This window comes from Trachypithecus francoisi, unplaced genomic scaffold (assembly GCF_009764315.1).
Source record: "Trachypithecus francoisi isolate TF-2019V2 unplaced genomic scaffold, Tfra_2.0 Lachesis_group3, whole genome shotgun sequence".
NCBI lineage: Eukaryota > Metazoa > Chordata > Mammalia > Primates > Cercopithecidae > Trachypithecus > Trachypithecus francoisi.
The window spans coordinates 146,386,075-146,938,483 of NW_022681468.1; the positions used below are offsets into that span (position 1 = coordinate 146,386,075).

At 44.7% G+C, this 552,409-nt stretch overlaps 18 protein-coding genes, 3 long non-coding RNA genes, 3 other non-coding genes and 3 pseudogenes across 80 annotated transcripts; 16 read left to right on the forward strand and 11 right to left on the reverse strand.

Moving 5' to 3' along the window:
- The first annotated feature begins 5,074 nt into the window (after positions 1–5,074).
- Positions 5,075–10,004, forward strand: ELL3 (elongation factor for RNA polymerase II 3). Of its 3 annotated transcripts, none has more exons than XM_033190330.1 (11): positions 5,075–5,846; positions 6,072–6,107; positions 6,462–6,574; positions 6,687–6,888; positions 6,996–7,081; positions 7,225–7,300; positions 7,855–8,038; positions 8,116–8,158; positions 8,282–8,453; positions 9,250–9,294; positions 9,377–10,004. In XM_033190330.1, exons 1-11 carry the CDS (start codon positions 5,715–5,717, stop codon positions 9,485–9,487), a joined length of 1,200 nt encoding a protein of 399 aa, XP_033046221.1. In that variant the 5' UTR covers positions 5,075–5,714; the 3' UTR covers positions 9,488–10,004. The 3 variants fall into 3 exon arrangements, with proteins under 3 accessions (XP_033046221.1, XP_033046222.1, XP_033046223.1); XM_033190331.1 differs by having other exon boundaries at positions 5,479–5,846; positions 7,855–8,033; positions 8,114–8,158; XM_033190332.1 differs by having other exon boundaries at positions 5,479–5,846; positions 7,249–7,300.
- Positions 10,005–11,368: 1,364 nt separating this feature from the next.
- PDIA3 (protein disulfide isomerase family A member 3) lies at positions 11,369–36,397 on the reverse strand. The gene is made up of 13 exons (XM_033190317.1): positions 36,075–36,397; positions 28,915–28,993; positions 26,734–26,851; positions 21,770–21,877; positions 20,113–20,242; positions 17,473–17,589; positions 17,027–17,152; positions 16,154–16,336; positions 14,487–14,595; positions 13,436–13,564; positions 12,763–12,842; positions 12,512–12,569; positions 11,369–11,808 (listed from the first exon to the last, which is right to left on the reverse strand). Exons 1-13 carry the CDS (start codon positions 36,239–36,241, stop codon positions 11,695–11,697), a joined length of 1,518 nt encoding a protein of 505 aa, XP_033046208.1. The 5' UTR covers positions 36,242–36,397; the 3' UTR covers positions 11,369–11,694.
- On the forward strand, positions 36,206–56,074 carry CATSPER2 (cation channel sperm associated 2). Its single transcript, XM_033190344.1, is given in 13 exon segments — positions 36,206–36,567; positions 37,600–37,749; positions 38,199–38,372; positions 38,547–38,615; positions 46,542–46,714; positions 47,240–47,395; positions 47,992–48,116; positions 51,103–51,281; positions 51,496–51,595; positions 51,914–51,970; positions 54,388–54,605; positions 55,268–55,473; positions 55,476–56,074. Coding segments are annotated over 13 exon segments (2,016 nt in total). The 5' UTR covers positions 36,206–36,239; the 3' UTR covers positions 55,557–56,074.
- Positions 41,547–42,895, forward strand: LOC117070773. The gene is made up of 2 exons (XR_004432044.1): positions 41,547–41,592; positions 42,801–42,895. It is a non-coding gene; the product is annotated as an uncharacterized LOC117070773 (long non-coding RNA).
- Positions 48,943–49,049, forward strand: LOC117071657. The gene has a single exon (XR_004432423.1). It is a non-coding gene; the product is annotated as a U6 spliceosomal RNA (small nuclear RNA).
- A 10,168-nt stretch (positions 56,075–66,242) lies between the features above and the next one.
- On the forward strand, positions 66,243–86,794 carry STRC (stereocilin). Its single transcript, XM_033190343.1, is given in 31 exon segments — positions 66,243–67,267; positions 67,570–68,355; positions 68,444–68,468; positions 69,234–70,488; positions 71,445–71,507; positions 71,604–71,708; positions 71,853–72,019; positions 72,647–72,833; positions 72,968–73,083; positions 73,361–73,493; positions 73,850–74,032; positions 74,335–74,373; positions 74,557–74,724; positions 74,879–74,944; positions 75,424–75,549; positions 76,494–76,552; positions 77,616–77,739; positions 77,844–77,956; positions 80,426–80,561; positions 80,976–81,172; positions 81,371–81,461; positions 81,670–81,688; positions 81,691–81,825; positions 82,405–82,574; positions 84,294–84,302; positions 84,304–84,450; positions 85,143–85,285; positions 85,474–85,622; positions 86,118–86,215; positions 86,302–86,449; positions 86,650–86,794. Coding segments are annotated over 31 exon segments (5,670 nt in total). The 5' UTR covers positions 66,243–66,843; the 3' UTR covers positions 86,739–86,794.
- LOC117071923 lies at positions 72,117–72,220 on the reverse strand. Its single transcript, XR_004432646.1, has one exon. It is a non-coding gene; the product is annotated as a small nucleolar RNA U13 (small nucleolar RNA).
- On the reverse strand, positions 83,196–83,303 carry LOC117071692. The gene has a single exon (XR_004432448.1). It is a non-coding gene; the product is annotated as a U6 spliceosomal RNA (small nuclear RNA).
- A 210-nt stretch (positions 86,795–87,004) lies between the features above and the next one.
- LOC117070763 (creatine kinase U-type, mitochondrial) lies at positions 87,005–93,337 on the reverse strand. 11 transcript variants are annotated; one of them, XM_033190323.1, is made up of 10 exons: positions 93,207–93,337; positions 92,027–92,286; positions 91,231–91,429; positions 90,931–91,026; positions 90,325–90,546; positions 90,095–90,180; positions 89,851–89,974; positions 88,062–88,196; positions 87,461–87,586; positions 87,005–87,254 (listed from the first exon to the last, which is right to left on the reverse strand). In XM_033190323.1, exons 2-10 carry the CDS (start codon positions 92,173–92,175, stop codon positions 87,138–87,140), a joined length of 1,254 nt encoding a protein of 417 aa, XP_033046214.1. In that variant the 5' UTR covers positions 92,176–92,286; positions 93,207–93,337; the 3' UTR covers positions 87,005–87,137. The 11 variants fall into 11 exon arrangements, with proteins under 11 accessions (XP_033046214.1, XP_033046218.1, XP_033046209.1 ...); XM_033190327.1 differs by having other exon boundaries at positions 90,325–90,502; positions 92,027–92,349; positions 93,207–93,335; XM_033190318.1 differs by having other exon boundaries at positions 92,027–92,349; positions 93,207–93,335.
- Positions 93,338–96,785: 3,448 nt separating this feature from the next.
- Positions 96,786–149,672, forward strand: PPIP5K1 (diphosphoinositol pentakisphosphate kinase 1). Of its 10 annotated transcripts, XM_033190308.1 has the most exons (34): positions 96,786–96,831; positions 98,049–98,664; positions 103,706–103,799; positions 104,067–104,241; positions 104,999–105,194; positions 105,637–105,727; positions 105,940–106,025; positions 106,340–106,494; positions 106,637–106,738; positions 107,207–107,368; positions 107,472–107,593; positions 109,338–109,439; positions 110,259–110,345; positions 110,464–110,539; positions 110,688–110,797; positions 110,884–110,966; positions 111,161–111,292; positions 111,449–111,570; positions 111,842–112,024; positions 114,337–114,478; positions 114,665–114,888; positions 115,210–115,337; positions 115,546–115,660; positions 115,832–115,939; positions 116,867–116,983; positions 117,124–117,288; positions 119,359–119,508; positions 120,145–120,235; positions 124,021–124,146; positions 124,845–124,907; positions 128,384–128,566; positions 130,051–130,188; positions 143,308–143,421; positions 147,559–149,671. In XM_033190308.1, exons 4-34 carry the CDS (start codon positions 104,095–104,097, stop codon positions 148,380–148,382), a joined length of 4,644 nt encoding a protein of 1,547 aa, XP_033046199.1. In that variant the 5' UTR covers positions 96,786–96,831; positions 98,049–98,664; positions 103,706–103,799; positions 104,067–104,094; the 3' UTR covers positions 148,383–149,671. The 10 variants fall into 10 exon arrangements, with proteins under 10 accessions (XP_033046199.1, XP_033046206.1, XP_033046204.1 ...); XM_033190315.1 differs by lacking the exons at positions 96,786–96,831; positions 119,359–119,508; positions 124,845–124,907; positions 128,384–128,566 and having other exon boundaries at positions 97,251–98,664; positions 147,559–149,668; XM_033190313.1 differs by lacking the exons at positions 96,786–96,831; positions 98,049–98,664; positions 103,706–103,799; positions 119,359–119,508; positions 128,384–128,566 and having other exon boundaries at positions 104,093–104,241; positions 147,559–147,851; positions 147,915–149,670.
- LOC117070772 lies at positions 99,339–100,693 on the forward strand. Its single transcript, XR_004432043.1, has 3 exons — positions 99,339–99,661; positions 99,987–100,233; positions 100,561–100,693. It is a non-coding gene; the product is annotated as an uncharacterized LOC117070772 (long non-coding RNA).
- Positions 149,673–151,809: 2,137 nt separating the features above from the next.
- Positions 151,810–172,831, reverse strand: MAP1A (microtubule associated protein 1A). The gene is given in 9 exon segments (XM_033190347.1): positions 151,810–153,363; positions 153,617–153,837; positions 153,977–154,894; positions 154,897–160,005; positions 160,008–162,159; positions 162,371–162,511; positions 162,760–162,842; positions 171,509–171,610; positions 172,573–172,831. Coding segments are annotated over 9 exon segments (9,120 nt in total). The 5' UTR covers positions 172,811–172,831; the 3' UTR covers positions 151,810–153,207.
- A 19,293-nt stretch (positions 172,832–192,124) lies between these two features.
- TP53BP1 (tumor protein p53 binding protein 1) lies at positions 192,125–287,145 on the forward strand. Of its 4 annotated transcripts, XM_033190348.1 has the most exons (29): positions 192,126–192,267; positions 192,848–193,032; positions 193,220–193,313; positions 193,562–193,646; positions 205,614–205,741; positions 206,627–206,785; positions 207,120–207,249; positions 209,487–209,653; positions 211,887–212,016; positions 212,810–212,904; positions 216,205–216,413; positions 229,461–230,787; positions 238,386–238,505; positions 239,274–239,477; positions 243,188–243,245; positions 247,063–247,155; positions 253,414–253,897; positions 258,538–258,690; positions 264,511–264,782; positions 265,461–265,610; positions 266,082–266,512; positions 270,997–271,188; positions 271,608–271,823; positions 276,544–276,759; positions 280,167–280,261; positions 280,814–281,013; positions 281,840–281,985; positions 282,348–285,150; positions 285,467–287,145. In XM_033190348.1, the coding sequence occupies exons 1-28, from the start codon at positions 192,261–192,263 to the stop codon at positions 282,533–282,535; spliced, it is 5,934 nt and encodes a 1,977-aa protein (XP_033046239.1). In that variant the 5' UTR covers positions 192,126–192,260; the 3' UTR covers positions 282,536–285,150; positions 285,467–287,145. The 4 variants fall into 4 exon arrangements, with proteins under 4 accessions (XP_033046240.1, XP_033046239.1, XP_033046241.1 ...); XM_033190349.1 differs by lacking the exons at positions 280,167–280,261; positions 280,814–281,013; positions 281,840–281,985; positions 282,348–285,150; positions 285,467–287,145 and adding an exon at positions 277,108–280,014 and having other exon boundaries at positions 192,125–192,267; XM_033190350.1 differs by lacking the exons at positions 192,126–192,267; positions 192,848–193,032; positions 193,220–193,313; ... (3 more) ...; positions 207,120–207,249; positions 212,810–212,904 and having other exon boundaries at positions 209,521–209,653.
- TUBGCP4 (tubulin gamma complex associated protein 4) lies at positions 280,149–319,596 on the reverse strand. 5 transcript variants are annotated; one of them, XM_033190358.1, is made up of 19 exons: positions 319,228–319,591; positions 318,842–318,874; positions 314,772–314,900; positions 314,406–314,528; positions 313,966–314,019; positions 313,127–313,183; positions 310,865–310,944; positions 307,493–307,694; positions 305,031–305,196; positions 304,657–304,781; positions 295,836–295,886; positions 295,303–295,408; positions 293,687–293,794; positions 292,840–292,978; positions 289,747–289,924; positions 288,343–288,477; positions 286,440–286,556; positions 285,686–285,825; positions 280,149–284,718 (listed from the first exon to the last, which is right to left on the reverse strand). In XM_033190358.1, exons 1-19 carry the CDS (start codon positions 319,303–319,305, stop codon positions 284,706–284,708), a joined length of 2,034 nt encoding a protein of 677 aa, XP_033046249.1. In that variant the 5' UTR covers positions 319,306–319,591; the 3' UTR covers positions 280,149–284,705. The 5 variants fall into 5 exon arrangements, with proteins under 5 accessions (XP_033046249.1, XP_033046248.1, XP_033046250.1 ...); XM_033190357.1 differs by having other exon boundaries at positions 292,840–292,981; XM_033190359.1 differs by lacking the exon at positions 318,842–318,874 and having other exon boundaries at positions 292,840–292,981; positions 319,228–319,596.
- An 11-nt stretch (positions 319,597–319,607) lies between these two features.
- Positions 319,608–332,411, forward strand: ZSCAN29 (zinc finger and SCAN domain containing 29). 2 transcript variants are annotated; one of them, XM_033190352.1, is made up of 6 exons: positions 319,608–320,078; positions 320,622–321,023; positions 321,482–321,686; positions 323,484–324,182; positions 326,183–326,647; positions 328,630–332,411. In XM_033190352.1, exons 2-6 carry the CDS (start codon positions 320,706–320,708, stop codon positions 329,496–329,498), a joined length of 2,556 nt encoding a protein of 851 aa, XP_033046243.1. In that variant the 5' UTR covers positions 319,608–320,078; positions 320,622–320,705; the 3' UTR covers positions 329,499–332,411. The 2 variants fall into 2 exon arrangements, with proteins under 2 accessions (XP_033046243.1, XP_033046244.1); XM_033190353.1 differs by lacking the exon at positions 319,608–320,078 and having other exon boundaries at positions 320,612–321,023.
- Positions 326,540–360,707, reverse strand: ADAL (adenosine deaminase like). 4 transcript variants are annotated; one of them, XM_033190364.1, is made up of 12 exons: positions 360,450–360,707; positions 359,334–359,434; positions 356,164–356,389; positions 355,504–355,634; positions 354,647–354,707; positions 351,025–351,112; positions 348,341–348,422; positions 343,759–343,885; positions 342,645–342,725; positions 341,296–341,434; positions 339,288–339,388; positions 326,540–326,661 (listed from the first exon to the last, which is right to left on the reverse strand). In XM_033190364.1, the coding sequence occupies exons 3-12, from the start codon at positions 356,224–356,226 to the stop codon at positions 326,659–326,661; spliced, it is 876 nt and encodes a 291-aa protein (XP_033046255.1). In that variant the 5' UTR covers positions 356,227–356,389; positions 359,334–359,434; positions 360,450–360,707; the 3' UTR covers positions 326,540–326,658. The 4 variants fall into 4 exon arrangements, with proteins under 4 accessions (XP_033046255.1, XP_033046253.1, XP_033046256.1 ...); XM_033190362.1 differs by lacking the exon at positions 326,540–326,661 and adding an exon at positions 336,460–338,574; XM_033190365.1 differs by lacking the exons at positions 326,540–326,661; positions 355,504–355,634 and adding an exon at positions 336,460–338,574.
- On the reverse strand, positions 345,957–347,655 carry LOC117070781 (L-lactate dehydrogenase A chain-like). 2 transcript variants are annotated; one of them, XM_033190367.1, is made up of 2 exons: positions 346,850–347,655; positions 346,427–346,580 (listed from the first exon to the last, which is right to left on the reverse strand). In XM_033190367.1, the coding sequence occupies exons 1-2, from the start codon at positions 347,534–347,536 to the stop codon at positions 346,443–346,445; spliced, it is 825 nt and encodes a 274-aa protein (XP_033046258.1). In that variant the 5' UTR covers positions 347,537–347,655; the 3' UTR covers positions 346,427–346,442. The 2 variants fall into 2 exon arrangements, with proteins under 2 accessions (XP_033046257.1, XP_033046258.1); XM_033190366.1 differs by having other exon boundaries at positions 345,957–347,655.
- Positions 360,621–406,504, forward strand: LOC117070777 (protein-glutamine gamma-glutamyltransferase Z). Of its 6 annotated transcripts, XM_033190354.1 has the most exons (13): positions 363,859–363,973; positions 391,078–391,260; positions 392,062–392,307; positions 392,915–393,033; positions 395,014–395,142; positions 395,226–395,403; positions 397,787–397,925; positions 400,088–400,191; positions 400,612–400,854; positions 402,824–403,150; positions 403,497–403,657; positions 405,788–405,921; positions 406,169–406,504. In XM_033190354.1, coding segments are annotated over exons 1-13 (2,124 nt in total). In that variant the 5' UTR covers positions 363,859–363,972; the 3' UTR covers positions 406,329–406,504. The 6 variants fall into 6 exon arrangements, 2 of the variants coding, with proteins under 2 accessions (XP_033046247.1, XP_033046245.1); XR_004432046.1 differs by lacking the exons at positions 392,062–392,307; positions 392,915–393,033; positions 395,014–395,142; ... (6 more) ...; positions 405,788–405,921; positions 406,169–406,504 and adding an exon at positions 360,621–362,819 and having other exon boundaries at positions 363,840–363,973; positions 391,078–391,204; XR_004432048.1 differs by lacking the exons at positions 392,062–392,307; positions 392,915–393,033; positions 395,014–395,142; ... (6 more) ...; positions 405,788–405,921; positions 406,169–406,504 and adding an exon at positions 360,621–362,577 and having other exon boundaries at positions 363,840–363,973; positions 391,078–391,204.
- An 8,083-nt stretch (positions 406,505–414,587) lies between these two features.
- Positions 414,588–415,069, forward strand: LOC117069254 (annotated as a pseudogene).
- Positions 415,070–415,129: 60 nt separating this feature from the next.
- Positions 415,130–416,652, forward strand: LOC117070784 (ribosome biogenesis protein BRX1 homolog). The gene is given in 3 exon segments (XM_033190370.1): positions 415,130–415,337; positions 415,653–416,058; positions 416,060–416,652. Coding segments are annotated over 3 exon segments (1,074 nt in total). The 5' UTR covers positions 415,130–415,165; the 3' UTR covers positions 416,556–416,652.
- A 1,032-nt stretch (positions 416,653–417,684) lies between these two features.
- Positions 417,685–452,878, forward strand: TGM5 (transglutaminase 5). 2 transcript variants are annotated; one of them, XM_033190368.1, is made up of 13 exons: positions 417,685–417,798; positions 425,586–425,765; positions 425,845–426,117; positions 428,835–428,953; positions 431,887–432,015; positions 432,584–432,761; positions 444,805–444,943; positions 446,516–446,619; positions 446,726–446,965; positions 449,971–450,339; positions 450,862–451,022; positions 452,102–452,235; positions 452,449–452,878. In XM_033190368.1, exons 1-13 carry the CDS (start codon positions 417,789–417,791, stop codon positions 452,600–452,602), a joined length of 2,190 nt encoding a protein of 729 aa, XP_033046259.1. In that variant the 5' UTR covers positions 417,685–417,788; the 3' UTR covers positions 452,603–452,878. The 2 variants fall into 2 exon arrangements, with proteins under 2 accessions (XP_033046259.1, XP_033046260.1); XM_033190369.1 differs by having other exon boundaries at positions 425,872–426,117.
- Positions 452,879–461,156: 8,278 nt separating this feature from the next.
- EPB42 (erythrocyte membrane protein band 4.2) lies at positions 461,157–486,653 on the forward strand. Of its 3 annotated transcripts, none has more exons than XM_033190372.1 (13): positions 461,157–461,711; positions 466,942–467,127; positions 468,386–468,619; positions 472,477–472,595; positions 473,540–473,644; positions 474,522–474,699; positions 475,203–475,341; positions 475,642–475,745; positions 476,538–476,780; positions 477,349–477,648; positions 480,707–480,867; positions 482,173–482,306; positions 486,412–486,653. In XM_033190372.1, the coding sequence occupies exons 1-13, from the start codon at positions 461,612–461,614 to the stop codon at positions 486,572–486,574; spliced, it is 2,166 nt and encodes a 721-aa protein (XP_033046263.1). In that variant the 5' UTR covers positions 461,157–461,611; the 3' UTR covers positions 486,575–486,653. The 3 variants fall into 3 exon arrangements, with proteins under 3 accessions (XP_033046263.1, XP_033046264.1, XP_033046265.1); XM_033190373.1 differs by having other exon boundaries at positions 461,310–461,621; XM_033190374.1 differs by having other exon boundaries at positions 461,440–461,460.
- Positions 486,654–488,808: 2,155 nt separating this feature from the next.
- CCNDBP1 (cyclin D1 binding protein 1) lies at positions 488,809–499,348 on the reverse strand. Its single transcript, XM_033190388.1, has 11 exons — positions 499,067–499,348; positions 498,846–498,905; positions 498,491–498,570; positions 495,329–495,410; positions 494,458–494,554; positions 494,211–494,284; positions 493,557–493,633; positions 492,622–492,902; positions 491,501–491,561; positions 489,551–489,597; positions 488,809–489,285 (listed from the first exon to the last, which is right to left on the reverse strand). Exons 1-11 carry the CDS (start codon positions 499,173–499,175, stop codon positions 489,171–489,173), a joined length of 1,083 nt encoding a protein of 360 aa, XP_033046279.1. The 5' UTR covers positions 499,176–499,348; the 3' UTR covers positions 488,809–489,170.
- Positions 492,580–545,293, reverse strand: TMEM62 (transmembrane protein 62). 16 transcript variants are annotated; one of them, XR_004432051.1, is made up of 15 exons: positions 544,445–544,905; positions 544,059–544,170; positions 542,794–542,931; positions 539,813–539,858; positions 531,428–531,569; positions 528,876–529,000; positions 528,606–528,728; positions 525,607–525,762; positions 522,717–522,876; positions 516,274–516,387; positions 512,125–512,209; positions 505,167–505,271; positions 502,244–502,362; positions 499,542–500,246; positions 492,580–492,590 (listed from the first exon to the last, which is right to left on the reverse strand). XR_004432051.1 is itself a non-coding variant. In XM_033190375.1 (15 exons), exons 1-15 carry the CDS (start codon positions 544,622–544,624, stop codon positions 499,920–499,922), a joined length of 2,085 nt encoding a protein of 694 aa, XP_033046266.1. In that variant the 5' UTR covers positions 544,625–544,905; the 3' UTR covers positions 499,497–499,919. The 16 variants fall into 16 exon arrangements, 13 of the variants coding, with proteins under 13 accessions (XP_033046266.1, XP_033046268.1, XP_033046270.1 ...); XM_033190375.1 differs by lacking the exon at positions 492,580–492,590 and adding an exon at positions 539,300–539,452 and having other exon boundaries at positions 499,497–500,246; XR_004432053.1 differs by lacking the exons at positions 544,059–544,170; positions 544,445–544,905 and adding an exon at positions 545,032–545,081.
- Positions 537,176–538,436, forward strand: LOC117070788 (annotated as a pseudogene).
- LOC117070790 lies at positions 544,167–548,034 on the forward strand. Its single transcript, XR_004432057.1, has 3 exons — positions 544,167–544,295; positions 547,198–547,481; positions 547,744–548,034. It is a non-coding gene; the product is annotated as an uncharacterized LOC117070790 (long non-coding RNA).
- LOC117070789 lies at positions 546,660–547,875 on the reverse strand (annotated as a pseudogene).
- Positions 548,035–552,409: the final 4,375 nt, after the last annotated feature.

The window sequence follows — 552,409 nt, forward strand, 5'->3', positions numbered from 1 at the left end:
CAGAGCGCATCACAGTGTTTGTATGTAAGCAACCCTTATTTTACTTAATAATGAGCCCAAAATGCAAGAGTAGTGGTGCTGCCAATTTGGCTTTGCCAAAGAGAAGCCATAAAGTGCTTCCTTTAAGTGAAAAGGTGGAAGTTCTCAATAAGTAAAAAAAAAATCTTGTGCTGAGGTTGCTAAGATTTCAGGTAAGAATAAATCTCCCTTATTCGTGGAACTGTGAAAAAAAAAAGAGAAAAAAACTCATGCCAGTTTTGCTGTTGCACCTCAAACTGCAAAAGGTATGGCCACAGTGCATCATAAGTGCTTAATTAAGATGGAAAAGGCATTACATTTGTGGATGGGAGACATGAACAGAAACATGTTCTGATTGTCAGCATTCGAGTTTAGTATTATCTGCAGTTTCAGGCATCCACTGAGGGCCTTGGAATTTCCCTGAAGATAAGGGTAGACTACTGTATGAGTTATCTACAGTAGTCAAATTCACAGAAACAGAAAGCAGAAGGGTGGTTGTTGCTAGGAGCTGGGAGGAGGGGGAAATGGGGAATTGTTAAATGGGTATAGAGTTTCAGTTTTCCAAGATGAAGAGCTTTGGAGATTGGCTGCAGGGCGATATGAATGTACTTAACACTACTGAACCATACATTTAAAAACAGTTAAGATCGCTGAGTGCGGTGGCTCACCCCTGTAATCCCAGCACTTTGGGAGGCCGAGGTGGTTGGATTACGAGATCAGGAGATCAAGACCATCCTGGCTAACACGGTGAAACCCTGTCTCTACTAAAAAAAAAAAAAAAAATACAAAACATTAGCCGGGCGTGGTGACAGGCGCTTTTAGTCCCAGCTACTTGAGAGGCTGAGGCAGGAGAATGTCGTGAACCCAGGAGGCGGAGCCTGCAGTGAGCTGAGATTGCTCTACTGCATTCCAGCCTGGGTGACAGAGCGAGACCACGTCTCAAAAAAAAAAAAAAAAACCAGTTAAGATCACCAGCTACAGTGGCTCACACCTTTAATCCCAGCACTTTGGGAGGCCAAGGTGGGCGGATCACAAGGTCAGGAGATTGAGACCATCCTGGCCAACACGGTGAAACCCCATCTCTACTAAAAATACAAAAATTAGCTGGGTGTGGTGGCGCATGCCTGTAGTCCCAGCTACTTGGGAGTCTGAGGCAGGAGAATCCCTTGAACTAGGGATTTGGAGGTTGCAGTGAGCTGAGATCGTGCCATTGCACTCCAACCTGGTTGACAAGAGCCAAACTCCGTCTCCAAAAAAAGAAAATAAATAAACATTTTTTTAAATTTGCAAAAAACACATGGGTTCATAAAGGAAAACAATCATATTCACATATAATTATCAAAATATTAAAATGTTTATGGTGTAGTAACTGATTTTTATCAATGCATTAAAGATCTAACAGTAAGTCTAATAGCAATTATAATTACAAAGTGTGCTGAATGCAAACAATATTTAGATGTATCTTCTTTTTTTTTTTTTTTTTTTTTTTTTGAGACGGAGTCTCGCTCTGTCGCTCAGGCTGGAGTGCAGTGGCCGGGTCTCAGCTCACTGCAAGCTCCGCATCCGGGTTTACGCCATTCTCCTGCCTCAGCCTCCGGAGTAGCTGGGATTACAGGCGCCCGCCACCTCGCCCGGCTAATTTTTTTTGTATTTTTAGTAGAGACGGGGTTTCACCGTGTTAGCCAGGATGGTCTCGATCTCCTGACCTCGTGATCCGCCCGTCTCGGCCTCCCAAAGTGCTGGGATTACAGGCTTGAGCCACCGCGCCCGGCCTTTTTTTTTTTTTTTTTTTTTTTGAGGCGGAGTCTCACTCTGTCGCCCAGGCTGGAGTGCAGTGGCCGGATCTCAGCTCACTGCAAGCTCCGCCTTCCGGGTTTACGCCATTCTCCTGCCTCAGCCTCCCCAGTAGCTGGGACTACAGGCGCCCGCCATCTCGCCCGGCTAGTTTTTGTATTTTTAGTAGAGACGGGGTTTCACCGTGTTAGCCAGGATGGTCTCGATCTCCTGACCTCGTGATCCGCCCGTCTCGGCCTCCCAAAGTGCTGGGATTACAGGCTTGAGCCACCGCGCCCGGCCTTAGATGTATCTTCAACACTTGTAATGTAAAATGAAAATATCTATTATTTCTATTAGTAAGAACATTGCGGCCGGGCGCGGTGGCTCAAGCCTGTAATCCCAGCACTTTGGGAGGCCGAGACGGGCGGATCACAAGGTCAGGAGATCGAGACCATCCTGGCTAACACGGTGAAACCCCATCTCTACTAAAAAATACAAAAAAAACTAGCCGGGCAAGGTGGCGGGCGCTTGTAGTCCCAGCTACTCGGGAGGCTGAGGCAGGAGAATGGCGTAAACCCGGGAGGCGGAGCTTGAAGTGAGCTGAAATCTGGCCACTGCACTCCAGCCTGGGCGACAGAGCGAGACTCCGTCTCAAAAAAAAAAAAAAAGAAAAGAAAAAAAAAGAACATTGCAGTTACTGCCAGTACCAGTGATTTGTTGCTGGTACATTCATAATTAAAGGAGATGCTAAATTTCTGTTAAAGGTTAGTGAAAATACAGATGTAATTTTGGCTGGGCATGGTGACTCATGCATGTAATCTCAGCACTTTGGGAGGCTGAGGTAGGAGGATCACTTGAGGCCAGGAGTTTGAGACCAGCCTGGGCAACATGGCAAGATCCTGTCTCTACAAAAAATTTTAAAAATTTGCTAGGTATGGTGGCACACTCCGGTAGTTAGAGCTGTGAAGGAGGCTGAGGCGGGTGGACTGCTTAAGCCCAGGAGTTCAAGGATGCAGTGAACTATGATTGTGCCCCTGCACTCCAGCCTGGGCAACAGAGGGACACCTGCCTCAAAAATAAATAAATAAGTAATTTTTTCCCTTCCAAGTTCACAAATTCCCTGAATTCTATGATCTGTAGGTCCAGGTTTAGAATCTCTGCTTCTCTAAGCCTCGGATTTATCATCAGTCCTTAGTGTTTGACACATTTCTAACTTATTCACTCACACAGGCAACTGTTTGACACTATTTTCACACCTCAACCCCAATCACTCCTCCCTCATTCTCTCTCTCAGTTGCTTCCTACTTCACTGAGAAAAATGGAAGCAATCAGAAAAAAATTTTCAGACTCCCACCACATCTACCTAACCTCTACACTTGCACCCACCTTCTCTGCTTGTGGCCTGTTACCATAAATGAACTGCCCACACTCCTACCTAAAGCCAATCCTGAATAGATCTCATGACCTCAAACCTATTCAAGGGCATTACTGCAGTAAATCTCCTACACCATCAAAATTTTGGAGATGTTCTAAAAATTATTTCCGTCAACTTAGAACATGCTATTTCTTCCATCCTAAAACTTTTTCTTGAATCTATTTCCCCTACCATGACTCCTATTTCTCTGTCCCCATATTGAGCAAAACTCAGGTTTCTTTTTTTTTTTTTTTTAATAGAGTATCTCTCCAGCCTAAGTTGGAATGGAGTGGCGTGATCTCGGCTCACTGCAACATTCACCTCTGGGGCTCAAGCAATTCTCCTGCCTCAGCCTCCCAAGTAGCTAGGACTACAGGTGTGTGCCACCATATCTGGTTTTTTTTTTTTTTGTAGTTTGAGTAGAGACAGGGTTTCACCATGTTGCCCTGGGAGGTCTCGAACTCCTGAGCTCACGTGATCCATCTGCCTTGGCCTCCCAAACTGCTGGGGTTACAGGCATGAGCCACTGCACTCAGCCTCTTTTTTTTTTTTTTTTTTTTTTTGAGATGGAGTCTTGCTCTGTCTCGCTCAGGCTGGAGTGCAGAGACATGATCTTGGCTCATTGCAGCTTCTGCCTTCCTGGATTCAAGTGATTCTCCTGTCTCAGCCTCCCAAATAGCTGGAACTACAAGCGTGTGCCACCACACCCAGTTAATTTTGTATTTTTAGTACAGACGGGGTTTCACCATGTTGGCCAGGCTGGTCTCAAACTCCTGACCTCAGGTGATCCACCCGCCTCAGCTTCCCAAAGTGCTGGGATTACAGGCACGTGCTAGCGTGCCCGGCCTTTTTTTTTTTTTTTCTCTTTTTGAGACAGGGTCTGTGTCTGTCGCTCAGGCTGAAGTGCAGTGACAAAACATGGCTTGTTGCAGCCTGAACCTCGTGGATTCAAGCGATCCTCCTGCTTCAGCCTCCTGAGTAGCTGGGACTACAGGCATGCACTGCTATGCCCAGCTAAGAGACCAGCTTTATCCATTACCACAAGTGTTTATCAAATTAGGATATTGTCGCAGAGAAACAGAGATAGCACAGATTTTAAAGATCAACTTTATTGAAGTACAATTTACATACAAATTTTATGTGTATTGGCCGGGTACGGTGACTCACGCCTCTAATCCCAGCACTTTGGGAGGCCGAGGCGGGCGGATCACGAGGTCAGGAGATCGAGACCATCCTGGCTAACACGGTGAAACCCCGTTTCTACTAAAAATGCAAAAAATTAGCCGGGCGTGGGGCGTGGTGGTGGGTACCCGTGGTCCCAGCTACTCGGGAGGCTGAGGCAGGAGAATGGCGTGAACCCGGGAGGCGAAACTTGCAGTGAGCCGAGATCGCGCCACTGCACTCCAGCCTGGGCGACAGAGCGCGACTCCGTCTCAAAAAAAAAAAATTATGTGTATTTTTTTGATGAGTTTTGACAAATGTATAGGTAATTTTATTTGTGGTGGAGGACATTAAGGTTCCCTGGGATTGTGCAGGTCCAGGGATTTAACAGAGGGATCCTGGTTAGGAAACAGGACAACATTAAGGCTCTTGGGAAACATAATCAAACAGGAACAAGTGGAAACCCCAAGGGCTGGCCAGAGGTGGGTCCTGCGGTCTCACTGCACCAGGATCTGGCCCTCTGGAATGCCTGGCGACTTTATGGCAGCTCCCGGCCCTCCTCAGGGAGCGGTCTCACCACTCTGACGTATGTTTAGGCCACGAGATGAGACCTAGGACTGGGTTCTGGCTCTCTGCAACTTTCCTGCCACTACCCGCGCCCGTATCCCTGCCCACCAATGGGGAGCGCTCCAGTCGGTGACAGCCAACTTTCGCTGCTGCCACCACAACCGCAGGGCCCGATTACCTCTCCAGTCTGTTAGAAACCGGTTTCAGATCCGCGGTGGAACCGCGGGCGGGAAAAAGCCCAAGCGCTGTCTCGGGTGCCCCTTCGGGTCAGCCATCCTCTGGTCTCCGAGGCTCGGGGCTAACTGGGCGCGAACCGCTGAGCCCGCCTACCAATCAGGCCCTTTCTCCCGCCCCTCTGCAGCTGAAACTCTCAAAGGGTTGCAGTTTCAGCTTTCACTTAGAGACAGCAACTCCAAATTCAGGGTCGCTGGGGAAACTGAGGCAGGACTGGGGACTCTGGGTGAGAGGTCAGACGCTGGTCGCGGACTCTTTCTCCCAAGAACTGCGGATAGCTCTTCCGATAGCCCAAAGCGACTCACGCAGATCCTAGAAGAGAGCGCCGAGGTCCGGGGGGTTGGCCCGGGAAAGCGAAGCGCCGCCCACGCGGCTGGGAAACCTCAGGATGGTGCTGGTCGGAGGTGGGGCCAGGGGCGGGTTCCGGGCAGAGGGTGGGGCAGACGTGGGTTACCGGGTGTGCTAGCCAAACCTTGCACAGAGGAGGTGGCGGTGGTGGCCCTCGCCTGTGGTCCCCGTGCTGCTTGCACTCGAACTCTTCGCCATGGAGGCGCTCCAGGAGCCTCTGAGTGGACAGCGCCGGCTCTGTTTCACGCCAGCTGCCCGGACCAGCCTCTTACTGCTCAGGCTCAACGACGCGGTGCTGCGGGCGCTGCAAGAGTGTCAGCGGCAACAGGTACGGCCGGCTCCCTTCTTCTCTAGTCCCTGCCCCTGGGAACCTTGGGCCTCAGCCGGCGACCCTGGAGAAGGTGCAGGGGAGAGGGAGCGGCATCCGCAAGCTCTGGCCTCCCCACCTCTCCAAGTGAAGCCCGCTAGGCAGGTGATCCCGGGCTCCGGACCCCAGATCCTGGGGATACCGCTTCACCTGCGCTCAATGGTCACATCTTCGCTCTCCCCGCAGGTACGGCCGGTGATTGCTTTCCAAGGCCACCGAGGGGTAAGTGCGAGCTCAGGGTATGTGAGCGAGGTGAGGGCGAGGGAGCATAAACGTGGGCTGGAGGTGGAAGGTGTGGTCGGGGCCGGAGGCTGCGAGTGGTCACGGTCTGAGGTATTTCCGAGAACTGAACTCCAAGTGGGGCGAGGAGGCTGCTGGGGTTGTCCCAGGGGGCTGTGGTTGAGGGGACTGTGCTGTTTCAGCCTCCTGGGGAACTCAGGCCCAGCTGCACCTGGTGTGCTAACGAGCCCTGTGGGGCCCGTCTTAGTCTTACTTAGGCTGGCTCCCGGAGGAGTGGCGGCGGCAGGAGGGGGAGGGGCTGACTTCATGGGGCTTACCGTCTCCTTCCACCTCCAGTATCTGAGGCTCCCAGGCCCTGGCTGGTCCTGCCTCTTCTCCTTCATAGTGTCCCAGTGTTGCCAGGAGGGAGCTGGTGGTAGCTTGGATCTTGTGTGCCAACGCTTCGTCAGGTAAGGGGGAACAGGTAGCAGGCAAGAAAGGGTTTGTGGAAAGTGGGGGAGGGAAATGTGGAGAGGTGCTTAAGAGCTCACCCCCCTATTTTTTTCCACCACCCCTTTCCAGGTCTGGGTCTAACCGCCTCCACTGCCTAGGCTCACTCAGAGAGCGCCTCATTATTTGGGCAGCCATGGATTCTATCCCAGCCCCATTATCAGTTCAGGGACACAACCTGCCTGAAGATGCCAGACATCCTGAGAGTTGGCAGAACACAGGAAACTATTCTGAAGCAGATGTAGTATCACAGCCACAGATAGCACTAGAGGAGGTGAGGCCAGAAACTGCAGGGAGTTGTGATAAGGTGGGGCAAAGCCTGAAGTCCAAGGTATCCCAGTACTCCAGGGAACCAAGTGCTCCTGCCACTTTCCCCACCAGGTGTCAGTGTCAGATCCACTGGCAAGCAACCAAGGACAGTCACTCCCAGGATCCTCAAGGGAGCACATGGCACAGTGGGAAGTGAGGTACTTGGGACGGGGTGGGACTAACATGGGAAGCTTTGGCATTGTCTTCCTTTCTAATCTCCACTCTTAAATGTTGTAATAAAAGATCCAGTTCCACCTCCTACCTTGGTCTTCATCTGTCCCATTCCCTGAAAATATCCTAGAAACCAGACCCATCTTCCAAACAGAGAACCTGTTCAGGCGCTGCCTTCCTCTGCCAGCCGGAAACGTCTGGACAAGGTAAGTTATAATGGCAAGGGCTTTTCTTTTTTTTTTTTTTTTTGTAACATTGATATAATGAAACAGTGGCAAAGACTATTTTGAAGAGCACTTTTAGTCAAGCGAAAACTTAGAATTTGGAAGCTCATTATATAGGAGGAATTTTTTTAGAGACAAGGTCTCTCTGTTCCCCAGGCTGGAGACTCTTGGGTTCAAGTCATCCTTTTTTTTTCTTCTTCTTAGTCTCACTCTGTCAGTCAGGCTAGAGTGCTGTGGTATGATCACAGCTCACCACAGCCTTGAACTCCTGGGCTCAAGTGATTCTCCCTCCTCAGGTGGTGTGTGCCACCACACCAGGCTCATTTTCTGATTTTTTTGCAGATAGATAGGGTCTCACTATGTTACCCAGACTAGTCTTGAAATCTTGTGTTCAAGCGATTCCCCCACCTCAGCCTCTGAAACGGTTGGGATTACAGGTATGAGTCACTGTGCCCAGCCTAGGAGGAATTCTTGAGAAAAGAACATATTTAGGAAGCTCTTGGCTGTTTATGTCACACAGATATTTTCCTCAACAGAAACGTTCAGTGCCTGTGGCCACTGTAGAACTAGAAGAAAAGAGGTTCAGAACTCTGCCTTTAGCGCCGAGCCCCCTACAAGGCCTGACCAATCAGGATTTACAAGAGGTTGAAGATTGGGAGCAAGAAGATAAAGATGAGGACATGGACCCCAGATTAGAACGCAGTTCCTCAGTTCAAGAAGGTGAGTTAATGAGAGGAGGGTAAAAATGCCAGTGGAAAAGACTTATAATCACTTGTGTTTTCTTGATTCCTTCCTAGATTCTGAATCCCCAAGCCCAGAAGACGTACCAGACTACCTCCTGTGAGTTCCCTTGCTTTTTCCAATTTCATGAAGCCTTGTGCATATATTAAGATACACTTCCTGGAAGCTGAGGGCTTTTCAGGGGCAATGAAATTGAAGGTGACAGCTCTCTGCTCCTGGCAGGCAATACAGGGCCATCCGCAGTGCAGAACAGCAACATGCCTATGAGCAGGACTTTGAGATAGATTATGCTGAATACCGCATCCTGCATGCCCGTGTTGGGACTGCAAGCCAAAGGTTCATAGAGCTGGGAGCAGAGATTAAAAGAGTTCAGCGAGGAACTCCGGAATACAAGGTAAGGACAGGACCCAGCCTGGCTTTCCAACTCTACTGGCCATTAACCCCCTGCTAACCACCCATATGCCTGTGTTCATAAAGTGACTAAGCAAAGTGACAAGGAAACCTGTTTGAAGGGAAAAATTAGTCTGTATCATTGTATCACTCAGTAGAATGAGAAGGGAAGTTACTTCTCTTTTTTGCAACAGTCTAGCTCTGTCTCTCAGGCACAATCTTGGCTCACTGCAACCTCCACCTCTTAGGCTAAAGCAATTCTCATGCCTCAGCTTTCCGAATAGCTGGGATTATAGGTAGGTGCCACCATGCCCAGCTAATTTTTGTTTTAGTAGAGACAGGGTTTCACCATGTTGGCCAGGCTGGTCTTGAACTCCTGACCTCAAGTGATCCACCCACCTCAGCCTCCCAAAGTGCTGGGATTACAGGTGTCAGCCACTGCACCTGGCCCCTCTCTTTTTTCTTTTTGAGATGGAGTCACTTCGCCCAGGCTGGAGTGCAGTGGCACGATCTTGGCTCACTGCAAGCTACGCCTCCTGGGTTCACGCCATTCTCCTGCCTCAGCCTCCCGAGTAGCTGGGACTACAGGCGCCTGCCACCACGCCCGGCTAATTTTTTTGTATTTTTTAGTAGAGATGGGGTTTCACTGTCTTAGCCAGGATGGTCTCTATCTCCTGACCTCATGATCTGCCCACCTTGGCCACCCAAAGTGCTGGGATTACAGGTGTGAGCCACCGTGCCTGGCCACCCCTCTCTTTATTTCTTAATGTTGAACTCAGTGCTAGTATTTTCTGTTTCAGGTGCTGGAAAACAAGATAGTCCAGGAATATAAAAAGTTCAGGAAGGTAAGACAAGGTCGGGGAATGGAAGCAAGCAAGGTAGAAATGAGAATTTTTACTTTTTGACATGGACGCTTTTTCTCTGCAGCGGTACCCAGGTTACAGAGAAGACAAGCGTCGCTGTGAGTACCTTCACCAGAAATTGTCCCACATTAAAGGTCTCATCCTGGAGTTTGAGGAAAAGAACAGGGGCAGCTGAAGTTATCAAGGGAGTTCTTGAGCCTCTGCTTAGTGAAACACGAAGGAACAAAGCAGCTGTAAACTAAATAGAATGCAACTATCTGCTTTTCTTATGCTGACCACTGGAGTCCATGGTGGCAAGTAGAGAGTTGCTCTAGCTTCCTGAGGTTTGGTTTTCATTGTTAATTTTTGGGGTGTGGGCACTGTGCAAAGACTCCATAGCTATGCCTAGGAGTTTAGGAAAAGTGACAGAGTCTTGGCTGTTTCACCTTTAGTTCAGCCAAGTCATTTTCAAGTCCTGAGAAATGACATCATCTTCAGGATAAGATAATGAGGACATTAGACAAACCAAAGTGAATTTAGTCTGGTAGCCTTCCTAAGGAAACAGTAATAATAACTTTTGGTAAGAGCTAAAATAACTTGTAGCATACCTAGATATAATGGGAAAGGGCCTGGGTGTTACCCACATACTGAAAATGAACTTTTTTACCAACATGGCTAAAAAATTAAAACTGACTGCTTCTATGTCCTTTGTACAGGTTTATATGTTTTCCTTAAATCTTCCAAGGCAGGTGGTTCTTAATCCTACCTTCACATCTGAGCCACTTTTGGGGCTCTCTAAACAATTAGATCCCTGGACCCCAGCCCAGATGTTATGAGTTAGAATCTCCAAGATTATGGTTTAGACATCTTTTACTTTTTCCAAGCTCTGTGTGTGACCAAGATACATACTTTGCTGTAAGGCTCTACCAAATTCATCTTAAAATTGACAGCTACGGCCGGGCACGGTGGCTCAAGCCTGTAATCCCAGCACTTTGGGAGGCCGAGACGGGCGGATCACAAGGTCAGGAGATCGAGACCATCCTGGCGAACACAGTGAAACCCCGTCTCTACTAAAAATACAAAAAACTAGCCGTGCAAGGTGGCGGGCGCCTGTAGTCCCAGCTACTTGGGAGGCTGAGGCAGGAGAATGGTGGGAACCCAGGAGGCAGAGCTTGCAGTGAGCTGAGATCCGGCCACTGCACTCCAGCCTGGGTGACAGAGCCAAGACTCCGCCTCAAAAAAAAAAAAAAAAAATGATAGCTACATACTGTAATTATATAGTAGGAAGAAAATTCTTTTCTGAACATAGGAGTTCCTAGGATCACCTAAAGTAGGGCTCCTACCTCGAATTATCCAGTGACTGAAAACTATAACTGGGCAGGATTTGAATTTACCTACAAAAGGAGATAAATGGTTTAGTTGGACAAAAGATCACGCTTCAGTCCTTTCTGTTCCTCAGTGTTACAAAGGAAAGTGAACGCTTTACTCATAACTAGGAATGATACTGCCTTTCCCAGTTCTACTGAGGGGGAGGTTAAAGGGCCACACCCTAGGCTTTGGGAGATAGAACTGCACCCAACAGTGTCAGCAATTCCTGAAACAACTTGGATGAAAGCTCATGATGCCACACCCTTGACAGGGCATTTCTGGGCAGAGAACAGTCCTTGGGAGGTATAAATATGCAGTAAGCTTAGCTGTGTGGCAAGGAAAAACAGGAACCCATCCTTAGGGCATGGACAGCCTAACAAGAAAGGCCCTTCACCTGTTCTAATCACCAGGGTAGGCCTGGGCAATAAACATGTAAGGAGAGAAAGAGATAATAAATTTTGAAAGAATTTTGAGGTGATTATGGACCCAGTCAGTCAGTCTACAGCTGCAGTGATCAGTATGGTAGCAACTGTATTGCTATTTAAATTAATGAAGACTAAAAATGTAGTTTCTAGCCATATTTCAGATGCTCCATAGCTACCTGTACTGAACATTGTAGATTACAGAGCATTTCCATCACTGAGGAAAGCTCTATTGAACAGTGATAGTGTGCAGAGAACACCTGGTTCTCAATCTTGTGGAAAATAAGACGGTTTAAAGGGGTCTCATTTATTGTCACTGTTCCAAATGTACAAAAAAAATTAGAAAATACCCCCAACTCAACCCCACCCCCAAAACATTTCCCCCAACACAAATAATTTTTCCCAAAACCACAAACATAAACTGGTCCTGGTATTTCCATAAACAGTGCAGCTAAGAAACAGTTTAGAGAAAATTTAACAGGATTCAGATTATATCCATTCTGTCCTCTCAGCCCTGAGAGGTAATAATTCCCATATGGGTCCCAGTCCTCCCTAATGGTTTTCCCATCTCTGGTGGAAGAGTCCTTTTACAAAGTGGCGTTTGGCTACTGCTTTAGAGATCCTCCTGTGCCTTCTTCTTCTTCTTGGGTTTTTCTTCTTGAATTACAGGGGGGTTTGTAGCTTCTCGTTGTAGATAGCTAATAAAATCACTTAATTCACGGCCACCCTGAAAACAGAAAGATTATCTTAAAAATGTAACTTTTTAAATAACCCTGATCTGCTCCAAACAGGAAGACTTTTGAGTTTGTAAAAGCCCATTAGCAGCCACATATACTGACCATGAGAGTTTAAACAGTTTTTAGTTAAATAAACCCAATTAGCCTGGCATGGTGGCTCACGCCTGTAATCCCAGCACTTTGGGAGGCCAAGGTGGGCAGATCACCTGAGGTCAGGAGTTCAAGACCAGCCTGACCAACATGGAGAAACCCCATCTCTACTAAAAATACAAATTAGCGGGGGGAGGGATTGCATTGGGAGTTATACCTGATGTAAATGACAAGTTGATGGGTGCAGCACACCAACATGGCACAAGTATACATATGTAACAAACCTGCACGTTATGCACGTGTACCCTAGAAATTAAAGTATAATTAAAAAAAAAAAAAACAAATTAGCCAAGGTGGTGGCACATGCCTGTAATCCCAGCTACTTGGGAGGCTGAGACAGGAGAATCGCTTGAACCTGGGAGGTGGAGGTTGCGGTGAGCTGAGATCACGCCATTATACTCCAGCCTGGGCAACAAGAGCGAAACTCCGTCTCAAAAATAAATAAAAATAAGTAAATAAACCAACCCAATTAAAGAACTATGTTTAAGAGTGTGTGTTTATGTCTGTGTATTTATTTGTGGGGATATGGGACAATTCACTTACTTCATATTTCTTTGGATTTAGCTTCTTGTTGGCTGGAGAGAAGTATATGGTAGGAAAACTGGGGAAAGAAACATTTATTAATTTGAAGCAGTTATGTGGGCTTATGTGCAGAACTCTTAAGCCAAGAAGGAATCAGTGGTTCTGCCTTCAACTGGAATATGAAGACTATGTCTAGTAATGATTTCCTGGTGGTTACAAGCTTTATTCCAATCAATTGCCTAGACATTTTTGTTAATTTTTAATCCACTTACCCTCTGACTTCATATGGAGAAGGCACATCATTGGCTGTGGCATCCATCTTGGCTATGACGATATTTGGGTCTTTGCTGAGCTGTTAATAAAACAGGTTAAATGTTTACATTTCAAGTTTTCAGTGACAGAGGGACACTTAAGTCAATTCAAGACTTAAAACAATCTCATTCTTCAAACACTAAAAATACAAAAATTAGCCGGGTGTGGTGGTGCGCTCTAATTCCAGCAGATAAACTGCTGTTCAGGTGGGAAGAGTGCTTTGCAGATGGTAGTACCTCACTTTCCACAAGCTTCTCTTTTTTCTCTTGTATTAAGACTACATATTGCCACCTTCAAATTTACCTGGTCTAAATAAAACATTACAAGGGCTAAGTCAAATGTTTTAAGATGAAGAACCATATGGATTCATGTAAGCCATTACCAAAATTGAGAAGTTCTTAGATATTTTGAACTATTATCTAGATTGAGCCTGAGGAATGGAATGTTAAAAGTGGGTATCTCAGGCACTGCACAGGCTGGAGCACTAGGGGGCAGTCAAGAGAAAGTGAGTAAACAGCAATTGGGAAAAAAATCTACCAGTACTTAGGAACCAAACAAATGAACCAATGCTGAATACATATATAAACTTTGCTCCCGCTCAAATGTTATCCTCAGAATAGGATTCACACTTACCTTCTCTCCAAGTTCTTTATACTTGGGCTCCAGATTCTTACAGTGACCACACCAGGGAGCATAAAATTCAATCAGTACATCTTTATTTTCATTATTCACTATTTCATCAAAATTCTCTGCTACAACTACCTGGAAAACACAGAAGAATCTCTAGTTGGTAAGGTAACATAAAAAAATAAATTCACAAGCTGTATTTGTTCCTAGACCCAATCCCTCTCTAATTTGATGTGTTACCACGGAAAATAAGTCATGGAAACCCAAATCACATTTACAGATTAAAGATGTTGTCATTCACTAGATACCAACTCGTTCCTTTGTCTGTCACCTGTCAAACTATGTTCAGGAAGTTACAGGACATAGAAGTGCTACCCAACCGTTGCTTAAAATAATTTCAAGCCAGGCTTGGTGGCACATGCCTGCAGTCCAAGCTACTCAGAAGGCTGAGACAACTGAGTAAGACCACATCTCTATAAAAAAATTCGAAGTAACACACTGTTCTTAGAGGTTGCTCTATCCTCAAGAGTAACAGCCCAATATAAATTTCATCACAAAATTCTATGCAGGCTTTATACTCTTGCCCCTACCAAGCATTATGAGCCCTGCCAATGCTTTTTTTTTTTTTTTGAGATGGAGTTTCACTCTTGTCGCCCAGGCTGGAGGGCAGTGGCATAATCTCGACTCACTGCAACCTCTGCTTCCCAGGTTCAAGCGATTCTCCTGCCTCAGCCTCCCAAGTAGCTGGGAACACAGGCACCCGCCACCACACCTGGCTGATTTTTTTGTATTTTTAGTAGAGTCGGGGTTTCACTATGTTGGGCAGGCTGATCTCGAATGCTCAACCTCATGATCTGCCTGCCTCGGCCTCCCAAAGTGCTGGGATTATAGGCATGAACTATCGCTTGCCCTGCCAATGCTTATTTTATGACTCAGGGAATAAGGACAAAAAAAAAAGAGATGGCCAACAAAGTCTTCATTTAGACCCCACAGTTTTGGAACAAAGAAATGAGGAGAGGCAATTGCTCATAGCTTGATGAGGCTGTCAGTACCTCACCTTTACAGGCCCATCATTGCTCTCTGGGATAGGTTCAGACTTCAGGTATCTCTTCAGATTGCCATCAAAGTAATCCTGCAGGAACCTCTCCAGAGCCTTCCCATCACGCCTACAATTGGAAGACAAGGGTAAGGCTTGTTAATCTATTCCCACCACTGAGAAAATTATAGCAATTGCTTTGAATAGTTACTATGTATTTTAGCTTTTCAAGGCTAAAAAAAAAGGGGAACTCTTATCTCTCAATATGCAGAACTACAGACTGAAGAAACAAACCGTTCCTTTTATTTCTAATGTGTTCTTTGTGGATTTCAAAGTTCAGAGAAAGAATCATTGGTCTGCTAGAGATTCATTTTTGTAAAAGAACCAGGTCTTATTGCTCTGGAGGATAGTGTGTGTTTACAGTATTTCATTTTATTGACTGTCTCACAAGGAATATTTTCTCGTCTCAATCTCCCAAAATCTCAGAAAGTGAGGGTAAAAATTGTTTCTGGGGTCTTAAGATCTTACTGATTCTGAGTTTACTTTAGACCCATGTGGTATTTCAAAAAGAAAATACATTCTGTAGGGATGAGCGGGGAATGGTTTGGTTTGCAATTACATCAGTATCAATGAGGCTGTTCAATCTTTTTTTGGATTTTCCAATTTTTAAGAGACGGGGTCTGGCTATGTTGCCCAGGCTGGCCTCAAACTCATGGGCTCAAGTGATCTTCCTGCTTCAGCCTCCCAAAGTGCTGGGATTATAGGTGTGAGCAACCACATCTGGCCCAAAGGAGGTTGTCCAATCTTATCTTTTTTTAGTTTTTTGAGACACAGTCTTGCTCTGTCACCCAGGCTGGAGAACAGTGGCGTGATCTCGGCTCACTGCAACCTCTGTCTCCCGGGTTCAAGTGATTCTGGTGCCTCAGCCTCCCTAGTAGCTGGAATTACAGGTGCACACCATCACACCCAGCTAATTTTTGTATTTTTAATAGAGATGGGGTTTCACCATTTGGGCCAGGCTGGTCTCGAACTCCTGACCTCAAGTGATCCACATACCTTGGCCTCCCAAAGTGCTGGGATTACAGGTGTGAGTCACTGTGCTCAGCCTTTATCTGCAATTAATAATGACCAAGTGGAATTATGTAAGAATTCCAACCTGCCATCCTTTCATTAGTTTTCAGAATTCATTAAGGATCATAATCCTTAAAGTATCTATATGTATTTATTTATTTTTATTTATTTATTTTTTTTGAGACGGAGTTTCGCTCTTGTTGCCCAGGCTGGAGTGCAATGGCACAATCTTGGCTCACCGAAACCTCCGCCTCCCAGGTTCAAGCGATTCTCCTGCCTCAGCCTCCCAAGTAGCTGGGATTACAGGCATGCACCGTGTCTGGCTAATTTTTGTATTTTTAGTAGAGACGGGGTTTCTCTATGTTGGTCAGGCTGGTCTCGAACTCCCGACCTTAGGTGATCCGCCCACCTTGGCCTCCCAAAGTGCTGGGATTACAGGTGTGAGCCACCATGTCTGGCCTAAAGTATCTATATTTAAATTGAGAAATACGACAGTCATAGGTCTTGATTAAAAGACCTATCTTCACATTCCAGGGTTATTGTTCTTCAGAAATCCTTTGTAGTATAAAAGGCTTTAATAAATGCCTTGGAGAATCAAAGCCCAACTAGCAACTCACGAGAACTCCTCCTGCATGACAAACTTCTCTCCTTTAGCAGTTCTGATAGCAACAACAGGAATCTCTCCAGCAGTGCTCTCCAAGCCAAAATCAGAAAGTTCATGGCTAAAGGTTTTGCGGCTAGCTACAGCAAAGTTGAGTTTGTGCCCAGCATCCAGGAATTTCTTTGCCACCATCATTACCCTGTGGGAAACAAGAGACATTTGTGCCAAGACTATACAGGGTGGTCAAGCACTTTTGAAACTAAGAAGCAAGTGACTGGAAAGCAAAGACTAAGTTCTACAGTTCTAGCCTTCTGGAATCAGTCTGAACAGTCTGAGCTCCTGGGCCCTGACATAGGGTTATGATATACTTCAATGCCTTACTGAACTTCACTGGCAAATTGGTGATGCCCAATCAACTGGTGCATTCCTGCTAAATCTTGCTGTAATATACAACTGAAATCTGTTTTAGGCATAATGACTGATTGAAAAGAAAATTTGTAAAGGTAAAATGCACTGAGAGTCTAAATGTGCAAGTAAGCACAATGCTTAAGTGCATTTCATATCAAATTTCCACCTTCTACTTAGAGTCACTGTGTCACAAAGCAAAGAAACACCTATGAAATACATGCCCAATAGATTTTGAAAACAGTTTATGTAATTTGTCCTATGGCTTCAAATGTAGTTTTTGGAAGCCAAATGTTCCCATTCTTTCCTGCTCTTATACCACACATGGTAACAGGACAGTAATTTTAATTTTTTTTTTTTTTTTTACAGCTTAAGGAACCATTTATTGTTTTACAGATTCTTAAGGAAACAACAAGATAGTTAGAAGGGACTGTTTATACATTGGGTAAACTTGTCCATGTGGGAAAAACATAATTCTTATTACCTGTTTCTCCAGTAGTTGGAACCTTTAGCATTCTTTTCATAGTCCACATCATAGTAAGCAATAAGTAAGTCCTTGCCCTGTATCAAATCTTTATTGTCTTCTGTCATGTGAGGGCAGATACCGAAACTGAAATGAAATAATCCATTATCAACTGGCTTGGCAGGTTTTTAGCTATATCATAAAGTTGCCACAAAGTAACTGATAGCATTTATGAAGGAAAGAGATTTTCAACATTTAGGACAAGTACTGAGCAATATATACCTTACAGGATGACAACAGGAGTTCTAACACCCATACATTACAGCTTTAATATAAACTCAAACTATTATTATTACAATCCCCCCGAATAGACCGTTTAAGCCAAAATATAGTTCTGCTTAATAACTGAGGTAAACAAACTAAAATCAAGCAAATAAATCCCAGACAAGATACAAAGAAGTACTCACATGTTTTCCTGGATGAACTTTTTAATTTTGCCACTGGTCATTTTTTGCTCTGTATATGCCACAGTCTTGTCCTCAAACTTGTTAGTCAGATGTGAAGGACGAAATAAGATGATACCCCTTAAAAAAAAAAAAAGTCTCAGTAGGCAGATAGCAGAAGAACTGTCTCCCATCCTTTTTTTTTTTTTTTGAGATAGGGTTTCACTGTTGCTCAGACTGGAGTGCAGTGGTATGATCATGGCTCACTGTAGCCTTGAACTCCCAGGCTCAAGTGATCCTCCCACCTCAGCTGCCCAAATAGCTGAGAACACAGGTGTGCACCACCATGCACAACTAATTTTTTATTTTTTAAAATTTTTATAGAGATGGGGGTCTCACCATGTTACCAAGGCTGGTCTTGAACTCCCAGGCTCAAGTGATCCTCTCATCTCGGCCTCCAAAAATGCTGAGATTACAGGCGGAGCCCCCATGTTTCATGTAATGCTCAGGACGATTACTTTTGCTGCCACTTTTAACTAGCAACATCTAAGCACATAAGGACTCTTTTCTAGTACCACAGATTCAGCAACATGACATTCTCATTAACACTAAGATGCTAACCACCTTAATCTTAAATGCAATAATTGGGTATAGGGTTTTTTTTTTTTTTTTTGAGACGGAGTCTGGCTCTGTTACCCGGGCTGGAGTGCAGTGGCCGGATCTCAGCTCACTGTAAGCTCCGCCTCCTGGGTTCCCGCCATTCTCTTGCCTCAGCCTCCGGAGTAGCTGGGACTACAGGCGCCCGCCACCTCGCCCGGCTAGTTTTTTGTATTTTTTTAGTAGAGACGGGGTTTCACCGTGTTAGCCAGGATGGTCTCGATCTCCTGACCTCGTGATCCGCCCGTCTCGGCCTCCCAAAGTGCTGGGATTACAGGCTTGAGCCACCGCGCCCGGCCGGGTATAGGGTTTAATACATTTTGGGTTGGAAAATTAAGAGAACGTGGTTCTAATCATAGTTCCCCAACTAATTCCAAACACATTAGACCAGTTAATCCTTCTGGTCTTCAGCTTTTTCATTATCTCAAAAGGGGGTTAGAGTAGATTTTCAAACCTTTAGAAACAATAGCAGGCTGGCTGTGGTGGCTCACGCCTGTAATCCCAACACTTTGGGAGCCTGAGGCAGACAGATCACCAAAGGTCAGGAGTTTGAGACCAGCTTGGCCAATATGATGAAACCCTGTCTCTACTAAAAACACAAAAATTAGCCAGGTGTGGTGGTGCACACCTGTAATCCCAGCTACTTAGGAGGCTGAGGCAGGAGAATCACTTGAACCCAGGAGGCGGAGGTTGTATTGAGTCGAGATCATACCACTGCACTCCAGCCTGGGCAAGAAGGGTGAGACTCCGTCTGAAAAAAATAAAAAAAAAATCCCTCAAACTTACTCTAAATCTTCTCCTTTTCACACATGGTTAGTGACTATTGTTTACATTTTTTATACTCACTCCTTCCTATCCATTGCCACTAATGCTGTTGACTGAGTTTAGACTCTCACATGTCATCCTCAGTTTAAATTCTCCTTATAATCCTTAGAATTCTCCTTAGAATCCCTTGAATGCCTTTCACCACTCCCCCTTCAAACCATTATCATGTGGTTGCCAGTGACTTCTTCACAAATTTAACCCATTTATGTGGGAGGTTGTAAATTGTTTTTGTGAAAGATCAGACCTTGGCAATGACCTTGAGCAGGAGGCTATAACTCCCACAAGCTTAGTATTCCAATAACAGAACAGTAAGCATTACTCCCCAGCCCAGAGTCTTTCAATGGCTCTCAAATGTCTAAAAGATAAAATTTAAGCTCTTTTGTATGGCACTTAAAATTTATAATTTGGTCTCTGCTTAACACTCCGATTTTATCTTTCATATTCTCAATCACAAACAACACTCCAGCAGTACTATGGGCCCCAACAAGCCTAGGCTATCTTACATTTCAAGGCCTTCACTCCTGGTGCTCTATCTGGAATAATTTTTATTTCAAAGGCCATAACCTTCCAGAAAAAAACTCATCCTTCAAGAGTCACCCCCTCTATGAATTTTTCTGATATTACCCCCTACCCCAAAAGAAGAAAAACAATCACTCCCTCTTTTGTACTTCCAACCACTCTGTATATACTTATACTTTCATTTTTACATATGTTCATGTATACAATCTCCCTTTACTAGATAGAGGGTTGTTCCTTAAAGGCAGCAATAGTTTCTGGCATGTAGCATAATGCCTTGAAAGTACTCAATAAACCCTTGGGAAAAATTAGGTATAAAAATGACCAATTCAGGTTGGTGCAGTGGCTCATGCCTGCAATCTCAGCACTTTGGGAGGCCAAGGAATTTGAGACCAGCCTGGGCAATATGATGAAACCCTGTCTCTACTAAAAATACAAAAATTAGCCAGGTATGGTGGCACGTGCCGGTACTCCCAGCTACTCAGGAGGTTGAGGCACGAGAATCGTTTGAACCTGGGAGGCGAAAGTTGCAGTGAGCAGAGATCGCATCACTGCACTCCAGCCTGGGCGACAGAGTGAAACCCTGTCCTAATCAATCAATCAGTCAATCAATCACACCAGTTCACACAATAATACTTGGTCTGGAGATTCAACTCAGTCACTTACTCTCCATTATCATCATACTCGTTCACCAGAGACTTAACATTCGTATGTGCAAATCGGTAGTTATCCCTCAAGTTGCTGGCTGCTTTTAGGAACTCAGAGTGAGCTTCACTGAATAAATCATCGAAAAAACCTATACAGAAAATATTAAACACAAGGAAGAAGCAATAAGTGCTGACAGATAGATATTCCAAACCATAAACGTCTATTTTTCAAGGGTTTCATTCTACTTTGAGGACTGGGTCTGCTTTGTCATGACTACTTCAGACAGGCACAATATTTAGGATGAGAATTTTCCCTCTACCCTTTATGGACACACTTCTTGAGAGAGCCAAGGGAGAAAATTTGTCAGTGTTCAACTCTTCATTCTACTTTCCCATAATTGAACAAATTCGGGCAAATTGCTTAACTTAAGAGTTTCAGGGACTATTTGAGGTATCAGAAGGATTAAGACGATACGTCAAAATAAACTGTAAACCACTTCACCCAATTTTTTTCTTTCTCTATATTTGTCTTTAGTATTACTCATTTAGAAAAGTGACTAAAACATAAATGTTTAATGAATACATGCTAACTCCTTGTAAAATATAAAGAATCAGTAAAATTTAGATGATAAAAAGTGGCTTTTGGCCAAATTTAAACAGTAAACCATATTCTGCTGCCAGAAAGTCAGTATTTTTTGTTTGTTTGTTTTTTGTTTTGCGACAGAGTTTTGCTCTTGTTGCCCAGGCTGGAGTGCAATGGCGCGATCTTGGCTCACACCAACCTCCGCCTCCTGGGTTCAAGTGATTCTCCTGCCTTAGCCTCCCGAGTAGCTGGGATTACAGGCATGTGCCACCACGCCGACTAAGGTTTCTCCATGTTGGTCAGGCTGGTTTAGAACGCCTGACCCCAGGTGATTTGCCCGCTTCAGCCTCCCAAAGTGCTGGGATTACAGGCGTGAGCCACCGTGCCCAGCAAAAGTCAGTTTTATTACAGTAATTAGGAGACTAAGAGAAGCACAAACATAGCTTTTACGTTTATATTTATTTTTTAGTCAAATTTATCATATATCACATTTAAAAAACAAAACAATGAACATCTAAGATGCAGAAAGTGTTTAACTGGCTCATGTCATTTAAAAACGAGATATTGCAACACATGAGAAAGCAATGAATGCTGCAAAAACAAGACAAATCCTAGTAATCTGATTTTAACTTTTAAGTTCCCTAATTATTGTGAAAATAGCAGAGTTTTATTATTTACTTGTATCTTCCTACCTTAAAACCTTATTTTCAGTCATAACTACCTTATTATATGAGTTAAATCTCAGAGTTTAAGAAGCATTAGAAAATGCTGAAGATATTCCTATCCTAGTCCTTTATTTTTCTCCCACGCCCACCCCTCCTAGTCCTTTAATTGAAATTAAACCTTCACATCTATAAGACCACAAACCCACCCAAATAAAACACCAATTGCCCCCACATTATAATTACATTATATACTAATTATATAATGTACTATAGTACATTATAGTAATTGCTAACCCAATTCTGTCAGTTGCCTTTTCAATTGCCCCAAAGTTTCCTTAACTGCTTTAATTCTGTGGCTTTCCCAGACATGGAGGGTTTTGGAAACCAAGTTGATGATTCTGTGGCACGGTTTAATATTTGCTACTTACCTACTACAGATGCATCTTTATCACTAATGAATTTCTTAAATTCTTCCTCAGTCCTGAGAGGCACTGAAGCTGGTCCTGCCTGCTTCTTCAGGTGGCTGACAATTCCATCTTAGAAATCAAAATAAAAGTTATAACAACACAATTTATTTATAAATTTTGAGAAGGCAATTATTCATGATTCAAAATTCAGAAGGTACAAAAGGGTATATGACGAAATTTTCTTGCCACCCTTGTCCCTAGTCACCCAGTTTCCTCCTTATAAGATTTGTTTCTTTTTTTTTTTTTTTTTTTGAGACGGAGTCTTGCTCTGTCGCCCAGGCTGGAGTGCAGTGATGCAATCTCAGCTCACTGCAAGCTCTGCCTCCCATGTTCATGCCATTCTCCTGCCTCAGCCTCCCGAGTAGCTGGGACTACAGGCGCCCGTCACCACGCCCAGCTAATTTTTTTTGTATTTTTTTTAGAAAGACGGGGTTTCACCGTGTTAGCCAGGATGTTCTTGATCTCCTGACCTCGTGATCCATCCGCCTTGGCCTCCCAAAGTGCTGGGTGGGATTACAGGCGTGAGCCACTGTGCCCAGCCAAGATTTCAGTTTCTTGTATATCCTTCCAGACATTTTATGCATAAACAGGCATTTATATATAAATAGCTACTTCAACCTTTTATTACAGTGGCATAGCGTTTTTATTATTTTAAAAAGTTTTTTTTTTTTACATAAACATTGTTTACAATGCTAGTGTTTCACTATAAAAGTGCCACAGTTTAACCAGACACAACTGCAAAAATGATAGACATTTGTTTCCTATTTCTTTTTTTTTTTTTCTGAGACAGGGTCTCCTTCTGTCACTCAGGCTGGAGTCCAGTGGCATGATCATTGCTCACTGCAGCCTCGACCTCCCAGGAGGGTCAATCAGATCTCTCTCCTCAGTCTCCTGAGTAGTTGGGCCTGCAGGCACGCACTATCACACCTGGCCAGTTTTTTGTATTTTTATAGAGATGGGGTCTCACTATGTTGCCCAGGATAGCCTCCAACTCCTAGGCTCAAGCGATTCAGGCTCAAGTGCTAGGATTCAGGCATGAGCCTTGTTAAACCATCTTTTTTTGTTTGATTGTTTGAGACGCAGTTTCACCCTTGTCACCCAGGCTGCAGTGCAATGGCATGACTGCAACATTGGCTCACTGCAACATTCAAGTGATTCTCCTGCCTCAGCCTCCCGAGTAGCTGGAATTACAGGCGCCCGCCACCACGCCCCACTGATTTTTTGTATTTTTAGTAGAGATGGGGTTTCACTATGTTGGCTGGCCAGGCTGGTCTTGAACTCCTGACCTCGTGATCTGTCCACCTTGACCTCCCAAAGTGCTGAGATTACACGCATGAGCCACTGTGCCCGGCCCTAGTTAACTATTTGTTGTTGTTGTTGTTTTTTTTTTTTTTTTTTTTTTGAGACGGAGTTTCGCTCTGTCACCCAGGCTGGAGTGCAGTGGCCGGATCTCAGCTCACTGCAAGCTCCGCCTCCCGGGTTCACGCCATTCTCCTGCCTCAGCCTCCCGAGTAGCTGGGAGTACAGGCGCCCGCCACGTCACCCAGCTAGTTTTTTGTATTTTTAGTAGAGACAGGGTTTCACCATGTTAGCCAGGATGGTCTCGATCTCCTGACCTCGTGATCCGCCCGTCTCGGCCTCCCAAAGTGCTGGGATTACAGGCTTGAGCCACTGCACCCGGCCTATTTTTTGTTTTGTTTTGTTTTGTTTTTTTGAGACGGAGTCTCGCTCTGTCGCTAGGCCTGGAGTGCAGTGGCCGGATCTCAGCTCACTGCAAGCTCCGCCTCCTGGGTTCACGCCATTCTCCTGCCTCAGCCTCCAAACCATTTTTAAACATACAATTCTGTATACTATTTGTGCTACCTCATGTAAATGGAATCATATAGCAGCATGTAGTCAGAATTTTCTTCTTTAAGGCTGAATAATCTTCCACTGGATGCATATACTGTATTTTGTTTACTATTCATTCACTGATAGACACTTGGGTTTCTTCTAACTTTTGGCTACTATGAATAATGCTGCTGTGGATGTAGGTGTACAACTATCTTCTTTTGGGTATACAATAAGTCCTCACTTAACATTATTCATATGTTCTCAGAAACTGCAACTTCAAGCGAAAGAATGTACAGCAAGTCCTAGAATAACACTGTTTCCTATAACATTGATGAGGAAAAAAAACACCAAGTTTTGTTATAGGTTGTTTCACTTAAAAGTTACAGCTTCCAAGAATCTATTGACAACATTAAATGAGAACTTAATGTATACTCAGAAGTGGGTATACAGAAGCTGGATCATATATATGGTAATTTTATTTTTATTTTTTTTGAGACAGGGTCTCACTCTGTCACCCAGGCTGGAGTGCAGTGGTATGTGATCTCAGCTCACTGCAACCTCCACCTCCCAGGTTCAAGCAGAATTCTCCTGCCTTAGCCTCTCAAGTAGCTAGGACTACACGTGTGCACCACCATACCCAGGTAATTTTTGTATTTTTTGGTGGAGACGGGGGTTTCACCATGTTGGCCAGGCTGGTCTCGAACTCCTGACCTCAAGTGAGCTACCTACTGTGGCCTCTCAAAGAGCTGGGATTACAGTCATGAGCTACTACACATGGCCTTCCATTTTTAATTTTTTTTTTTTTTTTTTTTTTGAGACGGAGTCTTGCTTTGTTCCCCAGGCTGGAGTGCAGTGGCCTGATCTCGACTCACTACAATCTCCGTCTCCCGGGCTCAAGCAATCCTTCTGCCTCAGCCTCCCAAGTAGCTGGAATTACAGGTGTGCGCCATCACACCCCACTAATTTTTGTATTTTTAGTAGAGAAAGGGTTTCATCATGTTGTCCTGGCTGGTCTCAAACTCCTGACCTCAAATGATCTGCCTGCCTTGGCCTCCCAAAGTGCTCGGATTATAGGCCTGAGTCACCATGCCCGGCCCCTATTTTTAATTTTTAATTTTTTTTTTTTTTTTTTTGAGACGGAGTCTCACTCTGTCGCCCAGGCTGGAGTGCAGTGGCCGGATTTCAGCTCACTGCACACTCCGCCTCCCGGGTTCACACCATTCTCCTGCCTCAGCCTCCCGAGTAGCTGGGACTGTACAGGCGCCCGCCACCTCGCCCAGCTAGTTTTTCGTATTTTTTTTTAGTAGAGACGGGGTTTCACCGTGTTAGCCAGGATGGTCTCGATCTCCTGACCTCGTGATCCACCCGTCTCGGCCTCCCAAAGTGCTGGGATTACAGGCTTGAGCCACCGCACCCGGCCCCTATTTTTAATTTTTAAAAGAACTACCATACTGTGTTTTCCATAGTGGTTGTCCCAGTTTTCATTCCTAATAGTGCACAAAGTTTCCAATTTCTCTACATCCACACCAGCACTGGCAATTTTGTTGTTTTGGTTGTGTGTGTGAGTGAGACCGAGTTTCGCTCTTGTTGCCCAGGCTGGAGTGCAACGGCACAATCTCGGCTCACCGCAACCTCCGCCTCTCAGGTTCAAACGATTCTCCTGCCTCAGCCTCCCGAGTAGCTGGGATTACAGGCATGTGCCACCACGCCTGGCTAATTTTGTATTTTTAGTAGAGATAGGGTTTCCCCATGTTGGTCGGCTGGTCTCGAACTCACGACCTCAGGTGATCCGCCAGCCTCGGCCTCCCAAAGTGCTGGGATTACAGGCGTGAGCCACCGCGCCCAGCCTATTTTATTGTTTTTTTTAATAGTAGCCATCCTAATGGGTATGAGATGGGTAGCCATCCTAATGGGTATGAGATGGTTATCCATATATATATGGAGACACATACGCTTTTTTTTTTTTTTGGTGGAGATGGGAGTCTCACTCTGTCGCCCAGGCTGGAGGGCTGTGGCACGATCTCGGCCCACTGCAACCTCCGCCTCCCGGGTTTAAGCGATTCTCCTGCCTCAGCCTCCTGAGTAGCTGGGATTACAGGCGTGTGCCACCATGCCCGGCGCCAATTTTTGTATTTTTTTTTTTTTTTTTTTTGAGGCGGAGTCTCGCTCTGCCGCCCGGACTGGAGTGCAGTGGCTGGATCTCAGCTCACTGCAAGCTCCGCCTCCCGGGTTCCCGCCATTCTCCTGACTCAGCCTCCCGAGTAGCTGGGACTACAGGTGCCCGCCACCTCGCCCGGCTAGTTTTTGTATTTTTAGTAGAGACGGGGTTTCACCGTGTTAGCCAGGATGGTCTCGATCTCCTGACCTCGTGATCCGCCCGTCTCGGCCTCCCAAAGTGCTGGGATTACAGGCTTGAGCCACCGCGCCCGGCCAATTTTTGTATTTTTAGTAGAAATGGGGTTTCACCATGCTGGCCAGGCTGGTCTCAAATTCCTGACCTTGTGATCCGCCCACCTCAGCCTCCCAAAGTGCTGGGATTACAGGTGTGGGCTGGGCACAGTGGCCCAGCCCACACTTTTTATTAGAGATGGGGACTAATATTGCCCAGGCTGTGCTCAAGACAGCCTCTCACCTCAGCCTCCTGAATAGCTAAGACTATAGGTATGTACGTGCCATTGCACCCAGCTCATCTATATTTTTAAAACTTGTTTGTTGCCTTCTTCCCCTCATCCCCCAGAATGTAAGCTTCACAAGAGTAGGGACCTTGTCTGTTTTATCAATAAATACCAACCACCTAGTATATTTAGAATATCTGGCATATTCTAAATATGCCATTACAAATACTCAATAAATATTTGTAAAATGAAAAAATGTCGAGCTGACCTTATAAATCAAGTTTGTGTATTTTCTGTATTACTTATATAATCTGTTCATTTAGAGAGGTCTTTTGTTACCACCAAACTAACTGACCTTTTAGATGAGGAATTTTTAAGACTGAAAGTACACTGTGTAGAAAAACACATTTTTATGTTTCCACTACAATGAATAAGGTACTTAACATTAGTTTCCAGAATGCAATTCAGGATCCTTACCAGCAGTCCTAGGTCCATCATAAGCACCTGCTTCTTCACCATCTCTAAATATCTTCAGGGTTGGATATCCACTGACTCCGTATTTATTACAGGTGTTAGTGTTGGCAGTGCAATCAACCTAAAGATCAAAATACACAAACAATTTTCTTTCTTTTTTTTTTTTTTGAGGCGGAGTCTCGCTCTGTCGCCCAGACTGGAGTGCAGTGGCCAGATCTCAGCTCACTGCAAGCTCCGCCTCCCGGGTTTACGCCATTTTCCTGCCTCAGCCTCCTGAGTAGCTGGGATTACAGGCACCCGCCACCACGCCTGGCTAATTTTTGTAAATTTAGTAGAGATGGGGTTTCACTATGTTGCCCAGGCTGGTCTTGAACTCCAGACCTCAGGAGATCCACCCACCTTGGCCTCCCAAAGTGCTGGGATTACAGGCGTGAGCCACAGTGCCCGGCTGTGATTGAATATTTTTTTTCCTATGGCAAGCTGCTTGATAGGATTAAAAGTAGTTTCCAAAAATAGCCTTATATATGAAATATTTGAGGCTGGCAGAAGTAGGAACTTTTAGACTAGAACAACTACGGGTTTACTACAGAATGGCAACATTCTAGAAGCATTACTTTAATTGTAAAAACAAATACAAGTTTACAGTTGACCATTTGGTTACATTTTCATCAATATCCTCAAATCATTTTCATATTCCCATCATTGTGATTATCATATGGCAGTTTAGGGAACTCATTTACTCATAGATGATGATGATGATGATTATTTGAGATGGAGTCTTGCTCTTTCGCCCAGGCTGGAGTGCAGTGGCCATGATCTCAGCTCACTGCAACCCCCCACCCTCCTGGGTTCAAGTGATTGTCCTGTCTCAGCCTTCCAAGTAGCTGGGATTACAGGCACCTGCCACCACACATGGCTAATTTTCATATTTTTTAGTAGAGACGGGGTTTCACCATGTTGGCCAGGCTGGTCTCGAACTCCTGACCTCAGGTGATCCACCCTCCTTAGACTCCCAAAGTGCTGGGATTACAGGCATGAGCGACCATGCCCAGCCTCAATGATTATTTTAGCCTTTACAGCTGTACTTCTGCTTTCCATATTTGACCTTTAATTCTTATTTACCATATACTTTACTACTATTTTTTTTTTTGAGACAGGGTTTTGCTCTATTGCCTAGGCTAGAGTGCAATGGCTCAATCACAGCTCACTGCAGCCTCAACCTCTCTGGCTTAAGCAATTCTTCCACCTCAGCCTCTGATTAGCTTGTACTATGGGAGCCTGCCTGTATCTTTAGTAGAGATGGAATTTTGCCATGTTGCCCAGGTTGGTCTCAAACTCCTGGGCTCAAGTGATCTGCGTGCCTTGGCCTCCCAAAGTACTGGGATTGTTTTTTTAAGAGACAGGGTCTTACTCCGTCACCTAGGCTGGAGTCCAGTAGTATGGTCATAGTTCACTGCAGCCTCAAGCAATCCTCCTGCTTCAGCCTTCTGAGATGGTGGGACTACAGGTGAGTCACCACACCCAGCTTTTTAAATTTTTTGTAGAGATGAGGTCTTGCTTTGTTGCCCAGGGAACAAACTCCTGGCTTCAAGTGATCATCCCAAACTGCTGGAATTACAGCTGTGAGCCATCACACCTGGTCTATTTTATTTTACTTCTTATGCCAGTAATTTCCTTAGTCTCACTACTTTTAATTTTTTTTTTTTTTTTTTTTGAGACGGAGTCTTGCTCTTTCACCAGGCTGGAGTACAGTGGCCCAATCTCAGCTCACTGCAACCTTCGTCTCCTGGGTTTAAGCAATTCTCCTGCTTCAGCCTCCTGAGTAGCTGGGACTACAGGCGTGTGCCATCACGCCCAGCTAATTTTTGTATTTTTAGTGGAGATAGGGTTTCACCATGTTGGCTAGGATGGTCTGGATCTCTTGACTTCGTGATCCACCCACCTCGGCCTCCCAAAGTGCTGGGATTACAGGCATGAGCCATCGTGCCCAGCTACTACTTTTAATCTTTTGAAACTAAGTCAGCTAAGTATTTGCCCAGAAACTAGTATTCACTCTTCTTAGCAGAATAAGAGTATAGAAAATAAATGTTAATCTTACAATTTATTACTGTTATTTTTTTCCAAGTAACAAACTACTTTTTAAAATACTTCACATTCGTTAGTGAAGAACCCACCTGTACTTACCTTTGCTAATGGGACTATTCCTTTTAATCTGGTAGCTGCAGCTTCATATTCAGGAGCAAGTCTCTTGCAGTGTCCACACCTATATACATATTAAAAAAGCCAAATTCTCAGTTTAATCCTGTGAATTTGGTAATGTTGTCTCACTAGGAAGAATCTCAAACTATAATATTACTTTTGAGCTAGTAGACACTTCCAAAAGCAAAATCATCACATGAACAACATTCATTATTGTTAAAGTAAACCAGAACTCTCAGAAGGTAAAGGTCCTACCTCTAGACTGAGGTTGACTCTATAATAATGGCTCAACCCAGGGCAGCTTTATTTTCTCAATATAAAGTATAAGTAAGTCGTGAAAGCTGTAGTCAAAAGAGTACGCCACATTATTAAAGAGGGTTGAATGGGTTAATGCCCTTTTGACCAATTAATGAGGCTGAATGAAGGACAAGATAGAAATAATCCCATTTCTGATAGAACTCCCCAGAGGAAAATACAATTCCCTGGAAAACCAGCATTGTGGCTGTTTTGAAGCTCACACCTGTAATCCCAGCACTTTGGGAGGCCAAAGCGAGTAGATCACTTGAGGTCAGGAGTTCAAGACTGGCCTGGCCAACATGGTGAAATCCCATCTCTACTAACAATACAAAAATTAGCCAGGCGTGGTGGTGGGCACCTGTAATCCCAGCTAATCGTGAGGCTGAGGCAGGGGAATCGCTTGAACCTGGGAGGTGGAGGTTGCAGAGAGCTGACATTGCGCCACTGCACTCCATCCTGGGCGACAGAGCAAGACTCCGTCTCGGAGGCGACAAAACTGTAACTGAAACCCTGTAATGTCTTTTAGATGGCAGGCCTGATTTTTTACAGCTACACAGTTCACCTGGCCATGAGAACTGAAAACAAAGCATGTAAACTAGAATACCTTTCCCAGAGGGCCACCAGAAGCACCAGAACTCCTCTGCCCAGAAAGTCCTAATCAGTGTATATACAGCCAGCACCAGCTGTACATCACGTCTTCAAAAGCCAATGGGTTGCAGAGGGATCACGTTGAGAGGGTGAGTTCTGTAACCTCCCCACAGACAGCAAAAATAGAAAGATAATATAATAGAGAAGAAACTTGAGCAGATGTAGTTCAATAGTCAATTATGTAATTTTATTAAGTGATGGATGACTTGGAAATATTGTACATCCAAAACTTGTTTAAAATAAAGGACTATAAGAGCTTATTCTCCAAGGTCTTCAACAGGCCTATTAAAGTATAAAAGAACCAAATGACAAATATCAAATTCAGGATAAAGGAGTGTATAAGATGGTAAAGGGGCACATAGGGAACTTCAAAGTACCGGCTATGTTTTTCAGACTGAGTGCAAACAAATGGTATTCCTTACGCTGTATTTCACAGATTCACTTTTTTTTCTGAAATTAAGATATGTTTTGCAGTCATGTTATAGTTTCAATGGTAGTATTTCTTTCTCAGTGAGACACAAGATAGTTCCTCTCACAATCAGTGATATAAGATCTTATGTGTGTGAAATAGGGTATTACTCATTATATCCTCTGTATTCCTTTAATATTGCATAGTAAATGTATTTTAAAGGGAGTAACAACTGGATCTGGGTCTTGAAGGATTTAGCACTTCAGAGAGGAGAGGGCAGGGTATTCAAGATGAGGGAGATAGCAGAGCAAACATAAAAGAATACCAGTAAGCATGATGCATTCAGAGAACTGTAAAGGGCTCTTTTGCGATAATAAATGTGCATGCATGTGTACTAACACTACATCAATTAGCAATGTCAAAGACTGACAGAAAGGGAGAAAACAGAGACAAGAACAAAGGCATCTAGAAGATAATATATTTCATATGGCAGACAATAAAAGCTTCTACCAGAGTGGTGGCAATGAAAATAAAGAGACAGAAGAGAGATTTCTGTTGAATATATAGTAGTTGTCAAGGCTGAGGCAACAGATTTATGAGTTAATCGTTTCAACTATCTTCAAACACTTTAAGATAAAAAATTCACATACAATAGTTACTAGGTCAAGCTAGTGGGTGTCAACTCTAGATGCTTATCGAAAATACCCATGGAGCATTAAAACAAAAAAAGTATGCATGGCTTACAGATTGAGAATCTCCAGAAATCTGGGGAGCAACCAGGTGTGTGTGTAAGCTGCAAGGCTGGGACTAAAATACACTGCCTTAAACTTTGGCAATATCCATAAGGTCATCAAATCCACAAAATGAGTTTCAACAAGGCCGGAGGAAACTCCCCTCTTCAAATCCACCAGGAATGGAACTCAGGTGGTATTTAAGGGAAATCAGAGTCAGTTAACATAGATCCTTCAAGATTAACCACTACTTCTTTCACCCACCCCTAGAAAATATTAAAACATAATTAATTCTATCTATCCTCAGGGATGGCACCTGACAGTTGATAATGAATTCCAACATATATTCACCCAATAATCATCACTTCATCATGTGTGCCATGTGTCAAGTGCTTTTTGATAAGTGCCTTATCAAGTGTCTTTGATAAGAAAATTGATATAGTCCTTTCCTTATAGGAACACCAGTCTGGCAGGGGTGACAGAGTATTATTAGATGCCAATGGAGAGGCAGGATCAATCAGTTAGTTGTCCTGGGAAGGGAAAAAAAAAAATTTGAGCTAAATGTTGATGTCGAAAAGATCAACTGGGGGTGGGGATTACAAGTAAAGAAATTAGTGTATATATATATATATATATATATATATACACACTTTTTTTTGAGACGGAGTCTTGCTCTGTCACCCAGGCTGGAGTCCAGTGGCATATCTCGGCTCACTGCAACCTGCATCTCCTGGGTTCAAGCAATTCTCCTGCCTCAGCCTCCTGAGTAGCTGGGATTACAGGCTCCTGCCACCATGCCTGGCTAATTTTTGTATTTTTAGTAGAGACAAGGTTTCACCATATTGGCCAGGCTGGCCTCAAACTCCTGAACCTCATGATCTGCCCGCCTCAGCCTCCCAAAGTGCTGGGATTACAGGCGTGAGCCTCCGCACCTGGCCATTATTTATTACTACTGCCCTAGAGGGTAGCATACACATCTATAGCATAAATAGATGTTGAGGACTTAATATTAAATATTAACACTGATCAATAAATTTTCAGATATTTTCAAACATTTAAATAGTGTTATTTCCCCAGAGAAATTGAGATACTCTTATCCTTAGAAGTGTATAGAAGATTAACTCCATAATGGAAATATTAGTCTACAAAATCAACTGCAAAGAAAGCTTTCACTACGCCGGGCACAGTGGCTCACGCCTGAAATCCCAGCACTTTGGGAGGCCAACGCAGGGGAATCAGTGAAGTCAGGAGTTCAAGACCAGCCTGGCCAACATGGTGAAACCCCATCTCTACTAAAAAAAAACAAACAAAACACACACACACACACAAAAACAAAAATTAGCCAGATGTGGTGGTGGTGCATGCCTGTAATCCCAGCTACTAGGGAGGCTGAGGCAGGAGAATCACTTGAACCTGGGAGGCAGAGGTTGCAGAGACAAGATCGCGCCACTGCACTCCAGCCTGGGCAACAGAGACTCTGTCTCCAAAAAAAAAAAAAAAAAAAAAAAAGCAAGCAAGCTTTCACTTTCACTTTCACTTGAAACATGAAAGTGGAGAAAGAACTTGCTTAAATAGCTCTATTTTGTGATGAGACTAATATTTTTTTTAAAAGTCCATTTAACTTTCTTTTTTGAGACAGAGTCTCACACTATCCTTGAGGCTGGAGTGCAGTGGTGCAATCTCAGCTCCCTGCAACCTCCACCTCCCAGGCTCAAGTGATCCTCTCCTCCCACCTCAGCCTCCTGAGTAGCTGGGACTACAGGCGTGTGCTACCACGCCCGGTTAATTTTTGTCCTTTTTTGGTAGAGATGGGGTCTGGCCATGCTGCCCAGGCTGGTCTCTAATCTCGCCACTGCCTCCTGAGTTCAAGCGATTTTCCCAACTCAGCCTCCAAGGTAGCTGGGATTACAGATGTGCGCCACTACGCCCAGCTAATTTTTGAATTTTTGTATTTTTAGTAGAGATGGGGTTTCACCATGTTGGCCAGGCTGGTCTTGAACTCCTGATCTCAAGTGATCTGCCTGCCTTGGCCTCCCAAACTGCTGGGATTATAGGCATGCACAACAGGACCAGACCCCATTTTACTCTTACTAAGGATTCTTTAACTGTTCCTTGTAAGATAGTACTCCTGAAATGTACAAAGGAATATAGCAGTCAGAAAACATTTCCAGCTGAAATGTTAATAAATAAAAATACCGAGGCCAGGCTAGGTGGCTCACGCCTGTAATCCCAGCACCTTGGGAGGTCGAGGTGGGCAGATCACCTGAAGTAAGGAGCCTGGCCAACATGGTGAAATCACATCTCTACTAAAAATACAAAAAAATTAGCTGGGCATTGTGGCAGGCACCTGTAATCCCAGCTACTCAGGAGGTTGAGGCAGGAGAATCACCTGAACCCAAGAGGCGGAGGTTGCAGTGAGTACAGATCGTGCCATTGCACGCTAGCCTGGGCAACAAAGCGAGACTCCATCTCAAAAAAAAAAAAAAAACAACTGTAGTGGAATGTGAAGAAATAAAGACCTCAACAGGAAACCTCTTTAACTCCAAATTGCTCATTCAGATAACTCATCTTCCTTGCTGACATCGTGGAGGATGACTTTTTCTTTTAAACCAATTAAAAGCAGACACCACAGCAGAGATCCACCCAATTCTTGGGATAGTCAGTGCCTGATGGGATATGTAGTTCTTAGAGTAGCACGTGCAAAACTTCAAGTAGGAAAGACCCCTTTCAATTCAAACAAAAAATTCTGTTTTTTTTTTTTTTTGGTTTGTTTTTTGTTTTTTTTTTGAGATGGGAGTTTCACTCTTGTTGCCCAGGCTGGAGTGCAATGACACAATCGTGGCTCACTGCAGCCTCTGCCTCCTGGGTTCAAGCTATTCTCCTCTCAGCCTCCTGAGTAGCTGGGATTACAGGCATGTGCCACTATGCCCGGCTAATTTTGTATTTCTAGTAGAGATGGGGTTTCTCCACGAAGGTCAGGCTGGTGTCGAACTCCCAACCTCAGGTGACCGCCCCCCCTTGGCCTCCCAAAGTGCTGGGATTACAGGCAGGAGCCACTGTGCCCAGCCCCAAAATTCCTTTTCTATTTTTATTATTTATTTATTTATTTATTTATTTTTGAGACTGAGTCTCACTCTGTCGCCCAGGCTGGAGTGCAGTGGCCAGATCTCAGCTCACTACAAGCTCCGCCTCCTGGGTTTACGCCATTGGTCTCGATCTCCTGACCACGTGATCCGCCCGTCTGGGCCTCCCAAAGTGCTGGGATTACAGGCTTGAGCCACCGCGCCCGGCCAATTCCTTTTTTAAATTAATATTCTAGTGGCCCACTATTCTCCAACAATTCCTACTTTAAATTGTTGCATGACCCCTGTAGTAAAAAGCATCACTCAGATCTGACAAACTCAGTGACACCCCCAGTTTTTACAAATTTAGTGACACCCCCTCAAAGCTAACAGCATGATTATATAATTGGGAAGAGTTGTTCCTAAGAGAGAACATGAGTTTCAGAGATGAATAAGAACTATCTATAGGCCGGGCGCGGTGGCTCAAGCCTGTAATCCCAGCACTTTGGGAGGCCGAGACGGGCGGATCACGAGGTCAGGAGATCGAGACCATCCTGGCTAACATGGCGAAACCCCGTCTCTACTAAAAAATACAAAAAAATTGCCGGGCGAGGTGGCGGGCGCCTGTAGTCCCAGCTACTCGGGAGGCTGAGTCAGGAGAATGGCGTGAACCCGGGAGGCGGAGCTTGCAGTGAGCTGAGATCCGGCCACTGCACTCCAGCCCGGGCCACAGAGCGAGACTCCGTCTCAAAAAAAAGAACTATCTATATGTGTAATCTGTACTGTCAGCCCCAGAAATGCCCTGGACACAAAATCTGTCCAAGCTGAAAACAAAATTTGCCAACTCTAGCACATCATTTTGATTCAGGTGGTCTTCACTACAGGACTTTTTTTCGTGCAACCCTTGGCTAGTTGATTGAGGCTAAGAAGTGAAGACTTGAGTCTGAAGCAAATAAAAGTTATAAACAACTTTTACTAACATTTTTGAACACAGATAGTTTTAAACCAAGGGTCACTGTGCCAGGAGGGGAAAAATTAAGTACTGTAATTATATATATTGAATTATATATAGAGAGCTATCCCAAGGATAAAGGAATCACTGTTTACTCTGGTAATCATCTGGAGGTTTAAAACACACACACACACACACACAAACCAAAAAAAAACTGGGCCAGAAATCTTATTTGCTCTTCCTTCTCCTCAACATATTTTTATTTCGAGCTAGTTCTATCTAAGGAATTTACACCCTTGTTCACTTAAGTCACCCTAAAGTGGAGTATTTAATCAATATTGGTTATTTTATCATTGGAGTCTTGACATTTTAAAAAAATTCTATCAAAAACCGACAATATGGACAGATTCTGATGGAATTATTCTTGTTCACCTACTCTTTTCTTCTGGACAGAGGTGTCTGCCGGTACTGAAATGTAAGTGATCAGCTGAAGGGAGAAATTGTACACCACGTGACGGACAAATTACCTGCCTTAAGAAAGCACTTACGACCATTCTGCAGCCACTCAGTGACCTTGGCTAGAAACCAATGGCTGTGCAGTGTGAGGTAAGAGGAAAGTAAATACCCTAGGGATCCAGGACTTGTGCATTTGGTGAAACGTCCGCTTCCACTACAAGGCTTTGGGATGTCTAGTCTGTAGACTGGAGGAACGTTAATACTGACTCACTCAGAAACGATATAGCTACATATTGAACTGGGGGAAGGGGTGGCTAAACCCTCTGCAAATAGGAAGTGCCGCAAGAGCACTAGGATGAGGATGAGGCCCTGCGTGAGCGCAGCCTTCGGGTTTTCCTTCTGCCGATCAGCACCTACTCCCCTGCTCTCGGCCAGGCGCCTCCAGCCCCCGGTAGTGAGAAATGTGCCCGCCGCAGCAGGGGCCCACAGGAATGAAGGGCGCCGGCGCTGCGTAGGCCCAACAGTTCCCCGCGCCCTCGCCCTCGGCCCAGCCCGGCCGTTCTTCCCTCGTCCCGAAAGAGTGGACTCACCAGGGGGCGAAGAACTCCACGAGCATAAGGCCCGCAGAGCCCGTGTCGGAGACGCGACTCTCGAAGTTGTCGTCCGTGAGTTCTAGCACATCAGAGGCAGCGGCGAGGCGGGCCGCGGCGAGAAGCAGCGCCACGCCCGGGAACAGCGCAAGGCGGCGAAGGCGCATGGCGGCGAGGTGGGGTGGAGGCGGCCGGAAGGGTCGCGGCTCGGCTGGGACTGCGGAGGTCGTGAGCGCGACCACACACCGGCTGCCTGCGCTCGCGCGTCTGGCCCAGGCGGACCTGCAGCCCGAGGTCCCAACCCCCAAGCCCGGCTCGGGCCGCTGTGTGGCAGCCGCCGATTGGCTGCGCGGCGCCTGCGTCGGGCGGGCGGGACCAGCTGGTAACCGCCGAGTGGCCGGAGTGCGGGGCGGGGCCGAGGCGGCGAGTGGCTGGGAGAGTGTGGCTGGGCCCGGTCCTGGGCAGGGGGCAGGAGCTAGGGCTGGGTCCCGGGGTGAGCCGAAACCTGGGGGTCGGGCGGGGCGGGGAATGGGGCGCAGTGAGGCTGGGAGGCGGTCCAGAGCTCGTCCTGCGTAGGGGTAGTTGGGCCCAGGGGGCGCCGGAGCTGGAGGAGGAAGCGTGAAGTGAAGACTGAGTGGGCGAAGAGAACCTGGGCTGAGGTGAGGCCCAGAAGCGAGAATGGAGGAGAGAAGGAGCTAGCCCCCAAAGGAGTGTTGGGGTGGACACACCTGGACGGAACCCATTTTCAAAATGTCAGGCTTTTACATTTTGTCCAATTTCTTTTCACTTGGTTTCTCTTTCATGGGCAGGCCAAGTCCTCGCCGAACTCATCTCATTGCCCGATTCTCTCAGGCCCAGGTGGGGCCCAGATTCTTCTTTGTCCAGTCCCGGGCCCCTGCCCTTGTGGCTGCTCCTTTTTTTATTGAGGTGTTTTTTTTTTTTTTGAGATGGAGTATTGCTCTGTACCCCAGGCTGAAGTGCAGTGGCGCGATCTCGGCTCACTGCAAGCTCCGCCTCCCGGGTTCACGCCATTCTCCTGCCTCAGCCTCCTGTAGTTCAGAGTAACTGGGACTATAGGGGGCAGCCACCACGCCAGGCTAATTTTTTGTATTTTTAGTAGAGACGGGGTTTCACCGTGTTAACCAGGATGGTCTCGATCTTCTGACCTCGTGATCCGCCTGCCTTGGCCTCCCAAAGTGCTGGGATTACGTAAAGTCGTGAGCCACCGCGCCCGGACTTTTTTTTTTTTTTAATAGGCTTTTAATTAGTAATGCCGTCACAAAGTGAAGATGCGAGACCACTTGGTCGACTGCGCAATGTCTTTACGCCTCTTAGCCCCTTTTGTTTCAAAAAAAACCCTGAGTATTAGTACAATGTTTATTCTTCCCAACTGCTTCTAGTTCCTAAATGTGGGTACATTAAGGAATCTTAAGGACAAAGAGGGTGGGGTGGAGGGGACAGAAGACCTGTGATCCTTGGTGCAACTCCAAGAATGAAATGACACTTGATGCTTACATTTTCTTAGCAGACATGGCCACTTACCACCAAGAAGGGCAGATGCAGCTGCCCCGAGCTGATGCCTTTCGTTCATGTCTCATCAATACTTTCTCTCCCATCGAGCATTTGCAAGGCTTGAGCCAAGCTGTGCCGCGGCACACTATCAGAGAGTTACTTGGTCAGCAGCCTGTTTCTTCACTAATTTAAATTTAAGACTCCTATGCACATCCTCTACATTTAAGAGTGGAAAATTCTGGGGAGGTCGGCTTAGTTTCTGGTTTACCAAACTGGATAAATCAAGGGCTTGTAAATAAAGCTGAGGAGATAGAATACATGTCTTTCACTTTTAGGCCTAGGATAGCCACTAGCCATGGGTGATTTGGAAAAGTTTCTGTCAAAGACACTTAAGACTTTGTGAACCTGTTGCTTTTGTGGGCATGGACAGTGTTGATCATAAGCAGTACATTTTCTCTCACTCCAAACAGAATTCTTAGTTGCTGTGAGAAGAGAAGGACCAGCAGTAAGGCATTAGGGGGACCCATTATCTGACCAATATCCCTGCCCCCAACCCTACCTGCTCTATTTTCTTTGTATTTATCCACTATCCCTTTTTAATTTTTGTTGTAGATCCTTCCCGCCAGAAGAAACTTATGTTGGGAGATCAACACCAGCTAGTGCGCTTCTCTATAAAGCCTCAACGTGTAGGACGGATTTCACATGCCCAGAGGCTGTTGAGCAGGCTTCATGTGCGCTACAGTCAGAGGCCACCTCTTTCTTTGTGGGCCGAATGGGTCCTTGAGTGTATCCTTTCACGTCACTCATTTTTGTCCTGGCTGTTGATGATCTGCCTAATGACTTATTTTTGCTCCCCAAACTCCATTTTCTCATTCTCACTGCTTATGTTATTGCCCTTACTATTTCAGCTGCATAAATCAGAAAGAACTCCACTCTGTACGTTTCCTTAAGAGACAACAGGTCCTCTCTTCAAAAACTTCATCATCTTCCTGATCTTTTTGAATACGATCGTATTGATGGTTGAAATAGGTGAGAACATTGTATGAAAGAGGAAGTGAGGCCAGGCACAACAGTTCACGCGTGTAATCCTAGCTAGCACTTTGGGAGGCGGAGGCGGGCAGATTGCTGGAGCTTAGGAGTACAAGACCAGCCTGGGCAACATGGTGAAACCCTGTCTCTACTGAAAAAATACAAAATATTAGCCGGGCGTGGTGGCACGGCCTGTAGTCCCACCTACTCAAGAGGCTGAGTAGGAGAATCCCTTCAACTCAGGAGGTGGAGGTTTCAGTGAGCGGAGATCGTGCCACTGCATTCCAGCCTGGGCGACAGAGTACAACTCTGTCTCAAGAAAAAAAAAAAGGGAAAAGGAAGTGGGTAGGAATAATTTTTTTTTCTAAATTGATCATTTTACATTTTTGAATGTCATTTGAATTGTGACATATTAAGGACAATTAAGCCTCCTAGAGTAGGATTTATGCAACTGATAAAATCTAGAAATATTGGCTGGGCACGGTAGCTCACGCCTGTAATCTCAGCACTTTGTGAGGCCAAGGTGGTTGGATAACTTGAGGTTAGGAGTTCAAGACCAGCCTGACCAACATGGTGAAACCCCATCTCCACTAAAAATACAAAAAATTAGCTGGGTGTAGTGGTGGGTGATTTGTTTTTCTAAGACCACCAGAGCGAGCACAAAAGAACCAGCGAGTAGGCAAGGCTAAAAGCAAAACTGCAAATTTATTCTTTGGTCATCTAGCTCCAGAGAAAAAGGTACGGGGGTGAAGTCTGTTGGCCTCCGGCAAAGGAGGCCGAGAGAGTCACCCAGTAGAGCTCTCGGGCAGAGTTCCTAATGCAGTCCCGACAAAGGTAGGGGCTGAGGAAGCCCGCCCCGTGCATCTGCCCGGAGTGGCTTTTCTAGGAGTGGCAGGGCAATAGGCGGGGCACGGACACGTCAGGGGAGGGGGGGGGGAAGGCGCCGCAGGTGCCACCAGGTAAATCTTGATCTCTTCGGATTGACATCACCTGGCGCATGCCTGGTTGGTCTGCACCTTCCCGGGCGCCAGCTGCATCCTCGCGCACACGGGGAAAAGTTGGTGATGAAAAACCCGGAAATGCACCATCTTGCCTCCGTTCGTCAAAACAGTGGGTACCTGTAATCCCAGCTACTCAGGAGGCTGAGGCAGGAGAACACTTGATCCTGGGAGGCGGAGGTTGCAGTGAGCTGAAATCATGCCACTGGACTCCATCTCAAAAAAAAAAAAAGAAATATTAATATTTGGAGGGCTCTCAGGAGTATACTAGATACAGAGCATCTAGACACATAAAACTAGCTGTAATATGTAGCAATGTAACAAATCCACAAGGAACTGAACTTGGGAAGACCACTTTTATTTCTGTTGTGAGTTTAGCCTGACGTTTGTTTGAATTAATGTTTTCTTTTTTTTTGAGACGGAGTCTTGCTCTGTCGCCCAGGCTGGAGTGCAGTGGCCAGATCTCAGCTCACTACAAGCTCCGCCTCCCGGGTTTACGCCATTCTCCTGCCTCAGCCTCCCGAGTAGCTGGGACTACAGGCGCCCACCACCTCGCCGGACTAGTTTTTTTGTATTTTTAGTAGAGACGGGGTTTCACCGTGTTAGCCAGGATGGTCTCAATCTCCTGACCTCGTGATCCGCCCGTCTTGGCCTCCCAAAGTGCTGGGATTACAGGCTTGAGCCACCGCGCCCGGCCTGAATTAATGTTTTCTGTTAAAGATATTGGTGCCTATTGGTGAACGGTCTAACATTTACATTTCTTTTTTTTTTGAGACGAAGTCTCGCTCTGTTGTCCAGGCTGGAGTGCAGTGGGGCGATCTCAGCTCACTACAAGGTCCGCCTCCTGGGTTCATGCCATTCTTCTGCCTCAGCCTCCCTAGTAGCTGGGACTACAGGCACCCGCCACCACACCCAGCTAATTTTTTGTATTTTTTAGTAGCGACAGGGTTTCACTGTGTTAGTCAGGATGGTCTCAATCTCCTCACCTCGTGATCCGCCCGCCTCGGTCTCCCAGAGTGCCGGGATTACAGACGTGAGCCACTGCGCCCGGCCTAAGATTTACATTTTTACAGGTATATTTAGAAAGATTATTTAAGTACAAATAAGAAAGCTCACAAAGTATGGAAAGATAGGTACAACTAAGATATTAGCTGAGCCAAAAAAATTACTTAAAAGGAAATGATTCTTAAACCCTAATAAATTATATGAAACATATTCAAAACATAAGGATATCTGCAAAATCAGTGAGCTCATTTGTTGATAATCTCAAACTGCTCAGAAATGATGAAAGGACAGTAGAACTACTCATTTGTATCATTTTCACTCTTGTGGGGAAGTCTACCACTTTATTTTTTAGAGGCAGAGGCTCATTTTGTTGCTTAGGTTGGAGTGCAGTGCTGTGATCATGGCTCGTTGCAGCCTCGCCCCGCAGGGCTAAATTGATCCTTCCACCTCAGCCTTCTGAGTAGCTTGGAGTACAGGTGCGTGCCACTACACCAGGCTAATTATGTTGATTTTTTTTTTTGTAGAGACAGGATCTCACTATGTTTCATAGGCTGGTCATGAACTCCTGGGCTCAAAAGATCCTCATGCGTCAGCCTCCCAAAGTGCTGGGATTACAAGCATGAGTCACCATGTCCAGCCTACGAGGAATATTTAAGAGAAGGGCATAGTTATGAAGCTCTTGGCTGTTTATGTCACATAGATATTTTCCTCAACAGAAATGTCCAGTGCCTGTAGCCAGTTCAGAACTCTGCCTCTAGGTCCAACTCCCCTACAAGCTTATCTCTGGGGCCCAGGCATGGTAGCTCATGCCTGTAATCCCAGCACTTTGGGAGACTGAGGCAGGAGGATCGCTTGAGCTCAGGAGTTTGAGACCAGCCTGGCTAATGTGGAGAAACTTTATCTCTACAAAAAATACAAAAATTAGCTAGGCATGGTGACACATGCCTGTAGTCCCAGCTACTCAGCAGGCTGAGGTGGGAGGATCACTTGAGCCTGGGAGGCGGAGGTTGCAGTGAGCCATCGTGCAACTGAACTCCAGCCTAGGTGACAAAGTGACACCCTGTCTCAAAAAAATAAGATAGTCCTTTAGTGTAGTGAGGTCAAAGATATTTAAATATACAACAATAATTGATGTTGCTGACCCAGTACAGTATACTATATACTTTGAGGTGTTTTATTTCTTCCTCATAATGTTGAAGGTTCTGAACTAAGTCACTTATAATTGCCTTTTATTGTATGATTGCTGCCATTTATTTGCCTTGTACGGCTAGGATTATAGTCCTAAACCTTGGAATGAAGTAAACAATAGTAAATATACAGGATTCCCTAGATCAGTGGTCCCCAGCCTTTTTGGCATCAGGGACTGGTTTCTTGGAAGACAGTTTTTCCATGGATGGGGTAGGAGGGATGATTTCAGGATGAAGCTGTTCCCCCTCAGATCATCAGGCATTAGATTCTCCTAAGGGTCACGCACATGCAGTTCACAATAGGGCTTGCACTCCTGTGAGAATTTAATGCTGCAGCTGATCTGACAGGAGATGGAGCTCAGGCGGTAATGCTCACTCACCCATCACTCATTTCCTGCTGCATGGTCGAGTTCCTAACAGACCATGGACTGGTACCAGTCTGTAGCCTGGGGCTTGGGACCCCTGCCCTAGATCTAATAGACAAATCAAAATAGAATAGCACTAACTGTTCTATTTGTTAAAACAGTTAACTGAATATGCAACATGATCACTGTGCCAGAGGATAAGTAGATTGCCAGACTGGAAATTACCTGTCAAGCTCATGGAAATTTTATCTTATTAAGCTTATTCTTGTGGTAGAGAGGGAGGAGGGATTTTGCAAAGGGAAATGATTTGTGATTAACAGATTTCTTTGAACAGACTAATTCATATGATAAACATTAAGACTTTTTTTAGGCTTAGAATTTTTTTTTCCAGATCACAAAGTGATCTAAACTGTTAGGGCTTTAAAAAATCTACTTCCACAGCTGGATATTGGTAATTCTGTTTTGTACTTTAAGCATCAATTGGCTTATTTTTAAAATCTCATATTTTGTTTCTAAATGAGAAAGAAAAAAAGATTTGACTCATTTGCAAGCCTTTGTCAGAAAATAACACATCGCAAGTGTAGACAATCCTTGCTTAAAATTAAAAACTGAGTGTATTGGGAGGCTGAGGTGGAAGGATCACTTGAGCCCAGGAGATTGAGGCTACAGTAAGCTATGATCTCACCAGTGCACTACAGCCAGGTTGACAGAGCAAACCCTGTCTCAAAAATAAAATAAAACCTAAGTATAATATCATTACAATTTTTTCCCAAAGGTGGGCGTATTCCTGAAGGTGACCATTTTTTACATTGACTTTTAAAGTCCTAGAGATGGCTTGATGTGCTATATAAAGTTTTTGGTCAAATGAATGGAATATATAGAATCTGATGAAGATCATCTTGAGATTAAACTTGCAGAATTATCATTCTTTTTTTGTATTTCTGTTTGTTTTTTTGAGACGGAGTCTTGCTCTCTCTCCCAGGCTGGAGTACAGTGTTGCGATCTCTGCTCACTGCAAGCTCCACCACCCCGGGTTCACACCATTCTCCTTCCTCAGCCTCCTAAGAAGCTGGGACTACAGGCGCCCACCACGCCTGGCTAAGTTTTTATATTTTTAGTAGAGACGGGGTTTCACCATGTTAGCCAGGATGGTCTCGATCGCCTGACCTTATGATCTGCCTGCCTCGGCCTCCCAAAGTGCTGGGATTAAAGGCGTGAGCCACCGCGCTGGGCCAGAATTATCATTTTTAATGCTGTTCATGAAATTGTATTTCTGGCTGGGCGTGTGGCTCACGCCTGTAATCCCAGCAATTTGGGAGGCCTAGTCCTGTGGATCACTTGAGGTCAGGAGTTCAAGACCAACCTGGCCAACATGGTGAAACCCCATCTCTACTAAAAATACAAGAATCAGTGGGTATCATGATGTGCACCTATGGTCCCAGTTTCTCAGGAGGCTGAGGCAGGAGAATCGCTTGAACCTAGGAGGCGGAGTCTGTAGTGAGCCGAGATAACAGCTGGGCAACAGAGTGAGTGAGAATCCATTTCAAAAGAAAAAAATTATGTTTCAACATCAGTGTTCCGGCCAGGCGCGGTGGCTCAAGCCTGTAATCCCAGCACTTTGGGAGGCCGAGACGGGCGGATCATGAGGTCAGGAGATCAAGACCATCCTGGCTAACACAGTGAAACCCCATCTCTACTAAAAAATACAAAAAAAATAGCCAGACGAGGTGGCGGGTGCCTGTAGTCCCAGCTACTCGGGAGGCTGAGGCAGGAGAATGGCGTGAACCCGGGAGGCGGAGCTTGCAGTGAGTGAGCTGAGATCTGGCCACTGCACTCCAGCCTGGGCGACAGAGCAAGACTCCGTCTCAAAAAAAAAAAAAAAAAAAAAAATCAGTGTTTCTTGCTTCATGATAGATATAAGTGGCCAATTGTTACTAAAAATATTAAAACTGTGTAAATGTCAAAATCTACGTCTCAGTTTGTTGTTACAGTGTACTATTCTCACCTATAATATTGGACTCCTTGAAACCAATGTGAATTTACCTGGTATTCTGTGAGGTGACCTACTGTTGTTTTTCTAGAATAGGGAGTAGAAATAGATGACTGTTCATGGTGAACTCTACCCTGTAAAGCAGAATTATATCTTTAGCTGACTTGCTTGATCCAATGACTACTGTCTATCACCCTGAGAAGAATATTCATGCATAGATGTTCACTGCTACTTCACTACACTGGCTAAGATTCCTGGGTAGACTTCACTGGGCTCCTGGTCTCTATTTCCATTAAGACTCCTTTGCCTTGCTATAGCAGCCTGAAAAATTCCAAGAATTTTAGAAAGTTGTTTTTCATCTTCAGAGAGGACACATTACTTGATGTAGAGTGGAGGCAGTCACTTTTGCATATTCTGTGCTGCTGAGGCAATTTCTGCTATTCATTCCTCTGAACTTCCTTGGGTTCGTTTAGCTTCTATGAAAGTATTCCTTTTTCCAGAGAGTAAAAGTGCTACTGCCTCTGTAATTTGGACTTCCCTACTTAAAACTATTTTAAACTACTTAAAACTATCTTCTGCTTCACAAGAGCCTTATTTTACTTCATTTCTTTCTTTGGGTTCCTGTTTTGCAAGGGCAAAAACTGAATAAGAATGATAGCATTCTATTTTCCAGCCACAAATGTGGTTCTCAGCTCTTTCTAATTATATAATCCCATGCTCCTGAGAGCTAGAATTTATTAAGTGAAAAAAATTTGTATTTTATTGAATCTAAGCTGTCATCAATGGTGAAATTCACTATTTACCACTAAGAAATAAAAATCATGCCCAATTAAACTGGGACACATCACTGGTTGTAAAATGCATCCTCACTTTGGGAGGCCAAGACGGCAGATCACGAGGTCCAGAGATGGAGACCATCCTGGCCAACGTGGTGAAACCCCATCTCTACCAAAAATACAAAAATTAGCTGCGCATAGTGGCACATGCCTGTAGTCCCAGCTACTCGGGAGGCTGAGGAAGGAGAATCCCTTGAACTGGGAGGTGGAGGTTGCGGTGAGCTGAGATTGCGCCACTGCACTCCAGCCTCGCAACAGAGCGAGACACCATCTCAAAAAAAAAAAAAAGCATCCTAATTTCATATATGTTAAAATGTGAAAAATTGTCCATCTTAGAGAAACGTAGGAGAAAGGAAAATTTATGGAAGAAACACAGAGCCTAAATAAGCATAGGAGTGCTGGGTGCAGTGGTTCATGCCTATAACCCCAGCACTTTTAGAGACCAAGGTGGGAGGATCGCTGGAGCCCAGGAGTTTGAGGCCAACCTGGGCAGCATAGGGAGACCCCATCTCTACAAGTAATGTAAATAAAAAATTAGCTAGGCGTGGTAACATGTGCCTGTGGTCCCAGTTACCCAGAGGCTCTTGAGCCCGGGAGATCGAGGCTTCAGCGAACCGTGATTATGCCACTGCACTCCTCCAGCCTGGGTGACAGAGTGAGACTCTGTCTCAAAACAAGCATAGGAATAAGTATAACATAACTCCATTGGTTTTTAGAAGGGGCGAACCTCTGTAAAATTCTAGGGATGATGAAGTATGACTCTGTTCTTTTTGTCTGGATCCAGTTCAGCATCACGATGACTTTAAAGCCAGAGCACCACAATCTTGATTTCTATTTAGCTTTTAAGCCTATTTTAATCTCAGTTTGTTTTTTTTTTCTAGAGCATGGCATACATCCATTAATTATATAAACGAGATGAAGGAGGTTGAAAGAGAAAGCAATGAATTAAGGAATAGCAATTAGTAAATAATAGGGTTCTAGAGAGGAAGTATGCATTCAATTTGCTCTGCAGAACAAAACCAATTTTAGACAGGGAAGAAAGGAAAAGTTTTAAAAGGAAGCTAACAGAACCAGGTGATTTATTGTTATAATTGGATATACCCCAATGATTCTGGCTTGTTTCTACATTCATTATAAAGTACTTCAGATCTCATGGCCCTGTATTTTCATTCTGTTCTCAAGACCCATTGTTTTCGTGTGAACTTTGGGACTGAGATAACAGTGCAGTAGGTGGGGGTGGAGGGTTGGAGGTAGGGGTAATTAAGAGAGTATTCTCTTAGTGGCTGCGTGACCCCCACAGTGGATAGGAAGTGACTTGTAGCTGGGCAGACATGACTATATCAACAGATTAGTTGTGGCTATGTTTTATGGTCAATTCTGTCCTTCCCTGTATTTCACAGGTTGAAGCAACAATGTTAAGAAGAGAAACTCAAAGAAAAATGGAACAGTAGTGGGCAAAACTGTGATTTATTAAGTGTGATCATTCTCCATCATTCGGTTTCCAGCTTCCTTAACTTTTATTCCTCCTTTACTCTATCCTCACAGAATTGCTGGAGTCCACAAATACCAAACTATGGCCATTGAAGCTGACTTTGGAGGTGGCAACTTTGTTTATCTTGTTTATTTTCTTCCTGGAGATCCTTCTTAAGTGGCTATCCAACTTTTCCCTTTTCTGGAAGAGTGCCTGGAATGTCTTTGACTTTGTTGTTACCGTGTTGGTAAGGATAGAGATCCTGAGAGTTCCTTTAGTGGGATGAAGAATGTGCCCAGGTGAATCGAAAGGACAAGAAAAGTTAACATAATAATAGGAAGAAATAAAAATTGACTTAACTTCCTTCTTTTGATTTTTTTTCCTAAAACTAAACATCAGTCATTGTAGGAGTTGTTGGTATTAGGAGCAAGGTAGACCACAACGTCAGTGCCAACAAGAACATCTGCCTGTTACTGAGCACTTATTAAGTGCCAGGCACTATTTTAAGTGTTTTCCTTACATTACCTCATTTATGCTCCACGACAACCCAATTAAATAACCATGAATTTTATCCCCCTTTTTATATCTGAACAAGTTGAAGTACAGTGTTTAAGCAACTTAATATAGAGAGGCTGAATAGGAAACAATTCTCAGAGAATGCTGTTCAAGGGATAATGCCCAGGGAACAATGAAGAGGGTGAGATGAAGAAGGTGCAACTGTGCCTGCGTGCCTTGGGGTGTATTTTACTCATAATCTGTGTGTTTTCCACAGTCCCTGCTTCCCGAGGTTGTGGTATTGGTCGGGGTAACAGGCCAATCGGTGTGGCTTCAGTTTCTGAGGATCTGCCGGGTGCTGAGGTCTCTCAAACTCCTTGCACAATTCCGTCAAATTCGAGTTATTATTTTGGTCCTGGTCAGGGCCCTCAAGGTGATTTGACTGTTGCAAGCTAAAGCAGGGGGCAAGATAGATAAATATGAGGACTTAACACAGAATATAGAACAAATCGGCCAGGCACGGTGGCTCACGCCTGTAATCCCAGCATTTTGGGAGGCCGAGGGGGACAGATCATGAGGTCAGGAGTTCAAGACCAGCCTGACCAAAGTAGTGAAACCTGGTCTCTACTAAAAATACACACACAAAAAAAAGCCAGGTGTGGTGCTGTGTGCCTGTAATCCCAGCTACTCAGGAGGCTGAGGCAGGAGAATTGCTTGACCCTGGGAGGCGGAGGTTGCAGTGAGTCGAGACTGCACCACTGCACTCCAGCCTAGGCGACAGAGTGAGACTCCATCTAAAAACAAAAAAGAATATGAAACAAATCTTGGTGGGTCAAAGAAGGCAATGAAACGTCCTGTGATATGTTATTGGATGAGAAGGGGCTGGGGACAGGTGCCATGGTTCAGAGATGACTGGGTTCAGGAGTGCAAGGGAGGGTTTGGTGCAGGATTGCCAGGTGGGCTTGACTGGGCTGTTGGTGGAGATCAGCCTAGTTTGGCCGGCGTCTGACTTGAGGTTATGGCCTCTAGAACATGACCTTCCTCTTGATGTTGCTGCTTATCTTCTTCTACATTTTTGTTGTGACTGGTGTCTACCTCTTCCCAGAGTACACCCCTTCACCTCGTCAGGACCTGGAGTACCATGTGTTCTTCTTGTAAGCAGAGCTGGCGAACAGCTGGGTGAGGGGAGAAAATTTGGCTAAGAGACCAGGAAGCTTGTCCAAAGTATAGTAATATAAAAAGTACAGTCTATTCCAAGAAACTGAAATAGAACACAATAGGGAGAGGGAAAGAGAAAGCAAAAGAATAGTGAGTGGTTTTACCTCTGATCTTGAGAGTAGGGCAGCTAGTTCCATGTTTATTCTGGGTTTTGCAAATTCAAACCACACTGTCATCAGGCATCTTTAAATAGCAGTACACTCCAGTGGTTAAGCTTGGTTTCTGTGACTCAGTTACCTCTTTTGAAAAATGGGGCCAGGCGCTTTGGCTCACACCTGTAATCCCAGCACTTTGAGAAGCCAAGGCGGGTGGATCACCTGAGGTCAGGAGCTCGAGATCAGCCTGACCAACATGGTGAAACCCTGTCTCTACTAAAAATACAAAAATTAGCCAGGCATGGTGGTGAGCACCTGTAATCCCAGCTATTCGGGAGGCTGAGACAGGAGAATTGCTTGAATATGGGAGGCGGAGGTTGCATTGAGCTGAGATTGAGCCAATGCACTCCAGCCTGGGCTACAAAGAGTGAAATTCCGTTTCAAAAAAAAAGAAAAGGCGGTGGGGGAGAATAATAGCAGTGCTACTTCATAAGAGTGGGGATAAATGTGGTAATGCATTTAAGCCCTTAACGTAGTATGTAACACATTATAAGTGATCAATGAATGTTACTGTGACTCCCAAATATGATCACTGGTTTTATCCCAATCTCTACATATTACACATGCACGTGCCTATTGCTGGTCTCTGTGTAGAAAACACTAATCAATGGTCACTTCGGCAGCACATGTACTAAAATTGGAACGATATAGAGAATATTAGCATGGCCCTTCTGCAAGGATAACACACAAATTTATGAAGTGTTACATATTTTTAAAATATTAATAAAACCCCACTAATCTGTTTTCTAGAAGAAAATCAACTTGAATTTAGAGTAGATAATCTGTTTATGAATTAGAATTCAATCTTGTCATCAACTCTCAGGACTCTGTTAGACTCTAACAGATAGTTCTTTAAGAGTATTGAGTTAGGAAAGTCCTAGAATTTATCCTATACAAGCTCTGATGTTTTCAATAAATTATGTATGGGGAACTAGAAGGAAAGGAAGGAAAATTTAGGTACCTTCCCGGAAACGTTTTACTTTTTTAGCAATTTTTAAATATTATTAATTTTATAATCTGTATATTTCATTATTTAGGATCACATATATTTATGTAACATGCCCATTTACCTGCATATCATTTCATATCAGCAAACTAATAGGAATAATTTTGTGAATGATCTTCTATTTTGCTAAATTTGCTAATTTTGCTAAATTTTGCTAAATTTGAGAGTGATCTTCTATTAAGTGGAGTCCATAGAGCAGTGGAGAATAAAATTAGAAAAAACGGCCAGGCATGGTGGCTCACACCTGTAATCCCAGCACGTTGGGAAGCCGAGGCAGGCAGATAGATCACTTGAGGTCAGGAGTTCAAGACCAGCCTGGCCAACGTGGTGAAACCCTGTCTCTACTAAAAATATGAAAATTAGCTGGGCATGGTGGCACATGCCTGTAATCTTGATCACTTAGGAGGCTGAGGGGAGAGAATCACTTGAGCCTGGGGGTCAGAGGTTGAAGTGAGCTGAGATTGCGCCACTCTAGCCTGGATGATAAAGTAAGACTCTGTCTAAAAAAAAAAAAAAAAAAAAAAAGAAAAAACTATCTAGTTGGTGATTCATTCATCTTTGAAAATTCAGTCAATACCTATTTATTGAGTATTTGTTATACCCCAGGACTAATGGAGTAGTGAGAGGTAGTCATAGATTATTCATGATAAAGGAGAATTTAGGCTGGGTGTGGTGGCTCACGGCTATAATCCTAGCATTTTGGGAGGCTGAGACTGGCAGATCACCTTAGGTCAGGAGTTCAAGACCAGCTTGGCCAACATGACAAAACTCCATCTCTACTAAAAATACACAAATTAGCTGGGCATGGTGGTGCTTGCCTGTAATCCCAGCTACTTAGGGGACTGAGACAGGAGAATTTCTTGAACCCAGCAGGTGGAGGTTGCAGTGAGCTGAGATCACGCCACTATACTCCAGCCTGGACAACAGAGCGAGACTCCATCTCAAAATAAATAAATAGGCTGGGCGTGGTGGCTCAAGCCTGTAATCCCAGCACTTTGGGAGGCCGAGACGGGTGGATCATGAGGTCAGGAGATCGAGACCATCCTGGCTAACACGGTGAAACCCCATCTCTACTAAAAAATACAAAAAACTAGTCGAGCGAGGTGGTGGGCGCCTGTAGTCCCAGCTACTCGGGAGGCTGAGGCAGGAGAATGGCGTGAACCCGGGAAGTGGAGCTTGCAGTGAGCTGAGATCTGGCCACTGCACTCCAGCCTGGGCGACAGTGAGACTCCGTTTCAAAAAAAAATAAAATAAAAAATAAATAAATAAATAAAATAAAACAACTTCAAACTGAAGAGTGATTAGCTAAAAACTGAGTATGGTACAAAAGGAACCAAAATCAGAACAAACTACAAAGAAATGCTTTTATGTTTCTTTAAGAATGGTACCATTGGCCGGGCGCAGTGGCTGAAGCCTGTAATCCCAGCACTTTGGGAGGCCGAGACGGGCGGATCATGAGGTCAGGAGATCGAGACCATCCTGGCTAACACGGTGAAACCCCGTCTCTACTAAAAAATACAAAAAACTAGCAGGGCGAGGTGGCGGGCGCCTGTAGTCCCAGCTACTCGGGAGTCTGAGGCAGGAGAATGGCGTGAACCCGGGAGGCGGAGCTTGCAGTGAGCTGAGATCCGGCCACTGCACTCCAGCCCGGGCGACAGAGTGAGACTCCGTCTCAAAAAAAAAAAAAAAAAAAAAAGAATGGTACCATTTTTGAAAGGTTTAGGCCTCTGTTTCTGTCTATTCACATGCCTTTTTCTTTAGGGACCTCCCAAATTCCCTGGTAACAGTGTTCATTCTCTTCACCTTGGATCATTGGTATGCACTGCTTCAGGACGTCTGGAAGGTGCGTGAAGTCAGTCGCATCTTCAGCAGCATCTATTTCATCCTTTGGTTGTTGCTTGGCTCCATTATCTTTCGGAGTATCATAGTAGCCATGATGGGTAAGCATAGAGGAGGTGAAACTTGTTTGGGAAGGGTGGTTGGGAAGAAATTAGTCTGAAAGCAGGGATTGGTGGCTTATGGGTATAGAGAACCTAGTGTAGCAGGAAGGCTTGGGTTCTGGATGGGATATTTCACTTGGATTCTCCCCACCCAATTCCTCTTCCCAGGTCTAGTCATTACCATCTCCCAACTCCTAATGGCCCTTTGGGGCAGTTACTAACTTTCAGAATATCAGGAAAGAGATGAATGAGGAGATGGCACGTCAGGAGGTTCAGCTCAAAGCTGACATGTTCAAGCGGCAGATCATCCAGAGGTCTGCTTCTCCCTTTTCAACCCCAACTTTCCTTCTCAAGGGTTTCCTGAGCTCATTTTTTGTTTCTGCTCCTTGACCCCATTTTTCCCTTTGTGACAGAAGATTTGCCGCCAAGGATAAGAATTCTCTAGCTCTAGAACATTGCCTGATTCTTCATCCACTGTGGGGAGTCCTCCATTTTTTTTCACCCCTTGACTACAATTTGTTCTCCCCAGTTAGTTTTCTTCACTTTCTGATATGAACTCCTTTTTTCTTACCACACTTTTACTTGAATGTAACTGTCTTCGCCCTTTTTTTTTTTTTTAATTTGCTTTGCAGGAGAAAAAACGTGTCACAGGAGGCACTGAGGTCAAGCCATAGCAAAATAGATGACAGGTTAGGAGTATGTACGTGAACTGGGATAGAAACACATGAAGGAGGAGAGGGTGGAAAACTAAAGATGAAGATTGGCTTTGAGAGAGAATTCATTTATTTAATAACTGCATATTGTAGTAGGTTGACTAGTGGCACCCAAAATAACATGTCCATGTCCTTACTCCCTGGAACCTGTGAATGTGACCTTATTTAAAAAAAAAAAGATCCTAAGTTAAGGATCTTGAGATGAGATCATGCTAGATTATCCGGGTAGGTCCTAAATCCAATGGAAAGGGTCCTTATAAGAGATGAAAGAGGAGAAGACACAGAGAATAGGAGAAGGCTATGTGAAGATGGAGATAGAGGTTGGGGCTAAAGCCGCCACAAGCCAAGGGAGGCTGAGGAATGCCAGGCAGCTGCCAGAAGGTAGAAGAGGCAAGGAACTTCTCCCCTAAAGTCTCCAGAGGGTGTATGGCCCTGCCAACACCTTCATTTCAGACTCTGGCCTCTAGAATTGTGAGGGAATATATTTCTGTCATTTTAAGATACCAAGTTTATAGTAATTTGTTATGGCTGCCACAGGACACTAATACAAATACCTTCAATGAAACAGATATAATTCTAGACCCCAAGCGTTTAGCAGTGGACAAAGAAAGCAGAAGCAAAAATGAACCCATTCACTCATTAACAAATAATTACTGGCTAGATGTGGTGGCTTATACTTGTAATCCCAACACTTTGAGAGGCCAAGGCAAGAGGATTGCTTGAAGTTCAAGCCAGAAGTTCAAGGCTGCATTGAGACATGATTGCACCACTCTACTCCAGCCTGGGCCACAGAGCAAGATCCCATCTCAAAAATTTAGCAGGGTGGGTGCGGTGGCTCATGCCTGTAATACCAGCATTTTGGAAAACTGAGGTGGTCAGATCACTTGAGCTCAGGAGTTCAAGACTAACCTAGGCAATATGGCAAAATTCCGCCTCTACAAACAAAAATCAGCTGGATGTGGTGATGTGCTCTTGTGGTCACATCTTGTGGTCCCAGCTACTTAGGAGACTTAGGAGGCTTAGGAGGATCGCTTGAGCCTGGGAGGCTGAGGCTGTGGTGAGCCGTGATTGTGCCACTGCTCTGCATCCTGGGTGACAGAGCAAGACCCTGTCTCAAAAAAACAAACAAAAAACAATAAAGAACAAATAATTATTGAATACTTAGTAGGTGCTTGGGATGTATCAATGAACAAAATAGACAATAATGCCTGCTTCATGAAACTTACATATTAGTAGTGGCAAAGAGATAATAAGCAGTGAACATATTAAATAATATGTTAAAATATAAGCATTAAGGGAAAATTAAACGTAGAACAGGTTAAGGGAGATTGGGAGTAGAAAGTGGGATTGCAGATGTGTTGTAGTGTTTTTGTTTGTTTTTTTTGAGACAGAGTCTTGCTCTGTCGCCAGGCTGGAGTGCAGTGGCGCGATATCGGCTCACTGCAACCTCTGCCTCTGGGTTCAGGTGATTCTCCTGCCTCAGCCTCCCAAGTTGAGACTACAGGTGCCTGCCACCACATCCGGCTAATTTTTTTTTTTTTCCCGTAGAGACGAGGTTTCACCATATTGCCCAGGCTGGTCTCAAACTCCTGAGCTCAGGCACTCCATCTGCCTCAGCCTCCCAAAGTGTTAGGATTACAGGCATGAGCCACCGTGCCCAGCCACAGATGGGTTGTAGTTTTAAACAAGGTAGTCAGGGTGACCTAATTGAAAAGGTAATGTGAGCAAAGACTTGAAGGAGGTAAGGGGATCACCATGTGGATATCTATAAGAAGAGTGTTAATAGGCAGATGAAACAGATAGTGCAAAGGTCCTAAGCTGGAAGCATGCTTGGTGTGTTTGAGAAACAGCAAGGAGGCCATTGTGAATGGAGTAGAGTGAGCAGGGGGAAGAGTGCTGGGAAATGAAGTCAGAGAGATAATGGTGACATGATCCTGTAGGGTTATGGGTGCCATTGTAGGGACTTTGAAATGGAAAGCAGAACAGAGGAGTGATATGAGGTGACTTATATTTAAGGATTACTCTGGTTGCTGTGTTGATAGAAGAACAAGGGAAGGAGCAGAGAGATTAGTTGGGAGGCTATGCTGCTGCCCAGGCAAGAAATGATGACAGCTTAGGCCAGAGTGGTAGCAGTGAGTTAGTGAGAAAAGATTTATTTCGAAGGTAGAGTCAGCAAGATTTCTTGATGGACTGGATATGGTAGGGAAGAGAAGAGTTAAGGATGACACATGAATGATTGAGTTTGGAAGTGCCTGAGTTGAGAGTTTGGGAGTTGTTTGGCTCTCATTGTCTTATGCCCCAGCTTTAGGAAGTGGCCAGGGCCAGAACCAGAATAATGAGTGGACTAATCATGTCTTGTAAATGTTTGTGAAGTCGTGATTTTCTCCTTTCAGTTCAAGAGTTGCTGGTCAACAAAGGGAAAGTTTGGACTTATCAGAAGTGTCTGAAGTAGAGTCTAATTATGGTGCCACTGAAGAGGATTTAATAACATCTGCATCAAAAACAGAAGAGACCTTGTCAAAAAAGAGAGAGTACCAGTCTTCCTCTTCTGTCTCCTCCACATCCTCTTCCTATTCTTCCTCTTCTGAATCCAGATTTTCTGAATCTATTGGTGAGTCAAAGAACTATAATAATAAGTGTTTTCCACTTGAATTCAGACTATTCTATAAGACATCTTACTCTTAACAGGAGCTCTCCTACTATATCTCCTCTCCAATTTTCTGGTCTTTTTTTTTTTTTTTGAGACGGAGTCTTGCTCTGCCACCTAGGCTGGAGTGCAGTGGCCGGATCTCAGCTCACTGCAAGCTCCGCCTCCCGGGTTTACGCCATTCTCCTGCCTCAGCCTCCCGAGTAGCTGGGACTACAGGCACCCGCCTCGTCGCCCGGCTAGTTTTTTGTATTTTTAAGTAGAGACAGGGTTTTACCGTATTAGCCAGGATGGTCTCGATCTCCTGACCTAGTGATCCACCTGTCTCAGCCTCCCAAAGTGCTGGGATTACAGGCTTGAGCCACCGCGCCCGGCCCAATTTTCTGGTCTTAATGACTTTCTTTTTGCTTCTAATTTCCCCTGTCCTCCTTCTTCACTTTGGGTAAGTGTGGCTGTGGCCCTCTTTGCTCACTGTAAAAAGTGATTTCTTGCTGATGCACCCTTTCCCTCCTTGCTTCCTGTTACCTTTTCCCACCCCACCTTTCCACCCGCACCATAGGATTTACCAGCTCTTACCCAACTTTTACAAATCTAGTCATGCTTTTCTGAAGCATTCCTCCCGACAGGTCATTTGGACTGGGAGACTCTTATGCATGAAAATCTGCCCAGGCTAATGGAAATGGATCAGGATGACCATGTTTGGCCCAGAGACTCACTCTTCTGATATTTTAAGTTGCTAGAAAATCTTAGGTATAACCTAGAGGAGCGTAAGAAGTTACAAGAGTTTGCAGGTATGGAGTTAAGGTAGTCATGGGGACCATGGGAATATATACATATAGCGTTTATAGCTGTGGAGGAGGAGGAGAATGTCCACTATTCTGGCATCTCAGCTTCTCAATTTCTGCCTACACCTAAAATAGGCAAATTATTGGTTTGGTTTGTCATATTCTGGGCATGTGTCCCACTTTTCCCTAACTGAGAGAGAATCTAGAAACTCTACTTCTGTAGCAGGGGACGCCCAAATCCTATGAGGTCTGAGAGCTTATTTCCCAAGAAGAGAAAGTCTAATCCCAGTTGTTGGGAATTAGGACAAGGTAGGCTCTTGCTTGATTTGGGCAGCCCACCAGTTTCTGCACGTTTGTTCTCTCTGAAGATTGCTTTTCAGACTTGAGCAGCAGGGCCTAAGGCTCAATCTGGAGAGCTATGGGGGATCAGACAATGAGCAGGAGGCCCACAAGTACTCACTGTCCTAACTCCCTAAAGAGGTTTATGAATTCTAAACTTCTGTTTGTATCTGCCCCTTTTAGTGTCAGCCTCTATAAAGACAAATACGTGATTTAAATCGTAGAGTTTGATGTAAACTGAGAACTATTCAGTTATTTTTCCTAAAAATAATTACTCTATGACTAATTTGAATTAATAAAATTTCCCTCTAAAAGTTAAAAAAAAAAGGCTGGGCATGGTGGCTCACTCCTATAATCCCAGCACTTTGGGAGGCCGAGGCAGGAGGATCACGAGGTCAGGAGATCAAGATCATCCTGGCCAACATGGTGAGACCCCATCTCTACTAAAATACAAAAAATCAGCCGGGCGTTGTGGCGCATGCCTGTAGTCCCAGCTACTCCAGAGGCTGAGGCAGGAGAATTGCTTGAACCTGGAAGGCAGAGGTTGCACTGAGCGGAGATCACGCCACTGAACTCCAGCCTGGCAACAGAACGACACTCCGTCTCAAAACAAAGCTAAAACAGAAGAGTTGGGGTGGATTTTTATAATTTAATATGTGTTATCTGGGTTTTTCCCCTCATACCTAGTTGAAATCAACTCAGTGTGAAAATAAGAAATTAGAGAGGAGGACTGTGTGTTTGTGTGTGGTGGGCACAGGTGGGCAACGAGGAATTTATAACATTGGAACACGGAATTTAGGGCAAGATGTGAAAGACAGGCTTTGCTTACTTCAAAATGTTGCCTAAATTTAATCCTGTTCCTGCTAGTCATTCTTAGCCCTGCCTTCCCACTTATTCTCTAGGGAGGACAGGGTGAAAAGGAGGAAAATGCAGCAAGGTGGTTTCTTTAATCCTGATAAACTTGTCTATGGCAAAGAGTACACAGAATCATAAGGCTTAAAGATTAGTAAAGGCTTTTAGGCCGGGCGCGGTGGCTCAAGCCTGTAATCCCAGTACTTTGGGAGGCCGAGACGGGCGGATCGCGAGGTCAGGAGATCGAGACCATCCTGGCTAACACGGTGAAACCCCGTCTCTACTAAAAAAATACAAAAAATTATCCGGGCGAGATGGCGGGCGCCTGTAGTCCCAGCTACTCGGGAGGCTGAGGCAGGAGAATGGCGTAAACCCGGGAGGCGGAGCTTGCAGTGAGCTGAGATCCGGCCACTGCACTCCAGTCCGGGCGACAGAGCGAGACTCCGTCTCAAAAAAAAAAAAAAAAAAAAAAGACTTTTGTGGGAACCTAGAACCCAGAAAAGCAAAGTCTTCACCAAACATTTATATATGTATAATATTCTTAGTTCTCCAGCCTGACCATCTGTTTCCTTTGCAGTGTAGGCCCTGATGAACTTGGAAGACAAAGCAATGGATGGCTTCAATATCCTTGGGCCCAGCAAAAGATAATGAAGGGAACTGTTGGAAATAGAGAATTGAAAATATAAACATTCAGATAGAACAATGTCTGTTCATTAAAATTAAAAAGTGTAAGTTTCTAGGCCGATTGGTGGCTCACGCCTGTGATCCCAGCACTTTGGGATGCCGAGGTGGATGGATCACCTGAGGTCAGGAGTTTAAGACCAGCCTGGCTAAAATGGTGAAACACTGTCTCTACTAAAAATACAGTTAAAAAAAAAATTTAACTGGATGTGGTGGCAGATGCTTGTAATCTCAGCTACCCTACTTGGGAGCCTGAGGCAGGAGAATCACTTGAAGAGGTTGCAGTGAGCCAAGATCACGCCACTGCACTCCAGCCTAAGCAACAGTGTGAGACTCTTGTCTCAAAAAAAAAAAAAAGTGGGCCGGGCGCGGTGGCTCAAGCCTGTAATCCCAGCACTTTGGGAGGCCGAGACGGGTGGATCACGAGGTCAGGAGATCGAGACCATCCTGGCTAGCATGGTGAAACCCCGTCTCTACTAAAAACACAAAAAACTAGCCGGGCGAGGTGGCGGGCGCCTGTAGTCCCAGCTACTCGGGAGGCTGAGGCAGGAGAATGGCGTGAACCCGGGAGGCGGAGCTTGCAGTTAGCCGAGATTGCGCCACTGCACTCCAGTCTGGGCAACAGAGCGAGACTCCGCCTCAAAAAAAAAAAAAAGTGTATAAGTGTCTAATAGATATTCCTAGTAGCTGCTCAGTAGTCTGTCTGTGAGATAAGGGATATTGAAAGGCATAAGGTCAAGCAAAAGAGTTAGTTAAAGCTCAGTGTGGTGATGTGTGCCTCTAGTCCCAGCTATGAACTGAGGCAGGATTGTTTAAGTCTGGGAGTTCGAGGCTGCAGTAAGTTAGGATCATACCACTGCATTCCAGCCTGGGCAACATAGCAAGACCCTGTCTCTAAAAAAGAACAAAACGAGTTAGCTCAGATGCCAGTGGGGTCTGTGCTCCTTAGCTTTCTACCCTTTCCACAGCTCCTAAATCTGACTCATTTCTTGTCTTTATCATTATAGCTTCCACCCTTCCTGCAATATCTGCTGCCTGATTATAGTCCTAATTTTACCTTCTCCCTCCCTGATGCATAGGTAAAGGCCTCTCTGTGGAGTAAGGAGATCTTCAGAGCTGTTAGTTTAACTAATTGAGAAGTGTTGTTTCCATTGCCTGTTTTACTCATGTTGCTTCTCTTGTGAACCATTAACTTTAATTGGATATTATTTTTACCTGTTACTGGATCGAAAGTCTCTATTTCATTTTGCCATTGCTCAGGGCAGTGTTCAAATCAGTAAGTGTTGTACAGGTTTTTAGTGTTAGAAGGGATTTCAGAGTTAATCTGTCTCCCATCAAAGCAGGAACACCTTTTAGAACATCACTGAAAGGAGGATTATCCAGGTAATGCTTAATGTTTCTAGTTATTTGGGATTTATTATCTAGAAGGGATCCCATTCCATTGTTAGAAGACTTAAGTCTTTAGACATGTTTATGATTAAAAATTATATCACTTATTGAGTGTTTAACACATATGAGGATATTTATATATTTAGTATATATATACTGTATATAGAGTATGTATATTTCATAAAATAATCTTATATGGAAGATAGCCTCTTATTTTTAGAGATCAGAAAACTAAGGCCTAAAGAAATTAAGTAAGTTAAGTAACTTGCCCAAGAGCATATACCAAGTAAGAGGTAGAGCTAAGGTTCTAACTCAGGTTAAAAATTCTGAGTTGTGAAAAAAATCAGTTGAAGCCATTTAAACAACAAAATAGCTTACTAAGACTGGGCAGTTCAAAGGTAGTATAGCTTCAGGATTGATTTAATGTAAAAATTCACTGTTGTTAGATCTGTGGTTTTGTTTCTCTGGAATTTTGCTATCTGCGCTCTCCTCCATGTGTTCTTGTTATTCTCGGACTTGCTTCACTTGGGTAGCCAGATAATTTTCTGAAGTGCCTAGGCTTGCATACCTATTTACCCATATCCAGGGGAAGAGAGCCAGTGACTCCTTTCTTTGTCAATGAACAAAATGTTTGAGCTTTGGGTCACAATCATGGTTATTCTTGGAGTGAAGATACTGATGGGGAGGAAGCATGAAGCCTCTGGAGTGCTGTAGATATGTTCCATATCTTGATCTGCATAGTGGTCACACAGGTATATATAGATGTAAAAATTCAACAAACTTTACACTTAAAATTTGGGCATTAACTGTATGTAAGTCAATCTCCACTCCTCTACAGACACATCCTGACCACCACTCTGATTGGACCAAGAAGTTAGGTCATATGCTTACATCTGAACGAATTGTTGAGGTAAGGTGAATGTGATGGAATCACTAATTAAGGCTTTCTCCTGAACTGGAGGTAAGGTCAATAACACCCAACCTGAAGTAAGGGCTGCTACCCAAATGGGGAAGAAATGAAAGGGGACAATAAGGAGGTAATTATAAAGTCCTCACCTAAGAGTGTGTCTGGCAAAAAGGCCAAGATGGGGAAAAGGCAAATGAATTGAATGTCCAGAATAAACAAATCTATGAAGACAGAAAGTAAATTAGTGGTTTCTTGGGGGTTGGGGAGGGAGGAATTGAGACTGACTGATGATAGGTATAGGATTTCTTTGGCAGGTGATGGAAATGTTCTGGAATTCAATAGTCTTGAATAGTTCAACAATATATTTAAAAACACGGAACTGGGCCGTGGGCAGATGGAGTATCACTCTGTCGCCCAAGCTGGAGTGTAGTGGCACAATCTCTGTTCATTGCAACCTCCGCCTCCTGGGTTTAAGCGATTCTTGTGCCTCAGCCTCCCAAGTAACTGGGACTACATTCACACGCCACCACGCCTGGCTAATTTTTGTATTTTTAGTAGAGACGGGTTTTTGCCATGTTGGCCAGGCTGGTCTTGACCTCCTGGCCTCGAGTAATCCGCCCCTCCTTGGCCTCCCAAAGTGCTGGGATTACAGGTGTGAGCTACTGTGCCCGGCCCTCTCCTGACTTTCTATAGCTGATCTGTGGTCTGTGCATTTTGCATTTTATTCTTTAACTCTTTCTTCAGTGAAAACAATCTGGCTTTAATCCTACAGGAGTGGAAGTTTATACAACAAATTTGTTGAGTTTGTATGTTCCAAATATTGTTCTAGACACTTGGGATATATCAGTGAATGAACAAAACAGAAATCCCTGTCCATCCTAACTAGTTCCTCATATGATCAAATAATAAGACTTCCATGAAGATAGTAATTTTATCTCCTCCCCTGTTTTCTGGTTGTTGTTTGTTTGGTTTGGTTTGGTTTTTGAGACAGGGTCTTGCTCTTTCACCCAGGCTGGAGTGCAGTGGTGCAATCATAGCTCACTGCAGCTTTGATCTTCTAGGCTCACGTGATCCTCCTGCCTCAGGCTCTCGAGTAGTGCGGACTGCAGGTGCATACCACCACACTTGGCTAATTTTTTAAATTTTTTGTAGAGATGGGGGTTTCACTGTGTTGTAATATGTCCAAAACTGAACTTATTCCCACTTCTTCAAACCTGTTCTTCCTATTGTAATCTCAAGAACTGCCAAACAATTTCTATGGGCTGGTGGAGTCCTCAAAGATCTCCTTACTGCTTAACTTTTTCTGTATTTTGTCTGAAGGTCTTTCACTTAAGATGCTATTTCTTGTATCAGTTTTTGTGTTAAGATTCTTTAAGTTGGCCAGGCGCGGTGGTTCACACCTGTAATCCCAGCACTTTGGGAGACCGAGGCGGGCAGATCACCTGAGGTCAGGAGTTTGAGAGCAGTCTGACCAACATGGCAAAACCCCGTCTCTACCAAAAAATACAAAAAATATCTGGGCATGGTGGCCTGCACCTGTAATCCCAGCTACTAAAGCTGAGGCAGGAGAATTTCTTGAACCCGGGAGGCGGAGGTTGCAGTGAGCCAAGATTGTGCCATTGCACTCCAGCCTGGGCATCAACAGCGAAACTCCATCTCTAAAAAAAGAAGGTTCTTTTTTTTTTTTTGAGTCGGAGTCTCACTCTGTCTCCCAGGCTGGAATGCAGTGGTGCAATCTCGGCTCACTGCAAGCTCCTCCTCCCGGGTTCATGCCATTCTCCTGCCTCAGCCTCCCAGGTAGCTGGGACTACAGGCGCTCACCACCATGCCCAGCTAATTTTTTGTATTTTTAGTAGAGATGGGGTTTCACTTTGTTAGCCAGGATGGTCTCGATCTCCTGACCTTGTGATCTACCCGCCTTGGCCTCCCTAAGTGCTGGGATTACAGGCGTGAGCCACTGCACCCAGCTGAAAAGACTGAGTTGCAGAAGAAGAATTCATCTTGAGCTAGTCTATTCATAGTGGTGATAAGATTTAGTGGATCTGTTCCAGTACCTGGCACATCAAGACACTTTATAATACAAGTGAATGAGCAAAATTGGGTGGGTGAGTAATAGTATCTCCATTTTACAGATGAGTGAATTATAGAAACTTCTTGGGGTCACCAGACTAATAAATATGGAACGAAGACCTAGAATTCAGAGATCTGATATCAAAATGCTAATATAATTTAACTGTCTTAATCAGGAGAGTCAAAGGCTGTGCTGCAAGAATAAATTAACCCCTACATCTCAGTGGTTTAAGTATAAGAAAGGCATATTACTCACTCGTGGAGGTTTCAATACTGGTTGGGTAGCTGTTCAAGGCAGCTACAGTAAATTTTTATTATTCGTGATAATTATGTTTTATAAAGTTGCAGCAAACAACTGAATTAGTGACTACTGAACCACTGCTCCCAGGAGAAATACAGCGTTAGATTCCTGTGGGCCTCTGGTCACAACATTTTCATCAACTGATCAAATGTATAACCTTGGTTTTCTTTGTGTTTCTGTTTATAGACACCTTATTTAATATATGTTGTTGATTGATTAACATTGAACTCATGGCCAGCAACACTGTGACTCATGCCTGAATGAAGCTTTTCTTTTCTTTTTTTTTTTTGAGGCAGAGTCTGGCTCTGTCACCCAGGCTGGAGTGCAATGGAGCGATCTCGGCTCACTGCAATATCTGCCTCCCAGGTTCAAGTGATTCTCCTGCCTCAGCCTCCTGAGTAGCTGGGATTACATGTGCCCGCTACCACACCCAGCTAATTTTTGTGTTTTTAGTGGAGACGGAGTTTCACCAGGTTGGCCAGGCTGGTCTTGAACTTTTGACCTCAGGTGATCCACCTGCCTCAGCCTCCCAAAGTGCTGGGATTACAGGCGTGAGCCACCTCGCCTGGCAGTGAATGAAGCTTTTCCAGCATAGTTTATAAGGCACATTACAGCCTTCTTGCTCTTAAGAACACCACACAACACTTTGGCATTAAGCGTAAGAGCCATTTTAAACAGTGAAATCACCAACAAATAGCCCCAAAATGCAAAAAGTGCATCAATAGATAGACCTTAGAAAAGACACTTACTGGCCGGGCGTGGTGGTCATGCCTGAAATCCCAGCACTTTGGGAGGCTGAGGTGGGCAGATCACGAGGTCAGGAGATTGAGACCATCCTGGCCAACATGGTGAAACCCCGTCTCTACTAAAAATACAAAAAATAGCTGGGGCAGTGTCACGTGTCTGTAATCCCAGCTACTCAGGAGGCTGAGGGAGGAGAATCACTTGAACGAGGGGATCGGAGGTTGCAGTGAGCTGAGATCGCCACTGCACTCCCACCTGGTGACATAGCAAGACTCCGTCTCAAAAAAAAAAAAAAACAAAACAAAACACTTACTAATATTTACACTATGAGAGCTGCAACAAGAAAAGAAAGCAGAGCACTGCCTTGTTCCTCCTCAGCTGGGAACATGTGTATCAGGTGACTCAAACTTGTCACTTCTCAATACAAGTCTGTGAATGACCTCAATAGCACTGTAAGTATTGATTTTGGATTACAAACACATTTAATAACTAGGTAAATCCACTAATACAGAACTCACAAGTGTCGAAGACTGACTGTAAATGCTGTCGTAGTTTGGAGCCTCGGGCTATTTTGACCTTGTGACACTGCCATCTCAACATGTAGTTTCTAGGTTGCCTCAACAGGGAAGAGATTGTTGGAGGCTCATTTGCTAGCTCTTAAATTCTTTGGTCAACCACAGTCCATTGAACAGAACTAATCACCTGAGCCCACCTAACTGCAAGAGATCTGGGAAATGTGAGGAACACCTAGATATCTAGTAAGCAATTAATATTTCAGTTACAAAAGCCAAAACAAAAAAAGAGAAAAAGAATTGTACTTTACAAAGGGAGGCATCTGGCTAGGTGCGGTGGCTCACGCCTGTAATCCTAGCACTTGGGAGGCTGAGGCAGGCGAATTGCCTGAGCTCAGGAGTTTGAGACCAGCCTGGGCAACATGGCGAAACCCTGTCTCTGCTAAAAATACAAAAAAAGCAGCTGGGCTTGGTGGCGCACACCTATAATCCCAGCTACTCAAGGAGGCTGAAGCATGAGAATTGTTTGAACCCTGGAGGTGGAGGTTGCAGTGAGCTGAGATGACACCACTGCACTGCAGCCTGGGTAACAGAGTGAGGCTCAGTTTCAATTTTTTTTTTTTTTTTTTTTTTTTTTTTTTTTTTTGAGACGGAGTCTCGCTCTGCCGCCCAGGCTGGAGTGCAGTGGCCGGGTCTCAGCTCACTGCAAGCTCCGCCTCCTGGGTTTACGCCATTCTCCTGCCTTAGCCTCCCAAGCAGCTGGGACTACAGGCGCCCGCCATGTCGCCCGGCTAGTTTTTTGTATTTTTTAGTAGAGACGGGGTTTCACCATGTTAGCCAGGATGGTCTCGATCTCCTGACCTCGTGATCCGCCCGTCTCGGCCTCCCAAAGTGCTGGGATTACAGGCTTGAGCCACCGCGCCCGGCCAATTTTTTTTTTTTTTTTTTTTTTAAAGGAGGCATTTGTTCTTGTCAGGCAGAGAGTGCCCTGTGGGAGTTTTGGGGAGTGAGGATGTTTCAGAGGTCTCAACTCCTGTGGCTCTTCCCAGGTATGTCCGTTCTAACTGGCAGATCACAGGATGTTCCAGTTATCACCAGCCTTATCCATTTCATTTTAGCAGGACATATGATTAATTTCTTGTTCTGGACTCTTGTAATTTAAATTTGCTGGTTGTTCTTGTTTCCATTTGGTCATCTGTAGGTTGGAACTTGTCTCGCTCTTGTTGAAGTTTATCAAATTATAAGCAATAACCAATACACTCAAATAGCCTGGTATATTTGCCATAAACCCTAAGCACTTTGCCCTCAGTTTGCACATAGTCTGAATCCTTAGCAGCAAGAGAATTGCTTAATCAATGGCTTAGAACCGCAGAACGTGGACTGCCAGGAAATTTTCCGTGCTGAGTTGAGGGAATCCTCATTGTTTCTCTCTCTGGTTGACTCAACTAGTTCCATATTTGTTCTGAAGGTCTTTCACTCAAGATACAACTTCCAGATAATCATTTATGTCTTCATTAGAACTCCTTTAGTTTCAAGTAGAAAAAATCATCTTGAGCTATTCTAATAATAGTAATAGTAACATTGAGTGAATACTTATTCTGTACCAGTGTCTGGCATGTAATAAGTGCTTAATCTTTCTTGAATGAATGCTAGACATTGCACTAAGCACTTTAAATGCATTATCTAATTTAATCCTCACAAAAACTCTACACTAGGACTTTTTTCCTTTTTACAGTGAAAACAACAACAGCAACAACAACCACAACAACAAAAACCCAAAAAACCAAAAACAGAGATTTAGAAACTGCCCCAGGACACACAGTTAGTAAATGTTGGAACCAGGGTTTGAACCTAGACCATCTCATTTTTTGCTACCCTATGAGGGGAAAAGGAGAATTTATTATAAGAGGGTTGTTACAGAATGAAGGGCAGAAATTCAGAAGGATTACACAATGGGCTGGAACTGGAAAGCTGTTGGGAACTCGGGTCATATTCTCCCTCGGATTCATCTGTCTGCTTTCTAGACTAGATGTGGTATCCTTGATGGGCAAAGGGAATGTTGGTAAAATTACACAACAGATCGTTTCACACATCTCAACTTTTGATTTGCCTTGGAAAATCCCATCATTGCTCCCAGCTGTCTTTGTGACCCGGGTTAAGTCATTCCATTTCTTTGGGCTTCAATTCCCCTGTCTATAAAATGAGAAGTTCTTACCAGAGGATTCCTCAGGTCTCTTCTGTGATCCTGGGAGGCCGAGGCAGGAGGACTGCTTGAGTCCGGGAGTTCGAGGGTGCAGTGAGCTAGGATCATACACAGTATTCCAGCCTGGGCCACAGACCAACACCCTGTCTCTAAATAAATAAATACATAAAAATAAAACTCCGTGATCCTAAGTGAATCTTCTAGGTCAGAAGCACATTAATAATGAAGTTCCATGTGTGAATTTGAGGGAGAGAATGGGGAAGGGTTCTAGGGAAAGGCGGATAGAATGCAAGTTTGGGTATAGCTTCAGTGTTGAGTTGCTATTTAGAGTTGGTGTAAAGTGAAGGCCTTTGGGGAGATATAAATGGAGAATGGAAAAGAGTTCTAACCCTGGCCTAGGGCGGTGGCTCAAGCCTGTAATCTCAGCACTTTGGGAGGCCGAGGTGGACAAATCACTGGAGGTCAGGAGTTCAAGACCAGCTTGGGCAACACAGTGAAACCCTGTCTCCGGCCAACACAGTGAAACCCTGTCTCCACCAAAAAATACAAAAATTAGCTGCGTGTGGTGGTGCGTGCCTGTAGTCCCCAGCTACCTGGGAGGCTGAGGCAGGATAATAGCTTGAACCAAGGAGGTGGGCAGATCACTTGAGGTCAGGAGTTCAAGACCTGCCTGGTCAACATGGTGAAACCTCATCTCTACTAAAAGTACAAAAATTAGGCAGTAGTGGTTCACACCTATAATCCCAGCTACTCGGGAGGCTGAGGCAGGAAAATCACTTGAACCTGGGAGGCAGAGGTTGCAGTGGTGAGATAGCCCCACTGCACTCCAGCCTGGGCGAGAGAGAGTCCATCTCAAAATAACCAAAACCAAAAACCCAAAAAAACCAAAAACAACAAAAAAGACTTCTAACCCTGACCAGACCAGATTATTTTGAATGACATCTCTTTCTCTCTCTGTTCCATGAGCAGTTCTGTGTGTAGGGAGATCAGTCCCTGTGCGTAGTGATTTAATCGGGTTTCTCTCTTCTTGGCTCAGAGTTTTTGATAGGACTTTCACTTAGGCCACAGAGAAAGAACCAAATAATAAGGGATCCCGGGGGGAAGGGAAAACCAAAATATTTGAATGGCCTAATGAGCAAATCACATTTCTCTGGGTCTGTTTCCTTATCCATAAGTTGAAAAGTTTGGTCTATGTGATCTCTCAGGTACTGCTCAGCTCTTGACACTCTGTGATTCTGGGTAGTGAGTTGAAAGCAGCTTTCCTCTCCTTGAATTCTCCATCCTTGGACCAGACCTCTGTTTTCATTTCTCATCTGTTTATACCTTGCTGCCCTGTTTCTTGCTCCTGGGCATCCTTTCTTCCTCAATTTCCTCAAATCCTACTTGCTTCTTAGCTACTTTCTATTCTCTTTGTTTTCTATGTTTCTGCAGAACCCCAGATTACACCCTTACACACCTGTTCTCCAGTTCTCCATCTCCATGTCTGCCTATTCCTTTCTGCATCACAGGCTCCTAACTCAAGCAATCTCCTTGGGTTCCTCTCAGGGGCCCTGGGATCCCCTATCCTTGGTCCCTCTCACAGAAGCATACCCTTCTCCAGAGCCAAAGGATCAGATATTCAGTGCTCAGGTAACAAACCTGCTGTCAGGTTACAGATATTGTTTCCTGAAAGACCACACTACAGTGTCAGTGGAGCCTCAGGCTGCCTGCAGTGCCCTGCCCTCACCTGGCTATCCCACACAGTTGAGAATAACCAGAACTCCCCTCTGGTACCAGTGTTCACCTGGAAACATGGCTCGGAGCCTCTGGCCCCCGCTGCCACTGCTGCTGCTGTCCTTTGCAGGTGAGAAGAACAGTGAACAGAACTGGGGATGAGGAGGAGGGTGGCTGGAAAAAGACTTTAAGAATATGGAGGTTAACCTGTTAGATAGAAGGACAAAGGAGAGAGGCAGAGACTTATGCAAAAGGAAAAAATGAGGGCTAAGAAAAGCAGGCCAAGACTTACTATGGGCCAATGAAAGGGGTTCAGCTCACCATCCCCTCACCTCATCTTTAGATCTAGGTAGGGAACTGTGCTCAGAGGCAGGGTTGAGTTTGGGATCTATGTTCCTCCCCTTTAGTGACCTCTGGTTTCTTTCCTTACAGTGACTCTTGCACCTACTGGGCCTCAGTCCCTGGGCCCTGGTCTCTCCTTCCTGAAGCCATTGCTCTCCACTCTGGACCAGGCTTCCCAGGGCTCCCTGAGCCGCTCACAGTTCTCTACATTCCTGGCCAACATTTCTTCTTCCTTTGAGCCTGGGAGAATCGGGGAAGGACCAGTAGGAGAGCCCCCACCTCTCCAGCCACCTGCTCTCCGGCTCCATGATTTTCTAGTGACACTGAGAGGCAGCCCGGACTGGGAGCCAATGCTAGGGCTGCTGGGGGATCTGCTGGCACTGCTGGGACAGGAGCAGACTCCCCGAGATTTCCTGGTGCACCAGGCAGGGGTGCTGGGTGGACTTGTGGAGGTGCTGCTGGGAGCCTTAGTTCCTGGGGGTCCCCCTACCCCAACTCGGCCCCCATGCACCCGTAATGGGCCCTCTGACTGTGTCCTGGCTGCTGACTGGTTGCCTTCTCTGCTGCTGTTGTTAGAGGGCACACGCTGGCAAGCTCTGGTGCAGGTGCAGCCCAGTGTGGAACCCACCAATGGCACAGGCCTTGGTGGGAGGGAAACAGCTCCTCACTTTTTGCAGGGTCTGTTGGGTTTGCTTACCCCAACAGGGGAGCTAGGCTCTGAGGAGGCGCTTTGGGGCGGTCTGCTACGCACAGTGGGGGCCCCACTGTATGCTGCCTTTCAGGAGGGGCTGCTCCGTGTCACTCACTCCCTGCAGGATGAGGTCTTTTCCCTTCTGGGGCAGCCAGAGCCTGATGCCAATGGGCAGTGCCAGGGAGGTGAGTGTGGCCAGTTCTGGGGCTGGGATGTGGCAGGGCAAGGAAAGTGAAATTGGGGTAGTTCTCTTCCTTACTGTTTCCCTCCTAGGTAACCTTCAACAGCTGCTCTTATGGTAAGTAAGAGGGGACCAGTTCTGAGGGATTGGGTCTGGAAAATCTGGAGGTTGAGAGCTGACAACATCAGCCTTTAGAGAGGAAAACTCCTCTAGGGAGGAGTGTGGTTTAGTGGTTTTGGAGTGTGACTGTCTGGGTTAGTGTCCCAGCTCCACCTCTTCCTAGCCATATGACCTTGGGCAGGTTACATAATCTTTGTATACCTCAGTTTCCCCATTTATAAAATGAGAATGATAATATTAGTTACCACAGAGTTGTTGCACCCCATTAAATGAGTTGATACTGTGCATGCAAACAAAACAGTGCTGGCACATAGTGCTTAATAATGTTAGCTAGTAGAGATGGGATTTGGAAAATAGGGACACAGCTGGATTCCTCTACCCTCTTCCTACTTCAGTACAACAGTGCCAGAGCATAGTTAGACATATTGAGTTGCTGAGCAGATTTCCTAACAGGAGGCCCGCTGAGGGTTGTGTTTCAGCTATCTAAAAGCATATGAAGAAAGGAGACAGAAGGGAGCCAGGTGGACAGAAAGAATTCCAACTGGGGCTTCTCCTAGGTGATTTTGGAGCTTGGCGGGGCAGCTCTCTCCTTTTTGCCCTGTCGCAGCATTTCAACCAGTAATGCCTAAACTCTCAGGGACCTCGCTTGTAGAAAAGCCTATGCTTGCCATGCCCCTTGAGGGCTCTGAGTCAGGGTCAGAATCTTCAGCCAAAGGAAATGTGAACTGACCAGATCCTGCCTGCTCCTCCCTCTGCACCCAGGGGCATCCGGCACAACCTTTCCTGGGATGTCCAGGCGCTGGGCTTTCTGTCTGGATCACCACCCCCACCCCCTGCCCTCCTTCACTGCCTGAGCACAGGTGTGCCTCTGCCCAGAGCTTCTCAGCCCTCAGCCCACATCAGCCCACGCCAACGGCGAGCCATCACTGTGGAGGCCCTCTGTGAGAACCACTCAGGCCCAGCACCACCCTACAGCATTTCCAACTTCTCCATCCACTTGCTCTGCCAACACACCAAGCCTGTCACTCCACAGCCCCCTCCCAGCACCATTGCCATCTGCCAGACAGCTGTGTGGTATGCAGTCTCATGGGCACCAGGTGCCCAAGGCTGGCTGCAGGCCTGTCATGACCAGTTTCCTGATGAGTTTTTGAATGCGGTCTGTAGTAATCTCTCCTTTTCAGCCCTGTCTGGCTCCAACCGCCGCCTGGTGAAGCGGCTCTGTGCTGGTCTGCTCCCACCCCCTACCAGCTGCCCTGAAGGCCTGCCCCCTGTTCCCCTCACCCCAGATATCTTTTGGGGCTGTTTCTTGGAGAATGAAACTCTGTGGGCTGAGCGACTGTGTGGGGAGGCAAGTCTACAGGCTGTGCCCCCCAGCAACCAGGCTTGGGTCCAGCATGTGTGCCAGGGCCCCACCCCAGATGTCACTGCTTCCCCACCCTGCCACATTGGTCCCTGTGGGGAACGCTGCCCAGATGGGGGCAGCTTCCTGGTGATGGTCTGTGCCAATGACACCATGTATGATGCCCTGGTGCCCTTCTGGCCTTGGCTAGCAGGCCAGTGCAGGATAAGTCGTGGGGGCAATGACACTTGCTTCTTAGAAGGGCTGCTGGGCCCCCTTCTGCCCTCTCTGCCACCACTGGGACCATCCCCACTCTGTCTGACCCCTGGCCCCTTCCTCCTTGGCATGCTATCCCAGTTGCCACGCTGTCAGTCCTCTGTGGCAGCCCTTGCTCATCCCACACGCCTACACTATCTCCTCCGCCTGCTGACCTTCCTCTTGGGTCCAGGGGCTGGGGGCGCTGAGGCCCAGGGGATGCTGGGTCGGGCCCTACTGCTCTCCAGTCTCCCAGACAACTGCTCCTTCTGGGATGCCTTTCGCCCAGAGGGCCGGCGCAGTGTGCTACGGACGATTGGGGAATACCTGGAACAGGAGGAGCAGCCAACCCCACCAGGCTTTGAACCCACTGTCAACCCCAGCTCTGGTATAAGCAAGATGGAGCTGCTGGCCTGCTTTAGTGTGAGTGCTCTGCCAGAGGGAAAGCTCCTAGAACAGTGAGAAGGCCCTCCAGGGGAATTCCTCGTGTACTCAGAGGCTGTAGTGTGGGGTAGTATTTGAAGCACACAGCTCTAGAGTCAGACAGGCTTGGATTCATATCTTGGTTCTGTGACCAGCCTTGAATGAATTATTTAACTTCTCTGAGCAATATTTTTCTCGTCTCATTTATAAACTAGGGATGATACTGGTATATGAGATAATACATGCTGTGGGCTTAGCACAGTGCATGATACACAAATGTGCAATAAATATTACCTTGTTATTCTTTTGGGCTCTTTGACTCTCCCATTTTCTGTACCAGAAAGAAAAAGGATCAAGTTAGAGGACTCTTGATTTTTTTCCTAGAGATTGAGAATTGGAGGCTGGCAGAATACAGGAAGATAAGGCAGGAATGAGAAAGATTCAGGGACACTACCAATCAGAAAACTTTGGTTCTAGGTTCAACTGTGCCACACATTAGTGTGATCTTAGGCAAGCAATTTAATTTAGTTTTTCTGGGCTTCAGTTTTTACTCTGTTGCATGGAAGGGTGGGAATATGTTAAACACCATAATTCATTCACTGAGTGCCTATTATATGCCAGGCACTTTGCTAGGTTCTGTAGGATATATAAAGATTCCTTACTCCATTTTGGGGCTCCATTTTTCAAGCCCTGGGCCCAGTAAAATGGAATTAGATAGTCTCATAGTATTTGGTTCAGGTCTGCAGGTATTAATTGATCCAACTATGGACCTGGCATGGGAGAGGGTACAAGAGAAATTAGAGATGTGATCCTGGACCTAAAAGAGCTTAATATCTGAAGAATCACAGTTGAGATGAAGGACAAGCATCCCAGCAAGTGGAGTTGGAAAGCCTGGGGGAGCTGCAGGAGAGGCAGAGAAGACAGCTCTGTTGGCATATTGTCTTTCTTCCCACCAGCCTGTGCTGTGGGATCTGCTCCAGAGGGAAAAGAGTGTTTGGGCCCTGCAGATTCTAGTGCAGGTAACAGGTGGAGGGCCCATGGGTGGGCTGGGTGACAGCCATGGCCAGAGGTCCCTGGCCTGTGAGGCCATACCCACCATGACCTCCTATTCACAGGCATACCTGCATATGCCCCCAGAAAACCTCCAGCAGCTGGTGCTTTCGGCAGAGAGGGAGGCTGCACAGGGCTTCCTGACACTCATGCTGCAGGGGAAGCTACAGGTGAGCATAGAGAAAGAGGGGAGCAAGGGCACCTGGAGCCTTGTGTTCAGAGGGCTTGCCTTAGTGGGAGGAGGAACTCCAGAGAGGAAATGGCAGGGATACTGAGCATCTCCAGAGGCAGAATCCATTCCTGTGCCCCCACAGGTACCACCATCTGAGGAGCAGGCTCTGGGTCGCCTGACAGCCCTGCTGCTCCAGCGGTACCCGCGCCTCACCTCCCAGCTCTTCATTGACCTGTCACCACTCATCCCTTTCTTGGCTGTCTCTGACCTGATGCGCTTCCCACCATCCCTGTTAGTCAACGACAGTGTGTAAGGTTCCTGCACCACTCCTCCCGCTCCTGTCAGGGTCAGGCCAACCCCATCCAGCTGGAGCAGCTCCTTCCGGAGCTCCTGTTTTTTTCTTTCATGCCAGATAGGTAATGTGCCAACATCGTAACAAGGTTTGAGAGAGGCACATCTCATACCTGAGTGTGAAAACCCAGTCATGATGCTAATGAACTACAAAAGGATCAGAGAGGTCCTCTCTATAAAACCAGGGAGGGGCCGGGCGTGGTGGCTCACACCTGTAATCTCAGTACTCTGGGAGGCGGAGGCAGGCAGATCACTAGTTCAGGAGTTCTCTGGCCAATATGGTGAAACCCTGTCTCTACTAAAATACAAAAATTAGCCAGGCTTGGTGGTGGGTGCCTGTAGTCCCAGCTACTTGGGAGGCTGAGGCAGGAGGATAACTTGAACCTGGGAGGCAGAGGTTGCAGTGAGCCAAGATCGCGCCACTGCACTCCAGCCTGGGCAACAGAGACTTCATCTTAAAAACAAAAAAACAAAACAAAACAAAAAAGGGAGAGTCTCCTTCCTGTCTAGACAGCAGGGCTACAGAGGGTCAGGGGAAAACAGTTTGGAAGAAGACAAAGGGTTAAGACCCATTACTCCTCGCAGCCTGGCTGCCATCCGGGATTACAGCCCAGGAATGAGGCCTGAACAGAAGGAGGCTCTGGCAAAGCGTCTACTGGCCCCTGAACTGTTTGGGGAAGTGCCTGCCTGGCCCCAGGAGCTGCTGTGGGCAGTGCTGCCCCTCCTCCCCCACCTCCCTCTGGAGAACTTTCTGCAGCTCAGCCCTCACCAGGTATGAGAATCATCTTCTTTATTTGACTGGCCCATCTGCTAGTGGGGACGAGAGTCAATGGCGTGTCTCTCAGGGGCCCCTCCCTGCAAGAACCCCACAGTGACCCCAGTGCGAGCTAACCTTCCCCATCTCAGATCCAGGCCCTGGAGGATAGCTGGCCAGCAGCAGGTCTGGGGCCAGGGCATGCCCGCCATGTGCTGCGCAGCCTGGTAAACCAGAGTGTCCAGGATGGTGAGGAGCAGGTACGCAGGTGAGTTGTGGGATCAGTAACCAAGGCCAAAGTGGAAGAGGTAGAGAGAGGAAGGTACAGGTGTCATGGTGGGTAGGTGTTCTAGGAAGAAAGGGGCAAGGGAGTAGGCAGTGGCCCCAGGCAGCGCAGAGTTCCAGGAGAGGCCTATAGATGGTGCCCCTGGGTAGTGGTGTAGTGGTCAGAGTGCCCAGTGTATGTACCCACACTGTCTGCTGCCAGGCCTGCCTTAGTGCTAGTCTCAGGGACCACACAAAGGTCCGCTTCATGCCCTCCTCAGGCTTGGGCCCCTCGCCTGTTTCCTGAGCCCTGAGGAGCTGCAGAGCCTAGTGCCCCTGAGTGATCCGATGGGGCCGGTAGAACGGGGGCTGCTGGAATGTGCAGCCAACGGGACCCTCAGCTCAGAAGGATGAGTGAGCCCCTCAGCCCAAGCCTAGAAGACTCTAGGCTTCCCCTGGATCTGTGTGGATGGCTTTCCCATTGTGTCAACTTGAGCACAGTGGTGCCAGCCCCCCATCCCGCTTTTGCAACAACCTCCATTCCTTACTCCATGGCCATTCTTACCTGTTACCACCTCTTCCCGGCCCTTCCCTATCTGGTCTGTGGCACGCTAAACACACCCTTTGCCATTTTGAACCTAATCTACTCCAGTCCAATCCCTAGTTCCAAACCCTAGCCCAAGCCCTGGAAAATTCAGATGTGGGATTAGAGAGGAAGTTCAAGGTTCATCTGTCTTTTCTCTGCAGTCCTAAACCTTCTTTGGTTACAGGTGGCATATGAACTTCTGGGGGTATTGCGCTCATCTGGAGGAGCGGTGCTGAGCCCTAGGGAGCTGCGGGTCTGGGCCCCTCTCTTCCCTCAGCTGGGCCTCCGCTTCCTGCAGGAGCTGTCAGAGCCCCAGCTTAGAGCCATGCTTCCTGTCCTGCAGGGAGCTAGTGTTACACCTGCTCAGGTTTGCCTCTCTCACTCCCTGGCATGCACCCTCCATCCCTGCTTGAGCCCTGTCAAGAGAATCCCATTCAGGGATAAAAGCAGCCCCTCCTTTCCCCAGGTGAACAGTAGAGGTAAACTCTGTCCACACGAGGACACCTTCATTCCCTTTCCTCAGATCAAGAAGGGACCTGAGTCACTGAGGATGGTTACTGGGGATGTTTAAGAGGGAGCGGGAAGTTTTGGAGGGTTTGCCTTAGGAACGCACTTAGGACCTGGCTGCTGGGTCCTGAGAGCTGTTTTTTTGGTCCCATCTCAACACAGGCTGTCCTGCTGCTTGGACGGCTCCTTCCTAGGCATGATGTGAGTAGCAGCAACCTCTCAGCCTCTCGCCGGAGGTCTCTATCCCCCTTTGCCCTGGCTTCTGCATCTGCTCCTCCTCTCTCTCCACTCCCCTCATACTTATTGCCTTGCTGCATTGTGATTGTTGTCTTCCCCACCACCCTTCCCTTCCTCTTCAGACCTCTTGTCTCTCTTGCTCCTCAGCTATCCCTGGAGGAACTCTGCTCCTTGCACCTTCTGCTGCCCGGCCTCAGCCCCCAGACACTCCAGGCCATCCCTAGGCGAGTCCTGGTTGGGGCTTGTTCCTGCCTGGCCCCTGAACTGTCACGCCTCTCAGCCTGCCAGACTGCAGCACTACTGCAGACCTTTCGGGTATGAGAGTAGCAAGGAGGAGACAATCAGGGATGCGGGCTCTCTCTGGTTGGGAGGAAGGCATCTCCCCTGAGGCCAGGGAAGGCCTTTCATACCTCCCCACTTAAACACACACACACACACACACACACACACACAACCAATTCTCATGCAGGTTAAAGATGGCGTTAAAAATATGGGTACAACAGGTGCCAGTCCAGCTGTGTGTATCCCTGGTCAGGTAAGTGTGAGATCTCCCAGCTGAACTCCTCTCCCCATTTTGGGGCAGTTTCATATGGCTGGTGCTGCCTCCCCCACTACCCTGCAGTGGCCCTGAGAGTTCTGGTTAGCTCTGTACCCATTAGCAGTCCTCCCCAGTTCTGGATGCAGGACAGCATGATCCACCCACATTGTCCTAGACTAATGTCAAAGCTGCGAGGGCCTGAGAAATCTTCCAAGCCACCCACCCTGCTTTCAACTGAAAAGATCAAGGCTCAGAGAAGCTAAGGGACTTTGTTTGCCTGGTGCCTAACTAGCAGCAACACCTGACCACGGCAGCCAGCCGTCTGAGGCTCTTAGGCGTTTATTGCTATAGTGGCAAATGCCATTCCACTTCTGTCCCACCTTTGGTCCCTTTCCACCCCCATGGTTTCTTTTCTCTGAGTGCCAAGTCCAGAGTCTCACCTATCACTACACTGCTATACCCATTGCTGCCAGCAGCCTGTTCCCACCACCTGGCCAGACTGCCTGCTTCCCCTGCTCCCATTAAAGCTGCTACAACTGGATTCCTTGGCTCTTCTGGCAAACCGAAGACACTACCGGGAGCTGCCCTGGTCTGAGCAGCAGGTAATTCTCCCCATTTAATTTCAGAACTCCTTCCCTCAATGTAGTCTACCTTCTTTACCCATCCCTCAGCCCTATTTGGTCAGCTTATCGCTAGTATCCTTTATTGATTGATTGAGACAGAGTCTCACTCTGTTGCCCAGGCTGAAGTGCAGTGGCATGATCAGAGTTTGCTGTAGCCTCAAACTCCTGAGCTCATGCGATCTTTCTGCCTCAGCCTCCTGATTAGCTAGGACTACAGGTGGTTACCACCATGCCTGGCTAATTTAAAAAAAATTTTTTTTAAGATGGAGTCTTGCTCTGTTGCCCAGGCTGGAGTGCAGTGGTGCGATCTCGGCTCACTGCAACCTCTGTCTCCTGGGTTCAAGTGATTCTCCTGCCTCAGCCTCCCGAGTAGCTAGGACTACAGATGCCTGCCACCGTGCCTGGCTAATTTTTTTTTTTTTTTTTTTTTTGTGGAGATGGGGGTTTCACCATATTGGTCAGGCTGGTCTCGAACTCCTGACCTTGTGATCTGCCTGCCTCGGTCTCCCAAAGTGCTGGCATTCCAGGTGTGAGCCACCACGCCCGGCCAATTTTTAAAATTTTTGCGGAGACACTATGTTAAGGTACTATGCTATCCAGATTGGTCTTGAATTCCTGGCCTCAAGCAATCCTCCTGCCTTGGCCTCCCAAAGTGTTGGGATTACAGACCTGAGTCACTGCACCCAGCCCCTTAGAATCCCTTATAATTTGAGTTGCTTTTCTTTTTCTTTCTCCTTCCCTTTTCTTTCATTTCTTTCTCACTCTCTAAGAGAAGAGTGGGCATCTGGGAAAGTCAGAGGCTGCTGCGTCCTACAGAGTGAAGAGGCAGGACTGGGTCCAAGGCAGTCCTGCCTCTCTACTCTAGGGAGTATCCTTGGACAGTGTCTCTTCTGGGAAGTGGCTCCTCTTTCTTTCTCTTGTAGGCACAGTTTCTCTGGAAGAAGATGCAAGTACCCACCAACCTGACCCTCAGGAATCTACAGTGAGTAACTTGTGTTGAGCAGTGCACTGAATTCGACCAACATTTTTTTGAGTGCTTACTATGCGCCAGGCACCATGTGATATGGAATGGGGGATATAGGGATGAATGGTGCATAGTCCCTGCCTCATGGACGTTCTCCTAGCTCCTCCCTTTGCCCTCCTGTCCTTCCACAGTGCCATACCTATCCTGACTAGAGCCAAAGGACTCAGAAAACCTGGATTCAGGTTCCAGTCCTGTCACCTACTTGTGCCCTTGGGCAAGTCATTTAACCTCCCTGTGTCAGTTTTCCCTTCTTTAAATGAGAATTACAATGGCACCAGCCTCATAGGTAGTTACTGTGAAGATTAAATGAGGTAAGTCATGTGAGGTGTGTAACACAGTTCCTGGTCCATTGTAAACTCCCAGTAGGCATTTGCTACTATTAGTTTATTTCAGGGTGACTTCAGAGGCACCGTCCAAGCAAGAATAAATAGGAATAAGAGGGTATCACTTTACTTACAACCACAGTAAAAGAACAATGGACTTCAGAATCTTTTTTTTTTTTTTTTCCAAGACAGAGTCTTACTCTGTTGCCCAGGCTGGAGTGCAGTGGTGCAATTTCGTCTCACTGCAACTTTTGCCTCCCAGGTTCAAGCGATTCTCCTGTCTCAGCCTCTGGGGTAGCTGGGATTACAGGCGCGTGCCACCATGCCCAGCTAATTTTTGTATTTTTGTAGAGATGGGGTGTCACCATTTTGGCCAGGCTGGTCTCAAACTCCTGACCTCAGGTGATCCACCCACCTCAGCCTCCCAAGGGCTTCAGAATCTAAGACATGGCTCTAGTTTCAGTTTACCACATTTCTAGTAGAATGATGTTGGGAATGTCACCTGACCTCTGTAAATCCTTATTTTCTTCTCTGATAAACAGCAGTGATGTTATGGGGAGTTGATGAGAATATCTATGTAAAACATTTCTCAAACCGTAAATTGCCGTGAATGAACTTGTGTTGAGAGTACTGATATCAAGTAGCAAACAGGCTGTTGTATGTGTTGAATGAGCATCTCCCGACTCACACACCCACAGGGCTCTGGGCACCCTAGCAGGGGGCATGTCCTGTGAGTTTCTGCAGCAGATCAACTCCATGGTAGACTTCCTTGAAGTGGTGCACGTGATCTATCAGCTGCCCACTAGAGTTCGAGGGAGCCTGGTGAGAGGGGGTGCCTGGACATTAGTAGGAGCAGGGAGGCTGGGACCCTAGATATAGAAGCCAGCTCATATGTTCTGCTCTGGCCTCACCCTGCTTCCCTACAGAGGGCCTGTATCTGGGCAGAGCTACAGCGGAGGATGGCAATGCCAGAACCAGAATGGACAACTCTAGGGCCAGAACTGAATGGGCTGGATAGCAAGCTACTCCTGGACTTACCGTAAGTACTGCAGCTAGAAATATTGGCCCCTCAGAAAGCTCAATCTGGGGTGAAGATCTGCCCTTAGGGATTGCCCCAGAGGAGGCGGTTTTTCTGTCTGGTAGTTCCCTGACATCACTTATAGCCCAAAGCAGAGGATTTTATTCAAAGTTGCTCTATGTATTGACTGATTCCCAGAATATGCTCCAGCATGGGGCAGCTGAGGGTGGCAACACTGTATTGAGGCCTGCTGAGTAATCTTACAATAACCTAGTCCACATTAATTGAGATTGAGATATAGGGTCTGAAGTGAGGGAGGCAATGCTCCAATGCTGCCCCAGAGGATTGTAGTTTGCTCAGGGCACTGTGTTCTTAGTGCGTTCAGAGGAGTAGATCGAGAGAAAATGTATGAAAAATGTGATAAATGCCTTCAAATACCTGAAGGGCTATCAAGTAGAAATTAGATTGTCATATTTACGAGTGGCCCCATTGGGCAAGACTAAGAGTAGTTAATGGAGATCAGATTTTTACATAGTATAAGAAAAACTAAGGTAGTGAGTTCCTGGTCCTTGGAGCTATTTAAGCCTAGGTCAGATGGCCCCATGGTAGGAATGTTGTATAGCACGTTCATATATAGGTTGTGGGAAGAAAAGGCTATAGGAACCCAGGGCTCCTCCCTACCGATAGAGAAGTTTATTAGTATCTTACTCGTATGCTACTTTTCTCGTTTTACCCCTACCACCACCCCATTGCCATCTGCACTGTAAGTCAGAATAGGAAAATGCTGGTGTTACAGTCTTGCTGGGGAGTATGGAGATGAAATGGAGTAAAAGTAGTTGACTTCATTCTTTCTTTTTGTTTTGTTTTGTTTTTTGTTTTTTTGAGACAGAGTTTTGCTCTGTCACCAAGGCTGGAGTGCAGTGACGTCATCTCGGCTCACTGCAACCTCCATCTTCCAGGTTCAAGCAATTATCCTGCCTCAGTCTCCCAAGTAGCTGGGACTATAGGTGTGCACCACCATGCCAGGCTAATTTTTGTATTTTTTATAGGGATGAGCTTTCACCATGTTGGCTAGGCTGGTCTTGAACTCCAGACTTCAAGTGATCTGCCCACCTCGACTTCCCAACCTTTTTACATTTTTATAGGCGTTTCCACATATTTTAGCTCTTTTATGACTTAGCCCAGTTCCAGAATTGGCAATCCTAGGTATGGTACAGGCTATCACCTCTGATTTCTGGGCAAAAGGATTTATTTATTTTATTTATTTATTTATTTATTTATTTATTTATTTATGTTTTTGAGACGGAGTCTCGCTCTGTCACCCAGGCTTGAGTGCAATGGTGCCATCTCAGCTCACTGCAATCTCCACCTGCCGGGTTCAAGCAATTCTCCTGCCTCAGCCTCCTGAGTAGCTGGGATTACAGGCGTGTGCCACCACACCCAGCTAATTTTTGCATTTTCAGTAGATACGGGATTTCACCATGTTGGTCAGGCTGGTCTCGAACTCCTGACCTCGTGATCTGCCTGCCTTGGCCTCACAAAGTGCTGGGATTAAGGCTTGAGCCACTGCGTCCAGCCTGCTTTTACTTTTTTAAATGCCATTCAAATCTGTTTAAATATATGGGTTCTGTGAGATAATTTAAAATTCCAAGGTTATAGATGAGGTGAAAGGTCCTGGACAATGCATCAAAAATCTTGAGTTCCTCATTTGTGAAAGAGGGATAAAAGAAACACCTATTTTCTTCAGGCGCAGTGGCTCATACCTATAATCCCAGCACTTTGGGAGGCCAAGGTGGGTGGATCACTGAGATCAGGGGTTCAAGACCAGACTGGCCAACATGGCAAAATGCCATCTCTACTAAAAATACAAAAGTTAGCTGGGCATGGTGGCGCGTGCCTGTAATTCCAGCTATTTGGGAGGCTGAGGCACAAGAATTGCTTGAACCTGGGAGGTGGATGTTGCAGCGAGCTGAGATCACAGCACCACTGTGCTCCGGCCTGGGTGATGGAGTGAGGCCAGGTCTTGTAGGATCAAATGAGATAACACCTCAAAGAACTTTGTAAACTGTGTAGCACATACAAAGAAGATGAGACCTCTTCACAAGTAGAGGAAGGGTGGCCCTGTGGAAAAAAATAGGAATTGGGAGTGAAAGACCTCAACAGTGACCTCTGTGAACCTCAGTTTTTTAATCTATAAAATGGGGAAATGTTAATGGTACTTAATATTTTGAGCTTTTACGTCCATTAGATCAGGTAGGATTGTTTGTTATTTTTTTTTAGGAAGACTAGAAATATGTCATTCCCTTTTTCTCCCCCATTCAAGCTTGGTGGTGGGAATTGGCCCTGGAGCTGTTTACTATCAGTTCCTGTCCAGCTTCACTAAGTTTGGCCTGGAGTCACATCTTAGCTGGGGACTGTGGGGTTCTGTGGTCCCTTCTCGAATTGGCCCAGTTCCAGCTGAATGCTGTTGTTGTCAAATTGCTATAATAGAATCCAGTTGATGGACAGACTATCCAATGAATCCATTATGTTGGTGGTGGAGCTGGTGCAGAGAGCTCCAGAGCAGCTGCTGGCACTGACCCCACTCCACCAGGCAGCCCTGGCAGAGAGGGCACTACAAAACCTGGTAAGAGTCCACCCTACCAGACTCAGATTTGCTGCCCTGGGCAATTCTTGCTCCTCAGACAATGCTCTCTGACTGTCCCCCAACCCTCTACTTCTTGCTTTCCTGCTGCCAAACAGATTCCTGTCTTCAAGGCCCTGGCCCCTGTTTTGCCTCTGGCTTCCGTTCCTTGATAATATGCTTCATGCTACTTGTCCAAACCTCTTGGAGTCCAAGAAATATCTTAGAGTCCACCTCTCAGACTTTCTGCCTGCTCCTATGTGGGCTCATTGCTTAAGAAAGTGAACAAAAGTAGTAAGCATCACAGGGTGCTGGGTTGGGAGCAGGAGAGAAGGTCAAGGGGCTTGGTGTCTTGATCAAGGTTTCTGGTACTCTGAGTCAGAATTGCATTGTCCATGTTCTGATGCTCTTCTCCAGGCTCCAAAGGAGACTCCACTCTCAGGGGAAGTGCTGGAGACCTTAGGCCCTTTGGTTGGATTCCTGGGGATAGAGAGCACACGACAGATCCCCCTACAGATCCTCCTGTCCCATCTCAGTCAGCTGCAAGGTTTCTGCCTAGGAGAGACATTTGCCACAGAGCTGGGATGGCTGCTATTGCAGGAGTCTGTTCTTGGGTATGGACCTTCGAGAACTTCAGATTCTAACTCATTCTGTACCCAATCCTTCAACCACCATCATCAGTGGCAGCCTGTTCCATATTCTTAAGGTCCCTTGGAGCCCTGTGTCCCAAATCCGAGCATGTCCTCTTTTCCCCCTCCTTTTCTTCACAGTTCCCTCAGCTCCCCAGCCCCCGATTTTCTTCCTGTCCCCAGGAAACCAGAGTTGTGGAGCCAGGATGAAGTAGAGCAAGCTGGACGCCTAGTATTCACTCTGTCTACTGAGGCAATTTCCTTGATCCCCAGGGTGAGATGAAGGAAGAAGGGAAGGGAGTAAATGCATAGAGGGGACTGGTGAGCTGGTTATGAGGACCCATGGCCAAAGAGGGCAAAGGATATGAAGCCTAGATCTGGGGGGAGACTGCGAAACAGAGACAGGACTTTGGAATTATAGCTACAGCAGCAGGCCCTGATCTGTCCAGATCTCCCCACTCTCCTTCTACCTTCTCATGCAGGAGGCCTTGGGTCCAGAGACCTGGAGCGGCTTCTAGAAAAGCAACAGAGCTGGGAGCAGAGCACAGTTGGACAGCTGTGTAGGGGGCCACAGCTGGCTGCGAAGAAAGCAGCCCTGGTAGCAGGGCTGGTGCGACCAGCTGCTGAGGATCTTCCAGGTGAAACTACCCAAATACTCATATGTCCAGCAGGATGTACAGGGAGTATCAAATAGTTTGGGTTCTGCATGTGCTTTTCTCTGGGACTGGGTTTTCTAATTATAAAGAAGAGGTTAGAGGGATGATCTTCAGATCTCTTCTAGTTCTAGAATTCTATAGCTTTGGGAGTTTGTAAACTATTAAGTTTTCTTTTGGCCCAGAATTTCCATTTTCCTGCTGTCTTGTCTCTTTAAACAGCTGACAAAGCTCTAGCTCAGCTAAGTGTGGAGCTCTCTGCTGGGGAGATCCCTAGCAGCTTTGAAGGAGACATTGTGAGGCTCAAGAGCTAGATTCAAATTCAGCTCTGCCATTAAATCCCTGACCAACATCCTCAGTCTTTCATCTATAAAACAAGGGACTTGGCATCTCCAGTCACTTCTTGTTCTATTATCTTCTAAGCCCTATACATCTTACCCTGTAATAATCCTTTGGTCCCTAGTGCTCCATCCTCCAAAGGTTGGAAGAGTCATTCCATCTACAGATATCTCTGGGCATATTTTATTACCATACTGACCTCCTGGCCCTGCCTTCCCCCTTCAGAACCTGTGCCAAATTGTGCAGATGTACGAGGGACATTCCCAGCAGCCTGGTCTGCAACCCAGATTGCAGAGATGGAGCTCTCAGACTTTGAGGACTGCCTGACACTATTTGCAGGGGACCCAGGACTTGGGCCTGAGGAACTGCGGGCAGCCATGGGCAAAGCAAAACAGGTTAGTGATGGAGAGTCAACTGGGGATGGCCATGAGGAAGCTGTTTGGGTGTGATGTAGGACACAAAGAGAAGGGAGAGTTGGATCAGAGGTGGGGGAAGCAGGAGATAAGAGAAGATTTGGGTCATAAGTTGGAGGTGAGTGGGGATAAATATTGAGGAAAGAGAGCTAGTATAATGAATAGAGGGACTAAAGCAGTGGTTACCAAATTTTAATGTGTATCAGAATCATCAAGGGAACAGATTTTTTTCTTTATTCTTTTCTTCTTTCTTTCTTAAAAAAATAATGGCATGCTTCGGCCAGGCGCGGTAGCTCATGCCTGTAATCCCAGCACTTTGGGAGGCTGAGGTGGGTGGATAATGAGGTCAGGAGATCGAGACCATGATGTCTAAAACGGTGAAACCCCATCTCCACTAAAAATACAAAAAAGTTAGCCAAGCGTGGTGGCGGGCGCCTGTAGCCCAGCTACTTGGGAGGCTGAGGCAGGAGAATGGCATGAACCCGGGAGGTGGAGCTTGCAGTCAGGCGAGGTCAAGCAATACACTCTATCCTGGGCAACAGGGCGAGACTCCACCTTGAAAAAAAATAAAAATAAAAATAAATAAATAAAATAATAATAATAATAATAATGGCATGCTCCATGAATTTGCGTGTTATCCTTGCGCAGGTGCCATGCTAATCTTTGTATCATTCCCATGTTTTTATGTGTATGTACTGCTGAACGGAGCACAGGAACAATGCCAGTGCCAGATTACCATGCTACACTGACTTAATAAAAACCTCTGAGGAGGCTGGACGCAGTGGCTCACGCCTGTAATCCCAGCACTTTGGGAGGTGGAGGCAGGTGGATTGCTTGAGCCCAGGGGTTTGAGACCAGACTGGGCAACATGGTGAAACCCTGTCTCCACTAAAAATAGAAAAAAAATTAGCTGGGTATGGTGGTGCATGCCTGTAATCCCAGCTCCTCGGGAGGCTGGGGTAGGAGAATCCTCTGAGCCCAGGAGGTGGAGGATGCAATGAGCCAAAATCGCACCACTGCACTCCAGCCTGGGTGTCAAAACAAGACCTTGTCTCATAAATAAAAAAATAAGCCTCTGGGGGAAGGAGTCCAGACATCTGCATCTGCCTTTTTTTTTTTTGAGACAGAGTCTCACTCTGTCACCCAGCACCCAGGCTGGAGTGCAGTGGTGTGATCTTGGCTCACTGTAACCTCTACATCCTGGGCTCAAGCGATCCTCCTGCCTCAGCCTCTCAAGTAGCTGGGACTACAGGTGCACACCACCATACCTGGCTAACTTTTGTATTTTTGGTAGAGATGAGGTTTCGCTATGTTGCCCAGGATGGTCTTGAACTCCTGGACTCAAGCAGTCCTCCCACCTCAGCCTCCCAAAGTGCTGAGATTATAGCTGTGAGCCACTGTGCTGGGCCTCAGGTATCTGTGTTTTAGTAAGTGTCTCTGTGTCTGAGGCACATAAAAGTATAGAACTCATGGACTAGAGTTAGTTTGCTCTTCTTTTCCACTGACTGTAATTTCTTTCAAAACACGTTAATCAGAGGAACTGTAAGGCAACTGTCTCATTTGACAGTGGAGGAAACTAAAGAAAAGGCAGGTGACTTGCCTAGAGTTATACAGGTAAGGGCAGAGGCAAGACTTAAAACCCAGCATTCTGACTCCTAATCCACTGCTTTTCCACTCACATTGTTCCTCTCTTTCTCCTAGTTGTGGGGTCCCCCCCCGGGGATTTCGTCCTGAGCAGATCCTGCAGCTCGGTCGGCTCTTAATAGGTCTAGGAGATCGGGAACTACAGGAGCTGATTCTAGTGGACTGGGGAGTACTGAGCACCCTGGGGCAGATAGATGGCTGGAGCTCCACTCAGGTAACACATTTCCTCCTCTCTACCACTTCCCAAACACCCATCCCACAGACCCAGCCCTGTAGATCATCTAAAGCCCAAGGAATTTTTTCCTGTGACCTTACCTGGTCATTCTTTCTATCTTTTGTTGATACCCCCTACTAGTGACCTTCAGGACTCTGATTTATTCACTCTGAGGCCCTGAACACATAATACTGTCTCCTACCTCTTTTCCTGGAGGCCTCCTCTTTTTCTATCCTTTTCTTTTCTGAGTCCTCGGCCTTCCCCGTGACTCTTTAGGTCTTTTTTTTTTTTTTTTTTTTTTTTTTTTGAGACAGAGTTTCGCTGTGTCGCCCAGGCTGGAGTGCAGTGGCGCGATCTCGGCTCACTGCAAGCTCCGCCTCCCGGGTTCCCGCCATTCGCCTGCCTCAGCCTCCGAGTAGCTGGGTCTACAGGCGCCCACCACCTCGCCCGGCTAGTTTTTTGTATTTTTAGTAGAGACGGGGTTTCACCGTGTTAGCCAGGAGGGTCTCGATCTCCTGACCTCGTGATCCACCCGCCTCGGACTCCCAAAGTGCTAGGATTACAGGCTTGAGCCACCGCGCCCGGCAGGTCTTAATAGTAACAGAATGTAACCCAGCAACACCTATCACTTCCCTGTCCATTCATTTTCCATAACTTTTCTGCTTCCCCTCTACCCCCAACCCCCACCCCAGCTCCGTGTTGTGGTCTCCAGTTTCCTACGGCAGAGTGGTCGGCATGTGAGCCACCTGGACTTCATTCATCTGACAGCGCTGGGTTATACGCTCTGTGGACTGCGGCCAGAGGAGCTCCAGCACATCAGCAGTTGGGAGTTTAGGTCACTTGTGAAGGGGCTGAGGGTGGTGGTGCTGAGGTAAAGGTGGACTTACTGGGGAAAGAAGGATCATGAAGGTTGGTCCCATGGAGGAAGGGAACTCATCTGAAGCCATCTCTTCCTTTGTCTCATGACCACAGCCCCTTTTGCTGAAGCTGAATTCTTCTTCCTTCCTTCCCACTGTTCTACAGCCAAGCAGCTCTCTTCCTGGGCAGCCTGCATCTCCAGTGCTCTGAAGAACAACTGGAGGTTCTGGCCCACCTCCTTGTACTGCCTGGTGGCTTTGGCCCAATCAGTAACTGGGGGCCTGAGATCTTCACTGAAATTGGCACCATAGCAGGTAGGGAGCTGGGCTACTGCTGGTGCAAGTTGGTTTGGTTTCTATACCATGGGTGGACTGGATGGAAGACTGACCTGCAATTCTTTTTTTTTTTTTTTTTTTTTGAGACGGAGTCTTGCTCTGTCACCCGGGCTACAGTGCAATGGCCGGATCTCAGCTCACTGCAAGCTCCGCCTCCCGGGTTTAGCTAGTTTTTTGTATTTTTAGTAGAGACGGGGTTTCACCGTGTTAGCCGGAATGGTCTCGATCTCCTGACTTCGTGATCCACCCGTCTCGGCCTCCCAAAGTGCTGGGATTACAGGCTTGAGCCACTGCGCCCGGCCTGCCCTGCAATTCTTAAGGTGGGGACCTGAGAGGGTGTTTAAATAAGGAGCTAGAGACATTCTGGGGAAGGTCTACGGTAGGGCACTTTGGGAGTAGTCAGAGAAGGTCTATCGGTTTGAAGAGAAGGAAGGTGAGTCTAAGACAATGTTTGGATGCCACTTGCTTCAACAGCTGGGATCCCAGACCTGGCTCTTTCAGCACTGCTGCAGGGACAGATCCAGGGCCTTACTCCTCTTGCCATTTCTATCATCCCTCCTCCTAAATTTGCTGTAAGTATTAATGGACTGGGGTGACCACAGGAGAGCCAGGGCCCAACTGGCTGATTCCTGGTACTGATTCCTACCCCTGCCCCCAGGTGGTGTTTAGTCCCACCCAACTATCTAGTCTCACCAGTACTCAGGCTGTGGCTGTCACTCCTGAGCAAATGGCCTTTCTGAGTCCTGAGCAGCGACGAGCAGTTGCATGGGCCCAGCATGAGGGGAAGGAGAGCCCTGAACAGCAAGGTGAGTTCCCAGCTGCACAGCTTGAGCCTCCATCTCCCGACCCAGAATCAAACTCCTAATCTGGTGCTGTCTGGCTCTTAGAGTGCACCCAGGGAGATCCCTGGAGTGAAGGAGTCTATAGGCATAGCGCTAATTTCCAAGTATCAATGCTCCTGGAGAGCAGAAGTTGTGATATGACTCCCATTCCCTGTCTATTATAGGTCGAAGTACAGCCTGGGGCCTCCAGGACTGGTCACGACCTTCCTGGTCCCTGGTATTGACTATCAGCTTCCTTGGCCACCTGCTCTGAGCCTGTCTCTACAGTAGAAGGAGATTGTGGGGAGAGAAATCTTAAGTCATAATGAATAAAGTGCAAACAGAAGTGCATCCTGATTATTTTCAGAAGCTGATGAGGAATATGGGTAAAATGTTAATGCTTTCCACCCACCTGAGAATCAGTGTTCCCAGGATGCCATATCTGGAGTCTCTTTCCATCATAAATAATCCCACTGCCTCTTTTCATTTCCTGAAGCCTGCTCCCCTCCTCACCCCACCATTAGAAATAACATAGACAGCTGCAGCATAGCAAGGAGTCTTTACTAGGATGGAGGCAGGGGATGTGGGGGCAGGTCCAGAGCAAGTAGAATGGGCCATCATTAGAATGAGCAGAACTCCTGGGAATCTTGAGTCATCAGCTGGTGGTGGGGAGTTAATGCTTGGTGTGGATGACAGGTGTGGGGATGCGGATATCCTGGCCTCTCTCCAGACGCCGTTCACAATCAATCAAATAGTTTACTCCATCGATGACCAGCTGCACAAGCTCCACCTGAAGGACACTAATCTTTGATCTCTGCTTCCTACAATCTGAGCTTTTCTTTAGCACTGACTGACTTGCCTGCTCATTTCCAATTGCCTCCCCACTCAACCTGAATTTCATTTCAGATTATGTTATGTCCCGGAGGCTCACTCACTGCCATATTTCAGCCCCCACAGACCTATAGCTCTCCTCACCCGAATCCCTTAGGATCTCACCTCTGATTTGCCTAGTCGGTCCAAATTAGAAATATCAAAGACACCGCCTGTGGCAGCAGTGTCCACTCCTCCAGTACCACGCTTTTGGAGTCTTAGGTTCTCCAGGATCTTTGGGAAGCGGCTATCCTAGAGAGGAGATAGGGATTGGGAGCACGGTCGATAGAGGCAGAGAGTAGTCCTACCTTAAAGAGCCCTGAACCTGCTCAGAGCTCTGTTTCTCAACCTTTTTTTTTTTTTTTTCAGACAGGATCTCTCTCTGTCACCCAGGCTGGAGTGATCACAGGTCACTGAAGCCTCACCTTCCCAGGCTTAAGTGATCCTCTCACCTCAGCCTCCACTACACCCAGCTAACTTTTGCATTTGTAGTAGAGATAGGATTTCGCCAGGTTGCCCAAGCTGGTCTTGAACTCCTGGGCTCAGGTAATCGGCCCACCTTGGCCTCCCGAGTGCTGGGATTACAGGCATGAGCCACTGTGCCTGGCCTGTCCCCTGACCCTTTAGCCACAACATGTTTGGCTTCTTTCCAAAGGGTCCACTCCCTCCCCATCCACAACCCACCCTTCCTTACTCACACCCCTCTATAACCCCACAACTCCTTTACTTTGCTTAGCAGGGGCAGTTTGATGTGCACTCCTGCTCGAAGTCCAGTGCCCAGGTTAGAAGGACAGGTCAAGATGTATCCCAAACGCTCATTCCACATGAACTCCCAGCCACGTTCTTGGATAAGTCTCTCCACCTGAGTCCACAAAGGTTTTGTTAATGAAAAATCAGGGATATTTCATTAACCCTGGACCCTCCCTTAGCTAGACACACAAGAACACTAGAAATATGTCTACAATAGAAACGTGGCTGTGAATGGATGACATTGGTCTTTTTTTATGAAAATGGTTTGTTATTGTTTTCATGCATGCACGATGCAAAATTATGATGTGCATAATAATGAGACTGTGAAAAAATATCTTATGTGGAAGAAGAAAACTCGAAGGAGTGGTGTATTAGGGATGATCTAGGGAAATGAACAGAGGTGGTAAACTGAACTGAGAGAGGACTGATTATTGAATGAGTTCTGCATGCATCAATTATCTTTGCTTTGCTAATGAGCCTAGAGCTTGGAAGGGTCCTTTCAGACAGAAGATGAAGGTGTAAGCTTTGCCAGGAAGAGGTAAGATAACGTTCTGTTAGCTGTGAACGGAGCACCTGTGTCAATGCAGAGAAAGATGAAAACAGAGCAGAAAAGCCAGATTCATAGGAATAGGGGCAGGGGGAAGGCGTTTTGCTTCACTTAACCACGTAGTCATGAAGATGACTATTAGAGTTGAAGAGACAAGGGATCTACCAGAGTGATGGTCACAAAGACCACTACCCAACGTGAGTAAAAGGATCCTGTTTATAGTTCAGAAAGAACCATGGCATAGGGCATATCTTACATGCTGAACATGGGGGAAACCCTTCCATCTAGAATAATAATGCAGCTAACACTTTAACACTTATTAAGCACTTACTTTGGACCAAGTACTTTACCTGTATTTCATTTAATCCCCACAACAACCTAAAATGTAGAAAATCTCATTATCCCAATTTTACAGATGAGGAAACTGAGGCATATAATTTAAAGGTACTTCCCGACCCACTCATAGTCAGAATATGTTATCTATTACTTGCCAAAAATAGTAGAAACTTCTCAGAATCTAAAAGAGGAGCCCTTTTTCTTTGCAAACCTAAAATAGAACTGTATGTTTGAGAACATAGACTAAGATTGAATTGAGTTTATGGGGATTTCTAATGTAGACTTGAATATGGAGACCCAATCTATGTAGGATTGATGATTCAGTTCAACCTCTCATGTAGAGCCACATATTCTAGAACTCGAGCCATTCGATTCTCCACCTTCCCCAGTCTCCCTCCCAACTCTCAACTTAAAGCCTCGACCTGATACTTTAACAAGAATGATAGAATCCAGAGTCAAGGCCTACCTTGGCTCAGAACTGGGTGGTTATATTGGAATCATGAACACAGCAACCTCTCCCCGCCAACATCAATCTAAGCTCAAATGTTTTCCTTATCTGCACACCTCACCATTCCACTGCACACATCCCAGGCACTGACCTGCCATCTCAGTTATTCCTTTTTTGCATTATCTGGCAACTGCCTTATTCACTTCCTAAGGTTCCTGACACTTTCTTTTCCTAATCTTAGGGTGACCACATGTCCTGGTTTTCCCAGTATGGTCCCAGCTGGTTTATACCTTTATTCCTAGAGTGAGTCCTAGATAGTCCTTTTTACTATCAGACATATCCTGGGTGGGTTGATAAATTACATAATCTATTTATGCTACTCTTTGGTTTTCCTTATGTCCTCCCACCTAGCTCCCCTACACAATCTTTTCCAACCTCTTTGAGACCTCGGCAGAATCTTTCAAACACTCTCTTCATGTTGCCACCCTTCTCCATGGAGATGACCCGTGTATGATCCTCCTCATTCACCCAGATCAGGAAGCTCTTCTCATTGTTGTGCCTGAGGGCAGGAGAGGGACAGTGTTCAAGAGGCAAGGCAAGAATTGGGAGAGATAGAGGGGATAAAAAAAAAGCATTTATGAGGGCATGAAGACAAAAGAGGTAAGGAGCAGCCTCATACCAAATTCCACGAGCATCTGGCCAGTCTCGAGCCATTCCTGCTGCAGTCAGCAATGGGGACACAGGCTTATCAAACAGAAAGTGGTCCTGGGAAGAGTAACGAGACTTGGGTTAAGAATCTTCATGGCGGCCCCTGGGCCTCTCAGAGCCCATGTCTCATCTGGCCCAGGCTTCCCTCTGGCTCTTTTTTCCATCTGCTCCCACCAACCAGCGCCCTCTTAAGGCCCTCACATCAATAAGCTGCTGCTGTTCAGCTTCTGTCATCTCACTGAGCCTATAGTAACGTCCAGCCAGGTCACCCTTCAGGCCACTCAGTGCATCCACCACAACACGTTCCACCTCCCGTCGCTCTGCTCGAGTGCAAGCTGGAGGCAGACTGAGTCCTCGGATGCTTCGGCCAGTTCTGACTCTAGAGGACAATACATACCTCTCATCAAAGTAGCCAGAACGGATCTGGGAGATAAGGGAAATGAATATAAGTCACAGAAACACTGTGGGAACTGAGGGCCCCTGGGAAAGGAGAGATCTTCCTTAGGCATTAGAGGACTCTTTGTGCATTCTACTTGCGTGCATTGGAAGAAGAGGCCCGTTGGGAAAGCACTCCAATTGAAGGGGGCATTGCAGACCCTTCCCCAAACCGCCCACCTCGGGCCATGGTCATTCTTATCTATCCTTTCATCTCCATATATGCTGCCCCTTAAGATATGATTCTTCCCTTACATTAAGATTAAAAGCTCAGCAGTGTAATGACCATGAGTCAGGAAATAAGGTGAAGGGATTGGAGATACAGTGTTGTACACAGGCAATGCAAATCAGAAGCGGGATATTTGAACTCACTTTACTGGCATCCAGATCCGTGGTATGCTTCATTGTCCGGGGGTCATATCCATTGTGTCTCTCTTGGATCACAGGGTCAAACAGGTCAGCAAATACCTAAGGGGAGTTAAGAGGGAGAGATGGTTAAGGAGAGGGGATCCCTCCCCAGACTTCAACTGTGCATTGATTTCACTGGGTCAGAACACTTAAGTATGGGGGTGCTCAGAGTCTTGGGGGAAAGTGAGAGGTCTTTAAGGGGAAGGAGCTGGGATGACTGGGAAGATGAGTTGGATCATCAGGGAGACTCTGGGGACCCCCTACCTCATAGGTCTCCTCATCTCCAGCCACCATGCCCACAGTCTTGATGAAGGGGTGGCCAGGGTTGTCCACGCCAGTCTGGATACACTGATCTAGCGTCCAACCAGTGGGTGTGGTCTTGTCGCAGAGCCGTGCATAGACTGCTGGGGTCAGGTGACTGGCCATGCAGTTGTTGTGCTTTCGGAGGTCTGGGTACTCAGCGCTGGGGAGGGGGTACCCAGTGACTATGGAGGGAGGGCACAGACCCTAAACCTAGTGCAGTTACCTGGGAGCTGTCCAGTTGGCCATGTCTGGCTTTGCTCCGTGGGAGGAGGGGGAATTACAAAGAGGCTAAACCTTGGTAATCTCTTTAGGGACTTTCAGAGTCTATGCTTTTCTAGTAGTTCTAGTTGCCTCTGGCTGGCCAACTCAGTTTCTTCAGATCTGCTCAGTTCTTTCCTCCCATGACACAACACTAGGGATGGAGGAGGGGAAAAGCCTAAGGAGAGGAATTGAGGAAATGAGGGGAGGAGATGGAGGGGAGCGAAAAGGATAGTTCCTGGCTTTACACTTAGGGATTTGGGCAGCGAGTGCAGCGGGAACTCGTAGGCCAGAAGTGGTCTAGGCAGGTCCCCAGGAATGTTCTTGCTTTATGGTTTTGGCCCCCACCCCCACCCCGCTGAGGTCTGCAGACTGCACAGCCCTCCAGCTCCAGGGCCTTCGTGATTATAGCCCTTCTCTGTTGCCCATATTCTCATTTCTACCCGCACCTTCAATCACCACCTGCCCCCGCCTCCTCCCGCGCCTCAGGCACTGTTACCTCGGGGGATACAGCCTCCGTCGTTCACTGGCCGCTCGTACAGGTTCCGGTCGGAGCAGAAACCCAGCGGCTAGAGACCCCGCTCCGGCCAAAGCCAGGAGCCTGATTCCCGGGCGGGCGGACAGCAGACGGGAGAAGGGACCAGCCATGGCTTGAGGTCTGGCTACGGGATCGTGGAGTAGGCGCTGGCGCAAGATAGGATCCGGAACAGGGAGGGAGGATGCAACCGGATAGACTGAGGGCCGGAGCTAGGTCCGAGGCTGCAGCCGAAATGGGGGTCGGATTGGAGGCTGGAGCCGGAATGGGAGCCGGTGCCAACCAGACTGCAGGAGAGGCGCAATGAGCCAGTGGCAGGCGGGCGGAGGAGGGGGAGGCCCCAGCCGCAGTCTCCAGGGGTGGGGCTCCCCGAGGCCCCGCCTTCCCCCCCTGCCATCACGCTAGGTGCGCGGGGGCAGGGGTGGGCGGCACCCGCCAGGTAATTAGCGGGACCTGAGACTCGCGCGTCTAAAGCCGGGGATGTAGCCCCACCGGTCCCCGGGATGTGGCGGCCCAGATTTCAGCACCAAGTGGAGGACAGCACCCGGATGGACTAGCTAAACCCCAACACCCTTCCCCCAAACCCCTCGGTTTAAACCGAAACCTGATCCATCTACCCTGTGGGTGTGGAAAGGTGACATTGCCCAACCTATTCTCTGCTTTGGGCCTACCCCAGCCTCCTCTCCCTTCTCCCGGGGGCAGCCGCGGGGAAACCGCGGAATAAACACAGATACCAGAGGAGGATATGGAGAAAGCACAGGGTTAGAGGCAGGCACTGGGAAAGACACCCATTGGCTCAAGGTCACCTTTTCCTTAGAACCAGGAAGAGGAGCAAGGTGCTTCCTTGCCACCTCTGTGCACTCCTTACAAGGCTGAGAAAGGAGTCCCTGGCAGGGACCAGGGAAATATTAATTCTTATGCCATCTGTGCTGTGTCCTCCACCTCCACTCTGCACCCAAGTCTGAAGCCCTGTTACTTCCTGCCTCTACTTCTCATGATCCCCCACTTTTTTCCTTTTGTTTCTCCCACTTTCCTCCCCGCCCCCTACCTCGCCTTTGATCTTTTACTTCTCTGCATCTTTTCCAGACTCAAACGTGTTCGCTGCTCACAGGATGCCCTCTGCGTTTTCGGCAAGCTTGCTCACCTGTTGGTGGTGCTGGGTGTGGGGCCGGGGTGGCAGGGAATCGTTAGTTTCCTCTTCCTCCTCTCCCTTGGCTTCTCTCTCCGTAGTTCCTAGTTCCTGGGCTGGAGGAGAACGTAAAGTGAGGTGGTGAAGGGTGTGGTGAGATGACTGGGTGTGGGACCGGAACGGGCAGGCACAGGTCTCCAGACACCACATGTGTTTCCTTTCTTGGCTCCCTAATGCTGTTTAATCCAGAGGCAAGTGTTGTACCAGGGCATGAGGTCGTCAGGGCATCTCTGCCTTCCTCGTGGTCCCCTCTTCTGCTCTCTCTCCTCATAAAACTCATATTCAGACTTGAGAGGGCTTTGTTTCCTAGCTCCAGGTATGACTTGACCTTTGTCCTGGTAGCAAGGAGAATGAATGCTAGAGTTGAAATAGAGATGAGGGACTTCAGCACAGAGGGTCAGTTAAGGTGGAGTGGCACTGTGGCATTAGTCGCTTACCTCTGCTATCTTGTTGTACCCACAAGACAGTAAGATACTCGGAAATCTTAAGAGAGAGTATTTGGGAAAGAGAATTCCCTTTCCATCAAGAACTCCCCCATACTACTCTCATTGCCTTCTTTCCCCTTAGGCCTTCCTTGTGTTCTTTTTTTCCACCTTCTTCATTTGTGGGTATTCTTAGAAGTGTCCACCTCTCCTTTGGGTCCATTCCTTCTTCTCCTGGTAAGACATCAATTGTTAGAGAACAGTTATGCAGCTGCAGTGTGGAAAATGTTACCTGTGTTGTGGGGCCTCTTTACCTAGGTTAAAAAGTAGCCATGAGTAAATAAATATAACTTCTTAGAATAGCGTGTATTTATCCAGATAAATAGGGAGATGATCTTCCAGAGCTGTAGGGCAGCTATTTGATTGAGAGGGTAGTTACTAAGATTAAGGAATAGGGAGTGGGAAGAGATAATTACAGAAGGAGAAATAAGACAGAGGAGTAGAGAAATTACCCAAGTTTAGAGAGTAGCTTCCCAAATGTGAACAATAATTCCACTGAGAAAACACATGTACTTGTGCACTTTTCTTTTTTTTTTTTTGAGACGGTGTCTTGCTCTGTAGCCCGGATGTAGTACAGTGGCACGATCACGGCTCACTGCAATCTCTGTCTTCTGGGTTCACGCCATTCTCCTACCTCAGCCTCCCAAGTAGCTGGGACTACAGGCACCTGCCACCATACCTGGCTATTTTGTGTGTGTGTGTGTGTGTGTGTTTTTAGTAGAGATGTGGTTTCACTGTGTTAGCCAGGATGGTCTTGAGCTCCTGACCTTGTGATCTGCCTGCCTCGGCCTCCCAAAGTGCAGGGATTACAGGTGTGAGCCACCAGGCCCAGCCACTTGTGCACTTTTCCTATCCCTCGTGTGCCTTTGACAGGCACATAATATATTAATGCTCATTTAAAAAGTTATTTTACAGCGTATGGAAGTAATCAATATATGGTATTGATATATGGTATTTTATTTAATAAGAATTATTTTTGTCAATGATATTTAATATTTTTAAAGCACTTTACAATTATAAGGAACTTTTATATGTATTATTTCATTGAGTTGAATTGGATTGTTCCAATGATTACTAGGGACAGAGTCTACATTTTCAGGGGGATAGGAAGGGAAGTTAACTACCTGGAAGATGCTATAATAGCTAGTTTGAAGGGCTAGAGTGGTGGAGGGGGTATGAGCCTGAGCATGAACTAGGGAGGCATCTATTCCTCTTAGAATAATCTATTGCAGCCCTTAGAATCATTTCTCTGTCCATTCGGAAGGCCTTGTGGGGTCAGTACAATGTGGCATCACTGGAAAAGTGGCAAGACCTCTAATGTTGCAGAGAAGAAAGAGGGAACAACTGTCTTGACCAGGGAAACCCCAATGAAGATGCAAAGATAATAAGAACTATATCATATACAATAGAAAATGCTTCCATATTATCAGTACCCTTTAAGTGAGGTGTTTTGTTGTTGTTGTTTTTTGAGACAGGGTCTCGCTCTGTCAGCCAGGTTGGAATGTAGTGAGGTGATCTGTGCTCACTGCAAACTCTATCTCCTAGGCTCAAGTGATCCTCCCACAGCCTCATAAGTAGCTGTGACCACAGGCATACGCCACAACGCCTGGCTAGCTTTTGTATTTCTTGTAGAGACAGGGTTTCATCATGTTGCCCAGGCTGGTCTTGAACTCCTTGCACTCCATTACACTCCAGCAATCTGCCGCCTGAGCCTCCCAACGTGCTGGGATTGTAGGCTTGAGCCACCACAACCGGCCTTAATTAGTTTTTTTTTTTTTTTCCTGAGACAGAGTCTGGCTTTCTTGCCAGGCTGGGGTGCGGTGGCTCCATTTCGGCTCACTGCAATCTCCACCTCCCGGGTTTAAACAATTCTCCTACCTCAGCCTCCCGAGTAGCTGGGATTACAGGTGCGCACCACCACATCCGGCTAATTTCTGTATATTCAGTAGAGATGGGGTTTCACCATGTTGGCCAACTCCACCGCCTGACCTCGTGATCCGCATGACTCGGCCTCCCAAAGTGTTGGGATTACAGGCGTGAGCCGCCGAGCCTGGCAATAGGTTTTTAATCCCAGTTTTATGGATGAGAAAAATAAAGGCTCAGAGAAGTTAAGTGAGTCGCTCAAGGCTGTACAGATATTAAAGGTAAGGCCAGGATTCAAATCCAGCTTTGTCTGGAGCATAGAGAAAAAGCAGGCTGTGGAGATAGGAATCAATTTGTCTAGAATTCCAGGTCCATCCATTTTCTTGCCTCCTCTGTAAATGTCTCTCTGTTCCTTCTCTTAACTTTGTCTGCTTCTCTCCTTGTCTCTTTTTTGTCTCCAGTCTCCCTGTCACTCCTCTTTACATCTGTTAATATTTTCAACCTTTATTTATTGGATCTGTACATATGAGACTCTGTTTTGTCTCATAAGACAAACAGAAGACCCGTTTTTTTTTTTGTTTGTTTGTTTGTTTTGAGACGGAGTGTCGCTCTGTCGCCCAGGCTGGAGTGCAGTGGCTTGATCTCGGCTCACTGCAAACTCCGCCTGCCGGTTTCACCTCATTCTCCTGCCTCAGCCTCCCGAGTAGCTGGGACTACAGGTGCCCGCCACCGCGCCCAGCTAATTTTTTGTATTTTTAGTAGAGACAGGGTTTCACCGTGTTAGCCAGGATGGTATCGATGTCCTGATCTCTTGATCCGCCCGCCTCGGCCTCCCAAAGTGCTGGGTTACAAGCGTGAGCAACCGCGAGCGGCCTTTGGAAGACCTGGTTTTGCTCTGAAGGAGCAGCAACGGCACAAACTCTGCCTCTTCCTCTTTCTCAGCATCAGGCTTCCCACCCACCCCGTCGTCTCATGGAACATCTCTGTCTAGACCATGCATCTGGACTTTGGCGACGCAGTAAGAAATCAAAGGAAGGGAGCATCAAGTTGCTTTCCCTCCCGGAGCCATCAGGCGTCACGCTCCTCCGTGCAGAAGCGCCGGCCAACGCAGCCTGACTCTGTTGCCGGTGCGCGCCCTTCGCTGATTGGTGGCACCGCAAAGAAGTCGCGCTTTGATTGGGCCACTGTCAGGTGTCGCTGCCGGCAGGTTCGGCTGCGCGAGCGGAGGGAGGCGGGTGAGTGAGGGCCGAGGGCGGTGGGGGAGTGGCTGGGGCTGGGGGCGGTATCGGAGGGGGTGGGCGCGGTAGAGTGGGCTTGGTGGATTCCCGGAGCAGCGGTTCGTTCTGGGTGGGCTCCGCTTTGGGAGGAGGCCCAGCGGAGGGGCCTTAGTGTCAGCGTAGGGAGAATGGGGCGGCGAAGGCGGGGGCGGGCAAAGGCTAGTGGAGTCGGGATGGGAGGGCGGTATTCGTGAGCCGGAGCTGTGCGAGGAGAGTACCGAGGAAAGGGTCGGCGGGAGAGGAGGTGGATGGATATGTGGGGGTCTGCGTGAGGAAGAGGGGGTCCTGCGGGAGGATGGAGGAGCGGAATCATACATGGGAGAGGATCAAGGTGGAAGGGATCTGCGCCAGGAGGGGTGGGGCTGGAGTCCAGGGGTAAGGGGTAGCTTGAGGAATGGGTTGCGGCTGAGAGAAGACAGCCTCGAGAGGGGTGGTGTGAGGAAAGAATGGATGGCAGGCCGTCATTGTGCGGGGTCACTGGGGGATCAATATAAAGATATTACCCAGTATGGTGACTGGTGCGAGGGGGTGAAGGAGTTTAATATTGGGGAATCAGTGAGTGAGAGGATTAGTTGGATTGATGGAATTAGTTGACCAATGATACGGGGCTGGATGGGGAGGCTGCAGTCAGTATTGGGGCAAGAGTCGTAGCAAGTTGGGGAAGGACGATGGAACGAAGCAGCTGATACTGAGAACAGGGAGAGGAGGACAGTTGATCGGAGTCGGAAGGAGGAGTGTGTCTGAAGAATTAAAAATTGCATTAAGAAGGAAGTGAGGCGTCCACTGTTCAAGGTGGGCAGAAAATAGTGTTGGTGGCCTGAGGAGTTTTTCTGTGTTGGAAGTATTCCTGCCTGAAATTTGTATTGATATTTCCTCTTCACTACCAGTGGAGTCCACCATCGAGTGCATAGTGATTTAGGAAATTAAATGACTATGCAAGCAGCCCTAAAGTCAAAGGGATAAAGAAGTTACACCGTGTACCCTCCCTTCTACCCCTTCTCCAGATCTGATTTAACATAGATGTTCCTGAGAAGATTGCCCGCCTGCCCCTCCCTCCTTACCTTACTCGCCTATCTCCTTGCTTCTTTCCTTCCATTCACGTTGATTTCTGTCAGCGTAAGACTGCCCTTTAGCCCAGTGTGGAGTGTGAAGTTTTCTTTTCTTTCGCAACACAGTTTGGGAGAGTGGCGGATGGGGAGAAGAGCATGGAAAACAAGGAAGCGGCTCTGGGAACACCACATTAAAGCCCAACTTCTCCCAGAGGTGCATCTAAATAAATCCTGGCTTATTTCATAGCTATTTCTGTCAGGCTTCTATTTTTGCTTTGTTAACTGGGAATTTAGACCTTTCGTCTCTCTTCAGCCACTTATTTGTAAACAGTCTCTTCCCTATTACTTACCATGCCTCATTATGTAGTTGCAATAGAATTTCAAGACCATGACTGTACATTAGGTAGAAAACGAGGACGGACTCAATGGAAGAAAGGGCATAGGGTTAGGAATCTTAGACTTGAGAGAAAGTCCCTGCCTCAGAGCGAGGATGAAGAATGCAACACAATTCTAATTGCTAAAACTATGCAGGGACCTTGGGAATGTCCCAAGTCAGGGAAATTGGGTCAGGTCACTGAAAAGGAATTCAAAAAATAGCCTTTTTATCAGGGAGAAGAGTGTGTATATGAGACACACAGTAATGCAACTAGAAATATTAAGTCTAAGGAGAATGTTGCACCCCTGTGGCAGTTGAGAAGTGAAGACAGCAGTTGATGAAGACTGGAAAAATCGAGAGTTCGAGGTCTGTATAAAGGTCCACTAGAACTTTTTTTTGTTGTTCGTTTGAGACAGGATTTTAACTCTTGTCACCCAGGCTGGAGTGCAGTGGCATGATCTCAGCTCACTGCAACCGCCGCCTCCTGGGTTCAAATGATTCTCCAGCCTCAGCCTCCTGAGTTGTTGGGATTACAGGCATGCGCCACCCCAACATTCTAATTTTTTGTATTTTTAGTAGAGACGGGGTTTCACCCGATGGCCAGACTGTTCTTGAACTCCTGACCTCAAGTGATCTGCCTGCCTTGGCCTCCCAAAGTGCTGAGATTACGGGCATGAGCCACTGTGCCCAGCAGTCAGCTAGAACTTTCTAGTCAAAATTGCAAACCCGGCCGGGTGCGGTGGCTCAAGCCTGTAATCCCAGCACTTTGGGAGGCCGAGACGGGCGGATCACGAGGTCAGGAGATCGAGACCATCCTGGCTAACACGGTGGAACCCCGTCTCCACTAAAAAATACAAAAAACTAGCCGGGCGAGGTAGCGGGCGCCTGTAGTCCCAGCTACTGGGAAGGCTGAGGCAGGAGAATGGCATAAACCCGGGAGGCGGAGTTTGCGGTAAGCTGAGATCTGGCCACTGCACTCCAGCCCGGGTGACAGAGCAAGACTCCGTCTCAAAAAAAAAAAAAAAATTGCAAGTCCCAGTTGTAATGAAAGAGTTTAAAATAAAGATAGAGAAAATAATTCAAGATTATTTTCAAAATCTATGAGACTAATTACATATATAAGATATCATTTCTGTAAGACAAGTTCATTTACTTAAGAAGTTGGTGGCTTTTACTAGAGTCACTGCTCAGTGTTTCTGAGAGCTTTTGGAGACCATGAAAAATTGCTGATGTGTGACTCAATTTTGTTTTTGGAAAATAATAACAGATATTCATATCCTTACAATTCATATGAACAAATGTTAACCTTTTGTGTATTTGCTTCAGATCTTTTTTTACAATTGAAATAAACATTGTAGATAAGGTTATGCCGGCGCGGTGGCTCAAGCCTGTAATCCCAGCACTTTGGGAGGCCGAGACGGGCGGATCACAAGGTCAGGAGATCGAGACCATCCTGGCTAACATGGTGAAACCCCGTCTTACTAAAAAATATAAAAAACTAGCCGGGCGAGGTGGTGGGTGCCTGTAGTCCAGCTACTCGGGAGGCTGAGGCAGGAGAATGGCGTGAACCCGGGAGGTGGAGCTTGCAGTGAGCTGAGATCCAGCCACTGCACTCTAGCCTGGGCGACAGAGCGAGACTCCGTCTCAAAAAAAAAAAAAAAAAAAAAAAAAAAAACATTGTAGATAAGGTTATGAAGTACCATTTGAATCCTCAGTTCCATTCTCCCTTCTCCTCAAAGGTAACTACTATCATGAATTTGATGTCTTTCTTTCCAGTCCCAGTTTTTATACTTCTGCTAATTATATATGCAGTCATAAACCATATGTAACATTTGTATTTATACAAATAGAATTGTACTGCAGGTATATTTCTGCAGTTTGTATTTGCAAACTGTCCATTTATTACATATAGCTTTTATTTTTACATTGTGATTAGTCTGTCATTTCTCTTTTTTTTTTTTTTTTTTTTTTTTTGAGACGGAGTCTCGCTGTGTCGCTCAGGCTGGAGTGCAGTGGCCGGATCTCAGCTCACTGCAAGCTCCGCCTCCTGGGTTTACGCCATTCTCTCGCCTCAGCCTCCGAGTAGCTGGGACTACAGGCGCCCGCCATCTCGCCCAGCTAATTTTTTTTTTTGTATTTTTTAGTAGAGACGTGGTTTCACCGTGTTAGCCAGGATGGTCTCGATCTCCTGACCTCGTGATCCGCCCGTCTCGGCCTCCCAAAGTGCTGGGATTACAGGCTTGAGCCACCGTGCCCGGCTAGTCTGTCATTTCTATATAAGACATTATATTTATTGATTCTACTTGTAACCTCTGAACTGTTTTGTTTTTCTCATTACCAACAGAGAGATGAAGAAGGTTAAGAACTTCCTCACAAAAGTCTTCTTATGTAGGAGAATTCTCTACAGCAGGGTTCTCCACCTCGGCACTACTGAGATTTAAGGCTGGATAATTCTTGGTTGTGAGGAGATATCTTATGCATTTTAGAATGTTCAGCAGTATCCCTGGCATCTACTCACTAGACGCCAATAGTACCTTTCCAATTGTGACAACCAAAAATGTCTCCTGCCAAACGTCCCCTGTGCAGCAAAATCACAGCTGGTTGAGAACCACTACGTTACTTGTGTGTACACAGAAGTGGAACTGCTGGTTCAAGTTAAAGTCTCTCTTTTTTTTTTCTTGAGACAGAGTCTTGCTCTGTCGACCAGGCTGGAGTGCAGTGGCAGATCTTGGGTCACTGCTTGCTCTGCCTCCCAGATTCACGCCATTCTCCTGCCTCAGCCTCCCGAGTAGCTGGGACTGTGGGCACCCACCACCAGGCCCGGTCGATTTTTTTGTTTTTTGTATTTTTAGTAGAGATGGGATTTTGCCATGTTAGCTAGGATGGTCTCAATCTCCTGACCTCGTGATCCGCCCGCCGCAGCCTCCCAAAGTGCTGGGATTATAGGCGTGAGCCACTGCACCCGGCCCTCAAGTTAAAGTCTTAAGATATTCTTACTTGTGCAGTTTTAGGCAGGATTTTTTTTTTTTTTTTTTTTTTTGTCACTGTTGCTCCTGGTATGAGGGACCTTGGCCTAGACTAGCACTGGTTCTATAGTACCAGGAGACACTAGAGAGAACATTGAGATTTCAGTTTGAGAATGGGTTGGAGAATGCTGTATGGATGCCTGTATCCTCAACCTCCCCTCCCAACCACACTAGACCTCTTTGCCTGAACAGATTTTTGAACTTGGGCGTCTGTCTTTTATTATTATTATTATTATTACTGTTATTATTATTATTTGAGGCAGGGTCTTACTCTGTCACCCAGGCTGGAGTGCAGTGGCATGATCACAGCTCACTGCATCCTTGACCTCTTGGGCTTAAACAATCCTTCCACCTCAGCCTATTGAGTAGCTGGGACCACTGGCAAGTACTACTCACTATGCCTGGCTAATTTTTAAAAACTTTTTGGCCGGGTATGGTGGTTCATGCCTATAATCCCAGCACTTTGGGAGGCCGAGGTGGGCAGTTCACGAGGTCTGGGGTTTGAGACCAGCCTGGTCAGCATGGTGAAACCCCGTCTCTACTAAAAAATAATGCAGGCCGGGAGCAGTGGCTCAAGCCTGTAATCCCAGCACTTTGGGAGGCCAAGACGGGCGGATCACGAGGTCAAGAGATCGAGACCATCCTGGCTAACACGGTGAAACCCCGTCTCTACGAAAAAAATACAAAAAACTAGCCGGGCGAGGTGGCGGGCGCCTGTAGTCCCAGCTACTCGGGAGGCTGAGGCAGGAGAATGGCGTAAACCCGGGAGGCGGAGCTTGCAGTGAGCTGAGATCCGGCCACTGCACTCCAGCCTGGGCGACAGAGCGAGACTCCTTCTCAAAAAAAAAAAAAAAAAAAAAAAATGCAAAATATGGCCGGGCATGGTAGGGTGTGCCTGTGATCCCAGCTGCTCGGGAGGCTGAGTCAGGAGAATTGCTTGAACCCGGGAGGCGGAGGTTGCAGTGAGCTGAGGTAGCGCCACTGCACTCCAGCCTAGGTGACAGAACGAGACTCCGTCTCAAGAAAAGAAAACTAATCTTTTTTTTTCTTTTGAAACAGAGTCTTCTGTCACCCGGGCTGGAGTGCAGTGGTACAGTCACGGCTCACTGTAGTCCTGACCTCTTGGGCTTAAACAATCCTCCCAGGTTAGCCGCCCAAGTAGCTGGGACCCCAGGCATGTGCTACCATCTCTGGCTAATTTAAGAAAAAGCTTTTGTTGGCCGGGCGTGGTAGCTCATGCCTGTAATCCCAGCACTTTGGGAGGCCTAGGCGGACGAATCATGAGGTCAGGAGATCGAGACCATCCTGGCTGGCACGGTGAAACCCCGTCTCTACTAAAAATACAAAAAAAAAAAATTAGCCGGGCATGGTGACGGGCACCTGTAGTCCCAGCCACTCAGGAAGCTGAGGCAGGAGAATGGCTTGAACCCAGGAGTCGGAGCTTGCAGTGAACCGAGATGGCGCCACTGCACTCCAGGCTGGGCGACAGAGCAAGACTCTGTCTCGATAAAAACAAAAGAAGAAAAAGCTTTTGTAAAGGCACGGTCTCCCTGTATTGCCCAGGCTGGTCTCAAACTCTGAGGCTCAAGCAGTCATCCTGTTTCAGCCTCCCAAAGTGCTGGGATTACAGGCATGAGCCCCTGTGTGCAGCCTTATATTTCTTTTTGTAGAGATAGGATCTTGCTATGTTGCTCTGGCTGGTCTCAAACTCCTGAGCTCAAGCGATCCTCCTACCTCAGCCTCCCAAAATACTGGAATTATAGGGATGAACCATGGCATCTGACTGGGCATCTGTCTTTTAAGGTGGAGTAGATGAAGGAGAGAGAGAGCAAGGGGGTTTTATTATGTTTTTTATTTTTGGTTTGAGAGAGGGTCTCACTCTGTCACCCAGGCTGGAGTGCAATGGCATGATCTCAGCTCACTGCAATGTCCACATCCCGGGCTCAAATGATCCTCTTGCCTCAGTCTCCCAAGTAGCTGGGACTACAGGCATGCACCACCATGCCTGCCTAATTTTTGTATTTTTTTGTAGAAACTGGGTTTCGACATGTTGCCCAGGCTGCTCTCAAACTCCTAGACTCAAGTGATCTGCCCTCCTTAGCCTCCCAAAACACTGGAATTAAAGGTGTAAGCCAGTGTGCCTGGCCTTAATGTTCTGATATAATACTTAGAATGTAGGGTGCCCTCAATAAATATTTTTCAAGTTAATCTTTGGGAAGAATGAAGATGAGGTTTAAGGGGAAAGGCAGCTGAGCTCTGTCATTCCTCTGCCTTTGAATTAAATCACTGAATTCAACACTACTGTGATGAGGTGGAAAAGGGCTAGGAACATTGTGGAATGAGTCAAAGTTTGAAATGTCATTCTAATTCTCTTCTGGTAGGACTCAGCAGTAGCCTTCCTTGAGGACCTGCCTTTCCCATTTACTGCCTGAAGTTAATGTTTCTTGCTGGCCAAATCAGGGACATGCCGGCATTGTAAGGGCTGATTATCTGATCCTCTTACTAATTTATTGGTTGGGGTGGGGTGAGCAGGGAGGAAAAAGGATACCTTGGTTTTTCTTTTATGGCCCTTTCAGCATCTCAAGTCATAGCCCATATGCCTCCTTTCTTGTTGATCCTTCTTCCTATAGCTTTTTTTTGTTTCCCCTTATAGTTCCCTCTTATGCTTTTCATCTCCATCCCCATCCCCACCCACTGCCAGGGGGCTTGGGTTCTGAGCTGATGGGGTACCCCCCTCTGCAGAGCGGGATGAGTGGGTGTTCCGGCAGGGATGTGGTCATTGACGGCCAGTGAGGGCGAGAGTACCACTGCCCACTTCTTCCTTGGAGCTGGAGATGAAGGGCTGGGCACCCGTGGAATAGGCATGAAGCCAGAAGAGAGTGACAGCGAGCTCCTTGAGGACGAGGAGGATGAAGTGGTAAGAATGGGGAAAATGATGTAACTTGGTGTTGGAGTCTCTGTCCTCAAGAGTTAAGATTCTATTGGTTGGAGATACCTCTCTGTTCTTTCCAAATGCATAGACTCCCTGTCATAAACAGGCCCTATCCTGGTTTAGGGGAAGCAGTAGAGATTAGTTAGGTTGCCTCTCTTAGAAACCCCTGCCCTGGCCGGGTGTGGGTAATCCCAACACTTTGGGAGGCCAAGGCAGCCGGATCATTTGAGGTCAGGAGTTCGAAACCAGTCTGTCCAACATGGTGAAACCCTGTCTCTACTAAAAATACAAAAATTAGCTGGGCATGGTGGTGGGTGCCTGTAATCCCAGCTACTCGGGAGGCTGAGGCAGGAGAATCACTTGAGCCCAAGAGTTGGAGGTTGCAGTGAGCAGAAATCATGCCACTGCACTCCAGCCTGGGCCACAGAGTGAGACTCCATCTCAAAAAAAAGAAAAAAAGAAACCCCTGCCCTTAGGATCTTCCTGTTGTCTCATGGTTGTTGGTTCTGTAGCTCTCCTGCTTGAGCACGTATTTCCTACTGTGGAAAGGCTCCTATTCTGTAGGCAGTTGGAATCCCTAGCTGTGCCCCAACCTAGATCAAAGTTAGGAGGCACCATTTATCCCATAGGTCCAGAGTCCTGGCAAGAAACTCTGTGCCCTAAGAAGATAAGACAGTGTTCCCCGAAGGGGATGATATTGGTGGGAAGTTCTTGAGTTTCTGATAGCACTTCCTCTCTGTAGCCTCCTGAACCTCAGATCATTGTTGGCATCTGTGCCATGACCAAGAAATCCAAGTCCAAGCCAATGACTCAAATCCTAGAGCGACTCTGCAGATTTGACTACCTGACTGTTATCATTCTGGGAGAAGATGTAATCCTTAATGAACCTGTGGAAAACTGGCCATCCTGCCACTGTCTCATCTCTTTCCACTCCAAAGGTTGGGGTTTGGGAAGGAAAATGGGAAGGAATGGTGGTGGGAATACTGGTTTGGGACATGAGGTTCTTATTGTCTTATTTCCTTAGTAAAGAGCCGTCAGCTACTTGTGACACACTAGAGAATGGTGCCAAGGAGTTTGCTTTCCCTACATCTTGGAGAAGTTGCTGGGGATTTAAAGCCTATAGTCTAACCTCAGGACAACTCTTAGGATCTCTGGACAGAATTGGGTCTCTGGAAGGACTGTAAAAATAATTTGTTTTACTTTTTCTTGATAAATATCCTAGACTTGGGGAGCTGGGCAGAAGAATAAGTGATGGATTGAATGGGTAGAGGAGCTCAGTGACAGCTAGTCGCTTTAATATGTCTTTCTATCTCTCTTGCTCTTTTCTCGTTCTCTTTCTCTTCCTTTCTTTGGTCTCTTTATTTTGTGTCTCCATTCCAGGCTTCCCTCTGGACAAAGCTGTTGCTTACTCCAAGCTTCGAAACCCCTTTCTTATCAATGATCTGGCCATGCAGTATTACATCCAAGATAGGTATAACTTCCTGTTGACCAGTGAGATGGGCGGCTTTGGGATCATGCATGTTCAGGGAACCCACTCTGAGAGGGGCAGAGTCAAACAAACATGCCTAATTTTTGTACCATAATTGTGTGCCCTGGTGTCTTTTAATCGTGTGCAAATGAAATCCCTAGCCTCTCCCCTTAGTTACTCCCACCTCTCCCAGCTATTTTATTTGGGGGTGACAGGAGGGAGGTGTACCGGATCCTGCAGGAAGAGGGTATTGATCTGCCTCGATATGCTGTGCTCAACCGTGATCCTGCCCGGCCTGACGGTGAGTACCTGGCCTGAGGGAGGGTTAGTCCTGCCTTTCCTTGCTTTCTATGACTTAGCCACGTTTCCATCTTCTAGACATCTCCTATATACCACCTATCTATGTGGGGTTTTGGTTATTGGATTATGGGTGGGGTTAGAGCCATAAGTCTTCGGACAGAGTCTTGGACCTGTTATATAGAGATTTTACCTCATCTATTACAAAGATATAGTCATAAAAATTTGAGGGTTATAGAGATGAAAACCTGGGGAAATGAGAATTAGTAACATTCCACAACCATAGGCCATAGGAATGACCACACACCCACCTTTCAGAATGCAACCTGATAGAAGGTGAAGACCAAGTAGAGGTCAATGGAGCTGTCTTTCCCAAGCCCTTTGTGGAGAAGCCAGTGAGTGCAGAAGACCACAATGTTTACATCTACTACCCCAGCTCAGCTGGAGGAGGAAGCCAGCGTCTCTTTCGTAAGGTAGGGGAGACATTTGAGCATCTGGAGAGTCAGAGAGGTAAAAGGGCAAGGATGAGGTTGTGGGGAAGGAAGATGGAGAATTTGGGAACAGAATAGAGAGTTGAGACAACATTGTTTTTTCTTCTTTTTTTTTCTCTTGAAGATTGGCAGCCGAAGCAGTGTTTACTCTCCTGAGAGCAGCGTCCGAAAGACGGGATCGTACATCTATGAGGAATTTATGCCAACAGATGGCACAGATGTCAAGGTTATGGTGGATACAGGGATTTAAGAGGTTACAAATGTCTGGGTGGGGATGGGATACTTGGGAAGCAGGTGGAAGTATGTGGGGAGGAGGTCCTAGAAAATAACATGATGTGAATGTGATTGGCTTTCATATTCAGGTGAAGATAATGAGTGGAGGATTCAGACATTCACATTTTTACTATCAGAGCAAGGGCAAGGCTGACTTAGAAAAATGGTATAATGTTGGTAAATTATTTTTTAATAAGGACTGTCTGACAGTAGTGGAGTCCTGAGGAGAAATTCGTAATGTTACTTGAGTAGGGCTCAGTAGGAAAAATGTTGGTCAGTCCCCTTAATGCTCAGGATTTGTTGGTTTTGTTTTTGTTGTTGTTGTTTTACTCTGAAACTAGTCTACAGACCTAGTGCTCATATTGTCTTCTTATATACAGGGTGAGCTGTGAGCATACTCAGTGATGCTATGTACCTGCAGGTGTATACAGTGGGGCCAGATTATGCCCATGCTGAAGCTAGAAAGTCTCCAGCTTTGGATGGGAAGGTTGAACGAGACAGTGAGGGGAAAGAGATTCGATATCCAGTCATGCTGACTGCCATGGAAAAGCTGGTGGCCAGGAAAGTCTGCGTAGCTTTCAAGGTAGAGGAGGGCCCAGGGAGGTTGCGAAATGAGGGAGAAAGGAAGGAACAGGGGTCCAGGAAGAGTAACTGTCTTGTTCTCATCTTTCTTCTTTTCCTTGCAGCAAACAGTTTGTGGGTTTGACCTTCTTCGTGCCAATGGTCATTCTTTTGTGTGTGATGTCAATGGTTTTAGTTTTGTCAAGAACTCGATGAAATACTATGATGACTGTGCCAAGATTCTGGGGTAAGAGACATAGTGGTCTATGCTGGGGAGAATGGGCTTACAGAAGAATATTTGAAAGTTTTTGCTTTATTTTAAATATCATAAAGATGATTTAAAAGTGAAAAAGCAGGCCAGGCGCGGTGGCTCATGCCTGTAAACTCAGCACTTTGAGAGGCTAAGACAGGTGGGTCACCTGAGGTCAGGAGTTAGAGACCAGCCTGGCCAACGTGGTGAAACCCTGTTTCTACTAAAGATACAAAATTAGCCAGGCATGGTGGTGCATGCCTGTAGTCCCAGCTACCAGGGAGGCTGTGGCAGGAGAATCGCTTGAACGCAGGAGGTGAAGGTTGCAGTGAGCTGAGATCGTGCCATAGTACTCCAGCCTGGGTGACAAGAGCGAAACTCTGTCTCAGTAAACAAATAAATTAATTAATTAAATAAAAATAAGAAAGAAGGGGCTCCTCAGGCTCCTTGCCTTTCTAACACTGCCCCTCCAGAGACCATTGTTGTTACAAGTTTTAGACATAACAATTTATCTTTTTCTGCCATATCCAAGCTGTATTTATTTTACTAAATGTGATCATACTATAATACTGCTCTGCAACTTGACTTTCCAAGAAATTTGTCACATAATGTATAAACCATTCAAAAATATATAAGGAATGATGACTATAGTGAGCATCTATGTATTCACCACCTAGCTTATGAAATAAAATGTTAGGAATATAGGCCGGGCACGGTGGCTCACACCTATAATCCCGGCACTTTGGGAGGCCGAGGCAGGTGGATCACCTGGGGCCAGGAGTTTGAGACCAGCCTGACCAACATGGTGAAACCTCATTTCTACTGAAAATACAAAAATTGGGCAGGCTTGGTGGCTTCCGCCTGTAATCCCAGCACTTTGGGAGGCCGAGGTGCATGGATCACTTGAGGTCAGGACTGGTGAGACCAGCCTGGCCAACATGGTGAAACCCCGTCTCTACTAAAAATACACACACAAAAAAATTGGCCGGCATAATGGCGGGTACCTGTAATCCCAGCTACTTGGGAGGCTGAGACAGGAGAATCACTTGAACCCTGGAGGCGGAGATTGCAGCGAGGTGAGATCATGCCACTGCACTCCAGCCTGGGTGACAGGAGTGAGACTCCATCTCAAAACAAAACAAAACAAAAACAAAGAATTAGCCATGGTCAGGTGGGCCCCTGTAATCTCAGCTGCTCAGGAGGCTGAGGCAGTAGAATTGCTTGATCCCAGGAGGTGGAGATTGCAGTGAGCTGAGATCATGCCATTACACTCCAGCCTGGGCAACAACAGTGAAACTCTGTCTCAGAAATATATAGATAGATAGATATATACACATACACACACATATATAGGTACACATGTGTATATATGTACATGTATGTATATATACACATACATGTATACATATGTGTAGATATACATATGTGTGTATATATACATGTATGTGTATGTGTATATATATTTTTGTATATATATATGTAATTGAAGCCCCTATATACGCCTCCCTGGTAACATCCCCTCCCCATCCCCAGAGGGAACCACAATCCATAATTTGGTGTTTGTCATTCACATATATTTATTTATATTTTTACTGCATATGTATGGGTATTTGTTTGTATGTTTTTAGACTTTATATCAACGTATTCTTCTGCCTGCAGCCTGCTTGTTTTTGTGAGGTTCATTCATATGAGTAGTTCTGGTTTATTCGTTTTTACATGGCTTCTTTGTTTCTCTTTCTAGGAATACCATAATGCGGGAGCTTGCCCCACAGTTCCAGATTCCATGGTCCATCCCCACAGAGGCTGAGGACATTCCCATTGTTCCTACCACATCTGGCACTATGTAAGCAAAAGTAAAAGATGTGGAGTAACCTACTTAAGACCCATGGGATTCCTTCAGCCAGACTACTGGTTACTTCCTGACCCCACACTATCTGACTAATGGGGCCTGGGCCTCTTATACACAGTCTTCTTAACTCCACTTATATTCCCTGCCTTTTTTTTTTGAGACAGAGTCTCGCTGTGTTGCCCAGGCTGGAGTGCAGTGGCATGATCTCGGCCCACAGCAACCTCCACCTCCTGGGTTCAGGTGAGCACATCTGGCTAATTTTTGTGTTTTTAGTAGAGACGGGGTTTCACCATGTGACCAGGCGGATCCTGAACTCCTGAGCTCAAGTGATCCACCCGCTTCCCCATTCCAAAGTGCTGCGATTACAGGCGTGAGCCACCGTGCCCAGCCTCCATTTATATTCCTAATCACAGTTTCCTTTTCATTTTCTTTTTTTTTTGTGACAGGGTCTGGCTCTGTCTCCCAGGCTGGAGTGCAGTGGTGCACTCATGGTTCACTGCAGCCTCTACCTCCTGGGCTCAAGTGATCCTCCCACCTCAGCCTCCCAAATAGCTGGGACCACAGGCGTGTGCCACCATGCCTGGATATTTTTTTTCTTTTAACTTTTTTATAGACAGGTCGACCCTATGTTGCTCGTGCTCACCCTATGTTTCTCCTGGGCCTAAGTGATCCTCCCGCCTCAGCCTCCCAAAGTGCTGAGATCACAGGCATGAGCCCTGCTCAGCCCCTCTATTTTTTGACATGTCAAGTAATGTGATGACAGGAGGTGGGATGGAGGTGTGGGAGAGGCTCTGATAACATTTATGATCTTAGGATGGAACTTCGTTGTGTCATTGCAATTGTTCGTCATGGGGATCGTACTCCCAAGCAGAAGATGAAGATGGAAGTGAAACACCCAAGGTAGGAAGAGTGTCCTAATTTACACAAGTAGGTTTTCGTGAGGAAGACTGCTTGGGGGACAACTCCTGGAGGCTTTGACTGTCTCATCCCACACTGAAGCTTCTCATTATTTCTTTAGGTTTTTTGCCCTGTTTGAAAAACATGGTGGCTACAAGACAGGGAAATTAAAACTCAAGCGACCTGAGCAGCTCCAGGTAAGGTAGTGAATCTGGCCAGGAGGAGCAGTACTATGAGAGAGAGAGAGAGAGGGTATGGCATTGGGAGTGTTGATAAAAGACTAGGATCAAAAGGTAACTGTCTAGGGCTTGGCTTTCTGCATGGATACCTTATTATTTCCTCTAGGAGGTGCTGGATATCACAAGGCTGTTGTTGGCTGAACTGGAGAAAGAACCAGGTGGTGAGATCGAGGAGAAGACTGGAAAACTAGAGCAGCTGAAGTCTGTATTGGAGATGTGAGAAAGGGGATAGCAAAAGGGAGCCAATAACAGTGAGAGTTGGGGTGCTGGAACAGAAAATAAACTGTGACTTTATCCTGCAGGTATGGTCACTTCTCAGGTATAAACCGGAAGGTACAATTGACTTACTACCCTCATGGAGTAAAAGCTTCTAATGAGGGGCAAGGTAAGATGTAGTCCCCCTTACCATTACCTCTCAGATCTTGTGTTCTTTTTATTTTTTTTTGTCTATCTTCTCTCCCCGCCTATAGATGACCTATACCCCAAATTACGTCTCTGGTCTCCTCAAAAGACCTAACATTTAGATGTTCCCACTACTTTTCTTAGATCTAGACCATTCACTGCCCCTTGTTTCCTCAGATCCCCAGAGGGAGGCTCTGGCCCCATCTCTGTTGCTGGTACTGAAGTGGGGTGGAGAACTCACTCCTGCTGGCCGTGTTCAGGCTGAGGAGCTGGGGCGAGCTTTTCGCTGCATGTACCCTGGAGGACAGGGTGAGTGTTTTGGGGAGTAAACACAACAGGGCTGGGATAAAAATGATTAGAGAGTAAGTTGGGGAAAATCAAGTGACAGAAACAGTGGGGAAATGAATATTTTTTCCTCACGAGTATTTATAGCAGTTCATTCCTGGTCCCCCGCTTTGTCCCCAGGTGACTATGCTGGCTTCCCTGGTTGTGGGCTGCTTCGTCTCCATAGCACTTTCCGCCACGATCTCAAGATCTATGCCTCTGATGAGGGTCGTGTTCAGATGACTGCTGCTGCCTTCGCCAAGGTGCATACTACAGTTCTATAGTCCCAGTTTCCATTAGGTAGAGAAGCAGAGAGTTTAGAGAACCAGTTGGAGCATTTCAGGGTGCTTGTAGGCCAACTCAGAAGTTTCTGCATGTATTGGACCCATTTTGTACTACTGAGAATGAGCTGAGAATTATCAGTGAGGGTAGGCCCCATCTCTTCAACCAGGTCCCATTCGATCCCTGGGACCATCTAGGCCTAGGGATACTGACCTGCAAGGGAAAGAAATAAACCTTGTGCTTTCTCTTTAGGGCCTTCTGGCTCTAGAAGGGGAGCTGACACCCATTTTGGTGCAAATGGTGAAGAGTGCCAACATGAATGGGCTACTGGACAGCGATGGGGATTCCTTGAGCAGCTGCCAGCACCGGGTGAAGGCTCGGCTGCACCATATTTTACAGCAGGATGCGCCCTTTGGCCCTGAGGACTACGACCAGGTCAGGCTCTAAAATAACCTGGATCCCCAAGTCCTAGAATTCTCAATAGTAGGGATCAATAATAACGGTATTTACTGCATGCCAGGCACTGTTTTAGTTGTTTTACACATATTATTTAATCCTTACAGCAACCCTTTGAGATACGTACAGGTCCACAGTCTGTTATGCGTAATTTTGAAAGTTAGAAAGATTTTTTTCTTGACATTAAGATTCATTTGGCAGCTAAACCTGACACAAACTGTCATAAGATTTTTATAATCCTTAGTTTTGCCACTTAGTGTAAATAGTCATGCATTTTGTGGCAGAAATATTAATGTGTTTGATTGTGCCATAGGCCCTGTTGGGGGTATTATATACATATGGCGTATATACTGTATTCACTTCTAAATTCCCACACATTCTCATTCCAAAGCACAGCTCAGATCCCAAGGACCCTGAACTAAAGAATGTTTCAGTTATCCATTGTTGCATAGTAAACTACCCCAAAACATAGTAATCTAAAACAACAACCATTTTATTATCTCTCACAGTTCCAGGCTCATCTGATCTTGCTTGGAGTCTCCCCTGAAATTGCAGTCAGATATTGACTGGAGCTGGAACCATCTGGAATTTCAGCTGGGATTGTGGGATGGCTGCCTCTCTCCTTCTGCATGCTCTCCCAGTAATCTCAGTGCCCCTTTTCTCCACATGGTTCTTCATATGGTTTCCGTAGCATGATAGTTGGATGTATTAAATGGTAGCTGTAGGGATATTCAAAAGCAGAAGCTTGGCCGGGCGCAGTGGCTCAAGCCTGTAATCCCAGCACTTTGGGAGGCCGAGATGGACGGATCACGAGGTCAGGAGATCGAGACCATCCTGGCTAACACAGTGAAACCCCGTCTCTACTAAAAAAATACAAAAAACTAGCCGGACGAGGTGGCGGGCGCCTGTAGTCCCAGCTACTCGGGAGGCTGAGGCAGGAGAATGGCGTGAACCGGGAGGCGGAGTTTGCAGTGAGCCGAGATCCGGCCACTGCACTCCAGCCTGGGCGACAGAGCGAGACTCTGCCTCAAAAAAAAAAAAAAAAAGCAGAAGCTTAGAAGCTTTCTTAAAGTGTAGGCCCAGAATTAGCACAACATAACTTTGTTATTTTTTATTGGTTAAGTAGTCACCAGGCCAGCCAGTTTTAAGGGAAGGGAAGGAAGACAAATAATTGATGGTGATCTTTAAAGCACTACGAGGACTACAGATCACAAGGACTTTCTTCCCATTTTACAGATGAGGAAACCTAGGCTCAGAAGAATCTAAGCAATTTTCCTCATGTCATCCAGCTAACACAAACCCAAGGAGTCTAACTCCAAAACCCAGGCTGTTACATTGTTTTACAGTATTAATTCTAGTATATGCCATTACCCAATATGGTCATTCTTTTTCCTGCATATCTAGGCCACAATTTACCAGGCAGTGGTTTTCTACTCTTCCCACTCCTCGTTTCTGATAGGTTCTTTTAAAAAAAGTTTAAAAATTTAAAATTGTGGTGCTACTTTAACCATTTTTAAGTGTACAGTTCAGTAGCATTACATGTATTTACATTGTTGTGTAACATTTCTGATTGGTTCTTAAATGAGCTAAGTAAGCACATTGCTCTGATCCCGTAACATTTTCTGTGTTCTCTGAATAGGACTTGATAAGGAACAGGACGTTGCTCCTTTATTTCCCAATCTGTTGCTCACTGTCAAACTCAAAAAAGCTAAGGCAGCTTTCCTTTTCTGCCTTGCCTTCTTTTGCAAGCAAGAATGAAACTTGTGAAGACCTAAATAGAATTGTGCATTTTCAGCCACAATCTTGATTCTCCCTCCCCATTTCTCATTGACTGTTACTGTCCTAAAAGCCTGAGTCGGAACCCAGTTCTGAGGCAGCATTTCTACTCTAGGCTCAGGCTAGCATCTTGTTTAGAGGAAGAAGATGATGTTATCTCTGATCTCTACTCATGAAACCATTCTGTGGAGATTTTGAGGGATTTTGGTTTAATCCTTATTCTCCAGTATTTTCCATGTGTATTCTAGAGCCCTCAAGAAAAGAACTTAGGTCTGTTTTATTTTCTCTGGACTCTAAGACTCTTAAAATCAATCCCTCTTAGATGACTATATGCTAGAGCAGTGCCCTTACCTGAAGGCCTAGAGCTGCTGCTATGCCCAGTAACCTAAGAATGCTCACTGGAGTGAACCAGCATACAGATCTGTATTGTGGGTCGTCTCTGTGTAATAAGCTCACAGGAATCTGGGCAATTAGTGCTGAGCTTATCTTTCTTTTCTTCTCTCAATTCTTCCTAGCTGGCTCCCACCAGAAGTATTTCCCTGCTCAACTCCATGACTATCATCCAGAATCCTGTGAAGGTCTGTGATCAGGTATTTGCCCTGATCGAAAACCTCACCCACCAGATCCGGGAACGAATGCAGGACCCCAGGTCTGTAGGTGGGTATGAATACTATCTTCCCTTCAAGGTCTCGGGTATGGATGGGTTTCTCAGGCATTCTTGTGTCATCTCCTAAATGTCAGAGACCAGGCCTCCTCCTGCCTCTGGTTCTACTTCAGAGTCGTCAGGGTCTTTGGTTGGAGGTAAAATCTTTGATTCTTATCTGATTTCTGCCTTTCTTCCAGACCTGCAGCTCTACCACAGTGAGACACTAGAGCTAATGCTACAGCGTTGGAGCAAGCTGGAGCGTGACTTTCGACAGAAGAGTGGGCGCTATGATATCAGTAAGATCCCTGACATCTATGACTGTGTCAAGTATGATGTGCAGCACAATGGGAGTCTGGGACTTGAAGGCACAGCAGAGTTGCTCCGTCTCTCTAAGGCATTGGCTGATGTGGTCATTCCCCAGGTGTGTCTTGTATAAGGGACTTAGCCTGGGGATGAGGGTGTTGGGAAGGAAAGAGAAAAGGTGAAAAGGAAGGGTGATTTGGGACTAGAGGAAAGCCACTTAGAGGAGGAATAAGTTGAGTTTCTACATTTCTCAGGGTCCAGTCTGGCTCTTGGTAAGTACAGGAGGCTAATTCAGGAGACATCTGAAGAGGGGGAATGTAGTGGATATGAAAGAAGCCCTAGACGTGAGGTGAAGACAGGCATGATCTTGGTCCTGGGAATATGAGACATGAGAAAACAAGATTTATTGAGGTATTTATTCCTGGCCTGTGGCCCCTAGGAGTACGGGATCAGCCGGGAGGAGAAACTGGAAATTGCTGTGGGCTTCTGTCTTCCACTGTTGCGGAAGATACTGCTTGACCTGCAGAGAACCCACGAGGATGAGTCTGTCAACAAGCTGCATCCCCTGTGAGGGAGGGCTGGGAGGGGTGTTGGATGGAGGGAGGGGCATGTCAGGGAGTCTTGGGGGAATCAAGGCTGGGACAGCCTGGGGAAGCAAGAATAGACAAGATTTTGGGATGGAAAGGAGAGAAGTCTTTGAGTTGGGAGAAGAGAGTTTGCAGAAGGGTGGGAGGAGGATTAACTGACTGTGTGAGTGATTTAGCTGTTATCTCAGGTACTCCCGAGGCGTGCTCTCCCCAGGTCGCCACGTTCGAACGCGTCTCTATTTCACCAGTGAGAGCCACGTCCACTCCCTACTCAGTGTCTTCCGTTATGGAGGACTTCTTGATGTAAGGATCCTCCTTCTTCTTTAGCCTGTGAACAGATTTTTTTCCCGGCATTCTTTCACTCTTCTCCTCATGCTTTTTAAATGAAAGCTTTCTCCCTTCTCATTAGCTCCCTGCTCATTCCCTGCCTCCCTTTTCCTTAAGCAATGGCTTACCTCTTTTTGCATTTGGTAGGAGACCCAGGATGCACAATGGCAGCGAGCTTTGGATTATCTTAGTGCCATCTCAGAGCTTAACTACATGACCCAGATTGTCATCATGCTTTATGAGGACAACACACAGGTGAGGAGCTAGCAGGTGGGGTATGAGAGGAAGGCCCCTTCTTTTGACTTCTATTTTTTAAAAAAACTCATTTATCCTTATAATTTGGAGAATCCAGCTAGGTATGGCACTTAGGCACAGATGACACAGAGCATCCAGGAGGTTCTTACTGGAACAGAAAATATGTTCTGGGATATTGCTGAGCCAGAGAGATCACCTAGAACACAGCTCTGGCATTAGGAAGAGTATGGAATTTGGGACAATGTTATAAGTCTTATTTTCTTAAACATGGTTATACATATACCTTCTGCATATGGCTCCACAATGATACTTTTTTTTTTTTTTTTTTGAGACAAGGTCTCACTCTGTCACCCAGGCTGGAGTGCGGGGCTGCAATCTGAGCTCACTGTAGCCTTGCAACCTCTTCCTCCTGGGCTCAAGTGATCCTCTCACATCAACCTCCCGAGTAGCTGGGATGACAGACATGTGCCACCATGCCTGGCTAATTTTTTGTATTTTTTGTGAAGATAGGTTCTCAACATGTTACCCGGGCTGGTCTCGAACTCCTGGACTCAAGTAATCTGCCTGCTCCAGTCTCCCAAAGTGCTAGAATTACAGGTGTGAGCCACTGCTCCCGGCCCAGAAGATACCTTTAAATGTGCTGTATGCACCATAGCCAAACTGAGTTATTGTGGAAGGTGATGGGAACGATTGTAAAGCTGGAAATTCAAAAGTCACATGCAATGACGAAATCATAAATGGTAGACATTAGGGAATGAGGATCCTGTAAGAGACAATATATAGTTGAAAGGAAGCTATAACAGGTCAGCCGCGGAGTGGGACAAGACACTGAATTCCTGGGAGGATGAATCCTCTTGAGTTCCTCTCTACTTCCACCACAGTATCCAACTTCTCCCAACTTCCCCCTCTTGTGGTGATGTCCCATAGGATCCCTTATCAGAGGAACGGTTCCATGTAGAGCTACACTTCAGCCCTGGAGTGAAAGGTGGTGAGGAAGAAGGCAGTGCCCCAACTGGCTGTGGATTCCGTCCAGCCTCTTCTGAGGTGGGTCAGAGTGCTGGGATTTGGGACTGAAGGAACCAAGTGGTGGGAAACGGTACAGGGAGAAGTAAAAGGGTTGGGTAGTCTGGGATTAGGAGTTTGGAGGCCATTAACACCTCTCTTATCTGCCTTTTTTTGTATAGAATGAGGAGATGAAAACCAACCAAGGCAGTATGGAGAACCTGTGTCCAGGAAAGGCATCAGATGAGCCAGACCGGGCATTGCAGACTTCTCCCCAGCCTCCTGAGGGCCCTGGCCTCCCAAGGAGATCACCCCTCATTCGTAACCGAAAAGCTGGTTCCATGGAGGTAATGAGAGGTCCTTGGGAAAAAAATGAAGGGGTGGCAGTGCTCATAGGACTATATCCACAGATCCTCTAGATCCCCTTGGGGGTACTCTTGGGACTTGAAGCAGAGTCCTCCTGCTCTGATTGATGTTTTACCTAATCTCTCTTTCAAGCTGGTCTCTCAATAGAGCTTCTTTACCCTGGTTGCTACGTCTCAGATTAAAGAGTTGCCACTGAGGGGTGCCTGAGAGATAAGGGTTTAAAGAGATAAGATTAAGAGGAGGGCTCTGGATGAATTTGAAAAGGTAGTTCTTTAAAATGAAATCTAGTAGAAACAGCTTGAACTCTGGGCTAAAATCCCAGTCTGATACTTGGAAGCTGTGTGACTTGCTGGGTAACTTCTCTACACTTCTCTGGCCTTAACTTCTCTAAGCCTCAATTTTTTTTCACCTCTAAAATGTGAGTAGTATCCACCTTATAGATGCTCAACAGACAGTAATATAGTAACAATACAATTGATATTTAAGGTCTGGTCCTCTCCAGCTCTTGGTCACCTTGGGTAAAAATTATAGCTCAGATAGGAGCAAATAGCTGGCACTTTTTCTGTACTGTCGTTCCAGAAAGTGGGTCAGCCAAGAGCTTTGTCTGTCTTCCTCTTGTTCTGATGAGGATCTTTATCAGCATGGGCCTGTATTCTGCTATTCTTGAAGTTTGTCTTAGTTCTGGTTCTAGATCTTTAGCCTGAAGGAAGTAAGTGTTATTAATCTCACATTATGTCCAGCTAACCATCTGAGCTTTTTGTTTTGGTCTTTTTCCTGGAAAAACTATTTCTGTCTTTGGCCCAATTATATCCCCCCTCCCTTTTTTTTTTTTCCTATCTAGCTCCTTCTGTATCACTTACATTCATTTTGACACCACAGTTTATCCCTGTCTCAGAGACTTTGACTATCTGATTTAGATTCTGCTCTGTCCTGATGACTCTGTTCACCTGGCTCAGTGCCAGGTCTCTATCTTAGAGGAATTGGTTTTTCCATTTTAGGGATCTATCAGAAGAATCCATAATGAGCTGACCTAGGTTCAGCAAAAGGTTTGCAATTCAGATTTTGGAGAAAGCTGAGAAGATGAACTGCAGTCTCTTCTTTTGATTCATCCTTTACTTCCTGATTATTTTAAGGTGAAATTGACATTGGTAATATGCACAGTTTCTTTAGGTAGGATATACATTATTTTCTCTTTGAGTGTAAGTTGGTATCCGTAGTACTCTATTACCCTTTATACTCACATGCAGTAGATCACATGGATAGAATGACGCATAATCTTCCATCAATAAACTGCTCCTCCCAATGTCTTTCCTATTCACATGGTCTGCTAGTCTCTCCTGGTGCTGTTGTGCTTGAACCACGCCCCCCGCCCCCCACCACCATTTTCTTGTGGTTTATGCAGTTATAAGACATAGGCAGCTGGGTGTGGTGAATCACACCTGTAATCCAAACACTTTGGGGGCCTAAGTGGGAGAATCATTTGAGGCCAGGAGTTCAAAACCAGCCTGGGCAACAGGGCAAGATCCTGTCTCTACAAAAAAATTTTTTTAATTAAAAAATGTAAAAAAAAGAAGGCACAGGCAAAGGAAAGCTCTCAGTATATCATCTCTCAGACTTGATAAGATTGATTTCTTTCTTTCAGGCCTATAGGAAGCTTCCTATTGTAATCACATTCCTTCTTTTCAATTACTGCTTAGACCCTGGCTTATCCAGGGTGATGGCTGTCCAGGATATTTTCCTCAGCTTTGCAAGAAAATCATCTCTCTGCTCCTTGGTCACAGAGCCTTATAATACTAATATTAATATGTATCTTCCTTGCTCTATAAATATAGGCATCCAACTTGTCCTTCCCTCCATCCCTTCTTCTCCTCTTGTCATCTCATACTTTTCAACTTTTTTAGATTATAAAACTTATGACCTTCATAGCAGCTATGCCCTAGCTGGTCATCCTCTCTAGCCCTGTAACTAGCTCTGCCCTGTGGGCACTGGGACTTTTGGGATCCTGGGGTTTAAAGGAGCCGTGACCGGCTTTCCACCCGGTCTGATTGCAGGTCATGAACATGCAGTGCACGGGGAACCTGGACCTCATCCCCTTGCGGGGACGGCGCCGCAGGAGGTCGGGAGACCTCCCCCGGCCTTCCCCAGCCATCGGCCTACAGCCCCGGGCTGTGTCCACCACTCACCTGGCATCCTGCACACAGGTGTCCCTCCCTACCTCACCTTCCTGTTTTACCTTCTGTCTTTGCCTTTTGGGATCTAGGGACTCAGACACTATCTAGGTGGGATGTGTGTGTATTGGGGGTTGTGTGATTGGGCCCTTGTGGGCATTGTAAGAATTCTGTTTTATGTTTCTAGGGGTGAGATAGTTGGAGGGGAGGGCTTCTTGGTTCAAACAAGAAATGTAGTATGGTTGCCGTAGCCACAGCTGTCCCATGGAAAGAAGAGAGGGTGGCCAGACTTTCTTATTTGTGGCTGAGCCATTGTGATTGGCTTTCTGAGTCTTGTGGGGGGATGGATACGATTAGGAAACTCTGCTCTGCTGAGAACTAGGAATGGGTTGAATAATGAGTTCTCAAACTCAGATTGGGAATGGGAGGGCTCTGGGAAAAGGCATCTTGAAAATAGAAGTGGCTTCTAGTATAGAAAGATGCCCCAGACGGTTCCCTCCATAAAGTGCATTTTCTGTTCCCTTTTCATCCCTCTTCTCCTATAAATCCTTTGGTTCTTGCAAACTTTCTAACATTGCTTGGCTTTGTAGGGACAGGAATTCAGGACCTGGGTTTTATGCTTTTGGGTTGAGGTGGCAAAATGATTAATATAGAGTCCTTTTTCTGCAGGTACTTTCTGAGACTTCATCCTCAAGGCCTGGTGGCTACCGGCTCTTTTCATCTTCACGGCCACCCACAGAAATGAAGCAGAGTGGCTTAGGTATGGTTTTGCCAGCATTTCTCACCTATTGTTGGAAAAGTTGTCTGTCTGTTCTTCAGAGTTTTATTGTGGGAAACCTTTGTCTTTCGGTTTGGGACCATCCAGTCAGTGGAGTATCATCAGGTGGGGGTAGGGAGGATGAAGTGGGAGAAGCCATAGTTAGATGTGAACTTGGATCTCAGATGATTGTTCCATCCCAGGAAGGTGTTCATCTCTTGGTTTTCTATACCAATCACATTTCCCTGGCCAAAGGGCATTTTTCTGGCTTTCCCTCTCATTCCTTATCTGTCCCTCCAGTCTAGTCCAGACCTTAAGGGGCCATGGAGACTCTGAACCTTCAGAGTTATCAGAGACAGAGCTATAAATAGAGGTACTTGCAACCCTCGTAAATGTATTCCTCATTTGAAGAATTGTGCCATGTCTTCCCCTGAAACCTGTGTTTTTCACATCTCCGCTCTTGCCCTTCCTACCACCTTGCCCTTTCCTCCATCATCTCCTAATCCTGTAACTTTTTCCCCTTCCTTCTGGAAAATTGACAAGTCTGAGACTGGTGTAGTGGCAGAGGCATCTCTCAGGACTTTGAGGAAATGTCTCTTGATTTTTGGATCCCTGGAAAGGGGTAGAGAACATCATTCAACTTTTTTTGAGAGCACAGACGGCAGGAAGGACCAAGCCTCAGAGGGTATTGTATTCTTTGGGTGGGGGGTCGGTCCTTGGGAGGAACTATCTCTGAGCACAGTGCCTTGTGAGCCAATAACTAGAACTGGAGGTCAGACATGATTGTGTGGGGTCTGGACTTGGTCCCCTTGCTCTTTCTATCTTGTCCTATCATTCTATTTAGCGCCTCTAATTTTTCTGTTGCTTTTGTCCTTGGCACCCATTTTCGTGGCCCCAAAATGGTCAGCTTTTGGACTAGCAGGAGGGAGAAAGGTTTTGATAACTTTCCAGGCTAATTTTATGAGAATAAGTTGCCTTCTAGATTCCTGAAATGAGAAAGATAGTTTGGGGCATGAGAAGTAAATGACAAGTATATAGATCTGGCCAGGCGCAGTGGCTTATGCCTATAATTCCAGCACTTTGGGAGGCCGAGGAAAGCAGATCACTTGAGGTCAGGAGTTCTGAGACTAGCCTGGCCAACATAGTGAAACCCCATCTCTACTTAAAATACAAAAATTAGCTGAGCATGGTGACACATGCCTGTAATCCCAGCTACTGGGAGGTTGAGACACGAGAATTGCTTGAATCCAGAAGATGGAGGTTGCAGTGAGCTGTGATTGTGCCCCCTATACTCCAGCCTGGGTGACAGAGTGACACTCCATCTCAAAAATACAAAAAGAAAAAGAAAAACAAAACAAAAACCGAAACAACAGTAGTGTAGATCTATGACATGGGCCTCTCTTCCCAGAAGTCTCAGTAAAGAATAGGCTCCAGACAGACTAGAAAAGAGGATAGGCTGGCCGGGCACGGTGGCTCAAGCCTGTAATCCCAGCACTTTGGGAGGCCGAGGCGGGCGGATCACAAGGTCAGGAGATCAAGACCATCCTGGCTAACACGGTGAAACCCCGTCTCTACTAAAAAGTACAAAAAACTAGCCGGGCGAGGTGGCGGGCGCCTGTAATCCCAGCTACTCGGGAGGCTGAGGCAGGAGAATGGCGTGAACCTGGGAGGCGGAGCTTGCAGTGAACTGAGATCCGGCTTGGGCGACAGAGCGAGACTCTGTCTCAAAAAAAAAAAAAAAGAAAGAAAGAAAGAAAAGAGGATAGGTGTGTCTGGCCCAGTTAAGTGGGCCATGGGTATGCTTACAAAAACAAGGCAGAAGTGTGGACATGGAGCTGGTTGGCAGATGGTGGTGGTAAGGTAGAGACCACCCTCTGAGATGATCTGGGGACTGGGCAGAACAGAGTTGGCACGACTGCACCAGAAAGTATTCAGTGGAGGAAGTGTATGTAGGACAAAGCTTGGGGTGGTCTGGGATAGAGCCAGCTAGTTTTAGCTTTGCTGAAGAAAAGCAGTCATATTTAGCAACTGTTATTACTCTCTGGAATCTCATTCCAGAGCCTGTTTGAACGTGAAAGGTGGAGGAAGTTGCTGTATAGAGGAGAGGTCCTGAATTCCTGGGTTGGAATCATCAGCCATCTGAACTTCCTGATTGCTCTGGTGACCCCGAAATCCTGGGACCCCTGAAACCATGGTCCCTTCTTGGTGGCCTCAAGGGAATTGAACTCCTTTCCACTCCATCCATAGGGAAACCCTGTGAATGTTAAGTCACAAGCCAAATCCAGGGTCTTGGCTAAGATGGATTTGGAAATAGGGAGGCAAATCCTGAGAACTTGGGTGTCAGTCTTGTTTCTTCTTGAGCACTCTGTCTTTATAGGCTATAGTAGGAGAAGGAACCATCGAATCCTAACCCTCCCCTAGATCAGCTGTTGGGGACAGTGACTGGTCTGATTTATTACATACTTCAGAGAATATTCAAATCTTATTTAATCTTCTCATTGGCAATGGAGTTCTCTTTGCTTTCTTTGAATTTATATGTGTGGGCAACTGGCTTTGAGCATAGGCTTATGAGATAATACACTTTTGAGAGCAGAAAAAACATATCTTTTTGTTGTTATTTCCTGTATTCCTTCTTAGTAGGGTGCTCATCACATAATAGGCATGCTTTACATACAATCAATTGATTCTTCACATGCCCTTCAATTTGTGTCCATCTTGACTTCAGAAACTGTGCTGGTTCCCAAAAAATAGTTATTTATTTTCTAACAATACAATTGGTCCTCAGAGTCAGGAGACCTGGGTTCTAGTCCAGCTTAACTTCTAAAAAACTAGGTGACCTTGAGCAAAGGAGGTCCCTTTTGGATCTCGGTTTCCTCATCTCTAAAATAAGAAAGTTGAACTGGATGGTCTCTGAGTCCCTTCTAGCTCAAAAAATTCAATGAGACAGGGGGCTGTGGCTCACACCTACAATCCCAGTATTATGGGAGGCCAAGGTGGGAGGGTCACTTGAGCTCGGGAGACCAACTGGGCAACATAGTGAGACCTCGTTTCTACTGAAAACAAAAAAATTGTCCAGGCATGATGGTGTATGCTTGCGATCCCATCTACTTGGGAAGCTAAGGTGGGAGGATCACTTGAGCCTGGGAGACCAAGGCTGCAGTGAGCTATGATTGTGCCACTGCACTCCAGCCTGGGCAACAGAGTTAGATCCTGTCTTAAAAAAAAAAAAAAAATTGTGAGCCTCATACTTTCATTCTTGGGAAAGGTAAAAAGGCCTGAAGGGAGGGGATGTTGAATGAAAAGCTTAGGAAGGATCAGAAGGGTGCCAGCTGAGTGTTCAGAATCAGTCTTCTAGCTTCAGTCGAAGGCTTTTCCTTTCAAACCTACAAGGACTAGATTTCTGAGTTTCTAAAGCTATATATCCAGGGTAAGGGGTGCCCAATTAAATCTAGGGGGAATCTAGAGGGACGTACCTATAATATGAGCATTTCTGAGAGCCACCTGGAGAGCACAGTCTATCCCTTTCAGTAGCGTTGAATCCCCTAATATGACTAACCCTGCATTTGTAGTGGCCTCTTGTCTCTGCCATGTAACTCTTCAGAAGAATCCCCCTTTTGCTTGCCCACTGTGACTATGCAGAAGTGTAAAGCCATTTGTAGTTATGTGGAATGGCCACATGGTGGTGACTCTGAATGGCTGTGTGTGTCTTGATGTTATGTGAAGTTGTGTATAGTTCTGTGTGATAGTTGTGGCTTTACGTGGCTACTAACACACTCCCGGCCTTGCAGGCTCACAGTGCACAGGGCTGTTCAGCACCACAGTGCTGGGTGGCTCCTCCAGTGCCCCGAATCTTCAGGACTACGCCCGCAGCCATGGCAAAAAGCTACCACCTGCCAGTCTGAAGCACCGAGATGGTATGTGGGTGGGTTTTGGGGGATAACTCCTTTTTTCACTTGTCTCTCAGCAAGGACATAGCTCAAGAACTATTCATGCTTAAGATGACATTGGCCTTATAACAAGTTTTCTTCATCAGTAATAGATAGGAGAAGGCACCAGGACCCCTTCCACCTCTCCATTTGCATTCCCTCTTGCCATAAAAATACTATTATTTATGCTTATCCCTTCATAATTTCCCACATACAGTCCTGCTGCATCAGTTTGTACTCTTTCCTGGATTCTGGCCTGTAGGGGTAAGGACCAAGGAGGATGATGCATGGTTGGGAAGAATATAGTGAAACCTCCAATAAAATGCAGCAAATTGGGTTTAGGGAAGGGAATGTTGCTCAGCTAAGGCAGAAAAGATAATATGGAAAGAGACTGGGGGAAGGGATGAATATTTCTGTGATGATTTTATTTCCAAATGACCAGAAAGAGGACACAGTGGTAAAATTAGGGTTGTTTGTAGGGGTGTATTGTGGTAGAGATGACACATAGATTCCTAAGAGATTTACCAAAGGAAGAGATTGACATGTGTTAGTTAGAAATCCAAGGGATGGGGAGGGGAGCAGGACAGATAACTAACTTTAAAGAACAGACTATCTTGCGAGCAACCTCCAGAACAGAGGGTGGGGACAAGGGTGGGTATAATCCCCATGATGTCTTTTCTCCCCAGAGCTCTTGTTTGTCCCGGCCGTAAAACGATTTTCTGTGTCGTTTGCAAAGCATCCGACTAACGGTACGTTTGCTTCTGACTCAATGTCATTCCTCCTCACCATGTCACCTCTAGACACTTGACTCTGAGTTTTGACACTGACTTTGCCTCTCCTTCCACTGTGTTGACACCCTGCTGTCTCTGAATGAGCCACTCACTAAGTGTCCCTCCTGGGATGGTTTCCTTGTGACAGCCTTAGTCTTGGTTGCAGCCTGGCTGCCCCATCCCTGTGGCAACTCAGGGTCTTACTTCCATAATCACCGTCATCACTTTTGTCAGCATCACCACCAAAACACCATCAAAACCTCTCCCTTTCCTATCACATGACTGCCAGGCTGTGTACAGATATGATGGTTCCCCTTCTTAGGATGGGAATAGTGTTTCCTAGATTGATTCCATTTCTTCTCTTCCCCCATACCCCCAATTCCTCAGCTTATATAACTTTGATCTTTCTGTTTTTTCTCCAACTCTTTTGTTGGGGTGGATGTGGATAACTAGTTTGTTCCTCTTTTGGAGCAGTGCTGCAGTTCCCAGCTCCTAAGCCTACTTATATGGGTGTTAGTCTTGAGTATATAGTTTCCCATCTCCATATTTCTTTCTCCTGCCATTATGTGTATGTTGTGTGGCTCTTGTGCTCCTGACATTTGCTTTATGTTACTACTAACCTAGTGCCTGGGCCTAGAAAACAAGAGCCCAGGTTGCTTTGGGATAAAAAATAAAGAGTAGGAGGTAGTAGGTAAAAGAAAAAGGACCGTACCTTGAGTTTTTAAGTGTAGTTTCCATGTGGCACCAGCCTACCTATGGGATGTCTGCTGGGGATTCTGGGGGAGCTTAGGAATGAATAATATTTTAAGAACATTGAAGAACCGGGTCTGCCCACACTGCGGTGGGAGAGCTTGGAGATCTCTGTAAACCATAAATTGAGGGGTATGGTCTCTTTGTAGGGTATAGCAGGAGAACCGAGGCTCACTCTCTTTGTAAGTTGTATCCTTGGTATCCTTATTTTTCTCTCTGTATTATATTTTGTCTTCAAGGTGAATCTAGTTTTTAGGTATGGTTTTCTTCTATTCAAGAGCTAAGACTCTCTGAGGGAAGTAAAATTAGACTACCAAACCTCTATATGCTAATCTCCTGTTGCCTAGCAAGTGACAGCTGCTAGATTTTAGCCCAGTCAGGTTGTACATCTTCACAAGGCACTGCTGAAATCTCTCCCTAGGTTGACTAGCCTATGCTGGCTCAGTTTATCCCTGCCCCCAGGCTCCCAATTGTGCCTGTGGCAGGAATTCCCATTCAGAGCCTCATGGGTGTGCCCGCTCATTTAGCTTCAAGCTCTTCTGTCCTTCATGTGCCACAGCCATCTCCAGAATAGAACCTGATGCATCAATAGCACAGCCTGGGACTTGGACTTAGGGTCCACAGTATAGTACGAGGAACGTGGGCTACTCAAATCAGAGCTAAATCACATATCTCCTAGTTCTTAGGTGCCATAAGAAAAGACCCAAGTCCATAAAGCAGACCCTCAGACCTATGTACCTCCAGTTCCCCAAAGCCCTGTTTAGCAGCCTCACCCATTGAAGAAGTTTTAATTCTGCCAAAAGGAGGTGAGGAAAAAAGAGCTGGATAATGCAGGTATTGTGCAGGAAAACAAATTTAAGATCCCCAATACCCTGCACACTTCCTCAGGGGTCTTGTGGCCTCCTTTGTTTTTCTTGTGCTGGAGCTTGGAGGCTAATATGCTTAAGAAGCCAGAATCTGGGTTCTACCTGTTGACAACAGCAGAAATTTGGAGCTGTATGTCACTTGCTGAGGAAGATTATCTAGATTCAATTTGACCCTCAAGAAATATGAAGGCTCTCCTCCATGGCCAAGATCTTGCTTGACTGACCAGCAATTACAAAGTGGATGTTTTGTCTGTAGTTGCAGATAAGTCACAGCAGCTCTGTCATCACCATCTCCTTGCCATGATATCTGGCTTTGAAACAGCAGCTAGACATACTGGACCTGGCTTTGAAAAAGAGGCAAGGCAGTGTGTCTTCACACTTTGATGAGAGAGCAGCCCTCAGCCTATCCCTGCCTCTGTTCCTGATAAGCTGCTGTTATATCCTGTAACTATATCCAGCACACAAGTATAGCCTGTTACTAAACTGCACACTGAACTCACCAAAGTAAATTAATAAAGTGGGAAAGACTGTGGCTCACGCTCATCCAGAATGTCAGCATGTGACCACTGGATTTGTCAAGCCCATTATCTTCTAGGGACCCATGTAACTATGTGACCATTGGTACATACAGTTAGTGCTCACAAGACTAGCCTAGGTAGAGCTGAAATCTGTCCTGACATCCAAGCTAAGGTCTCTGAAGACCACAGTCTCATGGGATCACCTTGTGGAGCCAGTTCTGGTCTGGGAGTTTTGAGCAGTCATCCTCAGCTGCCTTGATTCTACCTTCTCTATACCAACATCCCGTATTCAAGTTCTTGTCCATCCTCACATCATGTCTTAAGATCCCATACCTTTTCTCTAAGATCTTTCCCTGTTGTTCCTCTTACACTCCTCTCCACATGCCTTTGACTGCCTTCAACCTTTTGTAGCTCAATTACATGCATCCACAAAGTTTGCCAAGTAGCTAAAATGAGGGGTTCAGAATCAAAGCTTTTCCACTCACCAGCTGAAAAACGTGCAGTTAGACTCACCAGCAGTGGGAAGAAAATGTAAAATTTTATCTAACTTTCAGCTTCATAATGGATACAGTATCTCTAAGTCCTGAGTTTTATGTGTACTTTTTTTTTTAACTGATTGTTTAAACAACAGTAAGGTCAGGGATGGTTAGTCAATATTGGTATTTTCACATATTGATTCCATTTTCCACACATACCATTTTAAAGGAGTTCTACATCTGGTTTCCTGTCAGTCTCCTGTGCCAGCTGCCTAATACCATCCCTGTCTTTGGCTATCTTAGAGTGTGGTCCAGAAGGCCTGCCCTAAAAAAGAGCCTTTTTAGCTTGACTGTCTTGATACCAATACCATCCTTGACAGTCTTCTCGGAGTGACTTTGAACTTTTCATTTTTATCCCTACTTCGTAAATCCATTCACCTGAGAATGTAGGCCCTAAGTAGGGTTCATCCAATGATGAGGGATCCTGAAGCTGTAGTCAAGACTCCCAGCTACAAAACTGCCAGCTCACCCCTGTTCACAATGATGTGACTGCTGTCTACAAGCACCGACTCAATTATGCTCAAGGAGGAAGGGGAGGACATTGCTGTATGATGAGGTCTCACTTATCCCTTCTTTCAGACTCGTTGTGTGATGACACCACTCTTCTTCCCTGCAAGAGATGCCCAGTGGCTCTGACCATCTCTGCTTCTCTCTTAGCTCACCTTGGATCTGAGTGTCCCCACCTCCCAGTAATGCTTGTGCTAGTCAGTGCCCCCCTCATTGTCTCTCCCTCTTCTCTTTCTCTATCTTTGTGCTTCCTGCCGTGGTCCCCTCACCCCCTCCAGAGCTGCTGGATGACCAGCACCCTGTGGTCCGGTTGCTGCGCAGTTTTTCCTCTGACTGTACAGGGGGCCGGCCAGTCTCCTTGGATGCCACGCTGGCGCATCACCTGCACCAGTGCTCCTACCACCTGCGCCTCTTCCGGAACTGGCTGCGCTCAGGCCAGGATGATCCCGAGTGCCTCTACGGTACCCCCTGCCACCAAGCTGGCTGCTGCCACTACCCTGGCTGGGACTGACTGCTTTGCTTATTGCACTTCTGGCAGGAGAGCCCACCTATTTCTTTCTCCTGTTTGCCTTGAGGTTATGTAACTTGCATTTAGTGGCTTGGATGGGATTGGGGCCGGACTGCCTGGTAGCTGTAGCATTGGCTGCTCATCCCTTCCTATTCTCCTTTCTCACCACCCCCTAATGTTACTCATCCCCCAGTTCTATTCAATACGGGAGTAATCTCTTGCCTTGGAATCTGTTCTTACGACTCTAACACTCTACTGCCACCATCTTCAAATCCAAATGTTTTTCTAGCCACTCTGAGGAGCTAGAGGCAGTAACTTTCCTGCCCTCCTGCCATTAGATCATGGGGGAAATTGAGGCACAGAAGCCTCAATTGTATCCTTGGGGCAAACAAAGGACAGAGCTTAGAAGATGGTCAGGTTATAACCCTTTTGAGTTACGGGCTTTAGTCACTGGTAAACAGGAAGCTGTCTTGCATAGACATTGTTGTCCCGCATATCCTTAGTCCCTTTAAGGAGATGTTGAGGAGGCATAGGAAAGATTGGGGACTGAGAAAGTGGTTGGGATGTGTTTTTCTTGATCCTCCATTGGGGACATTTTTTCCATCACCAGTCCCTAGTATTAGGGTTACATATTTATGTTTACCCTTGACCCTACCCAGACTGATAGACCTACATTGGAATTCTTGGGTTTCGAGCAGAAAATCAGTGCTTTTTCTTTTTTCTAGGGCATTTGCCTCATTTTTCTGGTGAAGTACAAAGATCCTAGCAAGTCTGGGGTTTTCCAGTAGATCAGAAGGGTGAAGCTTTGATGTGATGGAAACTATCAAGAAAGAACTTCCATCCCCATCCTATTCATGCATGTGGTTTTCCTGGGCTGAGCTTCATGTGTATTGCATGCCCTCCAGTTTGCATCCAAGTACTCTAGCCTTTCTACAGACATCCTAAATTTGCATGAACCCCTTCTCAGATTCCATGTCCTTCTCCTTAATCTGGTTCTCTTATTCATGATACCCAAAATCTGCTGTTTCTTCCCAGTTCCCTGACCTCCCTATCTCATGTTAGATCTGCAGTTTCACCCCTTACCTCTGGATCCTTGTTTTATTCCCCCAGAAAGTGTGAGAACAGTGTTGGTGCTTACCTTACTGGGATTCTGTTTATTTTTCCATGGGACATTGCAAACTCTCCATAGGTAGCATGAGAGGTGATTTGATTCACCTGGAGGCCTTAGCAGGTAGATATTTTAGGAAATCTGAAAGTGAGAAAAAGAGACTCCCCTAGGGGCTCTAAAGAGTTCCCTCTCCTAAGAGTCTTGGATACCCCACACTCCAAAAGCCACGGACTCTCCTGATGGTTCTCAGGGACTCTCCATGCTTCCTTGTCCAGTTGGGGTATATCTGGCAGGAATAACATTGACTTTGCCCATCTCTTTTCAAACAGGATTTGAAGGGTGTTCCATGGTGCCTACCATCTACCCTCTGGAAACACTGCATAATGCCCTTTCCCTACGACAAGTGAGTGAATTCTTGAGTAGAGTCTGCCAGCGCCACACTGATGCCCAGGCACAGGCATCTGCAGGTATGGATACTTTTACTTTTTACTCTTCTGTCTGCCCCCATGCCCATGCTTCCTAGAATATAAGAAAGTAGTAAATTAAAAAGCTAGTTAGGCAATCCACAAAGACACAAAAGTACCCTTAAAAATGTATAATTGGTGGCTGGGCGCGGTGGTTTGTGTCTGTTATCCCAGCACTTTGGGAGGCCGAGGCAGGTGGATCACCTGAGGTTAGGAGTTTGAGACAAGCCTGGCCAACATGGTGAAACCCTGTCGCTACTGAAAAAAAAAAAAAAATACGGCCGGATGCAGTGGCTCACGCCTGTAATCCCAGTACTTTGGCAGGGCTAGGTAGGCGGATCACAAGGTCAAGAGATGGAGACCATCCTGGCCAACGTGGTGAAACCCTGTCTCTACTAAAAATACCAAAATTAGATGGGCATGGTGGTGTGCACCTGTAGTCCCAGCTACCTAGGAGGCTGAGGCAGGAGAATCGCTTGAACCTGGAAGGCAGAGGTTGGAGTGAGCCGAGATCATGCCACTACACTCCAGCCTGGCAACAGAGTGAGACTCCATCTCAAAAAACAAACAAACAAACAAAAAAACAAACAAACAAAAAAGCAAACAAAAAAAAACAAACATTAGCCGAGCATGGTGGTATGTGCCTGTAGTCCTAGCTACTTGGGAATCTAAGGCAGGAGAATTACTTGAGCCCGGGAGGCGGAGGTTGCTGTGAGCCAAGATCATGCCACTGCGCTCCAGCCTGGGTGACAGAGCGAGACTCCATCTCAAAAAAAAAAAAAAAAAAAGGATAATTGCATAGGCCAGCTAAACATCATAGAAATATCACTCCTTCCTAAGGTAATTAATTCAACATAATCCCAATAAAAATATGGTTTTTCTAAAATCAAATCACTTCTGAAGTTTTCATTGAAAAATAAGAACAGTGAAGAGTGAGTTGGGGGCAGTGGCTCACGTTTGTAATCCCAGCAACTCTTGAGGCTGAGGCAGGAGGATTGCTGAGGCCAGGAGTTCAAGACTAGCCTGTGCAGGCCAGGTGCAGTGGCTCACACCTGTAATCCCAGAACTTTGGGAGGCCGAAATGGGCAGATCACGAGGTCAGGAGATCGAGACCATCCTGGCTAACATGCTGAAACCCTGTCTCTACTAAAAATACAAAAAATTAGCCGGGCGTGGTGGTGAGTGCCTGTAGTCTCAGCTACTTGGGCGGCTGAGCCAGGAGAATGGCATGAACCTGGGAGGTGGAGCTTGCAGTGAGCCGAGATCGCGCCATTGCACTCCAGCCTGGGTGACAGAGCGAGACTCCATCTCAAAAAAAAAAAAAAGAAAAAGGGACTAGCCTCTGTAACATAGTGAGATCCCCATCTCTTTGGGGGGGAAAAAAAAAAGCTATGCATGGTGGTGTGTGCCTGTACTCTTATCTACTTGGGATGTTGAAGCGGGAGGATAACTTGAACCCAGGAGTTCAAGGCTGCAGTGAGCTATGATCACACCACTGTCCTCCATCCTGGGTGGACAGAGCAAGGTTCTACCACAGAAAAAAGAGAGAGAGAGTGAGAAGTGAAGAAAACGCTGAAAAGAAGAGCAAGCAAATACTAGCCCTACCACATTTTAAATCATTCTATAAAACGTCATTTTAGTTTTGATTTTTGTGATCATAGCTCACTGCAGTCGGAAACTCCTGGGCTCAAACGATCCTCTTGCCTTGGCCTCTCAAAGCACTGGTATTACAGGTATGACAGAAAGACTTTTTTTGAGACAGAGTCTCACTCTGTCACCCAAGCTGGGGTGCAGTGGCAGGACCTCAGGTCATTGCAACCTCTGTCTCTCAGGTTCAAGCAGTTCTCCCTGCCTCAGCCTCCTGAATAGCTGGTATTACAGGCACTAGCCACCACGCCTGGCTAATTTTTGTATTTTTAGTAGAGATGGGGTTTTGCCATGTTGCCCAGGCTGATCTTGAACTCCTGACCTCAGGTGATCCACCCGCCTCAGCCTCCCAAAGTGCTGGGATTACTGGTGTGAGCCACCACACCCATCCAGAAAGACTTTTTAGTAAATAGACTGGGGGTAATTGAATAGCCATTTGACAACAATTAAAATTGAACCCCCACTGTATACTAGGATAAACTCCATATGGATCAGAAATCTAAATGTAAAAATTAAATCATGTGGTAGGTAACTCTAAGGGCTTGTTCATCCACAGAAACACCAAAAAGTAAGAAGAAACTGTCAGAACCAACATTTTGAGAACTCTGGAGAATAGTAAAAGATTTGCAGTAACCAGGAGAATGCTGAATCCAGGAAGAGGCAACCTAAAAATGGCAGAAAAGCTTTGCAGCATTTTTACTCACTCTTGCCCCACCCCGCCTCCCTGGCTTGGTTGTACTCTTGAAGATGGCAGCCCATGTTCTCAATGTAGGACCCTGGTTCCTGGTTCCAGAGGGAGCAGAGAAGACCTTATTCTCAAAGAATTTTGTCTGTTCTAATTTGTTGGTGGGCTACTTGAAGGATTGACACAAAGTGCCTACCTTTGTTTTGTCTAACTCTAACTCAGGGCAGAAAAGTGGCTGTGCAAAGAGCATTCCTTAAAAACATTGTAAGGCAAATGAACAACCTGTGCCTGGTCTCAGAATGCACTTTTATTTTTTGAGATGGAGTTTCGCTCTGTCACCCAGGCTGGAGTGCCACCATGTCTGGCTAAGTTTTGTATTTTTAGTAGAGATGGGATTTCGCCATGTTGGCCAGGCTGGTCTCGAACTCCTGACCTCATGTGATCCACCCACCTCAGCCTCCCAAAGGTGCTAGGGTTACAGGTGTGAGCCACCACACCTGGCCAGAATGCACTTTTTTTTTTTCTTTTTTTCTTTTTTTTGAGATGGAGTTTCGCTCTGTTGCCAGACTGGAGTGCAGTGGCACAATCTTGGCTTACTGCAACCTCCACTTCCCAGCTTCAGGCAGTTCTCCTGCCTCAGCCTCCCGAATAGTTGGGACTACAGGTGCGTGCCACCATACCCAGTCAATTTTTGTATTTTTTAGGAGAGATGGGGTTTCACCATGTTGGCCAGGATGGTCTTAATCTCTTGACCTTGTGATCTGCCTGCCTCGGCCTCCCAAAGTGCTGGGATTACAGGCATGAGCCACCGCGCCCAGCCCACAATGCCCTTTTTAAAGTGTCCACAGGACACTCTATTTATTTATTTAAAGTTGAATTGGTTTATTTCCTAATTTGCAATTCTTAAATGTTTTTATAGGAAATGCAATATTACTTACAGTCAAAATTTTAAGGCCAGGCGCGGTGGCTAACGCCTGCAATCCTAGCACTTTGAGAGGCCAAGGCGGTTGGATTGCCCGAGCTCAGGAGTTTGAGACCAGCCTGGCCAATATGGTGAAATCCGTCTGTACTAAAAATAAAAAAAAGTTAACTGGGTGTGGTGGTGCACATCTGTAATCCCAGCTATTCAGGAGGCTGAGGCAGGAGAATTGCTAGAACTGGGGAGGTGGAAGTTGCAGTGAGCCAAGATCGTGCCACTGCACTCCAGCCTGGGTGACACAGCGAGACTCCATCTCTAAAAAAATAAAAATTAAACAAAAATTCAACCAGTCTTGGTGGCTCACACCTGTAATCCCAGCACTTTGGGAGGCTGAGGCTGGCAGATCACTTGAGTTCAAGAGTTCAAGATCAGTCTGGGCAACATGGCAGAACCCCATCTCTACCAAAAAAAAAAAAAAAAAAAGGCCAGGCACGGTGGCTCAAGCCTGTAATCCCAGCACTTTGGGAGGCCGAGACGGGCGGATCACGAGGTCAGGAGATCCAGACCATCCTAGCTAACACGGTGAAACCTCGTCTCTACTAAAAATACAAAAAAACTAGCCAGGCGAGGTGGCAGGCGCCTGTAGTCCCAGCTACTCCGGAGGCTGAGGCAGGAGAATGGCGTAAATCCGGGAGGCGGAGCTTGCAGTGAGCTGAGATCCGGCCACTGCACTCCAGCGCGGGCGACAGAGTGAGACTCCGCCTCAAAAAAAAAAAAAATTAGCCAGGTGTGGTGGCATGCACCTGGGGTCCTAGCTATTTGGAAGGCTGCAGTGGGAGGATCACCTAAGCCTGGGAGGTGGAGGTTGCAGTGAGCCGAGATTGTGCCACTGCACTCTAGCCTGGGTGACAGACTGAGACCCTGTCTCAAAAATAAATAAATAAATAAAAATAGAAAACTCCAACAGTTTTCTTATTGCAAGACTATTGTAATAAGGTGAGCAGAAGAAAAGCAATCAAGATTTAGGAAAATACAGTAGTGTTTTATGTTTTTAATTTATTAATTTATAGTTTATACTCTTAACGCCTGGGCATGGTGGCTCACGCCTATAATCCCCGTACTTTGGGAGTCCGAGGAGGGTGGATCACTTGAGGTCAGGAGTTCAAGACTAGCCTGGCCAACATGGTGAAACCTTGTCTCTACTAAAAAATACAAAAATTAGCCAGGCATGGTGGCAGGCACCTGTAATCCCAGCTACTCAGGAGGCTGAGGTGGTAGAATCGCTTGAACTTGGGAGGCAGAGGATGCAGTGAGCTGAGATTGCGCTACTGCACTCCAGCCTAGGTGACAAGAGCGAAACTCTGTCTCAAAAAAAAAAAAAAAAATAGGCCGGGTGTGGTGGCTCACGCCTGTAATCCCAGCACTTTGGGAGGCCGAGGCGGGTGGATCACAAGGTCAGGAGATTGAGACCATCCTGGCTAACATGGTGAAACCCCGTCTCTACTAAAAATGCAAAACAAATTAGCCGGGCGTGGCGGCAGGCGCCTGTAGTCCCAGCTACTTGGGAGGCTGAGGCAGGAGAATTGCTGGAACCCAGGAGACGGAAGTTGCAGTGAGCTGAGATTGTGCCATTGCACTCCAGCCTGGGCGACAACAGCTAGACTCTGTCTCAAAAGAAAAAAAAAAATTAAACGTAGAATTACCACATGACCCAGCACTTCTACTTCTAGATATATACCCAAAAGAATTAAAAACAGAGCTGGGCATGGTGGCTTACACCTGCAATCCCAGCTCTTTGGGAGGCCAAGGTGGGCAGATCACTTGAACCCAGGAGTTCAAGAACAGCCTAGGCAACATGGTAAAACCTTGCCTCCACAAAAAAATACAGAAAATTACCCGGGCATGGTGGTGCACACCTGTAGTCCCAGTACTCAGGAGACTGAGGTGGGAGAATCACCTGAGCCCCAGAGGTTGAGACGGTAATGAGCCAAGTTCATGCCACTGCACTCCAGCCTGGGTGTCGAAATGAGACCCTGTCTCAAAAAAAAAAAAAAAAAAAGAAAATTGAAAACCGGCACGCAAACAAATACACACAGATGTTCATGGCAACACTATTTACAATAATCAAGGCTGAGGGTGATGGCTCACACCTGTAATCCCAGCTCTTTGTTAGGCCAAGGAAGGAGGATTGCTTGAGACCAGCCTGGACAACATATCTCTACAAAATAGGAAATAAAAAAATTAGCCAGGCACGGTGGTGTGCACCTGTAGTCTTAGCTACTCTGGAGGCTGAGGCAGGAGGATCACCTGAACCCAGGAATTCAAGGTTACAGTGAGCTATGATCACACCACTGCACTTCAGCCTTGATGACAGAGCAAGACCCTTTCTCAAAAAGTCAAAAGGCAGAAACAACTGAAATGAAACAACTGAAATGCCAATGAATAGATAAAATATAGTATGTACACACAATGGAGTATTACTGAGCTATAAAAGGGAATGAAGTACCGATACGTATTAAAATGTGAATGAACCTTAAAAACATTATGCCAAATGAAGGAAAACAAACACAAAAAGTCACATATTGTATGATTTCATTTGTATGAAATATCCAGGATAAGTAAATCCATAGAGACGGAAAGTAGATTGGTGGTTTCCAGGGTTTGGGAGTAGGATGGAATGGGGATTGACTTTTTTTTTTCCCCATAAAGTGAAAGCAAGTTTACTAAGAAAGTAAAGGAATAAAAGAATGGCTACTCCATAGGCAGAGCAGCCGGGATTGACTTCTTAATGGATATGGGGTTTCTTTTGGGGTGACGAAAATGTTTTGGAACTAGATAGAGGTAGTGGTTGCACAACACTGTGGATGTACTAAATGCCACAGAATTATACACTTTAAGATGGTTAACTTTTATGTTATATGGATTTCACCTTAATAAAAAAAATTAAGCTATGCAAGTGCTAAAAGTAAGCAGGGTGTTAGTGGTAAATTCCTTTATCATCTGAAAGTAAGGAAAGCCTAATTCTGACTCAAAGTCAAATTTGTGAATTAATAAAAAAGATTGATAAATTAGGCCAAGTGTGGTGACTCGTGCCTATAACAGCATGCTGCTCCCAAACACGTGTTTGGGAGGCCGAGGCAGAAGGATCGCTGGAGCCCAGGAGTTCGCGGATGGAGTGAGCTATGATTGTGCTACTACATTCCAGCCTGAACAACCCCATCACTCAATTAAAAAAAAAAAAAAGTGTACAGAGAAAGAAATGCAGATAGCCATTGTACATACGAAATTATGCTTAACCTTCTATAAGAGGTATGCAAATTAAAACTACACTGAGATATTATTTCTCACCTGTTAGATTGGAAAAAATCCAAAAGTTTGACAATACACTCTCTTGGCAAATCTGGTGAAACCAGAAATCCTGTACATTGTTGTTGGGGGTACAACAAGGGTACAATCTCTGTGGAGGTAAATTTTGTAGTATCTCACAGAATTATCGTTAATCTCTGGTCCAATAATCCACTTTTTTTTTTTTCGAGACAGAGTCTTGCTCTGTCACCCGGGCTGGAGTGCAGTGGCACCATCTTGGTTCACTGCAAGCTCCACCTCCTGGGTTCACGCCATTCTCCTGCCTCAGCCTCCCGAGTAGCTGGGACTACAGGTGCCCGCCACCACACTAGGCTAATTTTTTGTATTTTTAGTACAGACAGGGTTTCACCATGTTAACCAGGATGGTCTCAATCTCCTGACCTCATGATCCGCCTGTCTTGGCCTCCCAAAATGCTGGGATTACAGGCGTGAGCCACTGTGCCTGGCCCCAATAATCCACTTTTAAGACTCTATTCTGAAGCCATTTCTATGCAAAGTTGAAATAACATTTATTGGGCCGGGCGCGGTGGCTCAAGCCTGTAATCCCAGCACTTTGGGAGGCCGAGACGGGCGGATCACGAGGTCAGGAGATCGAGACCATCCTGGCTAACACGGTGAAACCCCGTCTCTACTAAAAATACAAAAAACTAGCTGGGCGAGGTGTCGGGCGCCTGTAGTCCCAGCTACTCGGGAGGCTGAGGCAGGAGAATGGTGTAAAACCCGGGAGGCGGAGCTTGCAGTGAGCTGAAATCCGGCCACTGCACTCCAGCCCGGGCGAAAGAGCAAGACTCCGTCTCAAAAAAAAAAAAAAAAAAAAAAAAAAAAAAAAAAAAGAAATAACATTTATTTATGTATTTTTTAGAGACAGGGTCTTGCTCTGTCACCTAGGCTGGATTACAGTGGTATGATCATGCCTGGAGAACAGTGGCATGATCACTGAAGCCTGGAAATCCTGTGTTCAAGCAATCCTCCTGCCTCAGCCTCCCAAATAGCTGGAACTACAGACATGTGCCACCATACCCAGCTAATTTTTAAAAATTTTTGTAGAGACAGAGTCTCACTTTATTGCCCAGGCTGGTCTTGAACTCCTGGCCTCAATGACTCTCCTGCCTAAGCCTCCCAGAGTGCTGGGATTATCGATGTAAGCCACTACTCCCAGCCTGAAATAACATTTATATACAGTTATTCATTGTGACATTATATAAAGTGGCAAAATATTGGAAATGACTCAGAAGTTCTTTAGTGCAAGAGTGGTTGAAAAAGCTGTGGTCGGCCAGGCGCGGTGGCTCAAGCCTGTAATCCCAGCACTTTGGGAGGCCGAGACGGGCAGATCACGAGGTCAGGAGTTCGAGACCATCCTGGCGAACACGGTGAAACCCCGTCTCTACTAAAAAATACAAAAACTAGCCGGGCGAGGTGGTGGGTGCCTGTAGTCCCAGCTACTCGGGAGGCTGAGGCAGGAGAATGGCGTAAACCCGGGAGGCGGAGCTCACAGTGAGCTGAGATCCGACCACTGCACTCCAGCCTGGGCGACAGAGCGAGACTCCGTCTCAAAAAAAAAAAAAAAAGCAAAAGCTGTGGTATGTCCACTCAATTGAATACTATGCATCTGTTAAAACTAATGAGGAAGCTCTATATGATATGATATGAAGTAATCACCAGGATATATTATTAAGTGAAAAAAACAAGATGTAGAATACTGTTAATAGTATATTACCTATATTGTAAGTAGAGAGGGGAAATAAATGAAAAATACATACGTATTTACAAAAAATACTTGCTACAGGCCAGGCGTGGTAGCTCATACCTGTAATCCCAGCACTTTGGGAGGCCGAGGCAGGCGGATCACAAGGTCAGGAGATCGAGACCATCCTGGCTAACATGGTGAAACACCATCTGTACTAAAAATACAAAAAATTAGCCTAGTGTGGTGGCGGGTGCCTGTAGTCCCAGCTACTCAGGAGGCTGAGGCAGTGAGCCAAGATGGCGCCACTGCACTCCAGCCTGGGTGACAGAGCGAGACTCTGTCTCAAAAAAAAAAAATAAAAATCAAGATAAAAATAAATTTTAAAAACTTGCTAAAAGTATAAACCAGAAACAAAATTTATTACCTCTAGAGTTAACAACAGGGAATGGGGCTAAAGGGCATGAAGGAAACAGTTTCTCTGAGTATGCCTTTTTGTATAGCTTTGACTTGTGAGTCTGTAAATGTTTTTTGAAATACAAAGTTAAATCAAAAAAAAGAAGCAAAACCTAAAATTGCAAAAAAAAGAGAAAGAAATGACCCTAACTGTATATCAAAATAGTAACATAACCACACAGGTAAAATAATTTTTCAGATAACTTTAGAATACTTTATCAGTTCTTTGGTGGGATAAAAAGAACTATAATTGTAATCCTTATTCAGTAGTTTAATTGTTAATAGTGACATTGATACTACAGTGATATTGATACTATGTATATAGTGTTTGAATATGTATATTATATATATATACATTATAGAGTAATGCAAATAAGGAATTATGTTCCTGTTGTTAGGAACCAGGATTTTCAAAGTAAGGTAAATTAGATAGAAGTATAAATTCAAAAGACTTTTAAAATACTGTAATGATAAATATGAATGGGAAATATCAATATGATTTCTGGTTTTTAAGTGCTTTTTCTAGCACTGTGCATTGGCAAATGTAACATGAGCTCCTTTAGCAACTAGATTTTGGTCTCTATGTACCATTCTCCACTAAAAGTAACCAGGATTCCATAGGGAAATAACTTGATTTTTGGTCTAGAGCAGAGTTTTTTTAAACTTTTAAAAAATTACTCTCCATCCCAGGAGTTTTTTTTAGAATTTTTTTCCCTGGTTACCTCCTACCACATGAAAATTTAACACTACAGATATATCATATATCTGTTTATGTATTGTGACCATTTGGTGGACCATAAACCATTGGAATAGCTAAGATTTTTTTACTCCCACCAAAAACCAATTTTGTTTAGAATGCATGGTTGAGGGCAAAGAAAGCCCAGGATGATCTTGCAGCATGTTGTAAAGGAAAGTAAGGAAGCAGTCAAGCCCAAAGAGGCTCTCAGTGACCAAAATTGGGACAATTTGAGCATTTGAGAGAATAATCACTATAGTTGATTAAAGTATGCTAAATGTAGCTACTCAGGAGGCTGAAGTGGGAGTATCGCTTGAGCCTAGGAGTTTGAGACCAGCCTGGGCAACAAAGCTAGATCTTATCTCTAAGAAAATTTAAAAAGTAGCCAGGCATGGTGGCACACACCTATAGTCCTAGCTACTCAGTAGACTGATGTTGGAGGATTGCTTGAGCCCAGGAGTTTGAGGCTGCAGTGAACTATGCTTGCATTACTGCATTCCAGCCTGGGTGACAGAGTAAGACCCTGTCTCTAAGAAAACACACACACACACACACACACACACACACACGCACTGAATATATATAATAAAAATCCACAAGCTCATAATGAATGAAAACAAGAGCTGGGTGCTGGGTGAGGTGGCTCACGCACCTGTAATCCTAGCACTTTGGGAGGCCGAGGAAGGGGAATCACTTGAGTTCAGGAGTTCAAGACCAGCCTGGGCAACATGGTGAAACCCCATCTCTACAAAAATACAAAGATGAGCTAGGCATTGTGCTATGCACCTGTAGTCCCAGCTACAGGAAGCTGAGGTTGGAGGATCACTTGAACCTGGGAGTTTGAGGCTGCAGTGAGCTGTGATCGTACCAGTGCATTCTAGCATGGGTGACAGAGGACGACTCTGTCTCCCAAAAAAAAAAAATTAAATAAATAAAACAAATTAATACTCATCCGCCACTATTGGAGAATATTTTTCACACTCTCTACTCTGAAAACCAATTAAAGAGAAATAAACATTCTTCCTTTTCAGTGAGAACTGTAGTTCAGTATAATCAAATAGTCCTATTTGCAGAAGGAAAATATTCCAGTTGATGGTGGAGAACTAGACATTCCTCAAAAGATCACCCCTAATCAGAAGGGGAAAACTTCACAGTGAGATCTTGTTAGTGCCACATTAACCTAGTTAGTAAACTTAGCCTTACTTATAATGGAACAATGAGACAATATGCCTCCACTATGATGCAGTATACAGTACATGGGATCACCTCTTAAAGTATTCTTAACAAAATTATTTAAAATAAATCAGCTAAGTTAGATCTAATTTCCAGTTAATAGGAAATACAAGAGATAGTGAAATAAGTTAAATGCTTTTATGTGGAAACAATCAGACAAGTCCAGAATGTGGGACATGACCTTCTGCAAAGACAACTGGCCTGTTCTTTCCTCTTTTCTCTTTTTTTTTTGAGATGGAGTCTTGCTTTGTTGCCCAGGCTGGAGTGCAGTGGCATGATCTTGGCTCACTTCAACCTCTACCTCCTAGGTTCAAGGTTCAAGTGATTCTCCTGCTTCAGCCTCCCGAGTAGCTGGGATTACAGGTGCCCACCACCATGCCCAGCTAATTTTTGTATTTTTAATAGAAATAGGGTTTCTCCATATTGGCCAGGCTGGTCTCAAATTCCTGACCTCAAGCAATCTACCCGCCTTGGCCTCCCAAAGTGCTGGGATTACAGGCATGAGCCACCATGCCTGGCCTTCTTTTCAAAAAGTTACTATGGGCTGGGGATGGTGGCTCACACCTGTAATCCTAACACTTTGGAAGGCTGAGGCAGGCAGATTGCTTGAGCCCAGGAGTTCAAGATAAGCCTAGGCAACATGGTAAAACCCATCTCTACTAAAATACAAAAAATTAGCCAGGGGTGGTGGTATGTGCCTGAGTCCCAGCTACTCAAGGGGCTGAGGTGTGATGATCGCTTGAGCCAAGAGGTAAAGACTGCAGTGAGCTGGCCAGGCGCGGTGCAGATCACGAGGTCAGGAGATCGAGACCATCCTGGCTAACACGGTGAAACCCTGTCTCTACTAAAAATACAAAAAAAAATAACTGGGCTTGGTGGTGGGCACCTATAGTCCCAGCTACTCAGGAGGCTGAGACAGGAGAATGGCATGAACCTGGGAGGCAGAGCTTGCAGTGAGCCGAGATCGCGCCACTGCACTCCAGCCTGGGTGACAGCGAGACCCTGTCTCAAAAAAGTTACTATGAAAAAAAGGAGAGGCTGCACTATTCTAGATTAAAAGAGGCTTCAGAGACATAAGATGCAGTGCATGGTTCATATTTGGATGCTTTTATAAATGACATTTGGGGGAATAATTGGGAAATTTTGAATATGGACTGGGTATTGAATAATACTAGGGAATAATTTTTAATTTTGTTTAGCTTGTTAATGGTGTTTGGCTATGTTGGAAAAAATTCTTTATGTATATCTTTCCTTTTTTTTTTTGAGATAGAGTCTCTCTGTGTTGGCCTTGGTGGAGTGCAGTGGCACAATCTCTGCTCACTGTGCAACTTCTGCCTCCTGGGTTCAAGTGATCCTCGTGCCTCAGCCTCCCAAGTAGCTGGGATTACAGGCATGCACCACCACACCCAACTAATTTTTGTATTTTTAGTAGAGACAGGGTTTCACCATGTTGGTCAGGCTGGTCTTTGAACTCCTGACCTCGTGATCTGCCTGCCTCGGCTGCCTAAAGTGCTGGAATTACAGATATGAGCCACTGCGCCTGGCCTTAAGTTTTGTATTTTTAGTAGAGACCTAAACATGGTTTCTCCATGTTGACCAGGCTGGTCTTGAACTCCTGGCTTCAAGTGATCCATCCACCTTGGCCTCCCAAAGTGCTGGTTTACAGGCATGAGCCACCACACCCAGCCGGAAAACATTCTTATATTTTATTATTATTATTATTATTATTGAGACAGAGTTTCACTCTGTCCCCCAGGCTGGAGTGCAGTGGTGAGATCTCAGCTCACCGCAACCTCTGCCTCCCATGTTCAAGTGATTCTTAAGCCTCAGCCTCCCGAATAGCTGGGATTACAGGCATGTGCCACCATGCCGGCTCATTTTTGTATGTTTAGTAGAGATAGGGTTTTGCCATGTTGGCCAGGCTGGTCTCAAACTCCTGGCCTCAAGTGATCCACCCGCCTCAGCCTCCTTAAGTGCTGGGATTACAGGCATGAGCCACTGCACCCAGCCATTTGTTATATTTTAGAGATGCATTTTGAAGTATTTAGAGGTGACATGTTTCATAATGTCTATCATTTATTTTAAAACACTTTAGCACACAGAAATAGATGAAACAAGTATGGCAAAAATGTCAATGTGTTAAATCTAGGAGACGGGTATATGGGCATTGGCTGCACCAGTCTTTCAACTACTTTTTAAAAATATATGTTTGAAATGTTCATAATATAAAGTTTAAAAAATTGAAAATGGTTTGGTTGAAGGGTCCCCAGGAAATGCTATTTCTCAGCCAAGGAAGGGTAAGTTGGCTTTGACTTACGTTAAGAACCTATGGCTCCTGGATTCTTCCTCATATGTCTTTTTTTCTTCCCTCTCCCTTCACCCTACCTCCTTTCCAGCCCTCTTTGATTCCATGCACAGCAGCCAGGCCTCAGATAACCCATTTTCTCCACCACGTACTCTTCATTCACCTCCTCTGCAACTCCAGCAGCGCTCTGAGAAGCCCCCTTGGTGTAAGTAATCCTTTTGGAACTGCCTAGACAAAAGTCAAGAAGAATGGAGTGATTGGTGAATGAGGGGCCTGTTGCATGAGGTAAAAGAAGGTGAGGGTTGAACGACCAGGAATATCCATTCTGGGAAGCAGTCTCATCTGCCATTTCTAAGATGAAAGGAGAATCTGTTTATTCTCTCTTTACCTCTGTTCTCCATGTTCCTTCTATTTCATTGGAGAGAAGCTTTTCTGCAGTATTAGGAATAATTTTTTTTTTTTTTTGAGAGATGGAATTTCACTCTTGTTGTCCAGGCACGATCTTGGCTCTCCGCAACCTCTGCTTCCCGGGTTCAAGTGATTCTCCTGCCTCAGTCTCCTGAGTAGCTGGGATTACTCAAAGGGCCCTTTGGGGAATAAAGAATGGAGACTTCATTCTCCTTTGATCCCTATTTGATCTCTACAGCTTTCTCTGGTAAAGATGACTAGCCGACAACTTAGATATATAGAAAAGCTGGGAGCAGGAGGCTGGGACCAGTGGCTCACGCCTTGTAGTCCCAGTACTTTGGGAGGCCAAGGCAGGCGGTCACGAGGTCAGGAGATCAAGACCATCCTGGCTAACATGGTGAAACCCCATCTCTACTAAAAATACAAAAAATTAGCCGGGTGTGGTGGCGGGCACCTGTAGTCCCAGCTACTTGGGAGGCTGAGGCGTGAATGGCGTGAACCCGGAGGCGGAGCTTGCAGTGAGCCGAGATCGCGCCACTGTACCCCAGCCTGGGGGACAGAGTGAGACTCTGTTTCAAAAACAACAAACGAACAAACAAACAAACAGAAAAAGCTGGGAGCAGGAGAGACTAGAATCTGCTACTTATTTCTACATGACCCTTCTCTCTGTTGTCTGTTTTCAGTTTTTAGTTTAAGTTGAGGTGTTGCTTTTCCCCATCTCTTGTTTATTATCTGTAATCTATCACTAGTTGTTTTTGGTAACAATGTGAACAGTGGAGCCACACAGAATTGTTAGAGTGACCGCAGAGAGGAGGAGCTACTAGTGGTAATTGGAGGTGGGGATGTGGGCCAGAGGCACTGGTGAAGTATTATCCTGCCTCCGGGGAATAACTGAAATCAAACATGCCTTTCATTATTTTACTTGGATAGGACCAAAGTAAAGATTCTTACTTCATTCAGCATTGGACTTAACAGTTGTAGAATTTTGCTCTTTTTCTGGCACCCTGTTTGAGGAAGAAACTTTCCTCTCTGACACCAAGAATTCCTCCCCTGAATTTCAGATTATCCTACACTCACCTTGCCATTGCCCTTTTTACCTATCTCCTGGAGTGTTTATGAGTTCTGTGACCCCGGAAATCTTTTTTTTTTTTTTTTTTTTGAGACGGAGTCTCGCTCTGTCGCCCAGGCTAGAGTGCAGTGGCCGGATCTCAGCTCACTGCAAGCTCCGCCTCCCGGGTTTATGCCATTCTCCTGCCTCAGCCTCCCGAGTAGCTGGGACTACAGGCGCCCGCCACCTCGCCTGGCTAGTTTTTTGTATTTTTTAGTAGAGACGGGGTTTCACCATGTTAGCCAGGATGGTCTCGATCTCCTGACCTCGTGATCCGCCCGTCTCAGCCTCCCAAAGTGCTGGGATTACGGGCTTGAGCCACCATGCCCGGCCTCCCCTGGAAATCTTACCCTTCTCCCTCTTCTGTTTCTGTTTGACCTTTTTGATTTGCCTGAATCAGACCACTAGCAGGATATTAAGGCTACTTCTTTACTTGGGTAAAGCTCAGCTTACATCTTTTCTTTTTCTTTTTTTCCATCTAGTATCAGATTTTTGACTCAGTATCAGGTGTGTAGCCTCACTGGTAAACATCTTCTTTAGGGTCTGTATGTCTGCACCAGAAATAGGCTCCACATCTCTTAAAGGCTTGTTGGTTCAAAACCATGATCTTCTCTTTTTTTTTTTTTTTTTTTTTTGAGACGGAGTCTTGCTCCAGGCTGGAGTGCAGTGGCGTGATCTCGACTCACAGCAACTCCCACATCCCGGGCTCAAGTGATTCTCTTGCCTCAGCCTCCTGAGTAACTGGGATTATAGGCACATGCCACCACACCTGGTTAATTTTTACATTTTTAGTAGTGACGGGGTTTCGCCATGTTGGCCAGGATGGTCTCGAACTCCTGATCTCAAGTGATCCACCCGCTCAAAGTGCTGGGATTACAGGCGTGAGCCACCGCACCTGGCCTCTTATTCTGCTTGAAGCGTGCCTCCTTTGATTATTATTGTTATTATTATTTTTGAGGTGGAGTCTTGCTCTGTCATCTAGGCTGGAGTGCAGTGGTGTGATCTCAGCTCACTACAACCTCTGCCTCCGGGTTCAAGTGATTCTCCTGCCTCAGCCTCCTGAGTAGCTGGGATTACAGGCATGTGCCACCACGCCTGGCTAATGGTTTTTTTTTTTTTTTTTTTTGTAGTTTTAGTAGAGACGGAGTTTTACTATGTTGGTCAGGCTGGTCTCGAACTCCTGACCTTGTGATCTGCCTGCGTCGGCCTCTCAAAGTGCTGGGATTACAGGGGTGAGCCACTGCACCCGGCCCCTCCTTTGATTCTTTACAGAAAGAGATAACTAGCATACCTTCAACTCAATGATGGATTGAGCCTTTGTAGGCTCAGGTTTACCAACTTTTCGAGGTTTTCTTCAATGGCAATATGTCCCGATGTCCCCTTTTCTCAGAATCTGTCATTATTGATACCATAGTGCTTTAATATATCATTATAATATTATCAATAAAAATGATATTTACCAAGGGAGAAGTAGGTTAGTCCCACACTAGAGGTCAATGAAGCAGTAGCGGATGGAGTAGGAATCATCCCACAGTGTAATTGAGGACTCTGAGGTCTTTATTACACTACTGTCAGGATCTAGGAAATCAGTTTTTTAATGTTTTCTGTGTATATAATTTGCACAAGCCTGTGACATTCATTGTATGTCCCAAGACTTACAAGAGTCTTAACCCTGGATCCATAGATGTGGTTTCAGGGTACAGTCTATGAGCTTCAGGAATCACATGTAAAGATTAATGTGAATATTCTTATATAAATTTTTCCTGGACTTTCATTAGCACCTCAAAGGGGCCACTGACCCCTAGAAAGGTTAAGAACTGCCATGTAGAAATTCCATGGCCATCTTCCATTTTTGAGTAAACCATTTTCTTTTTTTCTTTTTCTGAGATGGAGTCTTGCTTTATCACCCAGGCTGGAGCACAGTGGCATGATTTCAGCTCACTGCAACCTCCACCTCTGGGGTTCAAGTGATTCACCTGCCTCAGCCTCCTGAGTAGCTGGGATTACAGGCAGCCGCCATTATGCCTGGCTAATTTTTGTATTTTTAGTAGAGACAAGATTTCGCCATGTTGGCCAGGCTGGTTTCGAACTCCTGACCTCAAGTGATCTGCCTGCCTTGGCCTCCCAAAGTACTAGGATTACAGGTGTGAGCCACCGCACCCAGCCAGGTAAACCATTTTCTTTCCTATTGTTCTGATTTATGTGGTTTTTCTACATTCTCCTGCCAACTTATCATTTGGGCTATAAATAATGATTACCTCTGCCCCAGAAATACATTGATTGCTTTAAAGAATGATTCTTAACAGAAGGTGTACATCAGAATCAACTGGGAGTGTTCCAACAAAATTATATTGCCTTCATCCTCCTTCCTCCTCCAAGCTACACCTTTACACTAAACCTATAGAATTAGAATCTCTGGAGCTGAAAACTGGAAATTAGTATTTAAAAATTTTTTTTCATGATTTTGATTATGAACCACTGGGCTAAAGTATTCATATGCTTCCAAAGTAGGAATGAGAGGCCTTGGGAACTTGGAATTCTGATGGGAGTGTATTTGTGAAAGAACCAGATGAAGTGGGTCTTAGCACTCTCTCCTGAAGTCTTACATGTACCTTATTGTTACTCTCAAAGTATACCTTAGGCCAGGGTGAGAGTTCTTGAGCTAAGCAAACTTAGGAGTCTCTGCTTAACTTAGGAAGAATTCAGACACTCTTCCCTCAAGACATAAGTAGCACAGGCCAACCATTCTAGCATTTGAACTATCTGCACAGGGTAGAGCCTACTCTTCCAGCTTCTCTGACTTGATCTCTTGACTTTGCTTTACAGACAGCAGTGGCCCTTCTAGCACTGTGTCCAGTGCTGGTCCTTCTTCCCCTACTACAGTAGATGGTAACTCCCAATTTGGCTTCAGTGATCAACCCTCCCTAAATTCACACGTGACTGAAGAACATCAGTGCCTTGGGCTGCTCCAGGAGACCCCTGGGAATGGAGCACAAGAGCTCTCCATAGAAGGGAAACAAGAGCTTTTTGAACCAAATCAGTCCCCACAGGTGCCACCTGTGGAAACCAGCCAGCCATACGAGGAGGTGGCTGAGGAGGTCAGCCAGCCATGTCAGGAAGTCCCTGACATCAGCCCGTCATGCCAGGACATTTCTGAGGCGCTCAGCCAGCCATGTCAGGAGGTCCCTGACATCAGCCAGCAATGCCAGGAGAACCATGACAATGGTAACCACACATGCCAGGAGGTCCCTCAGATCAGCCAGCCATGCCAGAAGGCCAGCCAACTGTGCCAGAAAGTCTCTGAGGAAGTTTGCCAGCTATGTCTGGAGAAGCCCGAGGAGGTCAGCCAGCCATGCCACGGGGTCTCTGTGGAGGCTGGCAAGCTGGTCCATAGGTTCCATGTAGGGGTTGGTGGCTTGGTCCAGGAAACCCCTGTAGAAGTTGGCATCCCAGCTGAAGAGATCCCTGAGGAGGTCAGCCAGCCATACCAGGAGTGGAGGTTGTTCTCTGTGGAGGTTGGCAGGCTGGCCCAGGAGCCTTCTGCGATCAGTCTGTTATCTCAGGGCATCCCTGAGATTGATAAACCATCCCAAGAGTTCCCTGAGGAGATTGATCTGCAGGCCCAGGAGGTCCCTGAGGAGATAAATTAGAAGTCCTGGGTGGTCCCTGAGGTGATCCATCAGCTGCCTGGAGAGGGTATTCCTCAAGCCCAGCATCTATCTGGTGATCCAAACCCTCAGAGTCAGTCTCTAGCCCATGACCAGCACTCACCCCTTCCACCAGCAACATGTGATTAATTTTCTCATTAGTGGTGTCACACTATACCAGCCATTTGAGCCAGCAACCTTTTCTGTTGACTAACTCAATGGCCAGCTCTCACCAGCGGTGTCTGGGGAAGTAGTTCTCTTGGTGTGAAGCATACCTGTGCCAGAGCTGTGCTTAAGGAGGAGCCAGTTTTAGGTTCAAAGAAGCCATTGGCTCTTCACCTAACCATTAGACTTGAATAGGATTTCCTTGGAGTGGGTTGATCTGTCATTACCCAGCCTTCTCTGAGCATCCTAAGAAATCATAGATTGTTAAAGGAAATGCTGCTTCACTGCTGAAGACACCGTATGGGGACAGCAAATGCAAAAGAGGGGACTCTAGGGTCTTCACTTTTCTGGGGAAATATTCACGACTTCTCAAGGTATGCTTAGACCATATGTGCATTCGGGGGACTCTTGTCTTTGCCAGCACTCCTCAGATGAGCCCGGGATGGCTATCTGAAATGTCTGGAAAATAAAGTCCCCTCCCCAAACATCTGTCATGGCCACTAAATCTTTAGACTTGCCTTATAGATCTTTCCATATCATCCCCAAGTGCCCCTTCTGTCTCAGTCCTGTTCCTCTGGGCAATAGCTCTAGGGAAAAGTAGGTATTAGACTGCTGTACAAAATTCAAAGCAATTACTTAAAATGCTCTAGAAGATTCTTAGCCAGTCTGTGAAACTGGGCCTCCCTCTGTGGTGGGCTGTTTGGCTTAGGAGATGCTGTTGTAGTAGAGATAATCAGGTTCTATTGTAAGCAATGAGCAGAGATCAGTATTGTACAGATACAAGCAAAGGTTTAATAAATATAAATATATATATACACACATATAGATGTGTGTGTATGTGTGTGTGTGTATATATATATATATATATATTTCTGTAATTGTGCCAGGGACAGACTGGCCAAAGACCAAACACTCCAGGGTCCCCAAGAAATTTGTCCTTATATCATTGTATCTGAGGGTCAGATATGATTATGAAGCTTTTTCCAAAGATCCAGGGATGGGAATGGGAGTGGGTAGGAGGGGTAATACGGTCACTGGAGTCAGGGGCCGGAACATTATGAGTGCTCAATAAATATGAAATAATGAGAATGATGATGATGGATGATGGTGATGTCCTTGTGAATTCAAGAATGAATATGGGCTGGGCACAGTGGCTTATATCTGTAATCCCAGCACTTTGGGAGACCAAGGCGGGCAGATCATGTGAGGTCAGGAGTAGGAGAACAACCTGGCCAACATGGTGAAACCTTGTCTCTACTAAAAACACAAAAATTAGCCAGGCATGGTGGTGGACACCTGTAATCCCAGCTATTCGGGAGGCTGAGGCAGGAGAATCACTTGAACCCTGGAGGCGGAGGTTGCAGTGAGCTGAAATCACACCAATGCACTCCAACCTGGGCAACAAAGCAAGACTCCGTCTCAAAAAAAAAAAAAAAAAAAAAAAAAAAAAATATATATATATATATATATGTGACTGTGAGTCATGTGAGTCAATTGTGTCTATAACTGATCTGAATTAGTCAAAAGCCATTATACTTGAGCAGGAATGGGCTGTAAAAATACAGAGATCAGGCATCCAAAAATAGACTATAAAAATATAGAGATCAGCTGGGCACGGTGGCTCACACCTGTAATTCCAGCACTTTGGGAGGCCAAGGTGGGTGCATCACGAGGTCAAGAGATTGAGACCATCCTGGCCAACATGGTGAAACTCCATCTCTACTAAACATATAAAAATTAGCCGGGCATGGTGGCGCATGCCTGTAATCCCAGCTACTCGGGAGGCTGAGGCAGGGGAATTGCTTGAATCCAGGAGGTGAAGATTGCAATGAGCTGAGATCGCGCCACTGCACTCCAGCCTGGCGACAGAGTGAGACTCTGTCTCAAAAAAAAAAAAAAAAAGAAAGAAAAAGGCCGGACGCAGTGGCTCAAGCCTGTAATCCCAGCACTTTGGGAGGCCAAGGCAGGTGGATCACAAGGTCAGGAGATCGAGACCATCCTGGCTAACACGGTGAAACCCCGTCTCTACTAAAAAAAAAAAAAAAACTAGCCGGGCGAGGTGGAGGGCGCCTGTAGTCCCAGCTACTCGGGAGGCTGAGGCAGGAGAATGGCATGAACCCGGGAGGCAGAGCTTGCAGTGAGCTGAGATCTGGCCAGTGCACTCCAGCTTGGGTGACAGAGTGAGACTCTGTCTCAAAAAAAAAAAAAAAAAACAGATCAGGCATTACAAGAGGTGCTTATAGCAGTTAACCCACTATCTCAAAAGGTTTGTTTTTTTTTTTCTTTTTTGAGACAGAGTCTTGCTCTGTCACCCAGGCTGGAGTGCAGTCGCGCGATCTCAGCTCACTGCAACTGCCGCCTCCTGGGTTCAAGTGATTCTCTTGCCTTAGCCTCTTGAGTAGCTAGGATTACAGGTGCCTGTCACCACATCCAGTTAATTTTTTTGTATTTTTAGTAGAGACAGGGTTTCGCCATGTTGGCCAGGCTGGTCTCGAACTCCTGACCTCAGATGATCTGCCTGCCTTGGCCTCCCAAAGTGCTGGGATTACAGGTGTGAGCCACCATGCCTGGTCCCCAAAAGGTCTTTATTGAGTAAGTAGAGTGTTGGATGGGGGACCGGAAAGAGTTTCCCTCTCTGTGAAGTGCCAGAGAGTACATGCCTTCTCACCAAGTTCTTGGAATCATCCTGTTAATTTTTCACTCTGGAGTGTCAGGAGGAGTTTATATAAAGGGGTTATGCCCTTTCTCTGCTCCCTTGACATCTTTACCATGAGAGAGCCCAGAACAGTGGGAGGGCTAGAATATGCCCCTCCCCAAATATACACATTCAGCCTGGCCACTTCTGACATACTTAGGACTACAAAGGGTTTCCATGGAGGAGAAAAGTCGACCATTTTTCTCCACGGAAATCCTGACTGCACAAGGAGAGTCATTTCCAACCTCATTAGGCTCTGGATCTCTTAGGATCCTTCAGCTTCTTACCTCTTTAGCCCAAGAGGCTGTCCAGGTTATTTAGTCCTTAACTCTTGACCCCGTGGAATGCATATCCCCTCCCCAGGAGGCCCCCTGCCCCTCTTCCCTTCCCCCAAACCAGACGTATGTACCCACCCTAGGCTCCTATTCTCCATACTTAGGCACAAGTGTTTCCAGTAATCAAAAGCATTGGAGTCTTTCAAGATAAATTCAAGACTGGTTGAAGCAGAGAGGTGGAAACCGGGGCCCAGTAACTAAGCATGTATGGAGTCAGAAAAAGCCTAAGCGGCACTACATCATCTCCAATGAACTGGGTTTATTGTTAGAGTTGGAGGTGGCTCCGTTACAGCAGCTGGGAACTATAGCAGGGAAGTGTGGGGAGGAGCAGAGCACAGCAGCACGGGGAGGGTGGAGCTAGGAAGAACACAAGGTGGGCTCATTTTGGTTTCCCAGTCGTTTGCCAGAGAAGGTAAGCCCACATGACTACCAGCTTCTGGGTTTCTCAGTCTGGCAGTAGTCTGGCAGGGCTGCTCACTGGCTTGCTTGGGGTGAGGTCCTCTCCTGGGGTGGTATTTTCAGCCCATTTTCATTTCACTCTGTAGTTAAGCTATGGCTCAGCTGCTTCTCCCTTTTTCCTTCCTCCCTCTCATTTTCCCTAAGTCCTCTGGCCTGGCCTCCACCTCTCAGATCCTCTGTCCAAGAGCAGGTTTGGAGAGGCAGCCAGTGTTCCCATTTCAGCTGCAGGATGTCATAGTGGAATGTTGCGGGAGTCACACATTGCTGGGGTGTCAAATGTTGGGATGTCAGGCAGTGGCTTATTTTTAACCCATTACACACCAGGCCACAGCAGATGACCACATGCACAGAAGCCAAGCAGGGGATGAGAAGGGATCAGGATAATTGAAATGGGGTGAGTAAAAACTTCAAAGAGTCAGGGAGTTTGGAAGAATTCTGGCATTGGGGCTTGGGCTCTCCTTGCCCTTTTGTGCTGTCCGGACACAGCCCTGGGATGTGAATGGTATAAAGCAGGGGCTGGGGGATAAAAGCTCCTTTCTCCTTTCACCAGTTTGTTGGTCTAAAGAGCTTCAAGTTTTAAATTGAGACATTCAGATACTGAGGGAAGCAGTAGAACAGTGTAGCAGTGGGATACCCCCAGGCCCCTGCTAGAATTCAGACACTGGTGGGTGAGGAGATGGGGGATGGGAAATGGAGAAAAGGATGCAGCTCTGGGCACCTCACTGACAGTATCCTGCCCCCAGGTCACATAAATTACTATTGGAAATCCTTCCCGGGATGCCAAATAAATAGATTGAGATAAAGAGGTCCCTGGAGTTGGGGATATAATCTCCCTCTACGAGGGAGGAGGTTGCTCTCTGAGACCCATCCTCAGTCCCCATTCAATCCCAGCATTTGACAGTGCTAGGAGAGGGTTCTCAGGCATCAGATGCTATCTTATTCTAATTTTTCCCCTCCCCATCCTCCCCCTGTTAACTTTGGTTTGAGACCCCTCTCAGGAATGGATGACGGGGAGGGACAACCCCTCCCACTTAGCCCAGCCCAAGTCCCCACAACAAGATATCTCCCTCCCCTCCCCCTAGCTCCCATCTCCCTCAACCCCAAAGGACTCAGCAGTAGCCATTCTCTAAAGGAGCTGGGGGAGTGGATCCTTGGGGAAGGGAGGGCAGCTCTTTCAGAACTCAATCTTGCAGGCAGGGAAGGACTCATCCTGCATGACCACGGTGCTGCTGCTAGCCAGGACCAAGACATTCAGTTGCTGCTGCTGCTCATGAGTTTGTTGGTACCACTCACGAGTCACCTCCGTGTCATGAGTAGGGATCAGAGTCACCTAGGAGGGAGATAAGACGTGCCTGATGTGAGAACATGAAGGGAAGGTAGGTAAGGGGGAAGGGGCACCTGATGGTCTCAGAAGCAGCCTTGCTGCCCTTAGAAGGTGAGGGGGAAGGGGCACCTGATGGTCTCAGAAGCAGCCCTGCTGCCCTTAGAAAAGGCCTATCCTTTAATAACTAGGGACTGTGTTCCACTGTTGCCTCTGAGTGAGCTTTGACCAGACTACTTCCTTGGTGTCCTTTGCTACTCACCTGAAGATTCTCCCCCCACTGGGCCTTGCCCTCCAGCAGGGCATCCAGCACAGCCCGGCTTGGCTCTCCATTGGCAGGGTCATTCCCACTGACCACATAGTAGGATGCACGCACTCGACGGAAGAAGTCAAGGTCCGCAGTCTTGCCACTGCAATGATTCGGGATGTAGGCGAGATCCACATATACAGGGGCACCAGAGCCGCCCTTGGAACTCAAGGCCACTGTAGAGACAAGCCAGGATTCATTGTAGAGGAAAAGTGGAACCCTTTTGGCAACCTTCCCCTCTTTCCCATTCCTGGAGTCTGACCAGCCCACACCCAGCCCTAACCCACTCTCTGCCACGTTTCATGATATACGTACTCGGTCCTGCCTTGAGTCCATTGACTAGGCCTTTGGACATGGGGCTGTGTCCATCCTTTTCCTCTGCTGGGGTGACCTGGCTTGTAGTGCTGCGTGGTCGGGGTGGGGCCCGGGATGCTCGATCTGCAGGCCCTTTACCAGGGGTGGGTGAGCGTTTTCCCCGAAGATCCAGACGCCGTGCAGGGGACGCTGGCTTGGCCTTGCCTGGGGCCCTGCGCCCTACTCGCCCCTGAACCTTCTCCTTCTCCCGTAGCCTCTCTACTCTCCCAGACTCTGAGCTGAGCCCCTCGGGGTCAGCCATGCACACATCAGGGCGGGGAGGGGATGGGCGGGGGTCTGGCTGTGGGAGAGGGGGTGGGTCGTGGCCAGGCCTGGGGTGGTGAGTACCACTGACACCCCCAGCTTTGTCCACAGGCAGGAAGTCCCCGTCTTCATCTGAGTCGAGGGCTGCCTCGGCTGTGATGGATGGGCACTCCTCAGTTTCTGGCGGGACATCAGAATCTGACTGTGAGGAGCCTGAGTCACTGGCTGATGTGGGGGGTGTCTCATCAGTCACAGGGCATGGGCCCCCAGTGGTCCCTGGCCCTCCTGCCCGACGCCGCCCCCCTCTTCCTACTAGTCGAGCTTCCTCAGTTGAGAGGTCGCTATCATCTGTGGATGGGGGCAGAGGTGGGTTCAGGAAGGATGGGGAGAGCTCCCCACGATGGGGCCGGGGCTCAGTGTCACATCCCTGGGGCCCAGCTTCGACCTCAGGAGAGGCACTGCTGGGTGGGCCCCCGGAGCCCCCTGCAGGACACAGTGGCTGCTCAGGGGAGAGCAATGTGTCAGGCCGGGAGCTCCTCTCAGCTCCTTCAGGCCAGGCCCCACGTTCCCAGGCAGGACAAGCTGCAGCCTCTTCGTTTTCAGCCTTGGCTGGGCAGGGCCTGGGGGGTTAGGGCTGGTTTCAGTTGGGCCATTGGCTGCACAGTCATCAGAGGGACCCTGGAAGGGGCTTGGCTTCTCCATGGCTGCCCCTGAGCACTCCAGGTGGCACGGCAGGATGCCATCACCCATGTCTCCAGGCAGGCTTGGAGCCGGAGCTAGGGCCAAGTCCAGTGAAGCTGGGGGTGCTGGGCTCAGAGGAGTGAGGTCCCAGAGGCTGTGGGCAGCTGGTTCCGTTCCTGGGTCCAGCTCTCCAGACTCCTGTTCTGCAGCCTCAAGGCCTGGAGAGAAGCGCTCAGCCACACTTGAAATCACAGGTGTGGTAGCTTCAGAGGAGGAGCCATCAGACAGGGCTGGTGAGGCAGGTCGTGGCAGATTGGAGAGGAGAGGGGCCCCAGGAGAGCTGGGTGATGGGAGCTGGGGCAGCGAGGAATCCAGGCTGGGGGCCTTGGTCACTTCCAGGTATTCATCATGCCGGGTTCTGGTGGGGGGTCCTGGAGCCAGAGCCAGAGCTCGGTCCCCAGAGAAGGCAAGGGAGCCACAGGGTGCTGAGCGGGGTTCAGCTGGAGAGGGTAGCTGTTGGGGAGCTGGCTGCAATGAGGAGAAGCCAAAGGCTGAAGCAGGGAAGTCCAGACTGGGTCGGGCAGGCCCCAGGTGTGAGTCCAAGGGAGGGCTAATATGTGCCTCAGTTTCTGGCCATAATGTGGGGGGCCCCATAGGAATGGGGTGAGGAGGACTTGGGGATTGGGCCTCTTTTTCTGGCTGTTCCCGAGCCCCCTTCTCCAGTTCTGAGTCACTAGTGCTGTCATCCCAATGACTCCGGCCTGATTCCTTGGGGGATGGGGACCTCCTATCTGGGCTGCAGCTCAGGATGTTACCATTAAGAGGGGGGCTTGGGCCTTTGCTCAGGATAGGAGCACGGGGGGGAACTGCAGGTGGCGTGAGGCTGGGCTCCACACTTGGCGCTGGCTCTGGCCTTGGGGGTACAGTGGGTCCTGCCAGGGCTGCATAGCTGAAGGTTGGAGTGTCAGATTGGAGGCTCTTGGGTGAGACAGGAGATGAAAGCTCCTTCTCTGCAGATGTGTTTCGGCCGGCAGCCTCCTCCTTGGTTGAGAGGCGTGGGGGCCAATCCCCAGCTGCTCCAAGTGGAGGCTCTCTAGTGGGGCATGCAGGGCCAAGCCCAGTAAGCATCATCTGCTCATAGATGTCTGCATACTGAAAGCTTCTCTCATCAGGATAGGGTGTGGGCTCTCTCTGCTCTGGCTCAGTCTGCTCAGGCTCCGTGGTGGCATGGCTTTTGCTGGCCTCTGGTACCTTTGAGCTGTGTGAGCTTTTGTCAGGAGCCTCAGCCCTACCTTCTTTCTCCCTTTCCCCTTCTGCCTTGCGGTAGTCCTTCCCCAGCGGGGAGTATGGCCCACCTTCCAACTCAGCTGCCCCCTCCTGCACTGCAGCCACCACACTGTCATACTCAGCTGTGCCCCAAGAGAAGGGTGCAGGAGTGTGGGGCTCTGGGGCAGGGGTGGGGGGACCTGGAGCTGGGGAAAGGGGTGGAGGGGGGAGGGGTCTGTCCTTGGGCACCCAGGGTGGGATGTCAGCCAGCCATGAGGGGGTAGTGGGTTCATTTTTCATGGATGGCGTGAGCTTAGGGTCTGGGATAGGACTCTCTTGTCCTGGGGCTGAAGGAACCCTTTGTCCAGTCATCTCAGGTGGGGAAGCCGGAGGGGAGATGATCTCAAAGGGAGAGCGGGTCAGTTTGTCCTCTTCCTCTGGTGGCAACCCAACTGGTGATTCAGCAAGCCAGCGCTCCACCTCCAGCCCCTTCTGTGGGGAGGATTCCTGGAAATCCTTGAAGTCTGAGGCCCAGGGGCTCCGGGTTGTGTGTTCCCGCGGGGGCACTTCTTGCTCATCGTCTGGGCCCTCGTCTAGGAAAGTGCTTTCCCGTTCCTCAGTGTAGCGTGGGCGGGCCCCCTGACCATCCAGCTCGTGAGGGAACCAGACTTTCCGCTCACAGCTTAGCTCCCTCCAGTATGTGTCCTGTTCCAAGGCCACATCCTCTCTGCCTCTCCAATACCTATTGTCCTGCTCAGGAGATGTGTCCTCCCATGCCGGGGCAAGCTCTTTCTGTTCTCCAACCGGCTCTTCTCTGGTAGGAGATGTTTCTCGCCACTCCTGGACCACATCCTGCCCCCTCCAGTACTTCTCTTCCTGCTTTCTGGCCTTGCCCTCCTGCACTAGGCTCTCTTCCAGGCCCAGAGCTTTGGTCTTCTCCAGAAGAGCTTCTAACTTCTCTTCCATGGCCTTGACCTTTTCTGGGGATTTTTCCTCTAGCATCTTTGGTTTCCTGGTTTTATCCTCCTGCAGTAGGCTCTCCTGCTCCTGAGTTTGGTCCTTCTCTTCCAGAGCCTTAATGTTTTGTTCCAGGGCTTCATCCTTCTGTCCCAAAGCCCAGTATTTTTGTTCTAAGGCCTGATCCTTCTTTTCTGAGATTTTATCCTTTTGTTCCTGGGCCTGGTGTTTCTGTTCAGGGGCTTTGTCTGTCTGTTCTAGGTCTCTGCCCTTCATTTCAGTGACCGTGTCCTCCGGAGACTTATGTTCAACACTTCTGACTTTTTCATCTAAGGTTTTGTCTTTCTCTTCTGGGATCTTATCCTTCTTTTCCAGGACCCAGTCCTTTTGTTCTAAGTCTTTATCTTTTGGTTCCAGAGCCTTGTCCTTCTGTTCCAGGGCTGTGTCCTTTTGTTCTAAGGCTTTGTCTTTCTCTTCTGGGATCTTATCCTTCTGTTCCAGGGCCTTGTCTTTTTCTTCTAAGTCTTTGTCTTTTGGTTCCAGGGCCTTGTCCTTCTGTTCCAGGGCTATGTCCTTTTGTTCTAAGTCTCTGCCTTTTTGTTCTAAAGCCTTATCCTGCTGTTTCACAGCCTCATTCTTTATATCCAGAGCCTCATCTTTCTCATAGATGGCTGTATCCTTCGGCTCTACCACCTCCTTGTACTCCAGAGTTTTGTCTTTCTGCTGTAAAACTTCATCCTTTGGCTCAGGTTCCTTCTTCTTCTGTTCTGAGGTTCTGTCTTTCAACCCTGGAACTTTATCTTCCCACTCGATGGCAATGTCCTCCAAGGCAGGGCTTGGCAAAAACTCAGGACTCTTGGAGAAGGAGCTCTCAGGTGTCAGAATGTGTTCGCCAGGGCTTGTGATTGCCCCAGGTAAGTACTTCCCATTTCCCGAAGGTGTAGAGTGAGAGAATGAGCTGGCAGGTGATTTCCTGTCAAGGCTCTCATCTGTGATGTTTGTCTGTGCAGAGTATCGAGTCATCCCATCTGTGGGAGGTGACACGGTGGCTGCATGGGGCTCTGGAACAGACATGGGAGCTGCGTGGTGGGAGGTATCCTCGGCCTGCATCAGATGCCCCGTTTCTTCCTTCCCAAGGTTTAGTTCCCCAAACTGGAGGGTGCCAAGGCTTTCTGGAGAGAGTTGCTTAGAAGAGACATCCAGGGAGGTCTCCTTGCTGGGACTCTCTTCTGACAGAGAAAGTGACTGGGTGTCTTCTGGAGATACCTCTGGCCAACGGTCTGTGTGTAGGTACTGCTCTGTTAGGCCACAGGGAGACTTGGGGGTGGGCTCTTGGTTGGCAGTGTCTGGGGAGGCCACGCTGAGGACAGAAAGGGATTCTGCATCGTCAGGAGAGAGGCTTCTGTCAGGATATCTGAGCACCTCATCTTTCTGAGGTTTGACAGGTTCTTGGGGTAATGTCCTCAAACCTCCGGGAAGGGCTTCTGCTCCCAGAATTGGGCCTGTGGGCTCTCCTGCCTCCATAGTCTCAAAGACTATTGCTTTATCCTGCTCTGGCAACAGTTGAATGGTACAGCCTGTAAGTCTCTCATCAATGCTGACAGGTGCTTCCTGGGCCTGGGGGCTCCTGGGAGGAGGAAGCTTCTCTTCCTTCTCTAGTGTGCCCTCTTCAGGCCCTGGCTTGACTGTCTCCTCCGCAGCATCTTCCTTGCCCACACCTGGTGTGCGCTTAGTGTCTCCCCAGGAGTCTGCTTCCTGAAAGTCTTGGGGCTCAGACTTTTCTTCCACTGGGGACTGATGAAAGGGTGTGTGGGTGGCACTGGGTGGGCCAGATGGTGGAGGAGAAGCCATCTTCACTGTGCTGTCATCTGGGCTAAGGCACCGCTCCTCCGCTTCTCCAAGGGCTGGTTCCCCTGGATGTAGGGCATGCCCAGGGGCACTAAACACTGGAGTTCCATATTGACTGCAAAGTTTCTCAGACATCTCTACATTTGCTGTCTCCTCTTCCTCTTCCACAGCTCTCTCTCCAGACAAGCCTTTCCCTATGATCTCTCCTCTCTTCTCTGACTCCCCAGTCACAGAGAAGTCCTCACAGGGTGGTGATTTGAAGCCCTTGTCTTCTTCCAGTGAGGAGGTGGGTGAGATGGTACCAGCCGATGGCACATAGTCCAAGCCCTGCGTAGCTTCAGTACGGGAGGAAGGGATGCTTGTGACTGTGTCAAGCAGCAGGGAGCTCTTGCCTGTCTCCTCTGTCTGGGGAGCTGTAAGTGAGGCCACAGATTGGTCCTCAGCCACTGATGTGGCAAAGGAAGAAAGTTTGTCACACTCAGTGATTGAAGTGGCTGAGGACACATGTTCTTCTTCAGCCAAAGGGGCAGCCACTATGTTAGTGGGGTAGGTGAGTTCAGTCTCTGGCGCCCCATAGACTTTGCCAGAGGTAGCAGGAACAGCACTATCGGCAGGTTGGCTGGCTTCGAATGGGCCAGCACCTTCAGGCCCGGGGAGGTCATATGTACTTGTATGAAATCTGGGTGGAGCTGGGCGCTCCTCCGGCTCATCATGGATCTCCTCATCTGAGATGGTCTGCTCAGTCTCTGAGTAGCCAGGGATTGTCTCATCCTGGATATAAGAGACATGCTCAGTGGCTCCTGCAGGTGTGGTCAGGCTGCTTAGGAATGACGAGGTCTCCTTCTCAGGGGCCTTGCCCTGGAGTCCCAATTCCCGAACCCCAAAAGCCTCCCTGCTCCTTGGAGTTACCTTCAAGGCTTCCTGCATATGTTTTTGGTAAAAACCCTCAGCTTTTGTCGCGTCCTCTTCCTCTCATCTGAAGGGTGTACCTCCTCCATTTCTTCTAACTCAGCCTTTTCTATCACATCCTCCTTTACTTCAGGTTCACTTTCTTCTCTGGCTTCTGTTCTGTCTGGGAGTCTCTCTGCTTCCCTCTGTTTCTTTTCCTCCCAGGTATCTTTCTCTTCCTCTGTTTCAGCCCCAGAGTCTAGGCCTCTGTCCTTGCTGCCTTGTTCCTCAGGGACCTCTGGAACAACCTCTTTCTCCTTCATCACATGTTCTTCTTGTCCCAGCCCTGGAACAGAGGGTGGTGTTGCCTGGATAGCTGTACTTGGGGGTCCCTCCTCTGCAGTGTCTAGAGGGAATGGCTTATCTCCTAGTCCCATGTCCCTTTGTTCAGCCAGTAAAGCCCTCTCCTCACGCTTCATCTCCTCAAAGTCCTGTGTGAGGTCCTCTGGTGAGGACAGGACCAGCTCCCTGTGCCCACTGATGGTTGGGAGTGGTACAGCCCCCTTCTGGGCTGGGGGTGTCCGGGGCTCGGAAGACAGCTCCTTCTCCCCACGGACAGCACGGCTCCTGTCTACTTTGACTCTTCCAGGGGCCTTGGCTTTGTAGAGGGTCTTACGTACCTCAGGAGTAAAGGGCTTTAGGTCTGGCTTGGAAATCTTCTTGACCTCAGGTTTGGTATCTTTCCTCTTCTCCTCCTTCTTGGCATCCTTCTTCTCCTCCTTCCTTCCTTCATCCTTCTTGAGCTCTTTCCTCTCCTTTTTGATCTCTTTTTTCTCTTTATCTTTTTTTTCTTCCAGCTTTGATATCTTTTCTTTAAGGTGTTTTTTCCCTACCTTGTCTTTGATCAGCTTTCGCTTCTCTGCCTTCAGTGCCTCACTTGACTCTGTCCTCACCCTCTCAGGCTTGGTAGACTTATCTGGGGGCTTCTCAGATGACTCTTTTGCCTTCTTCTCTGTTTTGGCTAACTCCTTGGCCAGCTCTGAGCGGGCCTCCTTGGCTCCCTCTTCCACCACCTCCTCCCGTTTGGCCAACTTGCTCACGGCTGTCTTGGTAGTGGCTTTCAGGCTCTCCTTGCTATCAGCCCGCTGTTTGATTTTGCTGGGCTTGAGGTTGGTAGGCACAGCCCCAGAAGCCAGGTCCTTCTGCGTGGCCACAGGGTAACGCAGGAAGTCCAGATGCCGAAGCTTTTCCAGGCCCTCCAAGATCTTGTTTTGGGGAGCGTTTCCTGGAAAAAGCACACGCACAATCTTCTCAGTGGGGTTGGCTGGTAGCCAGACCACCAGAGCAGTGATAGAGGTAAGGTAGGGCACGGAGATCTCAGCCTCCTTTCCATTGGCCAGCACGATGCCTGTCTTGGCTTTACTATTGCCTGCCCACTTTTGCATGAGGAACTGCATCTCCTTGCTGTCCTTGACAGGGTTGAGGACATACATGTCCAGTCGGCCCACACCCATTTTGTGGAAGAGGGTCAGTGGCTCAATGGTGTTGCTGACCACACGATACAGAGGCTCAGCCTGGATGCCCAGGCGGTTTAAGTGCTGCAGAGTGAGGCAGGCCTCCTCAATGCTGCGCTTGGCTTTCCGGGAGGCATCAGGAAGCCGCAGCTTTTCAGGCACGTTGAAAAAGACAACTCCAAGCTCAGGGGAGATAAGGTTCTTCACCCAGTCGCTGTAACTGCTAGAGCCCTGGGACTGCTCCTCCTCTAGCTCTGCCACTTTGCGCTGCAGTAGTCCATTGATGCCTGGCAGGTTGTCTGCCCCAATGTGTGTGAGTAGCACCGAGTCAATGCGGTCCAGGTGCCGCACCAGCTTCCAAAAGCAGGACTTGCGATCAGAGCCACCATCCACCAGGATGTTGAAACCATTGACAGCAAAGAGGGCAGAGTCCCCACGACCACCTGGGAAGATGTAGCAACAAGGCTTGGAGAGCTTGAGAAAGCCCCCTGATGTGGGGGGCTCTAGCAGGTCAAATGGGGATGGCACGTCCACAGTCTCAGAGACATACTCGGAAAACTCAGCCACGCCATCCATGGTGGGCAGCGTGGGCTCAGGGTTTAGCCGGAGGTGCAGGGTCTCTTGGGAACTGGATAATCCCAGGTGGCTCCAATCACCTTCCCCTAAGCACGACACGGTGAGGAAGGCCTGGATCCCAGGGTCTCTATTGCTGAGCAATTGGGAGATCTAGAAGAACAGGAGATAGAAACCTGATCAGGTCACTAGAGTTGTTTTGGTCTGACTCAGATTCAGTACCCTAATCTTCACCTCTCTCCAAGGTGAACTCTTACCTTTCTGCCAGGAACCCCCATGGTCAAGCAACATGAGACTTTCCCTTAGATCCCTCCCACAGCTCTAGTGCTGCCCTTTCTCCTGGACACTCTGGCATGGAACTTACCTCGGGGTTGTGAAGGACCTGGGCAAAGTTTTCATAGGAGTAGGTGCCACTCTGTAGGACGAGGTCTCCCCCGGGCTCTACACTTTGCCCACTCAAGATTAGTAGTTTATGAGCTGATGAGCTGCTAAGAAGATGGTGAACCTGGAATGGAAGAAGGGGAGTGGTCACAGATCTAGGAAATCCAGGGGAAGGCAATGAATGGCTCCTCAGTACCTCAAGAACATGCTCCCAACTGGTGTCCCTCACAACACCTCCAGAGTGGGCTGGGGACAATAAGTCAGCGTAGATGGCAGAGAGAGGAATTCTTGGCCTAATAGTGGTAGCACTGGCAAGGGTGGGTATAGCACTTGCATGAGGCCTGCTTGGCAAGGCACAGGCCCTGGCCTTACCTCAGAGCTGATGCTGTCTGCACTGGGATTTACCAGGATGATGGTCTCTAGGATCTCACTCTGGTGGCAAAGGGTCCTCTGGCCTGAGGGAGAGATGTAGGAATTTATATTGAGAATAGGTATAGAAATTGTGGTGCAGGAGAGGAAAGAATGTGCTATCAGGAAATGGGGCTTAGAGGAAAGAGAAACTTGGGTATCCTTAGGCTCTGTCACCTTGGATACTGCTGAGTAAGGTCTAGGAACTGGCTCCTCCAGCCCTTCCCTTAGAGGGCTTCCACCTCCCCTCTCCCACACTGGCTGTCCTCTCCTTCCCTTCATCTACCACACCCTCTGCTGCCTGTGCCCCCACCCCTCTGCCTGGAACTATGGTCTCAGACTGCCCTGTTGACAAGAAGCTTTTGTCCTTCTCGAGCACTAAGCTCCTGGTGCTGCCTGGGGATGGGGGGCTCAGCTGGAGAAGAGGGCCTCTGGGATGATGATCCTCACTTCCCCTTCTCCTTCCTGGCTTGCCTCTGCCCTGGGGTTTCCTGCCAGCGGAGTGTCTAGAAATAAGGAAATAGGAGCTTCTGTGTGGTATCTATAGACTCCCTACCCTTCTTGCCATCCAAGTCCAGAATTCCTGTTCCAGAAGACCCAGAGAAGCCTGTGCTATGTAAACTTTTGGGGTTTTATGATTCAAAGAATGGACATAGGACTATAACTTCCTGTTCTGTCCTCTGGTTCCTCAGAGGCCAAGCCTGCACTAATACACATGCATACAATCATATTGTTCCCACTCAAAAGTTTTCATAGCACCCTCTTCTACCTCATCTTCATGTCCCAAGTTTCAGAGAGGCCAGATTCACTACCCCACAACCTATTCCTGGTGAACAGTTTCTTCTCTCATCTTTGCCCCTTTCCTAGGGGCCTCTACCACGGACATGGGGAGTGAAAGGTTCTTGAACAAGAAACATATTAATAAGGAAGGAGAGATTCAGGGTGTTCCCCAGGCCATGGAGTAGATAAGGCATCCCCAAATCCCCTGTTTCCCTTCTCCAGCCTCACATGAAACACCAAGCAATTCAGCAAAGAAAGAAAGTGGCAAATCAGACAGAAGATGCTGAAGAAGAATGCTGCCATTCCCTGCACCTGCCCTTCCTCTCCCAACCTCCTGTCCAATTGCAGTACATAGTGGCATTAACCTAACAGAGCATCCAACAGATGGCAGTGGGCTGTCTGGGGGATACTAGTGGGAGGGTTCATAATTTGTCCCTTAGACCCTCTTCTGTGACCCAGCTGTCTCTTCTTTCTGGGGCTTGGACAAGAGAAGCCTGGGGCCAGGGCCTTTGTTAAGAGGAAGAGCCATGGTGCCAGGATCAGGCAGATCTGGCAGCACAGGGCTGCAGATGCAGCTGTGGGGGAAATGAACGATGGATGGTGTCGGAAGACCAAACCCCATACAGGGTGGGTTGGGCCAAAGGGGAATTCAAGAGTTCCCTTCTATACACTTGAGAATTGAGGGAACATTTGAGATAAATTCAGAGGACAAGAGCCACCTCAGATGTAGGCAAGGGCAGGGCTTGGGGCAAGTGAGGGATATCAAGGTTCGGGAAGCTGCCAGCCTTAAGTAGTTCAGATTTAGAAGGGCAAGAGCTCTCTCCACACAAATAAGGTCACAGATTTGAGGTAGGAGGGTCAGAAAGACAAATATCTATAGCACACACTGATTTGCTTTCTATCTACCACTCCCCACCCCCAACCATTCCTCACGGTCCCCATTTATCACCACAAGACTTCTATGATCCCAATTCCTGTCCTGACATAAGGTCCTATTCCTCACCCTATCCCTGGGAGTGGTTCTGACTTGAAATTACATGGTTTATATCCTTTCTGTGCCTCTGTTTTTCAGGCCTGGGAGACAGCCGTTTCTTCTGCTCTCCTGGCTCTCTCACTGAAGGGAACTGACTCGTTTTTTCCTTTTTCTTTGGAGAGGACCATCTTGTGAGGCAGGGGCACACAGTGCTAGGCTAGTGCTGGAGTGGGGGGTGGGCAGTGGTGCGGAGGCTGAGCAGGCAGGAGGGCAGGTGTCTCCGCAGTGAGGCAGAAGGGGAGGGGGGCCGGTTTGGGCAGCTGCAGTTTGCCGCAGTGTGTGAGTGTGCGCGCTGAGCTCTGGCTCCAGCTCCGCCCCCACCCCCCACCCCAGCATGACAAGTCATTTTCTTGGCTGCTTCTGCATGGGGGGTGGGGATGGGGGGATGCAGAGAGAGAGAAGAAACTGGCTTCTCTGTTCAAGAGCCCCCATCTTGGGAAGAAAAGCAGAGATGGGGTGGGGGTAGGGCTGAGACTGGGAACCTGTGAGGTTGACACGACGGGAAATGCAAGGCAGCCACTGGGGAGGGAGTTCTCCGTCTCCAGAGTGGCCTCAGCAGGGCCAGAATGGAGGGGTTTAGAGTCCCAGTCTAAAGCTAGCCACCGGGAATAGGGTAGAGGGAGCCCAGTGCAAACCGGTTGATCTGTGCGGAGGCGCAAGCCAGGTCTTAGTGACCCTTTCCTCCTTTCTTTTCCATAGTGTCCCCCACCTTCCCTTACTTGGCAAAAACTCACTGCCCTGCTCACCCCCAGTACAGGAGCAGCTGAGCAATCCAGCAGCTGACACCCAGGGGCCCTCCCATTAGGCACATTCCCATAACATCTCCCTTTCTCTCAGATTCTTCTGCCTCTGACCAGAAACATAGCCCCCAAATTCCTCCAGCACCCTGGGCTGCCAGGCAGAGCCAGTGGCACCATCCACTGTTGCTGTCCCAGGCTGATGTCTCCCACCCCCGCCCAGCTGGAGAGGTGGACTGTCACAGCCCCTGGTGGCCTCTGGTTCTGGGTCCAGGCTGGGCCCACAGCCAGTAATGTTCACCTTCTCTCTCTATTTCTCCAGCCTGCCTTCTGCCACTGGGCTAGTTCCAGACGCATCAGATTAGGTACCAACCAGCACCCTTTCCATGACCCCCATCCCACCTCCCTATCACAGTGTATCCCCAGATGCCAAGCCCTTTGGTTCGGTTCTTACCCTGGGGTGGAGGAGGAAGCCTCTCATGGAGGCGGCAGCTCCGGCCTCAGCCGGCAGCTTCAGGGAAGAGTCTGCAGCACTTGGGGTGGGAGTGGGGGGGTGCTTGATGAGGAGGGCGGCGCCAGGGCGGGGAAGAGGGGCTGGTCGGTGACGAGGCACTGGAGACTTAACTGTTTCTTTGCCTTCACGACATCTGTGCTCTAGTGCTTTTGCTTGGCTCTGTGGGGCTGAGGGATTGTTTAACAGCTCAAAGAGCCTCTACAATGTCCTATGGCCCACAGGACCTTTCTCTCCAAACCCTGCTTGGTTAGGAAATACTCGTTTAGCATCAGCCAAAAGACCAAAGCCCCATGCTAGGGCACAGAGCAAGGCTATAGGAGGCATGAGCTGTGTGGGCTCTCCCCCTTCTCTTAGAAACCATCTGCTGCCTCCCTTCCTCAGATGGACCCAGGGAGTGACCTTCAGTCCCTGGAGGAGCAGGAGACAAAGGCTATGGGCCCAAAAGCATGGGGTAGGGGTGGGGAACTGCTTGAGAGAAAGGTTGGGGATGGGGAGATGTGCTGCCTTCTTCTGAACCTCAGCCCTACAGAAACCAAGGAGGGCAGAAATAAGTCTTATTTTAGGGTTAGCGGGTAGTTTGAAATTCTGGAGAGGACACATGGTCCCTAGCCTGCTGGGGTGGGGCACAGGGACCCTGAGAGCTACAAGAAGTTCTGTGGGAATGCAGCATAACACAGTAACCACACAGGCACTGATTCTTGGGATTCTTGAGTCATTGGGTATGAAGAGACAAGTCCCTGAAGGGACAGGGAGCTTTCTGCCTTAGAGTGAAGGAGTTAACAAGCACCACAACAGATCACCAGGGCCTCCGGCCCAAGCAAGGTTGTAGGCCAATTATTAAATGTAACAGAAGTACTCTTTAGATTAAAAAAACAAAAAACAAAAAACCCTATAATGATTTTGTAGGGTAGTTGCGTTCCTGCTCTCTCCTTGTCTCTTTGCCATCTCTGTATTATATTATTTTGATACTTCTAATGTTGATCCTGTTTCCCTTAGTCTCTACCTCCGTCTCAGATTTAGTAAAGTGCTCTAGGACTCAAAGGAAGGATCTGGAGAGCAATGGCACTTCCTTCCAACCTGAGGATGCCATGCTCTTACATAGTCCTTCCCTGCCCTCTTCCCATCCACCCTCCCCAGTCCTGGCCAGCTCCTAAGGCCTTCCTCACAATCACAGCCGCCCACTCACACCCCAACACTAGCCTCACCCTTGCCCCAGGCTGCCAAGAGCTACTTTTGAAGGTCAGAGAAGCCAAAATAGTCTGTGCTCTCAGCATCCCCCTTAATTGCAGCCACAGGAGAGGAGGAGCTGAGTCACTAGTACTCTTGGGGGTTGAGGGGACAAAAGAGGAGCAATCCTTGCTCAGATCCGGGGATGCAAATCTGCAACAATGGCAACAACCCCATTTGGGCAGCCATCTGCAGAGATACACAGGGAACAGGCTGAGTTCCGAGCATCACAAAAGGGAAATATCCCTCTTCTGCAACTTCATCGTTCTTATTTCCTCCCACCTCAAGCCTTCTATCTCCTCTCTGCTTTCTAGGGCTTTCTGGAGTGTGTTAGGAGGGAAACTTGAGTAGACATTTAGTTTACGAACAAAATAACATTTCCCAGACCAATACAGAGCCCACCCATATTCTCAGCTGCCACCCCCAAGGGCCACACCCTGGGCATGGTGCCAACTCACAGTGGAGTTTTCCTTCAGCCTTCACCCTCTGAACAGCTACCCACCACAACCAACTCTCCACCTGCTGTATTCCTAGGCTCTGCTGCAATGAAATGGTGAGATGCCAAAGAAGAAAGAGAGGCTTGAGCTGAGATACAAACTAAGATACGAAACCCCGGATTTGAGGCCTGATCCACCATTTTACTAATCATGCTGCTAAACAAGTGACTTCACCTCTCTCAGAGCCTGCTTCATAAACTATGAAATGAGTATAATATTAGTACCATCCTCCAATAATGCTGTGAGGTTTGAATTGTATAAAAGATGAAAAAAAAAAAGCTTCTTCATTCCTAGACTTCCAAATCTGCAATGTACAAATGCCACTGGAAGTCTTTCTCCCTTTTGTGGAAGATTTCTGAGAGGTCATCTAGGTGATCAAGGAAATCATAAATCAGGATCTCAGACCAGATCAACTCTGGAGAATTCTTAGCTCCCAGGTAAACCTAGAACTAAAGATGCCAGCAGTATGAGACTTGAAGTACTATTCATGTCCTTGCTTTCCCATTTCAGAGAGCAATGCAGACCCCGGTTCTAGGGGTTAATGAGCTGCTGTATTAATTCAGGATAACTTTTGCATTGGTAGAAGTAATAGAGCTATCACTTCCTAAGTCCATCAGTGGAAATGGAGAGTCAGACCAAGGCCTCCAGATTGGTCCCTCAGCCTGTATTTTTATTTATTTATTTATTCAGACGGAGTCTAGCTCGTCGCCCAGGCTGGAGTGCAATGTCACGATCTCGGCTCACTGCAACCTCTGTCTCCTGGGTTCAAAAAATTCTCCTGCCTCAGCCCCCCGAGTAGCTGGGATTACAGGTATACGCTACCACCCTTGGCTAATTTTTGTATTTTTAGTAGAAAGAGCATTTCACCATGTTGTCCAGGCTGGTCTCAAATTCCTAACCTCAAGTGATCCACCCGCCTCAGCCTCCCAAAGTGCTGGGATACAGGCATAAGCCACCATGCCCGGCCCTGTGTTTTTTAGTCTTAGAATATTAGTTATGAATTATGAACCCCCTTCTATTTCCTATAGGTATCCAATAGTAAAAGAATCAGAGAGTTATTGAAACTCAGTTTTCCACTGTCCTAATTGTTTCTGAATTTGTATTAGAATGTTCGGAAGATCCAGATTTTTTGTAGGGGTTAGAAAGTCACCACTGGAGAGACTACCTGGTGCAAAAATCACTTTGAAAACTTTTACCAGACTTGACCACTAGAAGGAGCTGGGCCACTGACTCTTTATCAGAGGGTCCCTTCTTTTCTGTGTGTGGTTATGTCAATGTGGAGGGTGCAGTGCCTAGGAATAATTGCACTCTCCTTGTCACTGTAGGGTACATTTTTGTCTGCTTTCTCAGCATTTTGGCCCAGGGCTTGAGGATAGGTGATAGGAATGGTGGCCCAGCCCGTGGGGTAGTCAAGCCATAACGCACTAGCATATCCCCTTGAGCTCATCCCAGCTGCCTGGTCCCCTTTGCGTCCTTACTAACAGAAGGCTGAAGGGAGGGGCAGTGTCTGCAGCTGCTCTGGGCTGACTGTTGTTTGTGGGGACAGCTGAAAGAGGAGCCAGCAGGGGTGGGGCTGTGGCTGTCTTGAGCTGTATGGGTTTTTCCAGGAAATTCTCTACTATTCTCCTGTGACATAGACAGACCATGATAAAAATGTCCAAACCTAAAAATATTCAGTATGCCAAAGTAAGCTCTGATCTAGAGTACATGGCCCTAAGCCCCTTGAGGACACCATAGCCAAACTCTTTGATGGAAAGGGCCTAGTAGGTGTTTATATATCAGTGTTTGTTTCTAAGAAGTGCCTGAGAATAACTATGTATTTCCCTGTAAGTGTCTTCCCAAGTAGCCCTGCATCTTAATCTGAAGAATGGCTAAGTACTTTGGTTTAAATTATTTTCATTTCTTACATTATTCCAGAAAGCAGCTTACTCTCAAGTCTCTGTAGCCAAAAGGACAAGGTTAGAGAATACAGTGTGAATTATTAACATCAGCAGATAATCCCCAAACTTCTGTTCAGTCATTAATTTCATCCTCTGTCATCCTTGTATCTGGCCTTGCACTAAAGCTCCTAGGAGTACTAAGTGGTAAAACTGCCGATTTTCATCATCAGCGATAATGGAGGAAGCCATGACATGAGTAATTCTAAACAGAAGCATTCTCAAAAGAGTGAATAGCCTTCTTTACAGGAAGCCAGTCACATCAGGAAGATGTCAGCCTCACATATATTAATATAAAATTGCTGTATATATTCCTAGGCTAATGGAGCTTTAGTCATATTAGCCTTATTTTCTCCAACTTCCTAGTAGCATCTATAAGCATCAGTGATCAGGAAATGATCAAAGATTTGGCAGTTAGGAGCAGTGGAAAAGGAGGAGAGGTAATTAAGGAAAGGTGACTACTATACTGGGTAATTGAGAATTATCTGTATAAGATATGAATTCAATCATTCAGTTGCAGTGACTGTTGACCTGGATGGATTGTATATTTCATTAAGCTGCATGGATTGGTGTGTCAACATTTTCCAATAGCATAACAAGATACCTAGCTCTTTTTTTTTTTTTTTTTCTGAGATGGAGTTTTTCTCTTGTTGCCCAGGCTGGAGTGCAATGGCATGATCTTGGTTCACTGCAACCTCCGCCTCCCAGATTCAAGCAATTCTCCTGCCTCAGCCTTCCGAGTAGCTGGGATTACAGGGATGTACCACCATGCCCAGCTAATTTTGTATTTTTTAGTAGAGACGGGGTTTCTCCATTGGTCAGGCTGGCCTCGAACTCCCGACCTCAGGTGATCCCCCTGCCTTGGCCTCCCAAAGCATTGGGATTACAGGCGTGAGTCACTGTGCCCGGCCTTAGCTCTTTTATAATAGCATGTAGAAGGCCGGGCGCGGTGGCTCACGTCTGTAATCTCAGCACTTTGGGAGGCCGAGGTGGGCGGATCACGAGGTCAGGAGATCGAGACCTTCCTGGCTAACACAGTGAAACCCCATCTCTACTAAAAATGCAAAAAAAAAATTAGCCGGGCGTCGTGGTGGGCGCCTGTAGTCCCAGCTGCTCGGGAGGCTGAGGCAGGAGAATGGCCTGAACCCGGGAGGCAGAGCTTGCAGTGAGCCAGGATCTCGCTACTGCACTCCAGCCTGGGCAACAGAGCGAGACTCAAGTCTCAAAAAAAAAAAAAAAAAAAAAAATAGCATGTAGAGCTTTCCTTAGTCACCTCACAGATATCTGTCATGGAATGGTAGTTCCTAAAATCTTATTTTCTCAAATCTCTAACCCACCCAGTCTTCCCACCCAGCAGAATGGGAAACTGCATTATGTGAACTTTGATTTGGGCCAAATCTCAGAGTACAACTTGATCTTGTAGCAGTAAATTCAGGAGCCCCTTCTTCCACTCTGGATTTGATGGTGCCCATCATCATGTAAGTACCAGGATTCCGTTGTGCCCTGGAGATCTGTTGGCTAAGCCAAAGCAGGAACCAGAAACCCTGAAACCTGTGCAGCCTAAAGAAAAATGCTAAGCAAGGGTCTAGGAAGATGAATGGGGGATTCTGGGGTGTCTGTAAAGGGAAGCAGGGAGACTGGGGTATGCAGAAAGGGGAACACAAATGAAGAGAGTGAATTTTTGCATGAGAGATGATTGATCACTAAGAGGAATCCCTCGTTTCTTTAGTGCATGTCAACAGCTATCCACAAACAATCCTCTTCTCAGGGAGAAGTTATGTTCTCCAGGCTCCTTCCACTATCAAACCATGTCTGCAAAGTATATTTGGTATGTGGGGACAGCTATGGAATTCCATGACTTTCCTCCTCTATAAAGTTCCTCCCTTCTCCTCCACCCAAACATCCCGCAGTCTCCCAGGGAGACTGGACCACTGCTCTTCTGTGACCAGCTCTTACCCAAAGGACTGAAATAAAACATTAGTCCTAACCTTTGACCTCTGAGGAGAAGTGAGCTAGATGCCGGGTAATGAAGAGTCTCAATTGTTGGTTCAAGTCAAAGGATGACAGGTCAACGTTCCAGGAGAGAATCCCTGTGGGAGAAAAACAAAGAGGGTTCTGGATAAGGTTGCGGGTTGTGGGGTGGTGAGACTGCAGGGACACTTTCAAGTTCATAGAACAGGTAAGGAGACGGAGGGTATATGGACAGTTGCCATGATCAGCCTCAGTGATGTCTCAAAGAAAGGTGGCTAGTAGTGGTATCTTTCTCCCAGTTTACACCTTTTCTAGGCCTTACCTGAGCCAGAGGGAGAAGGACAGTTTAGACTAAACTCAGTCATTAATGAGTTTATAGGTAGGAATTTTCTTGTAAGGTTCCCCAGTTGTGGTGGAAGTGACACCTAAGGGCCTATTCCCAGATGCTGAGGGCTACCTTCCCCACATTTACAGCTAAGCAGGATTCTAGGTTCACCTTCTATGCTCCCTTCCTTGTCTCCAGCCCTCCACAGCTTGCTTCCACCCGCAGGTGGCTCCGCAGCACTGCACCACAGCCACAGGCACAGCACTGGGGAGGGAGGTGAGGACTTAGGAGCTGGTAGCCACGAAGGTCACTTCGTTGTTGGCTGCTGGCATTCAGAGATTTGAAATTTGTACGGGGCGTTCAGAAAGCTCCCCGCGCTGGCTCAGGGACCATAAAGAAGATACAGCAAGATAGGGACATGGATTCTCCAGGGGATGGTGAGGACTTTCAGGACGCCTGGTCCAAAACACTGCGGAGGAAGGTGTGACCAGTGGGGCCCCAGGGGCTGCACAGAGCTCCGCTGCCTCAGGGAGAGCGCGGAACACCACGGAGTGTGCGGGAAGGATGGGCAAGCGAGATGTTAGTAGAGCGAGAGCATACGGACACATGGCATGGAAGATGCAGGTGACAAGGGCGCAGATCTTAGGAAGTGCACACTAGGGATGGAGATGCAGACGTATGCATTGGGAGTTGAATGCAGAAGGCGGAGAAGCACAGGGTGGAGATGCCTGAAGCACAGCCAGAACAGTGGCTCACCTTGTTCAAGGTGGGCCCGCACGGCCCTCAGCTGACTCTCTGTACCGATATCGCCGATCACAATTAGCAAAGAGTGCTTCTGCAGGTCCCAGCGTGCAGTCGCCACCGCGGCTCCGGCCTCGAACAGCGGCTCCGCGGGGTTCTGAGCCAGCGATGCTCCGGGACTTCGGAGCCCCAGCCCCGGAGTCGTCTCCATGGCAACGCCGTGAGGCCACGCAGGCCCGGCCTCGGTCTCCATGGAAACACCGGCGGAGTGTTAGGCCGGCAGAGTCCGCTGCAGGGAGAGTGCGCGCTGTTCTTAAAGGCTGGCGGCAGGTGCCGTTCATTGGCTGCTGCCTGTCAGGGGGCGGGGCACAGGCGCCGCAGGGGCGGGCCAGGGCCGGAGATGGAAGCTCCTGCTCTGCGGTCTCGCCAGGCACGAGGGTGGTGGCCGCCTCCTCCCTCCCACCACGTCCTCCCCAGTACCCCCAGGAGCTTCCACTTGGACTTGAACGGGGGTGGGGGTCTCTGGGGGACCCACTGGAGGGGCGAGGCGGTTGCCTCGGCGCCGGAAGAAGCTTCTAGTTAAGATGTGTCCCTGATAAGTATTGTCTGGCAATTCCGCAGCCTCGCCCGAACTGAGGGGAGCCATCTTGTCCCTCTCTGTCTTAGAGTTTGTATCGTTGCCTCCATCTGTGTCTGTGTGTCTGTATTACCGTTGTTTGGCGTTTCTGTTTTTTGTCACTTCCTGGCTGGGTCCTGCCCGAGGTCTCCATCCTCGGCTTCCCTGTCCTTGCCCCAGGCCCTGGGAGTGCTCTGGGAGGCTGCGCAGTTTTGGAGGGGACAGAATGACCTTCCGGCCTTGAGTCCCTGGTGAGTTGTTATTCTGAAGATAGCAGTTGGCTGGCTAGTCTCCATCTCTGCTGAGTGCAGGACTCGAGTGCGATGAGCTCAGACTGCAGCAAGGGGGATTTGAGTAAAACCTAGGAAAGACCTTTCCATCTTCAAGTGATGTGACAGTGAGACGGGTCTCCTTCAGGAGACTGTTGTATTACTTCCCCCCCTCCCCGCTCCCGGGAGTTCTTAAAACAGAAGGGGCAATGTTTGCCCCAAAGAAGAGGTTGACAGTTCTAAGATCAAAACCAGAGAGGTTGGGAAAGGACTGAGGAGGCCTTGCACTGTTTTATGACTGACTGGAACATCTTTGTAAAAATGTGCTGTTAGTCTAGCCTCCCCCGTTCCTCAGTGTACCTCTACCTCCTCCACATGCCAGTCTTCTTTTACCCAGGATACCGAATCATTCTGTGCATGTATGTATGGGACCGCCTATATTTCACCCTAGAGCTCCAGCAGCACTTGTTTTTTTTTTTTGGTCCCGTTTGCCTTCGCTTTGGAGATAGTACAGGGAAGAAAGGAGCACAGTACCAGATTCAGCAAGGCTGCCTGTGAGCCACATTTTGATTGGGCAGTGTCTGCATGTTAAATACTTCACAGTGGCCGGGCTCAGTGGCCCACGCCTGTAATCCCAGCACTTTGGGAGGCCAAAGTGGGCGGTTCACTCGAGGTCAGGAGTTCAAGACCAGCCTGGCCAACATGGGGAAACCCCGCCTCTATTAAAAATACAAAAATAAGCTGGGCGTGGTGTTGGACGCCTGTAATCCCAGCTACTTGGGAGGCTGAGGCAGGAGAATCACTTGAGCCCCGGAGGCGGAGGTTGCAGTAAGCCAAGATGCACCACTGCACTCCAGCCTGGGTGACAGAGTGAGGCTCTGTCTCAAAACAAAACAAAACAAAAACTTTACAGCAATCCTGGGAGCATGTGTTACAGGAAAACAGCCAGTCCACTCTGCAACCAATTTGGACATGGCCCTGAAAATCCTTTTGCCGCAGAAAGGGGAAAATAAGAGTACTGGCAGAATGTCAGATGGTGGGGATGCCTCACCCTCTAGTCTCATGACTATGACACATGAGACAGTGTTCCGCTGTACCTCTGCCCCACCCCACCCCACTATTTGTGGATCTGAATCTGGAAAAGAGCTTGGAGAGATGTACAGGCCTCCTCTTCTGCAATCAGAAAAAGAGTACCATGTGGAGGCAGAGAGCCAGAATAGGTTGTGGGGAGAAAGAGACAGTTTCCATAGCAACTGTAGAGATGAGGCCTCTAACTAGCACAGGGTCTCAGTATAAAGGTCAGCAGTAGTTAACCAAAGATTCTGCTTTCATCAAGTCTGACAAAGAGACTAGACAATAGATCTGAATGGTATAGGGAAGGATCACACACTGATTAGATTAGATGGTAGGGGCAGAAACTCAGCCTTGTGATCTCAGGCCCTGCTAAAATTGGGTTTTATTAATTACAGTGCAAATGTAGATTATGGTAGTACTACAATTGCTTATGTGTGCTGGATGAGTATTTTGCAGGCTCATTGCCAAAGGCTGACAATGTCACTGAAAGATTGGCTATAGGTGTCTGTTAATTATCCTCCTCTTTCCTTGGTTAACAGTCTTCCAGCCATTCTACTGGGTGATGATTCCAGTATGATTATGTTGTCAGAATATATATATATATTTAGAGACAGAGTCTTGCTCTGTCAGCAAGGCTGGCATACGGTGGCATGATTGTAGCTCACTGTAACCTCAAACTCCTGCGCTCAAATGATCCTTGCACCTCAGCCTCTGGAGTAGCTAGGACTATGGATGCATGCTATCACACTGGACTAGTTTGTAAAAATTTTTTGTAGAGACAGGGTCTTTGTGTGTTGCACAGGTTGGTCCCAAACTCCTGGCCTCAAGCAATCGTCTTGCCTTGGCCTCCCTAAGGACTGGGATTACAAGTGTGAGCCACTGTGCCCAGCCCAGAATTTTTTTTTTTTTTTTTTTTTTTTAAGACGGAGTCTTGCTCTCTTGCCTAGGTTGGAGTGCAGTGGCATGATCTCGGTTCACTGCAACCTCTGCCTCCTGGGTTCAAGCAATTCTTCTGCCTCAGCCTCCTGAGTAGCTGGGACTACAGGCCTGCGCCACTATGCCCAGCTAATTTTTGTAGTTTTAGTAGAGATGGGGTTTCACCATATTGGCCAGGCTGGTCTCGAAGTCCTGACCTCATGATCCACCCACCTCAGCCTCCCAAAGTGCTGAAATTACAGGCATGAGCCACTGCACCTGGTCCAGAAAATATTTTTAAATGTTAAATTGCACATAGCTCTGTCCAAAGTGCTCTATAAAGAAAACTGTGGCCAGGAGTGATGGCTCGCGTCTGTAATCCCAGCTGTTTAGGAAACTGAGGTGGGTGGATCACTTGAGCCCAGAAGTTCAAGACCAGCCTGGGGTACATAATGGAACCCCATCTTTACAAAAAATACAAAAATTAGCCAGGTGTGGTGGTGCGTGCCTGTAGTCCCAGCTACTCAGGAGGCTGAGATGGGAGGATCAATTGAACCCAGGAGGCAGAGGCTGCAGTGGGCCGAGGTCTCGCCACTGCACTCTAGCCTGGTCAACAGGGCAAGCCTCTATCTCAAACAGAAAAAAAAAAAAGAAAAAAGAAAACTGTGGAGCATTAGCATCTGTGTCCCGGAATATTATAAGCAAAGACAGAAAATGCTCTGATACATATGCATAAGACATAGAAAGCTGAATAAAAAATTAAATACATATATGAATTATGAAGAATTTAAAAACCTATTTTGAATTTAGGAAGTGTGCTATGGCAGAAGCCTGGTAGTAAAACGATGCTATTCAAAGGTCCTTCCAAGGTTGTTACCAGTGGAGGGTCTTGACTATGAGTTGTCCAGGTTCTTGGCATATTGAACAAAGAATTGGACTAGCCAGGTGCAGTGGCTCACACCTGTAATCCCAACACTTTGGGAGGCTGAGGTGGGTGGATCACCTGAGGTCAGGAGTTTGAGACCAGCCTGGCCAACATGGTGAAACCCCACCTCTACTAAAAATACAGAAATTAGCTGGGCGTGGTGGTGGGCACCTGTAATCCCAGCTACTCAGGAGGCTGAGGTGGGAGAATTGCTTGAACCCAGGAGCTGGAGGTTGCAGTGAGTGGAGATGGTGCCACTCTGCTCCAGCCTGGATGACAGAGTGAGACTTCGTCTCAAAAAAAAAAGAATTGGACAAGATGCACAAACAAACCAATGGAAGACAAAAGCACAGATTTATTGAAGTGAAAGTACACTCTACAGAGTGGGAGTGGGCTCTAGTAAGTGGCTCAAGAGCCCCAGTTGCAAAATCTTCTGGGGTTTAAGTACCCTTTAGAGGTTTCCTATTAATTACATCCCATGTAAGTGAAGACTTGGCCTGCGACCTATTGGAGGCTGAAGTGGTAGCTTGGCCCGTGACCAATCAGAGGCTGAAGTGAAGTTACACCCTATGCAAATGAAGACTTGGCTCCCACCAATCAGAGGCTGAAGCGAAGGCTCCCTGTCTCCATACCCTATTCTCCTGCCTCAAGGCGATTATTAGGGACTTGTGATATGCATGATTGTCAGACACAGGTAATAATGTTTGATGGCTATGGAGCTTCCTGTTTTGTTTCATTTAACTGTTGACCCCCTGGAATGACCAAGTATGATCTTTTGAGAGCTCTCCAATTCTGTAGCTTCTTCCACAGTCTTGTCAAGCAAAATTGGCAGATATAGTGGCACACCAATGCTTTTGAACTATTTGTGATGAAGGACCCTTGAATTGTCAAAGGTGCCTAAGGATCCACCACCGAAAGAGGAGGTTAGAAGAGATGCAAGAGGAAGGCACTATTGTAGGCTCTTTCCTTGGTTATGCACTGGAGTGAGCACAAAGCAAAAGATAGTATAAATCTCAAATGGTTTGAAAAGTATTGGCTAAGTTTAAACCAGTTAGGGAATTCTCAACCCCCAGGGTTTCATAATGTATAGTGATAAATTATCCAATAGGTAAATTAAGCACACTTTTAACAAAGTGGGAAGGGCATCTCTTAAGTTTTTCTGGAAATAATTTCATATCTGGCATTTAAAATAAAGTATGAAAGTTGTCCTCATTAAAAATCAGAGCTTTGCTTGCAACCAGTTACACTCATATTGAATTATGTGTTCATGGGAGAGAAGAACATCATAATTCTTTCAATGCTTAAAGTCTCCGTAAGATTTAAGACAACTCTGGCAATTCATAAAGAAAAGATGCTGGCCCTTCTAGCCTGATGAATGTCACTAGTTTTTCTGGGGGTCTGAGCTCATTTGGTAGAACTCCAGCCCTGCTCTTTGGATTGCATGGTTTTATCCACCAAAATATCCAAAGGGAACTGCATACAGCTCAGATTCTCTCTCTGCACTCAGTTCTGCCTATAAAGCATTCTTACACAGAGAGGCGTGTTGGATTACAGAAGTGCTGTGTCAGAGGCTTATCCTTGGCTTTTGGGGGAAATACTATGATCATAATGCATGCCAGCAGCCATAGGGTCACCTCAGCCTGAACAGCTGGTTTGTCTGCAAAGGCATGGAGTAAAATAACCTTTAAAAAGGCACTGAGTAAAGTAATATCTAAAAAGGTTGAGATGGGGAAGAACTCTGCATTTGTTACTATGTCTGGGCCACAGAGGAGGCCCACAATAAATATTTTTGTAATTATTATTTGTTAACATTAAGTAAATGGGCAGAGCAATGGGACTGGGTTTATCTTCCCCCTGCAGAGCATTGCAAAGGACAATGAAGAAATTTCCCCTTTTTCTTCCCTCACTTCCCACGTTCTTTTGTTTAAGAAAGCGATTCCCAAAAGCAAAAAAAAGTAATCTATCAATAATACCATCTTTCCTTATCCATTCCATTAGCCTGTGAGATGGAAGGTAGTGTTTGGCTGTGACCTCTGATACCATCTTTTCTTTTAATCTGAGCAAAGCTACCTCTTACTGCGGGGATCTCTAGGGATTTTCTTTGTGGTGGTAGAGATGATGGTGGTAAAGAGGATTGAAACCCAACTATATAACTTAGTTTTTAGTCCGTACCTGTGTGTGAATTATATTTTGCATTTTTATCCCCAAAGTATTCATAGAATGGAGTTATTTTCTTTCAAGGAATGCTTGGGTTGAAGAAATGTTATTCCCTTTACAATATCACAAAATCACAAATACTTTGTGTCTTTCTTCTCATCAATTCCTTCTTGAAGATCCTTCATAATATGTCCTAACTTCCCTTTCCAACATTACCTCCTGCACATATCCTGTTTTTATTTTTAAAATTTTATTTATTTATTTATTTATTTGAAACAGAGTCTCGCTTTGTCACCCAGACTGGAGTGCAGTGGCACGATCTCAGCTCATTGCAACCTCCGCCTTCCAGGTTCAAGCAATTCCCTTGCCTCACCTTCCCGAGTAGCTGAAATTGCAGGAGTGCATGCACCAACATACCTGGCTAATTTTTTATATTTTTAGTAGAGACAGGGTTTCACTATTTGGCTAGGCTGGTCTTGAACTCCTCACCTCAGGTATCTGCCCGCCTCGGCCTCCCAAAGTACTGGGATTACGGGAGTGAGACACTGCTCCTGGCTGCAAATATCATGTAGTAACCCTTTATTCAGTCAGTCTGAACCACTTGCCTTTTTCTCATTCTTGTATTTTTTGTTTAGGCTGTTCATTTTTCCTTGAATACTCTGTTTTCATGAATTCTTATCTAAGGATTTATTTGTTTACCTTTACCTTATTTGTGGAATAAAGATTCATCTCAATCCACAAAGGATTTAAGGGATATGACCGAACTCAAACACAACTGCTTCTGCAAAACTGACTTTCTTACTTACCAACTATGTGAACTTTGGCAACTTGCTTATCTTCTCTGTTTAGTTTCATTATTTCATAAAGCAAAAATGCTTTAGTTTCATTATTATGTTATTATTGTATTATATTAGCATTATTATTATGGTTTATTATTTTTATAAAATTAAAATAATAATAGCACCCCACCTTATAGGGATTATTTTAAGAATTAAGTGGAACAACCTTTTAAATATGCTTAGCACAATGCCTGGAATTCATTCATTCATTTATTCATTCATTCAATAATATTTATGGCCAGGCATGGTAGGTCACACTTATAATCCCAGCACTTTGGGAGGCCAAAGCAGGAGGATCACTTGAGTCAAAAGGATCACTTGAGGTTGCAGTGAGCTGTGATCATGCCACTGCACTCCAGCTTGGGCAACAGAGCAAGACTCCGCCTCAAAAAAATTTGTTTTAATTTATTGATTGATTTGTAGAGATGGGGTCTTGCTATTTTGCACAGGCTGGTCTTGAACTCCTGGCCTCAAGCAATCCTCCCATCTTGGTCTCCCAAAGCGATGGGATTACAGGCTTTAGCCACCATTCCTGGCCCTCCCGTATACATTAAATTGTCTCTTGATTACCTATAATAACTAATACAATGTAAATGCTATGTAAATAGTTGTATTGTTTGGGAAATAATGACAAGAAAAAAAAAGTCTGTGAATGTTCAGTACAGATGCAACCATCCTTTTTTTTCTGAATATTTTCAATTCATGGTTGGTTGAATCCACAGATGCAGAATCCCCATATAGGGAAGGCTGACTATATTTTAAAACACTACAAAGAAGAATCAGGAGAAGGCAGGGCGAGACTTCAGACTGAGATGTAAGCCTGATATCTGTGGAAGGAGAGAGGGAAGGAAGGAGGATTGGAAAGGAAGAACCTTATCCTACTTATCTAAGAAAGTTTTGGCTATGCCAAGGAAGAGTCCTTAAACCAGAGGCACCTGTTAAAGAAATCTTGCATCTTAACAGGAATGGGCCTGCCGTTGTATTCCTGCTGTGCTTAACCATTGGCTAGGATCAGCCTGTGGGAAACATGGCCTTAATGCAAATGTGATGGTAGAGCCAGAAGGGCAGCAGGTGGAGCCATCATTTAATTATGCTCTCTGTAAGCACATATCAGTGGTGCATTTTCTTTCTTTCTTTCTTTCTTTCTTTCTTTCTCTTTCTTTCTTTCTTTCTTTCTTTCTTTCTTTCTTTCTTTTTCTTTCTTTCTTTCTTTCTTTCTTTCTTTTTTTCTTTCTTTCTTCTTTCTTTCTTTCTTCTCTCTCTCTCCTTCCTTCCTTCCTTCCTTCCTTTCCTTCTTTCTTTTTTTTTTTTGGAAATGGAGTTTTGCTCTTGTTGCCCAGGCTGGAGTGCAATGGTGTGATCTCGGCTCACTGCAACCTCTGCCTCCCGGATTCAAGCAATTCTCCTGCCTCAGCCTCCCAAGTAGCTGGAATTACAGGCACCGGCCACCATGCCCGGCTAATTTTTTTGTATTTTTAGTAGAAACAGGGTTTTGCCATGTTGGCCAGACTGATCTTGAAATCCTGACCTCAGGTAATGCACCTGCCTCGGGCTCCCAAAGTGTTGGGATTACAGGCATGAGCCACTGTGCCCCAGCCCAGTGGTGCATTTTCATGGTTGCCACAGTACATACTGCATGGATACGTTTATCTGAAATTCTAGAATGGGCAAGACTAATCTACAATGACAGAAAGCAGATAAATGATTGCCTAGGGCTGCGAATTGATTGCAAAGGGCACAAGGGAACTTTTCGGGTGATTGAAATGTTCTATATTTGATTGGGGTCATAGCTACACACACCTGCGCATGCACGTGCACAAATGGATGCATGTGTATGCATCCATTTATTGAACTCATCAAACTCTACACTTAAAATGGGCCCAATTATGACTGGGCATGTTGCTTATGCCTGTAATCCCAGCACTTTGGGAGGCCAAGGCGGGTGGATCACCTGCGGTCAGGAGTTCAAGACCATCCTGGCCAACATGGTGAAACCTCATCTCTACTAAAAATACAAAAAAAATTAGCTGGGTACGGTGGCATGTGCCTGTAATCCCAGCTACTCTTGGGGCTGAGGCAGGAGAATCACTTGAGCCTGGAAGGGGGAGGTTGCAGTGAGCCAAGATTGCGCCATTGCACTCCAGCCTAGGCGACAGAGCAAGACTCTGTCTCCAAAAAAAAAAAAAAAAAAAAAGGGCCCAATTTTAATTGTACGTAAATGATATATAAAGTTGACTAAAAAACACAAGATAGGCTGGGCATGGTGGCTCATGCATGTAATTCCAGCACTTTTGGAGGCCAAGGTGGGCAGATTGCTTGAGGCCAGGAGTTCAAGACCAGCCTGGCCAACATGACAAAACTTCGTCTCTACTAAAAACACAAAAATTAGCTGGGGTTGGTGGTGTGTGCCTGTAATCCCAGCTACTCGGGAGGCTGAGATACAAGAATCGCTTGAACCCAGGAGACAGAGGTTGTAGTGAGCTGAGATTGTGCCATCGCACTCCAACTGGGGTGACAAAGTGAGATTCTTCCTCAAGAAAAAAAACAAACAGCTGGGCATGGTGGCTCACGCCTGTAATACCAACACTTTGGGAGGCCAAGGTGGGTGGATCATGAGGACAGAAGATCGAGACCATTCTGGCTAACATGGTAAAACCCCGTCTCTACTAAAAATGACACACACAAAAATATAGCTGGGTGTGGTGGCGGGCACCTGTAGTCCCAGCTACTTGGGAGGCTGAGGCAGGAGAATGGTGTGAACCCAGGAGGCGGAGCTTGCAGTAAGCCGAGATCGCACTACTGCACTCCAGCCTGGGCGACAGGGCGAGACTCTGTCTCAAAAAAAAAAAAAAAAAAAAAACAAGCATGAGATATCACTTCACACTGACAAACCAAATGTTAGTGAGAATGTGGAGCACCTGAAACTCTAATATGTTGTTAGTGGAAGTATAAAATTATACAATAATTTTATTTATTTATTTTTAATTTTTTTAGAGACAGAGTCTCGCTCTGTTGCCCAGGCTGGAGTACAGTGGTGCGATCATAGCTCACTGCAACCTTGAACTCCTGGGCTCAAGTGATCTTCCCACCTCAGCCTCCCTAGTAGCTGGTACTACAGGCTGGTGCCACCATGCTTGACTAATTTTTAAAACATTTTTTTGTAGAGATAAGGCCTCCCTATATTGCCCAGGCTGGTCTTGAACTTCTGGGTCAAGCGAACCTCCCACCTCAGCCTCCCAAAATGTTGGGATTACAGGCATGAGCTACTGCACGTGGCCTACAGTCATTTTCAAAAACTATTTTTGGCAGTTTCTTATAAAGTGAAAGGAACACACATCCTATGTCCCAGCAGTTCCACTGCTAGTTATCTACCCAAGATAAATGAAAACAAACATTCACAAAATGAATTGTTTATAAATGTTCATAGCAGCTTTATTTATGATAGTCTAAAACAACCCAAATATGCAGTAATAGGAGAATTAATAAAACAAATTGTGGTACATACAATTGAATGTTGCTGAGCAATGAAAAAGAATGAAGTACTGATGCATGTAGCAATATGCAAAATATTGAGCAAAAGAAGCTGGACACAAAAGACCACATACTGTGTGATTCCATTTATATAAAATAGTATCACAGGCAAAATTAATCTATCATCATAGAAGTTACAATATGAGGCCAGGCGCGGTGGCTCAAGCCTGTAATCCCAGCACTTTGGGAGGCCGAGATGGGCGGATCACGAGGTCAGGAGTTCGAGACCATCCTGGCTAACATGGTGAAACCCCGTCTCTACTAAAAATACAAAAAACTAGCTGGGCGAAGTGGCGGGCGCCTGTAGTCCCAGCTACTCAGGAGGCTGAGGCAGGAGAATGGCGTAAACCCGGGAGGCGGAGCTTGCAGTGAGCTGAGATCCGGCCACTGCACTCCAGCCTGGGCGACAGAGCGAGACTGCGTCTCAAAAAAAAAAAAAAGAAGTTACAATATGAATGCCTTGTGGAATAGGGATTGACTGGAAGGGACCATGAGTGACTCTCTGGAGCGATGAAAATGTTCTGTATATTGATTGATATGTAGGTTTCATGGCTGCATACATTGGTCAGAGCTCATCAAATTATTGGCCAAGCACAGTGGCCTATGCCTGTGATCCCAGCATTTTGGGAGGTCAAGGTGGGAGGATTGCTTGAGCCCAAAAGTTCGAGACCTGCCTGGGCAACATAGTGAAACCCCATCTCTACAAAAGAAAGAAAAATTAGCCAGGTGTGGTGGTGCATGCCTGTAGTTCCAGCCCCAGGGAGACAGCTGGGAGGATCACTTCAGCCCAGGAGCTGAGCCCAGGAGTTCAAGGCTGTGGTGAGCTATGACCGAGCCATTGCACTCTAGCCTGGGCCACAGAGCAAGACCCTGTCTCTTAAAAAAAAAAAAAAATTACACAATTAAGAGCTATGGATTTCACTGTATTTAAATTTTACCTCAATAAAAAAATCAGTCACTAAAAATAAAAAACAAAATGAAAGACACAAGCCTAACTATTGAATTGGTAGTATTGTTTTAAATGATTTTAAAATACAGTAATTTAACTTTATATATATATATGTTTTTTAGACAGACTCTCACTGTCACCCAGGCTGGTGTGCAGCGGCATGATTACTGCTCACTGCAGACCTGACCTCCTGAGCTCAAGTGATCCTCCTGCATTGGCCTCCCAAAGTTCTGGGATGTGAGCCACCATGCCTGGCCTGTTCATTTTCTTTGGGTGTGTTGATGATGTTCTTATGTTTAAAATATTCTCTTTTATTTTATTTTATTTCTTTGAGACAAGAGTCTCACTCTGTTGCCCAGGCTGGAGTGCAGTGGTGCGATCTCTGCTCACTGCAACCTCCACCTCCCAGGTTCAAGCGATTCTCTTGCCTCAGCCTCCCAAGTAACTGGGACCACTGGTGCCCACCACCATGCCTGGCTAATTTTTGCGTTTTTTTTTTGAGACAGAGTCTCACTCTGTCGCCCAGGCTGGAGTGCAGTGGCCGGATCTCAGCTCACTGCAAGCTCCGCCTCCTGGGTTCATGCCATTCTCCTGCCTCAGCCTCCCAAGTAGCTGGGACTACAGGCGCCCACCACCATGATCAGCTAATTTTTTTGTGTTTTTAGTAGAGACTGGGTCTCACCATGTTAGTCAGGATGGTCTCGATCTCCTGACCTCATGATCTGCCTGCCTCGGCCTCCCAAAGTGCTGGGATTACAGGCGTGAGCCACCACGCCGGGCCTAATTTTTGTGTTTTTAGTAGAGATGGGGTTTCACGATGTTGGCCAGGCTGATCTTAAACTCCTGACCTCAGGTGGTCCACCCACCTCAGCCTCCCAAAGTGCTGGGATTATAAGTGTGAGCCACCAAGCCTGGCCTAAAATATTCTGTATATTTTAGACACAGAAGTATTTATGAATAAAATTATATGATGTATAGGATTTGTTTAGAAATCAGTTTGGAGGAAGTGGGTGGATATAGATGAAATAATATTCAGCATTTGTTGGAAAAAAACAAAAGAAAAACAACAAAAGAAGATTGAGCATTTGTTGATAATTGTTGAAGGTGGATTATATAAGTACATAGCTTTAAAATTTTTCTCTATTAATAAAAAGATAGTCTCTTCAAGCCTTTTGTTATAAGCAACCAGAAGGGTGAAGTTGCCATCAACTGAGATGGGGAAGGCTGCAGGTGGAGTAGGCTTGGTAGAAGAGAGGAGTTCAATTTTAAGCATGTTGAATTTGAGATGTCAGTTGGACATCAAAATGAAGATATTGAATAGGCAGCTAGATATATAAATTTGTAATTTGAGAGAGAAGTGTGGGTCAAAGATATAGTTAGGAGTCATTGGCATATAGATTGTATTTATAGCAATGTGACTGGATAAAATCAAGAAAGGAGTGAGAGTAAATAGAACTTAGAACATAGTAAGTGCTCAAGAAGTATTCATTATAACCACTTGACGAAAATTCTTTCAATTTCTGTCTCACAATGCCTACAGAACTTTTATTGTATCTTGTACTATCATTATTTGTATGTCTTATCTCCTTCCTAGATTGTAAATTCTTTGAAGCTAGAAACTAGATATTACTCATCCTTATACACTGCTCTCTCTCCACCACCACCATGGAGCCAAAATGGTACCTTGCATTTAAGTGAATTGAAATTAATAAATGCACCTGAGTTTGTGAAGAAATTTTTGGTCAGTTTTATGGCTTTTCTGACTTGCTCTGACTCTGGGTTCTTGAGACTCTGTGTGATGTGCTTATATGTGAGTAGAGTCAAGATGCATTACTGTTATTCTTGCCACTAGTTAGTTAGCACACTAGCTCTGTACAGCCCAGATCAGCCTTTGAGACCTAGCTCTACTGAAGACACTACAGAAGGCATATGCTCAGAGTAGAGTGGGAAAGGGCAATAATGACATAGGAAGTAGGATCCAAGAGTAGGCACTGTGTTCATGCAATGTTACTTTTACTTTATTATTTATTTATTGTTTTAAATTTTATTTTAGGTTCAGGGGTACATGTGCAGGTTTGTTAAATAGGTAAGTTGCATTATCACGGGGTTTGGTGTACAGATTATTTTGCTACCCAGGTAACAAGCATAGTAACTGATAGTTTTTGATTCTCACCCTCCTCCCCCCTCCCCACCAAGTAGGCCCCAGAGTCTGTTGTTCGCTTCTTTGTACGTAGACATTACTTTATGTACACACACTACCTCAGAATATGAGTAACCATTTCATAGCTCAGCCACTAGGACACAGTGGCGTCCTTGTCCACGGAAGGCTTCTCTTACATTCTTTTTAGATTTCTCGGCCCCAGAACATAAAAACTCCTTTCTTCCTATTGAAACTTAAGAGTTTAGGAATAACTGTTTTTTTTTGTTTGTTTGTTTTTTGTTGTTGTTTTTTAATTTGCAAAATGAACTTTTCTCTCACCTTCTATCACTCTGGGTCTGATTTCTGGCAGTTTCCATAGTCTCTAAATATATTCCTTCTCTTGTCCTCATGCTGTTCCTATGTTAGGTACAGGTTAACTTTTCTCTAGTTTTGCTTAGTACCAAACTGCCCAGCTCCAATCTTGGATAATTTAGTACCACTCTCTTTCTTTGTTTTTTATTTGATAACCACAGTATAATTATCAAGATCAGGAATATAATATTGATTTGTTACTAATCTACAGACTTTATTCAGATATCAACAGTGCTCCCATTAGAATTATTTATAGAAGAAAGGAAACCAAGTTCTTGTCCAGGATTCAGTTCTGAATCATCTGTTGCATATCATGGTTTTGTTTTTATGGTCTTCTCAAATCTAGAACATTTCTTGAGACTTTCATTGTCATTCTTGACCTTGGCAGCACTTCTCTCTCACGTTCTCTCTCTTTGGAGAATATGGGCCGTTTATCTGTAGAGCACCCATTAATGTGGGTTTATCTGATATTTTCTCATGATCAGATTCAGATTATATATTTTTGGCAGGAATACAATTAAAGTGTGATATATCCTCACAGCATCATATCAAGTGACACAGATAGCTTTTTGTCCCTTTACTGGTATATTAACTGAGATTAGTTGGTTGAGTTGGTGAATACCAGGCTTCTTCACTGCAAATTTACCACTTTTCTCTTTGTAATAATTCAGTACATTTCAGGGAGATACTTTGAGATCATGTATATACCCTCTTTCACCATATTATGAGTTTTAGTATTGATATTTATTTTGAATCATCTTTATTGTGAAATATAGCACATATAAAGTGAATAAAATAAAATATAAATGTACAAATTTATGAATTATAAATAGTATACCTGTGTAATGCCTCTGGTAATAAAAAGTAGAACATTTCCAAGCACCTCACATGCCTTTTAATGAATTACAACCCCACTGTTCCCTATAAAATTAACCATACATTCTGACTTTTATTGCAATCCTGTTATTACAATTTTTTATGATCTAAGTATGCATCTTTAAATATTAAAGTTTAGTCTCATTGAAAAACTTGTTTACTGTAGTAAAATACACATAAATGTACCATTATAATCATTTTTAAGTGTATGGTTCAATGGCATTAAGTACATTTACATTGTTGTACAACCATTACCGCCATTCATCTCCAGAACTTTTTCATCTTCCCAAACTGAAGCTCTGTAAATCATTAAACAATAAATTCCCTTTCCTCTCTCCTCCTAGCTCCTGGCAGCCACCATTCTACTTTCTCTCTTTCTGAATTTGCCTACTCTAGGTACCTCATATAAATAGAATCGCACAATATTTGTTCTTTTGTGTCTGGCTTATTTCACTTAGCATAATGTTTTCAAGGTTCATCTGTGTTGAGCATGTTCGTATCACTCTCGATTTTCATTCTATAGTACTGGCTTTCAGGACGTTAGCAATTGGAAAGAAAGCTGAGATGGTGGAGGAGAGCCAGGATTTACCAAGTCACAGGATGAATTTTGAGGAGGGAATGGCAACAGCATCAGACACTACAGACGTCAAAGATAATGAGGTAATTTGTTGTTGTTGTTTTTTGAGACAGAGTCTCGCTCTGTAGCCCAGGCTGGAGTGCAGCGGCGCGATCTCGGCTCACTGCAGCCTCCGCCTCCCAAGTTCGAGTGATTCTTCCACTTCAGCCTCCTGAGTAGCTGGGAATACAGGTGCATACTACCATTGTATTGTTAGTAGAGACAGGGGTGTTCACCATGCTGGCCAGGCTAGTCTTGAACTCCTGAGCTCAAGCAATCAGCCTCCCTTGGCCTCCCAAAGTACTGAGATTACTTGAGCTACCACGCCTGGCTGATAATGAGGTAATTTGACAAGAAAATTTTAGAACCAGTTATTAGCATGTTTTGAGTAACTACTTTGTGTCTGGCATTAGATTTATGGAGGTTGAAGCCAGACTGCAAACATAGAGAAGTAGAGTGGAGAGGAGTTGCTACTTGGATGTGAAGATTTGATTACTTCTATACAAAGAGGGGAGAGGCTGGGCGCCATGGCTCATGCCTGTAATCCCAGCACTTTGGGAGGCCGAGGCGGGCAGATCATCTGAGGCCAGGAGTTTGAGATCAGCTTGACCAACATGGAGAAACCCTGTCTCTACTAAAAATACAAAATTAGCTGGGTGTGGTGGTGCATGCCTGTAATCCCAGCTACTCAGGAGGCTGAGGCAGGAGAATCACTTGAACCCAGGAGGCGGGGTTGCGGTGAGCGGAGATTGCACCATTGCACTCCAGCCTGGGCAAGAGGAGTGAAACTCCGTCTCAAAAATGATAATAATAATAATAATAATAAAGGAATATATGGTTGTTTTCCTATCATTAAATTTGGCACTTGTCAAGTCTCCTCAGTAGAGTACTCTGCCACTGAGCTCCAAAACTATGAGTTTCCATAAGATCATGAAGCAACTTTAAAGGTTGGTGGAATACCTGTGAGGGAAGAATAAGGTGGCTAGGGTTCTTTTGCTAGAAGTCTTTGAGGAGGCTTCAGAAAAATACTAAGTCATATAGCATTTAGACTTGTTGTTTGATTGTTTGACATTTATTATAGAATTATAGGACCAAATGAGATGATCCCAACTTAATGACATCTATTTAGGTTTTAAAGATAGCAGTTAAAGACAATATGAGAGGAAATGACTTTAAATTATATAATAAAGGATTTAGGTTAGAAGATTAGGATTAGAAGAAAAATTTCTGACAGTGAGGTTTGTTAAACTTTAAAGCAAGTTAACATAAGATCTGTTGAGTCTTCTTCTCTGGGAGGGTTTTAGAAGTAAGTTAGATTTCTCTGTCTAAGGTGGTTTAGAAAAAGATGTTACCTTTAGATAGGTAAAGGTGCTGTTGGTCCTTTGCAGTCTAGGAGTCAATAAAGGCCTTTGACTCATCTAGCTGCAATCAGTCACAGCTTCCATGGGTGACCATTCTGCCTGTAGTTTCTGTTTTTCCTGGATAATTTAATGATTAATTTAATTGCCATACTGCCTAACAAGGAATTAATAGTTTTTCTTAACAGTTTTTTAAAGACTCTTGTTTAGTAATGCGAATGGCTCACTCATGTATTTATCTATCTATTTTTAGTCAGGTTGAGGTTTTTAGGTTTTTATTTTTATTTTATTTTATTATTATTATTTTTTTGAGACGGGGTCTTGCTCTGTTGCCCAGGCTGGAGTGCAGTGGCGTGATCTTGGCTCACTGCAAGCTCCGCCTCCTGGGTTCACGCCATTCTCGTGCTTCAGCCTCCTGAGTAGCTGGGACTACAGGCACCCGCCACCACGCATGACTAATTTTTTGTATTTTTAGTAGAGATGGGGTTTCACCGTGTTAGCCAGGGTGGTCTTGATCTCCTGACCTTGTGATCTGCCCGCCTCGGCCTCCCAAAGTGCTGGGATTACAGGCGTGAACCACCACGCCCGGCTTTTTTTTTTTTTTTTTTTGAGATGGAGTCTCGCTCTGTTGCCCCAGCTGGAGTGCAGTGGCGCGATCTCGGCTCACTGTAACCTCCACCTCCAGGGTTCAAGCAATTCTCCTGCCTCAGCCTCCTGAGTAGCTGGGACTACAGGACCCCACCACTACGCCCAGCTGATTTTTTGTATTTTTAGTAGAGGCGGGGTTTCACCGTGTTAGCCAGGATGGTCTGGATCTCCTGACCTTATGATCTGCCCGCCTCGTCCTCCCAAAATACTGGGATTACAGGTGTGAGCCACTGTGCCTGGCGGTTTTTAGGTTTTTATTATTGTTGTTTGTTTCAGACAGGGTCTCACTCTCTTGCCCAGGCTGGAGCACAGTGTTCCAGTCTTGGCTCATTGCAACCTCTGCCTCCTAGTTCAGGAGATGCTCTCACCTCAGCCTCCTGAGTAGCTGGGACTACAGGCACATGCCACCACACCCAGCTAATTTTTTTTTCGTATATTTTTTAGAGATGGGGTTTCGCCATGTTGCCCAGGCTGGTCTCAAATTCCTGGGCTCAAGCAATCCACCTGCGTCTGCCTCCCAAAGCGCTGGGATTACAGGTGTAAGCCACTGCACCCAGCCATTTTATGAGTTCTGACAAACCAACTTGTCTTGTAATCAAAGAGATCTGTTTATTTGTGTTTCACTTGTGGAGGAAGCAGAAGCAGGCTGGAGAAGAAAAGCAAAAAAATGGTGACTTTGGGGGATTTTTATGGGACTCAAGGTCATGATTTACTCATAACAGGACCTGGTTGGTTGTGCCCTCTCAAATAGAGCAGATGAACTCACTTTGTCCATCTAGTGTAGTTAGTATTGATCTAACCTGGTCTTTAAGTATTAGATTTGTTTAGTCACTGGTTTTCTGCAGCTTTAGGAGTGGAGTATGAAAACAGTCAATTATAAATGATTTTAAGATTAAGAAGTGAGATGCGTCTCTGTGTGGTCCATTTCATTTTAGCTCCACTAATAAAACATTCTGGGGACCATAATTATATTCCAGTTATAGCAGTAATAGATTCTAGATTTTTCAGGACAGTTTCAAGGAGTCAGTCCTTTTGTTCCCATAAGTAACATGTATTCAGACCACATGTCTTGATTTTGGTTTGGAGAATATGATCACTGTAATTTATAGCAGCAGTGAGAAGATTGGTGGGAAGCTCTACTTCAGCTTTGCCTATATCAAGTGCTGAATAGGGCATTTCTGGAAATGGAGAATCATGGTTGGGCTGTGCTGAAATAAATCTGAGCCTGGGGTAGAAAGAGAAAACTGCTTTCTATTGAATGCCTACTGTGTATATGTTTGGCACTGTGCTAGGTGCTTTCCCTATTGACAGCTGCTCTGGCTAGACTTATATCCTGGATCCAACCGCCACTTAAATAACATACCCCCACCCATCAACAACAACAACAAAAAAACAAACACATATGCCTCATGGGGCTTAGTTCATTAAGACTCGTCACAGCTGCCACACCCTCTTTAAGACCCTGGCACCATAATTAGGATAATAGAATCTCTGGGCTTGGAGCTATCTTTGAGGGCATCTAGTTAGAAGGGGTGGCAGCTGTTCTCTTTACCATGGAGTTTGAGAATGACACTGCTCAATTCTGTCAATGGGAGGTGCAAAATATGTCTGGGGCTGTAGTCTCTGTAGGCAGTTCCACAAAAGATAAGGCAACGATAAACAAATGTGAAGCTTGAAATACGTCCTAGGCTGAAAAGGGCAATGGGAAGAAATATGGCTTACTGGAGCCCTCATACAATGTAAAAACAAACAAAAACTAAAAACGCCCTGGCAGAGACGTAATGTCAGGCCCCTGGATTCAGGGTAGAGGCCCATAAAAGGGATCCTCATTGACACAGGTTAACCCCGTGTCAAAGAAGAGTCTCTTCTCTTCTTTTCAGCAGCTCTGAAATACTAGCCGTCCTCAAGCCGCTTCTTCTTTGCCCTGTTATGAGAAAGCTGGGAAACTCTCTCCTTTTCCAGGAAAGAGGGTGAGGGACGGGGATTAAGGGGCATGGGACGAGAAAAAGCAGGTAGAGGTTCTGAAATGTCTGAGTACTGGTAAATGCAATCGTCCTGGAAGCAGGGAGGGTATTTTACGCCCTCTCAAGGTCCCTTCGGTTCAAGGATACCGTCATTCTCCGGCTCTACTGAAGGGGAGGGCCTGCAACGTCCATGCTGCCATGGAAACGCGCCGCCGTGTTCCTTTTTCTTACGTGGGGCGGAGCACTCTGCCTCAGCTACCTATCATCCACGGGAGTTCTTGAGTGGCGGGCAGCGGCAGCGAATGGACGATCCGATATTGTGTGACGTGACGGGAAAGGGGGAGTTCGGGGCCGGTGGCGGCGGTGGCGACAGCGGAGACCGGGGGATCGATCTGGAGGGACTTGGGGAGCGTGCAGAGACCTCTAGCTCGAGCGCGAGGGACCTCCCGCCGGGATGCCTGGTACTGTTTGGAGAGAAATGGGAGTGCAGTGGGCTCTGAAAGCCTGGATTTCGGGTCTGAAAGGATGGCTGACCGGAGGGGGCGGGGTGGCAAGCATGGCGGCGGTGACGGGGAAGGGGTTGGAGGGCCCTAAGGAGGGGGTGGGGAAATGGTAGCTAAGAAGGCTTGGTGGTCGTGAGGAAAGCTGAAAGGCTGTGGGGCCTCTGGCGAACAGATTTTAGAAAACAGTCTTTTGGGGGGAGGTAGAGGCGCCAGAAGGACGTCGGGCGGGGGGGAGGGGGGTGGAAAAAGGGGCGGGGAGAGAAGAGGTTAGGAAGGAGGGGAAAGGGTGTCTACGAGAAGGTGATGAAAAAGACAGTGGGAGGAATAGGAAGGCTTATTGTAAATAACGAGGAACGGGGGCTTGGTAAGCATGATAGGAAAGTGCTTGCAGCAATTATAAATATAATATTCTAATTGTCGGATTCCTGAACTGGTCCCGTTTCCCAGCTCTTGTACTTCCGCCCCATTATTTAGGTTTAGACTGCGTGAGCAAGGCTAGTAGGTTACACGGAACTGATCTTTTGTTATTCCATTCCAGGGGAGCAGATGGACCCTACTGGAAGTCAGTTGGATTCAGATTTCTCTCAGCAAGATACTCCTTGCCTGATAATTGAAGATTCTCAGCCTGAAAGCCAGGTTCTAGAAGATGATTCTGGTTCTCACTTCAGTATGCTATCTCGACACCTTCCTAATCTTCAGACGCACAAAGAAAATACTGTATTGGTGAGTGATACCTTGTTTGAAAATGATTGAGCAGATTTTTTTTAAAAAACCAAAAACAACCAGCAAACGTAAGTATTTAGAAGATCATTATCTTCTCAATAAAGTTGATTGGAAAAATTGTTCACAGTAGGTTTCATTTTGAACTATTTCATATATAATGGGGATATTTTGTATGTGTATTTTTTAGGATGTTGTGTCCAATGCTGAACAAACAGCTGGAGAAGAACGAGGAGACAGTAATATTGGGTTCAATGAACATTTGAAAGAAAACAAGGTTGCAGGTGAGATGTTTAAAGCTATCGGTCCCCTTTGCATTTTTTGGGTGCTCTTGTTGGAGCTGGGTGAATTTAAACTTCATGTGGTTGTGCTGAATGTATGTAAGGAAGCCTACTGGGGTATCTGCATAGTAGTCACTCAAAAGTTGATGTGCTAGTGTCACTGATTAGATTGGTTTTGTCTGTATTCCTGATTTTGTATTAAAGTTTGGTGGTAAATGTCTTTTGTGCTAATATCCAGTAACTTTTTTCAGACCCTGTGGATTCTTCTAACTTGGACACATGTGGTTCCATCAGTCAGGTCATTGAGCAGTTACCTCAGCCAAACAGGACAAGCAGGTATACAGTGTTTGAAGGGGTTTATTTAAGTGTATTATCAAATTTATTCTTTTCTCTGTACCTGTTGCCTCATCCCGAGGATAAAATCTTTTTCTTGTGGATTAGGAAGTGGGACTTGAGGGTTGTATTAGACAGTATTGTATTAGTACTGATAGCTGGAAACTCTTTTGTGACGGTAATAACAATTTTTATACCTACATTATTCAAATCATGATCTGTCTTGTGCATGTGAAACAAAATAAGCATTCCTCCTAGTAGAAAAAAAATTACTGAAAAGTATTTAGGGGCCAGGCCCGGTGGCTCATGCCTGTAATCCCAGCCGTTCAAGAGGCCAAGGCCAATGGATCACTTGAGGTCAGGAGTTTGAGACCAGCCTGGCCAACATGGTGAAACCCCATCTCTACTAAAAACACAAAAATTAGCTGGGCCTGGTGGCGCATGCTTGTAATCCCAGCTATTCAGGAGGCTGAGGCAGGAGAATCACTTGAACTCGGGAGGTGGAGGTTGCAGTAAGCTGAGATTGTGCCACTGTACTTCAGCCTGAGTGACAGAGCGAGAGTCTGTCTCAGAAAAAAAAAAAAATTTAGGAGTATTATCAGAACTATCAGGCACGTTTTCCATCTGTCAACCGAAGTAACCCACCAGTTTTAGATCTAGAATGTTTAATTCATACCCTAAACAGGATTCAATTTTTACCGTGTCTTATGCATATTTTTATAGTATCTATTTTTTGAGTTCATCCTCTGTGTTAGGTCCTGTATTGGACATTTGGCATATAGTATAATGTTATTTAATCCTATTCTTAAAGCAGCTGTACAATGAAGACATTGTTATTACTTCCATCTTATAGAGGGGAAAATTGATGGGCAAAGGAATTAGATAACTTGCTCTAGAGTACATTGCTAGTAAGTGACAGAGCTGGGCTTTGAACCTGGTCCTTATGACTCTAATGCCTCCTCTTTCTTTCTAACTAGTCAGTGCTTCTCAGTCGTCTGCCCCAATACTTCTAAGGTCCAAGGAGAATGTAGAGAACATCTGGAGTTTTGGGGTGGTAGAAAGGGGAGGTGGTTAGAGAGGAGAATGTTAGCTCGAGATGGTTAAAGACTGTTGCTTTTTCTTTTCTTTTTTTTTTTTTTTTTTTGAGACGGAGTCTCGCTCTGTCGCCCAGGCTGGAGTGCAGTGGCCGGATCTCAGCTCACTGCAAACTCTGCCTCCCGGGTTCATGCCATTCTCCTGCCTTAGCCTCCCGAGTAGCTGGGACTACAGGCGCCCGCCACCTCGTCCGGCTAGGTTTTTTTTGTATTTTTTAGTAGAGACGGGGTTTCACTGTGTTAGCCAGGATGGTCTCGATCTCCTGACCTCGTGATCCGCCCGTCTCGGCCTCCCAAAGTGCTGGGATTACAAGCTTGAGCCACCGCGCCCGGCCAAGACTATTGTTTTTTCTTAAAACGAAATGGTTTTTGGCTGGGCGCAGTGGCTCATGCCTGTAATCCCAGCACTTTAGGAGGCTCAGGCAAGAGGATCACTTGAGCCCAGGAGTTTGAGATCAGCCTGGGGAGCCTAGTGAGACCTTATCTCTACAGAAGAGGAAAAAAAAAGGGCTGGGCACGGTAGCTCACACCTGTAATCCCAGCACTTCGGGAGACTGAGGTGGGCAGATCACCCGAGGTTAGGAGTTTGATACCAGTCTGGTCAACATGATGAAACCCAGTGTCTATTAAAAATACAAAAATTAGCCGGGTGTGGTGGTGGGAACCTGTAATACCAGCCACTCAGGAGGCTGAGGCAGGAGAATCACTTGAACCTGGGAAGCAGAGGTTGTAGTGAGCCAAGATCGCGCCTCTGCACTCCAGCCTGGGTGACAGAGCGAGACTCTGTCTCAAAATAAAATAAAATAAAATATTTAAAAAAAATTAGCAGGGCATGGTGGTGCATGCCTGTAGCCCCACCTATTCAGGAGGCTGAGATAGAAGGATCACTTGAGCCTGGAGGATTGAGGCTGCAGTGAGCCATGATTGTGCCACTGCACTCCAGCCTGGTTGACAGAATGAGACCCTGTCTCAAAAAGAAAAGCTTTTTTGGAAGTGTGTTTTATTTTACACTCTGTGTTTATTTGTACGTATTTTTTTTTCCTCGCAAATCAAGTAAAATAAATGCTATAGAACAACCTGCAAACCGATGGGCTCATTGTGGACTGCAGAAGTGTTTTATTTGGCCTACATAAGTGGTAAAATGTTAATATATTTGAATTAATTGATAGAATTTTAAAATGGGGAAATTTCTCATAAAGCTTAGATTTCTAGCTTCTGGCATTTCTTGTCTCTATTGGCAACAGTTGGCTGGAGTTATGAGTAGCAGTCAACCTCTGCTTATATGGCGCATTAGTGCTATGATTTGCCATAGTCACTAAATTCACTATTGTACTTGGACACTGAGGCCAGGTGTTCTTTTGTTGTTTATCATTGTGCTTGTGCTTTTGTTCTTACACCCAGCTACTTCACTCATCTGTGTTACCTTGCTTTGATTTCTGTGGGCATTTAAGTTTATGGTACCTCTTTAGGAACACGTGCCAGGCTTATCTATGTTTTTGTGGCTCAGCATCCTGGTTTGAGCCAGTGGGGACAGGAAGTATGCACATCCCTCATTATGAATGAAGCAGTGCTGTTTGAGAAGTTTCATGCTACTTCTTCTCATGTTAAATAAGTGTGCAGGCACTGTGGCATGTGCTTTAAAGGGGCTTTTGCCATTGAGGAGCTTATAATTTAATAGGAGAGACATGTTAAATGAGTCGTTACATCAATAGCTATTCCATTACCACTGTGATCATTGCAAAGAGGAGAAAATATATATATAACCTAATCTGAAGGATAAGGGAGCACCTCTTTGTGGAATACAATCTAAACAATAAATATGAATTTGATAGGCATAGTTGAAGGGCTTGGGAGGGCATAGTTGAAGGGCTGCAGATTTCTATGTGCAGTATGCAAGGAGGAGCTTTCCAGACAGAATGAACTGTGTGTGCATAGGCCGTGAAGGTGGAAAGAATTTGGAGTTGATTCCAAAAGAATAAAATCCCTTCAAAACCCTTTTCTTTTTTTAAGATGGAGTCCCACTCTTGTTCCCCAGGCTCGAGTGCAATGGTGTGACCTTGGGTCACTGCAACCTCTACCTCCCAGATTCAAGCGACTCTCTTGCCTCTGCCTCCTGAGTAGCTGGGATTACAGGTGCCCACCACTACTGCTGGCTAATGTTTGTGTTTTTAGTAGAGATGGGGTTTCCCCATGTTGGCCAGGCTGGTCTTGAACTCTTGACCTCAAGTGATCCACTTGCCTCAGTCTCCCAAAGTGCTGGGATTACAGGTGTGAGCCACCTTGCCTGGCCAAATCCACCAAATTTATTCACATTTCCTGTTTTACTTTGTGTGTGTGTGTGTGTGCATGTGTGTATTAAGTTTTACATAGTTTTATCACCTGTGTAGGTTTGTATATGCACCACTACAGTCAAGATACAGTTCTAACACCACAAGGATGCTTATTGTTGCCCTTTTATAGCCACCCCTACCTCCCTCTTTTGCACCCATACCCCTGGCAACCATTAATCCATTCTTCATGTGTAAAATGTCATTTCAAAATATTATGTAAAATGGGATCATACAGTGTGTAACCTTTAGTGATTGGCTTTTTTTTTTTTTTTTGAGGCAGAGCCTTACTCTGTTGCCCAGGTTGGAGTGCAGTGGCAAGGTCATGGTTAGTGCAGCCTCCACCTCCTGGGCTCAAGCAATCCTCCCGTCTCAGCCTCGCAAGTAGCTGAGACGACAGGCACATGCCACCACACCCAACTAATTTTTTAACTTTTTGTAGAGATGGGGTTTTGCTGTGTTGCCCAGGCTGGTCTCCAACGCCTGGGCTCAAGCGATCCTCCTGTCTCATCCTCCCAGAGTGCAGGGATTACAGGTATGAGCCACTATGCCCATCCCTGGGATTGGCTTTTTCAATCAGCATAACTTTTGGAGATCCATCCATGTGTTTGCATGTATCAGTAGTTCATTTTTATTGCTGAGTAGTCTTCCATGCCGTGGATGTACCGCAGTTTGTTTAACCATTCGTCGATTGAAGGACATCTGGGTTTTTTTTTTTTCTTGTTTTTGACTACTATGAAGAAGCTGTTATAAACATTTATGAACAGGTTTTTCTTTTCTTTTTTCTTTTTTCTTTTTTTTTGAGGTGGAGTCTTGCTCTGTCGCCCAGGCTGGAATGCAATCTCAGCTCACTGCAACGTCTACTCCCGGGTTTAAGTGATTCTTCAGCCTCAGCATCCCGAGTAGCTGGGACTACAGCTGCGCATCACCACGCCTGGCTAATTTTTGTATTTTTAGTAGAGACGGGATTTTACCATGTTGACCAGACTGGTCTTGAACTCCTGACCTCAGGTGATCTGCCTGCCTCGGCCTCCCAAAGTGCTGGGATTATAGGTGTGAGTCACTGCGCCCGGCCATATGTACAGGTTTTTATGTGAACGTAAGTCTTCATTTCTCTAGGATAAATGCCCAGATTTGCAATTGCTGGGTCATGGTAGTTGCATGTTTGTTTTTTTAAGAAACTGCCAAACTTTTCTAGAGTGGCCATACTGTTTTGTAGTCCCACGAGCAATGTATGAGTGATCTAATTTTTTTTCATCCTCACTGGCATTTGGTGTTTTCACTATTTTTTATTTTAGCCATTACAAGTCTGTAGTGATACCTCATTGTTGTTTCAATTTGCATTTCCCTAATGGCTAATGATGGTGAGGATCTTTTCACGTGCTTACTTGCTGCCTGTCATTTTCTTCAGGGAAATGTCTGTTCATATTTTTTGCCCATTTTGGGCAAATTGGATTTTTTTTTTACTGTTGTGTTTTGAGAGTTCTTTATGTATTCTAGATACTAGTCTTTTGTAGAATATGTATTTTGCAAATATTTTCTCCCACTCTATCCTTTCTCTTCATAGGGTTTTTCATGGAGCAATTTTTAATTTTGGTGAGAGCTGTTAAATATTTTTAACATAATAATATAAGTCATTTACTTTAAAAAGGGCTTATAGGCTGGGCGCAGTGGCTCAAGCCTATGATTTCAGCACTTTGGGAGGCCAAGGCAGGTAGATCACTTGAGCTCGGGAGTTTGAGACCAGCCTGGGCAATATGGTGAAATCCTGTCTTTACCAAAAATACAAAAAAATTAGCTGGGGCATGGTGGCACACATCTGTGGTTCCAGCTACTCAGGAGGCTGAGGTGGGAGGATCGCTTGAGCTTGGGAAGCAGAGGTTGCAGTGAGCCGTGATCGCACCACTGTACTCTAGCCTGGGCGGCATAGTGAGAACCTGCCTCAAAAATAAATAAATAAATAAGTATAATAAAAAGGGCTTATAATGAAAAGCAGAGAGTCCTTCCTTACCCTTGCTCCCTTTTCACAAAGGCAACTCTCTTTAACTGTTTATGGTTTTACTTCTTTGGGAGGTTATCTTCCTACCTCTAATACTATTGTAAAACTATAAATATGTTTTATATGTAAAGTAATACTTTTGTATTGTCGTTTCTTGCTTTATCAGATTAAGACAGTTGAGTTCTGATAATGAAAGATGGGATAACTCAGCAACACCCTCCCAATTTTTTTGTTTTGTTTTGTTTTAAGACCAAGTTTCGCTCTTGTTGCCCAGGCAGGAGTGCAATGGCATGATCTCGGCTCACTGCAACATCTGCTTCCCAGGTTCAAGTGATTCTCCTGCCTCAGCCTCCCGGGTAGCTGGGATTACAGGCGTGCGCCACCATGCCCGGCTAATTTTGTATTTTTAGTAGAGATGGGGTTTCTCCATGTTGGTCAGGTAGGTCTTGAACTCCTGACCTCAGGTGATCCACCCTGCTCGGCCTCCCAAAGTACTGGGATTACAGGCGTGAGCAACCGCACCGGCCCTCCCAATTTTTTTGTTTTGTTTTGTTTTAAGACCAAGTTTCGCTCTTGTTGCCCAGGCAGGAGTGCAATGGCATGATCTCGGCTCACTGCAACATCTGCTTCCCAGGTTCAAGTGATTCTCCTGCCTCAGCCTCCCGGGTAGCTGGGATTACAGGCGTGCGCCACCATGCCCGGCTAATTTTGTATTTTTAGTAGAGATGGGGTTTCTCCATGTTGGTCAGGTAGGTCTTGAACTCCTGACCTCAGGTGATCCACCCTGCTCGGCCTCCCAAAGTACTGGGATTACAGGCGTGAGCAACCGCACCGGCCCTCCCAATTTTTTTTTTTTGTTTTCGCCTTCTCGGTTTTTGATGATAAATATTTTAATTCTTCTACTGGCTCCGTTTATACCTCTAAATAATATATTTAAACCTTTGTTTTCTCTTTCCATCAACTTTAGACAGTGGAGAAAAGTTTAACTTCAATACTGTTTTTTGTCTTAATCTGGATTATTCCATCTTTTTCTGATTCATCTAATGGTTCTACAAAATTTTTTTGAGTATTTTCTGTTTTGTTTTTTGAGATGGAGTCTTGCTTTGTTGCCCAGGCTGGAGTGCAGTGGTACCATCTCGGCTCACTGCAACCTCCACCTCCTGGGTTCAAGTGATTCTTGTCCCTCGGCCTCCCTAGTAGCTGGGATTACAGGCGAGTGCCACCATGTCTGGCTGATTTTTGTATTTTTAGTAGAGACGGGGTTTCACCATGTTGGCCAGGCTGGTCTCGAACTCCTGACCTCAAATGATCTGCCCATCTCGGCCTCCCAAAGTACTTTCTATTGAGTATTTTGTGTGTGCCAGGTGTTCTTGGATTTGGGGGGTACAAAGTGATCAGAAGAAATAAAAATCCTAGACCGTAATGTAGCTTACATTCTTATGTAGGGTATGGCAATATATGATAAATAAGTAAAATATGTAGTATGTTAGATGCTGATAAGGGCTGAAGAGATCAATATAGCAGAGAAGGAGAGAGGAAGCAACAAAGGAGTTGCAAGTTTATATAGGGTGTCTAGGGAGTGCTTCATTGATAGGACATTTGATTAAAAAGCTAAGTGAGGCCAAGGCAGGAGGATCTCTTGAGCCCAGGAGTTTGAGAGCAGCCTGGACAGCACAGTGAGACCCTGTCTCTACAAAAAATATAGAGTAAACCAGGCATGGTAGTGTGCACCTGTGATCCCAGCTACATGGGAGGCTGAGGTAGGAGGATCACTTGAGCCTGGGAGGTTGAGACTGTAGTGAACCATGATTGCTTCACTGCACTCTAGCCTGGGTGACAGAGTGAGACCATATCTTAAAAAAAAAAAATAGTCTAAAGTGAGTAAGTGTATTTGTTGTTACCTGGGATAAGTGTGATCATGGAGAATGGCAAGTGCAAAGACCCTGAGGCATGAGTGTACCTGGAATATGTGAGAAATAGCAAGGAAGTTAGTGTGGCTGTAGTGGAGTGACTAAGAGAAGTGAGAGAAGAGGTCAGAGAAGTCAAAAGGGAACCAGATTATGTAAGGCATTGTGAGGAATTTGGCTCTTATTTTTAGTGAGATAGGAGGACATTTAAGGGTTTTGAGCAAGGGAATGACATGATCTGATTTAGATTTTTAACAGAATCGCTCTGGCTGGCTAATTAAGAATAGACTGAAAGGAGGACAAGGCTAGAGGCAGGAAAACCAACCAGGAAACTATTGACATAATTTAGCAAAATGTGATAGTGGCTGGACCAGGGTTGAAGCAGATGAAGAATGGTGAGATTCCGAGTATTTGAAAAGAGGATTCAAAGATAGATCAGATGTGGAGTGTGAGAGACAAGAAGGAAGTAATAATTATTCCAGGTTTGTTTTGCTTTGAGTAGCTGGGACTACAGATACATGCCACTGTGCCTGGCAGATTCCAAGTTTTTGATTTGAGCAACTAGAGTAATGGAATGGCAATTAAGATGGAGAAGACTGCAGCAGGGGAAGTTCAGTTTTAAACATGTGAAACATTGTGCTATCTTTTCAACAGCCAGTTGGATGTGTTGAAGAGGTTATTGGACAAAGAGGCCTGGAGCTCGGGGGAAAAGTCTAGGCTGGAGATTTAAATTGCAGACTCATAAGCAGATAGATAGTATTCTAAACCATGAGTCTGGATGAGGTCATTAAGTGGGTGAATGCAGCTAGAAAAGAGGTCCTAGGTCTCACGGAGCCTGCCAGCATTTAGAGACCAGGGACATGAGGTAAAAACATCAAAAGAAACTAAGAAGAGCTCAAAGCGTGTGTGTTGTTTTGTGCTGTCCTTCATTGCTTCTTTTCTACCATTTGCAATATTTGCTCTTGAACTTTCTTTCCCTGTGTTTCCCAAGGTCATTTCTTTGGTCCTTCCAGTTATATAGATAATGTTCTATTTAGTTCTTGTACAAATCTTTACTTAGTCTTCTTTCACTTGCTTGGGTCACGGTTCCCAACTTTGCAAATTTATGTTTTCACCTCTTTTATGTTTATTAAAGTTATGCCTAACGCTCTTTTTATGAAATATTAATTGCATAGAAAGTTGCAGGGAAGCAAAGATGGCATCTGTAATCCTGCCACCCAGAGGCTAATTGCTGTAAACATTTTGGCATCTTTTCTCTCTTTTTTTGTTCATTTGATTTATATGGTTGACATCATGTGGAAAGTAAAAGTATATGTTTGCTGATGTTTTGCTTAAAAACATGAACATTTTCCCCATGACAATTAAAACTTAACATATTCCACAGATTTTTTATTTTGAAAGTTTAAGCCCACAGAAGAAATGAAAGAGTATACATTTGTTCTGTGTGTTGTACTTTTTTGGGGGGGATGAATTGTTTAAAACTATGTTGCAGACATCAGATTTCTCCTTAATATGATGTCCCCTTATTCTGTATAATTGTAGTACCATTATCACACTTAAATAATTCCGTAATATCTAATTATACGGTTCAGATTTTCCCAGTTGTCTCAAAGATGTCTGTTATCTTGTTTTATTGATTGGTTGGTTGATTGGATCTAAGATCCAAATTCAGGTTCACATTTTGTATTTGATTGTTTCACGCTTTTTTTTTTTTTTTGGAGATAGACTCTTTCTCTGTTGCCCAGGCTGGAGTGCAGTGGGGCAGTCTCGGCTTACTGCAACCTCCACCTCCTGGGTTCAAGCGATTCTCCTGCTTCAGCCTCCCAGGTAGCTGGGACTACAGGCACGTGCCACCACACTGGTTAATTTTTTTTTTTTTTTTTTTTTGAGATGGAGTCTCACTCTATCGCCCAGGCTGGAGTGCAGTGTCATGATCTCGGCTCACTGCAACCTTCGATTCCTGGGTTCAAGTGATTCTCCTGCGTCAGCCTCCCCAGTAGCTGAGACTACAGGTGCGTGCCACCATGCCTGGCTAATTTTTTGTATTTTTAATAGAGACAAGGTTTCACCATCTTGGCCAGGATGGTCTCGATCTCCTGACCTTGTGATCCACCTGCCTCGGTCTCCCAAAGTGCTGGGATTACAGGTGTGAGCCACCGCGCCCAGCCTAATTTTCGTATTTTTGGTAGAGACAGGGTTGCACCATGTTGGCCATGCTGGTTTTGAACTACTAACCTTGAGTAGTCCATCCACTTTGGCCTCCCGAAGTGCTGGGATTACAGAGATGAGCCACTGCATCTGGCCCTGTTTCATACATTTTTAATGGTGATATAATATTTTATTAATATGTTATAAATTTAATCATTTCCTTAATGCTGAACTTAATAGGTTGTTTCTTAATAACAGTAGACTTTTAGAAATAAGCTTTCAAAGGATTGTTCCATATTTCAAATTATTTCTTACAATAGAAATTATCAGAATTACTAAGTATGTGTGTTTTTAAAGGTTTGATGCATATTTCCAAATGATTCTCCAGAAAGTATTTGTTTATCTATACTCATTAGACGTGTATGGTGATGCTTATTTCATGTTAGTTTGAGTAACACTGAATAGTAATACAGGATTAAAAATCTGTTTTTTCTAATTTAATTAGCAACAGATGGTTTCTCTGATTTCTTTACATGTTTAAAGATACTTGGCCGGGTGCAGGGGCTCACATCTGTAATCGCAGCACTTTGGGAGGCCGAGGCAGGTGGATCACCTGAGGTCGGGAGTTCAAGACCAGCCTGACCAATGTGGTTAAACACTGTGTCTACTAAAAATACAAAATCAGCCGAGCGTGGTGGTACACGCCTGTAATCCCAGCTACTCGGGAGGCTGAGGCAGGAGAATCGCTTGAACCTGGGAGGTGGAGGTTGCAGTGAGCCAAGACTGCACCATTGCTCTTCAGCCTGGGTGACAGAGCGAGACTCCATCTCAAAAAAAAAAAAAAAAGAAAGAAAAAAGATACTTGTATTTCTTTTTTTTTTTTGAGACGGAGTCTCGCTCTGTCACCCAGGCTGGAGTGCAGTGGCCGGATCTGAGCTCACTGCAAGCTCCGCCTCCTGGGTTTACGCCATTCTCCTGCCTCAGCCTCCCGAGTAGCTGGGACTACAGGTGCCCGCCTCCTCACCCGGCTAGTTTTTTGTATTTTTTAGTAGAGCTGGGGTTTCACTGTGTTAGCCAGGATGGTCTCGATCTCTTGACCTCGTGATTCACCCGTCTCGGTCTCCCAAAGTGCTGGGATTACAGGCTTGAGCCACCGCGCCCGGCCAATTTTTTGTATTTTAAGTAGAGACGGGGTTTCACCATATTAGCCAGGATGGTCTTAATCTCCTGACCTCGTGATCTGCCCGCCTTGGCCTCCCAAAGTGCTGGGATTATAGGTGTGAGCCACTATGCCCGGCCGGTGTTAACTGATTTTAAAAATATACAGGGTTTGCTTGTGCCCAGTAATTCAAGGCTGCAGTAAGCTGTGATCGTGCCACTGCACTTTAGCCTGGGAGACAGACTCTGTCTCTTTTTTTTTTTTTTTTTTGAGACGGAGTCTCGCTCTGTCACCCAGGCTGGAGTGCTGTGGCCGGATCTCAGCTCACTGCAAGCTCCGCCTCCCGGGTTTACGCCATTCTCCTGCCTCAGCCTCCCGAGTAGCTGGGACTACAGGCGCCGCCACCTCGCCCGGCTAGTTTTTTGTAGTTTTTTTAGTAGAGACGGGGTTTCACCGTGTTAGCCAGGATGGTCTCGATCTCCTGACCTCGTGATCCGCCTGTCTCGGCCTCCCAAAGTGCTGGGATTACAGGCTTGAGCCACCGCGCCCGGCCTTTTTTTTTATCTTGAGATGGAGTCTCGCTCTGTCGCCAGGCTGGAGTGCAGTGGCGCGATCTCGGCTCACTGCAACTCCCACCTCCTGGGTTCAAGCAATTTTCCTGCCTCAGCCTCCTGAGTAGATGGGACTACAGGTGCGTGCCACCACACCTAGCTAATTTTTGTATTTTTAGTAGAGACGGGGTTTCACCATTTTGACCAGGATGGTCTCGATCTCTTGACCTTGTGATCTGCCTGCCTTTGCCTCCCAAAGTGCTGGGATTACAGGTGTGAGTCACTGCACCTGGCCCAGACTCTGTCTCTTAAAAAAAAAAGTAAAAAATAAAAAGTGTGTGTTTGTATTTATATACATATATAAGCTCCTTACCTGAATTTTGTTTGGACTCTCTGGTTCTATATATGTATTCTAAGATTTTTTTACTAAAATATTTCTGGGAACTTTTAAAAAGTTTTCTGAGCCCTTTCTCTGCTCATCGGATGCATATCTTTTCTTGTCACTTGTCAGTAATTCTTCTGAAGGCAAGATTTTTCTACCTCTACTCAAAAATATAAAATTCAAGTATGTTGATGCCTTATTTTTTCTTCACTTAATTCTGTATAGGATGTTGAATTGTTAATCTTTTAGGTGCTTTTTGTAGAAAGAAGCACTATAAAGGTGAGGTATTTTACTTTTTCAGGTTTGGCTAAGAGGTGGTTGGTATGTGTCGGGGGTCAGAGTGCTTTGATTAAAGTGTTCCAAACTATCTGGGAACACATGATTATATCCTTCTGCTGTGTAGTGTTCTGGGAATGTCAGTGGAATCTGCTCCTGCTTTGGAGGAAGAGAAGGGAGAAGAGTTGGAACAGAAGGAGAAAGAGAAGGAAGAAGATACTTCAGGCAATACTACACATTCCCTTGGTGCTGAAGGTAGCCTTGTGCCTTTTGCAGAATAATAGACTGTTCTAACTTCCTTTAACATGATGGTTCAGATGTCTAAATTTCTCCTCTTTATTAGGTTACAGATTTCTCATAATTAAATTGAGAGTCATTAAGAAATTTGCTAGTAATGTAAAATGTTCCACCTGATTTGGTGTTCAGGAAATTGAAGTTCATTGGTTAGCTCCTTTCTGCATATTGAGTTTTCTTCCTTTTGTATTCATTTATTTTTCAAATATTTTTGGAATGTGTACTTTGTGGGGTGGAAGTACAATCCGAATTGCTGTGACTGTGGGTGTAGTTTATGATGTACCTTTAGAAAGCAGACATAGTCTACCGTATTAAGTGCTTATAAGGTTTTATAGTATGAAGTAGTTTTTATTACACATTTTCCACCTTCATCTTTAATACACTTATTTATTTTTTCATTTTTTATTTATTATTTTGAGACGGAGTCTTGCTCAGTTGCCCAGGTTAGAGTTTAGTGGCACGATCTTGGCTCACTGCATCCTCCGCCTCCTGGGTTCAAGCCATTCTTGTGCTTCAGTCTCCCAAGTAGCCAGGATTACAGGTGTGCGCCACCACACCTGGCTAATTTTTGTATTTTTAGTAGAGATGGGGTTTTACCTTGTTGGCCAGGCTGGTCTTGACCCCCTGACCTTAAGTGATTTGCCCACCTCGGCCTCCCAAATGCTGGGATTACAGGTGTGAGCCACCATGCTCGACCATATTTATTTTTTATTTTTGAAAAATTTGGGGGGTGCACAGGGCTTTGAGGTGAAGGACTTAACAGGACCCTTCTTTGCTGAGGAAAGCAGCTTGTACATTGCATAATGTTGTGGGATGATACCTAATTTCTTGGTGTTTTGTTCCTAGATACTGCCTCATCACAGTTGGGCTTTGGGGTTCTGGAACTCTCCCAGAGCCAGGATGTTGAGGAAAATACTGTGCCATGTGAAGTGAACAAAGAGCATCTACAGTCAGTAACCACCAACTCTGGTTATACCAGGCTATCTGATGTGGATGCTAATGCTGGTATGAAACATGTTTTCTGGCATTTGGAGTTGTTGTGTTTTCTCCCATACTAAAGGTAGTTATTTTTTCCTTGATAAGTTTTGTAGCTATCCAAATTAATATAATCTAAGTCATTTAGTAAGGTTGAAGAGTTTTCTGGTAAATGCTTGTCAGTTGTTGGTTTGTGGGCTGAGGTTTTCTTTAAGTTATTGGTTACTTTATAGAATGATGCCTGTGTATATTTGTAAATTGGACTTCTGTTAAAATCTTTGCTTTTTAAGAAACATCTGGGACTGTATCTAGTATTTTGAAAAATTAATTATCCCCTTCCTGTCATTTTATAAAACTCTGTCAGCGATTAAGCACGAAGAACAGTCCAATGAAGATATCCCCATAGCAGAACGGTCCAGCAAGGACATCCCTGTGACAGCACAGCCCAGTAAGGATGTACATGTGGTAAAAGAGCAAAATCCACCACCTGCATGGTAAGCCGTGTTCTTTCTAAAAAGGATTTATGGGTTTTGCTGTAGGGTTATACTAATTTCATTTTACCAGATGAAAACATTTGTAGAAATTGTTGATTTTTTTTTTTTTTTTTTGAGACGGAGTCTGGCTCTGTCTCCCAGGCTGGAGTGCAGTGGCTGGATCTCAGCTCACTGCAAGCTCCGCCTCCCGGGTTTACGCCATTCTGCCTCAGCCTCCGGAGTAGCTGGGACTACAGGCGCCCGCCACCTCGCCCGGCTAGTTTTTTGTATTTTTAGTAGAGATGGGGTTTCACCGTGTTAGCCAGGATGGTCTCGATCTCCTGACCTCGTGATCCGCCCGTCTCGGCCTCCCAAAGTGCTGGGATTACAGGCTTGAGCCACCGAGCCCGGCCGAAATTGTTGATTTTTAAATTATTTTCCGCTTGTACTGGTCATACTTGTGGTCTATTAGAAACACTGATTATTTATGAAGTCTCAAGAATCGTTTTTTGTCTGTTTGTTTGAGACAAAGTCTCACTCTGTTGCCCTGGGCTCATGTAATTCTCTGCCCCAGCCTTCCAAGTACTTTGGGCCACACTTGACTACTAATCTTATCTTTAGGCATTCTACAAAGACTTTTTTGTTGATTAAAAAAATTTTTTTGTTGTAGAAATGGAGTCTCGCTATGTTGCTTAAGCTGATCTCGAACTCCTGGGCTCAAGTAATCGTGCTGCCTCAGCTTCCTGGAGTGCTGGGATTATAGGCATGAGCCACTCTGCCTAGCCTACAATGATGTTTTAAGGCTTCTCTAACTATAAGCATGACTCCGTAATCTTTGGTTGCCACTCCTCCTTTGGGATCTTTGTCTACAGAGACACTGCCTGTGTATGGGAGGTCTACTTAGCCTCTCTGGTGTTATGAAGAGTAACATGAATATTATATTTGAAAGCCTACTGTTTCTATACTTGAGCACCCAGATTGCTTTGGGTTCTCAGATGTCTTGCATCTGGTATTTTATGGTATCAACAGATGTAGGGATTCTCAGGTTCTTTAGGCTCTTAATTTGGTAGAATTGGGAAATGTGCCTCTGCTTCGTCTCTAGTGATTTTTTTTTTTTTTTTTTTTTTTTTTTGAGGCGGAGTCTCGCTCTGTCGCCCAGGCTGGAGTGCAGTGGCCAGATCTCAGCTCACTGCAAGCTCCGCCTCCCGGGTTTACGCCATTCTCCTGCCTCAGCCTCCCGAGTAGCTGGGACTACAGGCGCCCGCCACGTCGCCCGGCTAGTTTTTGTATTTTTAGTAGAGACGGGGTTTCACCGTGTTAGCCAGGATGGTCTCGATCTCCTGACCTCGTGATCCGCCCGTCTCGGCCTCCCAAAGTGCTGGGATTACAGGCTTGAGCCACCGCGCCCGGCCTCTAGTGATTTTTATAACCAAAGCTTCATTGCCTCTGGCCAGGCAGTGAAATTTGAATATGGCAGAAGAATACTGGGATGCTTCCAGTTTGGGGAAGGGGATAAACATTCAGTATTGTTTTGTTATTTCCTTCAATAGAAAGAGTGGGGAGGGAGTGTCCTAAGCAAAGTTGAATATCAAGAGAAATTGTCTTTCTAATGTAAAACACTCAGCATAACAGTGACTTTTTAGGCTTTTCTTTTAGATGCTGCCTTCCATCTAGTTATGCTATTCTGTTTACCCTGGGGAGTGGTAGAACAGGTGAACCTCATAAGTCTCTGGAAAGGGGCCAGGGATGAATGTCTTACACGTGTTAGTATTGGTCTGAAGGAGAATTGGTTTGGGGTTTGGATACATCAAATGGAAAAGGTCAGCAGAAGATATGTGTGGCACTAGTACGGAGGATAATTCTCATCAGATACTTTCCATGGAATGTCATAGTTTGGACTGTTCTCCTTACTGGCATTATTGGGGTCTGGATCAGAATTCTTCATACAGGTCTAGATAACATTATATATAACAAAAATCCCCCAAGTCACTCATCAGAAATCCTAGAAAGCATGAAGCACAGTATTGAGCAGAGTTGAATGCAGGTATTGGCTGTGTGAGTCAGACAGGTTTTAAAATGGACTGAGGACTTTTATCACTATAAAGAGCAGTTTATTTCCTTTTTAATAGATAATTATGTAAATTAGAGCCACTGGAATTTTTGAAATTACTAAAGAAAAACACACAAAACAGGAAAAGCTTTTTAGTAAAAGCGTGTGAACTTAGGAACTTTTTCTCCTGGTGATATGAATTTCCTAGGTCAGAGGACATGCCTTTTAGCCCCAAAGTGTGTCTTGCTGCTGTGGAAGCAAAAGAACAGTTGTCTGCACAAGAACTTACGGAGTGTGGACTGCAGATTCAGAAGTCACCAGAGCCTGAGGTTTTGTCAACTCAGGAAGACTTGTTTGACCAGAGCAATAAAACAGGTACCACGAGTGATTTGCTGTTACAGCTCTTCTCCAAAGATCTAAACTTTTGTTTTAGTTCTGAGGCTACTGGTTAAGTTACAAAGCATTTTATAGGTTTGCAGACCTGTTTGTGATATGGAAGGAAAATATGTTTCCAGTTAATTAGTGAGAAGGGCTTTTTGGGAATAATTTCCATTTAATATTTTGACATAATTTTCTCTCTTTTGGAAATGAGATAGTGAAGAATAGCTAATACAGTAAATTTAGTATTATGGATACTAGCCATTTTGTTTTAGTTTTTTTTTTTTTGAGACGGAGTCTTTCTCTGTTGCCCAGGCTGGAGTGCAGTGGTGCGAGCTTGGCTCACTGCAAGCTCCGCCTCCCGGGATCACGCCATTCTCCTGCCTCAGCCTCTGTAGTAGCTGGGACTACTGGCACCCGCCATCATGCCCGGCTAATTGTTTGTATTTTTAGTAGAGACGGGGTTTCACTGTGTTAGCCAGGATGTTCTCGATCTCCTGACCTCGTGATCTGCCCACCTTGGCCTCCCAAAGTGCTGGGATTACAGGTGTGAGCCACTGCACCTGGCCGCCATTTTCTGTTACATGGCTATTATGTCTTCAGATCTTTTTTTTTTTTTTGAGACGGAGTCTCGCTCTGTGGCCCAGGCTGGAATGCAGTGGCCGGATCTCAGCTCACTACAAGCTCCACCTCTCGGGTTTACGCCATTCTCCTGCCTCAGCCTCCCAAGTAGCTGGGACTACAGGCGCCTGCCACCTCGTCCGGCTAGTTTTTTGTATTTTTTAGTAAAGATGGGGTTTCACCATGTCTGCCAGGATGGTCTCAATCTCCTGACCTTGTGATCCGCCCGTCTCGGCCTCCCCAAAGTGCTAGGATTACAGGCTTGAGCCACCGCGCCCGGCCAGATCTTAAATATGATATTAAGCTTAGGTTTTTCATATTCATCTGGGTAACAGTTTACTAAATCTGTTTATTAGTTAATTTGACATAGGAATTTAAAATCTAGCAGAAAGGACATAAAACTTAACAGAATATAATTTGTTTCACACCTCTTTAACCTCCACCAATCTCATTCCACAGCCTCAGAGAGCTAGAAAGCTTGAGTTAATTACCAGCAAAACATATTACGTTGATTGTAAGGAGGGAAGGGAAGAAGGGTATATTCCTTTGCTACGCTGTGATACAGGTTGCTGTGCAAGACATTCAGAGGGTCACTGAGGAACCTTTCTTGGCCTCTTACTAAAGTTGTAAGGTTTTATTTAAGAAATTCTTTTACACTGGGATTAATATAGTTGATACTCCATGTGTTGCTAAGGGGAAGGGACCAACAGGAGACTCTTGATAGTATAAATCAGTAATGGCTGCTCATAAATCCTTTTACTAATGCATTAGTCTTTTCTGTCACCTTTGAGCAGACCCAAATCATGAAAACTGCTGCATTTATAACATCAGGTATTATCATGTGCATTGTTTTGACTTCTCCCATCTGTATCATGGCATAAGCTTGACTTCACCTAAGGTAGACATTGGAATAAAAGGCTTATTTGCTGTTTTTTAATAGAAGCATCACAAGAAAGAAGAGCAGCTAAGCAGAAGTATAAGGATTCTGGCTTTTATTTTATTATTTATTTATTTATTTGAGACGGAGTCTCGCTCTGTCTTCCAGGCTGGAGTGCAGTGGCGTGATCTCAGCTCACTGCAACCTCCACCTACCAGGTTCAAGTGATTCTCCTGCCTTAGCTTCCCAAGTAGCTAGGATTACACGTGCCCGCCACCATACCCAGCTAATGTTTGTGTTTTTAGTGGAGATGGGGTTTCGCCATGTTGGTCCGGCTAGTCTTTAAGTCCTGACCTCAGGTGATCCGCCCCCCTCAGCCTCCCAAAGTGCTGGGATTACAGGTGTGAGCCACCGTCCCCATCTAGGATTCTGGCTTATAATCTCCAAGCTTAGATGCTGACAGAAGGGACTAAGGAACTCTTCATCTATTCTTTATTCAAGAAGCCCATTGTAGGGGTGGTTAATGTTCACTCAAGATTTGTGCTATTGTGGTATTCCATTCGTTGTACTATAAATAAAAAACAATTTCTGCCCTTTTGGAATTTCTGCCCTTTTGGAAATATGGAAATATGCTGGAAATATGGATATTACTCTTTGCAGTACTGAATGGTTTTTGGCTACTCAGTAGTGTCAATCTGAGAAGTAAGTGCAACTGGAATTTCTTTTTTTCAGTATCTTCTGATGGTTGCTCTACTCCTTCAAGGGAGGAAGGTGGGTGTTCTTTGGCTTCTACACCTGCCACCACTCTGCATCTCCTGCAGCTGTCTGGTCAGAGGTCCCTTGTTCAGGAGAGTCTTTCCACGTAAGTAAGCCTAAAATAGCTTATACCAAGGCAGTATGTGCCTGAGAGTCTTAGGCTAAGACTGAAAGAGGCTAAACTTGCCTGCGAGTCTAGAATTCTTTTTGAAACCAAATGGTAGAACCTATGCATTAGAGCTTTGGGGATGAAGAACTGTTGAAGGTAGATAAATCTGTTTTCCCTTTTGAAAATTTTATAGTAGTAGCCCAAAGGTTTCACTAAAAAAGAAAAGGCGCAGTTATTTAGAAAATGTTACATGTCCAAAACAAGCATTCTGCTCCTCTGTTTTACTTGCAATTCTTCTTGTTCAATAGCAGAGGGTGGCGAATAGTTGTTAACAGTAGTTGGATTTCTTTATCTCTGTGTTAGGGCAAAGGGGTTCGCTTGTTGGTTTTTTTGGTTTAGTTTTAGCTTTGTTTTCTAATGAAAATGTGCGTGGTCTATTAGGCAAAAAAAGGGAATAATTTTTTTTATGTCTCAAATCTGCAAATGAATTTATTTCCTAGCACTGCTCATCTTGCTTTTCAGTCATGATGTCCTTGTGTCTGATCGTTCACTTTGCCCTTACTCTTGTCAAAAAAGTTCTTCTTTTACAATAGAAAAGTGTGGTATGGGAAATAGTTATTGAAGTATTGTTGGTTCTTCCACCAGCCTCAGGTTGCTATTTGGGAGAAGTGCTGATAAGTATTTATCTGAATGCCTTAGATATTTTTTCCTGTTAAAAAGTAAAAACAAATACAGAAATGCAAAACTGTGGCTATGGTAAAATAACCTGTGATTCTCTCTTTGTATAAAGGAATTCCTCAGATCTTGTTGCTCCTTCTCCTGATGCTTTCCGATCTACTCCTTTTATCGTTCCTAGCAGTCCCACAGAGCAAGAAGGGAGACAAGGTGAGCTCTCTTGATCTCTCTGTTGATCTCAGATTAGAAGAGGAGCAACACTTCTTCTGCCTTGCAACATGTACTGCTTCTTTGTACTTTAGAATGCTTGTGACCTACACAATTCTGTAGGATTCATGTTTGTCTAACCTTTAGGAATAAGACCTACTGTAAAGTGCTGTCCTCAGTTCTTTGCTTTTCCTTCCTTCTTCTTTTTTTTTTTAATCTAACCCCATCCCCCATTCTTTGCTTTTCTAGCACTAATTCTATTGAGATTTCTGTATTGTTGGCTCAATTTTTAAAAAGACTCTGAAAGAAATTTTTTTTTGAGATGGAGTCTCGCTCTGTCACCCAGGCTGGAGTGCAGTGGCGTGATCTCAGCTCACTGCAAGCTCCGCCTTCTGGGTTCACGCCATTCTGCTGCCTCAGCCTCCCGAGTAGCTGGGACTACAGGTGCCCGCCGCCATGCCCGGCTTATTTTTTGTATTTTTTAGTAGAGATGGGGTTTCACCATGTTAGCCAGAATGGTCTTGATCTCCTGACCTCGTGATCCATCCACCTCGGCCTCCCAAAGTGCTGGGATTACAGGCGTGAGCCACTGCGCCTGGCCAAAATTTTTGTTTTTAAAGTTGAACTTAAATGAATTAGTATGGGGAAGAACTGGACTTATTACTAACAGCCTAGTTGTTTCTAGCAGCATATGAACACATTTCTGGTGAGAAGGAACCAGCTTGTTTCTTGTGGTCCTTATAGGTTATTTTTGCTATTATTAAAATAGTTTTAGCATAAGAGTGGTTGAAAGTAGGTGGTAAAAATTTTAACTTCATTCATTTACTCCTTTGAAGACTTAGAGATTTTATATTACTTTATTCATAAGAAAGCTTTCCTTTTCACGTCTCTAATTCATCTCATTATTTAAGCTTCTTTTGCTCTGATCTAGTCTCCTATCCAGTCATGCAAGATGTTTCTGAATTCCTATGATTTCTACAAAGCTTTTTCTAATAAATTCTATGATTTTCATCTTTTTACTCTTTCGTATACAAGTAATGGTTTTATTTATTGAGCACTTAGTATAGGCAAGGCATTATTCTAGAGGCATTTCTGTGGTTTTTCTCATTGAATCCTCACAAACATCCTAAGAAGGAGATGTTATTTTTATCCCCATTTTACAGATGAGGAAATGGAGGCATAGAGAGATATTGCAACTAATGAGATGTAGAGGCAGAATTTGAACTCAGGCAGCTGCCTCCAGAGCCTGTGCCCTTATCTGTCATATATATGCCTCCTATTATATCCTTTCTCTGCTCTTGAGTAATATAAAACGTAGACATTTAACAGTTTTTCAAATGTAGTTTATCAGTGATAGAATTTGATCTTAGGCTTTCTTCTGCTATAAAATTTGTCTCTATTTCTCTTAAAATCAGTTGTAGGTATCCAAATGGACTAATAGCAGTCTAGGCATAACATGATTAGTGACTAATATCAATCTAAGCATAACATGATTAGGTGAATTCTACAAAAACCTTGGTAATAGAAGTTAAGACTGGTTAATTCTTAGAACAGTTTCTTTTATCTGTATTGTGAACACTGAAAAAATATAAAAATAATTATATTACATATGCTTTCTCAGGCTGGGCGTGGTGGCTCACGCCTGTAATCCCATCACTTTGGGAGGCCAAGGTGGGCAGATCACCTGAAGTCAGGAGTTTGAGACGAGCCTGGCCACCATGGTGAAGCTCCATTTCTACTAAAAATGTAAAAAATTAGCTAGGCGTGGTGGCGGGTGCCTGTAATCCCAGCTACTCAGGAGGCTGGGGCAGGAGAATCACTTGAACCCAGGAGGCAGAGGTTGCAGTGAGCCAGGGTTGCACCACTGCACCCCAGCCTGGACAACAGAGCGAGACCCTGTCTCCAAAAAAAAAAAAAAATGCTTTCTCCCTGATTGTAAACAGTCAATATTTATTGTAGAAAGTTTGTTAAGTATATAGGAAATTAATGAAAATAAAAATCACCTGTGATACTACACTCCAGATATAGTTACAACTAGTATATTTGGATATATTTCAGTTTTCAATACATAAAGTACTTTTACATAATTGGCATCATGTTGTGTATATGACTCAGTTTTCTTTTTTTATGTAACAGTATATTTTCACTTGTCAGTTATATTTTAGATTTAATGCATTTGCTTAATATATGCATCAGTGTTTGTGAAACTATGTGTGCTTTTTGTATTTATTTGTTTTTTTGCTTTTTCTCTTAGATTATTAGCCTAAAGCCTTTTTTATATGTAGTGCCTATAACATCAGGTTTTTAATGTGCTTTGTCATGGCAAGAAAGTTCAAAATGTGCAACAAAAGTACTTAGCACAGCTATGGTAGTATATTAAAGGCCAGTAGCACCGGATCCCAGATTAGGTGTAGACTGGTAAGGTTGAGACTAAGCTAAGCAGCAAGGCTGGGTATTGAGGTTGCACTTTGGGTAACTGGTAGCGTGAATGTGAATTATGGGGAAAAGGTAAATGTTGTCAAGTAGTTTGTGAGTGGTCTAGAGGAGGCCTGTTTAGGGTCAAGTTGTAAGATAGGGGATAAAAATGATGAATCAAATACTTAGCTAGCCAGACTGACTCCAAGCAAGGTCCTAGGTGGGTAGTATACTATGGGAAAGCAGTGTTTTGTGTTTTGTGTGTGTGTTCCCTCCTAATTTGTGTCAGGATTAGTGTCTTCTCTTTCCTAGTTCTTTGATAGATCAGTGCTGATTGGCATTGATAGATGTTTTTTTCTTCATCTGTATTTGTACAGGCATCCATCTCTCTGCATTTAGCAATTGTTAATGCAAATATAATGAGTTCATAAATATTAATTATAGATGCTGTGTTTACTTAAAGTGGTGACAAGTTCACTGTCTTTCAAGGCCTGTGGTAGAATATGGTAGAATATATGATGGTTAAATTAGGTAATAGTAGTTTGGGCTTTTCTTGAGCTTTTCTACAGGGAAGTGAAAAACTGAGCTATAAAATCAGGAAAGGAGCCAAGTTAATTTAATATTTCTTATGAATGGGTGGGTAGCCCCAGATGCATCCAGTTTTGATCTATACCTAAAAATAGAAGCTTGGGCAGCTCTTCCAACCAAAGAAGTATTGCTAGATTGCTAGGACCCAATCTACTATTATTCCATCAGCTTTTCTGAAAAATTGCATCACTATTTTTTTAGAGTGAAAATGTCTGTAATGTAATTGTTCTTGGTGGTGTTGGAACATGAGTAATATTGATGAGTGATATTTCTCAATTTGTTTTTCCTGTTTTAAACCAGATAAGCCAATGGACATGTCAATGTTATCTGAAGAAGGAGGAGAGCCTTTTCAGAAGAAACTTCAAAGTGATGAACCAGTAGAATTAGAAAACCGCCCTCTCCCACCTGAGCCCACTGTATCACCACAAGCCTCAACACCAATATCTCAGAGCACACCAGTCTTCACTTCTGGGTCACTTCCTATCCCATCCCAGCCTCAGTTTTCTCATGTGAGTATTGTAGAAAGAGTTGTTTTTTTTAAAGCAGCATTATTGGGGTATAATTTACAGACCATAAAATTCACACGTTTTAAATGTACAATTTTGTGATATTTTAGTACATTTACAGAGTTGTTCCTGGCTAACACGGTGAAACCCCGTCTCTACTAAAAATAAAAAAATTAGCTGGGCCTGGTAGCGTGCGCCTGTAGTCCCAGCTACTCAGGAGGCTGAGGCAGGAGAATGGCATGAACCCTGGAGGCGGAGCTTGCAGTGAGCTGAGCTGAGATCGCGCCACTGCATTCCAGCCTGGGTGAAAGAGGGAGACTCCATCCCAAAAAAAAAAAAAAATTTACAGAGTTGTGAAGCTGTGATCACAAAGTAGTTTTAGAACAGTTTTGAAATCACCTAACATCTTGATTTTTTTTTTTATGTTTAAACTTTTTACAGTGTCTTTAAACTTTTTGAAAATGTTACTGCAAAATTGCAGAGGGACATAAATCATTATTCTACCTTAACACAACTGTTACTGTAATTTTTGTCTTTCCACATGCTTATGGTTTTTTTCTTTTTTTTTTTTTTTTTTTTTTTGAGGCGGAGTCTCACTCTGTCGCCCAGGCTGGAGTGCAGTGGCCGGATCTCAGCTCACGGCAAGCTCCGCCTCCCGGGTTTACGCCATTCTCCTGCCTCAGCCTCCCCAGTAGCTGGGACTACAGGCGCCCGCCATCTCGCCCGGCTAGTTTTTTTTTGTATTTTTAGTAGAGACGGGGTTTCACCGTGTTAGCCAGGATGGTCTCGATCTCCTGACCTCGTGATCCGCCCGTCTCGGCCTCCCAAAGTGCTGGGATTACAGGCTTGAGCCACCGCGCCCGGCTATGGTTTTTTTCAATAACTAAATTTTTTTGCCCATGACACAGCCTCAGGAGGTCCTGACGATATGTGCCCCCACATGCTGATGTTTTTTTAAAAAGTTGTTTGTATAGCACAACTTTAATTTTCTTTTTCCAGTTAACATTGTATCGTAATAATTTTCAGTGTTACATTGTTTCAAAAGTTGTGTATTATTTAAGTAGATGTGATCTCAGTACAGGATCATTCCTATACTTAGGGTATCAATATGGTTTTTAGTTTTCAATGTGTATTTTCTTCTAAAAGCAAGAGAAAACTATTAATTTGTATAATTTTAAATTTAAATATTTAAAGAAATGAAATTCAGGTTTCATAGTGAGTTGAAAATCCTTAAATCTAAATGACTATATTATATATTCAATCTAAATACCTATTCTTATAAGACCTTAAGTGGGGGAATTATTGTAGTTTTATTGGGAGAACTTATTTTACACCTTTCAGTTTGCAGGTGTTATAACAAGAGTTTGTATTTAAAAGTAAAATTTGAAAATGAATAGTAATGAACTGTAAATTTAGTGAGGAGGGGACAGTAGGAAGAAAGAAACTGGTTTGTTTTCTGGAGTTTTAAAACTTGTTTTGTTAAAGGATTCCATTTTATGCAGTTCATTAGAAGCAATTTGGTGGCATTATTAAAAATGAGGACTCTAGAGTCAGAACTTCCTGGACTCACTCCTGGCTCTGTCAAATTGAAATTGAATCTTAGTTTGCTCATCAGTCAAATGGTGGGGATACTGATACTGTCTACCTGATAGGTTGTTTATGAAAGTTGAGTTAATATATATAAAATGCCTAGACTAGTGCCTTACACTTGCTAAATACTGCATATAAGGATAGCTGTTGCTCACAGTAAAAGGGTTGAAAACAAGGTTACCTGGAGGTGAAATGCATGTTCAAACCATACATCATTTTCTTTAGCTTTTTTTTTTTTTTTTGAGACAGGATTTTGGTCTGTTGCCCAGGCTGGAGTGCAGTGGTGCGACCATGGCTTACTGCAGCCTTGACTTCCTAGTCTCAAGTGATCCTCCCACCTCAGCCTCCCAAGTAGCTGGAACTACAAGCACGTGGCACCATGCCCAACTAATTTCTTAATTTTTCTTATAGAGATGAGGTATCACTATGTTGCCAGGGCTGTTCTTAAACTCTTAGGCTCAAGTAATCCTCCTGTCTCAGCCTCCCAATGTGTTGAGATTACAGGTGTGGGCCACTGCACCTGGCCTTCTTTAGCTTTTATTTTTCTAAGTTATATGTAAAGGTAGCTGGGCGTGGTGGGGCATGCCTGTAATCTCAGCTGCTCAGGAGATTGCAGCTCAGGGAGGAGCATTTGAACCTAGGGATTTGAGAACAGCTTGGGCAAAATAGCAAGACCCCGTCTCAAAAAAAAAAAAAGTTATAAATCTGGCCTGGCACAGTGGCTCATGCCTGTAATCCCAGCACTTTGGGAGGCCAAGGCAGGCGGACTACTTGAGACCAGGAGTTCAAGACCAGCATGGCCAGCACAGTGAAACCCAGTCTCTACCAAAAAGTACAAAAATTAGCCTAGCAAGCACCTGTAGTCCCAACTATTTGGAAGGCTGAGGCAGGAGAATCGCTTGAACCCAGGAGGTGGAGGTTACAGTGAGCCGAGATCGCACCACTGCACTGCAGCCTGGGCGACAGAGTGAGACCCTGTCTTAAAAAGAAATAAAAAAAAAGAGTTTAAGAATGAGCTATAAGCACTGACAGAGAGCACTGAGAAGATTTTTCCAACACTGATTTAAAGAAAATGGTTGTAGATGTTTATCAGTGACTGAACAAGACATTTATGGTCTTTGGAAAGGTATTCCTACCAGTTGGTGGGGGCAGAGATAATTCCTGGCCACAAAGGGAGAACGGACGTTTTGAAAAACAAGGCACTATTGAAGGAATTGCTCTGTTTTCAACATTTACCAAAGACCTTCAGTATTAGCCAAAAAATCAGCAATGAAAATTTCAAACAAATGAGTGATTCTGAACATAGTTCAGAGATTCTTGGAACCTAAGATGACTCTAATCAGGTTTCTTTGAACACATGTTTTATAAGTTGCCTCAGCCAGTGCAGTCCCTGCCTCCTAAAAAGTCTCGGAAGAGTACCTTTAGTAGCCCGGGTGCAGTGGCCCACACCTATAATCCCAGCACTTTGGGAGGCCGAGGCGGGAGGATCACGTGAGCCCAGGAGTTTGAGAGCAGCCTGGGCAACATAGTGAGACCCCATCTCTACAAATGGTCAAAAATTAGCCAGGAGTGGTGGTGCCCGCTTGTAGTCCCAGCTGCTCAGGAGACTGAGACGGGAGAATTGCTTGGAGAATTGCTTGAGTCCGGGAAGTTGAGGCTGCAGTGAGCCATGATCATGCCACAGCACTCAGCTTGAGCAACAGGGTGAGACTTTGTCTCAAAAAAAAAAAAAAAAAGCCTTTACAACATAGCTTTTAAGTTAAAGATTTGATTTTACTTAATAAGCATTTGTAAAACCCCAAAAATAAGTCAGATAGTTAAAACAAGACCTCTTCCTCCTTCTACCCAAAGATAACCACTTTTCATTCTTTATGCTTTTTCTTTTGGTATTTACCTCCATAATTCTACATAGCATGATTATATTTTCTTTTTCTTAGGCACAGGGTCTTGACCTGTTGCTCAGGCTGTAGTGTAGTGGAGCAGTCCTAGCTCACTGTAACCTCGAACCTCTGTGCTCAGGCCATCCTCCCACCTCAGCCTCCTGAGTAGCTGGGACTACTGGCACACACTACCACACCTGGCTAATTAAAAAATTTTTTATAGGGCCGGGCACAGTGGCTCAAGCCTGTAATCCCAGCACTTTGGGAGGCCGAGATGGGCGGATCACAAGGTCAGGAGATGGAGACCATCCTGGCTAACACGGTGAAACCCCGTCTCTACTAAAAAATACAAAAAGCTAGCCAGGCGAGGTGGCGGGCGCCTGTAGTCCCAGCTACTCAGGAGGCTGAGGCAGGAGAATGGCGTAAACGCGGGAGGTAGAGCTTGCAGTGAGCTGAGATCCGGCCACTGCACTCCAGCCTGGGCGACAGAGCGAGATTCCGTCTCAAAAAAAAAAAAAAAGAAAAAAAATTTTTTTATAGAGATGGGACCTCACTATGTTGCCCAGGCTGGTCTTGAACTCCTGGGCTCAAGCAGACCTCCTGCCTTGGCCTCCCAAAATGCTGGGATTACAGGTGTGAGCTACCATGACCAGCCTATTTTCATAAAAAAATTTTAGCCATTTTCCAAGTATAGTTAAATCATAATTTTGTTTAGATTATTACTGAGTTTACATTATTGCTATGTAAACAGTTCACAGCAGAGCCTATGACATATTATAATTATTTTTTCATGTTTCTGTAATTTGTTTTCTCTGAAATTGTACTTGTGGGGCTTTTTTATTTAGTTTTCTGTGACTCTCATTAAATCAACCCTAGACTCTCCACCAATTGTCAGAAACTCCTTTCAGGATGTTGAAGAGCCTTAGACTTTCTGTTTCATCTTTTTGGAGAAACCTCTTTTGGACCCTCCTGATTTCTAATCTGTACTGTTGCCCTCTATTCCTGGTGCATAACTGTTACCTCCCTTCACTGTCATCCTTGGAGATTCTCCTTACTTGTCTTTGTGTTGGATACCTCTTGGGTTTCATATCTTCTTGCTTGGTTTACTCCCTCATTTTGGTGGGGGACATTGTTTAGTAGCTTTTATTCTGCTATCACACTTGATTTGTAGTTTGCAGGATTATAGAATTCTAGATGGGAAATAATTTTCCTTTAAAGATTTTGAAGGCATTGCTCTTTTGTCTTCCAACTTCCAGTGCTGCTGTTAAGTGTGAGGGCCGGGCCAGCCGTGGTGACTCATGCTTGTAATCTTAGCACTTTGGGAGGCTAAGGTGGGGGGACCACTTGAGGCCAGGAGTTTGAGACCAGCCTGGGCAACATGGCCAGACCCTGTCTCTACCAAAAAACAAAACAAAACAACACAACAAGAGCAGCAAAAAGCAAAGTGTGAAGGCAGTCTGATCTTAACTTTTAATAGGTGATCTGTTTTTTCTTTACTGGAATCCTGTAGAATTTTCTCTTTGTTCCCAGTATTCTGAAATTTCCAGACCTTTGGGATAGGTCTATTTTCATTCATTGTATTAGGTACTTGGTAGGCTCTCTCAAGTTTAGAAACTCAGGTCCTTCAGTTCAAAGAAGTTTATCTCTTTAATTTCTTCCCCTTTGTTTTCTCTGTTCCTCTTCTTTTTTTAATGGACTATCTGTTGTTTGGATGTTGAAACTCCTAGAATAGTCTTCTAATTTTATTTTGTCTTCTACTTTTGATCATCTCTGTCTCTTTTGTTCAACTTTCTGGGTGATTTCTTCAGTCATTAAAAAAACAGTGGCTATATTGAGATGTAATTCACATACCATTCAGTTTACCCATTTAAAGTACACAATCCAATGGTTTTTAGTATATTAATAGAGTTGTGCAACTATCACCATGATCTAATTTTAGATTAGTTTCATCACCTTCCCCAAACCCATGCCCATTAGCACTCACTCAACCTTTCTTCTACCCCTGGCTCTTAGAGACCACCAGTCTACTTTCTGTCTCTATAGATTTGCCCATTCTGGACATTTCATATAAATGGAATTATAAAATACATAGCCTTTGTGAATGGCTTCTTTCATTTAGCATAATGTTTTCAGCGTTCACCTATGTTGTAGCATGTGTCAGATTTTCATTCCTTTTTTTTCTGTTGATCTATCCTTGTCTATAAAAAATATAAAGGAAAAAAGAATTTCATTCCTTTATTTATTTATTTGTTTGTTTGTTTGTTTATTTTTCTTTTTGAGATGGAGTTTTACACTTGTTGCCCTTGCTGGAGTGCAATGGTGTGATCTTGGCTCACCGCAACCTTTGCCTCCCAGGATCAAGCGATTCTCCTGCCTTAGCCTCCTGAGGGGATTACAGGCGCACGCCACCACACCTGGCAAATTTTGTATTTTTTTTTTTTTAGTAGAGACAGGGTTTCTCTATGTTGGTCAGGCTGGTCTTGAACTCCCGACCTCAGGTGATCCACCCATCTCGGCCTCCCAAAGTGCTGGGATTACAGGCGTGTGTCATCGTGCCTGGCCTTCATTCCTTTTTATTGTTGAATAATACCATTGTGTGGATATACCACAGTTACTCATTGATTCATCATTTGATGGACATTTGGGTTGTTTCCCCTTTTGGCTATTGTGAATAATGCTGCTGTGTACATTTACGGACAGGTTTGTGTGTGAACATGGTTTTATTTCTCTTATGTATACTTACAGGTGCAATTGCCCGGTTCAACCATCTTTTAATTCTTCTTTTAGTTTATTAATTTCTACTCTTGGGTTTTTAATTTCTAAATTTTTTTCAGAATATATTTTTTAAATACAATTTCTCTTATTTTATGGATATACTATCTTATCTCTGTAACAGTATTAATAACAGTTTTCTCCTCTCTGGAATAGTCACTGTTTCTTCCAGATGGACTTTAGTTTTGTTTGTTTTGATCTTTTTCAAATTAGAGGTTTTCCTCAGATGTCTGGTAATCTTTGATTATTTGGTAATGTTCAAGAGTGAAATAGCAGACAGATGATTAGTAGTTCTGAGTTGGTGGTCGGGTCTTCTTGTTTTTGGGATTTGCTGTAATGTGATCCGCAGGGACATTTTATTGGAAGTCCCATAATGTCAGTATCTTGATTTATCTTGGCCTGGTCAGATCCCTTAGGAAAATGTCTGATCTCCTATTTGTGGCGTATAGGCCTGGCTGCCATTGTACTAGAAGTCTATTAATGGAAGAGGGCTTTGGGTGGGAAGGGGTTGGGAGACAGGTGCAGGTTTCATTCAATATGTAGATTTTCATTTAATCTCCCTATTTTCAGTATTGTACTTCCTGATAACTGTGCCTCTTGTCTGCCAGTCCTGGGACACTCTATTTTACGCTCTCCAGGGCAGAGGAGGGGCAGGGTGAGATTATAGGAGTTGGAACTGTGATATAACTCTGGGTGTTTCTTGGCTTTCTCTACTGCTGGCTTAGGAATTCAGCTTTCACTCTTCTGTTAAATAGATTACCTTTTCCAGATTTTTTTTTTGCAGTTGCCTTTTCTTCTCTTTTTCTTGAAATTTTGTGCTTAAGAAAAATCACTTTACCATTATTTAATGGGATTTCAGAAAACTCTGAATATGTGTATGTTCAGTCCTCCATTTTTGTTAAGTTCCCTACTTTTTTCATTATATGTCAAACTTGTACGTGTTATTCTTAATGGGTAACCCTTGTACATCTGTTATTTCTTTTGTACTTTGGTTACTGGAGTCCAAGTCAACCTAATTTTGATGTTATAAGATCTAAATATGTGTAAAGAGATTATTACTATTCAAGAGAAAATTGGGCTAAAGGTAATTTTGTCAATTTTTTTCTTTCTTTCCTAATAAACTTGTCAATCGCATAGCCTCTTTGACCCTTTACCAGGATATGAGGGATGGGGAGAGGATTAGTAGAACATAGTTTGATAGTTAACATTTTCTCATTCTTGATATATGTATTAATTTTGGTGAGGACAAATTACACAATTAAATGTTTTCAAACTAGAATAGTGGTGGTGGTGGCACAACATTGTAAATGCACCAAATGCCACTCAATTATTTTATTTTTGTTTTTGTGTGTGTGTGTGTGATTCTTATTTTTTTTTTTGAGATGGAATCTTGCTCTGTCACCCAGGCTGGAGGGCAGTGGCACAATCTCAGCTCACTGCAACCTCTGCCTCCTGAGTTCAAGTGATTCTCCTGCCTCAGCACCCCAAGTAGCTGGGACAACGAGTGCACACCACCTTGCCCAGCTCATTTTTGTATTTTTAGTAGAGATGGGGTTTCACCATGTTGGCCAGGCTGGTCTCAAACTTCTGACCTCAAGTGATCTGCCTGCCTTGGCCTCCCACAGTGCTGGAATTACAGGCGTGAACCACCGTGCCTGGCCTGAATTGTTTAGTTTAAAATGCCAAATTTTATGTTGTGAGTTTCATTTAAAAAAAGGTATTTATAGCTTTACATTGTGATGTTTTATCTATGAGCCTTTGTAAAATGACTTATTTTTTGCAACAAGGGAAAAAATACATATTTCTTGCAGAAGATGTGGTAATGCATGGTGGCTTACACCTGTAATCCCAGTGCTTTGGGAGGCCAAAGTGGTAGGATAGCTTGAGCCAGGAGTGTGACAGCAGCCTGGGCAACGTAGTGAGACCCCCGTCTCTACCCCCCACCCAAAAAAAAAGATTAGCTGGGTGTGGCAACGTTTACCTGTAGTCCTGCTCCTGGCGCAGGGGAGGAGTATGAGCGGGAAGATTGCTTGAGTTCAGGTGTCTGAAGCTACAGTGAACTATGATTGTGCCACGGCCCTCTGGCCTGGGTGACAAAGCAAGACCCCATCTTGAAGAAAAGAAAAAAGAGAAAATAAGATCATTAGTTATTCTACCTAAGAAATAACAACTCTTTTTTTTTTTTTTTTTTTAAATGAAGTCTCTGCATGCGCCTGGCAAATTTTTGTGTTTTTAGTAGAGATGGGGTTTCACCTTGTTGGTCAGGCTGGTCTGGAACTCCTGACCTCAGGTGATCCACCTGCCTCAGCCTCCCAACGTGCTAGGATTACAGGCATAAGCCGTCACACCTGGCCAACTCTTAGCTTTTTTTGTTATATGTTTATTAAGTAAAATTACATGAAGATTATATATGATAAAATGTGTAAAAAGAGTATAATGGCCAGATGCTGTGGCTCACGCTTATAATCCCAGCACTTTGGCAGGCTGAGGCAGACCGATCACTTGAAGTCAGGAGTTTGAGACCAGCCTGGCCAACATGGTGAAACCCCATCTCTACTAAAAAGTACAAAAATTAGCCGGAAGTGGTGGCGGGTGCCTGTAATCCCAGTTACTCTGGAGGCTGAGGCAGAAAAATTACTTGAACCTGGGAAGTGGAGGTTGCAGTGAGTGGAGATGGCGCCACTGCACTTCAGCCTGGGTGACGGAACAAGACTCTGTCTCAAAAAAAAAAAAAAGAAAAAAAGACTATAATGTGTATCTACATAATTTTTTACTAAAATAGAAACTTCTTGCTAGAGCCCAAATGTTTTTTGATCTTTTAGTTTTCTTCTGTGTACTTTTGTGTAGACCACAAAACATTCTATCATGTGATAGATCACAATTTAAAAATTATTATCTTGGCCGGACGAGGTAGCTCATGCCCGTAATTCCAGCACTCTGGGAGTTTGAGGCGGGCAGATCGCTTGAACCTAGGAGTTCAGGATCAGCCTGGGCAACATGGCAAAATCTCGTCTCTACAAAAAAATCTAAAAAATTAGGTGTGGTGGTGTGTGCCTGTATTCCCAGCTACTCGGGAGGCTGAGGTAAGAGAATCGCTTGAGCCTAGGAGGTCAAGACTGCAGTGGAGCCATGATCGCACTACTGCACTCCAACCTGGGCAGCAAACAAGACCCCGTCTCAAAAAAAAAAAAATAAAGAAAATAAAATTCCTATTTGTAACCATTTAAGGTATTTCATATTGTTTCCTATTCTAAATAATAATATAGCAGCGAACCATTTTGTAGCTAAATATTAGTGTGCTTTCATTGATTAATTTCCCAGAAATGGAATTATTGGATTATGGCGTATAGGATTTCAGGGCTGTTGTGTTTTGCTAAATTTCCATTCAGAAATGTTGAACCTTTTTTTTTTTCCCTTTTGAGACAGGGTCTCATTCTGTTGTGCAGGCTGGAGTGCAGTGGCACAATCACTGCTCACTGCAGCCTTGACCATCCAGGCTCCCAAGTAGCTGTGACCACGGACGTGTGCTAATGTTTTTTTTTTTTTGGTATAGACAGGGTCTCACTTTGTTGTGCAGGCTTATCTCAAACTCCTGGGCTCACGTAATCCTTCTGCCTCGGCCTTCCAAAGTGTTAGGATTATAAGTTAGAGCCACTGCACCTGGCTTGAACCGGTTTATACTCAGTCATATCTGAGAGTATATGAATAGATTCAAACTTATGATCATTGTTACAGTCTGATAGGATAAACAAAAATACCAGACATTGAAATACCAGAAGTTATGGAATATACAGAATGCTTGACTACCCATTTGATTCCTCATTCCCTTAAAAATCATAGGAAAAAAAGCTTGGGCATGGTGGCTCATGCCTGTAATCCTAGCAGTTTGGGAGGCTAAGGTGGGCAGATTGCTCGAGCCCAGGATTTTGAAACAAGCTTGGGCAACAAAACGAGACCCTCTCCACAAAAAATATAAAAATCACCTTGCTTTGGTGGTGCACACTTGTAGTTCCAGCTGCTTGGGAGGCTGAGGTGGGAGGATCAATTGAGTTCAAGACGTCAAGGCTGCAATGAGCTGTTATTAAGCCACTGCACTCCAGTCTGGGTGACAGAGCAAGACCTTGTCTCAAAACAAAACAAAACATAGGAAATGAATGCCCTATGTCTGGAGTTTTACATCATTTACATGAGGCAAAATTACACACTAAATGTAAATTCTTATGTAAAAGCAGCTAAGTTTTATGTTAATGTCTATTTAAAAATATTGAAGTGTTAGTTACATAAAATTGTCATTTTTACGTGTATGTTTTGATGAATTTTGGCAAATGTGTACAGCTGTGTAACCATCACCACCATCAAAGTAGAGAACAGTTCCCTCACCCTAAAAAGTTTCCTTATAACCTTTTGTGGTTGATCTCCCTGCTGCCCAACATACTCCCTTCTCCTGTCCTAGGCAATCACACATCAGTTTTCTGTCAGTATAGTTTTGGTATTTCAGTAGTTTCAAGTCTGGGCAATATAGCAAGATCCCATTTCTAAAAGACATTTTTAAAATTACCTGGGTGTTGTGGCGCCCACCTGTATTTCCAACTACTTGGGAGGCTGAGGTGGGAGATTGCTTGAGCCTAGGAAATTGAGGCTGCAGTGAGCTATGATCTCACCACTGCACTCCAGAGCCTGGGCGACAGAGTGAAGCCTTGTCTTTAAAAAAAAAAAAGAAAAAGAATTTCATGTAATTGGAATCAGGAAGTGTGTATGGTCTTTTATTTTTGAGCTCTTTTACTTAGCATATTTTTGAGATTTGCTTGTATTATACATATTCGTATTTTATTGCATTTATATTGTTGGATAGTGTTCCATAATATGTGTATCCACAATTTATTTGTTCATTCACCAATTGATAGGACATTTGGTTCTAGTTTTTGGTTATTTTGAATAATCTAGTCAATTATAATTAATATATGACCATTATATGAGTGAATATATGAATAATTCCCCATGAATTTATGAATAATAATCCTATGATCTTTTGCACATCTTTTTTTTGGAGACAGAATCTCGCTCTGTCGCCTAGGCTGGAGTGTAGTAGCGTGATTTTGCCTCACTGCAACCTCTGCCTCCTGGGTTCAAGCAATTCTTGTGCCTCAGCCTCTGGGTAGCTGGGATCATAGGTGTGCACCACTATGCCCAGCTAATTTTTATATTTTTAGTGGGGACGGGGTTTTACCATGTTGGCCAGGCTGGCCTCGAACTCCTGGCCTCAAGAGATCTGCCTGCCTTGGCCTCCCAATGTGTTGAGAATACAAATGTGAGCCACTGCGCCTGGCCAACATGCACATCTTATGAATAATAGTTCTGTGATCATTTGGATGCCCATCTTTTCTGTGGGCACATATTTTTATTTTTCTTAGGTAAATGCCTACAAATAGAATGCCTAGGTTATATAGTAATGAGTGTTTCTAAGATACTGCCATACTGTTTTTCCAAAGTGAGTGTAACATTTTGCATTCCCAGCAGCAATGTACGAGAGTTGCAGTTGTTCACCATGGTTGCTAATCTTTGGTTTTGTGAGCCCTTTTTTTTTTCCTCTTTTTTTGAGACAGAGCCTTTCTCTGTCACCCAGGCTAGTGTGCAGTGGCACAATCATAGCTCACTGCAGCCTGAACTTCTGTGGCTCAAGTGATCCTTCTGCTTCAGCCTCCCAAGTAGCTGGGACTGTAGGGGCACAATACCATGCCTGGCTAATTTTTAAAGTTTCTGTAGATGTGGGGTCTAGCCATGTTGCCCAGGCTGGTCTTGAACTCCTGGACTGAAGCAGTTTTCCCACCTCAACCTCCCAAAGTGCTGGGATTATAGGCGTGAGCCACCACACCTGGCTGAGCCATGATGCCTGGCTATTTTGTGAACTATTTTAACGTTAGTTTGCTTTTTTTTTTTTTGAGACAGAGTTTTGCTCTATTGCCCAGGCTAGAGTGCAATGTCACGATCTCAGCTCACTGCAACTTCTGCCTCCTGGGTTCAAGTGATTCTCCTGCCTCAGCCTTGCAAGTAGCTGGGACTACAGGTGCTCGCCACCACGCCTGGCTAATTTTTGTATTTTTAGTAGAGATGGGGTTTCACCATGTTGGCCAGGCTGGTCTTGAACTCCTGACGTCAGGTGATCCGCCCGCCTTGGCCTTCCAAATTGCTGGGATTACAGGTGTGAGCCACCACGCCTGGCCTATGTTAGTTGCTTTTGTTGCATGTAGTGGCATTTCATTGTGATTTTAATTTGTATTTCTCTGTTGACTATTGATATTGTAACCTTTGGATTTTATTTTATTTATTAATTATTATTATTATTATTATTTTTTGAGATGGAGTCTTGCTCTGTCATCCAGACTGGAGTGCAATGACATGATCTTGGCTCACTGCAACCTCTGCCTTCCTGGTTCAAGCCATTCTCCTGCCTCAGTTTCTTGAGTAGCGGGGATTACAGCCATGCACCACCCCACCTGGCTAATTCTTGTATTTTTGGTAGAGACACGGTTTCACCATGTTGAATGCTAGCATATTTTGAAATTGTGAAGTAAAATGAGTATGTATTCCCACTTTGTGAGAACTGAAATGGGCTGGAGCATGTGCCACTGCTCTTGGCTATCCTAGAGTTCTTTAATTCTTAAATTTGATGTAGAAATTTTATATGAATTTAAAAATTTGATTTAGAAATTTGACTTGATGTAGAAATTTTATGTGAATCCAGGGATTAGATATAAAAGGTGTATGATCATGTACAAATTACGATTTGTCTCTTTTTATTCTTCCTTAGGACATTTTTATTCCCTCCCCAAGTCTGGAAGAACAATCAAATGATGGGAAGAAAGATGGAGATTTGCATAGTTCATCTTTGACAGTTGAATGTTCTAAAACTTCAGAGATTGAACCAAAGAATTCCCCTGAGGATCTTGGGCTATCTTTGACAGGGGATTCTTGCAAGTTGATGCTTTCTACAAGTGAATATAGTCAGTCCCCAAAAATGGAGAGCTTGAGTTCTCACAGGATTGATGAAGATGGAGAAAACACACAGATTGAGGATACGGAACCCATGTCTCCAGTTCTCAATTCTAAATTTATTCCTGCTGAAAATGATAGTATCTTGATGAATCCAGCACAGGATGGTGAAGTACAACTGAGTCAGAATGATGACAAAACAAAGGGAGATGACACAGACGCCAGGGATGACATTAGTATTTTAGCCACTGGTTGCAAGGGCAGAGAAGAAACGGTAGCGGAAGATGTTTGTATTGATCTCACTTGTGATTCGGGGAGTCAGGCAGTTCCTTCACCAGCTACTCGATCTGAGGCACTCTCCAGTGTGTTAGATCAGGAGGAAGCTATGGAAATTAAAGAACACCATCCAGAGGAGGGGTCTTCAGGGTCTGAGGTGGAAGAAATCCCTGAGACACCTTGTGAAAGTCAAGGAGAGGAACTTAAAGAAGAAAATATGGAGAGTGTCCCATTGCACCTTTCTCTGACTGAAACTCAGTCCCAAGGGTTGTGTCTTCAAAAGGAAATCCCCAAAAAAGAATGCTCAGAAGCTATGGAAGTTGAAACCAGTGTGATTAGTATTGATTCCCCTCAAAAGTTGGCGATACTTGACCAAGAATTGGAACATAAGGATCAGGAAGCTTGGGAAGAAGCTACTTCAGAGGACTCCAGTGTTGTCATTGTAGATGTGAAAGAGCCATCTCCCAGAGTTGATGTTTCTTGTGAACCTTTGGAGGGAGTGGAGAAGTGCTCAGATTCCCAGTCATGGGAGGATGTTGCTCCAGAAATAGAACCATGTGCTGAGAATAGATTAGATACCAAGGAAGAAAAGAGTGTAGAATATGAAGGAGTTCTGAAATCAGGGACTGCAGAAACAGAACCTGTAGAGGAAGACTCTTCACAGCCTCCCTTACCTTTAGTTAGAGCAGATGATCCTCTGAGACTTGACCAGGAGTTGCAGCAGCCCCAAACTCAGGAGAAAACAAATAATTCATTAACGGAAGACTCAAAAATGGCTATTGCAAAGCAGCTAAGCTCAGGTGCAGAGGCCCAGAAGCTGGGGAAGCCCTCTGCCCATGCCTCACAAAGCTTCTGTGAAAGTTCTAGTGGTGAGTATGATTGTAGATTATTCTGTCTCCACCTAAATTATAATTTGGAATGGAAAGTTGGCGAGAACTGCATGCTTATGTCAGGAGTGAACATTATCTTTAGTTTATGTTTATGAACAACCAATAATAATTGGGAAATTAAATTTTTTGGATTGCTTTTTTTTTTTTTTTGAGATGGAGTCCCACTCTGTTGCCCAGGCTAGAGTACCACTAGTGGTGCGGTCTCAGCTCCCTGCAACCTCCATCTCCCGGGTTCAAGTGATTTCTTGTGCCTCAGTCTCCCAAGTAGCTGGGACTATAGACACGTGCCACTGTCTGGCTAATTTTTGTGTCTTTTTGGTAGAGATGGGGTTTCATCATGTTAGCCAGGCTAGTCTCAAACTCCTGACTCAAGTGATCCACCTGCCTTGGCCTTCCAAAGTGCTGAAATTACAGGGATGAGCCACCACACCCAGCCTGGATTGTATTTTTTTAATAGCTATAAGTATTTGTGCAATTAGAGATATTTGAGGTTTATCAGCTTTATAACTTAGGACTACGTGGTAAAAAATATTTAGAAATTGTGCCAATCTGTTTTTTTCGACTTAGATTGTATCCTTGCTCTGTGTGTATAGATTTTGACAGTTGCCTTGAAATAGAAGGATCTTTTTTGATTAACTGTATGTGGTCAAATCACATTCAAAACTGTTGATGAGTATCCTGTTAATTAGTTATTTCCTTTTGATGGGCATTAAGTAAAGTTTCTAAACTTGGTTCAAAAAATACAAGTCTCTTAAACCTGAAACTGGAAAACGTATGAGTTCTTGTTCTTTATTTTATGAAATTTAGCATGAAAACATAGATTACTTTCTAAGTATTTGTAGGCTGGGTGCAGTGGCTCACGCCTGTAATCCTAATGCTTTGGGAGGCCAAGGTGGGCGGATTGCCTGAGCTCAGGAGTTTGAGACCATCTTGGGTGACATGGTGAAACCCATCTCTGATAAAATACAAAAAATTAGCCAGGTGTGGTGTCATGTGTACCGGTAGTTCCAGCTACTTGAGAGGCTGAGGCACGAGAATCGCTTGAACCTGAGAGGCAGAGGTTGCAGTGAGCCGAGATCATGCCACTGCGCTGGAACCTGGGCGGCAGAGTGAGACTCTGTTTCCCAAAAATAAAATAAAATAATTGTAGAGTATGACATTAGCTGAAAATAATTCAATCTTTGTGAATACTTAGAGTTAGTATAATGTAGGCCAGGCGTGGTGGCTCACGCCTATAATCCCAGCACTTTGGGAGGCGGAGGCCGGCAGATCACCTAAGGTCGGAAGTTTGAGACTAGCCTGACCAACTTGGATAAACCCTGTCTTTACTAAAAACACAAAATTAGCCAGATGTGTTGGCAGGCACCTGTAATTCCAGCTACTCGGGAGGCTGAGACAGGAGAATCACTTGAACCCGGGAGGTGCAGGTTGCAATGAGCCGAGATCGCGCCATTGCACTCCATCCAGCCTGGGCAACAAGAGCAAACTCTGTCTCAAACAAACAAACAAAAAAAGGGCCAGGTACAGTGGCTCACGTCTATAATCCCAGCACTTTGGGAAGCCCAGGTGGGTGGATCACGAGGTCAGGAGATCGATACCATCCTGGCTAACACGGTGAAACCCTGTCTCTACTAAAAATACAAAAAATTAGCCAGGTGTTGTGGCGGGTACCTGTAGTCCTAGCTACTCGGGAGGCCGAGGCAGGAGAATGGCGTGAACCTGGGAGGCGGAGCTTGCAGTGAGCTGAGATTGAGCCACTGCATTCTAGCCTGGACAACAGAGTGAAACTCTGTCTCAAAAAAAAAAAAAAAGTTAATATAATGTAAAATCAAAACAAGCTCCAAAAACAAAGTAAGAACAAGATACAAACTTAAGAAAACAAGTTTCTAGTATGAAATGAAAAAACAGTATTTGGCAAGTTTATATATGATAGTGACCATATTTTTTGGTTTGCCTAAAACGGTCCCTTTTTTTTTTTTTGAGACGGAGTCTTGCTCTGTTGCCAGGCTGGAGTGCAGTGGCACAATCTTGGCTCACTGAAACCTCTGCCTGCCAGGTTCAAGCGATTCTCCTGAGTAACATGCAGGTGCATGCTACCACGCCCAGCTAATTTTTGTATTTTTAGTAGAGACAGGGTTAGTACTTCTCTTGCCAACATGGTGAAACCCCATCTTTACTAAAAATACAAAAATTAGCCTGGAATGATGACGGGTGCCTGTAATCCCAGCTACTCTGGAGGCTGAGGCTTCTCGTGAGAAGCTGAGATTGCACCGCTGCATTCCAGCCTAGGTGACAGAGCGAGACTCCGCCTCAAAAAAAAAATTGTCCCTATTTATTAGCTTTTATATTTAGCACTTTTTAAAATCTTGAGAATAAGAAATGTTAGAGCTGAAAAGGAAATGAGGGGTTATTGGATTTAGTCTCTTTTTAACGTCTTTTTTTTTTTTTTTTTTTTTGAGATGGAGTCTCACTCTGTCGCCGGGGCTGGAGTGCAGTGGCCGGATCTCAGCTCACTGCAACCTCCGCCTCCTGGGTTCACACCATTCTCCTGCCTCAGCCTCCCGAGTAGCTGGGACTACAGGCGCCCGCCACCTCGCCCGGCTAGTTTTTTGTATTTTTTAGTAGAGACGGGGTTTCACCGTGTTAGCCAGGATGGTCTCGATCTCCTGACCTCGTGATCCGCCCGTCTCGGCCTCCCAAAGTGCTGGGATTACAGGCTTGAGCCACCGCGCCCGGCCTTTAACATCTTTTGGCTAGTTAATGATAGAGGTGGGACTAGAACTAGGTCTCCTGATCCTGGCTGTGCTTTTTCTTCCTGTAAAACTAAGACTTAATACAGTTTATTTGATTCTGAAGAGCTGTTGTGAAGAATAAAGTGAATAATCTAAAATTCTGTAATAGGGTATTTTTGTAATTGTATTACGTTTAAATACTGCTAATGACCTGTGCCAACAAAATATCAGGTCTCGTTGACTGTTTTAATGTTATTTCGGAGTACTTTTAAATTATATGCAAAAGAAGCTTCTAAAGCATTGAGATATTCTATTATTTTAATAGTATCCTTCATGAATTCTTGTTTACATTGTTAATTGGCAGAGTCAGTTTTTTTGCCATAGTAAAACTTATTATTTTATTAATACTATTACTATCCAGATTATTGAAAATGCTAGTGATTTTGTGTTTATTTCATGATTTTAGTTCTTGGGCAAACAAAAAGCAATGAAGACAGTGGTTGGAAAATAGTATTTATGAGGAGAAGTTAAGGAAATAAAAATAATTTTAACTATAAATTAGAACATGAAGGGAGAATAATAGCTTTTTGTCTTTTTTTGTTTTTGTTTTTGAGCCAGTATCTCACTCTGTCGCCCAGGCTGGAGTGCAGTGGCACCATCAGTGCCCACTACAGCCTTGACCTCCCAGGCTCAAGTGATCCTCTCACCTCAGCACCCCCACCCCAAGAAGCTGGGACTACAGGCGTGTACCAGCATGCTTGGCTAATTTTTTGTAGAGACAGGGTTTTGCCATGTTGCCCAGGCTGATCTCAAATTCTTGGATTCAGGCAATCCACCCACCTTGGCCTCCCAGAGTGCCAGGATTACAGGTATGAGCCACCGTGCTCAACCGAGAATAATAGTTTTTAACTTAGAGAATTGTATAAATCATTCAGAAGAGCATTGCAAAAAGAACAGAAAAATATTATTTTATACTTAAAAATATAGTTGTTTAGTTGCTAAACGTTGAGAGACTAACTTTATTTTTATTTTTATTTATTTTTGGAACAGAGTCTTGCTCTGTTGCCCAGGCTGGAGTGCAGTGACATGATCTCGGCTCACTGCAACCTCCGCCTCCCGGGTTCAAATGATTCTTGTGCCTCAGCCTCCTGAGTAGCTGGAATTACAGGCATGTGCCACCATGCCTGGCTAATTTTTGTATTTTTAGTAGAGACAGGATTTTGCCATGTTGGCCAGGCTGGTCTCGAACTCCTGGCCTCAAGTAATCCACCTGCCTTGGCCTCCCAAAGTGCTGGGATTATAGGTATGAGCCACTGGGCCTGGCCAAATTTAAATGATAGTAATCTAAAAAGTAATGGTTCTTCAGTCTGAAAAGACAGAATGAAAGGTATGAATTGGGAGAGTTTTGCATTTGTTCATCTACTAAGAAGGGCACTTTTTTGTTGTTAATAGATTTACTGATTTTTTAAAAAGATAGATGCTTGGCCAGGCATGGTGGTGTGCACATGTAATTCCAGCTACTCAGGAGACTGAGGCATGAGAATCACTTGAACCCGGGAGGCGGAGGTTGCAGTGAGCTGAGATTGCACCCCTGCATTTTAGCCTGCGTGACAGAGTGAGACCCTGTCTCAAATAAATAAGTAAATAAATACATACATAAATAATGCGTGCCTAATTTTGAAAAACATTCAAACAATACAAAGTAGAGATTGTGAATGGGGAGGGTGTGGGGAGAGGGAGTTGGAAGGAAAAGAGAGAGTGAGTACAGAGAGGGAGAGAGAGAATTACTTTAAATGTCTCCATTTATAGATAACTTACCACTGTTAGCAGTTTGGAAACTTCTTCAAGTATCTGTCTATGGAGAGTTCCTCTTAAACCTGAAAAAAGCAAGATGGTGCTTGGAAACCCAATCTTATTCAACACAGAACAAATATTTGGTGGGTTGATGATGTGAAAAACTGTAATGAGTTCAGTAAGTCTTTAATTAAATCCATAAGTAATAGTCTGTAATAGTTAATAATGATCAGGGCAGCTAGATGTGTTTTAGGCTCTAGTTATAACCGTTATTGGCTTACTTGATAAAATGCCATCTTAATTGGCTATTAATGTCAGAGGCAGACTTTTAGGGTAGATTGTTCATGCATGATATCACCTGATATATGAATTCTTACGTTTTTAACTAGATGGCTTTTAATCAATTCTTAGACGTAACCAGTTCTTTTAAGAACAAAGAAGAAAAATGGGTTTAAAACTGTAACAGAAAGTTAGGAGAGACCTTCTTAACATTTAGAGTTTAAAATACTGCTTTGGAGTTATTCTCTAAAGTCCTTAAAGGACATACTCCCACTCAGGTGGTTTCAAAATTAGTGTTCAGTTTCCTTTTGTTTCCTCATTTGTATCCTTCTTCATTGTTTGGTATGCTGACATACAACATGATAGCCCATGATTATCCGGAAAAACAAGAAGGGATTTGATAATTTAAATAATGTAGAAATGCTAAATGTTAGAGAAATAATGGAATATGTGGAAAATTCTATAAATCTAAAAGGATAAAATATGACAGCAAATGTAGTTTTAAGGATTTGGCAATAATTTGAGCAGATTGGTGGTGTTTTCCAGATGAGGGAACAAAAGCATAGAAATGGGAAACGTTTGGAGGACATTGAATAGAAGCTTTATGAACGTGAATAATTAAAGAAAAACTGGAGATATAGGCTGCTACTAGTTAGTTGAATGCTGACTGTAGAGTTAGGAATTTGTTTTCTAGTGAAAACCTTGGAGTTTTTTGACCAGGAGCTAACAAAGCCATGTTTTCTAGGAAGGCTGCTTTGTTTACAGTGTGCAGAGAATGGGGATTAGGGAGAGTGGGAGACTTTAGGCGGAGGAAGTGATTGATAGGCTATGGTAATAACCCAGGAATGAGGCGTTGGAGACCTGAGGAGAGTAGTGGCAGTGCTGTCCCTAGGGCCTGTAAAAGTCTCAATTTTCCGTTAGGTTATAGTAATGCAGTTAGATAAATGGTGCTAAAATTACTTTTCATAAGTTTTATGTAATACTGTGCAAAGGAAACCTTGTTACAGGGATATATTTTCAGCAGTTAATGCTTGCATATTGTATTTGCATAATATAATATGTCACATAGAAAGGTCTGCTTAAAGATTTCATGCACATTTTCAGAAGTCTGGAATGTATGAGGCTTTGCAAGGTGTTTTTTAAGTTTCTGTATCTCTTATAAGTTCTTTATTAGAACAACTTGCTTTATAAGGGGCTACCGCAGAATGAATGCTTATCTACCTGACCCATTTCTCTTTTTTCTGTAACTATGGTGGATGTCTTTGCCAGTTAGATGTAATGTTGAGATTCTTCATTCATACTGTTTACAGGTTTTTTGTTTTTGTTTTTGTTTTTGTTTTGAGGCAGGGTCTCACCCTGTCATCCAGGCTGTAGTGCGGTGGCACCATCTTGGCTTACTGCAACCTCTGCCTCCCAGGTTCAAGCTATTCTCCTGCCTCAGCCTCCTGAGTAACTGGGATTACAGGCACCTGCCACTACGCCCAACTAATTTTTGTATTTTTAGTGGAGACGGGGTTTCCTTATTTTGGCCAGGCTGGTCTCAAACTCCTGACCTCAAGTGATCCATCTGCCTTGGCCTCCCAAAGTGCTGGGATTACAGGTGTGAGCCATGGTACCTGGCCCCTCTTTACAGTTTCTTTAGCTGAGCATATGTACTTTAATCCAGTATTTCTAAAGACCATTTCTTTTTCTCTTTTTATCTCCTCAGATTACTAATTCATTTTCTCTTACATGTAGATGTAAGAGATTTTTGTTTTGTTTTAAAGGAAAAAATTATCACGGTGCTTGCTATTAAAGATAGGAGTGGAAAAAGATGAAAGAAACAAACTACTTTCATAAGTAGTAGTGTCTGAGTATGCCAGATTATAGTTAATTTGAGCCATCCCAGGAAAGTAAGAAGAAATTTTCATTAGTTTTAAGAGGGCAATCTGGCGCAATTCTTACTTTCTCTCAAATGTATCATTTTCTTAAAAGATAAATTAGGAATTTAGAAAATGTGATTTTTTGACAGTTTTCTAGTTCTGATTAGCAAAAATTTGAAACTGAGACCTAGGTAGAAAGTAGCTTTATGTCTTGACAAATATTTTCTATTTATAATAATTTAATAACTAAAATGTGTACACTGGTGATGCTTATATATGAGGGATTTACTGTTGTGCAGAGATTTAGGTATGAACATTACACTTAGGCCTAGAGCAAATGCTGGTCAGTACTGCTGAACCATGAAACCCTTAGATTTCTATGGTAGAACCAGTCAGTATCTTGAAGTCCTTTAACCTGTGAGATCCTCTGTCATCTCTTTGATTAGATTGTACATTGTAAGTATTAATTTCTGACTTTGCTTTGGAGAATCCTACAGACCATTAAGGCTTATAGGTTAGCATTGCACAAAATTATGTTTTTCTGATTTGAAACTGTCCAAATTTGTATTGCTGAATATCCCCTGACTTACTGTCTTGGAGCTCAGATGTTTGTGTTCCTTTTGACTCCAGATTCCTCAGGTCTTGCAGACTTTGGGCTTTCCTTATTTGCCTGTCCTCTAGTTGTCTACTTTGTGTCAGTACTATAGTTGTTGACTGTGAAGAGAGCAGAGACAATAGAAGGGAGCTGGTCAGGAGGCCTGGTGAGGGTGGTGGGAATGCGACAGAATTTGGGAGCAAAGGAAAAGAGTAATTGAAATATTTCTTGCAGGTCTCATTATTTTTGCTTATTTTATACTTCTGTTTTTTTTTTAAATCATTTTTTCTTTCTTTTTTCTTTTTTTTTTTTCAGAAACACCATTTCATTTCACTTTGCCTAAAGAAGGTGATATCATCCCACCGTTGACTGGTGCAACCCCACCTCTTATTGGGCACCTAAAATTGGAGCCCAAGAGACACAGTACTCCTATTGGTGAGTGAATAAAAAGTAATGATGTTTAAGGCAGAATTTCTGAGATACCATTTTTTACACAAGTGATACTTTAGATCTGAGGAGTTGGGCCTGGCTGGTAAGGTTGATTTTTGTTTTAGGGAGAATAGGGTTATGAAATCTGGTTCTGTGCTTTTACTACTAGGAGATAAGGGGTAAAGAGAGGAAGGAAAGAAAGGGTGGAGGGAAATAAGAAAGAAAGAGAATACTTAAAAGGATTTTCTCTTATTACTTGCAAAGCAGTAGAATCTGACTGCTAAGTAGTGATAAAGCTGTTTTATAAGGAAGTAACAGGAAGTAGGGTAGAAGTACTATTTATTCAATACCTGGGCTAATCAGTCTGCTGCTTGACAGGGCAAGAAAACTTAGATCCTCCTTCCCTGAGGCAGCCAGTAGTCTTCTACATTAACCTATTTGTTTTCTCTAGTCAGTGCTGGGAGGTAACAATCATGCCGTCTGGAGTCTCCTGCTACCTATGCCTGATGCTGGCAGATGTGGGTTGGCTGAGGGCTCATGCAGCATCCTTTGTCCAGATGCAGAAGTGGAACTGAATCCTGTTGCTCCTCTTAAGACCAGGTGTCAATACTAGTTCGTAGTTGTTGATACTTATGACAGGAATCTATCCTAGGAACCTCCTCAATCCTGCAGAGCTGTGGAGCCAAACAGGCAAATTGATGACCTTGAATTGCTGTTTTTTGTGTTTGTATTTTAGTGTTCTTTTTTTCTTCCTCCCTGCCTCCCTTCTTTCAGGTATTAGCAACTATCCAGAAAGCACCATAGCAGCCAGTGATGTCATGTCTGAAAGCATGGTGGAGACCCATGATCCCATACTTGGGAGTGAAAAAGGGGATTCTGGGGCTGCCCCAGACATGGATGATAAATTATGTCTAAGAATGAAGCTGGTTAGTCCTGAGACTGAGGCGAGTGAAGAGTCTTTGCAGTTCAACCTGGAAAGTAAGTTTTATGTTAATCTTGGGTAATTAGTAACTGCAGATCATATGGGGAGTATTGATTATAATCTAGTTATAATAATTGAAACTTTTATATTTATAAATGTATTTGTAAAGTCTTACACCCATAGATTTAATTCTTTGCTTTTGATCAGCCTGTCATGTTGCTAAAGATACTCTTTTATAATCTCCATGTTATAGCTTGTTTCTATTAAGTCTGTTTCTATGTAATTGGTTTCCCTATTCAGAAAGACTTCAGAATAGAGTAGAAAACTTTAGGACTGTGGATTCACATTGCAGATTAATGTTGATGCTTTCTCACATGAATTAGAAGTTGTTTGGTAGGGCTAGAATAAAGAGAAGATACAAGGGAGGGATGCAAAGTAGGGACCAGATGCTGAAAGGCTTTTTACATCATGCTGAGAAGCCGAAGAATTTTAGGCAAGGGAGTAATATGATCAGATTTGCCTTTAAAAGAAGTGTCAGCTGACTCTTTCAAAACCTTGTGCCTTTGTGCATGATGGTTCCTTTCCTTTCATTTTCCATATTCTGTTCTCCTGCCTGGTAAATTCTACCCAGTCTTTAACCAGCAAGTGAGGTCCATTGGTAGTGTGACTGGAGATGAGGGATGAATTTGAGGGGTGAGTAGGCAGAACCATGGCTCCAGGTGAATATGGAAGTAAGGGGGAGGAAAAAAATAGAGAATGACTCTTCACATATACTGTATCCTCTCATTTCCATAATAGTACTCCCAAGTAGGTAATCTGCATTTTCATTTTATTGATGAGAAAACAGAGTAAGAGAGGTTTTTAAGTTCCATGTCTAAGGTCACAATAATTGGTGCTAGGTAGAGTTGGAATTTGAGTCAGACCTAACTCTGAGGCTTATAATTTTTTCATTTCAGGTAGTTTGTAAAAGCTGTTTAAGGAGGATTAGAAGAGGAAGAAATCTCATAAATGAGATTATAAAGGAACGTTCAGAGAGAAGGAGAACTAGGAGGGTGTATGAAGCCATGGAATCCTATGGAGAGGAGAATTACAAGAAGATAATGTCAGGCACAGGAGCAAGTTTAGTAAGATGTGTCTGAAAATATACTTTGACTTTGGGAATTAGGATCCATTTGGTGACTCTAGCAAGAGCCATTTCAGTATAGCAGTTGGGGTGGGAGCTATACTGAAAGTAATTGAGGAAGGATGAGGAAGAGGAGATGAGGCTGCACATGTACTGTCTGCTTTTGAGAAGTTTATGTGAGAGAAGAAGAGAAAATATGGTGAGTTAGAGGGAAATGCAGGGTTGAGAGAAGATTTGTTATTTTTAGGCTAGGAGAGGCCTGAGCAGGTTTATAGATTTTAAGCCACTTATGCGTAATGTTCCACTATTGGAACGCTAAGCTTGTGGGAGTTATTTATATCTTACTGCTCAGTGTCATTGCCAAAGTCTGATTTTTCACCAAAAAAAATTTGCAACCTCCAGCATAAATGGGTTAAGGAAGGACCCAAAAGAGGGAGGCATAGATTAAAGACAAGGGAATTGGGGGAAACAGTTGATTAAGGCCCTGAAGAAGTTGGGAAGGGAGGCTATTGAAGACTACACAGAATAGGTTGGATAAACAGGACTTCTTCTTCCCTGAGACCAGAGAAAGGTAATTTTAGCTAATACATTTTTAGCTCTTACTGTATGCCAGGCACTTCATATGTATAGCTCATTAAATCTTATAACAAGCCTATGAATTAGATCCTATTATCCTCCTTTTACAGATGAGGAAACTGAGGCACAGGACGGTTGAGCACCTTCGCTAGACATAGCTAGTAGATGGAGTAGCCTGGACACAAATCCAGGAAGTCTGATTCCAAATCTTAAATGTTGTGGTACTTACTGATTTGAATCTTAGCAACTCAGTAGACTGAGTTAAAGTATTACATGGTTCCATTCTTACTATCATCATCTCTGGAATAAATAAGAGCTTATTGCCAGGCATGGTGGTTGGTGCGTTCCTATAATCCCAGCAATGCCAGAGGCTGAAGTGGGAGGTGTGCTTAAACCCAGAAGTACAAGACCAGCCTGGGCAACATAGTGAGATCTCATCTCAAAAAAAATAAAAATTTTAAAAAGGGTTTGTAAAGAGAGAGTATTGATAGCCTTAAATCTTACTTTACCTTTGGATCTGAAATTATAACTAGCTAAGTGTTAAGGATGATTGTTATCAGTAAATTTTACTACCTTTCCTAATACCAGGAGCATAGTATCAAGGACTATATTCAGTGTTACTTACATCATTTCATCCTTACAACAAACTTTTGAGGTTTGTCGTGTTTTTATCTTACAGAGGAGGAAACTGAGACTCAAAATGACAAAGTAGTTTACTCCTAGGTTCGACTATTAAGTGCAGTAGCCAGGGTGTGAGCCAGATTTCTATTTTAGAGCCAGGGCTCCAACTGAACTTCAGCTGCCTCCCCGATGACTGTTTAGATTATGTTGGGTCATGAATATTTTATAAATATTTTAAAAACATTTAAGGGTTGTTTTCTCTAAGGCTGGTATAAATTTTAAATGAACACATTTTAATCCCTTGAAATTAGTGACGTTGTTTTAAGAATATGGGATTCTTTTCAGTATGACCTTTAATTTGTTGCTGCATATTCTTGAAAATGTCCTTTTTGTTTCTTTTTTTTTTTTTTTTTTTGAGACAGGACTTCTCTCTGTCACCCAAGCTGGAGTGCAGCAGGGTGATCTCGGCTCACTGCAACCTCCATCTCCCAGGCTCAAGCGACCCTCCCACTTTAGCCCCCTGAGTAGCTGGGACTATAAGCATGCCACCACCCATGTCTGGTTAATTTTTGTATTTATTATAGAGGTGGGATTTTGCCATGTTAGCCAGCCTGGTGTTGAACTCCTGGACTCAAGCAATCCTCCTGCTTTGGCCTCTCAAAGTATTGGGATTACATGCATGAGCCACCGTGCCTGGCCACCCTTTATTTTTCAAGTATCTGTCCTAAAGCACTTTGGGAAGAACTTGGGTACCTTCTATTTGTGGGTGCTCTAAAAACTATTTAAAATTAGTTCATCAACCTAAAATATTTTCTACATAGTTTATTAAGTTCTTTCATTTTTAATTTGTTTTTAATATATAAATTTAAAAAATTTTTTTTGGTTTTTAATTTTGTATTATTACATTATTTTTTAACTTCTTATATGGGCAGAGATGAATTGGGATTCAGAAGTTTAATTTTCATTTAAGAATGTTACTGCTGGCCAGGCGTGGTGGCTCATGCCTGTAATCCCAGCACTTTGGGAGGCCGAGGCGGGTGGATCACGTGAGGTCAAGAGTTTGAGACCAGCCTGGTCAAGATAGTGAAACTCCATCTCTACTAAAAATATAAAAATTAGCCGGGCATGGTGGTGGGCACCTGTAATCCCAGCTACTCGGGAGGCTAAGGCAGCAGAATCTCTTGAACCCAAGAGGCGGAGGTTGCAGTGAACTGAGATCATGCCACTGCACTCCAGCTTGGGCGATAGAGCGAGACTGTCTCAAAAAAATAAATAAACAAAATTACAAGAAATGTTTGTTTGTTTACACCTACTAGTTTTACTTATTTTTATTTCTTTTTGTTATTTGTTGCGAATACTAGTAGAGCAGAGTGAAGGTTTTAGGTGTGATACTAACTAAATTCTGTTTCTCTTTCGTTTCTCTCCTTGGTTTTTTTTTTTATTCAGAGCCTGCAACTGGTGAAAGAAAAAATGGATCTACTGCTGTTGCTGAGTCTGTTGCCAGGTAACCAAAGCTGGATGCTGTTTAGAGTTTAATACGCAGCTACTGTTAATGAGGGTAGATGGTTTATCAACAAAGGGAAAAAGTTAAAATAAGAAAGTTAAAATGAGCCTCTTCCATAAAGGTTTTAGCAATGTTTTGAAGGGATCATAGACTTTTTAATTAATACTTTTTTAAGTACAGTGAAGCTTTTTTCTACACCTAGAACTAAGATAATTGAAATATCTTTTCTTTTGTTCATGTGAGAGTTCCTCTCCCCACTTTTTTCTGTTGCTGAGACAATAGTCTCCACAATCTCAGGATTGTTGTTCCAGTTGATGAGAAAAAGAAGGATTAACGAGATAGCTACAGACCTTGTTCTTTCTGCAATCGCATACTCAGCTGCAGCCTCAGGTCATTTTCTCTTCTGCCTGCCAAATTAACTACTATGTTGAGCTGTTATTTTTGCTTTGTCATGAATGTTGTAATGCTTTGAGGACGAGTATGACCCCATACTGAGGTTTTGGTTGGTAAGCTTTGCCATCTGGTGGCTGTGAGAGTACAATTGTTTCATTTGTGTCTGGCATGTCATCAAGCATGAAAACACTAACAGCAGTTGGTGAAATATAGGCAAGAATTCTTTTTTTTTTTTTTTTTTGAGACGGAGTCTCACTCTGTCGCCGGGGCTGGAGTGCAATGGCCAGATCTCAGCTCACTGCAAGCTCCGCCTCCCGGGTTCCCGCCATTCTCCTGCCTCAGCCTCCAGAGTAGCTGGGACTACAGGCACCCGCCACCTCGCCCGGCTAGATTTTTGTATTTTTTAGTAGAGACGGGATTTCACCGTGTTAGCCAGGATGGTCTCGATCTCCTGACCTTGTGATCCGCCCATCTCGGCCTCCCAAAGTTCTGGGATTACAGGCTTGAGCCACCGCGCCCGGCCTAAGAATTCTTTTTTTTATTTTCTTTTTTGAGACAGAATCTTGCTGTGTTGCCCAGGCTAGAGGACAGTGATGCGATCATGACTCACTGCAACCTCAACATCCTGAGCTCCAGCGATCCTCCTGCCTCAGCCACCTGAGTAGCTGGGGCTACAGGCATGCACCACCTCATCTGGCTAATTTTTGTATTTTTGTAGAGATGGGGATTTCACTATGTTGCCCAGGCTAGTCTTGAACTCCTGGGCTCAAGTGATCTGCCTGCCTTAACTTCCCAAAGTGCTAGGATTACAGATGTGAGCCACCATGCCCCACCAAGAATCTTTTTTTTTGAGACGGAGTCTCGCTCTGTCGCCCGGGCTGGAGTGCAGTGGCTGGATCTCAGCTCACTGCAAGCTCCGCCTCCCGGGTTCAAGCCATTCTCCTGCCTCAGCCTCCAGGTAGCTGGGACTACAGGCGCCCGCCACCTCACCCGGCTAGTTTTTTGTATTTTTTTTAGTAGAGACGAGGTTTCACCGTGTTAGCCAGGATGGTCTTGATCTCCTGACCTCGTGATCCGCCCGTCTCGGCCTCCCAAAGTGCTGGGATTACAGGCTTGAGCCACCTCGCCCGGCAAGAATTCTTAAATTAGAGGCTAGGCGGGTACTGTAAATGACTAAAGTGGCTGGTACAAGACAGAGTGTTGAGGACAATGGCAAAGTGAATGTATGGTCCATGTGAAAGGGTGTGCCCTACTGAACTCCAGCCAGTAGTTGTCACGCGAGACTGCAAACTTATTGTTGCCACATCTTTGTTTTTAAAAAGAAATCTGGATTTTTAAAAATAAAATAGCAAATAAAAGAGGCCTGTGGACTAAATGTAACTCCTCACTTGTGAGTTTCTGACCTTTTTCAAAGTCTTTTGATCTGTTCTTAGCTATGTCTTAGAGAGATTAGTTCCTCTCTGAGCAATTGTATATTTAATCTGAAAGATAAGTACCTTAGAGTCCTTTTTCATTTGAAGAACCTTTAATGATATGCAGTCTTAGAAGCTGAGGAAAGTGGAGTGTGTATCTGGTCCATTTGGCTTTAACAGAATTTTTGGCCAGGAATAAGTTGTTGTTAGTCTGTACATACGCGTATACAGAGGGAACAGAGTATGTTGCTAAAGCTTCTAGAACCCTCAGGGTAGGAAGTAGAGAGGAGAAAATAAGGAAAAACTTTGAGCAGAGGGTTGGAATGGTGGATCTTAGAATGAGATGAATTTTTTGATGTTGTTGTGAAGAAAATTTTCTAGGTAAGAATCTGAATTTTAAAAAATTTTGACTTATTTGCCATTGGGTTCACTCTAAGAGATCATCTAAAGTAAGCTCTGTCACAATATTGGAAGTGGTCCTTGGTTCATCGGCATTTAGGTGGAGCTTTTTTGTTTGTTTGAGACAGGGTCTCACTTTGTCAACCAGGCTGCAGTGCAGTGATGCGATCACAGTTCACTGCAGCCTTGACCTCCCAGGCTCAAGCGATCTGCCTCAACCCCACAAGGAGCTGGGACTACAGGCACCTGTCACCAAGCTGGCTAATTTTTGTATTTTTAATAGAGATGGGGTTTCTTCATGTTGCCCAGGCTAGTCTCTAACTCCTGAAGCTCAAGTGATCCGCCTGGCTCAGCCTCCCAAAGTGGTAGGATTACAGGTATAAGCCCCCGTGCCCAGCCTACGTGAAGCTTTTAAGTGTTGTTAGTAACTGTACTCTGTTCAGATTACTTGCTATCACCTTATTTCTCATTTTATTTCTTTTTCTCTATTTTACTATAGAAGGTTTCAAGCATATATGAAAGTAGAGAGAGTAGTATAATGAACTGCTGTGTATTCATCATCCAGTTGCAAAAATTTCTTATGGCCAGTCTTGATTCATTTATATTTCCAGCACCCCCCTCTCTACTGAATTATTTTGAAGATAATTTCAGCATTATATAATTTTATCTGAAATACTTCAGTGCTGTCTGCAAAAGATAAGGATTCTTATTTTATTTTATTTGTTTATTTATTTATTTTTTGAGACGGAGTCTCGCTCTGTCGCCCAGGCTGGAGTGCAGTGGCTGGATCTCAGCTCACTGCAAGCTCCGCCTCCCGGGTTCACGCCATTCTCCTGCCTCAGCCTCCTGAGTAGCTGGGACTACAGGCGCCCACCACCTCGCCCGGCTAGTTTTCTGTATTTTTTAGTAGAGACGGGGTTTCACCGTGTTAGCCAGGATGGTCTCGATCTCCTGACCTCGTGATCCGCCCGTCTCACCGTGTTAGCCAGGATGGTCTCAATCTCCTGACCTCGTGATCCGCCCGTCTCGGCCTCCCAAAGTTCTGGGATCACAGGCTTGAGCCACTGCGCCCGGCCGGATTCTTATTTTAAACTTAACCGTATTACTATTATCATACTTTAAAAAATTGACAGTGGTTCCTTAATATAATAAAATATTCAGTGTTCAGATTTCTCTGTCTCATAAACGGTGTTTTACAGTTTGACTCAAGATCTAAATAAGGTCCACATATTGCATTTGATTGTGTCTCTTTAAGTCTTTTAAAATATAGAGTACCCCTCCAGTCTTTTTTTTTTTTTTTTGCCTCTTGCTTGCAAATTATTTGTTGAAGGTACAGATTTTTGTATAATTTTCTACATTCTGGATTTTGCTGATTACATCTTTATGGTATTTAATACAGTTCTCTGTCTGCCTTATTTCCAGTAAATCTTCCTTGAGAATTTTAAATTATGCTAATTCAAAACAAATATGGAGAATTTGCATTTTGGTGTAAGGTGATTTGGAGTTTGATATGCAGAGAAAGCATTTTATTTCCTCTGTGCATAAAAAGATACTCTCCAAAAGGACTTTTCTTTTCAAAACTAACAATATATTGCTTTAATATATTGTCTTAGTCCCCAGAAGACCATGTCTGTGTTTAGCTGTATCTGTGAAGCCAGGCAAGAGAATGAGGCTGGAAGTGAGGATCCCCCCACTGCACCCATCAGGTAAGCATTATTTTTATAGAATCTTTTGGGCTCCATTGGTTCACAAAATGGTTGGTGCCCAAATCCTAATATGTAGCGTGCTATGGTTTGAATGTGGCATGTGTTGGAAGCTTAACCCCTAGTGCAACAGTGTTGAGAGGTAATTAGTGGTATTGGTATAAAGCTACAGAAGTTGACCACACACACACTAAAAAGAGGTAATTAGGCCATGGGGGCACTGCCCATATGAATGCATTAAGGCTGTTACGGTGAGTATGGGTTAATTATAAAAGACTGAAGGGTCTGTTTGGCCCCCTTTCCACCTTCTTGCATGCACCCTTACCATGTGATGCCTTCCACCGTGTTATGTTACAGCTAGAAGGCCCTCACCAGCTGGCCATCTAGATGCTGGTGCCATGTCTTTGGACTTTTCAGCATTCAGAACCGTGAGCCAAATCCTGTAAATCTCTTTTCTTTATAAATTTCCCAGTCTAGTGGGAATTCTGTTATAGCAGCAGAAAATAGACTAAGATGTACTGCTACTATTTTGTAAGCTTAGCTTACCTTTTTTTTTTATACCTTGTGGGACTATGATGTATTCTGGATGGATTCATGAGCTATCATGAGAAATTTTTAAAAATATTTTATAGATACACATTTTTGTCTTTATCTGCCAGTTGTATCCATTTGAAATTACTGTCTTCATAAATGTATTTATTTATTTTGAGATAGGGTCTCACTCTGTCACCAGGCTGGAGTGAAGTGGCGTGAACATGGCTCACTGAAGCCTTTACTTCCTGGGCTTCAGCCTCCCAACTAGCTAGGACCACAAGCATGTGCCACCATACAGGCTAATTTTTCTATTCTTTGTAGAGATGGCTTCTCACTATGTTGTCCAGTCTGGTTTCAAACTCCTGGGATCAAGCAGTCCTCCCACCTTGGCATCCAAAAGTGTTAGGAATATAAGTGTAAGCCACCGTGCCCTACCTATGAAAATAATTTATGTAATTCTGCATTTCTTAGATTAGTTTTTCTTATTTTGGAAATCATGTTTACTTTTAACAGACTTTTTATTTCTCCTTAGCTTCCCACAGAGCAAAATATGAGATGTTTAACATCCCAAATTTAAAGTTTTTCAGACTTGATGGAATTAATTTTTCCGTAATTTCTTTTTCTTTTTAGAGACAGGATCTCACTCTGTCACCCAGACTGAAGTGCAGTGGTGCAGTAGTAGCTCACAGCAGCCTCAAACTAACTTTTGTGCAAGCAGTTTTGCTCAAGCAATCCTCCTGCCTCAACCCCCTGAGTAGCTAGGACTGCAGGCATGTGCTGCCACGTCTGGCTAATTTTTTTTTTTTTGTAAACTTTCTGTAGAGACAAGGTCTCAGTATGTTGCCCAGGCTGGTCTCAAACTCCTGGGCTCAAGTGATCCTCCTGCCTCGTCTTCCCAATGTGCTAGAATTACAGATACGAGCCACTGTGCTTAGCCCCATAATTTATTTACTCCATAATCTCTTAGAACAGTTCTGAGTCAGGAAAAAAGTTTTGAGTTACAGGCCCTTTTTCTCTATTTAAATAATTAAGGAGGTGGCCAGCCACGGTGGCTCACCCCTGTAATCCCAGCACTTGGAGGTCAAAGCATGAGGATTACTTGAGGCCAGGAGTTCGAGATGAGCCTGGGTGACATAGTGAGACCCTGTTTCTACCAAGAAAAAAAAGAAAAAAAAAAAAAAAAGCTGGATGTGGTGGTATGCGCTTGTGGTCCCAGCTACGTGGAAGACTGAAGTGGGATGATCTGTTGAACCTGGGAGGTCAAGGCTGCAGTGAGCTGTGGTCTCGCCACTGCACATTAGCCTGGGAAATAGAGTGAGACCGTGTCTAAAAAAAAAAAAAAAGAGTATCTTGTATGGAATATATGATTCTTATATTTAGTGTAGAGAAATAAGTAATGGCAATGGAAAAGAACCTGTATTTTCATTGTGAAATGAGTATCTTTTACCTCTAAAATTCAGTGATTTTCTAATTAGACAATGTGATAATGTTTTGTCAGTAGGTATATCACTAATAGTGATATAAGTAGCATGATTTAGCCAGGCACGGTGGCACTTTGATAGACTGAGATGGGTGGATGGCCTGAGCTCCAGAGTTGGAGACCAGCCTGGGCATCATGGGGAAACTTCGTCTCTACAAAAGTACAAAATTAGCCAGGTTTAGTGGTGCATCCCTGTAGTCTCAGCTACTTGGGATGCTGAGGTGAGAGGATGGCTTGAGCCCAGGAGGTGGAGGTTATAGTGAGCCAAGAGTGTGCTACTGCATTCCAGCCTGGGAGACAAAGCCAGACTCTATCTTTAAAAAAAAAAAAAAAAAAAAAGACGGGATGGGGTGGCTCACGTCTGTCATCCCAGCACTTTGGGAGGATGAGGAGAGGTGATCACTTGAGGCCAGGAGTTAGTGACCAGCCTGGCCAACATGGTAAAAACCCGTCTCTCCTGAAAATACAAAAATTAGCCAGGTGGGGTGGTCCGTACTTGTAGTCCCAGGTACTCTGGAGGCTGAGGCATGAGAATCACTTGAACCCTGGAGGTGGAGGTTGCAGTGAGCCAAGATGGTGCCACTGCACTACAGCCTGGGCGACAGAGCAAGACTCATTCTTTTTTTTTTTTTTTTTTTTTGAGGCGGAGTCTCACTCTGTCGCCCGGACTGGAGTGCAGTGGCCGGATCTCAGCTCACTGCAAGCTCCGCCTCCCGGGTTTACGCCATTCTCCTGCCTCAGCCTCCCAAGTAGCTGGGACTACAGGCACCTGCCACCTCGCCCAGCTAGTTTTTGTATTTTTTTTTTAGTAGAGACGGGGTTTCACCATGTTAGCCAGGATGGTCTCGATCTCCTGACCTCGTGATCCGCCCGTCTCGGCCTCCCAAAGTGCTGGGATTACAGGCTTGAGCCACCGCGCCCGGCCTCATTCTCAAAAAAAAAAAAAAAAAAAAAAAAAAAAAAAAAGTAATAGGTAGCATAATTTCTAAATTTCTATGTTCATTATTGAAATAAATATTTAAAATAAATATGTCAATGCTTTAAATGGGCATTCTGAATAAGTGTGAGCTTGTTGATATTCTTGGGAATCAGATGATCTGAAATCATGTGATTTTAAAAGTGGTGTAGTAATGACCCATCTGTTACTGAATTTATTGATGTCATTGAATTGCCTTGCTTTTTTATTAAAGCATTTTAAAATAGAGGTGCCAAGATGTTGGTGATACTGTTTAACCTTGGTGGAGCAGAGACCTGGGAATCTAGCTGTGTTTGATTCCAGATGCCTCATAAACACAGCTACACTCAGAATAGAATAGTTAGACATTTGTTAAATATGGAGATGTATTCAATTTGGATTACTTTTTTTTTTTTTTTTTTGAGATGGAGTCTTGGTCTGTCATCCAGGCTGGAAGTGCAGCAGGGCGATCTTGGCTCACTGCGACCTCCACCTCCCAGGTTCAAGGGATTCTCCTGCCTCAGCCCCCCAAGTAGCTGGGACTACAGGTGTACGCCACCATGCCTGGCTAATTTTTTTGTATTTTTAGTAGAGATGGGGTTTTGCCATGTTGGCCAGGCAGGTCTCGAACTCCTCACCTCAGGTGATCCACCTGTCTTGGCTTCCCAAAGTGCTGGGATTACTGGCGTGAGCCACTGTGCCCAGCCTAAAATTTACTTTCTTAGCATCAGTTTCTAAGTCTGGCATATAGTGACCAGAGTAGAATTGCATAGCTAGAACTAATGGAGAGGGACAGAGGTATGGCACTTCTTATAATTTATTGGATTGCTATAGAAGTAAAATTCCATTCAGATGTTCTAACCTGAATAAATAGCTTCTGAGGTGTCTTAGTCTCTTTGGGCTGCTACAACAAACTGCCATAGGCTAGATAACTTATAAACAAAATAATTTATTTCTCTCATTTCTGGAGGCTGAGAAGTTCTAGATCAAATCAGTGGCAGATTTGGTGTCTGGTGAGGGCCTGCTTCCTGGTTCATAGACAGCTGTTCTCATATGGCAGCTGGGGGCAAGAGAGCTCTCTGAGGTCTCTTTTATAAGGGCACTAACACTATTCATGAGGGCTCTGCCTCTTAATACCATCACCTTGGGGGTTAGGATTTAATATATGAGTCTTGGGGTGAAGAGGACATAGACATTTAGTCTGTAGCATGAGATAAAATTTATAAGCTTGTTTAGGATAGGAAACAACAATAATTGAATTCCTAAAATTGAGTCCTGGCTCTTCTGGCTTTTGAATCCTTTCCTTCTTGCTCAGCCATTGGTATGTTAGATGTCTTAAAGATTTAAATATGAATATTTAGTTGATACTGAAGGTGAACTGAGTCTCTTTATTTGCATTGTCTTATACATCTAATATTGATTATCTGCCGTGCTCAATATCTTACATATATGAACATTTATAAACCTCATAAAAGGTAAGTGCTACTCATGGTAGGTGTCTCCTGGTGGTCATGTTCTTACTTCTTCTTCATTGGACCATATATTTTCATTCAGTTGAGGTTTCTGAGGGATAGGACACAAACTGTAACAACCAAATGTATATATACTAAGCTCTTCTTGGTTAGAACTCTATTCCAAATCCCTCTTTGAGCTCCTGTTCTGGTAGGCTGAGGTAAACAATATAGAAACCTCAGAAACTTCTTTTTTCCTTTTCCTTAAAGATCTAGAGCAGAGCAATCCCTGAAGAGCACTTCCTGCTTCCTTTACTGTATCTACCTAGGAAAGCTGAGATCCTAAGGATAAGAGCTTCTGTCAAATAGGAGACAGCCCCAGCTCTTTTTCTGGCCACATACTTAAATCAACATATGACATGGTTTCTAGGCCCCTTATCGTCCTTCGTGTTACCTTCTGGGTTTATCTACAGTTTATTCCTTGTAAACCGTCATGCCCAGAACTGAAACAGATAGTCCAGATGTGGTCTTAGCTTGGTCAGTTCAGAATGGATTCCTTTTATCTTTATTCTGGCTGTTGTACATGTAATGGAGCCTAAAACTGCATTATGTTGGTTTAATCTGAGTAGATTTTACAATTAATTGATTCAGAGAACATTCAGTCTTCTGTTCAAAGTACATGTATTAAGCATCTATTTTATATTAAGCTGTGAGTTAGGTGTTTTAAATATAAAAATGGATAAGACATGAACGTCAAATTTTTGTTGACTTGGAGTTACCTGGACGTTTTTATTCTGGAGAATTGTTAGGGATTTTTTTTTTTGAGACGGAGTCTCGCTCTGTCACCCAGGCTGGAGTGCAGTGGCACAATCTCGGCTCACTGCAAGCTCCGCCTCACGGGTTCATGCCATTCTTCTGCCTCAGCCTCCCGAGTAGCTGGGACTACAGGTGCCCACCACTACGCCCAGCTAATTTTTTGTATTTTCGGTAGAGACTTGGTTTCTCTGTGTTAGCCAGGATGGTCTTGATCTCCTGACCTCGTGATCCGCCCACCTTGGCCTCCCAAAGTGCTGGGATTACAGGCGTAAGCCACCACGCCTGGCCTGTTAGGGATATTTAAGAAAGCTCCTAGTCACTTCAGAAATCATGGTATGTGGTTTGTAGGAGACATTCAGCAAATGCTTGTGGAAAAAAGGAACAAATCACTGATACCCAAATGGGATGACTTACGAAAAGAAATTGGCTATATCTTGAGAACTGTCTTTGAGAAACAATTCATTCTGAAATGTTTAGTTGTAGATATATCAGTATAGCTGACAAAACTAGAATCTATCTACAGCTTTATCCTTTATAAATCAGATTTTCTGTCCTAAAAATATTGGTCAGGGGGGATAAACAGTATCTAGAATGTTAGGAGTCAGTTAAGGAATGTTAGAACCATTCATAAAGCCAGATGAGACATCTTGACCTAATTGATATTTTTTCAAAATAGATCTCTAAGTTGCCCTTCATTGTCTATGACTTCAGTAATGGGTTTACATCTTTTTGTTTACTTCATTTTCCTACATCAAGTTTCAGAGTTCATAGCTAGTGATGGGAAGAAATTTTATGACTCTTTTATCATCATGGTGGAATTGTTCCAATCTACCATTATTTTTTTTCCAGGAGTGAAATTATAATGAGAGGCCTCCCAAGGTGATAATGCTTGACTACCTGAATTTCTCCCTTCCTTACATTTCTCAAATTGTCAAAATATGGCTCTCCCCTTGCCACTACACACACACACATTCACACATACACTTGCTTAATTGACGTGGCTTCTTTATATGTTGCATTTTCAGGGGGAACTTGCTCCACTTTCCAAGTTCTCAAGGAGAAGAGGAGAAAGAAAAATTGGAGGGTGACCATACAATCAGGCAAAGTCAACAGCCTATGAAGCCCATTAGTCCTGTCAAGGAGCCTGTTTCTCCTGCTTCCCAGAAGATGGTCATACAAGGGCCATCCAGTCCTCAAGGAGAGGCAATGGTGACAGATGTGCTAGAAGACCAGAAAGAAGGACGGAATACTAATCAGGAAAATCCTAGTAAGGCCTTGATTGAAAGGCCCAGCCAAAATAACATAGGAATCCAAACCATGGAGTGTTCCCTGAGGGTCCCAGAAACTGTTTCAGCAGCAACCCAGACTATAAAGAATGTGTGTGAGCAGGGGACCAGTACAGTGGACCAGAACTGTGGAAAGCAAGATGCCACAGTTCAGACTGAGAGGGGGAGTGGTGAGAAACCAGTCAGTGCTTCTGGGGATGATACAGAGTCACTCCATAGCCAGGTGAGAGAACATACTAGGGTGCGTCAGAGGCCCTGTTTTTGACTTTCAGGATTCTCAGAGAATTTAAGTTGTGGCATGTCTACTTAATGACAATTCTTGAACGTTTTGGACAGAACAGTGGTTAAAAGACAAAAACAACTTTTCCAAGATATAGATATGGTAGTGAAATTGTGGGTAGCTATAGCCATTAGATAGTCTTTTAGGGAAAATGTAGTATTGCTACAGTTTTTTAGGTAGGTCTTTACTGGAGGAGAAAGCCAGAGGTTCAGCCTGGGTTTACTCCTGTAATACTCTTCTACATTCACTCATTTCCTTCTCCATAATTTTTTATCTTCCCCTCTAACCATCAGATCTGATTTTTTCTCCCTTAAGTCTATTTCATCATGGTTCTCAGGAATTCAGAGTAGAAGGTAAAGGGGAAAGAAGCAGCATGAAGAATAGTGTATTTCAGTATATGAAACAGAAAGAATGGTAACAGGAATAGAGAGAGATGGAGAAAAGTCCCCAGGTGACTGGGAACTGCAGAAGAGAGGCTAAACTAGAAGCTAATGGGAGGAAAAGGATTGGGGCTGATGAAAGTGAGGCTGGAGGAATACCAGGTTCCAGGGAATAGAGTGGGGAAGTATTGGTACTAGTAAAAATTAAGTAGGTGGCTGTGCATGGTGGCACATGCCTGAAATCCCAGCACTTTTGGAGGCCCAGGTGGGAGGATTACTTGAGCCCAGGAGTTTGAGACTAGACTGGGCAACATAGTGAGACTTTGTCTCTTAAAAAAAAAATTGAGTAGATAAAAAGAAGTTGTAGAAATGTATGTGTTAACAAATACATAGAAGTTCACAACATTTCATTGAGTGGCAGAGTGGGATCCATGGCAGAGAAAATTTGGAAGTTACTAGTAAACAGTAGTCTCCACTTATCAGTGATTTCTTTTTCTTGGTGGTTTTAGTTGTCCATGGTCAGCTGCAGTCCAAAAATTTTAAATGGAAAATTCTAGAAATAATAAGGTTCAAATTGTGTGCTGTTCTGAGTAATGTGATAAAATCAAGTGCTGCTCCTCTTAGTCCTGGCTAGGATATGAATCCTCCCTTTTTCTAGCATATCCATGTGCTATATATGCTCCCTGCCTGTTAATGACTTAGTAGCTGTCTTGGTTATCAGATCAACTATCATGGTATTGCATTGCTTGTGCTCAAGTAACCCTTGTTTTACTCTCACCCCAAAGTTTGAGAGTAGTGATGTCGACAATCTGAATATGCCAGAGAAGTCATAAAATGCTTCCTCTAAGTGAAAAGGTAAAAGGTCTTAATAAGGAAAGAAAAAATCATATGCTGAAGTTACTAAAATCTATGGTAAGAACAAATCTGTCCATGAAATTGTGAACAGTATATTGTTATAGTTTATCTTATTATTAGTTATTAATCTATTTCTGTGCCTGTTTTATAAATATTATGGGTCTGTATGTATAGGAAGAAACATAGTGTATAGGGTTTGATATTATCTGCAGTTTCAGGCATCCACTGGGGGTCTTGGCACATATCTCCCTCAGATAATCAGAGATATTGTAGTGGTCAAATTGTCTTTTCAGTTGCTGTGGTAGATTATCTTCATTTGGTATCTACTTAGGAAGTCTTCGTTATTGATGTGCCTCTCATTCCGATTGTCCAGGTTGTTTGTTTTGTAAACATAATATACAGTTCTTATTTATTGAACACCTATGGTACATATGGCATATGAACATTGTGTTCAAGACAGTGCTAAATTTTATGTTATGCAGATTTTAGCGTACTAAAAATATATAGATGGTGTATAGAATAACAGAAATTGAAATTGGTGTGCCATCTTTTGAAGAGAGGTTAGCAAATGAGAAAGGCTGTATGCAAGTTTTCCAAGTGTCAGTGCTTTTTAAAAATCCGCTTCATTATAGATAGGATATAGGCTAGTGCTAGTGGAAAAGCATAGGCAGCCTACTTTGACACTCTTGAAATTTTCATTTATATGTCAAAAAGGACATAGAACCAGGTGGAAGGGAAAGTGTGGTTTTTTCATTTTGTTTCCTTCCCTTAATGGCGGTAAGATCATCAATTTTTTTATTTTACAGACACCTCTTTTCAGAAAAGTATTTGAAGAGAGTAAGCATAGCTTTCTTTTTACCTGCCCCCTTTACCTTTTCTCCTTATTCTCTCAGACACGCTTAAGTGTCTGTCTTGCAGTGATCATTCATATGGCTGTTGTAATTGGAAGAATACAGGGAAGCTTCTTGGCTGCGTTTCAGCAATATGTAAAGCCCTAAAACCTTTTAGACTTTCTCTGTAGTGGGGAATAGTCTCATTGTGTGTGCAGGCAGGAAGTTCAGGCTGTCATAGTTCCCATGCGTGGGTACCCTGATGATTGAGGTGGGACTGACCTGTGCTGTAACCATTCATTAGACAGAGTTGTGTATGTAGAACTATTTTGAGGCCGGGCGCGGTGGCTCAAGCCTGTAATCCCAGCACTTTGGGAGGCCGAGTCGGGTGGATCACGAGGTCAGGAGATCGAGACCATCCTGGCTAACACGGTGAAACCCCGTCTCTACTAAAAAATACAAAAAACTAGCCGGGCGAGGTGGTGGGCGCCTGTAGTCCCAGCTGCTCGGGAGGCTGAGGCAGGAGAATGGCGTGAACCCGGGAGGCGGAGCTTGCAGTGAGCCGAGATCCGGCCACAGCACTCCAGCCTGGGCGACAGAGCGAGACTCCGTCTCAAAAAAAAAAAAAAAAAAAAAAAAAAGAACTATTTTGAATAATTCGATGAGTAGCATTCTATGCCTTTGATATTACTTATAACTATTCACATAATTTACATATTTCCATTTTAGCAAATATTTCACCTCTGCCAGTTTCCACGTTGAAACTGGAGTGGGGATTATTCCGAGAAATTACTGAAAGCTTTTGGTAAATTACTACCACATGTCAGGAAAAAAAATGCAGAATTACCATTATTGCATTTGTATGTGTAATTCTTTTTAAAGACTTGGCTACTTTGATACTGAATGCTGAAAGTAAAATCAGCCTACCATAGGGGAGATAAGGTGAGAGACGAAAGTGTGCATTTTCTCTTCAGAATTACAGAGCCAGTGGGGTGTAGGAGGGAGGATAAAGATGTGAAAAAATGTGATACAGTTGTTATTAGAAAACATGTATTTTTTCAGAAATACAGGACTGAAATTCTAGCACTTTTTATTAGCCACAGGCAGGTCCTAGGTAATAAAAGCCGAAAGTCTCAAACTAACTAATGATTAGAGGTGGTAAATAAGGCTTTAAGATCTAATTTGCTAAGAAGTTATCTTTTAAAAATTATCCAGATCTGACTAAAGTATGAACTCGGGCTGTCTGTAAATAGAAAATTATGAACAAGAAATAATGAAGCTGGATACTATATTAGTTAACTCAGTTATTCTTTTGAATAGCAGTAGTTATTAGTTTTTTATTTTTGTAAATAAGAAATAATGCCTTTGAAGTTTTTCAGAAGTGTTGAATGAATTTTACCTGTCCTGAATTTTCCGGGAGTTATTTGTCTAGTATAGTACCTGGCACCCTTAAGTTGTTTGATAAATATTTGCCTAATGTTTTTTGAATGAAAGAAGCTCAGTCCCCCTAAGTAATATTATTTAATATAGTTATCATAAAAATGTAGGGTCTTATTTAGCCCTACATTATTCTTGCAGTAGAACTAGATATAAAATCTTAATTTGCTAATTTTTCCATTTCTGGACAGTAGCTCAACTCTTTAGTCATAATCTGTTCTTTGGAATAGATGAAATATTTTATATTTAATTCTAGGAGAGATCAGTGTACATTTTTTTTTTTTTTGAGATGGAGTCTTGCTCTGTCACCCAGGCTGGAGTGCAGTGGTGCGATCTCCACTCACTGCAAGCTCTGCCTCCCGGGTTCACGCCATTCTCCTGCCTCAGCCTCCTGTGTAGCTGGGACTACAGGCACCCGCCACCGTGCCCAGCTAAGTTTTGTATTTTTAGTAGAGATGGGGTTTCACCGTGTTAAGTCAGGATGGTCTTGACCTCCTGACCTCGTGATCCGCCCGTCTCGGCCTCCCAAAGTGCTGGGATTACAGGCGTGAGCCACCGCGCCTGGCCCAGGGTACATTGTTTTAGGTAATGAACTGTGGTTTTTACTTTAATACAGGAAGAACACATAAACTGAGATTAACAGATACATCATTCTGGTTTTATGTAAAAGATTAAAGAGTGCATTCCTTTTATCTAAAGAGCTGTTGATTTAAATGTAAACTTGTTTACTCATTTGCAAGGTAGCATCAGAATTAGGAGAAATATGGTTTAAAAATAATGAACTTTTAGGGGTCAAAGTTTCACCTGAATGTCCGTAGATATAAGTACTAGGTGTAATGATTTTGATTTAGACAAAAATAGGTCATTTTAGGTCATGCTCATACAAACTTCTCTTAGCCTCTGGCTATACAACTGATCCATCCCTGGTCTTATCTATAGGTGGATAAAACAAAACAGTTGGAAGATTCTGTCACACTAGATTCATGGAACCTCTGAACAGTTCTCATCATGAAGCATAAGATTTGTGATTTTGACAGCTTGCAGTGAGACCTGTGCTCATGTTCTGTATCTTCTGTCACAGGGAGAAGAAGAGTTTGATATGCCTCAGCCTCCACATGGTCATGTCTTACATCGTCACATGAGAACAATCCGGGAAGTACGCACACTTGTCACTCGTGTCATTACAGATGTGTATTATGTGGATGGAACAGAAGTAGAAAGAAAAGTAACTGAGGTAACATATACTCTGAGTCTGTGTGGCAAATTTCTTTCTTTCTTTTTTTTTTGAGACAGGGTCTCACTTTGTCACCTATGCTGGAATGCAGTGGCATGATTTTGTTTCACTGCAGCCTCTGCCTCCCAGGCTCAAGTGATCCTCCTGCCTCAGCCTCCCGTGTAGTTGGTTCTACAGGCGTGAACCAACAAGCCTGGCTAATTTTGTTTATTTTTTGGAGGGACAAGGTCCCACTGTGTTTCCCAGACTTGTCTTGAACTCCTAGGCTTAAGTGATTCTCCTTCTTTGGCCTCCCAAAGTGCTGGGATTACAGGTATGGGCCGTTGTCCCCGACCCCACATTTCTTTCTATAGAAAAATTATCTTGACTCTCTACCCCCTCCCCCTTTCCTGTGCAACACTTTGTTTTTCTTCATCTTTTTATTGCCAGAGATAGAAGAACAGGGTTAGAAATTAGACTTCCTGCTTTCTAAAGCTTTCCCCAACCGTAGGTTTGATGTTTGACCATTGGTTAGTTAATGAGTCCCATCATGCTTTCCTTTTCTGTAAAGCAGAGATTGATAAATCTCTCTCATGTGTAAAGATTGTATGTATTATTTTAAATCCTTAGAAACTCAAATGAAGTTTAGCACACTGTGTTTAACTACCTGTGTTTTCTCACATATTTTCATGTCTACTCATTCAGTTCTTTGTCACTATCTGTGTGTGGTCATAGACGTGTTGGTAAGAAATGCACCTTTATTTTTTAGTGGGATTCATTATAGACTAGTTACAAATGTCAACTCAGTATTGGCATTTAGTGACTATTTGTTATATTGAATGGCAAAATATGCTGACTTTGTTTACATCTAATAATGAGAGAGGTTAGACAGATTTTCTAGAATTAAAGATCTGGGACCTTTGTTGGTATATGTTAAGATCTGGGAACCATTTTATTAGTTGGTAAGAGGCACAGCTATTTTCTTTTTTTCTTTTCTTTTCTTTTTTCTTTTTTTGAGACAGAGTCTTGCTGTGTCACCCAGGCTAGAATGCAGTGGCGCAATCTCAGCTCACTGCAACCTCTGCCTCCCGGGTTCAAGCGATTCTCCTGGCTCAGCCTTCCGAGTCGCTGGGATGACAGGCGCTTGCCACTGTGCCTGGCTAATTTTTGTATTTTTAGTAGAGACAGAGTTTCATCATCTTGGCCAGGCTGGTCTTGAACTCCTGACCTTGTGCTCTATCCACCTCGGCCTCCCAAAGTGCTGGTATCACAGGCGTGAGCCACCGCGCCCGGCAAGGCACAACTGTTTTCTTCCTTTAACTAGATACTTTCTTTTAATTCTGTCTGCTGGCCATGTAGGAGGTTGAACTCAGGGAGAGTTAAACTCTAGTATATAGTTTTATTAAATAGAATATATTACTGCTATTGTTCAGTGGGCTATTTGGCCTTCATGTCAGGTAACATTTGATGTTAGTTTGAGGAATTGTTTGTTGTTTGTTTTACTATCCAGAGATTATTCAGATTTCATTGGTTTTACAGGCACTCATTGAGACATTGTTTTTTATTCCCTTTTTTTTTTGGTCACAGAGTCTTACTCTGTTGCCCAGGTTGGAGTGCAGTGGCCCCATCTTGGCCTTCTGGAACCCCTGTCTCCTGGGTTCAAGCGATTCTCCTGCCTCAGCCTCCTGAGTTGCTAGGATTATAGGTGTGTGCCACCATGCACAGCTAATTTTTGTATTTGTAGTAGAGATGGGATTTCACCATGTTGGCCAGGCTGGTCTCGAACTCCTGATCTCAAGTGATCTGCCTTGGCCTCCCAAAGTGCTGGGATTACAGGTGTGAGCCACTGCGTCTGGCCTGTTTTTTATTCTTTGTGTATACCAAATCCCAGAAATAATTCTTTTAAAATACTGCTTTATCTCTATTTTAAAAATGTTTTAAAAAGATTTTTGTTCATGGAACTTTTTTCATGTTATTACTATTTTGGAGAAATTATGAAAAGCAGTTTGCCTTCATGAAAATTTGTGTAACTGTTACAGTCCATATTAAACTCTGTGCCTAGTACACTACATTAAGTGTTAAACACATTACTTCATTTCTTAAAATACATTTTTTATTTTTATGTTTGGATTGCCCAGGCTGGAGTGCAGTGGTGCGATCATGGCTTACTGCAGCCTTGACCTCCTGGCTCAAGGGAGCCTCCCCCTCGGCCTCCTGAGTAGCTGGGACCATAGGCACACACCACCGTACCTGCTAATTTTTGTATCTTTTGTAGAGATGGGGTTTCACTGTGTTGCCCAGACTGGTCTTGAACACTGTTCTCAAGCAGTCTTCCTGCCTTGGCCTCCCAAAGCGATGGGATTACAGGCATGAGCTATGGTGCTAGGCCCATTTAATATTTTATATGGTGCTTTCTAAAGTATATTTCTGGAAACAGCAGGGCTCTTAGACAGTTTGATGGAAGGAAAAGATTCCATGGTCATAAATAAGTTTGAGAAACACAAAACACTCTCTTAGTCTGTCTTCTGTTGCTATTAAACACCTGAGACTGGGTAATTGATAAATAAAAGAAATTTATTTCTTATGGTCTAGGAGGCTGGGAAGTCCAAGGTCAAGGAGTTACATCTGGCGAGGGCCTTCTTGTTGGAGGGGACTCTGAAGAGTCCCGAGGCATCACAGGGTATCACATTGCCAGGGGCCTTACAAAAGAGAACCAAATTAGTTTTTGTAACAGACTCACTCTCGTGATAACTAATCCACTCTTGTGATAACTCATTAGTCCATTAGCTCATAATTCCGTTAATCCATGAATGGACTAATCCATTCATGAGGGCAGAGCCCTTATGACTCAATCATCTCTTAAAGGTCCTACTTCTTGATACTGTTAACATTGGGTATTAAATTTCAGCATATGTTTTGGAGGGGCAAATGTTCAAACCATAGCATGCCATTAATCCCTGTCCCCACTAACATGAAAATTCACATATTACCATATTAAAAGTTCTAAGAAGTCCTCTAGTAAGGATACCTATTTTATTCTGTTCAACCCAGCACTTCCCAAACTTACTTGACTATTAGCATTTTTTAAAGTAATACCTGTTTTTTCCCTATGGAAGATAGTTTGGGAAGCACTACCATACTTAAATAATGATAGTGACTAGCATTTATTGAGCACATACTATGTGCCAAGCATTGTTCTAAGCATGTTAGTGAATTAACTTATTTAATCCTTAAACAACTATGCTATGATAGATCCAGTTATTATTCTCATTTTGCAGATGTGGAAACAGAAGTATATCAAATTAAAATAGGCCACTGAGAATGATGACAGAAGTAGAAATGGGGAAGACAGGCTATGAAGCTAAGGTCTTCATGCATGAGAGAGGGTGATTTGGAGAATGTTAGTGGATAACAACTAGGGAGGGGGTAAAGATAGTTTTAAGAAAATGGCAAATAGTGGTTTTGAAGGAGAGGAGGTGGGGAAATAGAAATGGTCTGTAAAAGGCAATGGGGAGCAAGGAGGTATCTCATCTCAAAATTCTTGAATGGAGGTTTGGCTGAAAGAAACCAGCCTCTGCTAGAAAGAGCTGTAGGAGATGTGAGATGCACTGGAGATATCTAGGATTCATTCATTGAAGGCAGAGAAATGAAGGGAGGATCATAGATTGTTTTGTATCTGTTGAATTTCAGGTGTTTGTGGTAAATCCAAGTAGAAATTTGTATAAGCTGAGTCATTGTATTCTTGGTAGATAAGGAAGGATGAGTGTGGTGAGAGTGACGAGGGAAAGCATGTGAGAGTGAGGAAAGGAATAAAAACAGAGTCCTGGGAAATACTGATTTTAAAGGAACATACAGAGAAAGAGGAACCCAGAGAAGCATAAATAGAAGTAGCCAAAGAGGTAGACCAGAAGAAAGAGAAAAGTGTTTCTGTGGATTTTAAAGGAGGAGAGATTTCCAAGAAGGAGGGATCAGAGATAATTATTTAATCATTTTATAGTATTATGTAAATATATACATATGTGTGTCATTATATACTGTCTCCCCATGGAGATTGATTTTTTTCAAGGTGGAGTCTCTCTTGTTCAGGCTGGAGTGCAGTGGCACCATCTCTGCTCACTGCAAGCTCCGCCTCCCAGGTTCACAAGTGATTCTCCTGCCTCAGCCTTTTGAGTACCTGGGGACTACAGGAGTGTACCAACATGCCCAGCTATTTTTTTGTGTGTTGTTTTAGTAGAGATGGGGTTTCACCATGATGGCCAGACTGGTCTTGAACTCCTGACCTCAAGTGATCCACCTGCCTCTGCCTCCCAAAATGCCTGGATTACAGGCGTGAGCCACCGTGCCTGGCCTCCTAAAAGGAATTCTAAACTCTATGAGGGAAGGATCTATCTTATCCGTTTCCATATCCCCTCTGGCAATTAACATAATATTGCGTAAACACTCTAGGAAGGCAGATGTGTCATACTCATGCTATAATTTCTCTGTGCTGTGCCCATGGTGGACACTGGTGATTGGTCTTAGAATCTTTTCCCACTAAGTCTGGGATTTAGCCTCCAGAAGACTTCTTAAAACTGAGCACCAGGCAGCTGCTCATCAAAGTAGGCATCTGAGATAAAGCCAGTTTGACTTTCTTGTAATCTATAGATACTTACAATGTTTTTGTCCCTCATTTTTCCAAATGGTAATACTATTTTAGCCTTTTTTTTTCTTTTCTTTTTTTTTTGAGACAGGGTCTCATGCTGTCGCCTAGGCTGGAGTGCAGTGGCATGATCCCAGCTCACTGCAGCCTTGACTTCCAAGCCTAAGCGATCCTCCCACCTCAGACTTCCGAGTAGCTGGGACTACAGGTGTGCACTCCCACGCCTGGCTAATAGTTTTATTTTCATATGGAGACCGGTTCTCACTATGTTGCCTAGGGTGGTCTCAAACACCTGGACTCAAGGAGTCCTTCCGCCGTGGCCTCCCAAAGTGCTGGGATTACAGGTGTGAGCCACCACACCTGACCCCTTTTAGCCTATTTTTGCATATACTTTTCTATTGCCTTGATCAGTTATTGAAAGGTAATGGGAAATAACTAATGTCAGAACATGTAGTGCTGTCCACTGTTAATGAAGTACCTAGAAGGGCTCCTGACCACTCGTGTTCTCCTCTCACCTGCCTACCTCCTTGCCTGTCTTCGCTCAGATAAGAATTTACCTCTGTCTTCTCGGTTAGAATGCTTGCTGGTAGCCAGGGGTTGTGAACTTACCCAATAAAAAGATAAACTCTTTCTTACCAATATAGTACCATCTTTATTTTATATTTTATTGAGATACAATATAGTCCCATTAGAATGAACAATTCTTCTCAGAATCACCTGGGGGAGAAAAAAAAAAGAAAAAAAAAGAACAGATCCTAAACGTTCAGTGGCTTTTGAAAATTTTATGTAACCATTACTCAAAACAGATACAGAACATTCCCATTATTGCAGAAAGTCTCCTTCTGATTCTCACCTTTTTGAATTATTTTGTGCCATCTGTAGAATTTTCCAACCATCATATTAGCATTGTGTTATTATGGCGTCTTTTTTTTTTTTTTTTTTTTTTATTTTTTTTGAGGCGGAGTCTTGCTCTGTCACCCAGGCTGGAGTGCAGTGGCCGGATCTCAGCTCACTGCAAGCTCCGCCTCCCGGGTTTACGCCATTCTCCTGCCTCAGCCTCCCGAGTAGCTGGGACTACAGGCGCCAGCCACCTCGCCCGGCTAGTTTTTTGTATTTTTTTTTTAGTAGAGACGGGGTTTCACCATGTTAGCCAGGATGGTATTATGGCGTCTTTTATCTTCTGTATCTATTTTTTCCTGCAGGAGACTGAAGAGCCAATTGTAGAGTGTCAGGAGTGTGAAACTGAAGTTTCCCCTTCACAGACTGGGGGCTCCTCAGGTGACCTGGGGGATATCAGCTCCTTCTCCTCCAAGGCATCCAGCTTACACCGCACATCAAGTGGGACAAGTCTCTCAGCTATGCACAGCAGTGGCAGCTCAGGGAAAGGAGCCGGACCACTCAAAGGGAAAACCAGCGGGACAGAACCCGCAGATTTTGCCTTACCCAGCTCACGAGGAGGCCCAGGAAAACTGAGGTGCAGACAGGGTCTCCAGAGAGAGAGAACCACAGCAGGGGCAGGGTTGCTGACATTTTAATATCACAGGAAAAGGGGAGTAATGGGAAATCCCCCATCCTCCATTAAAGATAAATCAACTTCCCCTCCTCACTGTTTGCCCTCTTCCTGTTTTGGGTTTGCATGGGAAGTAGGGTGGAGCCTTGTGGCAGGTAGATTTCATTGGCAAAGCAGCCCCTGAGAAAATGTAGGTAACGGGAGGGGACTTTCGGGAATTTATCATCTGGTGGGCACATGCTCCTACCACAGCCTTTTTATGATTTAGCTGGGAGTACAGGAAGTTTGGGATAATAGCCCCAACTTAATATATCCCCTAGCTTTTTGTTATTCTTTGCAGGTGTCCAGAGCCTAAAGTAGAGGAGGAGGCATAGCAGAAATGGGGTGTGCTGTTTTTGCAGCAGCAGTAGGAAGCTTTGTCAGAGGGAATAGACTTACATGAAGGAGAATGTCCTTTACTTCTTATCCCACGCTCCCCACTCCCTGGATGAGATTTGGTGGTGGGTGTGTGAACCAGCTTCCTGCTGCTCTGAAGGCTCAGCACATGTAGGCCTGTCATGTAGTCTGAGGGCCAAGGGGAGACTTTTTGAAGAAAAGATTCAGTAGCAGGTGCTATCAGACTAACTTGTCTTCATTCTCTAGTCCTAGAAAAGGGGTCAGTCAGACAGGGACGCCAGTGTGTGAGGAGGATGGTGATGCAGGCCTTGGCATCAGACAGGGAGGGAAGGCTCCAGTCACGCCTCGTGGGCGCGGGCGAAGGGGCCGCCCACCTTCTCGGACCACTGGAACCAGGTACCTGGGTAGTGTGAGATATACTAACTTACTTGTTCAGAAAAAAAGGGAATAGAGAGAAGAGAGGGGAGTAGAGAATTTGTGGGGTATCAGGAGGGAGAAGAGGGGCCCATAGTGACTGGGGAGTGGGTAGGGATCAGAGCGAGGCCACAGAGAGACCAGGCTCGTGCCTGTGATGGGGTTTTCTTTTTTTTTGTCTTTTTTTTTTTTTGTTTTTTTTTTCCTTTTTGTGGAGAACGGGGTCTCGCTGTATTACCCAGGCAGGTCTCGAACTCCTGGGCTCAAGCTATCCTCCCGCCTCTGCCTCCCTGAGAGCTGGGATTACAGGCGTGAGCCACCGCGCCCGGCTATGATGGGGTTTTCAAAGAATGGGCTGAGGAGACCCATGGACAAAGGAGTGGGAAAATTGGTAGATATGTACTTCTGTGTTCTTGTTCTCACCAGCTTCTCCTGTCCCTTATCTCTCTTTAGAGAAACAGCTGTGCCTGGCCCCTTGGGCATAGAGGACATTTCACCTAACTTGTCACCAGATGATAAATCCTTCAGCCGTGTTGTGCCCCGAGTGCCAGACTCCACCAGACGAACAGATGTGGGTGCTGGTGCTTTGCGTCGTAGCGACTCTCCAGAAATTCCTTTCCAGGCTGCTGCTGGCCCTTCTGATGGCTTAGATGCCTCCTCTCCAGGGAACAGCTTTGTAGGGCTCCGTGTTGTAGCCAAGTGGTCATCCAATGGCTACTTTTACTCTGGGAAAATCACGCGAGATGTCGGAGCTGGGAAGTACAAATTGCTCTTTGATGATGGGTACGAATGTGATGTGTTGGGCAAAGACATTCTGTTATGTGACCCCATCCCGCTGGACACTGAAGTGACGGCCCTCTCGGAGGATGAGTATTTCAGTGCAGGTAATGAAAGAAGCAGAGTTTGTAGAGATTTTTTTGTGCCTTGGGGCAATACTCTGTTATGTTAGTAATTACCAAGACATTACTTGGTACTTTTCTGGGGTCTCTAAAGTCAGAAATTTCATTCCTACAAAATTGGTTACTCTTGCCACTGACTTTTCTGTTTGTTCATTTGTTTTTGAATAAACTTATTTTGGAATATTTTAGATAATTTACAGAAAATTTGCGAAGTACAGAGTACTGCTAGTAGAGTTCCCATATAACCCTCATCCAGCTTTCCCTATTGTTGACATCTGGTGTTAACATGGGACATTTGTCAAAACTAAAAATCCAAGCTTGGTTTATTACTGTTAACTAAACTTTAGACTATATTTGGATTTCACTAGCTTTTCCATAATGTTCTTTTTCTCTTCAGCGTCCAACATTGCATTTAGTCATTGTATATCCTTTGGTCTGCTCTGATTTGTGGCAATTTCTCAGTCTTTTGTTTTTCATGACCTTTTTGTTTTTCATGACAGTTTTGGGGAGTCCTGGTCAGGTATTTTGTAGAATGTCCCTCAATTTGCGTTTGTCTCGTATTTTCTCATTAGACTGGAGTTCTGGGATATTTTAAAAAGAATGCCACATAGATGGCTGGGTCTGGTAGCTCGTGCCTGTAATTCCAGCACTTTGGGAGTCCAAAGTAGGGGGATCACTTGAGGCCAGGAGTTTGAGTGCAGCCTGAAACATAGTGAGACCCTGTCTCTTAAAAAAAAAAGAAAAAAAAAAAAAAAAAAAAAGGAACATAAATTAGCAGGGCATGGTGGCACATGCTTGTAGTCCTAGCTACTCAGGAGGATGAGGCAGGCAGATTGCTTAAGCTCAGGAGTTTGAGTCCGCAGTGAGCTATGATCATGACACTGCACTCCAGCCTGGGAAACAGAGTAAGACCCTGTCTCTTAAAAATGTGAAATGCCCTTCTCATGTTATCAGGAACTGGGAACGTTTGTGATGATGATGATGTATCCACATGACAGACATCACTGATGATGTTAATCTTCATCACTGGTTAAAGTTGTATTTACCAGATTTCTCCACTTTTTTTGAGACAGTCTCACTCACTCTGTTGCCCAGGCTAGAGTGCAGTAGTGCAGTCTTGGCTCACTGCGACCTCTAGCTTCCGGGTACAAGTGATTCTCCTGCCTCAGTCTCCCGAGTAGCTAGGATTACAGGTGTGCCCCACCACACCTGGCTAATTTTTGTATTTTTAGTAGAGACAGGGTTTTGCCATATTGGCCAGGCTGGTTTCGAACTCCTGAGCTCAGGTGATCTACCTGCCTTGGCCTCCCAAAGTGCTGAGCTTGCAGGCGTGAGCCACCGCATCTGGTCTTCTCCACTTTAAAGTTAGTGTTTTTCCCTTTCCATACTCTCTTCTTTTTTAAAGCTTAACTACCTTCTTTGATTGGAGCCCAGCAGGTGAGTATGGCTGATATATTGAGATATTTTTGCTTAGGGAGAAGTTTTTAGTGCTGTGTCTGTATGCCTGCACATCTACCACTTATTTTCTGGTTTGAAGAACGGTGCCTTTTTGCCGGGCGCGGTGGCTCAAGCCTGTAATCCCAGCACTTTGGGAGGCCGAGACGGGCGGAGCACGAGGTCAGGAGATCGAGACCATCCTGGCTAACACGGTGAAACCTCGTCTCTACTAAAAGAACACAAAAAACTAGCCGGGCGAGGTAGCGGGCGCCTGTAGTCCCAGCTACTCGGGAGGCTGAGGCAGGAGAATGGCGTAAACCCGGGAGGCGGAGCTTGCAGTGAGCTGAGATCCGGCCACTGCACTCCAGCCTGGGCGGCAGAGCAAGACTCCGTCTCACAAAAAAAAAAGAACGGTGCCTTTTTATTTTTGAAGTAGGTGATATTGGTGATAGTGAGAGGTTTATGCTTGTTGTTATTGCTTCATGTGCTAGATCTTTGAATATATTGTCTCCTTTCTATAGAAATAATTTGAAGATACCTATTTGTGTTGAGTTTGTCATTTAAAAACATCTTTCTGAGGACTTTTTGAACACAGATTGGGATATAATGGGGAAAAATGGCTTTCTTTTTTTTTTTTTTTGAGACACAGTTTCACTCTGCCTCCTAGGCTGGAGTGCAGTGGCGTGATCTCGGCTCACCGCAACCTCTGCCTCCTGGGTTCGAGTGATTCTTGTGCCTCAGCCTCCCGAGTAGCTGGGATTACAGGCACGCACCATCACCTGGTGGTATGTAAAAGTAGCACCACCTGGCTACTTTTTTGTGTGTTTTTAGTAGAGATGGGGTTTTGCCACACTGGCCAGGCTGGTCTTGAACTCCCAACCTCAACTTAACTGCCTTCCTCAGCCTCCCAAAGTGCTGGGATTACAGACGTAAGCCACCATGCCCGGCCAAAAAATAGCTTTTTTTTTTTTTTTTTTAAACAGAGCCTTGCTCTATCACCCAGGCTGGAGTGCAATGGCATGATCTCGGCTCACTGCAACCTCCGCCTCTGGGGTACAAGTGATTCAGCCTCCCAAATAGCTGCGATTACAGGTGCCTGCCACAACACCTGGTTGATTTTTGTATTTTTAGTAGAGAAGGGGTTTCATCATGTTGGTCAGGCTGGTCTTGAACTCCTGACCTCAAGCAATCCACCCGCCTCAGCCTCCCAAAGTGCTGGGATTATAGTAGTGAGCCACTGATCCCGGCCGGAAAAATGGCTTCTTATTGGAGTCCATCCAGGCTTCTCTTGTATTTGGAATCCTCTGAGTAATTGTTGTTTGCTCCTTTGTTCATTATTAAATGGGCCACTTCACCTTCTAGTTCTGGATAACATTGTTAGCTATATATGGGATCAGTTGGGAGTAGCACATGGATTGGGGTCTTTTACTGTGACTCATTGTATCAAATGCATTCCTTCTTTCAGGTGTAAAGCTACTCTGAGGGGTTCATATTTGGCCTTTTTTTTTTTTTTTTTTGAGGTGGAGTCTCGCTCTGTCGCCTGGACTGGAGTGCAGTGGCCGGATCTCAGCTCACTGCAAGCTCCGCCTCCTGGGTTTACGCCGTTCTCCTGCCTCAGCCTCCCCAGTAGCTGGGACTACAGGCGCCCGCCACCTCGCCCGGCTAGTTTTTTTTGTATTTTTAGTAGAGACGGGGTTTCACCGTGTTCGCCAGGATGGTCTCGATCTCCTGACCTCGTGATCCGCCCGTCTCGGCCTCCCAAAGTGCTGGGATTACAGGCTTGAGCCACCGCGCCCGGCCTCATATTTGGCCTTTTAAAGACAAAGTTCTGTAACAAGAGTGAACTGTGGTGTCAAGGTGTGGGGATTCTGTGTCCCATTTCTTGAGGCTGTTTACTAATGTCAACACTAGGCCGCTTCTAGTTCTAGTAACTCTTCATTGGTGTGAAGTATATTGTTGGCCTTGGGCTTCTTTGTGTTTTTGAGGGAGACTTTGTGACTTAGTTTGGGGATAGAGATTTAAGCGAGGAGATGAACAAGTAAGGGAAAAGGGAGTGATTCCACAGGATAGAGAGAGAACCAAGGCTTGCTGCATTATTTTCCTTGGGTGGGCTAGGCTCTGGGTTTCTTTTAGCTCGTCATTCAAGCATAGGCTAATGGGTGAGAAGAAATTGGACCTTTCTGTGTATAGGAATGAAAATATTCATAGTACTGCCTTGTTTTTGTTTGTGTGGGGGTAGGGGGGTGTGTGTGTGTGTATCTATAGCTGTAGTATGTGTGTGTGTTGTAAATTGTTTATTCATTGATAGGAAGAAGTGTTCTTTTTCACAGGATTAGTAATGAGTCCTATCCAAGATCACACAGCTTGGTGGCAGCAGAATTAGGCCTAAGCTCAGGTCTCCTGAATTCTAGCTTAATTTCCTTTTACATCCCACATTTTTTTCCTTCTAACATAAAGGCCTTATCGTCAGGTTTTGAATCAGTGCAGGAAAATAGATAATAGAGAGGATGATTAGGTAGGAGAGGCAGGATCTGTTTCTTCCTTTCTTTGCTCTCTATCTCTAATTTTGCTACACACACAGACAAAAAACACACACATGCTGTCTTTCTTAGAATGATGTCATTTTTCACTTACAGCTTAACTCAAGACTTGCCACTCAGCCTCCCAGGGAACCAAGAAGGAAAGGTTTAGAAGTTGTAATGGAATTTTTAGGAAACCACATGCCATTTCACTTCATGGAAATCATTTGAACCACTGGCAATCCATAATGGCTGTCTTTGGGAAGTTTTATTTGATAACTAAAGGATACCTTCTGTCAAGAAACTTTCCTGTCCTAATCCCAGTGTAGTAGCTACATACATCCTAAGTGTTACTGATTGGGTTTGACAACTGGGATTTTGTTAAGTCCTAACTTCAGTCCACTGTTGGATCTCTAAATTCCCTAACTCAGGCCTGCTTTGGAGAGCCCTTGTGAGAGGGTGCTAAGGAGCCTAAGACAACAGCAAGCTTCTTTTATGCTTTCTGCCCCCCAGGAGTGGTGAAAGGACATAGGAAGGAGTCTGGGGAACTGTACTACAGCATTGAAAAAGAAGGCCAAAGAAAGTGGTATAAGCGAATGGCTGTCATCCTGTCCTTGGAGCAAGGAAACAGACTGAGAGAGCAGTATGGGCTTGGCCCCTATGAGGCAGTAACACCCCTCACAAAGGCAGCAGATATCAGCTTAGGTAAGCCCTTTGCTTCCTGAACAGCTGCTTTTGGGCTTCTGTTCTGCTTACAGTGGGAGGGGGAGTTTCTGAACCTGTCAGGAATGTTTCCCTAACTTTTATTATTCCTGTATGTGGCTTACCAGATGGTGATGAGCTGTCATTTTCTAGAGCTACTGCCTTATCTGTTTCCTTCTTAGTACCGAACAGAAAGTCCTTAGGGTTTTTCTGGCCTCCTCAGTTCTATAGGGGACTAAACACATTTCAGTCATGGCAAAGACTAGATCAAAAAATATTATGGCCTTAAAAAGAAGCTTCTTGGCCTCGTGGGAAGTGGGGGAAGGAACACTGTGGTAGCTGAATCAGGGTCTGCCCAGCTTCTTGGAGTTCAGGACCTCATACCATAGAATTTGACCAACCTTTGGCTTATCCTGCCATAGACAATTTGGTGGAAGGGAAGCGGAAACGGCGCAGTAACGTCAGCTCCCCAGCCACCCCTACTGCCTCCAGTAGCAGCAGCACAACCCCTACCCGAAAGATCACAGAAAGTCCTCGTGCCTCCATGGGAGTTCTCTCAGGCAAAAGAAAACTTATCACTTCTGAAGAGGAACGGTCTCCTGCCAAGCGAGGTCGCAAGTCTGCCACTGTAAAACCTGGTAAGTGCTCCTTTTTGCCTCATTCTTCCTTCATACCATGGCAGAATGCAGGGCCAGCTGCTGGAAAAATGGAGCTTAGTATGTGGCAGTGGCCCTTCTGTCCTGTTATAAAGTTGGGGTCCTGCCCAAGCCCACAGGTGATATTCAGGGACAGCTCACTGTATCCCTCCTCCCCCATCCTCTGCAGACTCTAGTGCAGATAGATAGGAAGGCCAGAATCAGCCGAGTGTAGTGGTGGGTGCCTGTAATTCCAGCTACTGGGGAGGCTGAGGTAGGAGAATCGCTTGAACCCAGGAAGGTGGAGGTTGCAGTGAGCCGAAATTGCACCATTGCACTCCAGCCTGGGCAACAAGAGTGAAACTCTGTCTCCAGAAAAAAAAAAAAAAAAGACCAGGACTTGATCACACCATTCTTTGACTACTATATTTGGGTTCTAGGAGGGAAAGGAGAAGTATTGAAATGTAAGCAGATTCAAAATAGGTGTAATTTCTCTTTGCTTGCACCACCATCTTCCTGGAAATTCTGCTCTCCTCTCTCTTGTGCTTGGGCCCTCTAGCTTTCTCAGACTTCCTATTGAAAGGTCATGGCTGGGCGTGGTGGCTCACGCCTGTAGTCCCAGCACTTTGGGTGGCCGAGGTTGGGGGATCACTTGAGGTCAGGAGTTCAAGACCAGCCTGGCTAACATGGCAAAACCCTGTCTCTGCTAAAAATACCAAAAAAAAAAATTAGCCGGGCGTGGTGGCACATGCCTGTAATCCCAGCTACTCAGGAGGCTAAGGCAGTAGAATCACTTGAACCTGGGAGGCGGAGGTTGCAGTGGGCCGAGATCACGCCACAGCACTCCATCCTGGGTGACAGAGTGAGACTCATCTCAGTGTGCTCTTCCTTCTTCCCATTATCCCCGAAACAACCACTTTCCAGTCCCTAGCATTCAATAATTAAGAAAGGCCATTTCATCTGTTGTTCATTGAGTCCCTACTGTGACCCAGGCCCAGCTGCTACGGGTTCAGGAGATTACAGAGGTAAAATCAGTCTATTCCCTTTTGGAACTTTCTCAGGCTAGCAAACTGATGAAACTCCATTGATTGTTACATTGTCCTGGCACCAGAGCTCCTTTTATTTCCTAAGTATTTGAATTGTGTCATCTCCTTGTCTACCCAGCTGCTGCTGTGTTTCAGGGTATTTAAAAACAATAACAATAATCTTTCTTGAATATTTACTGTATGAGGCATAGCGCTCAGTGCTTCACACATACCACCTCACATATGACCCTTCACACATACCACCTCACATATGACCCTTCACACATACCACCTCACACATACCACCTCACACATACCACCTCACACATATTACCTCACACATACTACCTCACATATAACCCTTCACACATACCACCTCACATATGACCCTTCACACATACCACCTCACATATACCACCTCACACATACCACCTCACACACACCACCTCACACATACCACCTCACACACACCACCTCACACATACCACCTCACACATATTACCTCACACATACTACCTCACATATAACCCTTCACACATACCACCTCACATATGACCCCTTCACACATACTACCTCACACATATTACCTCACACATACTACCTCACATATAACCCTTCACACATACCACCTCACATATGACCTTTCACACATACCACCTCACACATATTACCTCACACATACTACCTCACATATAACCCTTCACACATACCACCTCACACATACCACCTCACACATACCACCTCACACGTACCACCTCACGTACCACCTCACACGTACCACCTCACACGTACCACCTCACACGTACCACCTCACACACACCACCTCACACGTACCACCTCACACGTACCACCTCACACGTACCACCTCACACACACTACCTCACACATACTACCTCACACATACTATCTCACACATACCACCTCACATATAACCCCTTCACACATACCACCTCACACATACCACCTCACACATACCACCTCACACATACTATCTCACACATACCACCTCAAATATAACCCCTTCACACATACCACCTCACACATACCACCTCACACATACCATCTCACATATACCACCTCACATATAACCCCTTCACACATACCACCTCACACATACCACCTCACACATACTACCTCACACATACTACCTCACATATAACCCTTCACACATACTACCTCACACATACTACCTCACACATACTACCTCACACATACTATCTCACACATACCATCACATATAACCCTTCACACATACCACCTCACACATACCACCTCACACATACCACCTCACACATACTATCTCACACATACCACCTCAAATATAACCCCTTCACACATACCACCTCACACATACCACCTCACACATACTATCTCACATATACCACCTCACATATAACCCCTTCACACATACCACCTCACACATACCACCTCACACATACCACCTCACACATACTACCTCACATATAACCCTTCACACATACTACCTCACACATACTACCTCACACATACTATCTCACACATACCACCTCACATATAACCCCTTCACACATACCACCTCACACATACCACCTACACATACCACCTCACACATACCACCTCACATATAACCCCTTCACACATACCACCTCACACATACCACCTCACACATACCACCTCACACATACCACCTCACACATACCACCTCACATATAACCCCTTCACACATACTACCTCACACATACCACCTCACATAAACCCCTTCACACATACTACCTCACACATACTACCTCACATACTACTCCACATACACACTCACACATACTACCTCACACATACTACCTCACACATACTACCTCACATATAACCCTTCACACATACTACCTCACACATACCACCTCACATATAACCCCTTCACACATACCCTCACACATACTACCTCACACATACTACCTCACACATACTACTTCACACATACTACCTCACACATACCTCACACATCTACCTCACACATACTACCTCACATATAACCCTTCACACATACTACCTCACACATACCACCTCACATATAACCCCTTCACACATACTACCTCACACATACTACCTCACATATAACCCTTCACACATACCACCTCACACATACCACCTCACACATACCACCTCACATATAACCCCTTCACACATACCACCTCACACATACTACCTCACACATACTACCTCACACATACTACCTCACATATAACCCTTCACACATACTACCTCACACATACTACCTCACACATACCACCTCACACATACCACCTCACACATACCACCTCACATATAACCCCTTCACACATACGACCTCACACATACCACCTCACACATACCACCTCACATATAACCCCTTCACACATACGACCTCACACATACCACCTCACACATACCACCTCACATATAACCCTTTCACACATACCACCTCACACATACCACCTCCCACATACCACCTCCCACATACCACCTCACACATACCACCTCACACTTACCACCTCACATATAACCCCTTCACACATACCACCTCACACATACCACCTCACACATGCCACCTCACACATGCCACCTCACACATACCACCTCACACATACCACCTCACACATACCACCTCACACATAACCCCTTCACACATACCGCCTCACACATACCCTCACACATACCGCCTCACACATACCGCCTCACACATACCACCTCACATATACCACCTCACATATAACCCCTATGAAGTATAGGTGCTAGAATGACTTTTCCAGTTGAAGACTGAGGCACAGAAAACAGAAAAGTTGGCTAACTTCCCCAACATGACCAAGTCAGTCAGGATTCAAACTTTGTTGGTCTTCACTTCTAATTCCAGCCTCGTTTATATAACATCATATTGCCTCTGAGACTGTTTTCTTGCTCCTGGTTTTATTTTAGGGAGGCATGCATGACCTGTCTGTCATCTTAGCCTCCTAATGAACCTACGATTCAGCTTCTCCAGGTCAGGTATCTGTTTTTTTTCTGAAGGACTTATTGGGGCACTCTTGGCATGGGTGTTCTGGCTGGCTGGTTCACTTACTTACCCAGGTGTTGAAAACTAATTCAGTTGAGGCAGGCTATTTTGATGTGGCACCATCTATGTGTAAAAACACTTTATTACCAAGTATTCTCTGCACCATTCTGGTGAAGGTCAGCAATGGGGTGGGACGGTCTTTCTACAAGGGGCATTTCTTGGTAATAAAAAAGTGTTGGTTTTTTTTTTCCAAAGGCTGCTTCAAAATATCTCATACCCTGGGGGAAATCAGAGCACGGGACAGAGAAAGTGGGCTGAAGATTTCCAAACATTTTTCACTCTCAACTACTATTTCTTTGTATTAGAACCACCTCTTCCTTCAGATGACCTCAGAAGTATTTGGTGTGGCTATATGAAAACAATACTTGGTTAATTTTCATTTATGAAAACACTGCATACATTATGACTGTAAAATTTAAATATGTAAATTTCTGTTTGTTGTAAATTTCATCCTAGGCTGTTGGTCATTTAGAATGGTTGGCCATTGGAATGGTCTTTGGTTTCTGGCTCAGATAAGTTCATCAGGACATTGCCTACCCATCAGGTCATGCTTGGTGCTGGGGCCTTTTGGTGCTAAGGCTTTTGCCAAGGCAATGGTGTCTATCCCCCTAGTAACTGTGCCCCCTGTCCTTCCCAGGTGCAGTGGGGGCAGGAGAGTTTGTGAGCCCCTGTGAGAGTGGAGACAACACCGGTGAACCCTCTGCCCTGGAAGAGCAGAGAGGGCCTTTGCCTCTGAACAAGACCTTGTTTCTGGGCTATGCATTCCTCCTTACCATGGCCACAACCAGTGACAAGTTGGCCAGCCGCTCCAAACTGCCAGATGGTCCTACAGGAAGCAGTGAGGAAGAGGAGGGTAAGGCCTTAGGAAGCCCTGGGAGCTCTGACATATAGGCACTTCTTTCTTTTCCAGTCACTTATGAGCTGGTGGTCCCCCTGCTGTATGTAGAGGAGGCAAGGCAAGTAGCAGCTGGGATCTTGGTCATAGAAATTACTCTGTATCCTGCTTTTTAACAGTTTATAGACTGTTTTCACAAAATTCCTCTCAGTGAGTGGTTGCTGAAAACAATCCTGTGAGGCAGATGGGAGATAGATCTTATCTGTTTTATGGATGAGGAAACAAGTTTGGAGAGGTTAAAGGTTAAATAACTTTTTGGGTTTTTTTTTTTTTTTTGGTCCACAATGACGACAAACTTGGGACTAGAGCTCTGTCATTTTAGCCTACTGCAGCCATCCAAGTCAATTGGGTCTGAATGCCCTGCCATTTTCCCCATTTGTGTTCTATGGGCATCTGCTAGAGCAAACCCATCCTGAGGTCTAAGACTGGGACTTTGGGGTGCCCGGTTCCTCAGGGTGATTGCAAAGAAACAGCTTCTAGGCCTTTTCAACTCTTGTACCTCGCTTTAACCTTAAATTAAATCTGTACATTGCATTTATTTCTGTGTTGTCTGTTTTTGAGTGAAGACTGCAGTGGGGAGAAGTCTGAAAAATGTGTGATCTAGGAGAGGGAATGAGCAGATATAAATGTATACACTATAAATAAGTGACTGTCAGTAGTATCTAAATGTGTCTGTCAAGGCTAAAGGTCCAGATGGAATGATGTTATACAAGTTAGAGTTCTGACTAATGTTGTCTTGCAAGAGGGAATTGAATTAGGCAACATGGTTATCATAAAATAGCACCGCTGGAGATCTGTGAGGGTTGGCATTTCAGGTACGCGGATGACTCTTTCCTCGTTCACCAAAACGATATCTCACCGACCGCAGCCATGTGTAGATATGTACAAGGACATGGAAAGGATGATCAGGGAGTTACAGTTCAGGTGTATGCTATTAGGAAGGTGCACAGAGAGTTGTTGAGTAGACAGGCTCTGGTGTGGGAGAGTTGGGCTGTGGGAGTGAGTAGATGCGGTGTGGTGGGATTTCAAGGTTAAGTGTGTGCAACATCTAGCTTGTCAAACTATCAGACAGGCACAGTGGGAATAAGGTATTTGAAGAGTTTCCTGGACAGGACTAATTAGGAGTCTTTTGAGGATTCTGCATAGAGGCATGTCATGGCATTAAAACAGTGGTCATGGTCATGGCTTGTTTTTTTTTCCCCCTTATACAATATTGCTGGACTCAAAACCAGGACTTCACAAGGCAGCTCTATAGATGTTTTGTTTGTTGCTTGGTTCAGCATAGTCAAGAAAGCTGACTGGTATGAGATGCAGGTTGTCCAGTTTCATTAAAATGTGTGTGCCTATGTGAGATGTAATAAACTCTACTCATAAAAATAAAATGAAGCATTTGGATGGTGTTTTTGAAGGGATCGCCAGGTTTCTGATAGCAAGTGTGGTTATGGTGAATGTATCTTTATGTTGGCGCCCAACAGTACCAGAATCCTTGATATTTTCAGTGTATGAGAATGCTTAGGGGTTTCTCAATCTCAAGAAGGAGGAAGACATCTAATACTAAAACAATTCTCTGCAGAATTATAGTTTTTAAGAAACTGTTTGGTAGGTGTTACAGATAAATGGGAATTCTTAGACACCACCTTATAACAGGAGCTCAGTAAAATATTTAAATCTGTCTTAGGAGATGTATTTATTAATGAGTTTGGTACCTAATCTTGTTGGGTGGGACACCATGAGAGATCCTTCAGACACAGGGATTGACCCTAGAGTTGGGCTTATTTAGTACCTTCATACTTGATTTAAATGGCAGAATTAACAATCTATTCATTTTAGCATCTGGCTGGGCAGGGCACTCATACCTCAAAAATGAAGAAATTGGAACCCAGACTACTCGAGAAAAATTAGAGAAACACACTGCCTAGACAGGGTAATACTTCATTAGACAAATGCAAGGAAATATAATTAAGGATTAAAATTTAAATAGACCAGTCCTGGATTAAGCAGACATAAAGTAGAAGTCTTGAGAAAAATGCAGGACTGTGAGGGGTGCCAGCAGTGACTCAGCAGTAGAATCTTGGTGCGAAGATTGTGACGTGCTATATTAAGACAAAGCTGAGAAACAGGTCTGCTATATTCTGAGTTTCTTATAACCATGTAGAGTTTCTGTTTTGGGCTTTCTGTTTGAGAAGGATGTGGAGAATGCTGAATCAAGAAAAGAGCAATAAAAGTGAATAGGTTGGCTAGTCAGAACTAAGTGGAGATGGAGACCCCTGACATGGGGCCTCAGCACTGCCTGGGCTGCTCCAGCAGGCAGCGAGGGCACTGAAGGGGGAGCCGTCTCCACAAGGGATCTGCTGTAGGTTTTACCACTGGGTGTGAAGGGGAAGGGGAGTGGTACTGGCATTGAACCTTACGCATTGGATTGGGTTGGGTTTTTAAATTTGTGATAAAAATTTCAGTTAATTAGAACTTAATTTCCCAAAACTCCTAATTAACTAAAATCTCTAATGTCTTGCTTTTCTTTTCTTTTTTTTTAATCTGTTATTTATATATGAGAGGAGCAGATGACAAGAAAACAAGCTCAAATTAGATATTTGGTCAAAAGAAGCAATTTCTAATTGCCTAGGGTCATTACAGCTTCAGCCTCATCTCTCATATCTTCTACTTCACCCTCAAGACTATAGAGCAGTCATTGGTGTTCAGTGTCCTGAGGTACTTCAAGATCATCAAAGGTAGATAGTTTTCAATAAAAAGGTTGAAACAGGATTTTCTAACCTTCACTTAATCCGTTAAAATTTTAAAACCGTATTTCATTGAGCATTCTGGTTTATCAAAGTTTTAGTGTACAAGGGGGTAAAAAGGCTGATGCAGTGGGAATATGAAGGGTTTTTTATAAACCCTTCACATATAAATTATAAAGTGTTCATCAGCTATTCATCTCCACAGAAGGTAGAACTAGAGGAAATGGGGTTTAGTTTTCAACAGGAAAGATTTAGGATAGACACAAAGGGAGCTTCCTGATGGTAAGTAAGGGTTATTCAAGTTGGAATATGTCACTGTGGGAAATGGTTGTGCGCCCATCCCTGTGAACAGTCCGGTGCAGGAACCTTTGATGTTTTTAGGTCTAGGACCTACCTCCAGTCCTCATCTTCCCAATTCCTCCTGCTCTTGTCCCTTCTTTTGACAGCATTTTAATAGGCCTCAAGACAGATCTCTTTCTGCCCATGGGGAAGCCCTTGGCCTGTCTTTGGGGACACACTGCTGTGCATAGATAGCTGGGGAGTGAAAAAGGGGGCAGTAAGAAGCAGGCATAAGGTAGCAAATAAGAAAAACACTCAGTAATTATTATCTTATTTTTTTTAATGTAGAATTTTTAGAAATTCCTCCTTTCAACAAGCAGTATACAGAATCCCAGCTTCGAGCAGGGGCTGGCTATATCCTTGAAGATTTCAATGAAGCCCAGGTGAGGAGTTTCTTTGTGTAACCTAATATAGTGGCAATGAGAAGAGCCAACTTGCTCTGTGAGAAGAGGCCTGAGAGGGGTTGGGGAACCTGGATAAAGTAGCCAGAGATTTTAGGAACTGAGAAACTGCCAAAATGTCGTTGCATGAAATATAATTTTTGTTGTGTATAGGGAAGAGAAGTTAGGACCTTGGGTTAGTTAATGGCTCTGGTTCTGTTGCTGGGACAAAAGAAGATTGATATTTATGTTTAGTAGTAGAAATCTCTATTAAGGTTGCTGATTCTTAGCCTGAAAGGCTGAGTTCATAGGTCTTGTTTGTCCCTTGAGGATTTAGGTCCTCAGAATGCTGCAGGTGAGGCAGAGAGAACATCTATGGAAATCGTTTGGGCCTTTCAGTGAGAAGAGTGGCCTTGGGCAGAAGGATAGACTAAATCACACGTTGGGTAGTAGTTGGGAGTCTTCAGATCTGCTCTTCATGGCTCACTATGGCTGCTGCTTAGGAGCTTTCCACAGAAGTCACCAAACCCATTGGCTCTGCTTCTTTTCTTCCAGTGTAACACAGCTTACCAGTGTCTTCTGATTGCGGATCAGCATTGTCGAACCCGGAAGTACTTCCTGTGCCTTGCCAGTGGGATTCCTTGTGTGTCTCATGTCTGGGTCCATGATAGTTGCCATGCCAACCAGCTCCAGAACTACCGTAATTATCTGTTGCCAGCTGGGTTCAGCCTTGAGGAGCAAAGAATTCTGGACTGGTAAGTATTTGAAAGCCCATCCAGAATTGTATAGACAGGAAGACAGCAAGCTTTGGAGGGAAGAGAATCTAGGTGAGAGAGTAAAGCTTTCTAGAAATTGGAATGTCGGTAGGATAAATTTGAGTGGGTTTGAAATGACTTCAGGAGTTTAGTTTATTTCCATAGGTTGTATACATTGGCTAGGAACCTTTTGAAAATGTGTGAAGATTTGTATATAGGGTCAATATTCTCAACCTGTAAAGTTAGAGAACTAAGTTTTAAGCAAACATTAAAAATATATAGGCTCAGGAGCGTGATTTAGATTATTCTCAGACCCAGAACAAACATGGAAATCAGAAAGCCAGGATTGCAAGGAATACAGGTCATTCACAGCAAGAAGGAAGAGAAGGGGGACCCTAATACAGGGCTTAGCTTTTTGAGATGAAGTCTTGCTCTGTCACCTAGGCTGGGGTACAGTGGCACAATGACGACTTACTGCAGTCTCAACCTCCCAGGCTGAAGCGATCCTCCTACCTCAGCCTCCCAAGCTGCTGGGACTACAGGCACTCGCCACCATACCCAGCTAATTTGTTATTTTTTGTAGAGATGGGGTCTCGCCATATTGCCCAGGCTGCTCTCGAACTCCCGGGCCCAAGAGATCCAACCACCACAGCTTCCCAAAGTGCTGGGATTACAGGCTTGAAACACTATGCCTGATGGGGCACTTAGTTTTGAAAGCATTCAGATGTACATGAATCCCTTTGCAGAAAGGCAGTTTGTTGGATATTACTTGTCATGCTAAGGTCCTTTCCAGTTACATAGGGCTGTCTCTCTGCCTCCTTCCTAGGCAACCCCGTGAAAATCCTTTCCAGAATCTGAAGGTACTCTTGGTATCAGACCAACAGCAGAACTTCCTGGAGCTCTGGTCTGAGATCCTCATGACTGGAGGGGCAGCCTCTGTGAAGCAGCACCATTCAAGTGCCCATAACAAAGGTACCTGAGTGTGTGTGTGTGTGTGTATCTTTGTTCGAGAGATCTCCTTAGCCCTCTAGGTGTCAGGCCTTGTGGTTCAGGCCTAATAGGTTGACTGTATCCATGTTTCTTAGCGAAGAAAAGTACCACCTTCAAGGGGTGAGTCAACATAAATGAAGCACTGGGCATATATTTGTTAAATATTTCTACAAGGTCAGCACATAGTGATTATACCTCTTTTGGTCATGATCAGCAGTGTGCTTGACATAATAGGGCTTTGGTTTGTGCAGAGTGGGATGTATTGGTTAGAATCAAATCCCTCTTTGTAATGGAGGGCTAAATTGAGTGTACTTTCCTTCTTCACTTTCCCTTGCTCCTTGCAGATATTGCTTTAGGGGTATTTGATGTGGTGGTGACGGACCCCTCTTGCCCAGCCTCGGTGCTGAAGTGTGCTGAAGCATTGCAGCTGCCTGTCGTGTCACAAGAATGGGTGATCCAGTGCCTCATTGTTGGGGACAGAATTGGATTCAAGCAGCATCCAAAATATAAACATGATTATGTTTCTCACTAAAGATACTTGGTCTTACTGGTTTTATTCCCTGCTATTGTGGAGATTGTGTTTTAACCAGGTTTTAAATGTGTCTTGTGTGTAACTGGATTCCTTGCATGGATCTTGTATATAGTTTTATTTGCTGAACTTTTATGATAAAATAAATGTTGAATCTCTTTGGTTGTAGTAATTGGGATTTCTTCATCTGTTTCTTTGAGCTTAATCTCAGAACAAATGACAAGACAAACATAGTACTTTCTCGAGGTTTTCAATAGGCTTACTCACTTTAGGAGGACAGCTAGCCAAGGAAATTGCAAAGTTAAGAGTGTACTTTATTCTGTGGCATCATTCCCAAAAGGTTATTCCAGGGTGTCTAAAATGCTATGCTTGCAAAAACTCAGTTTAAAGTAGGTGAAGGCCCGGATTAACAGTTGTGCCAAAAGTTGAGCAGAATTGGGCACAGCTCTGTTTCCTGACAGTTGAAGAAAGACCTCATGCTCTCTCTCTCTTTAGAGCTGAGATCACTAACAGCTGACCTGTGGGTATTCCCCCACTTAAGAACTAAAGGGAGAACGAAAGGACCAACTGCCATGAAGGGACAGTGACCATACGCTTGATGGAATGACCTTCCGGAAGATAAACATGAGAAGCACAAGTGAGAACACTTGGAAATGTTACAAGTTCTAGTCAAAGACCCAATATTATTATTATTGTCACAATGGCTGGAAGCTGTTCCTTCCCTTCCTCTGGCATCACTGATCCCTGTTCATGGCTTCTCATTCTCTAAAGCAGGGATCAACAAGTTTTTTTTCTGTAAAGAGCCAAAGAGTAAATATTTCAGGCTTTGTGGGCCATTTGATCCATCACAACTACTCACCTTTGCTGTGAGGGCATGAAAGCAACCATAGACAATGGGTAAACAAATGGGCATGGCTGTGTTTCAGTAAAACTGTATTTACAAAAACAGGCAGCAGGCCATAGTTTGCCAACTCCTGCTCTAGAGATAGCGGTGGAAAAGGTGATCTTTAGTTGATAATAGAAGGGAATAAGGTTGTCAGAACTTCCCTGTGTGTGTAGATGTAGTGATGAAGACCAGATTCAGTGACTATAAACTGATGCCAGAACACTGCATTCTTTTTCAATTTGGAGGGCGTTGTTCAATGAATATTTATTTTTACTCACACTGATATGAATATTGATTACCAGTGATGGCTGGGCCATATTAAGATAACTTCAACCCCTATGGCTTAAGATGGGTAATTGGGCCTGCAGTCTTCACTATTTAAAAATCTAACAACTTGATCTCAATTTTTTCTTAAAGACCTTTTTATTGGAGAATACTTTTTTTTTGTTTTTTTTTGAGACGGAATTTCGCTCTTGTTGCCCAGGTTGGAGTGCAACTGCACAATCTCAGCTCACTGCAACCTCTACCTCCCAGGTTCAAGCGATTCTCCTGTCTCAGCCTCCTGAGTAGCTGAGATTATAGGCGCATGCTGCCACACCTGGCTAATTTTTGTATTTTTAGTAGGGTCAGGGTTTCATCATATTGGTCAGGCTGGTCTCGAACTCCTGACTTCAGGTGATCCACCCGCCTTGGCCTCCCAAAGTGCTGGGATTACAGGCATGAGCCACCGTGCCTGGCCTAAGAAATACTTTAAATATATTTTCATTAGCTAGAATTGCCCAATCTGTGTAGGTATAAACTACTTGGTATAGGGAGAGAGAAAGCCTATCCTACCTGTTGCTTTCTTACTTGATGGTAACATCCAGCAGTTAGCCTATTTATAAACATAATTACTTTTTCACATATGAACCATAAAATACTTAACTTTCTGCTCTATATTGTTTGTTTACTGCTGTATCTCCCACAGCTTGAACAGTACCAAGGCATGTACAGTAGGTGCTCAATAAATGACTATTGAATAAACGAACATATCCAACAAATGTTCTCAATGTAAAGGATCAGAGATGCCACATGTTCTCCTTGATGGGACAGGCCTTTCCACATGGGAATGATGGGAAGGATTTGTACTCCTGGATGTTCAGTAACTGCTTCCAGGAGAAAAGGTAGAGTCCTATCACTAGGCCACAGATACTTATTTGTGTTTGGCTAGAATGGGATGTTTGTTTTGAATCTTCTGTTACAAACTTGGGAACGTGGCTGTTATTTCAGTTTATGAGCCATAACTTTTCACATCCCGAAACTACAAAAGAGAAAAAGAGCCTTATTAAGTATCATGCTTTCCCAAGACTGCCTTCAAAGAAATATGAATCAGGACAACCTGTGGTCTAAATAATGCCATCTTAAAACAAGAGTTTCTTTTGACTCTTCTGCTAAAATAGCTTAGAAAAAAATCTACTTGCAGACATTTTAGAGAGAGAAAGGAAAGTAAAGTGATTTTCTGAATGGGAATGACAGACCTCTGGGAAGCCAGCTACCACTGAATCTCACTTAAAGTTTAGAGTTAGAAGGGGTGGTCCCCTCCTTTCACCGATGTGGAAGCTAGGGACCAGCAAGGCGGGGTGCCCACGGCTGCACAGCTAGTTCATATCAGAATTGGGAATGGAAGGCACACTGCCTCCCAGCATAGCAATACATAACCTAGCAAAGGACTTAACACCTGTCTCACTGTCAGGTTTTTTTTTTTTTTTTTTTTTTTTGAGACGGAGTCTCGCTCTGTCGCTCAGGCTGGAGTGCAGTGGCCAGATCTCAGCTCACTGCAAGCTCCGCATCCCGGGTTTATGCCATTCTCCTGCCTCAGCCTCCCGAGTAGCTGGGATTACAGGCGCCCGCCACCTCGCCCGGCTAGTTTTTTGTATTTTTTAGTAGAGATGGGGTTTCACCGTGTTAGCCAGGATGGTCTTGATCATCTGACCTCGTGATCCGCCCGTCTCGGCCTCCCAAAGTGCTGGGATTACAGGCTTGAGCCACCGCGCCCGGCTCACTGTCAGGTTTTTTAGTATTTTATGATGATGATGACTTCTACTAGAAAATAATCTTCATTAAAATTATTAAAGATGGTCACACCTCTTATCTCTAAGCCTTGTTTATATAAAATGAGGGTATTTGGACTATATGATGGCTAAAGTCTTCTTCCAGCTCTAGAATTCTGCAACTCATTAAAAAGTCAACCAAAAAAGTCTACTGAGTTACCCAAGGGTTGCTCCTACCTGCCCAGCGTTCCACCAGCCTGGGTATAGTATTTGTTATAATCTAGTCGTAGCAGTAGTTGAGCCAAATCTGAGTTGATCTGATGATTCCGAACACTGGAGAGAATCTTGAATAGGAGTGAAGACTGGCGGCTAAAGCCCTGCAGAGAGAAGGACTCAGCTGTCATTCCACTTCAGCTCACCAACTCTCCATATGGAGGATGGGGGCGGAGGGAGGAGTTTCTTGGAAAAGCCTTGCTCAAAATTCTACAGAACCACCTGGCCTTCCCACATTCCTGTTTCTCTTAGTTCTTAAAATGACTTGTACCAAATCCATACATGCATGACTTCCTATGAAAGTACTCTTTCATCAGTAGGAATTTAGTAGCTGGTTTCCAGTTAATGTATTTTGTCAAGTACTGGGGTTGGGGAGAACCTGTTTTGATTACAAGCAGATAATTATCTCAGTGAGATAGGGGTTAGTTCAAGGAAGTAAGGAGGGGTAGGATGTGAGGAAGTTAGAACAAAGCCAATGCTTATTTGATGGGCTGAATAAACTATTCAGGACTGAACTATTTTTGAGCACTGTGAGGTGGCACAGTAATTACCTGCTTCAAAATCAACTGATACCAACATTTTTATCTTTATATCTTATTTCTGTACGTGTGTGTATTGAAGAAATGCTTTACTGACTCAGAGGAAAGATCATGAATTCTCCATTGACAAAACCACCTCTGTCCTTTCGGCAAGGCTGCACCCTTCCAGGCAGACGCACCTTCACGAGAATGCTCAGCTGGGCGGCTCCACGCTCATCCAGTGGGCCTAGGTTCTGACTGACCAGCGAACAAAAACTGTGACAGAGATCTAGGATTTCATTCAGGCAGTGAAACACCTACCCAGGAAACAGAGTTGGCATTAGGAAAAGAAGGAAGGCACGTCCATGAAATTAAAGATTTGGGAGAACAGTCTAATAGCTGACCTCCCAAATCTGAGAGGATAGACACTGTCACTTGCAAGGCCTGCCAGCCCCTCAGACATACAATATGTGTAAAACAAACGCATCCTTTCCTGCGTAAGCGAGTATTACTCTTAGCCCTGCACCAAACCTCCAGTCTAGCCACATTTAACTCTTCATTTCTTAGACCCGCAAAGTGTGTTCCTGCCTCTGAGCTGTGAGTGTTGTTCCTTTGCCTGGGATGCTCTTCTTTTTAATACCAGTTCAAGGCCCACTCTCTCCGTGAAGCACTCCCTTCCCCACTGTAGCCTCTAGTGAAACCCGTTTCTTGCTGCTTTATTATCTGTACTGTTGTCCACTTAGCAATTGTTCAGGCCTCTGTGTTGTTAATGATTTCTGTATGTATATATATGTCTTGTTTTTCCAACTAGATTGTGAGCTCCTTAAGGGCAGAGCCATGAATTATACCTCTTTGTATCCCCAGTGCCTTGCATACAGTAAGCACTCAATAAATATTTAATGATGACAACCTGCTCTGATACTCGGCTTTTCCCTATGGATACATCTATGCCACATAAGGACAGCATTGACCCATCACAGTAGTTCTTGGTTGTTTTCAACCAGCCCTCTGAAGTAGCATCTATTAATATATATCTGGTACAGCAGAAATAGCCCTAAACACCAGAACATTTTTAAAAAGTCTGTAACAGCTGTGCTGTAGCACACTGAGGAATAACAAACAGCTCATGTCAGAGAGGAGGCATGACCATTCCATTAGAAACTACCAGAGATCATTTCAATCTTCCTGTTCTTTATCCTGGAATTGGAACTAGCTTGTGAGCTTTAAAAAAAATTGGTAGCTGGGTCCCACTGTTCAAGGGATTCTAATTTAAGTGCTCTGTCATCTGGATTTTTTTAAAGGGTCCTGATGATTCCAATGTGCAGCCAAAGTTGAGAATGAGTGCCACGAAGGAGACATATATGTATTTACAGAAACACACACATCGAGAGAGAAACACTACTCTAGTTGTCTATGAAAACTTTCAAATGACTGATCCATCCTGGTCCAAAAGATTTCTAAGAAGGTGAACTCTATATGCTTTTCATTGATTTTTCTGTATTATCAGCAAGGATTTTGAGTTTCTTTAACTCCTGAGGGTTTAAGCACATAATTCTTTCATGTGTGGCTGCTCGCCACACCCCATATCTCAGAAGTTCAAAGGCATCTTGGGCCCTGTTTTAACATGCCTTTTTAGTTTTGCTTTACACATTCTTCCCCCGCCCACCCCACCCCCAAAGACAGAATCTTGCTCTGTCGCCCAGGCTGGAGTGCAGTGGAACGATCTCGGCTCACTGCAACCTCCGCCTCCCGGGTCCAAGCAATTCTCCTGCCTCAGCCTCCCAAGTAGCTGGGATTACAGGTGACTGCCACCACACCCGGCTATTTTTTTCTTTTTGTATTTTTAGTAGAGACAGGGTTTCACCATGTTGGCCAGGCTGGTCTTGAACTCCTGACCTTGTGATCCGCCCACCTCAGCCTCCCAAAGTGCTGGGATTACAGGCATAAACCACCATGCCTGGCCGCCTTATACATTCTTAAAAAATGTTTTAAAATGGACTTGAATAATTCCTTAATGATGGTTTCATATCCTGTCAACTCAAAGTGCCTAAGGGAATGGTCAGTGCTAGAAGCAGTCTGAGGAAACGAATGCGCCTTACTTACAGGTTTCAATAGGATAAAGGATTGAGCCAGCAAATTGCTCAGGAAGTGGTCATGAGCCAATCGGATGCTTTCAAAGTCTCGGGTAGAATTGATTTGATGAAGCAGCTGGGAGAACTGAGACTCCAACACATCTACCTGATAGGCATTACACAAAAATTTTAGCACCTTGAATATTCTAAGCAAAGACATTAAGATACCTGACAGATTGAAATGAAAATGCTTTGCCCCCACTCATCTTCCTTCTAACTAAGTCACATTAAGGCTGACCAAAGACACCTTTATATTGCCCAGCCTTGTAGGAAGTTATTTGCATAATTCTGAAACCCCTCCCTCCAATGTCCTGGCTGACCACTCTCCCCTGCCCCATCCTTTTCTCTTTTTCTTTTCCTTTTTTTTTTTGAGTTGGAGTCTTGCTCTGTCGCCTAGGCTGGAGTGCAATGGTGTGATCTCGGCTCACTGCAACCTCACCTCCCAGGTTCAAGCAATTCTTCTGCCTCAGCCTCCCAGGTAGCTGGGACTACAGGCATGCGCCACCACGCTCGGCTCATTTTTTGGTATTTTTTTTTTTTTTTTTTTTTTGAGGCGGAGTCTCGCTCTGTCGCCCGGACTGGAGTGCAGTGGCCGGATTTCAGCTCACTGCAAGCTCCGCCTCCCGGGTTTCCGCCATTCTCCTGCCTCAGCCTCCCGAGTAGCTGGGACTACAGGCGCCCGCCACCTCGCCCGGCTAGTTTTTGTATTTTTTTTTGGAGAGACGGGGTTTCACCGTGTTAGCCAGGATGGTCTCGATCTCCTGACCTCGTGATCCGCCCGTCTCGGCCTCCCAAAGTGCTGGGATTACAGGCTTGAGCCACCGCGCCCGGCCATTTTTTTGTATTTTTAGTAAAGATGGCGTTTCACCATGCTGGCCAGGCTGGTCTCGAACTCCTGACCTCAAGTGATCCGCCCACCTCAGCCTCCCAAAGTGCTGAGATTACAGACGTGAGCCACCACACCTGGCTGAAGCCAGGAGTTTGACACCAGCCTGGGCAACAAAGTGAGACGCCACCTCTACAAAAAATTTTAAAAACCAGCTGGGTGCGGTGGCATGTACCTGTAGTCACAAGCTACTTGAGAGGCTGAGGCAGGGGGATCACTTGAGTCCAGGAGCTTGAGGCTTCAGTGAGCTATGACTGTACCACTGCACTCCAGCCTGGGAAACAGAGACAGACCCTGTCTCTAAAAAATAATAAAATAAAATAAAATGCTTTTTCATTTTAAGAAACATGCTTAGTGATATAACTCCTGAATTTTCTCAAACCCCACCATTTTATCAAATACAAACTTATAGTCCCTATTCAATACTCCCTGCCAACCTGCCAGACGTTTTTCCATACCCCTTCCTTCTACTCATCTCTCAGCACAGACCTGGAGATAGTACTGAAGATTATCCACCAAAAATGCCATGTGATTTCTTAGGCGCCACTTGATCGCATCAGTCTGGTTGGACTTGAGGTGCTTGCGCTGCATTTGTAGGGCCCAGCAGTGCTGCAGCTCAGCTTGCACCCGGCGTACGCTCAGAAGGTACTTGAAAACAACATTGTACCTAGGACAGAAACAACAGGATATTCAAAATAAAAATTTCCCCCCATGACAGACTCTAGGACTTTGTGCCACCCACTCCTCTCACAAAAAGGCAGTAAGGAAAGAATGGCTAGAGATGTAGACAAATAAATTATAATTTATTTATACAATGGAATATTATATAGCAGTCAAATGAATGAACTCCAGCTACACAACAAGATGAGACCCCATCTCTGCATTTTTTAGATAACTTGGGAAATTTCAATGTGGACTGGAAATTAGATTATAAGGGACTACTGTTAATTTTACTGGCTGTGATAATGGCATTGTAGTTCTGTTGAAATACGCCTTTTTGAATGGTTGACTCATGTTGCTTCTCATATTCAAAAATACGATTTTTGAATGAAAAAGGTAAATCACAAAAGATTACAGATAGCCTTTTTTATAATTCTTAAAGCAGGCCAGATGTGTTGGCTCATGCCTGTAATCCTGGCCCTTTGGGAGGCCAAGGCAGGAGAATTGCTTAAGCCCAGGAGTTCAAGACCAGCCTGAGCAACATAGTGAGACGCCATCTCTACTAACAATTTAAAACATTAGCCAGGTGTGGTGGTGCCCACCTATAGTCCCAGCTACTCGAGAGGCTGAGGCAGGAAGATCGCTCAAACCCAGGAGTCAAGGCTGCAGTGTGCTGCCTGGGCAACAGAGCAAGACCCTGTCTCAAAAAAAATAGTGTATTATGAATCAAGGATTATGATGAATCTGATTCTCTATCCCTGAGCCCAAAGAAAGTAAAATAGCTTCCCTCTAAGATAGACTCCTGCCTCCCTGTAAGTTCAGGAGCTAACTGCTTAATGCTGAGACTCCATACTGAAAAGACGCATGGGAAGAACAGCTGATTCTTGGTACAACAGGATTTATTTACCTGTTTGTAGGCAGGCTTGCAGAAGACAGTCCCATTCTGTTTGGTTTTTAAAATTATCTATTTCTAAAGGAACAAACATAATGAAATAATAGACCTTGTCTTGATACTGATTTGAACAAACCCAAACATAAAGACAATTTTTAGATAACTGGAGAAATTTCAGTGTAGACTGGATACTAGATTATAAGGGATTACTGTTAATTTTACTGGATGTGATCATGGCATTGTACTTCCGTTGAAATATGCCTTTATCAATTGTTTATTGGCAGAATGAAATGACTGTGATTTGCTTTATACAGCTCTAGCAAAAAAGTCGGGGAGGGACAGATGAAAGTAGTATAATGTTGATGGTTACTGAAGGTGAATAATGAGGACACACGATTTTGTTATGGTCTATACTTTTGTTTATATTTAGAAATTTTTATAATGAAAATGAAAAAATACTTCTAAACTTGATTTCTTCAAGGGTGTTGAGAGCATATCAAGTTAGGAGGTAAGTGGACTGTGGGCCTATAGGATTCTGGGAGCTAAGGATCTTTGGAAGTTCTTTGCACAGGGTCCATGCCACTTGCTTAGCTGGGTCGTGGGCTCTGAATTTGCCATAGAATCTTCTCCCTGAACCAGCCTCATCTTTTCTAGTTTATGCCGTCTATTCTACCCTAAGCTTCTCTACCTGAAACAAGTAGAGAGGGCTAGGAAGAAGAATAGGAAGGATTAAGAGTGGTGGCTAGAAGAAGAGATGGCCTTTTTGTTTCCCTTTTCTTCATTCCTCTGGCTTCACAGAGTATGATAGCTTCAATCCTCCATCCAGGCCGGGGGCCAGTTCTCTGACCAGTAGTTGGGTTTGGGAAGTTCCTAGATACGGTGTGAGGATAGATTTCAAAAGTCACCACCAGCCACATTTGCTTCTTACCTCTTTTCTGTAGATCTCTGGTTTGGGGACGTTAGGTCCTGACCAAGGCAAGCAACAGCACTTGGCAGGCTCTCATGATAAAGAGCGAGGCTGACCTGACAGCAGGAGACTCCAGCTTGGTCAGCTCCTTTGTCCCACCCCCAAGCTTGGCTGCCCCTGTCGGCTCTCCCTTACGGAGGCAGTCTTCTCCCCAGGGGCTAACATCCACAGCAAACATGCAGGCTGGAGGACTTTCCCAAGTCAATCAACAAAAAATATTACAAAAGTGAGGGAGAGACCTTGTCAGGTGTGATGGAATTATCAAGGGCCATTATCTCGACATGGTGCCTGAGACCTTATTTTCCAGAGCTCACAAACTGGTGGCCTACAAACTGCTTCTTCTTTGGCAATTTGAAAAAACGATGGTTTGAAGTAGATATGCTCTCCCACTGATTCCAACACCCACCACTCCGTGTCTCATATCTGCAGCTCCACTTATTAATGTGATCAGTCTAGCCCCTGGAGGGCTTTACAACTTTTGATTTACATATTGTTAAAAACACTTGGGTGCCTATCTTGCTCCCATTAATTCTTGTTTTTTTTTACGAGATGGGGTCTCACTACACTGCCTAGGATGGATTTGAAACCCTGGGTTGGCTGGGCGCGGTGGCTGAAGCCTGTAATCCCAGCACTTTGGGAGGCCGAGGCGGGTGGATCACGAGGTCAGGAGATCGAGACCATCCTGGCTAACATGGTGAAACCCTGTCTCTACTAAAAAATACAAAAAAACTAGCCGGGCGTGGTGGCAGGCGCCTGTAGTCCCAGCTACTCGGGAGGCTGAGGCAGGAGAATGGCGGGAACCCGGGAGGCGGAGCTTGCAGTGAGCTGAGATCCGGCCACTGCACTCCAGGCTGGGCGACAGAGCAAGACTCCGTCTCAAAAAAAAAAAAAAAAAAAAAAAAAAAAGAAACCCTGGGTTTAAGGGATCCTCCTGCCTCAGGCTCTGGAGTAGCTGGGATTACAGGCATGTGCCACCACACCTTGCTAATTCTGTCCTGCTAGTTTCTTCCCTTACAAGTAAGGTGGGTCATTATTTACCTGTGAGAAACTCAGAAACACTCACTTTTCCAGGACAGCTGGGGTGAAGAGAATGTGTAGCGGCCACTGCACTTTGTAGGAAAGACCTAGGGCTGCCCAGCCAGATGCAGGGGCTTCCCGGGGGGAAGTCTCCCGAGAGGGCCCTTCTCTTGCCTGAGTAGCATCTGCTGTGATAAAGAAAAGAAAAGAAGAAAAGAAAAGATAACAACTTGGTTAATCTAGAACCAGAGATTCAACAAGTGAATAACATTAATGAAACTAGAGCTCACAGGAGTTCAAGACCAGCCTGGGCAATACAGTGAAACCCTGTCCCTACTAAAAATACAAAAATTAGCTGGGCGTGGTGGCTGTAGTCCCAGCTACTCAGGGGGCTGAGGCATGAGATTTGAACCTGGAAGGCGGAGGTTGTAGTGTGCCAAGATTGTGCCACAGAACTCCAGCCTGGGCAACAGAACGAGACTCCGTCTCCAAAAGAAAAGAAACAGAGCTCACTGGAGTCTGTGATGTCAGAAGCTTACAGGGGACACAAAGAAGAGAGCTAGGACACTTTTACGTGAGGTTCTCTTGGGAGGTCTTCTAGAGATTCTTTCCTCAGCCTTCAAATCTGGGGGCTGGAAATAAATAAACAGGGACCATTCCAGCAGCATGACCAAAAAAAAAAACCCAACCCCCCCAAAACATGGCCTGGGCATCGCACTTAGCCTCTACGGACTTCTGGACTTTCCTTTTCTTCTCTATGGAATTACAGTACTGTAGTAGCTGATTTCTAAGATCCAAAATTATATGGTTTCTATGGTGGTGCATGGAAGCAGAGATGGGAAAATGGATGATGACAAGTAGGAACTCTAAGGTGACAGGGAGGAATGGCAAACCTTTGTGCTCCTTTCCGTGATACTCAATTGTCAAGTGCAACAGAGGGAGAAGGTTGTCATCATCTAGCAAAACCTTGTGTGCTGACTGTTGAAAGGCCACATTCACATCTGCAAGAAAGAACATGGGGGCTGACAAGGATGCTTGGCTCCGTAACAAACCCAGACTCCTCCAGCTTTCCACTTCTCCCCCAGCATGCCCCGTGCTAACAGTAGGGCACAGTGGACATCTGCTGCATTTGTCTAACATCCATCCATTCTTCTCTTCTTGCTGACAAACTGCCTCCTGATTTTCCTTGGAGAATCATCCCTATTCAGTACAGTTCACATATTTCCAGTGGGTTAGCGCTAGACAACACCCGATTCTAGGGGTAGCTGGGTGATGTAGGCATGATCAAATGGAACGTAATACTCTACTCTGTTATGCTATATTGTTTAGGGATATTAACATGACCAAGCCAGGCCAATCCAGAGGCTCTATTCAAACTCTAAAAGAGTCCAGCTCTTTTTTCAAGATAAACAGGGGCTTAGTAGGATGTAAACTTGGCTAGAGACTATCTGCTACCATACAGAGCAGGCCTGTCTGAGAAGAAAGAGGTGAAAGATGGAAAGAGACCAAGTCCTAAAGGTGCCACACGCATCCTGGATCAAACTTTGCCGAAAACCATCATACGTCTGAGCTTTTCAGTTATGAGAATCAATACATTATTTCTTTCCTTTTGCTTTGCTTAAGTGAGTTTGAATTGGATTTTCTGATATTTGCAACCACGAGTACTTATATTTGTACTATATAAGTATAGTGGACATCTATGGTTTTACTGAGTTAGAAAAATGATCAGCCTGTGTGTATGTATTTTCTCACATTTCTTTTTTTGGATCCTTACTCAACTCTATTCGTGCAGTATGAATGGAAATGGCCATCAGTTGGTCAAGGGGTGGACACTTCACTGAACTAGGCACAGCCTAATGTCTGACCTCTTTGATACATGTGATGTGGGCTGGGCCAATCAAAACCTAGGAATTCCCTAGAATTCTCTAACTTGCAACAAGAGGGACGAGGCTCAGTTCCTTCAGTAGAGGACACTGTGAGGCATATTCCTGGGAGCTGCCCGTGATCATGTTTCCAGAAGGTCATCAAAGAGCTCACAAGAGACACAGACAAGATATGGTGAATGAGCGAATGAGCGAGAGAGAGAGAGAATGAATCCAAGTTGTCCCACTGGGGTTTTAGATACAATAACAAATCCATTTCCCTCTCCCAACTAGGCTAGTTTGGGTGAGTTTCCGTCATTCACACTGAAAGAATTCTACTATAACACTACAAGCAGCACTAAGTCCCAATATGACCCATATAGGATATATGGCTATAATCCAATGAGAAAAAACACCTGGTGTGAAGGCCTGCACCAACTCTTCCAGGAAGGGTCATAGGCCAAGACACTGTTCCCAATGACCCCAGCATGAAGCCTACCTGCAAGGGCCTTCCATCTCTGGAAGCCACTGCTCTGTAACTGACCAGGCTGCTCTTATGTGGAGGAGGCCTTAAAAGGGTCAGCAGCAGCCAAGAAATACCCTACAATGTCAATCAGTTGATCATTCTCAGGGTCACAGACAATTACCATGCTCAGTTACTGCAGTGGGCGGTGTTTTTAACATGTGTTGAGCTGTGTCAATGAAGGCCTGAAACAGTTCTCCACGTCCCAGAAGGTAAAAGTCTTTAATGATCTGAGGAAAGAATTTCAATTTACAATTCGGTAAAGCAAGGCAGGAGCTCTTCACTGTTCTGAGGAATTACACGTATACAGTAATTTCTAATTTCATCAATTTGAGCCCAAGCTACAAAAGATACAGGCATTTGGCATTTCAAAGAGGCATTCTTAGTTCCGGATAGCAGGATGACTGGTGTGTATTTGGCATTATTTATTCAATAGCAACATAATTATATATATACATGCCAGAAAAAAGTATACTCCCAAATCTTTGTATTACAGTAGATTTGTGGCATTAGGTATAGTTTGCTCACTTGGATAGGAACAAGTGAGTCGACTCTGGAAGTCTGGGTATAGGCAACCAGTGCTCTCAGGAAACATCAGAGAATGCAAGTCACTGCCTAACAGCATCACCGTAAGAATCACAACAGTTAAGCCATTACCTTCAGCTGACCCAGTAAATCAGATTCTTCTACCATCAACTTCCAGAGATGCTGTGAAAACAACCAACAAAACAGGGACAAATTTCATTACAGTGAGAAGTCCTGCAAAGAATGGTTCCACACCAATCCAGCAATGTATTAAAAGAAGACTATACCTTGCCCCACACAGAAAAATTCACTCAAAAGGATCAATGTATTATTCCGTTCTCCCACTGCTGTAAAGAATACCTTAGACTGGGTCATTATAAAGAAAAGAGGTTGGCCGGGCGCGGTGGCTCAAGCCTGTAATCCCAGGACTTTGGGAGGCCGAGACGGGTGGATCACGAGGTCAGGAGTTCGAGACCATCCTGGCTAACACGGTGAAACCCCGTCTCTACTAAAAAATACAAAAAAAGCTAGCTGGGCGAGGTGGCGGGCGCCTGTAGTCCCAGCTACTCGGGAGGCTGAGGCAGGAGAATGGCGTAAACCCGGGAGGCGGAGCTTGCCGTGAGCTGAGATCCGGCCACTGCACTCCAGCCTGGGCGACAGAGCGAGACTCCGTCTCAAAAAAAAAAAAGAAAAGAGGTTTAGTTGCTCACAGTTCTACAGGCTGTACGGGAAACATAGTGGCTTCTGCTTGGCTTCTAGGGAGGCCTCAGGAAACTTACAGTCATGGCAGAAGGCAAAGGCATCTCACATGACAGGAGTACGAGCAAGAGAGAGCAAGGGGGAGGTGCTGCACACATTTAAACAACCAGATCTCACGAGAACTTACTATCGTGAGGACAGTACCAAGGGGAATGGTGCTAAACCATTCATGAGAAACTGCCTCATGATCCAATCATCTCCCATCATGCCCCACCTCGCCCTACCTCCAACACTGGGGATTACAACTCAAGAAATTTTGGTGGGGACACAGATCCAAGCATATCAATCATAGACCTGGGTATAAAACTGAAAACTATAAAATTTCTGGAAGAAAACAGAAGAGAAAATCTTTATATCCTTGAGTTAGGCAGAGTTCTTAGACATAACACCAAAACCATGATCCATAAAAGAAAAAAAAAAAAAAGGTAAACTGGATTTCATCAAAATTAACAACTTCTGGGGCAAGTCATAAACTGTGAGAAAATAGGCCGGGCACGGTGTCTCATGCCTGTAATCCTAGCACTTAGGGAGGCCGAGGCGGGTGGATCACAAAGTTAGGAGTCTGAGACCATCCTGGCTAACACGGTGAAACCCCATCTCTATTAAAAGTACAAAAATTAGCCGGGCGTGGTGGCAGGCACCTGTAGTCCCAGCTACTTGGGAAGCAGAAGCAGAAGAATCACTTGAACGTGGGAGGCAGAGCTTGCAGTGAGCCGAGACCACGCCACTGCACTCCAGCCTGGGCAACAGGGTAAGACTCCATCTCAAAAAAAAAAATAGTGAGAAAATATTTGTAAGTCACATACCTCTTAAAGAACTTAAATTCAGAATACATGAAGGACTCTCAAAATTCAACAACAAGAAAACAAAAATCCAATACAAAATGGGCAAAGAGGCACATGAAAAAATGTTCAACCTCACTAGTCATTACAGGCATGCAAATGAAAAAGACAATGGGAAATCCCAGTACTTTGGGAGGCCAAGGCGGGCGGATCACGAGGTCAGGAGATCGAGACCAGCCTGGCTAACATGGTGAAACCCCATCTCTACTAAAAACACAAAAAATTGGCTGGATGTGGTGGCGGGAGCCTGTAGTCCCAGCTGCTCCGGAGGCTGAGGCAGGAGCATTGCCTGAACCCGGGAGGCAGAGGTTGCAGTGAGACGAGATCGCGCCACTGCACTCCAGCCTGGGCAACAGAGTGAGATTTTGTCTCAAAAAAAAAAAAGAGTATTTTATATATATATATATCATAGGTGATACAGAGGACATATGTATAATAAAAGGAAAAGCACAACATTTATTATAAATACGCGCATGCTTCACAGGTATCCTCAAAATGTACAATTAGAACATACGTAGAAGTCTACACTCGACACAGAATATACATTCTCCAGGCACATGCAGGACAGCTAAAAACAGAAACCAGACCCTGTATTAGTCCATAAAGAAACCTGCAATAGATTCCAAAGAAATATCTTACAGACCATGTTCTCAAACTATAATGCAATAAAATTAAAATTAAAACAATAAATTCCTTGGTTAAAAAATCATAAACAAAATTAATTAGAATTATATAGAATATAATGAAAACACTACATGCCAAAAACTTGTGAGACACAGTCAAAACAATATGTAAAGTTTTATATATATTTCTCAGAAAACACAGGTCAAAAATAAAGGAGTCAAGCTTTCAACCTGGGAAAGAGTAACTAAAAAAAAAACACGAAGGAAGAAAATAATAAAGAAAAAGGCAGATATCAATGAAACAGAGAATTCAAACAAAATATACATATATATGTGTGTGTGTGTATATATCTCTTATTTTATTTTATTTTATTTTGAGATGGAGTGTCACTCTGCTGCCCAGGCTGGAATGCAGTGGCGCCATCTCAGCTCGCTGCAACCTCTGCCTCCCAGGTTCAAGCAATTCTCCTGCTTCAGCCTCCCGAGTAGCTGGGACTATAGGCGTGCACCACCGCACCTGGCTAATTTTTGTAGTTTATTTTAGTAGGGACAGGGTTTCGCCACATTGGCCAGGCTGGTGTCAAACTCCTGACCTCAAGTGATCCGCCTGCTTCGGCCTCCCAAAGTGCTGGAATTACAGGCGTTAGCCACTGCACCTGACCCCAAAATATATATTTAAAAAATAAAATTAAAAAAAGAAAAAGCCTGGTGGGCACAGTGGCACATGCCTACAGGCCCAGTTCCTCGGGGGGCTGAGGCAGAAGTTTCACTTGAGTCTAGGAATTCTGAGCGTGGTGTGCTACACCAATTAGGTGTCCACAATGAATTCGGCATCAGTACAGCAACCACCTGGGAGTGGGGGACCACCAGGTTGCCTAAGGATGGGTGAACTGGCCCAGGTCAGAAATGAAACAGGTCAAAACTGTAGTGCTGGGGCGTGGTGGCTCACACCTATAATCCCAGCACTTTGGGAGACTGAGGTGGGATGACTGCTTGAAGCCAAGAGTTCTAGACCAGCCTGGGCAACATACTGAGACTCCGTCTCTACAAAAAGTTTAAAAGTTAGCAGGGCATGGTGATTTGCACCTGTAGTCCTAGCTATTCAGGAGGCTGAGGCAGGAGGATTGCTTTACCCTAAGCGTTCAAGATTACAGTGAGCTATGATCACAACACTGCACTCCAGCCTGGGAGACAGAACAAGACCCCATCTCTGGGAAAAAAAAGAAAATGAAAGGCCAGGTGCTGTGGCTCATGCATCTAATCCCTGCACTTTGGGAGGCTGAGGCAGAAGGGAGGATCGCTTGAGCCCAGGAATTGGAGGCTGCAGTGAGCTAGGATTACACCACTGCACTCTAGCCTGGGCAACAGAGTAAGAAGAGTAAGGCTGTATCTCAAACAAACAAACAAACAAACAAACAAAAAGAATTAGCCAGGCATGGTGGCACGCACCTCTAGTCCCAGCTACTTGGGAGGCTGAGATGGGAAACCTATTGAGCCTGGAAGTTGAGCTGCAGTGACTCATGATTGCACCACTGCTCTCCAGCTTGGGTGACAGAGCGAGAAGCTGTCTCTAAAATTTTTTTTAAATTAAAGAAAAAGCCAGGCCCAGTGGCTCACGCCTGTAATCCCAGCACTTTGAGAAGCCGAGGTGGGTGGATCACTTGAGGTCAGGAGTTCAAGACCAGCCTGGCCAACATGGTGAAACCCCATCTGTACTAAAAATACAAAAATTAGCTGGATGTTGTGGCTTGTAATCCCAGCTACTCAGGAGCTGAGGTGGGAGAATCCCTTGAACCTGGGAGGTGGAGGCTGCAGTGAGCTAAGATTGCATCAATGCACTACGGCCTGGGCCACAGTGAGACTCTGTCTCAAAAAAAAAAGAAAAAAAAAAAAAAAAAAGAAAAAGAAAAAGAAAAAAGGATAAAAACAAAAGCTTGTTCTTTGAAAACACTGATAAGACTAAACAATAAAAAGAAATTCTAAATAAATAAAACATAAATGACTACAGATTTTTAAAAATTAAATCTAGATGAAATGGGTAAATTCCTAGAAAATACCAAAATTAATACAAGAAATAACTCTTTTATGTCAATAGGTTTTAAATACACTGAACTAGTTAAGTTTTCCCTCCTAAAAATATCTAGCTTAGATTATTTTTCAGGTAAATTCAAATTTTCAGTAAGAATTCCTGTCTTATATAAACTGTTCTTAAAAAAATAGAAAAAGAACAAAACCCAACTAGCCCATTTTATAAGGACTGTAGAGTCTTTATTCCAAAACCACATAAGCAAAATACAGGGAAAGAAGGGTACAGTCTTATTTCGTTGGTGACACGGTGTGGCTGTGCCCCACCCAAACCTCATCTTGAATTGTAGCTTCCATAATTCCCACGTGTCGTGGGAGGAAGCCGGTGGGAGGTGATTGAATCATGGGGGTGGTCTTTCTCATGCTGTTCTTCTGAGAGGGAATGAATCACTCTTATAAAGGGGTGATTTATTTTATAATAAATTATATTTTTTATTTTTTTATAGTATTTTATAAAGGGGAGTCCCCCTACACAAGCTCTCTTGCCTGCTGCCACGTAAGACCTGACTATGCTCCTCATTCGTCTTCAGCCATGACTGTGAGGCCTCCCCATCTATGTGGAACTGTGAGTTCATTAAACCACTTTCCTTTACAAATTCCCCAGTCTTGGGTATGTCTTTATTAGCAGCACGAGAACAGACTAATACAACTAGTGATTACAGATGTAACACATCACAATCAAGTAGTGTTTATCTCAGGAAGAACCAGCATCTCCAAATCTAACCAGAAATTTATCATATAAATAGACTAAACGAGAAAAATAACCCAGAGCAAGAAACTGAACCTTAATTGATACAGAAAGAGCACTTGATAAAATTCAACATTTACTTATGATAAAAACCTCTGGACTGGCTATGGTGGCTCACAGAAGGACCACCTGAGCCGAGGAGTTCAAGACCAGCCTGGGCAACACAGCAAGACCCCATCTCAAAAAGTAGTCATAAAAATAGAAGGAAAGTTCTCTCATTTGCAGATGGTATGGTCATCTGCTTAGAACAACTGATATAATCAGACTATTAGAACCAAAAAGAGTTCAATGAGTTGCAAGGTATAAGATTAACCTACAAAAAGTAATACCACCATTTCTCTATGTAAGCAGTAAAAGCTAACAAAAGACATAATTAAAATAAAAACTATTAAGTACTTCAGCATTTTTAAAACCTTTTTGTTTAAGTACTAAAATACATACAGAAAAGTATAAGTCATAAGTTCACAGCTTGAAGATTTTTACAAATTGAACACCTGTATTACCAGCACCCAGATCAAGAAATGGAACCAACTGAGTGTTCCAGCATCCTAGAGGCCCCACTCATGCCCCTCCCACTGACTCAGAGGCAAATACAGTCCTGACATCTAGCGCCAGGTTCACTTTGCCTGTGTTTGAACTTTACAGAAATAGGTTTACACAGTATACACACTTTATTATTTATTTATTTATTTATTTATTTATTTTTGAGATGGAGTCTCGCTCTGTCGCCCAGGCTGGAGTGCAGTGGCGTGATCTCGGCTCACTGCAAGCTCCGCCTCCCGGGTTCACGCCATTCTCCTGCCTCAGCCTCCTGAGTAGATGGGACTACAGGCGCCCGCCACCGCGCCCGGCTAATTTTTTGCATTTTTAGTAGAGACGGGGTTTCACCATGGTCTCAATCTCCTGATCTTGTGATCCGCCCGTCTCGGCCTCCCAAAGTGCTGGGATTACAGGCGTGAGCCACCGCGCCCGGCGCAGTATACACACTTTAAAGGAAAAATTTTTTGGCCGGGCGCGGTGGCTCAAGCCTGTAATCCCAGCACTTTGGGAGGCCGAGACGGGCGGATCACGAGGTCAGGAGATCGAGACCATCCTGGCTAACAGGGTGAAACCCCGTCTCTACTAAAAAAATACAAAAAACTAGCCGGGCGAGGTGGCGGGCGCCTGTAGTCCCAGCTACTCGGGAGACTGAGGCAGGAGAATGGCATAAACCCGGGAGGTAGAGCTTGCAGTGAGCCGAGATCCGGCCACTGCACTCTAGCCTGGGCGGCAGAGCGAGACTCCGTCTCAAAAAAAAAAAAAAAAAAAAAAAAAAAAAAGGAAAAATTTTTTACAGGAGAGAAAGAATCCCAAAAGGGATAAATATAACAAATATTTACAAAACACTCCCCCCCTTTCCTTCAGGGCATACCATTTCTTTTCATTGCTGTAGGCTGTTATTGTTGCAAAAACGCCTTCCAAAGTCCATTAGCTACAATTCTAAGAAACTCCAAAGAGTCTGTGCTTCACTTTGCTTATCATTTTTACAAATTGGAATATAATTTCTAGCCAACTTTCACAAGAAAAAAACAAATTTTCCTATTGTTTATAATTCACTCAGTACAATTTTACTTTCCTCCATTAATTATATTTTCCAAAGATTTATAATAAAAATGATAAAGCAACGGAAATATACAATTTTCAAAAATGAAAGGAACTGATACCAACCCCTCTAGACTAGAATCTGCCTTGGCCTATAGACGGGGGTGAGGCAATGTCTTAAAATTTTTAAAGGACAAGAACATGGGTCATTTAGATATTTACTTGCCCAGAAAGAATCAAATCAAACAATATTTCACAGCCATTTTATGATCGAACATTCTGTGTCTACAACACAGTTCTATCTCTGATGACCAGGAGTTTTTGAGACAGTGACTAGAAAGGGAAACCATATTTATAATAGATGATTGTGCTTCCAACCCATGGAGATTTGATGCTCTTAGCAGTTCCAGACACTGAGCGAAGTGCACTGCTTTTTAGCTCTATTTTCAGAATCCCCTGTAGAGGTTTGTCTTTGGTGGGTGGACTGGCTGCTTAAATAGAAGTACTTGCTGGGCGTGGTGGCTCACACCTGTAATCTCAGCACTTTAGGAGGCCAAGGCAGAAAGATCGCTTGAGCCCAAAAGTTCAAGACCAGCCTGGCCAACATGGCGAAACCCCCATCTCTATTAAAATACAAAAAAGTTTGCCAGGCATGCTGGTGTAGGCCTGCAGTCCCAGCTACTCAGGAGGCTGAGGCACATGAATTGCTTCAATCCGGGAGGCGGAGGTTGTAGTGAGCCATGATCACTCCACTGCACTCCAGCCTGGGCGACAAAGCAAGACCCTGTCTCGAAAATAAAACAAAATAAAATAAAAGTACCAACCCTCTACTGACCTACGAATTAGAACGTCTGGAAGTAAGGACTTGGTGCAAGTGCAGGTTTTAAAATTTCCTCATGTGGGCCGGGCGTGGTGGCTCACGCCTGTAATCCCAGAACTTTGGGAGGCTGAGGTGGGAGGATCACTTGAGCTCACGAGTTTCAGACCAGCATGGCCAACATGGTGAAACCCCATCTCTACTAAAAATACAAAAATTAGCAGGGCATGGTGATATGTGCCTGTAATCCCAGCTACTTGCGGGGGGCTGAGGCAGGAGAATTGCTTGAACTTGGGAGGCAGAGGTTGCAGTGAGCCGAGATCATGCCAGTGCACTCCAGCCTGGGCAACAGAACAAGACTCCATAAAAAAAATAAAAACTAAAACTTTCTCATGCGATCCTATGCTTAGCCAATGTTGAAAGCCATGAATATAGTTAACAACGCAGTTGACTAAATGTCTCATTTCATGTTATCACACATCCATGAGACAAATGTTAATATAAGCCACAGAACATATATGCTCCTTTGAAAACTTACTGGTCACAATTTAAGTTGGTGGCAGCAGCACAATTCAAAATGAAGAAGACTGCGCTCCAGGAGTCGGAGGCCTGGCACTGACTTCACTATGGCAACTCACTGTGCCACACCAGACAAGCCAGACAAGGCAGCTTGCTGAGTGTTTGCTCCATTTATAAGAATGAGGAAATCATATTTGTTCTGCTTTCCTCATAAGACGATTGTGTATTTAAATGAAAGTACAAGTTATAAGCCATACTAAACTACAAGAAAGACACTAAATTTAGTCAGAATTAGTTGATTCCTAGGAGTTATTGCAAACAATAGAGACAGATCCAAAATGCTGATTTTCAAAATTTAAACCAAGACCTCCCCTTTATTCAACTAACTAACCAACTAAAATCCACCTGTCTTTTAGTTAGATAGGAAAATGGGAAGGCAGTTCTGCCTCTGTTAATGAAAACTGAGGCTTTTCTTTTTCTGCTTCCTGCCTTCAACTCTCTGCAACAGCTCTTTCCAAGCTCGGTTCTTAGCACATCAAGAAAAAAACAAAAGTCAAGTAACTCACTTTCTTTCTTTCTTTTTTTTTTTTTTTCTGAGACAGAGTCTTGCTCTGTCGCCCAGGCTGGAGTACAATGGCGTGATCTCAGCTAACAGCAACCTACACCTCCCAGGTTCAAGCGATTCTCCTGCCTCAGCCTCCTAAGTAGCTGGGATTACAGGCGCCCGCCACCACATCCGACTAATTTTTGTATTTTTAGTAGAGACAGGGTTTCACCGTGTTGGCCAGGCTGGTTTTGAACTCCTGACCTCAGGTGATCCACTTGCCTTGGCCTCCCAAAGTGTTGAGACTACAGGCGTGAGCCACTGCACCTGACCAAGTAACTCAATTTCTAGGGAACTAGTCTAAATTTTTCTAAAAAAAGAAAAACATACATATATAATATATATATATACACACATATATGATGAAACACGAACCTCAGCCACAGTGCTGCGAATGCGATCCACCACCTGTTCAAAGTCCACCAAGCTGAAGAGCGGCTGCTGCTTGAGACGGTGCAGCTCTGCAGCAAAAGTGTCTTCCTGGTTTTTCAAAATGGATCCTGCAAAATAGGAAGGCACCGTCAAAGAGGACAGAGAATATCCAGGACAGTCAGGGTTTTCTGGGGAGGGCTAATCTCGGTGGGGCAGCAACTTCACCTGCTTCTCAGACAAATGTCATGATTCTGCTACAATCTCAGGATAGGAATATTATCGACCACTCGGTTCTGACCAGGCATGCTGGGGGGCCACACAGTGTTAAGGAAGAAGAGCGTTTGAGGGTGCGGTACATTGGACAAGGAGATTTCTACCTTTTCTAGTCAGGTTCACATTTTGATTCTCAAACATCTGGACAGATTCTCCAACAAATAGGATTTTTTCAGCAACCCTCACTGGAATGTAGGATGGCAAAATCTCCACTCGTAGGGAAAACTGCTTCAGAGATGGTGCCAGCATGTTCTCTTCCTCAATCAGGCGCTAGTCAAGGAGAGAGGACACATCAAGATGAAGTATGAAGCAAGAAAAGGAAAACACGAAAATATCTAGTAACTCTCCCAACCCATGATTTAAAGTAAAGACGCAGGGACTTCAAATCTGGTGTTGCACAGTTCTCAAACCACCCGTTTTGGAGAGACGTATTTCATCTTCAGGCAGCAGAGTGGCATGGTGGAAATAAGAGTGGCTTTTTAAATACTGGGACTTGGGCCTTCACTCTGCCTTTACTACTGAGTAAAAACTTGCACAGTTGACCAGCTTCCTTACTTATACAATGAAAGAGGTGGTCTTTTTTGTTTTCCAGGCCTTCTCTCTCTGTCTGCTCTGCTGGTGCTCCTTAGGGCACTGTCCCAGACTGTCTTTTCCTCTCAGCCTACACTCCTTATACAATCACATCGTCTTCTGTGACTGATCAGTGGAACAGATAGTTTTAATTTTTAGGTCACAGACTTCTCTGCAATCATAAAAGCTATGGACCTTCCAGACAAATGTACAGAAATATCACATTTCATGAACCTTCTGAAGCCACCCAAGGGCCCCAGATTAAAAATCTCCAAGCTCCATGCTGATGATTCCATAGGTAGATTTAGAGCAAGCTGGAGTGCTCTCATGAGCCCCAGGTTCAGCCCACTGAACATTTCCCACAAGTTCCTCAAACTCAACATGCCGGCCATTAGACCCATCTTCTTCCCCGCATACCAGCAGTATACACCCCTATCATGACTACTTGCCCAGTTGCTGAAGGCAGAAACCTGGGTATCATCAATGATTCTTCCCTCTTGACTCATTTCCAAGCACTCACTAGGCCTATCGATTCCACCTTCTAAACATCTCTCACACCTCTTTACTCTTTTTTCATATTCAATGTTAGTATCTTTGGTTTAGGGGACTATTATTTTCACCTAAGTCTCCCCAACACTCTCTTAACTGGTTGACCTGCCTCTAATCTTGATTTTTAAAAAATGATTCCCCATACAGCATCCACAGTGATTTATCATGAAGCTTGACTGTGGTACCCACTTGCTTAAAATTCAATAGCCCCCAACTCTTTTCAGGTTCAAGTACAAATTCATTTCTACTGTTTACATGCACCTTTGTGATCTTGCCTCTGCTTAACTCAAGTTTTGTCAAGTAACAACTTAAAAGTTTCAAGTACCACCTCTCCCTCACACCATCTCTTATAATATTTTACTTCAGCCTTTACTTGACCATTTCAATTGAATTACTACTGTTTCCCTAAATGAACCACGTCCTTAATGGCCCCTGTACCTTTACACAGATCATTCCTTCTGCCTGGATATCTCTTGATCACTCCTCCCAAACTCTTTGCAATTTAGACATACCTTCCACTGAGAAGCCTTCTCTAGTCACTCCAAGACCCTATCCCATGACCATGTTCCAAGAATACCCATATTTAGTCTTTTCAGAGCACTTAGTACACTGTAATGTAACTGTTTACTTTTCTACATATCTTCCCCTAAGCCATGAGCTCCTCAGGGACAGAGACTACTACTTTTTATTTGTATCACCTAGAACAATGCCTGGCACATAACAGGCATTCAATGAAATACTACCACAGGATAAATGAATGAATGGATGGTGGATGAATATGGACAATCTAATAAGATTAGACTTTGAGGAGTCTAATCAAAACACCAAATGGCTGGGTGCGGTGGCTCACGCCTGTAATCCCAGCACTTTGGGAATCTGAGGCGGGTGGATCACCTGAGGTCAGGCGTTCGAGACCAGCCTGGCCAACATGACAGAACTTCGTCTCTACTAAAAATCTGAAAATAAAAAACATGAAAATTAGCCAGGCGTGGTGGCACACGCCTGGTCCCAGGTACTTGGCAGGCTGAGGCAGGAGAATTGCTTGAACCTGGGAGGCAGCGGCTGCAGTGAGCCAAGATTGTGCCATTGCACTCCAGCCTGGGCAACAGGTGAGAATCTGTCTCAAAAAAAAAAAAGAAAAAAACTCCAAACTATATTTAAAATCTAAAACGCAGCTAGCTATTCCATTAGAGTAGCTATATCCATATAAGTAAGACTTATACTCTCTTAAATGCATATATTGGAAAAGGAGAAACAAAAAGAATCTCACAAACATATTTTCTATTTTATAGTCTCACACTAGTTAAGACAAAGCCAAATGTTTACATCCAAAGAATTGATGGAAGGTGCTCAGCTATGAGCTAAGAAGGGATCACCAGAAGATCATTTGGCTGCACACTTTTCTGACTCCTGGCAGGAGGGTGCTGGCTGCTTTTTGGGCTCTCACCAAGTCCTGGAGTTCTCTCAGTTGTTTTCCTGTCAGTCCCCCAATGCCCAGATCCTCCTCGTCCTCTTCTGGCTGAGCACTGACATTACCAGAAGATGGACCCTGTTTGATAAAGAATTCTTCATGCTGGTCCAAGAGGAGTCCGTGGAGCATCCAGGCTGAGAGTTGTTTATACATGACCCCATGACAAATGGCCAGGATTCTGGGCAGAGCGGAAAGTAAGAGGCTTAGAAGTCATGCTTTAAACTGTTACAGGATAAACAGAGGTCTGAGAGTTTGATGAGTCATAAGGGAAATAACCAATTAAGTTAAAAATAATTGTGCTATTTTAATTTAAATGTGGGTGAACTAACTCACTGAATTTCCATATTTGCAGCCTACATAATGAAATCTAAAATGTTCAGTATATGTGCTGATATTATTTTAGGGAAGACATTTTCTTCCCTTCTTTTATGTAATTTTCAAAACTGATGGATACTAAATATGTACAACTGTTTGATAGCAATAAAAAATAAAAATAATAAAAAATTTTTAAAATGGACTTAATGGAGTCTCTTTTTGGCTACCACAGTATTAAATTTGTTTTATTTTTGTTGGAATCACATAGGGAGAGAGCATCAATGCATGAGGGCCAGGTATACATGAAAAATTATTATCTAGCAAAATTCAGAAACTAAAACAAAATGCAGAATGGTTTTTGGGGAACAGGATATTCAGATGGTCTCGAAGGATCATCCACCAGATAGTGTATTAATTAAAAGGGGAAAATGTACCTCTACAATGGAGCAGTACGTGATGAAAACACCTAAGCCAAGCGATCCAACTGCACATCAGTCATGAGATAAACTTACTTTCTGTGCCTTCTAATATGATGTAATGGGAAATAATACCACCTACATAGTATTCTTGCCAAAAAAGTTTAATCCAGATCTAATCATAGGGAAACAACAAATCCAGATTGTGGAACATTATACAGGACAGCTGGTCAGGACTCTTAAAACGTCGGCGTCATCCAAAACACCAAGAGCAACGAAAGGCAAGGGGGATGGTTCCAAATTAAAAGAGACTGAAAAGACGTGAGAACAAAATGTAGTATGTGAACACTGATTGGATCCTGGACAGCAAAAAAAAAAAAAAGAAGAATAGCTATGAAGGAATTCTGGGGGACAACTAGAAAAATTTGGATATAGTATTATTGAATTAATGTTAGCTTCTTGGGCGTGATATGGAATTGACGTTCTATAAGAAAATCCCTTTTTATTTTCTTTCTTTTTCTTTTTTTTTTTTTCGAGACAGGGTCTTACTCTGTCGTCCAGGCTGGAGTGCAGTAGCACAATCATGGCTCACTGCAGTTTCGACCTCCTGGACTCAAGCCATCCTCCCACCTCAGCCTCCTAAGTAGCTGGGCCCACAGGGGCATGCACCATGCTTATTTTATTTTTGTATTTGTAGAGATGAAGTCTCACTATGTTGCCTGAGCTGGTCTCCTAGGCTCAAGCTATCCACCCAACTTGGCCTCTCAAAGTGCTAGGAACACAGGTGTGTGCCACCATGCCCAGCCAAGGATGCCTTTTTTCTAAAGTGATATAAGATGAAGTATTTAGGGGTTAAGTGTTGGGATATCTGTGACTACTTTCAAATGATTCTGCAAAAAAAAGTTTGTGTGTTTCACATATATGTATAGAAGGAGAAAAAGAGAATTCAAATGTGGGAAATGTTAACAAACGGTGAAACTGAAGGATATACTAGCGTTTGGTTGGGTTTTTTTTGTTTTTTGTTTTGAGACAGGGTCTTGCTGTCATCCAGGCTGGATTACAGTGGCGAGATCTCAGCTCAACCTCCTGGGCTAAAGCAATCCTTCTGCCTCAGCTTCCCATAGCTGGGACTACGGGCAGGCACCACACCTGGCTAATTTTTTTATTTTTAGTACAGACAGGGTCTCGCTATGTTGCCCAGGTTGGTCTCGAACTCCTGGGCTCAAGTGATCCCTCTGCCTCAGCCTTGCAAAGTGCTGGGATTATAAGTGTGAGCCACCGAGCCCGGCCTACAAGTGTTTTGTTATACATTTCTTTCAACTTTTTTGTAGGTTTAAAATTTTTCAAAATAAAAGGCTGGGAGAAAAAGAAATTATAAGAGCTTGAGCATGTTATTTGTAGTATGCTAACTGAATGGAATCTCTCTTTAAAAAGATCACACATGAAGCTATTTACATTTATGCATTTCTGAGTATGTGGTCTGTAAAGTTTGGTCCCTGCAAACACAGAACAAACATGTATATATAATATCATCTACGTAAGATTTTATATTCTATACACAAAAGTATAATAGAGAATAATTAAGTCCCTAAGGCATGTTCTGGAAAGTTTCCCGCTGTAATGAGAGTTTACTCATGCAGTGGTAAGAGTGGAGATTAACAGTTGTGAGTGGCCTGTCCGGGTGCGGTGTCTCACACCTGTAATCCCAACACTTTGGGGAGCCAACATGGGAGGATCGGTTGAGCCCAGGAGTTCAAGACCAGCCTGGGCAACACAGCAAAACCTCATCTGTATAAAAAATTAAAACAAAATAAGAAAAAAGGAAAAAACAAAGAGAGCTGTGAGTGGCCTCAGGGACCATCTATTATAATTTTTCAATGAATGTCACAATTTTTTTAAAATAAGGAAAATGGAGAAATGGAAAGATCAAACAGGCAGTCTTTGATCATACTCTACACATATTTTTATGCAGTTGCAATCACAAGATAAATACAATTTTGTATCACTTGTCAGTACATATTTATACAAAATATTTTGCATGTGATAGTACCTATATTTTTTGTGGCTTTATAGTCTATCAAGTGAACATATAGTTATTTAAATTTTCTTCTACTGTAATTTTCTAATTTCCTGATATAGTACACAACATTGCAATGAACATGTTTGTGTATATAGTTATTTTCTTCTATTAAATAATTTTGTTAGGATAAAATTCCTAAGAGTGGCATCATGGGATTATAAAGCATAAACATTTTTAAGGACCTTCAATTTGAAAATACCAGCTACTCAAATACACATGTTTAGACATAGCAAGCAACATCTGGCACATGTAATGGAATTTCTGCAAGGATAACAAGATCTAAACATTTAAAAATACTGCCTCAAGGTCATCCAGGCAGCTAAATCCTGGTTTTGACACTCAGCACTCTATAGCCCTTTGCAATGCCTGAGCCATAATAAAGGCTACATGGGCTCTTCTGCTCATGGAGCTTTTTCTATCCTGGTCATAACCTTCCCAAGAGGGAAACCTGAAATGACCTGAAAATAAAACATGTGAGAACTCAAATAATTTGACCGCCCACCTCCACCACCGATTCCCAGTTAAGCCATGACTTACTTTTCCAGTGCACTTCGAACAGGAGGCAACCCCCCACAGCTGTGTTTGTAGACTGTTTCCAGGATTTGACAACCATGAATCTGTGGAAAATACGGCCTTGTCAAACTGGATTCCATTCTAATAGTCCATGCAAGACAAATTCTTATTCCATATTCAACCAAGAGGCACAATTTAGGAGAGATTGGGGTAAACTTTCTCCTAAGATTTACATATAGTGGTTCTCAAAGAGGGACCACCCCTCCATCAGCGGCATCACCTGGGGGCTCATTAGACATGCAAACTCTTGGTTAGAACCCAGCACTCAGTGGTTCCACAAGCCCTCCAGGTGATTCTAATGCACAGTAAAGTGTGAGAACCACTGCACTTAAAGCAACCAGAATCATTTAGAGTTGGAACACCAAAGCCAAGGAAAGCTCTTTATTTCAAGTTAAGGTCCAATTCAGTCTACTTCTAAGGTATACACTTTTTCAAAAATCCTCTGCCACTATGTTCTTCAGACTTTTAATTTTACCACTTTGAGGTATAATTTACCATGAAATTCACTCGTTTTAAGCATACTGATCAACAATTTTTAATAAACTTCAAACACTGGGCAACCATTACCACAATCCAGTTTATAACATTTCCATTGCTCCAAAAAGCCCCTTTGTGCCTGTTTGCAATCAATCTCCATTCTCGCCCCCAGCCTAGAATCTTGACAGCCTGATTTTTAAAAACTCTGAAGAGCCTTGGTACACTAGTTTCTCTACCACCATCCTGGCAGGAAGGAAGATTCATCCATCTGCAATCCCCCTCTTTTCCACTCTCCTTCCCATAGCCAGCAGAAGCTGAAGGCCAACCAAGACGTGCAGCTAGGCCTGGCTTCCTTATGCTGTCCTCTTTAGCTCTACTTGCCTAGAAGGTCCCCTTTTATTGTGGGAGATAGTTTAATCTAGTGGTTAAGAGCACACTCTTTGGAGCTAAACAGAGCTGGGATACAAACCCATTTACTACTATCTGTGTGACGCTGGGCACGTCCCTTAACCTACTTAGCCCTTTAGTGGATTGTGTGTGATAATGTATTTAAAGCACTTAGCACAGTGTCTAGTACACAACAAGTGATAGTAAAAGCTAGATGTTGTTATTTGATGAGGGCAATTAGCTTTGAAGGGCCAATGAGCACCCACTACTGGCTCTGCTGGCACAGCATGAATGTAGCAGAGCACTTGTTTCTACACTTACACAGTTAAAAATGATGAAGCAATGTGGCAGATTAACTGGTTTACTAGTTATATTAATGAAAATGAACACCCTAATAAGCTAAGGTACAAATAAAAATCTTGAAAAAATTAAGACTTGAACTAAAGATGTTTAATCCATTTGTCCACTTGGTCCAATTGTGGACCAATTCAATAGGACAGCAGATACTTCTAATATGAAATCTTAAAGCATTTATTCCTCAGAATTTTTAACTCTGCCCAGAAAGACAGTCTCCTGACTTCTCAATATACCTGATAAAAACTTGTGATAAGGATAGGCTTATTTAATAAACATCTGGCTTTCACTCACTGATCTCAAAATTCTCAGAAAGCTGCCAGCACACTAACCATAAACCTATTACCTTCTTCCTAAGAATTAACTTTCTGCTTCACACCCAACAGTTCTAAACTCTTACTGCAGGTTCCTCTCACCTGCAAACATCCACGGCATTTTTTTTCTTACCCCAACAACATTCTTGGGCACATCTACTAACATTTCCTCTATCTTCTGGACCAGGAGGTGTTTAAAGACAGAGTCGGCCGGGCGCGGTGGCTCAAGTCTGTAATCCCAGCACTTTGGGAGGCCGAGACGGGCGGATCACGAGGTCAGGAGACCGAGACCATCCTGGCTAATACGGTGAAACCCTGTCTCTACTTAAAAATACAAAAAACTAGCCGGGCGACGAGGCGGGCGCCTGTAGTCCCAGCTACTCGGGAGGCTGACGCAGCAGAATGGCGTAAACCCGGGAGGCGGAGCTTGCAGTGAGCTGAGATCCGGCCACTGCACTCCAGCCTGGGTGGCAGAGCAAGACTCCGTCTCAAAAAAAAAAAAAAAAAAAAAAAGACAGAGTCATATTTTTGCATTCCTGACACTTAACATGATAACCAGGCAGATACTGAATGGATGAATGAATAAATAAAAACTACTAAAAACTAGGGTCTTTGAAAAAGAATGTACAGCAAGATTAATTAGTAATATTTCCTCAGTGCTTAGCAAAGCAAAAGGAATAAGGAAAGTTCTCACCTTTTGACTTTTAATTTGTTCCACTACAACCATCACAGAGGGGAAAAGAAGCTGAAACTGCAAAGTAGAGAATAATTAGAAGGGTATGTAATCAAATGTAAGGGAAAAAAATCAACACAGGAAATGCTTGTTTCTAAAGAGTTCAACTTAAGATAAAATGGCAATACCAAAGAACAGTCAAGATCCAGTATCCTAAGGCAACTGGATGTGGAGGTTCACTGCAGATAGGAAGAGGACAGCAGAGAGAAGCAGTTTCTGTCTGTCTTTCTTTCTTTCTTTTTTTTTTGAGACAGGGTCTCACTCTGTCACCCAGACTGGAGTATAGTGATGGGATCCCAGCTCACTGCAACCTCCGCCCCTGGATTCAGGAGATTCTCATGCGTCAGCCTCCCACCTAGCTGGGACTACAAGTGCACACCACCACAACTGACTAATTTTTGTATGTTTAGTAGAGATGGGGTTTCACCATGTTGGCCAGGCTGGTCTCCAGCTCCTGACCTCAAGTGATCCAACCGCCTCGGCCTCCCAAAGTGCTGGGATTAGAGGCATGTATCACCATGCCCAGTAGGGAAGCAGTTTCTATTTCTGAGGTTGGCATACTTGTTAATACTGATGTCAATATAGAGCAGTAATATTAGCATTAATATCAGACATTAAGTTTTAACTATATTTGGAAATCTTTAAACAGTTTTGATCTAGTAAAGCATACAAAATGCACAAAATATAAAATGTTAGGCGCTGAATCCAGAAGAAAAAAGTTCCCAAAAATAGTATCATAAATTAGATTATTCTAACACTATCAACAGATTGCAAGGCATTTGGTTATTTGGCCAGCATACCTGGTCTAGGGAGTAGTTGACATGTGATATGGAGAGATGGGGATCACCCAGGAACTGCAATAAAACAAGCCGTGATTAGGGCTCCACACAAAATATCTCAAATCTATTTGATCTACAAAAATGAGAAGAGAATCTCATGATGGGTTTAGTGTTAATTTTAGGCTATTGAGAACTGATAATTTAATCAGGTTATTAATCCTGATTTTCAGGCCACAAAGAAACCAAGCCAGGGCTCTTATAACTCACTAAAGAGTCTTTGCCATGATCTGTAAGCCACTCTGATCACAGGCTGGGCAATCACTGAGAGAACACTGTCCCTTCTAGCCACATAGGAAATTGCTCACTCTTAACTACCTGACCTTACCAAAGGGCATTTCAGATTCAAGAACATGCCCTAATCTACTATCCCAGAGGTGTTTCCTATATCTCCTCCTTCTTACCTCTTGTTCCAAATCAAGCAGTGCTTGGCGATAAGGCTGCAAAACAGAATCCAGCCCTGTGCAGAAGGCCCTCAGGTAGATTCCATGTAACCCACCTTGGCCCTGCTGAGATGGATGGTGATCCTGAAATCAAACAAACAGAAGCCAACTTCTCAGCTCAGGCCCTGAAACCTGAGAAAGACATCATCAGGCTTGTTTCTTTTCAGAGTTCTATAAACAAACCAATTAGAGGCCTTGCCTTCACTTGAATATTTCCAGCGATGAGAAATCCATTACTTATTTCACATGAATTACCGATAAATTCACTGAAAGCCTGACACAGCTCCTGCCCTCTAGAGGTATGCACCCACCGAGCACAGGACCCACCTGTTGCTGCACATGGCCCGTGTACTGTTCAATGAACTCAGTGAAGCGAATATAGTCTGTGCCGAGCCGGCAGAGTCGATTCAGGACACTGGTCTCACTGGGGTGGAGGAAAGGGAAGTCCTGTGATACCTGTGGGAAGATGAACACTGCCGAAAACACTGCCAGTCACTGCCTCAACTTTCAGGTGCTTCAAATGCTTCATACTACACACTTACCGTTTTCTTTCTCAAGATGTCCACTTAAAGGTGTTAAGTTCTGGATAACAATGTATTTCCAAACCACTTCAAAGGGGTTCCCTATCCCTGACCCAATTATTTGCTTCTTAAAATAGGTAACACACGCTAAATAATTTAAACAATACAAAATGGTGTACATTGAAAATAAGTCAACCACCCCAGAAGCAGCTGCTATTACCTACTTCTTAAGCAATCTTCTAGGGATGGTCTATAAGGATATGGGGGTTTTGACCTGGTTGCCACTAAGTTTCTTTAGCAATATTGCTCAAACGGGGGTCTGCAGACTCTATGGGTTTCTCAGACATATTCTTAGGATTTACAAATTCTCTATAAAAGTTTTCACTCCAGTAAAAATCTGAAATTAAACATACTATTATCTGTAAATGTACCTTATAACTGGCCATATAAATTTAGTGTCCATATTTGCATTTGTATTTTTAATTTAAATGAAAGCCAAATGATAGCCTAATATGCTATATATAAAGGTTTCACAGCAGTTCAGGCAGAAAAAAGTAGTGGGAAAATATATTCCTTCAACCAACTTTTTAAAAACACTGTGGTAAAATACATATAACAAAATCTACCATTTTAGTTATTTTAAGTATATAGTTCAGTGGTATGAAGAACATTCACACTGTTGTACAACCATCAACACCATCCATCTCCAGAACTTTTCTGTTTGCCCCAAATGAAACTCCGTATCCAGCCCCTGCCAAACACCACTCTACTGTCTCTGACTTTGACTACTCTAGTTACCTCATACAAGTGGAATCATTCAGGCCGGGAGTAGTCGCTCACGCCTGTAATCCCAGCATTTTGGGAGGCCGAGGCGGGTGGATCACCTGAGGTCAGGAGTTCAAGACCAGCCTGGTCAACATGATGAAACCCCACCTCTACTAAAAATATGAAAATTAGCCAGGCATAGTGGTGGGCGCCTGTAATGCCAGCTACTTGGGAGGCTGAGGCACGAGAATTGCTTAAACCCAGGAGGCAGAGATTGCAGTGAGCCGAGATTGCACCACTGCACTCTAGCCTAGGCAACAGAGCGAGACTCTGTCTCAAAAAAAGTGGAATCATTATTTGTCCTTTTGAGACTGGCTTATTTCAGTTCATCCATGTTGTAGCATGTGCCAGAATTTCCTTCCTTTTTAAGGCTGAACAATATTCCCTTGTATGTATATACCACATCTCAATTACCTATTCGTCCCTGCACTGACACTTGCTTCCACCTTTCAGCTATTGTGAATAATGCTCGGTGAACATGGGTGTACAAATATCTGTTGGGTCCCTGCTTTTACTTGTTTTGGGATATACCCTGAAGTGGAACTGCTAGATTATATGGGAATTTTATATTTAATTTAATTTTTTTTTTTTTTTAGAGACAAAGTTTCACTCTGTCACCCAGACTGGAATACAGTGGTGGGTTCATAGTTCACTGTAACCTCAAACCCCTAGGTTCAACCAATTCTCCCACCTCAGCCTCCAGAATAGCTAGGACTACAGGCATGTGTCACCATGCCCGGCTAATTAAAAAAAATTTTTTTGTAGAGATGGAGTCTTGCTCTGCTGCGCAGGCTAGCCTCAAACTCCTGGCATTAACTGATCCTCTAGCCTCACCCTCCCAAAGTGCTCAGATCACAAGTGTGAGCCACTGTGCCTGGCCTTTATTCAATTTTTTGAAGAACTGCCATACCATGTTCCATAATGGCTGTAACATTTTACATTTCCATTACTATATCCCAGGTACTGTGCTAATACTTTCAGACAAAAGAGTGAACAGAATCAGATGCAATTACTGCTCCAAAGGAACTCAGCATATTATAAATGGATGGATATATAATATGGATTATATGTGGATGCCATCTTTACATGACAGTAAATGTGGTAACAAATAGGCAAAGACAAATTTTTCTATTATCGAGTCCATAGAAAATTGATTAGGAATCCAATTAATGTAGATTTTAATGACACAATGCTAATCACTTCTTCAAGTTAGTAACTTAAGAGGTTGCACAACACGGTGCTTAAGAACCTGGTCTCTGGAGCCTGACTGCCTGGGTTTGAATCCCTGAGTTGCCTTTACTTGCTTGAAAGCTTAGGCAAGTTACTATACCTATCGGTGCCTCAGTTTTCATACCTATAAACTGAAGAAAATAACTGTGAGGATTAAATAAGTTAATACATGTGTAAAGCACATGTCCCAAGCACACAGCCAGTGCTCAACACACATAAGCAATTTTATATTATTAACAAGACAGCCCTACCAGTTATCAAGTGATACTACTATTAAAATTGGCACTTGAGTGTTTCTTGTTGGCAGAGTTTCAATATCTAATTACTCTGAAACAGCACACAATATCTTGAAGTTACTGATACCATTCTATATAACATAGTTATATGAACAGGCTGAGAAATCCTGCATTAAAATAATGGTCATTTGAATTTATTGATTTGGTCGTTTTACTTTTAATTTATAAAAATATTTGATTTTATAATTTTCTAAGAGCATTATGCTTGAGTTTATAACTAGCTTATGTATATACATATTCAATATAATAAAATAATTTTCCTCAACACTTGGCACTCATGACAACTTTTCCCTTTATTCAAGTGTAAAAGACACTGCTCTGCAGAAAGTATGTAATACTTGCTGTCTTTGTCTTCTTTCCTTCCATCAATACCTAAACACCTGCTATGTGGCAGTAACTGTGCTAGGTGCTCCAGGTAGACGAATGAAGAAGACCACTGTGGTCTTCGCTCCCAGGGGCAATCTATGTGGGAGAAAGGCTAAAAACAGGTAACAACGATACATTATGAACTGTGACAAATCCTATTAGGGAAATAAACAAGTTGATGGAGAATAATGGCATCAGGGGAGGATGCTTAATTTAAAGATGTGCTCAGAGAAAGTTTTTCTGACAAAGTGACTTTAAAGCTGAGACCTTAAGGATGAAAAGGTAGACAATACCTGATTGAGAAATTTTTCATAAGAAACAAAGGAAGGGAAAAGATGAATTACTTGTTGCTGTCTCCCCCACCCCCTCCCTAGCTATCTTTCCTGTACTGTGTTATCTCTTTTTATTTTGGACCATCAGGCACCCACATACTTCCTGAATACTGTCCTCCTATATGCCTGACATTGTACTAAGCTCTATGGAGAAAAGTGAAATATTGAATTAGTCTTCAAAGATCTACAGGTGAAAGATAATTCAAACCCCACCACACAAATCTCCACCTATTTTTTTCAAAAATTCACCTAAACTCTCAAACTCCAAATACACATTCATAAATAATAACGAATCTGTTTGATTGATAGGTTTTATAGACTAAGAATGTACCTTTTCTGCTCTTCCACAGTCTATTTGCCAATTCTTCTAAGAATAGGCGTGTCTTGGTGATCACTACCAGGACTGGCGAGCATAAAGTTCTCTGAGCTTCAGTTTGCTCATTTGGTAACTAGTAGAAACAATACCTAAATGACTAAATTATTGAGAGCATTAGATAACATTACTGGAAGCAGAAGCAGGTAAGAGTACTTCAAATACTGAAGCCAGACAGACCTGGGTTCAAAACTAAGCTCTGTTAATTACTAGCTATGTGACCCCGATAGTTATTTAACATTCTAAACCTAGGTTAACCTGTAAAATGGATATAGATGGTTGTGAGGATTAAATAAGATAATGCATACGGAACATCATACATTCCTGGTTACACAAAGGCCCTCTACTAAGTGCTTTACCTAGTGCAGAAATTTCCTGGTAAAGGAGTAATGAGGGAAACACCGCAGGCTCTCGATTTCATTTTTTCATTCAACAAACTTTACTGAGCGCTTACCAAGTGTTCGGGAGCTGTGTATTTGGCCCAGTCCTTGAAAACTCAAACAATGCACGTGTGAAAATAAATAGGAGAAAGTACCTCCCACACTTCTAAATCATTCCCCAGCAACTGTCACTCAGACACCTGGACCTCTGGCCCTTTCCTCGCCCCGCCACAGGCGGGGCTCTTCGAGGTCTGCCCTCCGTTTTCTAGCCTAGGCCCAGCCTCTCTAGGTGTCGCATCAGCCTTGACCCTAAGGGGCTGCCCTCCAGTCACCTGTCCAGGGACACGCCCCCAGCCCTGGAAGCCCCTCCCGCTAGGTCCCTCAGCCTAGTCCCCCAGGTGCTGACTCAGGTCCGCCGCTCCTGCACTCCCTGGTTCCCGCGCTCTGCGCCGAACAGTACCTGCAGGCCACTCCGCTTGTTCCAGGTGAAAATAGACCCAGGGTACCCGCTCAGAGCCAAGAGCAGTTCGTGGATCATTCCCACAGCGGACCTCGAGTCCCTGGATACTTCACCCCCTCCTCCAGCGCACCTCCAGGCGACCACGAGGGGAGTGCTTCCCCTTCCACACGCGCACCAGCCCCTGGGTCGGGCGGTTTGTGCCGAATCAACCCACCGAGACAATCGCTGCGGCGGAGCGGACGGGAAGCTGGGAAGGGGTCGCGGCTGAGTTCCGGAAGTTCGGCGGCTCCACTGGGCCCACCCGCTACTCCCGCCCAGGCTCCGTGGAGACTGAGTCGCGGTCGCAGCCCTCGCGCATGCGCCCTCGGTGCCCCGAGCCGCCCGCTCGGACTTCCGGTTTGGGAGCTGTACTCGGGAGGCTGGAGAGCCCGGGCCGGGGTCGGGGTTGGACCCCAAGTGGGTGAGACTGGCCCGGAGGCAAGGATGCGAGGGGGCTGAGGGGCAGCTCGAGAGGGAGACACTCCCAGGGGTGGGCTGGAGGGCGCCCTCAGGGCGCCTTAGCCGGGTCAGAGGCCTCTGGAGGGACCGCACGACGGCTCTGGGTGACCCGGCCGGAGGGAGCGGAGACAAAAGAGGCCAGAATCCCGCAGTCGCCGCTCCTTGAGCTGAGAGCTCGGCGTCCGCGAACCGGCAGCACCTGGAGCCTCTGGCCGACTCCCGAGCACGTCCTCAGGAAGTCCGTTACTACTGCCCCTTGGACTCTCCAACGCAGTGTGACTCTCCCCAAGCCCACTCGGTCCTCGCTTTGGAGCCAAAACCAGCTTCTCTCCTTGCGCGAGGTTTTCCGACAGGTAGCTCCCTAATCCTTGCTGAGCAACTTCTACTTTTACGCGAGGAAAACAAAGACCCGAGATTCTGGACGTGATTTTTTGCCTGGGGTGGGCTTTGGAAGTTGTGCAGCCCGAGGGGGCGGGGCGGACACTGAAGGCCTCCGGAAGGACTGCGGAGGTACTGAGGGAGATGAGCTGCGACCAGCTGGACAGAGGCTTTTTGTTGCCTTCAAGCAGGATGGCGACTTGTCTTTAGATCCTCTCGAGCACCAGCTCTCCTATATGGTTCGGACTCACCGTGCAACATTGGGCAGGGAAATTAAATGGGATTGGATTTGGAGGAGGTGGGAGAGGGGCAGACAGTAAGTAGTTTTATTTTCTGCTGCTTCCTGGGGCTGCCCTGGAAGTCAACCAGAAAAGCACCTTTTGCAAAGTCTGTTTACTGAAGATTGTGCTACCACAGAAGGCCACTCGGAGCACATGGGAAGGCAGGCCAGCTCTGGCAAGACTTTAGACATATGAATGTATTCCTTCTGCTAATAGTGCCATCTTTCTCTGCCCTAGGAAGAAACTCCAAGGACATGGGAAGATAGATGTAAGCCCTGGAACCCAGACTCTTAAGTGGAGGGAAGCTGCTTTCTGCTGTTAATGATGGCCAAATCCGCTCTGAGAGAGAATGGCACTAACTCTGAGAGCTTCCGACAGCGTTTCAGGAGATTCCATTACCAGGAGGTGGCTGGGCCGCGGGAGGCTTTCAGCCAACTCTGGGAACTTTGCTGTCGGTGGCTAAGGCCGGAGGTGCGCACCAAGGAACAGATTGTCGAACTGTTGGTGCTAGAGCAGTTCCTGACCGTCTTACCTGGGGAGATCCAGAATTGGGTACAGGAACAATGTCCAGAAAATGGAGAGGAGGCAGTGACTCTCGTGGAAGATTTAGAAAGAGAGCCTGGAAGACCTGGATCTTTGGTGAGAAGGGAGGGGGAATTCAAAAGTGTGATACTGGGAAGGGGCAAGGGTGGAGGGCTAAATTAAGATAGAGACAGGCTTAAAGAGGGACACAGTCTCCCTTGGTGATGCTTATACTTCTGGTCTGGTGTAGGTAACTTTTTCAGATAGTGCTTGTCTGGAGATGCTGCCTGGGTGTACCTTCACCTACCCTGTCACAATGAGTTTTTCCTAGTTTCACAGTTTCTTAATAGGGAAGAAAGGGGATTTTTTTTTTTTTCAGCCTGTAGGTGGGTTTACTCTTTTGATCGTTTCCTTCTGGAGTTTCAGCTGCTTTAAGCTAATGGCAATGGAATAAGATCCTTGTTCGCTTTAACCTCCCCCACCCCTACAACTCTGGCCACGGGTATTAAATAATCTCCTCTGGGAATGCCCCTTATTATGATCTTGCAGTGACAATTAACGGGGGTTGTTTCTAGGTCACAGTCTCTGTGAAGGGGCAGGAAGTGCGCTTGGAGAAGATGACACCCCCGAAATCATCACAAGAGTTATTAAGTGTTCGGCAGGAGTCAGTGGAACCCCAGCCCAGGGGTGTACCCAAGAAAGAGAGGGCAAGAAGCCCAGACCTGGGACCACAGGAACAGATGAACCCAAAGGAGAACCTCAAACCTTTTCAAAGGAGCGGTGAGGAGTAGATTCATATGGGAAGATAGACTGCCATTCCAAGTTGGGAAGTAGGGTTGGGGATAGTGAGTGGGTAAGGGATTTCAGGAGTAAGTGGAAATTGCAGAATATGTGGTTGTTGACATGTAGTTTAGTCCTGTGGTATTCTTATATCACCTCTTGATAAGTCCACAAGAGAATGGCTCCCTAGTTTTTATCAGAAAGAACTTGGAATTCTTTTATTTCCTCTTGGTAATGATGATAGTAGATCATTATTTTCTAGATAAAAATTCTTTTCTATACTTGAAGGCACATCTTCCTTTTGGTTGTTTTCCGTCTTCAAATTAAACTGTATTTGTTACCTTAAATTTTCCCCCCAGAAGATCCATTCTTTAAACCTAAGTTTTTGTTGCTCTCTATTGGAACCTTTAAGTTCTCCAAATATCATGTTAATTGTGGGGAACTAAATTATGTGTATTATTTTCCTGAAAGTCTGTTAGAAGCTAAGTAAGAATTTTACTTCAGAATCTTGCAATGTCTTGTATCAGTATAGCCCAAGCTGTGATATTTTTTTGTTCACCTGGTAACTTCCAGGACTCTGATAACTTTCCCCAATGCCTTTATACCTAGTTGATTATTCTTGTACTTGATTTTTGTAGAACTTGTTTTTCTTCTTTGTAGTGTATTGATCTCCATGTTCTATGCTTTTTTCTGTTACCATTTCACTTAAAATTTGTTGAGGTTGTTTTGAAATCTGATCTTATCATCCAAGACAACAGCCTTCTCAGCCAGTTTGGTAATGGTCTGTTTAGTCACCCAGATGAAATCCCTGAATCTTACACACAGACTTGCAGAGTTCATTAGTTTTTGAACACCTATCAAGGTGCTCAACACCTTGCAGGGTACTCTGCAATAAGAAAATGTGCCTATCCTGAACTTAAAAACATGATTGAGAACACAACAGCTAACTCTTTTAAGTATGGGCCGAACTGAACTGTACTGAAACAGTGCCAGACAATGACTTGCTCAATTGTGTGAGTACCGTATGGGTTTGGCAGAGTGGAAGATGAGGGAGGGCTATAGGTAAGGCTTCTTGAGGGCACTGGGAAATACAGCCTCTTGAAGGATGGGCTGAAATTGGATAGGAGGGAATTAAAGGCACATAGTGGTGAATAATAGTGTGCTGTGTTCTGGAGGGAAGAGTCTGACAGGAATGGGTATGGTAGACATTAAGGTTAAGGTTCACCAGGGTAGCATGTGCACTGAGGAAGCAAGAGCCTGCAATTAGGTAGAACAGTGACTGCTGCAATTATCGGGGTGTGAGAGGATAAGTAGTCTGGACTTGGATGGTGGCAGTAGGAATAGAGAGGAAGGACTACTAAGGTAACCACCTTTCGAACTTGGTGACTGACTGTGAAGGAAACAGATAAGTTAAAGACAATCTTCTCTTGCCTCCCCCCGAAATCACTCCGAGTTTAATTCTGTAGCCCCAAGTGAAGAACAATTATTCCCAGCAGTACTAGGACCTGCCTACAAATAGGAGAGCTAGGGAGCAACTTGGAATAGAATTATCTGCTCTGAACACACAACAGAATCCTTTCCTCTCTTGTCACCCTGCTCTGGAAAATAAAACATTTCTCATCTTTTGAGGTTTCCTGTATTTTCCCCACTTTTTTCAACCCACTGAACTTTCTGAAAACATTGCCTTAGAGACTTTGTTTATCATCCTCTTGGATGAAAAAGGAAGGACTGAATTTCAAGATTTTTGTGATAATCAGTCCAAACTATGACACCTTTTGTTTGCTTCCCTGCAAGCAGGATTTCCATTTCCTCAGTCCGGTGTGGTCTCCAGGTTGGAGCAAGGAGAGCCATGGATCCCAGATCTGCTGGGCTCCAAGGAGAAAGAACTTCCAAGTGGCAGCCACACAGGAGACAGACGAGTGCATGCTGATCTGTTACCATCCAAGAAAGATAGAAGAAGCTGGGTGGAACAGGATCACTGGAGCTTTGAAGATGAGAAGGTGGCAGGTGTGCACTGGGGCTATGAAGAGACCAGAACGCTTCTCGCAATTCTCAGCCAGACTGAGTTTTTTGAGGCTCTCAAAAGCTGTCATAAGAACAGCCAAGTGTATGGGGCTGTGGCTGAGCGGCTCAGAGAATATGGCTTCCTCCGGACCCTGGAACAGTGTCGGACCAAGTTCAAAGGTCTCCAGAAGAGCTATCGGAAAGTCAAGAGCGGCCACCCACCTGAGACCTGCCCCTTCTTTGAAGAAATGAAAGCCCTGATGAGTGCTCAGGTCATTGCCCTGCCCAATAATGGCCTGGAAGAAGCAGCCTCTCACTCTTGCCTAGTGAGCAATGATGCTAAGACTGAGGAGCCAGGGCACAGGGGCTGGCAGCATGAGGAGGGAGCAGAAGAGGCTGTGGCTCAGGAGTCTGACAGTGATGACATGGATCTAGAGGCGACCCCCCAGGACCCCAACTCAACTGCAGCTATTGTGTTCAGAAACCCAGGTGGTAAGAAGCTTTTCTTCTTGGAGTTTTAGAATTTGACTTGGGGAACAAAGAGACTGGATGTGGGGTCAGAAGGCTTAATGTTACATGCCAGCTTTGCCACTTAGGGAACAAAGAAGTGCTTCTCAATTCTTTGTGTGTATTTCATTCTATTTTATGGGAAAATCAGTGAAATAATTGGGAATAAATTTAGATTTTTAAAAGAAATACACTCAGAAAATTCACAGTCCTGAGAAGGAGTATCATTCCTTCCATTTCTTTACTATTTTTTCCCTGATTTTAAAATCATTGCAGGCTCACTGAGAAAAATGTGGCATGATACTATCTTTAAGTAGAACCAGTATTTATTGAGTACGTCATATGAACTGGATATTTTACATATTTTATCTTTTACTTCCCCAAATCTCAAAGTCAGTTTATTATATTCATTTTTACTTAGAATAGTACAGTGAAGAATTGTCCAAAGTTGGGGAAACATTTTTTTATTTAAAAATTTTAAAATATATTTAAAACACAGACAGGGTCTTGCTGTGTTGCCCAGGCTGGTCTCACTGGATTCAAGCAGTCCTCCCACCTCAGCCTTCTGAGTAGTTAGGACTACAGGTGTGAGCCACCACACTCAGCTGGGAACATCTAAGTTTCCTCTGAAATTCATAGTATACATTGGCATTTTAACAGGATTGAGAAGTCCTACAGTGAGAAAGCTTGTTTAACACTCTATTTAAATATTCTTGCCTAAGGAATCCTTTTAAAAGTGTCACTTACTACCATTAATGTAATTGGTCCAACTGTGCTGTTATGGAAAGAACACCAAAGTATGACTCAGGAGGCTCAGATTCTAATCCTGATGACCACTAATCAACTGGGTGACCTTGAACAGTTATCTAACCATTCTAAGCTTCCATTTCCTCAAGCATAAAATAGGGCAAAGCAGGAGGACTACATCACTAAAGTTGCAGTTCCTTTGTGAGCAGTGGTCTTTTCCTTCTGTTTTTTATGACATGCATGATCTTACTTTAGCTCTGTTCTAGCTTTCTGATCTTTGTGTCTTCTGCTTTTTCATTTCTATTTTTCTTCTTGTTTTCTTCATTCTTTTTCCTTTTTTGTTGTGGACACAAATATATGTAGGTTAATTAAACGTGGCACATGTGCTAAATGTTATTTTCATTATCTTTGTTCTCACTTTTTTTTTTTTTTTTTGAGACAGAGTCGCTCTGTTGTCCAGGCTGGAGTACAGTGGTGTGATCTCATCTCACTGCAACCTCCGCACCCCTAGTTCAAGTGATTCTCGATTCTCATGCCTCAGCCTCCCAAGTAGCTGGGACTATAGGTGCACACCACCATGCCTGGCTAATTTTTCTGTGTTTTTAGTAGAGACGGGCTTTCACCATGTTGTCCAGGCGGGTCTCAAACTCCTGGCCCCAAGCGATCCACAGGGATTACAGACATGAGCCACTGTGCCTGGCCAGCTTCTTTTTTTATATGGCTAAACAGAATTTGTAAATAAAGGTCTCTGTGAAATTGCTAAAGGAGATAAAGAAGCAAAACATTTTATACTGAGTTTGTGGGTTTTGGCAACATGAAGTATTTTTACTTTTTCATCTAGGAGCCTGAACTTAGGTGAATTCTTTTTGAGACGGAGTCTTGCTCTGTCGCCCAGGCTGGAGTGCAGTGGCGCGATCTCGGCTCACTGCAACCTCCGCCTCCTGGGTTCACGCCATTCAGCCTCCCGAGTAGCTGGGACTACAGGCGCCCGCCACCATGCCCGGCTAGTTTTTTTGTATTTTTAGTAGAGATGGGGTTTCAATGTGTTAGCCAAGATGGTCTCGATCTCCTGACCTCATGATCTGCCCACCTCAGCCTCCCAAAGTGCTGGGATTAGAGGCGTGAGCCACCGCGCCCGGCCACTTAGGTGAATTCTCATGATGCAGATGATAGGACTGAGGAATTCAGGCTGTAAAGTTCTGGATTAAGTGGTGCTGAAATTTCTCTTCTGGTGGCAGGTGTACACTGGGGCTATGAAGAGACCAAGACTTACCTTGCAATTCTTAGTGAGACCCAGTTTTATGAAACCCTCCGGAACTGTCACCGCAACAGCCAGCTGTATGGAGCAGTGGCTAAGAGGTTACGGGAATATGGCTTTCTTAGGACCCCGGAGCAGTGTCGGACCAAGTTTAAAAGCCTGCAAACCAGCTATCGGAAAGTTAAGAATGGCCAGGCACCAGAGACCTGTCCCTTCTTTGAAGAGATGGATGCTTTGGTGAGTGTCCGGGTTGCTGTCCCATCCAATGATGGCCAGGAAGAAACAGCTTCTTGCCCCATCCAGGGGACCAGTGAGGCCAAAGCTCAGAAGCAAGCCGAGGAGGTAGACGAGACCACAGAGGAAGATTCTGATGATGAAGAAGATACCGAGGTACTCCCAGGGGCTGTCATAGCCCGTGCTCCAGTGTTATTCCAGAGCCCCCGTGGTAAGATGCTTTCACTGTTACGGTATAAATAACAAAGGGAAAGACAGTGGGACTTAGGAAAAATATCAGATTGAGGAAAACTGGTCTCTACACCCAGCTTTCAGGATTCTTCTTGTGATCACCCATATTTCTTGTCTATTAAGGCAGCTCACTGAGGGGATATAAATTATTTATGTGACTTGCCTCCTCTCACTAGAGCATCAATCTGAGATAGCTGCACATTGTAAATCTGCTGTGATTTATTCATGAACTGCTAGGTTTCCAGCCAGTTTACCAAGCAGGGATTCTGAAAGCTCACATTTCTCAAGTAGCATGTCATGTACCCCATAGTAGGATGAAGTTGATTTTAAAAGTTCATTCTCTTTTATGTAATGTTTTCTTCTAGTTTCAGCTCCTATACCAGCTGTATGTCTGCTTTATTCACATTTATGAAAACCTGGTAACTCTTCACTTTTACGAATCTGAGGTTCCTGAGAGAACTGACCCTTTGAATCTTAGTTGCTAGATAAGAAAAAAATACTTCACAAGGGCTTCCCTCCTTGTGAGAAGAATTCTGATTTCAGAGTCACATATGTGTATGAATGTGAATCCGGGCTCTGTTGTTTATTAGCTAAGTGACTTAGAGAAAGTTACTTAAGTCCGGGCACGGTGGCTCACGCCTGTAATCCCAGCATTTTGGGAGGCCAAGGCTGGCGGATCACCTGAGGTCAGGAGTTGGAGGCCAGCCTGGCTAACATGGCGAAACCCCATCTCTACTAAAAATACAAAAAATTAGCCAGGTGTGGTAGCGCATGCCTGTAATCCCAGCTACTCGGGAGGCTGAGGCAGGAGAATCGCTTGAACCTGGGAGGCAGAGGTTGCAGTGAGCTGAGATTGCGCCATTGCACTCCAGCCTGGGCAATAACAGTGAAAAAAAAAAAGTTATTTAACCCCCAAGTTTGCTTATATATTAAGATGTACCTCACAGGGTTGATGTAAATGAGGTACTGTGCACAGTGCCTGGCACATAGTAGCCATTTAATAAATAATAGTTTTCATTTTCATAAGCCTTTAAGATCAGCATTCTTTAATGGTGTTCCCCGGAATATCAATTCCATGGGGTATTAATATATTCTACTAAAAAATAACTTCTAGGTTTGGGAAGATGGTAAATACCCCTTTTGGAGGCTCACAATACATATTCACATATTTAAGCATCTAAGATTTATTTAATCTAGTGAATATTTCATGAAATATCTCATAAGACTAGGCTTCTGGGTGGAAATACTGTCTCAGGAGGTACAAACATGGGCTGATACTCAACATGCTTTTACTCCTAGATTTAGAATAAGGAATATGGGATTCAGAGTTTACCTGAAATATCTGAATAATTGCAAATTTGCATAGTCTAGGCCCAAATAAGCCAGGCATTTGGTTCTTAAGACCTTTTGGTTCTTTGAAAGACACTACATATTTTTATATGCTGTTTTTACTTCCAATGTATATTGGAATGTGAGGGGAAGGGGACTCATGAAGCTCCTCTGGATATAAAAGTTTCCAAAAATGTTTTCCTGAGCATGTCCTTCTAAACCTTTTAGTTACTGGTGAAGAACATGAATAAGAATACTATGACAGACCCGAGGTGTGGCAAAAATACGTATTAGAAAGTGTCTTTCCTGTAGAAACATGGAAATTATTTTATCTAAAACCTGGTGAATTTTCTGTGCTGTACTGAGAGGATTTTCCACAGATCCTAGGTGACCAAGAGGAGTTAAGAGTATATATTAATCAGACCCTATGTAGATGAGAAGCACCTGATAGGTTAACAAGTAGAGAAGTAAAACATTGGGATTTTAATAAGATAATGGTAGTTATTTGGGATCTAGGGTTCCCTAAATTTTATCTTTAATCATCTGGTGTAATGCTTGTTTTTCCCAAGTTTTACACTCCTGTGGCACATGATTAAGAAAATAGATGACTTCTAAAATTCTATTTTACATCAGGTTTTGAAGCTGGATTTGAGAATGAAGATAATTCAAAACGGGATATTTCTGAGGAAATACAGTTGCATAGGACATTACTTGCAAGGTCTGAAAGGAAAATTCCCCGGTATCTTAATCAAGGTAAAGGCAATGAGAGAGACTGTAGATCAGGAAGACAGTGGGTAAAGACCTCAGGGGAGAAAAGAGGAAAACTGACACTCCCAGAGAAGAGCTTAAGTGAAGTCTTAAGTCAACAGAGAACTTGCTTGGGAGAGAGACCATATAAACATCTCAAATACAGCAAAGGCTTTGGTCCAAATTCCCTTCTCATGCATCAGGAATCCCACCAGGTGGAAAATCCATATAAATGTGCTGATTGTGGGAAAAGCTTCAGTCGGAGTGCACGACTCATTAGACACCGGAGAATCCACACTGGAGAGAAACCTTATAAATGTCTTGACTGTGGAAAAAGTTTCCGTGACAGTTCAAATTTCATCACCCATAGGAGAATCCACACAGGAGAGAAACCTTATCAATGTGGTGAGTGTGGGAAACGCTTCAATCAGAGCTCAAGCCTTATCATTCACCAGAGGACCCACACAGGAGAAAAGCCCTATCAGTGTGAAGAGTGTGGAAAAAGCTTCAATAACAGTTCTCATTTTAGTGCACATCGGAGGATACACACAGGAGAGAGACCCCATGTGTGTACTGACTGTGGAAAGAGTTTCAGTAAGAGTTCTGACTTACGTGCACATCATAGAACCCACACAGGAGAGAAACCCTATGGGTGTCATGACTGTGGCAAGTGCTTCAGTAAAAGCTCTGCCCTTAATAAGCACCGAGAAATCCATGCACGGGAAAAGCTTCTGTCACAGTCAGCACCTAAGTAAGCCCCTGAGGATATATAAAGGAAAGAGGCTCAATAAATGTATTGTTTAGAAAGTCTTCCAGTAGTGAGATCCATCTCCTATTCTGTGTCCAGCTAGCTTAGGAAATTCTCTAGGATTTATGCCACTGTTCCTTGTTTTTCCTGATCTAGAGTCAAATCCCCAAGGCAGTCTAAAGAGCGAAAGGAAGATTTTAGTCCCTGTCCTTGCCTGCATCTGAATTGATGGATAACATCTTTTCCCTCTCAGTGCCTATGGTGTTCCCTTAATATAAGCAGAGAGGACATGGTAGCAGATCCTATAAATTCGAATTTGATAAGCATCCTTCTTTACTCATTCTGTCATTCAGCTGCACTTTGACAGGAAAAACCCATTACATTTCAAGAAGAAGTTGTGAGACTTTGCTCATTAGGTGGGTCTAGCTCTTTTTTTTTTTTTTTGAGACGGAGTTTTGCTTGTTGCCAAGGCTGGAGTGCAATGGCACGATCTCAGCTCACTGCAACTTCCGCCTCCCAGGTTCAAGTGATTCTCCTGCCTCAGCCTCCCAAGTGGCTGGAATTACAAGCATGCGCCACCATGCCCAGCTCATTTTGTATTTTTAGTAGAGATGGGGTTTCCCCATGTTGGTCAGGCTGGTCTCAGACACCCGACCTCAGGTGATCCGCGTGCCTCTGCCTCCCAAAGTGCTGGGATTACAGGCATGAGCCACCGCACAGGGCTTTTTTTTTCGAGATGGAGTCCCGCTCTGTTGCCCAGGCTGGAGTGCAGTGGCGTGATCTCGGCTCACTGCAACCTCTACCTTCTGGGTTCAAACAATTCTTCTGCCTCAGCCTCCCGAGCAGCTGGGATTATAGCCGCCTGCCACCACACCTGGCTAATGTTTGTATATTCAGTACAGATGGGGTTTCACCATGTTGGCCAGGCTGGTTTTGAACTGACCTTGTGATCTGCCTGCCTAGGCCTCCCAAAGTGCTGGGATTACAGGTGTGAGCCACCGTGCCCGGCCCAGCTCTTCTTTATACAATAATTGAAATGCTAACATGAATGACTCTTCCTGCTCACTTAAACCTGTGCTCAAAATGACATATTTGTCAGGCACCCTCTTCATTTACCTTAAAGAAGGAGAGTTTAATGTCCATCTTTGATTCTGCCCTATGAATCGTCTTGTCAAGAACAGGTGTTCTTATGCAGAAACAGTGAAAACCTTATACTGAAGTATGAACCCTGGATTTCTTAGTTTCTTCCGAGTCCTAGAAGAAGGGTTGGAATAGAATAATACATTTACAGGATTTAGTTTGGTTTTCTTTCTGTCCAGTCTCATCTGAATTTCATCTATCCCTTGTGGTCCAGAAGTTCCACAGAGGAAGGCAGCTGGAAGTGGTGACAGGTAAAGCAGTTAAAGCTGCCAACAGGAACTCATCCATATTCCACACACACCTAGTACAGTGTTATGCCCTCCATGGGCACTTCCGCACTTCCCTGCAATAAGTAGAAGCCACTGCCACATTCCCACGTATTGGGAAAATGGACTACTGTGTGCAAACAGGCCCTTCACCCTAATAGCTGGGAAGATGGATTATCTTTGGCCAGTGGAGCTGCCAATCTAGACATACATATTCCGCTGAATACAATTAAAAGCAGTTCTTTAAATGCAAATGTAATTATTCATCTTTATGATACAATAGTATTGAATTAACTGCCCATATATTCATAGTATGATGAGCCCTGTATAGCACAAGGTCAGCAGGTCCTCTCCTTGTCCTTACAATCTAAAGCAGATGACACTGACATGGACAAGCAAGTGCACATGCATAGTTGCAGCAGTTTTAGAGAAATCTAGAAAGCTAGGTAGCAAGACTAGGCATAAATGTTGTGGTCCAATGCATTAGTTTGCTGTAACAAAAATCCAGGAGGTATTTTCTTCTCTTTATTCAGGAAGGCTTCATGAAGCACGAAGTGTTTAAAGGAGGGAAGGTTACTGGTTAAATTAGGATAGGAAGAACTTTCCATAACTAGTTGCAAAATTGAGTGCTGGGTGGGTTGAGGAATGGGAAAATGGGGGAGCAAGGTGTTTTGTGCAGATGGAACAAAAGGCAAAGGAAATACTGTAAGGAAGGCCAGATAAAGCTTGGAGTAGCATGAGAACTTGAGGAATAGTATGATATGGGCTGTGCAGCAGGCAGAGAGAATCACCTTAGCTGAAACATGGGTGTTAGGAGCAGACCATGAGGTGGCAGACCCATCATCTATAGTAAATCAGGTACTATGCTGTAACTATTGATAAGGAAACAGCTGACTGACACTGGAAGAATAAGCAGTTTAAGGGGACTACCTCCGATGGGAGACAAAGGTCAGAAATCGTAGTAACTGATGAAGATATTTTGATGAGCAGGTGAGAAAGATAAACATGGCGAGATGGCCAAGGCCTGGGATAAATAGCCGTTTCACATTCAATTAGAATTCTGTGGCTGGAATAAGATCAGGGAGAGCAGCAGGAAGATACAATATTCTATAATTCATAGCTTGTTGTATTAGAGATTAATTAGGATTCTAGTGTTGAATCTTAGTACAAAAAAAATCTAATATTTATTAGGAATTAAGGGAAGATGGTATTTCTGTTATGTTGCCTAAGCAGACAGGAAGCTATAAGAAACCAGTGCCTCAGGATCTGAGATGATTTAGGAAGTGTGCTGTAATGTCAAAATATATATATATATATATATATATATTGCCTTTAGTATATCTATGTATAGTCTTGTGGGAAAAGCATTGGTTGAGGTGTCAACAGATATTCTAGTTCCAGATGTCTTGTGTGTAAGTTAACCTGCCTCCATTTCCCTTTCTGTAAAGCCAAATAATGTTTACACCTAATCTGTCTCTCAGGGATACCATATTAATAAAAATTATGTCTATAAAGTGCCCGGTGTTTCTTCAAGTGTGTGTGTGTGTGTGTGTGTGTGTGTGTATGTGTATGTGTGTATATATATATATGTGTGTATATAAGTATATATATATACACACACACACAAATTACAATCAAGTTGTGGATGGTAGGTAAAGATCAGTCTTTCTTTTTTTTTTAGCTCCCTGTGTGGGTTTACTAGAAGTATGCTTATCTGAATCTTTATATTCTAGAAAGAGGAGTAAGTCAGATTGTGGTAAAAGGGGAATTAGAATGCAAATCCTTCCTCTGTACCTCTAGCCATATCCACACTAAATTAGGACCCAAGATAACTGGGCATGCAGAATCTTATCTTTTAATTTTTTATTTATTTTATTTTTTAGAGACAGGATCTCACTCTGTTGCCCAGGCTGGAGTGCAGTGGTGCCATCATAGGTCACTGCAGCTTCAAATTCCTGGGCTCAAGCGATCCCCAGCCTCCCCAATAGATGGGACTACTGGCATAAGCCACCACACTCAACTCATTTCTTAAAGTTTTGTATTGATGAGGGGTCGCTCTCTGTTGTCCAGGCTGGTCTTGAACTCCTGGCTTCAAGTGATCCTCCTGCCTCAGCCCCCCAAAGTGCTGGGATTACAGGCATGAGCCACAGTAACTAACTCAGCTGAGTCTTACTTTAAAAGACCCAGAACCAGCTGGGCGTGGTGGCTTATGCCTGTAATCCCAGCACTTTGGGAGGCCGAGGCAGGTGGATCATGAGGTCAGGGGTTTGAGACCAGCCTGGCCAAAATGGTGAAACCCCATCTCTACTAAAAAATACAAAAATTAGCTGGGTGCGGTGGCGGGCGCCTGTAATCCCTGCTACTCGGGAGGCTGAGGCAGGAGAATCACTTGAACCTGGGAGGCAGAGTCGAGTCTGCAGTGAGCCAAGATCATGCCACGGCACTCTAGCCTGGGTGACAGAGCAAGACTCCGTCTCAAAAAAAAAAAAAGACCCAGAACCAACACTCCAAACTCCAGATGAAAAGAATATGCAGAAGGAATAGGGCAAGGGCCAACTTGCTTACCAGGTGAAAACCCAGTTCATCTCAAACTACCTCACAAACCATTACATGCTGCCCAACCTGCCATTCCTCAGGATGGAAGCAGCAAAACATACCTTCAAACTTTCTAAGAAACCAAGCCCACTGTTGGGCATCTCTGCACCTCTAACTTTTTAACATCAGTAAAGCCTTTGTGGGAGAGATGGGGTGGCATGTGCAGCAAAGGAAGCAAAAAATGTGTATTAGCAGAAGCTGGACAATCCTGTTCACATCAGTTGTTGCCTTAGCGCCATTACTTTTCTTTTCCCCCATACTATCATTTTTCCTTTTATTGTTTGTTCTCTATGGCCAATGCCATAGAATGTAACATGTTTTTGCCATTCTCATTTATTGTAATCTGAATGTAGATTCTTGAGTCTTGTCAACGTAGTATAGCACTATTTTTACGGTGACCAGGTAAGAACGGGAAGATGAGGTAAGATTGTAAAGATACATCAGTTCTTTCCCCATTATTCAATTCAAAATCCAAAATGAAGACTTTACTCCTATACACTCAAATAGCTATGTAATGACATGCATGTCTCAAAAGTTTCGACATATAAAATGTTATGCAGAATTCTTTGAAACCATGGTGCTTAAAGTACCAGGTGTGTGTGTGTATTTTTTAAGAGCTTAAATTCTTCCTCTCCTACCACACCCAACATGGTGCTCTTTTAGAAACAAAACTTTGGAACAACTAGAAGTCAGGTTCAAGATTAGAAACAGAAGTCCAATGTACCTCAGAGCTCAAAAAGGCTCTGGAGAGCAGAACTTCACTGTGGTCAAAGAGTAAAGTAAGAATATTAAAAATAAAATACATTGATTCCCAGTTGACTCAGTTCAACCTTTAACCCAATAGATAGGGAAGTAATTTTAAAGTCTTCCATAATTAATGAGTTCCTCAAATTATTTAAGTAGAATTTAATTTACAAATATTTTATTGACATCTTTGTTAAATATAGTACAGAAACCAAAGATACTCACATCATTGTACACAGTGAGGTCTATATTCCAATAACTCATGCTGTGAGTCACCAAGCACCTGAATATTTCTTAGGCCTCACATATTTTTGGTTGCCCAAAGTTGGCATTTAAGAGTTTTTAAGAGATAAATGCAGGAGCAACATTTACAGAGACTAGGCCAAATTCTAATGAACTTAGTGCTCTTGATATGGAACTAGTGTAGGCAAAATGAAGCTGCATTCCAGGTCAGTCCCATAACACTTCACCTCTGGGTTCATTTATGTACAGATAAGACACAAGCTATATATGGTCTTAGCAACACAGAAAGTGAAAATAGCAGCTATGGTGGTGACCAGGTAAGCCTGGGATGGGGCTTTGAAGATGCAAATGGTATACATGTACAGGGTTACCTGGTATTAACAGTAGGGGGCAGGCGTACTTTCCAAAATGCTAGATCACTGAAGGAATCCAGGAAATAAGGTTTCAGAGAGTCTATTCCAATCTACATACACTCTATACAGTTTTCGTAACTTTTAATCTTGATATAATTTCAAACTTACAGAAAAAGTTCCAAGAGTACAAGAAACTCCTGTATACCTGGATTCACCATTTATATTTTGCCTATTTGCTTTTCATTCTCTACGTATGTGAATGTGTGTGTATATATACTTTTTAAAAATTTTTTTGAAACAGGGTCTCACTCTGTCACCCAGACTGGAATGCAGTGATCTGATCATGGCTCACTACAGCCTTGACTTCCTGGGCCCAAGCCATCCTCCTAGCTCAGCTTGTTGAGTAGCTAGGAATACCGGCATGTGCCACCATGCCTGGCTAAGATTTTTTATTTTATTTTATTTTATTTGTAGCGATGGGGTCTCCCTATGTTCTCCAGTCTGTTTTGTTGTTTTTTTTGAGACGGTCTCACTCTGTTGCCCAGACTGGAGTACAGTGGTGTGATCTCAGCTCACTGCAGCCTCGAACTCCCAGGCTCAAGTGATCCTTCCACTTCAGTCTCCTGAATAGCTGGGACTACAGGCATGGGCCACCATGCCTAATTTAAAAAAAAATTTTTTTTTTGCAGACGGGGTTTCCCTATGTTGCCCAGACTGGTCTCGAACTCCAGGATCCTCTTGCCTCAGCCTCCCAAAGTGCTAGGATTACAAGTGTGAGCCATAGTGCCTGGCCCACATGTTTATTTTTTTAAAAAAATTCAATATTTCACTGTTAAATTTGATGTTAGCTGTAGTTTTTCATAAATGCTCTTTATCAGCCAATCCACATAAATTCTAGAACCTCAAACAAAAAAACTTATGCCATCCCTACCCCCCCTTAAGACTAGCATGACTTTTATAGTGTGAAAGGAATTTCATAAGGCTGATAAATTAAAATCATACACTTCAATAGCTTTTGTATACATACTAAACAAAAAAAGGACTATAAAACTTTATAACCATATTTTCATTGAATATATTATGAACACTTTCAGTCGTTAAAATCTATTCTACAACATTTTTAGTGACTGCAATAGATCCACATTTTATGAATAACCTTTGATGTTTTTACTACACAATTTCTGTATGAGTAGATTGAGGGTAGAAAATAATATAATGCTATATATAATGCCACACAAAGCTACAAACACATATCTAAGAACTTCAAAAACCACAGAACTTCCCTCTACCCTGTTCCTTAAAACAAAGTCTGAGTGGAAAAAACAAACGTTTTTCCTCTGCTCTCACACCACAATAAAGACAGAAAACTCTGACCAAATGTGTGTTTTTTTCCCCATCACCAAGCAAGCAATCAGCTTTGCAGCAGATACCATCTAGGTGTCCTCCAGTTTCCCATGCTATCCCCTAGAGATGGCATGTGATCCCACAGACTGAGGGCCCAGTCCCACAAGACTGCTGCCCACTTCCAATGCCAAGTTCAAACCCCAGGTGGTTTTCAAATCAGGGTTCTCATGACCCCTCCTTGAGTTTAATTTGCTAGTAAAGCTCACAGAACTCAGGGAAACACTTAGGTTCACTGGTTTATTATAAAGGACAGTACAAAGGATAGAGATGAAGAAATGGATAGAGCAAGGCATGTGGGAAGGGACAGGGAGCCTCTATACCCTCTTCAGGTACAGCACCCTCTAGGGACCGCCACATGTTCAGTTACCTCGAAGTGCTCCAAAATCTGTTCTTTTGGAGTTTTATGGAGGTTTCATTACGAAGGTATGATTACCACTGGTCACTGGTGATCAACTTAACCTTCAGCCCTTCTCCCAAGAGTTTGGGGGAGGACTGAAAGTCCCAACTCTAATCATGCCGTGGTCTTTCCAGTAGAGGCTGCCAGCCAGCAGTCAACTCATTAGATACAAAAAGGCATCACTCTGGAGACATTAAGATTTTAGGAGCAGTATGCCAGGAAGCAGGGTCAAAGACCAAATAAATACTTTACGATATCACAGAAAACCTATCAGAAACCCTTAGTAATTTAAATTAGGGGTGTCATCAGCCTTAACTTCTTCTGATACCAGGGAAAAACACACATTCTAAAGAGCAAAGCAATTCAAGCATAACTTGATATCTAATACGCTCATCTTTTGTTTGTTTGTTTTTTTTTTACCTTTCAGAACTGTCTTAGTTTGTCCCTTGTCTTCAGCTGAAATGGTCACAGTATGTGTGTTTATGTAAGCCTGCGCCAGTGGTCCATCCTGTAGTGGTAGGGTTACAAGAGGCCCAATGAACTCTACTTAACACAATGTTGCCACTACTAGAGGTATCTTTTAGACTGAGCAGAAAGTGAGTACTAAGGTGGAAATACAGCTTCCACAAAGAAAATGTAATAGAAGCTGTTTTAAAACTGAAAGCTGCAGTGATCTGTGATCAAATCACTGCACTCGAGCCTGGGCAACAGAGTGAGAGCCTTTGCTGAAAAAGGAAAAAAAGAAAAAGAAAGCTGCAGCTATTTCTGTCTTTCTCACCCCTCAGCCAGTTATTCTCTCCTCTTCCAAAATTGGAGCAATGACTTCAATCTCTTTCTAGTACTGATGGGACAATCGTAAAGAGGGCAAAACCAGATCTCAGCAACTAGCTTTGTCTGTCACTAGGGTCATCCCTAGGCATTCACACAAATCCCTGGTATACAATGTGACCTGGTGTCAATGGTCTTGGGACCTTGGAGAATACTTTTTTTTTTTTTTTTGAGACAGGGTCTCACTCTGTCACCCAGGCTAGAGTGCTGTGGCATCACAGCTCACTGCAACCTCGAGGTTGGGCTCAGGTCTCCTCCCACCTCAGCCTCCCTGGTGGCTAGGACTACAGGTGTGCACCACCGTGCCTGGCTAATTTCTGCTTGTTTGTTTTTGTAGAGACAGGGTTTCTCCATGTTGCCTAGGCTGGTACTGAACTCCTGGGGTCAAGCAATCTGCCCACTTTGGCCTCCCAAAGTGCTGGGATTACAGGCATGAGCCACCACATCCGGCTGGGGAGTACTTTTAAAAACTTAAAGCAAGTGAAGGGAGTCTGATGAAGGTAAACACAATGAAATATAAAGCTGTTTAGAAAGTTTAAAGGTCTTGGCAGTAATCTAATTTCCCCACTTTCCTAACTTTATACTAGTAATTCCAAAACATTTCCTGATGAGAAACTTTGATTTCCCTGAAGTTTTATGATCACTAATGGGGAAGGACTACTGAGTCACAATAATCACTGGTGGAATGGGGATGTAATTAGCAACAACAGTCAAATCCCACCCAGTAAGCACCTGAGAGCTTGTGAGTCAGTTGAAGACACATATTTACTGAGTACCTGCCACGTGTAAGGTGCTGGTGATAGAGACCAAGGAACTTGGCTGCTATGCTTCAAAGGAGTGGTGGACTGTTTTACTAAGTGGGATATGGCAGGACCTTGATTGCAACACATACTCAGAAGTAGTTCACCTCATTACAGCTTAAAAATGTAACACTCTGGGCTTCAGGTGATTCCATTTCTTCCTCAGTTCAGATCTGGTGCTGTCAGAAGCAAAGATGTAGTTGATGGATTCATAAGACAGATCCCACACCTGAGACTGGGTCAAATTAAATGTTTCAGCTGCAAGCTGGTACTCTTGAGACAGGTGTGTTGCAAAAACACCCTTATCATCAGTCTGCCAATGTAAACAAGAATGTTTCAAAATGAAAAAGGAAGGATTTTTCAAAAATGACCATCTTTTTGTTTAGAGTCTATTTTCCTATTTACTATACTTCTTTCAAGAGCCTAAACAAGGGCCTACAAATTTATCTGTACATAGCTGTAACTAAACAGACTTATTTATACCTTAAGAAAAGATATCAGAGCAGTGTTTCAACTCTGGCTGTATATTAAAATTATCTAAGGAGTTTTTAAAGCCTATCTATGCCCAGGACTCACCCCAGATCAAATAAAACAGAATCTCATGGGAATGGGTGTGGAGCATCAATTTGTTTGTTTTTGTTTTTAAGTCCTCTCAAGTACCTTTTGCTATAGAGCCCAACCAGAGTCACCCTGGCCCTCTGCAGTCTCTCATGTCCCAGTCCCTTTTCCTTTTTTTCTTTTGAGATGGAGTTTCACTCTTGTTGCCCAAGCTGGAGCGCAATGACATGATCTCTGCTCACTGCAACCTCCTCCTCCCGGGTTCAAGTGATTCTCCTGCCTTAGTCTCCCAAGTAGCTGGGATTACAGGTGTGCGCCACTATACCCAGCCATGCCCCAGTCCCTTCTAACTCCTCTACTTGGGCATTATCCTCAGACATGCAAGGCAGTCAGCTAGGTAGTGAACATCTGACTTAATGCAACTCAGGGAGCAAAAAGGAGCAAAATACTTCACATGGAACACCTTACACAGATCACAGAAGGATGGGCAATGCTGTACCAGAATCCGAAATGGTGCTGGTCATAAGATGGAACTGTCTGACTTTTGACGTTTGAGGTCAAACAGAGTTCTAGACGAAAAGGGGGAAAAAATCTCTTATTAAAAGCAAATAAGTGAACTCATTGTGTTCACCAAGTAGACGCATGAGAAATCTTTCCAAAATTTGCTAATTTAGTTTATTAGTTTACAAAGTTGACCTTTCCTTATGTGTGAAAATTTGTAGTTCAATTAGTGTAGTTGTATAGGAAATATGTGCTGCAACTTATGGCAACAGCAGTACCAGGCAAGGAATTAATATCCCTTTCACAGCCATGCACTTCTCTTTCTTTGACCAAAATAGAGAAGAAAGAGGAATGTCATGATGAAAAAAGCAGAGAATTATCAATGATAGGAGCAGAAGGGTTTTTTGAAAAGCTACTGCAATCCCTCCTGGTCTAACAGTGGAAGCCAAAACAAAGGTAAGAAAACTGTTGCACTGCGTGTGAGAGCATTATGAAGAGCTAAGAATGAGCAGAGACTTTGCCAAGGCTTCTAAGAACCCCTAAACACTTTCACCCAGACAATCATCCATTCACCTCCTTCTGCTTCTAGGTAAGTTAAGTCCATCTTAAGAATGACTCCTACTATTGACCAGGTGCGGTGGCTCATGCCTGTAGTCCCAGCAATTTGGGAGGCCAAGGTGGGTGGATCACAAGGTCAGCGGATCAAGACCATCCTGGCTAACACAGTGAAATCCCATCTCTACTAAAAAAAAATCACAAAAAACAAAATGAGCCAGGTGTGGTGGCGGGTGCCTGTAAGTCCTAGCTACCAGGGAGGCTGAGGCAGGAGAATGGCATGAACCCAGGAGGCAGAGCTTGCAGTGAGCTGAGATCGCGCCACTGCACTCCAGCCTGGGCAACAGAGCAAGACTCCATCTCCAAAAAAAAAAAAAAGAGAATGACTACTACTAACAGATTCCTTCCTGGAAATATTACCAGGTTACCCAGCCAGAGTAAATACCTGACTGACTTGATTGATGGCATCTGCTCACTTGAGTAAGGCAGCCTCAACACAGGCTCCCTCAGTTTAAGGGATGACAAACCCAAACTGCCCCCTCACTCTGTCGGGAGCAGAGCCAGGCCACCACACCAAGTAAGATCACTATGCCAGTGGTTCCCATTCTCTCCACTTTAGTGGATATTTAAAATTTTCCTTAGTTAAAAAAAAAAAAGCAAATTTCACCCATTATGAATTGCTGAAAACTCTATAGTTAAAACATACTCACACAAGCATTTTTATAAATTGGTAAATTTAGCAAATTGATCATTCTGTAAAATGGTTTGCAGCCAACCACTTCTTCCTTCTTTAGAAAGGCCTTTCCTAACCATCCAATCGAAAGTGGTTATACAATCACTATATCAGCCTGTTTAATTTTCTTCATAGAACACTGATACTTTCTTGTATATTTGTTTACCGTCTTCCCTCTGCTAGAATGTGAGTTTCTTGGGAAAGAAATCTTGCCTGTTTTGTGTACTGCTCTATTGACAGCAATGACAACAAAGTAGGCACTTCATAAACACAGACAATCAAGTGTGTAATGATCAACAGACATGTGAAAATATACTTGGGATTTTCCATGTTTAAGTTTTAAATAATGTTACATATTTTCATAACACATCAATTTTGTTAAAGTCATTTCAAAATTCTAGATGACCCTTTATTCCTTCAAAAAAATTCTTATTGAGTTCCAAGCACTGAAGAATGTAGCAATGAATAAGACAAGTGGGGCCCTGCTCTCATAGAGCTTATACTCTAATGGAAGTTAAAGCTTTCTGTTACTTAAATAAGGCTCAGAAAGCACACACTCCATGCATATTTTAACAGCGAGATGACATTCCTACTTTTAGAACAGTACTTCTCTACAATCCTCAGGAAACCTGGGGATTGGGGGAGGGACAGAGAGTCATCTGGAAGACCTGAAACTCCAAGCCTTACCCAGTGGTATCCGATGTTGCCTCACAAAGTCCACCAGATCCAGGGATCCTCTCTCACCGGAGTTGAGAAATGTTCCATGCCCGATTCTGTCAGGAAGCAGATCCAGGAGTATTTGTGTTTCTTTTTTTTGGTTTGGAATCTAAAGAAAGGGGAGGAAAGGGGATCAATGGCCTCTTTCAGTGGTTCTTAAAGAGTACTTTTTTTTCTATAGCTAGGTACTCTGCCCCTCTGAGTAGTACTTAATGCAGACCTTTTGGAAAACTGAACTACTACTGCCTTCCTAGCTCTCTTTGGCTTTTATCTTCTCATTCTTTCCTCAATATTCTTCTAGATTTATTTCAATGATAATAATAAACACTTATTAAGAACCTATTTTGTGCTTTTTCACAGAAATTATTTAAGGCCTCACAAGAATCTTAAGAAGTATTAAGATGAAGAAATTAAAGCTGAGAAAAATTAAGTAATTTTCGAAAAATAAAACTTCACAACTCTATACGTATATGTGTGTTCTGTAATATACATGTGTTCATATATATCATAAAAAGTTCTCAAAAAATATAAACACAAAACTGTTAACAGTATTAACTCTAGGGAGCAAAACAAATAGAAATTGGGCTTTTAATTTTTAATACTTTCCTTCTTGACACTTGGATTTTTTTCAGGTACACATAACTTAAACTTTATACATTACCCCTTTAATATAATAACTCTGTGAGGTAAGTAGACTAAGTATTATTTTCTGCATTTAGGAAATAAATAAATAGAAGTATTGAGGTAAAAAGTAAATCCATCTATAAAATGGGGAAAATTGCAGCAGAGTCCCTCACAAGGGGTTTGCCTCACAAGGATGTGCTTACAAAAGTGACTACTTCCCAGCAATTATCTGTCACTATGTTCATGCTACCAGTGAGCTTGGGGCTGATGAGGGAACTGGACCTCTTTGCTGGGCTTTGTAAAATGACGAGCTGCTTCCTTTATTGCCGTTGGATGTGATAAAAATCAGGTCCCTTCTACTATGAGGACAGGTGAGATAAACTGATGCTTTTCTTAGAGTCAGCTTGCCAATGACAAGATAGATGTTGGAAATGCATGCATTTTCTCTAGCAAGATGTCATTAAGCTGCTTTTAATGACACAGCTGGCATTTGAGTCAACAGCCACTACCAGGAACCACAAAAGGATAAAAACAGTAACACTAGAGACTAAAGCAAGTCATGTATTTAAAAATATTTCTACTTTCCCTTTTTTAAAAATGTTTTTCCAATCTAGGTTTATTCCTAGTCACTTACAAATGACCCCATTATTTTCTATTACAATCTGTCCCTTTTAGCCTAAGACAATATTATTTACCTCTGAAAGATGCAATGCCAACTTCAGACCTGCTTTCTTAGCTTCTAAAAGAGGTTCCATGAAGTCTTTTGCTTGTCCTACCTTAAAGATAAAAGTTAAAATGAGGATGCATGAGAATTCTGGGAAAACCGAGGAACTGAGTACTCCATTCCAATAAACACCATAATGGCAGAAAAAATTATGGTAGATTAATTCATTTGCACATCTTGTTTATAAAGCACCTACAATGTGCTAGCCACTTTGCTGAACACAAAGCTGGCAAAGGCCCAGTCCCTGACCTCGAGAATCTTGTCTAGTATCAGTAAACTGAGGTCAGTCAGCTAAGCTGGATATAGTAGTCACCCAATTTTATGCCTGGAAGGACACCTAGATATCCAGAGCTAAGGGGAACTCACTCACTTGACTCAGGAACTCTCATGATTACTCAAAACACTTCTGTTAAACAGGTGGATAAAAAGAAGGGCAGAATACTCCAGGTTTGGACAAAGCCATAAGAATCAGTTTCATGGGACTCTCTTATTCAGTTGTTTTCAACCAGGAGCAATTCCGCCCCCCAGGGGCTATTTGGCAATGTCTGGAGACATTTTTGGTTGTCACATCTGGGAGAGTGCTACTGGCATCTAGTGGGTAGAGGCCAAGGATGCTGCTAAACATCCTACAATGCATGGGGCAGCCCCACAACAAATTATCCAGCCCCAAATATCAAGATTTCTGCTTGAATCTGACATTCAAGAAGCTCAGGTCAACATTTCTCAACTATCTATGAAATAGTTAAGCCCCAACATCCATCCATTGTATGTAATGAATTACATTATAGTGCATATAGTCTGGTACTAGCTGTGCACCATCTCTAGAAGAATGGAGAAAACAGTCATATAGTCAGGCAACTGTTTTTTTTTTTTTTTTTTTAGTGTACTTAATTGTTTCACAGAACCTTGGATGACAGCTGCTCTAGGCATTCTGGTCATCCAGGGCAGAACAGGCCTTCATCCACAGAATGGAGTGCCTGCTGGACACTCTGGAGAATGCAACACAAGATGCCTGAAGTTAGTCCTTATCCCACTAACTGATTCTACCTTTTAGAACTAAAATATATGTAGGAAAAATAACTTACAGTCGGGTCTCCACTGAGGTCAAGACCAAGAACTGTACCCTCAGTAGAAAGGAAGAACTCCTCGGCAAGTTTTACAGTCTCCTTGGCTACTAAAGGGCCACCTCTTCTGTCAACTGCTATCAAATACCTTTAACATAAGAAAGACAGAGTTGAAAACTAATATGACACAGATGAAAAAGACAATTCTGAGTACAGCCAGACAGAGATGGCAGTCTCTGTAATACATCTCACTAGGAAAAGTATAGCCTGACTGAATCTAGACAACCTGACATTTTACTTTGCCATATGGACTGAGACATGAATTCCTAAACAGCATCAAGCATCTAGTCAGTGTTCAGATCTACAGTTGTCTTTTGAGGTTTTTTGTTCCTGTATTTGTTTCTTTGTTTGATTCAGGATCCAAACAAAGTCCACACTTTGTGTAAGTCAACGTGTCTTCTAAGCCTGTCTTAATCTACAACCACTCCTACCTCTCCTCCCACCTCCCATCCTGCTTTTCTCGTAACTTCTTTGTTGAAGAAACCAAGTTGTTTGTCCTACAAAGTTTTCCATGGTCTAGATTTTGTTGATTGTATCCCTGTGTTGTTAACATGTTGTCCTATTTCTTATATTTCCTCCTATCTAGTCTAGAGGCCGATCAGGTTGCATTTTTTGGCAAGAGTAAACTGGTGGTGGTGTGTTCTTAGGAGGCTGATATCCATTATTTCATTAGGGGTTACAAAATTAGAGATATTCTCATTCTAAAATGTATCAAATATCTAATAAAAGTCCATTCTTCAAATATTAGCTGGAATTCTATAGGACTTGAACACCCAGAGAATCTCTGTTAATCCTTTTTTCTTTTTTTTTTGGAGACGGAGTCTTGCTCTGTGCCCAGGCTGGAGTGCAGTGGCTTGATATTGGCTCACTGCAACCTCTGCCTCCCGGGTTCAAGTGATTCTCCTGCCTCAGCCTCCTAAGTAGCTGGGACTACGGGCGTCCGCCACCACACCTGGCTTTTTTGTATTTTTAGTAGAGATCAGGTTTCACCATGTTGGCCAGGATGGTCTTGATCTCTTGACCTCATAATCCACCACCTCGGCCTCCCAAAGTGCTGGGATTACAGGTGTGACCCACCGCACCCAGCCAATATTTCTTTTTTTCTTTCTTTTTTTTTTTTTTTGAGACAGAGTTTCGTTCTTCTCACCCAGGCTGGAGTGAAATGGCACGATCTTAGCTCACTGCAACCTCCACCTCCCGGGTTCAAGCAATTCTGCCTCAGCCTCCCGAGTAGCTGGGATTACAGGTGCCTGCCACCACACCTGGCTAATTTTTGTATTTTTAGTAGAGACAGGGTTTCACCATGTTGCCCAGGCTGGTCTTGAACTCCTGACCTCAGGTGATCTGCCCTCACTGGCTTCCCAAAGTTCTGGGATTACAGGCATGAGTCACCGTGCTTGGCCTGTTAATATTTCTTGAATACCCAGAGAACCCCTATAATTTTTCTAAAGCAGCTATTAGCTTACTATTTATTCACAAATTCCTTCAGCATTTGTTCATTTTTTTTACAAAATTTAGATCAAAAATATATAAAATGCTGTATCTTTTTTTTCACTTAGCAACTTCCCACGCCATTAAAATAATGTTAGAAAATAGTATGAATCATGTGAACATACCATAATGTAATTATCCTCTGAATGCTGGACATTTTAGGCTATTTTCTAATTTTTGTTAGAACATTATAATAAGGAATCTTATGCATAAATCAATCTATTTCCTAGGATGCATTTCTGGCACAGAATTGCTGGGTCAGAGGGAAAAACTTTTTTATAAATTTTGACATACATTGCTCTTTAGAGAGGCTTTTTCCTCCCCTTACCTATGTACCAGTGTAGGATTTAAAGAGGTTTTATTAATTACATATGCTTACCAGCAGTGTGTAACTTTACAAACACTTGCTATTACTTTTTTTTAGCCTATGGAAACAGCATTGTAATATATGATTAATGAGATAAGTAGTTTTCTATGTATTTCTATACATTTACCAGCTCTTTGTATGTCTTCTTCTCTGCATTCTATTCTTGTCTTCTGCTTGGTTTTTTACTGGGGTTATTAGTTTAGTTAAGCTTAATTTTTAGAGTCTTACAGCCTGAAACTATACAGCTAGCTTTTTTTCTTTCTTCATTTAGGGCTTTGTTGAGCCCATACTATGTACCTACTTTTTTTTTTTTTTTTTTTCACTGTTCAAGGTTTATTGGGGGTTTTAGTTGGTATAACACTTGGATAGTTGGTTGTATTGTTTATATGTAGATCTTTTTATGTTATATGGTAATGTACACTACTGATATATATAGTTCACAAAATAAGCTCCTTTGGAACAATTACGCACAAGACATACAATACTGGATTTATACACTGGATCCCAGGATGTGACTGACTGAGAAAAAATGTTGGACTAGGCATGTTCAGTGAAGGAGCCAGGAAATTATATAACACAGAGTAAACATCCACCTGGCTCAAGGGGCAAATGCAGCATGTACAGAATTGGTAGTGGTGCGTCAGAACTATTTCACCCTAACCAGTTTAGGACTACACAAGATTAATACCATCTAGCATCAGGATATAGCTGTGGATTTCACAAACCATTCCTATTTCTAACTTCAGGAGTTAATGCTTTTCCCAGTCCATCTTAAAATATTACTGCTTTAATTACAGATCAGATAAAAAGGACAACATGCACAACCTCCAACTAGAATCCTGTGGTAGCCTAGATAGTGAAATGCTATGACATCAGAAGACTTTAAAATTGCAGCTCTTTTTGGATTCCCCAAAGTGTATCTGCACTCTTCTTCAAACGGCCCTCTTCCTCAGGAGTCAGAGTCACCTTCACAAGGTCTGAGATTCCATTCTGTCCCAAAATGCAAGGAACACTAAGGAAGACATCATCCTTTATTCCATAGAGACCCTTAATCATGGTGGAAACTGGGTGCACTCGCCTAAGATTCTTCATTCTACTCTCTGCCAAATCTGCTACAGAGAGTCCAATGGCCCAGGATGTGTAGCCTTTGAGTTTGATCACCTCATAAGCACTCTCAACCACCTGCTTGTGAACCTCTTTCCACTGTTCCTTATCTTTATCAGTCCCTAAATCTGGGTGCAGAGTCTTCAGAGAGACACCAGCAACATTCATTCCACTCCATACAGGCACACTGGAATCTCCATGTTCCCCAAGGACCCACCCATGACAGCTTAATGGGTGAACTCCCAGTCTTTCCCCCATCAGGTAATGGAATCTGGCTGAATCCAGATTGCAACCACTTCCAATAACACGGTTTTTGGGAAAACCACTTATCTTCCAAGCCACGTAGGTCAAGATATCCACTGGATTTGAAACAATAAGCAACTTGCAGTTCGGGCTATATTTTACAACATTAGGAACGATGAATTTAAAGATGTTCACGTTACGCTGGACCAAATTAAGACGGCTTTCTCCCTCTTGTTGACGTGCCCCAGCCGTGATAATGACCAGCTTGGAGTTTGCAGTTACACTATAGTCTTTCCCAGAGACAATCTTTGGTGTTCTAAGGAAAAGGCTGCCATGTTGGAGATCCATCATCTCTCCCTTCAATTTGTCTTCGATGACATCAACAAGAGCAAGTTCATCTGCCAAGTCCTTCATTAAGACACTGATGGCACAGGCCATGCCAACAGCACCAACCCCAACAACTATAATCTTATTCTGGGGAGTCTGTTCTTCCTTTAGAAGATTATGAATCAGCTGATCCTTGAGAGTTGCCATATTGGACTTGGAACCAAAAGGAATCGGGAATGCACGTCAGGCGGTCGTCCGGGACACGCGGCAATGAGATCCGGAATCGGCGGCAGCGGCTGCAGCACACTATGTACCTACTTTATGGTAAGTACTAAAGATGTAGTGGTGAATCATAAAACAAGGTCCTTGGCTTCATGACACTTACACTCTAGCGGGTGGGCATACATACAAACTAACACAAGATAATTCCTTATCTTGTTACAAATAATGCCATAAAGGAAATAGATGGGTGACTAGAGGATCAGCGGGGCACTTTAGACAGAGTGGTAAAGGAAGGCCCCTCTGAGGAAGTAACAGCCAAATTGAGATCTGAATAATGAGAATAAGCCAGCCAGCTGGGCAGGAATCTTGTAGAAATGTGTTCTGGGGAATACTAAACAAAGGTGCTGAAGGGGGACAGTTTTCTTTTTATTTTAGGAAGAGACAGTATGCCCACAGTAAGGGAGGAGGAGTGGTCTAGATGAGCTGCTGAAGTAACAGAGGCAGCCAGATCATGTGGGACCTTTTAGGCCACAGTAAGAAGTTCATTTTAGCTTAACAGCAAAGGAACACCATACTTTACTCATGTAAAAATACTCAGGATTATATTGCCTTATGAATAAATTCAGAATTGTGTTCTCACTTTAAACAACAGGGTTCTTGATTTTATTTTTCCATTGTATAAATCAATGAATGATTAATTCTAAAAAATCCATTACACCCACGATCAAAACAGTAAAAATTAACATTCTGGTTTTGTAAATGTTAACTACTAAGGTAGAATCTTCTTACCTAACATCAATGTCTAAGTTTTCTTGTTTGGACTGTTTTATACCTTCAAGTATAGATTCCACATAAGTCTTTTTAGTCATTCCTGGAAAGGACACATAGAAAATACATGTAAAGAGATCATCAACTATTTCATCCTTCACCTTCAGCAATCCTATATGAACAAGTACATTTTCACTTTATGCTATGACAAGGGCATGGTTAAAGATGAGTGAAAACATGGCCCTTATGGGTATATTTGAGTAAATGCAAATTATACTTTAATAAAATTGGGGGAAAATGAAGTGTTACAGAAATGAAAAAAATAAAGACTTTTTTTTTTTTTTTTCGAGACAGAGTCTGGCTGTCACCCAGGCTGGAGTGCAGTGGTACAATCTTGGCTCACTGCAACCTTTGTCTCAAGCTCAAGCCATCCTGCGACCTCAGCCTCCTGAGTAGCTGAGACTACAGACGTGTACCACCACATGCGGCTAGTTTTTGGATTTTTAGTAGAGACAGGGTTTTGCCATGTTGCCCAAGCTGGTCTCAAACTCCTGGGCTGAAAGTGATACGCCCACCTTGGCCTCCCAAAGTGCTGGGATTACAGGCATGAGCCACCACACCCGTCCTGCTTTTTTTTTTTTTAAAGGGACATTTTCTCTCCTGGTCCAGAAAAAAAGTCCTAACTTGGATTCCTTTCCTCTCAATCCTGCTCGGGCTTAGTGTTTCTCATCCAGGGAAGCAGGCATGTTCTTCCAAGTATGAGTGCTCTGCTCTCTGGGGCGATGTGCAAGAGCACTCTCCAGAGCAACCTCCTGTCAAATACCTTTTTTTCTTTTTCTTTAGGCTACATTGGGAAAAATAAAATACCCTTTCACCCAGATTATAAAATGCTTATGTTTGGTGGAAAGTCTCTGGTAAAATACATAAAGTTATAAATAAAAATAAAAATAGGGTGTGGTGGCATGCCTGTAATCCCATCAACTTGGGAGGCCGATCACTTGAAGTCAGGAGTTCGAGACCACCCTGGCCAACATGGTGAAATCCTGTCTCTACTGAAAATATGAAAATGAGCCAGGTGTGGGTGGCAGGTGCCTATAATCCCAGCTACACGGGAGACTGATGCAGGAGAATCACTTGAACCTGGGAGGCGGAGGTTGCAGTGAGCCAAGATCCACCACTGCACTCCAGTCTGGGTGACAGAGCAAGACTCTGTCTCAAAATAAATAAATAAATAAAAATAACCCCACCACCGAGAGGTAACTACTGTTTTTTAAATACACATATATACATTTATTTCTATGTATTATTTCAAGAGACCTTTTTTAACGTCTCTCTGTTGCTCAGGCTGGAGGGCAGTGGCATGATCACGGTTCACTGCAGCCCTTGGAGCCCACAGAGGTAGGGTCTCACGACATTGCTCAGGCTGGTCTCGAACTTCTGGCGTCAAGTGATCCTCCTGCCTTAGCCTCCCAAAGCGCTGGAATTATAGGCATGAGCCATTGCACTCTGCCCATATACACATTTTTAAATAGAGGAGATACTACTGGTATATATGTACCCAGTTCAGTCATTTAATACGATTCTGAGTATTTCCCCATGTCATTAAAGTGTCTTCACCAGTATTTTTAATAGTTGTCTAATATTCCATTAGCCTTTATTTAACCATTCCTCTACTGTTGCATATTTAGGTTAATATCCTACTTTTGGAACTCCATCGAAAGAGCCCTAGAGTTAGCTCTTCTCTCCTTCCCTTTCACTACTCTCACCAGTACAACGTGGAACTGATTCTATGGTCCAAAAATGCAAGATGAGAGCCTTCTCCTTATCTTACGTAAACACTTATACTTTACAATAATAGTTTCAAAAATTTTACCCCCAAATGATTACTAAGCTACACATATCAGGAAACAAGATGACCTAGGTCTCTTTGGGTCATAAACAAGACACTAAGAGGGCCCCAATGTCTCCTGATGCTGATTATACAGGGAGGATCTCAGGAAATTCCTCCAGACCATAGCCAGATCTCATCTCTATCCAAAGAGGTTTTACCACATCACAGCTTGCTCCTGGCCTAAGAAACTATTCCTTGAGAAGTGAATGAATAATTTTAGTAACTACCACAAAACATGATTCTGCATCCACTCAACAACATTGTCTCACAAGTACCTGTGATGCAGGGAGCAAGAATCAGCCTCTGCTTGTGCCAATGCAAACATAAGGAGCAGGTATCCTTTTCTCAGAGTGAAAACAACGAAACAAAGAAGAACAAAAGAAACTTGCAGGCCTTTGTTTCCTTCCTTAAACAGATAATGCCTGACTGGAATTTTACTAATTTTTACTTAAGAACAACTCACTCATTAATAATGTACATCAGGATGGGTGCAGTGGCTCACACCTGCAATCCCAGCACTTATAGAGGCTGAGGTGATCGTTGGGCCCAGGAGTTTGTGGTTACAGTGAGCTATGTTTGCATCACTGCACTCCAGCCTGGGCAAGACAGCAAGACCCCGTCTCTAAAACAAACAAAATGAACATCATTAACGTACATCAGAGAGAGGACTTGGACTGTTGACTAAAGGTTCAATGAAATACAGAACAACACAATAGTGTAAAAGTTAGTGCTTCATATTCCCACTCACAAGCGTGTGAGTGATCAAAGCACATAGGAAAAGGACAGTACATTTGCTGAGAAGTATAAATTCTACCGGTAGCATTTTCTCTTCTGGGTGTGCTCCTTAGTTCCAGGTACTTGACACCATCATCTGCAAATTCTTTTATGACATCTTTTGTGACCTGATAATAAAGATAATGTACACAATATTGATAATGTTTGTGTAAGGGTCCCAATGAATGTGCCAAGTGCTACAGCTTTATTTTATTCACTAAATTTGATTTGCAAGAAATGTTGGAAGTTTCTCATGTGGTAGAGATTATCCACTTTGTCACATCCCTGATGGAGACTATGCAGGGCTGCAATATTTACAATCACTCTCATCACCCCTCATTCCCACGTTCAATCCCAATCTATACATCAGCTACACTTTTTGTTTCTTTCTCTCCTTTTAAACATTTATTTCCTAGTATTTATAATAGCAGAATGATAAAATAGAGAAATGGCGCAAAACTAAAACCAGTTGGAACCATCTATATGTGTAGACTGCTAGGAAATGCACATACGGAAATAAACAGCTAAAATGATTAGGTATTACTGATGTGCTATTTGAAGTCATGGCTTAAGGTTTTTATTCAAGTTATTTAGGAATAAGTTACATTTTTCAATAAATTCTGGAAGTGTTAAATTTTCTCAAGAAGTACTTAGGGCAAAGAAAGTAGGTGATAAATATGAGTAAAACTGTATCCAATTTAGTGCAAATCTCATAATCCAAAAGTTCCTGAAGTCATGTTTTTCCTTTCTGCCTTCAATCCTAAAAAATCTACAAGAAAAAAGGCTAGGTTGGCGAAGCTGTGTCAAACTGCCCTAATTAGTCCTTTCAGTTGGTATCCTAATCTTCTTCTTTTTTTTTTTTTTTTTTGAGGCGGAGTCTCGCTCTGTCGCCCGGACTGGAGTGCAGTGGCCGGATCTCAGCTCATTGCAAGCTCCGCCTCCCGGGTTCACGCCATTCTCCTGCCTCAGCCTCCCCAGTAGCTGGGACTACAGGCGCCCGCCACCTCACCCGGCTAGTTTTTGTATTTTTAGTAGAGACGGAGTTTCACCGTGTTAGCCAGGATGGTCTCGATCTCCTGACCTCGTGATCCGCCCGTCTCGGCCTCCCAAAGTGCTGGGATTACAGGCTTGAGCCACCGCGCCCGGCCGGTATCCTAATCTTAATCTGCTTTGACTACATGCACACAGGCATGCGAGTGCAGCATCTTGGCAAAGCAACGGGGGCTGGCTGTTTGTACAGACAGTGCCTAACAGTATGGCACTACGTTGGTGAATTGATAGCAATCCAGGTTGTAGGCCTCTTCTTTTTTCACTAAAGACAAAAACGAACTTATTATAATGTAAGCGGAATGGGTATCTCAGTTTCATCAAGAGGTCTAAAGACCCAGATTCTGAGAATACAGCCAAAGACAATACATCAGCATTCTAAATCCATGGAACTCCTGGACCAAGCAAGATACTACTGCTCTTCCACCAACGAGCATGATACTGCAACCTCCATGCCATCATTCATGGCATTGGCCCCATGGCACTGCTACTCCAGGAACTCCCTCTTGCTGTTATTGACACTATGAAATTGTGACCTCACCTTTGTATTAATAGGTTGAGGAACCTGGATCTTGTCATTGCCCCAGAATAGAATAGACCCACACTCACCTACCCCAGCTCACATGAGACTAATGCAGAAACCTGTTTGATAATGAGGAATAGGGTAGAAGTGAGGGTTTGAAATAGTAGTCCTTTAAAGTGACTACTATCCAAGGCTCCCTCTTTCTGAGTGGCTAGGTACCTGTAAAACCAAATGAACAATGAAAAACTAACAAGTATGGAGCAAGAGCAAAGGGAGGAAGATTTATCTAGGCCACAGTGAAGCCTACAGAACCATCCCTAACCCACATCCAAGAACATTTCCCTGGGGTCCACATCTGTGTTTGCCAGATTTAGCCCTTTCTGTGATGTGTGGCAGGTAGTGCAGTAGGTACTGAGGACACCTCTTTGGGCTTTCCTCTCCTATGCGCTGGACTGAGAGTATCTATTCAAATTCTTTTTCCAGGCAAAGTACATCACAATTAGTTAAGTTCCTACTTACTCAAACCTAAGACTGTATAGGCTTAAATGGGAAAGAGCACGAGCTCTGCGACCAGATAGTGCACCACTTACTCTGTGTGTGTGATTTTAAGCAAGTTACACTTAACCTCTTTAAGCCTATTTTTTCATCTACAAAAAGGGAACAATAAAAATATCTACTTCTGAAAGTAGTCCTAAGATAATGCCTGGTACATGTAATAACGAGTATCATTTTTTCAGCCACACTCCAATCCTCTCTTTGAGATTATACCCAGGTCACCTTGACTAGAGTTTTCAGTGATCTCCCTCACACTCAGTTCTACATTTACAATCAACCTCTTAGTTTACTCTCATAGACGTTTCATTTATTATATAGGGCACCCCACTGTCACCCTCTGAACCACCTAATAGCACTAGGTCAAATGCACAGAATCTTATTTCTCACCGTATTTAATAAAGATTTTCAACTTTCATTGTGAAATGAATGTAGCAACGAGCACGCCATTATTATACCCATAGAATATTAAACTGTCAAAATTTAAATTTCATCATTTTGCTCTGCAACACTCATCAACAAAGTGAGATCAGAGCCCCTGTGGTGGACGTTCTTAGCAATGTTCAATGGTATCTTTTGAGACGCTGCTTAGAGAATGCCCTTTTGGCTCCCTATAAATCCTTACGTGTGTCTCTAGCACAGAGCTTACTACACTATGTTGCAATATCTGCTTATTGGTCTGTCTCCCCAACCTAATTATAAATTCCTCAGGGGCAGAAACTGTGTCAATCTCTCTAAGACTTTACCACAGTGCCTGGAACACTGTGGACACTCAGTCAACTTTTGTTGAACGAAACTAAAAGCTGATTAATTTACTTACCACTTATCACGAAGATCAGTCTTTACCAAAGAGGAAAACTTTTGCTTGATCAGTCAAAAGTTACCTCTCCAGAAACACAGGTTATACTTTCTTTGCATTTTTTTCCTACTGGTTAGGATCACTGACACAATTTTGCTTCTCTCCATTTAGAAAGAGAACATTTTAAAATGCCATCCTAGTCAGATCAACGATACAGAAGACAATCTTCCATGTCAGACTCTAGTATAATGGAGCTTCAGATAAGAGAACACAGTGGTATCCTTTGTGCCCTCAGAGGGAAGGCACAATTTCCCTAGGGATTAATCACTTAATCTCTAAGCTCTTCGTGAACTTCTTCCTTCTCTGTAATGTCCACCCATGAAGTAAGTCTCCTATGTAACACAGACAATGCCTTATTAAGGATATCTCCATCTGTGGTCTAGTATTTCATATATGTATGTTATATATGAAAAACAGGACCAAATTTTCTCTTCCATATTGTCCTCTGTCCTATAGAAGATGCTCTTCCTGGTTCTTTCCTCATATCTTTTACAAGAAACACAGTCTTTCTGTGCTAGCTCTTAGGCAAATGTCTTACATCGGTTTTGAAAAGAGTTGCCTTAATAGAGAAGACATTTTTCATCACTCTTAATGAGAGCAAAAATGAAAGGTCATGTGCAGTCATGGAAGGAAATTACTTCATAATTTTTAAACCATTCTAAAAATGCGTTCATGTCTTACCATTAGAATATCTTCAGGGCTACTAGTAAGTTGATGAATAGTTTGAAACATCTGGAAACATCTGCAAGGTGAATGAAAAGTTTTAACATATTCTAGTCATCAAAGAAACTCACTAACTGAATGAATTAAATTTTAGGCTAATAGTAAATATGTATTTATATTTACAAACGACAACAGAATAGATGTTTCAAAAATTACATTGATCTGGAAAGATAATCAAATGACTGAAAATAAAACATTACTGATATTTTTAAGTGGGAAATAATAGTACCCCTTCTCCAACCCACCCCTGACACGGGGAAATTCAATATGCCTATATTTTCAAATCTAAAGACTACCCCAGGCTGGGTATGATGGCTCATGCCTGTAATCCCAGAACTTTAGGAGGCCAAGGCAAGTGGACAGCTTGAGCCCAGGAATCTGAGACCAGCCTGGGCAACACAGGGAGACCCCCATCTCTAAATTCAAAAAACATTAGCCAGTCATGGTGGCGTGCCCCTGTGGTCCCAGCTATTTGGGACGCCAAGGTGGGAGGACTGCTTGAGCCCCAGAGGTCGAGGCTGCAGTGATCTGCGGTCACGCCACTGCACTCCAGTCTAGGCAACAAAGTGAGATCCTGTCTCCAAAAGAAAGAATATCCCAATATATTATAACTTCACAAACAACAGAAATCACTAGAAATACTGTCAACAGTCTAACAGCTGGAAAAAAATGCTGTATGTTAAGATATTTGCTTCATGCCAGATGCCAACCCCATTTCTGTTAACTACTAAAATCTGAATTCTTACATACTACTTACAATCTCAAAATACTGATAGAGAAAAAAAGGAGTATATCCACAACCTCCCCACACTTACTCTTCTAAAGTTCTTTTCTTTCCTTTGTCAATCACAGTCATCTGATCGTGGATTTTAAGATCTGGCTTCTGGGCTATTAATTTCTTCATGGTATGAGAACTAATGGATCCATTCAAGTGGGCATGAAGTTCCTAAGACAAGAGATACAACCAGTAAAACTTACCAAATATCCAATAGATTCATAGCATCATACCAGATACTTGATGTTTGTAGTTCGCACTAGGCAAATTGCTTACCAGATTTAGCTACATAACAAAGTTTACAAATTTTGCCTACAAAATTTACTTTTTCTATTTTTGAGATGGAGTCTCACTCTGTCACCCAGGCTGGAGTACATTGGTGTGATCTCAGCTTACTGCAACCTCTGCCTCTCAGGTTCAAGTGATTCTCCTGCCTCAGCCTCCTGAGTAGCTGGGACTTCAGGCATGCCACCAAGCCCAGCGAATTTCTGTATTTTTAGTAGAGATGGGATTTAGCCATGTTGGCCAGGCTGGTCTCAAACTCCTGACCTCGGGTGATCCAACCGCCTTGGCCTCCCAAAATGCTGGAATTTCAGGCATGAGCCACTGTACCCAGCCAAAATTTACTTTGATGAAAAGAAGCAACATAAAAGTCATTACAATTAGCAACCACTCAAGATTTCTGTAGTTGAATTCTCACCACTTTTGGCAATTCAGAATAGAAGTCTGTCTTCCATGGCTGTTGCTCTTCTGCCTCCACCATTTTAGCAGGAAAAAAATGGTCATTCTCCACTCTTATTCTTGGTATGAGCAATGTGATATATTTCAGTCAGTGCATTGCATGGTACTGAATTTCCTTCAGATTGCTTTACTTTCACACATTTTGATAAGATTAGCTGTATGTGTAGATCTGGGTTCAGCTTCACCTATTTTAACAAATGTTAATATTTTCAGATGTTAACATAAAAGGAAAGGAACAGGATTTTGCTAATTTTCTCCTTAAAAGGCAAAAACCCCTCTAAAACTAACTTAAGTGTGTCTAAGGTGGGCAAATAATTAGTAAACAACATAAACTGGAAACAGGAAAAGACCTCAAGCCTGTAAGAGGTGTACTAAAACCTGACATTTAGTAGAGTGTATTCCTTAACTATTGGCACCTTCTACACAATGACTTCAAAATTCAAAATTTTATAAGGCCTACTTTGGAGAGAGAGAGAGAGAGATATATATATATATATATTATATATATATATATTTATTTATTTATTTTTTGAGACAGAGTCTCCCTCTGTCACCCAGGCTTGAGTACACTGGCATGGTCTCAGCTCACTGCAGCCTGTGCCTCCTGGGTTCAAGCGGTTCTCCTGCCTCAACCTCCCAAGTAGCTGGGATTACAGGTGCACGCCACCACACCCAGCTAATTTTTGTATTTTTAGTAGAGATAGGCTGGTCTCGAACTCCTGACCTCAAGTGATTCCCCCGCCTCGGCCTCCCAAAGTGCTAGGATTACAGGCATGAGCCAACATGCCCGGCCAAAAATAAAATTTTAAATTTTGAATTGTTGGAAATACATAAAGGAAGAACAGAGGTGCTGGCGTCAGATGGACCTAGGTTTGTCCTTTTACCAGCTCTATAGGTCAGAAGCTATGTGGCCTTAGTCACTTACCTTCATGGCTTCAGTTTCTTTATTTACAACAATGGGATTAAAAATGCAAAGTGGCAGTGATGATTAATAAAGTAATTTAAATTCCCCTCATTTATGCTCCCACATGAGCCAGTCACTGCCTTTAACTCAGCTTTTAACCACACTGATATCTCAATCACTGATATACTTTCTCTCTCTCTAGACTGTAAGTTCCTTGAGGACAGGTCCTATGAATTATTCCACCACTCTAGCACCTAGCACAGTGCCTAGCACACTGTAGGTGATAAATCAATCATAATTTCCATTCACCCCTGAAAGTGGTTTATAAGTGACGATAAAATTCCAAATGAAATTCAGTGATTTTCAAAGTAGCCACCTTGATTCTCTGAGTTGTCACATATTAATGATGATGACATTTAAGAATAACAGTTTCCATGTATTCAGAACCTACCAGGTATGTGACAAGCACTTTTAGTAATAATATCTTTAATTTTTGAAATAACTTTGCAAAATATTACTGTATTGAAAATCAATAAATTGATACTGAGTGGGGTTAAATAAGTTACCAATATATTAAAATGTACAATAAAGAAAGTGGTTCGTACAGGACTAAACATAGCCATAGAAATCCACAGAAAGGCCTACTTAGTATGAGATAAACGTGGCATTTCAAAGTAATGCCATAGTAAATATTTAATAAATAGTAAAAAATGAAAAAGATGGACTATTTAATCAATGGCACTTAATAGCTCCACTGAAAAACATAAATGACCTAATTAAAATAGAAAAACATACTTTTTTTTTTCAGACAGGATCATACTTTGTTGCCCAGGCTGCAGTGCAGTGTCATGATCATAGCTTGCTGCAGTCTCAAGCTTCCAGACTCAAGCGATCCTCCCACTTCCGCCTCCTCTGTAGCAGGGACCACAGGCAGGTACCACAATGCCCGGCTAATTTTATATAAAAAATTTTTTGTAGAGATGAGGTCTCACCATGTTGCCCAGGCTGGTCTCAAACTCCTGGGCTCAAGTGATCCACCAGCCTGAGCTGGGATTACAGGAGTGAGCCACTCCGCCGGGCCAGATTTTCAGTTTTACTCCAGGATCCTGACCTTAATTTGGGCCCCATTCAAACCATCCTCCAGACTGACCTTCAACTAGCTGTGAGTAAAATTACTGACCCACTGGCTACAAAGTTAACCGACGGAAATTAAAAAGCAACTAAGCAATCATATCTTCACACATTAAAAAAATTTTTTGTTCCTTGCCTAAAACACTGCTACCAACAATAGCATGCCATGTCAAATCCAACCTTTCTGGACTGGTTTTGGTCTGGGACAGAAGGCAACAAACATTGGGATAAGATCCACATTAGTAATACTTCATCAATATTAGAGCAGGGCCAGAAGCAAGTATCCTGTCTCCCAGGGAACTTTTTTCAAGCTCCCACCTTCTCCCCCAAAAGGCAACTCAGAATAGTAAAAATATTTGTTACTGTTTATTATGCACTTACCATGAGCCAGGCACTGTGGTATCTTAGATAGCTATTTTGTTTAAATCCTCACAACAACCCATGAGGTATTATTATCCCCATTTCATATAAGAATAAATTGAGATTTAAACGCCTCCCCCCCTCAGCTGTAAATTATAAGGCATCCAAATCACAAATTTTGCTCCATTCTGTTTCTTCTTGAATTACTTTTCTTGATCTGGTAAAACAAGCAGTATTTTTGACATAACATCTAAATTTTAGGAACTTGTCATTAAATAAATTTGTTTCTATAGTGCTATGTATTTTTCAAAGTCCTTCAACTTTTTTTTTTCTATTTGCCCCTTAATCAACCCTGAGATACCTCACAAAGTAGTACTTAATCTCATGTTAGGGGTGAGGATCCAATGATCCAGCAGGCATAGGTGAACCCTTCTTCTAATCCCTGCCGAAGCAATTCTCAAACTCCTCAAATGTTTCATCCAATCTAACCACCTTACACTAAACCGACAACTCTGTCACCAACTTTACAGAGAAAACAGAAGGCGTCAGGTGTAAATTCCTTCTTTTTCTCTCTGCCTTACCTCACACCTGAGCTTATGATTATCTATCTATCTATCTATCTATCTATATATATATTTTTTAACCCCGTCAGGAGTCACAAAGGATTCATTCTTCTATCCCCACAACTAATACGTGCCCAGGATCCCATTTCTATCAATTCCAAGTTACTCTACCAGTGAGTTATCTTCTCCTTTTTCTGTTCCTTCAACCTCTCCCTCTCCACTGGCTGATTTCCCTCACAGGACCGACATGTATGTGCAGTACTTGCTTCCACCTGAAAACAGAACAAAAGACTCTTTTATCCACATTCTTCTTTAGCCACTGCCCTGACCCTTTTTTCCTTCTGAGTTAAGCTCCTCGAAAGTACAATAATTTAGACTGGATACCTCCTTTAATTCCTAGTCACTGAAACATGGATTCTGCCCTCATTGCTTCACAGAAACTGCTCTCCCTAAGGTCATTAATGAGTCAACACCAAATCTAAATGCTACTTTTCAATTACCAAATCTTTATCCTGATCCAAACCTTTTCTTTCTTACTTCATTTTATTCCACAAGAAAACATTGGAAAATATGAAACTTTTTCTTGACTCCAGTATCCAAATCTGCTGGACTCCAAAACTCATGCTCTTAACAATTATGCAGTACCACCTGTAGTTAACCATAAAGTTATCTGATTTCCTTTTCTATTTCAGCCAGTCAGTCACCAAACCCCAGTGAACAAATGATAAATTTCCTAAATGTCTCTGGAAGTGGTTTCCTATGGATGACTCCCAGACACCCAATTTAGAAACTTTATGATTATTTTGCAGTCCAACCTGGATTTACTCCTTAAAAACAAAGCTCAGAACATATCACAGGGAACAATTACCCCTCTTCAGTGACTCCCCTTTCTGGGGACATATTCAACACTACTTTAAAATCCACAGAATTCTCCAAGTGGAAGGGGGTGTGATGAGAAAGAGAGGCTGAGTGGCTTATTCACTGTCGGTCTAACACAGGACAGGGAATCAACAGTCTTATATCTGTGGGTAGACATTTTCTTGTTGTCTATAGATTATCTGTAAAGGTCGGTTTCTTCAGTTTGCACCCTGGCCTTAGTGACTTCAGATTTAAATGGGTTCTCTTTTGCAACTGTGAGAGCATTAAACAAATCAGCAACTATTAGCACCCAAGGAAGCTAACTAATCCTTGCCCACAGACGGTCCGTGGTGCCGACCCTTCTTAGCTCCTACCAGATCCTTCCTTAGCGGTCCAAGGAAGCCAGGTCGTCAGTCCCCACAGACTCACCTCTTAGAGATTTCTCAACTACGAGGAATTAGGCAAGGTTTCCCTTCTGACTGAAAGGCTTGTAGAAACGTGACAACCCGCCTTCTCTAACACACATATTACAGCGGTAGCGGGACGTATTCTGAGGCAAACGGAACTCAGGACAATCAAAGAAAGGTCAGCTGCAAACTAACTTAGCACTGGCTACACCCTCCTCAATTCTGGTTGGCGAGATGCGCTCTTCCCGGAAGTGACGCGCAAGTGCCGGCGGAAGGGGAAGTCCAGGAGCATGGGTGATTTTTCTCCCTACCGAGGTGCATGAGGGGTGTACTATGCTAACCAAGGGGAGGCTCACAACCGTGACAGACTGCCATTCCTGATCTTTTCTGGCTATGGGCCCCCGGAGCCGCGAACGTCGGGCAGGCGCGGTACAGAGCACCAACGACAGCAGCGCCCTCAGCAAGCGTTCCCTGGCCGCGCGCGGGTACGTGCAGGACCCCTTTGCCGCGTTGCTGGTTCCGGGCGCGGCGCGCCGCGCACCCCTCATTCACCGAGGCTACTACATCCGCGCACGCGCCGTAAGGCACTGCGTGCGCGCTTTCTTGGAGCAGACTGGCGCGACCCATGCTGCGCGTCGCGCGCAGATCTTGTCTTTAGGCGCCGGCTTCGACTCGCTCTATTTTCGCTTGAAAACTGCGGGCCGCCTGGCCCGGGCTGCAGTCTGGGAGGTGGATTTCCCTGACGTGGCGCGGCGCAAAGCAGAGAAGATTGGAGAGACGCCAGAGCTGTGCGCGATAACCGGGCCTTTCCAGCGTGAGGAGCTCGCATCAGCGCTGTGCTTTGAGAGCGCAGACTACTGCATCCTGGGCCTGGACCTGCGGCAGCTCCAGCGAGTGGACGAGGCCCTGGGCGCAGCGGGGCTCGACGCAGCCTCACCCACTCTGCTTCTGGCCGAGGCGGTGCTGACCTACCTCGAGACGGAGAGTGCCGCGGCCCTCATCGCCTGGGCAGCGCAGCGTTTTCCTAATGCCCTTTTCGTGGTCTATGAGCAGATGAGGCCTCAAGACGCCTTTGGCCAGTTCATGCTGCAACATTTTCGGCAGCTAAACTCTCCCCTGCATGGCCTGGAGCGCTTTCCTGACGTGGAGGCGCAGCGGCGCCGCTTCCTTCAAGCTGGCTGGACTGCCTGTGGTGCCGTGGACATGAATGAATTCTATCGCTGCTTTCTCCCCGCAGAAGAGCGCCGGCGGGTGGAAAATATTGAACCCTTTGACGAATTTGAGGAGTGGCATCTGAAGTGCGCCCATTATTTCATTCTGGCAGCTTCTAGGGGAGACACCCTCTCCCACACCCTAGTGTTTCCATCTTCAGAGGCATTTCCTCGCCTAAATCCTGCTTCGCCTTCAGGGGTATTCCCTGCCAGTGTAGTCAGTAGCGAGGGCCAGGTCCCAACCCTGAAGAGATATGGCCACGCCTCTGTCCTCTTGAGCCCGGACGTAATTCTCAGTGCAGGAGGATTTGGAGAGCAGGAGGGGCGGCACTGCCGAGTGAGCCAGTTTCACTTGCTCTCAAGAGATGGTGACTCTGAATGGAAAGGCAGCCAAATAGGCGGTTGTGGGACTGGAGTTCAGTGGGATGGACGCCTTTATCACACCATGACAAGACTCTCAGAGAGTCGGGTTCTGGTTCTGGGAGGGAGACTGTCCCCAGTAAGTCCAGCCTTGGGGGTTCTCCAGCTTCATTTTTGTAATAGTGAGGATAATAACACTCAGGACCTGAAAGTGACAATAACAAAGGCCGGCCGAAAGGACGATTCCACTTTGTCTTGTTGGCGGCATTCAACAACAGAAGTGTCCTATCAGAATCAGGAATATTTGTTTGTGTATGGGGGTCGAAGTGTGGTGGAACCTGTACTAAGTGACTGGCATTTCCTACATGTAGAGACAATGACTTGGGTCAGGATCCCAGTGGAGGGAGAAGTGCCTGAAGCCCGGCATTCTCACAGTGCCTGCACTTGGCAAGGGGGAGCCCTTATTGCTGGAGGTCTCGGGGCTTCTGAGGAGCCATTGAACTCTGTGCTCTTTCTGAGACCAACCTCTTGTGGATTCCTCTGGGAGTCAATAGATATCCAGCCTCCCATTACCCCAAGGTACTCCCACACAGCTCATGTGCTCAATGGAAAGCTGTTACTGGTTGGAGGGGTCTGGATTCATTCCTCCTCATTTCCTGGAGTGACTGTTATCAATTTGACTACAAGATTGAGCTCTGAGTATCAGATTGACACAACCTATGTGCCATGGCCATTAATGTTACACAACCATACGAGTATCCTTCTTCCTAAAGAGCAACAGCTCCTGCTCCTTGGAGGTGGTGGGAACTGCTTTTCCTTTGGTACCTACTTCAACCCCCATACAGTCACATTAGACCTTTCTTCCTTAAGTGCTGGGCAGGAAGGACTGGACTTATATTCAGGACCCACTAAAGTAGACAATAAAGTTTTCCACAAATAGGACGGCCCTGTAGCTATAGGACCCTGTAGCTATAGATATTGCCGCTCCTCCCTTCCCCATCCTTTTTTCCCCTTAGCACTATTCAGTGCTAAAAGTGAAAAAGGTTGGTAAAATACCTACAAACAATCATTACAGAAAACAGCTGAAGACAGTGGCCATGCAGTCCGAGAGTAGTATTGGTCTTCCTCTAATTTTCTAATCTAAGTTTATTTATTGAGTTACAGTGGTCTTTAGTAAAGTAAAAAAATGTCCCAATCCCAGGCCTTGTGATTTGAGATGGTACCTTAAAAAAAGTTTTATGCAGATCCTTGGTTGAATATAGTTGAAGGAGCATAGTATTGACCTGATTCTTCATGTAGGAAACCTGAAATGAACACAGTCACAGTTTTTGTTTTTTTTTTTTTTTTTTTTTTTGAGACGGAGTCTCGCTCTGTCGCCCGGGCTGGAGTGCAGTGGCTGGATCTCAGCTCACTGCAAGCTCCGCCTCCCGGGTTTACACCATTCTCCTGCCTCAGCCTCCGGAGTAGCTGGGACTACAGGCGCCCGCCACCTCGCCCGGCTGGATTTTTGTATTTTTTTAGTAGAGACGGGCTTTCACCGTGTTAGCCAGGATGGTCTCGATCTCCTGACCTCGTGATCCGCCCGTCTCGGCCTCCCAAAGTGCTGGGATTACAGGCTTGAGCCACTGCGCCCGGCCCACAGTCACAGTTTGATTAAAACATTGTCCTGTTTATTGCAACAGAAAACTTGAATAGTGTTAACAACAGGAAACACTTGTAGGACTTTCTTTAACAACATACTTTTTAAAATGTTTTGCTATTGGTTCCATATTTATTTAGATTTATAAGTGCCAATAAAGCAAATGTTTGATGCCTCAATTCATAATAATGTTTTGTTCCAGGTATGCTCTCCACCTTTCACTGTTCTGTGCTCCAAGAGGCTGACCTTTGTGGACTATATCAAGGAGCTCTCTTTACTTTTTGATTGAATTCCATCAGTCAGAGGCACCAGAGGGGAATGGGGGCAAGAAGAAGAGTGAGTTGGTATTTATTCACAATTCCTCCCCTCCTGGTTTGCAAGTTGGCAGTGGCAGCATTCTTCTGTCAAAGGCTACAGCTCCTGTCATGTAATCCTTTCCTGTAAGATCGAGTTCTAATTTTGCATCACCCCAGGTTTCAGTAATTGTTCCTTTACTTCACCTCTTCGGGCCTAGGAGTTGTGATGGCTCTTTGTTAGACCTGAACTGTACTGTCCAATGTAGCTATTAGCAACATGTGACTGTTCAAACAAATTAATAAATTCAGTGGCCTAGTCACATTAACCACATTTTAAGTGCTTAATAACTACGTGTGGCTTTGGCTACTGTATTAGACAATGCAGATGTAGAACATTTCATCGTTACAGAAATTTCTACTGGACACTGCTGACTGGATAACTTGACTTGGTTTCCCTTAATCCTACTCAGCCCCTTATAGTTAGCATCCCATTAAACTCAATTACCCCTTTTAAATGGGAATCTGTTGCCTAGTGAGCCATGTGAGATCAATGAAATAGCTATTCATCCTTAAAATTTGAGCCTTAATTTGTCATCTAAATTATGCAGACCTTGTGAAATTTACACCTCAAAAAATGTAGTGGCTTTGGTGGTACTAAGTGTATCACTTTAGTATTTCTTCTCTTAGTCCTAGAAACCTTAGTAGTTTTCATTCTGCAAGTGCCTAAATGATTATTATGAACCATCATTGATAACAAATTGCATCCTTTATTTCTATTAACTTTGCATATAAATGGATGTGAAAGGTGATGAATATAAAAACCGAGTAGCAAACACAGACCTGAGTGTATGGAGAGGACAATGTTGGCTCTGTTAGCTGAAGGCTCCTCGGGGCAGACCAGCTGAATAAGGGTTGTGGTCTAGGCTGGGCATGGTGGCTCACGCCTGTAATTCCAGCACTTTGGGAGGCCAAGGCAGAAGGATCACTTGAAGCCAGGAGTTTAAGACCAGTCTGGGCAATAAAGTCAGATCCCCATCTCTACAAAAAAAATAAGTGGGCACGGTGGTGTTTGCTTATAGTCTCGGATACTCTGGAGGCTGAGGCGGTAATGAGCTGTGATTGTGCCACTGCACTCCCGCCTGGATGACAAGAGTGAGACCCTGTCTCTTGAAAAATAAAAAGGTTGTTGTCTAACTTGAGCTTTCCTGAGACTTTGTAAGAGCCATTTCTAGGGAAAACATTGATTATGGCTATGACTGAGTCCTGGGAAACAGGGCTTATTACAGCTGGGAAGGCATCTGGCAAGGCGATCAGTGGGCCAGGTAGAAAACTGGCAGGGAATATGATCAGCAGGAGAAAATGGCTGTAATGTATTTCCTGTTTCTAAGTTTACTACAGCACACCCCAGCTTTCAGGAGCAGATAAAAGCAGAACACTGTGGAGGCCAGGCGCAGTGGCACACACCTTAATCCCAGCACTTTGAGAGGCCAAGGCTGGCAGATCGCTTGAGCTCAGGAGTTGGCGACCAGCCTGGCCAATATGGTGAAACTGTCTCTACCAAAAAAAAAAAAAAAAAATACATATACATGTGTATATATACACACACATATATACATGTGTATATACACACACACACACACACACATATACACAAAGATTAGCCAGGGATGGTGGCGCATGCCTGTAGTCCCAGCTACTCAGGGGTGCTGAAGGGGGAGGATTACTTGAGCCTGGGAGGTTGACCCAAGATCATGCCACTGCACTCCAGCTTGGGTGGCAGAGTGAGACCCTGTCTCTAGTAATAACAACACTGTAATGAAATGAGTGTTCTCAGCTACGTAGTAGAATATACCAGAATTCAAACCTAGATCTAACTCCAAAGCCCAGGTTACACCTTCCAGTATGATGCTGCTTACATCATGCCATCAGCCATTATTTCATTACTTTTGTGGGGAAAAGAGGGGAGGAGGGAGGTCATCTAGAGAATGTGGACGTGTGCCAGACCTAAATGAGGAGTTCTGTAGTGCCTATTCTCTTGAGCACTGCCCAGTAGGGCACCTTATGAGTAACAGGGCTTATTCTCCCGAGAGAAATTACCCACATTTCCTATAAGTGATTACCAGATTAAGCATGTCCTCCACCTGTAACTGAGCATCATGCTCAGTTAAGGAATTATTTGTCTCTTGACCTCTACTCATTAGCGCACTTAGAAGTATTGTCAGCAATTTTACCCTGTGCCTTTGGAGCAGCACTCAGTATAGACTAGTGCTGAATCACAGTTTCATTAACAGTAATCTGCACAGTTGGAGATGTGAGCCAGATTGAGAACTAAAGCTGGGTAATAATTTTTGCTTCTCCATTTCACTTCTGAAGTTTTTGTTCTAAAATTCTGATATGGAGCTCTGGAGTAGTTATGAGAGTTAATGAACAGGTCTCTTCCTCTTTTAGGGATTACTTCTAGACCAGATAAACTACTTAAGGAAGGAAAATAATTTCTTATTTTGAATCTCCACTCTGGGTTTCAAAAATAGTTTATCGTAATAGTGAACATGAAAACAGGTTAAGAACAACTGTTGGAGGATATGTTCTTCAAAGGCCAGTGCTGTTGCTTCTTTTTGTACTTTCTGAGTTTTAAAACTGAATATCCATTTTTTGTCTTTCTAGAGCTTTAAGTCTTCTTAATGATCTTTGGGAGATGGTATGTATCCAGTATGTTCCAGGACCCAGGTATTTTCTTGGTCTTTTTCAGTGATCTCAGACCTTGAAGTCCTAGCTTATTCCATATGTATTTTGTGATCCCAAACTCAACCTCAAACAGCCCATGCTTACCCTGGGACTTGTCCCACATGACGTCTCCTGGAAAATAGCTCTATATGACAGCTCCAAATGGAACCAACCGCTTTCTTCCTGTGCAAGAGAAGCCTGTGCTCTTTGAAGAGTTTTGGTGAATTAAAGAACTAGTTAATAAGGTGGAGTATTTTTTTGTTTGTTTTGGTTTGGTTTGGTTTGGTTTGGTTTGGTTTTTTTGAGACAGAGTCTTGCTCTGTCACCCAGTCTGGAGTGCAGTGGCTCAATCTCGGCTCACTGCAACCTCCACCTCCTGGGTTCAAGTGATTCTCCTGCCTCAGCTTCCGGAGTAGCTGGAATTACAGGTGTGCACCACCACGCCCGGCTAATTTTTTTGTATTTGTAGTAGAGATGGGATTTCACCATGTTGGTCAGGCTGGTATCCAACTCCTGACCTCAAGTGATCCGCCCACCTCGGCCTCCCATTGTGCTGAGATTATAGGCATAAGCCACCATGCCCGGCCTAGGTGGGTTTTTAATCATAGGGACCATCCAGTAATGTCTAGTTTGACTTTAAGACTAAGCCTTTTAACTTCAGTAATGAAGAAGGGGGTGTAAAATAGCATTAAACCGGCAAGTTAGGTCATGCAACTTGGCTAATCACATTAGACTTGATGTTTAAAGAGAGAAGGAGACTGTGTAGAGCAGGAATTATGAAATTTATAATCAGCTTTAGAGTAGGCTGAGCCTTGGATGTCAATAATTACGAGTAAACAAGAGTTCTGTCATCCCACAGTTTAGTTACAAGACTGCTTACTTACCTGTCTTGGACATTGATAGAAGGCACTTGATTGGGAAGGGGCAGTTCCTTGACTGAGGGAAGGAATTGTGTCTGGTTCATTGTTCTATCCCCAACATAGTAGATGCTTAACAAATACTTGTTGGATAGAGGTCCACTCTTGTACTCAAATAAATTATATTTGAATATTACTGTAGTTCTTATCATGCACAAACAGATATCAATAACTCCTGTAATTATTGTGTATGTGTGTGGGGTGGGGGTGGTAAGCATTAAAATTTTAAAGAACCCACAGTTTAAGAGTCTTTGGAAATAAATTCAATTTTTCTGACCCGGGCAAAGGTGGTAGAGTTTCTGGTGTCATTTCTATCTTTATGGAATAAACCTGAACCTTCTCCCTGATTGCAATTTTCAGCTGATCCTCATCCTCTTTTGCTCAATAATGACCGTATTCTTTGGAGATTAAATGAGTTAACTTTGCAGAAGGCTAATCTGAAGGAGTAGGAACATGCAATTCAATGTACTTGTGAGCACATATACACAGGATCTTCCTAGGATGTTGTGATGGTTCACTGAGCAGGACTTTGTGTGTAACTCTCAAAGGACGTTTAATAGAGGAAGAGGAGAGACCTTGCCCTAATTTTTATGTGAAAAGTCATTTGCCACCTAATTGTCAGACTAAAGACAGGAAATAAATTGAAATAATAATGGCTTTTAGGATATTATATAGCATTCTGCTTTTCTCATTCCCCAGCCCTTGTCCACATTTTTAGGCTTTCCATTAGAGCCCCAGCCTCTGATTCATATTTAGATGTATTGCTTCAGAAAAAGTTAGCAAGGCTGATATTTCTTGTTTATGGATTCATCAGCATTATTTAAGGAAAATAAATGTTACCATTCCCTTTCCTCCCTCCAAAAAGACCTTAGTTTAAAAAGTAGAGTCTAGGCCCCAATTCACTGAATTTACATTTAGACAGTTGAGTCCAGTCAGCAAGAATTTTTTTTTTTTTTTTTTTTTTGAGATGGAGTCTCGCTTTGTCACCAGGCTGGAGTGCAGTGGTACAATCTCAGCTCACTGCAGTCTCAGCCTCCCGGGTCCAAGCAATTCTCCTGCCTCAGCCTCCCAAGTAGCTGGGATTACAGGCATGTGTCACCATGCCCAGCTAATTTTTGTATTTTTAGTAGAGACGGGGTTTCACCATGTTGGCCAGGATGGTCTCGATCTCTTGACCTTGTGATCGGCCTGCCTCGGCCTCCCAAAGTGCTGGGATTACAGGCGTGAGCCACCGCACCTGACCTAGTCAACAATATTTTTATGTTCGGTGCATAACATATAAATACTCAAAAATATTTATCACATGAATGTATGGATGACTGATTTAAGCTAAAGTCAGTAATAAATGAATAGTAAATTGTAATGCTGAAATCAGAGATTACCACCAGAAAATCAAAATATAACTTAATGTCATAATTAAAAATAGTTTGGTATTGATGTCACAATAAATAAATGAATCAGGAATAAAGAATTAAAAACAGACTGTGTGATAAGGTGACATTTCAAATCAATGAGGAAAGGCGGACTATTTAGTATATGGTCTGGGGTGACCTGTATTTGTGAAAATGATGTTAGCACCCTATTTCTCACAAATCACAAGCTTAAATTCCAAAGGGATTAAAGACCAGACACAAATTTTTAAATAGCACACACACAACCTAAATTGGATGAGCATTAGAAGTATAAAAGATTTGATTTGATTCATATTTAGACGTTTTGCTTGATTACAACCTTGGTAGGAAAGTGTCCTTAAAGAATGCAGAAACACAAAATGAATAGAGGGGAAAAGCCAATAAATTTCATTACATAGGCATTTAAAACTTCCAGACAGCAAGAAAATGCATTAAAATATTAAAATATTAGTGGTTAACTAATATTTTAGCTTGTAATTCCTCTCTTCCTTAGACAAATAGCTCACAAGGTGTCCCTCCCTTCTCCAGAGTCATCATGCCGTAGGGATATTTTGGTTTTTCTTTTTCAATCAGTACCTGAATTAAGATGCATGGAACTCATCCCTCAATTTCTGAGATCAATGAGATCAGGAGATGGAGACCACCCACCTTGGCCTCCTAAAGTGCTGGGATTATAGGTGTGAGCCACCGCACCTGGCCTGTATTTTCAGTACAGATGGGATTTCACCATATTGGCCAGGCTGGTCTTGAACTCCTGACCTTGTGATCCACCCACCTCGGCCTCCTAAAGTGCCGGGATTACAGGCGTGAGCCACTGTGCCCGGCCCACACTTTGACTTACATTTCTAAAGGGTCCCTCTAGTGAGGAGATTTGGTTGCAGGAGTTCAAGAGTCAAAGCAGGGAGACTTGTTGGAAGGTTTGCAGTAATCAAAATGAGAGATGATATGAATTCAGCTGGAGATTGTGAGAAATGATAAGATTTGGAGGCTCTTCTGAAGGTAGATCCAACAGAATATCCTAATGGACTGGATATGGAGTGTGATAGAGATGAGTGAAGGATGGGATCCAAGACCTGAGACCTCAGTAACTGGAAGGTTGGAGTTGCCATCACCTGAGATGGGGGAGGCTCCCTGTGGCACAGAGTTTTAGGGGGAGTTTAGGAGTTCAGGTTGGATATGTTGACGTTGGGATGTCGGTTAGATATCGAAATGAAGATCTATTGACTCAAGTATTTATTTTATAACCTTCTTCCTCATCCTCTACATTCACCCACTTTTTTCTTTTTCTTCTTCTGTGAATATCCAGACCCAACACAGGAGTGGGACTAGCAAATAAAAATGGTTAAATTGGAAACACAAATTGTAGCTGAGGAATAGGAGCAAATCCCCTGTGAGATGGCCCAAGCCTGGCTGGTCCTGGCTTCCAAAGCTGCTTTCATTCAGAGCCATTGTCTCTTTTCTCTTTTTCGTGACTTTTCTTTTCTTTCTATGTTAATATTTATTACACTGTGTAATTCTTTATTAGCAGTGTTTTCAGAAAGCTAGAATCGGATAATCCTCATCTCATAAGCCTATCTCCTGAAACGCCTCCTCACATGCCACCTCCCCTTACTTGGCATCCTAGTTGCTGGTACTATACCCAGTTCCCAAAGTACATGATGCTGTTTCATGCCTCCGGTCCTTTACTCACAATGTTCTTCCTGTCTGGACTGTCTGGACTCTTAATATTGCTTCTCCTATCCCACTTCCAAGCCATCCCAACCTTGTTCACACAATTCTTATTTGATTTTCAAAGCTTATCTTTGGGGCCTGGAAACAGTGGCTTGCGCTTATAATTCTAGCACTTTGGGAGCACAAGGAGGGAGGTTCCCTTGAGCTCAGGAGTTTGAGACCAGCCTGGGCAACATAGGGAGACCCCTGTCTCTACAAAGAATAAAAAAATTAGCTAAGAGCTGTGGTGCCTGCCTGTAGTCCCAGCTACTTGGGAGGATTCCTTGAGCCCTGGAGGTCAAGGCTACAGTGAGCTGTGATGGCACCACTGCACTCTAGCCTGGACAACAGAGCGAGACCCTGTCTCAAAAATAAAAATAAAAAGCAAAATTTCCCTTTGGAAAGCATTTCCTGATTCGAACCCTCCCCACTTTCAGGCTGGGATACGTTGCCCTTCTTCTGTATTGCCGTAACACCTTATGAATATCATCCAGACTGCGTTTGTCATATTTTTGTTTCGTCTGTGTTTTAGTCTGTCTGCTCACTTCAGACCAAAGTTCCTTCGTAGCAGGAATAGTATCTTTGGAATTCATCTTTGTATTCCTAGTACCCAGCACTCTATAAACACTTTCACTGAACAAGAGTCTCTCCTTATGGGTGTTTAACTTCTTAAAGCCAGGCCTCTCTCATGCCCTTTCACTGTAAAAAATCCTGTACCACTGGCTTCCTGGGGAAGGACAGGGAAAGATAAGGTAGCACCAGAGAGCAATAATACAGTGACATCCAAAAAACTCACAAGCTTTTGTCATGCAAACCTGTGCCCTTGGTCATAAACTCAGAGAATCAGCCAGCACCTTTAGAACAGAGCTGTGATTGTACACAACTGCTTTCTGGAACCCCATTCTCAGCCCTGCTGCTTCCTTCATCTCCCACTGAGACATCTGGGTGGTAGGGGCAAGTAACCACATAGACAGCAAGTTTTTATCATTTTAGTAGAAGACTGGTATAGAAATTGCATTTTAACTACTAAGATCCACTCCATTATGACTTCAACCAGCATCCTACTTTCTAGCCTAGACTTTTTCAGTTTTGGTAAGACAACGCTGTGGCCATTTTGGTTTCAGCTGACCACCTAGGCTCACACCAGTGTTAATTTAACTCTACGGGTTCAGCTAGAACACATAGCAGCTCAGGGTTTCTGCATCCTGCTATGTGTTAGCCTACAGTTCAGTTAAAAACACTTGTTGCTATTTATTGTGTAAGTCCTATGATCATGTTCTCTTTGAAGATGAGGAAACCGAGGCTTAGAGGAGGGATATAACTTGTTCCTGGACACAGACAAAGCAAGACAGGATTCAAACTCAGGATTGAGAATCCTGTAGTAATTCAAGTGTGAAGACAGCTTGGAGGCTTGGACCAAATCCAGAGGACACACTAAACTAATCTTCCTGTTAAGAAACACCACCACATCTTTTTTTCTTTTCCCCCCACTGGAGTTTCACTCTTGTCACCCAGGCTGGAGTGCAGTAGCGCCATCTCAGCACACTGCAACCTCTGCCTCCCGGGTTCAAGGGATTCTCCTGCCTCAGCCTCCTGAGTAGCTGGGATTATAGGTGCCCGACACCACGCCTGGCTAATTTTTGTATTTTTAGTAGAGACAGGGTTTCATCATGTTGGCCAGGCTGGTCTCAAACTCCTGACCTCAGGTGATCCACCTGCCTCAGCCTCCCAAAGTGCTGGGATTACAGGGGTGAGCCACCGCGCCCGCCACCATCACATCTTGTAGACCTAACTGGAAGAGTCAAGATGGCACTTGAAGGAAGTACCTCTGAGAATGTGCTGCTCGTCAGACTGGCCATACCGGTAGCGTTGACTCGGCCCCTGAAATGGCAAGACTCCCTTCTCCACATCGCCAACCCTGCAACCTGAGACCAATTTCTGTTGACTTTGAGAATGAAGCCTTACATAACCCTTTGCTGCCTCTACTTCTTTTACAGGCCCATGATTTCATGCCACACTGAAATCAAATAATTAAGGCATTGGTTTCTGTCACAGCAGTTAAACACAAATCATTAAGGGGAACCATTGTCCTTTTGTCCAGAACAACCAGCCAAACATGAGACTATGAAAGAAATGTGTGCTGTTTCCTGGGACTGGTGTAGTACAGGCAGCCGCCCCAGGTGCCCAGTCCACAGCTCAACTGGAAAATTAACTGGGATGATTTTCTGTAGAGATGGGATCTCATTTTGTTGCCCGGGCTGGTCTTGAACTCCTGGGGTCAAGTGGTCCTCCTGCCTCTGCCTCCCAAAGTGCTGGGATTATAGATGTGAACCACCATGCCTAGCTAGAGAACACATTTTAGAGCCTGGATGCACCATGGGGTGACTTAAGAGAAGTCTGGGGACAAACTGCTGGAGATTAAATTAATCTAGAAGTCATTCCGTCACCTAGAAACTTTGCTACTGTTCTGCCAACTGACTTACAAACCAGACTCCCTTTTGCATTTCATTTCACATTTATAATCTCTTTTGCTGTAGGTCAAAAGTTAAGAGTGAGCACTAACTTTTAGATCCTGGGATAACCACCCACATGGAAGAAATGACGTCTGTCCTGATATCAGACTCTGCTGGGAGGCATTTTTTTTTTTTTTTTTTTTTTGAGACAGGGTCTCAACGTGTCGCCCAGGCTGGAGTGCAGTGGTGTGGTCATTGCTCACTGCAGCCTCCAACTCCTGGGCTCAAGGGATCCTCCCACCCAGCCTCCGAAGTAGCTGGAACTACAGGCACATGCCACCATGCCTAGCATGGAAGGCATCTTCTTGACCCCTTCTCCAGACCACAGGAACATGTCATTTTCAGGGGGACTGAATGAATCTCTGGCTTACAGCTGAGTGGAAATAGCTGCTGTTTTGAACCTTGGAAACTTGCTTAATGGTTACACTCAGCACCTCACCTACCTCAGCCTTGAAATGTTGCTGAAACCACAGGATACTCTGGGACCCCTCATCTCATTCTTAAACACTGTCCAGATGTTTTCTCTCAGGATGTTGTGTTTGCAAGGAAATGTGGCTTCCCATTCCCCTCCCTCTGATGAACATCCTGACTTTCTGCCTTCACAGGAGCTTTATTTTACTGATTCGTTTGTAGTTATTATGGGGTCATACATGGTGGGTCAGGGGAAAAGATGGAGGCTCAAGAGAAGGAGACCAAGATGTAAAAGTAGTGAAGCTCTTCCCTGACCCCAAGCCAACATGCGTCAGGAGCCGAAACCATCTCTCATTCAGGACTTCTGGTGAAAGTGTTGAAACAATGGCTTAGCCATGTAGCCATCCTTAAATCCCAGTCTGGCCCCTTGCCTAGGTGCAGGGTTTCATCAACCACACCCCGCTTTAATGATTTTTCCCCAAAGTCTATTCCAACCAATGCGCATGTGCGCCGCAATAATCATTAACAATACCACAGACTGACGCAGAATGATCTCAACCTGGTGTCCTGTCAGATTCTGAATAAACTTTCCATCACCCATCCTGATTAGTCTTCCTTTGGTTTAAAACTTGTTCAGGGAGTTGCTCGGGCTTATTCCATATGTGAGCTGAACCCTCCCGAAACAACAGGCACAGGTGGAGTCCCAGGGCCTGTGTTAGGAATTTGGAAGCCACGGAACCGTGGGATGTGAACCAGAGAAGGACACTTCCTAGCTTTCTGTCTTGTAAGAGATTAGAGAGGGTACTTCCCTGGGGCTGTTAAGGGAGCTCACTTCTGTCACTAAATAAACTTTAGAATGCACAGTGCTGACCAGGTGATAAGCAGTGAGGTCCTGCATCAGCCCTGTCATTAGCATGAGGACCAATTTGAAGTTGCTGCTTTCTAGGCCACTGCATCTCACAAGATGCATCTCTTTTAGCCCGAAGCCCCACAGCTGCTCATTGTACCTGTGCCTCTGCTGCTCCAGAGGACGGCTATGTCTTTGAGATGGTCTCCAAAGAAATTCTCCAAGAAAGTATTCCACAGGGTAGGATAGGGTATGCCACAAAAACCACATTTCTTATACTATCATCCTAAACATAGCTTTTTAATTTGATAAAAATCTGTTTAATTCTATCTGCAGAGCCTGGAACAATGCCTGACACATGACAGGTACTCTTTAAATCTTTGTGCAATGAATAAATGAAATATATGCAGACTATGGGAGTATTTATCAAGGACATCTTCCAGGAGAGAGGGACGTGTCAGCCAGAGCCCTGAAGAAAGAGGAGAAGTTAGCTAGGAGAACAAAGCAGGGGAGAACATCTTAAGGAGAGGCACATGAGAAGGATTTAGACCGGGAGAAAACAGGGGTGCCCAAGGAACCAGAAGAACTCAGAGGAAACCCCACAAAGCTGGTGGCATCTGGTCCTTCCCTTCGCCTCTGCTTCTCTCTCCTCTCTCCTCCCACAACAACCTCATTCCACTCACACTGCTGCCATTTTCCTCCTTCAGATCAACCCCTACTTCCTGCCTCAGGGCCTTTGAACTTAATCTTTCCTTTCCTCCATTTTCAAAAGACTATTTTTTCTTGTCACTTAGCTCAGATCAATATCACCACCCTAGGGAGACCTTTCTCGACCACCCAATCTAAAGTAGCATCTTGCCACCCCAAGTATTCTCTCTCATGCGCTTGCTGGCTTCTTTCTTTTTTAGAGCAGTTATCTCCATCTGAGCATATCTTGTCTATTTATCCATTTTCTTGTCCATTGATTGTCTCCCACGACTAAAATGTGAGTTCCACAAGGGCAGAGATCCCACTAGTTTTGTTTACCGCTGTATCCTCAGCACCTGGCACAGAGGCTTAGCAGATAAACATTGAATGAATGAATGGCTGTGGCAGGGAGAGAATAAGGAAAAGGAAAGCAGAGGCCAGATCATGCAGAGCTTTGGGGGTCACACTGTATCTTTTGGATCTTATTTTAAGGAGAATAAGAAGACATGGAAGAGTTTAAGCAGGTGACTTATCTGACAATCTTTGCTTTTTTAAAAGATCATTCTGGCTGTTGTGTGGTATATGAATCATATAGGACCAAAATGTAGCACTGTGAGGCATAGACCAGGTGAGGCGATGGCGGCCTGGCCAGCTGGAGGGTGGGACAGAGATGGACAAAAGGAGAGGGAATCAGATTATGTGCAGCCTGAAGAACTAACAAAGTTTGGTTATAGCATAATTGGTAGGTTTAACACATCTAAAGAAAGAATGAAATCATGTTTGGCCAGACAGAATTCATGGTAGCAGAATTAGGCATTAACCTCTACCCCAGGTTTTGGGTATAGAAGCTGGGCAGAACTCTTCCATTACTCTTCCTCCATTATATTCAAGGGGCAGAAGTGTCCAAAAAAAAAGGGATTGGGGGATCAATCATGACTATTCTTCTTTGATATACTTTGATATTTAGTTATTAAAAGAAGTTTGATGACCTGGGATGGTCCAGACTGAGGTCAGACAGGCAGGTGAGGGCAAGATGGGCATGGCTCACCACCAGGAAGGGGTCTTCTGAATGGGAACCTAAGGCTCAGCAGCAGGGGCTCAGGAGCTGATCCTAGATGGAGGGTGTGGCTGATCTCATTATCCCCTCCTGCAACACCCTCCTGGCTATATAGCTGAAGGCCTTTGTAGTCCTCCCAGGATTGTAGTCAAGGACATCTAACCTGGTAGAGCCAGTCAACCTATCCTTGAAGACTGCTCCTGAGATTTCATTCTCCAAGCAGGCACCAGCTGGTATGAAAGCAGAACTGATTTGTGGAGGAAAATAAGCTACCATGGGGATTTTCTAGGATTTCTGGGGAGTGGACCCTGAGAAATACTCAACTTCCAGCTAATTTCATAGGGGAAGAATTGGTGGTGGTGTAATTCAGGTAGCCTAGAAAGTCAGCTTTATTTTGTAGATGGCCCCGCCTGTTCAGGTGGGATAATCTGAGTGACACACAGAAGACAGGGAATCTAGTGGGGAAGACAAATGATACAAATGACTATTTAGAGTCTGATGAGTTTTGTGAAGGAGAATTGCAGTGCTCCAAGAGAGGAAATAATGGGGACTTTGGCTAGCTAGGGAAAGTGTCTGTGAGGAAGTGGCATGTCAGTTGAGTTTGAAGAGAGGGCAGAATGACCAGGAAGGGGGATGGTGTGGGGAAAGATGTTAATTTGGGAATTTGGTAACTGGGAAAACAAAAGATCAGCCAGCTAATGAGAGGGAGAGTTGCAGGCGATGTGGCTGGGGGAAATGGTTAGGGTAAAATAAGGTGGCACAACCTGTGGACTCTGCTAACATTTTGGACTCTGGAGCAATGCAAGCTATTGGTAAGTTTTAGGCAGGGGTGTGACCCAATCAGTTTAGATCAAATATGATGTTTTCACTGCCTTAACAATAATCAAGCCAAGAGCACTGAAAAGAATGAATGAGAATGAGGCTGGACTCTGGACTATGACAAAGTCTCCCTGGCTATGAATGCCTCCTTGGGTAGCTTAGCAGCAAGTCTTGACATAAGTTCTTTTTTTTTTTTTTCTTTGAGACGGAGTCTCGCTGTGTCGCTCAGGCTGGAGTGCAGTGGTGCGATCTCAGCTCACTGCAAGCTCCGCCTCCTGGGTTCATGCCATTCTCCTGCCTCAGCCTCCCGAGTAGCTGGGACTATAGGCGCCCGCCACCATGCCTGCCTAATTTTTGTATTTTCAGTAGAGACGGGGTTTCACCATATTAGCCAGGATGGTCTCAATCTCCTGACCTCGTGATCCGCCTGCCTCGGCCTCCCAAAGTGCTGGGATTACAGGCGTAAGCTACTGCGCCCGGCCGCAAGTGGCTTTTTACCACTTTCAGGCTTCTACATGCTCTCACAAACATCTATTTGATTCTCAAAAGCAAGCCTGTGAAGTAAGCTTTGCTATTAGCCCCATTTTACATGAGAGGAAATTGAGACTCAGTGAGAATAACTTGCTTAAGGTCAAATCAAAGTACTAAAACTCGGAGGGTCAGATAAATCTTCAACAAGGCTCTCTAACTCAGAAACCTGTGCTCTGTCCATTTGGCCACACAACCTTCAAATAGAGGTTCTAAACAACTAAGGCAGTTTTGTAATATTTACAAGGATGAGTAAAACATAAAATCAACTGGGAATGGAAGGGTGGAGTGAATGTATTGAATTTAAAGTGACTGCTGGATCTTCAAGTGGAGAAGCCAGTAGACACACACGAGGGTGTGGAACCAGGAAAGGATTATAGTATGTCTATATTTACCTTGGAGTTAAAGCTCCTCAGAGCACACTGTCCTGTTGCTGAACAAATCTGGGGGATTCATGAACCCAGCAGAGCTTGGTCTGTTATCAACACAGAGATGATTCTCTAGTACAAGACCCTTTTTGTTCTGGAAACTAAATTTAAAACTTGTCTATATCAGGCATTTTTTCTTATAGGGAAAATTTAGAGCAAATGGCATATATGTGATCAACTAAAAAACATGATTTATAATGTCATGAGGGGTACTGATTAAAAATTAATCAATTGATCATAACTTAATTTAAAAATCAGTGGCCCAACAGAGCTGATTAGCTAGAATACCAGATAGGAATGACAGTAATGTGTAAGACGCCAAAGGAGGGTGGTGCTGTGAAAATGCTAGGGGTAATAAAAATCAATTTGATCAGTGATGTTTAGGTTTTCAAGCAAACTACCCATAGCCATAAAACTCTAATATCTGAAAGTGGTGTAGGAAAAACAGCATTGATATTGCATGTCTGAATCTCTCAAGTCTCTGATGCTTTTTCTCCCTATTGAAAACAATTGCTTTATAAAATGAGTTTTTGCTTTATAAAGTGAGTTGCTACAGGCAGTCCTGTTCCAGTTTCAGATGACGTCCTAGCCGTCTCCATTTTCCCCACTTTGCTCCTGTGTGCCTTTGACCTGGAATACCTTTTTCACTCCATCTCTCTTCTCTAAAATCCTCTTCATCCTCCAGTGGCACAGCACAGATCACAATGTCCTTCCGGAGCTCCTCCCTAGAACTCCTCTGTCATTTTGAGCAAGCCACTCAGGGCAGTTTCCTTTGTAGAGTGCGTGTGTACATGTGTGTGTGAGAGAGTGTGTGTGTGTGAGAGTGTGTGTGTGACAGACAGCAAGAGAGAGTGTGTGTGTGTGAGAGAGTGTGTGTGTGTATATGTGTGTGTGAGAGTGTGTGTGTGTGACAGACAGCAAGAGAGAGTGTGTGTGTGTATGTGTGTGTGAGAGAGTGTGTGTGAGAGTGTGTGTGTGTGACAGACAACAAGAGAGTGTGTGTGTGAGAGTGTGTGTGTATATGTGTGTGTGTGTGTGTGACAGACACAAGAGAGAGTGTGTGTGTATGTGTGTGTGAGTGTGTGTGTGTGACAGACAGCAAGAGAGAGTGTGTGTGTGAGAGAGAGTGTGTGTGTGTCTGTGTGTGTGTGTATGAGACGGAGCTCTGTCACCAGGTTGGAATACACTGGCATAATCTCGGCTCACTGCAACCTACAGCTCCCGGGTCCAAGCGATTCTTGTGCCTCAGTCTCCCATGTAGCTGGGACTACAAGCGTCCACCATCACACCTGGCTAATTTTTGTATTTTTAGTAGAGATGGAGTTTCGCCAGGTTGACCAGGCTGGTCTCAAACTCCTGGCCTCAAGTGATGGGCCCGCCTCAGCCTCCCAAAGTGCTGGGATTGCAGGCATGAGCCACCGCACCTAGCTGTCTCTGTGTGTTTCTTATCTCCACCAATGGAGTCTAAGCTCCTTGGGGTTAAAGATCAACTCATACTTTGTGTGCCTTAAAACTTCTAATATGGTGCCTTCGACATTACAGTCATTCAAGGCCTGTAAACTGAATGAAGAAAGGAAGGAATGAAAGTAGAAGTGGAAATTCAGATACTCAGCCCCATGGTGAGGCCCTTAGGCTTGACCAAATGGAATTTCTCCAGTTAACCTGGATAATAATATTGCGGTTACTTTTATTTTTGACATGGATAAATCTCTTCCTATCTAAGCCCTCAAAAACTGAAGGGTTGAAATAAATAAATAATATATGAGATGTGAAAGCTTATTTTCATAAGGCAAAATTCATTACATCAATAAAGCTCTATTTTTAAGTAGAATGGCAAATTGTTTTATATGGAAATTCTCACTTAAAAAAAATCCTGTCTTCGAGTTATAGTAGGACCGAAGCTAGGGAAAAAACCCACCTGTGCACAGACAGAAAACAGGAATGAAATGTATCAAAATGTATACCCTTCTCTACCATTAAAAAAAATTCTGTGTTCAGGGGCCGGGCGTGGGGCCTCACGCCTGTAACCCCAGCACTTTGGGAGGCTGAGGTGGACGGATCACTTGAGATCAGGAGTTCAAGACCAGCCTGGTCAACATGGTGAAACCCCGTCTCTACTAAAAATACAAAAATTAGCTGGGTGTGGTGGTGCAGGCCCGTGGTCCCAGCTACTCGAGAGGCTGAGGCAGGAGAATCAGTTGAACCTGGGAGGCGGAGGTACAGTGAGCAGAGATCGCACCACTACATTCCAGCCTGGGTGACAGAGCAAGACTCTGTCTCAAAAACAAAAAAAACAAAACCAATTCTATGTTCAAAATATCTTTAATTTATGAATTAGAACTCTTACTATGAAAAAAAGTTGTTTTAAAAACATCTGCCTTCCTCAAAAGAGCATATATTTCTACTATAAAAGATTCTTGGCACCAGTAATCAGGTATTTTTCTGAGCCAAGGCACAGCAATTTTAACAAAATAAAGTCCACAGGGTGCCCAGTGAACACCGGGTAATGAGTGAGTTTAATGTGTTCACCTGACCATCATTTCGTGAAAACACTCGACATATTGAAAGAGGCAGAGGATGTGACCGAAAGCTTTGGTTACAATAGATGTAGGAATTTGTGATGAATGAATCACACAGATTAACTCAGGGAATTAGGAAGCTCTTACATACGTTTGACAGTAATTAGTAAATGTGTAAGTAGCTTTAATTGTTTTCTGTCTGCAGCACTTATTCTTTGACCAAACTAAGTTCCTCTTCCAGGAGTGCTGAATGGGCACTTCTGTCTTTAAAGTTTGCATCTGGGAAACACATAGACACAGGTCTGGATATCCTGTCACGATCTTCCTATTCCTTTTCTTTCTTTCTCTTTAAAAATAAAAATGTTTTTTTTCCTCCCTAATTAAAAACATCTTATACTCCCACTGTGGAATTTTTTAAAAATTCAGTAAAATATATTTTTAAAAAACACATTCACAATCTCACTGCTCTTAGTCAGTTTGTTACATTTTCTTCCATCTTTTAAAAATGGATCTATCTGCATAAATAACATTTTTTACACTGTTAAAACTACACTGTTTTTTAAGAAATTATTTTATTTTTAATTGACATGTAATATTGTACATATTTATGAGGTACAGAGTGACATTCTGATGTATTTTGATATATGTATATAATGTATAATGATCAAATCAGGGTAATCAGCATATCCATCATCTCAAATATTGATCATTTCTTTGTGTTGGGAACACTCAAAAACCTCTCTTCTAGCTATTTGAAAATATGCAATAAATTCTTATTAAATACAGTCACCCTGCAGTGTTAAAGAGCACTGGAACCTAGTTTTCCTATCTAGCTGTAATTTTGTATCCCTTAACCAACCTCTCTTTATCCCTGCTCCCACCCACACTTCCCAGCCTCTAAGCACCACAATTCTGCTCTCTGCTTCTCTGATCTCAACTTCTTCAGGTCCCACATATGAGTGAGAACAACTGCACTGTTTTCCTATCCTACTTTTTCCCTTCAGTTAATATCACATTATGGGCATTTGTCCTTGTCACTGGAAACTTTGTCAACTTCATTTTTAATCAGCAGCATTAATAATTCACCATTTCAGTGTGCTTTGTTTTTCTTCAAGATGCAAAGCTCTCTGGGTCCTGATGGGCTGTGCAAACCTTTCTTCATGACTCTTTTTCTATGACCTTCCTCATAGCTCTTTCTTACCCAACACCCATATGGTCAGGGGAAGCCAGACCGAGCTGGCTTAGATCTAATTGGATCCCAGGACTTCAGGTGACAGAAGCACAAGGGAACAGCTTCGAGCCAAGCTTTGCCATCCACATCACCTGGGAGTCTTCTCAGCTCAAAAAGGAGACCACAGAAACAAATCCCTCAGCACATTTTTACAGGGCTTAAGTCAGAAGCTCCTTTCCTTATACCAAGATGTACCTGGAACAACGGGAAATTTAAGAGGAATGGGAGGAGGAGGAAGTGGCAGCCCCACCCGACTCAGGGATGGAAGGGAAGGTTCTAGTAGGGTGACTGTAAATGCTCAAGAGGCAGTTAGATCTCGAATTGTACTGGTGACTAGTTGAAGGGCCTTGACCGACAGGAGAAGGAGGGAGATGGATCAGGGTGAGTACTGGGAATCGACTTACCTTTTTGGAGGCACTAAGCCAAGAGAGGGGAAAAGTTTGGAGAGGGTAGAAGATGTAGGGAAGCAGCAGGAGAGCTTGAATTGATGATTGGTGGCTCATTGTGCAGTCTGGCTCCTTCTCACTTCTCTATCTGCATTTGGACCTTGGGGCACAAATCCTACTGCCATTCATTTTCTTTTCTGAAGCTGTGAACAGCCTTTTATTTAAAACCTTAGGGGTTGAAATGGCCTTGGGAAGTCTGAGGAGCCTCAAAAAGAGCTTGGCCCCTGCCACCAGGTGTCCTTGGGTGCTTGTGAGGCTATTTCTATGGCCAACTCTGAAGCTGTGGGAGGACCCTTCTCAGACCCTAGACCTCTCCCTTGTCCAGCTTCTCCCTGACTCTCAGGGCCTCACTGAGAGCTGCTGCCCCCACCCCTGAGCTCAGGCCCCTTTTTTGGTCCCTTCAGAACCCTGCCCACTCCTCTGATGGGAGGGAGAAGAACAGGCCCCCACAGGCTGGGCCAGCCCGCCCGACACGCGGGGCCTGCCAGGGAGGGCACTAAACATGGTGCATGTATTTCTTTTATTTTTTTTTTTTGAGCTGAAGTCTCCCTTTGTTGTCCAGGCTGGTGTGCAATGGTGTGATCTCAGTTCACTTCATCCTCCGCCTCCTGGGTTCAAGGGATTCTCCTGCCTCAGCCTCCTGAGTAGCTGGGATTATAGGTGCCCGCCACCACACACGGCTAATTTTTGTATTTTTAGTAGAGACAGGGTTTCGCCATGTTGGCCAGGCTGGTCTTGAACTCTTGACTTCAGGTGACCCACCCACCTCGGCATCCCAAAGTGCTGGGATTACAGGCGTGAGCCACCGCGCCCGGCCATGTATGTCTTAAAATAATGTTCTAAAGCGTGTATCATGTTCTAATGGCCAGGCACTGTGTCTCACACTGGGCACAGTGGCTTACCCAGCACTTTGGGAGGCCAAGGCAAGTGGATCGCTTGAGCTCAGGAGTTCGAGACCAGCCTGTCCAACATGGTGAGAACCTGTCTCTACTAAAAATGCAAAACTTAGCCGGGTGTGGTGGCACACATCTGTAGTTCCAGCTACTCGGAGGGCTGAGGCGGGAGGATTGCATGAGCCTGGGAGGTCAAAGCTGCAGTGATCTGAGATCGCACCACTACACTCCAGCCTGGGAGAAAAAAGTGAGATTCTGTCTCAAACAAACAAAAAATTAAAAATAGAGAGATAAATGGTTTTTAAATGCAAGCCAGAGTTTGATAGAGAAGGCTCAAGAAGCTTGTCATGTGGCTAGATTCCAGGGTACTTCAGTGCTAGAGTTTAGCATATCTTTTCTCCTTGGCTATCCTCAACTAGAATAAGTCTAAAACAGTTATATTATCTTTTAAAACTGCATACTTTAATTAAACAACTAACACACAAAATATATACTTATTATAAAAAGCTGAAAGTTCACACAGTATTTTAAAAAGCCCGTATGAATTTACACTCCCACCATCAGTATATGAGACAGTCCGTTTCCATAGACCTTCAGCAAAGTAGGTTATCGTTATTCGTTTAAATATTTTTGAATGGATCAAAGATGAATCTCATGATTGTTTTAGCTTGCATTTCTTGCTATTATTATAGCAAGACTGTCTTCTTAATATTTATGGCCATTTTAATATATTATGAATAGCAATGCTTTGTTGCCTAAGAGGCAAAAGACCTAAGACTTTAACTTGTGCAGCCAGCTTGAGAACACTTTCTCCTGCCAGCAGCTATTTGAATTGCTGGGTACTGGGTGTAAATAATCGAACAATATAGTTAATCATGTAGACACCATTAAATGAAAATAATGTTTCAAGGAAATACCGTAGTAGTAAGTGATTAACTGAATAATAAGGGGTTCAGAGTCCGGGAAATTGCAGAACAGGGCGACAGATCGAGTGGGTGCTGGAGCTGGTTCTGTCCCGACCTGTTGAGCTGCCTGAGAGCTTGTGCCCTCCTTGACATCTTAGACTGAGGAGGCTGAGAGGGAGCTGTGCTTTTGTTGTGTTCTTTGGATCCTTAGGGCTCTGCAGAGAAGCCTGGGGGTGGGCAGAACACCTGCCCAGTTCTCCCACTAGAGAAGTTCCTCTTAAGTCTTTTATTATGTTTTCATTTGAAGAAAGCACAATATTCACTTACTTGGAAAAAAAAAAGTTTGAAAACCTTCAGACCAGTACCACAAGCCAGAAATTAAGAACTAGGTTCTGGAGTCAAACTGTCTAGGTTTAAATGCCAATTTTGCCACTTAATTAAGTAGGTGACACTAGGCAAGTTAATTAACTTTGCCCATCATCTTCCTACGTATCTGCAACACGGGGCTGATAATATCAAATTGGGTAGTTACAGGGATAGCAGGAGATGACGCATATAAAGACTGGAGTTCCATAACACTTAGTATTAACTAGATATTCAACTAGTGTTGCAAGTGCAAACATCCTATATGTTCTGAGATGCTTGGGAAGAATTTTGTGGAGGAGTGGCTGCTGGGTTTTGTTTGAAAAATGGGTACAATGGAGACACAAAGAGATTAGGGAAGGGGCAGGGGCTGTCAGAGGTAGATGTGAGTATGATCTATTTGGAGGCCATAGTACAAGTGAAGCAGTTGATTTATGGGCTAGTGGGAGATAAGATTGGAGAGATATGTTGGGACCACATTGTGAAGGGCTTGGAATGCTTGGCTAAGGAGTTTGGACTTGAAGTTTAAGTAAGACATTTTAATTCTTGCACACTAAAAGAGGCACAGAACACGGCAGTAATCTCCTATAGGAATCTCTTCATATGCTCTCACACAGATTATACTCTTTCACATTTTGTAAGAAGGGAAGAAATAAAAAGAATAAAGTATATGTAAAAGTCCTAAAAATGGACAATAATAATGAGAAATGAAAAGAGAAAAGAAGCTAGAATAAATGCAGAAACAAAGACAGAAGAATGGAAGGAGCTGAGTCCACCTGGCGCTTTGTGGCAGGTGCCAACTCCGTGCCAGCTGCACAGGATAGAATTTGCCCTTTGTTGTCTCCACCTAGAGCGTTTCAGCCTCACCACTAACCTGACTACCTGGGACTTTGTTGGCAGTTGATTCCTTTAACTGACCCCATTCTTCATCCACCCTAGCTGGGGCCTTAGGAAGCCCTGCAATTCAAAATATTTCACTAAGTATTTATTAGCCTGCCATATGCCCAAGGATGCCAGCCCTTTGCACACATAGGGTGGTCCTTCTTTTCCTCTTACCGACACCTGTGTTTAGGTCCTCATGAGCCTTTGGCTTACATCGTTGTGACAGGGCTCTCGCTGCCCTTCCCACCCTTGTCTTCTTCCCCTCTGGTCTGGGCTAAATGCCACAGTTGAATTAATCCTAAAGTACAGCTTTGATCCTGCCACTCCTGCTCGAAAGCCTGCCTTTAATCACAGTAGCACTTTCCCCTCAACACAAAAGGAATGCCTGTTCAAAGTAAAAGCCTGGGAAACGCCAAAAAACCTAAAGGAAAGAAAATTTCCATAATTTCACCACTAAACATAATCTGTACATACTAATTTTTAGTCTTTTAAAGAAATCTTCCTTTCTAATGTCTTGTGAATTACCTCTCTCTAATCTTTGCTCCTTTTTTTGGCTGCTGTTGGTGCCCTGTTTGTTGGAATCCAGTTGGAATCATCAAATGAGAGGAATCAAGTGTATGTAGCCAACTCCTACTGTAAGATATGTGAGTTGCACTGAACATTTTTATGCTTAATTTTTCTACACAAATTATTATTTTTGAAGAAAAAAATCCTAGACAAGAAGTTCATGGGTCAAAGGTATTTATGTTTTAAGGCTTTCTTTTATATTTATTTATTTATTTAAGATGGAATCTTGCTCTGTCGCCAGGCTGGAGTGCAGTGGCCCCATCTCGGCTCACTGCAACCTCCATCTACCGGGTTCAAGCAATTTTTCTGCCTCAGCCTCCCAAGTAGCTGGAACAACAGGCACCCGCCACCATGCCCAACTAATTTTTGTATTTTTAGTAGAGATCAGGTTTCACCATGTTGGCCAGGATAGTCTCGATCTCTTGACCTTGTGATCCATCTGCCTTGGCCTCCCAAAGTGCTGAGATTATAGGCACGAGCCACCATGCCCAGCCACTTTCTTTTATTTTGCAAAAAATATTGATGAATTGCCCTCAGAAAGGTGTAACCTTTTATCTACCCATCAGGGATAGATCTACCCATGCCTACTGAATCAAGCAGCAGCATCTTGGCTCGGCTCGAGCCTCTCCTCATCCTGGCCCTGCTGCCCTCAGAGGCTCTGCCCCCTCTCATCCCCTCCATCCCCAGTGCTCTTCTGCAGGACGACTATTCTTGAACCTCACACACATATGTGTCTATCCATTCCGCAAATGTCACCGAGCACCCACCAAGATGGCAGGAGATTGTGCGGGTTAAGAGGGCAGCCTCTGGAGCCAGCCTCCCTGGGTTTGAATCCTATCTCCACCCAGCACCTTCCTATATGTGAGGAACAATATTAACAGCTCCATTCCAGGGGGGTGGTGAGAACATAAATTATTTCAGACATGTAAAATGCTTTAAACAGTACTGGGTGTTGGTAAGTATTCCATGAACATTAGCCATGCGTATCTGCAGTTAGGCACCAGGCTCCTTTCTAGGCAGGGGCATCTGCATTTGAAGATGGCTGAGGTCTCTTGCTTTTGTGGAACCAATTCTAGATATTAAGTGCCATGAAGAAAATAGAGAGGGTGTTGTGATAGAAAGTGATCACATGGTGGAAAGTAAAGCATCGTGCTTGGTAGCCAAAGAAAGCCCCTGTGTAGTGGTTACTGCTGAGCCAAGACCCGAGTGGAGAGATGTAGGCATGAGTGAGGGCAGGGCCATCTTGGGTTTTGGTGTCAGAGGTAGGAGCTTTGCATCATGGAGCTCACCACATACAGATGGCTGTTTTAATGTCTGTCTTTCTTTCTTTCTTTCTTTCTTTCTTTCTTTCTTCTTTCTCTCTCTCTTTTTTTCTCTTCTCTTCTTTTCTTTTCTTTTCTTTTCTGAGACAGAGTCTTGCTCTGTTGCCCAGGCTGGAGTGCAATGGCATGATTTCGGTTCACTGCAACCTCCACCTCCCAGGTTCAAGCAATTCTCCTGCCTTGGCCTCCTGAGTAGTTGGAATTACAGGCATGCACCATCACGCCTGGCTAATTTTTGTATTTTTAGTAGAGACGGAGTTTCACCATGTTAGTCAGGCTGGCCTCGAACTCCTGACCTCGTGATCCACCCTCCTCAGCCCCCCAAAGTGCTGGGATTACAGCTGTGAGCCACTGCGCCCAGCCTGTCTCCTTTTTCTTAAAAGGCTGATAATACATTAGGATAAATTTGATCCTTTTATACCCTTGTCTTTGTATTAGTCAAATAAGTACCAGGAGTCTTGTGGCTGGGGCTTAACTCTCCTCTTACTCATGTCATTAACTCCAGTGGGATTGTGGCCAAGTCAAGAAGGCCTTGTGGGTGCTGACTAACTGATTCTGCTTGATTTCCTGCTTTGTTGAGCCGCTTCCTGATCCTCTTGGCTTTCTTTTCCTGCTTTTGAAAACCTTCCTTTTGTTTTCTTAAGTCATTGTCTCTTTGACATGAGAAGCACTTCGGTGGAGTGGAATAAAAAAGAAAACCTGAGTGTCCAGTGGAGAATGAGTTTTCTCCATGCCACTGCAACCTTGGGCCTCTGGAGAGGAAGATATGTTCCTTCCTCCTCCTTTCCTTTCTTTCCCAAACTAAGATAAACCTGGCTCAGGGGAAAATTGAGTTGGCTGTCCCTAGGAACTATGCTTTGAGCTGCAAACAGCAGCCAGGAAAAGGCTACCCTGAGTCCTGTTTCCTCCTGTGTGTTCCTGTCTCTTTTGGATCTATGATCATTCAGGGTGGGAGTTGTGTATGGGAAAGAGAGGCTTTCTGTGAAGGCTCAGTGGTCCTGCTATGAAAACTTTAGGCCCCTTAGGAGCAAATGAGAGGCAACCAGTTTCCAACCAGATTGAGGCCAGCTGCTTTCTGACTGTGTGTGTGTGTGTGTGTGTGTGACAGAGTCTCGCTCTGTCGCCCAGGCTGGGGTGCAGTGGCATGATCTCGGCTCACTGCAACCACTGCCTCCCAGGTTCACGCCATTCTCCTGCCTCAGCTTCCTGAGTAGCTGGGATTACAGGCGCCCGCCACCACGCCTGGCTAATTTTTTATATTTTTAGTAGAGACGGGGTTTCACCGGGGTAGCCAGGATGGTCTCAATCTCTTGACCTCGTGATCCGCCTGCCTCTGCCTCCCAAAGTGCTGGGATTACAGGCGTGAGCCACCGCGCTCGGCTGCTTTCTGACTTTTAACTATGATCCACAATTTATATCATGACCCAGCTACACATAAAATTGTCCTTGTTCTTCCTATGTGTGACACATTCCATTTTTCTTATTACTGGCTCCTCTCTCTAAATTGATTTCACAAACTGCTAAATGAATTGGACCTGAAGTTTAAAAACTGCTGTTGAATGATCAAAAGGGATCTGTCTTAGATCTTTCTCTGAATTTTCTGGTTCCAATAACATATCTATTTAAGTGCCCTAAAACATCAAGAGGCTTAACAACTTTGTACCAATTCATCCAGTAATTCACCTTTGTTGAATCTACCTTACAAAAGATTGTTGTTAAGAGACAGATCAAGGGATCATTGTGCATATTCTGTTTTTAGCCAGACATTTGACACATTTATGGAAAAGATAAAAGCTGGATTTGATTTTAGATTGTGAAGGAAATTTAAAAACATTGACTTCAGCTTTATTCAAAGATTAGATTTGGTTAAAGCAGTTGAACAACTATGCCCAAAAATTATTATTATTTTTTTTTGAGACAGAGTCTCGCTCTGTCACCCAGGCTGGAGTGCAATGGCGTGATCTTGGCTCACTGCAACCTCTACCTCCTGGGCTCAAGCAATTCTCCCGCCTCAGCCTCCCAAGTAGCTGGGATTATAGGCGCTCGCCACCAGGCCTGGCTAATTTTTGTATTTTAGTAGACGCAGGGTTTCACCATGTTGGCCAGGCTGGTCTCGAACTCCTGACCTCAAGTGATTCACCCACCTCGGCCTCCCAAAGTGCTGGGATTACAGTGAGCCACAGTGCCCGGCCCCAAAGAGTATTTCTTAATGGCTCAGTGTTAACATGGAGGAAAGAGCTGATGATACACCACTGGCCTCAAACTTAAGCTCTAATACTTAGAAACATCTTATTACTGATTACTTAGATGAAGACTGGAAGATAGTTTAGCCAGTCTAGAGATGGAAAAGTGAAATATTTGGGTCAAAAAATCAGAATCTATCAACCTGGGCAACATAGGGAGATGCTGTCTCTACAAAATATAAAAAAAAAAATATTGTGACGCATGGTAGTGCACAATTGTGGTCCAACCTACTTGGGAAGCTGAGATGGGAGGATCACTTGAGCCCAGAATGAAGGCTGAGGCTGCAGTTAGCCAAGAGCATGCCATTGCACTCCAGCCTGGGATGCAGAATGAGACCCTGTCTCAAAAAAAAAGGGGATCAAGATGGATAGGAAAGATGCAAAAACATTAAGAACCTCTGTGGAAGTTCAAAATGCACGAAAACTGGCTGGGAGCAAACATGAAGTTTTCCTTTAGGATGCTGCTTAGCAGCCTCTCTTCCCAGTAAAAAATGTCTTCAGACATTGCCAAATGTCCTCCAGGGCACTGGATTTCCCCTGTTGAGAACCACTGAGGTAAATTGATGTACTACTAGAGGAAAGACCTAATGAACTTTTGTCGACAGTAAATGCAATCTAAACATTGCCAAGGCCAGGCGCGGTGGCTCAAGCCTGTAATCCCAGCACTTTGGGAGGCCGAGACGGGCGGATCACGAGGTCAAGAGATCGAGACCATCCTGGCTAATACGGTGAAACCCCGTCTCTACTAAAAAAAAAATACAAAAACTAGCCGGGCGAGGTGGCCGGCACCTGTAGTCCCAGCTCCTCGGGAGGCTGAGGCAGGAGAATGGCGTAAACCCAGGAGGCGGAGCTTGCAGTGAGCTGAGATCCGGCCACTGCACTCCAGTCTGGGTGACAGAGCGAGACTCCGCCTTAAAAAAAAAAAAAAAAAAAAAAAAGAAATGCAATCCAAGAACGCATGATTCCTACCAGTAAGAGTAACTAATAACGACTGCTCACTCTGTACCTGGCACAATGCCAAGGCCCTTCCATGGGCATCCTCACTTAACGCCCACATGACCTATAAGGTAGGAATATAATTGTCTCCATTTTTCAGATGAGGACACGGATGTCTAGGGACATTAAGTGACTTGCTCGAGGTCTCACAGCCCAGGTGATAGACCTGAAGCTGTGTCAGTCCAGAGCCTGCCCACTGCCCACTATGCAATGAGAGTTTCACAACCATATACCAGGTGCACACACACAGGAAGCAGCCAGTGCCCTCCTCGTAGACCTAGAAATGACTAAGAAGTCAGACGTAAGTTGCAAATGACCCAGAGAGTCTCCAGAATCCCAAAGACTTGCCCTACAACTGAAGTCCCAGCCTCCAGTCAACTCACTGACTTAATTCATACAAAATCCTAGTATGTTTATTCTTAATAGGATAATAGAGTGACTTTTAGAAAGATTGTCAACAAATAGTTAAGAGCATGCAGCGGCACTTCAAGGGTTAAGTTTCGGTTATCTGGAATGGTTTCCGTTTGGGGACCCCAATCCTTGATCATTGTGGCTCCAGGTCCAGACGTGGAACTCACCAGGATCAACACTTCCCCCCGCCCCGCCCCACCCAACCCCCCACCCCCGCACCCCCGCACCTCCCACAAATGACTGAGAAGCTACAAGGGATGCCTGAGCCCAGGGGGTTGCAGGTGGGCGTGACCTGTCCCCTCCTCTCCCCTAGTGGCAACCTTGCAGCTTGAGTCTGCCGACCTGCAGAGCTCCAGGAACAACCTGGAGCACCACACGCAGGAGATGGGCGTCAAGCGGCTCACTGTGCGCCGGGGCCAGCTCTTCTACCTCCGGCTGAGCTTCAGCCGACCCTTCCAGTCCCAGAGCGACCATATCACCTTTGTGGCTGAGACCGGTGAGTTTGCCCTGCCCCAGGGCCCCGCAGGTTCCCTCTAAATGAGGGCATTAACAGAGTCTGCCTGCAGGGCCCCTGCCTTTCCCACCTGAGCCGCCGGCCACTCTCTTGTCCTGGGAGCCCCAGGCCCCCTCACGCTCAGGATCCTGTTAGTGCCGTTGAGGAGAGATTTGGTCAACTCCTCAAACTGAGCTTGTGCCAGTTCACAACCAACCTGTAGATACACAGCAAGCACTGTGCTAAAACTTTACACACATTAGCTCATGTAATCCCCAGGACAAGACTTTCAGGTGGTACTATTATTTTAAAAACGGAGGCCTGGCCGGGCGCGGTGGCTCAAGCCTGTAATCCGAGCACTTTGGGAGGCCGAGACGGGCGGATCACGAGGTCAGGAGGTCGAGACCATCCTGGCTAACACCGTGAAACCCCGTCTCTACTAAAAATACAAAAAACTAGCCGGGCGAGGTGGCAGCGCCTGTAGTCCCAGCTACTTGGGAGGCTGAGGCAGGAGAATGGTGTAAACCCGGGAGGCGGAGCTTGCAGTGAGCTGGGATCTGGCCACTGCACTCCAGCCTGGGCTACAGAGTGAGACTCCGTCTCCAAACAAACAAACAAACAAAAAAGAAAAAAAACACGGAGGGCTGGGGATCTTAAATGGTTTGCCTGAGGACACTCAGGGGCAGTAAAAGCCAAAAGCATTAGCAAGTGGTTGGAGAAGGTGAGGGTCCTTGCAACCCCCCTGGAATCACATATCACACAGGTTTTTGGAGCCTCACTTTGGGGTCATTCTCTCCCACACAGGACCCAAGCCCTCAGAGCTACTGGGGACCCGAGCCACATTCTTCCTCACCCGGGTCCGGCCCGGGAATGTCTGGAGTGCTTCTGATTTCACCATTGACTCCAACTCTCTCCACGTTTCCCTTTTCACACCAGCCAATGCAGTTATTGGCCATTACATTCTGAAGATAGAGCTCTCTCAGGGCCAAAGTCACAGTGTGACTTACCCGCTGGGAACTTTCATCCTACTTTTTAACCCTTGGAGTCCAGGTAGGATGTGCTCACAGCTTGTAATGCTAACCTGATCCATTGGGAAGGCCCTGTGAGGTTCTTTGGAAAAAGCCCAGAAAATAAATCGCCACATAGCTATGCAATGTATGCTCTCACAAAAATCATCCTTACAAAGAATTTCTAATGGCATGAGGAAAGTATTCATGGTGTGATGTTAAGTGAAAACACTGGAACATTTCCTAATATGATCCTAATTGTATTAAATATGCATGCACAGAGAGAGAGAGTGGCTAGAACACACCAAAACATAATGGTGGGTGTCTCTGAGTAGTGGGAATGAGCAGTTTCCATTGTCTTCTTTCCATCCATCTGTATTTTATGAATCTCTACAAGAAACCAACCCTATAATCAGTCACTTTTACAATCACGAAAAGATCGTTGTTTTTTAAAGTACACATTATATTTCTGGCTTCTAGAAAAGCATATAGTAGACCTTTAAGGGGGTCCAGTCTTAATTTCTGTTGCTATCAACCCATCAACTGCTCCTCCTGTTTTCCAGAAACACATTGTCATTACTGTTTTTTAATTTTATTATTCTGTTTTTCGGTTTGGGGTTTTGCCCCCTCCACTACTCTTAACTGCCCAGAGGACGACGTCTACCTGCCAAGTGAAATACTGCTGCAGGAGTATGTCATGCAAGATTATGGCTTTGTTTACAAGGGTCATGAAAGATTCATCACCTCCTGGCCCTGGAACTATGGGCAGGTAACACTGTCACCCAATGTGGGCCTGGGGTGGGCTCCTTAAGGCTGGTCCTTACACAGCCCTATTATATAAGGCTGTTACATTACACCACCCTCATGGAGGGCCACTAATACAGGTGAGGGTGTGAGGGGCTGGGCCAACTTCACATCCAGTGAGGGGGCAAGGAAGGGGTGGATATCTTTCCTTTTTAGCTTTTAACATTTTATTATGAAAACCTTAAAACATAATCAAAGTAGACAGGCTACTACAGTGAATCTGCCAGTACCCACCTCTCGGCTTCAGTAGTGATCGATGTATCATGAGTCTGTTTCATCAACACTGGGGGTTTGTAAACTACAGCCCACAGACCAAATGTGGCCTACTGCCTGTTTAGCCCACGAGCTGAGAATAGTTTTCACATTTTTTAATTGTTGAAAAGGAATTTTAAAAGAATAATATTTTGTGATGTGAACATTATATGAAGTTGAAATTTCAGTGTTCACAAATAGCATTTTATTGCAACATAGCCATGTTTATTCATTTAGATGTTGTCTGTGGCTGCTTGCATGCTGCACTGGCAGAACTGAGTTATTAAGACAGAGACCTTATGGCTTGCAAAGGCTAAAATATTTACTATTTGGTTGTTTACAGAAAAAGCTTGTCCTTCTTTGGTCTGTACTCCTCTGCCTCCACCCTCGCTCCCCACTCCACCACTAGATTTTTTTTTTTTTTTTTGAGATGGAGTCTCGCTCTGTTTCCCAGGCTGGAGTGCAGTGGCATGATCTTGGCTCACTGCAACCTCCATCTCCTGGGTTCAAGTGATTCTCCTGCCTCAGCCTCCTGAGTAGCTAGGACTACAGGTGCGAGCCATAATGCCCAGCTAATTTTTGCATTTTTAGTAGAGATGGGGTTTCACCATGTTGGCCAGGCTGGTCTCGACCTTCTGACCTCGGGTGATCCACCCGCCTCAGCCTCTCGAAGTACTGGGATTACAGCCACAGCTCCCAACCAATTTTTTTTTTTAAGCAAATTACAGATACCGTATCATTTAATACAGTGACACTTCAGCATATTTAATCCAATAATACTTCAGAATATAATCGTGTAAAAGATGATGATTCTTTCTGCAAAACTTAATCAGAATAAATGATTGTAACTGAAAAAAAAAAAAAGAACAGTAATTCTTTAATAACATCCAATATCCAGTCAATGTACAGAGGGGGACCTTGGCTCTGGGCAACGTCTCCACTCTCAACCCCTGCAGGCATGGTTTCTCTCTCCCTCCCATTGCCACCTCAGTCCTGCCCACAAACTCTAAAAGGGAAGAGGTGGGGGAAGCCTTGCTGAGGGAGAGCACGTTTTCCCCATTCTCCAACCATGGCGACCTGTGACCCTCTTTGAAACTGAGACAAATACCTGTGCATTTGGCAGCCAAAGGGTTGTGGCAAACATTGTGCATGTCTACCATGAGCCCACTCTGGCTCCTCCAGGGCCGCAGTGTCTGCTCTGAGCTCCTTTACCTGATTTCAAGACTGGCATGCCTGGCCCTACATTGATCTCTAGACTTTTTCTGCTCTGATCCCTTCCCTGCTCCTTCAAGTCCTCCAGACAGGAGTCTGTCTAAATCCTTGGTACCCACCATGCTCAAAGACCTCAGGTAAATGTGCCCACTCTCCTCTTACTGTCCACCCAATCCGTCAACGCCCATTGGCACCAAAGCCTTCTCTCATCTATTCAGCCAGCGGGGACCTCTCACTCTCTGAATTCTGCTTCCATTTTTCATCAGAGCCACACAGTTTAGTTTTTCAGAATTTCAAACCTCATACATTCCCAATTTGATTTATACGTTCTTCAAAGGCAGGACCTTGTCTTATATTTAGCACCCTCCCACCGTCCCCACATCCCCATATACCTGCCATCCCCAAAAGTCTGTTAGTGACTTAAAGTTTCAGAAGTCTAGACATTTGCTCCTCTTTTTCCTCCCTTAAAATCACTGGGAAGTTTGAAGAGGGCATCATAGACATCTGCTTTGAGATCCTGAACAAGAGCCTGCATTACTTAAAGAACCCGGCCAAAGACTGTTCCCAACGGAACGACGTGGTGTACGTGTGCAGGGTGGTGAGTGCCATGGTAAGGATGGATGTTTCCCGCCGTCTGAGGACAGTCTGAGCTTCCCCGGGAGCTGTGGAAATTCACCCATCTGTCCTCTGCAGATCAACAGCAACGATGACAACGGCGTGCTGCAGGGGAACTGGAGCGAGGACTACTCCAAAGGGGTCAGTCCTCTGGAGTGGAACGGCAGTGTGGCCATCCTACGGCAGTGGTCAGACAGGGGCGGGCAGCCTGTGAAGTACGGACAGTGCTGGGTCTTCGCATCTGTTATGTGCACCGGTGAGCGAAAGATCACTCACTTAGGGGTGTGATTAACTTCATTTTCAGAGAAGTTAACTGTGGCTCATAAAGGTTCCGTAGCTTGCCCATGGACCCACAGCTGGGGGTGGTGGGCACCCAGGCCCTGAGCCAGCACACCATACAGTCTCGAGGGAGCCTGTGCATTTATGTGAGGGGGGGTTGACCTGTGGCAATCACCTCACAGTATCCTTGATGGGTCAGTCAGACTGTTATAACTGTCGTCTGGAGAGACAGCTTGTGGTCCCAAAACAGAAACCCAGTGGCTTCTTTCTGCCACCAGCTCAGGCATCTCAGCTCGAGATGAGCCTGGCACGGAGGGGCAAGTGGAAGTAGATGGTGTGAGATAGCTGACCTCACCCGTAGGCAGAGCTAGCAGCTCCCAAACGCTTCACTGAGAGATCCTTGAGCAGTTATCGTTATAGATTTGCCACTTTGCTGACTACCCTTAAAGAACATCAATGTTTTATGCAGTATTAATTATTTACAATTCAGTGCAAAGTCGTTGAGCAGATCATCTGTGAAGACGAGAGAAAGATGGAGAGTACTTGTCTCACCCTTGCAAGGCCAGAATACCTTACACAGGCCTGTCCTGCTACATGATGGAGCTTGATAAACGTTTGCTGAACTAACAGGGTGACTCTGAGTTGGAGAAAGGAGAAGCAGAGAATGGGGAGGACAGAGACCGGAGCCAAAGACAAGGGCAGAGGCTTTTTGGAGAGGGGCAGCAGAGGCTGGCAGTTATATACAGGTGCTGCAGACACAGAGGAGGTTTAAATCTGAGTGTTTGAATCCAGTGACCTCACTTTGCTGAGGTGTGAAATCCGGTGACCTCACTGTGCTCAGGTGTGAAATGAGGCTAGGGCTACTCTGGCACTCAGTCTTCTCGGTTGTTCCGTGGGCTGGGAAGTCCCCAGGCTGTAGCTAGGCAGGTGTTGTGGAGGCCTGGGATGAGCAGGAGAAGGACAAGGTCCACCACCGTGCTCCATTTCCAAGCCTCTCCCCACTCCCAGGCCCTTGAGTTATGGGGCCACTGCACACTGGGGGAGCTGCCCCTGCCAAGCTTCCTCTGGCCGCTTCCAGCCCGGGTGTAGCTCCCATGCCTGCTAAGGATCTGTGACAAGCCAGGAGCTGTGCTGTGAGTGGGCAGGTGACGGTAGACAGGCGGCCCTCTTGGGGGCTCTTCAGTGAACCAAAACAAAAGGATTGGTCGCTCTCATTAGTCCTTTTACTTTTCAAAGCTGTGTAATCCTCCTGGCAGCCTCAGTAGGCACTGTCTGCCCCTCCTGGGAGGGAGAGGAGTGGAATAAACCTCTCTAAACTCCTTGCCGTGTTGGCAGATATCAGGACCCACGTCCCTTCAAGGTCACACCTGGCTCTTGCTGGCTCTTGGCTTGACTTCATCTGGCTCTGGGCAGGCAGGTGTGTGTGTGTGTGTGTGTATGTGTGTGTGTGTGTGTGTTTTGGGGGTAATGTCTACACTGTGTGACTAGATTTGCAAATCGTTAACTCAGCTTTTAAAAGCCTTTGTAGCAGTATCACGAGAAGCCACAAGAGGGAGCTGCTACCTTATTAAAGACGGTTGCTGGGTCTGTGGTTTCCCCTTGTCGCTGCTGACGGTTTCCACGGTCTCTAGAAGTCTATCTTGTCCCTCTATCCGTTCTGTAATTTCTTTCATACCTCCCCCTACCTCTTGTCTTTAAGTAGAATTACAGATCCCAAATTTCAGAACTAGGGTGGGAGGAGGGCGATAAAATAATCTGTACAACAATCCCCTGAGACATGTGTTTACCTACGTAACAAACCTTCACGTGTACCCTCAAACATAAAATAAAAGTTTAAAAACATTGTCAGAACTAAATTTTCAGCCTCCTGAGTAGCTGGGACTACAGGCACGTGCCACCACACCCCGCTAACTTTTTTTGTATTTTTAGTAGCGATGGGTTTTCACCATGTTGGCCAGGCTGGCCAGGCTGGTGGTCTCAAACTCCTGACCTTGTGATCCGCCTCTGCCTCCCAAAGTGCTGGGATTACGGGTGTGAGCCACCGCGCCCGGCCCTCTGTTTTTAACTTGGAAAGTTGCTGAGTGGAAAGACTCCTGAATGATAAATTGGATTATTGTTAACTGTTGTTTTAAGCAATCCTCAAATGATTCCTTTCTCCTTGTGGGATGTTGACCACCGATGGGGCAGCAGGGCTCAGGGACTGGGTGTGGGGCTCTGGGAATAAAGGAGTTACTGGTGTGGTTCCCTAAGCGTCTTGGCTTTCTCTCCTCCAGCTTGAAAGTTACAAATTATGCATGGAAAACCAATAATTTTGCCTGAAACGAACTAAGCGATTCTCTATACTTTATTCTTCTCTTTAGTAATGAGATGCTTAGGTGTTCCAACCCGTGTTGTTTCCAATTTCCGTTCCGCGCACAACGTGGATAGGAACTTGACCATCGATACGTACTATGACCGAAATGCAGAGATGCTGTCAACTCAGAAACGAGACAAAATATGGTGAGAGGCACTATCTTGAACTGCTCTCTGCTCTGTCCCAGGGAGGGCAGGAAAACTTTGACCTGGTTCTCCCTGACTCTTGAGGCAATATTGCAAGATTGCCCTGAACATTGCTGCTAATGCTCAGAGAAGAAGAGAAGAATTCCCCAACCCAGGAGGCTGTTCTGGCTAATTAGGTCATCACATTTAACTCATTTCAGAGATAGAAAACAATGGGATAACATTCTGAGGCCTCAACCACATGACTAGCTGGGCATCTTCTGAACACTGACCTCAAAAGTCTTTATTCATCTTCTTCTTCCTTCTCTGAGTCTCTGTTTGTACCACTCTGTTTTCCCAGAAGTCAGGGAGAACCTGGACTGACTGCCTCTGTAGACCTCTTCTTGTCTCTCTTGACTTCTTCCTCTCCCCGCCCCACTCCCTGTCTGCATACATGTGTGCGTGTGTGTGTGTGTGTATCTCTGTGCATCCCTTTACTTGTGTATCTCTGGTTTCTTTTCCTGGTTCCTTTGTTCTTCTCAGCTCTACTCTCAAAACTGGTTTCCTGTTTTTCCTTTTCTAGCCAGTTTCCAGATAAGACTTTTTTTTTTTTTTGGGGGGGGGCGGAGTCTCACTCTGTTGCCCAGGCTGGAGTGCAATGGTGCGACCTCAGCTCACTGTAACCTCCACCTCCTGAGTTCAAGCGATTCTCCTGCCTCAGGAGGCAGGAGTAGATGGGACTACAGACATGTACCACGATGCCCGGCTAATTTTTGTATTTTTAGTAGAGACGGGGTTTCGCCATGTTGGCCTTGAACTCTTGACCTCAGGTGATCCACTCGCCTCGGCCTCCCAAAGTGGGGGGTTACAGGCCTGAGCCACTGCAGCCGGCCTCCAGGTAAGACTCTGAGTTATGTGAGAACTACCTGCTGTCCTAGGAGCCCCCTCCCTCTCTGAGTTTCGATTTTCTTGTCTGTAAAATGAAGATAATGTCTACTTCACAGGGTTGCTAGGGTGAGATGAGATCAATGCTGTTAAGGAGGGCTTTTCAGCCTGGGATCCACAGATAGACTCCTAGAGGTCTGAATCGTCTCTGATTCAGGAAGCAGTGCTGTATCTGAGGATGTGTAACTTAGGTACAGTTCTGTCTTTGAATGCGTATCTTGAGTCTAATAATGAGAAAACATCAGACAAGCCCAAAATGGGCACTACTCTGGTTTTAAAAAATAGATAAATAACATAAAGACTGTTTTCATTAAAAGCCCAGACTTCACCACTAGGCAATATCTCCATGAAACAAAACTACATTTGTACACCTTAAATTTACGAGAGAGAGAGAGAGAGAGAGAGAGAGAGAGACTCTTTTCAAATCCCAGTGTAACAAAAGAAAGAAAGGTGGAGGAACTGTTCCAAGGTCAAAGCAGACAACACACTGCATAGCTGAATGCAGTGTGTGACCACAGATGGCACTGCGTACCGCATGGGAAAAGAAGGCTCTAAACAACGTCCTTAGATCAACTGACAACATTAAAATATAGACAGTAAATTAGATAAAGGCATCATATCAATACCCAATGTGCTAGGGTGGATAAACTATACAATCCCTATTCTTAGGAAATACACACTGAAGTGTGTATGTGTAGATATCTATTCATGTCCACACTGAAAGAAAGCAAATGGGGCAAAATGTTAAGAACAGATGACTTGGGTAGATGGGTGTTCTTTGTACCATTCTTTTTTGTTTTTGTTTTTTTGAGACAGAGTCTCGCTCTGTCACCCAGGCTGGAGTGCAGTGGCGCGATCTCAGCTCACTGCAAGCTCTGCCTCCCGGGTTCACGCCATTCTCCTGTCTTAGCCTCCTGAGTAGCTGGTACTACAGGTGCCCACCACCATGCCCGGCTAATGTTTTGTATTTTTAGTAGAGACGGGGTTTCACCATGTTAGCCAGGATGGTCTCGATCTCCTGACCTCGTGATCCACCCTCCTTGGCCTCCCAAAGTGCTGGGATTACAGGTGTAAGCCACCGCGCCCGGCCTGTACTATTCTTGTGACTTTTAGTATGAAATTACTTCCTAACAAAAAGTAAGAAAAAGAAACAATGATATAAATCACTCCGCATAGTGCCTGGTACCTGGCAAAACCTCAGCTAACGTGAGTCCTTGTCTGCTTACTCCCTCCTGCAGGAACTTCCATGTCTGGAATGAGTGCTGGATGATCCGGAAAGATCTCCCACCAGGATACAACGGGTGGCAGGTTCTGGACCCCACTCCCCAGCAGACCAGCAGTGGTGAGTGAGGACCACTGCAACAGGCTCTGGCTCTGTGGGGAGGCAGATTAGGGTGACTGGCTGTGGGAGCAGGAGACCAGGGAAGAGCAGCGTTTTCCACGGCACCCTCTTCCCGAGGTCCCAGCTGACACAGCTTCAGATCAGGAATCTAACTCTACCGTTGGCAGCGGGTTCACCTGGATGGGTCACTGGGCCTCAGCTGTGTCCTTACCTGTAAAGTGGAAAAGCTGATGATCAGCACTGCCACTTCACAGGGTGGCTGTGAGGGTCAGATGAATTAATAGGAACAAAAGTGCTTGGTAAACTGGAAGATATCCCATGGGTGAGAGTCAGCGGTGCCACTGCCTGTCCCATCTCCACCTCCCACAGCCACAGCCAGCTGCCCCTGGCCCCAATGTCAGTAGCCTGTTGCCTCCACAGGGCTGTTCTGCTGTGGCCCTGCCTCTGTGAAGGCCATCAGGGAAGGGGATGTCCACCTGGCCTATGACACCCCTTTTGTGTATGCCGAGGTGAACGCCGATGAAGTCATTTGGCTCCTCAGGGATGGCCAGGCCCAGGAAATCCTGGCCCACAACACCAGTTCCATCGGGAAGGAGATCAGCACCAAGATGGTGGGGTCAGACCAGCACCAGAGCATCACCAGCTCCTACAAGTACCCAGAAGGTGCCGGGCTGGGTATTTGGGGAGAGGGCTGGTTTAAACTTCTTTGTGATGCTCCCTAAGGGGGATGCCTCCAAGTTGAAACCGTCACCATCTAATCACCTTTATCCTCATGGCAAACTCCTAGGGGTCCTTCCTGGATCCCAGGCATGTGACCCTAAGTAGGGTTACCAGCAAATAAAAATATAGGATGCCCAGTTAAATATGAATTCCAGATAGATCCAAGTAAACAAATATTTTATTTGTGTAAGTATGGGACATACAGCATTTGGCACATACTTATTCTAAAAAGTATTCACTGTTTATCTGAAATTCAAACTGGGTATGATTTTTAATGTATAAGCATGTTCCAAATAGTGCATGGAACGTACTGTACTAAAAATCATTTGTTGTTTATCTGGAATGCAAATGTAGTTGGATGTCCCGTATTTTAACTCCACCCAGAGTGGTACCACTGTCTCCCTACGTCCATGGCAGGAGGGGTTGTAGCAAGGAGATTGGTGGAGTTGGGGGGATGGGCCCCTGGGCCTATGGACGGGGTGGACACCCCCACGGAGGGCGCGTGTGTGGAGTCAGGCTGCCTGAGTACTGAACAGGGCTCTGCTGTGCCCTGTGTAAGACTGGACACAGTTTACCACCCCTGTGCCTCCATTTCCTCATCTGTAAAACGGGGTAACAGTCCCCTGGACGGCTGTTGAGAGGGTTAAATGAGTGTCCACAGAAAGCACTGGTAATCGTGCCTCTGGGACGTAGCAACTGCGCCAGAGAAGTCCACAGGTGGGGGTAAGTGTGGGTTAAGCTGTTGAAGGCCACACAAATGTTTCTTATGATTAGGCATAATTGAAGCCTGTTAGTAACAATCTGAACCTGTGATCAATTAAGCAGCTGACCAATCGTTACCTGCTCCTCCTTGCTCTTGCTACCCAAATAAATATGAAGGGCGGTAGACGCTCAGCGGCTGCCTTTGCTCACTAGAAGCAGAGAGCCCTTTTCTTCTTTTCTTCTTTTTTCTTCTTTTCTTCTTCTCTTCTTCTCTTCTTTTCTCCTTCTCTCCTTCTCTTCTTCTCTTTTCTTCTTCTCCATGCTAGCCTTTCTTTAAAACAGTTTCTTTCGTTTTTTTTACAATTTCTACATTCATCCCTTCCTTCAGTCTTGTAATGATGGTCTCAAGTAGTAACAATTGTAACTGTGGTAATGATGGTCTCAAGCGGTAGCAGTGGCAGTCAGCCACATTAAGCCTCCATGTTGAGTAGCCCCCATGGGCAAGAGATGAAGCTCTTTAGCTCTTTTTTTTTTTTTTAAGATGGAGTTTCACTTTTGTTACCCAGGCTGGAGTGCAACGGCGAAATCTCGGCTCACCACAACTTCTACCTACTGGGTTCAAGTGATTCTTCTGCCTCACCCTCCTGAATAGCTGGGATTACAGGCATCCATCACCATGCCCAGCTAATTTTTGTATTTTTAGTAGAGACGAGTTTCACCATGTTGGTCAGGCTGGTCTCAAACTCCTGACCTCAGGCGATCCACCCACCTCAGCATCCCAAATTGCTGGGATTACAGGCATGAGCCACTGTGCCTGACCGAACCTCTTTTTTATAAGTTTTGAGCATATATTTTAGCTGGAGGGATGCTGGTTGGGGAGAGAAGCCTCTGGCTTCATGACGATGATGATAGTGATGCTTGGTCATAGTGATGGCAGAGAACAGTGCTGAGTGCTTGCAGCCAGCAACTCATTTAGCCTGACGTTTTTGGGATCCCTTATAAGGAAAGCAGATATCATCCCCAGGTTACAGATGACAGAACAGAACACAGAGATTAAAGTACTGTGACAGAGCAAGGATTTGAACCCAGCAAGTGGCACCTGAGCCGCACGGCCTCCCTGTGCTGCTATTCCTGTGCCTTGGTGCCCCGGGAAAGTCTCCGGTCCTCTCCACCCCTCCCCATGCGTGTCTCTCCCGTCTCCCTTCTGCAGGATCCCCCGAGGAGAGAGCTGTCTTCATGAAGGCTTCTCGGAAAATGCTGGGCCCCCAAAGAGCTTCTTCGCCCTTCCTGGATCTCCTGGAGTCGGGGGGTCTTAGGGATGAGCCAGTGCAGCTGCAGCTTCACCTGGCCAGGATACCCGAGTGGGGCCAGGATCTGCAGCTGCTGCTGCGTATCCGGAGGGTGCCAGACAGCACCCACCCTCAGGGGCCCATCGGACTGGTGGTGCGCTTCTGTGCACAGGCCCTGCTGCATGGGGGTGGCACCCGGAAGCCCCTCTGGAGGCACACAGTGCGGTTGAACCTGGACTTTGGGGAGGGTGAGTGTGAGGCAGGTGTGAGAAGGCACCTACGGGGAGGGGAGCTGTGGGGCCATGAACACAGTGGGGCGGGCCCAGCCAGATCACACAGAGACCCCTTCCTCTGACACACACACCTTCCCGGCAGTGAAGCTGCCAGCTACTGTACCTCTGATGCCACCCTACCAGGCAAGACGCGGCAGTGAGCCCTGGGGGCAGTGTGTGCGTGGTGGGACACTGTCTGTCTCTCACACACACAATTTTACCTCTCACATGAAAAATTCTAATTTTTCCTGTCTCACATCTACATGTCCCCCCTCTCTGTGGTCCATGTCCTGGACTCAAGGTGTCTTTTGTATGTCCTTAGAGACACAGTGGCCACTCCTCCTGCCCTACAGCAATTACAGAAGCAAGCTAACGGACGAAAAGCTCATCCGTGTGTCTGGCATCGCTGAGGCTGAAGAGACAGGGAGGTCCATGCTGGTCCTAAAAGATATCTCTCTGGAGCCTCCCCACGTGTCTATTGAGGTAGGCATCTGGACACAGGTGGGGGCTCTGAGGCTCTCTGACTCACCCAATCCAGGGGCTGGGGTACAGCAGCCAACAAGACACTGTTCCCACCTCATAGCACACCGATGGCTCCAGCACAGTATGGTGTGGTCTTGTGCTCTGTACCAGTGAGTTGGGGTGAAGGGTGTGAAGGCTTCTCAAAGGAGGTACTATTTTTCAGAGGATGCATAGGAAACTGTATAGAGAAATGAGATGGCTATGAAGGCATTTTAAGTAAGGAAATCATTTTGCAAAGGCAAACAGACAGGAAAGGCAGTGACTAGGAGATGAAGTAGAGAAGACAGATTTAGAGACTCCACAAAGTCAAATTCAAATGATGACCACCAGCTAAGCACGGTGGCTCATGCCTGTAATCCCAGTGCTTTGGGAGGCCAAGGCGGGAGGATCGCTTGAGCCCAGGAGTTCAAGACCAATCTGGGAAACATAGCCAGACCTTGTCGCTACTTAAAAGTTTTTCAAAACTCAGCTGGTGTGGTGGTGCATGCCTCTAGTCCCAGATACTCGGGAGGCTGAGGTAAGAGTCTGGGGAAATCAAGCCTGCAGTGAGCTGAGATCATGCCACTGCACTCCAGCCTGGACAGCAGAGTTAGACCTTGTCTCAAACAAAACAAAACAAAACAAAACAAAAAACAAAAGGTGAGTATTGACAAGATTGAGGTGGCAAAGAGGGAAACAAATGAAAAGTGAACTTCAGATGCCTGAGGGGCCAGTGAGGCCACTGCACAAAGAAGGAGTTTCAGGCGAAGGAAGGGTGAATGGAAGAAGCGGGTGCGTTCCCCATCTCCTGCTACCAGGGTTTTCCTTCCCTGAAGCCTCGTTTCCCCACCTGCCCCTCCCACTCGAAAAGACTTGCCCACTGCCTAGTCTAAACCTGGCTCTGTACCTGGAGGCTTCTTCAACAGCACGCCCCTCCCCAGCCCAAATGAGAACTGGGCAGCTGCAGACCATGTATCAGCTGGCCTACCCCAGGGTTTTCATCTAGGCACACTGTCAGGCTGTCAGGCCAGCTGACGCCTGGCAGCCTCTGTGCTGGGGCAAACAGCGGGCAGAATTGCAAGTGCAGACATAAGCCTGGGGCTGCGGCCAGGGCCCTGCCGTGTACCTGAAGCAAACATGGCAAATGCCAGGTAGGTTGCTAATTGGTCCCCATCAGTAAGGGACCCATAGATGATTCCACAGTTATTTTAACCTGTTCTACTTTGACACCCTAATGAGGGTACAAGGGACTTGGTATTTTTGTTTGGATCCCAGGTAAGTCAGGTGTGTTCTTCCTTTTCCCTGAGTCTCTGGCCCAGCCAGAACAAGCCCCTAGTATGATCTGGGTGGTCAGAGCTCATTTCAGTTCAACACGTGCTTACTGGTGTCCATCATCTGGCCGGCACTGTTCTAGGAACAGGGGCTCCAGAAATGAGTAGGAAGGATGCCTGCCTCCCACTCATAGGCCACGGCTGTGCTGCCCCATGACACAGCACTGAGCATACCTGGAAGAACTCGAGTGCATGCCCTGCTGATGTTTATGAAGACACAGCAGTATGGGGAAAGATCCTGGGCTGGGGTCTGGGACACCCATCTCAGGTCCTGGCTCTGCCACTAACACATCAAGGGGCCTTGGCCTCATTGTTTCCTCAGTGATGAGTGTAAGGGCAGGATGACATCACTGATGGCACTTGGGTGGCACACATGACACCACTTCCTTATCCCCCACCTGTGTTAGATAGGAATCAATTGGGATCCTTTGTCCTCAGGATCCTTTTTAACACAGCCTTCCTAGTAGCCACCCACTGGAGCTGGCACTCCCATTGAAATCTTGTGGACATCTTGAACTAGATGGTGGGGAGGGAAACGGGTTTCAGCTTGGTGGCAATTGCTGATTGGTGGTGGCTCCTTGGAGTATTGCGACCTAAGACAGGCCTGTATATGTGTTAATCTCAAGTACTCTCAGCTCACATTCCTCCCTCCCCACTGTAGCACATTAGCTCTAAGCCGCAGTTCGTGGTGGTCGCCAGGGACCTGGGGGTGGGGATAACTGAACCAGAGCGCAGAAACGAGGCCAGTTGCCGGTGGAATCACTGACCTCTCTCCACACAGGTGTCTGAGAGGGCTGAGGTGGGCAAGGTACTGAGAGTCCACGTCACCCTCACCAACACCTTGATGGTGGCTCTGAGCAGCTGCACGATGGTGCTGGAGGGAAGCGGTCTCGTCAGTGGGCAGATAACAAAGGAGTAAGTGATGCTTCTGCCTACCTCCCCCTTGCTGGTCTCAGAAAAGGGGTGCCCCATGGCATCACAGGACCCTCCTCAATCCCCTGTGCGGTGCCTCTCTGCCCCCACTTTCTCACCCTCCTCAGGAAAGGCTGAGCTCAGTGGTGGTGGCGAGTGGGAGCTTCTCACCCACCCAGAGGAGAACCAGATCACCCCTCCTGCCAGCAGGGACTCCTTGAGGCTCTCACAGGCCCTTTCTGACTTTCAGCCTTGGGACTCTGGTGGCCGGACACACCCTCCAAATTCAACTGGACCTCTACCCGACCAAAGCTGGACCCCGCCAGCTCCAGGTTCTCATCAGCAGCAACGAGGTCAAGGAGATCAAAGGCTACAAGGACATCTTTGTCACTGCGGCTGGAGCTCCCTAAGCCCCGCCCTCCGGCTGCCCTCTCTGGCACCCCTGCTCCACCTGACTCCTTTCTACTCCTGACTATGTCATCTTGGCTCCACCTCTGTCCTCTCTCCAGCCTGCCTGGGAGTGAATGAAGCTCTGTTAGAAACATCGTGTGCTTTGGGAAGAGACAATAAAGACGTCTTTATTTATTACCAGCATTCTCAAGCCACTTATTGCTCCTGGCTGATCCTCTTGGCCTGGCTGCCAGCTCTGTGGCTGAACCCTCCCTTCCCCTCCTGTCCTCTCTCTCCTCCCTTAAGAGCCTCAACCACAAAATAAGCCCACCACCATCCCCTCTAAAGCAGCCTCTCTGGAATTAAGGATCCCAGGTCTCTCCATTTACACTGTCTTAGTGAGCCTGCAGGCAGACGATGGAGGGAGGCCTGGGGAGGGCAGCTTGGATGTGCCGGAGGACAGCAACCCTATGCCGACTGGCCAGAAGCTGCCCAGCAGGACTACTCTGCCCCCAGTCTAGAGTATCCTGGGAGGCACAGGCAGCCACCTTTCCGCACACGTTCGTTGACAGACAGGATGACTGGGAAGCACTGCATAGCTGGCTGCTGTTTAGCAACAGCCTCACCTGCTATCCCTGTCCCTGCCTTTGCCTCTCGCTCCCTCACCCTCATCTTGCGTTCTTCCCCATCATCCCAACTCTCAGCCTCTCTTCCTGCTTGTGTGTGTGTGTGTGTGTGTGTGTGTGTGTGTGTGTGCTCTCTCTTTTTTTATTTAAGACAGTTTCCCTCCTGTTGCCCAGGCTGGAGTGCAATGGCGCAATCTTGGCTCATTGTAGTCTCCACCTCCCGGGTTCAAGCGATTCTCCTGCCTCAGCCTCCCAAGTAGCTGGGATTACAGGCGCCCACCACCACACCCAGCTAATTTTTTTGTATTTTTAGTAGAGACGGTTTTTCCCTGTGTTGGCCAGGCTGGTCTCGACCTCCTGACCTCAGGTGATCCACCCACCTTGGCCTCCCAAAGTGCTGGGATTACAGGCATGAGCCACCGCACCCGGCCTCTTTTGTCTTTTGTTTTTGTTATTTTAAGGACAGAGGGAGTCACTCTTTTGTATTTCTTTCTCCTATGGTTACCAATATCATTCCCGCTCATTCTAGATGATTTGGAAAGTGAAAAAAAAAAAAAAAAAAAACTAAAGAAAAATCACCAATAGCTCCCCCATCCCAGAGGAAATCTTTGCTAACATTTCTCAAGAGATCATTCTGGCTTTCAGCCTGGGACTCTGGTGGCTGGACGCACCATCCAAATTCCCTTTTTCCCCTTTTATTATGTTGTTGAAAAGTCAGCATTGCAAATGGATACGTCTCCATCATAGATAATTTAGAAAATTCAGAAACACAGGAAAGGAGAGCATCTTTCTGTCGGTCTGCAGGCACGTGCACTCCTCACCTGCTCTGCCACTCAACAGTTTTGACTCCTTTCCGTCTTCCCTTCCCTTCCCCTCCTCCTCTCCCTCTTGCTCCTCTTCTCCCTTTTCCTCCCTCTTCCTGCTCTCCCTCCCCCTCTTCCCCCTTCATGTATTTTTTTGTTTGTTTGCCCCGAGTTCTCCTTCCCCCTTCTATTTTCTTTCTCTCTCTCTTTTTTTTTTTTTTTTTTTTTTGAGACAGGGTCTCTCACGGTCGCCTGGGCTGGAATGCACTGGTGCGATCTCCGCTCATGGCAACTCCGCCTCCTGGGTTCAAGCGATTCTCCTGCTTCAGCTTCCCAAGTAGCTGGGATTACAGGTGCCTGCCACCATGCCCAGCTAATTTTTTTTTTTTTTTTTTGTATTTTTAGTAGAGACGGGGTTCCACTGTGTTGGCCAGACTGGTCTCAAACTCCTGACCTTGTGATGCGCCCGCCTAGCCTCTCAAAGAGCTGGGATTACAGGCATGAGCCACTGCACCCGGCTTATTTTTCCTCTTGGGGTGGCCCCCAGCCCTGCCTGCACGCAGCTGCTTGGGTCAGGAAGGGTAGGAGCCTGCACGTCCTCACTCCGCCCCGTGTGTCAGCTGCACCATCCCCGTGAGGAGCCGTTGGGCATTTTCGTGGTGCCCTGTCACTGCCCTGTCACTGCCCTGTCATGCTGTGTGCCAGGCGGCTCCCTGCCATCAGGAGAGGGCCACCTGAGTTGCCCTTGCAGGAATGTGAAACCTCACTTGTCTGCCAAGCACTGGGTCCTCATGTTTAGTCATGGCCCTCCTTCCCTGTCCCTGGCTGTGTCACTGGAGAAGAACAGCAGGCAGGCTTCCTACTGGCCTGGGAAAGGCCTCCCAGGGGGATGTGGATGTTGGTCATTTCTGTCTTTCCAACCTACCTTTCAAATTATTTTTCCTGTCCCCAACTAAAAGTTGGCTTTAAAAATTATTATACTCTGGGCCGAGCGTGGTGGCTCACGCCTGTTATCCCAGCACATTGGGAGGCTGAGGCAGGCTGATCACCTGAGGTCAGGAGTTCGAGACCAGCTCAGCCAACATGGTGAAACCCCATCTCTACTAAAAATACAAAAATTAGCTGGGCGTGGTTGTGGCACCTGTAATCCCAGCTACTCGTGAGGATGAGGCAGGAGAATCACTTGAATCCAGGAGGCAGAGTTTGTAGTGAGCTGAGATCCCACCATTGCACTCCAGCCTAGGGAACAAAAGTGAAACTCCGTCTCAAAAAGAAAAAAACAATTATACTCTGTATCTTCCCCCAACCCCTTCCCCTCCTCCTGCTCCTCCTCCTCCTCCTTCTTCTTCGTTTCACTTAGGCAAGCCTGTCTGGCTTTCTTTATCCACCTCAGTTGAATAAACTAGATCATCTCAAAGCTCCCTTCCAGCTGGACATCCCCCAGGCCCTGGAACGCTGGAATTCCTTCATGCCCGCTGCTATAGTGCCCCCTGAGACCAGCTTCTAAGCAAGCCTCCCCTGGCCTCACAACACAGTGAGGCTGGCCACCCAGGCCAGTCAGTAGCTCCTGCAGACAAACTGTGACAAACGAAATGTTCCACTGTGGAGCAAGGAAGCAACACCAGCCAGGTAGCACCCTTGGCTCCTGACTCCTAGTCTTCCCGTCCCCCCACAGTGTGCACAGAATTTGTCATCTTCGGGTCCTTGTGGCTGATGGTTTGGGGTTCATGACACCCAGCATAATTGTGATACAAAGCAAAGAGCCGTGGACTCCCTCATGGTGTGACCCTGGTTCCCCCAGGGGTAAAATGATAACAATAGGAGTGTCAGCCCGACCTTCCCTCATAGGGTTGCTGTGAAGATCAAATGAGGAAATGTATTCTAAACTGCTTTGTGGCTGGGCATGGTGGCTCACTCCTGTAATCCCAGCACCTCGGGAGGCCAAGGTGGGGGGATCACCTGAGGTCAGGAGTTAGAGACTAACCTGGCCAACATGGTGAAACCCCATCTTTGAAATACAAAAAATTAGCCAAAAAATTATATACAAAAAAATTATATACAAAAAATTGTATATTATAAATAAATATTTATATATTTATTTATAAATAAATATAAAGTATTGTATATATAAAGTATACATAAATAAATATGTATATTTATTTTACAGAAAAATAAATATAAAGTATTTGTAAGCTGGAGTCATCACATTATTTAACTTCAAACTACACTACAGGGCAACAATAACCAAAACAGCATGGTACTGGTACAAAAACAGGCCTATAGACCAATGGAACAGAATAGAGAGCCCAGAAATAAGGCCCCACACCTACAACCATCTGATTTTCAACAACACTGACAAAAACAACCAATGGGGAAAGGACTCCCTATTCAGTATATGGTGCTGGGATAGCTGGCTAACCATATCCAGAAGATTGATACTGGACCCCTTCTTTACATTGTATACAGAAATCAACTCAAGATGGATTAAAGACTTAAATGTAAAACCCAAAACTATAAAAACCCTGGAAGACAATCTAGGCAATACCATCCTAGACATAGTATTGGGCAAAGATTTCATGATGAAGATGCTGAAAGCAATCACAGCAAAAGCAAAAATTGACAAATGGGATCTAATTAAACTTAAATGCTTCTGTACAGCAAAAGAAACTATCAACAGAGTAAACAGACAACCTACAGAATGGGAGGAAATATTTGCAAACTATGCATTTGACAAAGATCTAATATCCAGTCTCTATAAGGAACTTAAACAAATTTACAAGAGAAAAACAACCTCATTAAAAAGTGGGCAAAAGACATGAACAGACACTTTTCAAAAGAAGACATACATGTGGCCAACAAGCATATGAATAAAAGTTCAATATCACTGATCATTAGAAAAATGTAAATCAAAACCACAATGAGATACCATCTTATACTAGTTAGAATGGCTATTATTAAAAAGTAAAAAAAAACAACAGATGCTGGCGAGGCTGTGGAGAAGAGGGAACACATATACACTGTTAGTGGGAGTGTAAATTAGTTCAACCATTGTGGAAAGCAGTATGGTGATTCCTCAAAGAGCTCAAAACAGAACTACCATTTGACCCAGCAATCCCATTACTGGGTATATACCCAGATGAATATAAATCATTCTATCATAAAGACAAATGCATGCAAATATTCATCGCAGCACTATTCACAATAGCGAAGACATGGAATCAACCTAAATGCCCATCAATGACACATTGGATAAAGAAAATGTGGTACATATACACCATGGAATACTATGCAGCCATAAAAAAGAATGAGATCATGTCTTTTGCAGGAATATGGATGGAGCTGGAGCCCATTATCTTTAGCAAACTAACACAGGAACAGAAAACCAAATATCTCATGTTCTCACTTAGAAGTTGGAATTAAATGGTGAGAACTTATGAACACAAAGAAGGAAACAACAGACACTGAGGTCTACTTGAGGGTGGAGAGGGTGGGAGGAGGGAGAGGAGCAGAAAAAAGAACTATTGGGTACTAGGCTTAGTATTCAGTGGTGAAACAATCAGTACAACAAACCCCCATGACACGAGTTTACTTATGTGACAAATCTGCACATGTACCTCCGAACCTGAAATAAAAGTTAAAAAAAATTTTTTAACTGAAGTGCTTTGTAAATTGGGAAGCACGCTCACAGAGGCCTCTGCCAGTTTAACTCCTTCTCCAGGGTGACTGTCTCTGTTTCTAGGGGTGGAACAGGAAGAGGAGAGAGGAATCCACTGGCGTCTTCCAGCTGCAGCTTCCCTGTGCAGTCATCTGTGGGGCACCTCCTCACCCTCCCTCAGACCCGGGCACCCAGCCCGTCATGGGCTCTGATTCTACAGGCAAAGAAACTGTCACCTGCTCAGGGGCACAATGGAACTTCATGGCAGGGCCAGAATCAGCACCCAAGTCTCTCTGGGTCTTAGAAAGGTCTGACCCCATCTGTAAAATTAGAGAATAAAAGGAGGTTCTGGAGGTTCTCCACCCCCACCCAGTGAGTACTGGCCTGCCCCATGCGGATGGCAGGTGTGTCCTCACTTCTCTGTTCAGGTGTCCCTCCCCTGTGGGCACAGCCCTACTTCCTTCCAGACAGGAAGGTGCTCATCCACTCTGCTCAGCCTCCCTGTCTCTCCCTGTCCCCTCCCCTGGGCTGAGGAACAAGCTGCTGCATCAGAGCTGCCTCCCTCTCCCCAGCACCCTCACCCACTTGCCCTCTGACTAATGGCTCACAGAAATCGAATGAGGGGCTGAACCTACAAATAGCTCCCTAGGCCCAGAGCCCAGGTCGTATTCAGCCCCAGGGTCCAGGTAGAGGAGCTGGCTGGGGTTTTCCTGGCCCTGCGAATGGGCTTCGTGCTCCTGTGGTGCTTCTGCCTCCTCTCTCCTGTCCAGTGGCTACCTTAAACAAGCCTGCTCTAAGTGCTCCTGACCATGCGAGGTCCTCTGGGGGAGGCCCAGGCCCTCCAAGATGGGTGTGAGTTCCCTACCCTCTCCTCAAGGTTGGGGCATGGGCAGAGCTGCCAAGAGTTCCAGCCACTCAGGCTGGCACAACTCAAAGGACTTTACTCAGAGTGACTGCCTTATTGATCCCAAATTCTCTCAACTGTTTCCAGCTGCTTTGGACTGGCCTCAGGGCACCACAAAACAGGCTGATGTCCGGCTGGTCATTGGGCACGTTCTCCTTTGGCCACCACAGTTACCCTAGCTGCACTTACCTTCCTGTTCCCCCTCACACTTATACTCTCCTGCCTGTGCCTCTTCCTCCTTCCCAGCTAACCCATCTCAGCATGTGGGTTCAGGCATTCATCCATTTGTCTATGTAGGGATCATTTTTTAATTCATTCACTCTATCAGGCAATAAATAGGAACTGGAAAACCAACTATGTTCCAGATATTGCAGCAGGCAAGCACTTATGAAGCACCCGGCTCTGGAGTCTGATGGTTGCATTCAAAATCTGGCTCTACCAGTTCTTTGTGAATGATCTGTTTAATGTCTTTAAGCCTCAATGTCCTCATCTGTAATGTAGGAACAATAACAGTAACTAACTATAGGGATGTTGTAAGACCAAGTGGGGTCATGCATATAAATAACTCAAAATAGTGTCTGGTACTAAAAGCTACTGCAATACTAATACAATCTGGTTGTATTAGTCGTTCTGCTGCTATTAGCCACTGTCATTATTAAGCTCTGGGAACACTGTTAATAAGACACAGTCCATGCCCTCCAGGGTGATTGGGGGAAAGACAGATAAGTATTTATAATGTTGAGGTATGAGTTGGCTAATAGGAAATGCAGAAGAAGCAGCCCCTGATTAGAACCCTGGTGCAGGCCGGGCGCGGTGGCTCACGCCTGTAATCCCAGCACTTTGGGAGGCCAAGGCGGGCAGATCACAAGGTCAGGAGATCGAGACCATCCTGGCTAAAATGGTGAAACCCCGTCTCTACTAAAAATACAAAAAAATTAGCCGGGCGTGGTGGCGGGCGCCTGTAGTCCCAGCTACTCGGGAGGCTGAGGCAGAAGAATGGTGTGAACCCAGGAGGCGGAGCTTGCAGTGAGCCGAGATCGCGCCACTACACTCCAACCTGGGCTGCAGAGTGAGACTCCGTCTCAAAAAAAAAAAAAAAAAAAGAATCCTGGTGCAGCAGAGGAAGGATGTCAGGAAGACTTCCTGGAGGGGGGATGCTTGAGCCTGGGTACTGGAGAAAATAGACAAGTGAGAGGAGGACATTTCAGAAAGAGAGAAGCTGATACATGCAAGAGAGAGGGAGGTGCGGGAGAGAGGGGGTCAGCCTGCTTGGCCTCCAAGTGGGCAGGAGAAGACCCTCCAGGCTTTGAGGGTGATGCTGAGAAGTCTGGACTTTACCCACTGTGGGATCTTAAGCAGGGGAGCAACCTGATGAAATTGGAACTTCAGAAAAATCACTGGTGACTCATTTGGAGAAAGGGTGAATGGGAAACCGGTTAGGAGTTGTCCAGGTAAGCAGGGGCTTCCATGAAGGCAGAGCAAGGGGCACAGTTTCAGGACAGCATCAGGAATTGGGCTGGACTGATGGGCTAAAGGGAGGTCAGGAAGCTGGGAAGTACAAGGTGGCATGCAGGTGTCCCCTGGAGTGATGGATGGACAGTGTCCTCACTCACCAAGACTAGACTTGCAAGAGGAAGGGCAGATATTTTGAGAGGAAGGAGCAAGGGGAGGAGTTCCATCTGGGCTCCTTAGCTGTGAAGTGTCCAAGGTTCCCCCAGCAGAGCTGTCCAGCAGAAGGTGCCTCTGCAGTACACATTTCTGGGGGTCCCCAGTGTCACGCGGGAGCCAGTGGAGTGAGAAGAGAGGAGATGGGGACAGATCCCTGGGAGGCACCAGCTCGAGGAGGGAAAGCCTGTAACAGGGACTGAGAGGAAGAGGACAGTGTGGATGGGGAGATAGGCAGACAACCAAGAGAGAGAAGTCTCCTCAGCCCAGGAGGAGTGGTCAGTACTGGCAGGGCTACAGGAGGCCTTGCCATGTAAGAGCAGGAAAGGCGCCCAGTGCCCAGCCCTCAGAGCCGGGAGGTGAGCGTGGCGTCGAGGCAGCCGTGAGACAGAAGGCAGCCCACAGCGGGTGAGGGGTAGTGGGAGGCAAAGCAGTGGGCAAGGAGCTTGGCCGAGAAGTGGAGTTGAGAGAAAGGGCAGGGGCTGCCAGGGAACTGGGGATGAGAGTTGAAGGTGGATGTGCTGTGTTAAAATAGTGAACTGCATTTGTGCACATATACCCTATAAGCTATAAGAGGTGAGTGGGGTGTGGATCATGGGCTGCCAGGGTCGGTGAAGGATACCAGGATGGCTGGGTGAAAACTTGCTCTAAAAACCGTTGACTGGGTAGCTTTTGCAGAGATGATACCCCGTAACCAAAAGGCCACTGCAAATTCCCTGAAATCCTGGAATGAGACCTTCACCTCCAGGCTGGCTACTTTACCTGAGAATCCACCAGCTATTGACTGGGCTTACTACGAGGCCAGTGTGGCCAAAGCAGGCTTGGTGGATGACTTTGAGAAGAAGTCTAATGCCCTAAAGTTTCCTGTACCAGAGGATAAACATACTGCCCAGGTGGATGCTGACGAAAAAGAAGATGGGAAAACGTGTGCTGAGTGGGTGTCGCTCTCAAAGGCAGGATTGGAGAGTATGAGAAACAGCTGGAGAAGATGAGGAACTTAATTCCATTTGATCAGTCCACTGAGGACTTGAATGAAGCTTTCCCAGACACCAAATTAGACAAGAAAAAGTATCCCTATTGGTCTCACCAACCAATCAAGAATTTATAAAATTAAGTCCAGGAGAGCCACGGAACCATAGAGATCGGAAAGAGGAGCGAGCGGCAACGCCGGAAAACAGGCCAAGAGCGCAGGCGGTAAGGCAAGATGGCGGCAACCAAGAGGAAACGGCGTGGAGGCTTGGCAGTTCGGGCGAAGAAGCCAAAAAGAAACGAAAAAGATGCCGCGCCGCTGGCTAAGCGGCACACCACAGCAGAGGAGGTGGAGGAAGAAGAGAGGGACCGGATCCCAGGCCCCGTTTGCAAGGGCAAGTGGAAAAATAAGGAACGGGCCGGGCGCGGTGGCTCAAGCCTGTAATCCCAGCACTTTGGGAGGCCGAGACGGGCGGATCACGAGGTCAGGAGATCGAGACCATCCTGGCTAACACGGTGAAACCCCGTCTCTACTAAAAATACAAAAACTAGCCGGGCGAGGTGGCGGGCGCCTGTAGTCCCAGCTACTCGGGAGGCTGAGGCAGGAGAATGGCGTAAACCCGGGAGGCGGAGCTTGCAGTGAGCTGAGATCTGGCCACTGCACTCCAGTCCGGGCGACAGAGCGAGACTCCGCCTCAAAAAAAAAAAATAAAAAATAAAAAATAAGGAACGGATTCTCATCTTTTCTTCCAGAGGAATAAATTTCAGGACAAGATATTTAATGCAGGACTTGAGAATGTTGATGCCTCATTCTAAAGCAGATACTAAAATGGATCGTAAGGATAAGCTATTTGTGATTAACGAGGTTTGTGAAATGAAGAACTGTAATAAATGCATCTATTTTGAAGCTAAGACAAAACAAGATCTCTATATGTGGCTTTCAAATTCACCTCATGGACCATCTGCTAAATTCCTTGTTCAAAATATTCATACCCTTGCTGAACTAAAGATGACTGGAAGCTGTTTGAAAGGTTCTTGGCCCCTTTTGTCTTTTGACCCTGCTTTTGATGAATTACCACATTATGCTTTGTTAAAAGAACTCTTAATTCAGATCTTTAGTACACCACGGTCATCCCAAAAGCCAACCATTCGTGGACCATGTGTTTACTTTCACCATTTTGGATAATAGGATATGGTTTCGGAACTTTCAGATCATAGAGGAAGATGCTGCTCTTGTAGAAATAGGACCTCGTTTTGTCTTAAATCTCATAAAGATTTTCCAGGGAAGTTTTGGAGGACCAACTTTATATGAAAATCCTCACTACCAGTCACCAAACATGCATCGGCGTGTCATAAGATCCATCACAGCTGCAAAATACAGAGAGAAACAGCAAGTGAAAGATGTGCAAAAACTGAGAAAGAAAGAGCCGAAGACTCTTCTTCCACATGATCCCACTGCAGATGTTTTTGTAACGCCAGCTGAGGAGAAACCAATAGAAATACAGTGGGTAAAACCAGAGCCAAAAGTTGATTTGAAAGCAAGAAAGAAACGGATTTACAAAAGGCAAAGAAAAATGAAACAGAGGATGGACAGTGGGGAAAAAAATAAGTCAATGGAAACCTGATTTGTTTTTCAATTACTTTATATTTATTTTGTATTCAATGTGTAAATACTTTTATTATCTGATACTATCTTATGTCTAATTAGTTAGTGTAGCATTTAGAAGAAACATTAAGATCTTAAAATCAGTGATTATCTTTTTCTAAATAAAATATCACCAGAATTCATAAAAAAAAAAAAAAATTAAGTCCAGGAAGAAGCTCTGGCCTTTATATTACACCTTCTGGACATTAAAAATAAAAATACTTATACAGTTTTTTTTTAAAAAAGCTGAGTGGAGACAGAGAGAATTGAAAATACAGAAGGGAGGACAATGCTGGTGAATGACGTTCCCAAGAGAGAAGGACCCACAAAGCAGGGGATGTGGGGAGAAGTGCCCAGGGCACAGAAAGACAGGGTGGGCACGGGGGTCCCACCCACTCCACAGGCAGAGCCCTTCCCTCTCCTGCCCTCTCTCTCCTTCCACCTGCGCTTTTCTCCCTACGAAAGGGCTTGTGCCTTTCTTCCTAGGATCAAGGCCCTTGCTCACCTGCATTCCCGCCCTCTCACCTATTTCCAAACCTCCTCCACAAATTTTCCCAATTTTTCTTCCTCTATTTTATTTGTGATTATTTGCTTTTATTTGTGATTTGTCCTGGACCTGCCAGGTCTCACGCAAGACAAGGCCACTGCCAAAGCTAAATACAGTGAAATCATATCAAAGGAGATTCAGACAGAGTGGGTTCTGTTTGCATTTAATGTTCAGAAAGTGACTTTTCAGGATAAGAGAAAGGCCTTGGTTACCTAGCAGGGTTCTCAGCTCAGTGAGGTGCCTTTACGGTGTGAACAGTGTCTTGGGACCCTGATGCGCCTTCCAGCAGCCCCCTGCATCCCTCTGGCGGGGCCATCAGCTCGCTTCTCCCTTCTGACTTCTCCACCACAGCACAGCACCTGCCTGGGAATGCCCTATTGCTCAAGAGCTATCAAAGGCCCACATGGCACAAGGCTGTGACAGTTCACCAGCTTCCACACCTCCTCTCAATCCAGCAACACCGCCAAGAAAAACCCGAGGGCAAGTGAGCAAACCAGTTGTGATCTGCTTGGTAATCAGGTGGCAGTGCGGCAGTCCAGCCCCGCCTTCGGTTCTCCTGGAGTCTTCCAATGGAAGGGGAAGCAGACACTCTGGCACCAGTTTGCTGAAGCTCCAGACCGCCCAGCTGTTCTGTGGGGAGCATCCCAGGAACCGGAGGCAGCCACCATGGCCCAAGGTAGGGAAAGCCCCTGTGGCCACTGGAGTTCAGGTACAAAGAGGACAGAGACAGACTGTAGGAAGTCAAGGGGTGGAGGGTGTATTCAGAGAAATAAATAACCCCAGAAACCTCAGTATTCATTGGTGGCTTGAGAACCACCAGTGTAGAGGCTGACAGGTAAACACAGCCACACAGCCGCATGCTAACATGCCTGCCTCCGTAGCCAGGTGGGACAGGGCAGGACCAGGGATGAGGGGATCTGGGTTTCTGTCCTTCTCAGCTACTAGCTGACCCTTTGACATTGGACAAGTCACTTCGCCTCTAGTTTCCAACCCCCTTGCCTGAAAAAGGAGGGATTGGATCAGACAATCTTGAAATTGTCTTCCAGCTCTTAAGTTCTCTGAATCTTCATATCTTCTCTTCTTCCTCCATTTCAGAGGGTCTATTTCTTATCTTAGCTAATCTTCCCATCGCCAGCCTTCTCGCTATATCATCCCCCTCTCTCTGGAAAGAGCTGCTATGAAGATTAAATCGTTAGTTGAAATCATTCAGAGGAATAAGCTTTCAACTTCCTCTACAACTGTAACAGCCTTACCTTTATTTATTACTTTTTTTTTTTTTAAGACGGAGTCTCACTCTGTTGTCCAGGCTGGAGTGCAGTAGTGTGAGCTCAGCTCACTGCAACCTCCGCCTCCCAGGTTCAAGCAATTCTCCTGCCTCAGCCTCCCGAGTAGCTGGGGTTACAGGTGCGCGTCACCATGCCCAGCTAATTTTTGCATTTTTAGTAGAGACGGGGTTTCATCATGTTTGTCAGGCTGATCTCAAACTCCTGACCTTGTGATCCTCCCGCCTCGGCCTCCCGAAGTGCTGGGATTACAGGCGTGAGCCACTGCACACGGCCCCATATTTATTACCTTTTGTGTTTAAATTTTTGTTTTAAAATTTTCATAACTTTTAATTGCACAAGAAATATAGGAATACATAGTTGGAGTAAAATAAACCAATAATTATAGATATAGTCTATCTATAGACTATAGACTATAGTCCTCTGCCTGCCATCCCCAATGGCAGCCTCATCTCCAGAGTGAACACTGTTACCTGTCTTTTGTCTGCACATTTACATTCAGACATATATTTACTCAATGTAATACATAGGATTAGCATGTGTGGTCTTTTTTGGTATATCCATGGTATCATCATGTTGTATGTATATTTCTGCAACTTGATTTATTTCACTACACAGTATGTCTGGGAGCTCTGTCCATACCAGTCAGTACCTATAGATCTACCTCAACTTTTCCCATAGTATCAGTGCAAGTAATTTCTAATCCAGTCCCCTATTGATGGGCATTTAGGTTGCTTTCAATTTTCCAGTTACACGAGCAATATTGCAAGGAACATCCTTATCCATGCTTCTGTGTGCTCATGTTGCTCGTGTGGGAGTGTCTTTCTAGGATAACTACGAAGATCACTTACTTTAAAAAGTTTTTTTTTTTTTTTTTTTTTTTTTTTTGAGACGGAGTCTCGCTCTGTCGCCCAGGCTGGAGTGCAGTGGCCGGATCTCAGCTCACTGCAAGCTCCGCCTCCCGGGTTTACGCCATTCTCCTGCCTCAGCCTCCCGAGTAGCTGGGACTACAGGCGCCAGCCACCTCGCCCGGCTAGCTTTTTGTATTTTTTAGTAGAGACGGGGTTTCACCGTGTTAGCCAGGATGGTCTCGATCTCCTGACCTCGTGATCCGCCCGTCTCGGCCTCCCAAAGTGCTGGGATTACAGGCGTGAGCCACCGCGCCCGGCCTTAAAAAGTTTTTCTACTATCTCTGTTTATTTCCTGATCATTTCACCCAATTCTCTTCTCACCTCAAGGAAAACAAATATGCCCAGTAGTCAATGAACCTCCTATTTGAATAGATGGCACCTGGGCTGAAGAGTCATCCCTGTCTTAGGCAGGGATTAACATGGCCCAGGATGTCTCTAGAGAATGGAATTCTGCCCCAGCACTTGCTGCCAGGCAGATGCTGCCATGCCTGCTGAGTAGCCTGAGTCATGTGCCCAACCTGAACTGCAGCCAGTTAGTGCTGTCTAATCAATTGGTCTCCAAAAGGGGTGAGCTTCTTTTTCCACTATTAGGTAAAAGCCAAGTGCTTTCTTAGCTGGCAGTGGGTGTGGACATTTTTTTGATCATGAATGAAAGTCAACAGTGGGCAACAGCTGTTGGGTGATGGGAAGACCACTGGACTGGGCTCAGGAATCTGGTTTAACCGTAGGCAAGATATTTAACCCACCTGAACCTTAGTTTTCTCATCTCCGAGTGTGGAAGACATGACATTTTGTCCCTCCGAGGATGTGATGAAGATTAAATGAGATAACTGTTCTAGCATACCTGGCACAGTGCCTGGCACATAGTAGACAGGCCCTCAATAAGATGTTGATTAAATCTGAAATCTGAAATAAGTACAGGGTGATTTTGCAAAAGATAGAGAATTCTATTCAACCTAGCAAATCTGAGTACCTACAATATGCTGATCATTATGCTTAATTTATTTATAATGAAAAACTAGTTTATGAAAAAGATGTGTGTTAAAGTAATCAAAAGCACTCAGAGATTTAAGACAAAGTTTAATATTTATTAGAGTATTTTGGTACAATTTGGTTCATATTTGTTTATAACAATTTTATTGAGATATAATTCATATACCATCAAGTTCACCTTTATAAAGTTCACAATTCAGTGGTTTTTCTTTTTCTTTTTCTTTTTTTTTTTTGAGACGGAGTCTGGCTCTGTCGCCCAGGCTGGAGTGCGGTGGCCGGATCTCAGCTCACTGCAAGCTCCGCCTCCCAGGTTCACGCCATTCTCCTGCCTCCGCCTCCCAAGTAGCTGGGACTACAGGCGCCCGCCTCGTCGCCCGGCTAGTTTTTTGTATTCTTTAGTAGAGACGGGGTTTCACTGTATTAGCCAGGATGGTCTCGATCTCCTGACCTTGTGATCCGCCCGTCTCGGCCTCCCAAAGTGCTGGGATTACAGGCTTGAGCCACCGTGCCCGGCCTTCAGTGGTTTTTCATATACTCACAAAGTTTTGCAAGCATCGCCACTATCTAGTTCCAGAACATTCCGTTACTTCAAAAAGAAATCCCATACACATTGGCAGTCACATCCCATTCCACCTTTCTTTAGCCCCTAGCAAACCCTAATCTACTTTCTGTCTCTATGAATTTGCCTATTCTGGACATTTCATATAAATATAATCATATAATATGTGTCTTTTTATGTCTGACTGACTTCTTTCACTTAGCACAGTATTTTCAAGGTTCATCCATATTTGGTATGTTAAGCATTCTTTTTTTTACAGCCGGATGACATTCCTTTGTATGACATATCATTTTGTTTATCTGTTCTTCAGTTGATGGACAATTGAGTTGTTTCTACTTTTTGGCTATTATGAATAATACTGCTATCATTATTCAGGTATTATATGAACGTGTTTTCATTTGTCTTGGGTATATACCTGGGGATGGAATTGTTAGGTCGTATGGTAACTCTTTGTTGAATGTCTTGAGGAACTTCCAGACTGTTTTCCAAAGTGCTGCACCATTTTACAACCCCATCAGCAATGTATGAGGATTCCACTTTCTCTGCATCTCCACTAACACTTGTTATTATAGTCATCCTAGTGGAGGCAAGATGGTATCTCATTTGTATTTCCCTAGGACTAATGATGTTGAGCATCTTTTAATGTACTTATTAGCCTTTTGCATATCTCCTTTGGAAAAATGTGTATTTAGGTCCGTTGCCCATTTTAAATTTGAGTTGTCTTTTTTATTGTAGAGTTATATGAATTTTTTAAAAAAGTATTCTGGATATAAGTCCCTTACCAGATATATGATTTACAAATATTTCCTAACATTCTGTGGGTATTCTTTTCACTTTCTTGACGATGTTCTCGAAGACAAAAAATTATTATTTTGATGAGGTCCACTTCATTTGGTTTTTCTCTCACTGCTTGTACTTCTGCTGTCATATCTGAGGAACTGTTGTCTAGTCTAAGATCACGAAGATTTATGTCTATGTTTTCTTCTAGGAGTTTCATAGCTTTAGCTTTTATGTTTAGGTCTTTGATCCATTTTGAGTTAATTTTTAATAAATTATGTGAGTTACGCATCCAACTTCATTCTTTTGCATGTGGATATCCACTTGTCCCAGCACCACTTTTTGAAAAGAGCATTCTTTCCCCCATTGAATTGTCTTGGCACCCTTGTCAAAGATCAATTGCCTGTAAATGTGAGTTTCTTGCTAGACTCTCAGTTCAGTTCCACTGATCTATATGTCTATCCTTATGCCACTACCACATTGCCTTGATCAAGAAGTGCCACTCCTCTAATTTTGTTTTCGCTTTTCAGTGTTGTCTGGCTGGTATGGATCCCTTGTATTTCCATATGAATTTTAGGATCCACTTGTCAATTTCTACAAAATGGCTGTTGGGATTTTGTTAGGGGTTGTGTTGAATCTGTAGAAAAACTTGTTATTTTAATGATATTGCCTTCCAATCCATGAAGATGGAATGTCTTTTTATTTATTTAGGTCTTCTTTAATTTCTTTCAATGATGTTTTGTGGTGTAGGTTTTGCACTTCTTTTGTTAAATTTACTAAGTCATTCTTTTTGATGCTGTTATAAATGGAATTGTTTTCTCAATTTTATTTTCAGGTTACTCTTTGCAAATGTATAAAAATACAATTGGTTTTTGTATATTGATATTGCATCCTACAACCTTGCTGAATTCATTTATTAATTCTAATTTTTTGGTGGGTTCCTTAGGATTTTCTATATACAAGATTATGTCACATGTAAATAGAAACAATTTTACTTCTTTCCAATCTGTTTGTCTTTGATTTCTTTTCTTTTTCTTTCTTTCTTTTTTTTTTCTTTTTGCCTAATAGCCCTAGCTAGAACCTCTAGTAGAATGTTAAATAGATGTGACAACAGCAGACATTCTTGTCTTGTTCCTTATCTTAGCAAGAAAGCATCCAGTCTTTTACTATTAAGTATGGTATTGGCTGTGTGCTTTGGAGTGCAGTGGTGCGATTTGGCTCGCTGCAACCTCCACCTCCTGGGTTCAAGCAATTCTCTGCCTCAGCCTCCCGAGTAGCTGGGATTACAGGGGCCCACCACCACGCCCAGCTAATTGTTGTATTTTTAGTAGAGATGGGGTTTCACCATCTTAGCCAGGCTGGTCTTGAATTCCTGACCTTGTGATCCACCTGCCTCGGCCTCCCAAAGTGCTGGAATTACAGGTGTGAGCCACCGCACCTAGCTGGAAGTCCCCTTCTATTCTTAGTTTGTTGAGTATTTTTATCATGAAAGAATGTTGGATTCTGTTGAATGCATTGGTTCACTTTTAAAAAGTCTAAATACAACCAAGACAAAGCAGCTAAGTCTCTGTACTTATTGGCTTATATCTAGAGGCAAAAGACAGACACATAAAAAAGTAGCTAAGAAAAACATCTGGGGCCAGGCGCGGTGGCTCACGCCTATAATCCTAGCACTTTGGGAGGGCGAGGCAGGCGGATCACAAGGTCAGGAGATCGAGACCATCCTGGCTAACACGGTGAAACCCTGTCTCTACTACAAAATACAAAAAATTATCCAGGTGTGGTGATGGGTGCCTGTAGTCCCAGCTACTCGGGAGGCTGAGGCAGGAGAATGGCGTGAACCTGGGAGGCGGAGCTTGCAGTCAGCCGACATCATGCCACAGCACTCCAGCTTGGGCGGCAGAGTGAGACTCCGTCTCAAAAAAAAAAAAAAAAAGAAAAGAAAAACATCTGAACACCTCATCCTAATCCTTACATGTTTATATAAATGAACACATGAGCCTAGCATGTAAATTAACTTGTCAGTTAAGCAAATGAGCGATTCAGTTAAGTGTATAGCTCAGTAGGTGATGGAAAGAAGGGTTGGCCAATTGAGGCAGGCTTCATAGAGCAGGTGGGTATCAGAGGAGAGTTGGAATTTGGTTAGAGAGTGAGGGGCCATTCTGAGTTGGGGCTATAACAGCAAATACAAAGACAGGGATTTGCTTGGGGATAGATTGGCTAGAGGAGAGGGCCAATGCTGGGAATGATGAGAAGTGAGAATGCAAGAATAAGCTAAGGCCAAGTATGAAAAGTCGTGTCAAGTTAAGGAGTGAGCCTTTTATATGATAGACTGTAGGAGATCTCAGAACTTGTAAAGCAAAAGAATGGCATGATTAAATTGTCTTGAGGAAAGGTAATCTGATAATGCATTAAGAGATGGGAGATGGGGAGAGAGACAGGAGGCAGGAGACCTCATGGAGGCTATTATGGTCACTAGGTATGAGAAGACATTGGAATTATGTGAATGTGGAAAGGGATGTATAGACACTAGAGATATTTTAATGGCAGGCGTGAAGAGAGTTAGTGACATGTGAATGGGCATAGGCTGAGAAGGAGATGGGTGAGCCAATGGTGATTTAAAGGCTGTGAGCCCACCAGGTGACTGGGACCATGGCAGAACCATGGTCAAACATGGAAAAATAAAAAACAGACCCTTCTGGCAGAGACTAGTGAGGTCAGTCTGTGTTTTAGCAGAGTCTCCAGAAGGTTGGGAATGGAACTTTCTTTGACTGTCATCAGCATCCAAGCTCCCAGGGCACTGAGCACATGGCCTGTGGTGGTCAGAGAGCCAGCAGATGGCCGATGGCTCAAGCCTGTAATCCCAGCACTTTGGGAGGCCGAGATGGGCAGTTCACGAGGTCAGGAGATCGAGACCATCCTGGCTAACACAGTGAAACCCCGACTCTACTACAAAAATACAGAAAAACTAGCCGGGTGAGGTGGCGGGTGCCTGTAGTCCCAAGGAGGCTGAGGCAGAAGAATGGCGTGAACCTGGGAGGCGGAACTTGCAGTGAGCTGAGATCCGGCCACTGCACTCCAGCCTGGGCGACAGAGCGAGACTCCGTCTCAAAAAAAAAAAAAAAAGAGAGCCAGCAGATGGCTAAAAGAAGAGCAGCTAGCGGCCAGGCACAGTGGCTCACACCTGCAATCCCAGCACTTTTGGAGGCCGAGGCAGGCAGATCACGAGGTCGGGAGTTCGAGACCATCCTGGCTAACATGGTGAAACCCCGTCTCTACTAAAAATACAAAAAAATTAGCGGGGTATGGTGGCGGGCGCCTGTAGTCCCAGCTACTTAGGAGGCTGAGGCAGGAGGAGAATGGCATGAACCCGGGAGGCAGAGCTTGCAGTGAGCTGAGTTCTCACCACTGCACTCGAGCCTGGGCGACGGTGTGAGACTCCGTCTCAAAAAAGAAAAAAAAAAAGAAGAACAGCTAGTCCAAGGAAAGTTAACCCCAGGGTAGCTAAACCGAGGAGTAGCTCCCCAGACCTGCAGGCTAGTACAGGGGCAAGTGAGACTGTTAACTTGAGTCCAAGAAAGTGGATGCTGGGGTGAATCTGAAGCCATGTGAGGCTGAAGGGAGCAATCAGACTTGGCCAGGTCTACAGAAGGACTTGGACAGAGGCAGAAAACCATGCCCCTCCGGAGTGTGTAAGGGAGAAGAAGATAGAGGGTCAGAGAGAGAGGAGAGGAAGGAAGAAAGAGGAACCTGCATGCCTGGAACCTCATTAAATCCTTATCCTTACCCTGGCAGGCTGATCTTACAGACTCTATTTTACTGATGTGGAAACTGAGACTCAGGCTAAGTTACTTTCTCAAGTTTGCAGAACTAGTAAGTGGTAGGTAGGATTGGCTCCACAACCCCACTCTTTTGTCTAACCCTGGCTGCCCCATTGCAGGGCTAGAAGTGGCCCTCACAGACCTCCAGAGCTCCAGAAATAATGTGCGGCACCACACGGAAGAGATCACTGTTGACCACCTCCTTGTTCGCCGGGGCCAGGCCTTCAACCTCACCCTGTACTTCAGAAACCGGGGCTTCCAGCCAGGCCTGGACAACATCATCTTCGTGGTTGAGACTGGTAAGAACCCCAGCTGGCTCACAGGGGCTAATTGTGTGTGTCTGGGAGGGGATTTTCGAGGGTTTGGAGGTCGCCATAGAGGGCCTCGGCTCTACTTCCCTCCTAGGACCACTGCCAGACCTGGCCTTGGGGACTCGGGCTGTGTTCAGCCTGGCACGCCATCACAGCCCCAGTCCCTGGATCGCCTGGCTGGAGACCAATGGGGCTACCTCCACAGAAGTGAGCTTGTGCGCTCCTCCCACGGCGGCCATGGGTCGGTACCTCTTGAAAATCCACATCGACTCCTTCCAGGGGTCTGTGACGGCCTACCAGCTCGGGGAGTTCATCCTGCTCTTCAATCCCTGGTGCCCGGGTAAGGCAGGGTGCCCATGCGGGGCCCTCCTTTCTCTTCTGTCAGTGCTGCCAGAGAGACAGGCTCAAGGATTTCTAGACCCAGCTCCCGGGCCACCCCAGAGCCTCCCAAATTCCCTGCACTCAGCATCCGCCCCAACCACCACGAATTAGGGCAGAAAACCTTGCTATTCATTTACTTATTTAGAATTTTCAAGTTATAAACCAAATCATCTTTGCTTAAACAGAAAAACTGTTACAATTAAGTTTGATCATGAATAACATCTACCTTCATCATATATTTTTAAGTTAACTAGAGTTTTTTCGTTATAAAAGTAATGAATGCACTGCATTAAGTATTTATGGAATGAAGGAAAGGGTTTAAAGAAAAGAAAGAAAAGTATAAAGTAAAAAGTAAAGCCTCCCAGTCTCTAAGTTCCATTCAACAGCAGTTCTATTCTTCCAGATTCCATTCACCTTCAACATTTTCTTTTGTAGTTTTACAAAAGTGTTCTATGCTTAATCGAATACGTACGCCTGTGTGTGTGTGTGATTCTATAATACACAGTGTAAGTGAGATTATGTAATACATACCATTCTCCAGCTTCTTTTTTTTTTTTTAATTTAACAATTCAACTTTGGGCACATTTTCCTATCGGAGCATTCTTCTTAACAGCTACAATTATTCCACTGTTTGGATGCACTAGATATTTTTAACTAGTCCTCTATGGGCATTTTGGCTGTTTCTAGTTTTGTTTTGTTTTTTTTCTTCTTCTTCTATAAACAAAGTCACAGTGAATCTCTCAAACTACCTGTCTCTCAAGCCCTGACCTCTAAATCTAGTTGGGGACAAGGCTAGATACATAGGCAGACACAAGGACATGATGTGGGCAGAAGGGATCAGGAGTAGAGAATGGATCTGCTGTGCCTTTAAGCAGAGGCCAGACTCCCAAGTCTGGCTTCTGATTTAGGGGACGATCCCCTTCCCATCTTCCCTCTCTTTCTACCTTCTCCCCCAGCCTTATCCCAAGGAGGCCTCCTGGGTCACACCAGGACCCAGAGTCCTGGCTGGGTTCTAACACCTCTAACCACTTCCCACTTCCCTGTCCCTGAATGGCTCAGAATGCTCACCCATCAGCCAGGTGGAGAGACCCTGCCATGGGATCCAGGAGGGCCAGTCGACTGTTTTCCCTGTCTCTGTCTTCTCTCTCTCTCTCTCTCTCTCTCTCTCTCTCTCTCTCTCTCTCTCTCTCAGGGCCTTCTGAGCAGTGGGGAGAAAAACGTTAATGGTGGGGCCTTCTCTCTTGAGCTTGTGCCACACCCAGGCCCTGGGGAGACCCAACACTGGGCCTAGGGTTGGTGGGGGCTGAAGTGCCCTCTGGTGCTGCAGGATGGGAGGGTATTGGCTGGGAAGCCTCACCCTGTAGCTCAAGCCACTGCTGGCCCTGGCTGAGAGGAGGGGGCTGTGTGGTCTCAACCATAAACCTGCAGCTTCTCGCCACACTGGCCCAAACCCTCAATAAAATACATCTCAGCAACGAGGCCTCCTGCACCAGCCTCCTATCAGGCTGTGTCTGAGGCTGCCTCTGAGGAGGGCACCTTTCCCTCAGGGTCAGGCAGAACTTCCAGACAGTTCCAGAACCCTGTGAAGAGGACGTCTGAGCCCATGGCCTTTTGTTTGCTTGTTCTTCACTTTAAAAATATAATTTTTAACTTTTATTTTAGGTTCAGGGGTACATGTACAGGTTTGTTATGTAGGTAAACTGCACATCACAGAGGTTTGGTTTGATGTACGGATTATTTTGTTACCCAGGTAATAAGCATATTTCCTAACAGATAGTTTTTCAACCCTTACCTTCCTCCCACCCTCCACCCTCAGATAGGCCCCTCAGGTAGGGCCCATTACTTTCAATGGCAAAAACTGCAATTACTTTTGCACCAACCTAATGTTAAGATATTTTTGAATTGGCTTCAAAACCCTCTGTTCATATGGGCAGCATGTGTATGTATGTATATATATATATACATTCGTGCTATAAACATGGTTCATAATCTGTAGAGACTTCAGGTATCACATACAGATTTCCATGTCCATGTACATGATTTTGCTGCCTTATGTCTCTATGGTATGGAATTCCGCAGTGGAGTTGTACCGAAGCTAACTAACTACTCCCCAAGAATAGGGCGGTAGGTGGTTTCCAGCTTTGCAGTATCACAAACGGCACTCAGATGAACAGCTTAGTGTCTAAATCTTTGTGCACATATGAAATGCTTTGCCTGGATTAAATACCTACAAAAGGAATAATGAGGTCAAGGCCAACCCTTAAGGTCTGGTTTGCTCTTTTCCAACCAAGATTAGTATAGCGGAAAGAGCACAGAATATGGAGCCAGCGGGCTGTGTTCAATTTCCAGCTCTGTACTGATGTGTGATTTGGGCAATTTACTTAATCACTCTGAGCCTGTTTCCTCAACCTTAAAATGGGGATAGGATATAAATGTGCTTTGTAAACCAAGAAATTCCACCAAAGGCGAATTTTTATTATTCTACCTCGTGTTCATCTTGAACCTGTCGGTGGTGTTGGGAGCGTGGACTCCCTAAGACCCACCACGTCGTGCTCCTCTTGGTGTCGCCAGGGACCCTTGCTCCAGAGCTGTTTCCTCTGGGACTATGGGGATGAGAATGGGGCAGGAAGGGAAAGGCGACTTTTCTGCTTCGTGCCCTCCCACTCTGGTTCCTAGAGGATGCTGTCTACTTGGACAGTGAGCCCCAGAGGCAGGAGTATGTCATGAATGATTACGGCTTCATCTACCAAGGCAGCAAGAACTGGATCCGCCCGTGCCCCTGGAACTACGGACAGGTGAGTCTCAGCCCTGCTTACGGCCCATCCCGGCCCTGAGCTTGTGGGGAGAGGGAGCAAGGCGCACGTGAGGTTCACCTAGAACTGCTGACCAACGCTAACTAAATGGCACGAGGAAGATGTGTGTTGTGAGCCCAGGTTGCCCGAGGAGCAGCCATAGGGAGTGAGAGGGTCTGTCCTTTGCTGATCATGTCTGATTTGGACAACAGGAGTTAAGGGAAAGGGCAGTGAAAGGCCCGTTACCCAGGAATTCCACTGAGCATGAGGGTGAGGATGGAGGGCATGACAAGCACCACGACAGTGATGATGGCATTTGGGTTCATTAAACTGTTTTTCCTTTGGGGTCCCATTTTCCACTCTCTCACTTCATCCTCACAACCCCTGGTGACTGACCCTAGCATCAATTCTGTCCCACCAAGGACAACTTGCCCCTGAACGTTTCAGCCAGAAGCAGGACTGATGAGCCGCAATGCATCTCCCTCCCTGTGGCTATTGTCTCTCTATTTACGTGTCTTTTTGATAAGATATCTTTTTAATTATGAAAGTTAATACATGATTGTTTAAAAAGCTTTGCAAAGAGACATTACAAAAGTGGATACATGAAGGTCATCCCAAGCACTGTCACCAGCTTGGTGTGTGTTCCTCTGCATTTTGTTTTCTACACACATTCTAAAATGCTACTTTATATGTAAAAATAACATCATATTAATTGCAATGCTCTGCACCTCCTGCCTTTCTAAAAGCCTGCCTCTCTTTTCAAATTCAGCCTGCAGCAGGGGCTTCAGGCAGTCCAGCGCCAGGCAAAGAAGAGGGCTCTCGAGGCTGAGCCCCACGCCAAGAGCACTGTGGGAGGGAGGGATCAGCTCTCGGCCACTCAGAAGGCTGTCAGCTGGGAAACCCTGGGGATCCTTGTGGAGCCTTGTCTCAGCTTCATATGAATTCCTCCCCTGGACCTGCCCAAATAGAACTCCAACACATGTGTCCTTCCAGCCCCAGCCTGGGCCCAGGGTTGGCTATAGCCAAGATGAGAGATAGTGGCCTCAACTGGCCTCAACTCACATCCCCGGTCCTCACTCAACATGGGCAGATTGGGCATCGTGGCGAGACCTGGACAGGAGTTGGCTGCCATCTGTGAGAAACAGAAGTGAGGGGTTGCTGCTTTCTCAGCCCTGGGTCCCTCTGTTTCTGTCTTTCTTTTTTTGTTGTTGTCTTGTTTTTATTTTTGAGACATCATCTTGCTCTGTCACCCAGGCTGGAGGGCAGTGGCGACATCATAGCTCGTTGCAGCCTTGACCTCCTGGACTCAAGTGATCCTCCTACCTCAGCCTCCTGAGTAGCTGGGACTAAAGGCATGCCCCACTACGCCTGGCTAATATTTTTAGTTTTTGCAGAGATGAGGTCTCACTATATTGCCCAGGCTGGTCTCAAACTCCTGGGCTCAAGTGATCCTCCCATCTCGGCCTCCCAAAGTGTTGGGATTACAGGTGTGTGCCATCGCACCTGGCCTATTTCTGTCTTTCTTCTTCATGAAATGTATATTGGTTGCCTGCTCAGTGTCAGGCAGGGTGCTAAGTGCTAGATATATGAAAATGAATACAACATTGTCCCTGATCTTACAGTGTAACGGGGACTCAGACACATAAACAGGTCACTTATCATACAGTGGAACATATAAAGACTGAGAGATAGGGGCACAGTGTTCTGAGAGCCAAGGGGAAGAGCTCTTGGTTGGGCATGGGAGTATCATGGAATCTTCCCGGGAGAGGAGATGTTTGAACTGAGTTAGCCAAGTGAAGGATGGTGGGAAAAACATCCCAGACGGAGGGAAGGCATGAGCAAAGACATGAGGGTGGGAAACGGTTCGGCCCACTGCAGGAATCTGGTGTTGCTGAAGAAATAATGGCGGGGATGGAGGGGGCGGGGGCGGCGATTATTGAGACCTGAGGCTGCAGAGGTAGGTTGGGGCCAGGTCTGGGAGGAACTTATGTGCCTACTGAAGGAGGTCAGAGCTTTGATTCTCTAGGCTGTAGGGGGCCTTTGAAAATTGTAAAACAGAAAAGTGAGCTGATCAGACTATCCTCTGGGGAAGATTGATCAGAGAAGCCTCCTAATTCTGCGTGTTGCCCAGTGTTATACAGGAGTGAATGCATTCTTTTACACGCGTTCTACAAGGAGGTACAGAGTTCGTGTAATGTGCTGCGCACCACGCCAGGCCTAAGGTCCAGAGTTGTGAAGGGAACTGGACTGGAGCAGTGCCGAGACTCAGGCAGGAAAAGACAGACTTGACTACACCACGTAGCCGAGTCTCATGAGGAGAGGGACATACCCAGGGCTGTGGAGCTAAAGCAGGCTCAGGCTCGGGGAAGGCCTCACAGGGAGTGGCATTCACACCAAGTCTGAAGGACCAGGAGGAGCCAGCCTACCTTGGGTGGGAAATTCCCTAACTCACATGTAATTAGTCAGCCTAGAGCCCCAGTGAATCACGAGTGCCATGGCAGGTTGGCAGCCTCACTTCAGCAGCAGCTGCCAATGCTAAGCTGGGTCAGCAAGTGAGTGTGGAAGCAGGGGCGATGCGGTTTTGGTAAGAACACCCCCTGGGGCTCTAGGCGTGTGGGGATTGAGAGGAGAGGAGGAGCCTTTCCAATCGGTCAGACTTACTGGGGAAAAGCCCAGAACAACCCAGGAGTAGCAACAGTCATCTGGAGTGAAGGGGAGGGATTTGGTGTGCAGGGCATACACGCCAGTGGAATTGTGACCCTAGAGCTTTGAAACCCCACACCTGAATGGGAGGAGATTCATGGCTGTTCTGTTTGACACAGTTACCTTCCAAGTGAGTTTATGTTCCACTGGGGTTGACGGGGGAAGTCATTACTTTTTACATATTCCCACGTGACAAGCATGGGTACCTTCCCTCTCGGCCTCTCCCCCTGAAGTTTGAAGAGAAAATCATAGACATCTGCCTGAAGCTGCTGGACAAGAGCCTGCACTTCCAGACTGACCCAGCCACAGACTGTGCCCTGCGGGGAAGCCCCGTCTACGTCAGCAGAGTGGTGTGTGCCATGGTGAGGTCCCTGGCGTGCCCGGGGAGGGAGGAAGCTATGCAGCGGGAGCCCTGCCCACTCACAGTTGTCCCCTGCAGTGGGTGAAAGAGGGACCCTCTGTCAAAGCCATCTTGGATGAGACTGACGCCAGAATGTGGGTGACAAGTTTTCTCAACCGAGCTCTGAAACAGCTGGGTGTGGGTCCTCACCTCTGTGAATTCCAAATTACCTGTTTTGAGAACGGGTGAGTGTAGTTCCGGTTTGCGAAATGGTCTTGTTGTTTCTAAATTTCCTCTTTTCTGAAGTGTTTTTTAAAGGTCTCACAGGTAGGCTCCAGCTTTGCAGGGGATGGGAGGACACAGGTAAGGGGTAGATAGGAACATAATAATAAACTAATTCACAGTGGAGCAAAAGTCAGAAGAGTCAACACCCATCCTTAGTCCTCCCCAGCAAGTCTGGAAGTCCGCAGCAAAATGCTGGTAAAGTCTCTCCTCTGTTTCTCAGGCCCATGGCTCTTTCAAGGCAGCCTATACATGACATGTTGAGGAAATGGATGCTTCTAACACTTCTGTATATGGCTTCTCTTCAGATCAACAGCAATGATGACAATGGGGTGCTCAATGGAAATTGGAGTGAGAATTACACAGATGGCACCAACCCTGCGGAGTGGACGGGCAGCGTGGCCATCCTGAAGCAGTGGTATGCCACAGGCTGCCAGCCTGTGCGCTATGGGCAGTGCTGGGTCTTTGCTGCCGTCATGTGCACAGGTAGGATGTAGAAAGGACCCCATGAAAAGGTCGAAAGTATAGCAGCTCATGTATGAGCCTTCTGAAGCATTCCCATCCCAGTCCCATACAGTTCACACCAAGGGACATTTGGAAGGAGGCCCTTTCCCTCTCTGAAATGTCTCGACCAGGCACGGTGACTCACACCTGTAATCCCAGCACTTTGGGAGCCTGAGGCAGGTGGATCCCAAGGTCAGGAGTTCAAGACCAGCCTGGCCAAGATGGTGAAACCCCATCTCCACTAAAAATACAAAAATTAGCAGGGCACTGTGGCAGGCACCTGTAATCCCAACTACTCGGGAGGCTGAGGCAGGCGAATCACTTGAACCCAGGGGGTGGAGGTTGCAATGAGCCAAGATCATGCCACTGCACTCCAGCCTGAGTGACAAGAGTGAGACTCCCTCTCAAAAAATAAATAAACAAAATAAAAAATAAAATGTCTCATCACGGACCTCAGACTGCACATGTCTGGGCTTATGTCAGACAATGGTTCTGAAGTGACAGTCACACGTCCCAGGACACCTGACACCCTTGCTTCTTCTGAGCTTAGGCAACCTACCAGCATATTCCTAAGAGCCTGGCTGGGAACTGTCTAGGTTCGAGACAGAAATGAGATGACAGGCTGAGTAATTAGAAAACTACAAACTGATTAGTGTCCTTTCTGAGCACAGAGAATGGGCTCAATGAAGATGTGTACATGCAAGGGAAACGTGAGTTAGGGCTGTGGTGTGGGCCATGGGGCCAGAGCAAGATGGCAGCCCAAGGAATGAGCTTGAATTTGGAGTTGTTGAGGGCCTGATAGCCTTACTCCGGCCAGAGGGTTAGGGGAAGGGAGAAAATGTGAGGTCAGCTTTTCAGATAAGGAATGGATACTACATTAGTAGAGGAAAAACTGAAAAATACATATGGGGAAAAGACAGCAAATGGAAGTTGGTTTGTGGGTGACAAGAGGAGGAGATAAGGAGGAAATCATGAGGGGGTGATACTTGGAAATGAGTCACACACTGGAGGTGAAAGGAGGAGGCCTTCTGCCTCACCCAGGGCCAAGTGCTTGCTCCGGGTCCTCACCCTTGCCCTACCCCACACCCAGGCCAGCGCTCAGCCTCTTGGCTTGCGCATCCTGATTAGGGTGGCAATCAGAAGGTTATTTGTTGTGTTAAGCTGGGGAGAGAGGCCAAGCAAGGTTTTCGCTCACAGGACTCTTTAGGGGAATCCAGGAGTGCCAGATCTGCCCATAACTTGGTGTTTATTGGGGGTTCAGGCCTTCCGGGTGGAATTTCGTGTGTGACAAGGTTTAGTGCATTTCGTGTGCTTGTATATACTGGGCTCATCTCTGGGCTGTTGGAAGAATGCAACTTCCCTGAAGGAAGCTCAGAGAGCCCCAGGCATCTGTCCAAGGGCACGAGGAGGCATTGCCACCGAGAGAGAGTGACTTTGCACAGTTGATGAGAATGATCAGTAAGTCCCAAGCTTACTCCTCTGCAGCTGCAGAGCCAGCTCTTGAGTTGATTGAGTTGAGTTGGATGAGTTGAGTGCCCAGGTATAAGAAACAAGGATTCCACAGCTTTGAAACTCCAACTCATGAAGATTTTGGTGAAGTGAGAGGTCTGAGTCCTTCAGGAAGCAGGCACAAGACTGACGGGTAGAGACTAGATCTTGTATAAGATAGAGAGGGAACCTTCCAGTGTGTGGAAAAGCCTAGCATCTAATGGATCAGGTATGTGTGTGTAGAAGGAGTGAGCCAGGTTTGGTCGGGTGTGGTTGTCTGGAACTGCTTGATGAGAGAAGTGGAGCCAGTGAATGGAGATTATGCAATGACAGTAGACCAATTAACATGTTTGTAAGAATCATGGCCCTTTAGTGGCCTGGAAAACAAAGGGTTGGTCAAAGTAGGTCAAACGTGGCCCGGTCCCCTGTAGCTCAATCAGCACCAACCTTCCCCAGAAGGGTTACCATGTTATATATTAATAAATACAGCAGTTTGAAAAACTCATTCCTTCATCCAGCAATGAGTCGTTATTCTACACCAGGGACTCACTGTGTTCCAAGAGCTCTTGAATACAAGATGGGTAAGACCCAGCTTCTGTCTTCAACTAAAGTTAAAATTAACGATTTAGTCAAACTCCTTAACCTCAAACAGTTCCCAAAGCATGTTTTTTGAAAACATATATGTTGTTATTTCATAGCCACAGTAACTAATGTTTATTGGGGACTTCCTTTGTGCCAGAGACTGCACTAAAACTCTGATGGCCTAGCGTAGCGGAGAAGCATGTGGACTCTGGAGGTAAGATGCATGAGGTTGTATACCAGCACTACCATTAATCGGCTGAGTAACCTTGGTCAAGTCATTTAACTTGTGCCTCGGTTTCCTCAGATGTACGGTGGGGAAAGTAATGGTACCTACCTTATAGGATTATTGAAGGGATTGAGTGACTTCATACTGGAGAATGCTTAGAATAGTGCCTGGCTATAGTGAGTGCTCAGGAAGCATCAGTTAGGGTCATCTTGTCTGATCACCTAAATGACCTTATAAGATGGGACCTACCATCTCCATTTTTCAGAAGAGGAGATTGAGTGGTGGAGCCGGTCTCATACCCGAGTCTGGCTGGCTCTTCAAGCCATGTGCTAACCATCGGGCCTTACCACCTCATGAGCATTGCTAGCAGCTGCCATTAATCCAGCACTAAGTCCCTCAGGAACACACTGGGCACTTTCACTTTTACTAATCCTGACCACCACCTGCAGTCAATATCATTATAGCCGTTTCACAGATGAGGAAGCAGGCTTAAAGTGACCTGGGGACTCTGGTCTGACTCAGATGTGCATCTCCCCTCTACAGCCCTGCCTCCCGGGTGGCCTTTCTACGTGTTGACACATTGACTTCAACTTCCCATAGAAAAACCACAAAAGGAGGCTTTGTGTGCATCAAAGATGAGGTTATAATTTTTGGGGATGTGCTGTGTCCTTGGCATCCATTTAGTTGCCTGTTACTTGAGAATTTTAGAGAACTCCCTGGCCTACCCTTCCTGTGCCCAGGGCCAGGCACCCTAGAGCTCTAGGCTCTCAGGCTCTTCCTGTTCTGGCAGTTCACTCTCTGACAAGGTTGGAACCCTCAGCTCTTGGCTGAGGTCTGGGAAGTAGCCTGGATGCCTTGCACGACAGCAAGAGAACAGAGAGAACAGTGATGTTTTGTTGCCTGAAAACTCCCCAAAAGCCAGGTGTGGAAAAGCCACCTAGTGTATAATTTCATATATATGAAATGTCCAGAGCAGGCAAATTCATAGAGATAGAAAGTAGAGTGTGGTTGCTTAGGGCTGGGAGGAGGGGATAGTTGGGAGTGACTGCTAATGTAATGAGGTTTCCTTCTGAGGTGAAAATGTTTTGGAGTTAGACAGTAGAGATTGTTGCACAACCTGTGACTATATTACAAACCACTGAACTGTACACTTTACAAGGGTGAATTTTACGGCATGCGAATTATATCTCAAGAAAGTTGTTTGAGAAGAAGCCAGGCATCCTGGGAATATGCCTGGTCTATTCTTGCCCATAACTGCGTGGGGTTGGAAGTGGGGTAGGGGAGAGCAATGACTTGGGCTGAAGGTTGGGAGGTACTAATGTGTGACTGTAAGTGGATGTATAGCACCATCCCTCTTCTGTAAAATAGGGTCCAAGGTCCCAGGGGCTCTAAGGGGAAGCGGAGATGGGAAAGGGTGTGGGAGATGGGAGGCTGCCTGGTTGGGACTGCGACTGGGCCCTCCTCTTAAACTAAAGCAACCCAACTTGCATGTCTTTTATACATCAAATCCTCACTTATGATGGGCTTGCATATAGAGCCCTCTGCTTAATGCTTTTTTGAAAACCCCTGAGCTAGATATTATCTAAGATTTTTCTAACTCAGTTATGTAGGGGCCTTTATAAAGTATCCCATCTTCATTTCAACACAGTAACTCTTGTTCTTATTGTTTTTACCCTTACGTCTCAAAGAAGGAACCGCAGCCAAGGCCCTGGTGCATTATTTTACCGCAGCCTTTTCTTAGATCCCAGTTCAAACTCTTTTGTGCAATGCCTTGGACTAAACACAAACCTGCCTTATTTTCCACTGATTTCCATTGACATAAGATAGCATGGAATGTTCCCTCGTAAGGTTGTTGACTAATACACGGAGAGTAGATAGAAAGATGTCTGGCACGTAGTTTTATCTAAATGTTAGCTATTATAATTAGTCTGGTACTGTTTTAATCTCTGCCTCTTGGGCTCCAGGGGTTTGGTTGGGTCTTATTCAAAAGGTGTTTCAGCCTGGTGCGGTGGCTCCCGCCTGTAATCCCAGCCCTTTGGGAGGCCAAGGCGGGCGGATCACGAGGTCAGGAGATTGAAACCATCCTGGCTAACACGGTGAAACCCTGTCTCTACTAAAAATACAAAAATTAGCCAGGCGTGGTGGCGGGCGCCTGTAGTCCCAGCTACTTGGGAGGCTGAGGCAGGAGAATGGCGTGAATCTGGGAAGCGGAGCTTGCAGTGAGCCAAGATCACACCACTGTACTCTAGCCTGGGCAACAGAGCCAGACTCTGTCTCAAAAATAAAAATAAATAAATAAGTTGTTTCTAGCTATCCCTGAAACTTCAGTTCCCCTCTCTCCCACTTTTTTCCCCTTTTATTTCCTTTCTTCCTTGGAACGTTTAGAGTTAAGTTAACTATATTCCTCATTTCATGGCACTTACCATAATTGGTCTGCTCAGGCCCCTCTTTTGTAAAAGGCCCTTCTTATTAAAATCAATTAATTAATTTCCTTTTATTTTATTTTATTTTATTTTATTTTTTGAGGCAGAGTCTCGCTCTGTCGCCCAGGCTGGAGTGCAGTGGCGTGATCTCGGCTCACTGCAAACTCCACCTCCCGGGTTCATGCCATTCTCCTGCCTCAGCCTCCTGAGTAGCTGGGACTACAGGTGCCCACCACCATGCCTGGCTAAGTTTTTTATATTTTTAGTAGAGACGGGGTTTCACTGTGTTAGCCAGGATGGTCTCGATCTCCTAACCTTGTGATCCACCCACCTCGGCCTCCCAAAGTGCTGGGATTACAGGCTTGAGCCACCGCGCCCGGCCTAATTTCCCCCTTTTATCTCATAGCCCACTTCTATTCACCTCTCTGCATGATAGGGAAACATTTTCATGTGTTTAATATGTAGCACTGTAGTTGGATGTGTTTTCACAAAACAATCATATTATTATCTTTGTGTAGTGTTTTATTCAGTATGGTTTTGGTTTCATGTATTGTATTTGTCTTTTATATACATATGTATATAGTTTTATTTTTATTTATTTTTTAAGGCCAGTGTGTATTTTTTATCCTTAGAAGTTCCACTGAGTCTTTTTTTTTTTTACCTCCCATTTCTCTTCTCGTTATGTTCTTGTTTTTCTGTAACTCCTCTCGAGCACTTTGAGCATATTTATAATATATAAAATAGCTCTTTGAGGTCCTTGTCTCCTTTTTTTTGAGATCAGCTTTTTAAAAAATAATTTCAACTTTTATTCTAGATTCAGGGGGTACCTGTGCAGGTTTGTTATGTGGGTATATTACATGATGCTGAGGTTTGGAGTATGAATGATTCATCACTTTGTGCTAATTTCATGATCTCTGGCATTTCTGAATCTGGTTCTATTGATTAATTTTTTTTACAGGCTATGGGTCATATTTTCCTGTTTCTTTGCATGCTTACCCATTTTTTATTGTGTTATGCTCTTAAGAACTGAATTTTGTTTTATTCCTTTAAAGGACTTTGTGCGGTACAGCAATAATAAATTCCTTGCAGATTAATTTGAGCCTTTGAAGGTTTTTTTGTTTTTTGTTTTTTGTTTTCTTTTGAGACCGAGTCTCTCTATTGTCGCCCAGGCTGGAGTGCAGTGGCGCAATCTCGGCTCACTGCAAACTCCGACTCCCGGGTTCAAGCTATTCTCCTGCCTCAGCCTCCTGAGCAGCTGGGACTACACGTGCCCATCACCATGCCTAGCTAATTTTTGTACTTTTAGTAGAGGTGGGGTTTCGCCATGTTGACCAGGCTGGTCTCGAACTCCTTGAGGTTTGCATTTAAGCTTTGTCTTGATGGCTCCAGAGTGGTCTTTACCCTAAGCTTAATTTAGCCCCACTACTAAGTCATGCCTCTTCTGAAGGCTCTTATCAAATGCCCAATGTATTATGAGGCCTCTCCACTCTATTGCTTTATCTGGCCTCCTGGAATTTCATCCCCAGGCTTGCACAGATCACCACTCAGCCAAAGACTTGAAAGACCCCTCTGCAGATCTCTGGAATACTCCCTCTGTTCAGCTCTCTCCCCTGCATACACTCCACCCTGCAAATTTCAGCCCTCTAGGCTTCCCTCAATTGTGATCTCATCTCGTTAACTCGATAAGACTGCTGAGTTCTTTTTGCTGAGTGCCTGTGTGGTGGCCTGGACGCTGCTCTGGGAAGTCCCTCAGTTGCAATTTGTCTATTATTGTTCTCATGATCATACTAGAAGTATGTATTTTGGGGAGGAAGACAACAAAAGTAGTGCTTCCTGTTCACATAATATCAGGGGTACCTGCCGTCAATACGACTTATCACGGTTGACGTCGACCTTGATGCCTGGCTGAGATGGTTCAGTCTTTGCCAGCAGGAAGTGGTGGGGGCGAGGCTACAGTTTGTATCTGTACAGTCAGTTTGTCCAAACCAGGATCTAATGAGGAACCAAACATCGCACCTGGTTGCAATGTCCTCTGTGTCTCCTTTAATATCAAAGAGATCCTTTAATTCAATATGTGACTTGGTTGAAGACACTGAGGCAGGTGTCCTGCACAACTCTACCTTTCAGACTTACCTGAGGGCTTCACTGTGTTGTTGGTCTTCTTATGCCTCTGTTCTTTGTATTTTGCAACTGGAAGTTAGATATAAAATATTCATATTAAACATTTGGACTAGAGGCCTTTTAAAGCAGTCTTCTGATTGTCCATCCCCGCATAAGCAGCTGACATTTTTGTCTTTTCTCTGCTAGTCCAGGAAACTGACTTGTGTGAGGATGGAGGGAGTGATTGTACTGCCCACTGGGAAGGGGCCTTTTTTGCCATTTAAGACCCTCCCCCCGCCACACACACCCAGATAACCCTTACAAATCTGCCACAGAGCCGCAGAGCAGGTCTCACAGCTCCATGGTAACTGCCCACTGCCACCTTCTGCGCTGCCATTTTCAGCTAATACATGGCCCAGGTCCTACATGCTGTGCTTTGCTTCTTCAAGGTTGATATCCTCGTTTCCATGTCCTATTTCTCTGTAAACAGTGCTCATTTGTACTTCTTGAGTAACAGGTTATTGCACTTTGATGATTAGGGTTCAGTTCTTAATTGCCCCACCCCCTTATCAAAAAATAATTTTGGTAGGGCCTTGTCTTAGTGCAGGCTAGAAGACTGGAGGTTATCGTGGAAAACAGATGGTATACCTTTGCATACTTAAGGTACTGTTAAGGAAACAAATAAGATTTCATTTCCTTCCCATTACAGGTGAGAGAGAGAACAGTTCAAATATGATCTAGTGATGGCATATCTGAAAGACCAAAGCAATATGATCATCTTGGTTATAAGGGACGATTAAAGGCATGGGATAAAGAGCAGAAAGTGATATATTTATCATTTGGAAGCTTAATGCATTCAGGGAGAAATTAAAAGGTGATAAAAGTCATCACATTTACACTCAATTACTTGGACTCTACAAGGTGAAGTTTTGGCCACATTTCTCGATAAAAGCCATGGGATTGTGGCAGTAAAGCTAACTGAATGCATTTCAATAAATTGAACTCTAACTTTCCACTGAATTTTTCTTATGAAATTAGGGCCACATTTCCACATGGGGGCAAAAAGAACTTTACAGCCAGTCCTAAAACATGCTAGATATTTTATTTTATTTTAGACAGGATCTCACTCTGTCACCCAGGCTGGAGCACCCAGGCTGCAGTACAGTGGCGCCATTATGGCTCACTGCAGCCTCAACCTCCTGAGCTCAAGCAATCCTCCTGCCTCAGCCTCCTGAGTAGCTGGGACCGCAGCGCCATCATATCCAGCTATTTTTTTTTTTATTTTTTGTAGAGGTGAGGTCTCACTACATTGCCCAGGCTGGTCTCGAACTCCTGGGCTCAAGCAATCCTCCCTCTATGGACTCTCAAAGTGCTAGGATTACCAGCCTGAGCCACTGTGCCTGGCCCCATCCTCATCATTTTAATACACCATTAGGACATGGTCCACTACCAGTCAAGTGGAGTTGTCTTTCCCGAAGGCAGGAATGTCTTTCATTTTTGTATCCTCTTCATCTAATTGACTACCTGGTCTCAACACTTATCACTGAATGACTACTAAATGGCTGAATGAAGAAACGTAATTGCTGAGGCTGAGAATGCGGTGTGATATACCTTGATAACCCTGTGGCCCTCCCAACTCTGAGACCTCGTTCACCTTTGCCCAGTTGTCACTGCATCAATGCATGTGCATGTAGTGTATGCACGTCCGTAAGCACAGATTCCCCACGTGGGTTTCCCTTTTACGAGGGACTCAGAGCCCTCAAAATCATCAGTGACAGGTCACCTAAATCTCACGTCAAGCTGTGAGTCATCAGGACTGAGAGTCCGCAGGAACAGGTTAAAGGTGCCTTACTTTAACAGGAATATAATGAGCACCTACCCTGTGCCCAGCCTTGTACTAGGAATGTAGAAATGCAAGAAAAGTCTTATATGAGCTCAACTCTAGGGGGATGTGTAATTTGGCAGACAGGATAAGGCAGACACATTAAATTACAGACAGCCAAATCCAGTGCTGAAATGTGTGACACAGGCGATCAGGGTTATGTGAGGGCATGAGAAGGGATGAGTGTGGTGTGGAGTCACTGGTGAAAACTTCACAGAGGAAGGTGCATTGAGACTGAGGTGTGGCTGGGATGTCCAGTGGAGTTGCAGTGTTGTGGCCTGCAGTTAAAAGCATGAGAGGCTTTGAGATCAGAGAAACGTGGGTTTATGTCCTGCCCTGGCTTTTCTCTTTCTGCTATGTGACCTTACCTCTCTAAGCTCCAGGTGTCTCCTCTTTAAAGTTGGGATAATCATATGGGCATGAAGAGAACTAAGGGAGATGCACCACGTCTGGTACCTATGATGATGATGTCTTTGACTAGAAAGGCTGGAAGACAGTAAGTTCAGTGGGGGATGTGTTCAGTGACAGCGAGGTCTCTAGGCAGGCTCAAGATTCAAATTCAAGAGTCCTGGGCACAGAAGTGGGAGAGAAAGCCATAGTCGGGATGAGCTCTTTGTGGGAGGACAGAACCAGAAGGACAGAGGGAGCAAGGCCGCCGGAAACGTGTGTGCATGGCCTCTGCTGCACAGATCTGAGCGCCTTGAAGCTGATGCCTTCGCTTCACCCCCATGTAAGAAACCATTCTTGCCCCTCTGTAACTTCATTCTGTTCTACTGTGACAATCTGCTCCCCATCCAAGTCCTCTCACAAGCCATGATGAGCAAAGGGTGAGACTGGATCAGTGCAAATCCATCACCACTCAAAGCTTATGCTCTACAGACAGTTGAGCTTGGTACCCAAAGCATCACACAGCCATTAGGACAGTGGTGTGTTGAACTCAGAAATCACCAGAACAGGCAAAAGATTCACAAGACACCATCCATCCATCCATCCATTCATCCATCCAGCAAAGATGCAGCAAGATGCAAAATGGGCCTTGCCCTGTATTATTAATAGCTGAGTAATGATAAAGATGAATAACACACAATCCCTGCCCTCAGGAAGACAGACTTGTGAACAGTTCAACACAAGCCTCGTACTCTGGTCTCATAGAGAACTTCAAAGTGCTTCAGGATCAGTTACTTGTGTTAGGGTGGGACAGTGCCCATCAAGTCATGTTTAGCAGGAGTTGACACCACTACTGACCCTTCAGGTGACCACTCATGAACTCATCCATCCGGGTGAAGGGCAGGGGGAGGCTTGCTCCCTGCTCTGCCTCCCTGCCCTCCTCCTTGGCACATTTTCTTGTTACTGTGAGTGTCATCCACCCTCCTGACTGTACTTTTAGCATAAATGTGCCCCTGCAATGCTGCTCTCTTGTCTCACTGCTGTCTCAGGGTCCTTCAGTGACAGCTTTTCAACCTTCAGCCTCACCTCTGCAGCTGTCCTGTGTCACCTCCACCTACAACCCACTTAGTCAGCTTTACCCACTGCCTGCCCTAGTTCTTCAGCCCTGTTCAGACCTGCCATGCGAGCTCAAGGCTCCCTTTGGGCTTCTCCCCTCCCTTTTCTGGTCCCATCCAAGGCCTGTCCCCACCCTGGCCTGGAGAGGCTCTGTGTCAAAGTGCAGAATAAGAAGAGGGTGAGCTAAAATCTGTATGCAATTAAATGTTTAAAAATTATAAGTTTTTATGAAATGACAGTAGTGTGTGTGAAGAACCCTTAGAAATAACCATATTTTTGACTCGGTCATTTTACCCCTTAGAATATGTCCCAGAGGAGGGGAGATATTGATCTACAAAGGTATTTATCACAGTATTTACAACAGGGGGAAAACTGAAAACCAACTAAATGTTTCAAAATAATCACCACTAAAATCTTGTTTGGGCAGATATTTGATAATATAGGAAAATGCTTGGGATGTAAAATTAGGTAGAAACACTAAGATGCTGAACTGTATGCATTCTGCTGAGAGCTGGACTCAGTATTGACTGCAAGCTTAGCAGTGAAACCAGGATTTTAGTGGTAGCTCTGCCTCTTATTAGCTGTGTGACCTTGGCCAAGGTAGCAAACTTTCTTAGCCTCTGATTCTGTGTCTTCAAAATGGAGATAATAATAGTAGCCGTCATATAGAGTTGTCTTGAGGATAATGTGTGTGAAGCATTTAGCACTATGCCCAGCTGGTAGATACTATTATTGTCATTATTAAATTGAGTGGGTTGTCATTGCTGGACATGAAGGGACAGGGATCCCCAGAGCATTTCACGGTGGGATTTTCCTGTACTTAAAAGAGCACAGAGGCCGGACACGATGGCTCATGCCTACAATCCCAGCACTTTGGGAGGCCGAGGCAGGCAGATAACTTGAGATCAGGAGTTTGAGACCGGCCTGGCCAACATGGTGAAACCCCATCTCTACTAAAAATACGAAAAAAAATTAGCTGGGCATGGTGGTGTGCGCCTGTAATCCCAGCTACTCGGGGGGCGAGGCAGGAGAATCGCCTGAACCCGGGAGGTGGAGGTTGCAGTGAGCCGAGATTGCATCATCACACTCCAGACCCGGGGGACTAGGGCTAGAGTGCGATTTTTTGACTTCGGAAAAAAAAAAAAAAGCACAGAATGGAAATACAGCAGAGGATAAAGAAAGGGAGTTGGCTGGCAAACAGAATGCATGGCCCCCAGGAATAAAGACAACACTCTGCCTTCTTTCAATAATGTCTCTACCAGGTAGAAACTCTCACTTTTCTAAGCTCTTGTTACATGGTTTTCTTTCCTTGTTGGCTTGATCTGTGATGCTTTCCTAGAGAGGCTTCCAAGATCATACATCCAGGAAAAATCATACAGAACGTTTTGCTTGAGAATCTGATGGTCTCGAGCAATCATTCTAATCACAGAAAGGAATAGAATTCCAGCTGTGGCTTGAAGATGGAGATTTAGGGCCAGAAGAGAAGTGCAGTTGAGTTGGGCCTCTGAGTTTTGCCAAAGAAAAGGCATGCCTGTCCCACCCTCCTGGCGTAAGCAAAGCTCACAGCTTGCTAGACTTTATTGGCTCAGGCAGTGCTTGTCTGAGCAGTCAGCATCCCGACCTTTGCATAGAATCTCTCCCATGAGCTCCAGAAGTGGGGAAAGAAGTTGGAAATATCACTATGCCAGTGTTCCAAACAGCTCCAGCATGGTCCTGCAGATGACGGACGGAAGATTTCTCCAGGTCCAGGCCCCAAAGTCTGGGAATACACAGGTCTGGAATCTACAGCTCACGGGTGACTTTTTTCTGCCCTTTTTGCAGTGATGAGGGGCCTGGGGATCCCCACCCGTGTGATCACCAACTTCGACTCTGGCCACGACACAGATGGAAACCTGATCATAGACGAGTATTATGACAACACGGGCCGGATTTTGGGGAATAAGAAGAAGGATACTATCTGGTGAGGAACAACCTCTCAACCTATTTCTAGGGCCACACATCAGAGCCAAGCCCCATGGCAGGAGGAAGGGCAGGACGATGTCCGTGAGTCTGCTCCCTCCCCTTCACCTCCTCCACCCCCCCCCCAGCGCCAAGGCTGCCCGCACACCTCTTGCCAGTCTTCAGCTGGGAGACAGCTGAACAAAGCCCATTTGGGGTTTAGGAGTCTGACATCATAAGAACGTTCTGCCCCGGGTTGAGGTTTTCATCTTTGTCGCCTCCTTCGCAGAACCTCCTGGTTCTGTGGGGCCTGGAGAAAATGTCCCCACTGCCCTCTGAAGGTTTGTTAAAAAAAAAAAAATCAACTCACAAAATCAGATCAATAGGAGAAAAGGCATACGCATTTATTAACGTATACACAGGAGCCTTCGGAATAAAGACCCAAAGATACAGGGGAAATTGTCCAGTTTTATGCTTGGTCTAACAGAGTATGGACAGCCACGTAGAAACAGGCTTGGACAAATGGTGTGACCTAACGCTAATAGACTGAGCCGGGAAACCCAGCCCTGTCTGTCTATATTCTGCTTGGCCTCTCTGAGCATGAGTTCCTTCCTTCCCAATACGGGGCAGAACCCTCTCTAGAATGAGGGTCTTTTGACCTACAGTCAAACAAGGTAGGTCAGATAAAATTTTTATGGCCAATTTTTATACAGAAAGGCAGAGGGAAAGCCAGGGTAATATTTTTAGGTTTTAAGACTGCCTTTGGGGAAAAGGGGTTCTGGTTTCCATGACCTTCCCACCTTGGGGAAGAGAGATTTTAATTTCTATGGTTAGCCATGGGGGTAAATGAGACTGAGAGACAGGAAGACAGGAAAAGGTCCCAAAAAGCACTTCCGCTTCTGAGACCTTCATTTTGGAGTACTGTTCCGAGTGCCGACAGTTCTGAACACAGGATGGCCTTACCTCCGAATACAAAGACGGCGACTGCCTCTGTGAGTCAGCAACACACACAGAGGGACCATGAAGCCTGTTTCATGAGACAGTGAAGGATTTTTAACTTCAGTGGACTCTGGAAGCCTTCACTTTCTGTTCACACGCTGAGTCCGCAGAGGGAAACTCTTTTCTGGGAGGCAAACGGAGGTCCACGAGAGGAAGACCTGTCACTAATTAATTATTATTTTGAGCCAGGGTCTGGCTTTGCTGCCCAGGCTGGAGCGCAGTGGTCTGATCAAGGTCAATGCAGCTTTGATCTCCCGGGCTCCACTGATCCTCCACCTGAGCCTCCCAAGTAGCTGGGACTATAGGCATGCGCCATGATGCCTAGTTAATTTTTTTTTTTTTTTGAGACAAGGTCTTCCTTTATTGCCCAGGTTAATCTTGAACTCCTGAGCTCAAGCAATCCTGTCACTTCAGACTCCCAAAGTACTAAGTTTACCGGCATGAGCCATCGTGCCTGGCTATCCACAGATGTTTCAAGCCCTGTGTGTGTGCTAAGTCTGTCTTTCTATCCAACAATTCATTTGCTCGTCCATCCCTTGCCTTCTTCTAGAAAGACCAAGCAGTACAACGTCTCCCTTGGCTCTGTTTGACACAGGAACTTCCATGTCTGGAATGAGTGCTGGATGGCCCGGAAGGATCTGCCCCCTGGATATGGAGGCTGGCAGGTGCTGGACGCCACACCTCAGGAGATGAGCAACGGTGAGGCTCTCCAGAAGAAAGGCAGGACCCGCTCCCATGGAAAGTGCCCCACCCCTGCCCAGCCCTGCAACAAACGGCCCACCGAGGCTCCCCTGTTCTCCTTCAGGCGTCTACTGCTGCGGCCCTGCCTCTGTCAGAGCCATCAAAGATGGAGAAGTGGACCTGAACTACGACACGCCCTTTGTGTTTTCGATGGTGAATGCTGACTGCATGTCCTGGCTCGTCCAGGGAGGGAAGGAGCAGAAACTTCACCAGGACACGAGTTCTGTTGGCAATTTTATCAGCACAAAGAGCATCCAGAGTGATGAGCGGGATGACATCACAGAGAACTACAAGTATGAAGAAGGTGAGTAAGTAAGCCAGGCCTACTCAGAGCCCCAGTCCTGCAGGAACCTTCTCCGACCCCAGGGAGCCAGAGAGCAGCTGAGAGGCAGGACCCAGCCCCACCGTCGCCTCAGCCGTTCAGTTTTGAGGCCCTAGTTGGGGTGGCCCCACAGCCTTACTTCTTCGTCACAGCCCCACCCCACATTCTGCAGGCCAGCGAGCTCCCGCCACAAGGCGCTCACATGGACTGTGGAGCCTAAACAGAATATGAGTCCTTCACCCCTGCTTCCCACCCCAAAACCAGCCTCCCACTGAAGACGGCAGGGAATTGAGTAAACACTATACCACTCGTTTATTTTATTTAGGGTATTGTTTAATTCATTGTGTTTCACTGAGTCTTTGGAGGACAGGCTGAGGCGAGCCCAGATGTTCACTCCCACCCCTCCTCCCTGCGGGGCTGGCAGGACCAGACGCTGACTCTGAGGTGACAGCCCTGGCAGCAGAGCCACAGGGAGGCTATGTTAATCTGGTATAGATGAATGCCTGGAAACTGAGAAACGCCAGCCACTAGGTTCAACTACCAGGGAACCAGGCAAAAATATCCAGTCCATGAGGGCCGAGGCAGGGTGAGGGCCAGAGCTGGGATCTGGCTGGGGAGGATCTGAGCAGGCACAAGGCAGGATGGGTAGAGGGTGGCAGGGAGGGCTGAGCAGTTGCTGGGAGTACTGATGAGTGGGTGTCTGTGGTTCGTCTACATGGGCTTCGGGGACAGACACAAGGAGGCTCCAGAATTCCCCACCTGGAAAGGGGATTTGCAGTAGGGGGCGAGTGTTGAATACAGCCCAGCAGTGCCATTACCACCCTCTCCCTGCGGCCTCTGGCCTCATCTTGGCTGGGTTGCCACAGAAATGGATCCTGAGGCAAGCATTCAAATACAAGTGGTTTATTTTTGAGGCTATCCTGGAAATGCTGGTAGCAGAGTGAGGAAGGGAGACAGGGAAGGGGAGGAAGTGAATATGAGTACATTTTCAAGCCTGTTAGCACAGTGACAGCTGGCTGGGAGCTCTGGGAGTGGGGTTGCCAGAAAAAATACAGGACAAATAATGCTTTAGTGTAAATATGTCCCAGGCCAGGAGCTGTAGCTCACACCTGCAATCCCAACACTTTGGGAGGCTGAGATGGGAGGATCGCTTTAGCCTTGGAATTTGAGACTGCAGTGAGCTATGATGGCAACACTGCACTCCAGTCTAGGTAATAGAGTGAGACTCCATTTCTAAAAAAAAAAAAAAAAAAAAAAAAAGATGTCCCAAATTCTTTGTTGTTTGTTTCATATTAAATTGCCTTGTATTTTTGTTTGCTAAATCTGGCAACCCTATCACTGATTCGGTGTGAAGTGCTGAACAACACTGCAGATTCATTGCACCAGAGAGGCACGGGCTAGGGTGTTTATCCATCAATTCCTGTCGGTCATGAGTTGAGGGCTGTTCCTAGGGGATGCAAATTCTCTAGCACTTCTGGCCCGCCCCATGCATGAGCTGAGTCTGCTCTGGTAGCAGAGAAAGTCTCAGACAGAGTTGCAGGGGCTGCAATTTGAAAAGCAGGGCCTGTGGGCACTGAAATGGCAAGTGCCAAGGGGATATGGGCGGAGCTGTGACCACATTTGCTACAGAGGCCCACAGGGTCCCCTGTGGACTCAGGGGGATTGGAGCCATACCCTGGTGGGCCTGAGTGTCCTGCTCAGGTGCTCCTCGGGCCAGCAGTATTAGTCTCCTCCCACCCAGCCTGGCAGGGTCTGGGGTTGCACAGACCGCAGATGCGCTAAATCGGATTCCCATCTCTCTGGGCCCACTCTTTTTAAATTTAATTTAATTTTATTTTATTTTTGAGACAGAGTCTCGCTTTGTCGCCCAGACTGGAAGGGCAATGGCGTGATCTTGGCTCACTGCAACCTCCGCTTCCCGGGTCCAAGCAATTCTCCTGTCTCAGCCTCCCGAGTAGCTGGGATTATAGGTGCCTGTCACCACCCCTGGCTAATTTTTTTTTTATTATTATTTTTAGTAGAAACAGGGTTTCACCATGTTGGCCAGGCTGGTCTCGAACTCTGGACCTCAAGTGGTCAACCCTCCTTGGCCTCCCAAAGTGGTGGGATTACAGGTGTGAGCCACTGCACTCAGCCTTTGGGCCCATTCTTACTGAAGCAAATGTCTCCAGATTCTCTTTTGTCTGGAACTGGGCTTAGAACGACCTGCAGAGCAAGGGTATAAAAGTGGCCTCTGCCTCAGGATGTTGTGGCAAATGCATTGAAGGGGTAGAACTGGTCCCTGGGGAGAATAAGTACTCAACAAAGGCAGCTTCTGGAATTCTAAGGGAAGCTTGGGCAAGTATTCCTGCACATGCGGCCCACAGGGACCCCCGGGATAGAGCAGGGAAGCTGAGGCCACTCTGGGAACTCCGCACACCTAGACCTCCTTTCATACGTATTTACTTATTTACTGTGCTGCTCCTTTCTCTCAGTTTCCAGGAATTAGTCTATCCCTGAACAATACTCTGGCTCTGGAACAGGAAATCACACCATGCCCTGCTGTCTTTAAGAGGTTTATTTCTCTGTGTTTGTGGGCCTTTGTCTTTCCCTTGAGGACATTAGGATAGAGTTGAGCGGTCACAAGCACCGGTTTTAGAGTTGGGCAGGTTTGGTTCCCGCCTGGGCTCTGCTCCTTACTAGTTGTGTGACTCGGGCAGGTGACATGACTTCTGTTAGCCTCCTTTTCTTTATCTTTGTATGGAAGAATAAGAAGAAGAAAAATGGTAATGGTAATACACCTTGCTTGTGGTTGATACGGGAGGATGGGTGTGAAGTGGCCAGCAGAGCCTGCCTGGGAAAGCACATGAAGCGTGGAGGGACTGCTTGTTACTGGGAGTGAAGGCCTGAAGTTGTTGGTGGAGACACTGGGTGGGGGATGGCGCTCAGCCTCGGTGTACCCTGGTCAGCCTGGCTCGCAGCTGGTGCTGTGCTCTCCCCACCTTCAGGTTCCCTCCAGGAGAGGCAGGTGTTTCTGAAGGCTCTGCAGAAGCTGAAGGCTGAAAGGTTCCATAGTTCCCGAAGAGGAGCAGATCTGCAACCTTCCAGGCCCACCCCACTGAGCCGGGACAGCCCTCGGAGCGTGCATACACCTTCCCTTCGACCCAGTGATGTGGTCCAAGTCTCCCTGAAATTCAAGCTGCTCGACCCGCCCAACATGGGCCAGGATATATGCTTTGTCCTGCTGGCCCTCAATATGTCCTCCCAGTTCAAGGACCTCAAAGTGAACCTGAGTGCCCAGTCTCTGCTGCACGATGGCAGCCCCCTGTCCCCATTCTGGCAGGACATAGCGTTCATCACACTCTCTCCTAAAGAAGGTACGCATATGTGCAGTTTGTGTACGCAGAGTCGGTTCTGGCAACATTGGTGCGGTCAAGCCGGCTGACAGGGTTCTGGGGGCAGACCCCTGAGACACCATGATTCCTACTGTCCCCTCCGGCATGATCCCCCTCCGGCATGATCCCCCTCCTTCCCTCTTCTCCTTCCTCCTTCCTTCTTTCCTTCCTTCCTTCCTTCCTAGTATCTCCTCTCTGCCTCCTTTCTCTTCCTCCTCCTTTCCCACCCCAACAAAAGTAGCTGGTTTTGTAGGAAAAACCTGAGATTTTGAGTCTCTGAGACCTTGGTTGGAGCCTTAGCTCTCCCATTTCCTAGCAGAATGGCCTTGGGCGCCATATTGGCTCTTTCCAGCGCATTTCCTCATCTGAAAAGCTGCCACCTGCTTCCCCGGAACTTGGTACTTGTTGACTCTCTCTTCTCTGTGGAAGAGAGACCCCAGGTCCAACCCAGGTCTGGCTGATTTTCTCAGCTACTCTCACCCCATCCTTGTGTTCTTTCTTTAGCAAAGACCTACCCCTGCAAAATCTCCTATTCCCAGTACAGCCAGTACCTGTCAACAGACAAGCTGATTCGCATCAGTGCCTTGGGTGAAGAGAAAAGCAGTCCCGAGAAAATCCTGGTGAACAAGATCATCACCTTATCTTATCCGAGCATCATGATTAACGTAGGCAGAAGTCCTGCAAATGGCTTGTGGGGCCCCTTGGATCTGGTGGGGAGGGGGTGAAGTCCTGTGAGAGGGCAGCCTGGGCCTGCTTAGTAGAGCATCCTCTCCCTCCTTTGCCTCTTCTGGTGCCCCAGGAGGGAAAAGTTTGTCTGAGAGGTCTTCATCCTCTTGTACCACCCATTAGAGGCCCTATGGATGGGTCCTTGAACAGGTGCCATGGACAATAGACGAGCTCCCTCTTGTGCCACTCCTGCTGTTGGCCTTCCCCGTGGTTCAACATAAGGAAAGTGAGCACAGATGGAGGGTCTCTGGTCTGGGGAGAGCCCTGTCTGAAAGTCAGTTCAGATTTGCCATTTTTTGGCTGTGCATCCTCAGACAAGGCCTTGGGCCTCTGCTTCTTGAACTGTCAGAGAGGGGATTAGAGTAGGTGGCCTCTGAGGACCCCTCCTGCTCTGACATTCTGTGATCTTCCAAGTGGGAAGATTTCAAGGGCTCCCTTCCTTCCCATGCTGTCTCCCCAAGGCCAAGCAGCCTCCTAGACCCTGTAAAGTAAGCCCACGGAGCCCCCTCCGATGGGAAACATGAAGGTTTGGCTAGAACTTGGGCTTTGAGATGGCATCTTAGCAAAGAAGCAATATGTTTTTAGAGAAGTGACAAGAGAAAGGGAAAGGACCTTGAGTCTCAAGGGGTGGCGAATTTGGGGAAGGCAAATACATGGGAAACTCATGGTAGATAAAACTTAGTTAGAAAGTCTGTTGTGTAGATTCCTCTGGTGCCCTCTCCAGGCTCATAAAGGTCTGAAGTCATCTCTGGTGATCAGCCTTTGTCCTTCTTGGTAGAGAGGGGAGGGGGGACACCTTTGTAAATTTATGTCCTGCTTTTAGGCAAATAAGGGGCAACCAGAGGGCTTTTCTTATATCTGCTTCTTCTCAATTGTCTTCGGCTCAAAGTAATTCTTATGCCAAAGTGGCATATTCGGGGATGGCGTATCCTGCCACCTTACAGAACAGTGCCCTTCGTAAATGTCTGGTGAGTTGAGGAATGAGAACTAATTCTCCTTCCCCTCCTGGTCTGTTTAGGTTTTAGGAGCAGCCGTTGTGAACCAGTCACTCTCCATACAGGTGATATTTTCAAACCCCCTCTCGGAGCAGGTTGAGGACTGTGTGCTGACCGTGGAAGGAAGTGGCCTCTTCAAGAAACAGCAGAAAATCCTGTAAGTGCTGCAAGTGCTCAGCCTTCTCTTCTGCTCCTCCCCCGCGAGATTAGCACTATCCTTCTCCCTGGACATGGGCTCCTGGGCCAGACTCACGACACTGGGGAAGGGAAAGTGGAAGCACTCCCTCACACTCAGGAAGCTAGGTGGAAAAGGGCTCTGGGGTCATCATCATGCCTGTGGTTTTCTGGCATGCTGCATTCTCTGTTGCAGCCTTGGGGTCCTCAAACCCCAACATCGAGCGAGCATCATTTTGGAGACTGTCCCCTTCAAGAGTGGCCAAAGGCAGATCCAAGCTAATATGAGAAGCAACAAGTTTAAGGACATCAAGGGTTACAGGAATGTTTATGTAGACTTTGCATTATAAATTCTGAAACAACGCGCCGGACGTGTGCCTTTCAAGCTTCAGGAAAAGCAGCAAGTTCAAATGCGAGCTGCGTCATCCCCACCACAACAGAGGCTTCACAGGGCTCCAGCGAGAGCAGCAGAGGGGACGACGTGTTCATTGTCTGTCTCCCCTGTCTCCACTAGAAATGTAAGCTCCATGAGGGCAGGGACTTTGCTTTATTTACCTTGTACCCCTACACTCAGAACCATTTCTAGCTATGCTAGGCACTCAATAAATATTTTTTGAATGAATGAATAGGGTACTCCAGCATCCAGAGAACAGGTAGGAAATGTCTATGGATGGATATTTCCCTGGACCATTTGCACAGCTACCCTGGACTCTTTTCAGGGCCCAGGGATTCCACTGTGTCCCGTCCAGAGATTCCAGGGATTCCACAGTCTCCTATCCAGAAGCGTGATTTGGCACAGAGGTCAGAGAATACTGGTAGGACTTGGCCATGACTTACTGCCCCCTGCCCCAGATATCCAGGAAAGAAAAAGACAGGCTGAACAGCTCACTGTCGTTGTGTTGTTGCAATAGCTAATTCCCTAGTATGAATAACCTTCAGACCTTGCTCTCCTTTGCCCCATGTAATCATCACTTTCCTATCTGTTCCCTGGATGCTGGAGTCTCCTATTCATTCATTCAAAACAGCATTTATCGAGTGCCTAGCATATGCCAGAAATGGTTCTGAGTGTAGTGGTACAAAGTAAACAAAGCAAAGTCCCTGCCTTCATGGAGCTTGCATTTCTAGTGGAGGCAGCGGAGATAAACAATGAACACATCAACAAATAAGTGAGATACCCACAGGTGGTGTATCAGCCACGATCCAGTTAGAAAAGCCAAAAACTCACAGGTATTTCTACATACTACCTACCTACCATCTTTGTGTCTTGGGGAAAAAAAAAAAAGCCTGGGAGACCTTTCACCCTTGGCCTTCCTTTGAATCTTTTCCCATATCACATCCAAGAGGTCCCTCAGTCCTAACAGTACCAGCCTATTCACTCAAAACTCACCGATGCACTGTGGTCCTGGATGGCCTTGGGTTGGCTGGGGAGATAAAGCCACCTGAATAACACAATGAGGTAGACTTTGAGTGGGGAATGGAATACTCTCAGAGTTTTCTAATAGTTGCAGCCTGTGTTTGTGGTCACTCAAACTCCACCCTTTCTGGGTCCTACTGAACACAAAACAATTCTGAGCATTATCTCCTCTTGTGGCACTGCACAAAGTTCTGCACAAAGAAAGACATGATGCACTTGCTCTCTCAGTACTGGCTACATGACTGAGACAGCTGTCCCATTAAATACACTCACAGTAAATAAAGAAGATAAAGATTTCCAGTATGTATAAACCAAAGGGTATGTGTAGTTAATCAGAGGGATAGAAGGGCATGTGGTAAGAATTAGGGAAAGTGGGGAAATAGTCCTGTGAGAGAGTGGGCTGAGAACCAGGAGCTACTGGCAGGGAACTGGAAGTAACTTAAAATTATTTCATCTTATAATTATTACCTGACAATCATGAGAAATAGTTTAAGGAAAACACCAGAGACAGCAACATCTTACAGACACAATGACCTCTGAAGCGCATGGAAGGTTTCAGGAACTGCACCCTAGGACTCTTTAATGAGTCCTGGTTTTAACACTACATTCATGAATTCTTTCATTCAACAAAGATTTACTGAGTTTCTACTAGGGGCCAGTCCTCTGTATGTTGAGCGCCAATCCCCTGGGCCCACTTTTCTTTCTCTATACTTTGTCTCTGTGTCTCTTTCTTTTCTCAGTCTCTCGTTTCCCACCTGATGAGAAACGCCCACAGGTGTGGAGGGGCTGGCCTCTTTCAGCAAAGGTTGTATTTCGTTCATTTGTTTAACATTTTTTGAGTTCCTAATGTGCTGAATGTTCTAGGTGTAGGGAATAGACCAATAAACAGGGCAAATAAGGTTCTCCTCAACCCATTCCCAATGGACAACCTCACACCCCTCATCCTCCACCCCCAGTGGAACTCAGTATCACTTTCTTTCTCTTTCTTTCTTTCTTTCTTTCTTTCTTTCTTTCTTCCTTCCTTCCTTCCTTCCTTCCTTCCTTCCTTCCTTCCCTCTCTCTCTCTCTCTTTCTCTCTCTCTCTTTCTTTCTCTTTCTTTTTCTTTCTTTCTTTCTTTCTGACAGAATCTCACTCTGTCGCCCAGGCTGGAGTGCAGTGGCCCCATCTAGGCTCACTGCAAGCTCCACCTTCCGGGTTCTTACCATTCTCGTGCCTCAGCCTCCCGAGTAGCTGGGACTACAGGCGCCCGCCACCACGCCCGGATAATTTTTTGTATTTTTAGTAGAGATGGGGTTTCACCATGTTAGCCAGGATGGTCTTGATCTCCTGACCTCGTGATCTGCCCGCCTCAGCCTTCCAAAGTGCTAGGATTACAGGCATGAGCCACCGCGCCCGGCCCTCAGTATAATTTTCTTCTGACAACATTCAGCTCAGCTCCAGGCAAAAAGGGTTTTTGAAGGAATTTATTTTTCCCTATTGTGTGTATCCTTGGTGGATCTGCCAGTGAAGAAACCCTGCCCACCCATGGCCAAGAGGTGGGCATGCAACTTGTGCTGAAACAATCAGACACTTCTCCCAGGACTTTGACTGCAGAGTGAAGTGGGTTAGAGAAGGGAGAAACCTGGAGTCCATCTGTCTCGGCAGCAAAGACCCAGAGACAGACCAGCTTCTGTTCCAGCTGCCTAGTCCCTCAAGCTGCCCTGGAGTCCATCCTTCTCCTAGTCCCGAGTCTGATTCTCCTTTTCCCCATCAATCTAGGAGCTCCTTCATACTCTTGTTTTTTTAAGTTGACCAAAACTAGTTTTGGCTTTGCTTGCATTCAAAGGACAATCATGAGATAAAAGGACTTTATCTAGTTCAGAGAAATTGGGTAATTAGTTTAAGACCACACAGCAAAGTCTGTCTGATTCCAAATTCCCACCATGTCACACTGCCCAGTTCTCCCATAGGCCTGCACTTGGGTCCTACAGGTGTCTTTGTTAGTGTCATACGTTAGCCTGAAGTTCAAGAAAGTGTCAGAAGCTCTCATTCACCCCAACCTGGTGAATAACTGGAGAGGTGGGAGGTGGCTGTGTGGAAAGGGCAGGCAGCAGCAAGAGCCACACTTTGTTTCCCAGAGCCCGCTCCTCCTTTAGTCCCTGGCCCTCCAAGCCCAACTGTTCAGTTTTTCTTCTTCACCATCTGCCCGCTGACCAGCAGCCAACCAAGGAATGTGCAGCTGGTACCACCTCTCTACCTGTCCCTGAGACCCAATTTTCTAGTATCCAGGAACCACTTGGTGCCAGCTTTGGGGCTGCTGCCTTTTCAGGAGTACAGACAAAAAGAATTTGATTGCAGAGCGCTGATCTCAGACATCCTCAGCTTTCCTCCAAGCCCAGAGGATGGGCTTGCCTTCAGACTCCATGAGAGCCTGGAGCTTCCTGATGGTATCCTTGATGACCCTCAAACTCAAACCCTGCTAGCCTGCCAGATTCTCAGGCTCTTATCTGCCAATTATGAATGGGCAAGTGCCCCAGATGGAAGAGTGGCAGCCAGTGTCAAGTTCACTCTCTGCTCTTCTTCTCCCCAAGATCTTGATCCCTCAAGTCCTCACTGCCTTGATGCCTTCAAAGAGATATTTTAAACATCTCATTCAACTTTTCTAATGGTTCCCAATAGAGAGGATGGTAACAAGCTAGTCTGCTGTATTTAGATACAGAAATTCTCGAGAGATTTTTTTTTTTTTTTTTTTTTTTTTTTTTGAGACGGAGTCTCGCTCTGCCACCCAGGCTGGAGTGCAGTGGCCGGATCTCAGCTCACTGCAAGCTCCGCCTCCCGGGTTTACGCCATTCTCCTGCCTCAGCCTCCCGAGTAGCTGGGACTACAGGCGCCCGCTACCTCGCCCGGCTAGTTTTTTTGTATTCTTTTAGTAGAGACGAGGTTTCACAGTGTTAGTCAGGATGGTCTCGATCTCCTGACCTCGTGATCCGCCCGTCTCGGCCTCCCAAAGTGCTGGGATTACAGGCTTGAGCCACCGCGCCTGGCCGAGAGATTTTAAAAGAAGGCTGAATAGAGAGACCTTCTCAGCAGTGGCTTGGATCAAGGCTAATGTGAAATCAAATGTGTGGGGTATGAGTTGGAAGACCTCAGTTGGAGTCTAGGCTTTACGATAAGCTGTGTGATGTTGGGAAACCCTCCCTTCTGGAGCTTAGAGGTAAGTTTCTTGTGTGTGGAACACATAGGTAGGCTACAGTGTGCACTTTTAGCCTCCTCCTTGGCTCTGTTTGGGCTCCTTCTTTGTTCTTTCATCATTTGCATCATTTTAATGTGCTCTTCTGCAATACCATATTTCATTGTTAGTCTTACATTCTTTCTGGAATGAGGCAGTATATTAATTGATCTTACATTCACTAAAATAAATGTTAACTTTCTGAACCTATTTTCTCATCAGTAAAATTGGAATAATGATCCCTTAATGTAGTTTACAAGATTGAGGTTCAGATCATACAAGATAATGTATGCAAAAGTACTTTGTAAAGCAATGTGCCAGCATAATTAACTTATTTGCACCTGGGAGTCATGTTGAATATCTTTTCTTCTCTGCCCTCCACCTGATATTCTGTCCATTAGCACGTCATAGCCATTTAACCTACATCTCCATCAAATCTGTCCATGTCTATCTTCTTCTTTTTTTTTTTTTTAATTGAGGTGGAATCTCACTCTGTGGCCCAGGCTGCAGTGCAGTGGCGTGATCTTGGCTCACTGCAACCTCCACCTTCTAGGTTCAAGCAATTCTCCTGCCTCAGCCTCCTGAGTAGCTGGGATTACAGGCACGGGCCACCACACCCAGCAAATTTTTGTATTTTTAGTAGAGATGGGGTTTCGCTGTGTTGGCCAGGCTGGTCTCGAACTCCTGACCTCAGGTGATCTGCCTGTCTTGGCCTCCCAAAGTGCTGGAATTACAGGTGTGAGCCACCATGACCAGCCTATGACTATCTTTACTAACAGCCCCCGGAGTAGACCACCATCATCTTTCACCTGAGCCATTACTCTAGTCTCTTATTTGTCATCTCTCTTCCCTTTTTGCCCCCTTTAAATCATTTCCCCCATATTAGCCAGTATTTAAAAAATGCAAATCTGATTGTGTTACAACCTTGCTTCAAATATCATTCAATGGCTTCTCACTGCTCTGAGGATAAAATCCAAAATTCTCAGCTCAACTCTGCAAGATTTAGCCCTTGCCTTACCTTTCCCCATCTCTCTCTGTGATGCAGGCCCACTGACTGCTTTCAGTTGCTTCCTGCCTTAGAGCCTGTGCACGTGCTGTTTTCTCTCCTCTGGCGCCAACCCTTGTCCTATTACCTGGCTAACTCCTGTTTATCCTCCCAGTTTCTCAGCTTAAATATCACCTTCTAAGAGAAGCCTACCCTGACCTTCCACACCCAGGTCCGAGAGCACTCGAACTTCTCTTTTACAGCATTTAGCACACTACAGAGAAATAGCTAATGATGTATGCGCTTAGCATTGTTTGTCTCCCCCTGCTGGAATAGAAGCTCCTCGGTGGCAGGGACGCGTCTATCTAATTTACTGCTGTACCTAACCCGGTTCCTAACAGTTCCCGACAGCACCTGCCGGCACCTAACGCAGTTCCCGACGGCACCTGCCGGCACCTAACGCAGTTCCCGACGGCACCTGCCGGTACCTAACGCAGTTCCCGGCGGCACCTGCCGGCACCTAACACAGTTCCTGACGATAGATACCAGTACCTAACACAGTTCCCGGCGGTACCCGCCGGCACCTAACACAGTTCCTGACGATAGATACCAGCACCTAACACAGTTCCCGGCGGCACCTGCGGGTACCTAACACAGTTCCTGGTGCATGACAGTGCTCTGTAAGTATTTGTTTCACAAATAAATAAACTGATCCTTCTTGAATCCACACCAGCTAAGGGGTTGTTTTTCTGCCAGAGGCTGGAGAGTAGAAAGGTGTGGGTGCTGTGGAACAGACCTTTCTGGTCACCCCCTTCCTCTATCCTCCTTACATCTCCTACTCGCTTTTCCCCAGCCCAACCCAAATGCAGCAGCATCTGTCTCATCATGGGCTCCTCAAAAAAGTCCCCCTACTGAAATACTGCCAGAGACTGGATCTCTGTGGAGCTCTCATGGGAACTGTGCCAGGAAAGAGAAGATTCTCTTTGCTAGTACCAGAAGGAGAACACATTCCCCAAAGGGAGACCAGCCCACAACCCCCTCATTGCCCTCCCAGGTGAAGGGTTCTCTGTGGTGAAAACAGTTCTTTCAGCCAGACTTTTCTTTCCCCTGACAGTTTTTGTTACTTTAAAAATATTAACATATAAATTTATGTTCAGGGCACAAAGATACAAAGGGTATATAGAAAAAAGCCTTGTCCCTAGGCACTGAGTTTCTCTATCTAGAAGCAATAATTTTCTAGAAATAGTCTATATAAACAAAAGCAAATTCATATATATTCTCCCCCCACACACATACCCTTTACACAAAGATAGCATACTATTCACACTGTTCGTTCTCTACCTCACTTATTCCACTTAACAATACAGCCTGGGCTGGGCGCGGTGACTCATGCCTGTAATCCCAACACTTTGGGAGGCCAAAGCTGGGGGATCGCTTGAGCCCCAGAGTTCAGGATCAGCCTGGGAAACATAGTGGGACCCCATCTCTACAAAAAATAAAAAATTAGCCAGATGTAGGTGGCATGTGCCTATAGTCCCAGCTACTCTGAAAGCTGAAGTGGGAGGATCATTTGAGCCCAGGAGGTTGAGGCTGCAGTGAGCCATGATTGTACCACTGCACGCCAGCCTGGGTGACAGAGCAAGATTCTGTCTCAAAACAAATGAACAAACAAATCAAGCTTGGAGATTGTTCCACATCCTTTTCTATAGAGCTACTTCATTCTTTTACACCTTTATGTATTTTATTGAATGCATGTCCCATAATTTATCTACCCAATACCTTATGCATGGATGTTTAGGTAGTTTCTAGTCTTTGGCTATTATAAATATCAACGCCTTGAATATACTTGTATATATCTTATTTTACACCTGTTTGATCATTTGTATGATAAATACCTAGAAGTAGAATGACTGAAGCAAAAGTATAGACTTTTTTTTAAGTTAGAGCAAGTTTATTAAGAAAGTAAAGGAATAAAGAATGGATAATCCATAGGCAGAGCAGCAAAAAGTATAGACATTTAAAGTTTTGGTAGAAACTACTTAATTTCCCTCTGTTCTGGACTGAATTGTGTCCTCCCCAAAAATTCATATGTTGAAGCACTAGCCCCCAATGTGACAGTATTTGGAGATGGGGACCTACAGGAAGGTAATAAAGGTGAAGTGGGGTCATAAGAATGCACTTCAGTCCAATAGGAATGATGTCCTTATAAGAAGAGGAGAAGGAAAAGACACCAGAGATCCTTCTCTTTCCGCGTGGACGCAGAGAAGAGGGCGTGTGAGGAAGACAGCCTTCACCAGACACCAAGCGGAAAGGCCCTGATCTTGAACTTCCATCCTACAGAAGGGTGAGAACATAAATATCTGTTGTTTAAGCCACCCAGTCTGACTAACACTGTCCGTAGAGGCTGCACCAATTTGGAGAGGCTGCAGCAATTTATTATTTATTTATTTATTTCTATTTTTTTGAGACAAAGTCTTGCTCTGTTGTCAAGGCTGGAATGCAGTGGCATGATCTTGGTTAACTGCAACCTCCACCCACCAAGTTCAAGCGATTCTCATGTCTCAGTCTTCCGAGTAACTGAGATTACAGGTGCACACCACCATGGCTGGCTAATGATTGTATTTTTAGTAGAGACTGGGTTTCACCACGATGGCCTGGCTGGTTTCGAACCCCTGACCTCAAGTGATTCACCCACATCCCAAAGTGCTGGGATTACAGGCATGAGCCACTGTGCCCAGCCAAGGCTGCACCAATTTAAATTTGCACTCCCACTAGTATTAGAAGAGAGTAACTATTTTCCTAAATCGTCACCAACTCAAAATGTTGTCAGACCTTTCTACCCCACTGCCCAGATCCCCTCCCCACAGGCAACCAATATTTTTTGCCATGTGTTTTATATCATTCTATAGACATCTCAGGTATACGCAGCAAGTACAGCTGCCCTGAGAGTGCTGCTGGTAACACAGTTTTACAAGCCCAGGTAAGGCCAAATCTGAGATCCTTGTCTTGTCTCTTCAGGAACTAAAGAAGGAAAAATTGAAAACACATAGGGCCTGAGTTCCAAGATAGTTCCCAACCTTCTCAGGTGGAGGGTCCAGACCAGGTAGGCTTGGAAGAGTTGGGGCCCCAGCTTCTACTTTTAAGACATTTATTTTTCACCAACAAATTCTACTTCCTTATCTCTTTCACACACATAAATTCCAGACACACGTGTTCTCTCTATTATCAAAACAGCCCATGAGCATCTCGCAACTTGCAGCCCCGTCACGTTTAGGGCCTGAGATTTGGAGTTGGGTATGGGACTCCTGTTTGTGGCCTCCTCTCTTCCAGAGTCTTCCAGTGCAGTCCAGATAACATCTCTGAGAGTCTCTTGAGGCCACTGAAGCAAAAGGCTTCAAGGTTTGTTCTAGGCTTCTCCAGTTGGCAGGTCTTCCCCATCCTACCCCCTCCCTCAGGGCTGCCAGGCATATCCCTGCCTGGGCCTCCTGGCACAAGAGATAAAATGAACAGGGCTACTCCCAGCAACTGGTCCAGGAGATACCAGCAGGGAGGGAGCAAGAGAGAAGAAACATGTCAGGGTGCTCACAGGAGTAGTTGGGGGGAAGTTTTGCTCTTTCCAGATTCTTAAGCCAACAAAAGTGCCTTCATCATTTTCTGTCTGAAAGACAGAAAGCCCAGAAGGAGCCCAGAAGCAACAGTTCAAGACAGGTGCTTCCTGCAACCAAGTGGATAAGAGGAGCGACCTGCAGCCATGGGACAGGGTGAGCCAAGCCAGCGCTCCACAGGTCTTGCTGGACTGTGTGCAGCCCCTACAGCATCACCTGTTTTCATTAAAGGAAGTGGGATGGATGGTGGGTGGGGAGGTGGTGGTATAACCATGGCAGGGGAGGGGGTACTGGTGATAGTGAGCTGGCTGTGGAGCGTGGTGTGCTGGTGGGCGCTGGCGGAGGCGATGGTGGGGTGGCTGTGGAGCGTGGTGTGCTGGTGGGCGCTGGCGGAGGCGATGGTGGGGTGGCTGTGGAGCATCGTGTGCTGGTGGGCGCTGGCGGAGGCGATGGTGGGGTGGCTGTGGAGCGTGGTGTGCTGGTGGGCGCTGGCGGAGGCGATGGTGGGGTGGCTGTGGAGCGTGGTGTGATGGTGGGCGCTGGCGGAGGCGATGGTGGGGTGGCTGTGGAGCGTGGTGTGATGGTGGGCGCTGGCGGAGGCGATGGTGGGGTGGCTGTGGAGCGTGGTGTGATGGTGGGCGCTGCTGGAGGCGATGGTGGGGTGGCTGTGGAGCGTGGTGTGCTGGTGGGCGCTGCTGGAGGCGATGGTGGGGTGGCTGTGGAGCGTGGTGTGATGGTGGGCGCTGCTGGAGGCGATGGTGGGGTGGCTGTGGAGCGTGGTGTGCTGGTGGGCGCTGGCGAGGCGATGGTGGGGTGGCTGTGGAGCGTGGTGTGCTGGTGGGCGCTGCTGGAGGCGATGGTGGGGTGGCTGTGGAGCGTCGTGTGCTGGTGGGTGCTGGTGGAGGCGATGGTGGGGTGGCTGTGGAGCGTGATGTGATGGTGGGCGCTGGTGGAGGCGATGGTGGGGTGGCTGTGGAGCGTGGTATGATGGTGGGTGCTGGTGGAGGCGGAGGTGATGGTGATGTTGTTATGGGGTGGTTATGGGGTAGGATGTTGGGGTAAACTGGTCATGATAGCTGTATGATGATGGTGAGATGGTGAAGTTGGTTAACATGGGTTTATATTCTTATCCCAAGGTCATCATAGCATAAGTGTTCACAGCTTACTGATACAAATGAGAGACACCCTGGGTAGCATGAAGGTGTCACATCTTCTACAACAAATGGGAGAGAAGGAGAGGTGGGAGTCAGGGAATCCACCTAAAAGGGGCAGCAGGCAGACACAAAGCAAGAAACCAACAGAGGTGGTCAGAGTCGCAGCACTCTTGGCAGGAATTATTATCTCCTGGCCTGAGAATTGCCTGGCTGTTTTGTGTCCAGGGAGAAGCAAGAGGGTAGGCAGAGGGAAATGGTGCAGGGGTGTGGGGACAATGGGATGCAGCTATGGTTCTGTTTCTATAGAAACTGCCTCACTCCCCACCCTGGTCGGCCAGTCTGGCGTGCGGAGGGCAACTGACCTTGAGACCAACACCTGAGAGGGAAATAAAAGAATTCTGGGTGAATTCAGTAAATCATCTCAGCCACGTCTTGTGAAAATAGGGCAGACACCGGCCGGGCGCGGTGGCTCAAGCCTGTAATCCCAGCACTTTGGGAGGCCGAGGCGGGCGGATCACAAGGTCAGGAGATCGAGACCATCCTGGCTAACACGGTGAAACCCCGTCTCTACTAAAAAATACAAAAAACTAGCCGGGCGAGGTGACGGGCGCCTGTAGTCCCAGCTACTCGGGAGGCTGAGGCAGGAGAATGGCCTGAACCCGGGAGGCGGAGCTTGCAGTGAGCTGAGATCTGGCCAGTGCACTCCAGCTTGGGTGACAGAGCGAGACTCCGTCTCAAAAAAAAAAAAAAAAGAAAAAAAAAAGAAAATAGGGCAGACACCAATAAATTGTCCTTTTTTTTTTCAAACGGAGTCTCTCTCTGTCGCCAGGCTGGAGTGGAGTGGTGCAATCTTGGCTCACTGCAACCTCTGCCTCCTGGGTACAAGTGATTCTCCTGCCTCAGCCTCCCAAGTAGCTGGGACTACAGGCACCCGCCACCACGCCCGGCTAATTTTTTGTATTTTTAGTAGAGACGGGGTTTCACTTTGTTGGCCAGGATGGTCTCAATCTCTTGACCTCGTGATCCACCCACCTCAGCCTCCCAAAGTGCTGGGATTACAGGCGTGAACTACCGCACCTGGCCAAATCGTTCTTTTTATTCTTAGAGACCAGACAAATTAAAAACCTACTCAATCAGAGAAACACATTCAAAGATATCAGGAGATTGTTTAATCCCAAACCAGAGGATGCCCCTGGGCACTAAATTCTTTCCAGGTAGTGGGTGGCAGAGGGCCCAGTAGCCACCAGATGAGAACCACTGAGTATGAGCTCATGGCATGCCGCAGTGGCTGCAGCTGACTTGTGCTGACTTGCGAGAGGCAATTGCTAAATTTTGAGGAATCCTGTGAACCAGTTCTTAAACAGAGGCATTATTAAAAATTAAACTGTATAAACTTACAAGTAAAAAATGTATATTAAAAAGAAAGATAATAAGTACTCTAAACTCATCACCTCCTACATATTTTACTCCTTTTCACCTTCATGTTCTTGAGGGTGTTTACGTCTCCTGTATCTCTGTGCTGGAAAAACCACATGATGATGTGCCAGTCCGCGCCTCTTCACAGTTCTGCGCTTGCTGACATCACCTCAGTAGATTCAAACTGGCCACAGAGGGAGTATTTTACACCACAGAACTTGGCAAATGCTGTAACTCAGTACGCCCTTTCCCCTCACCACCCCCTCCCCCCAGCCAGTTGTTAAACACATCACTGCTTGAGGGGCACACGTGCGGCAGCGCCGGGGTGTTGTGAAAGGCAGAGAGGGAGGAGGGTGGGATACTGTGGGCCTCTGAAGAGCATTCCGCATGGTCTCCGTGTTAACGCAACTTCTCATGGTCTGTGGTACAAATAGGAGATGCTGGGAAAACACGAAGGTGTCATTGCCTCAAGACCCAGTGGGAGAGAAGAGGAGGTAGGAGTCAATGAATCCACCTAAAAGGGGCAGAGGCAGAGATAAACCAAGAAACCAGGCAGACCTAAAGAATGCAGAAACCTCAGGGGCCCTGCGAGGGTCTGGCGGCACAGGTGGGAGCCTGAGGCCCCTGTGATGCATCTGAGAAAATCTCCTTTAAGGCTGTCCCAATGTTCTCATCCATTCACTGACGGAGCAAACACTGATTGGCTATCTATTGAGTTCTGCTGGGGCAGATGATGTAAACAGGAGAAAGCACTGTACCTCGGGGAGCTTCCCCCAGTGAAAGCAGGAGCAGAGGGCTACTCAGGTGATAGGTATCAGATGGGATAAGTGCTGAAGAAAGTGGAGCGGAGTACTGTGGGAGCCCAGAGGACTGACCTCTTCCAGGAGGAGTCAGTGAAGGCTACAGAAGTGGGTGCCCTTTGGATCTTGGAAGATGGGTAGACACCTGCCAGGTAGAGAAGAGATGGTGGGAGCCTTGCAGACCGAACCGGAATCCAAATGAATTCTAGTGACTCTTGCCATAACACTATGGTCATTACTTGGGTTCAGATACACTGAGGCTCGAGTCATATGACTTAGGATGTGACTAAGGCATTCCACCATCCAAGCCAACTCAACCAGTCTGCACAGGGAGGGCATAAGCCTCCCTGTGGGACTTGTGTGTAGCTGTGGGACTTATGTGTAGCTGACACTTAGCACAAGCTTTGTGCTAAGCAGAAAGAGAAATCATTGTTGGTTTCTGAGTCCTGCTGTACTTCAATTTACAAATCCCAGCCTCCCTGTGGCTACTTTATCTATAGCCATGGCCTGACCAAGCCAAGTGGAGGAGGGTGATACAGGGATGCAAGGGGCACCCAGGGACACGAGGACCAGACACAGAGAGGTTTCTTCCCTCCTCTGCACGCTTTAACATTTCTTCATATTCAACGATGTCAGTTCTTTTGCCCTAAATAGACATCATTGGCATCTTCTATCATCCCATCACTAGTGAAAGAAAAAGTAGAACATCCTTCCCCTCTACTCTTCACCTCTAAGGCAGAGAGACTGGGAAATGAGGGAAATTTGAAGTAGGGGTATCCTGAATTTGACAAGATATGTCTTGTAGTCTAAAGGACATTGCCATCAGGGTCATATCACTTCCCTGAAGTGGGTTAGACCTCATTTCATACCTGTGAGCAAAAGCCATAGTTTCTCTCTTGTGGCAGCTGAGCCAGTACAAAACACTGCAGGCTGCCTTTCAGACCAAGGAGATTCCCAATGGCCTTCTGCCATCAAAGGAACAAAAAGTGCACAATTCCTTTGCTGCAAGAAAAAAACCTAAATTTTTTTTTTCCAGCATTGTTCCTTAACTTGGGCTTGCTGAACATATCTTTTGACTTCTTTACTCCTTGTTTTTTTCTTCCCTCTTGTATTAGTCCATTCTCACACCGCTATAAAGACATACCTGAGATGGGGTAATTTGTGAAGAAAATAAGTTTAACCAGCTCATGGTTCTGTGGGCTGTGTAAGCTTCTGCTCCTGGGGAGGCCTCAGAAAACTTACAATCATGGCAGAAGGGGAAGCAAGCACATCTTCACGTGGTCAGTGGGAAAGAGAGAGTGAAGGAGGAGGTGCTACACACTTTTAAACAAGCAGCACTAAGGGGATGGTGCTAAACCATTAGAAACTGCCCCCATGATCCAATCACTTCCCACCAGGCCCCTCCTCTAACACTGGAGATTATAATTCGACCTAATATTTGGGCTGGGACGCAAAGCCAAACCATATCACCTCTGTTAAATGAGAATTGATTAACAGACTGTCCTAATACTCTTGAGCCACCTACGTGAAGGGATTTTGTGGGCTGCATAGTGCTGTGAGTTTATAGTAAGACTTTAGGTCAAAAAGCCACCATGCACAGTCTCGGGCGAGTCAGTTCCACACTCAGCCTCACTCTTCTCATCTATAAAACAAGAGAATTGGACTCAGTGATCTCAAAACCAGCTCTAAAATTTACCTGATTGTGCTCTAAGAAAAAATGAGTAGGGGTGAGAAAGATTTTGGGTTTTATTCATTGCTTGTGGATTGGGACCAGAAAAAGGAGGCCAACAATGAGAATAAGCATTACATTTATTAATAACAGTAACAACAACAGCAGTTTCATTTATTGGGATTTATGTGTAGCTGACACTGTGCTAAATGTATTACACATCATCTAATCCCCACAACTATGAAAGGAGGGATGATTATTCTAAGGAAAAGGAAACTGAGGCTCAGGGTGGTTAAGTTACTTGCCTGGGATTGCGCAGCTAAAATGTAAGTGGAGCCGAGGATTTGAACCCTGGTCTCTCTGACTCCAGAATCTCTGCTTGTACTTATATTGTCACATTTACTTAGTTTCTATGACTTCTCTCTTTCCCACAACAGCCCTGGGTATCAAGAGCTGCGACTTTCAGGCAGCAAGAAACAATGAGGAGCACCACACCAAGGCCTTCAGCTCCCGGCGCCTCTTTGTGAGGAGGGGGCAGCCCTTCACCATCATCCTGCACTTCCGCACTCCAGTCCGCGCATTTCTGCCTGCCCTGAAGAAGGTGGCCCTCATCGCACAAACTGGTTAGTGAGACAGGCCTAGACTCCTGGCAGCAGGCCTGGGGGTTTCTCTCCAGCAACCTGTTAGGGAATCAAGGGGCAAACGGCCCACACTGCAGCTGGGCTGTAAGAAGTCCTGCCCACCTGGCAGGGCAGTGATGAGGGTGCTATGAGATTATGTGCCTGGTAAATGTTGTTTATGATGAGTCAGAAGCTGCCTAGCAGCAGCGTCACCAAGGGCCTCTTTTCGGTTGCAAATATAACAGTAGCTTTGTAGAAAATTCTGGATGGGGCCGGGCGCAGTGGCTCACACCTGTAATCCCAGCACTTTGGGAGGCCGAGGTGGGTGGATCACCTAAGGTCAGGAGTTCAAGACCAGCCTGACCAACATGGTGAAGCCCCGTTTCTACTAAAAATACAAAACATTAGCCGGGCGTGGTGGCGGGTGCCTGTAATCCCAGCTATCCGGGAGGCTGAGGCAGGAGAATCACTTGTACCCAGGAGGTGGAGGTTGCAATGAGCCAAGATAGTGCCACTGCACTCCAGCCTGGGCAACAAGAGCAAAACTCTGTCTCAAGAAAAAAAAAAGAAAGAAAGAAAAGAAAATTCTGGGTGGAATTGAACCCAGGCTAAATATAACATTTATTTGCCACTGTTTATTGAATCCATACTACCTGTCAGGTGTTGGGCCAAGTACTTCACACACAATAGTTCGTTCAGTTCTCCTGTGGGCCATGAAGCAGGTACTGTGATGATGCCCATTTTAGAGACTATGATGTGGGTCCGTGGGTGCCAAAAACCTGTGCTCTCCTATCACTCTTTCTTGATGGGTCTCATTTCTAGACGGGTCACTTTCATTATCCTCAGAAACAACTTTCACCTGCTCCATCTTTGAAATACCCTGACCTTGGCCGGGCGCGGTGGCTCAAGCCTGTAATCCCAGCACTTTGGGAGGCCGAGACGGGCGGATCACGAGGTCAGGAGATCGAGACCATCCTGGCTAACCCAGTGAAACCCTGTCTCTACTAAAACATACAAAAAAACCTAGCCGGGTGAGGTGGCGGGCGCCTGTAGTCCCAGCTACTGGGGAGGCTGAGGCAGGAGAATGGTGTTAACCCGGGAGACAGAGCTTGCAGTGAGCCAAGATCCGGCCACTGCACTCCAGCCTGGGCGACAGAGCGAGACTCCGTCTCAAAAAAAAAAAAAAGAAATACCCTGACCTTATTACTCTGAGTTGTGACCAAGAAGTCCCAATGACGGACTCGTCACTGTGTGACTGCAGGAGAGCAGCCTTCCAAGGTCAACAGGACCGAAGCCACATTCCCAGTGTCCAGTCTGGGGGACCGAAAGTCGTGGAGTGCAGCGGTGGAGGAGAGAGATGCCCAGTCCTGGACCATCTCTGTGACCACACCTGCGGATGCTGTCATTGGCCACTACTCGCTTCTGCTGCAGGTCTCAGGCAGGAAGCCACGCCTCTTGGGCCGGTTCACATTGCTCTTTAACCCCTGGAGTAGAGGTAAGTTTGGACCTGGGCCCGCCTGGGCTGCACGGGGACTCCAGACACTGGAGCTGGGGTGCAGCTCTGGCAGGGAGCACCTGTGCCAGGTACCTGCAGCAACCCTCTCTAAGGACAGCACCAACACCCAGTCTGTGCCAGGGCCTTCTACCTGGATGGACCAGCTCTCAGACCCAGGGTCCTGTTTTGGTGTCACTCCTGGGAGAAGCAGGTTAAGGCTTCCCACTGAAAGTGAAAGCTTGTCTCATCACCAGACCCTGGTGCTGGCTCAGGCTATTTTGGTCACAGGAGTTGAGACTCGCTGAGATGACCCTGGGAAAACTGCCCTTCATTATAACAGTGCAGGGGTGAGAACTGGAGAGGGCCTCGGGAATGGCCTGAAGACAGGCTTCTCTCTCTCTCCCCGCCATTCTGTCTCCAGAGTACACTCAGGCTTTGCGGGACCTGAAGCTGATGCAATTTGGGGGACCCTCTTTAAGAAAAAGAATATACCATTTTGAATTGATAAGGCCCCCCCGCCGACCAGGGCCCCAAGAGGTCTGTGTTATTCCACAAGCTTCTGCTTCTGCTTCCCAGGAAATGTACTGCTCCCTGTCTTTCCTCCTCTCTTCTGGCTCGTTCTGTTCTTGAAGATTTCTGGGCGCTCTCCAGACCCACCTACCCAAGTGTCTGATTGGACCCTACCATTCACCAGCCTGTGAGCGGCTTCCCTGGGGTCAGGTGACCTCCTGTGGGCCCCCCATCCACAACCATGACCACCTCTAGCAACGCTCAGCCCTAGCTGTGGCTGGAGCCATGTCGTCTAGAAATGGCCATCTGACATAATACATGTCCAAATAAGACCCAAAGGAGGACCCATCTTCTCTTCCTTCCCACTCTGAAGATTGTGTCTGTCTTTGTTTTTAAATCTACCTCACCCACCTTCATCCTTGGGCTCCCTGAAGGGTTTGTTGGGAGAATGAAAAAGAGTTTCTCCCGGCCTTCCTGTCTTTACAACATCGAACGAGTACACAGCCCTTTTCCTCTCAAGAATTTTGCTGCCAACATGGCAAGGCAGGGCTGGGAAACTGGCGGAAACACGGGGAGATGGAAGAGCCTTCCCAGGTTCTTAAGGTTGGCCTCATGTCTGGTCTGCAGCTCCTGACTGCTTTTCTCTGTGGTACCTAAATCCCAGTGGGTTCTCTCTCCACTTCTCCTGTCCAGGGCAGGGTCCTCCCCCACTTCAGGTGGCCCCACCTGTCCTCAGCTCAGGCCCTTCTTTCCTGCTCCAAGGGCACAGGTGGGTGGGTCAGCACATGGGAGCTAGTATTCATCCAGATGCCCCACGTGGATGAATACAGATGCAGGACCCCTCGGCTGGGGCAGGCCCTGTGGCTCTCCACGACTGGCAGAAAGCCCTTCAAGCCGCTTCCCTCCAAAGCTGAGGCTTTGGTGTACCCCCAGATCACCCTGAGTCTGCTTCCAGAGCCAGGCCCTGGCAACAACCGTAAAGACCTGGCAAAGACGGTTCTAGGACAGTGCTTGGCTCAGGGTGCCCACACTCTTGACTCCAGTGCCAGGAGTCCTGCCTTTGTGCTCAGTTTGTAGGGACCTGCCTAGGGAGGGCCTCTCTACCTGAGTATGGGCGGAGGTCTCTGTCTGGGCAGGGGAGAGTCATTGGCTCCGCTCATCCGGGAGGTGACTGGGAAATTTTCAGATTCCCTGGCATCTCAGTGTCATCTTGGCATGCTTGGAGATGGGGATTCAAAAGGAGATTTTACATCGTTTTACATCCTATGATAAAAGTTGGAGCCCTGCTCATCGGCCAGGCACTTTATAAAGGGGGCTACATACGCCCAAGCAGGGAGGAGGAGGCTGGCACTGCCCGTGCTCTCGTAAGCTACTTCCTAGAGCCCTGCAGATCCTGGGGCCAAACACCTCAGTTTGAAGTAATGTCAAAACAAAAAACAAAAAACAAAAAACAATGATGCCTAGTTGACTTCAGAGAGTGCTCAGGATGGAAGGCAGGAGTGGAGGGCTACTTGGGCATATGGTTCTGTGATTTTAGACCCCAGATTTTTCAGGGCTTCTTGATTTCTGTTGCCTTATCCTTCTGTTGCCCTGAGGACCCTCATCCCCAGATGGATCCCTGGAGGGCTCCAGAGAGGTTAGCCCAGCAGCTCCTGTGGATGGTTTGGAAATCCTTTTCTCTCTCTAGTCCCCAGGAACTAGTCTAACCCCTGTCCACTTCACCTCGGCCATTGGGTCAGAGTGATTAGCCCTCAGCAAGCAGGGCAGTTGCCCTCCTGCTTCTAGCTTCCCAGAGTGGGTGATGGCCCCCTTAAAAGTCGCCCACCCTCCTCATGATGGCCAGCCCAACCCTAGGACGAGGAAAGCAGGAGGGGCACTGGGAAGAGACCGAGGGAGCCCTAGACTCACTTGGACACCTCCAGGGCAGAAATCCAACGTTCTGACTTCCACTTCTCAACCCCGCTGCTCCTTCCCACCCTCCAACCCTGTCTTGCCAAATGTTCCTCTTCCTTCTGCTCACATCCATCAGCCTATGCTTAATTGTCTTATTTCTGAAACACCAGGTTTTTCATCACAAATTGAACTTATGGGAAAGACATACAAGCCACTTGGAAGCTCCCTGGCCTGTTGCCAATTTATCCAGGGACGATAGTGTTCTGGCTGTGAACAATTAGGATTTTCTTTCTTTTTTTTTTTTTGAAACAGAGTTTTGCTCTTGTTGCCCAGGCTGGAGTGCGATGGCACAATCTCAGCTCACTGCAACCTCCGCCTCCCGGGTTCAAGAGATTCTTCTGCCTCAGCCTCCCGAGTAGCTGGGATTACAGGTGTGCACTATGTCACCTGGCTCATTTTTTGTATTTTTAGTAGTGATGGGGTTTCACCATGTTGGTCAGGCTGGTCTTGAACTCCTGACCTCAGGTGATCCACCGGCCTCAGCCTCCCAAAGTGCTGGGATTAGAGGCATGAGCCACCATGCTTGGCTGATTTTCATTTGTTTTTTTTTTTTTGTTTTTTTTTTTTTGAGACGGAGTCTCGCTCTGCCGCCCAGGCTGGAGTGCAGTGGCCGGATCTCAGCTCACTGCAAGCCCCGCCTCCTGGGGCACGCCATTCTCCTGCCTCAGCCTCCCAAGTAGCTGGGACTACAGGAGCCCGCCACGTCGCCCGGCTAGTTTTTTGTATTTTTTAGTAGAGACGGGGTTTCACCGTGTTAGCCAGGATGGTCTCGATCTCCTGACCTCGTGATCCGCCCGTCTCGGCCTCCCAAAGTGCTGGGATTACAGGCTTGAGCCACCGCGCCCGGCCTGATTTTCATTTGTTTTAAGAGAAAGTCTCTCACTCTGTCACCTAGGCTGGAGTGCAGTGGCACCATCATAGCTCACTGCAACCTCAAACTCCTGGGCTCAAGTTTCCTCATCCTCCTAAATAGCTAGGACTACAAATGCGCACCACCACACCTGGCTGTTTTTTTTTGTTTTTTGTAGAGACAGAGTCTTGCTGTGTTGCCCAGGCTGGTCTCAAACTCCTGGTCTCAAACTGTCCTCCTACTTTGGCCTCCCAAAGTGCTGGGATTATAGGTGTGAGCCACTGCACCTGGCCAACCATGCTTTTTAAGGTTGTTCTTGTCTTCCTGGCTGACCATAAGGGCCACACGCTGACTGACCCAGGGACTCTGGGCTGGGTCCCAGTGGGGGCAGTGAAAGAGGGACTTCCTCCTCAGTCTTCATTAGGCCCAGAGCTGACGGGGCGGCCTGCAGCCAAGCCTAATCTCGGCAGGGAGGACAGAGGCCTGGATGTGGAGGGTGGACCTGGCACCCTACAGGCCCTCATCCCTCCCCACCTCTCACCAGAGGATGCTGTGTTCCTGAAGAATGAGGCTCAGCGCACAGAGTACTTGTTGAACGAGAATGGTCTCATCTACCTGGGCACAGCTGGCTGCATCCAGGCAGAGTCCTGGGACTTTGGCCAGGTACTAGGGCCCTCTAGGGGAGGAGCGTGTAGAGTGACTGTCCCATAACCTTGCATGTTCAGGCTAGACAGAGCTGATAGGTCCAAAAACCCCTGGTCATGAGACCATTTATTTAGCCCGTTTCAGCCTTGTGGTGCCCCCCCTTCCTCTGGGCCACATCAGAACATCCTCCAGAGCTACCAGAATTCTTTTCCTTAAAGCTGTGGCAAATCAAGCCTCAGTTACATCCCCACTGTCTTCGAGATAAAGACCAAATCCCCGTAGCCCAACATCTACGGTCCTTCCAGCCAGGCCCCTGTTCTGCTTTCCCCATAAACCACCCCGTGTTCCAGCTGCTCACCATCCTCAGAGCAACAAGCTGAACGTTCCCTTCGCCAGGAAGGGCTCCCTGCCCTTATCTCCTGGCAAGCTCCCGCCCATCTCTCAAGACCTTCTCGAAGCCTTCCCCAACCCCCGAAGGCAGAGGGAACCTCTCCACGGTCCTGCTCTGTGCCTGCATCTCTACAAGAGCCCTGGCCATGCTGCTGTGCTCTGTAATCTAAGGGGCTGCGCTGCGTGTCCATCTCCAGTCCTAAACCATGGGCTCCTCAGGAACAGGAGGAGTATCCTCCACTCCAGGTTCAGGGCTGGTAGGGACAGTCGGTGTTCACTACATGGAAATGGAATGCAATGCAACAAAACGAAATGGTACAGCACGGGTCCCCGAGAGCTCACACCCTACCGGGAGTCAGATAATAGAATAGGCAAAGGACTAGATGCCTGGGAAAAGGAACCTGGGTCACTTGAGAGGTCGGGGGAGGGAGCCAGAGCTCCTCAGAGGGATGAGGCAAGGGAGGCAGGTGTGGAGTGCGGGTCTGGGAGAAGGACGAGATAATGAGGCTGTCCTGCGGGATGAGTGCCTGACCTGAGGACCCTTCATCATGGCCCTGTGTGATCCTTAACAGTTCGAGGGGGATGTCATCGACCTCAGCCTGCACTTGCTGAGCGAGGACAAGCAGGTAGAGAAGTGGAGCCAGCCAGTGCACGTGGCCCGTGTGTTGGGTGCCTTGGTAAGTGAGAGGCTGGGGAACCAGAATAGAGCGGGGGTGAGACAAGAGCCCTCTGAGAGACCTGCCCCACCACCATGGCCTCAGAAACCCCCAAATCACAACTGGCCCCCTTCTCCCAGGGTGTGGGGACAGTTCCTACAGAAGGGTCTGAGGAGGAGAAGAAGACAGGCAATAGCATCCACAGGGGGGAGAAAAGCAAAGAAATGTGTCCTCCCTCAGGACACAAGCCCGCAGAAGACTAAGCCTCCTTCCCGCTCACACCCAGTCCCATCCTGGAGCTTAGGTCCATGGGAAGGAGCCGGTAGGGCCCGTCTTACCCAGTGCTTGCTGCTGCAGTGATCAAAGGGACTTCTTTTACATTTCTGAATTGTTCATAAGAATATGTAGACCATGATGGTAACTTGGTGCTTTCCCTTGTCCCTAAAAATCCTCTCAGAGGAGTCCTGTGTTCACCATTCCCTCTTTGCCACCGAAGTCCCCTCTGAAAAGGTGGTGAGGGTCCAGACCAGCCTGTGAGTGGAAAGAAGCTTGGGATAAGTGGCCTCCGGGACCCAGGTGCAAACCACCTTCAACGAGGGTGGAGGACTAAGAACCGGTGAAACCAGCCCCGGAGGAAGGACAGCTCTCCTGCTCCTCTTTGTGGCTGGAGCCAGAGGACTTGTTAAGAAGGGCGGTCCTGGGCTCCAGCCCTAGGGCTATGGCCCAGGGGCCTAGGATGGAGCCCAGGAGCATGCAGGTTTAACCAGTACCAGGTGGCTCTGATGCTGGGGATCTGTTCACCACGGTTGGAGTACTGCGATGAGCCCTCCTTACCCATGCCCTGGAAGCTGTCCTGCCTGAGGGACTCATACTGACATCCACACATTTCCCCAAACAGCTGCATTATCTCAAGGAGAAGAGGGTCCTGCTCACCCCGCAGACCCAGACCACCCAGGAAGGGGCCTTGCTGAACAAGCGCCGGGGCAGCGTGCCCATCCTGCGGCAGTGGCTCACCGGCCGAGGCCGACCTGTGTATGATGGCCAGGCCTGGGTGTTGGCCGCTGTTGCTTGCACAGGTTGGTCCCCTTGTCTCCTGTACAGAGTGCCCTGCCTCTTGGGTTGTTCCCTGGCCTCCCATGTGGGAGGGACATCTCCAAAAGCTGGTGCTGCCTCCCTGCAGCCACATTTCCCCGTCCCACTACACGGAAGTAGTTGCCTCAGGCAGCTTCTCCCACCAGCTTCTGCTGCTTTTCCCCTCAGGAAAGTTGGGCTCATTTGCAAACTCTGTTCCCAAATTCACTTAATTCCCCAACCCTGCCCCAGCAGAGCAGCTCCACCGCACTGTGTTCTATGTATGCTCCGTTGCCTTCTCCCCTGCTATATACCCTGCATGTGGTGGAACCTGTGCCTTACTGATCAGCCTTCATGCATCCTGTTCTTGGCTGCCACTTCTAGGTTCCACACTCCTCTTCTTTCCAGGTTTTCAGTGCCCAGAGGAGACATTGCAAATCCTAGCCTCCCACACGCCCCCAGCCCAGTCTCTAGAGCGCCCCCTGACACTCCACCCCTCTTCTCACAGTGCTGCGATGCCTGGGAATCCCTGCCCGTGTGGTGACCACGTTTGCCTCAGCACAGGGCACCGGCGGGCGTCTGCTCGTAGATGAGTACTATAATGAGGAGGGACTTCAGAACGGAGAAGGCCAGAGAGGCAGAATCTGGTGAGAAGCCTGAGGGAGATGAGGTTTCAGTTCAGGAAGGGCTCCAACCCTACATGGCACACCTCTGCAGGAACCCCACCCCCTGCGTGGCCCTGGCATGGAGAGTAGGCTTTCAAGACTCTTAGAGGCTGCGCTGATGGTCAGTGGTGGTGTGCACGCCCCTTCCTGGGAATGCCACAGCCACTTTGACACAGTGACCTCCCAGTCCGCTGGAACAACAACTCTGCCAGGCTGCGTTTCCAGAACCTCTTCAGCACTCCTTTTCCTTCCCACTTGAATTTTTCTCTTTGCTACATTCAGGATCTTCCAGACTTCCACAGAGTGCTGGATGACACGGCCTGCCTTGCCCCAGGGTTATGATGGATGGCAGATTCTGCACTCAAGTGCTCCTAATGGAGGTGGAGGTAAAGCCTAGGGGTGGGTCCAGGACCACGCAGGGCTACACAGAGCTGAAGAAGTCTCCCGGAGAGGACTCGGGAGCAGCAGGCAGTCCCAAAGGGGTCTGCATCCTCGAAAACAGTAGAAGCACAAGGCATGACAGCAGCCAGCAGAAAGCTGACCTGATGCCAGTGGGCTCTTGGGAATAGAGGTGCCTGCCATCCTGGCTACGAGGCTGTAGGGAGACGAGGCACTTTAGAGCCGCGGGTGAGGGAGTTGGGTCACAGTGAAGGGCAGAGGATCTTAAGATAGCAAGTGACTGTGCTAGGCCAGGGGCTTGCAGCAGGGGGTTCTGAAGCTGTGGACGTGGATGAAGAGGGTACCGGATAGGCTCAAGCCCAGAAAAAGGAAGCTTCAGGACCCACAAAAAGATAGCTCTTCCTCACCCAGGAACAGAAATGGCACAGAGCCTGGCACCTGGTAAGTGCTCAAGAAAGGTGGCCCTATTCCTGTCATATCCATAGTAAAGCTGGCTTGAGAGCTCCTCTCTCTAAGTGTGGCCCTCTGAGCCTCTGCCTGTCCAGTTCCTGAGAGAGCTTCTGCCAGGGGCCATGACCAAAAAGTTTTATCACTAAATGGTTGATCACTAAATAGTTTCACCTCTGTGATTCTCTCAGAAACCCTGCCTAGGGCTCACCTCTGACTTGGTCCTTGGGGAAGGAAAATAGGCTAGAGGATGGAGACTGAGGTGATGCAGTTCTGAACTGAGCAGAGGTCTAGGCACGGCTCCCATGCTCACCAACCTTTCTCTCCTTCAGTCCTGGGGTTCTGTGATCTGGTGCCGGTCAGAGCAGTCAAGGAGGGGACGCTGAGGCTGACCCCAGCAGTGTCAGACCTTTTTGCTGCTATAAATGCCTCATGTGTGGTCTGGAAGTGCTGTGAGGATGGGAAACTGGAGCTGACTGACTCCAACACAAAGTACATTGGCAACAACATCAGCACCAAGGGTGTGGGCAGTGACCGCTGTGAGGACATCACTCAGAACTACAAGTATCCTGAAGGTATGGGCCAGGGAAGGGCCCAGGCTTCTCAGTATCTGAAACAGCAAGCGAGGGAAAGGGATGGGCCTGGCAGATGCAGTCAGAAAGAGCCTTGTCCTTTCCCCGTCATATAAAACAGGGTTTCTCAACCCCATTTGACACCATTGACATTTGGGCCCAGATATGTCTTTGTTGTAGGGACTGTGCACCCTGGGACATTTGGCAGCATTTCTGACCCTCAGAGGAAGTGTAAATTCTTTCGCATAGGAAGATTCAGTTCCCTGCAAAACTGTCCTCAGAGACAGTGTTGACTTGTCCCCAACCTTCCTCTCTCATCGTTCAAGGGGCGAATTCATAGCACTTGAAAAAGAACTTGGTCCTTGAGTGGTTTGGAAGAGACACACTGTATCGGTGGTGGATCTGCCTGACACAGATGTTTTTGGGCTAAATACGGCCTTAGAGGCTTGCAGAGCTCTCATGACTTTGGCATTTGAGCAGAAGTGGGTAAATGGTTTTGATTCCCAGGGTTTTATGAGAAGCGTTTATACCACCCGGGTAAAAGGTCAGCTTTGTTTCTTCCCTTGTCCAGGGTCTCTTCAGGAAAAAGAGGTGCTGGAGAGAGTTGAGAAAGAGAAAATGAAACATGGGAAAGACAACAGCATCCGTCCTCCCCATCTCAAGACTGCCAATCCTCTGTACCTGCTCTTGAAAGCACCTAGCTCCCTACCCCTGAGAGGGGATACCCAGATCTCGGTGATGCTGGTTAACCACAGTGAGCAGGAGATGGCAGTGCTGCTGGTAGTTGGGGTCCAGGCTGTGCACTACAACGGTGTCCTTGCTGCCGAGCTCTGGAGGAAGAAGTTGCACCTCACGCTCAGTGCCAACCTGGGTAACGCTCTATGGCCCCACCAGACACCCCCCCCACACACACAGCCGCTGCCTTGGGCAGGCAGCAGCCACAGTGCACCCCTGCAGTCTCTAGAGATGGCTTTGAGTCCCTGCTGCTCACTCTCGTGTTCTCTGTCATTCACTCATTCAACACATATTTATTGGGCCCGAAGCAGGAGAAAAACATGATGCCAACTGCAGTCAGATAAGTAAACAGACCCTTCGCAGCAGTGTGAGAAGTGTTGGCTGAGTTTAACAGAGTGGAATGGCAGGAGAGCACCTCCCCCCCAGGCTGGAGTAAGCTGCCCCCAAATAAATTGTACTGCATTGAATCTGGAAGGATGAGTAGGAGAGTAATGGCCAGAAAAGTAAGTCACAGCATTCCAGACGGAAGGAGTAACATGTGCAAAGGGCCCTGCTCATCTCTGAGGTCCTTATTTACTTGGTCTGAGATGGGGTCCAGGCATTGTTTTTTTTCTTGCTTTTTGTTTTAAACACCCTGTGTTATTCTATGGTTAAGATTCCCTGAACTAGAACAATTGCTTTTAAATTTTGCTGCACATTAGAATCACCTGGGGAAGTTTGAGGCTCAGCCTGTATCTCAGGCCAATTAAATCACAAATTCCATGGTGGACTGGATGCAGTGGTTCATGACTGTAATCCCAGCACTTTGGGAGGCCAAGGCGGGTGGATCACCTGAGGTCAGGAGTTCAAGACCAGCCTGGGCAACATGGTGAAACCCCAGCTCTACTAAAAATACAAAAATTAGTCGGGCTTGGTGTCACACGCCTGTGATCCCAGCTACTGGGGAGACTGAGGCAGGAGAATCGCTTGAACGCAGGAAGCGGAGGTTGTAGTGAGCCAAGATCATGCTACTACACTCCAGCCTGGGTGACACAGTGACACTCTATCTCAAAAAGGAAAAAAAAGAAAAAAGAAACTCCATGGTGGAACACATCAGAATTTTTAAAAACTCGAGTAATTCCAGTGTGCAGACAAGTGTGAGAATCAGTTGACGAGAGCTTGTCTACAGCATTGCAACAGCCTTCTAACCGGTCACCTCACCTCCAGTCTCTGTATCACTCTTCCCTTTCCAAGCATGGGAGGAGTGGAGTCGGGGGGGGGGGGGTGGTGGCGTGAGAGCTGGACAGGGCCCAGGTGACACAGGGTCTTGTCTCTCTTGCTAAGGACTTTGAGTTTTGTTCTCTGGGTAATGGAAAACTGGTGGAAGGTTTCCACCAGGGTAGTCAATGGAATCAGAAATTCATGTTAACAAGAAAGAACTTTTGGCAGAGTGGAATGGAAGGGGTCACATAGGAAAAGTGCTTCTTAACCTCAGCTGCACATTGCGTCATCTGGGGAAGTTTTTTTGTGGGGCGGGGAGGGGGCAGCCTTCTGAGCCAGAGTAGGCTCAGAGTCTCTGATCATCTGGAAACTTTAAAAACTGCTGATGTCTTGGCCTCACCGCCAGAGTCTGAGGTAACTGATTGGGGTGGGCCTGGTGTTGGGGTTGTTTTGTAAAGCTCCCCACTTGATTCTAATGTGCATCCAGAGTCTTGAGAAGCACGGAATTGAAGATGAGAAGGTTTTATAATCATCAAGTCAAGAAATGAAGGCCAAACTAAGCTAGCAGCACTTAGAGTTAAAATGTATGATGGAGTTGGGATAGATGGGGCTTGTGACTGTGTGAGTGTGTATATGTGTGTGGTGGGTGCTTCTGGTTTGGGTGAGTCACTAGAACAGGAAAAATGGGGAAGAGCAGGTTTGGGGAGAAAAAGGATGAATTTGGTTGTGGCACGTTGTGTCTGAAAGCCCGTGACACGTGCACGTGCAGCTGACCAGTGGGCAGCAGGAAACCTTGGTAAGATAAAGTTCTGGGCTGGAGCTCAGATGTGGAAATCCCAGCACAGGGGGGCCAACAAAGAGTCAGGGCATAGATGAGCTCACAGCAGTGGGGAGAGGACGGTGAGGAGATGAGAAGGTGAGGAGGGAACCCGGCAGCAGCAGCAGCATTTAGGGGGCGGTCAGGGGAAAAGCAGGGTAAGGGAGGCCAAACAGTCAAAGAGAGAAAGGAGGCACCCAGCAAGATCAGCAGAAAGGGCACAAGGTGTCAAGGCTGAAGAGCACTATTAAGAGAGTGGGCTTGCAGAGAAGCTTCCTGGGCATTAAGACGATTGAGTTGGGAAAGTGAGACAAACCGTCTCGTCCTCCTTGGAGGCATGATAGAAAAAGGTGAGGCTGCGGAGTGGTCAGCCAGGGACACTGGACAGAGAGAGAGAGCTGAACCTGCTCCTATGCTGAGGAAAATACGCAGGCAAGAGGGAAAGAATGAGCTCAGGAGAGACGGGTTAAAATTGACAATGCTATGCCTGGGGATATGAGACAACTAGAATCACTAGCTCACATTTATCAGGCACTTACTGTTTGCCCAAAATGATGTTAAGTGCTGTATGTGCATCATCTTGTTAGGCCTCACAACAACGTTCTGAAGCAAGAACCATTGCTATCCCCACTTTACAGATGAGGAGATGAGACACAGAGAGGCTCGATAATTTACTCAGGTTACACAGCTAGTGTGATGGGGTCAGGAGGGGGCACAGATTTAGAAAGCAGAGGATTCACTTGGGCAGGGGGGATACCTCATCCCCGGAGCAGTGGTGACAGTAGGAGTCGATATTTCTTCTGTAGGGTGACAGAGCAAGACCCTGTCTCTAACACAAAACAAAACAAAAACCCTACAAACAACACAAACCATCCCACTAGGAAGGCATTATTACACAAGGACACTGAGGCTCAAAGAGCTTAACTTGTTCCAGTTCACAGGGACCCTTCCCCAACCCCACTGAGGTGGTCTGCCAAGAGTGTTATTGAGGGTGGTGATGGGGATGAGGGTGAGGAGTGAGGTCTTGAGTGAGTTCCAAGCGTACAATTGTTGGGGAAAATGGGGCATCTTTCTGGTCTCGGTGAGGCCCTGAGTCCTTTGCATTGTGTGTGTAACTATGGCTGTTTCTGGGGTACACACACCTGTTGGCACTGACTCCACCTGTCATGTGTTTCAGAAAAGACAATAACCATTGGCCTGTTCTTCTCCAATTTTGAGCGAAACCCACCCGAGAACACCTTCCTTAGACTCACCGCCATGGCAACACACTCTGAGTCCAGCCTTAGCTGCTTTGCTCAGGAAGACATTGCCATTTGTAGACCACATCTTGCCATCAAGGTAGGCACCAGTCCTCCCCTGAGTTTCCCTCATCTGCCACCACTCAGGTCCCCATTTCAGAAGGAATCCAAGCCCCTTCAGAGCAGATGACTGTGCTGCAGGATTACCAGAAAATGCTACATTTAAGAGCTCCTTCCCTTGAAAGACATAGTTTCTTACATACCCTATTAAGGTGTAAATCTTCCAACTTCTTTAGTTAGTTAAGTAAAGGTTTCTAAAATTGGGCCCTTCCCAGTTGCTGCGTCCTACCTACAAGGATAATAGCCTATGTTTCTTTAGCACTCCATACACATGCCAGAGCGTTTTCACCTCCTCTCTCTCTCCTTTTTCCTTCCTTTTTCTTTTCTTTTCTTTTCTTCTTTTCTTTTCTTTTTTCTTTCTTTCTTTCTTTCTTTCTTTTTCTTCTTTTCTTTTCTTTTTTCTTTCTTTCTTTCTTTCTTTCTTTTTCTTCTTTCTCTCTCTCTCTCTCTCTCTTTCTTTTTTCTTTCTTTCTTTCCCCTGTGAGGTAGAACTGTTCCCATTATTCAGATGAAAAACACTGAGCCCTAGAGAGCAACATGCCCACGATAATAAAAACAGGACGTTCTAGAGGCTTATGGCTCTTGGTCCAGCCCTCTTTCCATGTGTCTACCCTGGCCAAAATTAATGAGATCTGATCCCTGCCCTCTAGCAGGTTATAGTTTAGTTAGGGAGACACAACATTTGGTCTTCCAGGTAAGTGCTTTAATAGATGCACACAGTTGCTATGGAATAAGTGAAGCAAAGGGGATTAATTCCAGCTGGTGGGTTCGGGGATGACCTTATGAAAGAGATGACATCTATGCTGGGCCTTGAAAAATGGGTACCCTTTCAGTACAGAGGTAGGGGAAGGCCACTGAAGATAGAAGAAGACAACAAAGAGATGCAATGGAAGGTAGCCTGAGGGGTGTGCTGGGGATGGGACAGTCCCTGATGGGGCTGGGATGTCACTTAGTCATGGGAAGAATAGGTGAGGTAGGAGAGGGGGTTGGGGGCACACCGTGAAGAATGTTGAATACAATGGAAACTGAATTCCGAAGACAGTGGGAAACCCTCCAAGGGGTCTGCCTAGAGGAGAGGCGATGTCAGAAATCATCAGTGATGGACCAAGGGTGGGAATCAACGCAGGAGGCGCAGGTAGAGTGGTAGAAAACGCCAGCTGTGAAGCTTGGGTCAGCTTGGCAGAGATGAGGAAACTTACTGAGGAGGGTACAGGGGTACATGGGAGGAGAGAGTGACTGCGGCTGTACCCTTGGCATCCACACCAAGTATTGCCTCTTCCCACAGATGCCAGAGAAAGCAGAGCAGTATCAACCCCTCACAGCCTCAGTCAGCATCCGGAACTCCCTAGATGCCTCCATGGAGGACTGTGTGATCTCCATCCTGGGAAGGGGGCTCATTCACAGAGAGAGGAGCTACAGGTAAGTGATGGCAGCCTTCTAATCCTCCTGAAATGTCTCAATGGGTCAGAAAGGTGGGGCCCAAGAGACAGACTCTCTCTTTGCCATGTCCATGCAGACAGCAGATACCCCCAGAAACTGAACTAAAGGATTAGGGCTACCAAGTGGCTTCCCTCATCTTGGGACCACCATATCTGCAAGAGGATGGGAGTGAGGCAGGCTGTGTGGGCCCCTTGGGCACCCACCTGCCCTGGTTGCTGCCCTGATCCTGCAGGGAGAGCCTGGGTGTTGCTGTGAATGTAGGCGAGGGCATTAGGGCTAGGTATTGGAGAGTAATGAAGGGAGGCCAGGCTATCTTTCATTGTGGTCAGAGGGCTACGTTCCGGTAGTCACCACCACAATACACAATTTTGTTTAATTTATTCCCTTTTATTCCCATTTTCACCACCACCCTTCATATCCTTTTATTTGTACATGTAAAATGTGTACTGTTGCTTTCATGAGCCTGTATTTTTAACTTTATATATAAATTTATATTTAATTGCTTTTCTTTTCACTCAGAACTATGTTCTTAAGATTTATGCCCATACGTCTTCTGCTACAAAATATTTCATCATGTACACCCACCACTTTCTACCACTCCACTCCACAGAGATGGGCACCCAGAGTGCCTCCAACTCTCTGACACTGCAAATAATGTTGCAGTGAACATCCTCACACAAGTCTCCTTATATACTTGTTTGAAAATTTGGTGGAGTCTGGGGATATATATACACCCAGGAATAGAATTGCTGGGTCACAGGATATGATATGGTTTGACTAGGTACTGTCAGCTTTGCAGAATGGCTGCAGGAGTCTCCACTCCCTCCAGCAGTATATGAGAGTTTCTATATTCTTACCTCTCCTTCCTTCCTGGCAATACCCAGCTATTAACATTTTCTTCCAGTCTAATAAAAATGAAGTAATATCTTACTATTATTTTAATTGCAACTCTTCATATGTTTGTTAGCCTTTTATGTCTTCTCCTCGGTAAGTAGTTTGTCTTTATTTTGCCTATTTTTCCTTTGGTGTTTCTGCACTTCCTTCTTATTGATTTGTAGAAGTTTCCTGTATAGTCCAGGTATTAGTCCCTTGTTGGTTTTAGATATTGCAAATATCTTCTTTCATTATGTCTACTGCATCCTTAGTTGAATAGACAGTATAAAGTTCAAGATACCTACTCCTACCATCCCTGAGGTCCCTAGCAGGTGTTTGGGTTACTGAGCTACTACCTCAGCCTCATGAAACTTAATAAGTTATTCTTGCCAAGAAATCGAGAGGAAGGACTGTCAACATTTAACCACACTTTTGTGATCTCCCAAATCAGTTGTGGGGCAAAGCTCCCCAAAGGAAGTCTGTCACCAAAAGAAGGTTTATAGGTAGGCCAGGAGGTTGCTGACAAGGCTCCAAACGCCATCTGCTGACATACTGACATCCTCGCCATAAGCCTGCTACATCCACTGTGCTTAGCAATAAGCAAGGGTTCCAAAGCTATAGCTCTTTGTATTAGTTTGTTTTCACGCTGCTAATAAAGACATACCCGAGACTGGGAAGAAAATGAGGTTTAATTGGACTTACAGTTCCAAATGGCTGGGGAGGCCTCAGAATCATGGCGGGAGGCAAAAGGCACTTCTAACAGGGTGGTGGCAAGAGAAAATGAGGAAGAAGCAAAAGCGGAAACCCATGAGAAACCTATCGGATCTCATGAGACTTACTATCACGAGAATAACATGGGAAAGACCAGCCCCTGTAATTCAATTACCTTCCCCTGGGTCCCTCCTCTGAGGAATGGGTGATAGAACTCAACTTGAGATTTGGGTGGGGACACAGCAAAATCATATCATTCCACCCCTGACCCCTCCAAATCTCATGTCCTCATATTTCAAAACCAATCATGCCTTCCCAACAGTTCCCCAAAGTCTTAACTCATTTCAGCATTAATCCAAAAGTCCACAATCCAAAGTCTCACTTGAGACAAGGCAAGGCCCTTCTGCCTATGAGCCTGTAAAATCAAAAGTAAGCTAGTTACTTCCTGGATACAATGGGGGTACAGGTATTGGGTAAATACAGCCATTCCAAATGGAGAAATTGACCAAAACAAAGGAGTTACAGGGCCCATGCAAGTCCAAAATCCAGCAGGGCAGTCAAATTTTAAGGCTCCAAAACGATCTCCTTTGACCCCAGGTCTCACATCCAGGTCACACTGATGCAAGAGGTGGGTTCCCATGGTCTTCGGCAGCTCTGCCCCTGTGGCTTTGCAGGGCACAGCATTCCTCCCAGTTGCTCTCATGGGCTGGGGTTGAGTGTCTGTGGCTTTTCCAGGCACACAGTGCAAGTTGTCAGTGGATCTACCATTCTGGGGTCTGGAGGATGGTGGCCCTCTTCTCACAGCTTAACTTGGCAGTGCCCCAGTAGGGACTGTGTGTGGGGGCTCTGACCCCACATTTCTCTTCTGCACTGCCCTAGCAGAGATTCTCCATAAGGGCCCCACCCTTGCAGCACACTTTTGCCTGGGCCCCCAGCAATTTCCATAGAAAATCTGAAATCTAGACAGAGGTTCCCAAACCTCAGTTCTTGACTTTTGTGCACCCATAGGCTCAACACAGCTTCCATGTGGAAGCTGCCAAGGCTTGGGGCTTCCACCCTCTGAAGCCACAGCCCAAGCTGTATGTTGGCCCCTTTCAGCCATGGCTGGAGCGGCTGGGACACAGGGCACCAAGTCCTTAGGCTGCATACAGCACAGGAACCCTGGGCCTGGCCGACTAAACCACTTTTTCCTCCTGGGCCTCCGGGCCTGTGATGGGAGGGGCTGCCATGAAGTTCTCTGACATGGCCTGGAGACATCTCCCCCTTGATCTTCAGGATTAACATTAGGCTCCTTACTACTTATGCAAATATCTGCAGCCAGCTTGAATTTTTCCCCAGAAAATGGGTTTTTCTTTTCTATTGCATAGTCAGGCTGCACATTTTCCAAACTTTTATGCTCTGCTTCTCTTATAAAACTGAATGCCTTTAACAGCACCCAAGTCACCTCTTGAATGCTTTGCTGCTTAGAAATTTCTTCCACTAGATACCCTAAGTCATCTTTCTCAAGTTCAAAGTTCCAAAAATCTCTAGGGCAGGGGCAAAATGCCACCAGTCTTTTTGCTAAAACATAACAAGAGTCACCTTTGCTCCAGTTCCCAATAAGTTCCTCATCTCCATCTGAGACCACCTCATCCTGGATTTTATTGTCCATATTGCTATCAGCATTTTGGGCAAAGCCATGCAACAAGTCTCTAGGAAGTTTCAAGCTTTCCCACATTTTCATCGTCTTCTGAGCCCTTCAAGCTGCTCCAATCTCTGCCTGTTACCCAGTTCCAAAGTCACTTCCACATTTTCAGGTATCTTGTCAGCCATGCCCCAATCTACTCATACTAATTTACTGTATTAAGTTTGTTTTCATGCTGCTGATAAAGACCTACCTGAGACTGGGAAGAAAAAGACGTTTAATTGGACTTACAGTTCCACATGGCTGGGGAGGTCTCAGAATCATGGCAGGAGGCAAAAGGCACTTCTAACAGGGTGGTGGCAAGAGAAAATGAGAAAAAAGCAAAAGCAGAAACCCATGATAAGTCCACCAGATCTCATGAGACTTATTCACTATCATGAGAATAGCATGGGAAAGACCAGCCCCCATGATTCAATTACCTCCCCCTGGGTCCCTTCCACAACTCATGGGAATTCTGGGAGATAGAATCCAAGTTGAGATTTGGGTGGGGACAGAGCCAAACCATATCATTCTTCCAAACAAACTCCAGTATGATTACCAGGAATTGAACCAGAAGGAAGTCACAGATGACAAAAGGAAGAACAGATGTAGCTTGGAAGCCCTTAGGATGTATCTCTTCTCAACCATGCAGATGCTTAGCATTGGGCGGTTCCTGTCTTCTATTCCTTTATAAACACTTCCATTTTAATAGCAAGGTACTTAGATGTTTATTTCTGCATGGTCCACCTCTTCAAGCAAGGAAGGATCCAAGTCACTGGGACCAGCAGAGCAATGAACCTGGGACAGAACTAGCACCTGCCTTTTCCTTTATTTCAGATTTGGTTCAGTGTGGCCCAAAAACACCATGTGTACCAAGTTCCAGTTCACGCCGACACATGTGGGGCTCCAGAGGCTCACTGTGGAAATGGACTGCAACATGTTCCAGAACCTAACCAACTATAAAAATGTCACCGTGGTAGCCCCTGAACTTTCAGCTTAAACTTCCAGCTCTATCACCACTCTCCTGCCAACCCTTGCTCTACAATCTAAACCAAACATGTGCTAGGAAGAGAAACTTCGCGTCTCAGTGTTTGTGTTGCTATAAAGGAATACCTGAGGCTGGGTAGTTTAAAAGAAAAGAGGTTTATTTGGCTCACAGCTCTGCAGGCTGTACAAGAAACAGTGAGGGCTTCAGGATGCTTCTACTCATGCAGGAAGGTGAAGCGAGCCAACGTGAGCAGAGATCACAGGGCAAGAATGGGTGGCGGGGGGTAGGTGCCAGGTGCCAGCCTCATTTTAACAGCCAGCTCTGGGGTGGGGGAGGGACGTATAGAGCAAGAACTCACTCATTACCCCAAGGACGGAACCAATCCATCCATGAGGGATCCAAACACCTCCCATTAGGCCCCACCTCCAACACTGGGGATCAAATTTCAACATGAGGTTTGCAGGGTTGAATATCCAAACTACATCACTTTATCAGACAAATGAGTAGTCATTCAGGATAAGCAGAAGAGTGACCAAGAACAAAATCAGATTCCCAGAAATCAATAGACAAGATGTTTATTTCTGTTACCTCAGCTAAGGCAGCCATGAAGACAAGTTGTCTTACAATAGACACTATTGGGCTGAAATGACAAAAAGAAGCCTTTGAAAAGGTGCTCAGTTACCTTTAAAGAGTACATTCAGATTGTTCAGGTTCAGGTTTTTCGCAACCATTTTACTGCTCATTAATACATTCGTAACTTACAGGTAAGGGAAAGGATCTAACACTTAAATCGTTCTTATATTTCTGATGAAGTGGGATATTATCCCAAAATGGAATTTTTAGGTAATCTCAAAATTACATTGATGAAGCTGGGCTCGGTGGCTCACACCTGTAATCCAGCACTTTGGGAGGCTGACGTGGGCAGATCACCTGAGGTTAGGAGTTCGAGACCAGCCTGGCCAACATGGTGAAACCCCATCTCTACTAAAAACACAAAAATTAGCTGGGCATTGTGGTGTGCATCTGTAGTCCCAGCTACTTGGGAGGCTGAAGCCAGAGAATCGCTTGAGAACCTGGGAGATGGAGGTTGCAGTGAGCTGAGATTGTGCCACTGCACCCCAGCTTGGGGGACAGAGTGAGACTCCATCTCAAAAAAAAAAAAAAATTTTACATTGATCAGTGCTTTCCCTGATCATTATCCTTAAAGATCCAAACATGACTGAACAATGTTATACAATATAGGACCTGAAAGAAAAATTCAGTAGATAGGTCTTTATATTAGCGTTCTATATTCATTAAGTATCCCACAATTAAAGTCTGATGTTAATAACATGAATTTGGTCCAGCAGAGAAATATAAAAGTATATAAAACATAGGCTCTATATGAAAGGATAAAAGAACTAGTCTCCTGTTGTACAAAGTTATTTTGTTTATGTTATTTTGTTGCCTTGGCACTCTATCAGTCTGATTCTAGTTCCTTCCCTTTATGACACTTGTTAACAGTACAAAATGGCACTTCAAAACAGTCAATTAAAACTCATTTGGCTTAAAGAATTTCAACCCCAAGTATACATTAGTCACTTAAAGAATGACTGCTGTTGCTGATTATACCTAAAGAGGGCAGAAAGGCATATGTAATGAATTACACCTACAGAAGGAAGTCGATGGGCATGAGAGGTGGCGGAGACCTGCAGGACATGCATAAGGCCCTATTCAGCTCACCAGAATATACATCATTACAGGTTTACGCTGCTTTCCAATATGCAGTCTTCTAAACCGATGCAAAAGTACAAGTAAGTGGTGATGGTTTTGCAAAGGGATGAACTGAAAAGGCCCTTAAAATTACATAAAATCTCTAATACACTAAAAAATTTTAATTTATAAAAATTTGGTATTTACATTTGGGGACACACATAACAGACGACAACACAAGTAGGTATAAAGAAAATAAATCTGTTCAATAAGGTGGGCAAACGTAACAAATGGGCTCAATGCCAATATATTTGTGAGACAGGGAGTAATCTGGGATAATATTCAGAAGGACTTGCTGATAATAATATATAACATGGTGAAATACTAAGATGAATTTTGGAGTAATCTTTTATAAATAAAGTGTTTTTGTTCTAAATATACTTCTGATCAGAATCAGATTTTTAAACCTACAAACCCAAATGAAAGCAATGTTCTAGTCTCAATCCACTGTATTTCTGGTAAAAAAAAAAAAAGACACTTTTGAAGGGCACTCATTTAATCACTGGCCAGTTAGCATTTTATTGAGACCATCAACATCTTTACAATGAAAACAACACATTTTACTGTAAAAAGAGAATAAGGCAGCTTTCCTAGGAATCTCTGAGAAATGACTCAAGAATCAGAAATCATGCAATTTTTCATATATAGCACAGAAAAATATATTATATGCATATGGTTTATAAATAGGTGCCAACCTGGCCTAACCAACAATCTTTGGTAATAGTGTCTCTTGCTAAATATAGACAGGCACTCACTTTCAATCCAGCAAGCATTCTAGCTCCATTTTAAAAGCAGACATCAGAGCCTGACCATGATGGTGAGAGGGGGAGAAGAGAGTACAAATGAGCCTGAAAAGTCATAATTCAAGTTCACTCTGAGTGAGCTCCTTGATTCTATTCATGCAATGATCAATGGCATTAATAAGTAAAGGGATCCAACTATCTGCCGGCTGAGGGGTCACATGACTTGCTCTGAGAATAGAATAGGAAAGAAACAAGTTAAACTTATTAGGGCATCAAGGGAAAACCTACCCTCAGGAGGGAGCACAGGGAAAACTAAAATTTTTTTAAAGGGAAGCTTCTTTGCAGAATCTCAGCTGCCCCACAACTGAAGTTGAAAGAAAATCCCACACCCACCCTTTCCCACTCCTTGAAATGGGGGCTAGGGAGTTGAGAATGTCTGGACAGGAGTTCCGTTTTACTCTCAAAAAGCTATCTGAGAAGTCTTCGTACTTACTTTGTAATTTCAAGTGCCTTCTTTAAAACAGATACAAGTTTTGCAGACTAGAAAAGAAACACAGAAGTTATTCACCCTGAGCCCTACTATAAAAAGGTGAGCTCAAATATTTTAAAAAACCCAAGTAATAAAAAAATTATTTAGAAAAAGAATCTGAAGGAAGTATGCAAAACTTAAAAATGCTGATTAGGTTAGGGTGGCAGGAATACGAGTTCTTTTCATTTAGCAAGATCTTGTTAATACCATTGCTATAACATTTTAATACATTTTTTAGATCTAAAATATTTTCAATTTAAAAAAGGACAGAAAAAGGAAAATGTAACCTGAATTGGTCCCAAATGCTGATAGCTCAAAATATAAAGCAGAAATGACTAAGGCTCCTTTAAAAAAAAAAAAAAAAAAAACGCATAAAGAATTTTAAGAACACCAATATAAGGATAACATGGAGACATTTAAAAATATCAATACATATAAGATGCATATGCAGTACACATTTTAAAATTGCTAGAGCAGATACTATGTTTGGGATAGCTGACTAGGCATATTGCTAAAAACATTTGTTTCTTAGGAAATCAATTTTTTAAAAGTTAATGCCAAAAAAAGTTAACACCCAAAAGGATCCTATTCTACTTCAAGGTGTTTGTACATCATGAAGACACTTCTGATGAATCTAATTTCCATTATTCAATTTATCAGTTATTACTAGAATTGATACATTTGATTGTAAAATATAAGCTATTTGGCAGTTTTACTGCTCTTTCCAATAACATTAGAGAGAACAGAAGTCTCTCTAGCAAAGGGCACAGCACAGAACTTCAAAGAATACAATAAAATCAGATTTTTATAAGAAACTTGACTCGCCATGGTTAAATCACACTGTTTGTATTAGAACAGAGTATGTTTCTGGAACACTTATTTCTGCCTCAACTAGAAATTAGAAACTTGTGACCTCAGCCAGCTACTTCATGAACAGCTAGAGTTCAATCTAATTGCTGCTTAGTCTAGAAATTAGAAACTTGTGACTTCAGGTTGAGAAGTTCCTAAATTACTCTGTAATTAAGACTTTCTTTTCAAAGAAGCATTTTCTGTTTATTTTTTGAGACAGAGTCTTGCCCTGTTGCCCAGGCTGGAGTGCAGTAGCGCGATCTCGACTCACTGCAACTTCCACTTCCCGGGTTCAAGTGATTCTCTTGCCTCAGCCTCCCGAGTTAGCTGGGATTATAGGCGCATGATGCCTGGCTAATTTTTGTATTCTCTCTTTTTTTTTTTTTGAGATGGAGTCTCGCTCTGTAGCCCAGGCTGGAGTGCAGTGGCGTGATCTCAGCTCACTATAATCTCCGCCTCACAGGTTCACGCCATTCTCCTGCCTCAGCCTCCCGAGCAGCTGGGACTACAGGCGCCCGCCACCACGCCTGGCTTATTTTTGTATTTTTAGTAGAGACAGGGTTTCACCGTGTTAGCCAGGATGGTCTCAAAATCCTGACCTCGTGATCCGCCCACCTCGGCCTCCTAGCGTGCTGGGATTACAGGCGTGAGCCACCGCGCCTGGCCTTGTATTCTTAGTAGAGACAAGGTTTTGCCATGTTGGCCAGGCTGGTCTCAACTCCTAACCTCAGGTGATCCGACAGTCTCAGCCTCCCAGAGTGCTGGGATTACAGGTGTGAGCCACCACGCCCAGCCTTAAAGCCGCAGTTTCTAAGGCCTTTGGGCTTTTCTAAATGATTACCCAGGTGCTTATGGAGAGAGAACTATCAAAGCTCATGGCTATTATAATTCAACTTCAGCAAATATTTATCAAGCCCAAACACATGCAAGAACTGTGACATTACTGTTGTACTTGCATCCAAATGTGACAAATAAATATGTACCCTATAGCTTAGAGGAAATACTAGTGATTAGTGAAGTTCCACCCATGAGGTCTGTAGCTATTCCCTCAAAGCCAGTACTTACATTGATTCGCACGGTCAGGTGACACATAGGTGGATATATGCTCAGAGCCAAATCATCCACACTAAGAGCAGAAAACAAAAGTAATCATTAACAAAAAAAGCAACGCAGCCAGGTTGTTTCTAGTACACAACTATGGATGTCAACAGTAAGAAACTGTCGCAGAAATGCCTGTCAGTTTTTAAAATTGGGCAACTGGGCAACCAATACAGAATGAGTTCAACCAGTCTTTATTGAAACACGCATACCCCATTTCACTAGGAAGTTGGGGGGAAAATTCCCTTAGTTCATAGTAGGGTGCATGATCAATTCAGTCAAAAATGTGAGGATATGAAAACATCAGTTTAATAACTAATATAGGCAGGCAGGTCATCAATGAAAGCTAAAATTAGAGTAAAATATAACTTTACTAAAGTAAGCATCTTACTACCACCAATAATGAGGCAAACCAACACCATGTGCCTCCCTAATATGATAAAGTGAGACGTATAAAACACTCAATTATATGATATTCTTGCAAAAATGAGAACCATCACATGAATCCAGGTTGTTGGATATTTTATGAGACAACTGACCTGGTTTCTTTTTAAAATGTTGATTTTTTAAAAAAAGATTACAAAGGAACTGTTCTAGATTTCAAGAGATTAAAGAGATGACAATTAAACGCAATGTGGGACCTTGACAGAACCCTGAATTTATATGACATTTTAGATAGAGACAATTGGAGAAATCTGAATATTAGATAATATTATTATATTCAATGTCAAATTTCTTGGATGTGATAATCCACATCTTGGATGTGGAGGAGGAATAAGAGCATTTCAGGAGATACATACTGAAGTATTTAGGGGTGAAATGTCATTGCTGTCTGCAATTTACTCTCAAAACATTCTGGAATAAATATGAAACATCTGTCTGAGAAATAAACCAATATAGGAAAAAAATGTGAACAACAGACGAATCTAATAGAAGGATGTAGGAGTGTTCACCGAAGGTACTTTTTTAACTTTCCTATAGGTATGAAAAATTTCAAAATATAAAAAATCTGGAAAACCTTGTTTTCCCAGTACAAATTGAGATCAGAAAGCTGCTGCTCAGATGTTTCAAGTGGAGATCATGCTTACCTAGGGCTGATTTCATCAGAAATATCCACAATGTCGTCCAGCTGTGCCACCTGATCCTTCTTCCCATTCTCTGCCACTAAGATCCGAATTTTCTTCAGGCAGGCTTTGGATGCTCTCACCAGTGCAAGGCAGGGGATTATGAGCTCTTGATCATCCTCTGACCAATACAAGTCCTGATTGCTTGGAAACCCCAACACATCATCCTCATCATTGTGGTTGTCAGAGTTGTTCTCGTCAGTATCATTCAAGAGGCCAGAGTAAGGGTCGCATTCTTCCACAGCCTAAGACATACCATGATGTATGTGAATGCAAAAAAAAAAAAAAAAAAAAAAAAAAGGCGTATTACACTTTTACCACCGTGCCTTAGTTGTCCAAAAACCTTAGCTAGGCCGGGCGCGGTGGCTCACACCTGTAATCCCAGCACTTTGGGAGGCTAAGGCGGGCGGATCACGAGGTCAGGAGATTGAGACCATCCTGGCTAACACGGTGAAACCCCGTCCCTACCAAAAATACAAAAATTAGCCGGGCGTGGTGGCGGGCACCTGTAGTCTCAGCTGCTCGGGAGGCTGAGGCAGGAGAATGGCATGAACCCAGGAAGCGGAGCTTGCAGTGAGCCGAGATCGCACCACGGCATTCCAGCCTGGGCGACAGAGCAAGACTCCATCTCAAAAAAAAAAAAAAATACCTTAGCCATCCACTTCACTAACGGCTGCAGAGTAGAATCATTTCATAAAACCTGTTTCTCGCTCTCCTTGTCCAGTAAGGGAACGGAGAGGAGTGGTAGTAAATCACACACTAACAAGGAGTGGGAGATGGAAGACAGAGGACAGTAGTGAGAAGGGGACCTATCTGGCAATGCTCAGGAAATCTCTCTTTATAATTCATTCTCATCTACTAGTCAAGGAGTTGCCTTCCAATGATGGAGGTCCCCTCACCCGCTCCATTTCTTCATGTGCATCCTTCACAAAATCCACATTCTTGGTCAGCATCCAAAGAGCTGCAGCTTTGTTATCTATGAGTGAAAAATCAGAAGCACTAGAATTAGAGGAAAACCTCAAGAATTTTCTTAAGGCTGCAAGGAACAACCACATTGTTCCTATTGAAGGGAGTACCAAGGACGGTTGACAAGGGTGGTGGTTTAATAAAAAATTCTTCTCACTACATCCCCTGGTATCCAGACAGGGGTTTAAAAAGCTTGTATTTTATTCACCACAAGAAGAAATAAAATGGTCACATGATGTTTACCATCATGGTCCTCTTGGACAACCACCGTTTTGGCTTAGCTGTCTCTACCTCATAACTGCTTTGGTGGTTTCCATAATACTACTCTTGGGGTAGGACTAGGAAAACAAACCATATTTGTTCAACAAAAGACAGAGCCACAGCAAAGGGGAGTGGAATTTAGAAGTATGAGAACTAGAGAATGACAAAAAGTACTAATACCTACCTATTAATTTTGATAATAAAATATATATATTTCACCAGACTGTGTATATAAATTCAAATACATGTCACAAAGCTGGAAGCTAAACATGAGCGGTCTCTCTGCTTTGGGCAGCAGACACGGCCCACTTCCCACCTTCACTCACCTCTTGGCATCTGAGGCATCTGCTGGCATGCAACCCAGACACTGTTGTAGGAAATAAGGTCATTGTTCTCAGGGCTGGGGAAAGAAATCAGTAAGGATAAATTAATAACCTAGGTTCCTGTCTCCTAAAAAGCTCCTTCCTGCTGGTCATTACTCTCAGCTGTCAGTAACTTTGCTGTTAAAATGAGTTTTTCCCCTCTTAGGCAAGGAACCCCAATAACTGATAACCTAAACTGTGGCATCACTACCTCTGAGTTGGAGTGATGGAAAGCACTTCCATGAGCTGAGCCATGCCATCCACGATGTCCAGGGTGGCGCCCCGTACCAGCTTTCGCAGGGTGATCCCTGTGGCCAAACCCAAAGAATAAGCAGCCTGGTGTTCTTTTCAGAAGCACCATCTGCTTTCCTGAGTCTAAGCATTACAGAACTATAAGGTAATGTACACCCACATGCTTTAACCCACATGCTAACACAAAACTCAGGTCTTACTTATATCCCCATGGCATTTTCTTGCCCCTCCTGCCATTCCTTAGTGTTTTCTTTAAAAGAGATCTGGAACAAAATCTTTCTGTGACACCATGTGTTCATTCGTTAAAGACCGTGATCTCTTAACAACTGTAGATGAAACACTTGAAGTTTAAGCCACTTGAGTAACCCTGAAGATCCATGACATGTATTCAGTTATAATTTTGGCATGATTACAATCAATGCATGATTCTACAGGCAGGGCTGGAGGCCATTTAACCTATGAAGATGTTCAGAAATAGGGTGAGATATAATATGGGTGGAGGAAAGTAAGGATGGCCTGAGCCTGCATATGGGGCTGAGAGCCAGCCAGCATCTGTGGTGTTAAAACGGGTTGAAGAGGGAGAAGCCTGTGAGAATTAAAAGCCTTACAAGTCAGGCAAGGTAGGGGAGATGGGAAGTCATAGGAACAAAGCATCTGTATCTTAGAATAATGGCTTGATTATTTAAGTTACTTACATTACAAAATTATCCTTGACTGTATTTTATGGGAGAAAGTTATATGTTCAAGTCAGGTAAAGGTAAAAGTCACAGGACATAATCCACAATATTAGCAAAGATCTACACGAGAAATGCAACACTTATGTGGCTTACCCTGATCCTTTGGAAGCAAATAGTACACTGCAATAAATGCCTTGATGGCAGCATGGACTTGTTCACAGAACTTCTGGGTTTCCTATGGAAAAGGAAACAGATTAGATCAAAGTGGTCAACCCTTCTACTGTGGAATACAGCAGATATTTCTTTTCTTTTTCCTTCTTTTGAGACAGAGTCTCGCTCTGTCACCCAGGCTGGAGTGCAATGGCACAGTCTCAACTCACTGCAACCTCCACCTCCCAGGTTCAAGCAATTCTCCTGCCTCAGTCTCCCAAGTAGCTGGGATTACAGGCACCCACCACCACCCCCGGTTAATTTTTTGTATTTTTAGTAGAGATGGGGTTTTGCCATGTTGGCCACACTGGTCTTGAACTCCTGACCTCAGGCAATCCACCTCCCTCGGCCCCTCAAAGTGCTGAGATTACAGGTGTAAGCCACTGCACCCAGCCTAAGGCAGATATTTCTACAGCATTATCAAACATTTTCTGAAGCCCTGGTATGAAGGTAGCCTTCTGCTATACTCACTACATACCAGAGAGGATTTAGCTATATAGTAGACACTGGGCTGACAACTCAATAAACCATTAAGAAACAGCAGGAAAAAACTTATTCCTGATACACTATATCCCAAGATATTCATGATATCTTAGACCAGGAGTTGGCAAACTGTGGTCCTCAGGCCAACTCAGGCCCCACTGCCTGTTTTTGTAAATAAAGTATATTGGGACACAGTCACACTCATTGGTTTAAATGTCTGTAGTTGTGTCTGCTCTACAAGGGCAGAGTTGGGTAGTTGGCTACAAAATCTAAAATATTTACTAACTGGCCCTTTACAGAAAAGAGAGGGAGAGAGAGAGATAGACAGACAGACCGACTGACAGACCATGGTTATTAGATCACTAACCAGGTATCTCTCTCTTAACAGAATCACAATATGTAACTAAAGTTAACTAGCATGGACTCAACAATGCTCCATGTTAACTATTTTCCTTCTAGGTGGTCACTGGCTTTCTCATCTTCCTTGTCCTCAATTGACTTAAATTCTAAGTCAATACTATATAAATGTGGTCCAGGTTGGAGCCAGTCTACAAACTGTTTGTGACCAGTCAGGGATGAGATAAGGACAGTGACTGAGAGTGTTTAGAAACTTTTATGGCAATTTGACATTTATTCAACATCCAAGTACATAATTTTATTAAAGTATCATTCCATACAGACTGGAATTTAAAAAAAACAAAAAAACTACCCATCTTTTAGTAGGACTAAAGTGGTGAGATCTCAAGAAGGAAATGATGACTCATGTGTTTGTATGTGTACATATACACACATATATACATATACGTATTTATTTGAATATATTTATATACTTGAATATTTGTATGTATTTCAAATAAATCCAAATTCTAATTTTTCATCTATGAGTGAAACTACTGTCCTGAGCATGTATAGAAAATCAGTTCTACGCTGCCTCCTTGTGGTATCTTACTTGCAGTGAGTTTTAGCAGCAAGTCCTAAGTGTATTTGAAAGAAAGGGGTTAGCAGATAAGAAAAATAAGATAATATTAACTACTCTTTTTGAAATAGTCTATTTTCCACGAATCTTTTAAAGTGCTTTCATACAATTCATCTCTTGTTTCCTCGTCACAAATCTCAAAGGTAGGCCAGGCACGGTGGCTCATGCCTGTAATCCCTACACTTTGGGAGGTCAAGGTAGGCGGATCACTTGAGGTCAGGAGTTCGAGACTAGCCTGCCCAACATGGTGAAACCCCGTCTCAACTAAAAATACAAAAATTAGCCGGGCATGGTGGCAGGTGCCTGTAATTCCAGCTACTCGAGAGGCTGAGGCAGGAGAACTGCTTGAACCCGGTAGGCAGAGGATGCAGTGAGCCGAGACTGCCACCGCACTTCAGCCTGAGTGACAGAGTGAGACTCTGTCTCAAACAAACAAACAAAAAAACTCAAAGGTATGTGAGGAGGAGAAAGTTTATCACTGTAGGTACATGCAGCAGAAGATACCTATATTCTTTCCAAACACCTGTATATGTAGACTGAGAAATTAAAACTATTAACTATGAAAACCAAATAAGGCAATGAATATGCCATTTTAAAAGAATCTTACTCCCATATTAAGGATACATAGCTCTAGAAAAACTAAGCATAGAGCATACATGGTCACAGCCAACATGTTTACTTTCATTAGTTTAATAATAAAGGAATATTTAAAACGCATAAATTCTTTGTTCTAGCAATTCCACTTCCGGGAATTTTTTCTACTGATATACATACATACACAGAATTAGGTAATTCACCACGACATTGTTTGCAGTAATTCTAAGTTGGAAACAGCTTAAATGTCCACATAGAGTATGGTTAAATTATGTTTATATCTAGTCTATTGAATACCATGCAGTCATTACAAAGAACGGAACAACTTTATAGTAACTGCTAAGAGTTGATTTCTAAGCTCTATTGTTAATTTATTTAAAGGAAGATCTAGAACAGTGTTTATGGTATCTTATCATTTGTGTAAAAAGAAGCTGACACATACAAGATAAATGTTTATGAATGTATATATGCACAGAATATATGTGGAATAATGCAAAAGGAACTGGGGGAGACAAAAATGAGAAAGTGGATGGAACGATAAACTTAACACACTTAACTTTGATATCTTCTGACTTTTATACTATCTGCGTGTTACTGATTAAATATAAAAAATAATATAAAAAGGATATTATGTAGTATAACAGAATAGGTGTACCTTAGACATCAGATAGACCTTGATTTAAAGTCTAGCTCCCCTGCTTTTTTTAAAAATCTTAACCTGAGCTTCTGAGCCTGCTTGCTCATCTGTCAGATGGCCAACAAGTATGTGAAAACACCCAGCAAATAAAAAGTGCTTAAAAAATTATCAGAAAAGCAACAATCAGGGTGAACTTCAGATTGAACCAATATTTATAAGACCTGCCTACACCGCGCCAGGAACTGCACTTGGCAATTCGGTCTTCACAACAATCGTGTGAAGTAAAAAACGGTAACCTCATTGGACAGATGAAGAAAATAAATCTCCTGGCATGCGTGTAAAAGGTGGAAAGAAAATTAGAGGATTCCTAAGGTGTAACTCGGCAGCCCAAGGATTCCAGGAAAGTGAAGCCCACCTGTGGAGACGGCAGTGGAAGCTGAGAGAAGACTGTGGTCAGAGTCGTGGCTTCCCTTGACACTGTCACAGCTGCCTCATCTGGGGGGTGGCCGAAGAGAAGGCAGGTGCCAATACATTAGTGCTGCACGGACTTGGAAGATACGCGTTCCCTTACCGACCAAGACTTCTCAAAAACACCTCCCGAATGTCGATGTTAGAATTCTAGTTCACCCTCTCAGGTGCTGAGGTGGGAATCTCACAGAAAGGATGCAGCGGGGGAGGGCAGTCCCCTCCCTGGGGGAGAGCGAGAGGGAAGGGGGTCGGGACGCTGGAGGAACCGAGGCAAGGGGAGCCCGGAAAGGAGGCGCACTCACTGAGTCTTCTCCAGAACATCTCTCGATTAAACTCCTCGGTGGTCTCCTGGGCTTCGCCGACTTGTGGGTGTGGCGTGTGGGGGCCGAATGGTGGCGAATGGAAAAGCTGAGGTAAGCGGAGCTACCTCCCTCGCCCGAGCCCGGCTCCCCGCCGCCGCCCCAGCCCGGCCTCTCCCCGAGCCCGCCCCTGCCGTCGCGCGTTCCAACTCGCGTCAGCTCACCCCGCACTCGAGGCAGGAGCAACCGCAGCTCCTCCGCCAAGTGCCGGAGCTGCTGCAAAGGTGGAGCCAGGTTGGGGGCTGCGGCTGCAGGTGCAGTTGCGCTCGCCATCTCAGTCGCTTGCCGAAGGCCGCAAACACAGGACTCCGCCGCCACTGCCGGAGCCGCACTGCGACAGCCGCTCCACTTCCGGGCCACAGCGTCAATGGCTCGTTTCCGGCAACAAGCCGTCCAGCCCCACCCCAGAGGCCCGGCCCCGCCCCCAGAGGTCCAGCACCACCCATTCCATTATGAGAGACCAGGCCTGGCCCCGCCTCCTCCACCCCCGCCCTGTCCCCAGAGGTCCAGCACCAACCATCCCAGAGGCCAGGACAGCCCACGCCTTCTCTCGCCCCTTAAGCGAGGCCACACGAGCAAGGCTCAGCCTCATGGTCTTTCTTATTCATCATTCATTCATTTATTTGATTAGTTGAACACACTTCCGAGCACAGCGGTAGGTGCTTTACATGGGGTAACCCCTAAAAAACACACTGGGCCTCAGACACTCCCGTACACACACCCAACCCCTACCCTGTGGGTGTCCTAGATAAGGGTTTTCTCTTCACAAAGATAAATCAACTCTTTGCCTCCTTGAGGAGGGAAGGAATAAAGGCATTATTTTTGAGAATTTTCTGCAGTCCATTCTGCAGGTATCAGTAGTGGGTAATGCCTCCAACATCCAGGAGTCCAAACGAGCAGCAGCTCCCTAAAGCTCACGCACCAATACTGGCCCTCCACCTGCTACTGGTGTAGAGGCCTGGGCTACAGACACAGAGGCTGGGCTTCTGCCCAGCTGCTAGTGGTGAGACATGGCCTTCAGGAGCTCAGGTGGCTTTTTAACTGCACCATGAAGATTCCAAGCTTGGCGGAGTTCAGTGTCCACACACAACGAATGAGAACAGGTGTCAGCAGTGTCAACCAGGTCCGCAAAGGAGAGAATAAAAAAGCTAGGGTGCCGTATGTCGCATAAAGAAAGTAGCAGGAATAAACCTGCCAGATGTACAGCAGTAGCATAAGTAGGTGAACAGGCATAATTTTCAAGTATTTTCTTTGATGGAGATGAGACCTGAAGCTGTGACCAAAGCACCGCTGCAGCAAGCTCCAACACATGTAAGCCATCAAGGGGATGTTAAAAAACGCCAGCTGGAAAAGAACAGAGCCATAGCTTACTCCCAAGTCCTTGGAAGAGTTTGGTCTTAATAATGCATCATTAGTGGATCCTAAGAATATGCTGCTTTCTGTCTTGGGGTTAGCTAATTTACTTCAAGCACAGTTGCTTATAACACAACAGCTGACTTGTGGCTAGTTGTGTATTTGCCCACGTCCTTTTATTCATCTTAGAGGCGGGTATCATTTAATTTATGTTGAAGTCCCAACTTGTAGTACAGTATCATATACATAGTTAATACCCAGTGATGTTAAGCTGGAATTGAACTGAGTAAATGTATACACACACATACAACAACCCCTCTTTTTTGGTGGAGTGAGGGGAGGGCTTGGCTGTCAGTATTTTTTTATCTCCATTTTTGTTTGAGGTAGCGTGATTAAGTACTGGAATATAAACTAGAAGATCTAAATTATAATCCAAGTTGAGCAGCTGTATGATTCATTCATTTAACAAATATTTATTGAGCACCCGTTATGTGGCAGGCATGAGCTAGGCTCCAAGTTAGGGACACAATGGCAAACAAGTTAGAAAAGGTCTGTCATAGAGCTAACGTTCTAACAGGGAAAAGACAATGACAAAAAAAAAACAAAAAATATAATTACAGATTGTGATTAGTTCAATGAAGGAAAGAACTGGGTCATAAGAAGGTAATGGGGAGAAAGGCTCTCAGAGGCCAGGACAGGAATAAATCAGCGGAGGGAAGTGCATTCCAGGCAGAAGGAACAAATGAAAAGCCCAGAGATGGGAGAGGTCTTGGCCTCTTTAAGGAAGTGCATGCAGAGCATAAGCCAGGTGGAAATTGGGGCAGTCGGCAGGACCCAGATCACTGCTCTGCTTCAAAGCATTTCAAGCTGAAAAGTAAGTGAGCTGATTGTAAAGTTTTTAAAAGAGCACACTGGATGCTCAGTATTAAACTGAGAGCAAGCAGGCAAGAATATCAGGGAGAAGACCCAGGCAAGAAATAATTACAATTTAGATTAGGGTAACAGAAATAGAGAGAAGTGGATGGATTCAAGATATGCACTGGAAGCAGATCAAATAAGGTAGAGCTTGCTGGTGAAACAGACACAGGGTACAAAGGAAAGGGAATAATTGAGGATACATCTTGGAGAAATCAGATGAATGGTGGAGTCATTTATTAAAACTAGAAAAGCAGGAACCGGTTTGGGGTAGAAATAATGTTCCTATTAGAGAGGTATCATATGAAGTTGAGATGCCTGTTAGACATCTGTGGCCATTGGATATAGAGGCACTTGAAGTGCAGAGAAGAGGTCAAGATCAGAGATATAGATTTGGGAGTCACGGGTCTGGATGATACATAAAGTCCATTATTAGTGTACTATTTATTAGAATATGAATGTAAACATTTACAAAGGAAAAAACCCTGCCGTTTGGTAAGGCTCAGGATTCATTTGGTATGAGAGAGTTCCTTGGAGACAGCCTCCATCTACATAATAGAAAACTGAAATGAGGCTGGGCACAGTGGCTCCCGCCTGTAATCCCAGCACTTTGGGAGGCCGACACGGGCGGATCACCTGAGGTCAGGAGTTAGAGGCCAGCCTGGCCAACATGGTGAAACCCCATCTCTACCAAAAATGCAAAAATTAGCCGGGCATGGTAGCACATGCCTGTAATCCCAGCTACACAGGAGGCTGAGGCAAGAAAAGCACTGGAACCCAAGAGGCGGAGGCTGCAGTGAGCTGAGATTGCACCACAGTGCTCCAGCCTGGGCAACAGCGCAATGCTGTCTCGGGGAATAAAAAATGTATTTACATGTTTACGTGAGAGTGGTAGAAGGAGTTTAGGAAGCACTTTAAAAGCAAATGAAGCTTTTATTAAAGACTCCCCTGCAAGTAAAGTAGGAAAGATGATCTATGGTACTTAATTTTGGATTTTGGATTTAATTCATAACTGTTATGCAATTAGTCCGACAAGGCCAAGATGTTCTTAAATTGCCTTTCTGACTTCTTACCTGGAGAATTCCAATTATAAATGTTATGCTGCCTTGTAGGAAATGTCCATTAACAAATATCCCAAAGGAAAAGCAGCAACCCAATTTGCCATCAATGATTTCACCAAAAAACCATGGACCTAAAAGAGGCAATGGACAAAAAAGGAGGAGATTAAATAACTATAACTCTGATTACATATATCATGAGATGCATTTATAGGAATAATGCAAATATATGAGACTAGCCATCTATAAGTATTTTATTTCATAGCCTTTCCTCTTTGTTAATCTCTATGTTGTATTCGATATCCTCGCTAACCAACTATTTGCTCCTTTACTCCATATTTTTTGGATTATGAAATTGTCTTAGTAGACACTATACCTGGAACAGATATGTGTCTTATAGAGTCTAGAAACAAAAAAAAGCACACTCACATTTTTGAAAATTCCGTTGCAATAATAACCTCAATATAATGCATTAACATTTCCTTTAAGAGGTAAAGAGGTATTCCACAGAAGTTAAATTTCCAGATGATTGAGAATTACTCCTTAAAGCAAAAAAACTTCAACTACCTTTTGAAAGAAATCTTTCTAAGATGCACTCATTAATATAATGAATGTATTTTAACCTCTTCTTGAAGGCCCACAGTCATTACTTTGTATATCAACTACATAATCACGGTTACCATGTAGAAAGTTGAACTTGCTTCAGTTTTCTCATCTAGAATGCCATGCTGACTTTTCTCTCCTCTCTATTATTAGTTACTGCCCCCTTCTCAGTGTGTGAGTTTCTAGGTATTATTATTATTATTAATATTGTCATTTTGTCTTGTAAGTGTGCTGGTTTATGTAAGAGTGTCAAGTGTTTGTCAAGAGTGATAAGGGACAGTTAGACTTGCCTTCTCAAAATGCAAATACGAGGCCAGGCAGGGTGGCTCATGCCTGTAATCCCAGCACTTTGGGAGGCCAAGGCGGGTCGATCACCTGAGATCAGGAGTTCAAGACCAGCCTGGCCAACATGGTGAAATCCTGTCTCTACTAAAAATACAAAAATTAGCCAAGTGTGGTGGAACACGCCTGTAATGCCAGCTACTCGGGAGGCTGAGGTAGGAGAATGGCTTGAACCCGGGAGGCAGAGGCTGCAGTGAGCCAAGATTGTACCACTGCACTCCAGCCTGGGCAACAAAGTGAGACTATATCTCAAAAAAAAAAAAAAAAAAAAATGCAAATACCATCATTTGCTGGCAAGAATAGGGTTCAGCTTTAAAAAGTCAGAGGAGGCCGGGCGGTGGCTCAAGCCTGTAATCCCAGCACTTTGGGAGGCGAGACGGGCGGATCACGAGGTCAGAAGATCGAGACCATCCTGGCTAACACGGTGAAACCCGTCTCTACTAAAAATACAAAAAAACTAGCCGGGCGAGGTGGCAGGCGCCTGTAGTCCCAGCTACTTGGGAGGCTGAGGCAGGAGAATGCGTAAACCCGGGAGGCGAGCTTGCAGTGAGCTGAGATCCGCCACTGCACTCCAGTCCGGGCGACAAAGCGAGACTCCGCCTCAAAAAAAAAAAAAAAAAAAAAAAAAAGTCAGAGGCAATTTTCTCAGATATTCTTATATAACTGCATTAAAGACATATGAATCTAAAAAGGTGCTTTATCTTCAGGTTTCAACTTCTTGAATGGAACAATTCTTCCCTATTAATGTATTTTGTTTTGTTTTGTTTTACAGCCCAGGAACCAGATTACTTGCTTTACCTCATTTTGTAAGACAAGCATCAAAAACAGCTTCAACCTATCTTGTAACAAGAGAACTTACCTCCAAAGGTGATCTGCCATAGCTTACACAGAATCATTAAGTGTTATATTTTCATTTGTTCTCTGGTGGGAGTTACTAATAAGCAGAGTTTAAAGGGAGGATAAAGGTGTAAAAGACTAAGACTAGGCAACAAACAGGCTAATGTACTCCTAATTGACTTTTATTCACTAAGAAACATGAGCACAAAAGTCTAAAAGAGATTTACGGGGATTTCTGCTTTTAATAACTGTGGCTAAGTGACTTTGTAAGTACAGTCATGCATTGCTTAACCATGAGGATGCATTCTGAGAGATGTGTCCTTAGGCAATTTTGTCCTTACATGTCATACACAAACCTACATGATGTAGTCTACTATATACCTCCAAATCCACTATAGTCTTATGGGACTGCCACTGTATATGGGGTCCCTTGTTGACTGAAATGTTGTCATATGCCACATGATAGTACTGGGTATAATAATACAACAGAAGAGTGCAGATATGCCTGAACTATTGCTCATCTCAGCTTCTCTCTTTTTTGACCTGAATTTTTGAGAGCCACACATTAGTAAATATTTAATGAACTACACACTAAGCAAAATAGGCAAAATACCAATGGATAGATATATATACTTTTTTTTTTTTTGAGATGGCATCTTGCTGTGTTGCCCAGGCTGGATTTGACCTCCTGGGCTCAAGCAGTCCTCTCGCCTCAGCCCCCTGGAACTACAGGCATGAGCCACCGTACCCACCTACCAGTGAATATTTTAATGAGGAAATAGATAATAAACACAGAAGATAAGTATAAATTCTGATAAAGGTAATGATGGAAATAAAACGTGTGATGAGATATAGACTAAAACTGAGACAGACAAAGGTTTCTCTAAGGAGGTGCTATTTCAGCTTCTATTAGGTTTCTACACAAATACTAATTCTGTAGCAGTCTTCTCAGCACCCTTAAGTTAACTTGGTGTTAACTAAATGTCCTTTAAACATGTTAGGCACGAGCTTTATTTTCCAAAACCGTGTCCCAGAAAATGATTTATGAAGAATCCATGAGAGCCATTTGTTATACCCTCAAAAGTCTAATTCTGTTGTCAAAATTGTTAATATATTCTTTGGCAAAATTCCCCACAATCTGCACTAATTTACTTACCCAGCACTGTATATAGTGTCAACAACAACACAGAATAGTAGCAGATGTTTATTTTGCTCAAGACATGAAGAGAAAATGAGGTCAGATTTATAAACCCTGAAGGCTCTAAAAAACATAAAGTTGAAAAATTCAGTGAACACATGCAAAGTTCAGTTTCTTTATGACATTTTCTAGAAGACTTTCATGGGCTATCTACCATATATTCAGCAAATCCTTTGTTAGATGGTAACTATAAAGATGACACCACTTCAAATTCAGAATTTGGCAGGAATCCTGGTGAGACAGTTCATTTAGAATTGCAGAAGGCAGAGTTCGAAGAAATGGTGTAGTTGTGAGACATTTTATATATATCATAAGATATATAATTGTTATATTTATATATATCACAATATATCAAACTCATATATATGCACATATATGTACATATACATACATATATAGATATATATAATAACTGAAAACAATGGACACATCTACAGAGCAGCATACTATTTTATCTTGTCTTTTTTTTTTCTCTTCCTTTTTGTGGAGAACGGGGTCTCGCTATATTGCCCAGGCAGGTCTCAAACTCTTGGGCTCAAGCTATCCTCCCGCCTCTGCCTCCCTGAGAGCTAGGTTTGAAAGACAGTGGTTTGTTCAAAGGATGATCAAGTCTCTGCTTTCTATGGAATTTAGTGTCCAAATATACAAACTTCAAAAAGGTGTATCAAAGTATTTCAAAAGTAAATTAAAAGAAATATCAAAATATCTTCATTCTAATCATAGATATGAATATCTGTCCAAATATAGTCCTTTCTTGTACATTATACAGTTAACTCATAGCTAACCTCTTACTCCAATTGAAAGGTTTCCCTAAACTTTCCAAATTAGCATGCTTTTAAAATACAGTGACAAAAAGCCCAAGTGTAAGGGCTTGACTCAGAGAAGCTCCATTCTGTAGCCACAGTCTATAGTACCATGGATCCTCAGCTCCAGCCAGCCATGTCACTCACGCATGTGGCTGATCATAAACCAGTCAGCTGAGGACTATGAAAGGAAGCTCAGTGTACACTAAGCAACACTACTGGTAAAAAATATTTAAAGGACTAGTCCCAGTGAAAGACAGTCCAATGTAAGTTAAATAAGTCATGTCTTTGCTAAAAGACCAGCACATTCATTTTATACTTATAACCTTGCTCAGCCTAACACTTAATTTTATGCCAAGCCTAATAATGCATGACCTTTCCTACTTTGTGTGTTACTCTCTCAGCTTCTTTTTTGTTCTAGTCTGTACTTCTCAAAGTATTAGCCTACATATTCAGATAGAATAATAATTATTTATTATTTTAAGAAATCCTTTAGCCTTAGAGGCAGCTATTCTTTAAATTTTAAGTAATTATTCTCCATTTTGGCTGCACATTAGAATAACCTAGGGGAACTTTTAGAAAATACTCATGCTTATATCTCACCCTCCAGAGATTCTGATTTAATTTTCCTGGGGTAGAGGGAGATCTTAGGCAGCAACTCAGTGATTTTAAGCAGTCAGGATTGAGAAACACTGCTTTCGACAGAGCCGTGCTTCTCAGTCTTCACTGTACATTGGAATCATCCGGGGAGCTTTAAAAGGTACTGATGCTTAGGTCCCACCCTGGAGATTCTAATGTAATTGGTATAGAATGCTGTTGTAGGTACTGAAATTTCAGAAGTTCCCCCAGCGGATTCTAAGGTACAACCAAAGTTGAAAAGTCTTATTTAGAGGAAAGAACTGACCTGGGGTCAGAAGCCTTGGGTTTGGAGTCTCTCCTCTATCTCTTATTAGCTACGAAACCTTGGACAATTTACATAACCTCCCCAAACCTTTGCTTTCTAATCTTTAAAATGGGGTCAATAGCACCTACCTCACAGGAATGTTTTAAGGATTAAGTGAAACAATGTAGGTTAAAATATGTTTCAAATTTAAATAACTATGTAAAGATATTGAGAGCCCCATATAAGAGGCTGGGGACCTCAAATATTTATTTATTTACATTATGTTCAGGAAAATACACATGTATAATAATGCTTCTTGAACTTTTTCATAGAATTTTTAAAATAAATATAAGCAGAAAAACATTCCGTAGGATGTGTACTGTACCTATTCAGTTAATCATATTACTGTTTAATCACTACTACAATACTCCCCTTCTCTATCATCAGTCCTTGATCCCAGGGATTTCATCCAAATTAAGAAGGAATCAGGAAAATTTGATTCAACAAGTATTTATTGTCTATTATGCACAAATTCAGTGGTGGGGGCTGTGGGAAACAGAAGATAATTAGGAAGCAAGAGTGCCTACACTGAAGACGGGCACAGTGGCTCACATCTGTAATCCCAGCTCTTTGGTAGTCTGAGGTGGGCGGATCCACCTGAGGTCAGGAGTTCGAGACCAGCCTAGCCAACATGGTGAAACCCCATCTCTACTTAAAAAAGAAAAAAAAAATTCAAAAATTAACTGGGTGTGGTGGTGCATGTCTGTAGTACCAGCTACTTGGGAGGCTGAGGCAAGAGAATTGATTGAGAAGCCAGGTGGCAGAGATTGCAGTCAGCTGAGATCATACCACTGCACTCCAGCTTGGGGTTCACAGCGAGACTGTCAAAAAAAAAAAAAAAAAAAGAGTTCCTACATTGAGGAACTTAATCTGGTTAAGGAGAAAATGTATATACATTCGAAGTGGTTATATAAAGCAAAGTGGCTATCTAATTAAGTATAGAATTAATTGTGAGAAAGAACTATAGGGATTCAGATAAGCAAAAGCTCGTTAGGGCCTGGAATGGCTGGAGAAAACGGTATGACAAAAGAGGTCTTAAGGTAAGCCTTATGGGAGGCTAAGATTTAGATAAGTTTAGAAAAATATAAAGTAGGGATAATACTATGAGCAAAAGTACAGAAACAGAAATGAGCATGGCATGTATAGTGAACGGTGAAAAAGTATCTAGGCTAAAATACAGGTAAGTGGTTGAAGACATGGCTAGTTAAATAAGAATAGATTGTGGAAGATTTTTAATGTCTTGCAGAGATGTCTGACCTTTATTCAGTGTGTTCTGGAAAGTCACTAAAGGCTTTTGCATACAGAAGTGATCTGTGGATGAGATGCCATGAGGAGGATAATTGGCTAATAATTAAGAGGATGAATTAGACAGAGAGACTGGATATAGGAGCAGGAATTAGGAGTCTATTCAGGAATCCAGAGAGGTGATACTGACATGGCACTGGTGACCTTTCAAAAGGAAAAGAAACATTTGAAGAAAGAATTAATGGGTTGTTTTTTGTTTTGTTTTGTTTTTTGAGACAGAGTCCCACTCTTTTGCCCAGGCTGGAGTGCAGTGGCGCCATCTTGGCTCACTGCAACCTCTGCCTCCCCAGTTCAAGTGATTCTCCTGCCTCAGCCTCCTGAGTAGCTAGGATTACAGGCATGTGCCACCACACCCGGCTATTTTTTTTAATTTTTTTTTTTTTGACAGAGTCTTGTTCTGTCACCCAGGCTGGAGTGCAGTCGTGCGATCTTGGCTCACTGCAAGCTCTGCCTTCCATGCCTGGCTATTTTTTGTAATTTTAGTAGAGTCAAGGTTGCACCAAGTTGGCCAGGGTGCTCTTGAACTCCTGACCTCAAGTGATCCACCCGCCTCAGCCTCCCAAAGTACTGGGATTACAGGCATGAGCCACTGCACCTGACCTGAATTAATGGGTTTTAATAATATGTTCCCATTAGGTGTGAAGACTGATTACTAAAAAATGACTCGATTTTTAAGGTTAAAAACTGTAGTAAGGTCTTCCTGTAAGGTCTTTATTTTTGATAGTCTATATGCTTTTATTTTTTTTAATATCAGTATGTTATATGTGTATATTTTTCTATCAAAATATAGTGATTAACTCAAATGCCTGCAAGTTCATGTGACTTAAGTAAATCTTTCATAAATAACCTGACTTTAAATTTGTTGATAAAAATAGAAATGTCTTCAGAATTGTCAGCATACATTTTTGCCTGGGTTTACTGATCAGATAGTTTTGCATTTGTCTGTGCTAGATGTTTTAAGCTGCCAGGATTTGACCAAAAGGTTATAAAACTATATATTCAGCCTAAAATCAGAATGATCTTTGTGTAAGTCTTTGATAAGTAAAACTAATATAGTTGATTTAATGAAAATAGCTGTCTTCAGTTTTTGGCAAAATATTTATACAGTCAGCTTTAAGATTTTTACTTAGGTGAACACCTGAAATTCACATGCTGTAAAAATGATTAACAGAAAGATACCTTGACATAATGACTAACTCTATCTAATATCTTAGTTTTCATAAGTAATCTATGTGTAGTTAAAAAATAAATTAGATGAATGTAAATGTTATAAATTTATAAATGAACTTTTCATGTGATTTTAAATCCTAAAGTTAATTATATTAAATTAATTAATAAATACTCATGAAATGTCTGAGTCATTTCTAAGTAAGATAAAATGCTGAAACATAAATTGCTAAACATTAGTATAAGTTTGTTCTTGGTTTCTTAAATTGTATAGAAAGACAAAACATACTTACTATTAGTAAATAGTAAATTCCACATTCAAAAATTGCTCCATAAAAAAATTGTTTTAGAGATTATAAACTATATATTCATGAGATGTTAATATATAACAGTTCAAAATTACTTACTTCCTGAGTAACTTAAAGCTTAAGGTTACTAAAAATTCAAAATTTTTATTAAGGCCGGGCACGGTGGCTCATGCCTGTAATCCCAGCACTTTGGGAGGCCGATGCGGGTGGATCACGATGTCAGGAGATCAAGACCAACCTGGCTAACACGGTGAAACCCTGTCTCTACTAAAAATACAAAAAAATTAGCCGGGTGTGGTGGCAGGTGCCTGTAGTCCCAGCTACTTGGGAGACTGAGGCAGGAGAATGGCGTGAACCCAGGAGGCAGAGCTTGCAGTGAGCCGAGATTGGCGCCACTGCACTCCAGCCTGGGCGACAGAGCGAAACTCTGTCTCACACACACACAAAAAAAAAAAAAAAAAGATTTTATTAATACGAAACCAATAATTTTTATATGAGAAAGAATTTTGTGTGGTCTCAATATAAAGGAATAAAAAATTTTAAGTAATTTTTTGTCTTACGGTAAAATAACTAGTTATTCCAATATAAAAGGGGGGAAAATATAGGACAAAGACTAGGAGTTCAGGAGCATAATGGAAGGTCTAAGCAAGTTGTGGAAGGTTTATGAAGGATGGAATGGAAGTTTTATATCATCAGGATGGTTGGAATTTGAAGGGAACTTTTTTTTTTTTTTTAAGGACAGAGTCTCACTCTGTTGCCCAAGCTGGAGTGCAGCAATGTGATCTCGGCTCACTGCAACCTCTGCCTCCCGAGTTCAAGCAATTCTCATGCCTCAGCCTCCCGAGTAGCTAGGACTACAGGTGTGTGCCATCATACCTGGCTAATTTTTGTACTTTTAGTAGAGACGAGGTTTCACCATGTTTGCCAGGCTGGTCTCAAACTCGTGATCTCCTGTGATCTGCCCACCTCGGCCTCCCACAGTGCTGAGATTACAGATGTGAGCCGCCGCACCCAGCCACAAGAGGTTTTGACTTAATTCTAAAATCTGTTTCTTTAAAATTTAATTTTCAAGCATCTTCTGAATGGCAGCTTTAAAGTTTATAGACCAATGTTTTCCTCCAATATAACTTGATTCTGTACTCTTGGCTTTTCTTGATGTTTCTGAATTGTCCATATAACCAGGAAATTTCCCATGCTTTTTCTAAAAGCCCTGTATTCCCCTGCTCAAGGTACTAGTTTTCTTGTTTATGTCCCTCTGTAATATAGTGTATACATATAACCTTGGACGCATGCTCTTCCTATGTCTGATTATATTTAAGTATCTTTCCATCAGGTTTCACTTTCAGGTTATCTAAATAGGCTTCCCATAAGGAGGAGCAATCACACTTGAGGGAGGTTTTTTGGGAACTGAACTAAGAAACAAAGATTTTATATTTTATCAAGACAATTTGCTATGTTTCATATTATCCTTATTAGCTTTTTAAAAAATATTTCTTAGGAAAACCGAGCTTTGAAAGGTTTTTGTTTGTTTGTTTACAGCCACAGAACTTTCTGTATTGTTTTTGAAGTCTTTTAATTGTCACTCTGTTTAAGTGAGTGACTATTACTTCACGATGACGTCTATTCCTATTCTGACCAAGTGTTTTAAACCTTTTGACATCTTTGGCATGCCTACCAACGATCAATTTATAAATTAAGTATTTTTTGACCCTGAACTAATTTTGGGATGTCTCTTGGCCAAGGGGACCCCAAAGAAACCTTAAAAATTGAGTTCTCAGCCATGATAGAAAGGGAGGTTGGACATACCTTGTCATACTCCCTCCCTTTTAGAGTTTGGGCACAACAACAGACCATCATTAATGTTAAAATAGAGATCATAAGACGGACAAAACAGACTGTCACAATAAGATACCAAATTATAAACAAGATCTAATGCCTGCAGGACATCAATCTTGCTAAACAGGTCATTTTTCACCCAGTATATTGTGGCTGACATAACATCCTTATCTTAACGTAAACATTCCTTTCTGCTGACAACAAGTTTTAGACTGAGCCTCAGTCCTGTAACCAATTGCAAATTAAAGAATCTCTGAATCCCCGTATAACCTGTGAGCCCCCACTTCAAGATATCCCAACTTTTGGGGCCGAAGCAATGCATACCTTCCGTGTATCGATCTATGTCTTTTCCTGTAACTCCTGCCTCCATAAAATGTATAAATCCCAACGTAATCCAACTGCCTCAGGACCATTTACTCAAGGCTTCTTGAGTTTGTGTTTTCCCTGGGCCATAGTCATTCATATTAGCTCAGAATAAATCTCTTTAAAATATTTTATGGAGTTTGGTTTTTCCATGAACAAGGCTTATAGGAATAAAAGGAATCATAACTAACCTTTAAGCTCTGGGTATCCTCGATATCTATATGTGATGAGAATGGTGAGCTGGCTCAGCACAATTAGCACAAAAAGGACCCGGGCCTGCAGGGAAATAGATGTTAATGTGAAACAGATACATGGGTACACTTTCTGTAAAGATTTTTAAAGTGGCCTTATTAACAAAAATGGAAATGGCATCTGTGATACTGTGATATAAGAAATACATATTTTGGTCTTTGTCCCCACTGGTCAGAGCTCCTAAAATGCTTGTAATTTTCTAAGTGATAGCAGCATATTATTATAACATTTGGATTTTGTCTCTGGCTCCTGAAACAGCTCTAGAGTGATAAAGTAAAAGGAATACCTATTGTTATTCATAACAAGCCCCTTTTGGAGGAGGTATAGCAAGATGGCCAAATAGAACCCTCCAGCAGTCATCTACCCCTTCCCCCTCAGAACACCAAATTGAACAACTATCCCCACAAGAAAGCACTTTCATAAGAACCAAAAATCAGATGAGTGATCACAGTACCTGGTTTTAACATCATATCAAGGAAAGAGGCACTAAAAAGGGTAGACAACACAGTACCTCATTGCCTACACCACCCTTCCCCCATTCTGTGGCAGAGATCATCTGGGCACTTGTGGGAGAGCGCAAAATGACGTGGGACTTTGTGTTGGAACTCAGTGTTGTCACAGGGGAACACAACACAGGGCAGAATTCTGCCAGCACCCACAGAGGGAGCATTTAAGCTGACCCTTGCCAGAGGGGAATCCTCTGCCCCAGTGGTAGGAACCTGAGTTCCAGCTACCTCCAGCATCAGCTGACTAAACAAGTGCCCTGGGGTCCTGAATAAACTTGAAAGGCAGTCAAGTCACAAGGACTGCAGTCCTTGGGCAAATCTGGGTACGACGCTGGGCTCAGAGCCAGTGGAAATGGAGTGCACATGACCCTGTGAGACACCAGTTGTGGTGTCCAGGGGAGTACTTGTGTCACCCATCCCCCAGCTCTCCAGGCAGTACAGCTCCAGGAGAGACTCCTTCCTCTTGTGGAAACAAGAGAGAATAGTAAAGAGGACTTTGTTTTGCCACCTGGATACCAGCTCAGCCACAGTAAAATAAAGCACCGAGCAGATTCCTGAAGCCCCTGAGTCCAGGACCTCACTCCTGGATGGCATTTCTAGACTCAGCCTGGGCCAGAAGAAAACCTGCTGTGTTGAAGAGAAAGACCACGTCCTGGCAAGATTCACCATCTGCTGACTAAAGAGCCCCTGGGCCTTGAATAAACATCAGCAGTAGCCAAGCAGTAGTTACCACAGACCTTGGACAAGACCCAGTACTGTGGTGAATTCAGGTGTGACCCAGAACGGTACAAACCGTGGTCACCTCTCCCACATATCCAGGCAGGCCAGCAAAGAGACAGAGAGGCTTCTTCTGCTTGGGGAAAAGTGAGGAAAGAACACAAAAGACTGCCTGGTCATCAAGAGAATTCTCCCAGTTCTTACCCAAGCCCACCAAGCCCATGTAAGGCTGCAAGAGTTGCAGCATTACTGGGCCTGGGGCACCCCCTCGTACAGATACAGCTGCAGTGACCAAAGGCTTAGATCACAACCCTCAATTGTCTTTGAATACCTGGAAAGCCTCCTCAAGGAGGATGAGTACAAACAAGCTCAGACTACAAAAATTAGAATAAATACCTAACTCTTCAAGGCCCAGACATTGACAAACATCCACAAGCCTCAAGAACATCCAGGAAATGACCTCACCAAATGAACTAAGTAAGGCACCAGTGATCATTCCTGGAGTGACAGAGGTATGTGAACTTTCAAACAGAATTCAGAATAGCTGTTTTGAGGAAGCTCAATGAACTACATGAAAACACAGAAATGGAATTCAGATTCCTATCACAGAAATTTATTTATTTATTTATTTTTATTTTATTTATTTATTTATTTTTTTGAGACGGAGTCTCGCTCTGTCGCCCAGGCTGGAGTGCAGTGGCACAATCTTGGCTCACTACAAGCTCCGCCTCCTGGGTTCATGCCATTCTCCTGCCTCAGCCTCCCGAGTAGCTGGGATTACAGGCGCCCGCCTCCGCACCTGGTTACTTTTTGTATTTTTAGTAGAGACGGGGTTTCACCGTGTTACCCAGGATGGTCTCGATCTCCTGACCTCGTGATCTGCCCACCTCGGCCTCCCAAAGTGCTGGGATTACAGGGGTGAGCCACTGCACCTGGCCTCTTATCACAGAAATTTAATGAAAACATTACAATAATTTTTAAAAATCAAGCAGAAATTCTGTAGCTGAAAGATTAAATTGGCAAACTGACAAATGCATCAGAGTTTCTCAAGGGCAGAACTGATCAAGTAGAAGAAAGAATTAGTGAGCTTAAAGACCATCTATATGAAAATACACAGTCAGAGGGAAAAAAAAGGAAAAAAGAAAAAGAATGAAGCACACCTACGAGATCTAGAAAACAGCCTCAACAGGACAAATCTAAGAGTTATTTGCCTTAAAGAGGAGGTACAGAGAGAGATCAGAGTAGGAAGTTTATTCAAAAAAAAAATAATAGAGAACTTTTTTAACCTAAAGAAATATATCAATATTCAGGTACAAGAAGGTCATAGAACACCAAGAAGTTTTAACCCAAATAAGACTACCTCATGGCATTTACTAACCAAATTCCCAAAGGTTAATGATAAGGAAAGGATCTTAAAAGCAACAAGAGAAAAGAAACAAATAACATACAAAGAAGCTCCAACATGTCTGGCAGCAGACTTCTCAGTGAAAACCTTCAGCCTAGGAGAAAGTGGCATGACACATTCAGAAGGAAAATAATTTTACCTTAGAATATTATGTCCAGCAAAAATATCCTTCCAATATGAGGAAGAAATAAAGACTTTCCCAAACAAACAAAAGCTGAGGGATTTCATCAACACCAGACCTGCCCTACAAGAAACGCTAAAGGAAGTTCTTCAGTCTGAAAGAAAAGGATGTTAATGAGCAATGAGAAGGCTGGGCACAGTGATTCATGCCTGTAATTCCAACATTTTGGGAGGCCGAGGCAGGAGGATTGCTTGAAGTCGGGAGTTCAAGACCAGCCTAGGCAACAAAGTAAGACCCCCGTCTCTACAAAAAAAATGTAAAAATTAGCTGGTTGTATTGGCATGTGCCTGTAGTCTCAGCTACTTGGGAGGACCCCATCAAAAAAAAAAATCAGTCTTTGCACTCCAGCCTGGGAAACAAGAGCAAAACTGTCTCCAAAAAAAAAAATTATATATATGTGTGTATACATATATACATGTGTATATGTGTGTGTATATACATACATGTGTGTATAAGAGTGAAAAATAGAGTATCATAATGACAAATACAATGGTTATAATGGATAGTATGATAAAAGAAAGATGTGTGGTTGATTTCACTTTATCTGTTTCTAAATTTTCCATGTTTTCTACACTGAGCACATATTATTGATGTGGGAAGAAATATTCTTTAAAAAGCCTTAACCCAAATTAGCATAGTCCCTATAATTCCCTTAGTTATCCTGATTTTATAGCATCCTTAGTTATAATTCCCTTAGATATTATAACTAATATCCTTAGTTATAATTCCCTTAGTTATCCTGGTTTTACAGCATCCCGAATGACTCATCCATGCCTCTGCTTCTTTAAATTCAAATCAAATCAACTTAAAAGCATTTTATTCTTCTAGACAAATAACTAAACTTTAATTTTATAAGATTCAACTTTCTTGTCATATGATCATAGTAGTCTCTCTTTATCCACAGGGATACATTCCAAGTCCCCCCCCACAGTGGATGCCTGAAAACACAGATAGTACCGAACCCTATATATATTATGTTTTTTCCTATAAATACATACCTATGATAAAGTTTAATTTATAAATTAGGCACAGTAGATCAACAACAATAATAATAAAATAGAACAATTATAACAATATACTATAATAAAGGTTACAGGACTATGGTCTCTGTCTCTCAAAATATCTTGTTATATATAATACTTTCAGACCATGGATGACCTTGGGTAACTGAAACCATGGAAAGTGAAACCACGGATAAGGGAGGACTACTGCATATTATTTAGGACTCTGCATTTACCAAATCCAGTAACATATGCAATGTTTAATTGAATGCACTTACCATGATGTAGTGATCAGTACGAAGAATAAATGATGCCAGGGGATCAAAACTAAGATGATTATTCTCTTGAGCAGAAAATATGTGGTGAACACTCTTACTTCTTCCAGCAGAATCCTAGTAATAACCACAGAAGAAAAGTAACTTTCATGTACATGGAAATATTTATAATGTTCTAAATTATAGTAAGAATAGGTTTCTAATAACTACACTTTGTTGTTTTTGTTTTCCAAGGTTTCTGTCTGTTGTCCAGGCTGGCGTGCAGTGGTGCAATCGTAGCTCACTGCAGCTTTCATCTCCTGTGGTCAAGTGATCTTTCTGATTCAGCTGTGAGACTATAGGCACACACCACTATGCTTGGCTAATATTTAAATTACGTTTAGAGATGGGGTCTTGCTATGTTGCCCAAGCTGGTCTTGAACTCCTGGCCTCAAGCAATCTTCCTGCATTGGCCTCCCAAAGTGCTGGCCTTATAAGTACTTTTAATAATATTTCTTAGGCCAGGTGAGGTGGCTCATGCCTATAATCCCAGTACTTTGGGAGGCAGAGGCAGGCAGATCACATGAGGCTAGGAATTTGAGACCAGCCTGGCCAACATAGTGAAACCCCATCTCTACCAAAAATGCAAAAGATTTGCCAGGCGTGGTGGTATGCACCTGTAATCCTAGCTACTCACGTGGCTGAGGCAGGAGAATTTCTTGAACCCAGGAAGCAGAGCTTGCAGTGAGCTGAGATTGCACCACTGCACTCCAGCCTGGGTGACAGAGTGAGACTCTGTCAAAAAAAGAAAAAAGAAAAAATGTTTAAAACCTATAATTCTACATTTAAACAGGAAATATTAGCATGCACTCGCAACATATTTTCCCTTTAAAAAAAAGTCTGTATTTCCCTCTGTTCCCTAAAAAGGCCTAGAAATAACAACAAAGCTAACAGTACTGAGCTAGCTAGGCTGGTGCCCAGATTATGGTCTCAAATAGCATTTCTCACTACAAGAAACCAGTGCTCTTTAGGGAAACAGCTCATTCCAGTTCTTGAATAGGAAGTGCACAAGAAGAGATACCTGCACTCCCGTGTTTGCTGCAGCACTGTTCACAATAATATTTGGAAGCAACCTAAGTGTCCATCAACAGATGAATGGATAAAGAAAATGAGGTATATATACATAATAGGGTACTATTCAGCCATTAAAAAAGAATAAGATCCTGTCATTTGCAACAACATGGATGGAACTGGAGATCACTATGGTAAGTAAAATAAGCCAGGGACAGAAAGACAAACATCACATGTTCTCACTTGTGGGATCCAAATATCAAAACAATTGAACTCATGGACACAGAGAGTAGAAGGATGGTTACCAGAGGCTGGAAAGGGTAGTAAGGGGGCAGTGGGAGGGAGGTGGGGATGGTTAATCAGTACAAAAAACATAGATGGAAAGAACAAATAAGACCCACTATTTGATAGCACAACAGAGTGACTAGAGTCAATAACTTAATTGTACTTTTAAAAATAACTAAAAGAGTGTTATTGGACTGTTTGTAAAACAAGGACGAATGCTTGAGAGGATGACTACTCCATTTTCAATGATGTGATTATTATGCATTGCATGCCTGTATCAAAACACCTCATGTAACCCATAGATAAACATACCTACTATGTACTCACAGAAAGTAAAACTTTAAAAAAAATTTTTAAAGAAAAAAGTGCATAAGAAAAGCTTGGAATATCTTATCAAATCAGAAAGTAAGAAAATGAACAAAGACTACTGGGATTGTGTCAAAGGGCTTAGTAGTCAACATGAAGAGGCTCCCACTAGCCAAAGGTGGAACAATTTGAGCATGGAAAAGAATAAATGCAATGGACTGAAATACATCAAGTATGTTTTCATACATCAATATGTTTTTTAAACTTTGAATTTATAATAATATTAAATGTAAAAGACTCAGTCACCTTTGGCAGATACTAAAGAACCAACTCATTATTCTGAAAACTGGTTTAGTAAAGGGGCAATGGGGAAAGAAGAATTTATTTTGCATTTCCTGTGTGAACTCTATCTGGGTACCAAATAGATGAGATAATTTTTTTCTTCATAGGACTGTTCTAATTAATATTCCTATAATAAGAAAAGAAAATTTGAATATCACCATTTTAGAACTCTAATGAAAAAAATGGATTTAGGTAAGTATCATCAATGGCTACTAAAATCCCTTAGGTGAAAAGCTAATGGAGGGATGAGCCAGCAGTGTGCTGGAGCTGGCTTGACTGCTCACAAGAGCCAACTGTTAAGTTTTCAGCAATTTTGCAGGCCACTTAGTATGGCATTGGTAGTTTAAAATCAGCCATGGTAGAAATATTTATATTATGGGAATTGGTACAAATCAGGGAAATGCTACAAATCAGGATCCCCTCTCCTTGACCCCTGTAACTTCCCCCAAGCTGGTTGCTAAATATTTACCAGCACACCAGTGGATAAGGCTACCAAAAGCTGAATACACTGATCCATCTTAACATTACAGAAAGAGAGACAACCAAATATCATGGGTATCCTGTTAAAAGCATAAAAAAACAGATAAAGTACTTTTGCCAAAAAATAAACAGACGTAAATCTGATGAAACCTCTAAATCTAACTACCAATTATAGAAACTAAGGGGGAAGGGGACAGAGGAACATGTTAAATGATACCACAGGGATGTAAACAGCAAAAATCCAGAAAACAGGGAACTCCACAGGACCAAAGATTCAGTTTCCAAAACAAATTTTAAGGGGCAAAGAAAGGGGGGCGGTAAGGGAGGCAATCTATACAGTAAAAGAGACAAAAGAGACAAGTCGGTTAAATGGAATATATGAGTCTTGATTGGATTGCGATTTGAACCAACCAAATGAAAATGTACATATCTATTTATATATATTTCTGTCTATCTATCTATGTGACATATTGGGATAACCGAACATTAGCTGAGTAGTTTGGTATTACAGAATTACTGTTAGTCTTCCAAGTATGATATGGTATCATGGTTAAGTTTTTTAAAAATAGTCCTTATCTTTTCATTTTTTTTTGAGACGGAGTCTTGCTCTGTCGCCCAGGCCCGGCTACTTTTTTGCATTTTTTAGTAGAGACGGGGTTTCACCGTGTTAGCCAGGTTGGTCTCAATTTCCTGACCTCATGATCTGCCCACCTTGGCTTCCAAAGTGCTAGGATTACAGGCATGAGCCACCATGCCTGGCCAAAACAGTCCTTATCTTTTACTGATACATATTGGCATATTTACATATGAAATGACATTGTACAGGGAGGGAAGAGAGGGATAAAGAAGGAACAAGACTGATCATGTGTTGATAATTGTTGAGATTGGCTGATGGATATATGGGAGTTCATTATAATATTATCTCTTTTGTATATTTAAAATTTTCCCATTATAAAAACTTTTTTTTTTTTTTTTTTTGAGACGGAGTCTCGCTCTGTCGCCCAGGCTGGAGTGCAGTGGCCGGATCTCAGCTCACTGCAAGCTCCGCCTCCCGGGTTTACGCCATTCTCCTGCCTCAGCCTCCCGAGTAGCAGGGACTACAGGCGCCCGCCACCACGCCTGGCTAGTTTTTTGTATTTTTTAGTAGAGACGGGGTTTCACTGTGTTAGCCAGGATGGTCTCGATATCCTGACCTCGTGATCCGCCCGTCTCGGCCTCCCAAAGTGCTGGGATTACAGGCTTGAGCCACCGCGCCCGGCCTAAAAACTTTTAAAATAACAATAAGAACTTACATTTGTGTTTTTTAAGCTTTGATTGCTCAAAATGTGCTTATATTATGTTATTGTTTTAAAGCAGGAATCTAGATTTCTCTAACACTTGAGATTAGAACTTTGTAGGGTCTACTCTTTAAATTGGCAAAGTAGGCAAAATAATCTTAAACTACAGGTACTCAAACTTCAGTGGACATCAGAATCACTTGGAGAGATTGTTAAACTAGATTGCTGGGTCCTATCTCCAAAGTTTCTGATTCAGTAGGTTTTGGATGGGACCTAAGAATTTCCATTTCTAACAAGTTCCCAGATGATACTGATGCCACTAGCCCAGGACCCACATTGAAAATTGATTTAAAGGTCTAGTTGCTACTAGACTGCAGGGAACCTATAGATAGTCAATAAATACAATGAGTAGGTAAAATATTAGATAATAAACACATGTCTTCTCCTACAGATTTTGAGTTTCAAATCTGACTCATCTATAGTTTACTGTATTTAAAAGGACAGAACTTTCCCACGAACAAACGAGGGGACGAGGTTCCCTATTTAATACTCAGTAGGTTGTTTAAAGTTATACATATAAGAAAACAGAAAACAGATCAGCCCTTGCCTGAGATTGAGGATGTAAGGAAAACAGATTGCAAAGGATATAAGAAAACTTTTGAGGGAAATGTATCATATTGCTTGTAGGCGATGACTTCAAGGATGTATACATATGTCAAAACTCATCAAATTGTATACTTTAAATATACAGGGTTTATTATGTTATTATGTAAAAATTATACCTCCATACCTTTGTAAGAAATGTTAAACATACAAAAAGTATGTGATTTTACATTCTTATTAAGGATTCAACTAAGCAGCTAGAAATGTTTCAAGGAATGTAAGCTATGTTTTTTTTTTCTTCATAAAGCTACAGAAGTTGTATGTATATCTTATTAAGAAAATAATACACTGGGGTTCTGAGGCTCTCCAGACTGTAGTGACTGTAAAGGCAGGGAATAATTTATTCTAGGTGCACATGAACCTTCACGTCTCTTTAAAATGATCCAGCTTCTTCTAATATGAGAGACCTTAAGGGTTCATCCCCAGCCATCTCTCCTACTTTTTCTGTTAAGTTTTTTCTTCCTTCTACACAGAACATTTTAAAGATGGGTGGCATAGCAGAGTGTCTTCTCTTGTGCAGACGTACAAGTTTCTCCATTTACAAACCAAGGGTAAAACTACCCACGACAAAGGATTGTTTTGCGGACTAAGTAAATAATTCTAAGTGCCTAGCATCTCCTTAGAGGGAGCTCAGTAAATAGTTTCTTCCTGCTCAACCTGTTTCTGTAGGGGGGATAAAAAAGATAATGAAAATAACTACATATGTTTTCTGAAAAATTATTTGGTGTTTCAAATTAAGTCTTAATATTAGAAGATTAAATAGTTAAAAACTGTCATCAAATCACAAAGTTGCAGAAATTGACAGTTGTGTGTGTGTGTCTATGTGTGTCTGTGTGTGTGTGTGTGTGTGTGTGTGTTTAAGAAACTAATTTCTGAGCACAGCTTATTGTCTTAAGAGTTTAATGAAACTGCTTTATTTTGGTAATGATTATTACTTTCTACTCTGGCAGGTGCTAATAAATTAAATGCCCTAAATTGAATCAGAATAAGAAAAGGCAAACTGGTACTGCATATGCTAAAGATGCTTATTCCCCTTAACAAAAAAGTGCCTTTGATGCGCTGGAAATTCTGTGTCCTCAAGCTTTCAAATAATGACACAATTGTCTTATAATTAGAGACAGCAATCAAAGACATGGAAACATAATACATGTTTTCTGACCTGTTACCCTTGGGTATACTGGAGAATTTGCCCCTATTATGAAAAGATTCTGGGCAAAGTTGGAAGAAAACAAAATAATGATTTCCTGGGGTTAAAAAAGGGAATCTATGGCCACTCCTCTTCTCCTCTGCCTAGTTTTTAATCTAATATTAGAATTATTCCTGAGTGCCCATTTTCAGAATATACTAAATACAGTGTATTCAATTTTTTTTTTTTTTTTTTGAGATAGGGTCTCGCTGTGTCACTCAGGCTAGAGTGCACTGGCACAATCAGAGCTCACTATAACCTTGAACTCCTGCGCTCAAGCGATCCTTCCATCTCAGCCTCCCAAGTAGCTAGGACTACAGATGAACGCCACCATGCCCAGCTAACTTTTATTTTTTTGTTGAGATGGGGTCTCACTATGTTGCCCTGGCTGGTCTCAAACTACTGGCCTCAAGCGATCCTCCAGCCTCAGCCCAAATTTTTTCACTTTTTTGTTTATTTTGAGACAGGGTCTGGCTCTGTTGCCCAGGCTGGAGTACAGTGGTGCAATCTCAGCTCACTGCAATCTCTACCTCCTGGGCTCAAGTGGATTCTCCTGCCTCAGCCTCCTGAGCAACTGAGACTACAGGCACATGCCACGTGCCCAGCCAATTTTTGTATGTTTTTGTAAAGAAGGGGTTTCACTGTTTTGCCCAGGCTGGTCTCGAACTCCTATGCTTAGGTGATCCGCCTGCCTTGGCCTTCCACAGTGCTGGGATTACAGGCGCAAGCCACCATGCCTGGCCCCCAGTTTTTTTTAAAACATAGTTTCATTACCAATTGACTAAAAAATTCCAAACCAGAATTCATTGTGGCTACAGCTTAATCATTTACATAGTAAATATAAATTACTAACTTACCTGGACGATTACTTCTATGTTATGTATCCCACTACTATAGTTTCTAGGATTCCACTTCAGCACGAAAATGGGACCAGACACATGAACAGCCTGGCCTAAATGAACTCCATCAATCTTAACTGTGACAGAAGTAACGGAGGATAAGGAAAAGGCCAAAACTCTAAAATGAGAGCATATATAAAACACATGGTTTGAGGTTTGTCATTGTTTTTGTAAAGGAGAAAAACCTTATTGTAACTTGCAAATATATACATATAGGCAGAACCATCATATTGTACAACTGCAGAAGTCACTATTCATATGATCTGGTTTCTTTCTGAATGGTGGCTTCTGGAGTTGGACAATTAGCAAAACTGAACTGGTAAGAAATTCGGAACTATTCTTTTACTTTTTAGAAAGAAAAATCAATTTTATTTTGACAAATATAGGTAAGGTAGATTCAAAGTTCTTTCCGAAGAAACTACAGAAGTACTGATTTTTCTCTTAGGAAAATAATATAGGGTAGAAATCTCATTTTGTCAACCCTACCATCTACTCATTTGGTACCAGGGTATCTGTCCCAAAGAAACAGGGTTATAACCAGGACTAGGCTACCAAGCCCTTTCAGAGAGCATGACACCTAAACCTGATATCCAGCTCCCACCAAAAAACCTAACTGACACGTGTGCATTCCATTTCATTAGTGATAAAAAAGAAATGTAAACATCTTGGTACCATTTTTTACAAGTTAATTAGTAAATACTTTTTCAAGCATAATATCCAATAATAATAAGAGTACTGTGAATTTGGCACTCATATATTGCTTGGTAATATTATAAATTAGCATCTGTTGTTGAAAGTAATTGGATACTTGATACACTGCTGGTGGGAGTATAAAATGGTGCAGCCACCATGGAAAACAGTATGGCAGCTCCTTAAAAAATTAAACAGATAATTACCATATGACCCAGCAATTCCATTTCTGGATATATATCTAAAAGAAGTGACAGCATGGACTTGAACAGATATCTGTACACCCATATTCATAGAAGCATTATTCAACACAGCCAAAAGGTAGAAGCAACCCAAGTGTCCACTGAACACATAAACAAAATGTGGTGTGTGTGTGTATATATGTGTATGTGTGTGTATATATGTGCGTGCGTGTGTGTATATATATACATATATACACACACACAATGTGCAATGGAATATTATTCAGCCTTTAAAAGGAAGGAAATTCTGACACATGCCGCAACATGTATAAACCTTGAGGATATCATGTTAAATGAAAATAAGCCAGTCACAAAAGTATACATATTGAATGGTTCCACTTATATGAGTTAGCTAGAGTAGTCAAATTCATAGAGACAGAAAGTAGATTGGTGGCTGCCAGAGTCTGTGGGAGAGGGAAGAATGGGAAGTTATTGTTTAATGGGTAAAAATTTCAGTTTTAGAAAATGATAAATGTTCCGGAAATAGATAACATTTATCCATTTGTGGATAACCATTGTGACGGCTGCACAACAATGTAAACTTAAACTTAATGCTACTGAACTGTACACTTAAAAATGGTTAAAATGGTACATTTTATGCTACGTGTACTTTGTTTAATCATGCTTACCATGATTAAAAATAGTGATTTTAGCTCCAAAAAAAAAAGGGATTGGGCAATTTTTATCAACAGTCATAAAAGAATTCAAACTCTTTCATCTAGAATCCCACTTCTAGAACTCTTTCTTAAAGAAATTATTCAAGTGAAGGAAGAATATATATGTACCAGATATTCATCCACAAATAAGAAAAAACTTAAAAGTTCACCAGTGAGACATGAAAATGGTTAGAAAAACTGTAGTACATTCTTTGTGTTGAAAGAAAACAAATCAGGAATTAGAATAGATGTGCCTTATGATTATAATTATATAAAAACATGCTTAAGAGAGAACGCCTGAGAAGAAATTCTCAGAAGTGTTAATAATAGTTCTGTTAGAAGTGGAGAAAACATACTTAAAATCCCATTACCCTGTTTTCCAAAGGTTGTTCTGTCATATTACTTTTCAAAAAAACTGTAAAAGTATATTTTTAAAAGTGCTCTTACACTTGAAAGAAGTTATATGTCTCTTTGCAAAAAGAATGTTAATGTCCCATTAGGATTCCATTAATCTATATACTCAAATTCACGGCCGAGCATGGTGGTTCAAGCCTGTAATCCCAGCGCTTTGGGAGGCGGAGGAGGGTGGATCCCTTGAGGTCAGGAGTTCGAGACCAGCCTGGCCAACACAATGAAACCCCTCTCTCTGCTAAAAATACAAAAATTAGCCAGGTTTGGTGGCACACACCTGTAATCTCAGCTACTCCAGAGGCTGAGGCATGAGAAAAGCTTGAACTCGGGAGGCGGTGGTTGCAGTGAGCCAAGATCAGGCCACTGCATTCCAGCCCAGGCAACAAAGCAAGACTCTGTCGAAATCAAAACAAAACAAAACAAATTCACTTGCCAACTGAATTTTCAATTCCATAAGGATTATATATGTATAGCTTTTGCTTTCTTAGAAGGCTACACAACAAAATGAAAACAAATTTGATATATAATGCAAATTTTAAAAAGTAGGCTATAAAGGAACGTGTACATTATGCTTATAGCAATGTAAAAGCATGCAAATAAAAAGGTTGGAATAAAATAAAACAAAAATAATAATGTTAGAATTACAGATTTCTGAATGGTTTTTAAAATTTCATCAGCTTAAAAACATGATCTGCTTTTTAACTTAATGGGAACAAAACACTAAGCAATCTATCTTTATATAATGTGTAGGTTGCTGTGAAAACTAAAATGGGGTGTCTTATAGCTTTCATACGACTTATCCTCCATCATTATCAAACTGAAAGAAAATTCTGAAAAATCACTACATACCTGATGTGTGTTGAGTGAAGAAGTCTTTCTAGTGGTTCATGTTTACCACAACTATAAAGGAGTGATTTAGGATTGGTGATAAGAATCACAGGCCATGTGCCAAAGATCAAATCTGCAAAGCTAAAGAGGTCATGATCAAAAGCAAAAATCCGGTACCTAGAGACCAATAATGATAAGGTAATTTAGTTACTTCACATTGTAAGAGGTCATGCAGGTAATATACAGAACAAATATAAAAATACATAACTAGGACTTTTTTACATGATGAATTTGAATACAGATTAAGTAATATTTTCTTTCTTTCTTCCCTTATCCCTATCACTTTGGCCTTCACATATGTCAGATAACTGGCCTCTGACTGGGCAATGGATTCAACTGTGCTCTTGAACAACACCTGGTACATGGCATGTACTCTTTAATTTTTAAATGAATAGTTGTTGAAGTAATTCATCTTATCCCTGTACTTTAAGACAACTTCGAACCTAAAACATTTATTATAACCCTAATACCTGACATTCTTCATCCCATCAACAATGCTACATAAAATACTAAGTAGCTGGGATTACAGGTGCCTGCCACTATGCCTGGCTATTTTTAGCAGAGACAGGGTTTCACCATGTTGGGCAGGAGTCTGGAACTTCTGACCTCACGTGATCCCCCTGCCTTGGCCTCCCAAAGTGCTGGGATTACAGGCGTAAGCCACTGCGCCTGGCCTTAAACATTTCTATAATTTCAAAGAAATTAAAGTTGTTTTCATTTTCCAAATGCAATAACAAAGGGTATAAAATATTCATTAAAGAATAACCAAAGTTTTATATCTTCTAACTTTTAGAATTAAAAAAAGAAATGATTCACTATGGCAGAAACACTAGTGCTCACCAAATACTCTACACATTCCCCTGCATTTTCCAGTTTCCCTGGTATCAGGTTGGGACCATGTGACTAGTTTTGGCCAATGGGCTGTGAACAGAAGTGACACATATCATGCCTGTGGTCCAGAGTACTTAAGAGTGGGTGAGTTCTCCCTGTTGTCTTCCCTGCCCTGGAATTGACATGTCGAAATAGGAATTTTAAGACAGACGAAGGCTGGGCGCGGTGGCTCAAGCCTGTAATCCCAGCACTTTGGGAGGCCGAGACGGGCGGATCACGAGGTCAGGAGATCGAGACCATCCTGGCTAACACGGTGAAACCCCATCTCTACTAAAATACAAAAAAACTAGCCGGGCGAGGTGGCGGGCGCCTGTAGTCCCAGCTACTCAGGAGGCTGAGGCAGGAGAATGGCGTAAACCCGGAGGCGGAGCTTGCAGTGAGCTGAGATCTGGCCACTGCACTCCAGTCCCGGCGACAGAGCGAGACTCCGTCTCAAAAAAAAAAAAAAAAAAAAAGACAGACGAAGTCTGAATTACTGACTCACCCCATGGACAAGAGTTGTTCTGACTCATATTGAATTTACACAAATGAAAAACATTTGTGTTAAGCCACTGATATTTCTGGATTTATCTGCATCTACAATAAGGCCTAGCCTAATATTACCAATATACTGTTTTTAAAAATTCTTCTATTGTAACCAACACAATGTAAGTGTTTATAAGGGCAGGTAAAGTTTAGGTCCTTTCAGTAAACTCCAGATAAAACCCCAAGGTTGGAACACAGGAAAGCTGGTGAAGACAGAAAGGAAATGGCTTCATAATTAACAACACAACTTGTAACTGGAGCACTTAGAAGAAATAAAGAAGCTGGTCAAGGCTTAGTAAGACTATCTCACAAAAGGCAATCATAGCCCAGCCCACAGCCTCACAGCCATGAACAGACAACTCTTAGCTCAAAGTAATTATAGTTGCCAAATAATTACAGGTTTCAAGCATAACTCATACAGTTTCTAAAAAGTCAACCAAAATGAGGAAGTACCTTTCAAGATGTAAAGTTCCTTTTTAATTAATGGAAATAGTTAAAAACAAAAAGATAACATATTCAGCTCAACAAATCTTTGTTGAGTACCTATTATCTTAGAGCACAGGGTTTGTATAAATTAAATAACTGTAGTAGTTAAACAATAAGATGATACTCCTCAAAACTTGATAAACTATTTCACTTAAATACTTCTTTTAAAAAAGAAAAAAACATATATTTAACTATACTACATGCTTTTGATAAACATGTTTTCTGTTAGACTTTAACCTTAAAAAAGTCAACTATCATCTATTTGAAGAACTTAAATCACTGCCATCTTGTAGCAGTAACCAGTATGGTAGATACAAAATTCAGGAGGAAAAAAAAGGTACTTCTAGTACTAGTATTTCTCAAACTGTGGTGCATAGACCACCCAGAGGGCTTTTAAAAAATGCAGTTTGGGCCAGGTGCCGTGGCTCACACCTGTAATCCTAGTACTTTGGGAGGCCAAGGCGGATAGATCACCTGAGGTCAGGAGTTCAAGATCAGCCTGGCCAACATGGTGAAACCCTGTCTCTACTAAAATACAAAAATTAGCCGGGCATGATGGCGGGTGCCTGTAATCTCAGCTACTAGGTAGGCTGAGACAGGAGAATCACTTGAGCCCAGGAGATGGTGGTTGCAATGAGCCAAGATCATGCCACTGCACTCCAGCCTGGGTGACTGAATGTGACTCTGTCTCAAAAAAAAAAAAACGTAGTTTGTTGGACCCTAATCCAGACCAACACAATCAAAATCTCTAGAAGTAGCGCCTGAAAATTTTTATTTTTCATAAGCTCCTCCATAATTCTTGTGCACACCAGAGTTTGAGTCCATTTCCTAATGGACATATCTTGAAAATCCAGTGTAACATAGTGATAGTAAACACACTGCTATGACAAGGTTTCCACAAAATGACAAAGATTGCAGAGCCATATATTACTTTAAAAAGACAGAAATATCACAAGTTTTTCTTTAACTGTGATCACCCATGATATCAGCAAGAAAACTATCATTGCTTTGGCAAAACTCATGTGTATAAGTTTTATTCTGTGGGGAGGTTCCCTTACCTCCTATTATCCTTCCAGTCTCCCACCTCAAGTTCCAAAGTGCCCTGGAAGTGACGAGTGTGCAAAACAGGCATCAGTCCACCAAGTGTATGGAGGTGTCCACACAAATAAGCTATAGCCGAACTAACCAGTGAAAAATAAATGAAATAAATGAACAAAGATAACTTGTGAGGCCAAAGTAATAAAAATGTCTTGCCAGAAAAGCAGAATAGGTACAGCAAAATAAAAAACTAAAAACAAATGAATTCTGATTTTGGAAGCTTGTCTCACCTCATTATTGACCGGATTCCTGGTGATGGAGAAAGAATAGTGGATGTTGTAAAGTGTCCAAACCAAATTGTATGGTTGCTCCAACTGCTTTCCTTGGCCAGTAATAAGAGCTCCTCCATCTTTTTCTGAAATGGGAGAAAAATGGAAGGATCTTAAATTAGGGCTCAGGCTAAAATCTAATGTCAACAGATTAAAAAACTCCTCTGAAGATGTATAATAATTATTATTTGTGTCTAGATCTTAAACCTTACTAGTTAATGACCTCTATGGACCTCTGTAAGTTTCAAATGGTTTTCACATATATTATATTTCATTTGATCCTAAAAATAACTCTGCAATAGGTAGGGAAGATATCCTATTTTAATAGATAAGGAAATTGAGAAATAAAGAAGTCATCACTAATCTTTACAGCTTTGTATAACACATTACAATTAATAAAAAGGATACAGAAACTAAACTTCTAAAATAATATCATGGAAAGACTTCTACCTAAATGTTTATAACAGCTCTGATAATAGCCAAAAACTAGAAACCATCAACAAGTTGTAATACATCCACACAATGGAATACTACTCAGCAACAGAAAGGAAAGAACTAATGATATACACAATCATATGGATAGATCTCGGAAACATACTGAGCAAAAGAAGCCAGACCCAAGAGTACATACTCTATGATTTCATTTATACAAAATTTTAAAACAAACAAAACAAATCTATACTGATAGAAAACCAATCAGTGATTCCCTAGGAGGTAAAGACTATACAAGGAAGACAAGACTTTAGGATGATGGAAATGTTCTAGTCTTAACTGTGGTGACAGTTATACCAGTATATACATTTGTCAAAACTCTTCAAACACTTAAAATGAGAGTATTTTATAGTATTCAAATCATACCTCAAAAGCTGATTTCAAAAAATAACTGGTACATATGTAAATATGCATTAATATTATCTGTAAGGTGCTTACAGCAATACATTTCTGGGCTCTACCCCCAGGGTTTTTAATTTGGTAAGTCTGGGGCAAGGCCAGGGAATCTGCATTTTGTAACACTCCAGCTGGTTTTCATGTACATGATCCTTGAATTCTACCTTAAAAAACACTATACTAAGGAATGGGATTTAATATAAGTTCATCAACCCTGACTAAAGACACTTGATAGATAGGAAACAAAATAGAACCCAATTAAATAAAATGCCTAAAGTAACGCAATGCATTTGACAATATTCTGTTCACTTGATTTCACATTCTTTCGAACTCTCGTATAACTCTGAACCTCATAGTTCTAATTTAACAAATTCTGCTCTTTATTATATTTATTTCTATACTGGTCTTATACCTTACCACTAGATTTAATACTCTAAGAGTCTAAGAACTTGATCTTACCATGTTTGTATTCTTTCATACGAGCACATATGTCTTACTTAGGGGCATATGCTTATTAAATAATGAGTTGGCATTTACTGTACCAAGAAATAATAAGAGGTTCTCAAATGAGACTTTCCACAGTTTAAATCCAGCAATCACCTAGTCTCGTCAAAATACTTGAAAATAAACGTAGTGATTTCAATAGTTGTCCTTCTCTTCTTAAAAAAATATAGACCAGCTGGGCACAGTGGCTCATGCCTGTAATCCCAGCACTTTGGGAGGCTGAGGCTGGTAGAACACTTGAGATCAGGAGTTCAAGACCACCCTGGCCAACATGGCGAAACCCCCTCTCTAGTAAAAATGCAAAAATTAGCTGGGCGTGGTGGCACATGCCTGTAATCTTAGCTACCTGGGAGGCTGAGGCACGAGAATTGCTTGAGCCTGGGATGTGGAGGTTGTAGTGAGCTGAAATCACACCACCAGGCCGGGCGCGGTGGCTCAAGCCTGTAATCCCAGCACTTTGGGAGGCCGAGACGGGCGGATGACAAGGTCAGGAGATCGAGACCATCCTGGCTAATACGGTGAAACCTCGTCTCTATTAAACAATACAAAAAACTAGCCGGGTGACGAGGCTGGCGCCTGTAGCCCCAGCTACTTGGGAGGCGGAGGCAGGAGAATGGCGTAAACCTGGGAGGCGGAGCTTGCAGTGAGCTGAGATCCGGCCATCGCACTCCAGCCTGGGCGACAGAGCCAGACTCCGTCTCAAAAAAAAAAAAAAAAATCACACCACCATACTCCAGCCTGGGCGACAGAGCAAAACTCCGTCTCAAAAAAAAAAAAAAAAAAACACTAGTTAGAACTGGCAGTTGTGGGAACTTAGGAATATACCACACAAAGTTGTATGTCCTGTTCCTTGCAAAGTGCATCCTGTACTCAGTACCTATTTAATACATGTTTATTCCATAAAGTGTGAGGTACTTCTTTCTCAGATTTTGGGACAAGAACAAGGATAGCAAAAATAGTGCTGAAATAGCCAGTAACTTCTAGCCATACCTGTAACCAAGTTAAATTTCTCTCAAGCATTCCTAGATAATAACAAGTTTACTTATGATAACTTTAAGTGATCCACATGTATCCATGAAAAAATAAGTAAGCTACAAAGGGAAGTAAGATTTTTACTACACCTTATCTAAAATTCCAAAGAAATTATAGGGTCTCTTAGGCCCTGGATTTATGGTGGCATCTACACAGATGAATGAATAGTTGCCAAAGGGAGTACTGTGGACATAATGGAAAGAGCCATCTCTACGTACAGCAGAATATTTCCTAAAAAATAGAAGACAGGAGGGTGTTAGTATAATCATAAAAAGACAATGCTTTAAAATTCCTTCCCTAATACACAAGATTTTACCTTCCTTTGAAAAAGAGATTTGCTGATCTGACAGAGAAGTATACTAAACTAGATCCACAATGGATAAACTGATGAAATTGCAAAGTTTTTCTCCCATTGTCCCCAAAGACTCATGCAAACTAATTCATCAATAACCAAACACAAGTTCACCAAGTAACGTTCAGAAGTAAGAGAGCTCTTTTAGGCAGTCCATTAAATGTTCAAAAAGAAACAAATCAGAATAAAGTGGAACAGTATTTATCAATCATTTGCAGATTTAGTGAGGGCCTACTAAGTACCTAGAAGAATTCTTGGTGTAGTGAGATACAAAAGCTGTTTACTTCTTGAAACAGGACTACAGAGGCTTAATTCACAAGAAAGACAAGACGAAGTCTTCAAGCAAGGAGAAAAATATTAGTCTAGGTCTGGGTTGTTAAATCTTTTTCAGTTCCTAAAGATACATTGATAACACACACAGAGTCTATATCCACTAATGAAAGTTTACCACCTTAAGTGTCAACAGTGTTCAGGTGTCCATAAAACTGCAGAGTGAAGCCCAGGAAGAAAGGATGGGTAACACAGTACAGAGCACGCACTCATTAAGTATGTGTTGAATAAATAAGAAGGAAAGTAGCCGGGCGCGGTGGCTCAAGCCTGTAATCCCAGCACTCTGGGAGGCCGAGACGGGCGGATCACGAGGTCAGGAGATCGAGACCATCCTGGCTAACACTGTGATACCCCGTCTCTACTAAAAAATACAAAAAACTAGCCGGGCGAGGTGGCGGGCGCCTGTAGTCCCAGCTACTCGGGAGGCTGAGGCAGGAGAATGGCGTGAACCTGGGAGGCGGAGCTTGCAGTGAGCTGAGATCCGGCCACTGCACTCCAGCCCGGGCGACAGCGAGACTCGGTCTCGAAAAAAAAAAAAAAGAAGGAAAGTATAGATTTTTTATTGGGGGGCATACCTATATTATTCAAATGTCAGAACATTATCAGGAAAGTTGGTATTATCTTTAATCTAAGTGTCTTACATGATTTTTACCTAACAGCATATATTTAAAAATACAAATTCCTGAAATTTAATATGCTAGTGGGCCACAAAAGCCATCATGTATAATGTAACCCAAGTAAATATATTATACAGAAATTACAACTAATACTCAGAAATTAGTCAAACCCAATTTAAACAATGTCAATTAGTTCTATTGCCTTTCTTCTTGGTATTTTTAAAATTTCTATTTCAGGGCCAGGTGTGGTGGCTCACACCTATAATCCCAGCACTTTGGGAGGCCACGGCGGGTGGATCATGAGATCAGGAGATTGAGACCATCCTGGCTAACACGGTGAAACCCCATCTGTACTAAAAATACAAAAAAATTAGCCAGGCATGGTAGTGGGCGCCTGTAGTCCCAGCTACTCGGGAGGCTGAGGCAGGAGAATGGCGTGAACCCAGAAGGCAGAGCTTGCAGTGAGCTGAGATCACGCCACTGCACTCCAGTCTGGGCAACAAAGTGAGACTCCATCTCGAAAAAAAAAAAAAAATTCTGTTTCAGGGTTTTAGTCTAAATTAAAATTTTTACTTATATTTTTTCTTATTTTATGTTCAGCTATTCCTCAGAATCTTATAATCTTACATATGTTGTTTCCTTTCCTGCATTTTTGATGCATTAAAATCCAACTGTCTAAAAATAAATCCAACTATTTGAAAACACAAGTTAAAATATATGATGCTAACATAATATGGGATTTTGGCATTCTCTGGGGCTTATTTTATTTTTTTGAGACAGGGTCTGGCTCTGTCACCCAGACTAGAGAGCAGTGGCATGATCTTGGCTCACTGCAATCTCAGCCTTCTGGGCTCAAGCGATCCTCCCATCTCAGCCTCCTGAGTAGCTGGGACTAAAGGTGCACGCCACCATGCCCAGCTAATTTTTGTATTTTTGTAGAGATGGGGGTTTCACCACCTTGCCCAGGCTGGTCTCGAACTCCTGGACTCAAGTGATGCACCTGCCTCAGCCTCCCAAAGTGCTAGGATTACAGGCATGAACCACTGCATCCAGCCTCTTCGGGACTTCTTTTTTTTTTTTTTTTTTTTTTTTTTGAGACGGCGTCTCGCTCTGTCACCCAGGCTGGAGTGCAATGGCGTGATCTCAGCTCACAGAAAGCTCCGCTTCCACTCTGGGACATTTTTAAGATCAAGATTTAACTTTAATTTTTTTCCCTCAGATTGATATTTCTATAATATTTACATTTTTAGTAAAATGCCATTTATTAAATTCAGATAAAGTTTAGGTGGCTAAAAACAAAAATACAAAGGTAAAAAACTTTAAAGTGACTATTCACTTTACTTTCCAAATAACCACTCAGCCCCAGTTCCTGTTAATTATTTTTGAATGTCTCCTAACTGCCCATAGTCACCATCAAAGATACAAACAGTTAACAGGAAGTGAAAGATTTTCATCTCTGTCCTTTTCCTTTCTCACATTAACAAAAGAGAACAACCTCCTCTTCCAATGTATGGTGACTCTAATTATACAAACTCAGTTAACCAGTGCTTTTTGACCTATCATCCTCAAATTGATGTCACCATCTCCATATCCAGGAACTTAGTTCAGATGGGTATGTCTCTTCATATCATGACTGGACTATTGCAGGATCCTCCTATGTAGTCCACGTAACTCCAATATCTTTTTTCCTTTTTACCCCATCTTTTTCCTTTTTTATTGTGGGATTGCCCTTTATAAAACACTATTTTAATTATGTTACTTGCCTCCTTAAGAACCTATGCTGAATTACCAACTATTACCCATCACATCTCAACTTCTATGCTTGTTACTTAAGACCTCCATAAATTAGCCCTAAGCTACCTATCCAGTGTCATACCAGTCCTCAGTATGAATGTTAATTCTGGTGATACCAGTTTCCTTACTGCCCCAGCAAAGTTCAGTTTTTGGTTTCCCAGTGCGTAGCTTTTAAAGATCTATTCATACCTATCCTTTTGCCTAAAATATCCTCCTTGGCATGTCTTAGTTCTTCAAATGCTACTCATTTTTTAAGATTGGACACATTTTTTGCTTCTTTCATAAAGTCTTCTCTATGTCCACCCCACACTTTTCTGATTTCTCACAGTGATTATCATGTGTACCAAATAATCTAGCATTTCATCAGCCATTCCTTCATGTTCTTTTCTAATTGTTTCCTAAATAATTCTGATGTCCCTTAACTATACTATCAGTTCCTTGAAGGCAAAAGCCAAATTTTTAACATTAGCTCATGTATCTCTCACACTATCCAGCTAGGGAGGGACTCTCAACAAATATTTGCTACATGATTGATTGACAATGCAGGACAAAGCTACTGAATATCCTGAGGCTGAAAAGTGAACTGCAACCAAAAGAGGAATCTAAACATAATGAAACTAGAGAATTGGTTTCTAATTCAGAGATCCCTTGCCTTTTCACATTCATGACAAATAAAGATTATTTTAATATTTACATGACACAGGATGAAAAGATAAAGCAGCCAGGTGACTAACTGGGCTCTCCAGCCACCACAGAGGCCAGGAAAATCAGTATCTCAGGATTCTGAAAACCCAGTGACCTCAGTAGTGTGGCTGACAAGCTCTGATATAAATGACTTCTCTTATGTATCAATGACTTAAAAAATTGTTTAAGCCCATGTGGAATATTAAAAGTACCATTAGCCAAAACAAAGCATTAAACTACATGCATACTTCAGAGATATTGTGGTTCCTGACCACCACAATTAAGCAAATATTGTAAAAAAGCGAGTCACATGAATTTTTGGTTTCCCAGTGTGTATGAAAGTTATGTTTACGGCCGGGCGCAGTGGCTTATGCCTGTAATCCCAGCACTTCTGGAGGCCGAGGCAGGCAGATCACTTCAGGTCAGGAGTTTGAGACCAGCCTGGCCAACATGGCAAAACCGTCTCTACTAAAAATACAAAAATTAGCCAGGCATGGTGGCACATGCCTGTAGTCCCAGCTACTCAGGAGGCTGAGTCAGGAGACTCGCTTGAACCAGGGAGATGGAGTTTGCAGTGAGCCAAGATGGTGCCACTACACTCCAGCCTGGGCAACAGAGCAAGATCCTGTCTCAAAAAAAAAAAAACAAAACTGTTATGTTTACACCATACTATAGTCTATTAAGTGTACAATTGCTTCATGCCTAACAAAACAATGCACATACCTTAATTTATAAATACTTCTACTGACTGGGCATGGTGGCTCACGCCTGTTCTCCTAGCACTTTGGGAGGTTGAGGTGAGTGGATCACTTGAGCCCAGGAGTTCGAGACTAGCCTGGGCAACACATCGAAACCCTGTCTCTATAAAAAATTACAATAATTAGCCAGGAATGGTGGCTCATGTCTGTGGTCCCAACTACCTGAGAGGCTGAGGTGGGAGGATCACTTTGAGACTGGGACGTGGAGGTTGCAGTGAGCTGAGATCGCGCTATTGCACTCCAGCCTGGGTGACAGAGTGAGACCCTGTCTCGGGGGAAAAAAAAAAACTTTACTGCTAAAAATGCTAATGATCATCTGGGCCTTCAGTGAGTCAAATCTTTTTACTGATAGAGGGTCCTGTTTTGATGTTGGTGAATGCTGGCTGATCAGGGTGGTGGTTGGGGTGGCTGGGGTAATTTCTTAAAATAACCATGAAGTTTGCTACATCAATTGACTTTTCCTTTCACAAGAATTTATCTGTAGCTTTATCAACTAAATTTATGTATAATTCTAAATCCTTTGTTGTCATTTCAAAAATGTTCACATCATAGTTACCAGGAGTAGTTTCCTTCTCAAGAAACCACTGTTTCTGCTCATCCATAAGAAGCAACTTGCCATCTGTTCAAATTTTATCCTAAGATTGCAGCAATTTAGTCACTTCTTCAGGCTCCACTTCTAATCCTAGTTCTCCTGCTATTTCCACATTTGCAGTTACTTCCTCCACTGAAGTCTTGAACCCCTCAAACTTATCCATGAGGGTTAGAATCAACTTCTTCCAAACTCCTGTTCATGTTATTTTAACCTCCTCCAATTAACTGCAACTGTTCTTAATGGCATCTAGAATGGTGAATCCTTTCCATAAATTTTTCAATCGACTGCCCACACCCATCAGAAGAAGAATCATAATCTAAGGCAGCTATAGTCTTATGAAATGTGTTTCTTAAATAGTAAGAGTTGAAAGTTGAAATTACTTCTTGATCCATTGGCTACGGGATGAATACTATGCTAGTAGGCATGAAAGTAACATTCAACTCCTTGTACAACTTCCTCAGAGCTCTTGGGTGACCAGGTGCATTGTCAATGATCACTGATACTTTGAAAGGAATATCTTTTTCTGAGCAGTAGTTCTCAACAGTGGACTTCAAATATTCAGTAAACCACGCTGTAAACAGATGTGCTATTATTAGCCAGGCTTTGTTGTTCCATATATGGAACATAGGCAGAGTAGATTTAGCATAATGCTGAAGCACCCAAGGATTTTCAGAATGGTAAATAGGCATTGGCTCCACTTAAAGTCATCAGCTATGGAGCAGGAACCCACATCCAGGAACAGAGCCCTTTGCTCCTCCCTCAGAATGAATGGAGACTAGAAATCAGACATTTCTGTCCAAGAAAAGCAGGATTTTGTTCAGTGCTTCTCCCAGATTGTTAGGGTGCTGACTGAGGATGAGATGGGGCACCCAGAGACAGGAGATGCTATCACTCAGCTCAAGGAGGTCCTGTAGTACAATGCCATTGGAGGCAAGTATCACTGGGCTTTGACAGTGCTAGTAGTATTCTTGGAGCTGGTGGAGCTGAGGAAACAGGATGCTGAGAGTCTCCAGCGGGCCCTGACTGTGGGCTGGTGTGTGGAACTGCTGCAAGCTTTCTTCCTGGTGGCAGATGACATCACGGCTTCATCCCTCACCAGCCAGGGATAGATCTGCTGGTATCAGAAGCCCGGCGTGGGTTTGGATGCCATCAATGATGCTATGCTTCTGGAAGGGAAGCATGTATGTACCACCTGCTGAAGCTCTATTGCAGGGAGCAGCCCTATTACCTGAACCTGATCCAGCTCTTCCTGCAGAGCTTCTATCAGACTGAGATTGGGCAGCCCCCCAGGGCAATGCAGATCTTGGCAAATTCACTAAAAAGAGGTACAAATCTAGTGTCAAGTACAAGGCAGCTTTCTACTCCTTCTACCTTCCTGTAGCTGCAGCCATGTACATGGCAGGCATTGATGGTGAGAAGGAGCACAACAATGCCAAGAAGATCCTGCTGGAGATGGGAGAGGGAGAGTTCTTTCAGATTCAGGATGATTACTTTGACCTCTTTTGGGGACCCCAGTGTGACCGGCAAAGTTGGCACTGACAAACAGGACAGCAAATGCAGCTGGCTGGTGGTTCAGTGTCTGCAACGGGCCACTCCGGAACGGTACCAGATCCTGAAGGAGAATTACGGGCAGAAGGAGGCCAAGAAGGTGGCCCCGGTGAACACTGTATGAGGAGCTGGATCTGCCGGCCGTGTTCGTGCAATAATAGGAAGACAGTTACAGCCACATTATGAGTCTCACTGAACAGTACGCAGTGCCCCTGCCCCCAGTCATCTTTCTAGGGCTGACGTGCAACATCTACAAGCGGAAAAGTGACCTAGAGACTGCAAGGGCGGGGAGAGGAGGCCCTCAATAAATAAATTATTGTGTAACTTTCTAAAAAAAAAAAAAAAGTCATCAACTGCATGGAACCCTAACAACAGTCAGCCTGTCCTTTGAAGCCAGGGATTGACTTCTCTCTAGCTATGAAAGTCCTAGATGGCATCTTCTTCCAAAAGAAGGCTGTTTCACTTACACGGAAAATCTGTTGTTTAGTGCAGCCACCTTCATCAATTATCTTAGCTAGATCTTCTGGGTCACTTGCTGCAGCTTCTCCAATCAGCACTTGCTGCGTCACACTGCATATTTATGTTATAGAGTCAACTTCTCTCCTCAGACCTCATGAAGCAACCTCTGCCAGCTTCCAACTTTTCTTCTGCAGCTTCCTTACCTCTCTCAGTCTTCACGGAATTGAAGGGAGTTAGCATCTTGCTCTGGATTAGGCTTTGGCTTAAGTGAATGTTGTAGATGCTTTGATCGTCTATCCAGAACACTAAAACTTTCTCCATATCAGCAGTAGGACTGTTTCACTTTCTAATCATTCATCTGTTCACTGGAGCAGCACTTTCCATTTCCTTCAAGAACTTTTCCTTTGCATTCACAACTTGGCTCACTGCTCCAGCTCAAGAGGCCTAGCTTTCAGCCTACCTGATAGCCTTTCAACAGCCTTTCTCACCAAGCTTCATCATTTCTACCTTTTGATTTAAAGTGAGAGATGTTGGGCCCTTCCTTTCACTTGAACACTTAGAGGCCATTGTAGGGTTATTGACTGGCCTAATTTTAATATTGTTGTCTCTCAGGGAATAGGGAGGCCAGAGGCGAGGGAGAGAGATAGGAGAACAGCTGGTTGGTGGAGCACTGAGAACACATACAGCATTTATTGATTAAGTTCCTGGACTTATATGGGCAAGGTTTGTAGCACCCCGAAACAGTTACAGTAGTAACATCAAAGGTCACTGATCGCAGATCACCATAACAGATACAATGAAAAAGTCTGAAATATTGTGAGAATTACCAAAATGAGACAGAGACACGAAGTGAGCATGTGCTGTTGGAAAAATGGCTCCCATAGACTTGCTCAAGGCAGGCTTGCCACAAACTTTCAATTTGTAAAAAACACAACATCTGCAAAGTGCAATAAGGCGAAGCACAATAAAACGAGGTATGCCTGTATATGAAACAGAAAGAATTAAAGAAAAGAAAAAGTCTAAACAAAAAGAAATACATCTGTCACAAGAAGACAAAAAGGCTCATTTTTTTAATTACCAGAGATTCTTTATAGAAAAATTTTTTCTGTTAAAAAATGTTTTCAGCTAGGCACAGTAGCATGTGCCTGCAGCCCCAGCTACACAGGAGTCTGAGGCAGGAGGATCGTTTGAGCTCAGGAGTTCAGGGCTAGCCTGGGCAAAATAGTTAGACTCCCGCCTCTTAAAATTTTTTTTAAGTTTTCTCTCATTCATTGAATTGACCACATCCTCCTTATAACACTGACTCTACACAGTGGTCTGTCTTCTGTTTATTACAGTACCTGTAATAATTCTTGACGCTGTCCAGACTTGGAATATTGAATGCATCTAATTAAAAAAAAAAAAAAAGCAAACATTCATCCACATTAAAAAAAGAATACAAACATTTTCTTTAATGATTAAGGGAAAATAATTCTTTCTATAACAATTGCCCCACACACACCCCCAGGGTAGAGCCATTCCATTTATTATTCAGCAAATAGCGGGAGGACTAGGAGAGGGGCCCATCCTAGACAACCTCCCATTATTGCCATGGGTTTCAGTTTGCTTCCCCAAACTAGAGATGTTTAGCCTAGGGAAAGGGTAGACTCAGAACAGAGTCCAGATGGCCCTGGCCCTACCACCAACTCATGAACTCACACCATGGTCCATCTCTCTAGGGCCACTGAGCCTCTCTTAGAATCAGTATGGCTAGACTCTGGGTTGCTGGGTCCAATCCAAGCAGGCTGGACTCCAAGTTCTAGACCCTAGGCTGGCTAAAACCCTGGAATCTTGATTCCAGGATGTGGGTGGGATGGACTTAGGTCCCAAGCTCCAGGCTAAGCCAGTGGCCTTCAGGGCTGTAGCAGGTAGCTGCCTTCATGGCTAGGCGGCTTGGGCAGTGGTACTTTTTCAGGATAGGAGCCAGGGCTAGAGTTGGGTCTAAATCTGTAGAAACAGTCAATATTGGCAGAGCAAGAGTGGTAGGCCTGGCAGAGAATGACTCGGAGCAGAAGCAGCAAGAAGCCTATGAGGTGTTGCAGATGACGGCAGTGAGCACCCCCTGGGAAACAGCTGCCCCCATGACAGGCAGCCCACCCTCAGACCAGCACAGACAGTAGAGCTGCCACAATGGCAAGGCCTACGCCAAGGCGGGACTCTGGTATGACCAGCCTTCCATGGAGGCTGTCCTGCCTACATACTCAACAATTCCCGGGCAGTGGAGATGTCCACCTGAGGTCTTAAGCCAAAGTACAGCCCGGTGCACATCTGTGGGAGGGTTGGGACAATGGGATATTCAGATTTAACTGAGGCTCCAGCAGGGGCAACTGGCCCTCCCCAAGCTCTCTGCCTCTGCTGGCACAGACTGAGCTAGCCACAGCGTGACTGCAGCAGCCTCTGTCATCTTTCTATAACACTTTTAATGGTAGAATGTTAATCAATTAGATTGATACTTTAAAATGTTGATATCTTAACAAAATTCAGATTATCTAGAAACTTATTTAAGGCACTTAGTATACTAGAGAAAAACAGGTACTTTGAATTCTATACCATTCGGAATAAATAAGTTTGAAATTATAAGATTGAACTGTAGTTGCTCTTGTCTTAATCCTGTGATTCTAAAAGCCAGCAAAAAGTGGATTCATGCCTGATCTATTGATCAAATAAAGTAGACAAATGAAGTACTTAGCTAATAAAAAAGTCAACCTTTATAAATCAAACAAATCTACTACCATCAGGACTCTTTTAGAGAAGAGTTCATTTCCTTACCAACACAACAATAATCTAAAAAAGGGAAAGGATTATTCATTTCCCTGTTCATGCCTATGGAGATTTATTTGCAATTTAAAATTTTTAGGCTAGGTGCAGTGACTCATACCTGTAATCCCAGCACTTTGGGAGAATGAGGTGGGAGGATCGCTTGAGCCCAGGAGTTTGAGATCAGCCTGAGCAACATAGCAAGATCCCAACTCCACACAAAAAAAAAAACCTTCAAAAATTAGCTGGGTGTGGTGATGCATGCTTGTAGTCCCAGCTACTTGGGGGTGCTGAGGTGGGAGGATCATTTAAGCTCAGGTCAAGGCTGCGGTGAGCTATACTCACACCACTGCACTCTAGGTTGAGTGACAGAGCAAGACCCTGTCAAAAAAATAATAATAAAGCGGGTGTGGTGGCTCACACCTATAATCCCACCACTTTAGGAGGCTGAGGCAGGCAGATCATTTGAGGTCAGGAGTTCGAGACCAGCCTGGCCAATGTGGTGAAACTCCGCCTCTACTAAAAATACCCCCCCAAAAAAAATTAACTGGGAAGGATGGTACCTGTCTGTAATCCCAGCTACTCAGGAGGCTAAGGCAGGAGAATTGCTTGAACTCAGGAGACAAAGGTTGCACTACTGAGATCGCACTACTGTACTCCAGCCTGGGTGACAGAGTGAGACTCTGTCTCACAAAATAATGATAATAAGAATAGTCATAGTAAATTTTAAAAAGAAAAAATAAAAAGCAAAGTTTTTTAACTTTGCACACAGGAAAATTCATTCTTTTCTGTGACTTACAGTTCTATGGATTTTGACAAATACATAACGAACCTGAAGTCCACTACAACCACCAAAATATAGACTAGTTCCATCACCACCAAAAATTCTCCATGATGCCTGTTTGCAGTTAATCTGTCTCCCAATCCCTATCCTCTGGTAACTACAATCTGTTCTCTGTCTATTGTTTTGCCTTTTCCTGAATGTCATATAAATGAAATCATACAGTATGCAGACTTACGGGATTGGCTTCTTTCACTTAGCAAAATGTATATTTATTAAAACATCTGTCTGCATGAGTTTTGCTAAAACTCATGTTTCTTCCATGTAAAGAAGAAAAGACTTGGGGGTGGGGGGCAGGGGGAGGGATAGCATTAGGAGAAATACCTAATGTAGATGACAGGTTGATGGGTGCAGCAAACCACCATGGCACTTGTATACCTATGTAACAAACCTGCACGTTCTGCACATGTATCCCAGAACTTAAAGTATAGTAATAATAAAAAAAAAAAGCAGCATATGTCACAAAAAAAGGACCATACCAATTGTCATTTCAAAGGCTAACAATGACATCTGAAGTTTTAAAACCACATTATATAGTTGTATTTCAGAGTTGTGACCTTTAGTATATGTAAACCTATGTTATAATGTCCCATTTTATAATTTTACAATCTAAGTTGGAAACTCTAGGTTCCTGAAGGGGGAAAAAAACTCTAGTCTTTATTATATCTGGCTCTTGGTTCTCACCATGATTTCCTTTGATATCCAACCACTTGGTTTTTTCCATGACTCTTGTCTTCTTCAGAATACCCTGGTAGGTTTGCCATTCTACCTCATGCTGCCTGGATCCCAACTGTTCCTTTGTTTTGGCATCTGTCAGGTCTCCTGTAGGTTTACACAAGAATTGAATCACAATGCAAAACAAACTCCTAGGGGTTCCATTTTTTTAGATATGTACACTGAAGGAACAACGATACTTAAAGTACTCAACGTGTATAAGCAAAACTGCTCATGAGACCACCAATGTCCAATCAAGCCATCTAAACTAACAAGATTTTCTCAGCAAGGGCTTTGTTTCTTATAGGTTAGCAAATGCCTGTGTGATATTAGAAACGGGTTGTGAAAAAATCCTTAAAGAGAACAGTACAAAATGCATCACTAGACTCTGATAAAATGAAAATGTTTTTATAAGAAATTCCAATACTCTGAGTGGGTGCCTAATATCTACAGCAACCATGTTTTCCAAACCACAAAATCAGAATATGTGACTTGACCAAATATTATTTTTATAGAAGAAGCAATGTGGCAGGTACAATTGGACAACAAAATACCAAAATTTATAGGGAACTAAACAGAACACTTTTCATGGGGGTTCATCCATTAAATGAGAACTGATACCCTTTCATGTCAGCAGAGATACTTCAATAAGGTGGATGGGTGATGAATTCCCCAATAAGCAAGACAGATAGATGCTCCTTTAGCTTCTTCTCCCCACTACAGTTTGGAAGCAAATGAAGGGTTTGAAGAGTCTAGAAAACTCAAGTCATAAAACTATTAAAGGATGAAGAAAAAGTGCCCTGGGTCACCGGAAGCCTCAAACAACTGAAAATATAAGATCAATAATATAAAGAAAAGTGAAAAGTGAGCAAAAGAAGAGAACTTCTGATTCGTGGTTACAGGCTTTTCCCTAATTCTCACAACCACAACTATAACAACAAGAACAAAAACCAGATACAAATATATGAGACAACAGACTGACATGAGAACCAGGAGCCTTGCTTCTACTACTTTGACAAAACCTTGCTACCTCAAATCATTTTGCCTGGATCTTGACTCATTCAGTTATCTATAGGCAAAGGGGTTAGAATGTCCCATCTCTTCCACCTCACAGGGCTCATCTGGGGCTGTGGCTATACTGCTCCCAACATCCCCAAAGTGAAAAGCCGCAGCCCTGGCCAAAGTTCTACCATCCAGACCACAGAACACCACCACAGCATGGCAAGCCTCCCTACCTGTTGCTAGGACGAGAGCTGGTTGAATGATGTCAATAGTTTCAGAACAGAATTTCTCTAAGTCTACCGCTCTGCCTGGATCTCGAAACCTGCTCAGGTGAATGTCGGATATCTGCCGAAAACAGGTATTGAACAGAGAGATCTGAGCCGGGAAGAGGCAGCATGGGGAGCCGCGGCTCAGCGGCTCTCTCGGGCAGAAGGAAAAGACAAAGAGGCAGTGCATAACGAACCCCCCAGGTAAGGACAGGGCCAGCACTAGACAGAGCCTCGAGTTACAACCTGAGTGAGGCCCGCAGCCTGGAGCGTGGGGCCCAACACCCGCCAGGGTCTCACCGCATGGTGCCCGCTCTGCACCCGCCTCCCTGCCCGGCTTCCCGCCGCTTCACCTGCAGGCCCCAGAAGATGTTGCTGTCTCCAGGACCTGGCGCGGGGTGCGGCCTCCTGGGGGGCGCGGGATGCGGCAGCGGCGAGGGTTGGCCCGCCAGGCCGTAGTGCTCCAAGAGCATGGCCACCAGCGCTGCGGCCGCCAACCCCGCGACCACCCTGAGAGCCAGCACTGCAGCCATGCCGCCCGCCCGCCAGTGCGCCGGGGAGCCGCCCTCGCTGATCCCGCGCGGGACCGCGCGGCGCTCCCGGGAGCCGCTTTGCCTGCACTTCCGGACTCTCTTGTTGCGGTGTCAGAGCCGGATGCGGGGCCGGAGCCGGATGCGGGGCTGGAGCCAGACACCGGGCCTAGGGTGCTGCGGCGGTCAGCCGCCTGCCGGCATCTGTGCCTCTCTGGCAGCGCAAGTGTCTGGCTCGTTTTGCGTAAGTAATGCGATCAAAGAAAAGGGAACCGAAACTCTGAACACCAGTGACGGTGGCCGAGTGGTGGCGGGCAAGGAGACCGGGACCAGTGGCCAGGAGGCCAGGGCTAGAGTCCTGGCTCCGCCTTGGTCATTCACTCCTGACCTCAGTGGGTCGATCTCCTTACCTGTAAAACAGAGTTAATAACACCTTCCGTGTGCACTTTGCAGGGTTGTTGTATCAAAGTGAGAACGTATGAGGACGCCTTTTACATTGTCTCACAAATGTGTCAGGTGGCTTCCTCTGGCCCCTTCTGATTATTAACGTGCCTCCATAGGTTTTCTTTTCTTTCCCTTCTCCTTCCCGCTACCGTTCCCCTTTCCTTCACTTCTCAGACATGATCTCACTCTGTCCCCCAGGCAGGAATGCAGTGGAGCGATCATGGCTCACTGCAGCCTTGACCTCCCTGGCCTCAAGTAGCTGGAATTACAGGTTCGCACCATCACGCCCAGCTAATTTTTTAAATATAGTTTTTGTAGAGACTGGGGTCTCTCTCTGTTGCCCAAGCTGGCCTCGGAACTCCTGGGTTCAAACGATCATCCCGCCTCCGCCTCCCAAAGTGCTGGGACCACCGCGCCCGGCAGCATAGGTTTTCTATAGATGTTAATTCCTATGTTTTGTGAAAGTTATTTTTCCCTTAACCTGATTATTTTTCACATGCACCTGATTAATATTGCAACACGGTGGTATACTATTCATTTAATAAATATTAAATACTTCCTATGGCCCAGGCCCAGGAGAATTAGATTCAGCCCTACCTTAACTTATCTAACCACTCCCTTATTGTTGATTTTTAAATTGTTTATTATATATTGGTGTTCTGAGTAATTTATTTTCACATCTGCCTTCCTTTCATTGAAAAAAATTTTAGAAAATGGCAGTTAATAAAAGGCACAAACAAATCAACAGGGATATACTAGTGGTAAACACAATATAAAACTAAAATGTTATTGGTTTCTTTTATTGGTTAGGAGCACAAAATGTATCAGGCAGAAGGTCTATTTCAAACAAATTAAAAATCTATGTGTATTTTAAATTCTGCCCAAATCAGATATATACATACCCACAAAAATAGTGTGTGAAGGAAAGCTATCACACACGAGAAGTCATATACTGAATTCTTCAAGGAAACACATGTGGAAATAGGAATTAACAAAGTCAGCAATTATGAATATAATTTTTAAATTGAGTCTTGAAATGCTACATGGCCCAGAACTATACTATATAAAGTAATGCTAGGTACAAAGGAAAAAAGTCTATACAGCTTTTAGCAAAACTACTTTCCCAGAAAAGCAAATTAAAATAATGCAATCAGCAGACCAAGGAGGCTACAGCTAGACATCAGAGCTACAACTTCTCATATCTGTGGCAGAAAATCCTATTTATCCAGAATAGACTAAAATTTCGGGATAAAACAGGAACTTTTTTGGCCGGGCGCGGTGGCTCAAGCCTGTAATCCCAGCACTTTGGGAGGCCGAGATGGGCGGATCACAAGGTCAGGAGATCGAGACCATCCTGGCTAACACGACAAAACCCCGTCTCTACCAAAAATACAAAAAAATTAGCCAGGCGTGGTGGCGGGCGCCTGTAGTCCTAGCTACTCGGGAGTCTGAAGCAGGAGAATGGCCTGAACCTGGGAGGCGGAGCTTGCAGTGAGCTGAGATCCGGCCACTGCACTCCAGCCTGGGTGACAGAGCGAGACTCCGTCTCCAAAAAAAAAAAAAAAACCAAAAAAACAGGAACTTTTTAACTTTTTTTACTTTATCCATTTTAAGTTATTTTTATCTCCTCCACCTCCCAAACCAGTAATTCAGCAAGATCCAGCAGAAAGAGGGCTACTTTTAGAATTGGCTATTTTATTTTTCTTTCTATGGCGAGACTGTCATGGAGCTTGGATATTTCAGGATCATATACATCCATGACCAGTGTCCCACTGTGGTCAAAAAACTTTGTCAGGCCTCTGAGCCCAAGCTAAGCTGTCATATGCCCTGTGACCTGCACATATACATCCAGATGGCCTGAAGCAACTGAAGATCCACAAAAGAAGTGAAAATAGCCTTAACTGATGACATTCCACCATTGTGATTTGTTTCTGCCCCACCCTAACTGATCAATGTACTTTGTAATCTCCCCCACCCTTAAGAAGGTTCTTTGTAATTCTGCGCACCCTTGAGAATGTACTTTGTGAGATCCACCCCCTGCCTGCAAAACATTGCTCCTAACTCCACCGCCTATCCCCAAACCTATAAGAACTAATGATAATCCCACCAACCTTTGCTGACTCTCTTTTCAGACTCAGCCCGCCTGCACCCAGGTGAAATAAACAGCTTTGTTGCTCACACAAAGCCTGTTTGGTGGTCTCTTCACATGGACATGCATGACAAACTTAGCAATGGGGACTTTGTAAACTCGACTTCCTGCTGCTGCTTTGTTCTCCCACTGGTGAAGGTCAGCTTCAAGGTGTATTTGTCATCAAACCTTTAAAGACTGGAGGACAGTTGGCAAATATCATCAGGATCCATTCCTGTAGGATCTTTCCTGTGGGTCACGACAAAGATGCTCCTCTCCTTATATGAGGTATAAATGGTCAGAATCCAGATCATCACAAAATAGGATATGAAGCACAAAACGAAAATGGGTTTGGACTCTGGAAAGAGGTGCATGTAATCCCAAATCAAAGCCACTATGGCAAAGAAACAGGAGATTGTACAGATGGTGAGGCGACCATCAATTAGACCAAAATTCTCCACATATTTGTATTTTTCCAGAAGTAACTTTTTGGCAGAATCATCCAAAGAGTTTTTCACAGCTAATCCATCGCACTTGTCAATTTTTACAGGCTTATCATCTATCTTCCACTTATCCAACAAGCCGCTATGGCCACTGCCTGCCCCACACCTGGAACCACGCCAGCCCCACTACTGCCTCCACTACCACCGCTTCTCCCACCCTGTGCAGCTGCTGCCGCCATCTTATCCGCTTCTGCCTGTTATGAGTAAAGATATGTATTTTTTGGTGGGGACGGAGTCTCTCTCTATCGCCTAGGCTGGAGTGCAGTGGCGCGATCTCAGCTCACTGCAAGCTCCGCCTCCCGGGTTCACGCCATTCTCCTGTCTCACCCTCCCCCAGCAGCTGGGATTACAGGCACTCACCATCATGCCTGGCTAATTTTTTGTATTTTTAATAGAGACAGGATTTTACTGTGTTAGCCAGGATGGTCTTAATCTCCTGACCTCGTGATCGGCCCGCCTCGGCCTCCCAAAAGTGCTGGGATTACAGGCGTGAGCCACCGCGCCTGGCTGAGTAAATATTTTTACACAAACAGTGCTCTTAAAAAAAAAACTCCCTTTGAGTTTTTTCCTTGGGATATGTTGTCAGTATTGGATTTATGCCAATTTCAATTAAATTGAATTTTCAATTTAAAATTTTCAATTAAATTTTGAGTACCTTTGGAATACAATACATTGATCTAAGCAGAAAACATAAAGAAACATAAAGGTAAGTAGACAAAGAGCTATGGTTCATTATCTAAGGAGTTTATGTAAGAGAGAGACATACATACATAAGTTTAATATGCGAAGAATATGCTTTTTGCCACAAGAGATGGCCAGATATAAAAGGCAGGGGGAAGGTTAAAACTAGGAGGGAGAAGCTGGGCACGGTGGCTCACGCCTGTAATCCCACCACTGGGAGGCAGAGGCGGGCAGATCACGAGGTCAGGAGATTGAGACCATCCTGGCTAACATGGTGGAAGCCCATCTCTACTAAAACTACAAAAAATTAGCCAGGCATGGTGGCATGTATCTGTAGTCCTAGCTACTTGGGAGGCTGATGCAGGAGAGTCGCTTGAACCTGGGAGGCGGAGGTTGCAGTGAGCCAAGATCCGGCCACTGCACTCCAGCCTGGGTGACAGAGCGAGATTCCATCTCAAACAACAATAACAGCAAAAAACTAGCAGAGAGTACATCTTTGGAAAAAATCAAGAAAAGCTTAATTATGGATGCTGCATATAAAGGATGGGTAATATTTCTTGACTGGCAGAGATTGAGGTTGGGGTGGGTAAAAGCACTTTCCTAACAACACGAACCAAAGCATTAAGATGAGAAAATGCAGGGCATGTTGCAGGGACAGTGAATGTTTCAGTTTGCCAGCCTATGCCAAGAGGAATAATGGTAATTAGACTGGACCTTTGGCTTGAGGCACATTGAGGAAGACCTCTAAATGCCAAGAGTGAAGACAACAGAGTTCTGCTTTGGCAACATGGATCTGGCAACAGCATAGAGAACTGACTGTCCAGAGGATAGGTGTGAGAGAGAATCCTGTTGGAGGGAGATTGCCATAATCCAGGTAGTGGGGTAATTACAAAGACCTGAAGAAGAAAGATGGGAGAATACAACCTTGAGATTAGAAAGGAGTGATCAGATGTAACAACAATTTTAAAAATAAAAACTATAGAACATGGCACCTGATTGGATATTCAACGGAAGAAAATAAGAGTTTTTTTTTAAATCATGCCAAAATGTGGAACATAGTGACTGAGGGACCAGGGCTATAATGTATGAATGGAGAGCATTACCCATATCAATAAAATAAAATTTTGATTTTGGTTTTATCTAATACTACACCACTAGAAAACACGTGGAAGGATATTTTAAAACCAAATTTGGGAGACATGACTGAGATGATCTAATTTAAAACCCAAGCAATGTGGCATACATAAAATGCATTTGCAGAGACCTTAGAGTATTGGGGGAACCTGCCCCCAATATTTCAACGTAGGTTCTTTCTATTTTCCATAAATGTCGGCCGGCTGAGAAATAAAGAAAAAGAGTACAAAGAGAGGAATTTTATAGCTGAGCCGCCGGGGGTGACATCACATATCAGTAGGACTGTGATGCCCACCTGAGCCTCAAACCAGCAAGTTTTTTATTAAGGGTTTCAAAAGGGGAGATGTGTAAGAACAGGGAGTAGGTACAAAGATCACAGGCTTCAAAGGGCAAAAAGCAGAACTACTACTAAGGGTCCAACAAAGATCACAAGGCAAAGGGGAAAAGCAGAACTACCGATAAGGGTTTATGCTCGGCAGTGCACATATTGTCTTGATAAACATCTTAAATAACAGACAACAGGGTTCGAGAGCAGAGAACTGGTCTGACCACAAATTTACCAGGGCAGTTTTTTCCCACTGTAGTAAGCCTGAGGGTACTGCAGGAGACTAGGGCGTATCTCAGTCCTTATCTCAACTGCATAAGACAGATAGTCCCAGAGCAGCCGTTTATAGACTTCCCCCCAGGAATGTATTCCTTTCCCAGGGTATTAATATTAATATTCCTTGCTAGGAAAAGAATTTAGCAATCTCTCTCCTACTTGCACATCCATTTATAGGCTATCTGCAAGAAGAAAAATATGGCTCTTTTTGTCTGACCCCTCAGGCAGTCAGACCTTATGGTTGTCTTCCCTTGTTCCCTAAAAAATCACTGTTATTCTGTTCTTTTTCAAGGTGCACTGATTTCATATTGTTCAAACACACGTCTTACAATCAATTTGTACAGTTAACACAATTATCACAGTGGTCCTGAGGTGATGTATATCCTCAGCTTATGAAGATAACAGAAGTAAGAGAGTAAAGTAAAGATAGGCATAAGAAATTATAAAATTATTATTTGGGAACTGATAAATGTCCATGAAATCTTCACGATTAATGTTCCTCTGCCACGGCTTCAGCCAGTTCCTCCATTTGGGGTCCCTGACTTCCTGCAACATTAGAGAAACCTCAAAGATAAAGGAAATCATTTTCTAGAAATGGGGCACAACAAGAGGAGGAATCATGCTGTTAAAGCATTTGGACATGGTCACAAGTCACAAAGGCCAGCAGTCTCAATTTCAGACACTGTACTCCAACCAAGCCACTTCACTTGTGGTGTTCAAAGTGAATAGGAACAGGAAATTATTTATTTAATGATGGTTAATGATTCTCTAGGGAAATACTGGTTTGACCAGCTAATCACTTCAGTTCAGTTCCTGACAGTCAAAGTTCCTGACAGTCAAAGCAGAAAGGTAAATAGAGTTCTTGTTATAAAGAAAGCAGGCAGCAATTCACCATGAAAGCAAATTTACCTAGAACCAAAGTCAAGGGAGAATGTATCACTCGGACATTTAACAGTACAATGTACATTGTCACCAACAGCCACATGTTGAATTAAGTGACTCTCACAAATATAAGATGCAGAAATTGTCTTTTTTTTTTGGCGGGGGGTGGAGAGGGGACAGAATTCTGCTCTTGTTGCTCAGGCTGGAGTACAATGATGTGATCTTGGCTCACTGCAACCCCTACCTCCTGGGTTCAAGCAATTCTCCTGCCTCAGCCTCCCAAGTAGCTGGGATTACAGGAGTCCGCCACCATGCCTGACTACTTTTTAAAAATATTTTTAGTAGAGACAGAGTTTCTCCATGGTGGCCAGGCTGGTTTCAAACTCCTGACCTCAAGCGATCCACCTGCCTTGGCCTCCCAAAATGCTAGGATCACAGGCATGAGCCACTACACCTGGCCATAATTGTCTTCAAATCACTATCTTACTGACCTTGTTAAAAATACAAAAATATAGTATTAAATTGTTTTGTGAATTCATTTATATAGAGAGCCAAAGTAATGTAATTAAAATAGGTTGTGTGTGTATAAAGTTTTTTTTTTTTTTGAAACAGAGTCTAGGTCTGTCGCCTAGGCTGGAGTGCAGTGCCACTATATTGGCTCCCTGAAACCTCTGCCTCCTGGGTTCCAGCGATTCTTGTGCCTCAACCTCCCGAGTAGCTGGGATCACAGGCATGGGCCACAACATATGGCTAATTTTTGTATTTTTTAGTAGAGACAGGGTTTCGCCAGGTTGGCCAGGCTCACCTCAAACTCCTGACATCAAGTAATTCCGCCCACCTCGGCCTCCCAAAGTGTTGGGATTAAGATTTTTTTAGGCCGGGCATGGTGGCTCAAGCCTGTAATCCCAGCACTTTGGGAGGCCGAGACAGGCGGATCACGAGGTCAGGAGATCGAGACCATCCTGGCTAACACGGTGAAACCCCATCTCTACTAAAAAATACAAAAAACTAGCCGGGTGAGGTGGTGGGCACCTGTAGTCCCAGCTACTCGGGAGGCTGAGGCAGGAGAATGGCGTAAACCCAGGAGGCGGAGCTTGCAGTGAGCTGAGATCCGGCCACTGCACTCCGGCATGGGCAGCAGAGCGAGACTCCGTCTCAAAAAAAAAAAAAAAAGATTTTTTAAATTATTTTTTTAAACTGTGGTAAAATAGGCTGAGCACAGTGGCTCACCCCTGTAATCCCAACACTTTGGGAGCCCGAGGCAGGCGGATTGCTTGAGCCCAGGAGCTTGAGACGAGCCTGCGCAACATGGCAAAACCCTGTCTCTACTAAAAATACAAACAATTAGCTGGGCGTGGTGGCGCATGCGTGTAGTCTCAGCTACCTGGGAGGCTGAGGTGGGAGGATCACCTAAA

Excerpts from the sequence above, each read along its gene's own strand:
- ADAL (XM_033190362.1), bottom strand. The coding sequence starts at position 356,226 with ATGGTGGAGGCAGAAGAGCAACAGCCATGGAAGACAGACTTCTATTCT. Across the intron at positions 355,635-356,163 it reads ATTCTGAATTGCCAAAAGTG|GAACTTCATGCCCACTTGAA; the intron begins GTGAGAATTCAA and ends CTCTTGTCTTAG. Across the intron at positions 354,708-355,503 it reads AAGAAAAGAACTTTAGAAGA|ATGTTTCCAGATGTTTCAAA; the intron begins GTAAGTGTGGGG and ends TTCACCTTGCAG.
- TUBGCP4 (XM_033190357.1), bottom strand. The coding sequence starts at position 319,305 with ATGATCCACGAACTGCTCTTGGCTCTGAGCGGGTACCCTGGGTCTATT. Across the intron at positions 304,782-305,030 it reads TGTGAACCTGACTAGAAAAG|GATCCATTTTGAAAAACCAG; the intron begins GTAGAAATCTCC and ends CCTATTTTGCAG. Across the intron at positions 295,887-304,656 it reads TTCGCAGCACTGTGGCTGAG|CATCTCTGGAAGTTGATGGT; the intron begins GTTCGTGTTTCA and ends TTGTTTTCACAG.
- LOC117070763 (XM_033190323.1), bottom strand. The coding sequence starts at position 92,175 with ATGGCTGGTCCCTTCTCCCGTCTGCTGTCCGCCCGCCCGGGAATCAGG. Across the intron at positions 89,975-90,094 it reads CCAGATGCTCGTGGAATTTG|GCACAACAATGAGAAGAGCT; the intron begins GTATGAGGCTGC and ends TCCTGCCCTCAG. Across the intron at positions 88,197-89,850 it reads TCTGCCGAGGTCTCAAAGAG|GTGGAGAGACTTATCCAAGA; the intron begins GTTGGAAAAGAT and ends TTGTGGACTCAG.
- EPB42 (XM_033190372.1), top strand. The coding sequence starts at position 461,612 with ATGGGACAGGGTGAGCCAAGCCAGCGCTCCACAGGTCTTGCTGGACTG. Across the intron at positions 472,596-473,539 it reads AGTCCTGGGACTTTGGCCAG|TTCGAGGGGGATGTCATCGA; the intron begins GTACTAGGGCCC and ends GATCCTTAACAG. Across the intron at positions 475,342-475,641 it reads GGCCAGAGAGGCAGAATCTG|GATCTTCCAGACTTCCACAG; the intron begins GTGAGAAGCCTG and ends TGCTACATTCAG.
- ELL3 (XM_033190330.1), top strand. The coding sequence starts at position 5,715 with ATGGAGGCGCTCCAGGAGCCTCTGAGTGGACAGCGCCGGCTCTGTTTC. Across the intron at positions 5,847-6,071 it reads AAGAGTGTCAGCGGCAACAG|GTACGGCCGGTGATTGCTTT; the intron begins GTACGGCCGGCT and ends CTCTCCCCGCAG. Across the intron at positions 9,295-9,376 it reads AATATAAAAAGTTCAGGAAG|CGGTACCCAGGTTACAGAGA; the intron begins GTAAGACAAGGT and ends TTTTCTCTGCAG.
- LOC117070781 (XM_033190366.1), bottom strand. The coding sequence starts at position 347,536 with ATGGCAACTCTCAAGGATCAGCTGATTCATAATCTTCTAAAGGAAGAA.
- TGM5 (XM_033190368.1), top strand. Across the intron at positions 432,762-444,804 it reads TGCTGCCGTCATGTGCACAG|TGATGAGGGGCCTGGGGATC; the intron begins GTAGGATGTAGA and ends CCCTTTTTGCAG. Across the intron at positions 451,023-452,101 it reads ATCCGAGCATCATGATTAAC|GTTTTAGGAGCAGCCGTTGT; the intron begins GTAGGCAGAAGT and ends TGGTCTGTTTAG.
- TMEM62 (XM_033190375.1), bottom strand. The coding sequence starts at position 544,624 with ATGGCTGCAGTGCTGGCTCTCAGGGTGGTCGCGGGGTTGGCGGCCGCA. Across the intron at positions 542,932-544,058 it reads AGCTCTCGTCCTAGCAACAG|GAGACCTGACAGATGCCAAA; the intron begins GTAGGGAGGCTT and ends GTAAACCTACAG. Across the intron at positions 539,859-542,793 it reads GGATATCAAAGGAAATCATG|ATGCATTCAATATTCCAAGT; the intron begins GTGAGAACCAAG and ends TTTTTTAATTAG.
- TP53BP1 (XM_033190348.1), top strand. Across the intron at positions 193,647-205,613 it reads CAGCCAAACAGGACAAGCAG|TGTTCTGGGAATGTCAGTGG; the intron begins GTATACAGTGTT and ends TCTGCTGTGTAG. Across the intron at positions 212,017-212,809 it reads GTTCAGGAGAGTCTTTCCAC|GAATTCCTCAGATCTTGTTG; the intron begins GTAAGTAAGCCT and ends CTTTGTATAAAG.
- PPIP5K1 (XM_033190308.1), top strand. The coding sequence starts at position 104,095 with ATGTGGTCATTGACGGCCAGTGAGGGCGAGAGTACCACTGCCCACTTC. Across the intron at positions 107,369-107,471 it reads AAGTCTGCGTAGCTTTCAAG|CAAACAGTTTGTGGGTTTGA; the intron begins GTAGAGGAGGGC and ends TTTTCCTTGCAG. Across the intron at positions 110,798-110,883 it reads CTGAAGTCTGTATTGGAGAT|GTATGGTCACTTCTCAGGTA; the intron begins GTGAGAAAGGGG and ends TTTATCCTGCAG.
- LOC117070777 (XM_033190354.1), top strand. Across the intron at positions 400,192-400,611 it reads TCCCCAGCAGACCAGCAGTG|GGCTGTTCTGCTGTGGCCCT; the intron begins GTGAGTGAGGAC and ends TTGCCTCCACAG. Across the intron at positions 403,658-405,787 it reads CTCCCCACGTGTCTATTGAG|GTGTCTGAGAGGGCTGAGGT; the intron begins GTAGGCATCTGG and ends CTCTCCACACAG.
- ZSCAN29 (XM_033190352.1), top strand. The coding sequence starts at position 320,706 with ATGATGGCCAAATCCGCTCTGAGAGAGAATGGCACTAACTCTGAGAGC. Across the intron at positions 324,183-326,182 it reads TGTGTTCAGAAACCCAGGTG|GTGTACACTGGGGCTATGAA; the intron begins GTAAGAAGCTTT and ends TTCTGGTGGCAG. Across the intron at positions 326,648-328,629 it reads GTTATTCCAGAGCCCCCGTG|GTTTTGAAGCTGGATTTGAG; the intron begins GTAAGATGCTTT and ends ATTTTACATCAG.
- PDIA3 (XM_033190317.1), bottom strand. The coding sequence starts at position 36,241 with ATGCGCCTTCGCCGCCTTGCGCTGTTCCCGGGCGTGGCGCTGCTTCTC. Across the intron at positions 28,994-36,074 it reads GTGGAGTTCTTCGCCCCCTG|GTGTGGACACTGCAAGAGAC; the intron begins GTGAGTCCACTC and ends ATATGTATATAG. Across the intron at positions 12,843-13,435 it reads ATAAAGAACTTGGAGAGAAG|CTCAGCAAAGACCCAAATAT; the intron begins GTAAGTGTGAAT and ends TTTTATTAACAG.
- CCNDBP1 (XM_033190388.1), bottom strand. The coding sequence starts at position 499,175 with ATGGCGAGCGCAACTGCACCTGCAGCCGCAGCCCCCAACCTGGCTCCA. Across the intron at positions 492,903-493,556 it reads CACATGAAGAAATGGAGCGG|GCTGTGGAAGAATGCGACCC; the intron begins GTGAGGGGACCT and ends GGTATGTCTTAG. Across the intron at positions 489,286-489,550 it reads AAGGCACTTGAAATTACAAA|AGCAAGTCATGTGACCCCTC; the intron begins GTAAGTACGAAG and ends TTCTATTCTCAG.